The sequence below is a fragment of the Homo sapiens genome, chromosome 11, assembly GCF_000001405.40.
Source record: "Homo sapiens chromosome 11, GRCh38.p14 Primary Assembly".
Classification (NCBI taxonomy): Eukaryota; Metazoa; Chordata; class Mammalia; order Primates; family Hominidae; genus Homo; species Homo sapiens.
This window is the reverse complement of record NC_000011.10, coordinates 119,167,300-119,721,258: the sequence shown is the minus strand read 5'-3', so window position 1 is coordinate 119,721,258 and position 553,959 is coordinate 119,167,300. Positions and strand designations below refer to the sequence as shown.

The 553,959-nt window shown below is 48.9% G+C and overlaps 11 protein-coding genes, 6 long non-coding RNA genes, 2 other non-coding genes and 6 pseudogenes across 55 annotated transcripts in view, besides 71 other annotated features; 14 read left to right on the top strand and 11 right to left on the bottom strand.

Moving 5' to 3' along the window:
• Positions 1-83,161, top strand: part of NECTIN1 (nectin cell adhesion molecule 1) — a 91,103-nt gene extending 7,942 nt beyond the window's left edge. The window contains exons 2-8 of one of the 3 annotated variants that reach the window (NM_203285.2): positions 42,494-42,844; positions 43,402-43,704; positions 44,040-44,157; positions 45,949-46,100; positions 81,247-81,394; positions 82,453-82,528; positions 83,012-83,161. In NM_203285.2, the coding sequence (NP_976030.1) occupies positions 42,494-42,844; positions 43,402-43,704; positions 44,040-44,157; positions 45,949-46,100; positions 81,247-81,394; positions 82,453-82,528; positions 83,012-83,161 (1,298 nt within the window). Of the gene's footprint in view, positions 1-42,493; positions 42,845-43,401; positions 43,705-44,039; positions 44,158-45,948; positions 46,101-46,611; positions 46,871-55,961; positions 60,268-81,246; positions 81,395-82,452; positions 82,529-83,011 lie in introns of those variants that run through there. The other 2 variants (NM_002855.5, NM_203286.2) reach the window with 2 other exon arrangements.
• Positions 2,557-3,330: an enhancer, noted in NCBI's record as "H3K4me1 hESC enhancer chr11:119588639-119589412 (GRCh37/hg19 assembly coordinates)". NCBI's record gives its function as "activates a minimal SCP1, AML or CMV promoter by ChIP-STARR-seq in naive H9 embryonic stem cells {active_cell/tissue: H9 hESC(naive)}" and the evidence as "EXISTENCE:reporter gene assay evidence [ECO:0000049][PMID:30033119]".
• Positions 6,372-7,012: an enhancer, noted in NCBI's record as "H3K27ac-H3K4me1 hESC enhancer chr11:119584957-119585597 (GRCh37/hg19 assembly coordinates)". NCBI's record gives its function as "activates a minimal SCP1, AML or CMV promoter by ChIP-STARR-seq in primed H9 embryonic stem cells {active_cell/tissue: H9 hESC(primed)}" and the evidence as "EXISTENCE:reporter gene assay evidence [ECO:0000049][PMID:30033119]".
• On the bottom strand, positions 7,334-11,339 carry NECTIN1-AS1 (NECTIN1 antisense RNA 1). Its single transcript, NR_183634.1, has 3 exons — positions 11,229-11,339; positions 8,247-8,367; positions 7,334-7,660 (listed from the first exon to the last, which is right to left on the bottom strand). It is a non-coding gene; the product is annotated as an NECTIN1 antisense RNA 1 (long non-coding RNA).
• Positions 24,373-24,998: an enhancer, noted in NCBI's record as "H3K4me1 hESC enhancer chr11:119566971-119567596 (GRCh37/hg19 assembly coordinates)". NCBI's record gives its function as "activates a minimal SCP1, AML or CMV promoter by ChIP-STARR-seq in naive and primed H9 embryonic stem cells {active_cell/tissue: H9 hESC(naive and primed)}" and the evidence as "EXISTENCE:reporter gene assay evidence [ECO:0000049][PMID:30033119]".
• Positions 26,287-26,834: an enhancer, noted in NCBI's record as "H3K4me1 hESC enhancer chr11:119565135-119565682 (GRCh37/hg19 assembly coordinates)". NCBI's record gives its function as "activates a minimal SCP1, AML or CMV promoter by ChIP-STARR-seq in naive H9 embryonic stem cells {active_cell/tissue: H9 hESC(naive)}" and the evidence as "EXISTENCE:reporter gene assay evidence [ECO:0000049][PMID:30033119]".
• Positions 26,683-26,772: a silencer, noted in NCBI's record as "silent region_3982". NCBI's record gives its function as "represses an Ori minimal core promoter by ATAC-STARR-seq in GM12878 lymphoblastoid cells {active_cell/tissue: GM12878}" and the evidence as "EXISTENCE:reporter gene assay evidence [ECO:0000049][PMID:35858748]".
• Positions 26,835-27,384: an enhancer, noted in NCBI's record as "H3K4me1 hESC enhancer chr11:119564585-119565134 (GRCh37/hg19 assembly coordinates)". NCBI's record gives its function as "activates a minimal SCP1, AML or CMV promoter by ChIP-STARR-seq in naive H9 embryonic stem cells {active_cell/tissue: H9 hESC(naive)}" and the evidence as "EXISTENCE:reporter gene assay evidence [ECO:0000049][PMID:30033119]".
• Positions 28,122-28,848: an enhancer, noted in NCBI's record as "H3K27ac-H3K4me1 hESC enhancer chr11:119563121-119563847 (GRCh37/hg19 assembly coordinates)". NCBI's record gives its function as "activates a minimal SCP1, AML or CMV promoter by ChIP-STARR-seq in naive and primed H9 embryonic stem cells {active_cell/tissue: H9 hESC(naive and primed)}" and the evidence as "EXISTENCE:reporter gene assay evidence [ECO:0000049][PMID:30033119]".
• Positions 28,849-29,574: an enhancer, noted in NCBI's record as "H3K27ac-H3K4me1 hESC enhancer chr11:119562395-119563120 (GRCh37/hg19 assembly coordinates)". NCBI's record gives its function as "activates a minimal SCP1, AML or CMV promoter by ChIP-STARR-seq in naive and primed H9 embryonic stem cells {active_cell/tissue: H9 hESC(naive and primed)}" and the evidence as "EXISTENCE:reporter gene assay evidence [ECO:0000049][PMID:30033119]".
• Positions 31,236-31,736: an enhancer, noted in NCBI's record as "H3K4me1 hESC enhancer chr11:119560233-119560733 (GRCh37/hg19 assembly coordinates)". NCBI's record gives its function as "activates a minimal SCP1, AML or CMV promoter by ChIP-STARR-seq in primed H9 embryonic stem cells {active_cell/tissue: H9 hESC(primed)}" and the evidence as "EXISTENCE:reporter gene assay evidence [ECO:0000049][PMID:30033119]".
• Positions 44,246-44,540: an enhancer, noted in NCBI's record as "tiled region #6199; HepG2 Activating non-DNase unmatched - State 15:Elon, and K562 Activating non-DNase unmatched - State 22:ReprW". NCBI's record gives its function as "activates a minimal TATA promoter and a strong SV40 promoter by Sharpr-MPRA in HepG2 and K562 cells {active_cell/tissue: HepG2 | K562}" and the evidence as "EXISTENCE:reporter gene assay evidence [ECO:0000049][PMID:27701403]".
• Positions 47,061-47,110: an enhancer, noted in NCBI's record as "active region_5633". NCBI's record gives its function as "activates an Ori minimal core promoter by ATAC-STARR-seq in GM12878 lymphoblastoid cells {active_cell/tissue: GM12878}" and the evidence as "EXISTENCE:reporter gene assay evidence [ECO:0000049][PMID:35858748]".
• Positions 47,131-47,680: an enhancer, noted in NCBI's record as "active region_5632". NCBI's record gives its function as "activates an Ori minimal core promoter by ATAC-STARR-seq in GM12878 lymphoblastoid cells {active_cell/tissue: GM12878}" and the evidence as "EXISTENCE:reporter gene assay evidence [ECO:0000049][PMID:35858748]".
• Positions 55,588-56,124: an enhancer, noted in NCBI's record as "H3K27ac-H3K4me1 hESC enhancer chr11:119535845-119536381 (GRCh37/hg19 assembly coordinates)". NCBI's record gives its function as "activates a minimal SCP1, AML or CMV promoter by ChIP-STARR-seq in naive H9 embryonic stem cells {active_cell/tissue: H9 hESC(naive)}" and the evidence as "EXISTENCE:reporter gene assay evidence [ECO:0000049][PMID:30033119]".
• Positions 56,125-56,663: an enhancer, noted in NCBI's record as "H3K27ac-H3K4me1 hESC enhancer chr11:119535306-119535844 (GRCh37/hg19 assembly coordinates)". NCBI's record gives its function as "activates a minimal SCP1, AML or CMV promoter by ChIP-STARR-seq in naive H9 embryonic stem cells {active_cell/tissue: H9 hESC(naive)}" and the evidence as "EXISTENCE:reporter gene assay evidence [ECO:0000049][PMID:30033119]".
• On the bottom strand, positions 64,095-79,227 carry LOC124900303 (uncharacterized). Its single transcript, XR_007062919.1, has 2 exons — positions 78,270-79,227; positions 64,095-67,236 (listed from the first exon to the last, which is right to left on the bottom strand). It is a non-coding gene; the product is annotated as an uncharacterized LOC124900303 (long non-coding RNA).
• On the bottom strand, positions 64,843-64,948 carry RNU6-1123P (RNA, U6 small nuclear 1123, pseudogene; annotated as a pseudogene).
• Positions 70,778-71,345: an enhancer, noted in NCBI's record as "OCT4-NANOG-H3K27ac hESC enhancer chr11:119520624-119521191 (GRCh37/hg19 assembly coordinates)". NCBI's record gives its function as "activates a minimal SCP1, AML or CMV promoter by ChIP-STARR-seq in naive H9 embryonic stem cells {active_cell/tissue: H9 hESC(naive)}" and the evidence as "EXISTENCE:reporter gene assay evidence [ECO:0000049][PMID:30033119]".
• On the bottom strand, positions 81,642-89,882 carry LOC105369520 (uncharacterized). The gene is made up of 4 exons (XR_001748413.1): positions 89,823-89,882; positions 84,231-84,334; positions 83,882-83,985; positions 81,642-81,763 (listed from the first exon to the last, which is right to left on the bottom strand). It is a non-coding gene; the product is annotated as an uncharacterized LOC105369520 (long non-coding RNA).
• Positions 83,533-84,034: an enhancer, noted in NCBI's record as "H3K4me1 hESC enhancer chr11:119507935-119508436 (GRCh37/hg19 assembly coordinates)". NCBI's record gives its function as "activates a minimal SCP1, AML or CMV promoter by ChIP-STARR-seq in naive H9 embryonic stem cells {active_cell/tissue: H9 hESC(naive)}" and the evidence as "EXISTENCE:reporter gene assay evidence [ECO:0000049][PMID:30033119]".
• Positions 92,388-93,263: an enhancer, noted in NCBI's record as "H3K4me1 hESC enhancer chr11:119498707-119499582 (GRCh37/hg19 assembly coordinates)". NCBI's record gives its function as "activates a minimal SCP1, AML or CMV promoter by ChIP-STARR-seq in primed H9 embryonic stem cells {active_cell/tissue: H9 hESC(primed)}" and the evidence as "EXISTENCE:reporter gene assay evidence [ECO:0000049][PMID:30033119]".
• Positions 96,768-97,642: an enhancer, noted in NCBI's record as "H3K4me1 hESC enhancer chr11:119494329-119495203 (GRCh37/hg19 assembly coordinates)". NCBI's record gives its function as "activates a minimal SCP1, AML or CMV promoter by ChIP-STARR-seq in naive and primed H9 embryonic stem cells {active_cell/tissue: H9 hESC(naive and primed)}" and the evidence as "EXISTENCE:reporter gene assay evidence [ECO:0000049][PMID:30033119]".
• Positions 97,643-98,519: an enhancer, noted in NCBI's record as "H3K4me1 hESC enhancer chr11:119493452-119494328 (GRCh37/hg19 assembly coordinates)". NCBI's record gives its function as "activates a minimal SCP1, AML or CMV promoter by ChIP-STARR-seq in primed H9 embryonic stem cells {active_cell/tissue: H9 hESC(primed)}" and the evidence as "EXISTENCE:reporter gene assay evidence [ECO:0000049][PMID:30033119]".
• Positions 102,773-103,360: an enhancer, noted in NCBI's record as "H3K4me1 hESC enhancer chr11:119488611-119489198 (GRCh37/hg19 assembly coordinates)". NCBI's record gives its function as "activates a minimal SCP1, AML or CMV promoter by ChIP-STARR-seq in naive H9 embryonic stem cells {active_cell/tissue: H9 hESC(naive)}" and the evidence as "EXISTENCE:reporter gene assay evidence [ECO:0000049][PMID:30033119]".
• Positions 104,541-105,130: an enhancer, noted in NCBI's record as "H3K4me1 hESC enhancer chr11:119486841-119487430 (GRCh37/hg19 assembly coordinates)". NCBI's record gives its function as "activates a minimal SCP1, AML or CMV promoter by ChIP-STARR-seq in primed H9 embryonic stem cells {active_cell/tissue: H9 hESC(primed)}" and the evidence as "EXISTENCE:reporter gene assay evidence [ECO:0000049][PMID:30033119]".
• Positions 106,606-107,129: an enhancer, noted in NCBI's record as "NANOG hESC enhancer chr11:119484842-119485365 (GRCh37/hg19 assembly coordinates)". NCBI's record gives its function as "activates a minimal SCP1, AML or CMV promoter by ChIP-STARR-seq in primed H9 embryonic stem cells {active_cell/tissue: H9 hESC(primed)}" and the evidence as "EXISTENCE:reporter gene assay evidence [ECO:0000049][PMID:30033119]".
• Positions 116,879-118,640, top strand: KRT8P7 (keratin 8 pseudogene 7; annotated as a pseudogene).
• Positions 135,137-135,951: an enhancer, noted in NCBI's record as "H3K27ac-H3K4me1 hESC enhancer chr11:119456019-119456834 (GRCh37/hg19 assembly coordinates)". NCBI's record gives its function as "activates a minimal SCP1, AML or CMV promoter by ChIP-STARR-seq in naive H9 embryonic stem cells {active_cell/tissue: H9 hESC(naive)}" and the evidence as "EXISTENCE:reporter gene assay evidence [ECO:0000049][PMID:30033119]".
• LOC107984398 (uncharacterized) lies at positions 138,110-142,535 on the top strand. The gene is made up of 2 exons (XR_001748412.2): positions 138,110-139,425; positions 139,984-142,535. It is a non-coding gene; the product is annotated as an uncharacterized LOC107984398 (long non-coding RNA).
• Positions 141,703-144,888, bottom strand: LOC124902770 (uncharacterized). Its single transcript, XR_007062918.1, has 2 exons — positions 144,249-144,888; positions 141,703-141,966 (listed from the first exon to the last, which is right to left on the bottom strand). It is a non-coding gene; the product is annotated as an uncharacterized LOC124902770 (long non-coding RNA).
• Positions 153,091-153,240: an enhancer, noted in NCBI's record as "active region_5631". NCBI's record gives its function as "activates an Ori minimal core promoter by ATAC-STARR-seq in GM12878 lymphoblastoid cells {active_cell/tissue: GM12878}" and the evidence as "EXISTENCE:reporter gene assay evidence [ECO:0000049][PMID:35858748]".
• Positions 160,313-160,813: an enhancer, noted in NCBI's record as "H3K4me1 hESC enhancer chr11:119431157-119431657 (GRCh37/hg19 assembly coordinates)". NCBI's record gives its function as "activates a minimal SCP1, AML or CMV promoter by ChIP-STARR-seq in naive H9 embryonic stem cells {active_cell/tissue: H9 hESC(naive)}" and the evidence as "EXISTENCE:reporter gene assay evidence [ECO:0000049][PMID:30033119]".
• Positions 160,814-161,314: an enhancer, noted in NCBI's record as "H3K4me1 hESC enhancer chr11:119430656-119431156 (GRCh37/hg19 assembly coordinates)". NCBI's record gives its function as "activates a minimal SCP1, AML or CMV promoter by ChIP-STARR-seq in naive H9 embryonic stem cells {active_cell/tissue: H9 hESC(naive)}" and the evidence as "EXISTENCE:reporter gene assay evidence [ECO:0000049][PMID:30033119]".
• Positions 173,933-174,646: an enhancer, noted in NCBI's record as "H3K4me1 hESC enhancer chr11:119417323-119418037 (GRCh37/hg19 assembly coordinates)". NCBI's record gives its function as "activates a minimal SCP1, AML or CMV promoter by ChIP-STARR-seq in naive H9 embryonic stem cells {active_cell/tissue: H9 hESC(naive)}" and the evidence as "EXISTENCE:reporter gene assay evidence [ECO:0000049][PMID:30033119]".
• Positions 187,073-187,602: an enhancer, noted in NCBI's record as "H3K4me1 hESC enhancer chr11:119404367-119404896 (GRCh37/hg19 assembly coordinates)". NCBI's record gives its function as "activates a minimal SCP1, AML or CMV promoter by ChIP-STARR-seq in primed H9 embryonic stem cells {active_cell/tissue: H9 hESC(primed)}" and the evidence as "EXISTENCE:reporter gene assay evidence [ECO:0000049][PMID:30033119]".
• Positions 209,902-210,091: a silencer, noted in NCBI's record as "fragment chr11:119381879-119382068 (GRCh37/hg19 assembly coordinates)". NCBI's record gives its function as "represses an EF-1alpha promoter that drives an FKBP-Casp9 reporter gene in an ReSE screen in K562 erythroleukemia cells {active_cell/tissue: K562}" and the evidence as "EXISTENCE:reporter gene assay evidence [ECO:0000049][PMID:32094911]".
• Positions 210,755-210,844: a silencer, noted in NCBI's record as "silent region_3981". NCBI's record gives its function as "represses an Ori minimal core promoter by ATAC-STARR-seq in GM12878 lymphoblastoid cells {active_cell/tissue: GM12878}" and the evidence as "EXISTENCE:reporter gene assay evidence [ECO:0000049][PMID:35858748]".
• USP2-AS1 (USP2 antisense RNA 1) lies at positions 222,026-339,481 on the bottom strand. Its single transcript, NR_034160.1, has 4 exons — positions 339,351-339,481; positions 326,105-326,278; positions 251,284-251,450; positions 222,026-222,709 (listed from the first exon to the last, which is right to left on the bottom strand). It is a non-coding gene; the product is annotated as a USP2 antisense RNA 1 (long non-coding RNA).
• Positions 222,330-223,189: an enhancer, noted in NCBI's record as "H3K4me1 hESC enhancer chr11:119368781-119369640 (GRCh37/hg19 assembly coordinates)". NCBI's record gives its function as "activates a minimal SCP1, AML or CMV promoter by ChIP-STARR-seq in naive H9 embryonic stem cells {active_cell/tissue: H9 hESC(naive)}" and the evidence as "EXISTENCE:reporter gene assay evidence [ECO:0000049][PMID:30033119]".
• Positions 243,646-244,145: an enhancer, noted in NCBI's record as "H3K4me1 hESC enhancer chr11:119347825-119348324 (GRCh37/hg19 assembly coordinates)". NCBI's record gives its function as "activates a minimal SCP1, AML or CMV promoter by ChIP-STARR-seq in naive H9 embryonic stem cells {active_cell/tissue: H9 hESC(naive)}" and the evidence as "EXISTENCE:reporter gene assay evidence [ECO:0000049][PMID:30033119]".
• Positions 244,146-244,647: an enhancer, noted in NCBI's record as "H3K4me1 hESC enhancer chr11:119347323-119347824 (GRCh37/hg19 assembly coordinates)". NCBI's record gives its function as "activates a minimal SCP1, AML or CMV promoter by ChIP-STARR-seq in naive H9 embryonic stem cells {active_cell/tissue: H9 hESC(naive)}" and the evidence as "EXISTENCE:reporter gene assay evidence [ECO:0000049][PMID:30033119]".
• Positions 245,667-245,961: an enhancer, noted in NCBI's record as "tiled region #12960; K562 Activating DNase matched - State 8:EnhW". NCBI's record gives its function as "activates a minimal TATA promoter and a strong SV40 promoter by Sharpr-MPRA in K562 cells {active_cell/tissue: K562}" and the evidence as "EXISTENCE:reporter gene assay evidence [ECO:0000049][PMID:27701403]".
• Positions 247,341-247,841: an enhancer, noted in NCBI's record as "H3K4me1 hESC enhancer chr11:119344129-119344629 (GRCh37/hg19 assembly coordinates)". NCBI's record gives its function as "activates a minimal SCP1, AML or CMV promoter by ChIP-STARR-seq in naive and primed H9 embryonic stem cells {active_cell/tissue: H9 hESC(naive and primed)}" and the evidence as "EXISTENCE:reporter gene assay evidence [ECO:0000049][PMID:30033119]".
• On the top strand, positions 275,705-277,022 carry DUXAP5 (double homeobox A pseudogene 5; annotated as a pseudogene).
• Positions 296,274-305,783, top strand: THY1 (Thy-1 cell surface antigen). 5 transcript variants are annotated; one of them, NM_001311162.2, is made up of 4 exons: positions 296,274-296,361; positions 300,330-300,390; positions 300,873-301,208; positions 301,739-305,783. In NM_001311162.2, exons 2-4 carry the CDS (start codon positions 300,354-300,356, stop codon positions 301,849-301,851), a joined length of 486 nt encoding a protein of 161 aa, NP_001298091.1. In that variant the 5' UTR covers positions 296,274-296,361; positions 300,330-300,353; the 3' UTR covers positions 301,852-305,783. The 5 variants fall into 5 exon arrangements, 4 of the variants coding, with proteins under 4 accessions (NP_001298091.1, NP_001358979.1, NP_006279.2 ...); NM_001372050.1 differs by lacking the exon at positions 296,274-296,361 and adding an exon at positions 298,087-298,146 and having other exon boundaries at positions 300,924-301,208; NM_006288.5 differs by lacking the exon at positions 296,274-296,361 and adding an exon at positions 298,087-298,146.
• Positions 298,209-298,774: an enhancer, noted in NCBI's record as "H3K27ac-H3K4me1 hESC enhancer chr11:119293195-119293760 (GRCh37/hg19 assembly coordinates)". NCBI's record gives its function as "activates a minimal SCP1, AML or CMV promoter by ChIP-STARR-seq in primed H9 embryonic stem cells {active_cell/tissue: H9 hESC(primed)}" and the evidence as "EXISTENCE:reporter gene assay evidence [ECO:0000049][PMID:30033119]".
• Positions 298,775-299,341: an enhancer, noted in NCBI's record as "H3K27ac-H3K4me1 hESC enhancer chr11:119292628-119293194 (GRCh37/hg19 assembly coordinates)". NCBI's record gives its function as "activates a minimal SCP1, AML or CMV promoter by ChIP-STARR-seq in primed H9 embryonic stem cells {active_cell/tissue: H9 hESC(primed)}" and the evidence as "EXISTENCE:reporter gene assay evidence [ECO:0000049][PMID:30033119]".
• Positions 301,041-301,608: an enhancer, noted in NCBI's record as "H3K27ac-H3K4me1 hESC enhancer chr11:119290361-119290928 (GRCh37/hg19 assembly coordinates)". NCBI's record gives its function as "activates a minimal SCP1, AML or CMV promoter by ChIP-STARR-seq in primed H9 embryonic stem cells {active_cell/tissue: H9 hESC(primed)}" and the evidence as "EXISTENCE:reporter gene assay evidence [ECO:0000049][PMID:30033119]".
• Positions 315,871-318,509, bottom strand: LOC100130353 (solute carrier family 71 member 2 pseudogene; annotated as a pseudogene).
• Positions 339,502-340,491: an enhancer, noted in NCBI's record as "H3K4me1 hESC enhancer chr11:119251478-119252467 (GRCh37/hg19 assembly coordinates)". NCBI's record gives its function as "activates a minimal SCP1, AML or CMV promoter by ChIP-STARR-seq in naive H9 embryonic stem cells {active_cell/tissue: H9 hESC(naive)}" and the evidence as "EXISTENCE:reporter gene assay evidence [ECO:0000049][PMID:30033119]".
• On the top strand, positions 339,569-366,044 carry USP2 (ubiquitin specific peptidase 2). Of its 6 annotated transcripts, none has more exons than NM_004205.5 (13): positions 339,569-339,786; positions 347,738-348,552; positions 361,025-361,075; positions 361,599-361,722; positions 361,917-362,028; positions 362,125-362,235; positions 362,422-362,486; positions 363,007-363,110; positions 363,198-363,278; positions 363,424-363,502; positions 363,669-363,776; positions 363,952-364,072; positions 364,337-366,044. In NM_004205.5, exons 2-13 carry the CDS (start codon positions 347,779-347,781, stop codon positions 364,422-364,424), a joined length of 1,818 nt encoding a protein of 605 aa, NP_004196.4. In that variant the 5' UTR covers positions 339,569-339,786; positions 347,738-347,778; the 3' UTR covers positions 364,425-366,044. The 6 variants fall into 6 exon arrangements, with proteins under 6 accessions (NP_004196.4, NP_001230688.1, XP_005271778.1 ...); XM_005271721.6 differs by lacking the exon at positions 339,569-339,786 and adding an exon at positions 342,192-342,252; XM_005271722.3 differs by lacking the exon at positions 339,569-339,786 and adding an exon at positions 342,192-345,035.
• Positions 343,449-344,037: an enhancer, noted in NCBI's record as "H3K27ac-H3K4me1 hESC enhancer chr11:119247932-119248520 (GRCh37/hg19 assembly coordinates)". NCBI's record gives its function as "activates a minimal SCP1, AML or CMV promoter by ChIP-STARR-seq in primed H9 embryonic stem cells {active_cell/tissue: H9 hESC(primed)}" and the evidence as "EXISTENCE:reporter gene assay evidence [ECO:0000049][PMID:30033119]".
• Positions 344,354-344,932: an enhancer, noted in NCBI's record as "H3K27ac-H3K4me1 hESC enhancer chr11:119247037-119247615 (GRCh37/hg19 assembly coordinates)". NCBI's record gives its function as "activates a minimal SCP1, AML or CMV promoter by ChIP-STARR-seq in primed H9 embryonic stem cells {active_cell/tissue: H9 hESC(primed)}" and the evidence as "EXISTENCE:reporter gene assay evidence [ECO:0000049][PMID:30033119]".
• Positions 347,799-348,299: an enhancer, noted in NCBI's record as "H3K4me1 hESC enhancer chr11:119243670-119244170 (GRCh37/hg19 assembly coordinates)". NCBI's record gives its function as "activates a minimal SCP1, AML or CMV promoter by ChIP-STARR-seq in naive H9 embryonic stem cells {active_cell/tissue: H9 hESC(naive)}" and the evidence as "EXISTENCE:reporter gene assay evidence [ECO:0000049][PMID:30033119]".
• Positions 351,888-352,818: an enhancer, noted in NCBI's record as "H3K4me1 hESC enhancer chr11:119239151-119240081 (GRCh37/hg19 assembly coordinates)". NCBI's record gives its function as "activates a minimal SCP1, AML or CMV promoter by ChIP-STARR-seq in naive H9 embryonic stem cells {active_cell/tissue: H9 hESC(naive)}" and the evidence as "EXISTENCE:reporter gene assay evidence [ECO:0000049][PMID:30033119]".
• Positions 351,888-352,834: a biological region, named in NCBI's record as "HNF4 motif-containing MPRA enhancer 223".
• Positions 352,690-352,834: an enhancer, noted in NCBI's record as "145 bp enhancer 223 fragment used in the MPRA reporter construct; PK_construct_1737". NCBI's record gives its function as "activates an SV40 promoter by MPRA in HepG2 cells {active_cell/tissue: HepG2}" and the evidence as "EXISTENCE:reporter gene assay evidence [ECO:0000049][PMID:23512712]".
• Positions 352,755-352,768: a transcriptional cis regulatory region, noted in NCBI's record as "HNF4 motif; enhancer activity is reduced when this motif is scrambled". NCBI's record gives its function as "necessary for full MPRA enhancer 223 activity {active_cell/tissue: HepG2}" and the evidence as "EXISTENCE:site-directed mutagenesis evidence [ECO:0005528][PMID:23512712]".
• Positions 356,894-357,083: a silencer, noted in NCBI's record as "silent region_3980". NCBI's record gives its function as "represses an Ori minimal core promoter by ATAC-STARR-seq in GM12878 lymphoblastoid cells {active_cell/tissue: GM12878}" and the evidence as "EXISTENCE:reporter gene assay evidence [ECO:0000049][PMID:35858748]".
• Positions 361,562-361,611: an enhancer, noted in NCBI's record as "active region_5630". NCBI's record gives its function as "activates an Ori minimal core promoter by ATAC-STARR-seq in GM12878 lymphoblastoid cells {active_cell/tissue: GM12878}" and the evidence as "EXISTENCE:reporter gene assay evidence [ECO:0000049][PMID:35858748]".
• Positions 362,236-363,435: an enhancer, noted in NCBI's record as "BRD4-independent group 4 enhancer chr11:119228534-119229733 (GRCh37/hg19 assembly coordinates)". NCBI's record gives its function as "activates an origin of replication core promoter dependent on BRD2, P300/CBP, MED14 and CDK7 cofactors, and independent of BRD4, by STARR-seq in HCT116 cells {active_cell/tissue: HCT116}" and the evidence as "EXISTENCE:reporter gene assay evidence [ECO:0000049][PMID:35650434]".
• On the top strand, positions 374,554-382,317 carry C1QTNF5 (C1q and TNF related 5). 2 transcript variants are annotated; one of them, NM_015645.5, is made up of 15 exons: positions 374,554-374,799; positions 374,885-374,987; positions 375,100-375,213; positions 375,331-375,486; positions 375,626-375,839; positions 376,255-376,385; positions 376,502-376,627; positions 376,868-376,944; positions 377,295-377,443; positions 378,256-378,386; positions 378,532-378,663; positions 379,275-379,402; positions 379,487-380,564; positions 380,819-381,075; positions 381,411-382,317. In NM_015645.5, the coding sequence occupies exons 14-15, from the start codon at positions 380,862-380,864 to the stop codon at positions 381,926-381,928; spliced, it is 732 nt and encodes a 243-aa protein (NP_056460.1). In that variant the 5' UTR covers positions 374,554-374,799; positions 374,885-374,987; positions 375,100-375,213; positions 375,331-375,486; positions 375,626-375,839; positions 376,255-376,385; positions 376,502-376,627; positions 376,868-376,944; positions 377,295-377,443; positions 378,256-378,386; positions 378,532-378,663; positions 379,275-379,402; positions 379,487-380,564; positions 380,819-380,861; the 3' UTR covers positions 381,929-382,317. The 2 variants fall into 2 exon arrangements, with proteins under 2 accessions (NP_056460.1, NP_001265360.1); NM_001278431.2 differs by lacking the exons at positions 374,554-374,799; positions 374,885-374,987; positions 375,100-375,213; ... (7 more) ...; positions 378,532-378,663; positions 379,275-379,402 and having other exon boundaries at positions 380,376-380,564.
• On the top strand, positions 374,554-382,317 carry MFRP (membrane frizzled-related protein). Its single transcript, NM_031433.4, has 15 exons — positions 374,554-374,799; positions 374,885-374,987; positions 375,100-375,213; positions 375,331-375,486; positions 375,626-375,839; positions 376,255-376,385; positions 376,502-376,627; positions 376,868-376,944; positions 377,295-377,443; positions 378,256-378,386; positions 378,532-378,663; positions 379,275-379,402; positions 379,487-380,564; positions 380,819-381,075; positions 381,411-382,317. Exons 1-13 carry the CDS (start codon positions 374,746-374,748, stop codon positions 379,709-379,711), a joined length of 1,740 nt encoding a protein of 579 aa, NP_113621.1. The 5' UTR covers positions 374,554-374,745; the 3' UTR covers positions 379,712-380,564; positions 380,819-381,075; positions 381,411-382,317.
• Positions 381,158-381,257: a silencer, noted in NCBI's record as "silent region_3979". NCBI's record gives its function as "represses an Ori minimal core promoter by ATAC-STARR-seq in GM12878 lymphoblastoid cells {active_cell/tissue: GM12878}" and the evidence as "EXISTENCE:reporter gene assay evidence [ECO:0000049][PMID:35858748]".
• On the bottom strand, positions 383,950-386,732 carry RNF26 (ring finger protein 26). Its single transcript, NM_032015.5, has one exon. The coding sequence runs from the start codon at positions 386,134-386,136 to the stop codon at positions 384,835-384,837; it is 1,302 nt and encodes a 433-aa protein (NP_114404.1). The 5' UTR covers positions 386,137-386,732; the 3' UTR covers positions 383,950-384,834.
• Positions 386,199-387,090: an enhancer, noted in NCBI's record as "H3K27ac-H3K4me1 hESC enhancer chr11:119204879-119205770 (GRCh37/hg19 assembly coordinates)". NCBI's record gives its function as "activates a minimal SCP1, AML or CMV promoter by ChIP-STARR-seq in naive H9 embryonic stem cells {active_cell/tissue: H9 hESC(naive)}" and the evidence as "EXISTENCE:reporter gene assay evidence [ECO:0000049][PMID:30033119]".
• LOC124900316 (uncharacterized) lies at positions 397,850-397,966 on the top strand (annotated as a pseudogene).
• Positions 399,295-399,920: an enhancer, noted in NCBI's record as "H3K27ac-H3K4me1 hESC enhancer chr11:119192049-119192674 (GRCh37/hg19 assembly coordinates)". NCBI's record gives its function as "activates a minimal SCP1, AML or CMV promoter by ChIP-STARR-seq in naive H9 embryonic stem cells {active_cell/tissue: H9 hESC(naive)}" and the evidence as "EXISTENCE:reporter gene assay evidence [ECO:0000049][PMID:30033119]".
• Positions 399,921-400,546: an enhancer, noted in NCBI's record as "H3K27ac-H3K4me1 hESC enhancer chr11:119191423-119192048 (GRCh37/hg19 assembly coordinates)". NCBI's record gives its function as "activates a minimal SCP1, AML or CMV promoter by ChIP-STARR-seq in naive H9 embryonic stem cells {active_cell/tissue: H9 hESC(naive)}" and the evidence as "EXISTENCE:reporter gene assay evidence [ECO:0000049][PMID:30033119]".
• Positions 399,983-400,422: a silencer, noted in NCBI's record as "silent region_3978". NCBI's record gives its function as "represses an Ori minimal core promoter by ATAC-STARR-seq in GM12878 lymphoblastoid cells {active_cell/tissue: GM12878}" and the evidence as "EXISTENCE:reporter gene assay evidence [ECO:0000049][PMID:35858748]".
• Positions 402,500-402,549: an enhancer, noted in NCBI's record as "active region_5629". NCBI's record gives its function as "activates an Ori minimal core promoter by ATAC-STARR-seq in GM12878 lymphoblastoid cells {active_cell/tissue: GM12878}" and the evidence as "EXISTENCE:reporter gene assay evidence [ECO:0000049][PMID:35858748]".
• Positions 403,791-403,850: a silencer, noted in NCBI's record as "silent region_3977". NCBI's record gives its function as "represses an Ori minimal core promoter by ATAC-STARR-seq in GM12878 lymphoblastoid cells {active_cell/tissue: GM12878}" and the evidence as "EXISTENCE:reporter gene assay evidence [ECO:0000049][PMID:35858748]".
• On the top strand, positions 404,129-412,730 carry MCAM (melanoma cell adhesion molecule). 5 transcript variants are annotated; one of them, XM_017017759.3, is made up of 16 exons: positions 404,129-404,224; positions 405,996-406,120; positions 406,219-406,426; positions 406,510-406,580; positions 406,683-406,770; positions 408,310-408,489; positions 408,611-408,732; positions 408,831-408,993; positions 409,089-409,207; positions 409,310-409,451; positions 409,608-409,729; positions 409,838-409,916; positions 410,074-410,169; positions 410,356-410,503; positions 410,793-410,910; positions 411,344-412,730. In XM_017017759.3, the coding sequence occupies exons 1-16, from the start codon at positions 404,158-404,160 to the stop codon at positions 411,371-411,373; spliced, it is 1,878 nt and encodes a 625-aa protein (XP_016873248.1). In that variant the 5' UTR covers positions 404,129-404,157; the 3' UTR covers positions 411,374-412,730. The 5 variants fall into 5 exon arrangements, with proteins under 5 accessions (XP_016873248.1, NP_006491.2, XP_016873251.1 ...); NM_006500.3 differs by having other exon boundaries at positions 409,838-409,979; XM_017017762.3 differs by lacking the exon at positions 410,793-410,910.
• Positions 405,443-406,138: an enhancer, noted in NCBI's record as "H3K4me1 hESC enhancer chr11:119185831-119186526 (GRCh37/hg19 assembly coordinates)". NCBI's record gives its function as "activates a minimal SCP1, AML or CMV promoter by ChIP-STARR-seq in primed H9 embryonic stem cells {active_cell/tissue: H9 hESC(primed)}" and the evidence as "EXISTENCE:reporter gene assay evidence [ECO:0000049][PMID:30033119]".
• MIR6756 (microRNA 6756) lies at positions 408,247-408,309 on the top strand. Its single transcript, NR_106814.1, has one exon. It is a non-coding gene; the product is annotated as a microRNA 6756 (primary transcript).
• Positions 413,110-514,920, bottom strand: CBL (Cbl proto-oncogene). The gene is made up of 16 exons (NM_005188.4): positions 514,647-514,920; positions 488,564-488,811; positions 449,378-449,524; positions 447,235-447,391; positions 446,306-446,427; positions 445,125-445,262; positions 443,415-443,502; positions 442,962-443,093; positions 442,546-442,749; positions 436,159-436,290; positions 435,693-436,070; positions 433,313-433,407; positions 424,225-424,341; positions 423,778-423,875; positions 422,719-422,901; positions 413,110-421,764 (listed from the first exon to the last, which is right to left on the bottom strand). Exons 1-16 carry the CDS (start codon positions 514,839-514,841, stop codon positions 421,478-421,480), a joined length of 2,721 nt encoding a protein of 906 aa, NP_005179.2. The 5' UTR covers positions 514,842-514,920; the 3' UTR covers positions 413,110-421,477.
• Positions 414,026-414,771: an enhancer, noted in NCBI's record as "H3K27ac-H3K4me1 hESC enhancer chr11:119177198-119177943 (GRCh37/hg19 assembly coordinates)". NCBI's record gives its function as "activates a minimal SCP1, AML or CMV promoter by ChIP-STARR-seq in naive H9 embryonic stem cells {active_cell/tissue: H9 hESC(naive)}" and the evidence as "EXISTENCE:reporter gene assay evidence [ECO:0000049][PMID:30033119]".
• On the top strand, positions 431,582-431,697 carry RNU6-262P (RNA, U6 small nuclear 262, pseudogene; annotated as a pseudogene).
• Positions 457,492-457,541: an enhancer, noted in NCBI's record as "active region_5628". NCBI's record gives its function as "activates an Ori minimal core promoter by ATAC-STARR-seq in GM12878 lymphoblastoid cells {active_cell/tissue: GM12878}" and the evidence as "EXISTENCE:reporter gene assay evidence [ECO:0000049][PMID:35858748]".
• Positions 460,582-460,641: an enhancer, noted in NCBI's record as "active region_5627". NCBI's record gives its function as "activates an Ori minimal core promoter by ATAC-STARR-seq in GM12878 lymphoblastoid cells {active_cell/tissue: GM12878}" and the evidence as "EXISTENCE:reporter gene assay evidence [ECO:0000049][PMID:35858748]".
• Positions 514,403-514,462: a silencer, noted in NCBI's record as "silent region_3976". NCBI's record gives its function as "represses an Ori minimal core promoter by ATAC-STARR-seq in GM12878 lymphoblastoid cells {active_cell/tissue: GM12878}" and the evidence as "EXISTENCE:reporter gene assay evidence [ECO:0000049][PMID:35858748]".
• Positions 514,653-514,842: a silencer, noted in NCBI's record as "silent region_3975". NCBI's record gives its function as "represses an Ori minimal core promoter by ATAC-STARR-seq in GM12878 lymphoblastoid cells {active_cell/tissue: GM12878}" and the evidence as "EXISTENCE:reporter gene assay evidence [ECO:0000049][PMID:35858748]".
• Positions 514,913-515,302: a silencer, noted in NCBI's record as "silent region_3974". NCBI's record gives its function as "represses an Ori minimal core promoter by ATAC-STARR-seq in GM12878 lymphoblastoid cells {active_cell/tissue: GM12878}" and the evidence as "EXISTENCE:reporter gene assay evidence [ECO:0000049][PMID:35858748]".
• Positions 514,936-514,969: a tandem repeat, named in NCBI's record as "fragile site, folic acid type, rare, fra(11)(q23.3)".
• Positions 514,937-514,969: a repeat instability region, noted in NCBI's record as "repeat instability region; expansion of the (CGG)n trinucleotide repeat is associated with fragility at FRA11B". NCBI's record gives the evidence for it as "EXISTENCE:polymerase chain reaction evidence [ECO:0000082][PMID:7603564]" and "EXISTENCE:Southern hybridization evidence[ECO:0000078][PMID:7603564]".
• Positions 515,343-515,412: a silencer, noted in NCBI's record as "silent region_3973". NCBI's record gives its function as "represses an Ori minimal core promoter by ATAC-STARR-seq in GM12878 lymphoblastoid cells {active_cell/tissue: GM12878}" and the evidence as "EXISTENCE:reporter gene assay evidence [ECO:0000049][PMID:35858748]".
• DRC12 (dynein regulatory complex subunit 12 homolog) lies at positions 525,418-531,005 on the top strand. Its single transcript, NM_001145018.3, has 7 exons — positions 525,418-525,460; positions 525,760-525,835; positions 526,265-526,336; positions 527,374-527,493; positions 528,016-528,108; positions 530,419-530,549; positions 530,807-531,005. The coding sequence occupies exons 2-7, from the start codon at positions 525,772-525,774 to the stop codon at positions 530,957-530,959; spliced, it is 633 nt and encodes a 210-aa protein (NP_001138490.1). The 5' UTR covers positions 525,418-525,460; positions 525,760-525,771; the 3' UTR covers positions 530,960-531,005.
• Positions 529,665-529,959: an enhancer, noted in NCBI's record as "tiled region #11099; HepG2 Activating DNase matched - State 9:DNaseU". NCBI's record gives its function as "activates a minimal TATA promoter and a strong SV40 promoter by Sharpr-MPRA in HepG2 cells {active_cell/tissue: HepG2}" and the evidence as "EXISTENCE:reporter gene assay evidence [ECO:0000049][PMID:27701403]".
• Positions 530,618-530,692, top strand: SNORD150 (small nucleolar RNA, C/D box 150). The gene has a single exon (NR_145809.1). It is a non-coding gene; the product is annotated as a small nucleolar RNA, C/D box 150 (small nucleolar RNA).
• Positions 531,006-531,045: 40 nt separating the features above from the next.
• On the bottom strand, positions 531,046-535,784 carry NHERF4 (NHERF family PDZ scaffold protein 4). Of its 11 annotated transcripts, none has more exons than NR_033122.2 (11): positions 535,749-535,784; positions 535,307-535,334; positions 535,018-535,167; positions 534,569-534,780; positions 533,800-533,989; positions 533,559-533,695; positions 533,115-533,319; positions 532,708-532,904; positions 532,392-532,619; positions 532,054-532,254; positions 531,046-531,796 (listed from the first exon to the last, which is right to left on the bottom strand). NR_033122.2 is itself a non-coding variant. In XM_011543005.3 (11 exons), the coding sequence occupies exons 1-11, from the start codon at positions 535,762-535,764 to the stop codon at positions 531,767-531,769; spliced, it is 1,521 nt and encodes a 506-aa protein (XP_011541307.1). In that variant the 5' UTR covers positions 535,765-535,784; the 3' UTR covers positions 531,046-531,766. The 11 variants fall into 11 exon arrangements, 10 of the variants coding, with proteins under 10 accessions (XP_011541307.1, NP_001161940.1, NP_079067.3 ...); XM_011543005.3 differs by having other exon boundaries at positions 535,094-535,167; positions 535,307-535,337; NM_001168468.2 differs by having other exon boundaries at positions 535,094-535,167.
• NLRX1 (NLR family member X1) lies at positions 537,243-552,925 on the bottom strand. Of its 11 annotated transcripts, none has more exons than NM_001282358.2 (10): positions 552,812-552,925; positions 549,786-549,903; positions 548,834-548,903; positions 548,270-548,358; positions 547,161-547,780; positions 545,985-546,806; positions 540,971-541,566; positions 540,002-540,088; positions 538,914-539,165; positions 537,243-538,141 (listed from the first exon to the last, which is right to left on the bottom strand). In NM_001282358.2, exons 2-10 carry the CDS (start codon positions 549,853-549,855, stop codon positions 537,820-537,822), a joined length of 2,928 nt encoding a protein of 975 aa, NP_001269287.1. In that variant the 5' UTR covers positions 549,856-549,903; positions 552,812-552,925; the 3' UTR covers positions 537,243-537,819. The 11 variants fall into 11 exon arrangements, with proteins under 11 accessions (NP_001269287.1, XP_011541282.1, NP_001269073.1 ...); XM_011542980.2 differs by having other exon boundaries at positions 552,826-552,925; NM_001282144.2 differs by lacking the exon at positions 552,812-552,925 and adding an exon at positions 551,957-552,534.
• Positions 551,034-551,738: an enhancer, noted in NCBI's record as "H3K27ac-H3K4me1 hESC enhancer chr11:119040230-119040934 (GRCh37/hg19 assembly coordinates)". NCBI's record gives its function as "activates a minimal SCP1, AML or CMV promoter by ChIP-STARR-seq in naive H9 embryonic stem cells {active_cell/tissue: H9 hESC(naive)}" and the evidence as "EXISTENCE:reporter gene assay evidence [ECO:0000049][PMID:30033119]".
• Positions 551,739-552,444: an enhancer, noted in NCBI's record as "H3K27ac-H3K4me1 hESC enhancer chr11:119039524-119040229 (GRCh37/hg19 assembly coordinates)". NCBI's record gives its function as "activates a minimal SCP1, AML or CMV promoter by ChIP-STARR-seq in naive H9 embryonic stem cells {active_cell/tissue: H9 hESC(naive)}" and the evidence as "EXISTENCE:reporter gene assay evidence [ECO:0000049][PMID:30033119]".
• Positions 551,739-552,625: a biological region, named in NCBI's record as "H3K27ac-H3K4me1 hESC enhancer GRCh37_chr11:119039524-119040229".
• Positions 552,016-552,625: a silencer, noted in NCBI's record as "silent region_3972". NCBI's record gives its function as "represses an Ori minimal core promoter by ATAC-STARR-seq in GM12878 lymphoblastoid cells {active_cell/tissue: GM12878}" and the evidence as "EXISTENCE:reporter gene assay evidence [ECO:0000049][PMID:35858748]".

The window sequence follows — 553,959 nt, the reverse complement described above, 5'->3', positions numbered from 1 at the left end:
TGAAGAGGAGGACACAGCTCCCTCCAGGGCTGTTCTGGGGAGCCGGCCTTCTCCGGGAGGAGCTGGGTGGAAGCTCAGCAAATCATCATTCCATGGAGGAAGGCCCTTGGGGACAGGGGACAGAACAGCCTCCCACACTCAGTACATCTGGATGTGCTCTGAGATATACGCCCTAGCACCAGAGATGGACTCTGGAGTCCTCGCAACAGCCTTGGCCTGAATCTTGGCCTGTCTTTCTGTCTGAAAAGCAAATGTAGGGAGTTGGGGACCCTAGAGAGGAAGCATTTCCCCTCACCTATAGATGGAGTTTCACCGATGGCTGAAAGAGCCAGCCACTACGGAGAGCCAGCAGGTAGCCTTGGCAGGGGCTTCCTAGTCCCACCCCTCCCCAGCTCGCGTTCCTTGTCCTCAGTCATTGTGCTGGGGCCTTGGATTCCATCTTGTGGTTCTTCCCACCAAAGACAGGAGGATTTCTTTCTTAGCAGATTCTGGTGCCTGCTGACCGGCAGCCTTCTCTCTGCCTGTACCTTCCCCTCTGCTTTGCGTCCCTCCCCTGCAAGCCTGCATACCTGCTGGTCATCAGAACGCCGCCATGGCTTGAAGGAGGTGTCCATGAAAAACAAGACAGGAGCCAAGGCAAGCGTGTCCCTTCTCGATGCCTCAGGCTTGTGAAGGAAAATGAGCACCACGCCCAAATAACTGGCTTTTAGCACACACAGGCTCACGCGGGGTGCTCCCATGGGGGGCCACACGGGTCAGCCCACGCTTTCGCAGGTGCCTGCCAAATGAGTCAGTGGAGATGGGAGCGCCAATCTGCTGGGGCAGATGTGAGTCTGCCCTGCTGTGGAGGAAGGGGGACTGAAGGATTGCGTGGGCTCGTGGAGTGCCCCTGTGAGGGCCTGCCAGCAGCTGGTCTGGGGTACATGCCCCGGGCAGGACTGGGGAGGCAGCTGCTGTGACTGTTCTCTGTGCCCCATGCACCTTCTCCCTCAGTCCCCGCGTCTTGTGGACAAATGCTGTCAGGTGCTAGGACAAGGGCAGTGGAGGAGGTGCCTCTGGTCCTAGCCAGCTCTGCCACCACGTCATGTGGGTCCCACTGCAGGGGAGGATGGTGGCACATCCTCAGTCTGCTGCTCCAGTCTGCCCACACTGCTCCTTGGGTGAATCCACCTAAAGCACATCTGAGGGGGCACAGCACCACCCTAACTGGTCCCCCACTGCCCTCCCCCGCACACCATGCTTTCCATGCCCAGCGCTTTCCTGCCTCCGTGCCTTTGCACATGCTGTTCCCCCATTCCCGCTTATTTCCCATAAATATGAAATCTGAATACTGAAGTCAAGAGCCACTTCTATTGTGAAGCTTTCATGACCCGCTCCCCCCGCAAGCTAAGGATAACTTCTCTCATCTCAAATCCCCCAGCGCCTCATCCATGCCACCCCCTGCCAACAATTACTCTCCATCCTGCTATCCAGTCACTTGGGCCTGGGATTTATCTTCATCACAAGACTGAGAGCTCCATTGCTGATGAGGCTTGGTTTCTCCAGGGCCTGGCATAGGGGACCAGTAGGCCATGCTGGGTGGATAGACAGTTGCTTGTTTGAAACATTGATGAGGATAATAATAACACACTTGTATGGAGAATCCCTGGATGCCAGGCACTGTTGTAAACATCTTACATGTAATCACTTAGTTAATCTTCATAACAACTCATATGGAAGGTACTTCTGTTCTCCCCAGTTTTATATATGGAAAAATGAGGCCCAGATAGAGCTTAGGTAACTTGCCCAGGGTCACGCAGCTAGTAAGTGGCAGAGCCAGGATTCTGATTCCAGAAGTCAGGCCCCATGTCCGTGTTTATACCATGTGGCTGAGCTGCCTCTCTTCCTGGCGGGTGGCAGACAGGTGATGGAGGAAGACCATTTCCTAAGCCTGGAGTCCTCACAAGACTTTGCTTCCAGAATCTCTTCCCACCCCTGCATAGCACCTTCTTATTCACATTCCTGTCCCTTCAGTGGTGCAGCGATAACCTGGTGTTGTAGTTGTCCATGCCTGATGCATTTGGGGAGTTATTAGTGCTGAATCTTCAGAGAGTCTTGGCGCAGGTTGAACATCCCTAATCCAAAATCCGAAGCTTTTGGAGGCCGACATGACGCCACAAGTGGAAAATTCCACACTTATCCTCCTGAAGGGTCGCAATCCAAAGGCAGTCAAAACATTATTTCATCCACAGAATTATTAAAGCCACTGTATAAAATTACCTTCAGCCTATGTGTATAAGGTGTATATGAAATAGAAATGAAATTTCATGTTTAGACTTGGGTCCCATCCCCAAGATAACATTTCATGTATACAGATATTACAAAATCTGAACAAATTTGAAGTCTGAAACACTTTGGGTCTCAAGCATTAGGGATAAGGGATATTCAACCTGTATTACTGGTATATCCTGCCACAGACACTGTTGTGTCTTGGGAGTATTCATGTGGCTGTGCCAGAGTGGAATGTCTTGAAGTTATCACTATTGCATCTCCTGAGTCTTTGGGCATCACTGATACCATTTGGGCCCCCTCACACACACCATGTCTCACGGTGAGACCAGAGGCAGGTATAGTAGCTCCTCGGAGAGAATCTGCCTGGTCCCCCAGCGCGTGTTCCCAGGCCAGCCCCAGATCCTGGGTGGATCCAGGGCTCAGCAAGCTGATCCTATGCCAGAGCCTGTTCTAAACTTCTGGAAGGTTTCAGGCCCTCTTGCCCTCACCCAGAGATCCCAAAAGATGGCAAGGGAGGGCCCCTACTAGGGAGTGTGGATGGGGAAAAGGATTTAGGGTGTTCTCCTGGGCCGGCTGCTTTGATCTCCTGGGATGAAAGGGCTGGTGCTTCCTCTGCCCCAGGCAGGATCAGGACAGCAAGCTGGGGAGAGAGGCATTGATCCTGGGTCCAGGCGTCCTCAGCTTCATAGGCGAGGGCAGAGAACTATCCCAGGGAAGAAGATCACGGGGGCAGAAAAATCAAAGCCCTTCCCCAGGGTTGTGGCTGAGGACTGGGAGTTGACTTCAGACAGTCCCTGTGCAGATTGTCCTCTCGAGGGTCACCCAGGGTGATGCTCCTCCCAGCACACCCTGACCCTGCAGGTCACCATGCAGGCTCAGGCCTCACAGACTCTCTTGCTTAATTAGGAAGGTAATTCGGCTGCAAAACAGTCATCTGATCTGTGTCGACGCCAAAGCGAAATTCCTCCTAGACCCTCCGCTGTTCTAGATTATCCATGCTCCGTTAGCTTGAATTACCGCGCGGCCTCTGTGGCCCAGACACAAGCCAGAGCTATGTGATCAGCTCCTGGGGCTGGATCTGCCCTGCACCTAGGAAGTGCTTGGAAGCAACAGGAGGAAGGAGGGCATAGGACCTGCCTGACTCCCATCCAAGCCGGAGCATTGCCCAGCCAGCACGAAGGGACCAGCATTGCCCAGAGCCCCCCTACCCCCGGGCCTGCAGGTGCCTGCCGGGCTCCCAAGCTTAGCCACTTTTATGTCCCTCTCCTCTGCCCTCTGGGACCGGGCCCCTTTGAGGGTTTTGAATCAGTGGCAGAGGCTTTCTGCAGCAACTCCTAGGCATAAATTGGAGCGGAGGCAGGGACAGGCATCTCCCTGAGTGTAAATAACACTGTAAATAACACTGGAGCGGAGCAGCCACACTGCACTGGATTATTTTATCGTGATTGCCCACCTCCCCCACCCCCTGAACTGTCCCAATCTCATTGGCCTAGATTGCTGCATCTCTCAGAATGATGGAGGGGCTGCCTCTCCCTTCCCGGGCAGGGTGGCCAGCCCTGCCGTTGAGGCACCCTCCTACCCAGCAACTTCCCAGATTTATTCCCTGTCTTTATGGTGCCTGGAGAGTCATCAGTGTCCTGGGCCGGCAGAGCACTCTGATGGTCTCCACTGGCGTGATGGATAGGCCTTTGGGGGAACGTGTGCGACAGCCCCCTGCTCCCGGCCTGCCTCTGCCCTGACCACAGCACCGTTCCCCACCCTCCCAGGGGTCAGATGATGGGCCTCGTGGCCAGTCCTGAAGGGGCGGTGATGATGGAAGAGGGAGAGAGCATCAGTCCTCGGCGCCCACCTCTCAGTGCTGCTGCAGAGTCTTTCTGGCCTCCTCCCCAAGCTCTGCTCACAAACACCCTTCCCAGGAAATATCCCCATTACCCTCTCTCATCTCCCATCACTCCATTACTGCTAGCCCCTCGGCACTTGTGTACACAGTTTGCGCTGTAATGATAATCTGTGCTGGTTTATGTGTTTCTTTACAAGTGTTTTTATGTCCTCTGTGTGTGTATGAGGAAGGTTTATGGTGTGTGTGCGTGTATGAGGTCACGTGCTGTGTGTGTGTGCGTGCGTGCGTGCGCGCGCGTGTGCACGCGCCTGCTTCTGATTAGACTCTGATCGCCATCTTCTCCCACACACAGGTAGGGGGCCCTCACCCCCCTCCTGGGGTTGGGGGCACAGCCTGGCTACTAAGGGTGGGTGGAGAAGGAGGGGGAGCCAATCAAAGATGATGACTGTCCGGGCAAGGTCTACACTGCCCCCCAGCCGCCAGTTAGAGAACCGGCGAAGGTCAGTCTTAGATCATTGTTTTGTCTACAGGGTCACAAACAACTAGTTTGACTATTTTTCCCCAAGAAATTGACTGAACCCAGTGGTTATTTTGGAGTCAAATGATCTCAGTCTTTTATGACTTACCTGTGTCAGCGGGTGTATCTGTGTCTTCTCTAAACAAGTTCCCCTAGCTGTACAATGGGATGAGATGATAAGAGGCTGGAAGGGGCGAATAACATATGTGGTGTGCTTAGCACAAGCAATAATTTGCTTGATCCAGGGAAAGCCTTCGCACCGCTGGACTGTTGTGAGCTACCACTGGGAGGGACTCCCAGTCTGGAGAAGGAGGGTCCGTTCCCTGGGGCTGGGGAAGCCAGGCCCAGGAACCCTCCTGGCTGTGTGTGCCCCAGAACGCTGTGGGGAGCCCCTCTGCTGGGCTCCTGTGACTTCTCCAGGGTGGTCAATGCAAGCAGAGTATGTCTTAGTCTCAGGCCCCTGGGCTACTGGAGATCCGCCCCCCCAACCCAGATGATCACCTGGGCAGGTGCCTCCTGTGCTCCCTTCTGAAAGGAAAGCAAGGGTTTCACTCAAGGTGCAGAATTCTGGCTGCCCCAAGCGCCCAGTGCCAGTCCCTGTAGGAATCCCACTGCCCTGGATGTGTTGTGGGAGAGGCAGACAGGTTCATCCTGGCATTCACTCGACATGTGCCAGGCACAGAGGTGGGAGCTGTAGACAGCAACAAACATAATATCCAGTCCAGCACTGCATGGCATCCACGCTCTGACCTCTGACCTCACACACAGCAGGTGATCCCTGAGGGTGTCAGCTCTTTCAAGCAGGAATGCTAGTCGGGTTGAGGCCTGGGTGGATGGTGGAGAGATGGAGCTAGGGCCTTGTGGGTCAGGCCTCAGTCTCTTTAAGCCATCCTGTTTGGACGTGAAGGGACAGTGACACTAGGCAGGGGCCTGCATTCTCCTTCATTCTGCCAAGATGTGTTAAACACCTGAGCCCACTGGGCACAGTGGCTCATACCTATAGTCCTAGCACTTTGGGAGGCCGAGGCGGGTAGATAACCTGAGGTCAGGAGTTCGAGACCAGCCTGGCCAACATGGTGAAACCCTGTCTCTACTAAAAATACAAAAATTAGCCAGGCATGGTTATGGGCACCTGTAATCCCAGCTACTCAGGAGGCTGAGGCAGGAGAATCACTTGAACCCAGGAGGCGGAGGTTGCACTGAGCCGAGATCACACCATTGCACCCCAGCCTGGGCAACAAGAGTGAAACTCCATCTTAAAAAAAAATAAAAATAAAAAACTAACCTGAGCCCACTTGTTCCTCTCCCAGACCCAGGTCTGGAAAGAGCCTCCCAGCTGGGCCTGCAGCTGAAGGTACCTCCCTGCCCTGCAGGGGAAGGTGGAGAGGATGTCAGAGAATCCTGGAGTCTTAGCATTGGAAGGGAAATCAAATGCTGTAGCACCCCATTCACTTCCTAAAACCCCTAACCACATTCTGGCCTGTTGGTCATCCTCCAGCTGCAGCTGAATCCCTCCACTGACAGGGTACTCACCACCCTCCATGGAAGCCAGGACAGCCCTGACTGCCCCCAGCTCCCCCTTCCCCCTGAAGCTCCCTCCCATTAGTGTTGGAATCGCATGGAGCTCATGTGATCCTGCAGGCATTTACAGACAGCCTCGGCCCCCGTCTCACCTCTCCTGAGTCTCACACACCTCACCATCTCAGGTGCTCCCCTCAGATCCCCAGTAACAGCTCCATATGTGGGCTGCCACGCCCAGGGATGTCAGCCTAGGATTCCCAGCCACCACAGCTGTCCCAGATCTAGGAGGAGGCAGTGTGGGTGGGCCCTCCAAGCTTCCCCACCTCCCTCTATCCCTTTCCCACCCCCACCCCCTTCCCACCCCTGTTTTCCTTAGGATTAATGATAAATTTCAGTGAAAGATCCGCTTATCTCCAGTAGGAATTAAGGAATTAAGTTGGCGATGGGGAGAGAGGGGACAGGGAGAGGGAGCATACTGCAGAGGGTCAGGATGCAGAGGGACCGTGGGCAGGACAGGACAGGGCAGGGGACAGCGGGGATGTGGAGCATTCCCCTCTGCCTGCATCAGTTCACCCTGCGGTGGGCTGGGCTGTGCTCCCCACCTGCCTGCACCGCCATGGGGGATGGATGTGGGGCTGCTTGGGGATGGGTGTGGTGACTCGTGGAAGGAGGTACATCACAGGGATCCTGCAGGTGGGGTGACCTGGCAGCCTCCCGTGTCACCTGTTGCTGCTTCGTGCCATGGTGCAGTGGCTCTGTGGCATGTCATGGCCCTGGGAGGGCGAGCCACAGCATGTGTCAGGGTGAGGCACCCCGCTTTTGGCATTGGGATACAGAGGCACATTCTGCAGTTGGAAGTCCAGGGGCCACCACCCCACAGGTGGCTCATGAGTGCCATCCAGGCTCTAACACAACCCCCAGGCAGGCCCTGGCTGCCCCTCAATAGGGGCCCACCCAGAGGCTGCCGCTCCTGCCTCTTTGCTTCTTTGGTGGGACTGACTGAGTTGGGGTTCCTGCAGCAATGGCTGAAAGAATCTCTTACCCCTGGAGAATCTGAGCTTCGATGTACCCTCAGAGCAACTCAGAAGCCTCTGTCCTGAATACCAAGGGGGGGGCCACTCAGGGTCTGCAGCATCCCTTGCCCCCAAAGCCCAGGAGACTCTGTTTAGAGTTTCTCCCCAAGTCCCCAGGCTTGCTGCTCCTTGGCACCCCCCTGGCATCAGACATCTCACTGGCAAGCAACGCCGGGCCCAGGACTGTAGCCCCAAACAGTGCCTCCCCTCGCCGAACTCTGAGGCTAACCCAGGAGAGATAGGAGCTGCCCTCCAGAGGGCGGGGGGTGAGGAGGTGAGAAGTGAAGACTGGGTGGGCCAGAGGACATGACTGCCCCTCAGGTCATCCAGGCCAAGCTTCCTGCCCCAAATAAGTTTCAATCACTGCGGTCCCATTCTTTCCTGTCACCCCCAAGGCTGAGAGTAGCGGTTGGTGTTCAGTAGCAGCCACCAGAGCACCTGGAGATAAGAGGAGATAAGGGCAAGGCTGGGCAGAGACAGTCACAGTCTGGGGTAAGGGTGGGGAGGGGGCAGGGGAAGGGGGGAGACGGGGCACGTTGGGGGAGCTCAACACTCTGGAAGCTAGGGGAGGCCAGGAATTGGGGCCTCAAGTCCAGGAGTCAAACTGGTTAATAATTAGTGACTCTGGTTAATAAATCATGGATGGTTTTTTCTTCCTAATTTCAGCTTCTCCTTCCACCCCACAACCCTAGAGATCCTTCTAGGCTCTGCCCAGGCCTCAGAAAAGAAGCCCCCACACCTACCCCTGCCCTGGGCTGTCACCTCCCAGGCAAGATTCACCCTCTGTCCCTCCACAGCCCTCCATAGGCCTCTGCCCCCTCCCCCAGCTGGTTTCTGGTCTCCAAAGCCAGTGTGGTACTTAATCTCCAAGAGAGATTAGTGACCTGCTTTCACCACCCTCCCCCACAGGCTGCTTGGATGCCCCTAAATATTCCCTGCTGGAAGGGCAGGCCCCCATGGCCACCCAGAGAGCGTCTCCAGGTGCCCTCCTTGACGGTGCCACCCGCCCCACCCATTGACTCACTTGGCTGCAGGTCCTTTCTGCTGGCCAGAAGGTGTCATGGAGCACCTGTGGGTAACTGCCCAAATGCTTTAGGTGAGGTCAGTCAGCAGATGTTCTTTGGGCATCTACTATGTGCCAGGCACTATGTGTCAAGAAAAAAAATACTTTAAGCAACTGGAATTGAGGTTAAAGGCTGATGCACGTGAGCGGGGACCTGAAGACCAGGAGACTCCAGGACTGGCAGTTTAGGGTGAGGAGAAAAGGGGATGCTGGGCATTTTTCATCTCTAACTCCGGGATGCTTCCGTTAAAGGTCAGGCTGTTTTCTGGGTTTCTGTCCCTTTTGCAAGATTGCGCCAAGGGCAGAGATCTGCTTTTGTAAGCCTTGTGGTGGCTGGGGAAAGGGAGGGAGGAAGAAAAGGGGAAAGGAGTTGCCTCCTTCCCCTTTTTTTTTGAAGATTTTGAAGTTTCCCTCTTTTTGAAGGGTTGAGGCAAAAGAATGAGGGGTCCCTCTCCCGTCCTAAGCCTTGCACGTGCTGGGGCTGAGAGTACAGTAGTGATGGATGAACTGGCCTCAAAACAGGTGAGGCCCCTGTCTCCCAAGTGATCTTTGCACAAAGCCCCCAGAGATTTACTTAGGTGATTAAACTATGCCCGGGGCTATGGTGGAGACTCGGGGGCCTGAACTGGGGGAGGGGAGGGGAGGCTTCTCTGGGACCGTGACCTTGATTCTGAAACCTGGAGGCTGAGAAGGAGTGGGCTGGGACGTGACCAGGACAGCCAAGGGAGACCCAGCCACGAGCATGCCTGGAAGAAAACCAGCGCCTCCGCAGCCTGTGGACTGGGACTTGAAAAGAACAACCCCCAAATCTGTTCTCTCTGATTTCAGCCTGACCTGTGCGCAGTCCAAGCCCAACTTGTCCAGAGCCACCCTTGTCCTCTTCTTCCCAAGACACAGCCCTCCCTGAGCTCTTCCCATTTCTGTGATGAAAGCCCAGTTCTGCTGTGCACCGGAGCCCTGGCTCCCTCCTTCACCCCTGCCTCTGATTTGCTGTGAGTTCTTATCCCATTTCTGCAGGACCCCTCCCCAATCCTAGCACCACCACACCCATCCAGCCATTCCTGTGCAGGGTGACAATAAAAAGTGTCCTCAGACATTGCCGAATATTCCCTGGAGGACAAGAGCACCCCAGTTGAGAAAACACTGGTCTAGGCCTTCACTGCAACCAGCCTCTTTTTCCAAAACTGCTTTTCCACTGACTGCTCTACACTCCCACAACTTTACACGGACCTATTTTAGGTTCCAGTCAAAATAAACTGCTCCTGGCTTCTCCAGTGCACTCCTCGGCCTTGGCTCCTGATGATGGCTGAGCCCCAACACACCCACCTGTGAAATGCGAGGCTCCCAGACACCAGCCCCCCTTCCCCTTCTGTGTTGTTTAGTATTTACTTTCTCTCCTCCCCTCACCCAGCACCTGAGCTCTTTGAAGGATAGGACCCAGCCTTAAAATCTCTGCAGGCCCTAGCTCAGCACCTTGCACACAGTAGGTGTCCCATAAATGTACAGTAAACCGATGGGAGCTGGCTGGCTTCACAACCCTGATAAGCTGTGAGGTTTCCTTCTCCATGCCTTTTTTTTTTTTTTGAAACAGAGTCTCACTCTGTTGCCCAGGCTGGAGTGCGGTGGCACGATCTCAGCTCACTGCAATCTCTGCCTCCTGGGTTCAAATGATTCTCCTGCCTCAGCCTCCCAAGTAGCTGGGATTACAGGCACCCACCACCACGCCTGGCTAATTTTTGTATTTTTAATAGAGATAGGGTTTCACCATGTTAGTCAGGCTGGTCTCGAACTCCTGACCTCAGGTAATCCACCTGCCTTGGCCTCCCAAAGTGCTGGGATTACAGGCATGAGCCACCGTGCCCAGCCAGCCTCCCGTGCCCCTTTCTTTCTGTTTTTGGTTTTTTTTTTTTTTTGGCAACCCTATTTAACCCCCATGCCAAGAAAGGAAAACTTCTGATGCTTTCCTTTTACTTGACACCTCCCCTCCCATCTCATTTTGTTTGCAGTAAACAAAATCATCTTTTTTCCATTTGCTCAATATTTATCAGCACCAGGAAGGTCTGCGGTTATGTGTGTGTGAAGTTGTGCGTGGATGTGTGGTTTGACAGGCGGGCGCTGTGTGATGGCACGGTTCTTTGTGTGGGGTGTTAGTGTTTGAGTCAGAAATTATACTCTCCACACCAGGACTTGTATGGGGTCTTCTCTCCCATGAACTCCTCTACACTTCAAACTCCTCTCACACTGGGCTTATCCCATAAGCTCTGACCTTTCAGTCCACCATGCCTTTGCTGTTCCTGTCTCCTCTGCCTGGAGGACCCTACTTCACCAGCTGGCAAACTCCTACTCATCCTTCAAAGCCCAGTGAAATTTTACCTCCTGTGGGACACCTCTTGTTTCTCTAATTCTCCTCCCCACATTCATCATTTCTTCCTGTATCATCATGGCACTTTGTGAACAGTCCTACCGTAGCAGTGATCATGTCAGTGAATTTATCCTGTGTCCTTGATATCCTTCACATGCATACACACGCATGCAGGGCTGTGTGTGTGTGTGTGTTTATAGCCCTACTGGCAGGCACTTGGTAGGTTCTTAATACTTGTTTATTAAATAAATGAGAATAAATTGCTTGCTTGGTTTTCCAAAGCATTTTCTTTGTACGGTGTTAGAGGAATGTGTCTGTGCAATGACTCTGCCTGACCTTCCCGCACTGCTCCCGCGTGTTCCTGAGCATGTCGACCTGTGTGCATACCGCAGCGTTCAGCTGCACATGTGTGCTTGGGTGCGCGTGTGTGCGTGCATGTGGCTCTGTTTCAGCGCTTCTGTAAATGGAAAGCTGTGGCTGCCCCTCCCCAAGCTGACATTCCCTCAGCACCACGCCCCCACCTTTGAGGACTGAAGGGGTGACTGGGTGGTGACTTCCCCCAGGCAGCTTTCTCTACCCACCTGATGTCCCCCTCCAAGAACGGTGACCCAGGGTTTCCCGTCCATCCTGGGGGCTGAGCTCTCTGCGGCCTCGTCACATCACACTCCCTTCCCTATCCATCTCTGCCCTGTTTAATTGGAATTTGGCTAGTGGAGACCATCTGTTCTATTCCGGCCTGTTTCCATGACAACCAAGTGGCTTGAGACTGAGGTTTGTGGTGAGAGAAGTGGCCTGGGGGATGCTGGGAAAAACCAGCTAGGTCCTCCCCCTCAAACCCGCTCCGCCTCGTCCTGCCCTCTCTCCACAAACCCGGAGTTAAAATAAAGCTGTTCCCTGCCTGAGAGTTGGGGAGTCCCCGAGCATCACTCTCCTCTCCCAGCCCCCAGCCCCCAGCCCCAGTCTTTCCCAGGCTCCTTTCAGGCTTCCCACACGGGGCTCCCCTCCCTCCCTGCTTCCATTCAAGAGCACCTTCTGCCCTTACAGACTAGGGAGCTAGCCCTTCCCTTCCCCAACCCCTGAACCTCCACCCCTGGAAGTGAGTGCTTCCTCACAGCCTGGTTACAGACGCTCAGGGCCCCACAGAAAGGACTCTTTAGAGGGTAGTCTCGGCTTCCTCTGCGCCCCTGCCCCTGCAGGCTCTCCCCCGGCCCCAGGTAGCAGAGTGGCCCAGGCAAGTGCGTGGCAGACAGAGGCGCCCTGGGCCCGGATGTGGAGCTGGTGATCCCAGATTCTCAGGGGCTGAGACAGGCCCTGGTACACTGGGGATATGAGTGAGGGGGTCTCTTATTTCTGAACAGACAGTTCTGTTTTCACGGTGTTATTTTCTGCCCTAATTTCCCCATCTATGGCAAAGCCTCTTCGTGCCTGTTCTATTACCAAGGGACCCGCCTGTCTTCAAAAATAGGTGGTGTGGCTTGTCAGGTGACCGTCTGTCGCTCTGGTCCCAGGCATCTCATGCAGGATATGTGCGATATGTTGGCTATGTGGGCGGGCGTGGGGGGTAGAGTGTCTCAGGATCTCTCCGGTGCCCCCTCCCCCAGCAAAATCAGTCCTGGGCAGAATCAGTCCTGGGCAGTCCTGAGGAGGGAAGCTGAGTCTTGGACTTCAGAAGACCGGTGCTCTTAGCAGCTGCGCTGAGCCGTGGGACCCCAGGGCCCCCACGCTTGGGGGTGCTGCAGGCTTGCAGAGGTCTTCTGGTAGCCTGCTTGTCTCCAGCCTAGCCCTGCCATCATCCATCCTTCTTCATGTGCCTCTTTTCTTCTTTTGTCTTTGTTGAGATATAATTCGCAAACCACAAAATTCGCCCTCCTGAAGTATACGAGTCAGTGGCTTTAGTATATTCACAATAGGCCGTCACCACTGCCTAATCCACAGCATTTTCATCACCTCGGAAAGAACCTCGGTATTCATTAGCAGTCACTCCCCATTTTCCCTCCCCCGGCCCCTGACAACCACTCATCTACTTTCTGTGTCTATGGATCTGCCTATCCTGGACATTTCGTATAAATGGAATCATACAGTATGTGGCCTTTTGTGACTGACATCTTCTACTTAGCATTCCATGTGCCTCTTTCCAAAGCACAGATGTGACCATGTCACCACTTTGCTTAAAAGGCGTCAGTGGCTCCCAGTTGCCTACAAGGTGAAGTTCAGACCCTCATCTAATACAAAGCCCTTTTACAACTGGCTCCTACCTTGCTTTCCATTCACCCTGTATTCCCCTCTCCTCTGCCCCACATATCCAGTGCTTTCGCCACATCCAAGCTTTTAAAGACACTCTTTCCTCTTTTCCTCTTCCCCTCCTGTTCCCTTCCCTCTCTCTGTCTGTCTCTGTCTCTGTCTCTATCTCTGTCTGTCTCAAGGACTCCTGCTTATCCTGCAGGACCCAGCTAAAAAATCTCACATCTTCTGTGGCGCCTCCGTCACCTTCAGACAGAATCACTCCCCCTTCTGAGCTCCCATTGCTTTGGGTTTGTATTTTTCAGAAACAAACAAAAACTGCGTTTATCACTCAGTCATTATTTGTTTTCATGTCTGGGGCCCCTGCTAGACAGAGCTTTTAAGGTAAAAGAAAATGTCTTAGTCTTTCTTATTCCTCCACGCTCCTTCCTCTTGCCACTACCACTGTCACTTTCACCCAAAAGGTGCCAGCACCATGCTTGACACATTGTATAGGTGTAGTAATGCTTTGTGAATTAAAGCAGGGGTAGAAGAGTGTCGAGGTGATGGATAGCCCAGCCCTGATTTGATATTTTGATACCTGCCTACAATGTATAATTATCAAATCAGGGCTGGAAGCTCATGTACCCCCAAAATATGTACAACTATGATATATCAATTAAAAATCCAAAAAAATAAAAGCAAGGGGAAGAACCAGAGACAGTACATTAGTCTGAGAGAGGCAACCCTATAGAGGAACCTGGAGGAAGGAGAGGATTCTGCAACTTGGCATAGCAGGGACAAGGTGGGGTATGACTGGACCTAGGAACTGCCTACATGGGCAGTTGGAGTGGGGAGACGGTGGGGAGGTGTTGTTCACCCTGTTCGACAGCCTTGTGGAGTGTCATGGTGGTCACTAGCATGAGAGATGGGGTGGAAGGTTTGGCAGGGATGGGAGGGGAATGGGGAACGGCCATAAAAGAGAAGGTGGAGGTGACCTTTAGCAAGAAAAGGGGAGTGGTGGGTACAGGGTAGGGTGATCCCAGCAGACAGAACCGCTTGTGCAAAGGCCCCAAGGCAAGTGAGAGCCAGTGCCTAAAAGACCCAGGAGTGGAGCCCAGTGTGGGGTGGGGAGAGAGGTCAGTGGTGAGGTTGGGCTGGTGGAGTGAGCAGCAGCCTGGTCACACAGAGAGCTTTAGGACAAGGCGAGGGTGGTGGCCCTTACACCTGTGTCTGATGAAAACCTCCCTGTCCTTCAAGGGTCACTTAAGGATGAAACGGCCTTTCCCTGTCCACCCAAGCCAGCAGGGGCAGTAGTGGGCCTACTTCCCTTGCCAGATGGAAGCTACCAGAAGGCAAATGATAGATTCTAACCCCTCTCCTTCCTCACCCAGCTCCAGGGGGAGGGAGAATTGAGGGACAGGGGCAGATTTGGGTTCCCTGCCACATACTAGCTTTGTGCCCTTGGATGCCCTACACCAACACTCTGGTCCTCAGTTTCTTCCGTGAATACTGACCCACTGAGGACAAAAGTGGGATAATGATATAAACCCAGAGGGAGTTCACGAGGATTAAATAAGAGTATATACAAATGCTCCGAAAAGGCTGTTCCAGCATTTATTCTCCTGTGTGCTGTTAGGACAAGGTGACAAGGAAGGAAGCAGAGGCCCAGGGTCTCCAGTTTGAAGGAATCACCAAGGCCCCTGCCCTCTTTTGTGCTGTTGTCTTTGATGACATTTCCAAGCGATTAGAAGCCCTGGTGGGGGCAATATCATGCCGTTTATTTGAAATCGACTTGAAAGCAATCAATACTATATTTTCTAGGGGGAAACACAAATTTAGCTTCCACCCTTACTCCAAGGGTGCAATGCGTGCAGAGAGAAGATACAGTGGTGCCTGGCTAGAAGGTCCCTCCCTCTTCCTAGGCAACCAGCAGTTCTCAGAGCAAAGGAAAATGGGTCCTTCCTGGCGCTGGGGGGTGAGTTGGGGTGGGCCCAAAGCTTTCTCCACTGGGAGTCACAGGAGCCACTGGCCCTCCCCACTGTGGGATCCAGTTCCCAAGGAGGGTGCCAAACAGACCTTCTGCCCCTACAAAAACAAACCTGTCTAATTGCCTTTAATCTTGGGCTGTCGGTCCGCTGGTGTTGGTGCTGAATAGTAAAAGGAGATCATATCTTTCCCTTTGAGTGAGAAGTTATTTGATCTCTGTGTGTCAGAGGAAAGCCTGTGCCCAGGGAAGAGGTGGGGACGGAAGGGGAAGGTGGAAGAAGAGAGGAGCGAGGGCCTGGCTGGCGGCCGAGGGGAGGCTGCAGCTGAGGGCTTTATTTCTCCCAATAACAATCATAAATAAAGGGGAACAAGCATCTCTCTTGTCTTGGCTCAAGGCCATTGTTTTGTGCAGGGCTTCTTCTTCACCCCTGCCCCGCCCCTCCCCGCCTCCCTCTCAGGCCCAGGATGGGAAGACAGCTTGTCTGCAGGGAGAAGGAGTGGGCTGCCAGCTGTCTCACCTGGAGGGGTGGGAGAGGAGGGCTCCGTAGACCTTGATGCAGCCCCTGCCCCGCCTCTGGCCTTGGGGCTCCCTCCCCAGCTCTGCAGGGGCCGCCAAGATGCCCCAGATGATTGCAGTCGCCTCCACCAGTCTCCCGGCCTGCGCTCCCTCCTGTTCATTCTCAGCAGTTGTCAGTGGTCTTGTTGAAACAAAGCCGGGTCACAGATCTCATCCCTCTGCTCGTGGCCTCCAACAGCATGGTCCAGCTCAGGGGAGAGGCCTGGCCCCTGCATCAGTCTCCTCCGTCTAGCTACACCGGCCACAGTTACCAGACGCTCTCCCGCCACGGGGCCTTTGCACCTGCTGTCTGCTGCCTCTGCCTGGAATATCTCCTCCCAGGTGGCCACATGGTTGGCTTGCTCACCTTGTTTTTTTCTTTGCTCAAATGTCTCCTTTCTCAGTGAGATCTTCTCTGGGCATCTTTGATCTAAAATTAATTAATCCTACACACATTTTATCTTCTTTCTTGTCTGGTTGCCATTGCTAGAACATAAGTTCCATGAAGACAGAGAATGTTTTCTGCTTTGTCCAGTGCTGTATGCCTGGGACCTAATAGGTACTGAATGACAGCAGGAATATTTTAATAAATGAATACCCTAATGGACAGCTGCTGCCTCCTCTGCCTGCACACCCTGTTTCTGCATGCAATCACATGAAGTCTCCCTGAAATTCCTGCTCATGAAGGCCTAATCTCGAGCCCTGCCTGGCCAGCACACACTGCATCTCCCTTATGGTTCCACCCTGGCCTGTGATGTGGGCTGGCCTCCCGTAGAGCCTTATCATCCTGCAGAGCTTTATGGCATCTACACAGTTCTCTCACCTTATCTTCTTAGCACTCTCTGAGGTCAGGACTATCACCCTGGTTTACATTTAAGAAAAGAAAGTTCAGAGGTTAATGACTAATTTACTTGAAAATAACACCACATGTAAGTGGCAGGGCCAGGACTCAAACCAGATCTTAGCTAGAGCTGTCCCCTTGCTGCCCAAGGTCCCAGGACACCTGGTCCCCCCTCCCTGGCGTGCGCAGTCATGGCTGAGCTCTCAGCCCTTTTTCTGCATCTGCTCACCTGCCCGGAGAGAGCCTCCCGGGGTGGAGTGGGGCATTCTCACCTCCACCAAGGCCTGCTTCATACCCCACGGAGGAGATGGAGACTCATTCTGAGCCCTGCCAACACTTAGAAAACCAAGTTACAGATGGGGCGGTAGAAGCTGGGAGCACCCAGTGGACCTCTTCCTACCCTCAGGCAAGGGGCTGAAATCCACAGCCTCTTTCTGGGAAGCCCTTCCCTCCAGCTCTGGGCTCTCCATTTCAAGAAACACGGGGGTGGACTGCGTGCAGTGGCTCATACCTGTAATCCCAGCACTTTGGGAGGCCGAGGCGGGTGGATCACTTGAGGTCAGGAGTTCTAGACCAGCCTGGCCAACATGAACCCTATTTCTACTAAAAATATAAAAATTAGCTGGGCGTGATGGTGGGTGCCTATAATCCCAGCTACTTGGGAGGCTGAGGCATGAGAATTGCCCGCCTGGGAGGTGGAGGTTGCAGTGAGCCGAGATTGCACCACTGCCCTCCAGCCTGGGCGACAGAGTGAGACTCCGTCTCAGATACAAAAAAAAAAGGAAACACTGGGGTGGTCCTGGATGTAGACCCAGAAGGAGGAAGCAGACAGCCCCTGCCCGCAGGTTCGTGTGCAGGAAAATGATGGTGGGGCGTGAGGGGTGCACCCAGCTGTGTGACCTTGGGTGAGCCTTTTGAGGCAGCTTCTTGCCCGGAGAACCGTGTTCCTGGGTAAAGCTGGGGAGATTTGCCAGGAGGAACCATTGTCTTGGAGAAGAGGTGGCAAAAAGGCACACTAACACGTACTCCGAGTGTGAAAGGATGGGCATGATAAAGGCCACTCTCTCCCTGTGAGCGCCATTCCTGAGCACCTGTGTGCCAGTTCCGAGCCCGGCATCCTGGATGCAGTGGAGGTGACAGGCTGAACAGGCTGAGCCGCGCATCTCATTACTCTAGCAATAAGCTACCTTGCATTTTCCATGATCAATCCTTTTGGGATCTCATGAAGAGTGTGGGTGGCAGAGGACTTTACCAATAATCCAGGTTGATGGAAATTCAGGGTACGAGGCAGACAGGAGGTTCTTTGCTAACATGGGCCAGGTGTGCTTTCATGAAAGAGCGTCAGCCTCGTTGTTGGGAGTCCTGCCTCAGCCACTTGTGGGTCGGGTCACCTCAGGCATTCCCTGGCCTCAATTTCCTTATCTGTACAGCAAGTAGGTTGGGCTTGTTGCTCCTGGGGAGCTCTTGGAGTCTCCTGGCCCATCCTGGGTACACAGGGGATCTGTGTGGGACCAGCTACTATAATCCTACCACTTGGACAAGTCCAAGGCAAACACCAAGAAGGGTACAAGACAGCGTGGTATTGTGACTTCTGAGGGCCAGCCAGCCTCTGAGCTCTGGAGATGCCTGACTGCCCCTTGCTGAAAGACATTTATCTGTCCCGTTGGTGCCAGCATGAAGGCCCTTCCTGACTACTTGGGCCTCCAGCACGTGGGACACAGAGTGGGGCCAGGCAGAAGAAACTCGTGGTCAGATCCTCTGCCAGGAGCATTTCTCAAACCCACGTGGGTCCCAACCCCTCCCACTGGAGCTGGGGAAGCTTTGAGGCACCTTGGTCTCCTGGTCATGCCGTGTGTCAGTTACCTCTTAATTGTTGATCACCTCCCATGTGCAGGCCCTGGGAAGTGCTGGGCATCAGCTTTGAGCAAAACAGGTGCCATGCATGTTCTCATGGAGCTCACAGGCTGGTGGGGGCCAGACACTGAATATGCTTTTTAAGTGTGGCAAAGGCCTGAGCCTGGTGGGAACATAGAGCAAGGGGGGTTTAACCCATACTGGGGGACAGGGCTGCCTCCCAGGGTAAGAGATGTTACTCAAGGCACGAAGAATGAATGGGCCATGGAGAAAGAGGAAAAAAAGAGGAAGAGACCCTGGGAAGGCCCTGCATCTGCCAAAGGTGTGGGGGCCACAGCGCCAAAAGCTACCATCTACTGAGCCATCATATGCCAGGGTCAGCTCTCAGGGCTTTGCTTATAGAGCTTTATTTAATCTTCCCTACAGCCTTTGAGGGAGTGATTATTCTCTCTCCATTTTTATAGACGAGAAAAAAAAGTCACAGAGCTTGCAAGTGGCAGAGCTGGGATTTGAACCCAGGAGCCTGGAGTCAGAGGCTTCTCTGCTGTATAACTGAGAGAACGGGGATCTTCAGCAAATGCCCCTGGTGAGGTAGGACTAGAAGGGGGCAAGTGGAAGGGCCAGGCTAGGCCCAACCAGAAGCAGAAGGAACAATCTGCTTCTTCCCAGCAGCAGAGTTAGCCTAGCAGTACACAGATGGCCTCAGCCACAGCCCTGGACTCGCCTTGATGGCATCTGGCGGTGGCTGACCCACTCCCAGGCTCTGTATCAAAAGGCTTAGGGAAATGGACTTGCTCTTCAGCAGAAGGGATTGAGATGAAACCACAGGACGAATTTCCCAGCTGTCATGACCATACGCTATTAAAACAGGCAGCCGAGGGAGGTGGAGGCCCTGGTGGGAAAGGTTAATGCCTTGGTTGCTCAGAGCTGCTGGAGAGGTGAGTGGGGCAGGGGGAGGTCCAGGATGACCCCTCCAGTGTCTAGAGATGAGATCACATCACACAGATCAAAAACACTGTCCCACAGGAAGAGGGCACTGTCAGCTGTCCCCAGGCTGGTGCCACCCTCTTCCTGGGACCCTGTCTGCCCCAGCCCTGCCATCGGACTTCATTAAATTGCATTTTCCCAGAGCAGGGCAGGCCGGTGACAGAATGAGTCAACGTCAGCTTGCTACAACTGTCGCCCCTGGAGCCGGCGGGCATAGAGGGAGATAATTGGGAGTGGTTTGACAGCTTAATGTCTGGGGCTGGCTTCCTGGAGCAGTGGAGGGACAGGGACGGGGCGGGAGCCAGTGAGGCGGAGGCAGGTGGATTTGGGCTGCCCCTGTCTTGAGAATGACCACCCCCCACCACCTTTCCCCTCCATTTCCCTAGCAGCAGCTTGTTGGGCAGGAAAATAAAGCACCGGGAAGGAAATGAGACCTGGAGAATAAATTAGGCTTTCTTTATTAATTTGTCAGAACTAATTAACATCTCCCCTAGGTTTGTCTCCTCTCCAGATGCCCCCTAGAGCCAGGAGGAAGGGAAGAGTCTGGGAGAGGCCAGGTTTGGGCTTTGGAATCCCAGCCCTGGCCTCTCCCCACAATACCAACCCCAGAGCAGAGAAGGACAGAAGAGGTGTCACTCAAAGGGGGTCTGTGGTCCCGTTCTAGGGACTGCAAGCTGAGAGGGCCCCCACAATGCATTTTGTCCACTTGCCTAGGGTTCTGAGCCCCAGACACCCCTTGGCATTTTACCTCTCTGTGTTTGTGTCACTTCAATGAAACAGAGTCAGTGCCCACCTCATTCAGAGTTGGTGGGAGGATGGCCTGCGACAAGCACTGCTCAGAGAAAAGTCAGCTCTCATTATTTTGAGAGACAGAACTTCAGTAAAGCTCTGGAAGGTTCTGAGTTCTTTCATACTCATGAGGTCACTTTGGTTTGACCCTAGCAATAATCCCAAGAGCTATAACAAGCAATAATTGGTGTTCCCATTTCACAGATGACACAGCTGAGGCACAGAGCAGTTACATACGTTACAAGGCCACACAGCGAATGGCTGGCAGTAGCAGGATCAGTGCTTAGCTGAGCAAGCACCCTGCTCCCCAGCCTCCCCTCCTGAGCACACACCCGTACCCCCACATCTGCCCCACTGCAGAGACCTGACTCACGGCTGGGAGTCTCACTTACTAACAGATGCCTCACTTCCTGGGTGTAAGTTCAAGGTCTCAGCCCAGGAGCCACCCCAAGCCACAGAAGCTCCAGTGCTACTGTGGGCTGCTCTTTGACTTGGGCAAGAGCCTGGATTTGTTTCGCAGAGTTGATGCCTTTTCTCATATACCCCCCATCCCAGAAAGGGGCCCAGCCCTGGTTTCAGAGAGTCACCAACTCTAAGAAGCACCTCTCAACAGGCGCAAGAGGCCCTTGACAGAGCCACGCCTTGCATACAACACCTTGAAGGGTTGCAAAATCCATTCTGTTTCATATCCCGCCATGCTGCGATCACATCCTAGAGGTTTCATTTCCGCTGAGCTACAGGACCCTGGGAATGTGGAAGTGAACACTCCCCACCCACCGTCCCACCCCCAGGCCTGAGAGCTTGTTGCCTTCCACACCGGCAGCCTGTTGGAGGGTGGCTGCAGAGCAGAGACCCCCAGACTGGCCAAGCCAGATGGAACCTGAAGGAAGGATCAACCGAGCAGCCTTCCTGTGTTTTAAATGAGGAAACTGAGGCTTGGAAAGAGAAAGCCACACAGTTCACTGGCTCTTGGCAGCAATGGTATTAGTACCTGGATCTCCTGACTCCCAAGCCAGGCCCCTTTCACGAACTAGGTGTCCGCACTTGACAAATGACATTGTAACTAAATGAATTTGTCCCATTAGGGACTCTCAGAGCCAAGAACGGGCAACCTTCCAGGGGAGGTGGGGTGTATGCCAATGGTGTCAGACCAAAGGTCAGCATCCAGTGCTAGGTCACACCACACCCCCTCCCTGCCTCAGTGACCACAAGGGCAGATTCTCCCCCAGGCCTCCTGGCAAAACCCTCAGGCGGGCCCTCACCCCAGCAGGAGACATAGAGTCCTGTTTCAGGGCCTCGAATCATGAACACGGTTGTCGCTACAGTGCCTTTTCTCCAGTAACACAGTTCCGGCTCCACAGTTTGTTTCATCTGATGGTCTCCCCACACCTCAGGGGCTGGGGTGGTGGTGGTTCCCACTTTAAGAGGGGGAACAGAGACCCAGAGAGGTTGTGATTTTTCCACAGAGCTAGACCTGGAAAGCAGCCCCATCTTCTGAGGCCTTGGAGAGAAAGGGTGAGCTGGTGGGGTACACACTACACTTGGAGTCAGGAGACCTGGCTTTGAATCCTGGCTCTGCCACTAACCGTGACCTTGGCAACCCCGAATGCCACTTAGTCTCGATGTCTTCAGCTGTCTCCTAACACCTGCCTTGGAAGGCTGAGGACTTCATGAGCACTCCAGGGAATGCACCTGAGCGTCTTTCAAAAGGCCCTACCCCAGACTCCTGCCACTCTCCCTTGCATGTTTGTGTGTGATGAGGGAGCAGGCATAGATGGAACGGGCCCTCCAGTCATCCTGTGACTCCAGCCAGGCCTCGAGGCCCAGCCGTGCCTGCCCGCCAGAGGGGCCAGAGTTGCAGGGGTGGGGCGGGCCGCTGGGGACAGGGGCCTCTGCTCTCCAGGACTCGGGGCTGGGCATTGACAGAGCTGGGTGTGGCCGGCCTGGGGAGAAGGACGCAGAGAGAGGGAGGAGCTGGGCTAGTTGGCGTCTGCTGGCCGGGGGCCGTGGGAAAGAGTCCCAGAGTTCCCTTGAGGACAGTCGGAACTCTTAGACTCCAGGAACTCAGGGAGGAGACTGGGAAAAGTCCCCTCAGCTCAGGTCAAAGCTCCAGCACTGGTCCTTGTTTTCCTGCATCCTTAGGGCTCATCACATGCCACAGTATAAACACAGGCCTGTGCTGGTACCTACCAGGGGGCCGGCTGGCAGAGACACATGGCACTTCCCCTTATCCTCTGCAGAGATGATGATCCTAGCTCTTTGCAGAGCTCTCCTGGGCCCCTACCTGAAAAACATAGGACTCCAGGACCAGGGCAGGCACCACAGGCCAGAGTGAGGATGCTGATTTTCGAGGAAACAATTGAGCTGTCTGACACCCATTGTGGAGCTTTGAGGCTGCCCATTTTTCTGCAGGCTGGCACAGGGCAGCTTAGAGAATCCACACAAATGGGAGCAGCTGTGGCCTTTGGGGAGGGCCTGGAGCCCACTTTGGGATGCTAGAAAGGGTCTTGCTCTGACCCTGAGGAATGGTCTCAGCTTGCAGCCCTGTCCATGATCCTAGGGTACCCACATATCAGTTTCGCCACCTCCAGAGCAATTATTCTGTGTCAGGCACTTGGCTAACCATGTACATACGTTATTTTACTGAATCCTTATAGCCATTTTGTGATAAAGTATTAGAAACTGGGGTTTCATGTTACAGATGAGGAAACTGAGGCTCACAGGGTAAGGCAACTTGCCAATGAGTGGAAGAGCCCAGCCCCAGGTCTGTCCACCATGCGAACTCCCTCTCTACTCTCCACTGCTCTCTCCTTATGGGGAGGAACTACCTGATCCCCAGCCCTGGTACCTGATCCCACATGCCCAAGCACACCATGGGACAGATTGTGCTTCCCTTATAATAAGAGGAATTGAGGGTAGATATCAGGAAGAACTTCTCCACTACTCAGGGGTATAGAACACTTTAGCAGTTTCCCAGGGGGAAATGGTAGAATCTCATATGCTGAAGACCGTGAAAGAAGGGGAAGAGACAATTTAATCACCTGGGTGGGGTTTTGTGGAGTAAAACCTTGCCAGTGTCGGGGGTAGTTATGACAGCACCCTTCAGCTGGGAAAGTCTAGAGGCTCAGGCCCCCAACTCTGGTGGGGTATGACCTCTGTCTGCTGCCACCTTGCCAAAAGGGTCCAGCATGGGAATTGCTTTTCCAAGAACTTTCTTGTCCAAGTCCACTTGGGAGCCTTTGCCAACTAGTGCCTGGGGCAGCATGTCAGGCAGGGCAGGGCCTGGGCCTGGGCAGGTGTGGTCCCCAGCTACCTGTCTGGGCACTAGTTGGATCCACATTGAGAGCTCTGCCATGCCAAAACCCCGGTTTTTGCTCTTTCTTTTCCCCTTCCCTGTCCCTGGTAAGGAGCTGGGAGAAGACTCAGGCTGGGCAGGACACCGAGGGCTTCAGCCTCTGCAGCCCATCCTGCCTGTCCTCTGGGGAAATCACTCTTCAGAATTTGTTGAGAACTTATAATGTGCACACCAGTGATTAGGCACTGCCTGCCTAGAAAGCTGGAATCTGGTCTTAAGAGAGGGTTCCAGTTGAGGAGACAGAAAACCAAGGGGCAGTGTCAGTCTGAAAGGGAGCACAGTGGACCACAACCAGAAGACTCAGGTTCGGGTTCTGGATCCACCACCCTTTAGCTACACAACTTGGCAAATTTCTCAACCACTGGGCCTCAGTTTCTCCCTCTGTAAAATGGGACTATCAGTCCTTGCTCCAGAAGATGGAAGTGAAAAATAGGAGATTCTGAGTGCCTGGTAGATAGAAGGTATTCAGCCAATAGTGGTGGAAATAAAATAACTTGCTGCCAGAATTCTGGGAAGCAGGAAGCACAGATACTGACCACCAGTATTTATTTTTAGGGTTGCGGGAGCCTACGAAGGAGAGGGGCTGAGCCTTATAAAAACTTGGGCACATAATCTGTCTAATCACTTTGAAGATGAAAAGTTGCTGTGAAATGCCAACCGTGCTGATGGGACCAGGGCTGGAGCAGAGATGAAGAGACACAGCAGGGCCAATTGTGCAAAAAATAAAATGCATATTTTTTTAATTGCTTGAGTTCACATCTCATAAAAGAAAAAATAATAAAGCGCAAGCCCTTGCATTTCCCTACCCCCCTCTCTCGGCTGTGAGTCAAGAACCAGTTCCCACCAGTCTTTCTGGGGTTCAAAGCGTCTCCCCGCCCTAATCCTCACCTCGACCTCCCCGCCCCCCACATCTATTGTGGGTGAGAGGGCCTTTCCCTGAGCTGCTCGCAGGCTGCCCCTCCCAGGCCCGGCCTCTGCCCGCTGCAGCGGGCAGCACACAGAGTGGGCAGGCCTCATAGGAGGCGGGGAGGGGGCTGGAGAGACAGGATGCCCTCCCTCCTCCCCTGCCAGGTCTCCTGTTGATCTTAGTGCATTGTGCAGGTGACATCGCGCGGCTATCTCACTATTCTCAGGCCTCAGCATTGGTTCTTCCCTAGACAATGTGGCAAGATGCCTTCCAGCCTCGCCCCATCCGCCCCTATGCCGCCTGCAGTCCTGCTTTCCGGGGCCTGCCTGAGCCTGTAACCCAGGAGAGGTGGAGGCCTTGGGCCAAAGACCCACTGAGCCAACCCTGTGCAATTCCCACCCTGGGGAACCCACCCTTTCCTGGTTCCTGCCAGCCCTGGTCCCTGTGTCCTCAGAAATGGGACAGACCTCCTGCCCCTTTCTCTTGCCCCCAACACCCAGCCCTGACTCACCTCCCTCATTTCCCACTCAAGCTGTGTCTCTGGGACATGTCAGGACAGGGCACCTGATTCTGGTCCTACAGGCTCAGGCTCTGCCCGCTCTCAGTGGGGGTGGGGCAGCTGGGGAGGATTTGCTTTGACCTGCTTCTTCAGCTTCCCTCCCTCCTCCAACCCCACCCCAGGGGGCGGGCGGGGTTGAACTCCAGAACACCTCCTGATTGCACTGACAAGAGGCCCACTCTGCTCTTCGATGCTGAAGTCTAGCTGGGGGTAGGGTGCTGCCCATCCTCACCTTACTCTAGGCAGCCTGAGTCGCTGAGCACTGTGCGGGGGACACCAACCTGCCCTCCAAAGACAGACTTTTACCTTTGGGCTGGGTTCAGTGGCTCACGCCTGTAATCCTAACACTTTGGGAAGCTGAGGCAGGTGGTAATCACTTTAGGCCAGGAGTTCAAGACCAACCTAGGCAAGACCCCCAACTCTACCAAAAATTTAAAAATTAAAATATATGTATAGACTTACCCAGACACCTTCACCCACCAGGACTGTAAGGCTGTGCCTTGTTGCCTCTTCCTCACCCCTTTGGCACCAAGAGTGTAGAAGAAGGGTCAAGAGACTTGGATTCTTTTTGGCTTTTCAATTAGTTTATTATATAACCTCATGTAAGACACCTCACTTTTCTGGGTCTTAATTTCAACATCTACAAAATAGGTAGCACCTTCCTCTTGATTATTCCAGGATCCAGGACCCTCCTGGTAAAGGGGGCTGGAGGAGCGTGATGGGATCAGCACTTGCAAACCAACCTGGGGAGCAAAGGGGGGTGCTCCCACTTCCCACTGGAGGCATGAATTGAATGCGGCCCCCACATATGCAGCCCATCAGCCTTTCTCTTACAGAGAATCTCATTTTGGTAAATAAGCATGGCCCTCACCAGGGATTCTGGTCCTTCTTTGATCACTCAGCTTCCTAAGAAGTCTTGATTAAAAGATCGCAGTGACCTGAGAAGCCACCAGGCACCCCCATCCCTGAGTTGGTTCTCTGGGATTTGACTCTGGCTCTCAGTTCATCCAGCAGACCTGGATCCAGGGCCTACTGCGTGCCGGGTGTCAGGCTGTGTGCTGGGACGTCGGGGGTGAGCACGTCTGTCTTCATGGCACAGCCAACACTGTGTGCCAGGGAGAGCTGTTTGAGCAAGGAGCCAGGTGCTGTGGGAACCTGAGGTCAGAGCTGATGCCAGTGTGGGACCTGAGTGTTGAAGGGTGGGTAGGAGTTTTCCACTGGCAGCGGGGACTGGTGGGGAGGGTGGGGACCTGGGAGGGGTGGGAGAGGGAGATGGGAATATGGGCAGGGACAGATTGTGAAGGCCTGATAAGTAGTTTAGATTTACCCCAAGGCAGTGGAGAGCGACCGGGGACTTGTGTAACAAGATCTGATTTGTATTTAAATCCACTTATTAGCAGTGTGGCTTGGACAGATCACTTCCCGAGCCTGAGCCTCAGTTTCTCAGCATACTGGGGAGACGGATTACCTAACGTAATACCCATTAGACAGTGGGTGCTCAGTAAAGGTGTGATATTTTCAGTACTGTGATTCCAGATAAGAGACAGTAGGAGCCTCACCTCCCTGTGGAGTTGCAGGGAGCCGAGGGAGCTGAATGGCTGTATTCTAGACCTTCAGAAGGAGAGTCAAGGGGCTATATTGATGCAACTGTGGTTGGGCCCTGGGAGGGGTAGGGCTGAAGGAGCAGCTGGAGAGAGGAGTTCAGTGCACATGGAGGGCAAGATGCCTGGGGGGGCAGCAGGACACCTGGGTTCAGGCCCTCAGCACAGGGGTATCATTGAGGGCCTGCCCTGGAGTGGACCATGGGCCAAATCAGCATCCCCATCCCCTTCTCTCCCCTATTTCTTCCTCCAGGGTTCCCCTCCCCAGAGTAATACAAAACTGGTGTGTCACCATCAAGTTCAAAGAGCAAACGTGTTGCCCACACTGCCCTCTTCAGCCCACATCACTTCAGGCCAAGGCAGGCGGCTGTGAGCCAAGCAGGAAATAGATAGAAGGTCAGGAACCTTCTGCAATGAGAGGTAGTGAGCTTCCAGGGGACCCAGGCCTCCCAACTGCCTGCCTACCACCAACTGCTCCTTCTCGCCACAACTGGCTGCCTCCTGGCTTGAGCTATTTGCTTATCTGGTGACCCAGAGGCAGGGTCTTTGTAACCACAAGAGAAACCACCACAGTACATTTCTATGGGCTAGTGTTCAGTTGATGATTCTTGCCCAGGTGCTCCTGGGCCATGATCACACTGCTGAGCCAGCCGAGCCACGGAGCCAAGCCATCCAGGCTCAGATCACTCCTTCCCACCCCTCTTCTCCCTGGGTCCGACCCTGCCAGCTCCTGCTTCCCCTGATTCCCACTAACTGCTTGGCAATCTTGGAAGAGCTCTCCTTCTCTGCCCCTCCATTTCCCCCTCTGTGAATGGGGAGTCAAGAGCAGACAGTCCCTGTCTCAGAGCTGCTAGCTGACCAATGCTCAGCCTGGTCTTTCCTTCTGCCCCAGACTGGTCTCAGCCTGAGTTCCCTGTCCCTTTGACTTTCCTGTTTATACACAAAATTCACCCACAATATTTTAGTTTTCCAATCAAATCATTAATTACCCCAGTAATTAAATCTAATTAGCAGTGGTAGGGGCCTTTCTGAGTGAGGAGTCATTAGCTAGGGTGAAAATGCACGGGGGAGAGAGAAAAAGAAAACCCACCCTTTCCCAGCATTAAAAATGAAAGCAGGAGTCAGCGCTGCAACATGGAGGGCCCCTACTAAAGCTGGGCCTCACTCATTAAGCTAATTTGGTGTGCTATCCCAGTAGCCTCTGCTGGGGAAGCCCGGCTTCACCGTCCAACATTAGAGGTGTGTTGGAGCCCCCTGCGTGTTTTGGAGGCTGAGCTGGGCCTCCCAGGACCCCAGTGCCCCAACTCAGGGAGGGGTGTGAGGAGCCTCTGCTGACTCTTCATGAGCACCTGCTGCCACTTCCTGGGCTTCATGGTGGTCATGGCCCAGAGTGGGAGGGGCTGAGTGAAAAACGAGGAAAAGAATAACAGCACCTTCCACTCCTGGGCCTTGGGAAAGGACAGAGCTTGGCAGTCACTCTCCTCTCTTGGCCCGAGGCTGAGGGGACTCCCCACTCGGGGTAGTTGTGAAGATTAAATGAGATTTTACATGTAAATGGATGACATCACAGGTGCTTGATGCGTGCAGCTGTCATTCACCCTTTAGTTTTCAGAGGTGCTCAGCATTCCTTTTTCACTTGGTCCTCACCACCCCACAGCTCCAGGAGGCAAAGGGTGCAGGTGCCACCTCCAGGTTTCACAGGTGGAGGAGCTGAGGGGCAGAGAGAGAGAGACACACACCCCGAGAGTGGCAGGGTTTGGACTGGAAGTCAAGTCTCTGAGCTCTGGGACGAGGAGGCAAGAGGAACAGGGGAAGAATGGGGGCTTTTCATGTCTGGAGTCTTCAGTCATATCCTTGTGCTGGGCTGCCGGGGTTGCTAGCCCCTGTAGTCCTGGGGGAGGTGGAGGTGTCAGCTCAGCCTCCCGCAGAACGAAGGAGGAGTGGCAGGGGTGGGAGGATGGTGCCTGCCCTCTCTACAAGGCACTCCCAGCAGCCCCATCGTCAGCCTCAGGCCAGCACTGCCAGCAGGCAGGGGCTGCTCACCCAGGTCTGGTTCAGAGGGTGCTGGCCGCTCTTTTCCCCAGGAAGGGGAGAGAGGGAGGCCGTGGAGCTATGAGTGTGGTGAAGAACGTCACCTGTGGAGACAGACTGCCCTGATCAGAATCAGTCTTGCAGACTGTGTGACCGTGGGCAGGTGACTTGACCTCCCTGAGTTTCCTCATCTCTAAGATGGGGACAATCTCGCTCCTGGAGTGTTGTAAGGATTAAGTGAATTAATGTATGTAAATATCCAGCCCCAGGCCTGGCACAGATCAGCAGTGCACATGTGTTAACTGTTCTTGCCATCCTTTGGGAGGGGCCTGGCAGGGAACCTGACCCTTTTGTACTTTCTCCCCCAGGGAGGGAAGGAGGGGAGCACTTGAGCCCCAGCTTCTGCTGCTGCTAAGGGCATGGGCCCAACCTTGGGGTGGCCGAAAGGAGGCAGGTGGCAAACATGGGGTCCACTTCCCACCCCCGCCACCCACACACACACACACACACATCACTGCCACAAGCCACTTCTCGGCTTTCAGGGGCCCCTCTGCACAGAGCCAAGAGAGCATGGGAATGGAAGGAGGGAAGGGAAGGGAAGCAGGTGGCCACCGAGGCTGAGCTGCATCCGCAGCTGGGCGCGAGCCCCGAGCCTACGTGCTGGTTCCTCCGTGAGGCAGTGTGCGGAGCAGGCCCTGGCACGCCAACCCCTACCCAGTGACTCCTGAAACCCCGACAAGTCTGAGCTGGAAGCGGGGCTGGGCGAGGCTCCTGATAGATTCGTGTTGGGCAGAGGGATGGTCGGGCGGGGAAGCATGGGAAAGACCCCACTCTCGAAACTCTGACACCACTGGGGATGCTGGGAGGGAGCAGGTGGGGCTGGGGACATGCGGCCAGGCTCAGGGCTTCTACCTTCTCCCTCTCAGGCCCCTCACCCCACATGCCCCTGCCCGGCGGGGCAGGAAGAAGACAGGCCGCGGCAGAGGAGGGATGTGCTCCCCTCAGCATTTTGCCAAGTGATGATTTCAGTGCTGCTGAGAAAGAGGGAGGAAGGGAGGATGACAGCCGGGAGCTGGGAGCAGGGCAGGCCAGGCAGGAGGGCTCCCAGAAAACTCCTGGGACTGGGGAGGTCATTTTATACAGGAGCTCTCCCTCCAACCAAATGAGGTGGATGTGCTCCGGCCCATTTACAGGTGAAAAGGCTGGGTTTCGGGAAAGTTATGAGACTTGTTCATAGGTCCTACTGCTAGTTAAGTGCCAAGGCTGACATTAGCACCAGGAAAAACAAGGAAGCCTCTGCCTTCCCACCGCCCCTTTCAGCCTTCTGGGCACTGGGGAAAGGGAAAGCCCAGGGACCTGGATGTGTCCACAGGCCCTGCTGTAGCGGGGCAAGAGCAAGGCAGAGAGTGGGCAGCACCGTGCCCCCTGCAGGCAGACCACCCGCAGAGCAGCCTTCAGCTCAGCTGGCCTCTCCCCAAAACCCCATGTCACAACCTTTTGAAGATCCCACTTTCCCCGCCCACCTCAGGATGGGGGACTCTCAGGTGGAAAGAAAACTGTGAACTGTGGCTGCCTGCCCTCCAGGGTGACCCCAAGCTGGGGCTGGGTTTAGACCTGGAGCTCCAGAGGAGCTGAGTTCAGGCCTGCTGCTGCACTGAGGGCCATGCGTGGAGTTTGCTTCGTTCTGTGGTTAAACCAGGAAGAGGTTAACACTAGAGTTGGGGTCATGACCCGGGTTTGTGTTGTGGTCTAGGTTGGCACTGATGTTGAGACCTGGGCGGGGGCTACTCTTGGGGTTTCTGTGAGTGGTTGGGGAGAATGCTTTTGGTGGTTAACACTGGGGCAAGCACATTGAGTTGGGGTATTCCAGCTCAGGCTGTGTCCTGAGAAAGGGTGGATGAGTTTGGGAGGCTCAGCACTAGTTGAACAAAAGGCCATTGCTTATGTTTGGAGGATAACTGCCCATTTTCACAGGACCATTGGCCAGGGGAGAGAATCGGGGTTGGGGTGGTAGTTGAGCCGGAAGGTAGGTTGAGGTGGGGGGCGGCGTGAAAAGTGAGTGGCTTCTGCAGTGATGGAAGGGCCACTCAGAGTCCCTGCCCCTGTCCCCGAGTTCCCCCACCTCTGTGGCATCCTGTGATGTGGGACCCTCCCCACCCCAGGCCCCACCCAGATGCTACTCAGACATAAGCCTGAACATCTGGGCACGGGCTGGTCTCCCCTCTGTGGGGTTTGGGTTCTCTCATCAGCCAAGGGAACACAGGGCCGGGGTTTTGCCTCTTACCCCAGCAGTCCTGAGGCCCTGATCTGCTGGTGCCTGGGGGACCTGCCCTCCTGGCCTACCTCCGGCAGCGCTGCTGGAGACCCTTTGGTGGGGGCTCCTGAGGCCACACTAGCTGAAGAAGTCAAGAGAAAACTCAACTTTAAGCCTTTGCTAGTTCCGTTTCCCATCCCCTTTTTTTTCTGGCCCCAGCCCCTGGTCATTGAAGCACATCGGATAAAGACTGCCACCCCCCAGCTCGGAGGTCTGTGATCCAGGAGCAGAGCTCATAGGGTGGCAAGGAAGCAAGGAAGCCTTTATTTTTTATTTATTTATTTTTTTTGTTGTTGTTGGATGGAGACAGCCCTGAGCCAGGAGACATGGAAAGAGAGGCTGGCCTGCTGGGGTCTCAGTCCATGGTTGTGCCACCTGAGACACTGCAGGGTGACGTTTCACCAAGGAGGGGCTGCGAGGAAAGGAGCTCCGGCTGTCTCCTCCAGCATCACAGCTCCCTTTCCTGGCACCGCCTAAGTCCAGGTACAGAAGAGGCCCTGAGCACCTTGTGCCAAGGCCTGGTGCAGTTCTTGTATCATCCATACAGGGAAGGGTTCAGCAGAAGGCCCAGCCCCACCTGGGAATGTTATGTCTAACCCAGACGTTACGTGCAATTTGAATGCAGTATCGCTCATTGGGTCCAGACCAGTGAGTTCTGCCCAGAAATGAAATAGCAGGTTTGGTGCCTATGCAGATACCTTCTTCTTCTCAAGCTGCTTTGGAAGCAGGTGGAGGGAAGAGATTGCTCTGGGGCCCTGGTCACTGATCCCCACTCGCTGTCCAAGAGTTCAAGGTCACCACTGTGCTGTGGCTACAAAGTATTATTTCAGGGGTCATTGCGGTGGGGATTGGTGAGACCAAGACCTTCTCGAGGGGATGGGGTCGAGAGCCCTCCATCCCAATGTTGCTCCAGTGGCCCCCACCTGCTGCTCTGGCAGTGCGCACGGAGCTCCTAGCCCTGCTGCCTGTTTGGAATGTGCGGGGCACATTCAGAACTTCTGAACAGTCAGGTTGCCTTCTCCTCATTGCCCCTTCAGCAGCAGGGCCCCACCCACACCCTGAAGCCTGAACCGATAGTCCCTCACTTTGCAGCTCCCTCCCACAGCAGAGTGCCTCTGGGCAGGCAGAATTCTGACTCCAAAGCCTTGCCTAGGAGCAGGAGGTGCCTGGGGCATGGATGGAAGTGCTGGGAGTGCCAGATGCCAGCCCTGGGTGGGACGGGCTCAAGGGCTGATGCTGTAGGGTCTGAATGCCACAGGGAAGGTGCGTGTGCACATGTGTGTGCTGCTCCTGAGGCTGCGAGGCTGGAACCACCTGCAAGTCTGCAATCAGGCCCTCCTATGTTCAAAGAAAAGCCAGGAGAACCAGGCCCAGGGTGAGGAGCGCAAACGGCAAAACTTAATGACTTTAATATGAAAGAATTTGCCACTAATTAAGCACAAACACTCCACTAATGCACAGAACACATGTTGTGGATTTCACTTAAGCAGAAACCAAATGAGGTGAAAATCCTTCCAAAATGATAGCAGTTTACCAGCCGAAGGAAGACGCTGCCTGACTTTGTTTCAGCTCTTAGAAACCTAGCGCAGCCCCTACCTTGGCAGCCTCCCTCCCCTCCCTGTCTAAAGGTGCTCACAACACCCCACCGCATGTCCCCTGTGTCCCTCCCCTCGCTGCCCCTACCCACCCTCTTGCATCCTCTGAGGACACACATGCCACTCTATAACCCATATTCTGACAGCCAGCTCCCCAGAGGACCCTGTTCTCTCTACCTGTCTCCCCCAAACACAACTCACTGCCCCTCCTACAGAGCCCAGACTCTCCAGCCCTGTTCCCAGCCACTTCTGGACCCTCTGTCCCTGGACAAACAAGGACAGTTCCCCACCAGAGTGCCCCCCAACTATGTTTCCCACTCCTCTCTGCACCAGCTTGCCACAGCCAGCCCTGCATGTCCCTCGTGAGCTCCACCATCCCTGCCTGAGCTTTACTCCCTTCCTCTAGGCCAGTGGTCTTACCCGGGGATGATTTTGCCTGCCATGGGAGATGCAGCAATGTCTGTGGTTATTTTGTCATCACAAATGGAGGGGGTGCACTTGGGTAGAGGCCAGGGATCTTGCTAAACTTCTGCAACACACAGGACAGCCCCCCACAACAGGACAGTCCCCCCCTCCAAAATGTCATTGGTGCGGAGTTCATTCGTGCCCTGGGGGAGTAGCCTCATCACTGCAGGGGTCTGCTCAGGATCACAGGGTGGGCTTAGAGCCGGGATGGGAATCAGGGAACCAGAGCACGTGATTTCTAGGTAGGTTCTTTCTCCTAGCAAATAATACAACTGCTTGTATAGCATAGCTATGGGCCAAGCACTACGCCAAGAGCAAAACTGAATTATTTCATTGGATCCTCAAATCAGCCCTAGGAGATAGTACTATTACTGGCCCCATTTTATACATGAGGAAACTGAGGCATGGAGAGATTAATGCACCTTTCTCGAAGTCAACCAGCTAAAAAGCAGCAGACACAAACCCAGGTCTATCTGAATTCAAAGTCAGCGCTCATAGATTACTTTCTACCCCTCCCCCCGCTGCCATGTTCCTCTTAATCTCTCATCTGTCAGGCCTTCTACACAACCCCTAGAACTCCCACCCCATCCCTATTAGAATGAGTGTTCCCTGCAGGTAGGCATTGTATACCTTCCCCCACTGCCTTCCACTCACCCCCCCGGCCATCCGAGCAGGCAGCTGCCCATAGCTGGACAGGGCATCGGGAGGGTTGGGCGCTGGGGTGGCCCCACAGGCCCCTCCTGGGATGAGGCAGATCGAGAACCCTCTGCTTCCAAACAGGTGTTGAACATCAGCCTGAAGCCTGCGGGGCTGAGACAATGCAGATGTCAATACTGAGCTTTTAAAAGATTCTCCGGGGAAGCCTGGGGAATTCTCCCTCTGCTTTCTCGGCAGCCCCCCGCCTCTCCCACCCCCACACTAGCCTTCCAAAGAGGCTGCTGCCTACACTCCCCAAAATGTGTCATTAAAAATGCACACTTGCCGAGGGAAATCCAGGCTGCCGTGTCTGCTACAAGACAGTGTTGTTTGCTGCAGCTGGGGTGGAGAGGGTTGGCATCAGCGGCAGACAATGGGACCTGCCTGAATCTTGGCCTCAGAGCCAGGGGGTTCCAGGTTGGCCAGACCATGAAAGGCTGGGACAGCAGAAGCCCCAGCGGTGGTGGGAGGGGCGATGAACCGGGGAGTGCAGACACAAACAAGGCTAAGATCTCCAGAGCAGGGCCTCAGGGATGGAGTTTGCTTGGGTGAGAAAAATGTTTGTCACCTTATGGTCTGGCGTGAGGAAGGAAGAGGGCCTAGGTGCTGGGAACTGGGGCAGAGGAGAGAGGAAAGCAATTGAGAAATGTCTCGGGGAAGCAAGCAGAAGTCGTGGGGTTGGAGGTGGGCGAGGGATCGGGCCAACCTTCCCCCTGTTGGGATGTGGCTTCCTGCTTTCAGTCAAGGAAGGAGAAGATTCGGACCCTGACCTGCTTCCCTTCCATGCAGGTGTGAGGCCTCACTTTCCATTTCTGCCTTTTGGATAATATGCAGTTTCCAGGAAGCTGCAGTCAGACCTGAGAAATGGCTAACCCTGGCTCAGGCCCCCAGCTGCTCACAGCCTTTTCCACCTGCCACTTGGGCCCCCTGTGTTTCCCATGTGCCAGGCACTGGGTTCATTCAAGTCCTGGCCTTTTCCAAACTCCGTATGAGAAACGCTAGGACAGGTGTGCGCCGAGATACTGGGACCCTGGGGGTGCAGGAACACGCAATCCATGAAGGTGGGAAGAGGAGGGCTCCGGGAAGCCTCCCCCTTGAAAGTCAACTCTAAGGTGATTCCGGGAAGAATGAAAAGGACTTGCGCAGGTAACGGGGGAGTGGTGCGGTTTTCGCCGAGGCAGCAACCTCAACCGACCGGATTGTTAAGTGTGGCAAGGAAGAGAGAGAAGAGTTGGGAGAGGAAGTGGCTGGAGGTTGGGGATGCCCAAGATAGGGTCTAGAGCCCGGAAAAACTTCATCCTGAGGGCTGCAGGATACCATGGGAGGGTCTGAAGTAGTAAGTGATTTGCATCTTACAGAGATCCCTCTGGCAGCTGAGTGAAGGAGTTTCAGGGTGGAGCTGGAGGCAGGAGACTGTAGACTTAGCGTGATGCAGCAGTGGACTAGGGAAGGGATGATGTTGGCCTGGACAAGGGGCAAGGCTTGGGGAAATGGAGGGAGGCAAGAGATGGCAGGTGCTAAGGTTCAAAGGAAAGAGCTAGTGCAAAGTCCCAGCCCGGGAATATTGAGAAAATAAGAAAGGGAGACTGCCGGAGGTGAGGTGGAGGGAGGTGTGCACTAGTGAGAGAGGGCTTAGGAAGTTTGAATCAGGACCAGCGGGGCTGGAAAATCAAGAGGAATTCAAAAGCTGTTTAGGAGCTGGCATCAGTAAGACTTGGTGATTACTTGACTGTAGGAGAGTCCCTGTGTGCTCCAGCTTTGCCATGCTGTGGCCTGGATTTTCCTGGCATCCCACTTAACCTGGGAGGTCTTCCTGGAAGAGCTGGGCAGTGTAGAGAGACAGAGCAGCCACTTGGTAGATAGGTCCCCAGAAGTTGATCCAAGGCAAAGGCACAGCTGGGTCAGAGTGAGCTGGACAGGTCATGTCCAAAGTGCAGTCCCCCAAGGTCATCAGAGCCAATATTCCCCATTTTACAGCAAAGGAAACCACCCTATCCAAGGCCATACAGAAAAACAATGAGCAAGTAGTGGGGACCAGAGCTCGCCTCTCTCAGTGTCCAGGTGAGCAGAGCAAAGGTGGCAGGTACAGGAGAGTGATCCAAGAGGTGATGTCTTGAAGGCTAGAGGCAGGCAGGGCCAAGAGAGAGGCTCTGTGTTCCTGGGGTGCCACGATGGAGTCAGAGGCTGGCTCAGGACTGGCCCCATGATGGGCCATGTGGATGGGGCAGCCAGCATGAAACAGGCCTGCAGGACAGAATCCAGGTGTCCTCAGCCACCTGGTGGGAGAAGGCAAAACTCAGCTCCCTGACTCATCTCTGACCCCAGCCTGTCCTGCTGGAGGGAGGTGGGACTTGCCAGAGCACCCCCATCACTGCTGCCACGCCGGGGCAGCAGAGCAGGGCCAGCCTGGCCTGTCTGGAAGATCCTGGGCTCCTGCGCTGCCTCCTTCTCGGGGCTTTTCCCAGGCCGCCGTGCCCCCTCCTCTCCCACGCACTGTGCTCACCCGCCCAAGGCGCCGGGCGCCAGCTCCACAGCCCATCATTAAACAGCTCCATGTGGGGAGTTGGGGGGTCATCAGGCAAGAGGAAAACATCAGCAGTTTTTGTGACCCCAAAGGAGGGGCGGAGGCACTGACTTGGATGGTAGCAATTAGCCCCTGACTGTGGGCTCATGGGATGTTATCAGCACCTCCCACCAGCCAAAGTCTCTGCACTGCAGGCAGCAGGGGAGACAGAGATGCCAGACTAACAGCAGTGCAAGGCCAGGCCGGACTCAAGTCCAGACTGTGCGCAGCCCCAGGGAAAGGTGGCTGGAGCACCAGGACAAGAACTGGGTCTGCTGGGTCTACTTCTGCTTCCTTGCTGAGCCCTCCTCCCCATCCTGAGTGTAGAGGGGAGTCTGGAGGCAGGAGGGGGCAGCCTGGGCACCCGTGAATCTCCTGGACTAATGGGGAAATGAGACAGGACAAGCTCAGTGAGAGCCCTGCCCCTCTGGGTTTTGCTGACAGAATGATCGGAGTCTAGGTGACACTGATTGGCAAAACCTGTGAAAGGAGGGGACCCCAGAAAGGAAGTGGGTGTCCTGATTGCACGCTCCTCCACACCGGCCTCTCTCCCAGGCGGAGCTGGCCTTGGCTTCAGAAGGTATGGAGTTGGCCAGCCCTGGGAGTTGACAATCAGGGAAGCGGCTGCACTGGGAGGAGGGGGCCTATAACCTTTAGGTCACTGTGCTGCCTCAGCAGGGTTTCAGATGGAGGCCCTGCCCCTCCCAGTGGGTGAGTCACTCCCACTTACCACTTAGCCGGTTTCTCACCGGACATCCTGTCCCCTTCTGCCAGTTCCTGGGGTGGGGGTGGGAGCATCCCTGGAAAGCCCTAGAAATGCATCCCGAAGGATATCGATTTCACAGAGGCCCTTATGGCGGAGCCCAGCACCCACCTCAGACACACACGTGCACACAGACCCACTCCCTCTCTGCAATGTGCCGCCACTTTACTCCAGGCCAAGTTGGCTGCCCCTGCCCAGCCACTTCAAGGCCCCCAGGCAGAGTCTCAGGAAAGGAGGGGCTGGGGTGGGCTGGCACAGCCAGGACAAAAGAAGTGGTTTATGCCAGGAAGCCCCAAATCCCCCTCGCCTCACCTAGGTACCCACTTTCACCTACCCCTGAGCCCAGTTCCAGCCTGCTTGGCTAGGAAGAGGGGTCTGGGGGTTAAAAGGGCAGGAAGAGAAACTGCTTTAAGTGGGTATGTGGGGAGCGAAGTGTGCCACACCCCGCTGCGTGGGAACCTGTGGCACTGGCTTGCGGATGAGCTCCATGGCAGGCAGGGCCTTGGGGAGCAGGTTTGTCCGCCACAACTGAGGAGTCTTTGTGTTTTGTTGCTGAGCTCAGGCGTTTGCAGGTCTGTGACGTCTCAGGGGGCCGGCCTGAGGCCCGTCATGCTGGCTCAGCACTTCTGGGAAGTGAGGCAGCCTGAACTGCCCAACCTGAGATCTAGTGGGGAAACTGAGGCACTTGAGAACAAGCCCCAGGGGCATGGGTCCCAGATCCTGGAGCTCATAGGGTGGTCAGGGAGAATATAGGCAGTGCTTGAGTTCAGGAAAAAAAAAAAGACTGATTCTTTTGATATCTGTGGGATGCAAGAGCCCCTCTGCTGAGGGCACAGGTTCTATGGATGCCTCTGCCCTTCACTCCCCACCTCTCTAGCTCTTATTGCTCAGCACATAGCAGCCTCCTGCAAGTGCCCACACACACACACACACACACACACACACACACACACCCGGGATCCCCAAAGCCCCTGTTTCTGACCTATCACCTGACACCCAGTCAGGTGACCTGCAGATGCAATGGCCACCCCAGTATTGTAGCTGGTGTTTGTGCCATTTCTCACAAGGGGCAATGGAGGCACTGAGGTTATATTCTAGGAGGGACACCACCCAGAAAGAGGCCCCAGGGAGTTAGGTTGAGCCAGAGTCTGTTTTTGTGGCAGGGTGGGAAAGCACTGGGCTGGGTGCTGCTGTTCTGTGTCCCTGAGCAGGTGACCTAATCCCTCCAGTCATTGTAAATGATGGATTGCATGGTCCATCAAGCTCCAATATGCTACCATTTTAGTGGTCCCAGTTCCCACATCTGGGCCAGCCTCTGCTTCTCATGTAAGAGGGAACCTGCGGGAAAGGAGACAGGATGTGTTCTGTGGACCAGCCCTGACTGCTTAGGGAATCAGAGAAAGTCAGCAGGGAACTCCCCAAGCCCTGGACCCTGCCAGTGGCAGGCGTGACATGGTCAACTCAACCCAAGGCCAGGCCTGCTCCTTTCATCTCCTGCAGGGGCTTACAATTGGTTGGGAGACAGGCTAGACACATATGCCAGGAAGTAGAAAATAAAGGGGTACAGGTCAGTGTTACATGTTATTGGGGTATTAATAGAACTGTCAGCTGAGTAGGAAGAGATGACAGTCACAAGGGCGTCCTGGAAGAGGGGCGCCTAGTAGCACTCCCTACAGTGTCCAGTATGGAGTAGGTGCTCAGCAAATATTTGTTGAATGAAGTTCCAGGGAGGGAGGCCTGTTGCTTCATAGATGAAAGATGATGGTGATGATGATGATGGAAGCTAGCATCTAATGAGCCTTTCATTTGTCCTAAGTGCTGCTTTCTGAGTTTCCCATGGACTCCCTCTTTTAATCCTTACGCAGTTTTATAGGGCAGGTATTAGCTATTATAATCCCCATCTTACAGATGTGCAACATTGGTGCAAACTGAGCTACAGAGAGGTGAAGTCATTTGGCCAAGGTTGCACAGCTCATCAATGGCAGAGGTGGAATGCAACCCCCTACTGCCTGGCTCCTAACAGCCCCGCCATGCTGCCTGAAAGGGTGGTGACGGAACAGCCCTTCAGAAGGTGGGAGACGCTAGCTCAGCTTTCAGGTTGTCAAGGCTGCAGTGTCTGGAGAAGCTTGGCAAGGAGAGGGGCTGTGCAGTCTTTAAGCCCCTGTTTCTGCTGCCTGTCCCTGGAGCAGGCTGCCTTTTATCAATCCTGGTCCCTTCTCGTGGCCCACCTGTTCCAGGATTCTTGCCCCCATCCAGCTCTTTCTTTCTTTCCGGTGGTGATCCCTGCTCCTCTGTTGACTCTAACATTCTAACCCGCCTGTTAGAGTCACCTGGACTCTGCTCCCGTCTGAAAACCTCCCAATCTAAAGAATGAGGGTCCTTCTCCCCAACCCTGAGTCCTTGGACCAAGGCAGGCAGCCCCTAATACGAGGCTTGGGTTCCCGGTCCCTAAGTCTGGAGTGGAGAAGTGGAGTTTTTAGGCCTTTCCAATCTTCCAGCACCTCCCAACTCCAGAACTCTGGGATCCAGTCCCCACCCTCAATGACCCTAAGCCCCTTGCTCCAAGAGCTCCCTTATGCTCACCCCATGGGTCACCTCCCCTGGCCCTGCTAGCAGTCAGATGTAGCAAAGAGGCAAATACCAAAGTGAGTCTGTACCTGCTCCTTAAAGATCCTCCCTGCCCTGCCCCACCCTGCCCATCACCAGGGCAAAAATGTCCAGGACGAGGGGCACCCACTTGGTGCCCAGTAAGAGAGAGGCTGGGAACGTCCTTCACTTCCCCACCATGTGGTTGCTTCTGGGAGTGCCACAGTGGACAGAAAAGAGCAACCTCCACCCCAACATAGACGTGGGCTGCCCCTGCCTGGTGAGGGATTGGTAGATGTAAGGGGGCCTCTGGGGTGCCCGGCCACCTTGCAGCACCCTCCCCACCCCATGCCTGGCCGCTATCAGCCGTCTCCCCTCCTGGCATTGACACAGCTCTGAGGGTGAGGTCACCACTGAAGACTCAGACAATGAATGTCAGCCTGTGCCCCAGGGACTGTGCCCTGCCTGCCTCCACACCTTCAGGGGATGAGAGGAGACAGGATTGCAGGGGCTCAGAGGGCCGTGTCCCGTTGCAGGTCCACCATGCATGGCACCAATCCATGCATGGCACCAATCCCAAAATGGCTCCTGGATCCCACACCCCTTCCCTGCGCTCTCACCTGGGGCCCAAGCCCTCCCAACTGGCTTTTCCTGTTCCTAGCTTTGTGTGGTGCAAGTTCCCCAATTATGCCCACATTATCTCAGCCACTGGGCAGCCTCCAGCAGCCTGGGGGAGGGGTGGGGAGCACCCAATTATCCTGCTGGAGAGGGCCTAGGGCTTAGCTGCTTGCCAACTAGCCCGTCAGCAAGAGTACTGGGCCGTCTGGCCCACTGACCTCACCATGGAACTGTATCTGGAGTGGGGCCACAGCTGCACTGGGCTGTCATGAGACAGTTAGGACCAGGAGGACCACTGGGACTCGGGAGGCCAGTCTGCTGCCTTACAGAGGAGGAAGCTAGGGCTCAGAAAGGGGAGGTGACTGGCCACGGTCCCACTGCCTGCTAAAGGCAGAGGCAGGCTACAGCCCAGCCTTCCCAACTCGTGGCTGGATACTTCTCCCATCGTATTCCCAACCCATGGGGCCTCTGCCCAGGGAGCATCAGCTCCGAAGCACCCCACAGGCTGGCAGAGGGAACAGCTGGAGGAGTGAGGGTGGGGATAGGCCTGATGGACCTTGAGGGCTGTGTGGATGTGAATCAGCACAGAGAAGGGGGAACCTCAGGGAAACTTTCAGAACACGGTAGGGCCTGGCTTGGTGAAGCCAAAGATAGACTTATTCAGCAAGCATTTCTTGAGTAGCTACTTTATGCTGAGCACCAGGGATACTGCAGTGACCTAGAGACCTGGCCTGTGGCCTCTCGAGCGGAAGAGAGGGGAGCAACTTACTGCACTGACCATGGGTTTTGGGGCCCTCAGAGGAGCCTGTGTTGCTACAATATCCCCGTCACGCTGAGGAGGTGAGTGAGCATAAGCCCCAAATTCCCACTCTTGGATCCCAGACTCCCTTGGGGGGTCATTTAGATCCTCCCCCTGCCTTGGGTCAGTACAGGTCCTGGTGTTATTAATGCTATTGATGACGCTCAATAAAGTGAGTGAAGTAAGGATACAAAGACATGAAGTATACAAATGACAGCAAGGACACGGCTTGTGGGGAGTTGCAGGACTCAGGAGAGAGCTGGAGTGTACAGCCTAGTGCTGAGGACAACCGCCCCACGTTAAGGGAGCTGAGCCAAGTTCAGGGGTAAGGAAGCCCAAAAAAAGGACATTCTAAAGGGGATAACACAACCCATGTGGAGACTGGAGGGAATTTCACTCCCTCCTTCTTGCAAATGTCTGCTCTCTTGACTTCCATTGCAATTTGTGTAGTAACAAATATTTACTAGCATCTGCTATGTGCCAGATGCTGCACTGGGCACTGGGGATACAGAGATGGAAAGGACAGACCCTGCCCTTGGAGGAGTTCACAGTCTGGTGGAGAAATCAGATGTGTAACCACCACCTTCCAAGGCAGGAAAGAACCAAGGTAGAGGTGGCCAGGTTAGCTCTGGTGGGGAAGATCAGGGAAGCTCCCAGGAGGAGGTGGCCTCAGGGGGCCATCCACAGGTGGAGAAGGGGAAGGGCCATCTAGGTGGAGGGAGCTGCCTGGGTAAGAGTCTAGGAGTGTTGGGTGGATAGGCTCTGTGCTCCATGGAGGCCGGGACTCAATTGCTCCTTGATATGACCCAAATGCTCACACTAGATCCTGGAATATGTCACTCGGCAAATCGTGGCTGAATAAATGGGAGGAAGAGGGAAGGAAACCGGGAATGTGGCATGTTCTGAGGATGGGCCCAGTCTGGTATGGTGGGAAAGTGTGGCTGATGGAGAGATGTGGACAAGAGGCAGGTGCAAGGAGGTCTTGCCAAGAGAAGGCATTTACATTTGGCTGTGAAGGCCATGGGGAGCCAGCGGAGGCCTGGCCTTATGCAGTGCCCACTTCCCTCTGCCTAGCTGGGTAAGAGGGGCCCAGCTAGTGCACCCCAGGGGATGGGGACTCAGCTGCGAGGGAGAAGACAGCAGGGGTGGCCATGATGACAGCCACCGTGGGCCTTCAAGCTCATCCAGAGCCTCCTGCCTCTGACGCACCTTCTCGTCCATCACGCCATTTGTTTCCCCCAGTAACCTCGTGAGGTAGAGAGGACTGGATTCTCCACCCCATATAACAGAGGAGGAAACCAAGGCCCAGGAAGACAAAGCAGCCAGTGCATGGCTCCTAGGCTGGGGCTCTGCTCGAAAAGCAACCAAAAATGAGGGTGCAGACGTATGTTTACTAACACAGAGTGATGTTTATAATCTATCCCTAAGTAAAAAAGCAGCTTATGGGATAATATGTACAGCATGATTCTGACTTTTTAAAATAGATAGATGGTTATGTGGATATACACAGATATAAAGTAAAAGGAGATAGATCCTTCAAGATTATCCTGAGCGGAAGGATCATGGGATGTTGTCACTTTCTTCTCATGATTTTTCAGTGTTGCCTAGAGTGTTTTTATAACAAGTAATTAATATTTTTACAATCGGAATAAAAACAATAATGACTGCTATAAAAGACAAGGCCAGAGCACAGGGAACTGTGTGGGTGGGGGGAGGCTGTGCCTGACACTGACCACTTGCTGCCATCCTCCTGGCCAGGCGTCCACTCCCAGGTGGTCCAGGTGAACGACTCCATGTATGGCTTCATCGGCACAGACGTGGTTCTGCACTGCAGCTTTGCCAACCCGCTTCCCAGCGTGAAGATCACCCAGGTCACATGGCAGAAGTCCACCAATGGCTCCAAGCAGAACGTGGCCATCTACAACCCATCCATGGGCGTGTCCGTGCTGGCTCCCTACCGCGAGCGTGTGGAATTCCTGCGGCCCTCCTTCACCGATGGCACTATCCGCCTCTCCCGCCTGGAGCTGGAGGATGAGGGTGTCTACATCTGCGAGTTTGCTACCTTCCCTACGGGCAATCGAGAAAGCCAGCTCAATCTCACGGTGATGGGTAAGCTGCCCTGGGCCCCCTCCCTGTTCATCCAGAGGCCTGTGACCTCGGGGCGTGGCCATCCTCAGGATGCCTCAATGACCCCAGACATCCCCCTTGGGTGGGCATGCTGCCATCATTCTAGGCATGAGGCTTCCAGTCCCTTCTAGCCAGGCCACCCCACAATTCACTAGGGATTAGGGGCAGGGGCTTATCTCTAGACAGTGGGGAACGTGATTCTTCAGGTTGAAGCCCACAAGGCACTGTGCTGGCAGCAGCATCAGACACCACGGTAAGGAAAGGAGCCACCTGCGCTGCTTGCCTTAGACATGCTGGGACTCCAGGAGGCCTAAGCTCGATGACAGGGATATGACTAGTAGGGCAGGGAGGACATAACGTTAGACATGATGAACTTCCTGCAAGAGGTTCTGGGACAGTCTTTGGTGCAGCACAGCTGAGAGGCAGGGATGGCCAAGGGGACCTGAAGACAAGGCCTGACGGATGCCACGCCCTTTTGGCCGGTGCATCTTGGACAAGTCAACAGGGCTAGTCCCATCACTCTCTCTGCTTCCTCGCAGCCAAACCCACCAATTGGATAGAGGGTACCCAGGCAGTGCTTCGAGCCAAGAAGGGGCAGGATGACAAGGTCCTGGTGGCCACCTGCACCTCAGCCAATGGGAAGCCTCCCAGTGTGGTATCCTGGGAAACTCGGTTAAAAGGTGAGGCAGAGTACCAGGAGATCCGGAACCCCAATGGCACAGTGACGGTCATCAGCCGCTACCGCCTGGTGCCCAGCAGGGAAGCCCACCAGCAGTCCTTGGCCTGCATCGTCAACTACCACATGGACCGCTTCAAGGAAAGCCTCACTCTCAACGTGCAGTGTGAGCAGGGCTGGCTGCCAGGGGCCTCCTGGGGTGGGCGCCACTGTCCCTCCTCCCTCCTCCTCTCCTTTCTCCTCCCTTTCTCTTTCTGGGGGTGCTTTCTTCTCCCCTCCTGTCTCCCCTATCTCCTCCCTTTGCTCGTTTTCTCTCCTCCTTCCCTGTCGCCCTCCTGTTTCCACTCCCGGGCTCTGTGATTGCCACCCTCCCACCCACACTTCCCTCTCTCCTGGCTGTTTCCATGCCACTGCTCCTTCCATCCCTTCCTGGCTGAAGTTCCCTTGTTCTAAGTCCCGCTCTCCTGACCTCACCCTCTTCAAACATCCCTTGCCCCACAGATGAGCCTGAGGTAACCATTGAGGGGTTTGATGGCAACTGGTACCTGCAGCGGATGGACGTGAAGCTCACCTGCAAAGCTGATGCTAACCCCCCAGCCACTGAGTACCACTGGACCACGTAAGTGCTGCAGGGCTGACCAGTCACCTTGGAAGACAGCTGACTGGACCACGGGTGATGAGGGGCAACCATCCTACCTCCAGGAGCCTTTAGGCAGGGAAGAAATTAGGGTCTGGGCTCAGTAAGAAGCGGGGCCATGAGAGAACAACCCCCACCCCCAACACACACATATACATTACGTCCATGTGTGACAGTGTCAAGGTCAATGGAACAAGCTATTCTGCCAGAGGGGTTTCCTTTGTGATCTGCTTCCCTCCCTCTTCCTAATAAAGAGTTTTGTCGTTTTCCTTTGGTGATTCAGTCTGAGTCACTCCCACCCCAACCCCCCAGTATTTATTTTTATCAAGGTGTCCCCAGGGAAGCCAGTGTTCTGGAGCATCTCAGCTCTTTCTTTGTCCCTATTCCTTCTCTCTGGCACCCCCAGATTCTTGGGGAGGAGGCAGCAGCCAGCCTAGAATGCCTGTGCTCATGGAGCACGTGCCCTGCGGCCCACCATCCCCTTCTTGGCCTCACGGTCTTCGCCTTGCCTTGCCTTCGCCTTCTCCCCTCCAGCCGGCTCTGACAGCTGGGGCCAAGGCTCTTCCCAGAGAAGAGCTGGATGGAACACACAGAAAGACAGGGACGTGGGGAACCAAGGAGAAGGTTGATATGGGTGGCCAGGAGACAGCTGCCCAGAAGGAGTCTGCCTTCTTTTTCTGGGGAGCAGAGGGCACTGGTATGCCCTACCTATGATCCTCCACTTCCTGGAATAAAAAGTGCTTCTGAAGGTGTGAGTGGGCAGAGCCTGCTGGCTGGTTTCAGCTCTGTGGACCCAGGAGCTGCTAGGTTCAACAGAATAGCTTTGTGGCCTTTGAGGGTCAGGAGGAAGGAAGAAGATCCTTTGTCCTTGGCAAATTTGCAAGTCACTTCCCACATGAAAAGGTCCTGTGACATTCCCAGCAAAAACACAAAGTAGTGGAATGGAACATACTTCCTATCTCGTTACCTGAGTGGCTTGTCAAATACAGATTCCCAGGTCTTTGCCCCAGTGGTTCTGCTTCAGGAGATCTGGGGTTAGAACCAAGGCATCTGTATTATTATTTTTTTTTTTTTCTTTGAGACGGATTTTCACTCTGTCACCCAGGCTGGAGTGCAATGGCGCAATCTTGGCTCACTGCAACCTCCGCCTCCCAGGTTCAAGCAGTTCTTCTGCCTCACCCTCCCGAGTAACTGGGACTACAGGCGTGCACCACCACACCCAGCTAATTTTTGTACTTTTAGTAGAGATGGGGTTTCACCATATTGGCCAAGCTGGTCTCAAACTCCTGACCATGTGATCTGCCTGCCTCGGCCTCCCAAAGTGCTGGGATTACAGGCGTGAGCCACCACACCTGGCTGGCATCTGTATTATTAACCAGCTGCCCAGGAGACCAAGGACCAACAACCATGAGACGTGAATGGAAAGTAGAAAGAGCACTTTACCAGGAGTCCCGAGAATTGGCTGGAGCTCCCATGCTGCTGCCTGCTAGCTGTGGTTCCCTGGCCTTGAACCTCAGGTTTCATCTGTTAAGGGGGACCGGCACCTACCTAGCCTGCCTATATTCCCATATTATGATCAAATATGAAAAGCTGAATAATATAAAACTACCAAGTGAAAGAGATTATTATTATTATTTTTCTTCCTTCAAAGACAGACTCTACCACACAAGCTCAGCAAAAGGCTAGGGGGCCTGGAGCCAAGTGGGTGACCCAGGAACAGCTTCTTGAGGCTGGAGAGTCATAACCCTACGCTGTGTCTCCCACTTCCCACAGGCTAAATGGCTCTCTCCCCAAGGGTGTGGAGGCCCAGAACAGAACCCTCTTCTTCAAGGGACCCATCAACTACAGCCTGGCAGGGACCTACATCTGTGAGGCCACCAACCCCATCGGTACACGCTCAGGCCAGGTGGAGGTCAATATCACAGGTAGGAAGCTGCATCCTCCCCAGCCTCTCCGCACCCACGGGTTCCTTCGCCACCTGCATCCCTCACCTTTGAGCAATGCCACTGCAGGAAGATTATCTCCTTTTCCTGCTTCTCTAGTTCTCCCTTGAGCTCTGGCCATTGGTTTTGCTTTGCTTTTCTCTTTCTTTCATTAAAGGGTGCAAATGAGACAGTCAGGGTGACCCCCAATCAGAGAGGGGCAGGAGGAAGGCTCTGAGAGGGAAGAAGGAAGTGCTGTTTACAGCAATGCTGTTTTGGGGGCCAATAGAACCTGCCCGTAGATCTGCCAGCAGAACACGCTGTGGGATGCTGGCATGGTGGGGATAGGTTTGCAGGTGGAGCTCATCTCCTCCAAGCTCTGCACCTGTGGTCAAGGACCTCTTCATGGGCCAGAAAGTGAGGCTTACCTCAAGCAGGGAGACTGGAGAGAAAGCGAAGATGTAGCCCAAAGCCATAGTGCTTTGTGTGCCCTGCAACTGAGCTTTCCCTGCAGCTTTCTGTCAACTTATCTATCCGGGCAAAGGGAGGACAAGAGCTAGGATGTTCTGAGGAGAGACTTCACCTGGGACGTGAAAGGAGCATGGGCTTGATGTCAGACAGCTGTGACCCTGGACAGGGCCCCCCCCACCATCTGTAAAACGGGGACAGTATGATGTACCTTGAAGGGCTGTTGTCAGAATTCTACGTGATGTAAGTCAAGCACCTAGCACAGATCAGTCTGTCAATAAATGGCCAATGTTCCGTGATTATTACCCTGACCTCCATCATCATCATTATTATTAATGGAAGCATCAAAACAAGTCCACACAGGGGTAAACTGCCATCACAACTTCACATGGGGAGCGTCTTTTACAGTGGACCTGAGCTATCTGCAGGGTGACAGGGTGACCGAGTGTCTTAAAAAAGGAAGTGGTGTCCCACTGTGACTGAGATATAGGAAGTAACATGCTCAGGGACACAGAAGACTGGTCGGCAGTTGCTGGGCTCCGGCCACAAAGCCACTGCACACCTGCAAGCCACGAGGATTCATGAGCTCTGAGCCAGTGTCTCGGGAGTGGGAGACCTCATTTGTGGGTATATTTAGGACACAGCTGCAGAAAGAGCCACGTGAAGTTGTCCAGGGTCTGCGCCTACCTGTCCTCAGAGCCGTTCTGTCACGTCTCTCACCCAGGGGCGGGAGTGTGGAGCCACCTGCTGTTGTCTGCAATCCCTGGCCTTGGCCCCGAGACTAGTCATAGGAGGAGGAGCATCAGGGTTGGAGCCTGGGGAAAGCTGGGGGGTTTCCACGGGTTGGCAGGTGGAAGGGGCCGGTGTCACACACTTCTCCCCAGCGGGGAAGGTCCAAGTACAGCTCAAAATGAGCCTCATGGTTACCCAAGCTCCAGCTCTGAGATACTGGGGGAGTCAAGGGGGAGGTGGGAAGGGCAGGGCCTGTGTTCCATGTGGAGTGGCCATAGGGAACATGACCACCCCTCAGGGAGGCACTGTCACATGGGAGACAGCACAGACCTGGCCTGAGTGTTCACACACTGGCTCTTCCTAGCTGTGTGGCCTTGAGCAAGTGCTTCACCTCTCTGAGCCTTGGCTTCCTAACCTCTGATATGGGGATACTCACACTTGTCTCAGGCTTCTTACGATCATGCAGTACTCCCTGCGTGGTGATACCTTCCCCTGATGGTGGGCTATCAACATGTGAGGGGTGTGGGCTGGGGGCAGGAGGGCCGGGCCACCTAGGGTCCCAGCTGGAAGAGGGACACAACATGGCTCTTGCTGGCAGCCCCGTTAGGCAGGAGCCAGGGACGCATGGCACTCACTGAATCATTGATAGGCCCAGGCGCTGAGCGGCTGGCCTCTCTCGGAAGGGACTCTCAGCCCCCTCCAGAGGACTCAGGGAGTTGGCCTGAGCCTTCTCAGGGCTGTTTGTTCTTGTGCTCTCAGGCAATTTCCAAGCAGCAGCTGACCTCACCACCCTCCATTCCACGTCGGCCCGTGCCTGCCACATTCTCTGGGGAGCCCACCCCGCAGGGCACAGCCATGCCCTTGCTCTAAGCCCCACTGGTCCAGAGGGAATGCATGAGCGAGAGGGATAAGTGGAAATTTAATTTTTCATTCTGGGCATTCGTTCGGGTAATAACTTTACCCTGGGCACATCTGGAAAGGGAAATGAGGAGTGACTGGGGCAGGGCAGAAGGTGGGCAGCAGGGGGTGTGCTGGAGGGACACGCATATGCAGAACACGTGTGTGCTGGGCCACTGCACACCTGCGCAGACTCGCTTTGGCATGGCTTCTTGGGGACCTGGGCCCCTGAGGAAGGAGCACTGAGTGGTTGCTGGGAGATGAGTGAGTAGGCAGGGCTGGAGGGCGGGATGCCCAGGCCAGGGAAGCATGGGAAGGAAAATGGCTGGAGCAGAGTGGGCAGGGAGGAAGGAGCAAGGCCTTCTCTCTGTTGGCCACAGGGAGTCTCTGAAGGGCTCTCAGCCAGGAAGCACCGTGGCGAGGTGTGTGGGTTAGACTGAGCATTCAGGGGGCTGTGTGGATGGCACCGGCACACCCGTTAGGAGCTGCCACCATGAGTGAGTCCCTAGTGGGAAACAACAGGCCCAGGCTGTGGCTGTGGCGATGGGGGCACCGAGGAGATGGACCGGACAGAATCTGTGTGTGCTTCCGTGGGCACAGGCCCCAGAGAACCCCTTTCAGAGGCCCTTACACAGAGGAGCAGTTTCATGGGGTGGGCCCAGTGGTCACAAAATGAAGCTCCCTCCCTTCTCCCTCTGGGGTAATGACAAGGTGGGGAGAGGCCCAGGGTGCAGCCTCCACCAGACTGAAAAAAAACAGATGAGGCAGCCTCTATCCCTGTGGGTGTCGGGAGGAGACAGGCCAGGCCTCTCCAGCTGGGACCCAGCCTCTCGCCACTCCCAAGAGCAGGACAGGGAGGCTGCCAGGGTGTAGGATGTCCATCCCAGGGTGCAGGGCGTCTGTCCCAACTCACATTTCCAGTGAAGCCCGGGCTCATCCCTTGCAGGTGAGGGTCACAGTCTGCCCATCAGTCCTGGAGTTCTTCAGACCCAGAATTGCGGGCCTTGAAGGCCAGTGTCCTGGAAGGGAGGCAGGTGTGAGCCTGCAAGTGTGCATGCCCAGCCATGGTATGGACATGTGTCTCTGGGCATGTAAATGTGAACCAGTGTGAACAGGCTCCGTCTGCATGCTGAGTGTGCATGTGGGAGCCCGTGGCTGTGCCGTGGCAACGTGCCATTCTCTGAGCCAGCGAATGGCAGTGTGTTGGGAGGTCTGAGAAGGCAGCTGCATCCGTGCCTCTGGGAGGATTCGGTTCTCCCCCAGCTTGCCGAGGCCCTGCCTGATGGTCTGACACGAGGCACAGCTGCTGCAGCTGCAGATGGACAGAAGGGCTTCCCAGAGGTGGACCCCAGGCCTCCCCACTCTCCCTGTGGCTGGCTGCACTGCATGCTGGGGGGTGTAGTTCTTGCAGCTTCCAGGCCTAATCTGATGCCGGAGCATTTCCTGCCTGAGGAAGCGCCAGGCATTGGTTTCGGAGGCAAACCCAAACATTCTCTTTGACCCCAAACCTCCAGATCCTAGATCCAGACTGTAAGCCCTAACACTTCACTCCACCTCAGATCTATCCAAAGCCCCCAGCACCAGCCCACCCACCTCAGTCAGAGAACCAGGACCCCAAAGGCATGCAGAGCCCCCACTTCCCCACTGTCTTGGCCAGCCAGGGACCCCAGAAGAGAGGTTACAACCCTTCAGGAATAGGGACAAGCTGCTCCCTTTGTAAGAGGATGTGAGGGAGGCTGGCTGGGCCCCTGCCAGCAAACACAAATGACCCTGCGGCCTGGCTCTTCTCTCTCCTCCCAGCTGCGGCCCTTGCAGCTCTGCTCCTGGCACAGAGACAGGAGCTACTGGCTGAGTGTAACAGCTGGAGGGATGGAGGGGGAGGGGAGGACGCTCCACTCCACGCCAGACAGCCCCTTCTGCTTGCAAATGAGTTAGATCCCCATGCTTCTCCTTTCTTCTCTCCCTCACTCAGTATCCTCACTCGAAAGTCTTTGATGCTGGAAGGTCATCCCAGCCATTCTGCTGCTGCTACACAGGCCCAGCCCTAAACAAAATAACCGGGGTTCTTTGGTCCCAAAAGATCCCCAGGAAAGAGTAAACCTCCTTAAGACTTAAGGAAAAAAGTTGGCTAGGCGTGGTGGCTCACACCTGTAATCCCAGCACTTTGGGAGGCCGAGGTGGGCAGACCACTTGAGATCAGGAGTTCGAGACCAGCCTGGCCAACGTTGTGAAACCCCGTCTCTACAAAATATTAGCCGGGTGTGGCAGTGCGTGCCTGTAGTCCCAACTACTCAGGAGGCTGAGGCACAAGAATTGCTTGAGCCTGGGAGGCGGAGGTTGCAGTGAGCCGAGATCGTGCCACTGCACTCCAGCCCAGGCGATGGAGCGAGACTCTGTCTCAAAAAAAAAAAAAAAAAAAAGGACTTAGGAAAAAGAATTAAATAGAAGGCCTGGAGGAGAAAAAAAGCCTAGTGTCATCTGGTCCCAAGCCACCACACCACTCCTCCTGTCACCCACTCCAGAGAAACAAGGTCCCAGTGGGCCCCATGCAGGTTTATTCGAGTCTCTCCTTACAATACTTGCTCTGCCTAGAACAAGGCTTATCTCTAAGACATAATCTTGCCATTGTAGAATTCATTCTGTCGTCCAACAGATACTTCTTGAACATTGACCACATGACAAGCGGTCTAGGTGCTTGGTATAAATCCATGAGCAAAACAGACAAAAAGTCCCTATCCTTGTGGAGCTTACGTTTTCGCATAGGAGGAAAGACAATAGATAAAATACATTTTTAAAAAATATGTAGGCTGGGCGTGGTGGCTCACACCTGTAATCCCAGCACTTTGGGAGGCTGAGGTGGGTGGATCATCTGAGGTCAGGAGTGTGAGATCAGCCTGGCCAACATGGTGAAATCCCCATCTCTACTGAAATTACAAAAATTAGCCGGGTGTGGTGGCACATGCCTGTAATCCCAGCTACTCAAGAGGCTGAGGCAGGAGAATCGCTTGAACCCGGGAGGCGGAGGTTGCATGAGCCAAGATTGAGCCACTGCACTCCAGCCTGGGCGACAGAGCAAGACTCCGTCTCAAAAAAAAAAAAAAAGTAGTAATTTTGAAGGTGATATTGAGGAGGAAAAAAAGAGAGTAAGGGGATCCCAAGTGCTAGGGACCACACAGGTGGAGTGGGCTTATGAGCTGCAGTTTTAAATAGGGTAGTTGGGGAAGGTCTTGATGAGAAGGGGCTATTTGAGCTGTGTCCCAAAGAGAGTAAAGGAGTGAACCTGGGGGCCCTGGGGAAGTGGCTTTCAGGGGGCAGGGCAGCCCGTGCAGTGTGTGCCAGGAGTGGGGCAAGCCTGCAGGAAAGCGGGAACAGATGACTTCAGAGGTGGGGCGGGGCGTAGGGCAAGCAGAGCACGTTAAGGCTCTAGGGAGAGTCATTGGAGGGCTCTGAGCAGATATGTTACACTTCAACAGGATTTGTCTGGCTGCTGTGTGGAAAACAGTCCACAGAGGGAAAGGATGGAATCAGGGGAGCAGTTAGGCAGCTATTGCAATCAATAATCCAGATGAAAGATGAGAGTATCTTGGATCAGGGTGGTAGTGATGGAGACGGTGAGAAGAGATCAGGTTCAAGGTGCATTTTTTTTTTTTTTTTGAGACGGAGTCTTGCACTGTTGCCCAGGCTGGAGTGCAATGGCACAAACTTGGCTCACTGCAACCTCCACCTCCCAGCTCAAGCAATTCTCCTGCCTCAGCCTCCCAAGTAGCTGGGATTACAGGCACCCATCACTACACCTGGCTAATTTTTGTATTTTTAGTAGAGACGAGGTTTCACCATGTTGGTCAGGCTGGTCTTGAACTCCTGACCTTAGGTGATCCGTCCGCCTCGGCCTCCCAAAGTGCTGGGATTACAGGCATGAGCCACTGTGCCCAGCCTGCATTTTCAATTATAACTTACAAACTAGTTGGGACACCAGTCATTCCTGTGAAACAGATAAGACCGTACACTCTACCATACTGCAATGATGTGGCTTGAGAGGTCCAGAAAATTCAACCTAGTTGAGGAAGATGTAGGAGAGCTTTATTTTTTATTGGGTCTCTGCTGTTGAAGAAAGCACAAATGTAACAATAGTGAGCTTATAGACTACTGCAACACACTGAAATGAGTCAATCCCAAATGATCATGAGGCTGCCACTTCCTCAAACCCTGTCCTCATTCCTGCAGAAGAGAAGAACTTTAGCCATTTGAAAACTGGCAGAAGGACCAGAGCCAGCCATGGTAACTTCTAATTTGCATTTATTTGCAATTTATACAGGCTTTACCATGCTATGTCAGTATGTGATTAATGGAATGACCTTAGCAATTGTCACAACCAGAATGAGAGGTGCAGACCATTAGTACATAAAAATTCGAAAGAGAAAAAGATCACGGTAAACTGGAGAAGAGAAGGCTCCTGAAGAAGGGGCTGGAGAAGTGCAATCGGTGGGGAGGGAGGATGAGGAAAGGCACTCCTGGCGGGGCAAACTGCATGTGTAAAGGCTTGCAGTAAGGAATCAACTTGGATAACAAGGACAGCAAGGAAGGTGAGTTGACCAAACCCAAGATACGGTTGCATGATGGAAGCTTTGAAGGCCAGACTGCACAGCCCAACAGGCAGTTGGGGAGCCATTGCTGGTCTTTGAGAAAGCGAGTGGTTGTGTCTACAGAGTGAAGATTAACCTGGTGACTGCGGGTGGGGTGATTCAAGGCAGGCAGAGGCAAAAGGAAAGTGGGAGATTTAGGAATCGACCACAGCAGTAAAACCTGGCATAAGTTCCATGGTGGTGACAGTGGCGACAGGAAGTTGTATCGAATGGAGAGGGTTTAGAAGGAAGATGGCAAACCAGGTTGGTACAGATGGGTTTTGAAGTGGTGGTGAGAATTCCAAATGAGGGTGTGCTAGAGGTCAGTTTTTCTAATGTGTCCACCTAGATATCAGTTATGTGAGACTGTCTTGGAGGCAGGAGGTATGGGGTTCATGTTCCAGTATGTTGGGAAACATGGCATTTGACGTGTCCCTCTAGTAGTTCACAGTGTGCACGAGAAGGTAACAGGCTCTGATGCTTTTGTCTAAGCCAACATCTCGACCCCCCTATTTTTGCTGACCCTTTGAGCCAATGGTTTGAGATTCCATGGGCCACAGTTTGGGAGATGCTGTGGAGATACAGTCCCAGAGTTGGGCGAGAACTATGTACCCTAAATAATTTGGACAGCCAGCAGGATAAGGGTGACTCCAGAAGTTGATACTAGTCTGTCACTAGGAAAGAAAGCAGAGGGTCAAGGCTGAGGGTCCCAGGACAAAGCGTCCAGCGAGACAGCTGGAACAGAGAAAAGGAGCAACACAGCTGGAGATAGCACTCAGAGAGGAAAGCCGAGAACCACGGAATCTTGTATGGGAAGGCAAGGGACATGTTTCAGAAAAATGGCAGCTCCCTCCATCTGGATGCTTCCTTATCCTCCTGGCCTCTCCAAGTCCGGCCTCCTCCAAGAAGCCTTCTCTAATGCCAAGACACACCACCCCGTTCCCCTGCACCCTGCACTTCCCTGCCTGTTCCCTTAACATCTGCATGTGCTGTCTCTGAGTGTCCTTTGCTTCCCTGGGGAGGCTGTGAGTTTCTCATATCCCGTGACTAGCAGGATAGATGCTCAGTATGTTTGCTGATGGGAGGGATGGATGAAGAGAGGAAGGCAGGTGTAGACAGGAGAGATCATTCAGATCTGGGTGAGAACCGAGGAGGGGGGCAGGCAGGCTGAGTACAGAGGAGGCTAGGTTCTTCCCAGCTGCCTCTGGGGAACCCCTGGTGGAGGCTGCTCCCATCTCGTGGGGAGCAGTTGCGGGGCCCTTTTGAGGGCGGTAAACAGATGGGACCTGGTGAGCCGGGAGATGCTTGAGGTTCCAGGGAGGCTGCTGCGGAGACAGGCGGTCAGGACAAAGATCCCATGGATATGTACTGGGCAGCTGCTGGCTGACCTGCACCGAGGATGGTGGTGGCAGGTGGGGAGCGGGGTCCTCCATGGCAGTGCTCCTCTGCCAGTGCCCACGTGTATAGGAGCCCCTGGGGGGTCCTGGCTCAGCCGCGTGACCTTGGATGAGTGAGTGGCCTCCCCTTCCTTGGGCCCTGTGTTTTCGTCAGCCCTTCCCGCCCAAATTCCTGGAAGGCCTTTCCTCTTTCCTAGAATCTCCACCCTGCTGCAGCCTGCCGAGTGGGATAGCACCCCACACACGCCCCAGGAGGAGGGAGTGGGCTCAGGGAGGAGCATGATTCCCATGGAGTGAGAGATACTGAATCAGAGAGTGAGCTGGCAGCAGTATACAGGCAAACAGTATACGGGCAAACTGGCCCTTTACGTGGGCCTGGAGCAAGGAGGGCCTGAGCGGCTGAGGTCAGCCTTCTGGGCTTGCCCTAGACCCGCAGCCTAGTGGCTCTGACCGAGGCCAGCTGTGGTCTCTGGTGCCACCCTGTGGTGGTGCCAGGAACCATTTCCCTTAGCCTCACCTTAGGGCCTCTTTGGCCCGTGGCATGGCCCTGGTTTCAGCCACCTTCCCAGGCCCTGTAAGGCAAGGGAAGGGGCAGTGTTGGCCAAAGAACAGTACTGTGGCCCGGCCCCACTGGCACAGAAAGCCACCCACCCAGCCTTCTCTCCTGTCCCACCTGCTTCCTTTCTCTTCTTTTCACCTTTCCTGCCTCCTCATTTTGGCTGTGTCCACGGGGCATACAGATTTGCACACTCATGTTCATCATGTCGGCACAGGCATGCAGGCCCTCCCAGCATGTGCTCTCTGGGTGGCAGGCTTGCTATGACGGCAAGCGTGTATGCCTGTGCATGTGCCCACTTGTGTGTACTCGACATTGCCACGCACGCACACACGCACATGCTTTCACCCCCATTTCTGCCGTCCTTGCCCTGTGCTTGTGCCCTGCCATGCTGGTGTCTTACACTTATAACCCAGGCTGGCAGCACTGCCAGGCCCCCACCTTGCCCTGCAGGCCCAGACCACAGCCAAGAACCACAGCCCTAGTTTCTGGCACCTTGGCAGCTGATTGGCACTCACGGGGCATCTCCTGAGCCAGTGCCTGGGAACCTGTTTTCCCTGTGCCCTGCAGGCAGACAAAATCAGGTGCAGAACACCTAGGTGGCTCCTGGTTCTGGGTCTTGGAAGCCAAGTTGATAGTGTTGGGGCAGAGTGACTGCCAGGTGTCTGGCAGAGGGGTATCAGTGACATTTGCACACGTTCTATGTGCAGGAGAAGCAACGATGCATCATTGCTGGGTGGCCTCAGGCAAGTTCTTTAACCTCTGCAAGCCTCAGCTCCTCAGATATCCAATGAGAATGAATGGCATACCTCCTCAGGGTTGTGGCTGTGAATGGCATGGAGTGGGCAGTGTGCTGCAGCTGGAACTGGCACACGTGTCTCACTGCACCATGAATAGGGATTGAGCTGGGCCAGCACCACACCAAGGACAGTGGGGATGGAAGACCCTGGTGCTGTGGGTACTGCCCTCTGCCTCTCCTCTTGCCTGTCTCTCACTCCAGCTACCAACGCTGCGGCATGTTAGGGCTCCAGGATGGGTGGAGTGCTGCGGGGCCTCGAACTGGAGCTGCTCAAACCTGGGGTGCAGACAGCCTGTCCTTCCTGGCCTCTCCTTTCCCTGCCTCCCTCCCACCCCCTCTACACCCCAGGAGCACACGCTGATGCTGTCCCCTCCATCTCTTTTCCTCACCCAGAATTCCCCTACACCCCGTCTCCTCCCGAACATGGGCGGCGCGCCGGGCCGGTGCCCACGGCCATCATTGGGGGCGTGGCGGGGAGCATCCTGCTGGTGTTGATTGTGGTCGGCGGGATCGTGGTCGCCCTGCGTCGGCGCCGGCACACCTTCAAGGGTGACTACAGCACCAAGAAGCACGTGTATGGCAACGGCTACAGCAAGGCAGGCATCCCCCAGCACCACCCACCAATGGCACAGAACCTGCAGTACCCCGACGACTCAGACGACGAGAAGAAGGCCGGCCCACTGGGTGGAAGCAGCTATGAGGAGGAGGAGGAGGAGGAGGAGGGCGGTGGAGGGGGCGAGCGCAAGGTGGGCGGCCCCCACCCCAAATATGACGAGGACGCCAAGCGGCCCTACTTCACCGTGGATGAGGCCGAGGCCCGTCAGGACGGCTACGGGGACCGGACTCTGGGCTACCAGTACGACCCTGAGCAGCTGGACTTGGCTGAGAACATGGTTTCTCAGAACGACGGGTCTTTCATTTCCAAGAAGGAGTGGTACGTGTAGCCCCCCTTCCAGAGCCTCTGTCTGTGACCGCTCCTCCCCAGCCCCTCCCCGCACGCCCCCTGCCCACCCCCCACCTCCCACTCCAGGAGCTGAACAGAGACTTGCCCAGCTGCCCAAAGCCAGCCCCGAACTCCTGGGGGGCCAGGGGAGCCCAGGGCAGCCACGACTTGGCTTTGTGTTTTATTTCCTCCCTCTCCTCCGCCCTTCCCCATGGTGTTGTGTTCGACTGTGGCTTTAGTGTTACTGTATCTTCCCTTTACGGGCCCCACCTGCCTGCCCTCTGTGTAGGGAGCCCTGTTCTCGTCTTGTGTACCTGGGCATCCCTCCAGGGTTTGGGGAGCCAGCCTCCCCCGCCCCCCTACACTGGAATTTGTTTGTGTTTCTTCACTGGGGGTGGAGGGCTCAAGGGGCTCTAAGAGGGAAAAGCTCCCCACACCCCCAGATGCTGCTCCTCCTCCCGGCTAGAGGGAACCCAACACCCACCAGTGAAATCTGATGCAGCTGGGAGTTTGGACCTTGGGTCTAGACAGCTGGTGCGCCCAAGAGGTAGGGGGAGGGGTGCGGCTTCTCCCCAGTTCCCAGGGAGTCTTGTTTGTTAAGCGGGGCCTTGGGCAGTGTTTTCCTGCTGAGGGTGGTTTTACATTTTTTTTCCTCATTGGCCCACAGAGAGTGGAGTTGGCCTAGCTCTGACGCGTCCCCTCTTTATCCCCAATGTGCCCCCTCCATTAGGGGCTCCAGGTGGGCTCCAGCCCACACTTGCTCTCTGCCTCTGCTGACACGTGCACACACACACACATGCACACACTGCTCCTCTCTGCCTGCTTTCCCCTGGAGTCCCATGCCCTGCCCCATCCAGACACTGCCCAAGGCCCACCCGTCTATTTCCACCTCATTCCCCCTTTAAGCTGAGAATGGGGTCTGCCTATAGAAGCTTCCAGAGACAGCTGAGACTGGGTCCCCGGTGCCTCCACCCTAGGATCTCAGGCCTGCCCCAAACTGCTTCTTACAGCGTGGAGGTTTCTCTGATTTCTCCCTTATCTAGCAACACTTGGTTCTTTTGGCTAGTCAGGGCTGGGATCCCAGGGGGATCCACCTGCAGGAGTCAGAGGTAAAGAAGCATCCACACGGAGGGTAGTGGGGAAGGAAGCCCACATGGCAGAAGCTCTGCAAACACAGTCCGAGGGACTGAGGAGTCCATACAATGCCTCACACACAAAGGCCATTGTCAAAGCCTCGGGCCTGGCAGAAAGTGAGGGGGGTGGGGCCGCTAGGCCACCTCCTGCTCAGCCACCCCTGGTCCTCATTCTGGGATGAGGGGAGGGCCTAGGAGAAGCCCTCCCTTTCAGTGCAGATTCCCTTCTTGAATGGGACATTGAGTTCCTATCAGCCACCCCAGACTGGGTCTTCCCATGTATATAATGGAGGAAGACCCCTCCCAGCCCTCTCAGTCCCCCAGCTCAAAGTGCCTCAGTTCCTCCATCTGCTCCCAGATCCCCTGGCACTCTAGACAGGCATGCCCATGGGAAGGACCCTGGGATGGAGAGGCAGGCTTCGCGGCCCTTCATGCCTGCCCACTGGGATTCCAGTTAACTCACCCCAGGGTGTCAGGGGCTCTGCAGGATGGCAAGTGTTGGGGAGGAGGGAGGCAGACCACTCTGTGCCCCACGGGCACTGACCCACCCTGCCATAGGCTTCCTAAGGGAGCCCCCCAACCCCTCCCCTCCCCTCCCTGGTGCTGCTATTGAACCCCCTGCCAGCTCCATTTCTGCCCTGGCAACCCTGGGCCCAGCAGGTGGGTCGTCGTTGTCTGGCCCTCACTGCCCTGGCCCCAGCCCAGGCTGCCCAGTAGCCACGTAGCAGAAGTCTGAAGCCATGCCAGCCCTGGTGCGGCTCTCCCCTCTACACATTTGGGGTACTGGATAGGGTGAAGTTAGGGGAGAAAATTGTGGAGTCTTTCCAGCCACAGGGCAGAGGGAGGTGGAGGAGCTGGGCTGCTTTTCCCAGCAGTATTAGTGTCCCCCAGGACAGGGGACCTTTTCCACATTACATCACTGCCCCATCCCACCTTACAACACTCTGGCCCCTCTGCTTGGTCCCCTTTTCCCCCAGGCAGGAGGCAATCCCAGGGGCCTGCCTGATAGAGGCATTTCCTGTCCCTGTCTCCTCCTGCATCTCCTTTATCCTGCACTGCCACCCTCTATTCCCCATTCTGTGTTGGACTTTGAAGGCCCCAAGCCCAGCCAAAGCACTGAGTTCCCCCTTAAGACACCTCCACACCCTCCCCACAAGCAAAGCACAAATTTTGGGGTCCATGTAGCATGGGCCACGTAGGAGGCTCCTGACTTGCCAGGGGCCCAGCCTCAGCATACCCACCGAGCAGCTGCCAGCCTGGGCTGAGGGTGGGCATGAGGCAGGAGTCAGCACTTGGACCTAGGGATGTGAGGTTTTCTGTGCCCCAAGTTTGTGGGAAGGTGGGCACTACTGCTGGGCCCACAGACACAGCCAGCTGGCAAAAGGGAGGTCTAGCCCAGCAGAGAGATGAGGACATTTTGCTTCTCCTTCATGCCCACAGCATGAGCTGAGCTTCTGCTTTGCTGGAAATGAAATAAACTTGGTATGAATTGTGCCAAGGCCTCCCCAGTTGTCATCCTGCCTCTTGTTGCCCTCCCTGTCCTTGCCCCCCACCCCACACCCATGCCCCTGTTTCCTTACAGATTTTGATATTGTTCTAATGTGTAATAGAACCAGCCGAGTCCCCTTTTATCAGAAGGGTCTGAAAAGCAGCAGCACAGAGTAGGTGAACACAGGCCTGCAAGTGCGACCACCTCAGACCCAGTACGTGTGCCCACAGTGGACACACTCACACCTCCAACACACCCACGCGCAGGCATGTGTACACGCATGTACACACGCATGCATGCACAGCCAGATGGCCACTCAGCACAGATGTGGCAGAGGGAATGGTCTGATCCTGCTGAAAGCCATTAAGGAGAAACGAATTTCCCAGTGCCCGGGCTGCAAGAGAGCCTTATAGGGGCCCTGTTTCCTGGGCATGCGCTTCCTCTGCCAGCCAACCCCCACTTGCCCAAGTCACTGGTGCAATAACTTTTCTGCCTTCCTCAGAGCAGAGAAATTGGGAATTGTGTTAGGTGGGTGTGGGCAGCTCTGCTGAGCCAAGCAGACACGGATGTCCCCTCTTCTGGGAGGAGGGTAGTGCTCCCAGGCCTCAGGAGTCCAGACAGAGACCCCCAAAGCCTGACTGCCAACAGAAACCCTCTCCTAGTGAGGGGCAGGTGGGTGTGCCCCAGGTCCCCACACCCACAGGGAGGCTTCACACACTGCCCAGTACCGGGGATGCCAGGAGGCAGGCCCCTCTGCTGCTGCCACTGCTGCCAACACTGCCCAGCTTGTGAGGCCAGGAGGAGCCCCTGTCCCACTCGGTGCTGCTGCTCTTCTGACCCCTGCTGTGAGGAATGGGATTCTTGGTCGAAAAAATTGGTTTTCCTTTTTTGTATAAATGAAAAGAATCCAGGAGAAGCTGCCACCCTCCCCTCCCAGCGTGATGCGCTACCTTGCTTCGGCGTCTTGTCGCCCTTTCCGCCTTTGGTCCAGGGACAGCCCAGCAGATCCTCCTGGTTCTGACCTGGGGGGTGTTTGCATCACCCCCTTTTACTTGTATTAAAAAAAAATGATGGGTTGAAAATGTACTGAGGATTAAAAATGTACTTTTTTATAAATAAAGTGTTTAAAACAAACTGGTTTGCATCCCATCACTGCCCTGCTCCATGGCAGTGGGGGCGGGGAAGGCGTGGAGCTGGAGGGGATGGCACAGAGGGATAGTGAGGGGAAGGGACCCCCCACCCCATGTCCAGGTTCCAGGGTTCCAGAGGAGCAGGAGCCCTGAGGGAGACTGCTCACAGGCTGCCCCGGAACCATCTTCCATGCAAGTGAGAAGACCATGGACTTTGACGACAGCATCGCAGAGGGAGGGGTGGGCGTCCACAGACACAGGAGGGAGGCCTTTAAGAAAGTAAGGCCTGAGAGGGCTGGGGGTGCACACAGCAGAGAGGGAAAGCCCTGTGCCGGCTGGTGCCCTCCTAGGGGTACGGGTGCCTCCTGCCCCAGATTCCAGTTCCCCTATCACCCACTCCTGCTGTCCTGTTCCTGCCACGTCCCCTCCTGTGGCTGTTTGGAGAAGAAAACCAGCAGTGTCACGCCTGCCGTGTTAGGTCCCTGGGGACGGAGAAGAGCTGAGAGCTTTATCCTTTCATCTTCTATTTCGAAGCTACTGCCCCGCCCCATCCCCTGCAAGCTCTCCCTGTGACCCACCCCTCCTGTACCCCCCCATTTTTCTCCAGGGGGCTGGTTGTTTGGAGAGAAGGTCTTCTTGTTCCTCGGTTACCTCCCCGCTCTCCCCACCAGCACCATCTGCTTCCCATCTCCTGGGCTGGAATGCAGGACAAATCGATCCTGGGGGTGGGAGTGGCAGGGGCTTCAGAGACTGCCCCATCCCAGCCATCCCTCCGTCACCCCCCGCACCCAGTAGCATCTCCTTTCACTGAAATCCACACCAACGACCCCTGGGAAAGGGAGGGGGTAAAATGATAGAGCCAAGATGGCTGCTTAGCAGAAAACCCTCCTGCCCATTGTGGGCAAGGCCACATCCTCCACACCCAGGATTGGGGCTGGACGGGCAGAAGTAGGCGTGCAGAAGGAGAAGCCAGCAGCTGTTGGCAGCTGGCTGAGCCCCCGCTGGAAGGCCAAACCCAGCATCCTAGAAGGGGCTGTGTTTAGATGTTGATATTCGAATGAGATGCAAATTGGTTGTTTAAGCGGTCACTTCCTCAGTTTTCCAGGCTGTCCGTTTAAGTTAATTTTTAATTTGTGCAGGCAATAAATGCGTAATTACATTATTAATACATTGGAAGAGAGCAGTGGACAGAACGTCCTAATTGGCATTTAACTAGAGCGTTCCGGCAAATTAGCCAAGACTTTCTCCAGCAGCGGAAGGAGGGCAAGCCAATTAGTCTCAGGCACAACCCCTCTGGACAGAGCTTTGGGCTGGAGAAGCCAGACTCAGTCCTTTCCCCAGGCCTTGGTGCCAGGATGTCCCCTTACAGACATCCCGGCCCAAAGGATACTGGGAGTCCAAGGGCATACTCTTAGTCTTCTAGTCCAGTTGGGCCTTGGAAGAACTATCTGCCAGGCTGTGGCTCCTTCTGCCCAAACCACAACCCTTGCCTCCATCCCTCCAGCACCACCCTCAGCAGAGCAGAGGACCAAAGGCCTGGAAGCAGCACCTGTCTGAGTGTCTAAGTTCCCCCCTGGGATGTGCCCACCATATCCCTATCTTGGCTGGTGGGCCCAGGACTAAGCTCCTCTCTGGAGACCGTGGAGGCCTTTCTCTCCGTTCCCAATCCTACCCACTCCTGGTTGCAGATGGTTAAGGAGATAAACTTGATGAATTGAGGAATTCATTTATTCACTTACAACACATTTTTGGCCACTCTGGCACTGCAATGCTGTGACAGCCACACCCAGCATCCCAGCTCTAAGGAATTCCGAACGCTGGGTATCCCCAATTCCAAAATGGCCACAGGCTGTCGCAGAGCTGTGTGTAAAGCGCTGGGGTAGCACAGGACGGGAGTGGGTCATTGTGTTTGGGAGGATCTGAAGCGACATTTCACCTGGGCCTTGAAGGATGTGCAGGAGTTCTCCAGACAGAGATCTGTTAAGAGTATTTCGGGCAGCCTTGAGAATTTACCATCTTACAGTCGTTGTTCTAAAAGAGATCATCCTACCCCAACACACTCATTCTGCACATGGAGAACGAAAATCTAGAGAGGAAACTATGATTTGGCCCACGAATGCGCCAATCACGCTCAAGAGCACAGCCACATCCTGAGAGCAGCAGGAGGGGAGGAACCCAGGGAAAGGGGTGGCACCGGCCTGACTCCTGGGGGGATGCTAGATCTGGTACAAACTTCTGTTCCCTTACAAAGTAGCAAGAACCCCCAGTGGGATATAAACTGAGTTTGCAGGATCCATATTTGGTGTTAAGTGGAGTTGTCGGAGTCAGATGGGGCTCATCGGGGAAGACTTCCTGGAAAAGGTGCTATCTGACGTGGTTTGAAGAATGAGAAGGACATGGATTGGGTGGGAAAGTTGGAGGAGGAAAGCCCTCTGAATGCTTGAGGGGAGTGCCAGCTAGACCTGCTTCTGAAACCACCTCTGTACCGGTGCCCACAGCTGGAGGCTCTGCCCCCACATCCTCTAGACACTATGCCGAGCAGCACGATGCAGAGCAGTCCTTGGGTTCTACCTAGTTGTTGGCTTCTTGGACCCCAGACTCTATTCTCTCCCCGGGTTTACCGGCTTGATGGCAGAGCCAGGCCAAGTCCTGCTCTATGGGGGACTGCGGTTCCACTCCCCATCCCCAGAACTACTCCCAGATGAGGCGCTGCAGTCAATGTCCTCACCCCAGCCTCCCTTCTGCCAAGCATACCTCCCACAGCACACACACAGCACATACACACTCCAGGAGCTGGGGCCTCATCTATGCTGGCCCCTCTGGCAACTCTGCATCCAAGCTCATCTTGAGCTCCATGGAGAAAAGCACATGGCTGGCCGCTCGGCTTGAGAACCAGCCGCAGGGCATCATCAACATACATCACAGGCCCCATTGAGCGCAGAGAACTTAACCCAGGCTACACTCCAGAATCATCTGGGGATTTTTAAAAATCAGGCCCTGCCCCACGCCAATAGGTTCAGAGCCACTGGGATTGGGATTGGGGCCTAGACAGACTTTTTTTTTTTTTTTTTTTTTGAGACGGGGTCTTGGTTTGTCACCCAGGCTGGAGTGCAGTGGCACAATCACAGCTCACTGCAGCCTCGACCTCCTGGGCTCAAGCAATCTTCTTGCCTCAGCCTCCCAAGTAGGCTATGGGTACCTGCCACCATGCCCAGCTAGTATTATTATTATTATTATTATTATTATTATTATTATTTTATAGAGACAGGGGTCTCCCTATGTTACCCAGGCTAGTCTCAAACTTCTGGCCTCAAGCAATCCTCCCAAAGTGCTAGGATTATAGGTGTGAGCCCCGTAACAGGCTTTTTTTTTTTTTTTTTTAAAGACAAAGTCTCACTCTATCACCAGGCTAGAGTGCAGTGGTGCAATTTCGGCTCACTGCAACCTCTGACTCTCTGGTTCAAGTGATTCTCCTACCTCAGGCTCCCCAATAGCTGGGACTACAGGCACGTGCCACCACGCCCAGCTAATTTTTTGTATTTTTAGTAAAGACAGGGTTTCACCATGTTGGCCAGGATGATCTCGACCTCCTGAACTTGTGATCCACCCACCTCGGCCTTCCAAAGTGCTGGGATTATAGGCATAAGTCACCGCACCTGGCCCTAACAGGCGTATTTTTAATAAGCTACCCAGGAGATTCCAATAGACAGCCAGCGTGGAGGAAGAGGCCGCCCCAGGTGTCAGTCATGAGGAAGAGGTGGGTCTTGAGACAGGAAAATAGGACTGAAGGGGTGGGAAGTTGGGTTATTCCATGAGTTAACACACATAGGGTTTGAGTGCCGAACAATGCTATTTATTGTTGTCATCCATCACTTTCATATTCATCATCATCGTCACCTGTGAGACTTGGGATCCCGGATGACAGTGACTGCAATGGAGGTCACCACCTGAGGCAAGTAGGGGGCAGGATGGAGCCACACCCGTAATCCTCGTGAAGCAGGTTTTTGGGGTTTAGACCACCTATAGGCGCTTGTTCCCTGGGCACCTGTCAGAAGGGGAAGAGGGATTATGAAAGAGCCCAGGCTGGAGGTCCCATAGCCCTCTCTGAGTGGAGCTCCTGGCTCCATGTTGCTGTCAACCTAGGAGAAGTGAATGTGCTTCATGAAGGAAGGTGGCAGTTCCCCTATATCCCCGTTAGGCAGATGAGGGAGGACCCTCGGGGAGAGGCGGAAGGGGAGGGTGGCAGGGCCTGTGCTCTTTGAGTCCTCCGCTCTCTGCCTGAGTACGGGCCTGAAGATCCCTAACGAAGGCCTCTTCCATTCCACAGTGAGTAAAGACCTCCTTGGGGATGACTGACCCAGAGACTAGCTGGCCAGGGTCCCCCAGCCTGACCTCCTGCTCACACCCACCATCCCCTCAGTAGCCAGCTTCTTTTCATTTTGCAACACTCCTGGGACCCTCATCCCTGAAAGCCCCCACGGCATCCAGGGCAAAAAGGGACAGCAAGTAACAGAACGGCACAAGCTGCCTTCCAACCTAGGCTGGCAGCCCCTTGAGGACTGGGATCTTGTCTTTTTCTTTTTTAATGTGATGCTTCACAAATTTGCATGTCATCTTTGCACAGGGCCATGCTAATCGTCTCTGTATCGTTGCAATTTTAGTACATGTGCTGCCGAAGCAAGCACTGGGATCGTGTGTTACTCATCCCCAGTACCCAGCCCAGAGCTAGCACAGAGTGGGTGCTCAACAGAGGCTGAACCAAATTGAACTGATCAAAATGAGAGTCAAAAGAGGCCTTTTAGCTGGGCGTGGTGGCTCCTGCCTGTAATCCCAACACTTTGGGGACCTGAGGTGGGAGGATCGCTTGAGACCGGGAGTTTGAAACTAGCCTGAGTGACATAGCGAGACTTGCATCTCTACAAAGAATGAAAAAATTATCCAGGTGTGGTGAACACCTGTGGTCCCAGCTACTTGGGAGGCTGAGGTGGGAGGATCGCTTGAGCCCAGGAGTTGGAGGCTGCAGTGAGTTCTAATTGTACCATTGCACCCCAGGATAAGCGACAGAGTGAGATCTTGTGTCTTAAAATAAATAAATCAAAATAAAAGAGACCTTTCAGGTGGTGAAGCCCAACCTTCCCCAAGACAGGGGTTTTCCTTCAAATGTGCCCAGCCTCTGGTGCTGGGCAATTCATTACCTCTCAAAGTAAGCCCTGATGCCACAGGGCTACCCTTCTATGCGGACAAAATTTCCCTCCCCTACGCTTCACCCACTGGTCTAGGTATTTCCCTGGGAAGCTACACAGAATAACTCCATCTAGCCTTCTTGGGATAGTCCTTCAAATATTGGAAGATGGCTACTCCTCACCAAACCACTTTTTCAGATATTTAAACCTATGCTATCGTCATCAGGCCACTTAGCAACACAGCTGTTAGGAGCCTGGGCTTCAGAGTCGGGCAAACCTGGTTTCAAGTCTTGACTCCATTGATCAGTAGCTGTGGGAAAGCATTGTCACAATGGCCAGCTCAGAGCAAGCCCTCACACCAACATCAAACAACCCCACTTACCTACAGACCAGTCGCAGTGTGTCAGTGTGTGTTCACCAACTACCACAAATGGACGCCTCTGGTGTAGAATGTTTTTTATTTTTAGTACGGGATTTTTAATAGTGGGAGAGGCCATACCTATGTGGAGGTAGGGAGTCTATTTCCCATAGACTGTCTGTACCTTCCACTCAATCTGATTGTGAGCCTAAAATTGCTCTTTTAAAAAAAAAAAAAGTCTGTTACCCAGTCAGGGTGGCTCACGCCTGTAATCCCAGCACTTTGGGAGGCCGAGGTGGGTGGATCACCTGAGGTCAGGAGTTCAAGACCAGCCTGGCCAACATGGTGAAACCCCATCTCCACTAAAAATACAAAAAATTAGCCAGGCGTGGTGGTGGGTGCCTGTAATCCCAGCTACTCAGGAGGCTGAGGCCGGAGAATCGCTAGATCCCAGGAGGCAGAGGTTGCAGTGGACCGAGGTCGCACCATTGCACTCCAGCCTTGGCAACAAGAGTAAAACTTCATCTCAAAAATAAAATAAAAAATAAAAAATAAATGTAAGTCTATTTTTAAAGAAAAGTCCCTGGGCCGGGCACAGTGGCTCACACCTGTAATCCCAGCACTTTCGGAGGCCAAGGTGGGCAGATCACAAGGTCAGGAGTTTGAGACCAGCCTGGCCAATATGGGAAACCCCATCTCTACTAAAAATACACAAATTAGCTGGGCATGGTGGTGGGCACCTGTAGTCCCAGCTACTCAGGAGGCTGAGGCAGGAGAATTGCTTGAACTGGGGAGGCGGAGGTTGCAGCGATCTGAGATTGTGCCACTGCACTCCAGCATGGGCGACTGAGCGAGATTCCATCTCAAAAAAAAAAAAAGGTGTTCCTGAAGAAACACACACACACGCACACACACATTGCCATCTCCCTCCCATTCTGAGGGCCAGGTATTAAATACTGATCCCTGGAACTGGTCTGACCAGCAGGGAATGGGGGTGGAGGGGTGAGGAATTGTCTGTGTGTCCTCCCTGAACCTGGCCTACCCCCTCTTACACAGTGGGCACAGCCAACCCATCTGACCTTAGGAGGTTGGCATGGGACACAGAGGGGCTCAATCCTGGTGGTTAAACTTCTGAGGGCAAGAGGGGGTTGGATGGTTGGATGGATGGATGGATGGATGGATGGATGGATGGATGGATGGATGGATGAATATTCAGATGGGCAAGTAAACCTTTGAGTTGTTTTCATGTGTGCCACCTCTAAGCAGGTCTTCTTCACTCTGTACTTGGGCTGCCTATTTACTCCCCAAATGTAATTTTCATGCATCCCTGCAATGTTTTATCTTGGTGATGAGGGTCAGCATTTCAGCCGGTGGCATTCCTTTTGGATGCTTATTCCATCAGTTCAGTCCACAGCAGACATTTATAGAAAACCTGGTGAAAGGAAAGAGACAGGGCTTTAGAGTCAAACTGACCTTGATCAATCCCTTGTTCCACCACCTATCAGCTCTGCAGACCTTCAGCAAGGTGCCTGCCTTCCCTGAATTTTATTTCTCAATCTACGTGAGTAGACTGCTGGGATGAATAAAGATAGTTCATATATGGAGTATTTGTAAAACAGGTAATAGGGATACTTGCCACCGACGGCTGTAAGGATTAAAGGAGAATTGACTCCTTGTAAAGCACTCAACAGAACACCTAGAACAGACTGAGCGCTCAGCTGCGTTGAACTAGGATAGTATTCTTACTTATTGTTATTTTCACCACTGGGTATCTGCCCTAAGCAGGGAAACAGAACTCGTCATGGAAACAACATCAAGAAGTAAGACACTTGCCAAGTTCCAGGTAGGATCCCAGCTCTGTGCCTTCCTGGCTACGTGGTGCGCACCACTCCTTTATTTTCTCTCTGATTGACGTCGTCTCGCACCACGACCCACCAGCCTGTTGGAGGGGCGCGGGTCTGGAGGAACGGGGATGTGTCCCTCAGGGCAGGGCTGGGTTGGGATCCCCGCGCCGGGCCACCCTCCTGCAGGGGACACTGAGGCCAGCTGCAGGAATGTGAGGCCACATTCACCCCGGAGCAAAGGCTTCCAGTGCCTTCTACAGTTTAATCCACAGAAATGCCCCGGGAGCCACCTGACATAGGAAGCGAGAGGATAGGTCTCAACCGTGATCATTTTTACTTGCCGGGATCCTGTGTAAGGTTTTGGTACTTTGTTATTTTTCATTTTCAAGCTTTTTTATTGAGGAATACGGTAACAACTGTGAAGTGCGTAGATCTTAGGGCTTCAGTTCCATTTGTACACACCCATGTCACCACCCCCGGATCAAGACTGTGAGTCATTCATGTGCCCTCCCAGGCATGACCCCCATTCTGGAACTTCACAGAAATGGAGTCATACCTAGTCTATTCTATTCATAGAATACAATCGAGTATACTATTTTTGCAGCTCTTTCAGTCAACATGATGTCTGTGAGCCTCACCCATGAGGTCTGTTGTCCATTGCTGTGTATTATTATCCCAAAGTGTGAAAAGGCCACAGTGTGCCTCTCTCTTGTACCATCAGTGGGGATGTGAGCAGTCTCCAGGCTGGGACAATTAAAGTTGCTACAAACATTCTTGTATGTAACTTTGGGGTCCATCACCCTCATTTCTGCTGGGAGTGGAACTAGGGTTAGTAGATACAATCAGTGTTCCAGAGTGGTTGTGCCAATGTCGCTCCCACCAACAGCGTATGAGAGTTCCCATGGCTCTGCTTCTCGCCCACTCTTGGTGCCATCCGTCCTTTTATCTTTTAGTCTTTCTGGCAAGGGCATAGTGGTATGTTATTATGATTCAGTTTGCATTTCCCCATGACTAAGGATGTTGAGCACTTTTTCATATGACTATCAGAGATGTAGGATTTTGAAAGTTTCCAAGGCTTTTAAAAAAGAATGTTTGAAGGCCTATTGTCATACATTCCCTGGAGCTCAAGAGGAAGGGTTAGTGTGTATCTGGTCTGCCAGGTGGGGGCCCTCCTAGAAGAAATCCCTGTTCCGGTGGCCTGGGAGGCACTGGAGAGGCTGGGACAGGATGGGTGGAGTCAGAGGAGGAGGGGGAGGAGATGTGCTCTGGGGGATTCCCAGAAGAATAGGAAGGACAAGCCAGCCATCAGGAAACAGGAGTCGTGGGGCACAACAGAGTGATTGGCATGAGGCCTCGAGGTGTCATGGTGACCACACCGGGTGGGGTTCGCTGGAAAACCTTCCTCTGGTCCCCACAATTGACCCGAAGCAATGGAAATTTCCTGGGGCGTTAATGACAAGAAGGACAGGGGACAGCAAGGCACACCAAATGGGATTTTCCCTGTTGACTATAATGGGTTGGAAGAGAAGGGCAGGCAGTCAGGGCTGGATGGCAGCCGGCGGGAGGGAGGTAATATGCTGGCGAGAGGCCTGGACTAGGAGGCAGGGGGCTGGGCTCTGCAACCAGCTCTGCCACTTCTCACCAGGTGACCTTGAGCAAGGCCCTTTGCCTCTCTGATTCCATGACCCCTCTCTGCATGTGGAACAAAGGGCCTGGCAAATGGAAGATGGGCGCCTAGTGGCCTCTCCCAAGTTGCTCCTGAAGACAAAGCAGCAGGGCCAGGTAGCAGGTCCGCCCCAGAGCTCTTAGACAGCCCTGACAGTGATGAATCACCGCACCCCACTCCATCTCCATGATCTACTGCAATTGATCCTGAGCCCAGGTGCCTGGGGTGATAGTGGCCAAGGGCAGCTTCCAGAGAAGCGTGGTGTGTGGCAGCTGCAGTGGGAGTGGGGGGATTGGGGTGGGCATGGTCTCATCCCTCACTGTGAGAGTGACCCACTCTGCCCTCCCTGCAGAGAAGCGAAGGAGCTCCCCTGCTAATGAAATAAACAATCCAAGCCCCCACGAGAGGGGAGCAGAGAAGGGGCTCCAGGGAAAACCACGGTAGGAGCAGGCTCCCCATGTCTCCTCCGACAGCCCACTTAAGGAGTATGGGGTGGCGAGGACAGACCCCCCCCAAGAAAGACTGGGGCTGTCCGTCTCCAGGATTTCCTCCACAGAAGTATCTGTTCACCCTAGGAAGATCTGGGGGCTTGATCAATGAAAACCATAGGTCTCTCACATGATACTCTTTCTGAAGACACACCCAAGCCCCAATGGGAATTGGAGCCCCCAGCTGGCTGGTGTTGGCCTTCCTGCAGGCTCTGGGATAAGGACAGTACCCAAAGTTCCCTGACTGGGAAGGCTCTCCCTCTGAAACACTCTGCCTCCTCTTGTTTTCTGCTGTTACCTCCCAGAGGTCAAATTCTCCCTTCCAAAGCCTGGGCTCATGGGTGTCCTATTCCACGCCCTATTCTTTTGTCCCTGTAGTTCAACTCATGCAAACCCCAAGCAAGAGGTCTAACTACCTATCCAAGAATTACAGACCTTTGGAACCTGATGGAACCTCAAAGATCATTCTCCCCAACTCTCAAATGGGGAAATTGAGTCCCAGGAGCCTAACAACAGTAAGAATTCTTTACATTTATATGATGTTTGGAAATTACAAAGTGACTCAGGAGATTTTAAAAACAGCTAAGACTAACAATATCACTCCCTAAGTGCCAGGCAGTGTTCAACATACTTTATAACATTGAATCCTCACCTCCAGCCCTGGAGGTAGGTATTATTACTCTTACTATCATTCCCAACACAGGGACATGAAGACATGAAGAGAGTTTCCCAAAGTCCCGCAGTTAGCCACTGAGGAGCTGGGCTTTAAACCTAGGCAGTCTGGCCCCAGAATCCGTGTCTCTAACCACTCTGCAACCCTACCCTCTGCCTGCTGCCGTAGAAACTGTGAAGGGCAGAGCCATATATGCCCTGGCATCAGGGAAGGAGGAAGGAGACTGCACCAGCCTAACTCCACAGGGGATCCCAGGCCCCATACAAGTTTTTGTACACCCATGTATCAGCAAATGCCCCAGGTAGGGTGAAACCTGAGCTCGTGGGAACGGTGTTTGGTATCAAATGGCGTCATCAGAGGCAGGCCGGGCTCATGAGGAAAGACTTCCTGGAAAAGATGCTATGGAAGATGATTTTGTAGAACAGAAGTGATCTGGAGAAGTTGTAGAATACACAGCACTGGGAAGGAGCACAGACCTCTGTCAAGCCTCTGAGCCCAGGCTAAGCCATCATATCCCCTGTGACCTGCACGTACACATCCAGATGGCCGGTTCCTGCCTTAACTGATGACATTCCACCACAAAAGAAGTGAAAATGGCCCGTTCCTGCCTTAACTGATGACATTGTCTTGTGAAATTCCTTCTCCTGGCTCATCCTGGCTCAAAAGCTCCCCCACTGAGTACCTTGTGACCCCCACTCTTGCCCGCCAGATAACAACCCCCCTTTGACTGTAATTTTCCTTTATCTACCCAAATCTTATAAAATGGCCCCACCCCTATCTCCCTTCGCTGACTCTCTTTTTGGACTCAGCCCTCCTGCACCCAGGTGAAATAAAAAGCCTTGTTGCTCACACAAAGCCTGTTTGGTGGTCTCTTCACACGGACACACATGAAACCCTCAGTGGCCAGAACTTCATTTCCTCCTGAGTAGCCCAACTCTGCTGGTGGGGCTGACCTTGACAGATTTCTAGTGAGTCTGCAGCTGGATGATCAATTATATCAGGAGAAGAAATAGGTGCTCCAGAAACTCTGCCATTCCCGTGTTTTTATATTTCCTGTTTTTCTTATTTTCCTGGTAACATTCCTCTTTTTTTTGGAGACGGAGTCTCACCCTGTCACCCAGGCTGGAGTGCGGTGGTGCGATCTTGGCTCACTGCAACCTCCGCCTCCAGGGTTCAAGCAATTCTCCTGTCTCGGCCTCCCAAGTAGCTGGGACTACAGGCCCACACTGCCATGCCTGGCTAATTTTTTTGTATTTTTAGTAGAGACGGGGTTTCACCATGTTGCCCAGGCTTGTTTTGAACTCCTGAGCTCATGCAATCCACCCGCCTTGACCTCCCAAAGTGCTAGGATTACAGGCGTGAGCCACTGCACCCAGCCTTTTTTTCTTTTTCTTTTTTTTTTTTGAGATGGAGTCTCACTCTGTTGTCAGGCTGGAGTGCAGTGGCACAATCTTGGCTCACTGCAACCTCTGCCTCCTGGGTTCAAGTGATTTTCCCGCCTCAGCATCCCAAGTAGCTGGGACGACAGGCGCACGCCACCATGCCCAGCTAATTTTTTTGTGTGTTTAGTTGAGACGGGGTTTCACCATGTTGGCCAGGATAGTCTCGATCTCTTGACCTCGTGATCTGTCCGCCTCTGCCTCCCAAAGTGTTGGGATTACAGGCATGAGCCACCGTGCCCGGCCTGGAGCCTGCTTTTGAATCCAGCACTGTGGCCCAGCTCCCAGATGCCCAGGGATTGTCTCCATTGGCCTTGAACTCACATCTTTCTGACTCTGCACACAGTGCCAGTGAGGCAGGAGTCCCACTCGTCTACTCTAGTGCTGTTGCCACCCATGCCCTCCTGCCCCAGCCTCAGACCCAAGCCCCAGGAAGGGAGGCCAGGAGTGTCGGAGCCCTGCCAGCCTAGATGAGAGGAGGCTCCCTCAGGGCCACCTAGACCCACTGGAATTCCCACCCTCAGGGAAAATGGAAGCCTCCTGGGTGTGGGGAGTCCCTGTGCAGTGGCCAGCAACTGAGGGAGGGAAGGGGGCTGGAGAGACCTGACAAAGACCCCAGACACTCCCACAGCCCTCCCTAAACAGGCAGCTTCCTGGGCTCTGCCCCAGGGGTTTCATTGGCTGGGACCCTGGAACATAGCTGTTTTTAGAGCTCTTCAGGGCACAATAACCCCAAACCAGTGATGTTTCGTTTCTACAGAAACAGTCTCAGGCCCGTTGCTCTGCCCAGCTGTCCTGCTGGGTGCTGGACAGTGGCTCCAGGAGGTCTCAGCCATGGTGGGTGATGAAGTATCCTGCTGGTGCTGGAAGAGTCTGGTGCTCATCTTCATGCAGCTGGCCCAGCACCACCACCATCACCACCATCACCACCACCATCACCATCACCACCATCACCACCACCACCACCATCACCACCATCACCAGCATCACCACCACCAGCATCACCACCACCATCACCACCATCACCATCACCACCATCACCACCACCACCACCATCACCACCACCATCACCACCACCACTATTACCACCTCTATCACCACCACTATCACCACCATCATCACTGCCACCACCACTGCACCAGTACCATCACACCACCACCATCACCCCACCCTGACCCTATTCCTATTATTTCTGGGCGCCGCTCAGTGCCAGGCTCTCACGTGCTTACCTCATTTATTTCTACCCGTCCTCCCTTTTTTTTTTTTTTTTTTTTTTTTTTTGAGACGGTGTCTCACTCTGTCACCCAGGCTAGAAGGCAGTGGCACGATCTCAGCTCACTGCAGCCTCCGCCTCCCAGGTTCAAGTGATTCTCTTGTCTCGGCCTCCTGAGTAGCTGGGATTACAGGCACCCACCACCATGCCTGGCTAATTTTTTGTATTTTTAGTAGAGTTGGGGTTTCTCCATGTTGGCCAGGCTGGTCTCAGACTCCTGATCTCAGGTGATCCACCCACCTCGGCCTCTCAAAGTGCTGGGATTACAGGCGTGAGCCACCGCGCCCAGTCCCTTTTCTCCCTTTTACAGAAAACTAAGGTTCAGCACAGTTAAGGTCACACTGCTAGTGAGGGGAGAATCCAGTCATGACTTTCCCACTACACTTTGTGCTTTTGCAGATTTGGTGCTTCCCCCCGCCACCCCCTCCATTAAGGAAGATCTTTGTGAGAAGCAGATAGGGAGGAAAGAGTTAGGAGCTAGGAGAGGGAAGAGGGCACCCAGAGGAGGTGGGCAGGCTGGGTGTGTGACAGATCAGCCACCCCCTCCAAGAGGACTGGGGGTCAGGTCCCTGCGCAGCAGGGTCCCTAACAGGGAGATAGTCCCTCTCCCCTCAGGAATGTGCGTGAAATCCCAGTAACTCTCTCCAGCTGGGCCTGAGCTTGGAGGGGGTTCAGAGTCGGCCTTGCTCAGGTTCCTTCTTACTCCTAATGACAACTCAAGGTGTGGAGGGCAGGGAGTGGTGGGGCAGGGGTGCTGGTGACATTGGAGACAGCATTCCAGATAGAGGGAACATCCTAGGTGAAGTGGGAAGTGACAATCCTCAACCCTTTCCAAAGGGGGTCACAGTCACACACACACACACACACACACACACACACACACACACACACACACACACACACACACACATGCGCCGCAAGCTCTGGCCCCTCATCTTGAGGCCTGCACAGGCCTAGACCAGTTGGGGGTGTGTGGCCCATGGATGGTGATGGTGAAGGGACTAAGGAAAGCTGAGAGCCAGCACGAGAAAGGCCAACAGGCAGGATGAGATCAGGGATGCGAGCCTCAGCTGCTTGGCAGGTCTGCCACAGGAGCAGGCATGTCCCTGCCCTCAGGAACCAACCCTCACTAGGCACCGACTGTCCACAGCCACTATGCTTTAACATGCAGTATTACCTCACTCATGGCCGACAACAGTCCTGCTCTTATTTCATTTCACAGACGAAAACGTTGAGGCTCAAAGGGTTTGAGTGACTTGCCCAAGATTAGACAGCTAAGAAGGTGGCCAGCTCAACCTTGAGCTATCTTCCTCTGCAGATAAACTGAGAGATGGAGGCAGTGGGGGGCATGAAAATGGCCCCAGGCACTGCACTGAGAACCAGGTTGCCTGGGTTCCTCCCTCACCTCCCTCATCAGTGAGCTGTGTGACCCTGAGCATTTCACCAACCTTCTCTGAGCTCCAGTTACCATCTGTCAACAGACTCAAAGGGGTGGGGGCATCAAATAAAATAATTTAAGTAAAAGCACATGAAACCTATAATTGATATTATGATAATGTGACCACGGGTTTAACTTGGCCCAGAGAGCCAGCACAGGTGAAGCAGCCGAGATTCTACGGAGGGGGGATGGGCCAACATCATCCCCGTTACCGTCAGCAGCAACTTCATCCATTTCTGTTTATTGAACAGCTAATAACAAAAATAGCAACCACGTATTACATATTGACTATGTGCCACGCACTGTACTAAGCACTTTACATCAGCTCCAGGGAGATGGACTGGAAGTCGGGCAAGGGAGGAAAGAGGGCAGGACTGCAGAGCTCAGGGCCTCCAGCCTCCATCCAGGAGGTCTGAAGAATGGGACTTCAAGATGACCTCCACCTGAGTTCAGAACCAGAGCAAATTCTGTGTGGCCAAGGAGAAAAGGCTTTTTGCACTGAGGGGCCCACCAGAACAGACACAAGGCTGAAATGCAAGCCAGTCCAGGCTAGAGGAAGAGACCGGGAGCCCAACTCAAGGAAAAGGCCAGGAGGCAGGGGACTCCCAGCAGCTCCAGCGCAGAGCCCACCGAAGGCCACCTCAGGCTGTAGACAAGAGGGTTGAGCCTCCTAGCCCTATAGCCTAAGAGAAGGGGAGGACAGAGGCCTGGCTGAGTCTGAGCCAAGGAAAGAACTCTGTGACTTCTTCGGTTTTGAGTCTCTAGGTGGGTTCCCTCACCACCCTGGCTCAGAGGAAAGCAGTTGAAAGAGTTCCCTCCTGTATGAGCTAAACTGAGGAGGAGAGGGGTATGTCCCCTCCTGAGCAAGGGAAGGGGAGAGTCCCACAACCCCCACGTGTGACGGTGCGGCAGCCAGCCCAGCTTGCAGTTCTGGGACGATGGAATGGAAATGAGATGTTGAGACGGAGACAGAGAAAGCTGGAAACACCCAGCAAGGCATGTGTGGGACAAAACATGGGCCTGACTGGACCTTGGGGGACAGGCTGAGGAGCTTAGCCTGGATGCTGACGCTACAGGAGTGCAGGGATGGCCACTGTTGGTCCCTGAGCATGAAGGGTGTGCCAGAAGTCCTGCCAGCCTGCAAGGTCCCCTGGCTCCAGCCTATGAAGTCAGAAGCTTCCTGTCCCTGTGGATGGGGTCCTGGGTTCTCACAGTTGGGTTTCAACGTAACAATGACATTCAGATAAGACTTGGGAGCCCTCCCAGCAGTGAGACCGCTGGAGTCTGCCCCAGACCTTCCGAACACAGGAGGGTTGGCCAGGAAGACTTGCCTCCAGCCCTTGCCTCTCTGGTCATTGGGGGAAAGGTCAGTCCAGCACACGTGGGCTGGAGACATGGCCAGGCAGACTCAGCCACTGGATGGGCCCTGGGTGGTAAAATCAGCCCTTCCTCCAGCCAATTTGACCTCCAGGCACCAAGTCCAAACACCCAGCCTGCTCTGAGCTCCTGGCTCCCCGCAAACACCTGTGGCCTGCATCAGAGGAGACAAGCAGAGGGCAGACCAACCCAGGACAGCTTCAGGGGCAGAAGTGCCAAGTGGCTGCCCTGGGGAGCTCTGGAGGAGGTGACTCCAGGACAGCCCTTATCAATCCAGCTCATGAGAAAGGTAGTGTCTGTGTCCCCAGGGAGAGGCGGCAGGAGAGAGGGCATTACTATTACCTAATATCACCTATTAGAAATCTAAACCTCTGAGCATGCTCTGCCCCCTCCTCCCAGCCCCCTGATTCCTTGTCTTTCTCCCTTTGCAGCCCATTTCCCAGCCATATCCAATACTTGGAATTTCCCTCATATACCCCACATTTCACACACGTGCCCCGGTAGCCCTCCTCACTCTGCCTACAATGTTCTTCTCGCGGTGAACTCCTACTATGCTATCAAAACCCTGTTCAGAAGGCCCCCTGCTCTGTGGGAAGAGACCTCTCTTGCAGCATGAATCACAAAATAGCATACTTATTTGCATACGTGTATGACTCCTCCATTAGCCAGGGGGCAAGCCCCTCACACCGGGCACAATGCCTGGCACATAGAAGTGTGAGGCACACGTTTGTCTAACTGAAGGAGGAACAACAGGTAGGGCAAGGGAGCACGCCGTGAAGCTGGATGTCTGGGCTCGCTTCCCACCCTGAGGGAAGCCTGGGGTGCAGGAACACTGACATCTGGCTGAGAGGGGGGTGGTCGGGAGAAGCAGGTGAAGATTGCTGGCTACTTGGGTGTGACCCAAAGCTCCTCGGGCTCCCAAACCACGAGGCCTCAGTGAATCCAGTAGAGCTGTTCCTGGAAGAGCAGAGAAGCCCCAGTAGCACGCGGCCTGCAGCCCCCAGAATGAACCCATCTGTGTTTACCCCCTAACCATGGATTTCACTATCTCAGTCTGAGGGACAGGAAAACCAGATGCACTGTCACCATGTGACAGGTGAGAGAACTGAGGCCCAGGGAGTGTCACTGGTGTGACCCCCAGAGGCCATCCTTGCGGCGTGAGCCAGGACCGAGTGCGGGCTCTCCCAGGGAAGCCATTGAGAGGAGCCCAGGCCCTGATGACTAACAGGACAGAGACTTCAGTGGTCAACTGGACCCAAGTCCAGCTGTGGCGGCCCTAGCTGTGGGACCTGGACTGCTGACTTGACTGCTCTGCCCTTTTGCAGTACAGCAAGAGGCACATAGCCAACCTCCCAGGATCATTGCAAGGACAGGGTCCAGCCCGGAGCCTGGTGGGCAATAAGTGCTCCCTGGAGGCCCCACCCCCACCCCCCGACACTGATTCCAGCTCTCCCGGCTCACAGCCAGACCCAGCTGCCTGCAGGTGACTGGGCCTGCCCTCAAGCCTGCGGAGCTGGGAGCGGGGGAACCAATTTGTCACGGTGTAACCAGAGAGTGTCTGGGGGCTCAATGCCAGGGTTCTGGCTGGGGCCAGCACCAGGCCCCTTCCTCACAGCTGTCAAGGGGAGGCTCAGAGACAAAGCAACCAGGGCCCCCCTATTCAGGGAGGGGGTAGGCAGGGCTATGTCTGATAAGGGATGAAAAGGGGGATGGCAGGCCCATGCCAAGTGAGGGATGAGAAATACTAAGACCCCACAGCCTGAGGCAGGGAGAACAGCACACAGGCGCAGATCCCAGTGCCCTCAGCCACTGACTATCTGGACGATCCTGAACGAATTACTTAACCTCTCTGAGCTTTATCTTGCTCATCAGGGATAACATTATCTCATTTTGCAGGCTCAATACGAGGATCAAATATGCCCCAAATCAGCAAAGGCACCTGGCACAGTGCCTTGCATGCCAGAGACTTGAGGCCAATTTCTCCTCCTTGGATTTCCCTTTTCTTGTCCCCACATCTCATTTTCTCTCCACTAGTATTTCTTCCACCAGGGTGCGACCCTCCAGGTGCATCAGGCAAGGCCCATGGTGACAATGGAAGTTGCACTCAGATATTGAGAGGGTGGGACAGGGAGTGAGGGCAATTTGGAGGGAACAAAATCAGAGTTATCCACTGTGGCCCTGGCACGTGTGAGGCCTTGCCCACCACATCCCACCCTGTTTAGCCTTTGGTTTTCCTAATGCCCACACGAGTGCATTCACAGACTCACTTCTTATACAGTCAACCCTCTGTATCCATCCATGGGTTCTGCATCCGTGGAGTCAACCAACTGCAGATCAAAAATACTCAGAAAAAAAGAAAATGGAGAGTAGTGTCAGCACTGAACATGTACACCTTTTTCTTGTTATTCCTAAATAATGCAGTATTACAACCATTTACACAGCATTTACATTGTACCAGGTATTATGAGTAATCTAGAGCTGATTTAAAGTATATGGGAGGATGTGTATAGGTTATAGGCAAATACTACACCATTTTATATAAGGGACTTTTGAGCATGCTTGGATTTTGCTATTCGCTAGGGGTCCTGGATCCAATCCCCCAGAGATGCCGAGGGATGGCTGTGTTTTTGTTTGCACTGTAAGGATGATGAAAGGGCCCTTATAGAGACAGCTGCCACCCTCTCTTGGCAAAGTGGCTGCAGAGTCCATGAGGGGATGATGGGTGAAAGCCTCTGAGAGAAGTTTCCTGGAGGCAGGGAGTAAGGGCTGAAATCCCAGCCTTTTGTCCTGAACCTGTCTCTTCCTCCTGTTCGGATTCCATGTGGGGCCAACCGTGGTAGAAGAGAAACCTGAACTCTGTGAGCCGGACAGGGTATGTGTTCATTTCCCTACTGCTCCCCCTCCCACCCTAGCCCTCTGGAAATGCCAGCCTGCCTCAGCTGTGCTGAGAAGAAAAGGGGATATAGGTTTGAGTTGTGTCCAGGGAAACTGAATTCGTAGCATCCAGCGTGGTGGTGGCTGGACTCAAGGTGAGAGCTCCCCCTAGTGGAAGGTGAGATTCCAGAGGCCCGCCCGGTGGACCCTCTCCCAGAACTGCCCACTACACATTCAGGCAAGCCTTCATTCATTCACCACACTTACTGAGCACTTCTGCATGCCAGGCACTGTGCAGGGCTGGGGAGACAAGTCAGACGTGCAATCACAGTCTGTAGAAAAGAGACTGAAAGAAGCCAGGCACGGTGACTCACGCCTGTAATCCCAGCACTTTGGGAGGCCAAGGCAGGCGGATCACGAGGTCAGGAGATCGAGATCATCCTGGCTAACATGGTGAAACCCCATCTCTACTAAAAATACAAAAAAAAAAAAATTAGCCGGGCCTGGTGGCGGGTCCCTGTAGTCCCAGCTACTCGGGAGGCTGAGGCAGGAGAATGGCATGAACCCGGGAGGCAGAGCTTGCAGTGAGCCGAGATCGCGCCACTGCACTCCAGCCTGGGCGACAGAGTGAGACTCCGTCTAAAAAAAAAAAAGAAAAAGAAAAGAAAAGAGACTGAAAGAGAGTGCAGGGGAAGTCCAGAGGAGGAACCCCATTCCAGTGGAGGAGGCAGGGAGGGCTCTCTGGAGGAAGCACGTCCAGCTTAAACCTGCAGGCTGGATTGGCCTGGCAAAGAAGGGGAAGAAAGAGAGACCCTGGCAGACAGAGTGGCTCCTACTAGCTACCTGAGGATGAGAGGAAGCAGGGGCTCCCTGTCTGGGAGCTGCAAGTGGTCCAGGCTGGGGGCGGCATGGCGTTTCCTCCAGGAACCAGGTCGTGAAAGGCCTCAGCCCTTAACGCTTTGATAAAGGCCACAAACTGTTGGAGGAACTCTTGGAGGAACTTAAGTAGGGAGGTGGCCTGATCTGATTTGTAGTTTAGAACGATCACTCTGGAGCTAGGCACGGTGGCTCATGCTTGTAATCCTAGCACTTTGGGAAGCTGAGGCGGGAGGATCACTTGAGCTCAGGAGTTTGAGACCAGCCTGGACAACACGGGAAACTGCCTTCCAAAGGCGGCCACAGCCACCAGCTGTGGATGGATGGATGCTGGGGCCAGAGCCTTTGCAGACAGGCCAGAGAGGGGTTGCAAATTTACTGGGAGCAAGATACCCCCTCCTTCCGGGCACTGGAATGGAGCAGAGAGAAGGGGAGAGAGACAGAAAGTGAGTGAGTGAATGAGGAGGGAGTGAGTGAGTAAGTGAGTGAGTGAGTGGAAGGGACTTGTCAATTCCACTTTAGGAAAATTGGCTCCATGATGTTTACTGCAAACTGCAATTTGGCATCTCTATTCAGGTGCTCTCCGTGTTTAATTATATGTAATATGGTAGTGGAGAGGAAGGAGTACATAAGTGTGTGATTTTCTCCTTAGTCCCTACCCCCCACTCCACGCTGGGGTCGTAAAGGTCAGAGGTGAGAAATCGAGCCCAGCAGAAGGAGGAACTGGAAGGGCCAGCTGTGGCTTCACAGCCAAGCCTGGATCGCTGAGAAGCAGCATGTGCCCCTGGCCACAGGGTCAGTCTCTGCAGCCTCCTGGGCTTCAGGGACAGACCAGTGTCTCCAGCTCAGACTGTGAAATACCTCGACAAGCCCAGCAATCTTCTGGGTCCATGACCAGGTGGGTCCAGAAGGTGGGCTCAGCCCCCTCACCTTAGACCACAGCCCTCTGGGCTTTTCACCTATCTGTACTGAAGAGGCTTGGTTTCCCGGGAGGCACCCCCAGGTGCCCCTTCTTCATCGACCCTCCCAGCTCCTGCCTTTCCCTCCTGATCCTCACCCTCTGTCCCAAGCTGGGAGGGTGAAGCACCCATTAGTTCATTTGCTTGTTTAATTGCACAGGGAGGGGAAAGAAGTTAAACTCCTCAACAGGAATCTTCCCTGCAGGGCCAGAAATGGAATGACGGGGTGGGGACCCCATCTCAGCACCTGCTGCCTGTCCAGGAGATACCCTCACCCTTGTTCTACCTCCATGCCCCAGATCCCAGGATCAGAGCAGGGTGTGGGGTTACAGGGTCATAGGGAACTAGAGGAGGAGCCTCCATCCCACACCGGCTGGGAGCCCCTCCTAGAACTGGAGCACCATGGGGAGGGGAGCTGGGGGTGCAATGTCAAAGGCAGAGTACTGCCTCAGGGTCTGACTCTCTCACATCTCTGACTCTCTTTGGGTCACTTGAGTTTCTCTCTCTAATCCTCTTCCCTGTCTTTTGTTTCCAGAAAAGCCCCGCCCCCAGAGGGGTCTGGGAAGTGCAGCCAGGCTCCTGGCGGGCACCGTGGCCGTGTTCCTCATCCTAGTTGCTGTGCTCACTGTCTTCTTCCTGTACAACCGGCAGCAGAAGAGCCCACCGGAGACGGATGGGGCCGGGTGAGCCAGGCAGGACTCTGCCCACTAAACTCCCACTGGTCTGCTCCCCAGCACCCTGGGAGCCCCAGACTTAAAGCACCTAAACTTGTGAAAGCTCAGGGCCTTTCTAGGGCCTCCCCACCCTGGGGGACCAGGAACTAACCCTTTGGCAGGAAGAGCTGACCCTCCTGAGTGGTGATTGCTACGTGCCAGGCACCGCCCCAGTTCAAAAGGGCTTCATAAAGATGCATTTTATCCTCACAGCAGCTCAGAGGAGCAGGTGCATGATTACCATCCACGATTTATAGTGAGGAAACTGAGGCACAGAGAGGTTAAATAATTTGCAAGAGTTTACGTGCTCCCAGCCGTTGACAAGGGGTGAGGGCAGACCTAGGACCAGAGAGGAGAGAGAGGCACAAAGTATATGGGGGGAGCCAAAACCCTCAACCATCAGGATAAATCATATTTTAATGTGATATTTTAAAAAAATCAAAATGAAAGCAAAAACCCATGATGAACAAAACGTCCACATTGTAAATAAAGACAGGATTAGAATAACTGACTTTTCCTTTCGCATCAGACACCCAGCACACCACTGTGATGGATCCTGTCTTTACTTACAATGTGGACGTTTTGTTCATCACGGATTTTTACGTTGATTTTCATCTTTAAAATCTTGCATCATGTGTTATTTCCCGTGCTGGCTAAGGCTGTCGGTGCCGCATACCGTGCACCTGAGGCCTCATGCCCGCCCTGGGTGAGGGCCCACAGTGCTGCTGCTGGTTCCTCCCTGTCCTTTGAGCTAGGAAACCTGAGACTCACATGGTTCCCATCCCAAGCTGGGCTGGGGTCCGGGGCAGACACACCTGGGAAAGGTGGCCGGGCACTCTCAGCCTGTAACCCATGACCCCTGAGGAGCCCCAGCCCAAGCTCTGGCCTCTCAGGAGGCTGCCTGGGAAGCAGAGCTCCCGGGCCTGCTCTTGTGAGTGGGGCTCAGGGACCGGTAGCTGTCTGGTGGCCTGATGGGGAGAGCCCCCATGTGTGCTCCTGTGCTGAGCTTACCCTCATTCTGTCTCCAGGACCGACCAGCCCCTCTCCCAGAAGCCGGAGCCTTCTCCCAGCAGGCAAAGCTCCCTTGTGCCTGAGGATATCCAGGTGGGCCTGAGGCAGCAGAGGACAAGGTCCCTGGACTGCGGGGAGGGAGAAAAATGGGAGATGGCCCCAAGGAGAGAGCCCAAGCTGAAGACAGAGCCGCCACGCCTTCATGGTCCAGTTCCCACAAGGCCAGGTCCATGCTAGAGGGATCCATCTGCCTCACCCTAAGAGATGACAACCTAGGACTCTCCCTACCCAGGGCCCCCAGGGGACCTCTTCCTCTACCTCACAGTCCTTTCATTCATTTAAAAAATGCATTGAGCACCTCTCAGGTGCCTGGCCCCAAGCTGGGTCCCTGCTAGAGCCAGCAAAGCTAAAGGCTCAGGGTGCACTTGTGCCCTCCAAGACAGTCACCAGTGTGGGGGATGCCAGAATGGGGGTGCATGGGAACTGAGGAGTCCCAATCCAACTGGGAGTCCATGAGGGCCACCTGGAGCAGGGGCATGGAAAGGTCTGTGCAGCACTCACCGCCTTCTCTTCCAGGTTGTCCACCTGGACCCAGGGAGGCAGCAGCAGCAAGAAGAGGAGGACTTGCAGAAGCTGTCCCTGCAGCCCCCCTACTATGATCTGGGGGTCTCCCCCTCCTACCACCCCTCGGTAAGGACAACCGAACCTCGAGGAGAGTGCCCCTAGCCCAGGACCACCCAGCCTGGCCATGAGCCCAGCTGCCTTAGAGGGAAACCAGACAGATGAGGTGGAGGAGGTGAGGGCAGGGGGGCACAGGGAGGCCCACCCAAGCACTGCAGGCACCCTGGGCAAAGGGTGACTGGATGCTGGACAGACCATTCTGGAAGACTGGCATTTCCAATGAGTCTGGCCCCCCAGCTTGGTGCCCACCTCTCCCTCCCCCAAGCCCCACCTCCAGCTCTGTACCCTGCACCTTAGTTCCCAGTGCTGCCAACGGGGCTGCCAGCGGGAGGTGCTGCCTCTTCCTGGCCTCACTCCCAGCCACTCAGAGGGCCAGCATCCACTTGAATGGCTGCCACCTTTGCCCATATCTGGCTCCTTTCAGCAGACTTGGGGGCAAGGGGTGTTACCCATACAGTGCAGCCCAGAGACCCAGGCCAGACCGCCTGGACCCAAAGATAACACACACTCTCCTGGCACTGGCAGGAGAGCCAGGCCTTTGTCTCCGTGGTACAGCCATCCTCACTCTTGGCAGGAAGTACCAACATGAACCCATCTGGAGGTGCCAAATCCTGCCCCCAGGGAGGTAGCATTCCCTTCCCAGGGTACTGAGCCCAGAGAGCCAGCCCAGCGTCCACCTTCTGATACTACCCAGGGTACAAAGGACCACCAGCTATGTGCTATTCCTCAACCAACCTAGAGACATGGAAATGAGCTAGAACTCACTGTGGACACAACATCCATTCCTCAAACAGCAGCTGGGTAGCTCCTGTACCACTCTCCTTCTCATCTGAGGTGCACCCCCACATCCCAGTCTGCACAGCATGGGCCTGCCGGTTCCAACAGAAGGGATCATAATGACAGTGTGGAACACTTGCTGGCTAGTCACTTTTCAAACATTGTTCTTATCACATGGATTGTTCAACAATCTATATGATAAGTCCTTCCGTTGCCCCATTTTATAGATAAGGAAACGGAGGCTCAGTGAACTTGAAGTGTCTTAGTCTGTTTTGTGATGCTATAAAAAAATACCTGAGACTGGGCAATATATAAAGAAGAGAGATTTATTTCTTACAGTTCTGGGGGCTGGGAAGTCCAAGGTCGAGGGGTCTGCCTCTGGCAAGAGCCTTCTTGCTGCTTCATCCCATGGTGGAAGGCCGGCAGGCGAGAAAGCATGCCCTGAGAGTCAGAGAGCAGGAAGGGGCCAGACTCAGTTTCATAACATGCCCACTGCCTCCATAACTAACCTGCTCCCTTGATAGAGACAATGCATCCGTGAAGGCCTAATCTATGACCTAATCACCTCTCATTAGGCCCCACCTCCCACACCCTTACACTGAAGATAAACTTTCCAACACACGAATTTGGGGGGACACATTCAAACCATAACAAAAGTCTTGCCCAAGATCACCCAGAGACATTGGGGAAGGCTTCACACCCTGGGACCCTGGCTCTCAAGTCCAGGCCCTAAGCAGGCAGCAGCCAGCATGATGAGCAGATGCTGGGCAGTTCACCTGAACACAGGGAAGCCTGGGCAGGGCTTGAGAGCCTCAGGGTCACCTGGTACCGCTAATGCCAAGGCTGCTGCAGCCCCGGGATTACTGTCAGCAGGAGGGCCCAGCTCTGCTGCCTGGTGGCCCCTCAGCTCCAGGGACCCAGACAGTGAACACACAGGCCAGAGAACTTGGGTTCAGAGTCCTGCGTCGGGGGCCAGGGCATTCTAAGCACCAAGCAGGGCGAGAATCTCCCACCTGCAGACACCAGCTCACGCCTGCCTCAGGAGAGAGAGAGCACATCATCCCAGGCCCGAAAGCAAGGGAGGTAGGGGAGCGGGGAGACCACTATTTCCAGAAAGAGAAAGCCATGCCTCATTCGGCGTTCTCCAAATGGGCCTTTTCCCTTAGCCTCCAGTCAAGAGTCACTAACCTCACTTGTCAGAGCCATGGTGAAAGAAGGGGAGGAGAAAGAGGGAGCGATGGGGGCCTGGGGCTGGAGGGAGAAGGAAGATGATGGAAGGGAGCAATTTGGAAAATCATGGAAACTCCAGTGGGATCCCCCATAGAGTGGGCCCAGGCTCGGCATAAAAATCTCTGTGACGGAATGGAACAGCTGCAGCTGGCCCTAATCCCCACTGACGCTTCTCGGTCTTGCTCTCTGACTGCTGCCCCCACACCTGGCATGCCCAGCCCTCCCTGGGGGCACAAGGAGCAGCTTCAGGACAGTGCCCACTGCCTTCACCCGTCCCTCTGCACACTCATCCTTTCGCTCCCCTCCTCTCTCATCCAAGCCCAGACCCTAGCTCATGGCCCTGACTCTTCCTCGTCCCTCACCGCCTTCCCTCCCCGGGCTCTGCTTATGTTGGGTTGGTGGAATCCCCTGATGACTGTATCCATTCAAGAGCCACTTGGGACAAAGAGCACAGTGAGCCCACCTCCACCCACCAGCCACGGGCAGGAGCGGCAGGTTGAGGGGGCGAAGAGAGCACCTACACCCTATGTCCTGAGCCCAGGGGCCGTGGTTAGGGCGTCTGGATGGACAGAGGCTTGTGAACGGCCTGCGGGGTGGTGTGTGGAAGTCACCAGCGGAAGGGAAGCTCTGGCGTCCTGGGGAGGCTCTGTTGTGGTTGCCAAAAAGTGTAATTCCTTTTGGCTTACAGAGCAATTACCGGGCGAGAAAAGGATTTATCCCCAGAACTCGGATTCGTTGGCGATGCAGCTTGTCTACAAGTCACATCATTGATATTATCAATTCTCCTTCCCAAAAAGTCACGAGAAGGAGCCAGGCAGAGAGCAGGCGCTGTTCACCATGGGGCTTCAAGGGAGGTGGGAAGGCTGCAGGGAGCCTGGGGGCCAAGCTCAGCGGCCCCAGACCGGGTGGGCCAAGGCCCCTCTGTGTGGGCCAGGTCCATGATGCACACACACCCAAGGGTGCTCACTAAGGCCGTGGTACTCCACTCAACACCCGCCATGATTTCTGGACTAGGGACCGCTCAAGTGGCAGGAACCATTTAGAGAGCTGGGAGGCTCTAAACTGGGTCTGAGGAAGGACTTCCAGAGGACTCAAAGCCAATGTCTCAACAAGGAGGGAGGAGGAGACATCCCCTGTCCTAAGGAGAGGGGCTTCCATCTCCCCGGTGTTGTGAGCACGGACAGCCCAGGCTAGAAGCAGAAAACTGGACCCAATGACCTTTGGATGGATGGAGTCTGAAGTTCAGGTACTCCAAGGAGCAGATGCCAAGCTGAGATTAGACATGCAAGAGTCACTGGGGGACACCTGTGAAGGACACACGAGGGAGCAGCAGGTGGCAGGGAGAGCCTCAGAGCAGGATGCTGATCCACCTCCCATGAAAGGGGATGGGGAAAGAAGGAGGGCTGAAAAGAAAGTCTCAGGATGGCAGCGCAGTGTAGCCAAGCACTGTGCCATCCTTGGGCCATCGCTGCTATTAGAGGACTCCTGCGTCCCACAGGAAAGGGCCTGCGCTGGATTCCCAGCCTGTCTAGTTGTTGGCTGAGAGCGGTCTAGGGGAATTGCGGTCTCAGCACAAATGCTGGGTGGATCCAGCGGGGTGGCAGCTGGGGCTGCAGCCAGCCACGCTCCGCAGCTGTCCGGGTCCACACTGCCACGGTCTGCCGCGTGCTGAGATCTGCTCTTCCATCCAGGGGCAGGGAGCAGCTCCTCTTCGATTCAGTGTGCCTTCCTTCCTGGGGATGTGGCCCCTGTTGCTGCAGCAGATCTTAGGGCCACACTGGTACCCATCCTCTCCTGTCCATATCCCTTCTCAATTCCCCTCGCTCGGCTGTCTCCACAGCAGGTCCTGGTGTGAACAAAAGTTTTATTCCTGAGGACGCTGAGGCCTTGATGAGCACACCTTCCTCAGGCCAGGGTTGTTGGAAGTGTCCATTCCTTCAAAAGAGAAGAGGCCCCTAAGTAGGCCAAGCGTGGGTTCCACACATTCCTCCCTAGCCCCATTGCACAGAAGCAGCCTGGCCTCCTCCTGCTGATGGGTCAGTTACCCCTGCCACCACCCAACTCCTTTTCTTCCCTGCTGGCCCCAAACACATGCAGTCCAAGGGCCCAGGCAGCAGTCCTAGCTTATAGTCTGTGGGCCCCTCCCTCCCGCAGAGCTCAGAGTTGTGGGAATAAAAGCACAAAATTCCCCCATTGGGTCACTGGGTGTGATGGTAACCGTGAGCCACTCCTGCTTTCTTCTTTGTTTTTCTCTTTTTCATTTTGTTGTTGGTTTTGTTTTTATTTTTCTGTTTTTGTTTTTATTTTGAGATGGAGTCTCACTCTGTTGCCCAGGCTGGAGTGCAGTGGTGCAATCATGGCCCACCACAGCCTCTGCCTCCCAGGTCCAAATGACTCTCGTGCCTCAGCCTCCTGAGTAGCTGGAACTATAGGCACGTGCCACCACACCTGGCTAATTTTTTTGTATTTTTAGTAGAGAGGGGGTTTCACCGTGTTGGCCAGGCTGGTCTCAAACTCCTGACCTCAAGTGACCCACCCACCTTGGCCTCCCAAAGTGCTGGGATTACAGGCGTGAGCCACCATGCCTGGCCTATCCTTTTCTTTTTACTTTTTTTAAAAATCCACTCCTGCTTTCATCCCTTGGTTCCCAGGCCCATGTACTCTTCCTAGTGGGGACATAGCATCCTATAGAGGCCTTTCGGAGTATTGCCGCCAAACTGGCACTGCAGCTGTCATTTAGAAGACCATTCCAGCAGCTGCCATCGGGGTGACCACTTGATTGAGGCTATGCTAGCTGTCTTTTCCCATTCAGGCTGCTATAAAAACATACCATGAACCGGGTGGCTTATAAACAATGGAAACGTGTTTCTCACAGTTCTGGAGGCTGGGAAGTCCAAAGCATCAAGCTATTCAGTGTCTAGTGAGGGCAATACTTTCTGGTTCACAGATGGTGACTTCACTTTGCGTTCTCAAACGGTGGAAGAGGATAGAAGCCCTCTGGGCCTCTTTTATAAGGGCACTAATCCCATTCACCTCCCAAAGGCCTCACTTCCTAATGTCATCCCCTCGGAGGTTAGGATTTCAGAATATGAATTTGGGGGAATACCAACATTAAGACCATAGCATTGGCCGTAATTCTCCAGGATCTGTCTGGTTTCTGTAGGGGTCAGACTGATTAGTTAAATGAAGATTAGAGAGGGCCCTGCACCCTTGCATCCTTTAGGTCTTTAGTGATGACAATGATCTCTGCCATCTTCCCCGTCCTGAGTACAATATCCTTTTTGATTTACTCTCTTGGGTGATGAGGTAGTTTCAGAGTTTCCAGTTGGCCTTCACCCCCACAGACCTCATGTGGGTTTAGTATGTCAATCCCAATTCTGCACTTGTGCACTGTGCAAACACCATGCCTCAGCAGTAAATTTGCCCAATCCTTTGGGGTCCTTGAAGGGTGTTGAATCCCATGTCCTGAGAAAGTGCGCTCCCAAATCAATGAATTCTTGTTTATTCAGTCTATATTCTGGCTCACTTGGTCAAGAACCCTCAAAATCCAACCCAGGGGTGCTCCCCAGACTTCTGCTGGTCAACGCTAGCTTGCTGTTGCTCTCCTGGCTCTGCAGGCCTGTCATCTTCCTTCTTGATCAGGTCCAGCATGGACCCAGCTGGGTTGTGCTGGGCTTTAACCCCAGCATCAGCCTACAGCCAGGAACAGAGGAGGGGGCATCCGTTGCCTCGCAGGGGAAAGGCCTCCACAGCATCTTCCAGCATGCGGTGCTGTTAGCTCTTTAACTAGAGAAGAGTGGGCCACCCACTCAAGGTTCTCCACTCACTCATCCTCCCATCGGTTTCAGAGACCCAGGTTTTCCCCAGCAGGGCCCTTACCAAGCACAACAGGCCTGCCTTGGCTGAGCTGCCCTGGAGCCCTCTGATTCCTACTCTCACATCCTGGGTCTGTTCCTCAGCTGTGTCCACTCCTCCACGGTAGGATATGGGTCTCTTTGGAAGCAACCAAAGAGGGTCTCCAGCTCTGAGGTTGAGCCTCTAACTGCTGATGGCCCTCAGTTTCTCCTTCTCCAACATGACTTAACAATAACCAGCCAGCTCTGCTGCCCTTGCAGCCCTGTTCCCTGCACATCTTTCAAATGCGTGAAGCACTGGACCTGAAACTCCCCTCCACCACGATGTTCTCCCAGGTCCCTGCTGATGAAAGATTTGGCAACTGGGCTACCACTTTGTGCCAGGAACTCTCCAGGGCCTGCCTTCCACTTTGGGTGAGGTCTTCCTTGCCAGCAGGTGCTGGCCCAATTCTCTATTTTACCTTTCGCCACCTGTTTTCTTGGGACCCTCCTGGTATCACCCAGCAGGAGTCACATGTCATTGCTTTCTGTCATCTTTGAGACAGATTCTACGAAGGCTAAAGGCAAAGTGCCCAGTGCTCCCTGGGCAGCCCCACATCCTGGATAAGGTGGTCCCAAACCATGTAGTTGAGCTCCTCTCCACTTACCTGGGTGAGATATTCCCAAACGACCTTTGGCCATCACCCTCTAAACTCCCAGGCTTCCCTGGGGCTCAGAGTCAGGTTGCTCCTGTCCAGTGGCACACAGCTAGGGAAGGTCTGCATAAAGAAGCTGTCTGGAAGACCTCCCCAGTGGAAATCTATAGAGTCTGCACAACCCCAGGACACACCTGGCCTCGCATTTACCTGAAGAACCAGTCCCCAGGCATCCTCAGGATGATGGGAGGGACAAGAGGTAGGATCCATTTAGTCATGGGGACACCACCAATGTACCCCTCTGCCTCTGCAGGATGGCCTTCACACCATCCCAGAGCAGCAGCCACTCTTCCCATCTTTATGGGACTTCCTCCAGCGAAGCCAAAGTCTCGGCAGCTCCTGGGGATAAGAACTTTTGTGGCCAGGTGCAGTGGCTCATGCCTGTAATCCCAGCACTTTGGGAGGCTGAGGCGGGCGGATCACTTGAGGTCAGAAGTTCGAGACCAGCCTGACCAACACGGAGAAACCCCGTCTCTACTAAAAATACAAAATTAGCCAGATGTGGTGGCACACGCCTGTAATCCCAGTTACTCAGGAGGCTAAGGCACGAGAATCGCTTGAACCCAGGAGGCAGAGACTGTGGTGAGCCAAGATCATGCCATTGTACTCCAGCCTGGGCAACAAGAGCAAAACTCCGTCAAAAAAAAAAAAAAGAAAAGAAAAAAACACTTTTGCTCCCAGCATCTCCTACTCACACTGTGCTGCTTGCCCAGACCCCACCTCCCCGCCCCTCAGCCACACTTATAGGTCCCCCCAACTTGTGGGTTGGGACCCAGACTTCCTGTCTGTCTAGCCTCCTTCCCCTTCCTTCTGCCCCTGGTCTCCTGTACCCCCAACCTCCAACCCAGGCTGCTTCCTTCTGGAAAAGAGGTGTCTCCTCCCAGCCCCTGACCCCACCTCCAACTCCAGGCAGGCTGTGGAAGCACAGGGCCAAAGGGAGGAGCAGGTGTCAGAGTGTGACTTTCCCTTGTGAGGAATCAGGAGCTCATTGCATTCATCTTAGCTCTGCCATGTGTCCCTGCCCATGCCATGTGTCATTGATGGACACGAGATGGGCGTTGATGGAGGGCAACTGAAATCAGCACACCTAGCTTTCCCTGCTGCCCAGGCGGCCCAGCCAAGGAAAAGAGTGAGCAGCAGCCCAGGTCACAGAGCTCCCTGCAATAGCACACAGCCTTCTTCCTGTACCAGCCCCTGCCCTCCCGGCGTGCGGGAGCCCTCCTCTCCCTCAGCCCCTGCTCTGTGGACAGATGATCTATCTGCCTGCACACTGGCACTGAGCATTGAGCTGAGGAGGAGGAGCTTGTGAGGATAGATCTAGAGAGAAGAGCTGGAAGGACCTCAGGGATCATCAAGCCACCCTCCTATTTTGCTGAAGGGGAAACTGAGGCCCTGGGAGGGAAAGGAGCTTGGCACAGCCACAGGGTGAGTTGTCAGTAGCTACCCACCCTTGCTTCTGGACCACAGCATTTTCTCTACCCCAGTTCTTCCCACCAGCCACTCCCATTCCCTCTCCCAGCTCCCTGTCTCCTGGGTCCCCATTCGCACATCTGCAACTCCCAGCAGAGGGAGGGAGAGCCTCTGCTACTCAACTTCATGTCAGCCCCTGTCCTTGGAGCACTCTTATTCTAATAATTTGCAAATCACACTAAGAGTCAAAGAACTGCAGTGCCGCTGAATAGCTAGAGGTGGGAGTTGGAGCCCTGGGTTCTAACCATAGTGATATGCTTATAAGTTCTATTTTCCCATTTCACAAAAGAAAAACTCAGCTCAGATGGGTTGAGCCATCTGCCTGTCAAGCCACAGCAGGGGGGTCCGGCAAAACTTTAAAGCCAGGCCCTTTGACTCCAAGTTCTGTTTTATGCCCCAGGAGCCTCCCCATGCCCCCCTGCACAGCATGTCCCCTCTCCAGGCATCTCTCTTCCCTCTGCAAAATGAAAGGGTTAGCACAAATAACGTCTCGGAGGCAAATACAGGGGGTTCAGGAGTAGGACCCACCCTGCCTCTGTCCACCCATGCCCATGGCCTAAGAGGACACAGCTTAGCACAGCAGGTAAATGTTTTGTGACTAATTTTTGTAAACACCTTTTCTAAACCTGTTTCCTCTGTTGTCACTGAGTAATTGGTGTTCTGCGTCTCTCTCTCCCCCCATCCGCCTGACCACTCCATGGTTCCCTTCTCTCTCATATGCTTCCCTGCACACCCACACCTCCCATCTCCCCCGACGCCTGGCCCTGGGGTGCCTCGTCTGGTCCTGACCACACCCCCACCGACCCCTCCTGCCACCTGTCCCTTCTGCCTCATTCCTAGGGCTCTGGCCTAAAGGACACTCACAGCCACTATGCAGAGCTGGACACCTCTGCCCTGGAACTCGTGCCAGGGCTGCGGACCCCCGTGCCAGGGCCTGCAGAGGCTGTGGAATATGCCACCATCCAGTTGAGCCCACCCTAGCTCATAACCCCTAGCCACCCACCCCTGCTTCTGGACCACAGGTAAACCCACCCACCTCCCTCCTGCTCTGAGAGCCCCTTCTTGCCCTTCCTGGAAGGGCCTGCACCCTACCTGCTGGGCTTGGCAATGAAAGGGTGGGGGAGGTGGGCAGGGGCCTGGTGAGAACAGGAGAAGAAATGTGGACCAGGAGCCAGAGGGCAGGAATGTTGTTCCATTTCTGCCATACACTGTTTCCCCTCTCTGAGCCTCAGTTTTCCCACCGGTGAAACCTAAATCAAGTCTAGGGCCCCTTCCTGTTCCAACAGTCCTCCTTATCCCTCTGTGGGCCCCAGAAGTGGCCTCACTCCCTGCATCCCAGCCGGCCCCTTAGGCTGGTGTCAAACTCCTGAACTCAGGTGATCCACCCGCTTTGGCCTCCCAATGTGTTGGGATTATAGGTGTGAGCCACCACGCTGGCCTCCACTTCATTTTCTTACCAAGGAGCCCCCAGGGTCAAGGCTGCACACCCACATTTCCTCTTGACCCCCCGGGCCAGCTGGACAGTTGAATTCAACCAACCTTTATTGAGTGCCTGCTCATTCCAGGCCCTGCCCAGAGGGCCCAGGGTCCAGGGGAGTTCCTAGCCTTGAGGCACTCTCAGTAGAGTGGCCAGCTCGGGACTTCTAAGTCCTGGGCTGAAGGGGAGCCCACAGGCTCTGCAGGGATGGGTGGTGAGCAGGGCTGTCTCTACCGTGGGCCCTGGAAGATACTGCGAGGTACACAGAGGCCACAGTGCAAAGACCCCAGGCAGTGTCTGCGGGACGTGGTAAGATCAGAGGAGTTTCAGCAAACAGGTGACCTCCCTGAGAGCCAAAGGAAGGTGAAGGTGTCTCAGACTGAGAAACTGGAATTTGAGCGCTGGGGACTCAGGCCAAGGGGCCACATACGGTGAGGAAGCCTGGCCTCGGCCCTTGTGCTGAGTGGTTTGGGATGAGCAGGGTGGGAGGGGAGAGAGACGGGGACAGAGACAAGGACAGGTGGAGGAGACAGGACTGCTGGGAGGGACATGATGGCGCTGAGTATAAGAGGGGTCCCATGGGTCCAGGAGCCAGCAGGTCCCGAGACGGCTGGCACAGGGGGATGGGCCCAGGAGGGGCTTCTCTGGTGGCCCCTACAGAACCTTTCCCACCCACCAGGAGAGCCCGCTGGGTCCCAGGACCCACAAACAACAGAAATCTGCTCCCCACTTTCCAGTGTTCCCCACCCCTACTACATCTCAACCACCTCCTGTCCTCCTGTGACACGCCATCCTCTGCCACCTCAACAGAAATGTGCTTAGCCTCAGTTCCCCGCTTAGGTATGGAGGAGTGAAGAGCAAGGGGCCCGAGGCTGTCTGTGCAGCATCCTTGGAGAACCTGGTGTGAGAACCAGGATGTGTCCCTGCTCCAGCCTGTCCTCTCCCTCGCCAAAGAAGGGGTGCTGTGGGCATGAGGAAGGGGCCGGGTGCCAGATGCGGTTCCTCCCCTCCCCAGCCCCTGTGAAAGGAGGCATGCTTGGCTACTGCAGCTCCTTGTAAGGTCTGGGTCCCGGGAGAGGCCAACGGGAGGAAAGCGTGAGGCTTGGAGTTGGGGAGAGAGTCTGGGGGGCCAGAAGAAAAGTCATTAATCCCATAAACCCTAATTTGGACCTCCTCCCAGCCTCTCTGAAGTACGTGGAGTTGGAGTGGGTGTAATCCCAGGTGCCCCTGAAGGAAACTCAAAAAAGGAGGGGTCTACTGCTGCCCCCTCATTGGCTTTCACTTGCTGCCCTGAACCCCAGAGAGGCCCTCTGTTTGGGTGCAGGGTCTGAAGGGCACTGGAACAGGGTGCCAGGACAGGGGAGGCGTTGCGGGGAGCTGAAGGGGACCTGAGAGTGTGGGGGATGGGAGAGCAGTGCAAGGCACTGGGTGGGGTAGGCTTGGGGGATTAGCTGGGAATTAGCCCTTCCTGCCAGGCAGCCCGCCCCACCACGCACTCTCACTTCCCTGCTTGGCAGCCCCACAGGAGGAACCAGGATGTCAGATAGGAACAGGTGCACCGCCATGCGGCAGACACCCTCCCCCATCCGTCATACCAGCCCCCTCGCCTGGGGTGCAAGCCTGGGTGATAGATCCCAGAAAAGTCCTGGATGTGAGCTCCTCACCTCCCCCTGGCCCCATCCCCAGGCCATTGGATAAGGCCTCAGCCAGGACCTCACTGGAACTTCTGGACCATTGGACACTGAGAGTCAGCCCATGGCAGAGCCAGAAGGGCCTCCCTGGGAACAGAAAGGGGATTTGAAGCTGGGGATGGTGGGTGAGGAGCTGCTGGGCCCAGCCTGTCTCTCATGTCTCCCCTGCCCCGCAGTGGCACACTCAGCCCTTCCCCCTCCTGGCCTTCCCTGTCTGCCCACAGCATTTCCTTTCCCTCAGTTCTTCCCACCAGCCGCTCCCACTCCCTCTCCCAGATCCCTGTCTCCCGGGTCCTCATGCACACATCTGTTTCCCTCCTTGTGGCTGCCCCCCTCTCTCTCCAAATCTGGCTTCCCCTGCCCTTTCATCTCCCCCTTCCCCTGCACTCTCCCCACTGAAGCTGCTGGTTCCAGAGGCCGGGACTTCAAAAGGAGATCAAAGCTGGGCTCCCCCATCAAAGACCGGGCTCTGCCAGGAGCAGCCCCCTCCCATCAGACTGTAACTCTCCCTGACAGGCCAGAGTCCTGCATTCCAGCCCCCTGGGAAGCACATCATCAGCCAGCACCCGGTGCTGGACAGACCACTGTGCCCGGGGGAAAGCTCCTGGCATGTGTGATTCAGGGAACCAGCTGGAAAGCTGACACAGCCAGCCCCTTTTAGGCTGTGTGACCTTGGGCAAGTCATTGACCCTCTCTGACTCACAGTTACATTAGGTTTTAAATAGGGCTATTATGGAGTTGATTGTGTTGCTGAGTGAATTAAAGGAGAGAAAGCAGGTAAAATATCTAGTGATCCGCCTGTTTTATAGCAGGTGCTCAATGAATTGCTGCTGTTAACACTACTGCCGTTACAAAGCCCTCTGCATGAGCGCATGTGGAGATGAGAGCAGAGGTGCTGGGAGGAAGGCTTGCTGCTGCCCTGAAGGGCAGGGGGACCCTGACATCCCCAGTCGGGGCCCCTCTCCACACAGAGGCTCCACATAAACCCCATTCTCTAGGCCTGGGCTTTGCAGGATGTAGTGGCCACTTCAAAGTCCCCATTATCCCCATTACCCTCCCCTGCCAGGCACTGGGCTCTCTCCCCATACTGGATTCCTCTGCCCAGGCCACCGCCTCACCCTCAATCTCTGGCCCCAGTCCTCCTCCTCGAGCTCAGCCCAGCCCCACATCCCTTAAGGGAATAAAGGCGTCTGGATGGGGTGGGAGGTGGGGCTGAGAGGCCGAGGCTGCATTTATGAAACTTTTCTTGGCTCTGAACATCAGGGAACTTCAGAGACGACGTGACTTGAGTAAGTCCCTAAACCTCCCAAAGCTTGTTTTCTCATTTGTAAAATAAGGGGTTAGCTGCCTCAAATCCTCCTTAGGAAGCAGACTGTCTACATGGTAATTTTAAAAAACCAAGGAGCTAGAACTCAAAGATCTCTGAGCTCCCTCAGGACAGCAGGAGACGAGGAGGTGCCGATCTCCAGTCTGCCCCGCTTCCCACAGGCGGAACACACCCTGTGTCTCCCTGGGCCCCACGCAGCCCTGGGACACAGACCTTGTGGGTCCTGTGTCACCGAGCAAGGGACTGAGACTCGGGAGGGGAAGGAGCCTGCCCAAGTCACAGCAAGCAGAGGCAGCGTGACAAAGCGGACCTAAGCCTCTCTCGGGCTCTCTCTGCCCCGCCACCTGACTGTGACAGTCCTCCGAGGTTGTAAATGGGCACATGGAAGCTCAGAGCTAAGATACGCAGACAAGGCTCCAACCTGCACCCCCGCTCATGTCCCCAGGCCCTTCCTGGGCTCCTTGGATGTCTGCCCTCTTCCTCTGATGCCCCTCCCTCCTCCCGTCCCAGGGCACCCCATGGTAGCACCCCACACATACACTGGCTCCCACCCAGCTTCCAGCTCCTTGACCCCAACCCCCCACACCAGGGCCTCCCCCTCCCCCAGCTTAGGGGCTGAACCAGTGTCATCCAGGAGAACAGCCTGATGGAATGTTCCACCTCTGTGCTCCCCATACATAGCCACTAGCCACAGGAGCCTATGGAACACTGGAAATGCAGCCAGTGCCACCGAGTAACCGGTGTTGTCGTTATGTTAATGCTAATGTTCTTTAATTTTCATTTCATTTAAACATGGCTACAGGCTGCCATACTGCACAGCGCAGATAGAGGCATCACCCGAATGTCTGGTCTCTGCCCTTCTCCTCTGCAGACACCTGCAGCAGTGGAACATATTGGGTGGGCAAGAGCAATTCCTTGCTCCTGAATTCCCCAGCCCAGGACAGTGTCCTCAGCTGAGCGAGTGGAGTGGGAGCACACCCTGAGAAGAGAGGTGCCGCAGCGCCCAGTAGGCTCCTGAGTCTGGGTGTGCAGCCGGGGAGCCCTGGAAGCCTGAGCACCCTCCCAGGCCTTTGATGAGGAGGCAGGAGGGCCCAGGCTCACCCATGGAGGGGGCTTGGGAGCCTGGTGGCCACAGTCTTCTGTCAACCTCATGGGAGGCCAGGCAGGCCAGGGTCAGACAGGGCCAGAGGCCTTCCCCAGAGCCAGCCACTCTTGTCCAGTCCTTAGGCCTTGGAGCCCTGGCCCCAGCTGTGTTTAGAGGGCAGAGCAGAGGCCGGCTGCCTGGGCCCTCCTGTCCTGTCGGACCCGGGATAACCGAGGCGGGGGGTGGGGGGGTGGGGCTCCCCCTGCTGGACAGCCTGGGAAACGTGCCCCCATGCCATACGCAGGGCTGGGAGCCCCTCTCCAAGCTAAGCTCCCCCAGGGAAGCTGCCTGGGACTTCAGGTCCAGCGTGGGTGACAGGATGGAGTGACCAGGACCCAAGACATCCCCTCCAGGGCCTAGGGTGGTGGGAAGCCAAGTGGAGGTCAGTACAGGACCCCAAGTGAACACACCACCCCATGCCACCCACACCCTGCCCAGACAGAGTGCCCTTCTTTTCCCTCCCTGCCTTCCTCTGTCCCCGGCTCCTGGTGCAGGGGAGGGATCAGTCACGGGCTTTAGAGTTAGGCAGACCTGATTTCAAACCCTGCTATGCCACTTACTTGTGTATGACCTTGGGCAAAGGGGTGGAGCTTCCTGGGCCCACTGGGAGGGGGGGATGGACAGGGTGAGGGGATTTCAGGATGCGCTGCTTGCAGGCCTGGCGGGTGGTGGGCAACCATAATCCCCAGCTGTCTTCCCCACTCTCCCCTCTTCCTCTCTCTTTCCCTAGAACTCCAGGGTGAGAACAGCCACCCCCAGGACCTCCAGAGCTACCCTGACATCTGGGAAGACCACGACCTGGGGCCAGCTGCCCACCTGCCACCCCAGGACCATTTCCTCCAGCCTCTTTTCACTGGCCTCCCTGGGCTCTGCTCCTTCCTGTAAGGGCACTTGTGGACAAGACTGTCCCTCTCACACACACACCCTGCCCTTACCTGCTGCCTCCAGGCCAGCCTGGGACAGAAGCCCCATCCTATATCTCGGTTCCCTCCTCCCAGACCTCCAGAGCCCCCAGGCTCCACCTCCCTCCACCCCGATCACGGGGATAAACCTGTGGGGTGAACACCTGAGCGTGACTCCCGCGGGTGAACATGAATTCTGAATGGGAAAGGACAGGTGTGCCTGAGGGTGCATAGGTGGGCACCCCGCCACTGCCACACACTCTCATCCTCTCACAGAGGCTACCAGACTCCTCCTCCATCTCCCAGGCTCAGCACCAGCCTAGGCTGCCAGGCCTGAGCCTCCTGCCCTTCCTCTCCTGCTGGGAAGCTGAGCCATTAGCAAGAGGCAGTAGAACCCAAGAGGCAGCTCCCCCCCCCTTCCAGCCACCCCCAAATCACCTCCAAACTCTAAACCAACATCCGTCTTCCTACGCCCTATTATCTCAGGATCATGCCTTTAGAGGCAGATTATCTAAAGGGGCCAAGGAACTCAGACCAGAACGTAACCTCTTCTGGGCACTCAGAGCTTCGGACGTCTCCGCTGGGCCGAGTCCCTTCGCCGACCATCAGGGCCGAGGAAGTCCAGGAGGCTTGGAGGCTCCTGGATTGTGAGGGGGCTCCTCCTGCTGGGGGTTACGAAGCTTCCAGGCCAGTGCTGTTCTAGCCTGACTCTCCTCCAGCTGGGGGAGAGCAAACCCAGGAAGCCATAGAGAGAGATTCCCATCTTCCAAACCCTCAGGCCTGGCACAGGTGCATCTCCAGAGTGAGCCCAGTGCATCCTACAGTCCTATAAGGCCACCATTGCCCTCACTACCTCACCCCTGCTCGCAGGCTAGCAGCCCCCGTGTGAGCTGGGAGGGAGTGGCCAGAGCACTGGGAGTCCAGCCATCCCCTCTCTCTTGTGCCAACAAAAGATGCAGGGAAGAGACCGGATCTCCAATGGTGGGGACAGGAGCCGGCACCCTCAGGACAGCTCAGGAAAATTTCAGTCCCAGGTAGAATAAATCTCCTGTCAGGCCAGACACGGTGGCTCCCGCCTATAATCCCAGCACTTTGGGAGGCTGAGGCAGATGGATCACCTGAGGTCAGGAGTTCGAGACCAACCTGGGCAATGCGGCGAAACCCAATCTCCACTAAAAATACAAAAATTAGCTGGGCGTGGTGGCACGCACCTGTAGTCCCAGCTACTCAGGAGGCCGAGCCATAAGAATTGCTCAAACCCGGGAGGTGGAGGTTGCAGTGAGCCAAGATTGCACCATTGCACTCCAGCCTGGGCAACAGGGCGAGACTCCGTCTCAAAAAAGAAAAAAAAAGTATCTTGTCCCCCATTCTGAGTTTCATCTGGGCCCCCAGAGGCTGAGGAGGATTTGGGGGCCTCCACTCCTCCCATACACACTTCTCTTCTCAAGAGTCCCCTCAAGATCTATTTTCAGGATCAATGGGAGATGGAGCCCTACCCTAACAGAGAGCCAGAAAGCTCTGAAGGAGGAAGGCCCAGGGCAAGGCCGGGGTAATAGAAGTAAGTGGAGGGGAGGGGAGGGGACTCAGAAGGCTCTCAGTCTGGGCTGATATAACCTGTCTGGCCTTGGACAAAAAAGGCTTATCTGTCATCAATATTTCCAGCCATCTTCCCAGCGTCTAGCCCTAGCCAGTGCCAACCAGAGCTCAGTCCTAACCCCCAAAACTGAACTATGGGTCCAGATATGAAACGCGTAGAAAAGGCCACAAACTCACCGTCCCTGCCCACATGCAAACAGACTTGTACAGAGAAGGTCACAGCCCTGGCAAGGCAGACCCAGCATAGTTCTGCTGACGGTGGTTCCATTTTTTATAAGGAAGAATGGGTCAGTGTATCATAGTCACTAAATCCTGCTTTCAGCAAGGCATTTGTTCAAATGCAGACAAGATAGAGAAATGTGGGCTGTGTGATACATCTAGGTGACCCCAAAGTATCTGGCCCCCAGTGCTGTGTGCGGTGTTGCCAGGCTCTCTCTTTGGCCTGGCTCTTTTCAACTCATCATTTCCTTGAATGAAGAAATTATGCTCACGGAAGCTCTAAAACTGAAAGAGAGATAGTTGAGGCTGGGCACGGTGGCTCACGCCTGTAATCTCAGCGCTTTGGAAGGCTGAAGCGGGAGGATCACCTGAGGTCAAGAGTTTGAGACCAGCCTGGCCAACATGGTGAAATCCCCATCTCTACTAAAAATACAAAAATTAGCCGGGCATGGTGGCATGTGCCTGTAATCCCAGCTACTAGGGAGGCTCAGGCAGGAGAATCGCTTGAACCCGGGAGGCGGAGGTTGCAGTGAGCTGAGAGACGAGATCACACCAGTGCACTCCAGCCTGGGCAACAGAGTGAGACCCTGTCTCAAAAAAAAAAAAAAAAGAGAGAGAGTTGAGAGGGACTAGGAATGTTCTGTAGAGTTAAAACAGAAATCCAAAAAGTCTGTAAAAGGTGGAAGATTAGATCAAAACCAAAAAATAAAGTGTAACACAGATGGATATAAAGTTCATTATTTAGGCTCAAAACTCGGCCACTGACATTTAGAATTAGAGATTTCCTGTTTGGTTCCAGTTCATATAAACTATTTCATTGACCTCATGTTAAAAATGAGTGAACAGCTTTTCAGGTTTGCTTTAAATAGTAGGTGCACCCCCAGCTAATCACTGAATTAGCTGTTCAGTGATTACATCAATGACCCCAGTTTGTTTTCCTGCTTGCTTGCATGTTTATTTTGTTTTGTTTTTTAACACATTTCTGTTCTGTTAGCCTTAATTTGTCCTCTTGGCTTTCAGGTTAGTTCCCCTCATGGTCATAAGATAGCTGCCACAGTTCCAGACATCACATATCTGCTCAAATTTCTAATAGAAGAACAGGCCAGCCCTTTTTGTATCTCTTTTTAAAAGAGAGGAAACCTTTCCCAGAAGCCCCTACTGGGCTTCCTCTCTACCTCGTTAGCTAGAATTGTGTCGCATGCTCATACACTCGCCTAAATTATCCACGGGGAAGAGAAATGGGCTCACTATAACTCTTTGGATCAGTTATGAAGGAGGGTGAGTACTTAATTAAAATCAAGTTCTCTAGCCTGGGCAACAGAGTGAGACCCTGTCTCTACCAAAAAAAAGTAATTAGCCAGGTGTGGTGGCACCTGTCTGTAATCCCAACTACACAGAAGGCTGAGGCAGGAGGATCGCATGAGCCTGGGAGTTCGAGGCTGCAGTGAGCTATCACCACACCACTGCATTCATGCCTGGGTGAGAGTGAGACCCGTCTCTAAAAAGGAAAAATAAATAAAAATAAAAATAATTAGGTAATCAAAAATTCCTTCCCTAAAGGTAATGAACTCTCCATCATTTGAAGCATTCAAGTAAAGACTGAATAAAACCTGTCAGAGGTATAAAAGGAGATTCTTACAATGGATCAGAGTTGGATGTGACAACCCTGAGGTCCTTTTCCATGTAGTTCACATGTACACACATTTCCTCAACAAGGGACCATGGCTCAAGATCTCATGAAAGGGCTTAGTGACTAATTAAATACAACCCCCACACCCTGTGACCACCCACTTAGTTTCACACTGCTAGTCCTTCTCTTCTCAAAGACCCCATCTCTGTTTCCTCTCCACCACCACATCTCAGCAGCTCAGGCTGTCCCAAGAGACTTGAGTGAAGACACAGGCAAAGACAGAGCAGGGGCTTCCGGGCTGAGCCTCCTGCCCAGGTGTGGACTCTCTGGACCCATCCAGGGATGAAATTAACACCCACAGCAACAGACATCGGTGCAGCCGTTGCTGTGCATGAGGCACAAGGGACCTAAGGAGAACTGGCCATTTGAGTTCCAACTCAGAGCTTGCAGTGAAATTGGAGGGAGGAAGACAGGATACATGATGGAACCAAAAAAATCATTCTATTTCTATAAACCACATGTGAAAATCAGCCAGATTTCTTACATCTAAGTAGAAAAGTAGTAATCCAAGATCCACACTCAACAACAGATGAGTGGGGACAGGCAGAGGCACTCTGGGGACACTGAGGAAGGACAGTGATGTTAAAAATAATAGAGCTTGGCGCTGCGGCTCAGACTGCGGCTCAGTCCCAGCACTTTGGGAGGCCGAGGCGGGAGGATTGCTTAAGTCCAGGAGTTCGAGACCAGCCTGGGCAACATAGTGAGACCCTGTCCTATTAAAAATGATAATAGTAGCTGACAATAAAAACAAAAGTGGACATTTCCAGATATGGTCAGATTGTCCTTGTTTGGCCAGTGTCACCAGCAGCTGTGTCCCCATTAGGGGGCCTGGGTGCCCAGGGAAGTTAAGAGGAGATAAGCTCCCTCTGTTCCTGTAGATCTCTGCCCACCTCACCTCTGATGAGATTGTTATATCCTTGCTATCTATAAAATAGGACATTATAATGTTTGTTAAAAAAAAAAAAAAAAGTAACTCCCAAATTTCTGAGTTTCCTGTGTGTTGGGGCTGGGGCTAAGAACTCTATGTACATCATCTAATTTAATTCTCAGTAACACAGATGATCTCTTGATGTCCCTTTAAAGCTTTGGGGTCACTTTCAGTATTCAGATAAAAACAGTTCCATGCCGTACAGTCTCCAAGATGCCTAAGAATTGCCAGGACCTGGCATTTTCATGATTTCCTCTCATTCTGATTTCCTCTTCTCTCTCAATCCTGTTCTGACTCTTGAGTTTATGCAATTTTTTGGGTTGTTTTTTGTTTTTGTTTGTTTTTTTCTTCTTGTTGACCTACAGAAGAGGAGATACCAAAACCAGACTTGGGAGACAGGGGGAGTCCAGGAAGGCTTCCTGGAAGAAGTGGCAGATGGGATCTGTCTCGTCCTGAATTTTCTCCCAAAATGTTACTAACCTATGGCAGAACTTGTAAGATAATTTTCCTAGAAGTTGGGGAATAGGAGGGACCTTCTTGAAGCCTAACAAGTGACTCGAAATTTAAAAATCAGACCTCTTGCTCTTGCCAGTTCCTCCTGAACCAGTCACATCTTCTGGGTTCTGTCTTCAGCCTCTGCACTCCAATCCCGTGGCTGACCCCCCTCTGCCATTTCCGGGTTCTCATTGCTTCCTGCTGAAATGGCTTTTGTCTTTGGAGAAGTTCAGCCCCATTCTTTGGCCTTCCCAGTTTCACTCTGGTGGGTAGAGAGCTTTATCTGACACAATCAATGGGTCATTTTCCGGAACAAAGATCCCTGTCTCCCTGGCAGCAATGAACGCCTTTCTCTAGAATACAAAAGCAGCTAGAGACACACACTTGACTCACAGCAATCGATGAGAAGCAGGGATCGCCATTTACATAAGAGGAGACTGAGGCATAGAGCAGGTAAGAAGTTTGCTGAGGCTGAGATCACAAAGCTGCTAAGTGCTGACATCTAGATTTGAAATAGGTCTGTGGGCTCCAGACTATCCCTCTTAACTGTGACACGAGCTTTCAAAGAGGTGAGGCTTGAGGAAAGCTTGGAGGGAGGGAACAGACAGACAGAGAAGCCCAAGGCATGAGGCAGAGCCCAAGACCTGCTGAGCCCATGGGAGTGAGCCGGGGCAACTGAGGCAGGGAGCCTGGGAGGAAGCCATCACTGAGGCGGGCAGGAGATCAGCGGGTGGACTGGAAAGCAAATTAGGAGGAAAACCTAAGGGGCGATTGGGTCAAATCAAACAGAAGGACTGAGTGTGGGGGCTGACAGAGAAGGAGGAATCAGGAGTCCTGTCCAGGTTTCTGACCAGCAACTGGAGAGATGCTTACTGAGACAGTGGCCATGCGGGAAGGCGGGAGGGGTGTTCAGAACGTGCTCAAGTTCACACATGTGGGGATGGAGATGCTCTTAAGCTGCTGGGCTGTTTCTCCTGAGACAAGCCCACACTGGAGCGGCCAGCAGCCTACAGATGGTAATTAAAGCCACAGGGAGGATGAGCTCACGCAGGGAGAACGCGTGGAGGGAGGAGGTGAGGACTGGGATCCACTCGAGAAGCACCCACAGCAAAGGGGGCGGGCGACCAGCGAAGGAAAGCAAGAAGCCAGCCAAGGCCAAAGCCACAGGCACCGGCGGGGTTCCGCCTGGGACCTGAGGCTGGACTTCCAAGCAGGCAGCGGCCCACATGGCCAAATGCCATGGGAGGCAGAAACGTCCTGAGAACAGCAGTTGGATTTAGAAGTGGTAAGGGGGTGGATTGGAGAGGGGACTTGGTGACTTTGTAGACCACTGGTGATGCCACTCAGAGGAAAAACACCTGGAAGACCACTTGCTTAAAAAAAAAAAAAAAAGTGAATGAGAGAGAACATCAGACAGCAAGGAACGCTAATCCTCCCAAGATACGAGTTGGGGGAGAAAAGATAAGACGTGATCTGAAGAGACAGCTGGGGCCAAGGGAGAGAGGGTTTTGTTTGTTTTGTTTTAAGTGGGAGAGTTGAGCCAGTGGCTGTGAGTGAAGAGGGGAGGTACAGAGCAGAGGTGAAGATTCAGGTGGAGGCAGAGATCGCGGCTCAGGAGCAGAAGGTCCCACCAGCCTCTCCTAAAGACACGCTCTGTCAAAAACATCCAAATCGATAGAAATCCACGAGAAGATCAGGGCCTGACCGTGAGCCATGGTCTCAGGAGGGTCAGAGTAGGAGTGAAAATGGCTTCTAGTGGAAGGAACAGCTAAGGGCTGGGGCAGCAGTTCTCAGGAAATACAGTGGCATCCTGTCCTTCTGGGCCACCCATGCCCCCTACCCCAGCACAGGGGCCACAGAGAAGCTCTCTGCCCACCCCCTGGAGGCTGCTTGTCTGGTCCTTGCACCACCCACATGGGCTGCCCCTGCTGGTTTAGCATGGGCCTGGGTTTCTCTCTCCTTATGCTCTCTGGGGCTTACCTGCATGCCTACAACTTCTACCTGAAGTCACCCTGTCCCCTGGCCTGGACATGGAGTATCCCAGCTCCTGGCTCCTCCATTCAGAGCAGAAGGTGTCCCAAAGCCCTCATATCCAAAGAAACTGAATTCTTCCTTGAGCCTGCCCTCCCCACAGCCACTGAAATGTGTCTGCAGACCCGGCTCCCCCAGCCTCTCTTCCACGTCCCCAGGCTCGGTGAGTTCCACCAGCGATCCTGTTCCTACACAATGACTACAACAGTGGCCGTGCACTGAGCCCATGCCACTCACTGATCCATTCCTTTGTTGAATACTCCTGGAGCACCTACCACGTGCCTGGTGCTTTACCGATTGCTGGGATGCAATGGGGAGCAAGTCAGATTTGTCCCTGCTCTTGTGTGGCTTGAAGCCTTCCATCTAGCATTGTGCTAGACACTGCTTGTGTTATCCTCTTTATCCGTACAGCAGCCCTGTGAGACAAGCATTACTACCACCATTTTAGAAAAGAAGAAATCAAGGCCCAACATGGTAAGAATTCCACAGCTTATAGAGAGCAGATCCTTAACCCACCATCCTGGGAGGCTCTGCTTCCTCCACCCAGGGTTGACTCAGCTTCTTTAAGCTCAGGTTCCCCAAGTTCTCTTCTAGAGTGACTCCTCTCCCCTCTTCACTCCACTGGAGGTAAGGGTGCATTGTTTGAGTCTGGAGACTGAGGTCTGAGGCCTGGCTCCTGGATCATGGCTGAGTAACCTGGAATGGACTATTTATTTCATGGCTCAAAGCCCAAGTCCCCTCCTTGGTAAAATGAGTAAGGATGATCCTCCAGGACCTGCCCTCCCCAGATAGGCGCTGGGGGGATTACATGAGGTCAGAGATGTGAAAGTGCTTTCAGAGGCACTCACAGGCAAGGGGTTATGCTTATGAAAACTTTCTCTAAGCGGAAGCCCTGGCATCAGCAAATTACATATTAACGTGTGTTGAGTCACCACACTTCCTGTCCCAAGCTGTTTATACTGGGAGTGCTTTGCTAGCTGTGTAATGAAAGGTTTTTCCTCTCCTAAAGGAATTTCAGGTGTCTCCTAGCAGGCAGAGGAAGGAATCAGGGGCCTTCCTTGCACCTCTGAAATCATAGCCCAGAAGGCTGAGACTAGCATTTGTTGAGCATTTAGTATATGCCAGGCACTGGGCTAAGCTCTTTGCACACAATACCTCATTTACTTCTCATAAACCCTTAAGATGAAAATACTATCCTTACTTCACAGATAAGAAAATGAATGTATCTGAAGCCACAAAGCTTTGAAGTGGTGAATTGAGGACTTAGAGCTAGGCCTGTCTGACTCCAAAACTCATGCTTTTCCCAGCCCTGCCCCGAATCCCTGCCAAAAGCGACCTCCTCCAACTGCAGCCTCAGCACCGACACTCTGATGCTCACTGGTGTGCCTCCTGCCCGCCTCTGCACCACACAAGGAGCTCTTTGAGGACAAGGACTATGTTGAACTCATCTTTGTATTTCCAGCCATCAGCACAGTGCCAGGGCCAGGGACGGCATCAACAAACATTCTGCTGAATGATTGAATGGTCAAAGAATAACTTTTTCTTAAGGACAAAATCGTGACTCTGATACCAATAACCTATGTCAAAAATTGTATTTAGTCCATTAATTCATGGGGGAACCAGTAAGATATTACAATTGGTTAAAAGAAAATCTCAAAGAACCTGAAATATAGCTCTCATGGTCTGCTCCAACTGCCATAAGAAAACACCATAGGCTGGTGGCTTCAACAAGGGAAATCTATTTCTCACAGTTCTGGACACTGGAAGTCCAAGATCAAGGTTCAGGTGTCTGATGGGGGCTCACTTCCTGGCTTGTGTGTCCTCTTGCTATGGCCTCACATGCCTTTTCCTCGTTGTGTTATTACCAGTTTTCTGTAACTTCCAGGGCTGTAAAATAGCTCAAAGACCATGAAGCCTGAAAAAAACCCAGAAGAGTATGCTAGACAAGACACCCAATCATCTTTTTGGTCCATTTCAAAGTCTTTCACAATTTTTCCCTATAGAACGCATCAATGAAAACAGCTGTCTGGGATGCCGCTGGGAGTGTCCACTCCCCCATCCACCCCCAATCCCACCTCTCTGGGGTTGCATTTTGTCATGCTTCTTTCATCACTCACTTCCATCAGACAGTGGGTGGTCCCACAGCTTGGGCCTGAGGCCTTTCAACTGCCAACCAACTCCACCCACAGTGATACTGACACCCCAGACTCACACTTACAACTGCCTATGCAGTATCTCCTTTGTCTAGAGTAAAGAAAGAAGGCCGCATTACAATGTCCTAAATGGAGGGGGCCTGTGACTCGGAACAGCCATGCAAGGGCACAGATGGGCTGGGAGGGAGAGCCCTACAGTGCGTGGACTCCCTTGCCACTCACATTGGCATTGGCCCATGAAGATCTTAGCCCAGGAAAGAGCGTGCCTGACACAGTCTTACAGGAAAGGGCATCCCCAGGCTGCCCAGACCTAAGGGCTTCTACACCAGCTAGCTGGGCACCATTGAAAAATTTAAGACCTCACCAGAAACTGCACCTGACAAGGGGCCGAGAGTGTAGGAGGAAGATCACGCATGAGAAGGAGGTTCCCACTGGAAAATCAATGGAAAGCAAACCCTGGGATGTCTAAATGCCAAGAAGAGTCCAGCTAGCTCATTGGAAAATTCAACCTTGACTTCAGATCCCTTGAAAATCCAACATTTGTTCTTAAAAAACAATTTCTGATGTCTTTTTCTGTCTTCCTTTTATGAAGGTCAAGTTCTACCTGCAGAATGGTGTTTGTGATGCAAGTCCACAGTGTTTATCTCTGGAATAACAGTGGGCACGAACTGGCCAAGACCCCCATCAGCCGCTGACAGCCTCACATCTCTAGCCTGCACTAGCAACAGCATCCAACTAGTTCGCTGGCCTCCAGTTTCACCCCTTAACCCATCCCACATGGATGCCAGAGTCAGCTTTCAAGATACATTTAGCCTTATCATTTTCCTACGTAAAGTATTTCATTGGCTTCTGATTGGCTGCCTGTAAGATAAAGGCCCGTGGTGTCCAAGGTGTTCCACAACTGCCCCCTGCTCACCTCCCAGCCTTGTCTTCATCACTCCCTGATCCCTTCTTTGGGCTCTAGCCTCACCAGCTGCTGGGAGTTCTCTGCATGCCCCAGGCCATTTCTCCCACCTTTACTCACACCCTTCTTCTGACCAGCTCCTGTCCCCTCAGAGATTGGTTCAGGGGTCTTCCCAGCACACATGCTCTCTCTCTGCTCCAGCGTGCCTCCGGGAATCACCACATCGCTCCTCTATGTTAACAGGTCTGCTCCTCCTTCCATGAGACAATGGGCTCCTTGAGAGCAAGCATTGTTTCCCATGCTGTTGACTGCTATCCCTGCAAAATGCATGTCCATCTAGAACCTGGGAATGTGACTTTAATTTGGAAATAGTGTCTTTGCAGATATGATCAGGGTTAAGATGAGTTCACACTGGATTAGAGTGGACCCTCACTCCAACGCAACTGGCATCCTTTTAAGAGGGAAATGTGGACTTAGCAGCACACGGGAGAATGTCATGTGAAGACAGAGACAGATTGGAGTGAGGCTCTACAAGCCTAGGCATGCCAGGGACTGCCAGAAGCCATCAGAAGCTGGGAGAGAGGTATGGGACAGATTCTTTTCTCGAACCTCAGAGGGAGCATGACTCTGCCGTCACCTTGATTCTGGGCTTCCAGCCTTCAGAGCTGCGAGAGAAGAAATGTCTGTTGCTTTAAGCCATGCCGTTTGTGGTAATTTGTTACTGCAGCCCTAGGAAATTCACAGGGTTCTCATCGGAGCCCCTAGCCTGGTGCTTGGTAAATGCTTTGAGTGAATTAATGGAAGGTCTTACAATACACTGCCTGCCTCACTCCCTGGCCTCAAATTGTAGCTGAGGAAGGGAAAGAAGACTTGGGGCAAGAGTACTCCCTCTGACCAAGGGAGACGGGCTCAGTCAACACATATTTATTACACACTTAGCAAGTGCAAACAGCTCTACCCCATGTAGTGAATCAGAAATGGCTCCCATCCTGACAGAAATGACCTAACGCCATGGATAACAGTATTAGTCCGTTTTCACACGCTATAAAGAACTGCCTGAGACTGGGTAATTTATAAAGAAAAGAGGCTTAATTGACTCACAGTTCAGTGTGGCTGGGGAGGCCTCAGGAAACTTACAATCATGGTGGAAGGAGAAGGGGAAGCAAGCACCTTCTTCACAAGGCAGCAGGAAGGAGAATGAACACAGATGCAACTACCAAACACTTATAAAACCATCAGATCTCGTGAGAACTCATTGTGAAAACGGCATAGGGGGAGCCGCCCTCATGATCCAATTACCTCCACCTTGTCTCTCCCTTGACATATAAGAGATTATGGGGATTATAGGGATTATAATTCAAGATGATATCTGGGTGGGGATACAAAGCCTAACCATATCAATAGAGCAGCCATTGTCTGTGGAATGGATTTGCCTCTCAGGGGCGTCTGGGTGAGGCTCACCTCAGCATGGGTGACTGGGCAGAGCTGCTGAGGGAGGTGAAGATGTTGAGTTTGCAGAAGAGAGGCTTTTAAGGGGACAAACTCCAAACATGGAACAGACAGGGGACTGAGAGAGATGTGCCCCCTGTGGCTCCAAGACCAATGTTTAGAATTCACAGGAAAACAGATTTAGGCTCAATCTGAGGACGAGTTTTCTAATAGGAGGGAAAGGAAACCAACACTGCTGAGTGCCTGCCCAATGCCAAATAACAGCCCCACGAGGCAGGTGTTACTACCTAGGCCCATTCTGCAGATTGAAAAACTAAAGAGACCTGCCCTAGATTCTATGGCTGAGGGTGGAGCCAGGATTGAAGCCCAGGGCCGCCTGCCTGCAGGTAAACACACCACCCCCATTCCCCAAAGGCCATGTTGAGTATCCCCAGCTGTCCGTGGTGGAATCCAGAGACAGGACAGGCTAGATGGGGGTGATGCAGAAATGCTCCAACTTCCGGGGCAGGACGGTGGGCTAAATAACCTTTAAAATCTCCTCTAAGTTCGAGGGATTCACTGCTCACCTTGGATCACAGGGACAGTGTTACAATCGCTTTCCACCACCTCACTGTCAGCATCACAGGGCCAGAATCCACACGTGCCCTCAGCAGCTGGCCCTGAACGTAGACCAGCTCTCAGGCATGGAGCTTGCCTGCTGCATCATCTTTTTATTTTTTAATTTAATATTTATTTAATTTTTTTTAACCTTTTTGGGAGAGTGTCTCACTATGTTGCCCAGGCTGGTCTCAAACTCCTGGGATCAAGCCATCCTCCCACCTCGGCCTCCCAAAGTGCTGGGATTCCAGGCCTGCGCCACCATGGCCGGCCTGCACCATCCTTTTAGCCCACAGAGAAGAACCTTAAGTGGAGAGTGAGTGGATTTTAGCCAGGCAAGAAGGGACAATAATGTTCTTGGAATGGCATCTACAAAAGGCCAGTTGTGAGAGAAAGCATTTTCTGGACAGAAAAGTGAAAAAGCGTTATCAGTAAAAGGAAGGGAGTAGCAGGAGATAAAGCCAGCAGTAAAGGAAATCAGGTTAGATCTGGAAGAAACTTGCAGGCCAGCTGAAGGGACTGAAATGCATCCTCTATACAAAAGGAAGCCATTGATAACATTCTTGTATACAAAATATATAAAGAAGTCTAATAACTCAGCAGTTAAAAGACAAATCACTGGCCAGGGGCAGTGGCTCACACCTGTAATCCCAGCGCTTTAGGAGGCCCATGCAGGTGGATTGCTTGAGGCCAGGAGTTCGAAACCAGCCTGACCAACATGATGTAACCCTGTCTCTACTAAAAATACAAAAATCAGCCAGGCATGATGCACACCTGTAATCCCAGCTACTTGGGAGGCTGAGGCAGGAGAATCACTTGAACCTGGGAGGTGGAGGTTGCAGTGAGCTGAGATTGCACCATACCCAGCCAAGGGGCTCCCCCTGCCTCCCCAGAAGGGAAGCTGAAGGGTAGCTTGTCCTCAATGGTCTTGGGCATTGGTTTCTGTTCGTGGTGCATCTGCCTCTGCAGTGGACTACCTGTGGGTGGACTAATCTGTAGTCTGTTCTCCAGACATGGCCACCCCGTAAAGTTGTGCAGACTGTACTCTGTACAGAGGGGGCTGCTGAGATGGTGAAAGAAACTGAAATCCAGCCTGTGCTCTTGTCAAAAAGCAAAGGCATCTTATAGAGGCAGCAGCCCTTACCACTCCCCCAGCTCCTCTGACACAGGTCCCACCTCCTAGGCCAAGACTGGGGCAAGGAAACCAAGGCACTCACCGCAGGCACAGAATGTAAGGTATAGCCCCAGAACTCAGCAATTGGGCTGGGTGTGGTGGCTCACACCTGTAATCACAGCACTTTGGGAGGTTGAGCCAGTGAGACTGCTTGAGCCCAGACGTTCAAGACCAGCCTGGGCAACATAGCAAGACTCCATCTCTACAAAAATTTTAAAAAATTAGCCACACATGGTGGCACGTGCCTATACTCCCAGCTACTTGGGAGGCTGAGGCAAGAGGATCGTTTGAGCCCAAGATTTCAAGGCTGCAGTGAGCCATAATCACACCACTGCACTCCAGCCCCAGCAACAGAGCAAACCCCTGTCTCTAAATAAATAAATTAAAAAAATTTTTTTTAAATGAGAACAATATATCAAATTTTAGAGGGCGGATCCAACCCTGCACATGGATGATCCCGTCTCATTCACCTCACTCTAATCTTGGCCCTAGTTCCAATAAAATTTTATTCATAAAACCAGGCAGGCCGGGCACATTGGCTCATGCCTGTAATCCCAGCATTTTGGGAGGCTGAGTTGGGTGGATCACAACACAAGGTCAGGAGTTGTTCACAACACAAGTTGATCACAACACAAGACCAGCCTGGCCAATATGGTGAAACCCTGTCTCCACTAAAAAATACAAAAAGGTGGCAGGCACCTGTAGTCCCAGCTACGGGGGAGGCTGAGGCAGGAGAATCATTTGAACCCAGGATGCAGAGGTTGCGGCGAGCTGAGATCGCACCACTGCACTCCAGCTTGGGCGACAGTGCAAGACTCCATCTCAAAAACAAAAACAAAAACAAAACAAAACAAAACCAGAAAAAAAAAAAACAGGCAACAGCTGGGCACTGTGGCACACGCCTGTAGTCTCAGCTACTCAGGAGGCTGAGGCAGGAGGATTGTTTGAGCCCTGGAATTCGAGACCAGCCTAGGCAACACTGAGACCTTGTCTCAAAAAATAAATAAGTAAATAAATAAATAAATAAAAGAATTAAAAATAAAACTAGGCAGAAATCCCATGAGCCATACTTTGCCAATTTTAAGTATTGCATTTAAATATTATTTATCTTGATTGCTGGGCTGCTCCCTTCCTGCTAGCCCTGACTTGTCCCCCTAGTCCTCATCTCTCAGATTGGAGGCCACTCCAGATTTCCTTGGTACCAGCCACAGGCCAGGAACCTGAAGGGAGTTATGGGGAAGGATCAGCTGCAAGGATCTCAGGGCATCGCACTGCCTAAAGGCACCTTCTGCTCCGCTTGTCTGTTCCCTGCTGGTGCAGGATATTATGAGAGTTCCAGAAGGAAGCAGGGCATAAACTGCCTGGGGCTGAGCAGACGCACCTGTGGTCTCTATCACCCCCTGGAGTTCTGACCTCTAAGTGAAAAGAAAAGGAGGCAGAGGTGGAGACCAGACCCAACAGCTCCTTCCAAACAATGGTTCTGCCTGTCTCCTTGGGCTCCCCAATTTCCCAGGAAGCCTTTCCTGCGTGGGGGGGCAACTACCCTCAGGTCTCTGCTCTGTGGTTAACTATTTTCCTCCATTCATCCATCATTTAGTCACTTATTTAATAATCATTGGTCCCTACTACGTGCCGAGCATTTGCTAGATTCTAAAGATACGGAGAAAACCCCACTACTGTCAGAGCAAACAATAAGACCAATGTACACAAATAATTACAGTAATGTTCTGTATATAAAGTGCAAAAAGAAAACCTGTGTGTGCACAGGTTTAGCTGGGGCATGGAAAAGGATATGATTACTTGTCTCTGGAAGCCTCAGAACAAGGGGGTCTGATTTCTCCAAAGAGACAAGGTGTCAATGGATCTTCCCAGCAGAGAGAAGCGCACGCACAAGAACCTGGATGGAGAAGGAGCAATGGAAACAGAAGTGAGAGAACTGATTGAAAGAGAGGCATTGTTATAGCTGGGTAGCAGGCAATCGACATGAGCTCATCTGAGCGTAGGAATAATCGTGCTACCATTTCTATGAGGTTGTTGAGAATATTAAATGAGTTATCTAACCCTTAGCACAGTACGTAGCACAAGGTAATCACAATGTTAACCACTACTACTCATTAAAGCATTGCATGAGAATAAAAGTTTAGTCACATAGATGGATTTTTGCACGTGGAGAAAGGTTGATTTAATCAACACTTAAACACCTACTACATCTGCAGACACTCTATGGTTAACTTTCAGAAATTCAATGATCAGTCCTGAGTTTAAACTAAGCCTTCTTGGAATTTAAAGCTAAACTGTTTCTCTCTTAAGCTCTAGCTCTTGCAAATCAAAATCGCTTTGCCCATAGACTATTGTATCTGCATCTGCCTCGAGTTAAAAAAAAAATCCATTCAGCAACTCAATTGACTTCTTTGTTCTAGGCTGTAGCCGCCCTCCCCAGAGGCATCGATGTCATTGACTCAGTGGGTGCAGGGCTACCAGGCAATAGGAACACGGAGGTTTACTATTTCAAAAACATTATCCAGCCTCTTATGAAACTGGCAAGATTTAGGGATGAAGCTTAGGTAATGGGGATGAGGGAAGGCTTAGATCCAAGAGGTTTAATTTACAGAAGGGTTTGTTTTTGGGGGGTCTTTCTTATTCCTCCCAGGAGGGAATAAATATCCTGCTAAACTGTTCCACTTGATGGAAAATAGGATGCCATATATTTACTGAGCACCTGCTATGTGCCAGGCTCTATTCTCAAAGGGGTTCCTCAAAAAGATTGGGGCAATTCTGCTTCTATAGATTCCACCTGAGGCATCTATCTCATGGGGGCAGGGGTAGAATTGTCCCAGCTCTTGGAAGGTTAGAGAAAAGTTATTGTGTAGCTTGGAATTTAGAAAACAGAGTTTCTACTTCTTCCAGGATTCCTAGCACTCAGAATCTGCCCTTTGGAAAACTGATTCTGCTATTTGTATTTTCTATTTCTATTTTCTAGCTTTTAACAGATACAGTTATATTTGAAAATACCAGCCTGTCTTTGGCAGCGCTAAAAGAACTAAAGAAAGGATTTAATTTCAGCATGAGCTGAAGTTAAAAGGGAAAAACTGTCCCTTACCTCTGGGGAGGCTGGTCCCCAAGGGATGTGAGACCCTTGAGACAGAGAAGTCTTGGCTACTGGGGAGGCCTTGAGAGATGGAGAAAGTAGGTTGGGTTTCTGGCTTCCCTGGTTTCTGAAAAAAAAAAAAAGTTCAGGAAATGTCACCCCAAAATATTCAGCTCTTCAGCTCTGGTATGCTGATTACCTCAAACTGAGAGCACTTGGGGTACAGTAAATGAGGTCAGGGGCTCTCTCTCTCTCTCTGAACTCCCTGTAACTGCCTAAAGACAGGTCCTCCAAAAAGAAGCCAATTGTCGTGAGTCCCTCCCCAGGAATCCATCAACCAGAGAAGACTGGCTCCTATCACAGGAGAGAGAGGAAACTGGGGGTCTAGGGGGCACCCACCCAGGCAGACTTAGACTGTCGCTTATTCTCTTAAGGGCCCATTCATTTTTCCAAACCTTGTATACTCTCCCCTAACTTGCCTGCATCCCCCTTCTCCCTCCTCTATGAAGAATGCATCTCAGCTTCTAGATCTCGCTGGGTTTGGGGTATGCAGTTTTCCTCCATGTGACGCTCCTGTACACACAAAAAACACATCTATCTTTTCTCCTGTTAATCTGCCTGCTGTCAGTTTATTTCATAGACTCAATTATGGAAGTCTCAGAGGGAGAGGGAGGGGTTTCCCTCCCTGATACGGGCTCCTGCGTGGATCAGCTGTTGTTCCCTTCCTTCCTTGGGGTATCTATCCCCAAGAGCCCCAACACCTTGCCCTTGCAATGTCTCCCTTGTCACTTGAGCCAGTCTGGGAAGCTTTCTTTCTATTTCTTGCAAGTCACCATCCCAGTGTGTTTCTTTTTTATTTTTATTTTTTAAATTACTTTATTTTGGAGTGGGGGACACGGTCTTGCTCTCTTGCCCAGGCTGGAGTGCAGTGGTACCATCACAGCTCACTGCAGCCTGGTTCTCCTGAGCTCAAGCGATCCTCCCTCTTCAGCCTCCTGAGTGGCTGAGACTACAAGTGCACACCACCACCCCTCGCTAAGTTTTGTTTTTTTGTTTTTTGTTTTTTGTTTGTGGTAGAGATGCGGGGTCTCACTATGTTGCACAGGCTGGTCTCAAACTTCTGGCCTCAGGCAATCCTCCTGACTGGCTGGAAGCTCCAGATGCTCTGGGTCTTCCTCACCACAGACCTCTTCTTCTACTTACTGTGTGCCCAGCACTGGAGATAAAAATAAATAAATAAAGATCCTGCCCCCGCCGCCTGAGGAGCCCCTGGCTGATGAGGTAAATGGGCTGGGCTGGGCGAGCCTTTCAGGGGATGCCAGCAAGAGCCCCAATTCTGGAATTGCCTCCTCCAAGGCACTGAACTAGGCCCCGTTAAAATTAACTCCACCAATTAAAGGCATCGTTAGGAGACAATGCTGCCTGTCTTCTTCTTTATTTTTAATTACAGAGCCTAGCCTAAAGTTGTCAAACCATTTATAAATTAGAGCAGAGTTCCTAAGCAGAAGGCCAAGGAACAGGGAAGGGGAAGAAGGGATGGAGACAGGGGTTCTTGGTCTGCCTCCCCAGGCCTCTCTGGCCTGGTCCGGGCTCATCTACCTCTGGACAGTTGTGACAGGCCACTGCCCCACTAATGGATGGGCTGTCTAGGGAAGCACTCGCTGTCCCTCCCTCACCTCTCCGCGCACACCCCGATTATAGTCATTAGGGAATCACCCTGAGCGACGGGAAGACAAGCGGGTGGTACGTCGGCAGCCCGGGAGGCCAGAGGTGGCTGGGGGGTGCCGCAGGACTGGCTCAGGCTGGAGAGCAGAGCCTGGAGAAAGCGCAGAGGCTGAGCTCCTCTCCTGCCCTCTCCCTGTGGGGAGGCATCCTTTGCTCCAGTCAAACAGCCCATGGCTGGCACAGCAAGAACAGTGGGAGGGTGACAGTGAGAGGCTCTAGACAAAATGGATGCCTCTCAGTCCGGCCTCCAGGCCCCCGCCAGCTTCAGGGCACTCTGTAACCACGGCCAGCTCCTGCACATCTTCCCATAGGATGGTTGGAAAGAAGGCTTGAGAGGGAAGAGGCTAAAGAAAATTCTTGTCCCTACCGGGCAGAGGTCAGACATGCAGCAGCCTCTAAACTTGGTGGGAGAGAGCAGGGCCCAGGCTCCTGGGCTCCCACCTCCAGCCTCTGCTCCCACCCAGAGGGATAGGGCTCTGCCTCTCCTGGTCCAGGGCGTAGACCAGGGAGTGGCCCAGCCCCCAGTGTCTCCCTGGGCCACAGGTGGGGAGCACAGGGAGGTCAAGCAAGCGGTGAACTGCCCAGCACCATTGCCTCCTCTTACCACATGCCACCTCTTTCTAGCCAGGACCAGCTTCTAAAGCTTCCCCCATCCCTGCCTTCCCATTTCCAAGGTGGGACTAAATTGCTGTTCCATTCCACCCCAGGCTGCAGTGGCCAGTGACAATGCTAAATGCATCCTGAGCCCTGTGCCCGATGGTCAAGAAACTCCCCACCCTTTTGTGTTCTAGGAAAAGGCTCACTGCCAAGAAGCCCCCTTCCCCAAGATTCCTTCCTTAGGTGTGAGAAGGCCAGGCACAGACACTCCTAAGTCCCATCCTTTGTCTCATAACTGATGAGCCAAACCAGCAGCCAATCTAGACAAAATGCCGCCAGCTTGACCCGACCACACTTGAGTCAGGCATCTCTGCCCTGAACTTTGCCCCACCCTCAGCCTGAGCCAGCATAGGAACTCAGGACACCCTTCTCAACGCCCCCTCTCAGGATGCAGGGGCAAACATTCCTGCATCAACTGCCAGCCAGGCCACCTGCTGGCCCCACTCCCCGCACCTGGCTCCTTTTAGCCTTATTTATTAAAAATAATAGACCAAGAAGCAGCTTCTCCGCTCCTTCTGGAATCTCCACCTGGTTCAGCCCACCTGCCTCCACTCCTGCCTCCACCATGTCCATCAGGGTGACTCAGAAGTCCTACAAGGTGTCCACCTCTGAACCCCGGGCCTTCAGCAGCCACTTCTACACCAGTGGGCCCAGTGCCCGCATCAGCTCCTCGAGCTTCTCCTGAGTGGGCAGCAGCAGCTTCCGGGGTGGCCTGGGCAGAGGCTATGGTGGGGCCAGCGGCATAGGAGGCATCACCACTGTCACGGTCAACCAGAGCCTGCTGAGCCCCCTTAACCTGGAGGTGGACCCCAATATCCAGGCTGTGCGCACCCAGGAGAAGGAGCAGATCAAGACCCTCAACAACAAGTTTGCCTCCTTCACAGACAAGATACGGTTCCTAGAGCAGCAGAACAAGATGCTGGAGACCAAGTGGAGCCTCCTGCAGCAGCAGAAGATGGCTCAGAGCAACATGGACAACATGTTCGGGAGCTACATCAACAACCTTACGCAGCAGCTGGAGACTCTGGGCCAGGAGAAGCTGAAGCTGGAGGTGGAGCTTGGCAACATGCAGGGGCTGGTGGAGGACTTCAAGAACAAGTATGAGGATGAGATCCATAAGCTTACAGAGATGGAGAATGAATTTGTCCTCATCAAGAAGGAGGTGGACGAAGCTTACATGAACAAGGTAGAGCTGGGGTCTCGCCTGGAAGGACTGACTGATGAGATCAACTTCCTCAGGCAGCTGTATGAAGAGGAGATCCGGGAGCTGCAGTGCCAGATCTCAGACACATCTGCGGTGCTGTCCATGGACAACAGCCCTCCCTGGACATGGACAGCATCATCGCTGAGGTCAAGGTGCAGTACGAGGAGATCACCAACCACAGCCAGGCTGAGGCTGAGAGCATGTACCAGATCAAGTATGAGGAACTGCAGACGCTGGTTGGGAAGCACGGGAATGACCTGCGGCGCACAAAGACTGAGATCTCCGAGATGAACCGGAACATCAGCCGACTCCAGGCTGAGGCTGAGGGTCTCAAGGGCCAGAGGACTTCCCTGGAGGCCGCCATAGCAGATGCCCAGCAGCGTGGGGAGCTGGCCGTTAAGGATGCCAACGCCGAGCTGTCGGAGCTGGAGGCCGCCCAGGAGCGGGCCAAGCAGGACATGGCGCGGCCGCTGCGTGAGTACCAGGAGCTGATGAACGTGAAGCTGGCCCTGGACATCCAGATCGCCACCTACAGGAAGCTGCTGGAGGGCGACGAGAGCCGGCTGGAGTCTGGGATGCTGAACATGAGCATCCATACGAAGACCACCAGCAGCTATGCAGGTGGTCTGAGCTAAGCCTTTGGGGGCCTCACAAGCCCCGGCCTCAGCTACAGCCTGGGCTCCAGCTTTGGCTCTGGGGCGGGCTCCAGCTCCTTCAGCAGCACCGGCTCCACCAGGGCTGTGGTTGTGAAGAAGATCAAGACCCGCGATGGGAAGCTGGAGTCCTCTGATGTCCTGCCCAAGTGAACAGCCACGGCAGCCCCTCCCAGCCTGCCCCTCCTGCGGCTGCCCCAGAGCCCACGAGGGAGGCTGCTGTGCTGGGGAGCACAGGGAACAGGAGACCCACCTGAGGCTCAGCCCTAGCCCTCAGCCCACCCGTTGGGGAGTTTACTGCCTGGGGACCCCCGTTGCCCATGCCTCCAGCTACAAAGCAATTCAATTGTTTTTTTTCTTTTTGGTCCAAAATAACCTCAGCTAGCTCCGCCAAAGAGTAATGTAATAATAATAATAATAATAGGCTGGGTGCAGTGGCTCATGCTTGTAATCCCAAAACTTTGGGAGGCCAAAGCAAGCGATCATTTGAGGCCAGGAGTTTAAGACCAGGCTGAGCAATATAGCGAAACCCCATCTCTACAAAAAATACAAAAATGAGCCAGGTGTGGTGGTGTGCACCTGTAGCCCCAGCTACTCAGGAGGGAGAGGCTGAGGCACAAGAATCACTTGAACCTGGGAGGCAGAGGTTGCAGTGAGCTGAGATTGTGCCACTGCACTCCAGCCTGGGCGACAGAGCAAGACCCTGTTTCAAAAACAAACAAACAAGCAACAACAACAACAATAATAGTAATAATAGCCTCCCTGTTTTTTTAAAAGCCCGTTCTGTCTGACCTTGAGACATCTGTGTTTTCCCTATTGCAGTAACCCTCCCCTCTTATTGCAATTGTCTTCACATAGTCTCTCTCACCTCTTTCACCTAAGTCCTGATTTGCTCTTTGTTTGACACCAGCCAGGAACAAGAACCCTTCCCCACTGAAATCGCCTCTCACAGGCCATCTACCCTCAGTGGCCTCCACTTGGTCCCTTAGGTGACGTATCAGCTCTGCAGGTAACCAGGTTCACTGATAGGTTAATGAGCTCCCCTCTATGCCCCTAACCAGCTTCATGACTCTCCCGTTTCTCAGGGCTTACTGGTTAGTAACAAAAACAAGCTTATCTTTCTTGAATTTTCATGCTGTGCCATGCACTGTGCTGAGCACTTCCCAGGCATTTTCTCAACCCTTGGGAGCTCAGCACTGTTATTGTTCCCATTTCTCTGATATGGAAATTCATTCTGCTCAGCTGCAGAACGGCAGCTCCATGGGTCTACCCCACCAGCCCTACAGTATATGATCACTTCCTTGCCTCATCGATTCCTTGTGAGGGTTAATGGCATAGCGTGAAGGTTCAAGAAAGATAGCCTTGCCCATGCCATCATCATCAATCGCTTATATGGCAGGTCCTTAGAACAGTGTCTGGCACCCAGTTGATGCCTTATAAGCGATCGTTCTTACTATTACCACTATGATAATCACATGGGTTGTTAGTAGGTTGCATTGTCACTAAGATGATGATGGCATGAGCCACTATGTGAAAAAGGTTCAGCAGTGCTGGGTTAAGTAAGTTGTCTAAAGTCATACAATGTGTCCACTTGTAATCTTGTAGTGTGCCATACAATTCACTTCTGTATTACCCAGTTTATTTACTATCTTCATTGCTTATTGGCCCCGTTGCTAGAATGTGAGCTCTGCAGGGCAGGGATCTCTGTTTTGTTCACTGCTCTATCCCTAATGCCTGGATAGGTCCTGGAACATAGAGGGTGCACAATAAATATTGTCAAGTGAATGCATGGATGAATAAAAGAATTCTAAGGCTTGTGCTCCTTACCATTGCACTCTAAGGCAGCCTTCTGGTCCTAGACCTGCAGTTTCCTTTGAAAGTCAAAGTCAGCCTAAACCATTCCTGATGGGGAAGATGAAAAAAGCACTGTCTCCCTAGCCCATGAATAATCCCTTTACTTAGATAGGGAACTCGTGGGTTTCTGGAAAACTTTCACATGCATCACCTGGTTGGAGCCACTGGGTGTTCCTATTTCCATTTTACAGAAGGAGAAACTGAGGTGCAGAGACCTGCTTGGGTCCTTCCCTAAGAGCCTTTCTGCCGCCCAGCCCTAGCCCAGCCTGGGGCCAGCCTCCGGCACAGTCCTCACCCCCGTGGGCCACAGAGCAGACAGAGTCCCGCTTCCCTTTCTGCTCCACTAATTATCCTTTTAACTCGCACTGGTGTATTTTTGCCGCACGATCTGCAGTTTTATTTTTATCCACCTCTCGGTAATGGTATTGGGGCCGTTACTCAGGGAGGCTCCTGGAACCGAGCTGCTCCCCAATTTACAATTGCAATTATGAACTCTGACAGAAACACATGCAGCTGGCATCAATTTTAAGCAATATTTTGATCATAATAATTAAAAAAGTAACTTATGGCGTGCACGCATTAGATAAATTAATGTTACTCCAAAGCTCTGCTAAAAGCCATGCAAGGAAGAGAGAAGCGAAAAAGGAAATGGTGCCCCAGATCTCTCAGGGGCCTGGGAGTCTTGTCTCCAGCACGACTCACTCTCTGGGCTTACAAATTAACTTTCACATTGAGTTTAATATCTGCATGTCCTGCAGGTTGAATGCTGCCTGTTCCCATCCTCCCCGCAACACACATGTAAATTTTATGGTTTATTAATGTATTCGGGTATAAACAAGCACATTTCCTTGTCACTGTTCCCCAGACCGGCTACAGGCAGCTGAAAGGATGTTCACATCTCTCTCGAACATGCTGCTCTAGACCCAAATGGGAGCAGGCTCTGAGGGCTTGGGTGGGATGGGGGAATGGCAAGGACTTCTGATGTCTTTTCCCAGCACACACAGGCTATAAACAGACCTGCAGCCATGCACTGTCACTCATGCCCAGGCACCACTACACACACACACACACCCCAAATCAACGTGCCCCAGGCACATGATTCATAACCACATACACCTCACACTCCATCCACAGACAACATCACATAATTGACACACATATTTATATACATCTGCCCTCTTACACATGACCCATAATCACAGAACATGCATCCCACACTTCTGTTCACATGCACATATGCACACACATTAATACACAGGCGCTCCCATGCACAAACGTACCCGTCCCCAGATACACAATTTATCACCATTGACATCCTTACACTTTCACTTACAGACTCACATACCTGCACACACATACACACATACAGACATTGGTTTATAGGCACATACACAACTCTTTGCTCACAGACACAATTCATTACAAACAAGACCCACACACATAGTCACACAATGAAACTCACAAATATGTGCACACACACACATTGATACACACACTCTCTCATACACACTCCCCTCTTTCTGCACAGGCAGGACGCTCACCGCAGAGCAGGCCAGGCCACAGGGCAGCATCAGTAGCTTTTTAACTTTTGAGGGGCCCTCACGCTGATGGCTGCTCCCCACAGCCATGCTGTTTGTGTCTGCAGAAACACAAACGTTCATACACCATCCCAAGGGCTTCGTCCTTTATGAAATCCACCCAGGTCCGAAGCTTGTCCCTTGATCTGGGGTCCCAGGCAGTCCCATCCCTACCCATAGCGGGGTGAGTGCACCAATGTCTGGGGGTAGAGGGGGTAAAGGAGGAAGTCCCATTGGCTTTTAGTAGTGGTTTACTTTTATTTATTATGATGAGCATCACTATTTTTGGTAAATGGTTTAAAACTCTATTTTTTTAATATAAAAAAGATGTTTGACCAGGCGCAGTGGCTCATGCCTGTAATCCCAGCACTTTGAGAGGCTGAGGCAGGCGGATCACAGGGTCAAGAGATCGAGACCATCCTGGCTAACATGGTGAAACCCTGTCTCTACTAAAAATACAAAAAATTAGCTGGGCATGGTGGCACGTGCCTGTAGTCCCAGCTACTCGGGAGGCTGAGGCAGGAGGATCGCTTGATCCCAGGAGGCAGAGGTTGCAGTGAGCTGAGATCATGCCACTGCACTCCAGCCTGGCAACAGGGCAAGAGTTTGTCTCAAAAATATATATATATTTAAATTCTTAAAAAAAGCACTGCTCCTATCTCCTACCCACTAGCTGGCAGGCCTATGGCCTGCAATATGGCAGAGTTGAGATTCCAGGTCTCTGAGTCAGATGCTGGGATTCAAATCCTGGCTGCAACACTCACTGATGAGTGGGCTTGGAAAGGGCTTAGTTCCTGTTTCCTCACTAATTCCTCACCTATTTCATAGGGTTGTCCTCAGGACCAAATAAGATAAGAAGCTGAGCACATTGCTCGGCCTGGGGCATGAGCCTAGTACATCTCATTTGCAGCTGTTTTTGTCCTGACATCCCCTTCAACCCTGTGCTTTCTCCCCATCTGTACCAGACTCTCCCTTCTCTTGTCTCCCTGTCTGACTCTTCCCCTGCCTCCCCAGCCCTCCACCTGGGGGTGCTCAGCCCCTGTACCCTCTGCTCTCCTCACTCTACACACCTCTTTCAGGGGCAACATCCACTCCGATCACCTACCACAGTGGTTTGGGCAAAAAATGAGAGTTTTGATATGTGACCACTGGGTAAGTTCTTGGGAGCCTCAGTTTCCCCTTTGGTAAAATGGAGATAAGTCTGCCTCTCCCACAAAGCTGAATGAGGCTGGGCCCGAGAAAGGCTGCAAAGCCTGAGAAACATGTCAGTTGTCACAGTGGACTCTGGCCCGTCACCTCGAACTTCTCCTCTAGATCAGCTGTTTCTCTTCCCTCCCAATTCGCAGGAAGTCCTTTCTACTTGCGGATCCTTCCCTCTGCCCCTACACACTTTCAAACCCCATCCTTGGTTCCCCCAATCCCACTCCTTGTGTTCCTATTTCTCCCCACATCTCCATCCTTCTCCCACACACAAAGCCTCCACCACCTTGGACTCTTCCCTCCATCTCTCTCCTCCAGCCACCAACAAGTTCTTTTCCTTCAACTTCAAAACCTTCTTTCACCCTTCCCTTCTTTCCCTCTCCACTCTCCACTGCCACCACCCAAGGCCATCACTGGTTTGCTGCAAAGTCACGGCCCCAGCTTCTCCCATGGGCCCATCCTGCTTGTGGCCAGGGCAGCTTGCTTTTTCAGGCACACCTTTCATCCCACGGTGCCAGCCTCACAGGGGAAGTCCAGATCCCTCTGCCTGGCTTTCTGTCTCCCCCAAAATCCACCTCATCTTTCACTGTGTGAGCAGAGTACAGGGGGAGGGGGTAGCATTTTACCCAACCAGAGCAACGGACATACTAAACACACCTACATCAGAGCATCCCTGAACCCTTGTTCTTTGCGACCTCCTCATCACAGAAAGCCCCCTCCCTCCCGCTGCCCATTTAACTCTCATCCAAGCTCACCACTCAGCTCAAGAAAGCCCCACTCACGAAGGCTTCTCCAGCCCACAGAAATCTCTCCCTCCTCTGACGTTATCATCAGGCCTGGGATTTTTTTCTCCTTAAAACATTTTTATTATGAAAGATGACATCCAAATACATACAACATCATAGCAAAAAACATGTGCCCAACATTTTTTTAGTTCCACTTTTTAATTTTATGCATCCACAAGGTTTAAAGAGTTACATAATTCTACTGGGTTTGAAATTAAAAACAAAACACGACAGTAATCCCTTGCTTTCCAACCCCTCACCCACCCCAGGCAGAGGCAACCACTCCTTAGAGGCAACTATTTCAATGCTTTTAGCTGATTCTTTGGATATTTACCTCCAAATCTCTTTAAAATGTGCTTATGTTGCTATGTCTTTGTTATTCCATTTTTGGCATTATCTATTGACTTTCCATTAAATAGTATGAAGATTTGGCCATCTTCCCCCTCCTGCCATCACACACACACACACACACACACACACACACACACACACACACTCCTCCTCTCCATCCTGACGATTTGTGTATATTGCAATTTTTGTTAGATCAATATTTACATGATTGTGACGCTAAAGATGGCTTTCTGATACTAGATCCTTTGTAAGTGATTGCTTTTCCCTTGTCTTTCTCAGGAAACTTGTAGAATCTTCTCTTCATGATTTTGCACCTTGGTGTGAGCTATTTTTTCACCATGTTGGACACTTGGTAGGCATTTTCAGTCTGGAAACTCATGTTCTTCTGGCCTGGTACTTTTCTTGAGTTAGTTTACAACTTCCCCTCCTCTGTTTAGGTTTTCTTTCCTTCATATAGAGGACTTCCTGGACCACTCCACTAATTTTCTTATCTTTTCTATTTTCTATCTCTTTGTCTTCTTTGTTCTATGTATTAGTCTATTCTCATACTTCTATTAAGAACTGCCTGAGGGCTGGGTGCAGGGGCTCACGCCTGTAGTCACAGCACTTTGGGAGGCCGAAGCGGGCATATCACTTGAGGCCAGGAGTTCAAGACCAGCCTGGCCAAAGTGGCAAAATCCCATCTCTACTAAAAATACAAAAATTAGCTGGGCATGGTGGTGTGCACCTGTAATCACAGCTACTCAGGAGACTGAGGCAGGAGAATCCTGAACTCAGGAGGCAGAGGTTGCAGTGAGCTGAGATCGCACCATTGCACTCCAGCCTGGGTGACAGAGTGAGGCTCTGTCTAAAAAAAAAAAAAATTAAAAAAAAATTAACTACTTGAGACTGGGTAATTTATAAAGGAAAGAAGTTTAATTGACTCACAGTTCTGCATGGCTGGGGAGGCCTCAGGAAACTTACAATCATGGCAGAGGGTGAAGGGGAAGCAAAGCACCTTCTTCACAAGGTGCCAGGAGAGAGAAGTGCCAGCAGGGGAAATGCCAGACACTTATAAAACCATCAGATCTCGTGTGAGAACTCACTATCATGAGAACAGCATGGGGAAACCGCCCCTGTGATCCAATCACTTCCTACAAGGTCCCCCTCATGACATATGGGGATTGTGGGAACTACAATTCAAGATGAGATTTGGGTGGAGACACAGCCAAACCATATCATTCCACTTTCTGAGAGATTTGTTTGGGCTCAGGAAACAATACCCCAAAATGAAGGCCTCAGCAGCAGCCTCAGAAGCAAAAGCTCTTCTCTGATCTTCTCCTGCCCATTGTCTGTCAGTCCAGTTCTCCCTCAAGGCCAGCCACAGAAACAAGAATCCTTTTTCCCCAAAGCCAGCCATGAAACCTAAAAAGATTACTCTCATTTTCCCTTTGCCTTTCTGCATAAAAAACTGCGCATAAAGAAATTATCTGACCTACCTTGTTAGATTGAAGGTTGTGAGACCCCCTAATCCAGAGAGGGTCCCGATGCGCACACCCAACGGAAGGAAAGCATTCTCAGAGAGGCCGAGAAGAATCTGGACAGACAACCCTGCTGGGTTTCCCCACTCAGTCTATCAGCATTAGGTCAGACCCTCTTTCTTTCTATCGTATTTCTACATAGCTGTTCATACTCGTCTTTTGCATGTTAAATTTTCCTCAAAACTCCAGAAGTTCGAGGGCTTTGGCCCCCACATTTCCTAGACCTTATCCTCTAATGCTTCTACTGAAATTTTCAATTTCTCCTGTTATATTTTTAATTTCTAAGAGCTCTTTTTTGTTCTTTTATATAGCATCCATTTCTTATTTCATGCAATTATCTTCACTTATCTATCTAAAGATATTAATAATAGTTCTTCAGAAGTTTTCTTCTTCCTACATCGCACTTAGCACTGCTGAGTTGCTTATTGTCTTGTTTGTCTTGACTTTCCCGCATTATTAGCTCCTGTGTGAGAGTTGGGGACCGACTGTTAATTGGAAGCTCTTAGTGGGTGAGTGGGACCTGTCTGACCATGAGATCCCTGTAGGGTGAATGGCTATGTAGTTGGGGAACCTCTGATGTCTGTATCTTTAAATCTTTCCTCTTGAGCTAACCAGATTCCCCAGAAAAAAACTCTTCCAGTCTTTGGCTTAGAAAGTAAAGGCCTGACTGTCAGCATTCTCAGGAGAGGGATATGGAGGCGTCAGGCTCCTATATGCATAAGTTCATTTTGAAGAGACCAAAAACACAAAAGGAGAAACAGAAAGATATATGATCTGCATGTTCCTTATCTGACTAAAACACAGCTTTATGTGAGTCAGCGGCCACAACCCTGCCCCCCTCCCACCCTCCAGGGAGGTCAACTGACCTTGGACACTACGACATTCCAAAAAAATTGTGTAAAGAAACTTCATCAGAACCTCCCATACTTGAAGCCCTAACCCCTTCTTTTGTTAACCATGTATAAACCTTTTACTCTTGCTGTCCAGCAAGGCACTCACTACTGACTGCTCCTGCACATTTGTCTTTTCTCCTGTTAATCTGTCTAATGTCCATCCATTTGCAGGGCCCCAACTACACAGACCCAAGCTGGTAGAGAGGAAGTTTTTTCTTCCAACAGTTTCATCTCTTTCCCCTTTTTTTTTGTTAACATAGTATCTCTATCCTCAACCTGGTATCCCCCAATCCAGAGATCCCGTTTTACCATTTCCAAGAACAAACCTCAGTCTTCTGCCAGCATGGAGAAACAGCAATTATCCACTGCTATAGTTTACTCTTTTTTTCTTTTTTGAGACAGTCTCACTCTGTTGCCCAGGCTGGTGTGCAGTGGTGTGATCACAGCTCACTGTAGCCTTCATCTCCTGGGCTCAAGGGATCCTCCCACCTCAGCCTCCCAGGTAGCTAGGACTACAAGTGTACATCACCATGCCCAGCTAATTTTTTAATGTTTTGTAGAGAAGGGTCACACTGCCAGGCGCGGTGGCTCACGCCTGTAGTCCCAGCACTTTGTGAGGCTGAGGCAGGTGGATCACGAGGTCAGGAGTTCAAGGCCAGCCTGGCCAACATGGTGAAACCCTATCTCTACTAAAAATACACAAATTAGCTGAGCGTGGTGGCAGGTGCCTGTAATCCCACCTACTCAGGAGGCTGAGGCAGGAGAATTGCTTGAACCTGGGGGGCAGAGGTTGCAGTGAGCCAAGATTGCACCACTGCACTCCAGCCTGGGCGACAAAATAAGACTCTATCTAAAAAAAAAAAAAAAAAAAAAAAAAAAAAGAGAGAGAGAGAGAAGGGTCATACTATGTTGCCCAGGTTAGCCTCTAACTCTTGGCCTCAGGTGATTTTTCCTGCCTCTTATAAAACCTGACACTTATAAAACCATCAGATCTCATGAGAACTAACTCACTATCATGAGAACACCATGGGGGAAACCACCCCTCTGCTGAGGTTTAGCCTCCCAAAGTGCTGAGATTACAGGCACGAGCCATTGTGCCCAGCCACTGCTATGGTTTGAATCTGTTCCCCAAGTTTCACGTGTTGGAAACAGTCTTCAAATTTATATGTCAATTGGAGGTGGGGCCTTTGGGAGATTCTTAGGATTAAGTAAGATCATCAGAGTGAAACTCCTTCTTATAAAGCCACCAGTCCCATCAGGGAAAAGAGACCTGAACTGACATGTATGCTCCTGCCCTCTTGCCATGTGATGCCCTCCACCATGCTATGACACAGCAAGAAGGCCCTTGCAGAAACTGAGCAGATGATGACACCATGTTCTTGGACTTCCCAACCTCCAGAATTATAAAAAATAAATTTATTTTCTTTATAAATTACCCAGTCTCTGTTTTTGTTTGTTTGTTTGTTTGTGACAGCACCTCATTCTGTCACCCAGGCTGGAGTGCAGTGGTGCAGTCTTGGCTCACTGCCACCTCTACCTCCCAGGTTCAAGTGATTCTCCTGCCTAAGCCTCCCAATTAACTGGGATTACAGGTGTCTGCCACTACACCTGGCTAATTTTTGTATTTTTAGTAGAGACAGCGTTTCACCATGTTGGCCAGGCTGATCTCAAACTCCTGACCTCAAGTGATCTGCCTGCCTCAGCCTCCTAAAGTGCTGGGATTACAGGCATGAGCCACTGCACCCGGCCCAAGAGCTCCTTATTTAACTCCCTTCCTCACTCTACTTTCCAGCAACAGTAGTGTCACCAATGCCTGAGACTCTGGAGGGGTTTTGGAGAAAGGGGGTGGGAATTGGCTTTTTAGCTTTCCCCTCTTTCAGTTTGGGCTTCAGCTTTTCCCAGTCTACTCAGTTTACTCATTCATTGCTTTACAGTTTCCAAACTTGGGCTGCTGTTGTCTTCTCTCCCATTATTTCTGGCACAGGGCAAACCCCAAAATTGGGGCTCAGCCCGGGAGGCCACGTGGGTTCTTGGCTTTGTGCAGGAAGAAATTCAAGCACAGGAAGGAATTCAAGAGCAAGCAGAATAAAGTGAAAGCAAGTTTATTAAGAAAGTAAAGGAATAGGCTGGGCACGGTGGCTCACCCCTATAATCCCAGCACTTTGGGAAGCCGAGGCACGTGGATCACCTGAGGTCAGGAGTTCCAGACCAGCCTGGCCAACATGGAGAAACCCCATCTCTACTAAAAATACAAAAACTAGCAGGGCGTGGTGGCGTGCACCTGTAATCCCAGCTACTGGGGAGGCTGAGGCAGGAGAATCACTTGAACCCAGGAGGCGGAGGTTGCAGTGAGCCAAGATCGTGCCACTGCACTCCAGCCTGGGCAACAGAGCAAAACTCCATCTCAAAAAAAAAAAAAAGAAGAAAACTAAAGGAATAAAAGGTGGTTATTCCATAGGCAGAGCAGCCTTTGAGGGCTGTTGGCCGGCTATATTTATAGTTAATTCTTGATTATATGCTAAATATGGGGTTGATTATTCATGAGTTTTCCAGGAAAGGGGCAGAGATTTCCCAGAACTGAGGGTTCCTCCTTCTTTTAGACCATATAAGGTAACTTCTGGATGTGCGATGGCATTCGTAAACTGTCATGGCGCTAGTGAGAGTGCCTTTAGCATGCTAATGCATTGTAATTAGCATATAATGAGCAGTGAGGACAATCAGAGATTGCTTTTGTTGCCATCTTGGTTTTGGCAGGTTTTGACTGGCTTCTTTGCCACATCCTGTTTTATCAGCAGTGTCCTTGTGACCCGCATCTTGTAAAACAAGTCCTGCCGAATTTCTGTCTCATCTCCACCTTTATGGGTTTCTGATTTTTAAAAAATCCCTTTATAGTCACTTTAGGGTTTTCAAGAAGAGCAAGATGAATTGTGTGCATTCAATTCACCATCTTTACTGGAAGTCTCCATCTGCATTCCACCTTTGAACTGATGGGCTTATGCCTTTTAATAAAATCCTTTTACTGTTATTTCCATGGGCTTTGGGGAGTGTAAACTAATGAATGGGTTCAACTTGCCATCTTTAACTGGAACTGATTTGTTTGTTATTAAACTTTGCTCTAGACATAAATGTCTATCTCCCCACTTACAGCACTTACTGTGGTGAGCTTCTTAAGAAGAATTTTTTGTTTTTTTGTTTTTTGCCTCAAAAGCCAGCACAACGGCTGGATACTAAAGACTTATGACTGGGCCTAGGTTTTCATGTTATTTAAACTACCTTCCCTTCTCCTCCACAAATGTGCATTCAACAAATATTTACCAAATATTTAGTAAGCATCTACTGTTTGTCAGGTAATATTCAGGCCCCAGGCACACAGCAGAAGTCAAGTCCGACTGAGTTGATGCTCACATGGAACTTGCATTCAGCTCTGTTAAAATATTCTCTAGGAGCTTATTACTTCTCAAGGCAGCCCACCCTATCAGCTCCTGCTGAAAACTGGTTTCCCATTACTTTCGCTCATTGGTCCAAATTCCTCCTGGCAGAGGCTCCCTCTTCTGTAGGATAGACCTCCAGTTAAGTAAAGATGATCTGTGATTCTGTTTTCTTCATACTTTCCTTCAACCACTCATACAGTTCCGGCGCCTCCTCCCACAATGAAGTCACGAAACACTCAGGATGCTCCCCCATTCTCTTCCTTCTTCTCTGTGAGTAGGAAAGTGGGATAAAGTCAAAAATAATATATTTAGTCTTTGTCCCAGGTTCCTGGCACAGAGCTTCAAAAACCCTCAGAAGTTTGAATGACAGGAATGTCTTTTGTTATTCATAATGAGCCCTTTTCAGCCACACCTGAGTTTATGCTAATGAGATGACTCACAGCAGATCCCCTAGACAGTTTCAGAACAGAGGCTGGTTCTCAGGAAAACCAACCAAGGGATTAAAGAGTTGGAACTTTCAGCCCCTCCCCTCTCCCTTCCACCTCCAGGAAAAGATGGAGATGGAGTCCAGTCACATGGCCAATGATTAAATCAATCATGCTTACATAATGAAACCTCAACAGAAACTCTGAACAACAAGGCTTGGAGAACTTCCTGGTTGGTAAACATACTAATATTGGCATACCAGAAGGGTGGCACACCCTGACTCCAACAGAAGCTTTTGTGCTTGGGACTCTTCCAGACCTTGCTGTGTGTGCATGTTCATCAGGCTGTTTATTTGTATCTTTTACAATAAAATGGTAATTGTAAATATAATGCTTCCAGTGAGTTCTCTGAGTCATTCTTTATCAACCCAAAATGAGGGTGTAGAGGAACCCCCGAATTTATAGCTGGGCAGGCAGAAGTGTGAGTGGCTTGAGGACACCCAGGACTTGTAGTTGGTACCTGAAGTGGGCAGTCTTGCGGGACTAAGCCCCTTAACCTGTGGGATTTGTGCTAACGCCAGGTAGCTGATGTCAGAATTGAATTGGATTGAATTGAATTGAATTGAATTGAATTGAATTGAATTGAATTGAATTGAATTGAATTGAGTGACATCCAGTCGGTGTCAGGGGACTGGTGTGGGAAGGCAGAAAGGGAGCCTGCTGTGATGCTCGGCACCCCAATATCTTTCCCTCTTGGCCTCATGCTCTCTGCCCAGCCAAAGAGAACTCAATTTACCCTTGGAGCACCATTGTTTGATGGGATGGGCCTAGGGCTCTGAAAACAGCTTCCTTCCTTCTCCAATTGTGTGTACTGCAATCTGTTTCCCATTATTTCCCATTATTTCTCTGTTTGAAGGAAGGTTTACTTATCATCTCCAATGACTGTAAAACCCATCAGAGTTGTCTTGGCTCCTGTGAAATGTCCAGCAAATATGGGCATTCAGGGGATGCTCAGTAATGGTGCTTGGCATGTGTTAGCTTGGCATGCATTAATTTGCCCTTTGAAGAGATCCTGCCCCTCCTCCACCCTCCTTCCCTCCTGCAGACTCCCATGAAAGCTTTCATGAGTGCTCAGAGGGTCCTCACTGGAATGAGTCCTAGAGGCCCAAGTCTAACTTTTGTTGGATTGGGAGGAACCCACGTGGATACATATCACAACTTCAGTTTTTGTTGGTTGTTTTTGAGGCTGTTGTTTTGGTTTACCATGGAACATGCACCTGTATGTGCAGGGGTGGGGGTGGTTTGATGAGTGATATGGATGCTGAGGTGTCTGGCCAGGCATCCCACTTCCTGCAAGACAGGAGTAGGAATAACAACTCACATCTGCACATCCCTCTACAGACTATCAAGTTCCTTCCCACACCAAAGAGCATCCTCCCAACCTGTGTTTGTCTGTAACCCTAACCAATATCCCAGTTTTACAGATGGGAAAAATAAGGCTAAACAAAATTAGGTAACAGCTAGCAAATGAAGAGATCTCAGGTCTTCTGACTGCAGATCTCTTGAGCTTTCCGTTCCACCATTCTGTGACCCACCTGAAGGCAGAAGGAATCACAGTGGGTAGGCAGAGAGAAAGGTGCAGGATCCTTCTTTCCCTGTCATCTCCCTTCTGTCCCTCACACTGTAGCTCTTGCCTCACTGGCTCCAATGCACAGAGCCAATTATGTGCCTCTGCCAAGCACACTCCAGCTGTGGGGTGGGAATGGCAGAGAAGAGCCAGAGACTAAAAAGCATGTGCACCCATTAGCCAGCAGTCCACAGCATTGGGTTGGGAGGGGGAACAGCTGGCATTGGCTGCAACAATACCCTCTTTCCTTAGTTTTAGCCCTTTCCAAGCTTCTGCCCCTTGCAATTTGCTCTCCAAAATTGCCCCAACCAAGAGAGGCCACTTTTAGGCTGATTCAGAAAAAGACCAAGAGTGGGCTTACTCAGTCCTTTCTGGACAAGGGGGAACTGACAAAGCTCCTTTCAGGAATCTCTGGGCCTGACTCTCTAATCTTTTTTTTTTTTTTTTTTTTTTTTTTTTTGAGACAGAGTCTTGCTCTGTGGCCCATGCTGGAGTGCAGTGGCGTGATCTCTGCTCACTGCAACCTCTGCTTCTTGGGTTAAAGAAATTCTCCTGCCTCAGCCTCCTGAGTAGCTAGGATTACAGGTGTGTGCCACCACACCTGGCTAATTTTTTTGTTTGCTTTGTTTTTTTTTTTTCTTTTTGAGACAGAGTCTCATTCTGTCACCCAGGCTGGAGTGCAGTGGCGCAATCTTGGCTCACTGCAACCTCTGCCTCCCGAGTTCAAGCGATTCTTCTGCCTCAACTTCCTGAGTAGCTGGGATTACAGGCGTGCACCACCACGCCCAGCTAATTTTTGTAATTTAAGTAGAGACGGGGTTTTACTGTGTTGCCCAGCTGGTCTTGAACTCCTGGCCTCAAGTGATCTGCCCACCTCGGCCTCCCAAAGTGCTGGGATTACAGGTGTGAGCCACTGCTCCTGGCCAGATCCCCTAATCTTAACCCTTGTGTCCAGCCCATCAACCTGGAGCAGGAAGTGGAAGGAGGGAAGGGCACTGGGACCACTTTCTTTGCTTTGGGCTCGTCCTACTGCCAGAGGCTCAGCAGGGCCACCATATCTGATGGCAGAGTAAGTGCTTATAACTTAGTGCTAACGTCAGGGGCTCTGAGACCAAGTGCTATCAACATTGATCTTATTTTTACCAGAGAAGAAAGTCCAGAGTTAGATATAAAAAGTCTTACATTATTTAAATATGAATATCATCTTTGTCTGTTTTGTGCTGCTCCCACAGAATACCTCAGACTGGGTAATTTATAGTGAATAGAAATTTACTGGCTTATGGTTCTGGAGGCTGGGAAGTCCAAGACTGAGGGGGTGGCGTCTGGTAAGCCCTTGCTGCACCATAGCATGGCAGAAGGCATCACATGGGTGAGCGAGAGAGAGCGGGAGAGACAGAGAGAGGAGGTGGGGGAGAGAGAGGGGGGAGGAAGAGGGTGAAGACAGAGAGAAGGGCTAACCTCTTTTTATAAGGAACCCATTCCTGAGACAATGGCCAATGGCATTAATCCATTCATGAAGGCAGACCCCTCATGGCTAACCACCTCTTAAAGATCCTGCCTCTTTCTTTTTCTTTCTTTCTTTCTTTTTTTTTTTTTTTTTTTTTTGAGACAGAGTCTTGCTCTGTCACCCCAGCTGGAGTGCAATGGCATGATTTTAGCTCACTACAACCTCCGCCTCCCAGTTTCAAGTGATTCTTCTGCCTCAGCCTTCCAAGTAGCTGGGATTACAGGCACACATCACCACATCCAGCTAATTTTTGTATTTTTAGTAGAGGTGGGGTTTCACCATGTTGGCCAGGCTGGTCTCGAACTCCTGACCTCATGATCTGCCCATCTCACCCTCCCAAAGTGCTGAGATTACCGGTGTGAGCCACCATGCCCAGCCTCTTTTTCTGTTTTTTTAGAGACGAGGTCTCACTCTGTTGCCCAGGCTGGGGTACAATGGCACAATTATAACTCACTGCAGCCTCAAACTTCTAGGCTCAAGCCATCTTCCCACCTCAGTCTCAGCCTCCCGAGTAGCTGGCACCAACTACCTGCTAATAGCCATACTACAAACACCCAGCTAATTTTTTATGTTTTTACTTTTTGGAGATGGGGTCTCATTATGTTGCCCAGGCTGGTCTCAAACTCCTGGCCTTAAGCGATTTTCCCACCTCAGCCTCCTAAATAGCTGGAATTACAGGATGAACCACCGTATTAAGAGGCTCGCCTCTTAATATGGTTACAATAGCAATTATGCCTCCAACACATGCTTTTGGGAGGGACACATTCAAACCATAGCAAATACCTTCTGAAAAGTTGACCTGAACATTTACATAAGCTGTCACCCGGGAACTTATCTTCTAATGCAGGTGTAAATGACTATTAGAGATACTTTGCTGAAAACTTGGTGAAGAAGCAGAGAGCATGAGGATGTTAAGCCCCTTTAGAGAGTAGAGAAGGTGTGGCACGGGAAGGGAGAGCTAGCTAGGATACTGAGGAAAGGCTGAGTCTTCTTCACACAGCTTGGTGAAGGTTTCCTCGGCACCCAGATCCCAGCCTCTTTCTTGCAATGGATCAAGATGACTTGGTGACATTCTCTGCCACCCTAACTTCCATCTGATCATATTTTCCCCGCCTACACCATGTTTTAAGCTTAAGGAATAGTTTTAAGTGGATTCCTGCCCGCTCCCTCCAGCTTTCTCATTCTAGGGCCCCCCCTGGCTTTTTTTTTTTCCTGGGGTGGGGGAGGCGGTTGAGACCTGCTTAATTTATTCCAATGACACAACCGTGATCCCAAAGTGTGCAAAGTTAAAGCCTTCAATTGCAGCTGAGCAGAGGGCAGGAATGGTACACCTGGGGATGGTGGTGAGTCAGGAATGACAGGCAGGCGGCCATGACCAGGGCAGCCTCCTCCCCACATGGCCAGGGACAGGGGAGTGGCCTGAGGAGCAGGACCCAAGGGTAGCCCCGGGCTGGGGAAGGGGGCAGAGACCTCCCCTTGGCCTAGGGCCACTTTGATGGCCCTGTTCCGTGTGGCATGGGTGGGGGGGGCGATTCATCCGCTACTGTATGTGAAGAAGCTGGGAAGGTGGGCTTGGTGAAGGAGTAGTAAGTGTCACCTGGGCTGGGAGCTAAAGAGTAGATATTTTCTGATTTGAGAAGACATCTGAATGAGACCAGATGGAAAAGGCATCCATCTCTTGATTTGTACAGGTGAATTACCCACACTGCGGCTTCACTGGGGGCAAATTATCCACATTCATGTTGAGAGCATCCTCCCTTCTGTTTGTCCTATACTTTCAAGAACTCAGAAGAACCCACACAATCTCAAACAGTTCATGGAGTAAAAGGCAGTCAGTTCTAAGGGAAGCTGGCGCACCCATCGGGCTGTCCTTGGCATGGGTAGTAACATTAAGCAGGCTGATGGGAAGGAAGGTGGGGACCCCTTAAATTCTCCTATATTAACCCTCCAAAGGAGGTTCTTCATTCCAGCCTTTTGAGAGCCTGAGTCTGGGATCACTCAGGTTTATCCCGGGTCAGTCCTTCCAACACCTCTTCATCTCAAGTAGCTTGGATTAGCCACTTCAACACCCCACTGAGTTGGCTTCAAGCAATAATCTGGACAATGAAGAGAGGATCAGGGCCACTCCACAGCCTAGAAAGTGTGGTTTCTGGGCCCTACCCAGCTTCAGGGCCTAAAAGCCACTCTTAGCTCTTCCCAAGATATCTCCAGAATCAGAATGAGAGAGCTGCATGGAAGCGACCCCAGGCCCTGTGCGGTGTGGTCAGAGTCCAAGGCCAGGGCGCTTGCCCCAGTCACATAAATGGTTAGCAAAAGCCAGGGTGCGGCCCTAGTCCCACCCTCCCCCAGCCCCGAGGGGTCCTTCCAGAACTGCCACCTGAACAGGTGGCTGCTCCGGTGCTGAACCCCTGCCGAGCTGCGGGTGACCTTGGACATCCACCAAAGTCCCTGCGGCGGGGGGCGGGGTCCGCCCGAGCTCTAGCTCGGTATAGGGGGCTGCCGCAGCCTGATCACGTCTCCGCCTCCCTGACTGGGCTGGCTCGTCGCCTGCTGCTCCCTGGCAGCTGTCTGCCGCTGCCGGGAAGGTGATTGCCATGTTTGCAGCTCCTTTCCTTGTTTGGAAAGATCTGGAGGCAGGTGAGGCTGCCGGGAAAGCGCGACTGACAGGTTGTGATCTGCAGGTTTCGGCGCCGGGCTCCGAGCTCCAGGCAGTCTGGGGAAGGCTGTCCGTCTGCTGCGGGCTGCGTTCTGCCTCTGCGCCCCGTACGTGCCCCCTCTCGCGGACCGGGTGCCGGCCTTTTCCTCTGGGCCCCGCAGGCCCCCCACAGCCACCAGACCCCAGCCAGGGTCGCCTGGCCCTCCCTCTGGACCCGAGAGACCCCTAAACAAACCCCCAGCCCCACGAGCCGCCCTCCTCCACGGGCAGTCCTTCCCGGTGTCTGACTCAAATCTCCGGCTCTGGCACGACGCCGCGTCTCTGTAGGAAGGAGCATTGTGCGGTCGTGCCGGTTCCTTCCCGCGCACTTGGAGGGACCCACCTAGCAATCAGTCACGCTGGCATTTTTCTCCGAGCCGACAAGGCAATTTGTGAGGAGCAGGGCTTTCTCGCCGGCTGGATGCTAAGTGGGAGCAGAGGAGGTGGGCGTGGGGGGCGTTCTAAAGAGATACCCAAATTAAACATCCAATCTGCCATGTCCTGTGTCACTCAAGGCGATTCATTTTCTCCCTGGCTCCCGCTGGGGCGGCTCCCAGAAGCGCCAGGACGTGGAGCTGCGGTCGTTGGCGGCGCGTCGCCTCCTCCGCGGAGAACAAACGGACGTCCCGCGGCCCCCGCCCCACCGCAGCTCTAAGAGCCTGCGCCCCTGAGCTCCGCCGCGCGGAGCCGCGGAAGAGGGAATCGGAGGACACAATGGGCAGGAGGAGGGGCTTGGGGGTTTCTAGGCGCCCCCCCTCTTCCATTATCTGCCTCAATAACTCAGCAGGAGGTTGGGCCGGAAGCTGAGGGTTTGTGCGTGGCTGAGTTTGCACATTCCAGAACCTAGAAGTGGCTCCCATACTGCCTTCTAGGCCCCGCGTGCTGCTCTGCTCTGAGTTGGAGTCCTCCTCCAACCATCCAACTAGTGCCCAAGCCTGCCATTCCTGCATTCAGGCCAAGGAGGAGGGGCTAGGGGCTCAGAGGATGCAACTCTCACCCTTGCAAATGGCATTTTTTTTTTTTCTGAGACAGAGTCTCACACTGTCACCCAGGCTGGAGTGCAGTGGTGCAATCTTGGCTCACTGCAACCTCTGCCTCCTGGATTCAAGCCATTCTCCTGCCTCAGTCTCTCGAGTAGCTGGGATTACAGATGCATGCCACCACGCCCGGCTAATTTTTGTATTTTTAATACAGATGGGGGTTCATAATGTTGGCCAGGCTGGTCTTGAACTCCTGACCTCAGATGATCCACTCGCCTCAGCTTCCCAAAGTGCTGAGATTACAGGCGTGAGCCACCACACCCTGCCTGCAAATGGCTTTTTGATGAACCCCATGTGTGCAGTGTTGCTCCCCAAGGTCCCAAGTTTCTCTGGAGAACATCCCCACTCAGCCAGGAGGAGGCGCTCTGTCCAGGTTTGGAGAGGTGAAAACATTTCCCAGTGGAAAACCAAAGATGAGTTGGCCTCAGAAGACCAGGGAGGAGAGAGAAAGGAGGCAGATCCCAGGAGTCCTGACTCCCAGTTCCCGAGGGCTCACAGCTGGCTAATGGCTACTGCAACTGGGTTACCTGCAGCTCACCTCCCAGGTCCCACCTCTCCCCAGGTCTAAGATCAAAAGCCCTGGCTCTCTAGAGCTCATCCTGTCCAACCTTGCTGCATCCAGAGCAACCCTCCACTAGACAGGCTGCCAGCACCTGAGCAAGAGAAGAGGGGCAGGGAAACATGAGAAAAGACGAAGCATGAGGCTGGGTTTCCTTTAAGATTGCAGTTTGGGCGCAGTGGCTCATGTCTCTAATCCCAGCACTTTGGGAGACCAAGGCGGGTGGATCACGAGATCAGGAGATCGAGACCATCCTGGCCAACATGGTGAAACCCCATCTCTACTAAAAATACAAAAATTAGCTGGGCGTGGTGGCATGCACCTGTAGTCCCAGCTACTCAGGAGGCTGAGGCAGGAGAATCGCTTGAAACCGGGAGGTGGAGGTTGCAGTGAGCTGAGATTGCACCACTGCACTCCAGCCTGGCGAAAGAGCGAGACTCCATCTCAAAAAAAAAAATAGATCTCGGTTTGTGCCCAGGTAAGAGAAGGAGCAGACACCACATTAGATTCTGGGCTCCTTCACCCAGAATGGCAGCAACATATCTTTGGCTCTATACATCTTGTGCTGGCTTCTAGTCTCGTCTCTGACACTAGTTTTCTCTGTGAATTGTAGGAGACCAAAATATGACTGTAGGGGACCAGAATATACCACCCTAGCATATGCCTCTCTGGCATAAGGATTATTTTGAGTTAATTATTTTGAGAATCTGCAGACACAGGAGAAACTGAAAACAGAGTAGAAGTTACCCTTTCATATGGGAAATTTACATTTACAAAGGAAATCTCCCTTTGTAAGGATGTCTCCCTCTCTGTACCAGGAAGAGAAGGATGTCTCCAAATCACTAGAGACTTATCAATGGATAAGCACTGACTTTAATATGCATAGCAAACCTTACCCTTGTTTACTGTGCTTTTCCTGGTCACCTCCCCATAACTGGCCTCCCTCATACCCTTCTTTCTTCGTTTCAGCTGAAGATGGTATTTCAGCCTGAATTCTAAACCACTTCCTTGAGATGTACTCCTTTTTCCCTGGGCATCTCCCATGTGTACATGAGGTATAGAGGTTAATAAACTTCTGTTTGTTTTTCTCTTGTTAATCTGTCTTTTGTTACAGGTGTTCCAGCCAATGAACCTAAGAAAGGTGGAAGGAAAAGGTATTTTTCCTCCTCTACAGAATCTGGATGACCCAGGGGCTCCTGTCTTCCTTAGTTTCCTATTTCTAAACAAGGACTTTGAATATTGATGCCTGAGCGTTTTTTCCAAATTCTTTTCTCACTGAACTCCCTCTGAGCCCTTGCCTCATGGTGTGGGGCAGTAGAGAACATGGTGAGAAAAGAAAAATAGCTCAGAGCGGTCTAAGCCCTGCAAAACTGATCAGGCCCTGAGAGACAGGAGTTTGGGAATTCAGTCATACACATCCCTCCTCATACTCCACCCAGGCCCAGGAGCAATTGTTCAAAGGGATTCTGTTCCTGACTAGCTGCCTCACCCATTATCTTCAGGTTCCTAAATTTGTGATACAAAGAATAGCAAATGACGAATGAACAGCTTATGTTGTTGTTATTATTATTATTACTTGTTTTTTAGAGACAGGGTCTCACTCTGTTGTCCAGGCTGGAGGGTAGTAGCATGATCATTGCTTACTGAAGCCTCAACCTCCTCTACTCAAGCAATCCTCCTGCCTCAGCCTCTGGAGTAGCTGGGACTACAGCCAGGTACTACCATACCCAGGTAATTTTTTTTTTTAAGACCCAATCTCACTCTGTCACCCAGGCTGCAGCACAGAGACACGATCTTGGCTCATCAAAACCTCTGCCTCCCAGATTCAAGCAATTCTTGTGCCTCAGCCTCCCCAGTAGCTGAGATTACAGGCGTGTGCTACCACGCCTGGCTAATTTTTTGTATTTTTAGTGGAGACAGGGTTTTTGACATGTTGCCCAGGCTGGCCTTGCTCTCCTAGGCTCAAGCAATCCACCAGCCTCAGCCTCTCAAAGTGCTGGGATTACAGGTGTGAGACACTGTGCCTGGCCTTTTTTTTTTTTTTTTTTTTTTTTTTTTTTTATAGAGACAGGGGTCTCACTCTGTTGCCCAGCTTATCTTAGTGTAGATTCTTGGTAAACAACCTGTGAACTGCCTCTTCTTTTCTTTTGAAAACCCACTTGTAACTGCTGCTAATTAAGCTTATATTCAGGGCAACTTAAATCTATGCTCCCTGATTGCAGTCTTCGAACTTGGTGCAAACAAACTCTCTTCTTATATTAATTTTCCCTCAGTTTTTACCTTTAGGGCAACAATGGGGAAGAGAATCCTTGAGGTCAATGACACCAGGACAGCTCAGTTGCAAATTCCTTGTCCCTTCATCCTTAGAAATGCGCCAGTAACCTCTCTGTGCCTACTCGGGCTTGGGAGCCTGCCTGATTTAAAAAAGAAGGAGAAGGAGAAGGAGATGAAGAAGGAGAAGGAAGAGGAAGAAAGAAGAGAAAGAAAGAAGAGGAAGAGGAGGAGGAAGAAGAAGAGAAAGAAGAGGAGAAGGAGGAAGAAGGAGGAGGAGGAGGAGGAGGAGAAGAAGAAGGAGAAGGAGAAGGGAAGAAGGAAGAAGAAGAAACAACTTGTCAGACTGAGAGACCTGACTTTTGCTTTGGAAAATTGGTCCTGGAAGTTCAGAGCATTTACTGTAAACCTCTCCTGGGTGATCAGCGAGGAGTTGGGAGCCTCTTGCTCCCAGCATGTATGTTGACTCCAAGGGAGGTGGTGAGTTGCTTAAGGCTGGTGGTGGCTAATCAGGCCCAGAGACAAGGCACCCTGTCTCCCAGGCCAGATGCTTCTTCTACAGTGTTGTAACTGCAATAGGTCCATGGCCTGATGCATTCAGCAAGTCACCATGTAATTGCCCAGTGGGTTCTTTCTGCCTGCTGCACAGACAAAACCCATTCACTGATACTGTGGTATTATAGTAAAGAATTTAATTAATGATAGGCCAGCCACATGGGAGAACTGGAGATTGCTCAAATCAATCTCCTTGAAGGCTTGGAGGTTAGAATTGTTCAAGGATAGTTTGGTGGGCAGGGAACTAAGGAATGGGTGCTGCTGATTGGCCAGGGATGCAATCACAGTGGGAAACTGTCCTCATCCACTGTGTCTGCCTCTGTTTGGGGTGAGGGCACAGGACTGGTTGAGTCGTGAATCATTAAGTCCAGGTGGGCTCAGTTGGTTGCCAGAATGCAGAAGTCTGAGATACATCTCAGAAGACTAATCTTAGATTCTGGGATCGGTAGTGGTGGTATCTGTAGGAGCAATGGGGAAGTCACAAAACTTGTGACCTCTAGCCACAACAATTCCTTAGCAATAAGAGATGATGGAAACTATGCCCTACATTTTTTTTTGTTTTTTTTTGAGACGGAGTCTCACTCTGTCACCCAGGCTGGAGTACAGTGGTGCAATCTCAGCTCACTGCAACCTCCACCTCCCAGGTTCAAGTGATTCTCCTGCCTCAGCCTCCCAAGTAGCTGGGACTACAGGCATGAGCCACCATGCCCGGCTAATTTTTTTTTTTTTTGTATTTTTAGTACAGACAGGGTTTCACCCCGCTGGCCAGGCTGGTCTCAAACTCCTTACCTCGTAAACTGCTGCCTCAGCCTCCCAAAGTGATGGGATTACAGGCATGAGCCAACGTGCCCGGCCCCGCCCTACATTTAAGCAGAATTCAGGCCCCTTCTATATTTGTAATCTTGTGGCCTTCCATTGGTCTTACAAAGGCAGTTTCAGCCCCCTAACAAGGAGGGGATCAGTTTTAGAGAGGGACTATTATCATCCTTTCTTCAAAGTTAAACTGTAAACTAAATTCCTCCCATGGTTAGCTTGGCCTATGCCCAGGAATGAGTGAGGACAGCCAGCCTGGGGGGCTAGAAGCAAGAGGGAGTCAGCCTTGCTAGACTTCTCTCACTGTCATAATCTTTGCAAAGGCAATTTTAAATATGCCCAAGACACCAGACTGCAGCAGAGAAAGAGGTTTAATTGTAGGGCCACCAAACAAGGAGACAGGAGGAAACCTCAAATCCGACTCTCTGAGGAGTTTGGGGATAGTGTCTTTAAGGGTTTTGGAGTGTGCCAAAGTGTGGAGATTGTTGATTGGTCAAAGAGTGCAGGTTGGAGCCATAAGACAGGCAGGTGAAGAAACTGTATTCTCATATTGATTCTGTTCTTCTCTGGGGGTCTTCAAACTGGTTGGCATAAGCTGTCTTACTGGAATTGGGGATCTGAAAGACATTGTAAGCAATTTTTAAATGAGAGCCCTGTGATTCTAATGTCAGAGATCCTATCTAGCTTAAACAAAAGTCTTGTGGTTCTAACATCAGAAATCCTATCTATAGGAACCATGGGGATGCAAACGGCCAGTATCTATCTAGTCCTACCATGACTGTTGGTTACAAGGAAGCTGGTCAAAGTGCGGCCTGATTAATGCTTAATCATAACCATATTTCTGTTCAGAATTCTTGTTAACCCTGTGAAGACAGCTTCAATGTCACAGAGCTGCCTGTAGGAATGAACGCCTTACACTTCAGACCTGGCCCTCTTCACCTGCCCTTTCCATGCTGCCAACAGGGCCTTCCAGTGGCAGCGGTGACCAGTCACTGGGAAAGCCCAGCTGAGTCAATGTTTGCTGGCTAACTGCAGAAGGAATGATGAACTGGTCCCCATGAATGGAGAGGTCCAACACAAAGCTATGCTAATTTTTCATAAGCTCTGCCTGCCGCCTTTTATATATCAACCTGAAATGTAATTATCTTTATGGCTGGTGGAGTAAATCACCAGTATGTGTCAAAGAGATTTGCTTCTGTGTTTTATTACGTAATATATTAGCTCTACAGTTTTAAGATGTCATTACTTGGCTAATCGCATGAAACGTTTTTGTGAGCAAACAGTGATGCTGGCGGGAGCTGGGGCCAGAGACGCATGGCTAAATCCTTCAGAGAAATGCTGAGAGGCCTCGGGGGATCACCTTGTCCAACCCCCTGCCTCCAGGCTTAGAGAGCTCTAGACAGGCAGGAGTTCTGCACTATCTGAGGGGCTTTGAGAGGTAGAAGACAAAGAACAGCCAACGATGAATGGGGGACATCTGGATGACCCAACAATTTTTTTCCTGAGTGTATCCAACAGAAATGCATGCTATGGCCACCAAAGGACATGCACAAGAGTGTTCATAGTGGCTTATTCCTAATAGCAAAAAACTAGAAACAACCGAAATATCGTCAACAACTGAATGGAGAAAATAATTATGGCATATTTCCTGTAGTCCCCGTTACTTGGGAGGCTGAGGCAGGAGGATCCCTTGAGCCCAGGAGTTCAGGCCACTGCATTCCAGCCTGGGCAACAGAATGAGACCCCATCTCAAAAAATAGAATTATGGCATATTTATACAATGGAATACTACATAGCAATCAAAAAAGAAAAACCATCAATAATTGATGAACTATTGACGCATGGGTGACCCTCACAGACTTGATGTCCCCCTCCCTCTTGGAGACACAGCAGCTGTTTTGGTGGATTAGGTCACCTGATTCACCCACTTACTGGGCTCTTCCGGAGCTCCTGGAATGTCCTCCTTCTCCAGTCCCAGAGGCGGATCTGAATTTCTCAGGGTGAATTCCCTACAACATCCTCTTTAGGTTTATTCTCTCCTTTCTCCTCCACTACCTCCTCTAAATCAGCATCTTCATCAACAAACTCATTTTGTTTTTGCACCTAACAGTGGTGTGTGTTCAAACTTTCTTCTCTGGCTGTGAGTCTGGTGGACAAAGGCAGCATGGTGTAATAGAAATAACACAGGCACTGCAATGAAACCCACCTGGCTTTGAATCCTAGCTCTACTGCTTTTTGTTCTGTCATCTTAGATCACTTAAACTCAGTCAGCCTCAATTTCCACACCTGCAAAATGGAATATCTTCTTTGCAGTGGGAAGTGAGAAAACATGAGTTTTGTTTGTTTGTTTTGTTTTGTTTTTGTTTTTGTTTTGAGACAGTCTCACTCTGTCGACAGGCTGGAGTGCAGTGGCACAATTTCGGCTCATTGTAGACTCCGCCTCCCAGATTCAAGCAATCCTCCCACCTCAGCCTCCTCAGTAGCTGGGACTACAGGCGCACGCCGCTATGCCCAGCTAATTTTTGTACTTTTAGTAGAGATGGGGTTTCACCATGTTGGCTAGGCTGGTCTTGAACTCCTAGCCTCAAGTGATCCACCTGCCTCAGCCTCCCAAAGTGCATGGATTACAGAGGTGAGCACTGCGCCCCGCCAACATGAGCATTTTACTTGGTGCCTAACATGTTTTCTTGCATTATTCATACGATTATTCAACAAACATTAACTGAACTTCTACACTGTGCCAAAGACCATACTAGGAGCTGGCACACAACATTGTCACGGTCTATATTTGTGTTTTTGCAGACTTGGTATCTGAGATCTGAGGGTTCACATTCTGACTTCTCTTTTGGGAGCCACCCTTCCGTCACTTGCAGCTCAGGTGGTTCACCCTCCACCCTACCTGCTAGTTCAGGATAGTGCATCCCCCTGGCCACAGAGATTGGTTCTGGGATAGGCTCATATTCCAGATTGTTTCCATGAGATTCAGCCCTGGAACTTTGGCTGACGCTACTGAGAAAGAGGTGATCCTTTTCCATCAAGCATGATGAGCTGGTCAAATGGAGCCCTAGATCTGCTGAGAGATTTTCTTGCCACCTCTCTAGGAGAGTGTGCCTAAGGATAAAGACAATGAAGAAAGCTGGGCGACAAAGAAGGAAAGGTCCTCCATAGCCTCATTTGAGCACCCAGATCCAGCCACACAAGGACTGAATTGGGTTTCTGACATTCATAAATAAATAAAAATAATGCTGATTAATTTACTGTCCTAAAAATGACTAACATTCAATGAATTTTACTATGTGCCAGCCATTGTGCCAAATGCTTCACAGGCATCATCTCATTTAATCCTCACAATGACCTGATAAGATAGGTGCTGTGGGTTGAATAAGTGTCTTCCAAAAATTCTTGTCAACCCAGAACCTCACAGTGTGACCTTATTTGGAAATAGCGTTTTGCAGATGTAATTAGTTCAGATGAAGTCACACTGGATTAGGGTGAGCCCTAAACCCAGTGACGGGCCCACCATGGTGGCTCGCGCCTGTAATCCCAGCACTTTGGGAGGCCAAGGTGGGCTGATCACCTGAGGTCAGGAGTTCGAGACCAGCCTGGCCAACATGGTGAAACCCTGTCTCTACTAAAAATACAAAAAAATTAGCCAGGCGCAGTGGCAGGCACCTGTAATCCCAGCTACTCAGGAGGCTGAAGCAGGAGAATCACTTGAACCCGAGAGGCAGAGGTTATAGTGAGCCAAGTTAGCGCCATTGCACTCCACCCTAGGCAACAAGAAACCCTAGGCAACAAGAATCCCTAGGCAACAAGAGTTTCATACAACAACAACAACAAAATCCAGTGACTAGTGTCTTTCTTAGAAGAGGAGAGGACACAGAGCGATACAGAGAGCATAAGAGGGGATGTCTTGTAAAGATGGAAGCAGAGCTTGGAATGATGCAGCTACAAACCACTGAACACCTAGAGCTGCCAGGAGCCGCCAGAACTAGGAAGAGGCAAGGAAGGAGTTCTTCCCCAGAGCCTTCCCAGGGAGCATGGTCTTGCTGACACTTTGATTTTGGACTCTGGCTTCCAGAGCTTTGAGAGAATAAATTTCTGTTGTTTTAAGCCACCCGGTTTGTGATTTGTTACGGCAGCCCTGGGGAGCTAATACAGTAGGTAATGATCATTACTATTTTTGAAGATGAGAAAACTCAGGCTAAAGAAGTTAAGTAACTTGCCCAAGGTCTTGTAGTTAATTTAACACCAGAGATGGGATTCAACCCCAGGCAGACTCCAGAGCTGTCTTTCTTTCTTAGTCATTAGATGACACATAGCAGGTGCATATAAATCCTATTTTTTCCCAGGTCATATTTTACTGTTCTTTGCATCCCTAGTGCTTAGCATGGTGTTTGCTATTTAGTAGGTGCCCTGTAACCATTTGGGAATTAAAGTCATTAGGAGCCCTACAGAGTAGGGCACTGAGAGGGCAAAGAAGAGAAAGATATAACCCTTGATCTCCAAAGGTTATAGTTTAGTAGGGGAGACAAGAAAGCCACCCCAAAAGATGGATTGTTGGGCTGAAGGCAGTTTAGAAGCAGATGCAGGAAAGCTCTCTACTCTGCCTCTATGTGCCCGAAAGCAGGACATCGATTTACAAAGACGAAAGATATCCCACTCCCTCTTCTACCTAAGAGAATGCAAGCTAACCATGGAGGACAACTTTAGACCCTTACCAGCCAGAAGATGGTACCACAGGAATCTATATTAACAAGCTTTACTAACTAACCTTTATCTGCCAGTTATTTGCCTACCCACAAGTTGCTGCCCCTGGAGAATCAAAGTCCTTTTTTTTTTTTTTTTTTTTGAGACAGAGTCTCACTCTGTCACCCAGCCTGGGGTGCAGTGGCACAATCTCTGCTCACTGCAACCTCCACCTCCCAGGTTGAAGTGGTTCTCCTGCCTCGGCCTCCCCAGTAGCTGGGACTACAGGCACATCGCCACCAGGCCCAGCTAGTTTTTGTATTTTTCGTAGAGACGGGGTTTCACCATGTTGGCTAGGCTGATCTCGAACTCCTGACCTCAAGTGATCCACCCACCTTGGCCTCCCAAAGTGCTGGGATTACAGGCGCAGCTGCACCTGACCATAAAAACTGACTGTTCTGGTCAGGTGCGGTGGTCACACCTGTAATCCCAGCACTTTGGGAGGCTGAGGTGGGCGGATCATGAGGTCAAGAGTTGGAGACCCAACATGGTGAAACCCTGTCTCTACTAAAAATACAAAAGCTAGCCAGGCGTGGTGGCGGGCACCTGTAGTCCCAGCTACTCGGGAGGCTGAGGCAGGAGATTCGCTTCAACCTGGGAGGTGGAGATTGCAGTGAGCTGAGATCGCACCACTGCACTCCAGCCTGGGCGACAGAGCAAGACTGTGTCTCAAAAACAAATAAACAAAACTGACTGTTCTTTGTTGAAGATGCTTATAAGCTGGAATTCAAAGCTGCCTCTTTGAGAACTACTCATTCTCTGGGTGTCTCCCATGTATATATGAAATATACAGGTGAATAAACTTTATTTTCTCTTGTTAATCTGTCCTCTGTTACAGGGGTCCATGCTAACAAAGAACCTATGAAGGTTGAAGACAAAATTATTTTTCTTCCCCTACACTAGAGAGGACATATAGAAGGAGTATATGCTCAGGGCTGACTGAGAAGCTTAAAAATCAGCCCTGGAGGAGCTCAAAGAAGGGATAGCACTAAGGGATAAGCCAAAAGGAGGCTTTGAGGAAGAGATTGAACTTGATTTGGGCCCTGAAGAACTTAGGAAAGAGGAAGGAAGTGGTGACAGTTGATAAAGCAGAAGAAGAGCATGAATAGGGCTGGGAGGAAGGACTTTGCAAGATGTATTTGAAGAGAGATGGGGGTGATGGGCTGGGAGGCATCAGCCAGGCCAGATCATAGTTATCGAGGACTAGGCAGGAACTTGGATATGAACTGGTAGCATGGTCCTATAGGCTTTTAGCAGACACAGCTACTACATTTGTTACTGCTACTAACAGAGGCTTGACTGCAGATACTCAATCTGTGTGTTCCCTGCATTTCCCAGGGCCTGCAGGTCACAGAGCTGTGCGCCTTGCTCTGACTAGCAGGCTATGGGTCTAAGTGTTACCTCCAGACTGAAGCATAGAAGAGTAGATATGAGGCCCTCATTCTCTCTTCACTCTTTGAGGCAAGCGTTGAGGTGGAGGCTTTATCAGATCGACAAGCTTGGATCCAGGGAGAGCTGTCCCAGAGAGGCATGGGAATTTCATGAGAACAAGAAACAAATGTGGCCGGGCATGGTGGCTCATGCCTGTAATCTCAGCACTTTGGGAGGCTGAGGTGGATGGATTGCTTGAGGCCAGGAGTTTGAGACCAGCCTAGTCAACATAGCAAGACCCATCTGTACAAAAAATAAATAGATTAGTCAGGTGTGGTGGCATGCACCTGTGGTCCCAAGCTACTCGTGGGGCTGAGGTAGGAGGATCGCTTGAGCCGGGGAAGTTGGGGTGAGGACGCTGGGGAGTGCTGGTGATTTCGGGTGTGTGGACAGGTGAAAAATCCTGAAGGGGGATCAGGAAGCTGTGGGAAAGGTGAGAGCAACAGAGCACCCACACTTCTCCTCCTCCGGGCCTCTCCGACAGCACTCAGGCCGCCCCTGCTGGTGGCAGCAAGAACTCCCAGGCAGTCTTCCCTTGTTCTCCCAAAATCAACAGCTGGAACCTCCTAAGGCTTTCCTAGATGCAACTTCTGTCTGTTAGCGCAGCAGCCCTGGGAAGCTACTCTTGTTGCCCAAGGCTCAGAGATTCAAGCCAGTTAGTCAACGCCAGCCAAGGGTGAATTGGCCAAAGACCCAGAGGGCTTCTGTCTCCCAGAGTAGGGGCTGGGCTCCCTCCCAGCTGTCAGCTCCCACTCACAGGTGCAGCCCCTTGTGGGGAGTCCCCAAAAGCTGGATATGGCCTGAGATGGCCAGAAGGCAAGGAGGGGATGGGGAGGGCTATGGTGCCTTCTGCTGAGATTTGCTACCAGGAAGCTCTGTTTTTTAGGAACAGGCCCTGCCTCCAAAGTTCTGAGACTATCAGAGAACTTATCTATCCCCTATCTCATCAGCAACCTCCAGCATTCCATCACACCAACACCATAAACTCTACATGTCTTGCCCCTTTGATACAAGGTGTGGCCCTATGACTAAGTTCTGGGCAATGAGGTATAAACAGAAGACTGTAGGTGAGACATCCGAGAAAGTTCCTTAAAAGGGAGATGAACAATTGGCATAGTCCCTTTGGCCTCACCTGCCTTCTCCTACTTCTTGCCTGAAACTCAGGCTTGATGGCTGGAGCTCCAGCAGACATCTTGGACAATGAGGTCTGGGAAAGCCACGTGTTAAGGAGGTTAAAACCGAAGCACATAAGAACGCCCCTGGAGCTGCCCTACTGGCCCTGAAATGCCCAACTCTAGGCTTCTGTGTGACAGGAGAAGCTCCTGATTGGAATACACATCTGCAGTCAAGTTGTTTTCAGCAGCAGCCAGACAGTCTTGAACACTGGGGTTATGGTGGTGGGCCCAGGCAAGAACAGCTGCTGCCCCAAGCTCCACTTCTTGAACAACGTAACAATGACAGTCAGAGGAGTGGCACCTGATGGCATTTCAAATTGGAAGCTAAATAATGCATTTTCAACAAACCGTGGGAGGATTTTTAAAATAATAATACAGATGTGGGAAATAATATTTGTTTTGGAGGTTTTTGTTTGTTTGTTTGTTTGTTTGTTTCGAGACAGAGTTTCGTTTCATTCTTGTTGCCCAGGCTGGAGTGCAGTGGTGCGATCTCAGCTCGCTACAACCTCCGCCTCCCAGGTTCAAGCAATTCTTCTGCCTCAGCCTCCTGGGTAGCTGGGATTACAGGCATCCACCACCACACCTGACTAATTTTTTTGTATTTTTAGTAGAGACGTGGTTTCACAATGTTGGCCAGGCTTGTCTCGAACTCCTGACTTCAGGTGATCCACCTGCCTCGTCCCCCCACAAAGTGCTAGGATTACAGGTGTGAGCCACCATGTCTGGCAGGGAAGTAATATTTAAGGTTTTTCATTGCATGATTGAGGAAGATCTTTCGGCACAAGCCCCGAAGTCATAAAATAAATGAGTAATCATTTTAACCTCATCAAAATAAATTTTTTTTCAAAAGTCTTTGTGGCAAAAATCAGTCTGGATAGGCTGGTTATACTGCAGCAAGAAAAAAAGCCAAAATCTGAGGGGTATAAAGCAACAAGTGGTTATTTCTGGCCCACAGTACACATCCTTTTGTGGATTGGCTGAGGCCTCCACTCCCATGTTGTCAGTATTGTCACTTTCACTTTAGGCTCCCAAGTTGAAGGCACAGCCATCATCTGCTGACGCCAATTCCCGAGTCAGAGAGAAAGAGGGTGAGCAAAGCACCAGCACTTCAAGCTTCAGCCCAAAGTGTCACACGTGCTTCTGCTTGCATTTAATTGACCAGAACAAGTCACACAGCTGCACCTTGGTTCACAAGGGCAGGGAATGTAATGCCTTTTCAGGGAGGGATCTGGGTATTCATGAACAGTAGTACACAAAAGCAAAAGACTCGACCCTTTGGGAGAAGTTTTAGATACTCATATTATAAACAAAGGGTTAATTTCTCTGATAAATAAGAATACTCCCAAATCATCAAGAAAATGATCATATCGATTGAAAAAGCAGGCAGAAGATATGAGCAGGCATTTTACAAAAAGGAAATAAAAGACGCTGTAACTCACTCATAATTTCACATTAAAATGACGTGGAGATATCATTTTCTACCCATCGAAGTGGTGAGGGCATGTGCAAACAGGTCACACATTGCTGATGGGCTGTAAATTTGTATAACCTCTATGGAAGGCAATTGGCATATGTGTCAAGATTTAAAGTTCACATACCTTTCTTTCTTTCTCTTTTTTTAATAGAGATGGGATCTCACCATGTTGACTAGGCTGGTCTTGAACTCCTAGGCTCAAACGATCCTCCCACTTTGGCCTCCCAAAGTGCTGGGATTACAGGCATGAGCCACCACCCCCCACCAAGTTCACGTACCTTTTGATACTGTTCTTCTACTTCTAGAAATACATCCTATGATGAGCTCACACATGTGGGAAATAATATTTGTTTAAGGTTTTTCATTGCATTATTGTTTATAATAACAAAAGATTGGAAACAAGGCCTTTTAATTAGGGACTGGTTAAATAAATCATTTAAATTAAATAAGCTATTTCTTTCCATTCAAGGGAATGCTACATAGATACAAAAATGAAAAGCTTCTTTTGTAATGATATGGAGCAATCTCTAAGATTTAATGTTAAACAAATAAAGTAAGGTACTGAACAGTGTATATTGTATCACTGTTTGTGATAGAAAAAGGAAGAAGAAATATTCATAATTGTTTATATATGCTAGAGATATCTCCAAAAATACACTTAAAGTGGGAAATATTGCTTGTGATTAAGGAGAGAATAGAAATTCTCCATTTGTACCTTTTAAATTGTGAGATAGCATGGGAATGTATTGTCTAACCTAACAGTAAAATTAAAAATTAAAAGAGGAGCAAAATGAACCAGCAGTTCCACTCCTAGGCATATAAAAAAGAGAAACCAAAACATACATCTGCACAGAAAGAAATTTGTACACAAATATTTATAGCAGCATTACTCTTAATAACCAAAAGGCGGACAAAACTGGGATGTCCATCAGCTGATTGATGGATAAATAAAATGTGGTATATCCATACAATGGATTATTATTCAGCCATAAAAATGAATGAAGTCATGCCTGTTATCCTGCACTTTGGGAGGGCAAGGCAGGAGGACTGCTTGAGTCCAGGAGTTTGAGACCAACCTGGGCCACATAGCCAGACCTTGCCTTTACCTAAAAAAAAAAAAATTTATATACATATATATATATATTTTTTTTTTAATAGCCAGCATGGTGGCACAGTGCCTGTGGTCCCAACTACTTAGAAGGCCAAGGCAGGAGGATCACTTTAGCCTAGGAGTTCGAGGCTATAGTGAGCCATGATCGTGCCATTGCACTCCAGCCTGGGCAACAGAGCAAGACCCTGTCTCACACACACACAAAAAAAAGGGAATGAAGTACTGATACATGCCACAATACGGATTAACCTTATGCTGAGGTTCCTTCATTCCTTCGTAACGAAAACATTAGGCTGAGTAAACAAGCTAGACACAAAAAGCCACATATTATACATATTCCATTTAAGTGAAATGTCCACAATAGGCAAACAAAAAGTAGACCAGTGGTTGCCTAGAGGGATGAGGTTGTGGGAGAAATGGAGAGTGATTGTTAATGAGTACTGTGTTTCTTTTAGGGGTGATAAATATGTTCTAAAATTGATGCAGTGATGGGTGCACAACTCTGTAAATATACTAAAAACCACTGAATTGCACACTTTATTTTTTTTTATATATAGAGATGGGGTTTCACTGTATTCCCCAGGCTGATCTTGAACTTCTGGACTCAAGCAATCCTCCCACTTCCACCTCCCAAAGTGCTGGGATTACAGGCATGAGCCATATGCCTGGCCAAATTGCACACTTTAAATGGGAATTATATGGTAGGTGAGTTATATCTAAAAAAAACTGTTTTTTAAAAAAGGGGGAGAGAGAGCAAAAGAGATGGCCCATATATATGATGCCACGGGACACTATGAATTCCTATGACCTAGTATCTCAATAGACTCCCCCCAACTCCGTCCTCAAGCTCTGTTGAAATCTTACAAAAAATTCAGCAGGGCAGCTGTCCTTGCCTGGGTTCCCCCACATAAAGAGCCTTTGGTTCAAGTAGCTTATTTTGGAAAGAGATTCTAGGGAAAAGCAATGGTTCCCTAGAATCCCAAGGGGGATTGGGAAGCATAAAACAGGGAAGCAGAAAGGCCAAGCTAAGTTTTCTTAACTGAGCTGGTCATCACTGTGGGTCACTGAGGCTCCATCCTGCTAGGGAACCTCTGAAGAACCATGCAAAATGCACCTGAGACAAGGAAGAGGCGGGCATGGCCTTGGTGTCAGAGAAACCCTGGGCGGATGGCAAGAGAGTGAGGTGTCTGGCCACATCTGCCATGGCGACTGGGGGAGCTATAGAAGGGAAGTGGTAGCTGAGCCCTGAGATTGAGGAGGGTGGTCTGATGCAGTGGTCTAAGCAAAGAGCTCTCCCTGCTGCATAATCCTCCAGACTTGACTCAGAGAGCCTCAACATCATTGCCAAAAATCAAACCCATCCTCGAATAACAAATACTTTCTGCCTTGATGAATTCTCAAGGGTATGTGCTCTAGGCCACTAAATGGACCAGATGTGATTTTTTTTTTTTTTTAAATAAGAGTCATTCTGAGAGAAGTCTGGCACATGGGCAATGATCAAGCTGCAGGATGCTGTTTTGGGTCAACAATGAGGAGTGATTGTAAAGCCAGGCGTCTGGTTATTGTAAACTGACTCTGATGGTCGTGCCCGAAGGGAATTAAAGAGACATGCTGAGTCATACTTGTGCTGGCTCACAAGCGGAGATTTTTCACAGGACAGCAGTCATGCAAATGTAGAGGACGATAATGAGGCAGAGTGGCCTCCAACCCATGTGGGAGAAAAGAGCGAATGCTCAAGCCTCCCCCATCCAGTCCCTGCTTGGGTGCATCCAGGGTTCCCCCAATGCTTCCTAGTGTCTTAGAGGAAACTTAGAGGTTGGCTCAGCCCCCTCACTGGGATGCCTAGCACAGACGATTTCTGGAAAATGGAGCCCCGTCTCCTCTTCATGCAACAGCCACAGGGGCCAGCAGTGGTATGCACTGAGTGACGTTATCCAGGGTGGCTGCCCACCCCCCACCCCCAATGCCATGATTGGTGGGAGGGAAAAGCTCCCCTTGTGAGTCAAGATGTCCCTGAAACTCAGGCCAGAGTCCATAGACAGAAGGTGCCTGGCCTAGGCCCCAGCTGATGCCACCACCTTATTGTGGAGCCCTTTCAGAAAAGGGAAATTCCCCAGCAAAATGCTCAGATCAGCAGAACCCTGGGGACCCACTAGGCCTAAGGCCAAAGAGCCAAAGCTGTCATCAGTGGCTCATTCTGCTCAGCTACCAGCCACTTCCTGGGTGCAAGCTGGCCCCAGCAGTACTAGGTCCCCCTTTACTTGCAAAACCTAGAATCAGCTTCTTCCCACCTAATTTTCAAAACCCCAAGGGGTGGGGAACAGGTGCTTAATCTCCTAAATTCTCAAAAATGCCGAGTGCGGTGGCTCACACCTATAATCCCAACACTTTGGAAGCCTGAGGCGAGTGGATCACCTGAGGTCAGGAGTTCAAGACCAGCCTGGCCAATATGGTGAAACCTCATCTCTATACGAAAAATACAAAAATTAGCCGGGCGTGGTGGCACACGCCTGTAGTCCCAGCTACTCAGGAGGCTGAGGCAAGAGGATCACTTGAACCCAGGAGGTGGAGGTTGCAGTGAGCCAAGATTGTGCATTGAACTCCAGCCCGGGCGATAGAGTGAGACTCTGTCTCAAACACACACACACACACACACACACACACACACACACACACACACACACAAAATCTCAAAAATCAAGAGTCTGGTTCACTTCTTTTCTGGACATTTAGGCTAGTCCATCCCTCTGGAAAGGCCCCACCACAATGCTCATGGCTTTTACTTTAAGAGCACTTTCTATGTGTTAAGTGCCTCACATGGAGTTTCATTGAGTCCTTTGAGTGGCCCAATGAGGTGAGTACTTTCCATTTTACTGATGAGGAAACAGCTTCCAAGAGGTTAGGAAACTTGCCTGAGCTCACACAATTAGTAAGTTGAGATGCTTGCTAATACCCTGTACATAGATAGCACTTCATGTTTTTCCAACATCTTTCATTGCCTTAGGTCATTGTCTTAGTCCATTTTGTGCTGCTGTACCAGAACACCTGAGACTGGGTACTTTATAATGAGCAGAAATTTATTGGCTCATGGTTCTAGAGGCTGAAAAGTCCAAGATGAAGGGGCTGGCATCTACCAAGAGCCTTCTTGCTGCATCTTCCCATCGTGTAAGAGCAAAGAGAGAGCAAGAGACCAAACTTGCAGCCTCAAGCCCTTTTATAATAATCATTAACCCTTTCATGAGGGTGGTGCCCTCATGACCCAAACACCTCTCATTGGCCCCACCTCTCAACACTGTTACACTGGAGATTAAGTTATAACACCTGCGTTTTGGGGAACACATTCAAACCATTCAGCCATTTAACCTTCACCACAATTCCATGAGATAACATATCATGGTAATTATTATACCCATGTTAAATATTGTAACAATGAGAGCATTAATGACCTGCACAGTCACCCAGCCAGGTGATAAGGGTTGATGACAGAGCAAGAGCTCCAGCCCTAGCCTGTCTGACTCCGGCATGTGGGCCTTGCTTCACTTTGTATCCTGACACCACCCAGTGTTGCTAAAATTGGCTCCTGTATTGGATTGAATAGTGCCCCTAAAAAGCTATGCCCAAATCCTAACCCCTGGTACTTGTGAATGTGATTCTGTTTGGAAATAGGTTTGAGATGAGGTTAAGGGAAACCAAAATATTTCACCCCAAAATATACTTCTTTTTTTAACTTTTATTTTAAGTTCACAGGTACATGTGCAGGTTTGTTATATAGGTCAACTTGTGTTAAAAGGGTTTGTTGCACAAATTATTTCATCACCCTGGTATTCAGCTTAGGACCCATTAGTTATTTTTCCTGATCCTCTCTTTTCTCCCATCCTCCACCCTCCAATGAGCCCTAGTGTCTCTTGTTATGCTCTTTCTGTCCCTGTGTTCTCATCACTTAGCTCTCACTTATAAGTGAAAGGATGTGATGTTTAGTTTTCTTTTCCTGCATTAGTTTGCTAAGGATAATGGCCTCCAGCTCCATCCATGTTCCTGCAAAGGACATGATCTCATTCTTTTTTATGGCTGCATAGTATTCCATGGTGTATATGTACCACATTTTCTTTATCCAGTCTACCACTGATGGACATTTAGGTTGATTCCATCTCTTTGCTATTGTGAATAGTGCTGTAATGAATATATATGTTCATGTGTTTTTATGAAAGAACAATAAATATTCCTTTGCATATATACCCAGTAATGGGATTGCTGGGTTGAATGGTATTTCTTTGAGGAATCCCCACACTGTTTTCCACAATGGCTGAACTAATTTACACTCCCACTAACAGTGTATAAGTGTTCCTTTTTCTTTGCAAACTTGTCCATAGCTGTTTTGTTTGTTTTTGTTTCTTTTTTACTTTGTAATAGCAGCCATTCTGACTGGTGTTAGATGGTATCTCATTGTGATTTGTTTACATTTCTCTAATGATCAGTGATGTCTAGCTTTTTTTCATGTGCTTGTTGGCCGCATGTATGTCTTGTCTGTTCATGTCATTTGCCACTTTTTAATGGGGTTGTTTTTTTCTTCTTGTAAATTTAAGTTCCTTATAGATGCTGGATATTAGACCTTTGTCAAATGCATAGTTTGCAAATATTTTATCCCATTCTGTAGGTTGTTTGTTTACTCTGTTGATAATTTATTTTGCTGTGCAGAAGCTCTTTAGTTTAGTTAGATCCTATTTGTCAACTTTTGCTTTTGATGCAATTGCTTTTGGAAACTTCATCATGAAATTTTTGCCCATTCCTATATAGAGAATGATATTGCCTAGATTTACACTTAAATGTAAAACCCAAAACTATAACATTTAAATCTTTAATCCATCTTGACTTGATTTCTGTATATGATGTAAGGAATGGGTCCAGTTTCAATCTTCTGCATATGGCTAGCCAGTTATTCCAGCACCATTTATTAAATAGGGAATCCTTTCCCCATTTCTTGTTGCTGTTGGCTTGGCTGAAGATTAGATGGTTGCAGGTGCACAGCCTTATTTCTGGGCTTTCTATTCTGTTCCATTGGTTTATGTGTCTGTTTTTATCCCAGTACCATGCTGTTTTGGTTACTGTAGCCCTGTAGTATAGTTTGAAGTCAGGTAGTGTGATGCCAGCTTTGTTCCTTTTGCTTAGGATTCTCTTGGCTATTCGGCCTCTTTTTTGGTTCCATATGAATTTTAAAATAGTTTTTTTCTAGTTCTGTGAAGAATGTTATTGGTAGTTTGATAGGAATAGCATTTAACCTATAAATTGCTTTGGGCAGTATGTCCATTTTAACAATATTGATTCTTCCTCTCCATGAGCATGGAGTGTTTTTCCATTTGTTTGTGTCATCTCTGATTTCTTTGAGCAGTGGTTTGTAGTTCTCCTTGTAGAGATCTTTCACCTCCCTGGTTAGCTGTATTCCTAGGTATTTTATTCTTTTTGTGGCAATTGTGAATGGGATCATGTACCTGATTGGCTCTCATCTTGACTGTTTTTGGTGTATAGGAATGTTAGTGATTTTTGTACATTGATGTTGTATCCTGAGACTTTGCTGAAATTGTTTATCAATGTAAGGAGCTTTTGGGTCAAGACTATGGGATTTTCTAGATATAGGGTAATGTCATCTGCAAACAAGGATAATTTGACTTTCTCTCTTCCTATTTGGGTGCCCTTTATTTATTTCTCTTGCCTGATTGTTCTGGCCAGGGCTTCCAATACTATGTTTAGTAGGAGTGATAAGAGAGGGCATCATTGTTTTGTGCCATTTTTCAAGGGGAGTGGTTCCAGCATTTGCCCATTCAGTATGATGTTAGCTGTGGGTTTGTCATAGATGGCTCTTATTTTCAGGTATTGTTCCTCCAATACTTAGTTTATTGAGAGTTTTTAACATGAAGTGGTGTTGAATTTTATCTGAAGTCTTTTCTGCATCAATTAAGATAATCACATGGTTTCTTCTTTAGTTCAATTTATGTGATGAATCACAGTTATTAATTTGTGTATGTTGAACCAACCTTGCATCCCAGGAACAAAGCTTACTTGATCATGGTGGATAAACTTTTTGATGTGCTGCTGGATTTGTTTTGCCAGTATTTTGTTGAGGATTTTTGCATCAATGTTCATCAAGTATATTGGCCTGAAGTTTTCTTTTATTGTTGTGTCTCTACCAGGTTTTGGTATCGGGATGATGCTAGCTTCATAGAATGAGTCAAGGAGGAGTTCCTCCTCCTCAATTTTTTGGAATAGTTTCAGTAGAATGGTGCCAGCTCTTCTTTATACATCTGGTAGAATTCAACTGTGAATCTGTCTGGTCCTAGGCTTTTTTATTTTTGGTTGGTAGGCTATTTATTACTGATTCAGTTTTGGAGCTCATTAATTGCCTGCTCAGGGGTTCAATTTCTTCCTGGTTCAGTCTTGGGAGGGTGTTTATGTGTCCAGGAATTTATCCATTTCTTCTAGATTTTCTAGTTTGTATGCATAGAGGTGTTCATGTTATTCTCTGATAATCATTTCATTTTCTGTGGGGTCAGTGGTAATATCCCATTTGTTATTTCTAATTGTGTTTATTTAGACCTTCTCTCTTTTCTTCTTTATTGGTCCAGCTAGTGGTCTATCTAGTTTTATTACTTTTTTTAAATAACCAACTCCTAGGTTTATTAATCTTTTGGATGGTTTTTCGTGTCTCAATCTCCTTCAGTTCAGCTCTGATTTGGGTTATTTCTTGTCTTCTGCTAGCTTTGGTGTTGGTTTTCCCTTGGTTCTCTAGTTCTTTTAGTTGTGATGTTAGATTGTTAAATTGAGATCTTTCTAACTTTTTGGTGTGGGCATTTAATGCTATAAATTTCCCTCTTAACACTGCCTTAGCTGTGTCCCAGAGATTCTAGTATGTTTTATCTTTGTTCTTATTAGCTTCAAATAATTTCTCAATTTCTGCCTTCATTTCGTTATTTACCCAAAAGTCATTCAGGAGCATATTATTCAATTGTCATATTATTGTATGGTTTTGAACAATTTTCTTAGAATTGATCTCTAATTTTATTGCACTGTGGTCTGTGAGAGTGGTTGTTATGATTTCAGTTCTTTTGCATTTACTGAAGAGTGTATTGTGTGTGATTGTGTGGTTAATTTTAGCATATATGCTATGTGGTGATGAGAAGAATGTATATTCTGTTGTTTTGGACTGGAGAGTTTTATAGATGTCTTTCAGGTCTATTTGATCCAGTGCTGAGTTCAGGTTCTGAATATCTTTGTTAATTTTCTGCCTTGATGATTTGTCTAATACTGTCAGTGGGGTGTTGAAGTCTTCCACTATTATTGTGTGAAAGTCTAAGTCTCTTTGAAGGTCTCTAAGAACATGCTTTATGAATCTGGGTGCTCCTGTGTTGGGTGCACATATATTTAGGATAGTTAGGTCTTCTTATTGAATTGAACCCTTTACAATTATGTAATGCCTTTCTTTGTATTTTTTTATCTTTGTTGGCTTAAAGTCTGTTTTGTCTAAAATTAGGATTGCAACCCCTGTTTTTTCCTGTTTTTCATTTGCTTGGTAGACTTTTCTCCATCCCTTTATTTTGAGCCTATTGCTGTCATCAAATGTGAGATGGGTCTCTTGAAGACAGCATACTAATCAGTCTTGGTTCTTTATCCAATTTGCCACTCTGTGCCTTTTAATTGGGGCATTTAGTCTGTTTACATTCAAGGTTAGTATTGATATGTGTGGATTAGATCCTGTCATCATGATGTTAGCTGGTTATTATGTAGACTTGTTTGCGTGGTCACATTATAGTGTCACTGGTCTGTGTACTTAAATGTGTTTTTGTAGAAGCTAGTAACGGTCTTTCCGTATTTAGTGATTCCTTGAGGAGCTCCTGTAAAGCAGGTCTGGTGGTAATGAATTCTCTCAGCATTTGTTTGTCTGAAAAGAATCTTATTTCTCCTTTCCTTATTAGGTTAGTTTGGCCAGATATGAAGTTTTGAGTTGGACTTTCTGTTTTTTAAGAATGTTGAGGCTGGGCATGGTGGCTCACACCTGTAATCCCAGCACCTTGGGAGGTCGAGGTGGGCAGATCACTTGAGCTCAGGAGTTCAAGACCAGCCTGGGCAACATGGCAAAACCCTGCCTCTACAAAAAGTACAAAAAATTAACTGGGCATGATGGTGTGTGCCTGTAATTCCAGCTACTCAGAAGCCTGATGTGGGAGGATGCCTTGAGCCCAGGAGTTTGAAGCTACAGTGATCCACTGACTCTGTTGAAATGAGAAAGAAGAAAGAGAAAGAAAGAAAGAAAGAAAGAAAGAAAGAAAGAAAGAAAGAAAGAAAGAAAGAAAGAAAGAAAGAGAAAGAAAGAAAGAAAGAAGGAAAGAAAAGGGAGGGGAGGGGAGGGGAAGGAAAAAGAGGAAGGGAGGAAGGGAGGGAGGGAGGGAGGATGGAAGGAAGGAAGGAAGTTAGGAAGGAAAGAAGGAAGAAAGGAAGGAAGAGAGGGAAAGAGAGAGAGAAAGAATGAGCTTCAAAGAAAAGCTGTAGTTGTTTTGGACTGTGCCCTCAGACTCCCCCACTGCAATGATCACCTTTGGGGTATTCATATTCACCCCCATGTGGGGGAAGGGTTCCCAAGAAGGAAAATTTGAAGGTGATTTCCCAGATTCAAGAGCTCAGCTGTTGGAACCTGCTGGGCCTCCCGGACATCTCCTCAGCTGCAAAGGCTCTTGAGTGTCCTGAGGTAGGTGGGGCTGGCTGGGGACTGCACAGAGGAAGAGCTCACCTGCCCTCCAGGCCCTGAGCCCCAGCCCCGCAGACCCACTAGCCTTCTGCGTCTGGTCTTCCGGTTTGTGTCAAAGGGCCACAGGTCCCAGCCATATTTGGCCCAAGTGCCAGCAGGACACTCTCCTTCAAATGTCACCAGGACTTCTTCCCAGGTGTAGTGGGAAAGAAAAGCTTTCCCTTCACCTTTGGAAGGTTCACTAAAAGATCAGCTCACAAAAGGCAGATTAATTGGAGAAAAGACATACAATGTTATTTGATCATAGTTTTATGTGACACAAGAGCCTTCAGAATGAAGACCCAGCCCCACGATGGGGTGCAGAAGCTTATCTACTGCCTTGAGGACGAGGGAAGGCTGGGCTGCATCAATGCAGATTCTCTGCAGATGCAAATCTCTCCCCAAAAGACAGCTTTGCAGATCCACTTCTGTTTGCTGGCCCTCTGACACCCAACTCGAAATATGTCTAAGAAAAATATCTTGATTTCTTTTCCAGGAGAGGGAGTGGGAAATTAGGGGAGGGCAGGGGCCAGGCTAGAAGAGGAGCTGTTCTTTCCTAGGATGAGGGATAGGGAGAGGAACTTCCCCAAGGTCCTCTGAATTAGGGGAAGCAAGGGAAGTCCCGTCCCCAACATGGGTGTCCCCAAGTTTCTGCCAGGGGGATATGCCTCAGCCTTTGCTAGCTCTGAGCCCCGTCCTGGCCTGCCCCAGGGCTCAGGGCAAGACCCAGGGCAGGTGCAGTGGTGACGGCCACAGGTCTCCCTCCTCGAGGGCCCACTCCAGCTGCTCCTCTCACCAGGCCTGTGTTGCAGGGAGGCCGCTCTGAAATGGTGCTGGGTTCTGAAGTTAATAAATGTTGACATTTAGCAAGTGGGAGCTGTAGGGGTGTTTTATTGGTGTTAACGTGATGTTTGCAGGATTAGCGACTCCCCAAATTGTTCTCTGGAATAGAGCAAGTGAAGGCAGAATGGATCTCCTCTCCCCCACCACTCAACTTAGGATTTGATTAAAAGCTCCTTCCCACTGGTAGAGACAGGATTGAATTAGTGGGCTCTTTTCCTGTGCCTGAGGTCTAGGAAGGGAGGCCTCAGGAAGGGGATGCTTGTTCTCTCTGCCCTGCTTCCTTGGCATCCCTTCCTGGGAGCCATGGGTGCCCAAGCATGATACCCCAAACTTCTGTCTGTACACCCTCGCCTCCCTCACACCTGAGTTCCAGAAGCTTCTTCAGAGAGGAAGGGTCTCAGGAGGCCTGGCTGGCTTACATTTCTCTGGCCTGACCACAAAGAAAGAACCCTGTGGAGACATGTGGGGGCTGCAGGAGCAGCAAGGGGCCTGTGAGGTTGTCCAGCTCTTGGCAACTCAAGGTTAGCAACTTGAGGGCTCTAAGCAGGCCCCAGGAAACTCAGCCACTCTCATGGGGCTTGCAGTTTTGGTGATGCTCTCCCTCATATTTAAAGACTTTCCAGCCAGGCCCTCCCCATGCCCCAGCCTGTCCCTTTCTGGTCAGGACAGCACCTCCTCAGACCCTGGCTTACCCCTTGGTGCTGCCCTTGTGTCTAGCTGTGTTCTCCCATTTGGGCTCACCAGGTGCCCAGGCTTATCCTTGGGCCCCTGGCTGAGTCTCCTCTGAGCATCACCCTCCGTCACCTCCATGCTGGGTCCTCTAGGGAGGACCATCCACAGCCTTTCCTGAAGGCCAAGCTCTAGGCCTGCTCAGGTCTGCCATGAGGAGCCCCATCCCCACCTTGGAGGGATGTCTGTGTGTGTGTGTGTGTGTGTGTGTGTGTGTGTGTGTGTGTGTGTGTGTGAATGTAGCCACAGGTGCGTGCACACGCATGATGATGCACGTACTTCAACATATGTATCAGCTCTCAGCTTTCTAGATACTGGAGACCAGTCCCAAGAGGGTCCAGAACCCAGTCCTGCTGTGCCTCAGTGCAGCCTGTGTCATGCCTCTGATGGCTACCAGGAAGGGAGCAGTGACCCTCACCTGGCATTGAGCTCTGGGCTTTACATGCACCATTCTATTTAATGCTTGTAACAAGCTGATATAGTTTGGCTCTGTGTCCCCACCCAAATATCACCCTGAATTGTAATAATCCCCACCTGTCAAGGGTGGGGCCAGCTGGAGATAACTGAATCATGGGGGTAGTTTCCCCCATACTGTTCTCGTGATAGTGGATAAGTTTTATGAGACCTGATGGTTTTATAAATGGGAGTTCCTCTGCACAAGCTCTGTTGCCTGACACCATGTAAGACGTGCCTTTGCTTCTTCTTTGCCTTCCACCATGATCGTGAGGCCTCCCCAGGCCATGTGGAACCGTGAGTCCATTAAACCTCTTTTCTTAATAAATCACCCAGTCTTGGGTATGTCATTATTAGCAGCATGAGAACAGACTAATACACAACCCAATGAGAAAGCTACTGCAAGTACTCCCATTTCACAGCTAAGAAACAGAGGATCCACCCAAGGTAGCAGAAAGCAACTGGCCAACTTGGGGGTTGCCCTGGGTCTGTCTGACCCCACTACTCACAGTCAATCTTCTCCATTGCCTCTGACTGGGGGCAGGCTGGGCTCATGCCTGGGGGCAGTGAACAGTGTCCGTAGATGGCCCCCTATCACTTCCTCCCCCATCAGTTCACAAAGTGTCCCCACACATGTCATCTTCCAGACCACAGTCCTCACTCCATCCTTAGAGTCCCACCCTCTCGGACTGGTGCCAGGGTGCTGCACATGGTGGACACCACATACCCCACCACAGAAAACCGAGAACTTATTTTTTTTTTTTTTTTTACTTTTTAATGGAAAATTTCAGAAACTAGTATAGTGAACTCTTATGTACCCATCACCCAGCTTCAAAAATTATCAACATTTGCTAATCTTATTTCATCTATTCTCCCCCATGCACTTTTTTCCTGAAGATGTTAAGCAAATCTCAGACATTATTTCATTTCACCTGTAAATATTTCACTGTGCATAAGGACTTCTTTTCCCTTAACCTAATTACACCATTAACTCACCTAACAAAATGAGCAATGTCTTTTTAATATTATGTAATACTCTATGTTCAAATTTCTCCAGTTGCCTGATAAATAGCTTTTCACAGTTGATTTGTTCAAATTGGGATCCAGGCCAGGTGTGGTGGCTCATGCCTGTAATCCCAGCACTTTGGGAGGATGAGGTGGGCAGATCACTTGAGGTCAGGAATTGGAGACCAGCATGGCCAACATGATGAAACTCCATCTCTTCTAAAAATACAAAAATTAGCCTGGCATTGTGGCAGGTGCCTGTAGTCCCAGCTACTCAGGAAGCTGAGGCAGGAGAATTGCTTGAACCCGGGAGGCAGAGGTTGCAGTGAGCCAAGATTGCACCACTGCACTCTGGCCTGGGAGACAGAGCGAGATTCTGTCTCAAAAACAAAACAAAACAAAACAATACAAGTCGAGATCCAAACGAGGCCTGTCCATTGCATTGGGTTGATGTCTCCTGAGTCTTTAACTGCCCCGACTTCTTCACCCCACTCCCTCCTGCCTCCACCACCTTAAATAGGTCATTGTCCTGTGAAATGTCCCACATTCTCAGTGACTGATTGCATTCTCATGATGTTATTTAACATCCTCTTCAGTCTCCCTAAAGATCTTTACAGAAGTATAAAATGGTTATATTATTCCCCTGCTTGAAACCCTTCTACAGCTTCCTGTTGCCCTGAAAAGAAAATCCATACCCTTTTCTTGGCCTTTGCAAGGACTTGCCCTTATGATCGGTCAAACCTCACCTCCCACCTCTCCACCCTCTGTCCTGTCCCCTCAGCTTTGCTCCAGTGCCCTCTGTCTCCTTTCCCTACTTTGAAACTGTAACCGGTGGAGGGTTTTGACTATGAGTTGTCCAGGTTCTTGGCATTTTGAACAAAGAATTGGACAAAATGCTGTAACAAAGCAATGGAAGAATAAAGCAATGAAAACATAGATTTATTGAAATGAAAGTACACTCCACAGAGTGGGAGTGGGCTCGAGAAGGGGGCTCAAAAGCACTGGTTACAGAATTTTCTGTGGTTTAAATACCCTCTAGAGGTTTCCCATTGATTTCTTGATTTACATCCTATGTAAATGAAGTAGTGGCCTGCAACCAGTCTGATTGGTTGTGGAAGGTGACCAGTCAGAGGCTGAACTGAAGTTACAAAGTTATACCCCTATGCAAACATCCAATTGGTTGTGGGAGGGGACCAATGAAAGCCTGAAGTGAAGTTACAAAGTTATACCCCTATGCAAATGCAGACTAGGCCTGTGACCAGTCTGATTGGTTGTGGGAGGGGACCAATCAGAGGTACTTTCCATTTCTCACCTGGGACACAAAAAGATGGAGGGTTGCAAAGGGAGTAACCTTTTGTTACTTTTGTTCTTTTGTTACTTTGGTGTGGAGTGTTGGGGTTTTCCTTTTGACTTAGTTTTAGGAAGTCAGTGTAATTGGCCTTAGGTTCCCTGCCTCCGGACCCTGTTCTCCTGCCTCAAAACCACAGGCTGCTTGCTGCCTCTGAGCCTTACAGAGTGTTTTTTCTGCCACAGACGCCACTCTTTCCCACCTCTGCCAGCAGCCACCAGCCATCTCTTCCTAATTGCCAGCTCTCCCATTAAAGTGCCCTCCCCAAGCAGTGGCCTGGCCGCCCCGCTTCAGTAGATCCCCTCCCCTAGTTGCCTCCCAGCTTAATCTTTTTTTTTGTATCCATTGTGCTTCTCAAAATTTGTAGTTGTTCTTATCTATTTGTTTCTTTTTAAAGTGTTTAACTGCCTTCTCCCCTCTCTGCCACCAAGAATGTAGGCTTCATGAGGACAAGGCTGTGTCTGTCTGGTATCTCTGAGACCTACGGCAAGGTTTGTAACATAATATTAATAGATGCCCAAGTATTTGTTGATTGATAGGATAAATGGAAGGGAGGGAGGAAGAAGAAGAGGTTTGTCTTTCCAAGAGTTCGCTATCTGGTTAGGGAAGCAGGAAAACAAAGAGAATAGAAGACCTTTCAATCAATCGATTAATATCTATTAAGCACTAACTAATAACCACCACACTTTTCCAGGCATACAGGGAATATCTTAGGTGTTAATAGTATTATGTTAAAATATAAACTGGTACACTCTAAGTGCTCCAGAGCCTGGGCGAGGGGTTTGGGTGGGAGAATATTGAAGAGGCCTGAAGGCTCTTTCCTTCCTGGAGGGCTTCAAGGGGGAGGCCATCTTGAACTGAGCCTCCATTCATAAAAAGCCCTCCCATTTCCATAGGACCCTAGGATTCCAAAGAATGCTTGTGACAATTCTCACCTTTATAGAGAGAAGGAAGTTGAGACTTGGCCATTTTCCCAGGTCCCACAGCTAGCAGGTGACAGAAGTGGGAGTCAAGCACAAACGTTGTGGCCCCTCCCCGCTCCATGCTGAGTGGACAGGCACAGGGAGGAGGAAGGCAGATGGTAGGCAGGCACAGAACCAGCAGGGGCCCAGGAGGGTGCCTCGGGAGGTGAGAACTGTACTTCCAGCCCAAAACTGTAGACCCAACCTCCACCTCCCAGATTCAAGTGATTCTCCTGCCTCAGCCTCCTGAGTAGCTGGGATTACAGGTGCCCACCACCACACCCGGCTAATTTTTGTATTTTTAGTAGAGATGGGGTTTCACCGTATTGGCCAAGCTGGTCTCAAACTCCTGACCTCAGGTGATTCTCCTGCCTTGGCCTCCCAAAGTGCTGGGATTACAGGCGTGAGCCACCACGCCCGGCCGATCCCTACCATTTTATTAAGTCTTCCTTTAGCTTAAAAAATATTTTTGGTCTTACTTACTTTTCTTCTTTTTTATTTTTGCTTTTACACGCAAGTAGGGAGACAGCAGAATCACAAAGGAGAGGCCAAGAGGGAGGTTCCCGGGCTAATGAGGCTGGATCTTGAGGCCGGGGACCCCAGGGCATGAGCTTTGGCCGCAGAATGGTCCTCCAGGAAAGGCTGCCATTCCCACTTTAAAATGACTCATTACAGTAACACAGAGATTCACAGGGCAAATGACTCTCACAGAGAAGATAAGATTCGCCCCTCCATAGCCCAGAGGGCTTACCATAACAGGGCTTTTAACTTATTTCTGGGAGAGCAAGTGACATCTTTATGAAACCATTTTGACATGAAGATACTTGATGTGGCCTCTAAAGCAGCCATTAAACTTATAGTTTGCTCTTACTGCCAAGTTACAGCAAAGCAGACTCCTCACCCCATCCCCAAATCCCACCCTAGGGGCACAGGGAGAGGCAAGCATCTCTATAGCAAACAGTTCTGGATAATAAGCCACCATCAAAATGTCTCCTGTGTCAAACTTGAGGGGTCAAAACATTCTTTCATTCAAATGTTTGGGGTTTTGGTTATTTAGACATATGAATGCTCTTTAAAAGCACAGTGCTGTTTGTGTTTTTGAAATTTAAACAAATGGATTCCTGGTATCAATTCCATTCTGTGTCTTACATTTCTTCCTTCTGGATTGCCTGTGAGATCTTCCCAGTTGCTCAATGAAGACCCAGTTCATTACTTCTGACGGCTGCGTGGTATTCCACCCTACACAAACATGTTTTATTTACCCATCCCCTAGTGAAAGACACCAGGCTGACACAGATCCAGACCAGCAGGACTGTCTCATTTTTGTACACGTCTCTCATGGGCCTCTGTGCAACTCTCTGAAGCTGTGCGCCAAGGATAAGTACCAGTGATGGGGAAGGTTCACGCATAATTTTTTTTTTTTTTTTTTTTGAGACCAGGTCTCGCTCTATCGCCCAGGCTGGAGTGCAGTGGCATGATCTCTGCTCACTGCAGCCTCCGCCTCCCGATGCGTAACTATTAATAATACAGGTTTCTCTGCAACCTGCTTGTCCTGGTTCACATTTCCTAACAACAGGGACTGAAATGTTTTCCCTTTCCCACTTCCTCACTAGTACTCGATATGATTCCAATTTTCTAATTTTTGCCAATCTAAGGGGTTAAAATGGTACTTTTTTCTTTTTTTTTTTTTTTTTGTAGAGACGGGGTTTCTCCATGTTGAGGCTAGTCTCGAACTCCTGACCTCAGGTGATCTGCCCGCCTCGGCCTCCCAAAGTGCTGGGATTATAGGCGTGAGCCACCGTGCCTGGCCAAAATGGTACCTTCTTATTTTAATTTGAATTAAAGAGATTGGGCAATTCTTTTTACAGTTATTAGCTATTCAATTGTCCACTTCAGTGAATGGCTGATTGAAATCCTCTTCCTTTTTTCCCGCCATTGGATTAATGTGTTTTTCTTATGGATTTGCTTTTATTTATAGAAGCTGGAGCATAAACCGTTGTCAGTTTTAGACTTTTCAAAATATCCACTTTCAGCGGGGCACAGTGACTCATGCCTGTAATCTCAGCACTTTGGGAGGCCAAGGTGGGTGGATCACTTGAGGTCAGGAGTTTGAGACCAGCCTGGCCAACATGGTGAAACCCCCTCTCTACTAAAAAAATACAAAAAAAAAAAAAAAATCAGCCAGGTGTGGTGGCAAGTGCCTGTAGTCCCAGCTACTTGGGAGGCTGAGGCACGAGAATCGCTTGAAGCCAGGAGGTGGAGGTTGCAGTGAGCTGAGATCACACCACTGCACTCCAGCCTGGGTGACAGAGCCAGACTCTGTCTAGAAAAAACATTTAAAAATCCACTTTCACTCTGTCATCCCACTGTTAACTTTGTTTATACTGGTTGTCATTTGTCTTTTTTTTTTAACAGAAATCTCTAACGTTGATGTAATCAAATCCATTTATTTTGTGTCTAATGGTTTGTGTATTTTTTTATTTTTAATCTTTTCAAAGAAATATTAACTTGAATCTTGACTGATAAAGAAAAAAAGAATAAAAAAATACTAACTCTGAGGTTCAGAGTTATTTTTATTTTTAGTTATTTATCTATTTATTTTTTGAGACAGGGTCTTGCTCTGTTGCCCAGGCTGGACTACAGTGGTGCAGTCTTGGCTCACTGCAGCCTTGACCTCCCAAGTTCAAGCGATCCTTCTACCTCAGCCTCCCAAGTAGCTGGGACTACAGGTGTGCCACAACACCTAGCTAATTTTTTTTTTTTTTGGTTGAGATGGGGTGTCATCATTTTGCCCAGGCTGGTCCTGAACTCATGGGCTCGAGAGATCCACCTGCCTTAGCCTCCCAAAGCACTGGGAATACAGGCCTGAGCCACCATACCTGGCCAGAGTTATTTTTAATACATTTTCTTTTATTAATATTATTGTTTATAATTTTACTTTTCGCATTTAGGTCTTTCTCCAGTTGGATTTTTTTTAAATGTTGTATCAAGTAGGAGCCCAACTTAACTTCTTTCCAAAACTGTGAACCGCTCTTCCTGACACTCTGTACTAAGCAACTCATCCTTCCCTCACTGATTTGTGATGTGTCTATCCCGTGCTGCATTCCCTTGTAGTTTTTAAATTCAGACTTGTTTTTGTTTACTAAATTTATATATGCATGTCTACATCTGTCCCTAGTCTCTTACACTGTTTCTTCAGCCTGTTTATCCCTATGCCAATTACACACTGCTTTTACTATTATGACCTTGTCATCATAGTTTGATTATCAGCAGAACAAATGTTGCCTCTTTGTTTTTCCTTTAAAATTGGATTTGCTATTTGTGGATCTCAATTCTTCTCTACAAATTTTATAATCAAGTTGTTTAATTCTCCAAAAACCCTCCTGGAATTTAATTAAATGTAGAAATTCATTTGGGGCTAATAGGCATCTTTCCAAGATTAAATCATCTCAAACATGGATATAGTACTTCTATTTATTTAGGTCTTTTATATAATGGCCTTTAGTAAAGTTTACTTTTTTTTTTCCTTTATGCTCTTGGGCCTTCTTTGTTATGTTAATTCTTAGGAACTTTGTGGTCTTCATTGCCATTATCAGAGGCAAGTTTATTCTCCTTTCCAGGATCCTGGGAGGGGCTAGAAAAGTGCCTCTATCATTGTAAAAGTAAAAGTAAAGTATTTTAACTACAATTTAAAAAGTAAAGTATTTTACTTTTAATTAAAAAGTAAAGTATTTTAACTACAATTGGTTAAGGCTGCTGTCTCTTTCCATCCCAAGTTCCCCTCCATAACATCTCCCCTAAACGTCGGACAGCACTGGAGTGATCACAAGTGCTTTGGAGCTCCAGCTAAGAGGAATTTGAGATGGGGATACACTAACTTGGGGTTGATGGGATGTATTTATGTGCCTCAGGATCACATCCAAGTCTCGTTAAGTCACGGCTAGATGTCTTGGTGTCAGAGTGACTTTCAGAAATTCCTGGAATTCATTCCAGCCACTCTCCTGACTCACTGGATATCTGAACATAAAAGTGCAAAGATAGCATTTAATTTTTTTAATGTTGCTTTTCTGTTGTCATGCTCATTATATTTTTCAGTTTTTAGAAATTATAATTAGTTGTGATTTCTATCTCTAAATAAACATTTATTTTATACCTAATTTGAATCTGTAGTTTTATTTTATTTTTCTGAAAGACAGCTCCCCAAATTGCACAATCTTCCACTCCTCCAAACTCGGATTTGAGCCAGGCCTGGTGGGTCACACCCATAATTCCAGCACTTTGGGAGGCTGAGGCAGGCAGATCTTTTGAGGTGAAGAGTTTGAGGCCACCCTGGACAACATAGTGAGATCCTGTCTCTATTAAAAGAAAAAAAAAAGACACCTGGATTTGTCCATGGATATTATCAATGATATTAATGTTTTCTGTATTCAAATTTCTATTTTGATTTAGAATCCGGCAACCTTACTAAACTCTCTGAATAGTCCTAAAAGTTCATCTGTTGACTTGTTTGGGTTTTCTCATTAAATTATTGTATCATCTGCAAATAGTGACTATTTTATCTTTATTTCTAATATAATATATATATATTAATACAGGGTCTTGCTCTGCCACCCAGGCTGGAGTACAGTGGCACCACCTCGGCTCACTGCAACCTCCACCTTCCGAGCTCAAGCGATCTTCCCACCTCAGCCTCCCGAGTAGCTGGGATTACAGACTACAGGCACATACTACCATGCCCAGCTAATTTTTGTATTTTTTGCAGAGATGGGGCTTTGCCATATTGCCCAGGCTGGTCTCCAACTCCTGGGCTCAAGCAATTTGCCCACCTCAGCCTCCCAAAATGCTGGTATTACAGGCATGAGCTACCACACCTGGCACCAATATTATATTTTTCATTTCTTTTTCTTGACATATTGCATGGGTCATGACCTTCATTATTCTGTTGAACAGCATAGCAGTGACAGTGGATGTTACTTTCTTGTTCCCGACCTTAATAAGAATACATAAAAAGTGTCTTCTTTAAGCATGATGTTTGCTGCAGGGTTTTGTTAGCTAATTTTTATGAAGTTAAGAAAGCTCCTAGTTTCCTTAGAGTTTTTTAAAAGCTCAACTTTTAGTGTTGAACTTTATCAGAAGTTTTTTGCATCCGCTCAGGAGACCCTATAATTTTTCTCTTTTATTCCTTTAAATCAGGGTTGACAAAATGTAGGCTGTAGACCAAATTGGGTTGCTGCCTGTTTTTCACAATGCTTAACTGGAACAGAGCCACACCCATCATTTACATATTGTTTATGGCTGCTTTCACACTACAGTGGAAGAGTTGCATAAGGAGACAGACACCAGCTAGCCCACAAAGCCTAAATGATTTATTATCTGGCCTTCAACAAGAAAAACTTGTCTAACTTCTGCTTTAAAGTGATGGATTACATTGATATACTATACTTTCTAATACTGAACTACTTTCACATTACTGAAATAAATCCTTTCCATTCAGTCTATTTTTTTCATTGTAGCATAAACTACTTCAGGAAATTACACAAATCTTAGATGTACAACTTGATGAATTTCTACATATGTATACACATTTAAATATCACTCAGACCAAGATTCTGAGTATTTCCAGCAATATAGTAGGCTTTCTCATGCTCTCAGCCAGTTTACACTGCCAACCCTCTCACCCTCAAGGTAACAATTCTGAACTCCCTCGCTACAAATCCATTTTCCTATCTTAAAATTCTTAGGAATGGAATCATATAGTATGTGGTCTTGTGTGACTGACTTTTTCACTGAACAGTAAGGATCCAATTATACTATGTATGTCAGTAGTTAGATGTTTCATGTTATTTAGTATTATATTATTTGAAAAATTATGTATTAAAAATAGTTTTAGATTCAGTTGATACCTTACTGAAGCTTTTTATACCTATATTTGTAAATAAAAGTGGCCTAGGCCGGGTGCAGTGGCTCACGCCTGTAATCCCAGCACTTTGGGAGGCCTAGGCGGGCGGATCACAAGGTCAGTGGTTTGAGACCAGCCTGGCCAACATGGTGAAACCCCGTCTCTACTGAAAATACAAAAATTAGCTGGGCGTGATGGCGGGCACCTGTAATCCCAGCTACTCGGCGGGGCTGAGGCAGGAGAATCGTTTGAACCCAGAAGGCGGAGATTGGGTTGCAGTGAGCCAAGATCATGCCATTGCACTCCAGCCTGGGCAACAAGAGCGAAACTCCATCTCAAAAAAAAAAAAAAAAAAAAAGGGGGCCTAACATTTCCTTTTTATATTGTATCTTTTTCTTTTTTGGAATCAAGTTTATACAAGTTATATCAAGTTCATGAAACAGCCTGAACAGCTTTCCTTCTTTTCTATTTCTGCAACAATTTGTGTTACATACCAATTAGTTGGGTTTTTTTCTTCCTCTACCTCAGCTTTATTGAGGTATAATTGGAATATGAAACACTGAACATATATAATGTGCATAATTAGCTGTCTCTTCAAATTTTGGTAGACCTTACCTATAAAATATCCTGAGCCTTTGGACTTTCAAGGTGGCAGGGAGATTTTTATAATTACCATTTAAATCTGTCTATTTTGCTATTAGTTTTCTGTTTATCTTGTATCAATTTCAGCATTATATATTTTCCAGAAATTTGTGCATTTCATCTAGGTTTCCAATGTATATAGTTGTATATGTGTATAATTTTTCTAGTATTATTTTATGTTTTAAAATATTAGTTTTAGCCCCTGTTTAATTCTGTAGTTTGGTTATTTGAAATGCTCTCTTGTGTTCTTGATGTTTCTTTTATCAGCATTTTTAAGAAGTTTATTTTGTGAGTGTTTTCAAAAAAAATTTGTTTTTACTCATCATTCTTATTGTTTTTGTTTTTCTTGATATCGTTCTCTACTTCATCAACTTCTGCTCTTACCTTGTCATTTCCCCTTTTCTTGTTTGTTTGGGCCTTCTCTTCCAGGTTTGAGTACATATTTCTTTTGTTTTCAGCCTTTTTTGTTTTCTGAGAGATTTACTTAAAGCTATAAATTTTCCTGTTGCTATGCTTTAGCAGTATTGTTGACATGTAGAGTTTTTTTTGACATTCAATTCTAAGTAATTCATAATTTCCGTTAAGATTCCCTCTTTAATCCAAAGGCCAGAAAGTAGTATGTTTTTATTTTTCAGACATAGAAGATATTTTGGCTATTCTTTTCATCTCTTCCCACCTCCTGTCTCTCTCGACTACTATCATGTTGATATTATTTGGATTTTTGCTTTAGATGTGATATATATGCATCATTTATTCAAGCATCAATAAAATTTAATAAGTTCTTTTCCTTGTTTTTTCTTTTATTTATTTATTTATTTATTTTGAGACAGAGTTTCACTCTTGTTGCCCAGGCTGGAAAGCAATGGTGTGATCTTGGCTCACTGCAACCTCCGCCTCCCAGGTTCAAGCGATTCTTCTGCCTCAGCCTCCCAAGTAGGTAGGATTACAGACGTGTGCCACCATGCCCGGCTCATTTTGTATTTTTAGTAGAGACGGGGTTTCTCCATGTTGGTCAGGCTGGTCTCGAATTCCCGACCTCAGGTGATCCACCCGCCTTGGCCTCCCAAAGTGCTGGGATTACAGGCTTGAGCAACCGCACCCGGCCAATAAGTTCTTTTCCAATCGTATTTTTCTTGTACTACCTCTTAGAGTCACCTTATATTATTATTATTATTATTTTGAGGCAGAGTTTTGCTCACCAAGGCTATAGTGCAGTGGTGCGATACTAGGTCACTGCAGCCTTGATTTCCAGGGCTCAAGCAGTCCTCCCACCTCAGCCTCCTGAGTAGCTGGGACTACAGGAGTGCACCAGCCCACTTTTTTTAAATTGCTAAAATACATTTTTCATGCAATCTTTGTGCCTGCAAATAACTTTACTTTGGCTTCGTATTTAAATTAATATTTAGCAGTGTTATGGAATCTTTGGGGTATCATTTTTCTGGCCAGAAACCTCTGTGGCCAGTGGCACCTTTGCCCAAGTTTTGTTCAAGAATGCTGGGCCTGTTTCACCCTCTTGGCCTGGTGGGCTGTGCTCAGCTCATGCTACTGGTCTGGGTCCCATGCCTGCCAAGAGCAAGTCAGGCGTGGAATGGTGAAAGGTGTGTGAGCGAGTATGGGGTCCAGCCACTGCTCACAGTCAGACATGCCAGCTGCTGCAGTGGGGTGAGCAGCTCCAGGTGCTGTCATGGGCATCGGCTCCCTACGAGGCTGCAACTGGACCAGGTGCACAGCAAGCAGCTTCCACACTGGCACTGGGGAACACAGTGGCACCTGGACACTTGAAGACACCAGGAATCGCAGGGCCCCAAAGAGACAGTCACAGTCCTGGCTTGGGTAGCTCCCAAGTCTGGGCTACCTGAAGGGCCGCAGCTCTTCTCTTCTTTTCACTCATAATGTGGCAAGCAAGAGGCATGTTTCAGCCCTGTTTGTGTTACAGTTCTTTTAGCCCCACCATTTGATGGGTCCTGAGTTCCTCTCCTGTGACCAGGAAGAATGGGGTACACAGACAAGTGGAGGGTGAGCTAGATGAAGAGGAGCTTTATTGAGTGATAGAACAGCTCAGTCTCCCCCAGGGGGCAGCTCCTTTCCACAGCCAGGGTGTCCCAACAGGTGTTCAGCTCCTAGCAGAGAGGAGATCCTGGAGAGGGAAACTCTTCTCTGCAGGCAGGTCATCCAGTTGTCTCTGCAGCTGTCAGCAGAGAGGAGGCCCTGAAGTGGGTTGCTTCCCTCTGCAGCTGGTCGTCAGACATCTTCTCAGCTCTGGCTGAGCCTGGGGCTTTTATGGGCCTCAGAGGGGAGGAAGTGCATGCTGATTGGTCCATGAACGACCATAGGCAGGTGGAAAAGGCACCTCAAGCTCCCACTGCAGTCCACAGGACTGGCAGCCCAGCCTTTAGCCTTCAGGCCGTCCCTGGCCTGAAGGTGGGGGCCCCACTGGGGAACCACCCCCTTCTGCCCAGGAACCTGTCTGCCTCCTGCTGCCTTTCATGGCGCCCAGGCTGTTTGTGCCAATGGATGCCTACAGGCCAGTGCCAAGCTGCCCTCACCACCCCCTTGGCTTCCCTCCCATGCTCATTGATGCCCAAAGTCCAGAAGGGGCCAAGGTGGCAGAGGGCTGGTATGTCAGCACTGCCCCAAGCATGTGCACACCCAGCTGGGCTGTGACAACACCCAGACTTGGCCCCGACCTTGCTCCAAGATGGGAGCCAGCACTGACAGCGGGGAGAAGCAAGGCAGCAGGAGTAGGCACTTCCAAGCCTGCAAGGGCAGAGGGGGTGGCGAGGTCTTCTTGGGCCCCTAAGAGCATATGGAGGCCTAAGTTCACAACCCCAACTTGGGCAGCTGCAGCTGCACCTGGGAGGGCAGGGCTGCTGCCTGCTTCTGGCTCCAGCCAGCTCTGTGGAGCATGCAGCCCTGGCCATGCCCCCCTGGCAGCCTGGGGCAAGGGCTGCAGTCCTCACTGAGCCCAGGCCAGAGTTCAGGGCAGGGGCGGCATCACCACAAGCTCCCAGCATTGCCCTGGTGCTCAGGGGCAGCCCGAGGCAAAGTGGATCTCGGGACCTGGGCCCAGCCAACTGGAGTGTCAGGCTTGGTGGTCTCCCATCACAGGGTGGACCCCAGAGACACAGACCAGGCGGCCCCTGGTGGCCCCTCACAGAGCCTCCTCCTGAGGCACAGGAACCTGGCATCCTTGGGGTATGGGTACAGTGGCTGTGCCGCTGGCCGGTCCCCAAAGCAGGTGCCACTCCTACTTTCCTCCCCAGACCCTGAAGCACGGCCCCGGCTATGCACCCCAGGCCTGGTCCCCCACCCCCACCCCCACCCCACTCTGTGTGCAACCACAGCACTGGCCCCAGCCCAGCTCTGCCTCAGGGCCTCCCTCTTCTCAAGGTGGTGGGCTGTGAGGGGGCTATCTGCCTCCTCCCAGCACCCTCCCTGCAGCAGCCAACATGACGGCAGCAGCTGCTCCAGACAGTCCACCACTGCTATCAGCGGTATATAAAATTCTAGGTTCAAATTCTTTTTCCCCAACAGTTTCTAGATATTGCTTATTATTTCAGTGTCCATTTAATTCTCCTTATTTGTAGGTGATATTTTTTTTTGGAAGCTTTCTGTCTTTGTTTTTGATGTGCTTAAATTTTACTTTAGTACCAGCAACAAGCAGAATTTGAAATTAAACATACAATATCATTTACATCCGCACTCAAAAAAATGAACTACTTAGATATAAATCTTTCTCTATATATGATATATATGATAAGAATTATAAAACTCTGATGAAAGAAATCAGAAAGCTAAATAAATGGAGATATATTCCATGTTCATGAATAGGAAAACTCAATATTTTCAAGTGGTCCATTCTTCCCAACTTGATCTATAGTTCACTGCAACCCAGTTAAAATCCAAGTAAGTTATTTTGTGGAGATTGACAAACTGATTCTAGAGTTTATATGGAGAGGCAAAAGACCCAGAATAGCCAACATGATATTGAAGGAGAAAAACAAAATCAGAGAACTGACACAATCTTACCTCGAAACTTACTATAAACCTACAGTAATTAAGACAGTGTGGTATTGGTAAAAGAAGAGGTAACTAGATCAACAGAATAGAATAGTGAGCAGGACATAGACCCACATAAATGTAGTTAACTGATTGTTGATAAAGGAGGAAAGGCAATATAATGGAGACAATTTAGCCTTTTCAACAAATAGTGCTAGAACAACTGGACACTCCCATGCCAAAAAAAAAAAATCTAGACACATTCACAAAAATAGCCTTCATGAAAATTAACTCAAAATGGATCACAGAAACTATAAAACTCCTAGAAGATAACATAGGAGAAAATTTAGATGACCTTGAATTTGGTGATGACTTTATAGATATAACACCAAAGCCACAACCCATGAAAGAAATAATTAATAATCAGGGGTACATTAACACTGAAAACTTCTAGGCTGGGCACAGTGGCTGATGCCTGTAATCCCAGCACTTTGGGAGGCCTAGGTGGGTGGATCCCTTGAGGTCAGGAGTTCGAGACCAGCCTGGTGAAACCTCATCTCTACTAAAAATACAAAAATTAGCCGAGCATAGTGATGCATGCCTGTAATCCCACTTATTCAGGAGGCTGAGGCACAAGAATCATTTGAACCCAGGAGGCACAGGTTGCAGTGAGCCGAGATCACACCACTGTACTCCAGCCTGGGTGACAGAGTGAGACTCCATCTCAAAAAATATATATATTTAAAAACTTCTAAGCTGGAAGTAGGACACATCCATTGTCCCAGTTACTCCAGAGAGGTAGGAGGCTCGCTTGAGCCCAGAAGTTTGAGACCAGCCTGGGAGATATAGGGAGACCCCCATCTCCAGAAAGGAAAAAAAAAAAACTGCTCTGCAAAAGACACTGTCAAGAGAATGAGAAGACAAGACACAGACTGGGAGAAAATATTTGCAAAAGACATATCTGATAAAGGACTACTATCCAAAATATACAAAGAATTCCAAAAAAACACAACAATAAGAAAACAACCCGATTAAAAAATAGGCAAAAGATCTAGACACCTCAGCAAAGAAGATACACAGATGGCAAATAAGCATATTGAAAGATGCTTAGCATCAGATGTCATGAGGAAGTTGCAAATTAAAACAATAATGACATATCATTACACACCTATTAGAATGACCAAATCCAAAACACGGACACCACAAAATGCTGGTGAAAGCAGGGAGTAATGAGAGCTCTCATTCATTGCTGGTGGGGAGGCAAAAATAGAACAGTCACTGTGGAAGACAGTTAGGTGGTTTCTTACAAATTAAACATACTCTTATCGTAAAATCCAGCAAGCCCACTCTTTGGTATTTACCCAAAGGAGGTGAAAACTTATGTCCACAAAAAAATCTGTACACAGATGTTTATAGCAGCTTCATTCATAACTGGTAAAACTTAGAAGCAACCAAAATGTCCTTCAGTAGGTGAATGGATAAACAAACTGTGGTACATCCTGACAATGGAATATCATTCAGTGCTAAAAAGAAATGAGCCATGATCATGCCTGTAACGCCAGCACTTTGGGAGGCCAAGGCAGGCTGATCACCCGAGGTCAGGAGTTCGAGGCTGGCCTGGCCAACATGGTGAAACCCCATTTCTACTAAAAACACAAATATTAGCCGCGCGTGGTGGTGGGCACCTGTAATTCCAGCTACTCAGGAGGCTGAGACAGGAGAATCGCTTGAACATCGGAGGCAGAGGTTGTGGGGAGCTGAGATCATGCCACTGCACTCTAGCCTGTGTGACTCTGTTGAAAAAAAGAAAAAAGAAATGAGCCATGAAAAGACATGGAATAATCTTAAATACATATTACTAAGTGGAATAAGCCAATCTGAAAAGGCTACATAACATAGGAGATGTTTCTTTCAAGAAGGCATTCTTGAAAAGGCAAAACTGTGGAGACAGCAAAAAGATCAGTGGTTGCCAGTGGTTAGGGTAGAGGAAGGAATGAACAGACAGAGCACAGAATATCTGGGGGACAGTGGAATTGTTCTGTGATGCTTCAGTGATGGATATATGTCATTATACAGTTGTCCAAACCCATAGAATGGACAGCACCAACACTGAACCATAATGCGAACTATGGATTTTTGACGATAGTTGTGTGTTGTAAAAAATAGACCACTCTGGTGCTGGGACGCTGATAGTGGTACCAGGTGAGGAGGGCAGGGGGTATATGGGAACTCTGCTCACTTTTGCCATGAACCTAAAATTGCTCTAAAAAATAAAATCTATTAAAAATTTTTAAGAAATTCACTCTAATGTGTCTATATGTAAGGTCTTTTTCCTTTTCTATCTGGTTCAGTACTCCTTTAATACCTTCTGTCTGAGGGCTTATATGTTTCTTTAGTTCTGGAAAATGTTAAGTCACTTTCTTAAAATATTTTCTCCTTTTTGTGTACTCTTTCATCTGTTTCAGAGACTCATTATAGACACATATAAGTATTTATTAGCCTTCTCCTTCCTGGCCTCCACATCTCTTAATTTTTCAATATTCTTTCTCTCTATCCCTGGGAGAGATTCTTTTTTATTATTTTATATTTTATTTTATTTTAGAGATGGGACCTGACTCTGTCACCTAGGCTGAAGTGCACTGGCGCAACCACAGCTTACTGCAGCCTCGACCTCCCAGGCTCAAGTGATCCTTCTGTCTCAGCCTCCAGAGCAGCTGGGATCACAGGTGATCGCCTCGACGCACTTTTTTTTTTTTTTTTTTTTCCTGAGACAGTGTCTTGCTCTGTCATCCAGACTGGAGTGCAGTGGTGCAATCTCAACTCACTGCAGCCTCTGCCTCCCGGGTTCAAGCGATTCTCCTGCCTCAGCCTCCCAAGCAGCTGGGATTACACTGTGCTCCACCACACCTGGCTAATTTTGTATTTTTAGTAGAAACGGGGTTCCACCATGTTCACCAGACTGGTCTTGAACTCTTCACCTTAAGTGATCTGCCAGCCTTGGCCTCCCAATGTGCTGGGATTACAAGCATGAGCCACTGGTCACAGCCTCCACACATTTTTAAATTTTTTTGTAGAGATGGGGTCTCACTATGTTGCCCAGGCTGGTCTCAAACTCTTGGGCTGAAGTGAGTCTTGGCCTCCCAAAGTGGTAGGATGATAGACATGAGCCACCACACCTGGCCAGGAGAGCTTCTTGACTCTAATTTAACCTCATATCCACATAATTAGATTTAGTTGAAATGAACATTTCCCAGATCTGAGTCCCCAACCCCGCTGGTCTCTGTGCCACAGCTGAGGAAGTCAAGAGGGCTAGGGAAATGTTATTTCCAGGACCTGAGCTCCAGGAGCCATTGCCCCATTCCCTCCTTACCTCATTGCCTCATTCAAGAACATTGATTCCTTTTCTTCTCTGTGCCAGGCCCTATCCTGGGTCCTGGAGGCACTTGGGCCCTGAATAAGTCTCCAGCACTCTCATCACTCTCCTCCGCATCTATGATGCCCCAGCCATGCTGGCCCTCTCCCAGCACCTTAAAGATGATAAGCTTGCTCCCCACATAGGGCTCTTCCACTTGCTGTTCCCGGCGCCTGAAGTGACCTCCTACCTCTCCACCCTTCCAATCTCTGCCAATTTTTGTATTGCTGACAAAAATCAAGGCTCAGTTCTCGTCATTCCAGGCTCAGTTCAAATGTTACCTCCTCAAAGGGCCCATCCCTGACCACTTTGTCTACAGCAGTCAACCCTCTGCTCACTCAGCATTACCATCTTTGCTTTCTTTACACACAGCAGTTACCACTGTAGGAAACTACTTAGGGGAGGCTGCCCTAAGCTGCAGTTACAGACGGGAGGGAATGCAAGGTAATGAGAGAGCCACCGTTCATGTCCATTCAGGGTAATCACAGGCTGGGCCCTCTGTGAGCATCTTACATGCACCACCTTATTTCATTTACACAACTCTGTGTAATGTAGACATTACGGTTATACTCATGTCACAGATGAGATGAGCAGCCTGAGACTTAGGGAGCTGAAGTGGCAGGGTGGCAGGGCTAGAGCGTAGTGGAGTCCAGATTGGATCTGAGTCTGTGTGACTCCAGAGCCTATGTTTGTGACAAATACGAAGTGAGAGGAAGGAAGAGGTACCCATCTCTCTGCTTCTCTTGCACGTGGTACATCTGGATATTTGTCTCTGGAGCTGGCAGGGCTCCATGACATCACCTCAGAGGGCCAGTGCCCGGCATGCCCACTGAAAGGGCAGAGACACCGAGTCTTCCTCTCCGCCCTTCCCCATTTCTCTCCTTCTTACAGCACTCAGTGGTCAGGAGGGGACTCCAAAAGGCCTCCTTTCATTAGGAAGCTGGAGGCAAAGCTTCAGTCCACCCCTACTCGCGGGCCCCCCTTCGCCATGATGAGGGTCCATCCGACCCCTCACCCCAATTCCATATGCTCAGGACACACAAAGGCAAATCAGCTCCCAAGCCCACCAGCTCCATGGCCCTCTTGCCCCACATCCAGAGGGACACCTGGTTCCTGGGTCCTCTGCAGTGGAGAGGCTGTGATCAGAGCAGAACCCAGCCCTCCTAGTCTGTTTCTAGGTGCTCTCTCTAGGTGGGGAGCTTCTGGGTCCTCTGGTCTTTCCTGGTCTTGTCCCTCATAGCCCTTCAGACAGAGAAGGCCAGCACTGCACCCCTGGACAGCCATGGCTGTGTGGGCTGGGGATGCTGGGTTCTGTGGGTTAGGGGTGCTGGGCTGTGTGGGTTGGGAGTGCTGGGTTGTGTGGGTTGGGGGTGCTGGGCTGTGTGGGTTAGTGGGGCTGAGCTGGAGAAGCACAGTGGCTACCTCAGAGCTCCTTTCCCATCCCCCATGGCTCTGACAAGGGCAAAGGAGGAGACAGCAAGGATTCCCAGGCCTCATCCTCCTCCCCACCTGGTGGAGGTTGTTGGAGGAGGCACAGGGAGCTGCCACCAGTGCCCTGGCCCCTGGTCAGGATAGGCCTGGGGAGAACCACAATAGAGCCCTCAGTGGGCCTCAGGGCTGCAGCAGATCTACCGTCTGCAGAGAGCCTTCCCATCTTTCTTCTGTTTCATTATCCTGGCAGCTCTTTGAAGTAAGCAAGGAAGGGAGTGTGAACCCCCTGAGGAGAAGGAGACACCTAGGCTCAGCAAGGTGAACTGTGTGGAAGGCTATACTGCGGCCTTGAATGAGTGCTCCAGCCAGGATGTCTTCTGCTCCCTCACATTAATGCATGTGTGCTTACATGGGTGCCTTGGTCTGCTAGGGCTGCCATAGCACAATACCATAGACTCAGGGGCTTATCCAACAGAAATGGACTTTCTTACACTCTGGAGACTGGAAGTCTAGATCAGGGTGCCAGCATGGCTGGGTTCTGGTGAGGGCCCTCTTCCTGGCTTGCAGACACCACCTTCCTGCTATGTGCTCAAATGGCCTTTCCTCAGTGCATGTGCAGGATGAGAGAGAAAGAAAGGCAGCTCTCTGTGCCTCTTCTTATAAGAGCCCTAATCCCATTCTTGCTGAATGCCAGGGGTTTGACGTAGGTCCAGTTGCTCGCTGCACAGAAAGCCAATCACTGACACAAGTGTTGCTCGGGAAGAACACTTTAAGGCAGGTGACATCAGCAGGGAGATGGGAGACTAGTCTCAAATCTGTCTTCCTAACTGACTAAAGTTAGGGGCTTATATAGCGGAGACTTAGGGAGTGGTAAGGAAGAGAAGTTGATCAATAGGCAGCAGGCTGTCAGATGAAGGGTCTGGTGTCCCATTGTAACCACATGCAGGAAAACAGGAATTAGGGAGGGGTAAGGAAGAGGCATTGATCAATGGGCAGCAGGTGTGTCTCATTGGATGTGGTGGTCTAGGAAATTTGTTTGTTTGTTCATTTCTTTTTCTTTTTTTTTCTTTTTTTTTTTTTTTTTTTTGAGACAGGGTCTTGCTCTTTCACCCAAGCTGGAGTACAGTGGTGCAATCATAGATCACTGCAGCCTCAACCTCCCAGGCCCAAGTGATCTTCCCACCCCAGCCTCCTGAGTATCTGGAGGTGCCACCACACCAGGCTAATTTTTTTTTTAAGAGACAAGGTCTTATTATGTTACCCAGGCTGGTCTTGAACTCCTGGTCTAAAGCAATCCTCCTGCCTCAGCCCCTGAAAATGCTGGGATTACAGGTGTGGGCCACCGCACCAGCCTGTTTTATTTTCTTGATAGTGTCTTGCAGGACTAACAGTTTCCTGAGAAAGGAACTCAAATAAAACAAATGTAAGTTTCTCAAGCTTCAGTTTTATGGGGAAATTGGGCTGGTTTCATCATCATGAGTGCCCTACACTCATGACCTCATCTAACCCTAGTCACCTCCCAAAGGCCCCATCTCCAAATGCCATCACATTGTGGGTGAGAGCTTCAACACAGGAATTCATGGGGGCGGGGATTAACATTCAGTCATAACACCAGGTCTGTGTCTTAATCCATTTGCATTGCTATAAAGGAATACCTAAGACTGGGTAACTTATAAGGAAAAGAAATTTCTTTGGTTCATGGTTCTGCAGGCTGTACAAGAAGCATGGCACCAAAGCATCTGCTTCTGGTGAGGGGTTTGGGAAGCTTCCACTCGTGGCAGAAGACAAACAGAGACATATGTGTAGGTCACATGGCAAGAGAGAAAGCAACAGAGAGAGGGGAGGAGGTGCCAGGCTCTTCCCAACAATCCTGTGGGAACTAAGAGTGGAAACTCATTCACTCCCATAAGAACGGTGCTGAAGGTTCCAACCCCACAACACAAACACCTCTCACCAGGCCCCACCTCCAATATTGGGGATTAGATTTCAACATAAGATTTAGAGGGCTCATATAATCAAACCATGGCTGGGTACAGTGGCTCATGCCTGTAATCCCAACACTTTGAGAGGTCAAGGTGGGAGGATCACTTGCGTCCAGGAGTTTGAGAGCAGCCTGAGCAATGTAGCAAGACCCTGTCTCTACAAAATAAAAATAAAACAATTAGCTGGGCATGGTGGTGCATGCCTATAGTTCCAGCTACTCAGGAGGCTGAAGTAGGAGCATTCCCTGAGCCCAGGAGATCGAGGCTGCAGTGAGCCATAATTGCACTACTGCACTCCAGCCCGGTCAACACAGTGAGACCCTACCTCAAAAAATAAACAATACCACCATAGCAGTGTGCATGCACAGATGTTTGTACACATATGGGCATGCATAAGTGTGTAAATAGGCATTGTGCATGCTTTCCTGTGCACAAGAAGTGAGTGTGAGATCCACATGCAAGAGGATCTGTTTCCCTAGCCTGGCCTCTGTGGCTCTGCTCTGTTGCCTCCCCCCTATCTCTTGCCCAGCCTCCCACTTCAATAGACTCCTCCTCGGCTGAGATCTCTTACAAGCTTTGTTTGTGCTGCCAGGAAGCTCTATGGGCGGCTGTGCAGGCTCACCGTGACCAGCTCACTCACCACTCCTATGTGCTGAGCCTCTGCCTTCTGCTCCACCCTTTCTCACTTCCCTCAGCACAAACAGTAGAAAGTCCACCTTGGATCTGCTCCGCATCTCTACCAAGAAAGCAAGTTCCCTTCTCCATCAATAGTCAGCTAGGACCATCCTCCGAGCTCTGATCTCCTGCTAGCCCAGGGTGGGCTTTCCCTCCCTCCTTACAGAGAACAAGGCTCATTCCCCTGCACCTACAGATTGTGTTTCAGGGAAGCTGCGAGTGCCTCTCACCTCCCTCTATTTGAACACAGCCGTAATCCACAGGCCACAGAAGTGAAGAGGCTGGGGCCTCCTTCATTGCTGTCAATTTTCCAGCAGAGCTTATCTGTGTCTTCACACAGTGCTCTCTTGTCAAAGAAGCCAGGGGCGGTGTGTGACAACCAGGTTAAATAAATGCTGCCTCCCTTCCCTGTCCTGTTACTGAGGACAGCCGAGTGTCTCCTTGGCTTCCACAGATGTTGGTGTATTGTCACCTGTCCTTATTTGATTAGTGTCTTAGAGTGCCTGCGGCCATCTCTTCACAAAAAGACAGCAAGAAAGAGGACATGTCTCCGCTGTTTCCTCTTTGCTGCCTGGGCTGCTGGCCCCAGAACGGCGGGGAAGGTGGGACTACAGGGATCAGGGTGGGGGAATGAAGATGCTTTCAAGGGCAGGGAGGCCAGGGGTTTTAAGGACTGCAAGCCAGGGATCGAGGTCCGTGCATTGTTGATTCAGAAACCCTTTCCAGACATCTTCATATCCATCCTCCATCTGCTGTCCTGACCCATGGTGACCTTTCCAAGCTCCTGCAGTACAAGATGAGAGGGGCTTTGTGTTTTCCCTCATTAAGGAGAACACATGCATCCCAGTGAGTCCTAGTGGTGAACGCTGGTGCTACTGCAATGACGTCCTGGATTCTGTTCCTCTGTGGCCCATGAACACAGATGGAACACACCAGGACTAAGAGCCACCAGATAGAGGACCCGGAAGGGAGTGTGGCCCTTTCCACGTGAGCCCCCTCTCCATGGCTGAAAGAAGAGCTCAGAACTCACTGCCTTCTCACATGGGGTCACTGGCTCCATCCTCATGTCTTATTTAATTTTCTCAGGAGTTCTGTGAGATAGTTGGTAATATTTTCATTTTCCAGATAAGAAGCTAAGGCTCAGGAGGCCAAATGACTTCCTTAAGGTAACATAATCAGCAAGTGGTAGAGCCAAGACTCAAAATTGGATCTTCTGACAACTCCATAATTCAGGCTAATCCTGACATTAGCCAGAAGGGCTGGCCAACACCAGGTTGTGCACAGCCTAATTTGCAAGGTCCATTAAGGACAAAACAGGTCAGGTGCAGTGGCTCACACCTGTAATCTCAGCACTTTGGGAGGCCAAGGCGGGAGGATTGCTTGAAACCAAGAGTTCAAGACCAGCATGAGCAATGTAGTGAGACCCCATCTCTGAAAAAAAAAATTAACCAGGTGCAATGGTGTGCTCCTGTAGTCCCAGCTATGCAGGAGGCTGAGGTGAGAGGATTGCTTGGGCCCAGGAGTCCAAGGCTGCAATGAGCTATGATCACACCATTGCACTCCAGGTTGACTGACAGAGCAAGACTATCCACCAGGATATGGTTTGAATTTGTGTCCCTGCCCAAATCTCATGTCAAATTATAATCCCCAATGTTGAAAGAGGAGCCTGTGGGAGGGGATTGGATCACGGAGGTGGATTTCCCCCTTGCTATTCTTGTAATAGTGAGTTTCCATGAGATCTGATTGTTTGAAAATGTGTGGCACCTCCCCCTCTTCTCTCTTCTCCTGCTCTGGCCATGTAAGACATGCCTGCTTCCACTTCCACCATGACTGAAAGTTTCCAGAGGCTTCCCCAGCCATGCTTCCTGTACAGCCTGCAGAACCGTGAGCCAATTAAACCTTTTTTTAAAAAAAAAATTACTCAGTCTCTAGTCGTTCTTTATGGCAGTGTGAGGAACAGACTAATACAAAGACTCTGTCTCTAAAATAAGAAAAAAAAATTAAAGAACAAAACTGGGAATGAGAAGATCTATGTAGCCCTCTCCAACAGGTGTTTTCTGGTACACGCGTTTTCATTGTTGGGTAGTCATGAACTTGGCTGGCTAATATTAGACATAAGTCCCTAGTGAACAATAGCTATAGCACACACATTCTCACGTACACTCACCAAAGTCTGACACACGCACCCCTATGCCTAGGCATGCATGCATCACCTTCTCATCCCCGACCACCTGCATCCCCTGGGAATCCATTTACATCTACTCAACAGAGCGGGGAGAAGAAGGAGATAAACCTGTATCAACACTGTATTTCTATTCCTCTCTCTCCTTGTGAAAACAAAAGAGGAACAGGGCAAAGCCTCATCCAATGTTTATTGGGAATCATCTCGACCTGATCCCGGGAAAATAGGTCCTTTTCAAATCCATGGTTCAGACGCAGCCTTTCCCATGACTGGGAGTGGGGACAACAGGCTGCTCGCCGGGCTCCGTGGCTGGCAGAGGAACTTGGTGGTAAGGCTTAATTATGATTCACAGAGCTGCATTCTGGAGAGGGTTTAGAGCCACTTAATTAGTGTAGGAATATACAGTCGTAATTATCCTGAAATATGGCCTAATTAACCTATGGAAAAGCCAGGACCACTGCTCGGGGATGCCAGAGACATTAGCAGCCTATTAATATACCCAGTCTGGGCCAGGCGCGGTGGCTCACGCCTGTCATCCCAACACTTTCGGAGGTCGAAGTGGGCAGATCACGAGGTCAGGATTTCGAGACCAGCGTGGCCAACATAGCGAAACCCCGTCTCTACCAAAAATACAAAAATTAGCAGGGTGTGGTGGTGTGCGCCTGTAGTCCCAGCTACTCAGGAGGCTGAGGCAGGAGAATTGTTTGAACCCGGGAGGCAGAGGTTGCAGTGAGCCAAGACCATGCCATTGCACTCCAGCCTGGGTGACAGAACAAGACTCTGTCTAAAAAAGAAAAAAAAAAAAAATATATATATATATATAGCTATGCAGTCTGCTATCTGGCACAGCCTTTGGGGGACTCAGGACTGGGGCAGACAGAGGAGAAAGGGTTTGTCTGGGAAGATGAAATGTTTAAGAGGAAAGTGTGACGTGGGCAGGGAAAGGAGAGGGGAGTGATATTTATTGAGGACTCATAAGGGCCAAGCAATGTTTTAGTCCATCTCTTACTTAATCTTCAAAACAGTCCTTTAAGATTGATATTAAAGTTCAGGGAGGTTCATTAACTAACCCAAGGTTACACGGCCAGGAAACATTCACACTGGAATTCCCCTCTAGGCTGTGGCTGCAAAGGCCATGCTTTTTTCTCTCTTCCACACTGCCTTGGGCAGGCACAACAGGCGAGGGAAATGGACTAAACAGAGGAGAGCCCCTTTCAACCCTAAGGAGGAGGCTCTTCTGCCGTTTTAGAAAAGTGGAGTCATTCAAGCGGTTCAAGCTGTCAGTTGTGTTGTGCAGGCTGGACATTGCACAAACCCTAGGAGTCCCATTCACACAAGCTACAGGGAGAATAATGTCCCCTAGAGGGCACAGTGTATGGCCTGCACGGCCATTCACAGCAGCCCTGGGAGACTGCCCTACATGACCCTTTAACTTTCCTTCCTACCCAAGAGACCACTTCCAACTCTGGCTCTGAGCCCAGATATTGGCCCAAAGCTAGAGAAGCTACCTCTGGGATAATCCTTCATGAAGCAGAATTTGGACCCAGTCCTCTCCTGGGGAGACTCCAGCACCCAGGGACACTCAGACGCCAGGACACAAGTTCAAAGCCCTCCAGGGGGAGCCCGAGAGCCGGGCGTGCGCCGCAGAGCCTGTCTGGCCAGCAGGTTGAGGAATATTCCAACAACGTCCTCATTCTTCCCTGATCAAAGGAGCCAGGATTGAACCTGCTGTAATCATCCGTCGGGGAGTTTGCTTAAAATTCCCCTAATTATGGGAGAGCAGAAAATTGCTACGCCTCAGACTGAATAGAGAAATCGAAGGCGCCCTGCTCCCAGCTGCCTGGGGGGGGAGACACGCCAGCATGGGAACAGAAGGCGGTGGGGGGAGGCGAGGGGCAACTGAGGATGGGCGGTGGGAGAAGAACGGTGTGCTGGTCCATGCCAGGGAGCGGGAGAGGAAGGGAAGGAGCCAGCTGCACTGGGGCTGTGGTGACTGGCTCAGGTGAGGCACACTGCCTCCCCTCCAGACAGAAGGGTGCAGGGGTGAGGAGAGCAGGCCTGTGGGGAAGAAACAGCCAGCAATGCCCCCTCCCATGGCTGGAGCTGGCTTTCTGGAGAGGCTGGGGACCCCCAACTCTGGCTTAGTTTGGACTGCGGGCTCTGGAGCATCCTCCCTGCCAGGGGTGGGGAAGGGAAAGGGCTGGAGGAAAGGTCAGGGAACAGGCCGGCAGGGCAGGGCTCATCCAGGCACCCTGCTGTGGGCTCAGCCCTGTTCCAGGCACACTGAGCGGTCTAGAAGAAGGAGAAGAGGACCAGATCTCTGCCCTCAGAGGGTCTCCTTCTGAAAGGGGAGACCGGGTGAGCATCTTAACCTAAAGTAAGATTCAAAGGCACCGTACACACCAGTGCCTGGCCCTCACAGTTTCCTGAGCTGTAGGAAGCGGATGGGAGTGCACTGAACTGCATGGATCAGAAGGGGAGGCTTGCTGGGCAGGCAAGTGCCAAGCAGAAGGAAGGGGCAAAGGAGGAAGGGACCGGAGAAGGGAGGGAGAATTCGAAGGAGCCATGCAAAATAGAAGGAGATTATGGCGGCCACGTTTTGGATAAGGGGGCCAAGGCCCAGGGAGGTGGGGTTACTTGCCCAAACTCACACAGCCCATCAGTGGCTGAACTGGGGCTCAAACTCAGGTCTCAGACTCCTAGTCTGGTGCATTACACAGCCATGGAGGCAGGGGGTGGGAGTGGGGGTCTGGCCAGAAGGTGGGATGCTGGAAAGAGTGTGGGGACTTGGGCTTAAAGATCCTGCTGCATCAGCAGTCCGTTTACTGACAAGTTGACATTGATTCTACAGGAGAAGCAGTGCTCTAAAGGGTCTCTCCTTTGCTAGACCTGCCCCATTCATGAGCTCTCCGGGGTCCCCACCCCAACAGCTCCCCTACCAGGGAGAGATATACCTGGTGTCCCTCCATTCTCTCACCTGTTTCCAAGGGCCTTCTCAGTTCCTCCTGCAAGTCCCCAGCAAGTGCCTAGCTTTGGTCCTCTTGGGGCCCCAACTACACTATGTTTTTATCACTTACAGTGTGGCGAGGGGTTGAGATCCTGGGGTTGCAAGTTACAGACACCCACTCAAACTAGCATTTCAGCCCAAAGAGGCAATTTACTGAAAGAACTTAGGAGTGTCTTGTAGAAGCTAAAGGCAGGAGTGTGGTGGAGCCTCAGCAAGGAAGGATTGAGGACAGCAAAGCCACCAGGCCCTGGGAATTCCAGGTCACCATCTCTCCTGCACACCTGCTTCATTTTTTTCTGTGGGCAGACCTCATGACCCAAGGTGACCACCCACAGCTCCCAAATGTATGTGGAATAGACAGAGAACTCTCTGAAGAGACTGTCCCTGCGCCCTGACTCCAGTGCCCCAAAGACTGAATTCTCATGGGTCCAGCTTGGCTCAGGTGCTTTTTCTAATCCAGCCAGCATCAATTCAGGGGGTTGGGTCACATTGAACAAATGGCTTCGATGTGCTCACTGCTGTGTGTGAGCAGGATGGATCAGGGTTCGTGGATAGTTGGAGAGTTAACTCCAACAATTGTCCATCAAGGTAGTGAAAACAGGGCTGGGCTGTGGGTGTGCAATGGACAAGGCCTTGGGCCTGGACACGGGGGTGTTACCTGTTGCAGCAGGTGTTCTCCAGATGGTTGAGGCCTTCGCGTGCACCTGAAAGGTGAGTTATTCAGTGTGTCAGATGCTGCAGCTCCAGTGGCCAGCTGTGGTGAGGCAAATCCTCACGTGGAAAACTAGAAATGAAAGGTGGGGGCTTCAGCCTGGCCCCCAGACCTGCAGGTGCCAAGATCCTGATGGGCAGCACCAGGCGAGTCCGGGAAGGTGGGAGCATTGGCACAGGGCCCGCTGGGAAGGCAGACCAGCCCCCAGGGCTCCAGGGTGGTTGTCTGAGGCTGGGAAACCGGTACTTTAAAAACTTGACTATTTTCATGCTGTTTGTATTTGCTGTAATTACTTCCCTTTTGTTCCCCCTTAGTATTTATGGAAGTTCTTTGTGAGAATGCCAGCAGATCCCAGCAGTACTGAGAGAAACCAGCAACGGGGTCTCTATCTCCTCCTGGGCTCATGGTAAGAAAGACAAATCTCCCACAAGCCTGGGAGTGGAGGTGGCCGGAACATGGCTGGACATGGAGGTACTGGAGTTGGGGGGGACCAGGATTGCAGCCAGCAGGGCTCCTGCTCCCCTGGAGGGCCTCTCTTTGAGCTCTCTTTTGAACCTGGGGTGTCTCTGGGCTCCCTGGGAACAAGTCTGTTGTCCTGGACTCGACTGGGCTGGCTGCTAGAACTGCCCACATACTTTCGGCCTCATCCTGGGGGTGGGGGGCAGGCAGCCTAAGCAAGCCACTCTCAGGCCAGGGCTGGGTGTGGACTCCTGAGGAAGCTGCTCCCTGTGATCCTGGGTGCCCCTGGGTGCTGAGGCTGGGAGGAGGGGCAGCAGTGTAACCGTAAGAGGTTTGTTGCCCATTGTGCATGACAAGTCAATATGCTGAAACACCAGGTTACATCAGAGAAAGGGTTTAATTGTAGGGCCACCAAACAAGGAGACAGAAGGAAACCTCAAATCCGTCTCCCCAAGGAGTCTGGGGCTAGGGTTTTGAATGGTTTTGGAGGGGGCCAGAGTGTGGAGATTGTCGATTGATTCGAGTACAGGGTGAAGTTATGGGACAGGGAGATGAAGAAACTGTGTTCTCACCCGGACTCGGTTCCTCTTTAGGGGTCTTCAAAATGATTGGTGTCAGGTGTTTCACTGGAATTCAGGATCTGCTTAAGTAATTCTTAAACAAAAGTCTTATGACTCTAACACCAGATATCTTATCTATAGGAACAACTGGGATGCAAATGGCCAGTGTCAAGTTCTACGTGACTGTCGGTTACAAAGGAGTGGGTCAAGTGCAGCCTGATTAATGCTTATCACCATATTTCTGTCCAGAATTCTTGTTCACCCTGTGAGAACGGCTTCAGCAGTGGCTTGACTGGATTAGCAGAGGTTCTGCCCAGGGTAGGGGGCCCTGCACTGGGACCCAGAGAATGGGAACGCAGACCCCTGGGATAAGTTCTCCCTTGATCCTGGTCTCTGCTGGGTTCCAAGTCTTCCTTCAAGTTCCCCTTCCCCAGCTCTGGCTTTTTGCTGGGCCCCACCTTAAAAACTCAACAAGGGCATCAGAGCCAAGTCAGGCGGGGGGACTGCAGTTCTTCACTGGGTTTGGGGCCAGCTCAGCAGGAGATGGGGACGCCTTGGTGTTAGAGAGAAGTGGTACCTCTGTGATTTCAAGGAGAAGATAGGGTGGAGGTTCATAGTGGCAGAAAGAGCCAGGGATAGAGTCATGAAGTCTTCTGCCCTCTGATATTAAATTATTTGTAAGCAAATTGTCACCAATGCATCCCCAGAAGGTCCTGGCACTGCTCCGTGCCGTGGCCTTTCCTGGCCAGATGGCATTGCCTGGGTGGCTGAGCAGCTCCGAGGAGGAGCGAGGTGTCTGCAGACAGAGAACCAGCAATGACATGGGACATTAGGTGCTGATGGCTTTGCTGAGCAAGAGAATTGCAATTAAGGACATGATGAGTCCCTCTGGGGGCTGTCAGACAAGGGTCCAGAGCAGGGGTCAGGAAGCTGGGGCTTAGAAACAGCAGCTGGAGGAAGGGGTGATGAGAGGGGAACCAGGACAAGGTGTGGGGGTGCAGCCACCGTCCTCTCAGCAAGTCTGCCAACAACAACAACGAGGTGACATAATCATAACAGCACCTGCCCTTACGCACTGCTTAACATGCCCACACTGAGAGGTAGGCAGTTTCATTGTCTCCATTTTACAGATAAGGACACTGCAGATTGGAGGTTAAGAAACTTACCTCAAGCACTTAGATAGTGGAGATGCAATTCTGGCCCAGCGCCACGTGGCACCAAAGTTAGGCCTCACAGCCACCCCACTGTGGTGCCCTTTTCCCAGATTTTCCCCAGGCTGGCTCAGTTGATGCCCAGAGCTACAGGCCAGCACTGCCCCAGCTTGGATCTTGAGGTTTCAGGTGGAAAGTCCTAGGAGGTTGAGCGCTCACCCAGACTTTCTGTCTGCCACCCCGTGGACACCACCTCTCCACCCTGCTGTGGGGAAGGGAGAGGAGGGACATCTGCCTGGATGACAGGCAGAAGCCACTCCAGGGAAGATGGCAGACCCAGGGAGGTGGGAAGGGAGGAGGGGTGCATGCGTCACCTCAGAGCTGGTGTCTGAGCTCCCCATTTGCTCAAACCTCCCACCACAGGGAACCCCCACTCCCGATCCTCCCTCCTTGGGCTTTGTCCAGTGACATCATTGTCAATAACAAGCTCATCCTTATCTAGAACAAGCATACCTGAAGGATGGGCACCTCCGCCACCCACTGCTCAGCCTCCCTCCAGCCCTGCTCATTTGCACATGCCCACCACACCCCGAGGCACCCTGAAGGTCAGCTGATATGTGGAAAGCCGTCGATGAACAACTCTGCCCTTTTTAGGAGCTGTTCATATTTTGCATTCAAAATATGAGAGAAGGAAGAGAAGGGAGAGAAGGAAAGGGGTGAGATGAAATGCGAGGGGGATGAGAAATGAGAGGCTCAGGTGCTCGGGACCAGGCTTCACGGCAGTGCCGGTAGGCAGATGACAAATGTGCTGAGAGAAGGGGAAATAAGAGGTGAGGGAGTTCAGGATGACGCCCAGTTTTGCCCAGAATACCCGTCCCTTCATTCCCAGCAGCCCAAATCTTATCCATCCTTCAAAACCCAGCACAGATGCCACCTCTTCCATGAAGCCTTCTCTGACCTCCACATGAGGCTTTCTTTCTCCCTAAGTACCTGTCCACACTGATCTCATGAACCTTGTCACTTTCTTCCTTGCATTGAGCAAACCTGGCTAGACTCGGAGCTCCATGGGGCAGAGGCCGGGTCTTGCTCATCATCCCCTTACAAGAGCCCCACGACTAAGTGTGGGATACAGTGGGACTGATGGAGAGGAGAGGCTCATGATGATGCTGGACGGGAGGTGGAGTGCACTCAGATCAGAGGACATGGGAGGGGCTCAGGAAACATCAGCTGAAAGGTGACTGAGGAGAGCCACTGCTTGCAACCTGAAATCTAGATTGTATTTGAGGACCAAATAGAAAAGAAGCCTGTTTCCACAGAGTCCGGCGGAGCTGGGAAAGTGAATGCAGTCAACTCATGCCATCTCAAGGTGGGGGGAGGGGCAAGCACAGGCTGCAGGGAGAATAAGCTTTTTGGAAAAACATGCCTCTCACACCCCATGTGGGGTTTTTTGTTGTTGTTATTGTTGTTTTGAAACAACAGTGAGTGACTCTGTCACCTAGGCTGTAGTGCAAGTGGCACAATCATGGCTCACTGCAGCCTCAACCTCCCAGGCTCAGGTGATTCTCCCACCTCAGCCTCCCAAATAGCTGGGACTACAGACATATGCCACCACGCTCAGCTAATTTTATTTCTCTTTTTTTTTTTTTTTTTTTTTTTTTGTAGAGACGGGGTTTTGCCCTGTTGCCCAGGCTGGTCTTGAATTCCTGGGCTCAATCGATCTGCCTACCTCGGCCTCCCAAAGTGCTGGGACTACAGGCGTGAGCCACTGAGTCGCTCTCCCCCACCCCTGACCCATATGGTTTTGATAGGAGCAACAGCAGAAATAAAATCATTTATTTGTTCAACAGTATTTTTATTTCAGATATTCTATTTTCATCTTTATAAATTACATTTGTTTTTCTTAAATCTTCCATCTCTCTTCTCATCATGTTCATGTTTTCCTCTGCATTTCTGAGCATATGGAACATAATCTATAATCACTGCTTTAGTATCCTTTCTGCTAATTTCATCATTTTTCTGTTTCTGTTGATTTTTGGGTCTGTTTCTGTTGATTGATTTTTCTTCTGGTTATAAGCCGTATTTTCCTGCTTCTTTGCATGACTTAATTTTTTTATTAGATGATGGATATTGTGAATTTTACATTGCTGAGTTCTGGATCTTATTCTATTCTTTTAAAGAGTGTTGGACTTTGTTCTGGCTCAGTTATTTGGAATTGCTTTGATCCTTTTAATGCTTGTTTTTAAGCTCTGTTAGACTGAGTTCAGGACAGGCGTCAGGGCTACAGTAGCATCTTCAGGAGGCCTCTATCCAATGCACCAGGTACTGCAAGCACTCTCCACTCACTGGTGGGAATCTGAGCCACAGCCGCATGTAAGCTCCAGGAATTAATTGTTCAGCCTACTGCTTTCTGTCAGCTCAGTGTTCAGCCAAAGTTTTGAGGACCTTTCTACAGGCTTCCCGAACTCTGCCTGCAGCTCCCTTCTCCCCAGGATTCTTCCTCACAGATTCTAGCCTCCTCCAACCCAATCTCCGTCTCACCAACTCAACCACCTGGCTCTGCCAACTTTCTCCAGGCAGTAAGCTGCTGTACTGTGTTGGGGTGGGGTCACCTAACTTGTTTCCCTTCTCTTGGGGCCTACCACCCTATGCCACCTGATGCCCACTGTCTGGAAACAGTCATTTCTTATATTTCTTTCTTTCTTTTATTTTTATTTTTATTTTTTCTTTTTTGAGACAGAGTCTTGCTCTGTCACCTAGGCTGAAGTGCAGTGGCACGATCTCGGCTCACTGCAACCTCCACCTCCCAGGTTCAAGCAGTTCTCCTGTCTCAGCCTCCCGAGTAGCTGGGACTACAGGCACGTGCCACCACGCCCAGCTAAGTTTTGTACTTTCAGTAGAGACAGGGTTTCACCATTGATCAGGCTGGTCTCAAACTCCTGACCTCAGGCGATCCACCCGCCTCGGCCTCCCGAAGTGCTGGGATTATAAGCGTGAGCCATCACACCAAGCCCTATATTTCATCCAGTGTTCAGTTGTTTGCATTAGATGAATAGTTTCTTTGTCCTTTTTTTTTTTTTTTTTGAGCCAGAATCTCACTCTTGTCACCCAGGCTGGAGTACAATGGCTCAATCTCAGCTCACTGCAACGCCTCCCGGGTTCATGCCATCCTCCTGCCTCAGCCTCCCAGGTAGCTGAAATTACAGGCGAGCACTACCACACCTGGCTAATTTTTGTATTTTTAGTAGAGACAGGGTTTCACCATGTTGGCTGGGCTGATCTCGAACTCCTGACCTCAGGTGATCGCTCGCCGTGGCCTCCCAAAGTGCTGGGTAGATGGGCAATTTCTACAGCGGTTAACCCTTCATGGTCAGAAGGGGATGCCTCCTGTGGAATAAATATTGATTGTGGAAATCTCCCACAGGATTTCCACATGTACCAGGCTCTGCTGTAGGTGCTGAGGATGCAGCACAGAACTCAATGGACAGAATCTCTGCTCTCAGAAACCCAATATTCCAGTGGGTGGGGGCAGGCAGTATACAATACCAACAAACAAAATAAATAACTGTGTAGCATGGTAGAAGGCAAAAAGTGCTATGGGGGCAAAATAGAGCAGGGTGAGAGAGAGCCAGGGAACAGGATGACAATTTTAAATCAGGTGCTCAGAGAAGACCTCACTGAGAAGGCACATCTAGGCAAGTGCTCGGGAGGGAGGAAGGGAGCGCCGTGCAAAGGCCCTGAGGTGGCAGCAGTCCTGGCTTGCTCAAGGAGCCCAGTGTGGCTGCAGGGGTGTGCAAGAGAAAAAGGCGAGACAGGGAGACAAATGGAGAGGCCAGCTGCAAAGAGCCTTCTAGGCCACGGAGAATGTGGGCTGTGACTCTGAGATGGGAACAGAGACAGGACATGCTCTGCCCTGGTAAAAGCCTCACTCTGGCCACTGTGTGAATAGACAGGCGAGGGTCAGGAGGTAAGCAGATGGCTTCTGTTGCAACCAAACGAGAGAAGATGTGGGCTTGGGCCCAGCTGGAGCCACAGAGGTGGTGGGAGCGGTGGGGTTCTGACTATTATGTTGAAGGGCTGAAGGAGCAAGGAGGCAAGGGTGACTCCTAAGTTGTTTGCCCTGTTAAATACAATTTATAGGAGGCCAATGGCTTGGTCTAAGCTCCTGCACTGGGCCCAACAGACCAAACCAAAGTGGAGTCATTCATGCCGAAGTTCCACGCCACCAAGCCAGAACTAAGATCTTTATCTGAACTTGGGAGGGATCAGGAGAGAGAGATAATAGCCAAGTCTCCAAACTGGCCAATTTTCATTGGCAAGAAAGGAAGTCCCCTCTGCTTTAACCTTTACAAGAAAAAGGAACTTTGAAATGACAAGTTCACTTTTCGTTCCCTGTTTCTGCTCAGCCTTTTCCTGTCCATAAAACCCACCTCCTCTGGTTAGCTCTTCGGAACACTCACTCTGTTTTATAAAACAAGGTGTCACCTGATTCTAGAACCACAAATAAAAGCCATTTAAGATCTTTAGACTTTTGACAGCCCTGAGGAGCTGCAAGGATGGAGTTGCCACTGGCTTGGTATAGAGAAGGTTGCAGCCAGACAGGCTTGTGAGTGGGTCAGCGTGGCTGTGGACATGCTAGGTTTGAGATGCCTACTGGACCTCCCAGTGGACATATCCCATAAGCAGCTGGACACACAAGTTAGGAATTCAGTGGGGAGATCCCAGACAGTGTGGAGGGAAGGCAGCTGGGGAAGGAGCCTACTGGTGAAGGTCTTGCCTAGTGATGCTCAAACATCACCAGAGAGCTCCTTGCGTTTCCCACTCCCTGGAACAGACTTCAGTCTCCATGAAGTGGCAGGAGCTGGAAAACTGACCCGCCCCCTTCAGAGGCTGGACCATTCCTCCTCTAATTCCAAGAAAGTGGATCCAAGCTACTGAAGGCTGCTGGCCTGGCCTTGTTTTAAATGGACTGCATTCCTACCCAAGAACCACACTCCAGGACCTCCAAGAAGCTGCGCAGGTGGCTGTCCCCCAGGGGCCCATATTCTGCTCTTCACAGAAGTTTCTGGTTCCCATTCATGACTCTGGACAAGATTTGTCCCCTTAGCCCACGGGATGTCTCACGTGGACACCTTGCATTTGACAGGGAGTCTCCCCTAACTCTGCCTTGCCCCTGCTGGCCGGGACATTTGTTGGCTGTTTCCCAAGCAATCTTGGCACATTTCTGATTTCAGCTCCTCTGTACTATGCCTCACCACTGGTGTATGGCTTGGGTGAATATTTCTCCCATGCCCTATAGAGAGAAGGTCCAATAGCCCTGGGATCTGGAAGTCCTTCAAGATATCTAACCTCCATCCCTGCTGCTTTTCCCCTTCGTCCTTTCATTCTCAGCCCTCCAGCTGGAACCCTCACCCTTTTGCTTTCTCCTCGCCCATGGCTTCTGTCCGCCTCTGTTTCTTGCCCCTTCCCTTTGTCCTTCGGTGTCTTTCATGCCTCTCCGCCCCTCTGCATGCCCTCTCCTCCGCTCCCTCACCTCACTCAATCATTCATCTAGACCATGAGTTGAGGGGAGTGGAGGTGGAGCTCCTGCTGACTCTGGTAAAGGTCCTCTTTCTTCTCTCTTCACCCTGGGGAGGCCCGAAATTACCTTGATGGCTCCAGAGTCTGCCCCGCTCCAGGATGCCCCCTTGTCCTCAGGCACCGCCACCTCCTCCCCACCCTGGTCTGCAGCTGTGCCCTGCTGTCCCCACGCTGTCCTGGCCTGGCAGGAGGTAGAGCTGGTCCCTCAGGAGGCTAGCGCCTACACCTCCACAGCGACCACATCTCCTGCTCCCCGGCCCTTACACACACACACACACACACACACACACGCTCACGCATGCTGCTCCTTAAGTGATGGTAAGGGCAGTGGCCAGGTGATCCATCGCTCCCTCTTCTTCTCTTGCTGTGGTAAAATATGGACAGCGGGAACCTCGGGAGAAATGAGGCATGAAAATTAATCTGCTTTACAATCCTCATGAATATTTAAAAGCTCATGAATATGTAACTACATTTCTTTTCTCCTCCATTAGTGTCTGCTTTTGAGTTACTCTATAGCTCCCTCTGGTTCCTTTGGGGGCTGGTTGGCTAGACTGATTTTTAAATTGGGTTTACAGGTGCCTATAGCTCCTGGGTTCCCTCCACCCCCAATCCTGGGAAGAGAATTTGTCCCTTTAAAATTCCCCAGGAAAGCCTGGCAGAGGGAGACAGAAGCAACCCTGTCCTACCTCACACTGTGGGGACCCAGATGGGTTAGTGAAGGTGCTTTGGAGTGTCACTCACAGAGAACACCCTTTTAAGGATAAACCACCTTTTTCCGCCATGGACCTTGGTTCCCCTTTATGACAATAGCAGGCCCTTCCTGCTCAGCCATCATGAGTACCTCAGGGCCTTAGTCCAGGGTGGGCTTGAAAGGCCAAGAAATTAGGTAGCAAAATGTTACTTTCTTCCTACTTAGAAGAACCGAGTATTGGCCGGTTGTGGTAGCTCACGCCTGTAATCCCAGCGCTCTGGGAGGCCAAGGCGGGCAGATCACTTGAGGTCAGAAGTTCAAGACCAGCCTGACCAACATGATTCAACCTCATCTCTACTAAAAATACAAAAATTAGCCAGGAGTGGTGGCGCATGCCTATAATCCCAGCTACTCGGGAGGCTGAGGCAGGAGAACCGCTTGAATCCAGGAGGCAGAGGTGGCAGTGAGCTGAGATCACGCCCTTGCACTCCAGCCCGGGCAACAGAGTGAGACTCCACTTCACAAAAAAAAAAAAGAACTCAGTATTAAGATAATGGTATGGTACTCTACAGCCATCTCCTGGCCCCTGGAACCAGCCACTACATCTAGAACAACCCTCGGAACACCTCCCACCTCTGGGCACCTCCCTGGCCCATCCACTCCTCTTTGGCTACTCCAGGAGCCAGCCTCACCCACTCCAACCATCTGGAGCAGGGGAAGGAAGGCTCTTACCCACCTACCCACAGCCATCAATCACCACAGAGCAGAGCAGAAGGAGCAGCAGGGCATCTTCCCAGAGCAGCAAGATTTTTCCTGGAGCCTGAGGCAGAATCCAGCATTGACCTGGCATCCTGTCGAGGGAAGGCTGGAGCCTGGCTCGGTGGGGGAAGGCGCCATGGGTCGGGGCAATGGGCTGTGGGAGCCATCCATCCCCACCTTCCAAAACCCAGCCTAATCTGGTGGCAGAGTGCACTAGAGGTCCCAAAGCCCGGCAGCCAGCCAGAGAAGTCCAGGTTGCATGGTGGCCTAGAATTCCAAGTCAGATGGAACGCTGCTGACCAAAGTGCTCGCCCCATGCCTGTCTTCAGTCCCTCCTTCCCATCCTCATGTCACACCGTTTTGATCTTATTTCTTCCCTTGTAATGACCCTCAGGGGCTCCTTAATTTCTAGCATATCAAATTCATACCTGACCTTCTATTTCAACTGCCAGCCATCCCAGGCCCCTCATCCACTCCTGGGTTTACCCAAACTGAAACACTCACCATCCTAGACCACTCATCCCTTTGCCCCAGGCCCTCTGTTTCTCATCTGATGATGGCTGTCCTTTTTTTTTCCTCCAGACTCCACTCAAAACTGCCTCCATCGGGAAGCTTCCCTGGCTCGCCCAGGCCCACTGAATGTGCCTGTCATCTCTTCTGGGCTCTCAGTGCTTCCTGGGCAGAATCTGTGGGGTTCATTGGGCACCATCTTCACGTGTGCACAGTGTGGAAAGGGCTGGTTGTCATGCAGTGTCTTTTACACCAGACCCAGCACGCAGATGGCAATCAGTGTCAGCAGCCCCCTCCTAGGACATTGTCGTGTCTGTGTGGAAACACGTGCTGGTCCACACCTGTGGAGCCGCCTCACTCTGCCTTGCAGGAATGGCCTGTCCTGCTGCCAGAAGCTTCCCAATGCAGGGTTCCAAGTCCCTTCTCCCTCCAGACCTCTCCTCTCAGCTCCTGCCGGGAGACCTCACACACAGGGCCTGTGGTGTGCCATGCGGGCTCGGCTGTGTCGGGGGATTGGCCAACCTGGACCTAGGGAAGGAGCCCAACCAATGGGTCAAGAAATCCAGCTCTGTCCGGCGACCTTGGTCAAGCCGCCAAATGTTCTCAGGTCTTGGTTTCTTCATCATTCAAATGGGAGAAAAGATCTGCCCTTTCATGAAAGGGTTATGGGAAGAATCAAACATGAAAATGCTCTGAAAAGTACAGAACACTATGTAAATATTAGGTATCTCTGCTACTATAATAATTGTTGAAACAAGGTATTAATATAAGTGTGTAACATCCCCCAGCTCTTCTACACATCCCTGTTTGGGGAGTCCTCTGACCTAGCCCCCCTTTTCCTTCCTCTGGCCTGGGGAGGGGCAGGTGCACCCCCTGGATGAGAGCCCTTGAGGATCAGCAGCCCGTTATCCATGCCGGGTCCCCATGCAGCACCATCGCCTCCAGCCCCTGGCCTCTCCACTCAGCTCCCTAGCTGCTTCAGCAGCAGGAACAAGAGTGTGCCTTGTCAGACAAGCCCCACGTCTCCGTAGAACACACTCTCGGCATAATTACTTATTGGAGAGGTGCACAGGCCCCGCCTTTATCACAGAGCTGCTGCCACCACTGTATTGTCGCTGCTGCAGCAGCTGAAGGCTGCACGTCCCCAAACCAAGGAAGCAGGAGCAGTTCTCTAGGTAAGTAGGGCCAGGTAGGGCCATGCTTTGGAGGGGACCTTGTGGGCCTGGCTGTGAATAATTGGAAGGGAGGAGAGTCCACAGCCCAAATAAACGCCAAGCTTGGCTTCTCTCCTTCCTGGCATCACCCACCATGAGCCCCCACCTGCCCATCTCTAGGGAGGTCCCCCTTCACCCTCCCCAGGCCCCCTTTCCCCTATCTCTGTCTCTGCCCTGGCACCTGGGTAGGCCCCTTATTAGCCTCCTCTACCTTCTCTCCCCCCAGGAGCTGGGGTGTGGCCTGTATCTCAGGCATGGTACCAGCAGCAATCCAGGCAGGAGATAGTGCTTGAAGATGCAGACAGGTAGTTAGGGTGGGTCCCATTCCCCAGAGCCAGGTGCAGGGAGCTGCCACCTCCCACACACCACCCCCTCCACCCACATGCCTGCCCAGGGAAGCCACTTCCAAACAGCCCTTGGGAATGGCGCATTTTCTCACCTCCCCCACATCTCAGCAGGCTGCTGAGACAATTGACCTCATACCACAAACATCAGCTCTCCCAGCTCCAGAGAGTTTCCCACAAGGTCCCACCCCTGAGTCCAGCAGAGGCCCAAGCCCATGGGTCCAGAAGAGGTCTGTATCCTCTACCTACCTATTTCTAGACAGTGACTATTTCTAGAAAAGATGGGAAACTGGGCCCTGGGGTCCTTGACTCCCCCACCTCATTCCTGGGGTCCCTGGGGTACAGTCCTCTAGCTGGGCCATTGGTGGCACCAGGGCAGCCTGAGACTCTGGGCTATTGGTCCTTCCAGGGGTCTCACCCTTGTGGGCAGCAGAGGCTCTGAAGAAGGCAGATCCTGCTTTCCCTCTCACTATGGAATAACCGAGCCCCTTCCTCCACATGCACCCTCTCCACTCCACCCTCTGCCAGGCTTCGCCCCAGACCAGGGCTGGCAGTGGTCATGCTGTCCTCCTGAGCCAGGGTGGGTTCTTTCGATCAGTCCTAAGCCTGTTCTGGGACACCAGTCCCTGCCCTCAGGACATCCTGCCCGGTGCCATCTCAGGGATCCTAGGTGATTCTGCCCAAAATCTAACTTCAGATTGAGACACATCTGTCCTGGCTTCGAGGACATCCACACCAAGGCTGGGGTCCCTGCCCTGAGCCCTGAACCCTGAGCTGTATCCCAGCCCTCCCCCACCATAGCTCAGCACCTGAGGGAGTGACAGCTGGAGTGGCCAGGATGCATTGAGACAAATGGGCCTGTGATTAGCTGGCCATCAATACCCCTTAAAGGCCCATTCTCTCCAAACCTGGCAGGTCCCTCTCAATTCTACCCCCAGCCCCACCCCGCCCTCCTGAGCCAGGCAGAGGTCCAGTCCCAGCAACTCTAGACTCCTCTTCCCCTCCCTCACTCTCTGCCCTGGCCATATCCACCAGATGGATTATGTCTTATTTCTCTTGGATTTGGCTGCAGGAACCAAACAGCATTTAAGGCCATTGATTGTTCAAAAGGCCAAGTGTATAATGTACCAGAAAATTAGTTTGAAGTGCCCAGCAGGGGAACAGCTCAGCTCTGTCCTCAGATTTACTCTGCTCTGGTGGGCTGGGATGGGGATGGGGTGGAAGTCAGTATGCCCTACAGCCTCTTCAGGGGTTTCTGGGAGGCCATCCTCTCCTCGTGGCTGAGCTGGGGCCTCCTTGCCAGCCAGTTTACACAGGTGAGCTCTATTACAGCAATACCCCGCCTTCATCTCAGCTGCCACCCACATGGCCCCTTCCCACCTTCCCTCCTCTCTCTCTCTCTCATCACACACACACACACACACACACAGAGAGAGAGAGAGAGTACACCCACAGTACACACATAGTGTTAGAACAACGTGCCCACAGAGATGCACGTACGTGAGACAGCCCCATACTCGCCGACACTCCACCTCTGTGTGAATGAGACTCTGAGAACCTAGAAAAGTGCTTTCCTTTTGCCTGAAGAATTCAGTGCCAAGAAGGGTGCTGACACAAAAGAGGTGATCACTGATGTTTGCTGAATCAGTCAAATGGCTTCTTGGCTGAATGGACGCAGAACCATGGACAGCTCCCACCCACTCCTCACCTCTCCCCTCCCCTCCCTCCCAGATGAGTTAGCTCCAGCTCACAGCCAGCTGGAGTCACTAATACGTTGGTATCATCATACATAGTGGCATTCATTTTGAACACCTGGTATGCACCAGTCACGAGCCAAGCTTTTTGTATGAATCATCTCACTTGGTCTTCACAACCTCTGAAGATAGGTATCGTTATCCCACTCTACAGATGACAAAACTGAAGCTCACAGGGATGGTCACTGCCCAAGTTCCCATTGAGTTTGCCTGAAATAACAGAGACAAGGGCACCTAATTCCAGGGGTCCCTGTTAAGTTGTCCATGCTTAATATAACCGTAACTTCACCAGATGGGTTTCCCCTGAAAGCAGAGGAGGAGAGACCAACACCTCTCAGTCCATAGCAGCAATTCCTCAACATCGGTCCATCACACACTTCCTGTTCCCACTGCATTCAGCCCCAGTGAAGATTCCTGAGGCCTGAAAATCAAGGTCAAACATGGCTAAAGTCAGAGAGCTCAAAGGGGACACTTGAGCATCTCAAAAAAGTGTGTCCAAGTGAAGTCATGCCAAAAAGCAATAGGTTGTTACACAGACTCACCAAGTTTAAAGAAAGAGGAGCAAGGACCCAGAAGCCAGAAGCAATTGTCCAGCCCTCTTCCTCTTCCCTCTCTGGGACTAATGAAAATATTGAAGAAGGTAAAAGACTCAGTTCATTGGAAGAGAAAATTAACAGTGACCACGAGGCCGGGCGTGGTGAGGCCAGGTGTGGTGGCTCACACCTGTAATCCCAGCACTTTGGGAGGCCAAGGCGTGTGGATCACCTGAGGTCGGGAGTTTGAGATCAGCCTGACCAACATGGAGAAACCCCATCTCTACTAAAAATACAAAATTAGCCAGGCATGGTGGTGCATGCCTGTAATCCCAGCTACTCGGGAGGCTGAGACAGGAGAATTGCTTGAACCCGGGAGGCGGAGGTTACAGTAAGCTGAGATCATGCCATTGCACTCCAGCCTGGGCAATAAGAGTGAAACTCCATCTCCAAAAAAAAAAGTGACCATGATGGCTGAAGAGCTCAGGGAATGCGGACATAGGGAGTGGTTTTATAAAAGGCTGAGCCACACTCTTGTGATGGACAGAAGAGAGAGCATCTCCATTTAGCGTTGTTGGCAGGAAAATGGTGATCAATGACCTTTGATGCTCCAGCTGACCCAGGGTCAGGGAGCCAACATCTCTCCCACACCCAAAACAGTGGTGAAAGCATGAGGGGAGAATATGGGTCATTTGGTTTCAAGTATCAGTGCCCACATTTACCCCACTCCATACCCATCAAATGGTCAGTCAAGCTTTATTTCATATGGCAAGATTCTGAAACACTTGAGATCTCTTTCTTACAACACAGAAGCTAGGACCTGTTTGCAATAAGTATCTACACAGAGATGTTTTAAAAGGTTTTTGGCCCAAAGCAAAGTCCCGTGTTTTGGTCACTTACCTATTCTCCAGACTTCAATCCAAATGCCTTTGGGGGTGTTTCCAAAGATACAGTTTACCCTCAAAGAATAAACATTTGCCAATATTCAAGACCACATGCCACAGACTTCCAAAGGGGAGTTCCCAAAGTGATTTGACAGCGCGATGTGACTGGAATGGGTATCAAGCTTTCCAAGTGAATTACACGGATGGGAACAATGCCTCTTGGATGTAAAAGTTCTAACACGTGAGCAAAACCCTTAGTCTAACTTTTTATTATCACATCAGCAGCTCGCCATTAGCAGTGCATCTCAGAGTCCTTTCTGATGTTTACTAGTCATTATCTGAAGGAGAGAGAAGACAAGGACGGTGTGGGGAGGTGGGCAGGCATTCTACTTGGAGTCAGGAGATCTGGGTTTGACTCTGCGTTTACTTTTTACTACCTGTGTGATTAAGGGCCTAAACTCCTTTAAAATTGTCTGTTTTTTTCATTTATAACATGTTAGCAACCAAAATCTCACTTGTTGGAAATATGATTCTGGCTAAATGCGATGGAAAACCTGACCCCGTGCTTGCCACATCATATGAATTCAATACATGTTAGTTGATTGCTTGGGGAGAAGGGGTCGGGCAGCCACAGGTCCTGGATAAAGGCTTGGCCATTGTCAAAGGCCTTGCCTTGAAAGCAAGGGTGAAGTCGGTTTCTTCTCTAAAAAGGGTACAAATACAGGGGGCCGTGAACCTAAAAGACAAACTTACCCTAGGGAAGTACATTGTCTAGGGTGGTGTCTTACCACAGGGATACAGGAAGGAGGCAGGGCTTCATCACTTACAAAGATTGACTGAGGATCTGAATTCAGTAGGAGGAAGAAAGCAAAGTGCTCTTAGAAAGAAAGATATTCTTCAGTGTCAGAGTGAAGGATCCACATGGGGTGACGCTGCAGCACAACAGGGCTGTTCCACAAGGGGAAGAACTTCCACCCAGGGTCCACTAAGTCTTCAAACAGTCTAGTGAGAGAGGCTCTAGAAGCTGGCAGAGCTAGAAGGAAAAGCATGTGTTTGGAGACAGGGGAATGGATGAGGTAAACTCATCAGGAACTAGTCCCCCCATCTCTGAAACTCAGCAAGTCCAGATCTATCTTAAGAGCAGCTTTCCAGCATCGGGAGGAGGCTCTACGAAGCCCGGGGAAAATGCCAGTGTGGCAATTTAGTGGTGAGCAGCATTGCTAATGAGTGCCAAGAATAACAGTGGCTTCTTAATGGAGCCCTTAATGAAGACTCATTTCGGGTTTTATTAACGCAGAAAAAAAGCACACACTCTTTTTTCCCCCCAGCTCTCAGAGAGCAGGCAGAATAAAGAGAAGCTCCAAACATGGGGCTGAGCGCATATCCTGGTTCCTGATTGAGGTATCATAATAGGCTTTGAGAAGTTGGGTAGGAGGGGCGGGATCAGAGCCCTGAAATGCTCCTTTGGCCTTCAGACAATCTCTCTGGACTCAGAGATCCCACGTGGTCTTAGGGGGAGATTTCCCGCTAGGCTTAGTCCTGCAATTTGCAGGCAAGCTGCAAATAAGAATACAAAGGAGACCCATCCCCAAGGCGGTGGCAGTGATTTTAACAGACAGACACTCTCCATTAAATATTTAATTAGAATGCAATCCCACCAGAGCTCTCTCACTATGAGAGACTAAAAAAAAATGCAGGCCAGGCGCGGTGGCTCACGCCTGTAATCCCAGCACTTCGGGAGGCCGAGGTGGGCCGATCCCCTAAGGTCAGGAGTTCAAGACCAGCCTGGCCAATATGGTGAAACCGTATCTCTACTAAAAATGCAAAAATTAGCTGAGTGTGATGGCACATGCCTGTAATCCCAGCTACTCGAGAGCCTGAGGCAGGAGAATCACTTGAATCTGGGAGACAGAGGTTGCAGTGAGCCGAGATCGCACCACTGCACTCCAGCCTGGGTGACAGAGTGAGACTCCACCTCAAGAAAATAATAATAAAAAAATTAAAAAATTAACAAATAAATTAAAAATGCAGCTCTCTATGCTGAGAACTAGGCTTGTTCACCCCTACCCCATGTTGCTCACCTGTTACCAAGTATATAGTTCCCATTGGCTTAAAATGCAGCAAAAGGGATTCAGTTTAGACCCCCCAAAGAACCTAAAGTTCTAGTAATACAGTACTTTAGGATAGACAGGTGACCTTGAATGTCATCCAATCAAATTCCTGATTTTATGAGAAAACTGAGGCCAAGAGAAATTAGAAACTCATTCAAAAATCAAACAGCTGATTGTGGCTGAGCCGTTGTCCAGGACATCCGGGGCAGTGCTCCCCGACAAAACCACCCTTTGCCCGTTGCTGGACTCCCTCTCCCAGGGCTAAAAAGTTGGCTAATTGACCATGCTTGGGGCTGGGCTGGCAAGAGTAAGATGGCATCTGGGGATGCCTTGGGGCTAGGATCTTGCAGTATCTCTGATGCCCCAATACCAGCCCAGGATGCAGCTTAGCATTTGCTTTGCACATCCTAGATACTCAATCACTCTTTGTCGAATGAAATAGGAGATCTCCATTTGTAGGTCGTTGATCCCCTAAACTCAAATGGGAAACCTCAAAAGAGGGAAGATAATCATTCCCAAATAGCTCCACAGCCATACTGGCAAGCCCTCTGCCAATAGTTAATGCACAGTTACCAAGTTAATAAGATGAATGGCCTGGGAGCCTAGGAAGTGAGCAGTAGGAGGGGGATGGGTTTTTCCCCCCGATTAGCGTGAACCCTCCAGAATGGGGACTGTCTTTGTTTGGTGCTTGGGGAGACCCAGGACAAAGAGGAGTCAGTCCTTTCCTGGGAGGACTCAGCCTGATAGGGAGCAGCCTACCCCCCTCAACACACACAGCGCAGCTGCTGAGTGACTGCTGTGTACTCCACACCATGCTATGTACTTATTTCTCACTTAATTCTCACAATTTCATTGTAAGGTAGCCATTATTTTGCCTCTTTTAACAGAAGAGGAGAATGAGACACAAATAGAGTGAGACACAAGTGGCTTATGTCAATTGCCTAAGGTCACACAGCAAGAAGTTAGTGGAGCCAGGAGATGAAGCAGGTCTGCCTGGCCCTGCTCTACCACCAGCCACATGCAAACACCTGCAAACTGAACACCTCAGTGTCACAGGACACCAAACGTTGCGACAGCTGTTGCAGGGAGTACACTCTGGTAGGTCTCCCAGACAAGGTTCCCTGGGACTTTTGAGAAAGGCGAGAAGGAGCTCCTTAACAGGCGGCAGGCCTATCAGAGCAGAAGCTGGCATTTAGGGAGCAGCTGCATGGTATGCCACTCCATGCCATGTGGCTCACTATACAGTCTCATCCAACTCTCATGACCACCTTCTGAGGCAAGACTCAGGTTCAGAGCGGGACAGTGACTTTCCCAGAGTCACACGGCTAGTCAATGCTAGATTCGGGTCTGAATCTGTAGGAGAGGACAAGCCACTGACTTGATGGGAGGAGACAGGTGCTGGGAGAGGCTAAAAAGCAGCTCCGAGGCCACTGCTGGAGACCCCTCTTTCTTAGCATAGAGGAGCTTATTTTAGGAGCCTTGGCTCTGAAAAGGCAGGAGACGGGGCCAGGTGTGCCTTGTCCCACAGGCATTTTTCACTTCTGGATCCACCCCTCCTCCCCCAGGAGGGCCCCTGAAGTTGGCAGAGGAACACATTGATAAGATTCCATGAACATGCAAGGGGACCACGTAGCTTTTAAGCACCACCATGGCCACTTTAATCTGTTTTCCCAAAGAGGTTTATGCCCCATCTGCTCACAGGGCCCCCAGCGCGGCCCTGCTCACCAGCCCCTGCTGTCAGCATCCTCGCGAGTGACACAGCTCAGCCTGCCAGCAGCAGCAGGGGCTTTAAAGGCAGAGAGAACGGAGGGCAAGTCCTGCTTTCCCCAGCTTGGAGCCTCAGTTTCCTCATCTCTTAGGCAGAGCTAATGATGCCTGCCCTGTAGGATTGTCTTAAGCATTTAAAAGCCTGTCACCAGCCTTCCTTCCAAGCCACCCTTGGCTGTTCTCTTCTCTAAGCCAAATCACCACACGGTTCACCAGCCATTTCCCCCTCAGTCGGGGAGGAGTGGAGTCATCTGGGGCTCTGATCTGAGTCCAGAGACGAGAGAAGCTGGCAAGAACCCCATCTCTGGGAAAGGCCAAGAGGAGATCCTGGGCGAGGGTGGGGAAGGTCTGTAGTTCTCGTGTCTGGGCGACTCAAGAGTGACAGCCCAGGAGATCCTGGAGGCACAGAGACACCAGGGCCTGGAAGAGCTAGCAGGCAGTTGGCAGGAGCCAGACCCCCTCTGCATCAGCAGGACCTGGGAAGAGCCTGCAGCTGCACTGGGCCCTTGGTGGGGAAACGGAGGCATTCTGGCAATAGGAGAGCTCTCCTTCTTAAGCAGCCTAAAAGAAGCTGATAACAGAGAATCCAAATGCCCAGGCTCCACCCACGCAAGCTCTCTCTGTGCTGTTAAAGAAAATAGTGCCATGGCAAGGCTACCAAGCCCGGCAACAGCTCTGCCTCCTGCACCCTCTCCATTTCCTCCTGAAAGATAAAGCCCAGCCTCAGGCCCCTCTCCCACAGGCTCCTCTCCCCAGCCTCTCCAGTCTGCTGTGGGCATCTTGGCTCCGAGACCTCCTAGCTTCTGTACCTTGCTTGGTGATGCCCTCTACCTACCTTAGCACCTGCCCAAGGCTACCCATCCCCCAAGGGGCACCTCAAGAGCCACCTCCTCCACGAAGCCCAGATACCCCCAGGGGACAGCTCTTCTCACTCCTCTGACCTCCTATGGGTCTCTCTGTCTCTCTTGCTTCTGCTCTGAGTATGCAGCTTGTATGAAAGTCACTTTCCTCCCCCATCCCCAGGGAGCCCTGGAGGGTGGGGCTGGGGCTGGTTACCCCTGTGTCCCCAGCACTCAGCTCAGAGCCTGGCAAACAATAGGTGCCTGGGAAACACCGTCACTAACCCATCACCGAGGAAACCCTGCTCTTTCTTCCCCTTCCTCCTCCTCCCTTGGTACAGGAGGTAGAGGCTGCAAAAGTTGTAAAACTAGGAGAGATGATCCAGGATCCAGGATTAAAGTGTGAGTGATGCCCTTGGCTGGGAGGCAGGAGATCGGTCCTAGTGACTTTGCTCCTGTGAAGCGGAAGATTTGAGGCCCTTTACCCCTGGATTTTAAAGCTCTTAAAGGCACCTCACTTTCTTATCACCTCACCCCCTTCTTCCTGCCAATTATAAGGCAAACATCTGCCCCTCATGGAGCTCCCTCCTCCCAGGCCTGCCCGCCCCTGCCCACCTCCCCACGCTCCCTCTCCCACCCAGCCTTGTGCAGGGAATGTAATTAGGCCTTTCCCCAGGACGGAACCCCCTCTGCACAGTTGTGCTGCCCGTCCGACAGGGGATAATTTATGGAAATGGGTAAAGGTGTTTTAAATTATTCAATTTAAATGTAAATAGGGGAGATGGTTTCTCTGAATAAATTGTCTTATTTATGTTCCGCCCGACTCCCCTCCCAGGGAAATAGGGAGCCCTTTGGAGACCTGAAGAACATGCCCTCCTTTCTCTTTAAATAATGTGGAAGCAGTCCATGCCCCTGTGGGGCGGTGATGTGGAGGCAGATATGTTCCCGCAACTGCTTTCCTAATTGGGGGTCACAGGACATGCCACGTGCTCAGCAGAGTCTGCTCAACAGAGACCTTGGGCAGAAGGGAAGCTCTGCCTCTCTTCCCTCTGCCCAAGGTCTCTTTCCATCCAAGTCCCTAGGGTGGCTGGCAGCTGGCTTCACACCTCCCTGACCAACTCCTTCATGCTCTGCGATGCTAACTGGCTGTGGGTCACCTATTCTTGGAGCATTTCTATCCTAAACAGGGTCCTTTAGACACAGGGCTGCCTTGAAAGGAAAGCCCGTCCCTGATGCATCTCAGACTCACATGCACCCATAGGAGGGCATTTGAGAACGGGCAGGGGGCCATCCTTTATTAGCCCCTCAGCATCAGCCAGATGCCAGTCTTGCCTTGGGGTTGGGGCCATCACACACACGAGCAAGCAGTGGTCCGGGTAGCTGTCGGGGGGTACTCAGAGACAAAACACCGAATATCCAAAACTCAAAGTGGCTCCGATCTTATGGAGCTCTGGAAACCTGCAGGTAGGGCAGAATTCAGGGCTGGTGTTGTCTGGAAGCCTGGCCCTGTTTCCCTGTGACGTGTGTGTGTGTGTGTGCATGTGTGTGTGTGCATGTGTGTGTGTGTGTGTATGTACGCTATCTATGACTAGATCAGAGATGGCTGGGGCAGTTAAGGGCCTTAGACTCACCCACAACAACATTCCGAGAAAACTAGATTAGAGCAACCTTCAAAAACTCTTTCAAAAGCGTAAAGATGTCTTCCTCCATCCCACCCCCAAAAATACCTGCTTGCATCTTATTGGCCCACTCTTGACCAATCGTTGGTAAGGAGAGAGGATTACTTTAGACCAAGCAGGTGGTTCAGGAGCTGGGATAAGACCAACTCCTTCCCTGAGACACACACCCTGAGGAGGGGTGCCAGAACAACAATAGGGTCTGTCAGGAAGGAGGAAATTCAGACTGGACACTGGGCTAAACAACATCCACCGTAGTAACAGTGGAGAAAGTGTGTAGAGATTGCTGAAATCAATATATGTTTTAATCATCAGCCATGTGTGCTTCAACCTTCCCCACTTGAGCTGGGTCAATTTCTTTTCACCCAATTCCAAGAGCCAGGCCTTTGCCCATTCGTCAAAGAGTAGAGAATCAGACCAATGGCCCAGATCACAGACTGGGTGGCAAGACTGGTCCAAATTAAGCTCAAAGAGCTGTCCAGAGGCCTCAAATCTTTCCTGGGATATCTGTAAGTAAAAGGACTGCTTGTCCAAGCCCCCTGATCATCACCACCCTCTCTGCCATTTATTCATTCATTCATTCGACATGTTATTCTGACTGTCTACCTTGTTCCAGGCATAGCTGAGTGCTGGAGGGTCACTGGTGAAAAAATAGACACATTTTCTGTTCTGTGGACTTTCCATCCTTGTAATGGACTTTATCATGTTTGTAGTCATTGGCTTGGCTGCCAGCATCCTTGCTACGTTCAGGAGTTTCCAGTCTTATGAGTCACACCTTCTGAAAGCAGAAAGCAGAAACTGGGTTACCCAGCCTCCATTGCAGCTGGAGCACAGCAGATGTCTCTGACTCCACCCATTGGCTTCACTCCCCAGAGACTCCTCTCTAGAAGGGAGGAGTTTGGGGAAGGAGACCATACCCAGAACCCATCATGCTGACAAGGGTGGTAAGAATGTGTCCAGCTTTGGGGGTTAGAAACGGTAGCAAGATTAAGTTCCTGGCCTGGAAGTGCAGTCAGTGGGGAGTGACAGTGGCAGCTGAAGCTGGTGAGGCAGCAGCAGCTGTGGTTTCCCCATCCATCTAGTTCTGTATGTCGTGGGCATCGTGCCTGGAAGCGTAGTCTTAAGTCTGGTTCTCCAGCCCTCCCTAACACTATTGATTACATGAGACACCCCATATTCTTCTAATAAATTCCTTTTCTGCTTAGCTGGTCTGAATCGGCTTCTATTGCCTAAAGCTATGAACCCTAGATGTCTCATTTCTTTTGGGCTTCTATAACAAAATACCATAGACTGGGTGGCTTATAAACAACAAAAATTTATTTCTCACAGTCCTGGACGCTGGGAAGGCCAAGACTGGGGCACAGCAGATTCAGTCTCTGGTGAGAGCCCTCTTTCATGTCCACAGACAGCACCTTCTAGCTGTGTCCTCACATTTTAGCAGGGGCAGAGCTCTCTGAGGACTCTTTCAAAAGGCACTAATGCCAATCACAAGGGCTCCACCCTCATGACCTAATCACCCTTCAAATACCATCATTTCCAAATACCATCACTTTGGGGGCCAAGATTTCAACGTAAGAATCTTGAGGGGAAACATTCAGACCATAGCACTGACTGCTGCAGAAGTGTGCCCCACCCTTGATGAGAATGACTCATTCTGAAGACTCACCCTGGGTGGCCCCTTGCCTGAATTCCCTCAAGCCCAGGCATTTTGCTCATTCCTCTTCCCCCCCACCCCCACCCCTTTTGGAGATATGGGGTCTCGCTCTATCACCCAGGCTGGAGTGCCATGGTGCGATCATAGCTCACTGCAGCCTCAAACTCCTGGGCTCAAGCATTCCTACCACCTCAGCCTCCCGAGTACCTGGGGCTAGAGGCACACGACACCACATCTGGCTTTTTGTGTGTGTAGAGACAGGGTCTCACTATGTTGCCCAGGCTGGTCTTGAACTCGAGCAATCCTCCATCATTAGCCTCTGAAAATGCCAGAATTACAGGCATGAGCCATCATGCCCAGCCTCATGCCTCGATCATGGCAGTGTGAACAGAGGCATAAACCTCTGTGTGAGTCTCCACCATCCCTCCACACTCCACACACACACACACACACACACACACACACACACACACACCTCTGAGCTCTCTGAGACCTGGGACCATGTCTCTTTCATTGGTAAATCCTCAAGTCTCCCCCTCCCCCTCCCCCTCCCTCTCCTTCTCCCTCTACCCACGGTCTCCCTCTCATGCGGAGCCGAAGCTGGACTGTACTGCTGCCATCTCGGCTCACTGCAACCTCCCTGCCTGATTCTCCTGCCTCAGTCTGCCGAATGCCTGCGATTGCAGGCACGCGCCGCCACGCCTGACTGGTTTGGGTGGAGACGGGGTTTTGCTGTGTTGGCCGGGCCGGTCTCCAGCCCCTAACCGCGAGTGATCCGCCAACCTCGGCCTCCCGAGGTGCCGGGATTGCAGACGGAGTCTGGTTCACTCAGTGCTCAATGGTGCCCAGGCTGGAGTGCAGTGGCGTGATCTCGGCTCACTACAACCTACACCTCCCAGCCGCCTGCCTTGGCCTCCCAAAGTGCCGAGATTGCAGCCTCTGCCTGGCCACCACCCCGTCTGGGAAGTGAGGAGTGTCTCTGCCTGGCCGCCCATCGTCTGGGATGTGAGGAGCCCCTCTGCCTGGCTGCCCAGTCTGGAAAGTGAGGAGCGTCTCCGCCCGGCCGCCATCCCATCTAGGAAGTGAGGAGCGCCTCTTCCCAGCCGCCATCACATCTAGGAAGTGAGGAGCGTCTCTGCCCGGCCGCCCATCGTCTGAGATGTGGGGAGCGCCTCTGCCCCACCGCCCCATCTGGGATGTGAGGAGCGCCTCTGCCCGGCCGAGACCCCGTCTGGGAGGTGAGGAGCGTCTCTGCCCGGCCGCCCCGTCTGAGAAGTGAGGAGCCCCTCCGCCCGGCAGCTGCCCCGTCTGAGAGGTGAGGAGCCTCTCCGCCCGGCAGCCACCCCATCTGGGAAGTGAGGAGCGTCTCTGCCCGGCAGCCACCCCGTCCGGGAGGGAGGTGGGGTGGGGTCAGCCCCCCGCCCGGCCAGCCGCCCCGTCCGGGAGGTGAGGGGCGCCTCTGCCCGGCCGCCCCTACTGGGAAGTGAGGAGCCCCTCAGCCCGGCCAGCCACCCCATCCGGGAGGGAGATGGGGGGTCAGCCCCCCCACCCGGCCAGCCGCCCCGTCCGGGAGGTAGGGGGATCAGCCCCCCGCCTGGCCAGCCGCCCCGTCCGGGAGGGAGGTGGGGGGGTCAGCCCTCCGCCCGGCCAGCCGCCCCGTCGGGGAGGTGAGGGGCGCCTCTGCCCGGCCGCCCCTACTGGGAAGTGAGGAGCCCCTCTGCCCGGCCAGCCGCCCCGTCCGGGAGGGAGGTGGGGGGGTCAGCCCCCCGCCCGGCCAGCCGCCCTGTCCGGGAGGGAGGTGGGGGGGGTCAGCCCCCCTGTCCGGGCAGCCGCCCCGTGCCGGGAGGTGAGGGGCGCCTCTGCCCGTCCGCCCCTACTGGGAAGTGAGGAGCCCCTCTGCCCGGCCACCACCCCGTCTGGGAGGTGTACCCAACAGCTCATTGAGAACGGGCCAGGATGACAATGGCGGCTTTGTGGAATAGAAAGGCGGGAAAGGTGGGGAAAAGATTGAGAAATCGGATGGTTGCCGTGTCTGTGTGGAAAGAAGTAGACATGGGAGACTTTTCATTTTGTTCTGCACTAAGAAAAATTCCTCTGCCTTGGGATCCTGTTGATCTGTGACCTTACCCCCAACCCTGTGCTCTCTGAAACATGTGCTGTGTCCACTCAGGGTTAAATGGATTAAGGGCGGTGCAAGATGTGCTTTGTTAAACAAATGCTTGAAGGCAGCATGCTCGTTAAGAGTCATCACCAATCCCTAATCTCAAGTAATCAGGGACACAAACACTGCGGAAGGCCGCAGGGTCCTCTGCCTAGGAAAACCAGAGACCTTTGTTCACTTGTTTATCTGCTGACCTTCCCTCCACTATTGTCCCATGACCCTGCCAAATACCCCTCTGTGAGAAACACCCAAGAATTATCAATAAAAAAATAAATTAAAAAAAATAAAAAATAAAAAATAAAATAAATAAATAAATAAATAAATAAATAAATAAAAGCCAGAATGACTGGATTTAGAGAGCTTCTGGATAGCTGAACACATGCAAGTTCCTGGAGGGCAGCTCGCCCAGGGAGGGCATGGGAGTTCTGTGCCCCTTCCCCCATACCTCACCCTGAGCATCTCTTCATCTGTATCCTTTGTAATAAAATAAATCGGTAAACATGAAAAAAAAAAAAAAAAAAAAATCCTCAGGTCTAGCTTAGAACCCAGAGTGCTTACTAAGGGCTCACTAAGTATTTGTTGCTAATGTGATCATTGCTGCTGTCATCATTATTTGACATGAAACAGCCTCCTGTGCCTGACTCTGGGTTGAGCAATACACATAGAGAATGGCTTGTACCTCGTCCTTACTCTCTCCAGAATCAGCCACGAGCCTCATGTCCATGGGCTTTAGGTGCTGCAGACCCCATCAGAATGTCCCCTAAAATACCACAAGAGTGCCCCCTGGCCCTTGCCCAACTCCCTGATCACCCCTGACAGATAGCCTTGCATTTATTTCTTCTGGCCAGCTGGTCCCCTCTCAGCCTTTCCACCCACCACACACTCCCATTCCACCTGCAGCCAGGGAAAAGGTCTCCATCCTTGGACATGGAGATGGTGCTCCTAGGGCCCTTGGAGAGATATTCCCATGGGGGTTATGTTGCCAACCCAGGGGTGTCCCTCATCCTGTCCAGCCCTGCCCACATACTCCTCGCTCTACCCCTTCTACGGGAAGAGCTAGAGGAAATGGACAGACTTTCTGGAATCAATTTCATGCCCTTGGGCATGATAAATAACCAAGCAGAGAGCAGCCCCCATCTCAGGAGCTAATGGCCTTGGGTAGCTCAGTGATGCGTCACTCCCTGAAAAACAAAGCCTGGTCCAGCTGCTCTCTCCACACGCACATTTTCTCCGTACACTGCTCTGCTTGGAGCAGACTCACACAAAGCCCAGCAACACCTCCCTGGGCAAGGACAAGAACATGCATTTCCTCTTCCTCAGGCAGCACACAGCGTTGCATCAGCAGAGGGGCCTAGGCAGGCCCAAGACAGAAAGCACCTGCCCCGTGACCTTAGCTACGAGTGCTATGCCCCAGATGGAGCCGGACCACCTGGAGTCAAAGCCCAGCTCCTCTTCTCACTCTGTGTGACCTGGGCAAGTTGCCTAAATACTGCCTACCTCACAGCTCCTTCTGAGGATTAACTGGGATACTGTTTGCAAAGGGTTTAGCACAGTGCCTGGGACATAGGAAGTCCTGTTATGTTAACTATTCTTTTTAATTTTTTTTTATTTTTTAGAAATAGAGATGGGGGCCTTGCTATGTTGGCCAGGTTGGTCTTGAACTCCCGGCCTCAAGCAACCCTCCCGCCTTGTCCTTTCAAAGTGCCACTGCGCCTGGCCCCATGTTAACTATTCTTATTATTATGACTCACCACGGTCAGGAAGTTCTTGGTTCATCTCATCTGAGTCCTATCCACAGCCTATTAAGGCCATTCCAGCCTGTTCCATTCCCGGTAGGCATGGGGCTCAGGAGTCCCCAGTGCAATGTGGCAGGAAGAATAATGGTGCTAGAAAACAAAGAGCTATGCTCAACCCCCATCTATTAGCCATGTCTATTAGCCATGATTCTCTTTAAATCCATTTGGCACAAGACAGATTCCAAGAACATGATCACTAGCTGTGTGGATGTGCGGATATCACTTTTCTTCTCCAGCCACAGGCTACGGCATGCCTGTTTGTACAGTAGGAAAAAAACACCTTCCCCAAAAAGTCATGGTGAGGATTAAGTCAATTCAATATCATCTAAGCAAATGCCTGGGATGTGGCAGGCAGGGATGTTAGTTGAATCTGGATCCACTCGAACGCTCTGAGAGTGAGACCTAGTCCCCTGAGCCTCCTCTAGCTGAGGATAAACAACGAGCTGGTTTCCACAACCTTTTTCACCTCAAGACCAGCTCAGCAAATTCCTCAATGCTGCTTCAGCCTGGGGAGCACTTATTTAATGGTGTGAAACCAACATCAGTTATTAGCAGAAGTGAATAAAACCCATGAGCCCCCAAGACTGGAGAACAGCCCTCCACAATTAAAATTGGAGGGATCTAGTGACTCTAGCAATGAACTTGTGCACCACACTTTACAACTTTACAGTTAGCAAATGCAATGGTATAATCATGGCTCACTGAAGCCTCAACATCCCAGGCTCAAGAGATCCTCCCACTTCAGCCTCCCAAGCAGCTGGGACTACAGGCATGTGCCACCACACCTGGCTAATTTTAAAATTTTTTGTAGAGGTGGAGTCTTGCCTTATTGCTCAAGCTGGCTGTCTCACTGTCTTGCCAAATGCTTTCACAGCCCATTTGTGCCAAAGGGGAAATGAGCCCAGGCTGGGGAATTGACTTGCACAAAGTGGTGGAGAAGGACGTGACCTTACATTAGAACCAGCTGCTCCATCCTGTCCACCCCATCATGGGCTCTGCAGTCCTCCTGTGTCTCCCTGGAAGGCCCTTAGAGATCTTCCAGCCCATTCCCTGCCATAACACCTATCCTTAGCACAGAGTAGGTCCTCAGCAATTCACCATCTAATCTAATCATCAGGTTTAATCCAACTACTTCATTTCCCTGACAAGGAAACTGAGACAGAAAAAGAAGTGGTGAGTAGCCCCAGGTCACACAGCTGGAAAATGAGGTGATGGACCTGCTGACAGAAGACCATGAGCTCATCCCAAAATATCAGAACTGGAAGAATCCTAGGTCATGTGGCCAAACCCTGCCAATCCTTCCCTGGCCATCCAAGCCAAGTCCTCCCACTCAGACCTTGAAGGAGCAGAGACAGAGGCTTCAGAGGCTGGACATAGTAGATGGATTGTAAAAATGTCCTCTAATTCTCCCCTCCATACATCCATGTCCCTTTGCAGCATAGCTTTGCAGCTCCTCCCAATAAGAAGTGGAGCCTATTCCCCCTATTGAATCTGAGCTGCCTTGTGACTCACTTTGACCAATAGAACTCACCAGAAGGGACTGTGCGCCAATTCCAAGGCTCAACCTCAAGAGACTCTGCAGGCTTCCGTTCTCTCTTAGAGCCCTGCAGTACCCCATGAACTACCCTGGGCTGGCCACCTGGAGGATGACAGACCCAGTGGAGAAAGGCCCAGTTGTCTCAGCAGAGGCCTCCTATATTAGTCCATTTTGCATTGCTATACAGGAATACCTGAGGAAGAGTAATTTATTTTAAAAAGAGGTTTAATTGGCTCGTGGTTCTGCAGGCTGTACAAGCATGGCACCGGCATCTGCTCAGCTTCTGGTGAGGCCTCAGGAAGCTTTTACTCATGGCAGAAAGTGAATGGGGAGCAGACATGTCACATGGAGAGAACAGGAGCAAGAGAGGAGAGAGGGAAGCCCCAGTCTCTTTTTAACAGTCAGATCTCATGTAAACTTGTTACCATGGGGAGGGCACCAAGCCATTCATGAGGGATCCACCCCCATGACACAAACACCTCCCATGAGGCTCCACTTCCAACATGGGGATCACACTGCAACATGAGATTTGGAGGGGACGACACCCAAACTTTAAACCTCTCTAAACCTGCTGATGGCCAGCTGACCCCCAAACATAGGAACCCATCCTAGGTCAACACAAGCCTCTCCTCAACCCACAGCCAAACTCAGATACACAAGTGATCCCAACCAAGAACAGAAGAACCAATCAGCTCACCCCTAGACTCATGAGAAATCATAAATATCATTAAGTCACTGAGTTTCTCCAAGTACTAGCTAATAATAGTAGTAAAAGAAAGATCCCCAAGCCATAGCCTTTGAGGAGCTGAGGCCTGTGGCCACCCAGATCCTTGAAGAAGCAGGAGGACCCTTTTCTGTGAAGAGCCGATTGAGCATCCACCTCCTCTGTCCAGCTGCAAGGCCCCGACCGGCACAGGGCAGTGACGTCAGCTCTAGCTTCAGCCCCACCCTTTCCACCCACCTGCAGGCCCCACCCCTCGGCAGTATCAGGAGAGGTGAAGACCCCTTGCTGCGCATAGGGACAGCTGCAAAGCGAGTGGAGGCTGTCCCCAGCCCAGGAAGAGCTCACCTCGGAGACAAAGCCCTGGGGTGGCATCTCCACAGTGGCGAAGCATCCAGGACCAGACATCCCCCACAACGCACCCCCCTCGAGGAGGAGCAATCAGCCCCAGGAGCACAGCACGGCCGCTTGACATTTGATGGGAGTCATTATCAGACACTTATTCCCAATCAGGCCTCAAGTGTCTCTGAGGGCCCCTCTGGTGCCTTCTCATTCCAGGGAGCACTAATAGGAGAAGGGGAGGCGGGGAACCCACCAGGTCTGGGCAGAGGTCCTCACAGCCCACTCCTCTTACTCCAGCACCCTCTTTTCCTACTGAGGCCCCAGGGCCTGAACTCCCACAAGTCAAAGCACAGAGCGCGGGGTGGGGTGGGGCGGGGACTCCAGAGCTGGGAGGCTCAACTCCCCGGTCTTCAGTAAGACCCAGTACAGGGAAGCCCAACGGGTTGCCTGCGGGAAGCCTGGGTCCGAATTCAAATTCCTGCTGGACTCAAGAAGGGCTTTATTTCCCAGCTCATGACTTGGCAGTCCTGAGCCCCCTGGGCAGCCCCCTCTGCCCTCAGCCGGGCTCCTCCCCAGCACACGCACCAGAACTCCCCATCCGCAGCAGCAGCCCCGAGGCTGTCTTGGAGAGAGCCATGGCTCCGGCGTCTGAAGGCCCGGGCTCTCCCTGTTCCGCCGAGGAACCTTGAGCAAGCCACCTAATCTCTCCTGCTCTGAAAGAAACAATGATCCAACCCGCCCTCCCGGCCCTGCCTCTCTCTGCAGGAGGCTATTGAGAGAATCATGTTCTTTAATGTATGGGAAAGCACTTGATAAACTGGAAAATAAGCGCTGGGTACAATTTTCCCCACTGGATAACCATAATAGAGGCAAGCTCAGGTGAGCCAGGCGCAGGCATGATGGTAGGGGTGTGTGTGTGAACGCGTGTGTGTGGGTGTGGGTGTGCGCGTCTGCACCGGTGTCTCACTTCGTGCCTCAGCACTCCAATACCCGTATTTCATGGTTTGGGATTGTCTGTGGGTTTTCACCCTCTATGTCTCTATTCAGGCAGTGAATCAACCATATTGATGTGATACGCTGAATGCAGAGGCTGAGTTCTGAGCTGACAAAACAAAGGGAATTTAAAAAGCCCTGGCCTGAGACGTGACAATCTAGAGGATGTGAGGATGTGCACACACACCTCTGTGCTCTCTCAGGGAACTTAAGGACTCTAAACAACTGAATGGGAAATGTAGGAAAAAAGGGACTGGAGGGTCATGGAACAATGGGGCCTGAGAGAGGTCAATCCAGGTTTTCTGGCAGAGGAGGTAAGGTCTGGGTTGGATATTTTTTGCTTGTTTTTTGTTTTGAGATGGGATCTCTCTCTGTCACCCAGACTGGAGTGCCATTGCACAATCACAGCTCACTGCAGCCTCAACCTCCTGGGCCCAAAGGATCCTCCTGCCTCAGCCTCCCAAGTAGCTGGGGCCACAGACACGCACCACCACACCCAGCTGATTTTTTAATTTTTTTTTTTTTTTTTTGGTAGAGACAGGGTCTCGCTTTGTTGCCCAGGCTGGTCTCGAACTCCTGGGTACGAGCAATCCTCACTCCTTGGCCTCCCAAAGCACTGGGATTACAGGCATGAGCCACTGCACCAGCATGAGCTGCATTTTGATAGGAAGGCTGGGCATGCAGACAGCAGGAAAAATGGCTGTGGAGGGTTGGACAGACATGGGTCAGTTTTAAGTAGTATTCTGTTATCAAATAATGCTAATTAAACTTGACCCTTGTCGAGCAAATTAGGATTTACAAAGCTTTTCCACATGTATTTTCTCCTTTGAATCTCATTACCATCCCTTGAACTAGACAAATTGGTTGTTATTATCCCCATTCTATAGGTGAGGAAACTGAGGCTCAGAAAGGTGGCATTCCCAGTGTCTCCAAGCTCATGGGCCATGGAGCTGGTAAGAAGGATCAGGGCTCCGACTCTGACCCCACCTGGTGCCCTTTCCACAGGTCTTTTTAAAATTCTACTCCACCACTGTGTCTGGTTATCTCTGCTTACTCCTGGGAGGCAGGTACCATGTTTGGGTAATGAGCTCTGGGTACTGCTTGGGAAGTTAGTCAGTGGAGAGGAGTGGTGGCTTTAGAATAAGAAAGAATGTAGGTCAAACCCCAGTTCTGCCATCTGCCTTAATTTTAACTTGCTAGGTCCTCTCTGTATTAGTCTGTTTCACAAGGCTGATAAAGACATACCGGAGACTGGGTAATTTACAAAACAAAGAGGTTTATTGGACTTACAGTTGCACGTGGCTAGGGAAGCCTCACAATCATGGTGGAAGGCAAGGAGGAGCAAGTCACATCTTAAGTGGATGGCAGTGGGCAAAAAGATCTTGTGCAGGGCAACTCCCGTTTTTAAAACTGTCAGATCTTGTGAGAACCGTTCACTATCATGAGAACAGCATGAGAAGGACCCGCCCCCATAATTCAATCATGTTCCATCGAGTCCCTCTCACAACACGTGGGAATTATGGGAGCTACAAGAAAAGATTTGGGTGGGGAGCCAAACCATATCAGTCTCTGAGCCTCAGTTTCCCCCATGTAGAATAGATTATTGTGAAAATGAGAAAAAATAATGTCTTTTTTTTTTCTTTTTAGAGACTGGGTCTCACTCTCTCACCCAGGTTGGATGATGGTGGTGGTGAGGATCACAGCTCACTGCAGCCTCAAGTGAGCCAGGCTCAAGTGATCCTCCCACCTCAGTCTCCTAAGTAGGTGGGACTACAGGTGCACACCATCATGCCTGCCTAGAATGTCTCTGAAGCACTTAACACTGTGCCTGACACATAGTATTTGCTCAATTAATGGTATCTGCTATCATTAACATCATAGTTATTAGTTATTATTACTAATCGTGAAGACTGTCCTGATGGCCATTTTTCACTAGTTTCTTCCTTCTAGGATAAATGGGTCATTAGGCACCCACACTGTGACCTTCTGTTACTATTACAACAGATGGTTCCCAGTGAGCACAAGGTGATATACTTCCTCTGTCCACGTGGGCCCAGGTAACCAGTCCAGACCCCACACCTGAGGGGCCTTAGGAACACTCTTCCACCAATTGGTGTTGAACCTGACCCCCCAGCGACCTGTTGAAATCCATTTCAGTCGCCAGAGCTCTCATTTCTATTAAAACTCCATTTGCCAAGAAAGCGGAAAGGTAATTATGAATCCTAGTCTTAAATCACTCCGCTGCTGAATTATTAAAGGGAAGAATTAAAAATAATCAGGCTTTTTCATTACACTTCATAGCAGGGAAATTAAAGGTGTAAGAATGTATTTTTTCCTCGAATTTAAGTATTCATTTTGGAGATTTATAGGGGAGTTGAAATGATTCCCTGCGTGCCCAGTTCTCCCCTTTATGAAAGGGGGAAAGAGAAAAAACCTTGTAAAATTAAAAGGGAGATAGAGCGAAGAAGGGATTTAACATAAAGAAGTACAACTGAGTGCTTTGCATTTTAATACATTTTTTTCTGCACAATTAAACCATTGAGTGATATGGCAGAGAGAGATTAGGCGGCTGCTAATTTCAGATACTGGGTGGTAAAATGGCAAGCGGGTCTCCCCAGTTGTTGGGTTGGAAAAGCATGCTGGGGCATCAGAGCTGCCCTCAGACCCCAAAGCCTGTGAAAGGCAAGGGCCATTTCCTGTGCCAAGCCCCCCACACCCTCTTTTCTTCAGGGGAGAACAGGATAAGGGACCTGGTTCATTTCACAGAGCAGAAAACCCAAGGCACCAAGGCTGGGGAAAGCAGCGGCCTCAGAACCAGACGGGGGACAGGGACACAGAGAAGAACTTTCCAGTGAGTTGTCAGATCTGGAAGATGGAACAGAGAGAAGGTGGGATGCCTTTCCCTCAACACTCATTTCCTGTACCCCCCCATCATGGATGAGTGCTGGAAACAGAACCGCCCAGAATTTGGGGAGAGACAGGAAGATTCTGGAAGGCATTGGTCTTCAGAACCAAATCCCCAGACCAATGAGATGAAAGATTCAATGCAGGCCCATCCAGTCAGGAGAATGCAAACTAGACTTCCCTAATTCAAGTGAGAAACAGGTGTAAACTCTTCATCTCGCTGAGATTAGGTACAGAAGGGGAGGAAATGACAGCCTGGGCTGACCTGGATGGGATCCATCCAGTGCCACTTCTGGGAGCAAGGGAGCAGGACAGTGAGCTTAGAGTTTGCAGGCAAAGAGGTGGTGGGTCTTGAGCACCTCAATTCTTCCTGGATTCCAGCGGCTGGGGAGCGCTGTGTGCCTCTCTTCCTTCTGGGGACAGTGAGGACTAAACAAGAATAGAGAGTGCCATTAACACATGAGCATCACTGGCAACAGCTGGGTAGTCCCAAATCGGACCCAGGGGAGGGTGCTGAGAGTGACTGGCCCCATCCAGATGTGCTTCAACAGCTGGCCTGCCTCTCTGTGGGGAAGCCAAGCAGGAACACCTCTGTCCTGCATCCCTTCCACCCATATAGCAAAGGCTGAACCAGGAAAGCGGCAGGGAGAGGGCCGGCCCCTCCCCCAAGGAGCTGGGCCCCAGAGCCGCTCTGCCACCTGCCCCCTCCCCAGTGGTAATGAATTGCAGGGAAACGCTGCTGAGAGGTGTCAGAACAATTTCTATTAAACATAATTTCCTAATGAAAAGGTTACGACGGAGCCCGGTGGAGCTAATCAGGATTGAATGTTCACTCCAGCCACTCTGAGGGAGGGGGCTCAAGGCCGGTTCTTGGTTCCACCAGGTCTGGGATGGAGGGAGGAGGCCCTGGGGAGGGGGAGGCCCTAAGCAGCTTTGGATGCCTCCCGCCCCAGGTCTGCACATGCTGTTATTGAGAGCGGACCAGTGCCAGGCACTGTGCTCAGTGCTGTCCATATGTCATCTCATATCAGCCCCGCAAAATTGATACAATTGTTCCCATTTTAAGGATGAGCAAACTGAGGCTCTGAAAAGCCACATGACTTGCCCAAGGTCGCATCCTTAGAAACTAGGAGGCAAAGCCAGGGCTGGGCCCGGGTCTGTCTGAGGGAAGCCGGGCTGCACTGCCATCCTCCCTTCTCACCTTCCAGGGTCCCGCTCACCCTGTGTTGGCAAAGGCCTCTGAAGAGCAAATGCAGCCCTGATCATGGGGCAGGGCTGGGCAGCCCCGGAGCAGCAAAGTCTGTGTGACTCCTGCCAGGTATCCCTCTGTGCATACCCCGCTGTCTGTAAGGAAACTGGTCACCGACTCTAAATGGTTCTGTGACTCCTCCAAGGCTGGCCTGGATCCCTGCTGAGCCCAGAAGGGGCATGTTTGTCAATACAACCAACTTGGGTGCTGAGAGCCCTTTGAGGCTGTAAACAGGGGGCACTCAGCCTGTGCGCACCCCCTTTCTGGTCCCAGAAATTGTCCCCCAGTCAACCCTGCCACTGAGCAGTGTGTCCCCAACTCCTCCATTGCCATAGATCTGGAATTCTAAATTCCTACATCAGGGCTGTACCACAGGTGGGGCCCAAAACTAAGAGAAAGGAGGAGGCCTTTTTAGAATGTCCAGAGACTCCTCCTAAGCCCTCGATTATAAACTCTTTAGAAATGGCCTTGGCCCCTGCTGGTGGGAGGTCGGGGATGGGGGGATGGAACAGGAAGGGCAAACAGGGTGCAGATCTGAGGCTGAATGGTAATGAGCCCTATTCTCATGCAGTTCAGAGGCTTCAGATACCACCAGGGTCCAGTTGGGGACAGTTTCAGGAACAGTGGGGCTTTGCCCTGCTAGAGCTTCTGCTGATGTTGAGATACCTCTTTGGAGGGAGAGGATATTCCAGGTGTGACCTTGGGGATGGATACAGGCCCTTAAAGACTGCATCTGAAAACCCTCCAGGAATCTCATCACCACCCATATATGCTGGGGAGATGGGGATGAGTCTAGAGGAGGGGCCCACACTACAGATTCTACCCTCCCCCACCACCACTTCCCATCTACACCTACCACCACCTCCCCTGCCCCTCCCTGACCATCCTTCCACCCATCTGATGAGCGCCTCACCCCAAGCAGGGTGCATCTCCCCATCCCTCATTACGATGAAGCTGTCACCGACTGCCACACGCTTTCCCTGGACCTTCAAAGCTGGGAACAGTATGAAATATGCAGCCGCCTTCCCAGCTCCCGCTCCCCCCACCCTTGGCTCCCTCCCTTGAATTGCTCCACACAGATTAAACTCAGATGTCGCAGCTCTGACTCAGGACATTCAATGCTGCTTCTGCCTCTAGGCAAGAGGCACTCACTTCCTGGTGTCTGGGGTGCCACGGACCCAGGCCCCTCCACACACACATCCGCCCCATAAGGCCATCTCATCTAAGCCCACTTAGACAGAAGACTTCCTGGCAGGGCCATCCAGGTTTTCGCTGAGAACAACAGTGGTTCTCAAAGTGTGGTTTCTGGACCAGCAGCATCAGCATCACCTGAGAACTTGTCAGAAATGCAGATCCTCAGGCTCCACCCAGACTTCTAGAATCAGAAACTGGGGAGGGAACCAGCAATTTGGGGTTTAATGAGCTCACCAGGCAATTCTGATACATGCTTCAGCTTGAGAACCATTGATCTAAAGCTGGGTTCAGTCAATATCGAGTCAACTAGACGGAGGTCCCCTGGGAGCCCAGGACTGTGCTAAGACTGGCAGGGAAGAAAGCCACCACCTTCCCTGCACGGGCCTGATCAGTGGCAGGCAGCAGGCTCAGCCAGAGAATGCTGGAGGCCACAGAGGGTGCGAGCTGCACACCCCGTGGCAGGGAACAGAGACTCCAGGAGGAGGAGGGGAATAAAACTAAATGTAAATAATGGGGCCAAAATGTAGGCATGAATGGGGGCCAGTAACTCCAGCAGGCCTCTTTATGCAGTGCAGTTACTTACCAAGTGCTGTCATATTCTCCCTCTCGTTGGGAGAAGAGTGGAGCAGGAGGGATTATCCCCATTTTACAGGGGAGACAGTAGAGAGGAGAGGCGCCCTATCCCAGGCTTCAGGGCAGTCAATAAGGAACTGGGCTCGGTTCCTCTGACTCCCATTCTAGCGCCCTTTCCAGGCCGGGGAAGCTGTGGGAGGGCCTGAGCCTAGCAGTTGGCAGGATCTGGAGGAGCTGAGGGAGGTTTTGGGAAATCCTGGGGGGTCGGCTGGAGAGGAGGCAGGAGTCAGGGGGCATCCTGGCATCATGCCTGCTGCCCTCATCATCATCCACAGCACTGCCTTCCTCATCAGTGTCCCAGCTAGGACAAGTTTGCCACAGCTACAAGTGACAGAAAGCCAAGGAGGAGAGGCGAGTGGAATTTGGCAGGAAAGAGGGAGCAGCCCATCTTCTTGGGGAGGAGGGTCCTCATGAGGGCCTCAGGCAGGTCCCTCTGGCTGTGGGCAGAGGACCCAAAGGATGGAGAAGGGAGGCAATGGAGGCTGCAGCCAGTGGCCGGGCATGGCCTGGACTAGGATGGTGGCTGTGGGGAAGGAAGAAAGTGGCGCAGGAGGAGTGGAGGGCCAGTAGATAGACACACGGGCCGCACCATTGACCCTGGGGAATGTCATATGTCTTCTCCTGGCCGCCATTCTCCCCATTCCCCTTCTTCATGTCATCTCACAAGAGCAGGCCCCTCAGGAGGAACCCGCCATGGGAGAGAAGAATGTGACTCCGCTTTGCAAGTTCTCTTCTCTCCCTGAGCTTTCCCCAGTGTCTGGCCTTGGGCACAGGGAAAGTCCAGACCAGCCTATGGGGCCATCCCCATCCCATCTGCATCTCCCAGCCTTGGTCAACCTCTCTTCCTCACCTCTCACCTCAACCCCCACTCATCCCTCCTGACACTGCACCCCACACTGCCTGTGTCCCCACCGCCTGCACCTCACCTCCTTTAGAAAGCCTCTCCCCTCACCGTCCCCAGCCTCTAGGACTCAGCAGCCACAGGACTTGTATTTCATTCCCAGCTCTTCTACCTGTTATCTTTGTAATGGATACAAAGGCCCTTCGGCTTCCTCAGCCCCGCTCAGTGAGTGTTGTGAAGGTCAGCGAGGGGCCTGGTAATGGTAGGTGCTCAGGGTCTGGTACTTCCTGTGCTACCCGGGCCTCCTCAGCATCTACCTACAACTATGTGAATCATATTCCACAGAGACAGGTGGGCCTTGCCCCTATGAAAGTTTCCTCCACTCTTCACTCCCCACCCACACCAGCATGCAGCGTGGACCAAAGGCACAGGAGGCAGGAGCCAGAGCCTCTCGGCAGGTGGTGCACAGTGGGAAGAATTCAGAGCTCTCCATGGCCCACCTCTATGTTTTGCCTTGTAAATGATGATGACATCTTCTCTAAAGACTTTCCCTCTTGGGAGAATATCGTCAATGCTGACACTGACATGAATTTGTCTGATGGTGAGGGCGGTAGGGGCACACAGCCAAGTTCCTGGAGAGCAGGGGCAGCACAGGACACATCTCTCTACCCACAGCGCTCACCACAGAGGCTCTGCCACATTCATAAGGAGGGAGAGAAGAGGGGATGGGCCAATCCTTTGCCCAAGATCAAGTCTTTAGGGCTCAGGTTCATTCGGAAGTTAGGGTAAGAGGTGAACTTCAGACCAGTACTCGATTGGAGACTAGAAATGAGAATAGGGTTTAAGATTCATATTAAGGAAGGGATGATGATTCGAGCTGTACTTCAGATTGATATGGATTCAAGTCTAGATTCTGGTGAGAGTTCTGTTTAAGGTGGACTCTAGGGACTAGGTTATTGTTAGCCCTAAGGCTCAAGCTAAAATGCATCTTAGCATTAGGTGTGTCTGAAAATCCTGGGGCTTGCAGCAAGGTTCAGTGCTGTGGGCTGGGGCAGAAGCTCTGCAGGTGACAGGCCTGACAGCCAGCTGGAGAGGTAGGTGTGGCCAGGCAGCCAGGGCCAGATAGGCTCTGAGGCCAGCACCGTGGACAGCTCCAAGGGAAGCACCTTAGTAAGCCAAGAAGCCACTGAGATGTTCCCAGCTGCCAACACTGACCCCGGGAAGACCAAGATGGCACCATATCCTCCAGGGAGTTGGGGGTCTCTCATCTTTGGGTCTTTGTGTTAACCGCAGAATCATTCTCCTCTTAGACCCTATATCCCCTGGGCCTAAAATCGGATTCTAGTTGAGAAAGCTCTGGTTTGGGCCTTTACAAGATGACCATTTTCCTAAAAATCAAAGTTCTTCAAATTCAACCCTTGACTACCAGATTCACTCCACTTTGCATGGCATAACTTATTTCTCTGATTTTTCTTTCTCATAGAGAAATCAGGGAGCTCCTCAAACATGACTCTTCTCTCCCTCCTCGCATCTTCCCCTCATCTCTGGAGCCCTCAGAGGTAGAGTGGGACACAGGTGAGGGGCACTTGGGCAAGCAGTGCACAGAGTCTGATTTCCTCCCAGCCCTGGCCAGACAATCTCCTCTTTCCCTTCAATATTGCCAGATGCCATGTCACAAGAAGAGGTGCTACGGAGCAGCGACAGGCTGAAGGAAATCAGATACTGCCCACACTCAGCCCCATGTCCTGCAGGTCATAGATAGGCAGGACTTCCAAAGCATACCAACCCAGCCCCTCAGAATAGGGGACAAGGTCACCAATGTGAACTGACCACCTACTTTGTGCCAGACCTAGTCAACATTATCTCATTGCATCATAAAACCAGCCCGAGTGTAGTAGGTGAGATTACCCCCTTTTAACTGATGAAGAGACTGAGGCTCAGAGAAGTTAATAACCTGTCCAGGGCACCTCATTAGCAAACAGAATACCTGGGATTTGAGACCAAGTCTGCCTGACCCTAAGCCTGTTGACACAAAACCTTTACTTTTTCCACCATACCATGAACTCCGGTTGTTAGAAAGGCCTTAAAATCAACTTGGCAAGAACCCTCTGCCTTTGTACCAGATGACATCATCCATCACTAATTCTGGCCTGGGTCTCCACAGGTATAACTGTGTCTCTTGGATGCTGAAGGCTGGGAAGAGGGGCTTTGTCATCCGCCCAGGGTGGTCCTCCCTCTAGGGCTTGGAAGCTCAAGTGAGCAACCCCCCTGGTGGGCAGGTGAACCTCATGGTTCAGGCGGTGGCCAAGCAGTTCAGCAGCGTGGCTTCCTCTGAGCCATTTCCCCCAACAGGGCACCTTCAGAGGACAAATCTGCATGTGCCAGGGGTACTGCCTGAAATCACCCCCTAGGGAGGGAAAGTGGAAATGGTCCCTGAACCCCTGACTCCAGCTCTGGGGAATCTAGCCCGCCCCGGGAGGTCACCTGGGTTGGGAGCAAAGGTGAGGCAGCCTCAGCGAACCAGAAGGCACCAGGCTGGGAGGCTCTGGGGGAGCAGCGAGCTGGAGCCTGGCGCTCCTCCTGTCCCTCTGTAGTAATTAACAGGCCTTTGTTCCTGTCCCTGATCTCGTCTGGCAGAGCCTTAATCATCCTCTTGCCTGCAATGAGCAGCCTTCTCATTAGGGCCTTAAGAACCTCTATTATAAACATGTAAATGGAACTCAACGAGGAGGGAAATATTTGACTGCTCCAATTTCCTTTGTGCCGCTGCCAGCTCTGGGCTGCGCACGCCCGTGATTTCATTGCTCAGCAGCCAGGTGCCAGCCGCTGCCCCCACCGCCCCGTCACACAGCTCCATCTTCTCCGATTGGAATTTAATTACCTTCACCAGCGAATGTTTGGAGAACCTCTCTCCATCAATTGATTCTGAAGTCAGATTTTTATTCCGAGATACTTAATGGCACTTGGGCTGATGGAAGCCTGGGAGCAGGTGGACCTGGGCCACAAGGAGCCCTTTAACAACAGGGTGAGGAAGGGTCATTGCGGATATTCCCCTGCCTCTGAGCAGGTCAATATTTCAGGCACCCCAGACAGTTGGAAGTATCGCATTCCTGAGCCTCCTGCTGGTCTGGACTGGAAGTTCTTTCTGATGTCTGCTTGATGCTGGGTGAGCCTTTTTTTTTTTTTTTCAAAATTGTAGTTTAGCCCTTGATGAAAAGGAGGAGCCCCTTCACTGCCTGAGAAAGAAGCTGATGATAGGATCAGCCTCTCCTAGGGGTGTGATAGCTCTTGCCTGTCACGGATGAGATGGACGTGTGCTCCCTGCAGGCCCGTGCAGCTGGGGCCTGTGGCGCCCCCAGGATGGTGAGCCCTTCTTGTGCAGAAGTCTCCCTGTGCCGAGTCCTCCTTCGGCACACAGTAGATACCTAGACATTCACTGCCCCCGTGCCTTTCTTTTCCTTTTCCAAATTGGAATCTCTACTCTGCTCATTCTTCAATGCCCAGATCACTTCCCTCCTCCACGAGGCTGCTCTCTACCATCAGGCCATAGTGATCTCTCCCACCACTAGCTTCAGAGCATGCTGTCTGCCCACTGTTTGTCCATTTAATGGATGTCACCTGCGTGAAACAGGGCCTTATTGGCCCACAGTAAATCATAGGCATAGGTTGCATATGTTGCCCAATTTGAATAAATGAGTGTCACTCCTTCAGGGTGCAGACTTCCCTTTCACTGCTGTATTCCTCACTGCCCTCAGCACAGTGCCTGGAACATTCAAGAAAACTGGGTTGCTGGGGTAGCAGGTAGGTAGGTAGATGGGTATTCTGGTCAGAGGACTGCAGTTGGTGGGGTGATGAAATGGTGGAAGGGTAGGCTTGTTAGCTGATTGGTTGGTTGGTGGATGAGTGGCATATTGGTTAGTGGGTTGCAGAGTTGGTGGGGAAGCAAGAGAACAGGTGTGCCAGTTATTACTGAATTGCGTCTCAGCTTCACATGTACTCTCCGGGGTCTGGTCTGTGATCGTGGAGCTAGACCCTGTCGATATTTCTCTTTAACCAGCTGGCTCCATGTTCGGCTTTCCCAGGAGACGGTGCTGGAGGAGCAGCACAGGACGAGGAAGGGCTTCTCTTGCAGGCTCCTCAGTGAGGTGTCCCGCAGCATCCAGCCTCCTGCAGCAGCCCAGAGAGTGGCCTGCCAGAGAGTTCCACCCACACCGGCACTTCAGCAAACTTTCCTGCAGCCAGGGCGCCTCGGCTGTACCATCTCTAACAAGGTTTGGGTCTCAGCCCTGGGTGTTGGGGTTGCGGGAAGACGCTTCCAGGTTTCTTCCTGCCTTCGATGCTCGGCCTCAGCCCTAGAGGTAGAAGTGTTCCTTAGGTAGGCGATCTCCTGTCATGGTTAGTGGGTGATCCCCTGTCATGGTTAGTGGGTGATCTCCTGTCATGGTTAGTGGGCGATCTCCTGTCACGGTTACTGGGTGATCTCCTGTCATAGCTACTAGGCGATCTCCTGTTATAGTTACTAGGCAATCTCCTGTTATGGTTAGTGGGCGATCTCCTGTCATGGTTAGTGGGTGATCTCCTGTCATGGTTACTGGGTGATCTCCTGTCATAGCTACTAGGTGATCTCCTGTTATGGTTACTAGGCAATCTCCTATTATGGTTACTAGGAGATCTCCTGTCACAGTTAGTGGGCGATCTCCTGTCATGGTTAGTGGGCGATCTCCTGTCACGGTTAGTGGGCGATCTCCTGTCACGGTTAGTGGGTGATCTCCTGTCACGGTTAGTGGGCGATCTCCTGTCACGGTTATTGGGCAATCTCCTGTCACGGTTAGTGGGCGATCTCCTGTCATGGTTATTGGATGATCTCCTGTCATGCTTAGTGGGTGATTTCCTGTTATAGTTAATAATTCTTTATATTAAAGCTTTCTGTTCACAGCACTGTGTAGCTTCTATCTCCTGATTGGACAGTGTGGTAATGAGTTGGTTGGTGAGTTGGCTGATAGGCTGGTTAGTGGGGTGGTTAGATGGTGGAAGAATAGGCCGGTTGGTAGATTATCTGGTTGGTGAATTGGTATGTTGCTTAGAAGGTTGCTGAGTTGGTGGCATGGCAGGGTGTAGGGTAACAGGTAGAGTGGTGGCTGATGGATTGGTGAGTGGGGTGTGGCTTGGCTTGTTGGTTGGTGTACTTGGCTGGTTGATGGGTTAGTTGAAGGATGGGGTGATGAGCTGATGCTTCAGGACATGGAGTTAGCATCATGTCAGAGGGAAGGACGAGTCCCAGGGAGGCCCCTAAAGTGCTGGTGGGTCTCAGTCTCCATTTCTGCCCTCTCATAGGGCCAATGCTGCTCCCCAAGCTGGGACCCTCAGAGCCACACCATGGCGGCTTGGAAGGTGGCAGGGCTGCAGAAGAGGCTGTGGAGGAACTTGGAGCGTGACTCCAAAGGACGACAAGCAGAGGAACCCTGGGCATGTCAAGCCTCCCCTGTGCCCCTTTACCACCCCGTACCAGGGCCCTGCTTCTCCTGCAGGCTCTGAATAAGCCTCCAAGTTGCCGCCAGATTGCCCAGCACCCAGATGACTTTCCAGCAAAGAAACTTAAGGATGCATAGTCCTTCAGGATGGATTTCTGCCTTTGCCCCATGAAATCTCCCGAGATACAGACCCCAGAGCATGGACCTCTCTTAGGTACTGGGCCACCCTCCTACCCCAGCCGGGCTTAGAATTCTTCCCAGTGTATCCCCCCCACCCTGGTCCATCAGGACCCCCAGATCCTCTTCCTCTCTCAAGTCAGTCTCTGCCACCTCACTCTTCAGCTGTCCTCTGTGCTGTGACAGTCCTTCTTACCACATCTCCCCTGGCTGGCCTGTCCTTGAGGCTTGGGCTGAAACCATCAGCAAGACCTTTGTCTCCTTTCCTACTGGCCTTCCCTGCTCCCCACCCGTAGGTCCCCACTCCATGCCTTATGGGTGGTCTGGCCCACACTCCAGCCAGAGCCACCAGGACATTTCCAAATTACATCCTTCAAGAATCAGGAAGAGATTTCAGAAGGAAATTGCTTTCTCCCCTGCTCAGTCCAAATGAGACTATTTTTTACTTGTCTTGCCCCTCCCCCACCTCTCTCTCTTGCAATTTCAGTAAAAAATGAGAACAGTAGAAAGCGGACCCCCTCGTTGGTCAGCCTTTCTCCCTCCTGAGGTCTGCAGAGGCCTGAAGGCATCAGCTGGGCTAGGGCAGCACCGGCTCCATTCCTGCGGACAGGCTGTACTCCAGGGCTCCATAAGCCCAGAGGCCAGGTCCGGGGAGCTGCAGGAGAGGGCAGACTTGGGGGACAGGGGGAGCCTGTGGCTAGAGAGAGTCAGGCAAACCTGTGAAGTAGGAGCCTCACTTTGTCTCCTGATGCCCCTCTCCCTCCAGGAATGTCCTCCATTGCCTCCAGGTCCCTACAGGTCTCAGGTCAGAGGCAAGACATCCAGGACATCTAATGCTCCATCTATGCCACCTGTGCCAGGCCTCTGAAGGTCACCCCTTCAAGAAAGCACCAGCCTGAGTCAGGGGGCCCGAGCTCCAGCCCTGCTCAGAATGCCACTGCTCTCTCTGCTTCAGTCGTCTCACCCAGAAGTGAGGCCACCTCCAGAGTTGGGGCCAGGATCAGATGGGATGATGCAGGTGCAGGCGCCTTGTAAAGAGTGCAGGCTGCTGTTTGCTGACCACTCATGCCGTGCCATGCCCTGTGCTGAGTGCTTAAGTGTGTAATCTCATTTTGTCTTCACAAGAATCTTCCAGGAGAGTCTATTGTCATTTCATCTAAAGAGAAGGGATCAAAGCTCAGGGAGGCCATGGAACTGCCTAAAGGCACACAGCGGCCGAGACCTCAAATCCCTGTTCTTAACCCTGTTCACACTGTGTTGTCAGGTGCTAGTCTGAGTTTTGTTAAAGGTACCTTTGAAGAACTATTGATATGGTTAGGCTTTGTGTCCCCACCCAAATCTCATCTTGAATTGTAATCCCCGTAATCCCCACATGTCAAGGAGAAAACAGGTGGAGGTAACTGAATAGTGGGATCAGTTTCCCCCATGCTGGTATCATGATAATGAGTTCTTATGAGATCTGATGGTTTTATAAGGGGCTCTTCCCCTTGGCTGAGCTTCTTCTTCCTGCCACCTTGTGAAGAAGGTGCTTGCTTCCCCTTCACCTTCCACCACGATTGTAAGTTTCCTGAGGCCTCCCCAGCCATGCGGAACTGTGAGGCAGTTAAGCCTCTTTCCTTTATAAATTACCCAGTCTTGGACAGTTCTTTATAGCAGTATGAAAATGGACTAATACAATTATCACCCCAAGAGATAAGTGCAGGAGGAATTTCAGGCTGTGCATGTGTGGAGGAGACACGGGGTTGAGGAGAGCTTCTAGAATTCCTCAAATGACAATAATAGTGGCCAACTTGTGCAGGCTGTGTGCTAACCTGCACACAGTTAGCCTGCACAGGTTAGCCACTATTATTGTCATTTGCTAGCCACTCTGATGCTGTGGCTGACTATGTGCAGGACTCTGCTAAATTCTTTCTCTTGTTAACTCATTTAATACTTACCATCCTCTAAGACAGGTACTGTTATCATCTCCAGTGTGCAGATGGAAAAGCTGAGGCACAGAGAGGTGGCTTAAGGCATTCAAAGGCATGTGACTAGTTAGCCTCTGCCCCTTACAGCCTCAGCCACGACACCGAGGGAGCTACTTCTCCTCCCACTGACTCCTCTTCCTGAACCAGAATGTACCTTGTGGGAGTTGTGGGACAAGGAATAAATGGGGGGCTAATTGTCAGAATAAGAACCCCAGACCCAGGACCCACAGTGAGGATGGGGATGTCTCTGCCCTGACTTTCAGGTCAAAATCACCTTCTCTGTCTATCACACCCCTCTCCCCCGACACCCAACATAACACCTATAGTCCATGCTGTTCAAGGCTGTGGTGCTGAAGGAGGGGGTGTGGACTGGGTACCCTGGGACACAGGGCTGCTTGGCTGTTAGTCTCCTGGTTCCTCCCACCCCACCCCGGAGCCTCCCAATCTCCCTCTTGAGTGTGTCCCATCTCTGGCTCTCTGTGCCAGTTGCCCTTGTTTCCCTTACCCCCATCCATCCCTTTTCCTGGCACCAAGCTTCAGATTGCAGGGTCACCTCAGCCACTGGACAGTCACAGGGAGCCAAGGACAAAAGGACCAGTGACATCACTTGGGAATGAGACCAGGAAGTTCAAGCCTGGCTGACGGGGCCAGGGAGGGGAGAGCTAACCAGGAGATGACAGGTTCACCAACCTGTCAACAAGAGTGTATCTAGACCCAGCAATGCTAGGCTGTGGCTGAGCAAGTCACATGGACTGTTAACCAAGGGGTCTATCGGGGCAGCAGCAGCAAGGGACCTCCCCTGTAATGCAAGACTTCTGTCACCTCAAGCTTCTTCTCCAGGATATGTTCCATCTGTACTGGGGAGGGGGGAATTCTCCAGACAGAGCCAGCGCCTACCCCCCTCCCCTAACACACACGGTTGCACTGGGCATGCATCCTAATAAGCAGTCATTTAGGCATATTTTGCTGCCCTAAAGATTTTGAAAATCATGTAAAAGTATGCATATAATATGATAAGATGTAACACATAAATGGATGATGTTCAATCAAAGCCAAGACTGGTGGGGCCTCATCTTCACGCCAAAGTGAGAGGGAAAGCAAGGTCCAGGAAGGGAGGAAAGGAGGAGGCAGTGGCCAAAGACCCAGAGACAGAGTGAAGGGACAGAGCTAGCGACCGAGAGGTTCCAGAGAGAAACAAGGCGCCTCAACCCGGCAGCTCCCCAGGCCTGCACTGGGCCACCAAGGGCTCCACATGCTCGTCATGAATTTCCCTTTTCTGTCAAAAACAACCAAGACACAGGGAGAAGAAGCATAGAATAATGAGGTGAGATCAGAGGGGATGTTTTTGTACTCAGAACATTTCAGAAAATTGGCTCTGAACATGGGGGCAGTGACCACAGAAAGGAAAGCAGTGACAAGGTCCTCAGAATCCAAGAGACAAACGCTCCCTGGGAGAAAGGAGTGGTGTTTACTTGCGTGTTCATTACCCTCTACCAGCAGCGAGGACAGTGCCCAGCACACAGTAGGTGCACAGTAACTATATCGAATCATTGATGAATGAACACCAGCTTTTCAACACAGCTAAGGTTTTATTAGCCCTTAAGCCTGAGGAAAAAAATACATCCCCCATGGGTAGTTCCAAACAGGCCACTGATGAATGGGATGGGCAATTCATCCATTCATTTATTCATTCACCCATTCATTTACCCTCCAATATGTGTTGAGCCCTTCCCAGTGCGCACTGCTCTAGGATGAATCAGTGGACAAAACATAAAAATTCCTGCCCTCAGGGAGCTTTTGTTGTGTTGGCAGAAGACAGTGCAATAACACAGACGAGCAATGGGCTGGGGTGTGAGAAGGTCATGCATGCCATGGAGGGAAATAAAAGGGACAGGGTCAGGCAGCAGACTTGCAGGAGGTGAGGGAGGGAGCCAGGCAGCCATGTGAGGAAAGAAAAATGCAGAGGCCCCTGGGGGAGCCTGCGGGTAGTGCAGGTGTGTGAGTGTGTGGGTGTGCGGGTGTGCAGGCATGTGCGGTAGGGATGGCTGGCACGCCTGAGCGAGGTGCAGGCAGTGGGGAGGGCTGCAGGGCAGCAGTCTGGGCTCCGGGCAGTTGAGAGCCTGGCTTTCCTGGGAGCAGAGGCAAGACGGAGCCTCTGTGCTAAGCAGGGACTGCAGGGGCCATGGAGGGACCCGAGGCAGGGCGGGTTTGGTTGGGCTCTGGATGTATTTGGAGGGTTGGCGGCAGGACTTCCTGGCTGATGGGGAATAGGGTGTGAGGAAAGGCGGGGAGTGCAGTGCTTCACGGTGCCCTCACGAAGCTTCCACACTAAGCGCAAAGGGGAGTTTGCTGCAGCTGCCTCCCCACACCCCTTACCCCTGTCCCCACTCCTGCCCAGCACAGCCCAGGCCAGAGCAGTTCCCCAGTTTTCATCTCAGCCCAGCTGGCACCCTCTGACCACAGACCCCCCGCGGAGATGTGAGCACTGCCAGCCTGGGAAGGGAGGCCCAACCTGTCCCCAGCGCCCAGGTGTCACTGCCTCATTAGCTCTGTGCTGGGCTCCTCCAGCACAGGACAGCAATGTGTGTCTGTGACCCCAGTGCCACCACACAACACACACACATGCTCACACATGCACACACACTCATACACACGCACTCTCACACACAGCCGCTCACACGCCCTCATACACTCGAAATGCTCACACACATACAATTTTGCATCCTCACATTCACACTCATACATTTATACGTGCTTTCATACTCACATACACACAGTCACACCCACACACAAGGGTGTGTATTTGCACCCCCATAACGCCCATATTGCCACGCACACTTACTCCTTGGGGCTCCCTGGGTGAGTAACCCCATTAATTCTCTTCCTTCCATGTTAAAAAGAGGAGGCTGGGCCTGCCTAGAATCACGTGGCTTATGACCGTTTATGGCTCATAGACCCTGCTGAGAACTTGGTGAAAGCCAAGGATCCTCACCCCCATTCTCTCTCACACTCACACTCACACACACTCACTCTTGCACACATGCACACACATCACATTTGGTTTTGTGTTTCCAGGGCTCATGACCCTCCAGAAGGCCCTCCACAGACCTGGGTTACGAACACTGGCCAAGACACTGTGGTGGAAAGGGGAAGGACTCTGTGCAGGACCTGTGCCTGGCACTTCGCAGCCCTCAGCTCTGATCCTGACAACCCAGCAACACCAAGGCAGGACTGGGCCAGCCAGCCCCAGCCTCCCCCAGACTAGGACCCCCCACACCCCTCAGATTCCTGGGACCCCCTCCTCCATGCCCAGCCACTCTGCCTTGCTTCCTCAGCTTGCTGACTCAGAAAGGCTTCTGGTGCATGGAAGGCAGTCGAGAGGCCTAAGAGGCCCTCCTGGCATCCAGGCTGAGCCAGGCGCGGCCAGTGTGCCCCAGGACCTAGCACCTTGTGGGTCCTAGAGCCGCAGGAGGCGGGAGGGAGGGAGCAGGAAGCTGGCATGCGAAGCAAGGATGAAATATTGATGCCTGAGTCCTGGTAAAGCAGAAAGCGCTGCTTGTCCATGAATAAAAAAGCGGGTCGGAGGAGCAGGCTGGGCAGCAGATTAATTAATCTAAGTGAGCGCTCGCTGTGCTTTGTGCCATGAGGGAGGGTGCCATGAGGGAGGGTGCGTGTCCCAGCCACAGACCCAGCAGTAGTCCTCTGTACCAGGCAGGCAGCTGGGCCACACCAGAAACATGGGCAGAGCTGAGCACCAAGTCCAGACAGGCGGGAGGGGCAGAGGCAGCAGACCCTCCAGGACCAGCCTGGGCCTCTCTGCCCAGTGCCCTGCCGGGCCACCCAAGATGACAGCTTCCCCGGCAGAAGGAGACCCAGAGACAGCTGCTTGGAGGGGCGAGCATTGGCAGGACAGGATCTCTGGTGATGAGAAGCATCCCGGGCTCCTGGGTCCTTCCCAGCTGTCTCAATCTCCCCCTCGGGGAAACTGACAGGACCAAGGTAAAAGAGGGGGGAAGGTGGGGAGAAGGGTGGAGGCAGCAGGTCTAAGATTTGGCACAGGAAGTTGGCTGCAGGCTGGGCACTGCACTGATGTTGGCAGGGATGGTAGCCACAGGTCTGTGAAGGCGAAGGGTTGGAGGGTGTTGGAGCCATTCCACCCTCCCCAAGACTCATCCCATGCTAACCCAAGATCCTGACAGCTTCCTGCCTGGGCATAACCTGGAAAATGCATTGGAGGAAAGTGGGCCACAGGTTGATTGGACATGGTGCTGGAGGTCTCACCAGGAAACTGTGCCCACGACCTCTGCATTTTTTCTCATCCCCTAGATGTAGCGGCTTTCACAGGCTCTTGGCAGTTTTGTTTCCCAGAAGTTACACTAGGACTTTGCGGGCAGGGTGGTGACGTCCGTCATCATGCTCCCCATCTTCAGAGTCCAGCAGAAGTGTCCTAACTGACCCCTGTTCCCAGGGGAGGACCTCCCATCCCAGTGGTACGAGCTCCCCCATCCCCACCCCAACCAATGCTCAGTGGGTCCAGGTGCCCTTGGCTCAGGGCACCTTCCCGCTCTGCGATGTCCATGCACAGCACCATCCCTGGAACCTTCTCTGGTCAAGGGCCAGGTCAGATTCCAGGGGGCCTCGGCTGGTGCCAGCCCCAGTCCCAGTCCCAGGCAGGCGGCAGACACCCTCCAGCCCACCCTTCCTTTCAAAAGCCTGAACCCTGGATCACAGTCAGGAGCAGCCTCTGGAAACCAGCCCAAGACCAGGCCATGGGGAGAGGACATCAGTGGGGGAAAGAGGCGCAGCGGGCCTCATTGCAGGCTGGTTACCTCCACAGCCACGGCCATGACCTCTGCCTGCCTCCTGGCCCCAAGCCTGGCAGTGACCTCCCTGGACCACACAGCCCACTGCTTCTCTGGCGGGGCTGGAAGCACTTCCTATCTGTCCTGCTCGCTGGGCATTTATCACCGGCAGCCTGCCCACACCTCTTGTGCTTTGTCTCATCTTTGTTATTTAACTTTGTTTCACGTAGGATTATTCCTGTCTCTCCCATTAGTTCTCAGCTTCTGGAATGCAGGGGCAAAGTCTTTTTCATCCCTATGGTTCCCCCAATCCCCTACACAGCACCAGGCCCTTGAGAGCCACGTTGCACAGGTGTCGGAGTGAATGCATGAACATGCGGGGCCTGGGGCAGCCCCTTGGGTCGGACCCCAACGCCCAGCCAGCCCTGGCACTGCCCACTGCCTCAATGGGAGCTGGCACTGGCCAAGGGCACCTGCTCCGCACCTGCCCAGAACCAAATGGGATTTTACAAGTATCTAACCTTCCCCACTACCATCAAGGCAGGCGTGTCTCTCCCATCGAACAGATGACAACACTGAGGCTCAGCACTTGCCCAAGGTCACCCAGCCGACAAGTAGCAGGGCCAGGAACGGCAGCATCCTCGCTGGCACCTCCAAAAGCCAGCTGTGAGGAGCCCTGAGCCGAGGGCCTCTCCTGGCTGCTGAGGAGGCTCAGAGCTGGATGCAGGCCAGGGCAGGACAGGTCCCATGGCTGAGAGCAAGAGCAGGCGGGCACGGAAACCTCACCCCTGTCCCAGGGCCCAGGAAAGACTCGGGCGTCCAACCAAATCCACTCGGCTTCCAGAGGCTGCCCCGGACAGACGTCACCGGGCCTGGGATCAGGGTGGTGTTGGTGACCCTCACCAGCCCAGAAATAAGCACAGGTTCCCCGGAGTCCTGCCAGAGATGAGAAAGGCAGCAGGTTGACCTGGGGGCGCACACGGCCGTACCTCCGCGCCCCCCACCCGCAGCGCGTTGCCTCCGAAGCGGGAAGTCCCAGGTGCATTCATTCCTGAGAAGAGGCCGGGCAGCCGGAGCCCGCCATTTCTGCAGTCACAGCGCCACCTCCTGGCCGACCGCGGCGTGGCCGTAGGGGCCGCTCCACCATCGGAGAACTTCCAGACCGCAGGCCTTGAATCAGGCATCCAGCAAATATTGACTCAGCACCTCCCTTGGGACAGGAGTGATGTTAGAGGTTGGGTATACAGTAGTGAAGAAACAGACTAAAAGCCCTGCCCTTGCAGAGATTACATCCTAATGGGGGAAAGAGGTAATGCATAAGTAAGGTCAACACGTAAAACAGACGGTGTATTAGAGGGATGAGCACCCAGGAGAAAAATAAAGCCGGAAGCGGTGAGTAGTGTCAGGGAGGCTGTGGTTTTACACAAAGTGGCCAGACACGGTCTCACCCAGGCAGTGACATTTGCGTAAAGCCTGGGAGGAGACGAGGAGAGAGTTGAGCAGACTTCTGAGCTAGGGCATCCCAGAGAGCAGGCACAGCAAGCGCGAAGGCCCGAGGCCTGCCTGGAGGGTCTGAAGAACAGAAAAAGGCCCTGAGGATTATGTGGAGGCTGGAGAGGGCAGGGGTGGGGGCAGACCCTGAAGGACCCTGTGGGCCATGGCGAGGGCTTTGCCTCCATGACATGGGGCTTCATGGCCGGGCTCTGAGCAGGGGGATGGCGTAACTAGCTTGTGTTTTAAGAGGATCTCTCTGGGCACTGTGTTGAGAACAGACCGTGGGGTCAAGGGTGGAAACAGACATCAGTTAGGAGTCCACTGCAACCTCCAAGCACCTTGGCCCTGGGGTAGCAAAGACAGTGGGGAGGTGAAAATGGCAGGATTCTCCCAGGTGTAAGAGAGAAAGGAGTCAAGGACGATGCCAAGGCCTTGGCCTTAGGTAGAGAAAGAAGCTGTCCCAGTACTGTCTTTTGCTGAGGCTCAATGGGAGAAGTCAGGAGTTCCGTTTGGGAATTGACGGTCAGAGTTGTCAGGTGAAATGTCACGGGGGCTGTTGATAAATGAGTGTGGAGCTCAGAGGAGAGGCCCTGCCTAGAGCTACAATCCGCAAGTCATCAGCACTTGGGTGACATTCAGAGTGAGACCGGATGAGATATCAGACACTCTGAAAGCAGAGCGAAGGGACCAAGGAGAGAGCCCCAGGGCCCTCTGACATTTCCAGATCAGGAAGATGTTGAGGAATTGGGGAGAATGAGAAGGAGGAGCCAGCGAAAGAGAGGACACCAGGAAGGGGGGCTCCCAGGAACCCAAGTCAGAAAAGAGGAGGAAGCGACCAACCACGTAAAAAGCCACTGATCCTTAAGTCAGGGCTGAGAAAGGTCCCCTGGGGTTAGCAATGTAGAGGTCACTGGTGACCTTGATTGTGGTCAGAGTGGGGACAAAAGTCTGACAAGAGTATGTTCAAAGGAGAATGAAAAGAGAGAAATCAGAGACAAGTTGAGACAATTCTTTTGTGGGATTTTGCTGTAAAAGAGAGAAGAGAGATGGGGAGCTAGCTGGAGGGGCCGTGAGTCAAGAGAGTTTTTTCAAGGCGGGAAAAAATACGAGCTTGCCTCCATGCTGACGGGTGATTGGGGTACAAAGGGAAAAACGTATTGAAGGAGAGGTCAGGGAGAAATATGAGAGTGCTGTCCTCAAGCAGATGAGAAGATCTGACTGTGCTTCCAGAGGAGATGCACTTCACAGCCGCCAGAGGGCTAGAATGGAACACCAGGCAATCACAAGAATGGGGAGAAACTGGAACCCCCAGGCCCTGCTGGTGGGAATGTAAAATGATACAGCCACTTTGGATAACAGTTTGGCAGTTCTTCTAAAAGTTAAACCTGCAGTTACCATATGACCCAGCAATTCTACTCCTAAGTATGTACCTAAGAGAACCAGAAACATACAACCACACAAAAACATGCACACAAATATTCATAACAACATTGTCTGTAAGAGCCAAAAAGTAGAAACGACACCAATGTCTATCAACTGACCAATGGAATATTATTCAGCCATAAAAAAGAACAAAGTTCTGATACAGGCTACAACATGGATGAGCCGTGAGTACAAAATGCCAAGTGAAAGAAGCCAGTAGCGAAAGACCACATGGTGTGTGACTCCATTTATATGAAATGTCTAGAACAGGTGAGTCTGGAGAGACTAGATTTCTTCAGAGACAGCATAGATCGGTGGTCTCCAGGGACCAGGGAGGGGGAATGAGGACTGACTGCTAATAGGAACGGGGTTTCCCGTGGGGATGAAAATGTTCTGGAATTAGGTGGCGGTAAATGTTACACAACTCTGTGAACACGCTAAAAAGCACTAAATTGTACACTTTAAAGGGGTTAATTTCATGGAGTATGAGTTATATCTCAATAATAGTATTTTTTTGAAGATCTGGTCATACAGAGTGGAGGGGTTGCCTCAGCCCAGGAAGGAAGCAGAAGACCCAGGCAGATGCAAGCAGGTGTGTGGTGTGGGGGTGGGGACCATGGACATTCTCTCCCAGTGGCTTCTATTTTCTCAGTGAGACAGGAAGTGACATCATCAGCTGAGAGTAGAAATGGAGGCTCCAGGGAAGAGCACAGGGACAGAACAGATATGTCACCGCAAGAGGAAATGAATGGGCTATGGAGATTCAGGAGGATTCCCAGGCAGCATCAGGCCCACGGGAAGGAAGCAAAGGTGCTGGGAGGCAGGGGGCAGTGGTCCCATGTCAAGTGGGCCCAACAGCCTGAGAGTGTGGAGACCTGGGTCACCAGCATTGTGCTCCCCACATAACACGGTTCGCCCACTCTCTGGACATACAGGGGTTCCCATGGGAGTTTGATACAAACCCTAAAAATATGCCTACCTACTACCCATCACCTTTTAAAATGCACATTCCCTGTCACTCTGCAATTCCTCTTGGGGAATTCAGTCTCAGAAACACTTGCATGCAGACACAGCTGCATATGCAGGGATGCTCACAGCAGAATTGTTAGCAATCTCAAAAGATGGGAAACCACCTAAGTGTCCATTACTGGGTAAGTGGTTTTTAAAAATTATAATACATCCACACGATAGAATACTCTGAAGCAGTAAAAGCCATGAAGTGGTCCAGACGTACTAACATGAAAGGATTTCCATGGCATATCATGGGTGGAAAATCAGGTTGCAGAATAATGTGTGTAATATTATATAATTTTCTTTCCTTTCTTTTTATACAAAATGGTATGTATGCATGTGTGTGTTTAGATTATTAAAATATACATAAGGCCTGGAAAGGATGCACTCTAAATTATTAATGGTGTTTAATCTCAAGAACTAGGTTTTGCAGGAAGGGTTGAGGGGGTTGATGAGGCAGAAGGGATTTCAGAGGGAGGCTTTCATTTTGTGCTTTTTATGTTTTTTGAACTATGCTTTTTGAACATGTAACATGGAGCATATATGCTTTGGAAATTTAAACAGGAAAGAAGGCTGAGCTCAGTGGCACATGCCTGTAATCCCAGCACTTTGGGAGGCTGAGGCAGGAGGATCGCTTGAACCCAAGAGTTTGAGGCTGCTGTGAGCTGTGATCACACCACTGCATTCCAACCTGGGCAACAGAAGGAGACCCTTTCTAAAAAATAAAATAAAATAAAATAAAATAAAATAAAAAGGAAAGAGCTCATTGTGCCCTCTTGCGCTTCTTTCCCTCTCTGGACTAGAGGACCCTGGAAGGCCAGCATCCTCCCTAGCCCAGACAATGCTGTGCATTGGTCCCTGGAGATCATGGCGGGTCCTGACACCTGGGCTTTCCCTTTGCCCACCTCTCTTCACCCCCAGACAAGGGATGAGGTTCAGAAAAGCAGGAACACTTGCAGCACCCAAACCTCCACTTTTTCTCCTCCCCTCACACCACCACTGCTCCCCTCCAGCTACCTCCCTGGGGAAGAAGGTGTCTGATCAATCCAGTAGAACCAAAGCGGAGAGAGGTAGCTCCGTAATGCTAATAGCATGGGTTTATATAATGCTTGCTGTGTACCAGGCACCATTCTGAACACTTCTCATGAATGAACTCACAACAGTTCTATGGGTTCCACACTATTACTTTACTATCCTGCATTGTAGATTTCAAAAACACAAACAAACAAATAGGAGTCACAAAAGGCCAAGTAATTTGCCCGTGATGCTACTACCATCTATCTGTAAGTGGAACCTGCACAGTGAGGCTGCAGAATCGGCACACTGACCTCTGCAAGCCGTGCCCCTGCGAAGCCACAGTCCCGCCCTCTTCATTCCTTCCTCTGCTCTTCTGTGGCTCTGGGTCACCTGACGTCTGCTAGGGTCAGGTACTCTCCAGGGCAAGACTGTGGCATCCTCAACACAGACCCCCCGCGCTGACACACGCCTGGCAGCCAGTGAGTGCTCAGCAAGTGTCTGTTGAATTAACTGTGGCGTGCACCACCCTCTCTCCCGCCCAGGGATGAGCAGATCCTTTCCCCTTCAGAGCAGTCCAAACAAGGCAGCAAGTTTGCTCAGGAGCCTTCCGGAGTACTGAGTGGAGAGCAGCCCATGGGGATAGAACAGAGGCTGCCACTGAGCTCCTGCTCCTGCTGGATCAGACTCCTGCTCTGGGTCAGACCACTACCGCCCTGGCTGTCCAGGTCCAGCTGCTGGTAACGGTTTGTGTTGGGAAGGGTTCCTCCCAGGTTGGCCTCAACTCCTGTCTGCCCTTGACTGAGCTGGACTCAAGCCTTGCAGCTGCCCCATCCCTCTCCCAGAACCTGGCCCCACTCCTTGGGGTTCAAGCTGCAGAAGGGTGAGCCCAGACAGCCCATCCCTGAGGCCTGGATCTGGCTACCCTTCCTCCAGCTCATCCACTCCCAGCCACCTTGGCTACTTCCACCCTAGACACAGCTAGGTGCTCACCCTGAAACAGGAAGTCCCCACAGCTGACCCTTCAGTCCTTCGCTTTACCTGCAGAAACCCCCAAGCTCTTGTAGCTCTAAGTCCCCTGAGAGCTACTCACAAGTTCAAGTTTTCAGGCTGAGGGTCATCAAAGCCCCTCTGTTCATTTGCAGAACCTGGAGCAGAGCAACATCTCCACAGACCAGCTCACCTGGCCAGTTCAGAGGCAACTCTGCCCACTTCCTTGGTCCCCCTGTGACTTCCATGGCATAGAAATTTGGGAATTCAAGCTTCCATCTATCCATCCATCCATCCATATATCCATCCATCCATTCATCTACTCAGCCACATGTCCAGCCACCCACCCAACCATCCATCCACTCATCCATCCATCTATCCATTCATTTATCCAACCATCCACCCATCCACCCATCCATCCATCCGTATATCCACCCACTCATCCACCCACTCATCCACCTATATATCCATCCATCTATATATCCATCCATTATCCATCATTCATCCATCTATTCATCTACCTACCCATCTTTCCACCCACCCACTATCCATCATTCATCCATCTATTCGTCTACCTACCCATCTTTCCACCCACCCACCCACCATCCATCTATTCATCTATATATCCATCCATCCATCATCCATCTACTTATCTACCCACCCATCTATCCACCCATATACCCATCCCTCTCTCCCTCCCTCCCTTCACCCATCCATCCATATATCCATCTAGCCAACCAGCCAACAAATGTATATAACGTGACATGCTGGACCCTAGGGATCCTGAGATGGACACATTATGATCCTATCCTCCCTCTGAGGGTAGGAAAGTAAAAGAAGAAAGGGATGTTTTCCAAAGATTATTCTAAGAAGGTGCTGACTAATGGAACTTTCCGTGATGCGGCTAATGTTCTCTTCTGTGCTACTCAATATGGTCAACAGCCATTAGCCATGTGTGGACATTCAGCATCTGAAATGTGGCTAGTGTGACTGAGGAACTGAGTCTTTCATTTCATGTAATTTTAATTAATTGAAATGCAAACCATCACATGGCACCAGTGGCTTCAGGACGCCACAGACCTAAGAACTGTGGTAGCACAGAAGGGAGGGGAGGCTTCAGGGAGGAGACAACATTAGGCGGGGCCAGGCTCAGACTCAGCCAGCTTGCTCATTCTTCTTCCCTGACACCTGCTGGAGCATGTCCAGCCCCGGCCAGACCCTTAAGCATATTTTGGAAAGTCTGTTGTCACAGTGCTGAGCTCAGCTGGAGGCTCTTCTGACCTTGCACACCCTCTCTGAGGTCACTGCTGGGTGAGGCCTGAGCCCTTCTCACTCCAGGAGTTCCTGACTCATCCTGGAAAAAGCAGAAAAGCCTCTGTATTTCTCAAGAACCAGCTTCAATGTTAAGAAGAGGGCAGACATGACCCCAGGCATGACCCCAGCTCGGGGACACAGGGACAGGGTATAGGGGGCAGGGAGAAGTCCAAAACAAGTGAGAAGCAGAATAGAGAGCCAGGGCCCAGCAGAGGGTGAGGTGAAAACTGATGGAATGAGACATGGAGGAACGGACAGCCCAAGCCAGCAGGGCAGACAGAGTAAGAGAGATATGCCACAGAGCGACGGCTAACATGAGCCAGAACGGAAGGGACATGCTGAGGTAAAAACAGCTGGAGGCAGGCTGACAGGTGGCTACAGACAAGACTAAGACAGGCTGACCAAAAGGCAGTCTGTGACCCCAGGAGAGGTGGGGTGGGGGTCCCAGAGGGCAGCTCTGAGATCTCTGGCACATCCATTGACTGCACTTGCAGATCAGACCACTAGGAGGTAGCATTGCTCCAACCACTGCCACTAGCCCGGCATCCAGCTTCCAAAAGATGGTTACAGCCAGACTCCCTGTCATGGGCAGCGGACATGGCTTCACTGAGAGATGTAAGAGGCTGGGATAGGGGGACCCAGGGCATCTATGCCCTAGCCTGGAGAGTCCCTCTCTCATCACCCAGGATCTCCTCAAACCTGCCCCTTCCCTCCACATTCCCAGTCCCTGGCCTTGTCCCTTTCCTGACAGCTGCCTGGGCTCCCAGAGCACTGAAGGACGGAGGCTCAGGATGCCCATCAATTCCCTGTCTTTGCCTGAAAAAGGCAAGTGAGGATTCTAGGTCTGAGAATTGCCCTTAGCTCCTGCCATGGGGCCTGGTCCATGACGAGGGTCTCATGGGTTCTTGGGTGCAAGGCGTGCTTCACATAGATCCAGGGGTCTTGGCTGACCCCATGCTCAGCAGCAGCCAAGTGCAGCTTTGGGCTGCATTAACAGAACCAAATGTCTGGATACAGGACTGCATTCAGCAATGAAGCCCAGTCCTCAGGCTATAGCTCTGGAACAGACAATGTAGCACAGGAGGAAGAGCGATGCGGACCATGTCATAGTTACAAACCCAGTCGTGCACATCATAGGGTGGTGATCTCATCAGATTATAATACCGTATTTTTGCTCTACCTTTTCTGTGTTTAGATGCCCAAATATTTGCCATTGTGTTACAGTCACCTACACTGTTCAGTACAGTCACATGCTGTACAGGTGTGTATCCTAGAAACAACAGGCTCTATCATGTGGCCTAGGTGCGAAGCAGGCTGTACCACCTAGGCTTGTGTGAACACAGTCTACGATGTCCCCACAATGACGAAACAGTCTTATAATGCATTTCTCAGAATGTGTCCCTGACGTTCAGTGGCATGTGACTGTCCCATCAATGGAGCACCAACACTATATACATCAGCTTCTCTAATCCTTACAACGGCCTGCATAGTTATACCCACTTTACAGATGAGAAAACTCAGAGAGGCTCCTTCTCTAAAGGCTATCCTATAAATGTAGGTGTTTCTAGGGGTTCCATTTCAGGCCTCTTCTCTTTTTCCTCTGCATGTATTCCCTTAGCCACATCTGCTCCTATAACCTAGCCTTAATTCTCAAATTAAGTCCTTGCCCAGATCTTTCTTCTGGGTTCCAGACTAGTCCATCCACCTGCTGTCAGTGGCCCTCACCAGCCTCCACTGCACCCAATTCAATCAGCCTCCCCCTCCTGCTCACTCTGCCCTCACCCTGGATCTCGGATCCTAGCACCACTCAGCGCCATCTCACCTCCCTGAGCCATGCTGCCATCACCCTTCGCCTCCATGTGAAGTGTGGCTCAGGGAGATGAGATGAGGCTGAGAGTGGTGCTGCTCTGTTTTTACTGGTGCCCTCCACACTGCAGCCAGAGTAGTCTTTTTTTTGGCAGGGGTGGGGGGTCGGGTCTTGCCCAGGCTGGAGTGCAGGCTGAAGTACAGGCTCGTCACCCAGGCTGGAATGCAGTGGCGCCATCTCGGCTCACTGCAACCTCCTTCCACTTCCAAAGTTCAAGCAATCCTCCCACCTCAGCCTTCCGGGTAGTTGAGACCACAGGCGTGTGCCACAACACTTGGCTAATTTTTAATTTTTTTGTAGAGGCAGGGTCTCATTATATTGCTCAGTCTGGTCTTGAACTCCTGGGCTCAAGCAATCCTCCCACCTCGGCCTCCCAAAGTGCTGGGATTACAGACACGAGCCACCGGAGGCAACTTGGTCAAACCTCCAGAGGCCACTTTCCACCCCCGCCAACCACATCTTCCTGGAGGCAGAGACAACGCTTGTTCCCTGCCTTCCCTCCCGACACCACCAGCACGCACTTGTGCACGCGCACACGCACACACGCACACGTGGGCAGCTCGAACTGCGCTCCCTCAGATTCCTCCTCCCCTGAGCACACTGTACCTGCCCTGCCCCAGGACAGGGTGCCCCCTCCTCCCACCTGCACCCCACCTGTCTCTCCCCCAGCTTCTCTTGTTCCAGCACCTCAGTCCTGGCATCTGCCAGGCTAAGAAGCCATCCTTGGCCTGGGAGCGCTGTCTTTGACTCGTTTTGTGGCCCTGCACTCCTGCTCTTGGCCTCATCTGCCCATCAGTAAACAGAAGTGGATGGATCATGAGATGACCTCCAAGGTTTCTTCCAGCTCACAGCACCACTGACTGGGAGGCCTCAGCAAAAATGTCCTCACAGTTCTGGAGGCTGGAAGTTAAGTCTGACATCAAGGCATCCTCGCGACTGGTTTCTTCTGAGGCCTCTCTCCTTGCCTTGCAGAAGCGCCTTCCCCTGCGCCTTCACCCAGACTTTCCTCTGTGCAAATCTATGCCCTCGTTTCCTCTTCTCATAAGAACACTGGTCATATTGGATTAAGGCCCACCCATATGACCTCATGGTAACCTAATTACCTCGGTAAAGGCCCTGTCTGCAAATACAGGCGATTATGAAACAACATGTGTTTGAACTTTGTGAGTCCACTTACATGCGGATTTTCTTCTGCCTCTGAGACAGCAAGACCCACCCCCACCACCCCCTCCACAGCCTACTCAGCATGAAGACAGGGAGGATGGAGACCTTGATGAGGATCTACTTCCACTTAATGACTAATACATAGATTTTCTCTTCCTTTTGTTTCTTTTAATAACATTTTCTTTAGCTTACTTTGTTGTAGGAATACAGTACATAATACATATACCATACATAATATGTGTTCAACTGTTTGTCATTGGTAAGGCTTCCAGGCGACAGTAGGCTATTTGTAGTTAAGTTTGGGGGGAGTCAAAAGTCATATGTGAGTCTTGGCTACGAGGGGGTCGGTGCCCTTGACCCCTTGTTGTTCAAGGGTTAACTGTACAATCATATTCTGATGTCCTGGCTAGGGGTTGGGACTTCAATATGTGAATTTTGTGAGGACCCAATTCAGCCCAAGGCACTGGAGGGACAAAGTCCACACTAGAGCACCCTAAGTACTACTGAGTATTTCTAAAGTACCGCCGGGTATGGCTGGGTGCCCTGAGTCCTGCCGGGTACACCCGGGCACCTGAGACCTGCCGGGTACAGCCAAGAAACCTGAGACCAGCTTGGTACAGCCGAGAACCTTGAGACCTGCTTGGTACAGCCGAGAACCCCGAGACCTGCTGGGTACAGCCGAGAACCCTGAGACCTGCTGGGTACAGCCGAGAACCCTGAGACCTGCTGGGTGTGCTGGGCACCCTGAGTCCTGCTGAATACAACTGAGTACCCTGAGTCCTGCTGGGTATGGCTGAGTACTGCTCACTTTCAGAGTCTCTTCCTCCCCCGGCCCCCTGCTGCCTCTGATCTTTTTTCAGAGTGCCACTGTCCCTCTCACCTCCCTTAGTCCCTGGGAAATGGAAGACAGCCTGGGAGTGAGGGAGGAAAGGGGACATGGGAGCACAGCGGACGGGGAGGGAAGTGCAGGGAGAACAGCTAGACTTGTTGCTGGGGAGGACACTGTCTTGGGGCCATCTAGGGCTAGGGGTTCACCGGGCAGGAGCAAGGCAGAGGGGTAAGGGAGTCCAGGGTTCTAGCAAGAGATGGTGGAAATGTCATGATCAGTGCAGACTAGAAAGCAAAGGTGGGAGATGGAGTGAAAGCAGAGGCATTCGTGACATTAGAAGCCAGCAAGCTGGGTGGGACAACAGGGATTACAGAGAAGGGGAGAGCGGGGCTGGCTCACTAGAAGCCAGCAAGCTGGGTGGGACCACAGGGATCACAGAGAAGGGAAGAGCGAGGCTGGCTGAGCCTCTGCAGGGAAACGGGTGTTCCAGCATCTGGAGCCTCTGAACCTTCCCAGGCCTCTCAGAGGAGGAAGAGCCAGGGAGGGACAGGGAGAGCTATTGGGGGGGCCATCACAGCAGCCCCTCAGGTTTGGGGTCTAGGAGTCTGAGTTACCAAGTGGGGCTGGTCTGACTGTCTGCTGGGAACAGGCTGTCCCCGGCCCAGCTGTGGGCACAGGAGAGAGGCAGAGCCTGGTCAGGAGATCTCCCAGGGGAGGCTGGGACACCTGACGCTGCAGGCATCAGAGAGTCTGGAGGGAGAGGGGCCAGGCGGGGTGGGAGCCGGGGTCTCTGAGCTCTACAAATGGGCCGCCTCGCAGGCAGGCCAGCGGAGAGGACCCCAGAACACTCCATATCTAATTGGGTGGGTGCAGTATATGGATTTTCTGTAAGAAGTGCTCTCTGAAGCATTTCAAAGGCATGTGTGGCCTCAGAAAGCTTATGAGTCAGTGGCCAACTGACATTTGGTACACTGCATTTAAATGCAGGCAAAAGGCAGCCGTCTTAAGGCTTGCGGGAAGGGCGTGGGCCAGCTTTCCTGGAACATCTGCCAAGGCACAAAGGAAGATGCTGCCAGGAAGGAGTGCAGTGATGTTTCCCAGGCCAGCCCTGCCTCCTGGGCCCTGAGCACCTCCCCTTAGAGCTTCCATCAGTCTGGAAATACCTGTGAGCCCTACTGTGTGTTGACACCAGGCTGGGTGCTGGGGCTACCCGGGAAGAGCAGCCTTGCCCAGGAGATGCTCGTGGTCCTGGCTTCCTCATCTGGCACCCATCAGGCTAGACACAGATGGGGCTCCAGGCCTTTGCACATGCTGTTCCCATAGCCAGCATCCAGTCCTGGTCTAGATGACGCAAAGCCCTAGCTCATGTCTTCGGAGAGGAGATGCGGTGTCCAGAAACTGGTGGCCTCAGGACCATTTGAGATGTTCTCAATTCAGTGTAAGGACTATGATGCACAGTGTCGTTTGTACTGTCTTTACTTTTTGTGACAGAGAAATAATTCATTTTTATGAAGCTCACAGAAACACAATCTCTCATTTTATAATTGAATTATGTGGAACTCACTTTGCACAAGATGACAGGGCTGAATCTTCTTGTGTTTTTCTGTGCGCTTGGATCTCTCTGCCTCTCCCGTGTGTTGTGAGTTCCATGGGGAAGGAGTCCAGTCTGGGCTGTGCAGGGCTGCATCCCCACGAACCTGCACAGTGCTTCCCACCAGGTGGGAACTTGGCCTGAGAAAATAAATAAGACCCTCAAAAATCCAAGGACCAAGCCATGAATCTCCAAGCCTAACCAGGTGGACATATCTCCTCCTCAGCTCAAGGGGAGACCCAGGGGCCAGAAAACAGCCACTGTGATCATGGCCTTCTGAGAAGCCCAAAGGGACAGACTACGCCCTTGCTCTAAAACATGCATCTCTCCAGTCCTCCCTCAGCCCTGAGGGAACTGGCTTCACTCCTCAGCAGAGGAGGCTTTGCTCTCCACATGCCCAGGAGGGCCGGGGTGGGCTCAGCTTCTGAGGGCACAACCTCCTTACCATGATTTATGGAAAGAGCAACTCCCGGAAGGAAGCCTTAACCAAGGACCTGCCAGGAAACTTTTTAAAATATGTCATTGAAAGGCACAATGGACCCAGGCACAGTGGCTTACACCTATAATCCCAACACTTTGGGAGGCCAAGGTGGGAGGATCACTTGAGCCCAGAAGTATGAGACCAGCCTGGGCAACATGGCAAGACCTCATCTCCACACACACACACACACAAAAACTTAGTCAGGCATGGTGGCACACACCTGTGATCCCAGCTGCTTGGTGGGCTGAGATGGGAGGATCACTTGAGCCCAGGAGGTGGAGGCTGCAGTGAGCTGTGATCACACCACTACACTCCTGTCTGGGTGACAGAGTAAGACCACATCTCAGAAAAAAAGAAAAAGACAAGAAAAGACAATGAGGGGAGGCAGAGCAAGATGGCTGAATAGAAGCCTCCAGCGTTCGTCCCCCTGCAGGAACACCAAATTAAACAACTGTCCACACAGAAAAGCACCTTAATAAGAACAAAAATCCTAAGAACCTGGTACCAGCTAGGCCCAAGTAGGGTACAGCATCAAATGGGCTCCTGGGTCCCCAGTTCTAGACTGTGGCTCCTTGATGGCATTTCTGGACCTGCTCTGGGCCAGAGGGAAGCCTGCTGCCTGGAAGGGAGGGACTAGGAACAGGCAGCATTCACCACAAGCTGAATGAAGAAGCCTGGGCCTCGACTGAACATAGCCAGGCACTATTTACCACAGGCCTGGGGTGGCAGTGGTTACGGGGAGAGACCCCTGTACTTGAGGAAAGGGGAGGGAAGAGTGGGAAGGATTCTCTGTCTTGTGGCTTGGGTGCCAGCTCAGCCACAGTTGAATAGAGCATCAGGTAGATTCCTAAGGTTCCTGACTCCAGCCCTGGCTCCTGGATGGCATCTCTGGACCCCCCTGGGGCCAGGAGGACTCACTGCCCTGAAGGAAAGGACATAAGCCTGGCTCAATATGCCACCTGCTAACTGTAGGGATTCTTGGGCCTTCAGTGAACATAGGTGGTAGCCAGGCAGTGGTCAATGCATGCCTTGGGTGAGACTCAGTTGCTGTCCAGGCTTTGGGTCTGACCCAGTGCAGTCCCAGTGGTGGTGGCTAAAGGGGTACTTGTGTCACCCCTCTCTCAGCTCCAGGGAGCTCAGCACAGAGATAGAGACTCTGTTTGTTTGGGGGAAAGTAAGGGAAGAGAACAAGAGTCTCTGCCTGGTAATCCAGGGAATTCTTCTGGATCTTACCCAAGATCACTAAGGCAGTACTTCTACTAGTGCAAGAGCTACAGCATTATTGGGCTTGGGGTGCCCTTTAAAGCAGATATGGCAGCAGTGACCAAAGACTTAGATCACAACATACAATCCCTCTGAATATTTGGAAAGCCTGTCCAAGAAGGATGGGTACAAACAAGTACAGACTGTGAAGACTACAATAAATACCTAACTCTTTAATGCCCAGACACTGACAAACATCCACGAGCATCAACACCATCCAGGAAAACATGACCTCACCAAATGAACTAAGTAAGACACCAGGAACCAATCCTGGAGAAATAGAGATATGTGACCTTTCAGACAAAGAATTCAAAATTGCTGTTTCAAGGAAGCTCAATGAAATCCAAGATAACACAGAGAAGGAATTCAGAATACTATCAGATAAATTTAACAAAGAGGTTGAAATAACTTAAAAGAATCAAGAAGAAATTCTGGAGCTGAACAATGCAATTGACATATTGAAGAATGCATCAGAGTCTCTCAACAGCAGAACTGATCAAGTAGAAGAAAGAATTAGTGAGCTTCAAGACAGTCTATTTGAAAACACACATTGGAAACAAAAGAAAAAAGAATAAAAAAGAATGAAGCAAACACAAAAGATATAGAAAATAGCCTCAAAAAGACAAATCTAAGAGTTATTGGCCTCAAAGAAGAAGTAGAGAGAAAGACTGGGGTAGAAAATTTATTCAAAAGGATAATAACAGAGAACTTTCCAAACCTATAGAAAAATATCAATATTCAAGTACAAGAAGGTTATAGAACACTAAGCAGATTTAATTCAAATAAGACTACCTCAAGGTATTTAATAATCAAATTCCCAAAGGTCAAGAATAAAGAAAGAATCCTAAAGCAGCAAGAAAAAAGAAATAAATAACATACAATTGAGCTCCACATCTGGCAGAAGATTTCTCAGTGGAAACCTTACAGGCCAGGGGAGAGTGTCATGACATATTTAAAGTGCTGAAAGAAAAAACTGTTACCCTAGAATAGTATATCTGGTGAAAATATCCTTCAAACATGAAGGAGAAATAAAGACTTTCCCAGACAAAAAAAAGCTGAGGGATTTCATCAAGAGCGGACCTGTCCTACAAGAAACACTGAAGGTAGTTCTTCAACATGAAAAAAGAGAATGTTAATTAACAATAAATCATCCGAAGGAAAAAAACTGGTAATAGTAAGTACACAGAGAAACATAAAATATTATAACACTGTACTTGCGGTGTGTAAACTACTTATATCTTAAGTAGAAAGACTAAAAAATAAACCTATCAAGAATAATAACTACAACTTCTTAAGACATAGGCAGTACAATAACATAAATATAAACAACAAAAATTTAAAAAAATCAGGGGGATGAAGTTAAAATGTAGAATTTGTATTAGTTTTGTCTTTGCTTGCTTGTTTGTTTGTTTATGCAATTAGTATTAAGTTGTCATCAGCTTAAAATAACATGTCATAAGATACCATTTGCAAACCGCATGGTAAACTCAAAAAACATTACAACAGATAAACAAAAAATAAAAGGCATGAAATTAAAACACACCATTTGAGAAAATCACCTTCACTAAAGGGAAGACAGGAAAGAAGGGAATAAAGACAAGAAGATCACCAAAAATAAGAGACAACAAATGACAAAATAGCAGAAGTAAGTCCTTACTTATCAATAATAACATCGAATGTAAATGAACTAAACTCTCCAATCAAGACACAGTGTGGTTGAATGAATAAAACAAGACCCAGTGATCTGTTGCCTACAAGAAACATGCTTCACTGATAAAGACACATAGACTGAAAATAAAAAGATGAATGGAAAAAGACATTCCACGCAAATGGAAACTGAAAAAAGAGCAGGATTATCTATACTTTTATCAGACCAAACAGATTTCAAGACAAAAACTATAAAAAGAGATTAAAAAAAGGTCATTATATAATGATAAAGGGATCAATTCAGCAAAAGGATATAACAACTGTAAATATATATGCACCCAACATTGGAGCACCCAGATATATAATGAAAATATTATCAGAGCTAAAGAGAGAGATAGACTTTAATACAATAATAGGCTTCAGCACCCCACTTTCAGTGTTGGACAGATCATCTAGACAGAAAATCAACAAAGAAGCATCAGATTTAATCTGCACTATATGCCAAATGGGCCCAATAGATATTTATAGAATATTTCATCCAATGGCTACAGAATGCACATTCTTCTCTTCAGCACCTGCATCATTCTCAAGGATAGACCATATATTAGGCCACAAAACAAGTCTTAAAATTAAAAAAAAAAAAAAGAATATCAAGTATCTTCTCTGACCATGATGGAATAAAACTAGAAACCAAAAAAAGAAAAATTTAGAAAACTATACCAACACATGGAAATTAAACAGTACATTCCTGAATGAAGTGGGTTAATGAAGAAATTAAGAAGAAAATTTAAAAATTTCTTGAAACAAATGGAAATGGAAACACAGCATACCAAAACCTATGGGGTACAGCAAAAGGAGTACTAAGAAGAAAGTTTATAGAAATAATCGCCTACATCAAAAAAGTAGAAAGATTTCAAATAAACAACCTAACAATGCATCTTAAAGAAATAGAAAAGCAAGAGTAAACCAAACCCAAAATTAGTAGAAGAAAAGAAATAATAAAGATCAGAGCAAAAATAAATGAAACTGAAATGAAAAAATACAAAAGATCAAAGAAACAGACATTGGTTTTTGAAATGATAAAAAAGTGACAAATCTTTAGCCTAAGAAAAAAAGAGAGAGGATTCAAATAAATAAAAATCAGAGCTGAAAAAGGAGACATTACAACTTATACCACAGAAATTCAGAGGATTTAAATTAGAGGCTACTAATAAATAAGAAAGCCTACCAATAAATTGCCAATAAAATGGAAAACCTAGAATAAATTGATAAATTCTTAGACACATACAACCTACCAAGATTAAGCCATGAAGAAATCCAAAACTTAAACAGGACAATAGCAAGTAATGAGATCAAAGCCATAATAAACAGTTTCCCATCAAATAAAAGCCCAGGACCCAATGGTTTCAATGCTGAATTTTACCAAACATTTAAAGAACTAAAGAACTACTAACAATACTACTCAAATTATTCCAAAAACTAAGAGGAGGAGGGAATACTTCCAACTCATTCTACAAGGCCTATATTATCCTGATACCAAAACCAGACAAAGACACATCAAAAAAAGAAAACTGTGGGCCAATATCCCTGATAAACATTGATGCAAAAAATCCTCAACAAAATACTAGCAAACCAAATTCAACAACATATTTTTAAAAATCATTCATCATGACCAAGTGGGATTTATCACAGAGATGCAAGGATGGTTCAACACACACAAATCAATCAATGGGATACAACATCATTTCAACAGAATAGAGGACAAAAGCCATAAGATCGGTTCAATTGATGGTGAAAAAGCATTTGATAAAATTCAACATCCCTTCATGATAAAAACCCTCAAAAAATTGGTATAGAAGGAACATACCTCAACACAATAAAAGCCATATACAACAGACCCACAGCTAGTATCATACTGAATGGGAGAAAACTGAAAGCCTTTCCTCTAAGACCTGGAAGAAGACAAGGATGCCCACTGTCATCACTGTTATTCAACATAGTACTGGAAGTCCTAGTTAGGGCAATCAGACAAGAGAAAGAAATAAAGAGCATCCAAATTGGAAAGGAAGAAGTCAAATTATCTTGTTTGCAGACAATATGATCTTATATTTGGAAAAACCTAAAGATGTTACAAAAAACTATTAGAACTGATAAACTCAGTAAAGTTGCAGGACACAAAATCAACATACAAAAAGCAGTAGAATTTCTATATGGCAACAGTAGATAATCTGAAAAGGAAATCAAGAAAGTAATCCTATTTACTACAGCTACAAATAAAATATCTAGGAATAAACATAACCAAATAAGTGAAAGATCTCTACGATGAAAACTATAAAACACTGATGTAAGAAACTGAAGAGGACCAAAAAAAAAGTAAAGATATTCCATGTTCATGGGTTGAAAGAGCCAAGATTTTTTAAATGTCCACACTAGCCAAGGCAATCTACAGATTCAATGCAATCTCTATCAAAATAAAAATGACATTCTTCACAGAAATAGAAAAAAAAATCCTAAAATTTATGTGGAACCACAAAAGACCCAGAATAGCCAAAGCCATCCTGAGCAAAAAGAACACAACTGGAGGAATCACATTTACTGGCTTCAAATTATACTACAGAGCTATAGTAACCAAAAAAGCACGGTACTGGCATAAAAACAGACACATAGACTAATGGAACAGAATAGAGAACCCAGACACAAATCCATACATCTACAGTGAACTCATTTTTTACAAAGGTGCCAAGAACATACACTGGGGAAAGAAGTCTCTTCAATAAATGGTATGGGGAAAGCTGCATATCCACAGGCAGAAGAATGAAACTAGACCCCTATCTCTCACCATGTACAAAAATTAAATCAACATGAATTAAAGACTTAAATCTAAGACCTCAAACTATGAAACCACTATAAGAAAACATCAGGGAAACTCTCTAGGACATTGGACTGGGCAAAGATTTCTTAATACCCCACAAGCACAGACAGACAACCAAAGCAAAAAATGGACAAATGAAATCATATCAAGTTAAAAAGCTCTGCACAACAAAGGAAGCAATCAATAAAGTGAAGAGACAACCCACCAAATGGGAGACAATATTTGCAAACTATCCACCTGACAAGGGATCAATAACCAAAGTATATAAAGAGCTCAAACAATTAAATAGGAAAAAAAATCTAATAATCCTGTTTTTAAAATGGGCAAAAGATCTGAACACACAAAAGAAGACATGCAAATGGAAAACAGGCATATGAAAAGGTGCTCAACATCACTGATCATCAGAGAAATGCAAATCAAAACTACAATGAGATAGCATCTCACCCCAGTTAAAATGGCTTTTATCCAAAAGACAGGCAATAACAAATGACTGGTGAGGCTGTGGAGAAAAGGGAACCCTTGTACACTGTTGGTGGGAATGTAAATTAGTACAACCACTATGGAGAACAGTTTGGAGATTCCTCAAAAAACTAAAAATAGAGCTACCATATGATCTAGCAATTCCGTTGCTGGTATATGCCCAAAAGAAAAGAAATCAGTGTATTGAAGAGATATCTGCACTCCCATGTTTATTGCAGCACTATTCATGATAGCCAAGATTTGGAAGCACCTAAGTGTCTGTATTAGTCCATTTTCATGCTGCTGATAAAGACATACCTGAGACTGTGTAATTTATGAAGAAAAAGAGGTTTAATAGACTCACAGTTCCACGTGGCTGGGGAGGCCTCACAATCATGGCAGAAGGCAAATGGCATGTCTTACATGGCGGCAGACAAGAGAGAATGAGAGAGCCAAGCAGAAGAGTTTCCTCTTATAAAACCATCAGATCTTATGAGACTTACTCACTACCACAAGAACAGTATGGGGGAAATCACCTCTATGATTCAATTATCTCCCACTGGGTCCCTCCCACAACACATTGGAATTATGGGAGCTACAATTCAAGATGAAATTTGGGTTGAGGACACAGCCAAACCATATCAGTGTCTATCAATAGGTGAATGGATAAAGAAAATGTGGCACATATACACAAGGGAGTACTCTTCAGCCATAAATAAGAATGAGATCCTGTCATCTGCAACAACTGAGAAGGCTGAGCCAGGACAGTCGCTTGAACCCAGGAGGCAGAGGTTGCAGTGAGCTGAAATTGTGCCACTGTACTCCAGCTTGGGTGACAGAGTGAGACCCTGTCTCAAAAAAAAAAAAAAAAAAAAGCCAGGCATGGTGGCTCAAGCCTGTAATCCCAGCACTTTGGGAGGCTGAGGCAGGAGGATCAACTGAGGTTAGGAGTTCGAGACCAGCCTGGCCAACATGGCGAAACCCTGTCTCTACTAAAAATACAAAAATTAGCTGGGCATGGTGGCATGTGCCTGTAATCCCAGCTACTTGGGAGGCTGAGGCAGAAGAATCTCTTGAACCCAGGAGGCTGAGATTGCAGTAAGCCAGGATCGTGTCATTGCACTCTAGACTGGGTAACAAGAGCAAGACTCCGTATCAAAAAAAAAAAAAAAAATCAAGATGCAAACAATGCCTTGTCCTAACAAATGGCCTCATGACCCTCTGGTGCCACTGAAGCTGGGGAGTGGAAAACAGCTAAAGAAGGATTGCAGTGGCCAGCCAAGCTTGTGTCACTGTCTGTGTTTCTCCCTTCTACAGGCTTATTTGATGTTGTCTGAGGAAATTGTTCTCTGGGGCCCCCAAGGCAAAGCTATGTCCCAGGGACAAGAGAGGTGGAAGAAGGTGGTCTCTGTGATGGGCCAGAGCCAGGGAGAGAGCCCTGGGCAGGAGGGGGAACAAGAAGCAGCTGTCCTTGCCCCTGGCACCTGGGCTGGTTTCATGTTACTTCCTATGTTTATTTCCCCTTTGTCATTCCTGAACCTTGAACAATATTGTGTTAAGTACCCCAATCTTGACTCAGCTGTATTTAGGGAAATTGAGGCAATGATCCCAGGTGAAACCTGGGCTGGGCCAGCCACCTAAAGCCAGCAGGGAGTGGCCATAGAGCCCTGTATCAGAGAGCCAAGGGGAGCAGAATCCCGGAAGACAAATGAGACTTCAGAATCCAATCTTGAGTCGTAAATGCTAAGCCTGGAGAATTGAGATTTGATTTTATTACGAGTCAGTTCCTGTACAGATCATCTCCCTACAGCTCAGATCTGCTCTCTGGCTTTTCCCTACCATGAGGTCTCCCAAAGGCCACATCACTCAGAGCTTTCTTCCATTCCCTTCTCTAAGGGTCGGGGCAAACAGGGAGTTTTCCATTGATGGGAAAAATCTTCCCATCCTTTTTTACAGCCCAACTCTGCTCTGCCCAAGAGCAAGCCTGCAGTCATCCAAACATGATTATAAATATATTCATACACAGATTCCACTCCTCAAAGTTCTCTCACCGTGGAATGGGTTTATGCCAACAAGGTTATACAGTCAGCCCCCATATCCGTGGATTCTGTGTCCATAGATTCAACCAACCAAGGATTGAAAATATTTGGGAAAAAATTGCATCTGTACTGAACATGTACAGACTTTTTTCCTTGTCATTATTCTGTAAACAATACAGTATAACAATTATTTCCATAGCATTCATATTGTATTAGGTATTCTAAGTAATCTAGAGATTATTTAAAGTATACAGGAGGATGTGTGATGTAAGGTATACAGGAGGTTGCATGCAAACACGACACCGTTTTATATCAGGAACTTGAACATCTGTGGATTTTGGTATCTGCAAGGGGTACTGGAGCTAATCCCCCACACATACTGAGTGACGACTATATATGGAATGTGAACAGAATTTTCCCACTGACTTCCATTAGGCAAGCAGAGCTGTGTTTCTCTCCAAGAAAGGAGGGTAGAGGAGCAGAGCCTGGGAGTGGGAAAAGAAGGGAAGGAGGCCAAACGGAGATCTCATTACTCCAGGATGTGGTTTTAATTCTGTCCTTCTCTCACAGCCTCTGCCCCACCCTCTGTTTATTAAGGGGGCCAAATTAAATACACGAGATATAACTGCAACATGGAGACCCTGCCTCAGTCTCCAGAGACTGTGGGGTGCAGGGGAAAGTGGTGGGGGGGAAACCAAAACAAACAAACCACAAATCCAGAAGGAGAGAGAAGGCAGAAAAGCAAACTATCAGGGCCCATTTGAACAACTCGGACCCTGCCTTCTGTCTGTAAGAAGGGGCCCCGCCCATCTCCTGTGGCAGCCACCCCACCTGAGTGCGCTGGGAGGGCTCTCCGGCCCACAGAGCCACCTCCTGGCCTGCAAGGCCCCAGCCCTTCGGGAGTGACCAGACCTGGCCAGCGACACGCTATTCTCCATCACTCGCTACCGTGCTCATCCTGCGCTGTCAGGCCATCTCTCTGCAATTCATCCCCTCCCTTTCTAGCCAATTTTCCACCTCCACACCTCGTCCCTCCTTTTCCTCCTCATCCTAATCCAGGATGTCCTTTGGCCTGTCTGTTTGATGCTTTCCCTCCGTCAAGCTCCAGCTCAAGTCTTTCCTCCTTCAGAGACAACTGGGACCCTCCAGGCAGCCCCGACTAACTCCCTGCCTGACCCGCCCACGAAACCTTCAGCCTTTGCCTCTTGCCTCCCTCCTCTCCCTCTCCCCACCTCAAAGCCACTCTCAGCCAATGGCTCCTTCCCCATGGCGTAGAACCTGCACACAGCACTTCATTTTTTAAGTCCTCCTCCCATGACCTTGAATCTTCTCAACAGTCTGTCCAGTGCCCTCTGGGCCTTGCTTTTCCAGCCGCACCACAAAGACTGCCATGACCTTTGGAGCCTGGTCCAGTGACACAAGCTTCCTGCCGACTGCTCCGCAGTGCCCGGTGCCAGCCACAGCCATGCCCTCGGCTTGCATGATGTGGCCTCTCCTGCTTCTCCCTGTATTCCTTTTCTGACTTCTCTTCAGCCAGCTCCTCAAATATGTTGTTCTCCAGAATTTTGTCCTAGACCCACTTCTCATGTCATCACCTCCCAGGACGACCTCAAATCCACCCCCTGCTCCCCTCTCCTTTCAGATGCAGAGGGTGCCCCAGGCTTCCACATCCATTTATTTGCCTGATGTGCCAGTGACCCTCCCCACAGTGCTGCAGCCCTCCATCCACCCGCATTCCCTTTGTCCAGGCCTGGAGAGACAACCTCCTACCAGCTCCTGCCCAGAGACCCTCACCCAACCCCTCTCTCTGCCTACTGGCTGCCAGTCTTATAGCTAGGGAATGCAAGGGACATTATTTTATTGATGGTCACCAGATGCCAGGCACTGTGCCAAAAGCTTTCTCATATGCCATGCCATTTAATCTTCCAATGACCCTGTACTTTAGATATTATTACACTTGAGACGGAGCAAGGACCCCTTTTTTAGGGAACTGCAGGCCCCCCAAGCATGAAAATAAAGGAAAATCTTGAATTCCTTCAAGAGAAACTTCAGGGACCTAGCTAGTCCTGAGATGTAAATAAACAACTTGATAAGCAAGAAGGTAATAGTAACTAAAAACAACAGCCAAGAAAGTTAGGGTCAGATGTTTGCTTCCCTATAGAAACTAAAGATAACATCTTAACATATGTCCCTGAGTTGTTTTTCAAACACCTGGACCCCCATCAAACAGATCCACCAGCACACAGGCCTCAGCTAAGGGGGAAGTGGGGACTGAGCCAACGACTGCTCTTGGTTCTCAATTTCTTCCTGTGTGGCCTGAAGGGAGTCACACCCACAAGCCAGAGCGAACATTCTTCTCTGGCCCATTGGCCCAAATTTTTTTTTTTTTTTTTTTTTTTTTTTTTTTTGAGACGTAGTCTTGCTGTCGCCCAGGTCTGGAGTGCAGTGGTGCAATTTCGGCTCACTGCAGGCTCCACCCCACGGGGTTCACGCCATTCTCCTGCCTCAGCCTCCCGAGTAGCTGGGACTACAGGCGCCCGCCACCATGCCCAGCTAATTTTTTGTATTTTTAGTAGAGACATGGTTTCACCGTGTTAGCCAGGATGGTCTCAATCTCCTGACCTCGTGATCCGCCTGCCTCGGCCTCCCAAAGTGCTGGGATTACAGACATGAGCCATTTGGTCCATTTTTAAGTTGGTTTGTTTGGCTTTTTCTTATTGATTTGTGGGAGTTCTTTATATACTCTGGATATGAGTCATTTGCTGAGTTTATATATTATGGCCTCCTTCTCCTGGTCTAGGTTTGCCTTGTCTTTTTTGTGTGTGATTTTTACATTTTTATTTTTTTAATTAATTTTTAAATTTTTTTAATTTTATAAAATTTGTCATTTTAACCATTTTCAGTGACATTAAATACATTCATATTATTGTGCGACCATCACCGCCATGTATCTCCAGAAATTTTTCATCTTCCCAAACAGAAACTCCATGTCAATTACACATTAACTCCCCATTCTCCCCACAATCCCCCTGGAAACCACCATTCTACTTTCTGTCTCTATGAATTTGACTACTCTAGGAACCACATATAAGTGGAATCATACAATATTTATCCTTTTGCAACTAGCTCATTTCACTTAGTATATTTCCCTCAAGGTTCATCCTTGTTGTAGCATATATCAGAATTCCCTTCCTTTATAAGGCTGAATAATACTCCATTATATGTATATACTACATCTGTTGACAGACATTTGGGCTGTTTCCACCTCCAGCTATTGTAAATGATGCTGCTATCAACGTGGGTGTATTATTTTGTCTTTTTTTTTTTTTTGAGACGGAGTTTCTCACGTGTTGCCCAGGTTGGAGTGCAGTGGAACAATCTTGGCTCACTGGAACCTCCCCCTCCCGGGTTCAAGTGATTCTCCTGCCTCAGCCTCCCGAGTAGCCGGGATTACAGGCATGTGCCACCATGCTCTGCTAATTTTTTTGTATTTTTAATAGAGACAGGGTTTCTTCATGTTGGTAAGGCTGGTCTCGAACTCCCGACCTCAGGTTATCCACCCCCCTCGGCTGGGATTACAGGCGTGAGCCACTGCACCCGGCCTACTTTGTCATTTAACAAACAAAATAATCTTATTTTTTTAAGTCAGGTTAATTGAGGCATAATTTACATTAACCCTTTAGGTATAACATTCTATAAATTCTGAAAATATATGCAGTCATGTGACTACCACTGCAATCAAGGCTGAGCGTTTCCATCACCCCAAAACCTTCATCGCAGGCCCCTGTGCAGTCAGCCTTCTCCACTCCAGCCCTGCCAAATACCAGGAGATCGATATTTGTCCTCTGTTCCTATACCATGGTCTTTAACAAAATGTCATATAAATGGAATCATAGCTTACAGATCATACATATCTTTCATGAGATCTATTCTTACGTAGTTTAAGATTTTTGTTGTTGTTAATATACTTTTTTAATTGATTAACTGTTTTTCCTGTTTGTTCCTAGGATCTAGACCCACAGTTGACTTGTGTATATTATTGATTTTATATCTTAAATTCTTGCTAAATTTTCTGTTATTTCAAGTAATTTATCATGTATATTCTTTTGGATTTCCTGTATAGGAACTATATCACTTAGAAGTAACAACAATTTTGTTTCCTCCTTTCTGATCGTGTGTGTGTGTGTGTGTGTGTGTGTGTGTGTGTGTGTGTGCATGCATGCGCGTGCATATAATGTGCTAGAAAGAATGTCTAACATAATGTGGGGAAGGAGTGTAGCAGTAGGTATCCTTGTCTTTATAATTTTATAGGGAATGCTTCTCCCATTTTCCCACTTGGAATAAAGATCAGTAGGGTTTTTCTCAATCCTTCTTTCCAGGTTTAGAAATTCTAGTCTATTTCTATTTACTGAGTTTTTATCAATGGGTATTTAATTTTATGAAATGCTTTTCTCTGTAGAGAAGATCAAAACGTTTTCTCCTTTATTTGTTTAAATAACATCTTGGTTGTAGAATTTTATCTTTTTATTACTATTTTACTCAATTTGCTAACATTTGGTTTAGAATTTTGCATGTATGTTTATTATTTAGATGGGTGTATAAATTTCACACCATCTGTCCTTATCTGGTTTTTGTGTCATGTTATGCTAGCTTCATAGAATGAAGTGGGGAATGTGCCTTCTTTTTCTACTATCTGGATGAGTTGCATAAAATTGCAATTATAACCTTTTCCTTAAAAGTGGGATATGCCAGTCAGAATGGTGATTATTAAAAAGTCAAGAAGCAACAGATGCTGGCGAGGCTGTGGAGAAATAGAAACGCTTTTATACTGTTGGTGGGAATGTAAATTAGTTCAACCATTGTGGAAGACAGTGTGGCAATTCCTGAAAGACCTACAGACAAATACCATTTGACCCAGCAATCCCATTACGGTATATACCCAAAGGAATATAAATCATTCTTTTAAAAATACATCCACGCATATGTTCACTGCAGCACTACTCACAATAGCAAAGACATGGAATCAACCCAAATGCCCATCAGTGATAGACTGGATAAAGGAAATGTGGTACATATACACATGAAATACTATGTACCCATAAAAAGGGGTGAGATCATGTCCTTTGCAGGGACACAGATGGAACTGGAAGCCATTATCCTCAGCAAACTAACGCAGGAGCAGAAAAACAAACACCGTATGTTCTCACTTGTAAGTGGGAGCTGAACAATGAGAACCCATGGACACAGAGAGGGCAACTCACACTGAGGCCTGTTGGGGGTGCAGGAGGAGGCAGAGCATCAGGATAATTAGCTAATGTGTATGGGGCTTAATACCTAGGCGATGGGTTGATGGGTGCAGCAAACCACCATGGCACACGTTTACCTATGTAACAAACCTGCACATCCTGCACATGTATCCCGGAACTTAAAATAAAATGCAATTAATTTTTTTTTTGGTTTACGTGTAGTAGAACTCTCTTGTAAAAACATATGGAACTGATGTTTTAATGTTATAGGGAAATTCCAAATTTTTATTTTATTTTGACACAGTTTTAGTAAGTTACACATTTTCTAGGAATTTTTCCATTTTTTCCAATATCACATTTATTGATGGTATTATTTGTTGGCAGTATATTTTTTTAAACATTGTTACATCTGTAGTTACATCCCTTTACTCATACTGTTAATGTTCTCTCTGTCTCCCTCTCTCTCTTTTTTCTCCCTTTCCTCCTCCTAGTTCCACCAGATGTTTGTCTTTTTTTTTTTTTTTTTCCCCCAAGACAGAGTTGCTTTGTCACCCAGGCTGGAGTGCTGTGGTGTGATCTTGGCTCACTGCAACCTCTGCCTCCCGGGCTCAAGCAATTCTCCTGCCTCAGCATCCCGAGTAGCTGAGATTACAGGCATGTGCCACCATGCCCGGCTACTTTTTGTATTTTTAGTAGAGACGGGGTTTGGCCATGTTGGCCAGGATGGTCTCAAACTCCTGACCTCGTGATCCACCCACATAGGCTTCCCAAAGTGCTGGGATTACAGGCATGAGCCACCGCACCTGACCTGTTTGTCTATTTATTACTCTTTTTAAAAACCTATTTTTAGCCTTCTGGAGTCCTATAGTATCATGGTTTTCTATTTTATGATTACTGCTTATATTTTTACCATGTCTTTCCTTCTGCTTTCTTTGGGCCTTTTCTGTTTTGCTTTTTCCAACCACTCTGATTGGACACACAATACTAATGTTCATTTTTTCTAATATAAAAATTTAAGACTATAAATTTCCCTTAAAACATTTTTTGCTGCATTCAACAAGTTTTTATATATAGTATTTCCATTATTGTTCAGTTTTAAGTACTTTTAAGTTTATGATAATGTTTCTTCTTGATGCATGAGACATTTAGAAGTGTTTTCTTTTTTTCCAAATACGTCATGCTTTGTTAAGTCATGCATCACTTTACAAAGGGATATGTTTTGAGAAATGTGTTGTTAGGGAATTTTGTCATTGTGTGACCATGCTAGAGTGTACTCACTCAAACCCAGGTGGTACAGCCTTCTATGAACCTAGGCTGTATTGTATAAACTATTGCTCCTAGGCTAGAAACCTGTACCGCATGTTACTGTACTGAATACTGTGGGCAACTGCAACACAGTGGTAAGTATTTGTGCATCTAAACATATCTAAATGTAGAAAAGGTACAGTAAAAAAGTGGTATCTTAATCTCTTTAAGCATTTTCCATGTAACTGTTCTATATTTAATACCATCTGCAGTCCTTGAATCTGTTCATCGCCGTCCATTGTTTCTGCCGACCCTTGGGCACAGTGATGTGGCTTCTTATGGGTTTAGTAATCTTTACTCATGAGTTAACTGTTTGATCTTAACCTGGGAGGGTCCTTTGACTTCAGAATGTTTTCTTCCAGAGAGGGTTTGCTAAAGACACCTCTGATCAAGACCACCTCCATCCCCACTGAGAGTTTGGCTCATAAAATGGATGCAGGCTCAGTATCTCCACCTCAAAGCTTTTCCACATGTGAGTAAACACATAACAATGCTGCTGTAGAACCCAGGCTCAGGCTCTCTTTCCCCATATCTGCTAATCCGGGCTAGTTCCCACCACTCTGGCTTCTCTCTGCCCCATCCAGCTTCCTGCTCCCAGCCACCCACCCTCCCTGAAGGAAGTAAGGGAGCTCCTTCCACAACTCTTAGCCATCAAATCCCAGATCCCAGCTGCCACAAATGGTGCCCCTAGCCACTCTAGAACCAGCTCACATTTGTTGGTTGGTTGATTGGTTGGCTGGTTTGGTTTTAGAGGGTGGATCCCTAAAGACCTCTCTTTATGTGAGACCAGCGATGCCTCAAAGATTAGGTCCTATCTGGGACTGAATTGTGGTGGAGCAGGAGGGTCTCTCAGAGACCCTGGTAGTCATAATCCTGGTCCATTTCAGCATTTGTCCATAATTAAGCTGATATTTTTGTCTTCACTGGTGTTTCTGTCTCTCAGTAGGCTTTGAATTCCAGCATGGAAAGAGGTATTATTCATTGGGCCCCCTCAAATGCCACAAGGACCCAGCTGAGAACTGGGAAACACAGCAGGGCCTGCATGAGCACAGACCACCCTCTCCGAGCCTGTTTCCTCTAAAGTAATCCTGCCCTGGCTGACTATGCCCAGGGTTGTTGTAGAATTAAATGAGAAGACAGATGTAAAAGACCTACGAAAACTGGAAAGAACTCAAATCTACAACAATGTCAGTACTGCTAATATCAATATTGTTACTAAAATTAACCACAATGACCAGCACCCCGTTTACATGAACCAGCTCCACAGACACAGGAAAAATATAAAATTGAACTCTTCGCACAATTCCTGGGTTTCCTGCATTGGCAATAGTGTGGAGACTTCACGGCAGCCAGTTGCTCAAGTGTAATTTTATTTCCTAGCCTTGGACAAGCACGGCTACAAAACACCACCCAGACAAAGCCCTTGACCACAATCCCCGAAGGGTTGACTAACAGACTTGTTCTTTTCGGCTTAAAGTGCCCTCTTTATTCTTCATCCCTTGATTACTTGTACCCCACTATTTATAATTCACTCCCTTACAGGAGAAGAGATAGAAGTTGCCATTTAGTCCTGCTGAATGGGAGAAGTCCATTGTTTTGACATTTTTAACTGCAACTCATAGTAAAATATACAATTTACACATCAACCCAGTACAAATACACACACACAAACATAAACACACACGAAGCAATTTTCACAAAACAATTCCTACCTCACTACATATAATGCCCTTTCATATTTTCAATTTCATTTTAAATTATGGTCATAACCTACTAAATTGATCGGCACCTTGAAAAACATGGGAAGTAACAAAGGGAGGGACGTGTCTGCGTTCCTCAAGATCCCAGAGGGACATGGGCTTCTCCCCTCATCTCTCTATATGGGTTAAAGTACAGTTTAACCCCGAGCCAAGGGATGACAGGGTGCTGTCTCTTAATCCCTTCTCTTCTCTTAGGCAATGTCTGCCTTCCTTCCTCTCTTCTTTCCTTCAAAATAAATTTGTACGGAGTACCTGCCATTTTGCCAGGCACTGTGCTAGGTGCTGAGAATGCAAAGATAAACAAGACTGTAGAACAACTCCCCAGGGAGGGGACAGATACCTCCTTGGCTAAGATTTAATGGCTAAGCCCCATGGGTTAATAAAAGAAACTATATCCTGCCTCACAGTGAGGGAGCATGTACCCCAGGTACATCCATGAACTGATGCAGCAATCTGACTTATTGCTATTTCAGCCTTAGGCTTGTTGAGTTTTTGTTTTGATTATTTTGCTTAATTAAAAAAAATAGAAAAGAGAAAAAAAAAAGTCACAATCTCCAACAATGGCTCCTTCATAATGTAAATAGTTCATCTTCATCCAGCCTGACACCTTGTCTTTTTTTTTTTTTTTTGAGATGGGGTTTCGCCATGTTGCCCAGGCTGGTCTTCAACTCGTGGACTCAAGCAATCCATCGGCCTTAGCTTCCCAAAGTTCTGAGACTACAGGCGTGAGCCACCACACCCAGCCTTTGGTCTTAATTTTCAGTTGTTCCAAGATTTAGGCAAGGAAGAGGGGCACCACTTAGAGAGTCACCTTGTACACCTGAACATCTCCCATGGGTGGATCTCGGCCCTTTCCAATGCCTGTCCCCATCCTGGCTTCTCTCCTTCTCTTTCTGCCACTCTCAACAGATTTTTGCTTCACAAAAACCCAGGAGCCAAACTGGTGCAAACAACCATCCCCCAGAGGGCAGGACAGGGGAGAAGATCTTGAGAAAAAGACAGCATTGTCCTTAGTGAGCAGAAGAAGAGAGAAGATGTGAACACTCACATCCACATGAAAAACTTTAATCCTCAACACATTCTTAAAGCCCAGATCCAATCATGTTGCCCCTGTTTCAAACCTTCCAGTGCCTTGTAACAAAACCTCTTCCCTTTTCTAAGAGATCCTCTCTTCCACTGGCTAACATACTCCTTCTTCAAGGTAGCCCTAATAATACCTCCAGAGACTCCCTTGGGCAGAGGGAAGTCTGCTCGGATACCTGGTTTCTACCATGATAGTTATAATCCAGGCATTGGCTGAAGTACTTTGCTCTTTGAGATTTGATGAAATTGACTAGGCCGGGCGCGGTGTCACCTGTAATCCCAGCACTTTGGGAGGCCGAGGCCGGCGGATCACTTGAGGTCAGGAGTTCAAGACGAGCCTGGCCAACATGGTGAAATCCCATCTCTACTAAAAATACAAAAATTAGCTGGGCGTGGTGGCACACACCTGTAGTCCTATCTACTTGGGGACTGAGGCACGAGAATCGCTTGATTCTCGGAGGTTGCAGTGAGCCGACATCACACCACTGCACTCCAGCCTGAGCGACAGAGTGAGACTCTGTTTCAAAAAAAGAAAAAAGAAAAAAAATTTACTAAAATCCCATTCCCCATTCCCACCTCCGCCCCAGTCTCTCTGGAGTTCTAAAGGGGATACTAGCTCATGGTTCTCCATTTACCTCTGCTTCAGTCCTGCTTTTGCCTAATTTATTCAATGAATATTTACATCATCATCTCATAATGCTGCCCCATTCTGCCCTGAAATGACCCAGATGTGAAATCATGCCACACAAAAATCTTTACAAGTTTAGTAGATTTGACTGAAGGTTTGTAGGGGAGAGTTACACTACAGAACCCAAATAATTTAAATTGAACTTAAGCATCCTGTCCTAATAATTGCATCAGTTTCCTTTCTGCCTTCCCACCTATGACTTGGTCTTGCCTTCTGCCCTCCATCATGTCTGATTCCTGTATGTTTCTTTCACAGATTCGGTTGGACTATTGCTCTCCTTTCTCGGAATCTTGCTAATCCATGTTTCCAAGCCCTTGCTATCCATCACCACGTGACTCAGCAAGAAATCTTTCCAAACAGACATGGTTTCTTCCTAAGAGCAATTCCAGTGAAAGTTGTAAACATAAGAGTTTTCACTCCATTGTATATTGTCATACTGTGTTACAATTGCTTGTTTTTAAGTGGTGCTCCTTAGAAATGGGAGAATTTGGCAGCAACTTGAGAGTGGGGTCCACACAGGTCTTACTGTTCCTCAGCTTCAGGCAGAAGTTTTTGAGATATTGATTTTTCCTTGCCATCTTCCCTTTTCCCTTTCCTTTCTTCAAGAGAATTGGCCATTCCTGTTCTTCCTTGCTTCTTTGAGGGCAGAGACTGCTGGTTGTCCCCCAGTAGTTATTATCTTCTTGTTACAATGTTTGAACCCCCACATTTTAGCTGGACACATGGACATCCCGAACAAAGACTCCATTTCCCAGCCTCCCTTGTTGTTAGATGTGGTTAAGGGACTAAATTCAGTCCATTAATATCTGAGTAGAGTGACATGCGTACCTTCCAGTTCTTACTCTTAAAAAAAGGGTCACTCCATTTCCTTCTCCTTCTTTCACTTCCTGCTGGTCAGACATGGACCAAGAAACATGATGGGGAGCTCTGTGGGATCGAGAAGATAAAAACATCGTCCCAGGGTATGGCAGAGTAGCACATCAGAAGTGTGAATCCCCAGCCCCAGCCCCACGTCAGCCCTGATGCCCATGTCCAGACTGCTTCATGAGAAAAAAATTAACCTCTCTTTGGTTTAAGCCACTGTGTTTTGGATTCCTCTGTTGCAGCAGTCAAACACAAACCCTAACTGTTTTAGTTTACCAGGGCTGCCATAACAAAGTACCACACACTGGATGGCTTCTACAGCAGACATTTATTTTCTCACAGCTCTGGAGACGGGAAGCCTGAGATCAAGATGTCAGCAGCGTTGATTTCTTCTAAAGCATCTCCTTCTGCTGTCTTCACATGGTCCTCTCTCTGTGCACACACACATACATGTCCAAATCTCCTCTTCTTATAAGGACCCAGTCATATTGGATTAAGGCCCATTAATGACCTCATTTTAACTTAATTACCTCTTTAAAGCCCTTATCTCCAAATACTTCACATTCTGAGATACTGGGAGGTAGAACTTCACCATATAATTATGGGGGCCGGTGAGGGAATACACAATCCAGACCATAATACCAACTAATATACTTTTCTTCCTGGCTTCTGTTTTCCCCTGAGTGAACACACTAGGTGTCCTTGAGGGAGAGGAGACTTGCTTGTAAACATGGGAAGAGAGAGATTTTTCTGAACTAAAAAGAGATTTTCCTGCTGAGCATAGTGGTTCATGCCTGTAATCCCAGCATTTTAGGAAGCTGAAGTGGGAGAACTGCTTGAAGCCAGGAGTTCGAAACCAACCTGGGCAACAGAGCAAGACCCCATCTCTACAAAATATTTTTAAAATTAGCTGAGCATGGTGGTGCACACCTGTAGTCCCAGCTACGCTGGAGGCTGAGGTGAGAGGATCACTTGAGCCTAGGAGTTTGAGGCTGCAGTGACCTATGAGCATACCACCGCACTCTGGCCTGGGCAACAGACCTATCTGTGAAAAAAAAAAAATTAACTAATTAAAAATTTTTTTAAAAAGATTCCTCTGAGCCAGAGAGGCAAGGAAGAAGATTTGTTTTTGTTTGAGATAGGATCTTGCTGTGTTGCTCAGGCTGGAGTACAGTGGTGTTATCACAACTTACTGCAGCCTCAATCTCCTGGGCTCAAATGATCCTCCCACCTTAGCCTTCCAAGTAGCTGGGACTAGAGTCATGCACCACCGCACCTGGCTAAATTTTTTTTTTTTTTTGTAGAGACTACCGGCCTGGCTAATTTTTCTATTTTTTGTAGAGACAGGGTCTCACTATCTTGTCTAGGCTGGTCTCAAATTTCTGGGCTCAAGTGTTCCTCCTGCCTTGCCCTCCCAAAGTCCTGGGATTACAGGCATGAGCCACCACACCCAGCAGAGGAGGAGGTATCGCCAGCAGTGCAGACCACGGCCTGCTCCCCAGTAGTTCCCCAGTAGTTCCCCAGTGGATGACCAGTTCCACAGAGACACAGCTACATCTTTCCCAGCCTAGCCTGTGATTACCATGTCCTGAGCTTGAGACCTGAAGAGCCCAGCAGAGCAGACCCGAGGGAGCCTCAGCAGTACAGAAAGCAAACTGGTGGCTGCAACCCCGGCCTTGGCTCTACTGTGACCTAGGACCTTTGCACTACCTGGGGCAGGGAGACTTCAAGAGGACAAAGATGCATTTCCCACAGCCCAGTAGAAAGGTGGCTTGGAGTCTAAAGTAAGCTGCCTTAAAGAAAATAAAGAAATGCATTATTTCTTGCATATCTGAGCTAATTAACTAAAATCAGTGCATTTGGATTCCCAATGCCTAACAGAATCAATACAGAACAGCATGTTTGAAAAAGACAAGTGCAGGAAAGGGAAATGGGAACAAAAGAAGACAGACACGGAAAAGCCCGGGCCAGCACCTCCTTGAGCCCCTCACCACCTTCCCCACTGGTGCCATGTTCCCCTCTTCTGAGCTGCATCTGGCGTTGATAAGACCACACATGTGTTACTTTCCTCACATGTGTGTTCTTGCCTTGAAATCCCCATGGAGGATGAGCAACTCTAGGTGAAACACTACACCTTACTCACCCCTCTGCCTCCCACCCACCTTCACCCCAGGTAGGGACTCAATTGGTGTTTTTTAAAAATTGAATGAAATGGGCCCTGGGCCAAGACACAAAAACAAGAAAAAACATGGAGCTGACGCTGCTCAGAGGTGGAGGCAGGTGGAGACAGGTAGGGAAATCTTTCAAAGGAGCTGGGGCTGGCTCTGGGAGAGGAGGAAGATATTGTCTGGAGCAGAGGAGCAGAGAAAGGTGGGTGGGGAAGGAGCTGGGCAACACCCCCAGGCCTCTCAGGAACCAGCTTCCGGCCTTCAGAGGAGCCCGTCACAGTCCCTTCTCTTCCTGCTCATGATTTATTCAACTAAGCTGTGTCTGAAAATATCCTAGGCAGGAGGTTGATTCTCTGAGGACCCAGCATGTGGGAGGACCCAGAGCACAGCCTCCAGATGCAGCCCCGGAACGATGCTGGATGCTTACCCGAGGCCTGCGATGCAGGCAGAGCAGACATCAGCCCGTTTCTCAGAGGATGACACCAAGGCCAGAGGGAGGACAGACCTCTCACCCAGGCTCACACAGGCCAAGAGTTGCTAGAGGAGAAAAGAGAGGAACAGAACTGTCCTAGCAGGAAGAAAGCATTTGTCCTCTGGTCTGGGGCCACGTACAGGTGGTAGTGGCCTAAGCCCCAAGACCCCCCAGCTCCACCCTCTGACCCAGCTCTCTGAGGGGTTGCCAGGTGAAGAGAAAGGAAATCTAGGCCCAAGCTAGAAGGAAGCAGCACCTGCTGGGTGAAATGGAGGAAAATCAGGCAGGAGATGATTTTCTGGAGCTCCCCCCTCAACTTGGGCATGCCCAGGAGCCAGCAAGCAAGCCTCGACCATCTGTGCCACCGTGTCCCCAACTCTCAAAGCAAGGAGTATCTCAGCTGTGTTTCTGCTACATGAAGTCAACATGGTGCTCTGGTCCTGGGTCTAGTCCTCTGAAACAGTCAGAGGACACGGGTTTATATCCCTGCCTCACCTCTATGTGACCTGAGCAAGCCCTTTGAACTCTCTGAGACTCAGTTTCCTCATCTGTAAAATGGGGATACTATAACCTGCTTGAAGAGCTGCTGAAAGGAGCAGATGAGAAGTCATGTATGAAAGGGAGACAGAGACGTGAGCAGCCTGGGCTTTGGAATTTGGGGGGCTTCATTCTTGCGTGGTCCTATGTCACACAGACCTTCTCATCCATGGACCCCACCCCATTCCAGGCCCTCACCCTTTAAATAAAAGGACAATCTAGCTGGAGAGAAAGAAACATAAATCATGGATAAAGAACAAGAATAGAATCTAAGCACAGTTGTGTCTGCCAAAAGATGCTGCTCTAAAGCATGCTGATGAAAGGGCTTTGGGGGCAAAGTAGCGCCCAGAACAGAATGCACCAAGGAATCTTCTACGGTGGACCAGGCATGTGAGCTGAGCCTAGGAACTTGTGGATTCCACCAGGCAGAGCCCTGAAGGAAAGGGAGCGATGGAGGCACAATGCAAGGACGAATGCGACAACAAGACAACCAGTGGGGCCGGGGCACAGTCTGTCCCACTAGGTGTGGGGCAGTGTGGGCACAGAGCCTAATCATCACAGCCCTGCACACGGAGGAGTCTAGACTTGACCCAGAATGCTGGGGCTTCTAAACATTTTTTGATCACGAGAATCCTTTTTTTAAAAAATTAATACATTTATTTTGTAGAGCAGTTTTAGGTTCTCAGCAGAATTGAGCAGAAAGTACAGACAGTTCCCACGTACTCCCCTCCTCACCCACACACACAGCCTCCCCCATCATCAACATCCCCCACCAGAGGGGCTCATTTATGGCAGCTGATGAACCTACATTAACACATCATTATCACCCAAAGTCCATAGTTTACATTAGGGTTCACTATTGGTGTGTACATTTTATGGGTTTCGAAAAATATGTACTGACATGCATCCACCATGACAGTGTCAGACAGAGTCGCCTCACTGCTGTAAAAATCCTCTGTGCTCTGTCTGTTCATTCCTCCCTCCCCCCAACTCCTGGCAACCTCTGATGTTTTACTGTCTTCATAGTTTTGCATTTTCCAGAATGTCACGCAGTTGGAATCATACAGTGTTTGGCCTTTTCAGATTGGCTTCTTTAACTAAATAATGTGCATTCAAAATTCCTCCGTGTCTTTTCATGGTTTGAGAGCTCATTTCTTTCTATTCTGAGTAACATTCCACTGCTTGAATAAGAATCCCCTTTTTAATGTTGAAATAATTTGGATATCCCCCTGATATAACAATCACATTTTTAGAATCCAGATTGAAATGCACAACAGAAATGACAATGAACCCTGCCATGCTGCGTGTGTTATTGACTATAGTCACCTTCAAATTCACATCTCATATCTTTGGGGCCAAAACAAGGCCAACATGACAGTGCTTGATGCTGCACGTGAATTTACAGATCCCAGGGGCTGGCGGCCTAAAGTTAGGGATGCAGCTGTCTAAGGATCTTCAGTCATGCACAGGACTGGTCGGATTTTCACTTTTAAAAGATCGCTCTGGCTAGTTGTATCCTAGGACGGATGCCAGGACGCTCTTCCCACATGCCCCAGGACAACTCTGCAAACAAGAATGCAGCTACACGTGGTAGGCGCAGTCTCACCAAAGTCACGGAGGATCCATTGAAAATCCACATCGACATATTCAACCAAAAACCTTCCCCAGGTTATACTTCTAAACAAAAACTAACTCACTTTAGAAAGCACCACTGAAGAGTCCAGAACCCAAATTTGTTTTCAAAATTGAAGATATGGGTACCTACTCCAGAAAAGGCCAGGGCCTACAGAGGCCTTAGAACCAAGCCAAGACCATGGACAAGACGGAAGACAGGATTCAAGGTAGAGAAGCCAGATGGTGTTGTTCCAAACACACCTTCTCCTAATTACATACCCTAATCAAGGTGTGTGAGAACAACCCTTACTCTGGGATTGATTCCAGAGGACAACTTGCTCTGAAAATTGGGGTTCTACAGCCAAGAGTACAAACTTGGTTTCAAAATTGAAGATTTAGATTCCTGGCTCAGAGAAAAAGAGATCCTGATCAAGCCTTAGAAGAAAAATTAGACCAAAAATAAGAGACATGACCTCTGAGATGAGACGGTTCAAGATACACCATTTTGTGTAGCTTCTGTCCCTCAGGCATCAGATTTCTCTGGAGCCAGGAGTGGGAGCATGGAGGCAAGTTCAGTGTATCTGACGGTGTTGCCCTGGGCTCCAGATCTCTCTTTCACTCTTCCTGGGCCTTCAATTCCCCCCTGGACCTAGAAGCTGAGCCTTCTGGAGATGGTAGGCCAGGTTTCAGGAACCAGAGACATGTAGAAGCATTGCAAGAGGCACCTCATAGAGCTATTGACCCGGTCTGGCTGTAGAGTTCAGGAGAGCTCAAAGACCATGCAAATGTAATTAATACAAACCATTTTGCCATCATCAGGGTAATCATTGATTCAGGCAAAAATCATCAGTGGAGGTTAAAACCTTTAAGTGAATGTTTGATGAGGAACAAGAAATACATTACCTCAAAAAGTCTTCCCACAGATTACTTATTAATTGCAAAAGAAAAATTGATAATTTTGCAGTGGAGAAACCTGGTAGACTCCCCCTTAACCAAGTGATTAAAATTCATTTCACCTATAACAGCAGCAACTGACATAAGGTGCCTGTGATATGACAGACTGAGAAGAACACAAACAGTCACTTCTGTGGTTCGCACTGCCCAAATGCGTAAACTGAATATAATTATGAGGAAATGCCAGACACCCCAAAATTGAGTGACAGGCTACAAAGTAATAGCCCTGCACTCTTTAAAAAATGGACTGAAAACGGCAATAGGAATGGAGAGAAAGCAAGTTAACAGAGGAAAGATTTAGAAAGCAAGTCTAACGAAGTGCTCTCTTCCAGGTATAGTATGCGTTGCCATCTCTTTGTTGAGGGGAGGTACACAGTCAGAGGCCTGTTCGTGCCTACCATTTCCCTCCAGAAATGCTCAAGAAACTGCTCACACTGGGTACTCAGCATTGCTTTTCACTTTAATCTTTTCATCCTATTTAAATGTTTGAAATAATTTAAATGTGTTAATTAAAGTGATTTTTTTTTACTTAACTTGAAAAGGTAGTTCTCAAACATAATATAAAGTGGAAGAAGAAGACACAAAGAATACATGTTATAGGATTCCATTTATATAAATTGCTAAACTAGGCAAAATTAATTCCTGGTGATAAAGGCCAAGCTATGAGACTCACCCATCTCGATTTCAAAACTTACTCCAAAGCTACAGTAATCAAAACAGTGAGGTACCGCCGTAAAGATAGACATGGAGATATACAGACCAATGAAACAGAAAGGAGAGTCCAGAAATAAACTCATACACCTACACCCAATGAATTTTTCAACAAGTGTGCCAAGACTATTCAGGGATGAAAAATAACCATCAACAAACAGTGGGGGGAAAACTGGATATCCACAGGCAAAAGAATGAAGCTCTGTCATACCACACACAGAAATTAACTAAAAATGAATCAACAACCTGTGTAAGTGTTAAAACTATAAAACTTTTAGAAGAAAACATAAGGGTAAATCTTCACAACCTTGGATTTGGCAATGGATTCACAGATATGACACCAAAAGCATAAGCATCCAAAGAAAAAACAGGCAAGTTGGACTTCACCAAAATTAAAAACTTCTGTGCATCAAAGTATATCATGTTAAAAAATATAAATTTCTCAAAAGAAGAAATACGAATGGCAAACAGGTATATGAAAAGGTGCTCAACATCCATCATCAGAGAAATGCAAATCAAAACTGCAATGAGATATTATCTCACCCCAGTTAAAAATGGCTTTTATTTAAAAGACAGGAAATAACAAAAGCTGGAGAGGATGTAGAGAAAAGTGGACCCTCATACACTGCTGGTGGGAATGTAAATTAGTACAACCACTATAAAAAACAGTTTGGAGGTTCCTCAAAAAACTAAAAATAGAGCTACCATATTATACAGCAATCCCACTATTAGGTAGATAACCAAAAGAAAAGAAATCAATATATTAAAGAGGTATCTGTACTCCCATGTCTATCGCAGCACTGTTCACAATAGCCAAAATTTGGAAACAACCCAAGGGTCTGTCAAGAGACGAATGGATAAAGAGAATGTAGTACATGTACACAATGGAGTACTATTCAGCCATAAAAAGAATGAGATCCTGTCATTTGCAACAATATGGATGGAACTGGAGGCCATTATGTTAAGTGAAATAAGCCAGGCACAGAAAGACAAACTTCACATGTTCTCATTTATTTGTGGGAGCTAAAAATTCAAACAATTGACTCATGGAGATAGAGAGTAGAAGAATGGTTACCAGAGGCTGAGAAGGATAGTGTGGGGGTGGGGAGGAAGGGTGGATGGTCAATAGTAACCAAAAAAAAAAAAAAAATAGCCAACAGATTATTATTCAATAATAAATTAATTGTACATTTTTAAATAACCAAAAAGGTATAACTGGATTGTTTGTAACTCAAAGGATAGATGCTTGAGGTGACAGGTATCTCATTTGCCCCGATGAAATTATTACACATTGTATGCCTATATCAAAATATCCCATATACCCCGTAAATATATACACCTGCTACAATATATACACCTAGCCACAAAAATTTTAAATCAAAAACAATTAAAAGAAAAAAATTTTAAGTGAAAAGACAATTGTTATGGACTGAATGTTTGTGTCCCCCCAAATTCATCTGTTGAATCCCTAACCCCCAGTATAGCTATATTTGGAGATGGGGCCTCTAAGGAAGTAATAGAGGCTGGATGAGGTCACAAGGGTAGGGTCCTAATCTGATAGGATTAGTGTCTTTATGGAGTGATACAGTTTGGATGTTTGTCCCCCTCCAAATCGCATGTTGAAATGTGATTCCCAGTGTTGGAGGTGGGGCCTGGCGGGAGGTGTTTGGGTCATGGGGGTGGATCCCTCACAAATGGCTTGGTGCCCTCCCCCGTGGTAATGTGTTCTTGCTCTATTAGTTGATCTGAGAGCTGGTTGTTTAAAAGAGCCTGACACCTCCTCCCTTCCTGTCTTGCTCCCGCTCTCCCAATGTGATGCACCTCCTCCCCCTTCACCTTCCTCCATGAGTAAAAGCTTCCTGAGGCCTCTGCAGACGCTGAGCAAATGCTGGTGCCATGCTTGTACAGCCTGCAGAACTGTGACCCTCTTTTATTTTATTTATTTTATTTTTTTAAGACACCCAGACTGGAGAGTGGTGGCATGATCTCGGCTCATTGCAACCTCTGCCTCCTGGGTTCAAGCGATTCTCCTGTCTCAGCCTCCCAAGTAACTGGGATTACAGGCATGTGCCACCACGCCCGGCTAATTTTGTATTTTTAGTAGAGACGGGGTTTTACCATGTTGGCCAGGCTGGTCGTGAACTCCCGACCACAAGTGATCCACCCGCCTCAGCCTCCCAAAGTGCTGGGATTACAGGCGTGAGCCACTGCACCCAGCCCTCGTTTCTTTATAAAATACCCAGCCTCAGGTATTCCTTTACAGCTACATGAAACACTAGTACAAAGAGATATGAGACACCAGAGAGCTCTCTTGCTCCTTACCCCACCCCCAGTGAGGAAAGGCTGCATAAGGACACAGGGCGAAGATAAGAGTCTACAAGCCAGGAAGTAAGCCCTCGCCAGAAACCAAACTGTCTGAAACCTTGATCGCGGACTTATGGCTTCCAGAACTGTGAAAAAATAAAATTTCTGATGTTTAAACCACTCAGCCTATGGTATTTCATTATGGCAGCCTGAGCAGACTAAGACAGCAACTTACAAAATGTGAGAAAATATTTGTAAATCCTGTATTTTAAGTGTCTAGTATCCAGAATACATAAAGCATTCTTACAACTCAACAACAAAAAGACTACCAACCCAATAAAAAGGGGAAGGGGTTCACAATCTGAGAGGATGGAGGTGAAAAAAGAAAAAAAAAGGGCAAAAATCTTCAATAGACATTTCTCCAAAGAAGATATACAAATGGCCAATAAGCATATGAAAAGATGCTCAACATCATTAGTCATTAGGAAAATGCAAATCAAAACCACAGTGAGAAACCACTTCACAACCACTAGAATGACTGTAATTTTTAAAAAACAGAAGAAGGAGGCCGGGCGCAGTGGCTCACACCTGTAATCCCAGCACTTTGGGAGGCCAAGCTGGGGGGATCACGAGGTCAGGAGATTGAGACCATCCTGGCTAACACAGTGAAACCCCGTCTCTACTAAAAATAAAAAATTAGCCGGGCGTGGTGGCAGGCGCCTGTAGTCCTAGCTACTCAGGAGGCTGAGGCAGGAGAGTGGTGTGAACCCGGGAGGCGGAGCTGGCAGGGAGCCGAGATGGTGCCACTGCACTGCAGCCTGGGAGACAGAGCGAGACTCCATCAAAAAAAAAAAAGAAGAAGAAGAAGGAATAACTGTTGGTGAAAATATGGAGACACTGGAAGTTTTGTGCATTGAGGGTGGAATATGAAATGGTGCCACTTCTGTGCAAAATAGTTTGGTATTTCCTCAAAAAATTAAACATCAAATCTTCATGTGACTGAGCAATTCTGCTTCTAGGTATATACCCAAAAGAATTTAAAACATTTATTTATTTACTTTTTATTTATTTGTTTTTTGTTTTTTTTTTTTGTTTTTGAGACAGAGTCTCACTCTGTCACCCAGGCTGGAGTGCAGTGGTGCAACTCGGCTCACTGCAACTTCCACCTCCCAGGTTCAAGCGCTTCTCCTGCCTCAGCCTCCCAAGTAGCTATAGGGACTATAGGCGCATGCCACCACACCCAGCTAATTTTTGTATTTTTAGTGCAGACGGTGTTTCGCCATGTTGGCTAGGCTGGTCTTGAATTCTTGATCTCAAGTGATCCACCCACCTCGATCTCTCAAAGTGCTGGGATTACAGGCTTGAGCCACCACACCTGGCCAAAACAGCTATTTAAACAAACACTTGTACACGAATGCTCTTAGCAGCACTATTCACAATAGCCAAAAAGTGGAAATAACTCAAATGTCTATCAACAGATGAATGGATAAATGAAAATGTGCTGTAGACATACAGTGAGCTATAATTCAGCAATAAAAAGGAATGAGGTGCTGATACTGATACATGCTACAATATGGATAAACCGGGAAATTGGTTTCATGGGTAAACCTTGAAAACATTATGCTAAGTAAAAAAATTAGACATAAAAGTTTACATATTGTAATTTCACCTACAAGAAATATCCAAAATAGGCAAATTCCTACAGATAGATGGAGGCTGATGATTACCAGGGGCTGGGAGTAGGGGGAATAAATGGTAGCTGCTTAATGGACACAAAGTTTTCTTTGTGATAAGGCCGGGCGCAGTGGTTCATGCCTGTAATCCCAGCACTTTGGGAAGCTGAGGTGGGTGGATCACCTGAGGCCAGGAGTTTGAGACCAGCCTGGCCAACATGTTGAAACTCCATCTCTACTAAAAATACAAAAATTAGCCAGGCATGGTGTCAGGCTCCTGTAATCCCAGCTACTTGGGAGGCTGAGGCAGGAGAATCTCTTAAGCCTCCGAGGCGGAGGTTGCAGTGAGCTGAGATCGTGCCATTGCATTCCAGCCTGGGTGATAGAGGAAGACTCCATCTCAAAAAAAAATTGTGATAAAAGTTTTCCTTTTGTAAGAGTCATTCCCAAGCAATAATAAAAAATAAAATTTTTAAAGTTTTCTTTGAGATAAAAATGTTTTGGAACATGACAGAGGTGGTCATTGTGAATATACAAAATGCCACTGAATTGTACACTTTAAATAGGTTATATGTTATGTGAATTTCACTTCAATGAAAAAAATCAAGAAAAAAAGCCAGGTTAAGGATTAGCTCACCTTGCAGTGGGGTTAGTGCCTGGAATGGGGCCTGAGGGTAGCTCCTGGGGGTTCTGGTCCACTCAGGTTCTTGGGCTGGGTTCTGGTTGCACTTGTGTGTGAATTTGCAAAAAGTCATCAAGCCACATACCAGTGATCTGCACATACCGTCTATGTGTTTTAAACTCCAACAAAAGGAAGTTTTGTCTTTTTATAAAAAGGAAGTTCTTCCTGCTGCGTTTAGGATGGTAACAGTAGCTTTTATCCAGTGACAGGGCCAGGGTGAGGGTAACATGAAACGATTCACACAAGTGCAGGGTCAGATCCTGTCTTTGTTTAGAATCTTGATATTTTGGCCAAGGCTCAGTGGCTCACGCCTGTAATCCCAGCACTCCAGGAGGCTGAGGCAGGCAGATTGCCCGAGCTCAGGGATTCAAGACCAGCCTGGGCAACATGGTGAAATCCCATCTCTGCTGAAACACACACACACACAAATTAGCTGGGTATGGTGGAGTGTGCCTGTAGTCCCAGCTACTTGGAAGGCTGAGGCATGAGAATCGCTTGAACCAGGGAGGTAGAGGTTGCAGTGAGCCAAGATTGCACCACTGCTCTCCAGCCTGGGCGACACAGCGAGACTCTGTCTCAAAAAAAAAAAAAAAAAAAGAATATTGATATTTTATTCCCCAGGCTTTCATAATAGTATTTATATTGGTTATTGAGGTTTTTGGCATCCCCTTTGCTATATATAGTCTGAATGTTTGTGTCACCCCAAAATTCATGTTGAAACTTAACTCCGAAGGTGATTGCATTGAGATGCAGGGTCTTTGAGAGGCAATTAGGTCGTACCGGCTCTGCCCTCGTAAATGGGATTACTGCCCTTATAAAAGAGGCCTCGGTTGTGGAGAACTAGGCACGCTTTTACACTGTTAGTGGGAGTGTAAATTAGTTCAACCATTGTGGAAGACAGTGTGGTGATTCCTCAAGGATCTAGAACCATAAATACCATTTGACCCAACAATCCCATTACTGGGTATATACCCAAAGGATTATAGATCATTCTACTATAAAGACACGTGCATGGCTGTGTGCAGTGGCTCACGCCTGTAATCTCAGCACTTTGGGAGGCCGAGGCGGGCGGATCACCTGAGGTCAGGCGTTCGAGACCAGCCTGACCAACATAGAGAAACACTGTCTCTACTAAAAATACAAAATTAGCCGGGCATGGTGGCACATGCCTGTAATCCCAGCTACTCTGGAGGCTGAGGCAGGAGAATCGTTTGAACCCGGGAGGCAGAGGTTGCAGTTGGCCGAGATTGCACCACTGCACTCCAGCCTGGGCAAGAAGAATGAAACTCCATCTCAAAAAAAAAAAAAGACACATGCACATATATGTTTACTGCAGCATTATTTACAATAGCAAAGACTTGGAACCAATGCAAATGCCCATCAATGACAGACTGGATAAAGACAATGTGGCATATATACACCATGGAATACTATGCAGCCATAAAAAAGGATGAGTTCATGTCCTTTGCAGGGACGTGGATGAAGCTGGAAGCCATCATTCTCAGCAAACTAACACAGGAACAGAAAACTAAACACCACATATTCTCACTCATAAGTGGGAGATGAACAATGAGAATACACGGACAGAGGGAGGGGAATATCACACACTGGGGCCTGTTGCGGGGTGGGGAGCATGGGGAGGGAGAGCATTAGGACAAATACCTAATGCATACCAGGCTTAAAACCTAGATGATGGGTTGATAGGTGCAGCAAACCACCATGGCACATGTATACCTGTGTAACAAACCTGCATGTTCCCAGAACTTAAAGTAAAATAAAAAAATTAAAAATAAAAATGAAAAAAATTAAATAGAAAAATGAAAGAGGCCTCAGGGAGCTTGTTTGCTTCTTCCATCATGTGAAGACACAGCAAGGAGACACCATCAATGAGGAACAGACCCCTCACTAGGCACTGAATCTGCTGATGCCTTGACCTTGGACTTTCCAGCCTCCAGACCTGTGAGCAATAAATTTCTGTTATTTATCAATTACCTGGTCCAAGGTATTTTGTTACAGCAGCCCAAAGTAAGACACTCTTCAATTTTGCACCACAGGCAACTCTCTCACTCACCTCCCCCTAGTCCTGGCTCTAAATTTCAACACAGCAACCTTGGGAAACCATCACAAATGTGGCCTGATTAGCCATCAAGGGGGAGCCTGCCCTCATCTTCCTCTCACTGGCTCCAACCCCAGAGCAGACTGAGAAACACAAACACGTGAGGGTGCTTCCTGCAGAGTAAGGTGCTTCCTGAAGTGGCAAACTCAGCCTTAGACAGCACAAACCCAGGCCTACCCTTCTCCCTGATACTCCACTCAGTCTCCAAAACCCAGCAGTCTCCTGGCCCCCGAGTGAGGATGCATCACTCAGTAGCAGGGGCTCAGGGCCCCACATTACCTGCAAAGGAGCTGGATACAAAGTAGTAGCCAGAGCTTGGAATGGGGGCTCTAGGGAGGGCCCAAATAGATGGGCACATCCCATTTCCATAATCCTTAGCAACATTCGTTTCTGCAAGGGTCTTTTGTTTTCTGAGTGGACAAAGATAAGGGCAGGCATCCTGAGTGCGCATTTCAGAAGAAGGCAAAATGGAGGATGTAGCAGTACTTCTTCGGCACCCGCTCTCTTTCTTGTACTCCTGGAGGATTCATTTATGGAATTAGATCCTCTCATTATGAAGGGAAGTTTTAAGACTGTGTCACTTTCCCTTGGATGAAACAGAAACTGTTTAAGTAAGTATATAGTCGTGCATCACTTAACGATGGGGATACATTCTGAGAAATGCATCGTTAGGCAATTTCATCATTGTGGGAACATCACAGAATGTACTCATACAAACCTAGATGGTACTGCCTACTACTCACCCGGGCTGTATGATACAGCCTTTTACTCCCAGTCTATAAACCTGTACAGGCTGTGACTGTACTGAACACTGCAGGCAACTGTAACACCACGGTAATTACGTGTGCATCGAAACATATCTAAATGTAGAAAAGGTACAGTAAAAATATGTTTCCAACTAAGGAAACCTAGAATAGCTCACTAAGGAGTTTTTTTTGCTTTTTTGTTTTTTTGTTTTTAATGAAGATTAGAAACAGTGCCTCAGCACTGAACCCAGAAAACTAGAAAAAAGAACAAAATGAAGCAAAAGTACTAATCATTAGGAAAATGATAGTGATAACTTGCATAGGGCTTGAGGCTGGCTCTCTTCTAAATAGAAGAGTCAGGGAGACATTTCTGGGGAGGTGATATTTTTAGCCAACATCTGCCACATGGAAATGAATGAAGCATGCAAAGATGCAGTGGCTTCCAGACCAGGGTTTACCAACTATTGGTTGTTATTTTAGGCCAGGTAACTCTTTGCTGGGGACTGTCCTGCACATTGTGGGACGTTTAGCAGTATCCCTGGCCTCTGCCCACTAAAGGCCAATACCATCCCCAGCTCACCCCAATTGCAACAACCAAAAATGTCTCCAGACATGGCCAAATATCCCCAGGGGAAGGGAGGGGAGCAGAGGGTGGGAGAATAACCCAAGCAGGGAAGCACCGTTCCCTAAAAACAGGCTGTATTCAAGGGCCCTGAGGTGGGAAATGGCTGAAACCTCTAGGGACCAAAAGAAAGGCTGTCAGGTGTGATGCTGGTGAGGAAGATGGTGGCAACGTGGAGAGGGGCGTTAGGTCTCCACATGCAGCCCCTTGTGGGAATTTGAGTTTCCTTCTAAGAGAAATGGGAGGCTGAGCCACTGAAGGTTTTAAAGTTGGGCAGGCCATGATCTGCTGAATGCTGGGGAATGGCCTGTAAGGGGTGTGAATGGAGGCAGAGGATCATTTAGGAGGTTCAAAGAACACCCAAGAATAGTGTTGAAGAGCTCAGCCCCTTACCAGCTGGTGAACTTCTCAGTGTCTCAGCTTCCTGGTTTGTGAAAGGGGGATGGTGATAGTACAGCTACCCTGAGGGTGGCTGTGAGGGTGAAAAGCAGCTGGTGTGGGCAATACACCCAGCACAGTGCTGACACACCACAAGCACTTTGGACGCCATGCTCTTATTATGACTGCACTAGTCCAGAAGGAGATGATGCAGGCTCTGAGTGGGACAGTGAAATCACTCCTGTGGAGGGCTACAGCTGAAGGGGCTGTGGAGTTAAAAGGGTTACTGATGGTGCAAGAGCATGGAGAGAAGTAGGCAAAAAAGAAAGCTAATAGGAGGTGAAGCACATGGGAACCACAATGGGCTAGACAAGCAGGTGCAGATGAAGACATCACAGACAACTTCAGGGGCTTGGCTTAAGCAATTGCATGCATGGGGGGTGCCATTTATGTGATGGGAAAGATTGGAGGTCAATTTAGGACATAGTAAATGATTTGATATACCCATGTGGATATATTAAGTCATGGCTAATTGATGAGTCAGAGCTCAGGGAAGAGTTCTGGACTGAAGATAGAGGTCTGCTCTTCATCTTTTACAAAGAAAACATTTAAATAATTTAATTTGAATTAAATATTTAGTAATAATAGTCAAAGGAGCTGGGCATGGTGGCTCACACTTGTAATTCCATCACTTTGGGAGGCTGAGGCTGGAGGATTGCTTGAGGCCAGGAGTTTGAAACCAGGCTGGGCCATACAGTGAGACCTCATCTCTTCAAAAAAGAAAAATTATTACTGGGTGTCGTGGCACACACCTGTAGTCCCAGCTACTTGGGAGGCTGAGGTAGGGGATCACTTAAGCCCAGGAGTTCAAGGCTGCAGCAAGCTATGATTGTGCCATGGCACACAAGTGTGGGTGACAGAGCCTATCTAATAATAATAATAATAATAATAATAATAATAATAATAATAATGGCACTCAAATTCTAAAGAATTTGTCCTACAGATAGATCAAACACATGAAATTACATTTGCATAAATCATTCATTAGAGCATTGTTTGTAATAGTATAGTTTGTAAATCACCTAAATAGCCACTGATACAGGACTGATCAAATATATAGTAATATGTCCATAAAATGGAATATTATACAACTGATAAAAATAAGTCAACTTCATATGTCCTCATACAGAATGACCCCCAAGAGACATTGTTCAGTGAAAAAAAAGCAAGAGGCAAAATAAAGTGTATAATAGACTACAATTTGTGTGCTCCCCACACCCACCAATAAAACAGATTTGCTGATATTGTTACATGCATGGAAGATTTCTGGAAGTTACACAACTGCTAACAACTGTAGCAATAGCTAGAGGACAGGAGTTGATGAAAGATTTACTTTTTATTCTATGTTCTTTCTTCCATTGTATTTGGAACCACATACATGTATTAGAATTTTTTTAAGTAAACAATTTCTTAAAAAAAAAACAAATAAAATGGCTGGGAGATGGTGAATTACTCTAGTAGCAGCAGGGAGGGAGAGACTGGAGACAGGATACCAGCTAGCAGGCTACTGCAATGGTCTAAGCAAGAGAGACAAAGACTAGGGCTAAGGCTGTGTCAGTGAGGATGGAGAGAAAGACCTGGCTCCAAGGAGCATTCTGCAGATAGAATCCAAACTTGGATGAATGACTGGATATAGGGGTGAAGATGAGAAAGGATGACTCACAGGATTTGGCTGACAAAGATTTCAGGCTTGGAGTCACTTGCCTCAGGTCTGCCCCTTCCTCCAATACCTTCTGGGAGGCTTAAAGGACAGAGATCTGCCTGGGTGAGCTGAAGACAGGGGTATCCAAGGCTGAGGTTGTACCTAGGTGAGCAGAGAGCTCCTACTGCTGCCAATTCCCACACGTGCACACATGCACGCGCGTGCACACACACACATGCACACCAGCACGTGGACTCTCAGGCTGCTCCCTATGCTCTCACCCACAGAAGTTGAAACTCACATGCTTTCCTACACAGTGCACTTTGGAAAAATGAACACCCACGACATTCTCCTTTCCTTCCTGCCAAGGAGCAGCAGAAATGCCTCTATCATAAAGAAAGTATTTCTGACTTTCTTCCTCTTCCCTATCTGGGAGTTGAATTTCCCCTCACTTTGGAGCAGCCCGACCCAGAGTAGCTGCAGCATGCTTCATTTGCATTCTGCTACTACTAATTGAAGCCAGCTGGCAAGGGACGTTTGGGGGAATTGTCGGCTTCTTTGGAAGGTGGTGGGGATGCTACAGCTCGTATATCAGGGAGCAGCGGCTTGCTTACAAAGCACTTTTGCTGGTGATGGGTCCTGGACAGTTGAGGTGGAAGTGGCCTCGGACAACCGTGGGATCTCTGCTTGTATATTTTTTCTTCAAAAGACATTAAAAAAAAAAAAAGCTAACTCCTCACATTCCACAAGGATGAGTCTTGCTTATTCCCTAGGCGTAGCTGTCCCTGCCAAAAAAAAAAAAAGCTAATTCATTTTCTCTTTGCTGGAGAGACTGAATCAGTCTCGGGGGGCTATCCTCACCTCTCACACAGCCCTGTCTGGCTCTCCCTTAGCTTGGTGCACACTGAGAACAGCTGAGCTCAGCCAAGCCGAAACCACAAGGTTGAAGCTGACAGTCCGAGCGCCCCACACCTCATGCCTGGAGTGTCCATGCCAGATGCTGCTGCCCAGTCGGCAGGCACAAGGAGGATCTCACCAGGAGGCAGGCCCCGGTTTCCACAGAAGACGCTGGCCGTCTCTCAGCCACCCTGCAACCCACCTCCCAGGCCAGCCCCTCGGGAGAAGGGACCCTGTGGGCCTCAAGCAGCCGCTGCTCATTTACAAAGCTCCTCTTTGCTTTGCAGCCTCCATCTTGTCTCCCCACTCACTCCTCAACCCATGACTATATTAACCATGTCTTTTATTTTCTCTATTATGACGTTTTACCATCTGAGGTGACTGTCCCTCCCACGGTTAGCCAATTCATAGAGATCGGAGATAACTCTCCCACCCAACCAGTCCAGAGAGCACGCTCCAAACACCTCTATTGACTCTCACACTCAGAGCCACCAGCCACCTGCCCTGATTGCCCAAGGCCAGGTTCCACACAACTAGGACAGCCCCTATGCCCAGAGCCCACTGCAATTATTCAACATAGCCAATCCTAAGCCTGCTCACCCTGCCTTGCCCATTTGTTCCCTTGAAAACCACAATGAAGGTGCCCGCCCACAACTGCCCCCTCCCCCTGTGCCTCCTGACCGACCCAGTGCTTCCCAGTGACCCCCACCATGTGGCGTGCCCCCTACTCGGGATCTACGAGTTTAACAAATCATCTTTTCAATGGAGGCCGCCTCCTGCCCTGCGGCCCTTGCTGTACCTAATAATAAAAACTGTATCTTGAAACAATGACTTCAGACCTCAGTTACCACTGTTCTGAAACTGTCCTCACCAGGTGACCTCCTGTTGCCAAATCTAATGGATAGGATACATTTTTGTCTGTACTTCACACCGCTGACCACACCCTCACTGAACTCGCCTGTTTCTGTGGCTTCGCCCTCTCCTCATTCTCCATCCTTCTGGCCACCTCCTCAGACTCCTCAGCTGCAACCACTCCCTTAAGTGTCAGCGCTCTTTGGGGTCCTGTCCTGGGTTCTGTTTTCTTCTAGGTCTACACATGCTCCCGGGGTGCTCATTACCACCTACTTGCCAACAACCAGCAGTTAACCTCTCCTCTCCTCCGACCTCGCTCCTCAGCTCTGGCCTGAACCTCTCCATGTGCACATCCCACAGGCTCTCAAGCTCAACGTGGCCAGCACTGAATACATGATCTTTTGCACTGAAGCTGCTTCCTCTCTCTGATCCTTCAGAGTAGCCAACCCCAAAATCTCAGAGTCCTTGTGATGCCTCCCAAAGACATCCAGGAAGGCACTGAACATCCCCTGACTTGGGTCTCTCCCATCTGCCCCACCTTCTCCACCTCCACTGCTCCTGCCCCATCTCAGACCCTCATCCCCCTCACTGATGCAGCTCCCAGGTGCACTTCACACCTCCACCCTTGTTTCTGGGGCTCCCTCTGTCAGGAATGCCTTTCTTCCCCTTTCCAGAAAACAACCACTGCTTTCTCCCAAACCCTTCTTTGAATTCCCTCCTTCTTGCCTCATGGGCAGCACCTATGATACTTGAATGCCCTTACTCCTTATATTTATCCAAAAATATTTATTGTGTGACTCTACTTTGTGCCAGGACCTGGAAGCCCCTGAGCTACAGCAGCAAATAAGACGGATATGGGTCTTGACCCCAAGGAAGTGTGCGTCACATCACCCTCTCTCCCAGAAGCCACCTTCCGCCTCCCCACCTCTGCGCTGAGTGCACCGCAGGGCAAAGAACCACAGGCAGGAGAGGATTCATGGGGCCCTCCAGTCACTCGCCATGCTGCCCCCACAGTAATCTTTCTTTTTTTTTTTTAAATTTTTTTTTTTTTGAGACAGAGTCTCACTCTGTCGCCCAGGCTGGAGTGCAGTGGTGCGATCTCAGCTAACTACAACCTCCGCCTCCCAGGTTCAAGTGATCCTTGTGTCTCAGCCTCCCGAGTAGCTGGGACTACAGGCGCCTGTCACCTCAACTGGCTAATGTTTGTATTTTTAGGAGAGATGGGGTTTTGCCACATTGGCCAGGCTGGTCTGGAACTCCTGACCTCAGGTGATCTGCCCATCTCAGCCTATTGAAGTGCTGGGATTACAGGCATGAGCCACTGCACCCAACCTCCCAGAGTAATCCTTCTAAAAAATACACCTATCCAGCCATTTCACACTCTTCCTGTAAGCCTGTCATGATGCCTCATTATCCAAGTCCAGACAGACAAGGACTTCCTCGACTGCCTCTTCCCCATTTCTCCATCATCCTCTCTCAGCCTTCACCGCCACGAGAAATAAAACTGCCTGTTTTTTCCTGCCTCTGCTTTGCTTTGCTGTATTTCTGTTCCTTTGCTCACGCTGCCTCCTCTGTCTTAGATCCTCTCCCCTCTCCTCGCCTGGTTTCTTAGTTAGCTATTGTTCTGTAACAAATCACCCCAACTAGTAACCAAAGGCAGCTTTTCTGTGGGTCAGCAGTTTGGTCAGGGAACAGCTCCATACGGGATTTGCTGGGCTCACTCCTGCATGTGTGGCCAGGTGACAAGTGGGCTGGACACTGGGTGATCCTGGAAAGGCTCACTCAGTGATGGGCAGCTCCCAGATTGGGGCGGGGGATGGTAGCCACAGCACTTCTGTTCAGGTCTCTCCACTGTGACCAGCTCGAGCTTCCTCACAGAGCCCCGGGGTCCTTGCCTAAGATGGCAAGCACTGAGGAAATCGCTTGCACCACGTTTGCTGAACTCCTGTTGGCCAAAACATGTCTTATGGCCAAGCCAGAGTCAGTGTGAAAGAGGCATGACTGGCTGAGGGCATTAATGTGGCACTCCACCACAGTTTGCTCTCTACTCCTAAAGATGCTCTGTCCTCCCACTTGTAAAATACACCCACCCTTCCCAAAGCACCCAATCACGACATCAGGCTCCAAGACCATGATCTCAAAATGTGCAGTAGGTCTGGCTGTGGCTGAGTCTCCTTGGGTACAACTCCTCAGGGGTGGCTCCTCTTCACTCAGGGACCTGTGAGCTAAAAAGACAAGACCACACGCCCAATGTACAATGGTGACACAGGGACAGGATAAGCTCAATAGATACTCCCATCAAAACGGGAGAAATGAGAGGCACATAGATAGCAATCACTAGTTCAAAGCAATTCTGAAATCCAGGCAGGCACATGTCATCAGGATCCCTATGCTAGAGGCAGGGAATGTTACTTGAACAGGACCCAGTTCTCCCTGGCTCTTAGTTACACTCTCTGGGCTGTTGGTTTTGCCTTCCAAGAGATCCTTCTTTTCCCTAAGAGAAGGACCTCTGTATAGGGGCCAGCTTCCTGCCCATAGAAAGTTGGACGCCCAGAGGCTTCTTTTCATTTTGAACTGTTTCAGTTCCTTTTACTCCAAACTGGCGGAGCTTTTGCCAATACAATACTCCTTAAAACTTTATGGGTTTTCTGTGAATATTACTGGGGTCTACTTCATGCACCCAAAGCCACACACATAATTAATTTCAAAAAGACTCCATTTCAGCTATAGGACAATGCGTTTTTTTTTTTTTTTTAGGCAGGGCCTTGCTCTGTTGCCCATGTTGCCCAGGCTGGGGTGCCTCACTGAAGCCTCAACCTCTCAGGCTCAAGAGATCCTCCCACCTCAGTCTCCCAAGTATCTGGGACCACAGGCACGTGACACCACACCCAGCTAGTTTTTTATTTTTTGTAGAGATGAGGTCTCATTATGTTGCCCAGGCTGATCTCAAACTCCTGGGTTCAAGTGATTTTCCTGCCTTGGCCTCTCAAAGTGCTGAGATTACAGGCATGAGCCACTGTGCCTGGCAAGGACAATGTCCTTAACATTCTTAGAAACCCTTCTGTCTTGTCAAGAAGGTCTAATGAACACCATTTAAATCTCCTGGGGTCTTAACGAAGGTTGTAAAATCGTACCCTTGATTTAATCTCTACCTTTAGGCCAGTTCTAGTTTTGAGAGCCCATTGCCTGATACTGAAACTGGCAATGAGATCTGGTTTTCTTTTCCACCTAACAAACTGAGCAGGTCCTTTTGTAGCTCAGCTCTCTTGTAATACTTTATCATGCCAACTAGAAGCACCCAAATGACACTTGGAGCATTCTGTCTCCAGGTCCCTTTAGCCAAATCTACAAATTCATTAAGCACTTCTTCTGTTGTCTAAGTTGCCACGAGAAATTTTGTTTTTGCCAGTTGTTTCACCACTACCTGAGTCACCCTTGTTCCAGCCACCAAAGAGTCCCTCCTTACTTGAAATTGCCTGGAGCCAGGCATGGTGGCTGCAGGTGGATAGCCAGATGTTTTCCATGTTGGCTCCAAGAGTGAGTGTTCTGGCAAAAAGGATAGAAGCTATGTGGCCTTCTAAGGCCTCAGTGCAGAAGTCTCTTAGCATCACATCTGTCCTACTCTATTAGCTGAAGCAGTCACAAGCCCACTGAGATTTAAGACAAGGGGACATAGATGTCACCTCTTTTTTTTTTTTTTTTTTGAGACGGAGTCTCGCTCTGTCGCCCAGGCTGGAGTGCAGTGGCTGCCATCTCGGCTCACTGCAACCTCTGCCTCCCAGGTTCACGCCATTCTCCTGCCTCAGCCTCCCGAGTAGCTGGGACTACAGGCACCCGCCATCACGCCCGGCTAATTTTTTATATTTGTAGTAGAGACGGGGTTTCACTGTATTAACCAGGATGGTCTCGATCTCCTGACCTCATGATCCGCCCACCTCAGCCTCCTAAAGTACTCAGATTACAGGCATGAGCCACCGCGCCCGGCCTAGATGTCACCTCTTGATGAAGGAATGTCAAAGAATTTGTGTCCACATTTTAGAATCACCACGGTAGCCTTATCTGGGTGGCTCATTTCTCTTCTGTATGGCATCACTTGGAATTACACATGCTTTTGTGGTCCCATGACAGGTCACATGCCTGTGTGGTCCCATGGCAGGTCACAGGCCTGTGTGGTCCCATGGCAGGTCAACTGGGGGCTGGCAGATCCCAAATGGTGATTGATGTAAACTGAGATAGTTCAGACTCCCTCAAGTGGCAACTGAACTCCAAAAAAGCAAGCTCCAACGTACAAACATTTCACAAGCTTCTGCTTTCATCACATTTGCTGATGGCCCATTGGCCAAAGCAAGGCACGTGGCCAAGCCCAGAATCAGCACGGAAGGGATTACACAAAAGCATGGACACCGGGCGGGGGGGGGCATGACTCACTGGAGGCCATTGATGTGACAGTCTACCATACCTGGGCAACTCCCATTTATCTTTAAAAGCTCAGTTCATGCCTGGCCTCCAAGAAGCCCTCTCTGACAGATTGGGTCATCACCTGTCCCTCCTCTGGACTCCCACAGTACCCTTTACACGTCTCTACCTCTGTGTCTACCCTCTTTTTTCTAATTATCTATGTATCATTTCTGTTTCCCCCATTGGAACAAGCCTTTGAGATGGTGTTCTACTAATCTTTGTATACCTAGCGTCTAGCCCCGTGCCTTGGAACATTATTGGTACCAATAATGTCTTAATTATTTGGTCAATTAAACCATCCATGAATAAAGTTTTTAAAATAACTATCAAAGATTAAAGTGTCTCCATTGGTGCCTTCTCTCAACTTCTGCCCTGCATTCCAAGAAATAATGTTTAGTTTGTATTTGTCACATTCTCCAACCAAATATGCAGTTCTTCAGGGAGCTGACCTTGCTCAGGAAGTTGACCTCGACTAGAGGTTAGGAGAGGTAGCGGAGTGTAGAGCAGCAGTTCCAAGATATTTTAATTTCATAGACTTAGTCACATTTCCAAAGAAGTGTGAGGGTTAACAGGAAGTTACCAATTTTCTTTTTTTTATATATAAAGTAGGACATTAAAAACCACACATACACACATATCAATACCACCATCTCTTCAGAAAAATGGAAAGGTATAACCTTAGAATGAAAGTATAGGAAAGGCAGGTGTATAGTCTCAATTAGTCAAAGATTAGAGCTCAGTATTATGGCTGCCTTGATATCAGGGAGACCTCAAATGGCCTAATTACAAGATCCCCTCCCTACTTTGCTGATGAGGTCCCCCAGCCAAACCACCCTCCTTATTGTGGGGGCCAGGCACAATTTCTGCTTAACCCTGAGTACTGGGCTTCAGCACCCTGCCAGCCCACAGAATTATGCAAACAGCCAATCACATTCTCTTACAGGAAACGGGGGCATTCCACCGTTTTGACATTACAAAGCCTGCCTCCCACAGCTCCTGGTAATACCTGTTTCTGAGTGCAACTCCCATGAAGCAGTTCATGGCGTGCAGTGTTATCCTCCCAGGTATGAGCATATGTGACTAATAAACTGCTATTGCTCTCATTCGTCCAGTGTTGAGGTCATGTGATCCCCCTAACTTTAGGGGATGGGAATCTCTCCCTCATCAACAGGGTGAAGAACATAAAATCAAAACAAGGTGATAACCTGACAGCTATGTTCAGAGTACCCCGGACTGTCCTCGTTTTACTTATTTCACCGTGAACCAGGGAAATGAGTCTAGCAGAGATCTGAGGGTCCGCCCTGGGAGCACTGGAGAGCACAGTGGGAACATGGAGTCAGGAGACTTAAGATCTAATAGTCCAGACCATGCTTCAAAATATTTGTCTGACCTTGACAAATCATTACCTTTCTCGGGCCTCAAGTCCCAGCTATAAAATAGTGGGGCAAGCCAGGTGCAGTGGCTCCCACCTGTAATCCCAGCATTTTGAGAGGCCAGGCGGGAGGATTACTTGAGCCCAGGAGTTCAAGATCAGCCTGGGCAACATGGTGAGATCCCATCTCTACAAAAAAAAAAAAAAAAAATTAATTAGCTGGGCATAGTGTCAAGTGCCTATTGTCCCAGCTACTCAGGAGGCTGAGGTAGGAGGATCACTTGAGCCCAGGAGGTCAAAGCTTCAGTGAGTGGTGATTGCACCACTGCACTCTAGCCTAGGCAACAGAGTGAGACCCTGGCTCAAAAATAAAATAAAATAAAATTTAAAAGATGGGACCACTGTAGTCACCTCTGTGATTCTAGAAAGACAATCTGATGAAATGAGGGAATGGCTGGCAGTCCCTAGGTCATGCTAAAGGACTGTGTGTTTTTAGAAGAGTTTTTATCCCCATATGTTTCTGGGTGGGAAAACAGGAGATGGTGGGAAAAGAGAGATCTAAGAGACCAACAGGGCAGCCGCAGTCTTCTGGCAGGAAGTCTTGCCTTAGCTGGATTCCTCTAAAGCCTTGCTGGTTTCAGCACTCCGATCCTATCCACAGTAAATGGAGTTTTAAAATCTCCTCCCTCCACCACCTTGTGCTCTATCCCCTGACCTCAGATGTCTAATCAGAGCCATTAATTCCATCCAATCAGAGATCTTGCTTGGCAGACACAGAATTGCCACACCTTCTACAGTCTATACTCCCCTCCCCTGCCTAAAAGCAAGGTGCTTGGGGACCCAGAAATTAGGCCAGGTCCTCATAACCTTATCAAAATAGCACTGCTAGGCCTTCCACCCAGCAACACTCAGAGACAGGGCCAAAGAGTGGGAAACGGAGCATCCAGGGCCTCAGCCAGCAGAGCCCAGATGCCTTCTGCAGTTAAGATCCCTGGACTCAGAATCAGAAAGCTGTTAAGCAGGAAGGAGTGCGCTGCCATGAAGAGGCAGACAGAAGCCAGAGCCAGTGTGTCTGGAATGCATCAGGTAGATGAATGGGAAGATGGCTGGGATGGAGTTGGAGGGAGGAGGGAAGTCAGCAGCCAGGGGCCAGGACATTCATGGCCTTAAAAAGTATCCTACAAACAAGAAGCCAGGTTAGCTCACCTATGAAGAGGGACAGTCTTACCAGATCATGTGTTAGAGTCCCCAGATCCTGGGGAGCGTGAGAAAAGTGCAGACTCAGCTGGCTCTAGTACTAGATTAAGGAGGTCCTAGGTGGGCAAGGCCAGCTGCATTTTTCATAAAATGCCCTAGAAACCTCTGCAGTTTACCAAAGTGAATAGCTCCTTTGGACTTAACCATCTGCAAGGCTCATTCCAGTTAGAGTGTTCCATCACCCTAAATGCTGGGAAACCAAGCGAATCTCCTCCCACTTGCAAGCTTCCAACAGTGGCTTCCAACAGTGCCACTGCAGTATCAGAAACTGCAGGGAAGGTGCCAGGGCTGACTTCCATGAAGAAATAGGAGAACAGGCAGGCAGACATTGGGGAGGCCCACAGAATGTCGTGATCAGAATTCATAAAGAGGCTGGCAGGATACAAATCAATCAAATAAACGTTAGTTCAAAAAAATTCACTACACCTGTGAGTGAGAGAAAGTCATCAGCACTGTCTCTAAAAATGAGCCTAGGGCTTCTGGTGACATCCAATCGGTGGGTTATCAGGAGTGCCCCAGGTGATCAGGAGTTGGCCTCGACTCAGTCCTTTTTGTGCTGTCTCCTCCTCTTTCCCAGAGTTCCTCTCTCTCTTCTCCCACTAGGCAGGGATGAGCAAGAGGAATGGCTCACCCTTGAGAGCTGGGGTCCATAGCCCAGGTCAGTTCTCCAGCTCTCCCACTTACCAGCCAAGACAGGAGGTGAGGATTGAGATGGGATGAACCCAGCAGGCGGCCATGGGTTAAAGGTCGCCATGAATGTAATGTGCCCAGCACAGTGCCTGCTAAAAGGCAACACTCCCTTCCTGGTCTGAAGACCAAACAAGCAGACTGTACTCAGGAAAGCCAGAAGAACCTTCCAGCTGTCTGGACCAGAAGGTGCCAGCCCAGGGGCTGAAGAAGACGTAATGCCCAGAGCAAAAAGCGCCTGCAGCCCCCTGAAGGGCTGGGTGCTCTGGAATAGATGAGGGGGCGAAATGGGGCTGGGGACCAGGGACGGACAGGGTGGGTCCAGCACCTGCCTCGCTTCCGAAGGGCTGCTCCAACACTGAAAAACACCCAACCAGCTTCCTTTCAGAAAGACTGGAATATTCCAAAACTTCTCACTGGAGGCTCCGGAGGAGGTGGGCTCCAGCTGAAAAGGAAATGTGGAGGCGTGGGCGCTCCCGGCCTGCATCCTGCACCTCTTACACTTTGGTTTTCCCACAGACTCCTGAAGAATAGGTCAGAAGAAAGGGTTAAAGCCTTAAAAGGGGAACAACCATTGCGGGGCTCAGGGAGGAGGATAATGTTCTTTGGGCTGCCGCACCCTGATCCCCGGGGTCCCGAACCCTCCCGTCCCTGGCCAGGCCTGCCAGCCACAGGGTGAGGGCCCCCTTCCGCCGCAACCTGCCACTCTCACACCAATGCGGGACCGCCTTCTCTTCCTTCCCCACCCCCCACCCCACCCTGCCGTCCTTTCTCCCCCAATCTCCGCCTCTGATTGGCTGAGCCCCCGGCTCCCCGCTCCCCCTCTCCTCCATCCCCGGTGAAAACTGCGGGCTCCGAGCTGGGTGCAGCAACCGGAGGCGGCGGCGCGTCTGGAGGAGGCTGCAGCAGCGGAAGACCCCAGTCCAGGTGGGAACTGGAGCCGGTGGGACCTGGGGCTCGGGGACCGCCGTCAGGCGCCCATGCAAGACTTCCCAACACTAGGCTTCGGGCCACGGTCCGAGGGCGCCCAGGGAAGAAGGGCGCAGAGCTTAGGGAGGGGCCTGCTTTCCAGGCAGGGGCGGGAGGGGGATGCTTCTGCAGGGCAGGGGCCGCGTGGCACCCTGATGTCTTTCGGGGAAGGCGCTCCCGGGCTTTCGCCCGCTGGGGGACTGGTGTCTGGGGCTGGGGCGCTGGAGAACAGGGAGGAAGGGCACCAAGGACAGCCTGTGGGTCTACATTCCACCCAGACGTCCCCAAACCCAGCTCGCAGAGGCGGGGAGGAGGACGGATGAAACTGCGGGGAGAGGATGGAGGATGGCGAGCTAGAGGGAATCTGCCGGGTGACCTCGCGGCGGGCTGGGTGCGGGGCACCGGAGGAGAAGGAAGCCGCAGTGCCGCAGGCGGGGACTGGGTGGAAGGCGGGCGGACGGGGGAGGGGAGAGCTGGAAAAGGATGAGAGAGGGGGAAGGGGGACTCATTTGGGAAAGGAGAGGATTGGAATACGGAAATGGATTAAGGATGAGGCCCGCCGGGGGCTTGAGAGGGAGGAAGAGCAGACCTTCTCTGGGTCTGGAGCCGCCTGAGGACACAGACCAGAGGAAATGAATACAGACTGCACCTCCCCAGCCGCTCTCCACCCCTCCCCTGGCTCTTCTACCCTCTCCAGCCCCAGACCCATTTCTTCCCTTTCTTGCTCTGGCCATTGCTCCCCCTTCCCCTCCTAGATCCCAAGCCCGCACAACATCTCAAACAAGAGTCCTCGATTCAAAAGCCAGATGCCGACCCCCCTTCCTCCTGGATCTGGCTCAGGGCAGCAGCTCCACCCCGGGACAGAGAGAGCATTGATTGTAGCTGCAGCCGCCGCGGGATCCTAGCCTCACCCGTCAAGGGGCTGAGCGCCAGGGACCCTGAACTCGTCTAGTGGTGCGCCCTGCGCACCCGGGCGCACTCAACCGAGGCAATGCCCTGCGCGCTCTCGCGGGTGCACGCCCCTTCTGTGGCCTCTCCTGGGCGAGCACTGCTCTGCAGATAGGCTAGACTACCGGCTCCGCGTCGCCTCGCCAAGGGTTGGTTCAGCCAAGGCTGCAAAAAACAAAAAAAGACCAGGCAGACAGCCTATCCAGGGTGGCTATTGAAACTGGGCTGGAAAACTGCAGTCCCAGGAACTCCAGAGAGCTGGACATTGGGAAGCATCCTTGGCTCACATACAATCGGAGATCACTATGTCTTTCTCTCCTCCAGGAACACGATTAGCTTGTGTCCTATCCAGATAGGAATAGATGCTCCCTATCTGGGAGCATCCTTAGCTATGGTGAATGGTATCTAGCCATCCACTGGGGATGGCGAGTGACTTAGGGATTTGTGTCTCACGTATATGAAGCAGTCATCGCCAGATGTTGGTTGTTTTTCTTAACCCCCATCATAACCCGGTGGGTATGTAAGATTCAGAGAGATTCATTCATTCATTCACAATAAATATCTTTGGAGTGTATGCTATATGCCAGTAATCTGCAAACGGAAACGGTTTTGAGCATTGGGGATTTTCTTCTGAACAGGAAATGGGAAGTCCCTAAATGGGGAGTCTTTGTTTAACAGATACAGAGTTTTACTTTGAAAGACAAAAAGAGTTCCGGAGATGGGCTGCATAGCAACGTGAATGTATCCAGCACTGCTGAATATACTGAATTTAAGTACTGAATTTAAATGGTTAAAATAGTAATTATTATGCTTTTTGTATTTTACCACGATTAAATTTTTTTTTTAAATACGAAGCCTCAGCCCTCATAGGTCTTATATTACCATACACTATGTTAATGTAAGAAGAGGAGAAAGAGTGGTAAAGTTACTTAAAGTCACCCAGCTAGTAAGTGCTCCATGGCCAAGCGCAGAAACACACCGTGACTGGGCTTGTTCTCCCTCCTTCCTTGCTTTCCCTGAGCAGGAAAGAGCCAGTGGCAGTATCATGTTCAGTGAGATGCAGGGACGAGAGGGGGAATGGAGAGAGGGACTTAGATGACTGCCATAGCCACTATGCCATGTTCCCAGGGACCCCCAGCCCTGGTGGTAAGTGTGGCACAGCTTGGCTGATTCCCATCCTGTTCCCACCCCAGATCCAGGACTGAGATCCCAGAACCATGAACCTGGCCATCAGCATCGCTCTCCTGCTAACAGGTACCCGGCATGGGGCAGGACTGGGGCTCCAGGCGCCCTGGCTTCCTTCCCTCCAGAGAAGCAGCTTCTCCCTCACAGTCTCAGAAAAGCGCAGGTGACAAAGAGAGGGCTCTTTTTCATCCTGAAGTCAGCCAATCCACCGCGCTGATATTCTGACGGCCTGAGGTGGTTTTTGAAAACACAGTTTGCTGAGCCCTCCTTCACACTATTGAACTAGAATCCCCAACTGAGAACCCGGAACCAGCATCAACTCCCTAAGATCTCCTGTCCTTGAAACACATTGATAGGATCCAAGGCTCAAGCAGAGTGGGGAGGGAGGCTGGGGTCTGCAAAGGAGAAGTGGGATCCCTGGGGTGGGGAAAGGCACTCAGAGAGCAGACCCCGGTCCCCTCCCTAGCCAGGCCCATCTCTCCACTTCAGGTGGGTGGGAGGCCCCTGTGCCGCAGGCCCCTCCAGTTTGAAGGAGGCACTGCTGGTGCCAGTCTTGCAGGTCTCCCGAGGGCAGAAGGTGACCAGCCTAACGGCCTGCCTAGTGGACCAGAGCCTTCGTCTGGACTGCCGCCATGAGAATACCAGCAGTTCACCCATCCAGTACGAGTTCAGCCTGACCCGTGAGACAAAGAAGCACGTGCTCTTTGGCACTGTGGGGGTGCCTGAGCACACATACCGCTCCCGAACCAACTTCACCAGCAAATACAACATGAAGGTCCTCTACTTATCCGCCTTCACTAGCAAGGACGAGGGCACCTACACGTGTGCACTCCACCACTCTGGCCATTCCCCACCCATCTCCTCCCAGAACGTCACAGTGCTCAGAGGTGAGACAAGCCCCTAACAAGGTCAAGTGAGCTGGGAGAGCCAGGCTCGGGGACAGCAGGCAGTTCCCTTGGCTGGACTAGAGAGGAGAATAGCCCCATAACGCTCTCACCCTCTCCCAACTGCTGCCTGGTCAACTGGGGAACCATTGCCTTCGGTGTGAATGGGGTGAAGAGCTCAGGGCCAGACAGGCAGAGCAGTGTGGTTCCACCAGAACTGTGGGCAAGGCCTTTGGCCTCCCTAATCTTCCTTCTCCCAGCGGGAAAACAGGGATGACACCACCTCCCTCAGCCAGTTTTCTTGTCATGATGTTTAGTAAGGTTTTCATAAGATGATATGTGTGCAAGAGATCAGTAATCTGCAAATGGGAAAGATGGCTGGTTCTGTGAGACCGGGCTGTTCCTGGTCCCAGCTAAGACATTGCAGTACCCACCTCCCAAAGGGAGTACACCCTTGCTTTGGGCCTGTGCCTGCCTGAGTCCTGATCCGTCTTCCTTCCTACCCTGCCCCCGGCCCCCTTCTCTTTCTGCAGACAAACTGGTCAAGTGTGAGGGCATCAGCCTGCTGGCTCAGAACACCTCGTGGCTGCTGCTGCTCCTGCTCTCCCTCTCCCTCCTCCAGGCCACGGATTTCATGTCCCTGTGACTGGTGGGGCCCATGGAGGAGACAGGAAGCCTCAAGTTCCAGTGCAGAGATCCTACTTCTCTGAGTCAGCTGACCCCCTCCCCCCAATCCCTCAAACCTTGAGGAGAAGTGGGGACCCCACCCCTCATCAGGAGTTCCAGTGCTGCATGCGATTATCTACCCACGTCCACGCGGCCACCTCACCCTCTCCGCACACCTCTGGCTGTCTTTTTGTACTTTTTGTTCCAGAGCTGCTTCTGTCTGGTTTATTTAGGTTTTATCCTTCCTTTTCTTTGAGAGTTCGTGAAGAGGGAAGCCAGGATTGGGGACCTGATGGAGAGTGAGAGCATGTGAGGGGTAGTGGGATGGTGGGGTACCAGCCACTGGAGGGGTCATCCTTGCCCATCGGGACCAGAAACCTGGGAGAGACTTGGATGAGGAGTGGTTGGGCTGTGCCTGGGCCTAGCACGGACATGGTCTGTCCTGACAGCACTCCTCGGCAGGCATGGCTGGTGCCTGAAGACCCCAGATGTGAGGGCACCACCAAGAATTTGTGGCCTACCTTGTGAGGGAGAGAACTGAGCATCTCCAGCATTCTCAGCCACAACCAAAAAAAAATAAAAAGGGCAGCCCTCCTTACCACTGTGGAAGTCCCTCAGAGGCCTTGGGGCATGACCCAGTGAAGATGCAGGTTTGACCAGGAAAGCAGCGCTAGTGGAGGGTTGGAGAAGGAGGTAAAGGATGAGGGTTCATCATCCCTCCCTGCCTAAGGAAGCTAAAAGCATGGCCCTGCTGCCCCTCCCTGCCTCCACCCACAGTGGAGAGGGCTACAAAGGAGGACAAGACCCTCTCAGGCTGTCCCAAGCTCCCAAGAGCTTCCAGAGCTCTGACCCACAGCCTCCAAGTCAGGTGGGGTGGAGTCCCAGAGCTGCACAGGGTTTGGCCCAAGTTTCTAAGGGAGGCACTTCCTCCCCTCGCCCATCAGTGCCAGCCCCTGCTGGCTGGTGCCTGAGCCCCTCAGACAGCCCCCTGCCCCGCAGGCCTGCCTTCTCAGGGACTTCTGCGGGGCCTGAGGCAAGCCATGGAGTGAGACCCAGGAGCCGGACACTTCTCAGGAAATGGCTTTTCCCAACCCCCAGCCCCCACCCGGTGGTTCTTCCTGTTCTGTGACTGTGTATAGTGCCACCACAGCTTATGGCATCTCATTGAGGACAAAGAAAACTGCACAATAAAACCAAGCCTCTGGAATCTGTCCTCGTGTCCACCTGGCCTTCGCTCCTCCAGCAGTGCCTGCCTGCCCCCGCTTCGCTGGGGTCTCCACGGGTGAGGCTGGGGAACGCCACCTCTTCCTCTTCCCTGACTTCTCCCCAACCACTTAGTAGCAACGCTACCCCAGGGGCTAATGACTGCACACTGGGCTTCTTTTCAGAATGACCCTAACGAGACACATTTGCCCAAATAAACGAACATCCCATGTCTGCTGACTCACCTGGCTGGAACAACATGCTTACTGCCAACATGTGGGCCGAACCACATGGCCCTGGCTCTGGAATGCACAAGTGGCTTTGCGTGAATCTGCGCTAAGCTATGCAGTCTGCTTTTTCTTCTCAGCTCTGGTAGTTCTTCAGAAATGTACCCTCCAGGCACATCCACTATTGCGAGGGTGAGCACGAAGGGTGGGAGATGCCCATGTCCTCAAGGCATCACTTCCTAAATCCAAAAGCATCGGCAGGAGAAAGGACTGGGGACAAATACTGTCCCTTCGGGAGTAGGGAGGGAACACTGAGGCCCATCCCTGGCTCCTTCCCTAAAAGTAGAGTAAAATGGAAGCGAGCATCCTGGGATTGGGGGCAAGAGGGGGACCGCAGGGTAGCTGTGGGTTCCAACTGCTGTCAGAGTCAGAGAGGCAGCCCCAAGCCAGCCTCCCTGCTTTGCCAGGGAATTTGGGGGAGGAAGGTGACAGCTGCCCAGAGGCTGACTCATCTGATATTTAGCACTGGGTAGGATGATTGTTTCTGAGCATTTTTCTTAAAGGCCTCAGATCTAAATTATGCCACCGGCTCCCACTCTTGCTACCTCCCGTCAACTTCTCTGCCTTGCCTTCCACCCCTGTAGTTACCATACACAGAGGAGGAGGAGCTGTCCTTGTCCCAGGTTGGGAGGCTGACAACCCCTTAGCAAGATGCTGCCAGCCCAGAGCTCTCCAAGGGGAGGAACACCCCTGAGACTCAGGCCCCTCTCCTTCAGCCCTGCTTGGGCTGCAAGCGCCGTGCCAAGGAAAGGCATCTTGGTGAGAAGAGCTGCTGTGGGGGAAGGGAGATCAAATGCCAGAGAAATGTGGGGTGCCCCACCCTCAGGATAGTAAAAGAGTATGGAGGTATTTCTGGAAGGAAATGAGCGGCACTGTGTGAAGCCTCGCACCTGTGTGACACTTCCTATGGGGTCTTTGTCACACTCTAGTACTATGTCCCTGAAGAGTTTAGCAGCCACACTCTTAGAAGGGTGCTGGGAGATGGTGTTGCCCTCTGCAGCCATGTTTAGGGGAGCGGAACCTGAGGCCCACAGTGGGTGAGATTAGCTCAAGAAGCCACAGAGGCCACCAGAGGGCCACGGACTTCGGAAAGGAGAAGAGAAGAACAGGGCATCAGGCCTCACAACGCAAACCTACCCAGAGATGGGCACAGTGGCTCATGCCTGTAATCCCACCACTTTGGGAAGAGGCGGATCGCTTGAGGTCAGGAGTTCGAGACTAGCCTCGAAACCCTATCTCTACTAAAAATACAAAAATTAGCCAGGCATGGTGGCCTGCGCCTGTAATCCCAGCTACTCAGGAGGCTGAGGCAGGAGAATCACTTGAACCCGGGAGGCGGAGGTTGCAGTGAGCCAAGATTGCACCACTGCACTCCAGCCTGGGAGATAGAGTGAGACTCCATCTCAAAAAAATAAAAAATAAAATAAACCTACCCGGAATGACCATGCTGAGGACTGGGAGCCCGCAGACTTTCAGCCACAGGCCGCGACAGCCGTGGGTCCCTCCCTGGTCAAGTCAGCAGGCCTTGTGGAGGCTGTGGGGTATCTGTGGTGACTCAGGTAATTATAGAGGGCTGGCCCCCAGCCCTGGTTCCTGTACACATGCCCCAACCCCATCCCCATCCACTCCCTCGCCAGTCCTAACCTCTTTCCTGGGTCCCCCCCCTTCAGCACCTAAGTCCATACCTAGGGCCGTGGAATTCCCGCTCAAGAGCAACAGAAGCCCCTCTCTGCACCCCCATTTCTGGACTGGATTGTCCACTGAGACGCGCAATGTCTGCATCTCTGACATCTAGAGGCTTCCTCGGGAAGGGCATGGGGATCTCCGTGAGATGTGGGGACTTTCACTGGCCAACCAAGAAATCTACACAGCGTCCGGGGACCTGTGACACACATCCCTCCCGCCTCCTCAACCTGATGTCCCTCTCTGAATCTGCAGCTTTCGTGCTGTGAAGGTGTCTTTACATGTGAAACAAACAAACCCAAGTCAAGAGTAAATCATCTCATTTACTAGTGAGAAAATGTTGGAGCTGGAGTCCTTCAGAGAGTCCTGGCCAGGCAAGAGGGCCATCAGCTCTCTTCTGCTCAACAGGGGCTCTCAGCCTCAGGACACTCTCAGGCCTGGAATGTCCCCAACACACTCAAGGAGAAACATGTCCTGTGCAGACCCACAGGAGGCATCTTTGCCCGGCACAAGGAAGAGCTGGGGTCAGTGGGACCTGTAGATGTAGACACATCATATGGAGGGTGGGTAGGACCAATGTGGCAGCTTCATGGAGGCCAAGTGTGGCTCTGCACCAGGAAGGGGCTGTGATGGCTGGAGGTGCCCAGCAGTGCAGGCGGGGAGTGCCTGGCAGTGGCGTGGCCAGGTGGAGGCCACCTGTCAAGTTTGCAATAAAGCAGTTTCCTGAATTTGGTGAGAACATGGACTAGAGGACTCTAGCCTCTTCCCCCTTTAGGGTTTCACTTCAGTAAGTCTTAAAATTAGAGTGTGGTGACTCACGCCTGTAATCCCAGCACTTTGGGAGGCCAAGGCAGGTGGATCACTTGAGGTCAGGAGTTTGAGACCATCCTGGCCAACATGCAGAAACCCTGTCTCTACTAAAAAAAAAAAATAAGTAAATAAATAAAAATTAGCCAGGTGTGGTGGTGCACGGCTGTAATCCCAGCTACTTGGGAGGCTGAGGCAGGAGAATCACTTGAACCCAGGAGGCGGAGGTTGTGGGCCGAGATCATGCCACTGCACTCCAGCCTGGGTGGCAGAGTGAGATTCAGTCTCAAAAAAAAAAAAAAAGGATTAGAGCTTGGTGCAGTGGCAGCCACCTGTAATCCCAACTTCTTGAGAAGCTGAGATGGGAGGCCCCCCTTGAGCCCAGAAGTTTGAGGCCAGCCTAAGCAACACTGTGAGACCTTGTCTCAAAAAAATAATAAAAACAATAATTCTTAAAATAAGCTGACTGGGCTGAAATCATGTATTTGTACAACAAACATTAAGCATCTAAATGCACCTGGCTCTGTGCTAAGCTATAAAAGACACAAGCCCCTAACTGAAGGGGTCCACAGTCCAATAAGAGGGAGGAATCAATTTCAGTGCAGTGATCAGCACTATGAGGAGGGGAAGTTGTGGAAGACACCAGTGGGGGTTCCCCAACATGCATTATCCTCTTCCTTCTCAGCAATGGGACCCATAAACTAGAACTGAAATGTGTGATCCAGAAGAAAGACTATTTCCCAGTTCCATTGCAGTGAGATGGGCCTATGTGATTAAGTTCTGTCCAATGGGATATAAGCACAAAATAGTATGTGTAATTTCTGTGAAGAGCTCTAAAAGAGAGAAAGTGTGCCTTTCTCCCACTTTCACCTTATGCTAGCTGGAATGTGGAGGTGATGGCTGGAACTGGAGCAGCTATTTTGTACTATGAGATAGATGGAAGTTGTGTGTTACAAATGACAAAGCACAAGATAGGAGCCTGAGTCCTCCATGATGGTGGAGCTGTCAGGGAAGCCGTGGACAACCTTATTTAAGTGACTGTTATTTGGGCTTTTCTGCATTCATCGCTAACTAAACCTAAAACTACCTTAAAAAGAAACTGCAGGCCCGGCACAGTGGCTAACGCCTGTAATCTCAGCACTTTGGGAGGCTGTGGCGGGTGGATTGCTTGAGCCCAGGAGTTCAAGGTGAGCCTGGGCAAGGTGGCAAAACCCCATCTCTACAAAAAATACAAAAATTAGCTGGGCATGATGGCACATGTCTGTAGTCTCAGCTACTCAGGTAGCTGAGGTGGGAGGATTGATTGAGCCTGGGAGTTTGAGGCTTCAGTGAGCCAAGATCACACCACCACACTCCAGGGTAACAGAATGAGACCCTGTCTTCAAAAAAAAAAAAAAAAAAAAAAAGCTGCTACTTAACACTGCTGAATCTTACACTTAAAAATGGTTAAGATTGTAATTTATAACTTTTTAACCACAACTTTTTAAAAGAAGCCAAAGGTCAAATTAATAGAGATAGAAAATAGAATGGTGGTTGCCAGGAGCTGTGGGGAAAGGGAATGGGGAGTTATTGTTTAATGGGCACAGAGTTTTGGATTTGCAAGATGAAAACAGTTCCATGGATGGGTGGTGGCGATGGCAGCACAACAGTGCAAATGTACATAATGCCACTGAACCGTATACTTTTTTAAAAATAGAGGTGGGGTTTCACTATGTTGCCCAGGCTGGTTTCAAACTCCTGGGCTGAAGTGATCCTCCCCCCTCAGCCTCCCAAAGTGCTGGGATTGCAGGTGTGAGCCACCACACCCAGCCTGAATCGTACACTTAAAGGTGGCTGAGATGGTAAATTTTATATTCAGTGTATTTTATCACGATATTAAAGAAATAGAAGAAGCCAAGGCACCAGGAAACTCTTTGGAGTGGTTACCTTTATCAAAACTCATCAAACTGTGCACTTAAAATAGGTGAATTTCATTGAATATAAATTACACCTTATCAAAGTGCTGTGGGAACACATATGTAGGGCCCTTTTGCCAGGCGACAGCGGCTTCCCAGAGGAGGAGTCATGAGTAAGAGTGCAAAAAGCAGCCTCTACTATTTTGCAAACTAATTGCAAAAAAAGAAATTTTATGTTATTTCTTCTATACTCTGCAAAACCAGGGAAAAGGGAGAGGAAGCCATCGTGGGTTCAGTCTGAGGACAGGACTTAGCTCCTCTCTAGGTTAACACACAACTGCTGGTGGATATAACAGCTCTTAGAGCACACAGGCCCATCAGAAGAATCCCTGATCCAGTCAATATTTATTCAAACATTTATTAGGTGCACACTCCATGCCAGGCCTTATGTGGGGTAATGAGACTAGAACAGTGGATGGTACAGACAATCTCTTGTTCTATAACATTTATATTCTAGTATGGGAGTTGGATATTAAGCAAGTAAACCAATCAATAAATCAAATAATTATAGATTGGGATCATTTATATATAGAAGATAATAAAGAATAATAAGTGACATAGCCAGGCATAGTGGCTCACGCCTGTAATCCTAGAACTTTGAGAGGCCAAGGTGGGAGAATTGCTTGAGCCCAGGAGTTTGAGGCAAGCCTGGGTGACATAGTGAGACTTTGTCTCTAAAAAATAATAACAATATTAAGTGACCTATTAGTTAGGGTGATGAGGGAGAGCCCAAGGGAGTGTCCTTTGAGCTGAGACTTCAAAGGTGAGAACAAGCCAGCCATTGGAAGAGCTGCAGGAAGCACAGCCAGATGGAGGGAATGGTAAGGAGTGGTCCATGATGTTACTGAAGAGGCAGACAAGAGCCGGATTCAATAGGAGCCTTGGAGGTCATGGTGAAGAGTTTGAATTTTATTGTAAGGGTAACAGGGAAGTGTTGAAGGATGTGATCTGGTCATATTTTTATAAGATCCCTCTTGCTGCTCTGTAGAAACATAAAGGAGAATGACAGTAGAACAAGAAATCAGGAGGACATTGCCATGGTCCTAAAATAGATGACAGCAACTTTGACAAAAGTTGTAGTGGTTAAGATAGACAGAAGCGGTGACTTCAAGATACGTTTAGAGTTAAAACAGAGAGGACTGGGGAAATCTAAATAAGGTCTGTGGATTTTACCAATATCAATTTCCAGTTTTGATACTGTACTCCAATTATACAAAATGTTGCCATTGGGGGAAACTGGGTGAAGGGTACATGAGACCTCTAACCTCTGCACCCCAAGGGTACAGACAAGACCTCTCTGTACTATTTATGCAATTTCTTGTAAACCTATAATTTACTTTAAATATTTTTAAATATTTTAAATTTTCAACACAACCCAAAAAAAAAAAAAGATGGCAAATATTTAACTCCAGAGGGAGGAGAAAAGAATGCTCATAACAGGTTAGATGGATTTACTGTGAATAATATTTACGTAGTCATACTGATATAAACATTCCCTTTGGTCTGAATGTTTGTGTCACTCAAAATTCAAAATTCATCTTTTGAAATCCTAAACCCCAAGGTGATGATATTTGGAGGTGGGCTCTTTGGGAGGTGATTAGGTCATCAGGGTGAACCCCTAATGAATGAGATTAGTCTCCTTATAAAAGAGGCCCCACAGAGATCCCATACTCCTTCCACTACATGAGGCCACAGCAAGAAGACGCTGTCTATAAATCAGAAAGTGGGCCCTCAACAGGTACTAAGTCTGCAGCACCTAGAGCTTAGACTTCCCAGCCTCTAGAACTCTGAGAAATAAATTTCTGTTGTTTATAAGCTGCCCAGTCTGTGGTATTTTGTCATAGCAGTATGAATGGACTAAGGTAACACTAAATAGGGATTTTAACCAAAAATTATGATGACGATATATTGGAGGATGGGAAAAGGTTAAGTGTATGTATTTGGTGAAGGAGAAAATGGGCATATAAGAAAGCTAAAACCACATTTTCCATAGTTGAAAGTCAACAGAGGCTGGGCATGGTGGTTCACACCTGTAATCCCAGCACTTTGAGAGGTCAAGGCAGGTGGATCACTTGAAGTCAGGTGTTTGAGACCAGCCTGGCCAACATGGTAAACCCCATCTCTACTAAAAATACAAAAATTAGCTGGGTGTGGTGGCACATGCCTGTAATCCCAGCTACTCAGGAGGCTGAGGCAGGAGAATCACTTGAACCCGGGAGCTTTGGTTGCAGTGAGCTGAGACCATGCCACTGCACTCCAGCCTGGACAACAAGAGCGAAACTCCACCTCAAAAAAAAAAAAAAAAGAAATGTCAATAGATCCTACTTAACACTGAAAAAAAAATCAAGAAATAGTTCTATATGTATAAAATATACTTTATATACTTTTATATGTTACATACTTTATATATATACACTTTATATATATATATACATATATATGAGAGAAATTTTTAAACATAGAAGTAAATAGCAGAAGAAATAGCTAGAGTTGAGAGGGTTGCTTTGGGGAGTAAGAATTTAGGATGGGGTAACAGACTGCTTTTATATTATAAAACTAGTAATACTTTTTTGTCACTATAAATGTATTGGTTTGCTAAACAATATAAATCAAATATATCTAAAGAAATACCTTAAATGTTTGGCAAAAAAAAAAAAACCCCACAGGACTTGCTTACTGGTGGTTTGGCTGTTTCAGGGATGGATTGAGAGGAAGTGAGAAGGAATCTAGGATGATCCTTGGGCTCTTGTTTGAACAAGTGGATGATGACGACATCTGTTGAGAAAGAAAAGGCTGGGGAAGCATTGAGGTGGGAAAGCAGATATATTAAATCTGTGATGCCCATTAGACATCCAAATGGAAGCATCAAGAAAACAGCTGGATATCCCAGTCCTGAGCAAGAGGTAAGAGGTCCAGGCTAGAAACAAAAGTATGCTGGAAATTTTATTTGGATGGTAGACATCGACCATGGGACGAGTAAGATCATGCAGGCAGACATGACAGAGGAATAATTCTATAATTCTAGGCCCAGAGTAGAATCTGAGACAGTCCAATATTTAGGCTTTTGAGGGTGCAAAAGAGATTAAAGAGCAGTCAGTGAAGAAAGAGGAAATCCAGGGGTCTGTGGAGCCAAAGAAGGGAGAGTTTTGAAAAACAGTGATCAACTGGGTCAACTGCTATGAAGTCAAGTAAGATGAGGACCAATGCGCTGGTGACTATGGTAGCTAGTCTCCAAAGATGGCCTCCTATGTAAACTGGGCCCCTGGGTAATCCCTTCTGTTGAATCTGGCATGGCCTTGTCTTGCTTATGACCAACAGTATATAGTAGAAGTCACATGGCATGACTTCCAAGCCTGGCTCATAAGAAGTCTTGCAGCTTCCACCTGGTTCTCCTGGAATGCTCACTCCTGGGACACTCCCTCCTGGAACCCAGCTGCCATTCTGAGAAGCCCAAGCCACACAGAGTGGCCACATATAGGCACTCAAGTTGCCAGCACAAGCTAAGCTCCCACCCAACAGCCACCATCCACTGCCAGCCATGTGAGTGAGCCATCTTGGATGTCCAGCTCAGCTGAGGCTTCAGACGACTCCAGTCCCAGCTGTTGACTGCAACCTCATGAGAAACAGACCCCAAGAAGAATTTCCCAGCTGAGCCCAGTCAACCACAGAAGTATGAGACATAATAAATTGTTTTTTAAAGATACTAAATTTTGAGGAGGTTATTACACAGCAATAGGTAGCCAGAATAGTGACTTTGACAAGAGTCACTTTTGACGGTCCAGTGGTAACAGGAGCCAGGTTGGAAGTGGGTGAATGAAAGTGAATGAAGAGTGTAGACTTCTTTCTCAGGAAGTGTGGCTGTGACTGATGTGGGAAGTGGAGTCCAGGAGAGTCCGTTTATGTTGAAGATGGGCAATCCTGGAGTATGGCTGTATGTTGATGGCGATGATGCCTGGAGACAGGGAAAGACTGATGAATAAGAGGGAGAAGAAAGCGAAGAATTAGAGTCTTTGGAAAGGCAAGAGCTAGAATTAAAGGCAAAGAAAGGTGGGTGCAGCAGCTCATGCCTATAATCCCAGCACTTTGGGAAGTTGAGATGGGATGATCACTTGAGGCCAGAAGTTTGAGACCAGCCTGGGCAACATAGCAGGACCACATCTCTACCAAAAAAAAAAAAAAAAAAAAGTTATTTAAAAAAAAGTTAAAGAAGATGGGTAAGGAAGTGGAAATTTTGTGAAGTTGAAGTTTCTTGGCTTTGCATATAAGTGTTCTCTCCTTTCTCAAGGAAGTATATGGCAAAGTCATCAGCCGAATGAGATGGTGGGAATATGGAGAGGAGGCGGGGGAAAGTTTGATAAAAAGAGCTAATATAAAATAGTCATATCAGAAAGTGGGAGTGGTAGCAGAATTCTAAAAATAGCCTCCTGAGATTCCACATCCAATGCATGGAAACTGAATGTGATGAGATTTTACTTCCATGACTGTGTTTCGTTATATGGCATAGCTGATCCTCAGAGACAGAGATAAGATGATCTGGGTAGTCATAATTGAATAACATGAGCCCTTAAAAGCAGAGAAACTTCTCTGGCTAATGGCAGCAGAGGGCCTCCGGGAACATCAAGGAACCAGGCAAAAGGTACCCACGGAGCCCCTTGAGCTCCCTGCTTTCTCACAGCTTCTGGAGGTCCCAGATAAGTCCCTCTTGGATTTCTGCCTCTGCAATTTGCATCCTGAACTCTCTGAATTCAAGTAATTTTATTTATGATTGGATCCAAGGGTTGACCTGGATGTTTGACAGGAACTGGATTGTATTCAGTCTACATCTGGAATCCAGACTGGAATCCAGAAATCAAACTGGGTGTTCAACAGGAACTGAACTGGATCTAGCTGGAGACCTCAGGAAAGCACAATTTTAGGACAGAATTTAGATTGTCAGAATCTAAGGAGTCTAGGACTCCTCCATCTAGAACTCCAGCTAATTTTATGTTCAGAAATTATGGGCCCAGAACCTGTGCCTTTCTAGAGAAACAGGTATACCTCAGGAAGATTAGCAGAATGACAGCAACCACAATGGGGAAGTTTTATTCTAGATGAGATTTTATTTGGGCTGAGTGCAGTGACTCATGCCTGTAATACCAGCACTTTGGGAGGCCGAGGCAGGTAGATCGCTTGAGCTCAGGAATTTGAGACCAGCCTGGGCAACATGGTGAAACCCTGTCTCTACAAAAAATACAAAAATTAGCTGGGTGTGGTGGTGTGCCCCTGTAGTCCCAGCTACTTAGGAGGCTGAGATGAGAGGATCACTTGAGCCCAGGAGGTCGAGGCTGCAGTGAGCTGTGTTTGTGCCACTGTACTGCAGCCTGGGCAAAGAGCAAGACCCTGTCTCAAAAAAACAAAAAAGAAAGATTCATTTATGTGTGCATTAGAAAAAAAGGGGAGGATCTTGAAGGCCTCAGAAACAATGAGATACATTTTTATTAGTATACAGAGGTTTCTAAAAGACAGAATGACTTTTTTTTAAAGTAGGCCCTCTAAAGGAATCTCTACTGCCTGCTAATGAAAAATTATTCTGAACTCACTAACCTCTGTGATCTCTTGCTCTTTTAAAAATTTTTCAATTTATTTTAATTTTTAATTGACAAATAATAATTATACAGGCTGGGCATGGTGGCTCATGCCTGTAATCCTGGCACTTTGGGAGGCCAAGGCAGGAGGATAGCTTGAGCCTGAGTTCGAGGCTCCAGTGAGCTATGATGGCTCCAGCCTGGGCACTCCAGCCTGGGCAACACAGCAATACCCTGTCTCGAATAATAATAATTATTATGATTATTGCATACATTCATAGAGTACATAGTGATATTTTGATACATATAATGTATGCTGATAAGATCAGGATAATTAGCATATCCATCTCAAACATTAATCATTTATTTGTGTTGGGAACATTCAATATCCTCCTTCTAGCTATTTGAAACTATAGAGTATATTGTTGCTAACTATAGTCATCCCGCAGTGCTGTAGAACAGGGTTCCCCAGCCCCCGGGCCATGGACCTGTACCAATCCATGGCCTATTAGGAACCCAACAACACAGCAGGAGGTGAGCAGCAGGAGAGTGAGCGTTACCACCTGAGCCCCGCCTCCCGTCACATCAGCATTAGATTCTCACAGGAGCGTGAACCCTATTGTGAAATGTGCAAGCGAGGGATCTAGGCTGCACGCTCCTTATGAGAATCTAACTAATGCCTGATGATCTAAAGTGGAATGGTTTCATCCTGAAACCATCTGCCGCAGCCCCTCACCCAGTCCATGGAAAAACTGTCTTCCATGAAACTGGTCCCTGGTGCCAAAAAGGTTGGGGACAGCTGCTATAGAACACTAGAACTTATTCCTCCTGTCTAGCTTGTAATTTTGTATCCTTTAAGAAGTCTCTCCATCCCCACATTCCCTCTACCCTTCCCAGCCTCCAATATCCTCTGTTATCTACTTTTTGTTTCTATGAGATCAACTTTTTTTTTTTTTTTTTTTTTTTGAGACGAAGTCTTGTTCTGTCGCCCAGGCTGGAGTGCAGTGGCGCGATCTCAGCTCACTGCAAGCTCCACCTCCCGGGTTCACACCATTCTCCTGCCTCAGCCTCCCGAGTAGCTGGGACTACAGGCACCCGCCACCACACCCGGCTAATTTTTTGTATTTTTAGTAGAGACGGGGTTTCACTGTGTTAGCCAGGATGGTCTCGATCTCCTGACCTCGTGATCCGCCCGCCTCAGCCTCCCAAAGTGGAGATCAACTTTTTTTAGCTTCCACATATGAATAAGAACATGCAGTGTTTAACTTTCTATTCCTGGCCTATTTCACTTAACATAATATCCTCCAGTTCCATCCACATTGCCATGAATGACAGGATTTCATTCTTTTTATGGCTGAATAGTATGCCATGGTGTTTATATACCACATTTTCTTTATCCATTCATCTGTTGTTGGACACCTAGGTTGAGCCCATATCTTAGCTATCATAAATAGTGCTGCAATAAACATGGGGGTGCAAGGTGTCTCTCCAATATAATGATTTTTTTTTCCTTTGGATAAATTCCCAGTAGTTGGACTGCCAGATCATATGGTAGTTCTATTTGTAGTTTTTTAAGGAACCTCCACACGCCCCACAGCATAATGGTTATACTAATTTGCATTCCCACCAACAGCATATGAGTTCCCTTTTCCCTACATCCTTGCCAGCATTTGTCATTTTCTGTCTACTTGATTATAGCCATCCTAACTGGGTGAGATGATACCTCATTGTGGTTTTGATTTGCATTCCCCTAGTGACTAGTGATAGTGAGCATTTTTTATGTTTTTGTCAGCCATTTGTATGTCTTTTTTTTTTTTTATAAGAGTTGTTTTTTGTTTTTTTCTGTTAATACCTTCGTTATGCCAGGTACAATGGCTCACGCCTATAATCTCAGCACTTTGGGAGGCCGAGACAGGTGGATTGCTTAAGCCCAGGAGTTCTAGACCAGCCTGGGCAACATGGTGAAACCCCATCTCTACAAAAAATACAAAAATTAGACGGGAGTGGTGGCACATGCCTGTAGTCCCAGCTGCTTGGAAGGCTGAGGTGGGAGGATAGCTTGAGCCCAGGAGGCAGAGGTTGCAGTGAGCAGAGACTGTGCCACTGCACTCAGCCTGAATGACAGAGTGATAGCCTGTCTCAAAAATTTAAAAATACCTTCATTACATTTATAAAAACAAGATTTACACAGCACCCCATCAAAAATTAAAACCCCTGGCCGGGCACGGTGGCTCATGCCTGTAATCCCAGCACTTCGGGAGGCCGAGGCAGGTGGATCACTTGTTAGGAGTTCAAGGCCTGCCTGACCAACATGGTGAAATCTCACCTCTACTAAAAAACATACAAAAGTAGCCAGGCATGTTGGCACATGCCTGTAATCCTAGCTACTGGGGAGGCTGAGGCAGGAGAATCGCTTGAACCCGGGAGGCAGAGGTTGCAGTGAGCTGAGATCGCGCCATTGCACTCCAGCCTGGGCAACAAGAGCGAAACTCTGTCTAAAAAAAAAAAAAAAGTAAAACCCCTTACAAATATCTACATATATTTTATATCCATAAAACTTTCAAAGGAGTGCTCTGTTAAAGGTGGGCCCTAGCTAGCAGTCCATTTACTGGTGCAGCAAAATACATATAAATTTGTAGTTTTCTTTGTCCACAAAACATCTCAAGAAATTATCAAGACATTCATTGTGAAACTGAGCTTCATAAAACCACAATATTTCGGAAAGGAATTTGATGTGCAGCATTCCATGAGATTCAAAAGTCAGATAAACAGATTGAAATAAAGATTAATTGAAAACAAACACATACCACAGAGCAGTTAAGGCAGGAGTGTGACAGATGAGAAAAATTGCTTGAGAAGCAGGACATGGGAGACATGGGAAGGAGCAAATCATAATAATGCATTGTGAGTCTGAACTTGGATATAAACTCTACTAGTATCTACTGACTAACTCTCATTCTCGCTTAGGAATTTCAAAATTTTAAAAACTTTCTTGGAAGCACCCTCCACTTTCTATATTGCCACCAGAATGCTTGAGGGGTTTTTTTCCTTCTGTAAAATCACCTTGGATCCTATCAGGTTACTAAGTTCATAAATCTGAGTTGCAAGTTCTACACGATTTAAATTTATAAGAAAAAGCTCCTTCATATAATAAAGGTAATCACTATTAAATATTATTAATGTCCAGAGATGTATATATGTTGAGTTTCATTCTAGCCAAGAATAGGAAGTAGAGAAAGTAAAAGGAGAGTAAAACTAGGTTTTCATTTGACCTTTGAACAAAGGCAATAGATTCCTGAGTGACTCTTAAGAGTGGCCACTCAGCACCTATGGACTAATTAAGAGAAACAAGAAGGAAGAAAATAAGAAGGGATTCTTTACCTGAAATCTTGCCAAATATGGCAGTCCCCCTCCAATCCTGCACCTTCTGCTGGAAAGGGCATGGAAAGACTGTTGTCACTCTTACTTCAGAGTCATTACAGAAAAGCCATCCTTTCTCCCAGAGACATGACTTTTCTATTTGAGTTTTACCTTGAGAGTTGCACATTATTTGCAGAGAAGTATTCCAAACCTTACCTTATTCTAATGTACGAACAGAAAGAAAAAGAATAAGAGGAGGGAGAGGAGGAAGTGGAGAAGGATAGAGTGGGTATTTACAAAACTTGGCCCTCCCATCCAGCACCACAAAGTCTCCATGTGGTGTGGTTCCCACCTGGCTCTCAGAGATGGGATCCCCTTTTTCTGCCAAGTTATATTTCAGTGCACTGATTCTCAGGCTCCTTGAACAAAGAGAGCTCCCAGATGCTACTGTCTTGCAGCAGTGGCTCACTGTCCTCATCACTGCCCCATTCTGGGATGTTGGTCAGGCTGTCACTGCCACTGCTGCTATATTTTTGAACTCCCCTGCCTTTCCTGTATTCAGGGATGAATAAGGCAACCAGAAAAGACATAGGAACTGTACATGCCCAGGTAAAAATGGCAGGCCTGGGATGACAGCTCCCTGCAGGGTAACATCGTTAGTATTCAATTTCGGGCCCGATCTGGTCAGTTCCACATGGAACATGTAGAATATGAAGCCATACAGTGCTGGCCCCAGACCATTGCATAGTCCTCTTATTCCAGTTACGATCTCTTAGGCAACTCCTTGCCAATCTGACTCTGCATTCTGAGAGACAAAGGCATTGATTACTGGAAATGTAATGGTGAACATGGTGGCCACAGTCCCCACTGACCACATCATCCAGGCTTCAGATCCAAAAGCATACTGAGCTAACTGGAGTCTCTAAAAGCCCATGCCAAGGAAGACAATATTCTTATTCCCTAATGATCTCATCAAGATGGTAAGAAAGACCATCTGAGCCATAACAAACAATTTCTACCATAGCTATGAATGCTGCAATTTCAACAGATCCAAAACCTATGACCTGCATGAGATAAAAAAAAAAAAAAAAAAAAAACTTAAACACTGTCCTGCTTCAGGAAGGCATGCAAGAAACACAGTGATGCAGGTTAGTAAGACAGTAGAATTTTTTTCCAACTTTCTTCAATGACGCAAAAGAGACAGCTTGTTTCCAAGAAATCTGAACTCCCCGGGAAACTGTCTCATTTTCTCAGACAGAGATTCCAGAACAGCCACTAAGATGAAGCAGCTGTCCAGAGAGCAAGCCTTGCAGCAACCAGCCCGAGGCTGTCTCCACAGCTGGCAGAAAGGTGTGTTCCGATGGCCGGGCTGTTGCCCAGAGGAGCTATAAAGGTGGCTGAGGCCCAGCCATGAGCAGTACTTTGCTCTGCTCCTGAGTGACATCAGCTACACAAGTAAACATCACAGAGAATGGGGCTGAGAAGACACCAGACACAGAAATAATAGCAAAATACCACCATGGGCTGATCCTCATTAGTGGGACTGGGGAGCAGGGAAAGAAGACAGTGCAGAGGAGAAATTGTTTCTTGCTCCACACGTTGGCTAGGGTACATATGAGCAGGGAACTGGGAAGAGAACAAGCCCTTTACACCTTGAAGGAGACCATGCCTAAGGAACGTGTTGAGGAATTGTTTCGTGCAGAACAGCCAACACTGGAGGCGTCAGCAGGCCCCAGGAAGGAAGGAAGATGGCAGTGGCAGCATGGTGTCCATGTGGTCTTGGAGCTACTGGCCCACCAGACTCCTGCCTGGGGCTCCCGTGGGCTCCATGCTCACGCCACGGCCAGGCCCATGCCAGCTGGGGGTACTTGGGGACCACCACTACACCACGCAGATGGTGGCAGGGCCTGCACCTTCCTAAGCAGCAAGGCTGAAGCCAAGGAGGAAGCTCTAGGAGCTGCTGCACTGAGCGCACCCATCCAGGCTCTCTCTGGACTCTTCTTTTGAGAAATGTCTGTTCAGATCATTTGCCAATTTTTTAATTGTATCATCTGGTTTTTTACTATTGAGATACTTCAGGTCTTTGTATATTCTGAACATTAATCCCCTGTCAGATAGATAGTTTGCAAATATTTCCTCTCATTCTGTAGGCTGTCTTTTCAATTTGTTGTTCCTTTGCCGTGCAGAAGCTTTTTAGTTTGAGATAATCCCATTTGTTTATTTTTGCTTTTGTTGCCTGTCTGTTTGAGGTCTTATTCATAAAATATTTTCCCAGGCCAATATCCTGAAGGGTTTCCCCTATGTGTTCTTCTAGTAGTTTTATCATTTCCAGTCTTACATTTAGTTCTCTGATCCTTTTTGTGTTGGTTTTTGTATATGGTGAGAGGTGGGGGTCTAGTTTCATTCTTCTGCATATGGATGTCTAGTTTTCCCAGCACCATTCATTGAAGGGACTGTCCTTTCACCAGTGAGTGTTCTTGGTAACTTTGTCAAAAATCAGTTGGCTGTAGATAGGTGGATTAATTTCTGGGTGCTCTATTCTGTTTCATTGGTCTATGTGTCTGTTTTGTAGGCCAGTACTATGCTGAGTTGCTGCAGCTTTGTAGTATATCTTGAGGTCTAGAAGTGTGATCCCTCCGGTTTTGTTCTTTTTGTTCCAGATTGATTTGGCTATTCAGGATATTTTGTGAGTCCATACAAATTTTGGGATTTTTTTTCTATTTCTGTGCAGAATGTCATTGGTATTTTGATAGCGATTGCACTGAAACTGCAGATTGCTTTGGGTAGTATTGTCATTTCAACAATATTAATTCTCCTGATCCATGAACATGAGATATCTTTTCATTTGTAACTTCTTCAGTTTCTTTCATCAGTACTTTGTAGTTGTAAATGTGACTGCCTTCTTGATCTCTTTTTCAGCTAATTTGTCATTGATGTATTAAAATGCTACTGGTTTTTTATATTAATTTTGTATCCTGCAACTTTACTGAATTCGTTTATCAGTTCTAAGAATTTTTTGCTAGAGTTTTAAGGTTTTTCTGTACAGAAGATCATGTCAACTGCAAAGAGGGACAATTTGACTTCCTCCTTTCCAATGTGGATGCCCTTTATTTCCTTTTCCTTGCCTAATTGCCCTGGCTAGGACTTCCAGGACTATACTGAATAGAAGTGGTGAGAGTGAGCATCCTTGTTGTGTTCCAGTTCTTGAGGAAAAACTTTCAGCTTTTCCCCATTCAGTAAAATGTTAGCTGTGGGTTTGTCATATATGTCCTTTATTATGTTGAGATACTTTCCTTCTATACCTATTAAGAGTATTTAGCATAAAGTGATGAATTTTATCAAAAGCTTTTTTTGCATCTATTGAGAGAACCATATGTTTTTGTCCTTCATTCTATTGATATGATGTATGATGTTTATTGATTTGCATATATTGAACCATCCTTGCATTCCTGGAATAAATCCCACTGGATCATGGTGTATTATCCTTTTGATGTGTTGTTGGATTTGGCTTGCTAGCATTTTGTTGAGGATTTTTGCATCTACATTCATCAGGGATATTGACCTGTAGTTTTGTTGTTGCTGTTTTGTCCTTGTCTGGTTTTCATATCAGGATTATGTTGGTCTCATAGAATGAGTTACAAATAATTCCCCCAGCTTCAAATTTTTGGAAAAGTTTGAGAAGAATTGGTATTAATTATTCCTTAAAGGTCCAGTAGAATTGAATGCTGAAGCCATCCTGTCCTGGACTTTTCTTTGTTAGAAGACTTTTTACTACTGATTTAGTTTCATTACTTGTTTTTGGTCTTTCAGGATTTCTATTTCTTCTTGGTTCAATCTTGGTACTTTGTATGTGTCCAAGAATTTGCTCAATTCCTCTAGGTTTTCAAATTTATTGGTGTATAGTTGTTCAGAGTAGTCTCTAATGATCCTTTTTATTTCTGTGGCATCCATTGTTACATCTCCTTTTTCAATTCTGATTTTATTTGGGTGTTCTCCCTTTTTTTCTTAGTCTAATAGTTTGTCAATTTTGTTTATCTTCTCAAAAAAAACAATTTGTTGTTTTGTTGATATTTGTATTGGTTTTTTAGTCTCAACTTCATTTATTTCTGCTCTGGTCTTTATTATTTATTTTCTTCTACTAATTTTAGGCTTTACTCAGTTTTGCTTTTACAGTTTCTTGAGGTGCATTGTTAGGTTGTTTATTTGAAATATTTCTAGGTTTTTTTTATTATTTTTAAGATATAGAGTTTCACTCTGTCACCCAAGCTGGAGTACAGTGATGCAAGCATAGCTCACTGCAGCCTTGAACTCCTGGGCTTAAGTGATCCTCTGCTTCAGCCTCCCAAGTAGCTAGGACTACAAATTTGCACCACTACAATTGGCTAAGTTTTTTATTTTTGGTAGAGACGGTCTCTACCTGTTGCCTAGGCTGGTCTCAAACTCCTGGCCTCAGATGATCCTCCTGTCTTGGCCCCTTCAAAGTGCTGGGATTACAGATGTGAGCCGTGGCATCCAGCCATTTTCTAGTTTTTTGGTGTAGGCATTTATTGCTATAAACTTGCCTCTTGCTACTGCTTTTGCTATCTCCCATAGGTTTTGCTATGTTGTGTCTCTATTTTCATTTGTTTCAATAAATTTTTAAATTTCATTCCTAATTTCTTCCTTTACTTAGTCATTCAGGATCATGTTGTTTAATTCCCATGTATTTGTATAGTATCAAATGTTTCTCTTGTTCTTGATGTCTAGTTTTATTCCATTACAGTCAGATAAAATACTTAATATGATTTCAATTGTTTAACAAATTTTGTGAAACTTGTTTCTCTCCTAATGTATGGTCAATCATGGAAAATATTCCATGTGCTAATGAAAAGAATGTATATTCTGCAGCTGTTCGGTGAAACATTCTGTAAATGTCTGTTGTTAGATCCATTTAGTCTATGATGCGGTTTAAATCTGATGTTTCTTTGTTGATTTTGTCTAGATGATGTGTCCAATGCTGAGAGTGGGGTGTTGAAGTCCCCAACTATTGTTGTATTGAGGGTTTATCTTCCTTTTAGATCTAATGATGCTTGCTTAATATATGTGGGTGCTCCAGTGTTGGGTGTATATGTATTTACAACTGTTACATTTTTCTTGCTGAATTAATCCCCTATTATATAATATCCTTCTTTTTCTCTTTTTACAGGTTCTAACTCAAAGCCTATTTTGTCTAAGTATAGCTATGCCTGCTCACTTTTGGTTTCCATTCACATGAAATATCTTTTGCCATCCCTTCACTTTCAGTCTATGTGTATCTTTATAGGTGAGGTGAGTTTCTCACTGGCAGCATATAGTTGGGTCTTTTTTTTTTTAATCCATTCAGCTAATCTTTATCTATCTATCTATCTAATCTATTTAGAGGCAGGGGATTGCTCTGTTGCTCAAGCAGGAGTGCAGTGACATGATCATAGCTCAGTGCAGCCTCAAACTCCTGGGCTGAAGTGATCCTCCTGCCTCAGCCTCCCAAGTAGCTGGGACTACAGGCATGTGCCACCACACCCAGCTAATTCTTTAATTTTTTTTAAATAAGAGGTCTCAATATGTTGTCCAGGCTGGTCTTGAACTTTTGGCATCAAGCAATCTTCCTGTCTTGGCCTCCCAAAGTGCTGGGATTACAGGTATGAGCCACCACAGCCAGCTTCGATCTACATCTTTTAAATGGGAAATTTAGTCCATTTACATTCAAGGTTATTATTTATAGGTGAGGACTTACTTTTGTCATTTTATTGTTTTCTAATTGTCTTGCACATTGTTTGTTCCTTACTTCCTCTCCTATTGCTTATGTCTGGAATTGAGTGGTTTTCTGTAGTGATAAGATTTGACTGCTTTCTCTTTCTTGTTTATGTATCAGCTCTACCAATTAGTTATATAGTTTTGCATGTTTTTATGATGGTGGTTATCGTCGTTTCTTCCCAATGTAAAACTCCTTTGAGCATTTCTTGTACAGCTGATCCAGTGGTAATGAATTCTCTCTGTGTTTGCTTATCTGTGAAAGATTTTATTTCTCCTTCATTTCTGAAGAGTAGCTTTGCTGGGTATATATTCTTGGCTGACAGCTTTTTTCTTTCAGTACTTTGAATATACTATCCCATTCTCTCCTGGCCTGTAACAGGGTTTCCGGTGGGAGAAATCCACTGTTAGTCTAATAAGGATTCTCTTACATGTGACTTGACACTTTTCCCTTCCTGCTTTAAATTATTTCTTTGTCTTTGACCTTTGACAATGTGACTATAATGTGCCTCAGAGAGGACCTGTTTGGGTTGAATCTATTTGGGGTTATTTGAGCTTCCTGCACCCAGATGTCCATTTCTCTCCTAAGACTTGGGGAGTCTTTCGCTATTATTTCATTAAATATGTTTTTCTCACCTTTTCTCTTCTCTTTTCCTTCTGAAATGCCCATAATATGAATATTTGTCCACTTAATAGTATCCCACAAATCCTGTAGGCTTTCTTCTTTTTTTTCTGTTTTGTTTTGTTTGTCTGCCTGTGTGATTTCAAAAGACTTGTCTTCAAGTTTAGAAATTCTTTCTTCTGCTTGGTCTAGTCTGTTGTTAAAGATCTCCATTGTATTTTTTATTTCCTTCATTGAATTCTACAGCTCTAGGATTTTTATTGGACCCTTTGTTATATACTCTGTTAAATTTCTCATTCATATCATGAATTATTTTCCTGATTTCATTGAATTGTCTATTTGTAGTCTCTTGTGTCTCACTGAGTTTCCCTAAGATTATTATTTTAAATTCTTTTTCTGACATTTCATATATTTCCTTATGATTGAGATCTGTTACTGGAGAATTACTGTTTTCCTTTGTAGGTGACATGCCTATCAACAGATAAATGGATAGAGAAAAACTGGTGTATGTACACACAAAGGAACACTGTTTAGCCATTAAAAAAAAAATCTGAAATCCTAACTGGGCACAGTGGCTCATGCCTGTAATCTCAGCACTTTGGGAGGCCAAGGTAGGAGGATTTCTTGAGTCTGGGAGTTCAAGACCAGACTAAGAAACATGAGACCCCCCATCTCTACAAAAAAATTTTAAAATTATCCGGGCATAGAGGTGCACTCCTGTAGTCCCAGCTACTTGGGAGGCTGAAGTGGGAGGATAACTTGAGCCTGGGAGGTAAAGGCTACAGTGAGCCATGATTGCACTACTGCACTCCAGCCTGGGTGACAGACCAAAAGTGTCTCAAAAAAAAAAAAAAAAGAAAAGAAACTCTGTCGTTTGTGGCAACATAGATGAGCTTGGAGGACATTATGTTAGGTAAAATAAGCCAGGCACAGAAAGATAAGTAACACTGTTATCATTCATATGTGGAAGCTAAAAACATTGATCCTGTAGAAGTAGAGATTAGAATACTTGTTACTAGAGGCTGGGGAGGGTAGCGGAAATAGGGCAATAGCCAAAGGTTTGTTAATGGATTCAGAAGTACAGTTAGACAGGAGAAATAAGTTTTAGTGCTTTATTGCACAATAGAATGACTATAACCAACAACAATTGATTTTATTATTAAAATAGCTAGAGGAGCAGATTTTGAATGTTCTCAACACAAAGAAATGATAAATGCTTGAGGTAATGGATATGCTAATTACCCTGATTACATTGTAAACATGTATCAAAATAGTACACTGTATCCCATAAATATATATGATTATTATTTGTCAATTAAAACTAATAATAAAGGCAAAAAATAAAATATAAAAAGGAATAAAATTGTAAAAATCAAAATTACAAAATCACGTGCTTCCTTTCCACTAGAAAGGAATTGTCACTAGAAATTAAGGTTACTAGGGGTTAAGAATTTTAGGCTGGGTGTGGTGGGTCACATCTGTAATCCTAGCACTTGCGGAGGCCAGAGCAAGAGAATCACTTGAGCCCAGGAGTTTGAAACCGGCCTGAGCAACATAATGAGACTCTGTCTCTACAAAAAAAATGTTTAAATACCTGGGTGCAGTGGTGTGCACCTATAGTCCCAGCTACTTAGGAGGCTGATGTGGAAGGATTGCTTGAGTCCAGGAGGTTGAGGCTGCAGTGAGCCATGATCACACACCACTACACTCCAGCCTGGGTGACAGAGCAAGACCCTGTCTCTAAAAAAAAAAAAAATGTGTTTAAGAATTTTAATTCACTTGAGCCCAGGAGTTCAAGACCAGCCTGGGCAACATAGTGAGACCCCATCTCTACAAAAAATTTTAAAAATTAGCCAGGCTTGGTGGCACATGCCTGTAGTCCCAGCTACTTGGGAGACTGAGGTGGGAAGATGGCTTGAGCCCCAAAGGCAGAGGTTCAGTGTGCCGAGATCATGCCACTGCACTCCAGCCTGGGCAGCAAAGCGAAACTCTGTCTCAAAGGGGAAAAAAAAAAAAAAAACAAACCTAGGCACCATGGTAAAACCCCTTTTCTACCAAAAATTAAAAAAAAATAAAAATAAAAAATTAGCCCAGCATGGTGGCGTACATCTGTGGTCCCAGCTGCTCAGGAGGCTGAAGTAGAAGGATTACTTGAGCCCAGAAGGCAGAGGTTACAGTGAGGCAAGATCACACCACTGCACTCCCAGTCCGGGTGACAGAGACCTCATCTCAAAAAAATAAAAATAAAAAAGAATTCTAATTAATATATGTAATAAAGACCACTAGAAGTAGTAAAGATGAAAGAAAATAACTCAGCTGGGTGCAGGGCTCAAGCCTGTCATTCTAGCACTTTGGGAGGCCAATGCAGGTGAATCACTTAAGGCCAGGAGTTCAAGACCAGCCTGGCCAACATGGCAAAACCCTATCTCTACTAAAAACAGAAAAAAAAAATAGCTGGGTGTGGTGGCACATGCCTGTAATCCCAGCTACTTGGGAGGCTGAGGCACAAGAACCATTGGAACCTGAGAGGCAGAGGCTGCAGTGAGCTGCTGAGATTGAACCACTGCATTCCAGCCTGGGTGACAAATGAAGACTCCTAAAAAAAAAAAGAAAGAAAGAAAGAAAACAACTGTATATAAAAAATGTATTTTAAAAGTAGATGAGTTTTTAGCAAGAAAAAGTATATAAGGAATGTGTTTCCTTTAAAGGAAAAAGAGAATGATGTTATCTTAAAAACAAGAGGATTGTTCCAGAATAATAAAGAAGAAAACAAGTAAGATGCAAACTGAACAAATATAGAGAGTTGTAAAAGATCTGCAAGAAAGAGCATATTGAGGAAGAGCAAGATGGCAGAATAAGAGACTCCACTAATTGTCCCCTCCTCCCTGGCAAGGACACCAATTTAACAACTATCTACACACACACACACACACACAAAAAGCTCCTTCATAAGAAACAAAAATCAAGTGAGCACTCATAGTACCTGGATTTAACTTCATATCGCTGAAAGAAGTGCTGAACAGGTAGGAAAAACAGTCTTGAATCGCTGACGCCATCCCTCCATCCCCCAGCAGCAGCAGCTTGGTGTGGAGAGTGTTTTTGTGCACTGGGGAGAGGTAGAGCACGGCAATTTTGAAGTACTGAACTCAGTGGTGCCCTGTTATAGCAGAAAACAAAACCAGACCAAACTCAGTTAATGCCCACCCATGGGGGGAGCATTTAAAGCAGCCCTAGCCAGAGGGGAATTGCCAATCCCAGCAGCGTGAACTTGAGTTCCCCACAAGCCTCGCCACCATGGGCTAAAGTGCTCTGGGGCTCTAAAGAAACTTGAAAGGCAGTCTAGGTCACAAGGACTGCAACTCCTAGGCGAGTCCTAGTGCTGAACTGAGCCCAAAGCCAGTGGACTGTAGAGGCACACAACTTACTGAGACATCAGCCGGGGTGGCTAAGGGAGTGCTGATACCAGATAGTTTTAAAAAACTAAAGTTGATGGATACAAAGTCAGTAAAGCCCCTTGGATATTACCAAAGCACTGACTAAAATATCATATTTTAAAACTTACATGGAATTAATATCTGTGTTGCACTTATATAATCAGATCTACCTTATTGAAACAAGACTTATTTTGTTAAAAAAATTTAACTGTGACTATTTTTTATAAAAATGAGTGACTATTAAAAAGATTACATTTCAATAGAAAACTGTAGCGCACCAATTACCAAATTCTAGTCCTGTTTATTTTCTTTGAGATTTGTTATCCATCTATAAACTGGATTGAATCCTCAAGTTTTCTAGTTTCATTAAAAACTAAAACTGCCCTTTTCTCAAGTCCTAAAAGCTGAAACTGGATGACTTCAAACTTCAGAAAAAAATCACTGCAACAGACCATGTATAGACAACCTTTATGCCTGCTGCTATGTGAGTTCACCAGAACACCACCTGATGATATAACCAGCTCTCAAATGCCATCTTCATTCCACCATCTAAAGATACTTCAAAGTCAAATCTACAAATCTTGACCCTCCAGACACAAAGACTAAGATCATAATTTGCTCCAAATATTAATCTTCGTTTTTCCTTTGTTTTCATAGAATGATAACTTGAATACTCTTCGAGCAATATAATCTGAAATGAACAATTTAGCCTCAAAAATACTCCAAAACAGGAGTGCTTGATACCTCACAGTTTAACAAAGAAGAGCTTGTGCTTTTATTGATTAAAAAAATGTTTTACCAGGTATGGTGGCTCACACTTATAATCCCAGCACTTTGGAAGGCCAAAGTGGGCAGTTCACTCGAGCCTAGGGTTTTGAGACCAGCCTGGGCACTGTGGAGAAACCCCATCTCCAAAAAAAATACAAAAATTAGTCAGGTGTGGTGGCATATGCCTATAGTCCTAGCTACTTGGGAGGCTGAGGTGGGAGGATCCCTTGTGCCTGGGAGGTCAAGGCTGCAGTGAGCCTCGATTGCACCACTGCACTCTAGCCTGGGTGACAGAGTGAGACCCTGTCTCAAAAAAAAATGTTGTTTCTATGTCAATAAATTAGAAATTATTGCCCCATGGGATAACTGGAAAGCCACATATAGGAGAATGAAACTGGATCCTCATCTCTCACCTTATACAAAATCAACTCAAGATGGATCAGGGACTTAAATCTAAGACCTGAAACTATAAAAATTCTAGAAGATAACATTGGGAAAAAAAACTCTTCTAGACATTGGCTTAGGCAAAGACTTCATTACTAAGAATCCAAAAGCAAATGCAACAAAAACAAAGATAAATAGGTGGGACTTAATTACACTAAAGAGCTCCTGTACAGCAAAAGGAACAGTCAGCAGAGTAAACAGACAACCCACAGAGTGGGAGAAAATCTTCACAACCTATACATCCAAAAAAGGACTAATATCCAGAATCTACAGGGAACTCAAACAAATTAGCAAGAAAAAAACAAACCATCCCATCAAAAAGTGGGCTAAGGACATGAATACACAATTCTCAAAAAAAGATATACAAATGGCCAACAAACATATGAAAAAATGCTCAACGTCACTAACGATCAGGGAAATGCAAATTAAAACCACAGTGTGATACAGCCTTATTCTTGCAAGAATGGCCATAATCAAAAAATAATGGGGGCCGGGTACAGTGGCTCACACCTGTAATCCCAGCACTTTGGGAGGCCAAGGCGGGTGGATCACAAGGTCAGTAGATCGAGACCATCCTGGCTAACACAGTAAAACCCATCTCTACTAAAAATACAAAAATTAGCCGGGTGTGGTGGCGGGCGCCTGTAGTCCCAGCTACTCGGGAGGCTGAGACAGGAGAATGGCGTGAACCCAGGAGGCAGAGCTTGCAGTGAGCCGAGATCGTGCCACTGCACTCCAGCCTGGGAGACAGAGCGAGACTCCATCTCAAAAAAATAATAATAATAATAACAATAATAATAATAATAGATGTTGGTGTGGATGCAGTGATGAGGGAACACTTCTACATTGCTGGTGGGAATGTAAACTAGTACAACCACTACGGAAAACAGAGTGGAAATTCCTTAAGGAGCTAGAAGTAGAACTACCATTTGATCCAGCAATCCCACTATTGAGTATCTACCCAGAAAACAAGTCATTTTACAAAAAAGATACTTGCACATGCATGTTTATAGCAGCACAATTCACAACTGCAGAAATATGGAACCAACCCAAACGCCCATCAATCAATGAGTGGATAAAGAAACTGTGATATATTTATATATATTTATATATATATATATATATATATATATATATATATATATATGAATACTACTCAGCCATAAAAAGGAGTTAATGGATTTATAGCAACCTGGATGAAACTGGAGACTATTATTCTAAGTGAAGTAACTCAGGAATGGAAAACCAAACATCATATGTTCTCACTTATAAGTGGGAGCTAAGCTATGAGGATGCAAAGGTGTAAGAATTATACTGTGGACTTTGGGGACTCAGGGAAAAGGGTGGGAGGAAGGTGAGGGATAAAAGACCATAAATTGGGTTCAGTGTACACTGCTCAGGTGATGGATGCAGCAAAATCTCACAGATCTCCACTAAAGAACTTACTCATGTAACCAAATACCACCTGTTCCCCTAAAAACCTATGGAAATAATTTAAAAAAAAAAAAGAAATTATTGCCCCCAATTCAAATGATCTTAAACAAATGTAAGTTCCTCATCAGATAGGTGCGATCTACCTGATCTACTGATTTATTTAATGGGTTAATTCTTGGCTTTTTGTATTTTTAGTAGAGATGGGGTTTCACCATGTTGGCCAGGCTGGTCTTGAACTCCTGAGCTCAATGTCTGCTCCAGAGAATTTTCAATTATTGGCTATTATTCTCCTTATAATCATGGTTTTCATCTCTGTAGTCCACTGTATCCTCTCAAGGGATTTGAATGCTTTCCAGCAGCATTCAGGTGTGAGACCCTAACCACTCACACATCAAACAATTGCCGTCAGGATTAGACAACTAGAAGAACGCAACAACCCCACCACTCAAGCCTATGATGACTCTGCAACTGCAGATAATGATAACTACCTGACCTTACATTCCAATGCAACTGTTGAGAATGACAACATCTACACGATTCTTTGTTCCAGTAACTAGTCAATAATGGTAACCTGGTTACCGAGAGTAATGCTATACTGTTCGGTCACACTCTCAGCTTGCTGGGAGAATGACCAAAAGCGGGGAGCTCTTAGAGTAAATTTAAAGAGATACTAGGCCTGAAGAATCCCTGAGCAGACAAAACCAGTGAGGCTTCATAACGAGACCTAAACCTTGCTTGATTTGCAAACATAAGTGAAACTTGACTTTTTTCTTATAAATGCCTATATTAAGGAAAAACAAATCATAGGCTCAACCAGTCAGAAATAGCCAAAACAGTTATACTATATAACCAAGGACTTTCCAACAGGATAGGCCAAATAAGGCAATTGTATAATTGCAAACAACCAAATAATTTATTGATTTTGCTTCTGTATTTACCCCATAAATACTTGCCCCTGATGGCTTGCCGCCAGAACAGACCTCTTCAGTTTGGTGTTTCCCAATTCATCAATTGCTTCTTACTCAAATAAACTCAAAAACATTATTGCGCCTCAGATTTTTCTTTAACGCAAGGAAATAGGGGCCACACACCTGCAGCCATGAGGAATTGGAGTCTACCAACAACCTGAATGAACCTGGAAGTCGATCCTTGCCCCAAGCCTCCAGACATGAGTCCAGCCCAGCTGACACCTTGAATTTGGTCTTGTGGGACCCTGACCAGAGAACCAGCTGAGCCCACCAGGACTTCTGACCTACAGGCTATAAGATAAGAAATGGATATTGTCCAGGTGCAGTGGCTCATGCCTGTAATCCTAGCACTTTGGGAGGCTGAGGCAGGAGGATTGCTTGAACTCAGGAGTTTGAAACCAGCCTGGGCAACATATGAGACCTCATGTCTATCATTTTTTAAAAAATAATAATAAAATAAATGGGTATTTTTTTAGCCACTAGATTTTGGGGCATGTGTTATACAGCAATAGAAAATATGGCAGGCAAATAAACATACCAGGGAAACATAATAGAGATGCTGGGCAGTGCTGAGTATGTCCATCTGAGGTCTGTGGTCCTGAACGTAAAGTGGACCTAATCAGGTGATCTGTATCTTCCAACTGTGTGAGTGCAGGCACAGGGAGGTGGAGAAGATGGCTTCAGCAAAGATCCAGGTGTTTCCAGGCAAGAACAGCAGAAAGAAGGAGGGGCAAAAAATTGAAGGAAGTTGGCAAAGGAGAGAGTCTAATGAGGCATTGTAGAGTCTACTGTGTAAGGACGTGAAGATGCTGGCGGGTGGGCAGATGAGCCACAATGAGAAAGGGACTCAAGAGGTCCAAAGTGACAGGCCAGCTCTCTGGCTGCTGACATCCCAAGATGATGAAGGAGAAGGGCAGAGAGGAAGACAATGGGCCAGGAGCCAGTTGTAAAGGAGATGAAGTTCCCTGAAGCCAGCAGCTGCCAGCAACAAAAGATGGCGATACCAAAACCAGACACCAGGAGCTCCAGAGAGCAGGGCTGCTTACCAGAAGAGAGGTAAGCAAGACACTTATCCCCACCACCTGTCAAAGTGACCGCACCTGGAAACAGGCTCTGCAGGTGTAATCAAGTTAAGATGAGGAGGGCCCTAATCTAATGACTAGTGTCCTTATAAAACAAGGGAAAGTTGGACACCGGGAAACAGGAGACAGAGAGAAGAAGGCCATGTGAAGACGGAGGCAGAGATTGGAGTGATGCAGTCACAAGTCAACAAACACCTGAGGCTCCAGAAGCTGGAAGAGGCAAGGAAGGATCTCTCTCTGTTGCCAGGCTGGAATGCAGTGGCATGATCACGGCTCACTGCAACCTCTTCCTCCCAGGCTCAAGTGATCCTTCCACCTCAGCCTCCCAAGTAGTTGAGGCTACAGGCCTGTGCCACCACTCCTGGCTAATTTTTTGTAAAGACAGGGTTTCTCCATGTTGCCCAGGTTGGCCTCAAACTACTGGGCTCAAGCAATCCACCCAACCCGGCCTCCCAAAGTGCTGGGATTGTAGGCGTGAGTCACCACACCTGGCTGCAACCTTTTTTTTTTTTTTTTTTTTGAGATGGAGTCTCGCTCTGTCGCCAGGCTGGAGTGCAGTGGCACAATCTCGGCTCACTGCAACCTCTGCCTCCCAGGTTCAAGTGATTCTCCTGCCTCAGTCTCCCGAATAGCTGGGACTACAGGCGCCCGCCACCACACCCGGCTAATTTTTTGTAATTTTAGTAGAGACGTGGTTTCACCATGTTGGCCAGGATGGTCTCGATCTCTTGACCTTATGATCCACCCGCCTTGGCCTCCCAAAGTGCTGGGATTACAGGCGTGAGCCACCATGCCTGGCCTGCAACTTTTAAATAGTTTTTCCTGCTTCCCCTTACCAAGGTTTCAAAAATCTCAGGATCTAATCTCAAACCAGGTCCCCCAAAGCTGTTTTGAAGACCACGATGGGGCCAGTGAGGGCAATAACTGGAAATCCTCAAATCAGAAGGTATTGGATGTCTGGATTAGCAACTTGACCCAAAGAGAATATCTAACAATATATCATCTGCATCAAAACAAACTGGATTTACCACTCTCTTGTTGGAACTGCAGGGAAATCCTAAAAACATTAAATCACCCAGGGATACGTGGAAATTACACAATACACACTACTACTAATTTCAGATCTGTTGTTGATAATTTATTTAGTGTGCTAAATTTTAGTTGTGATTCTAGTGAAGATACGGTATTTATCAGGCATTTCATAGGTCGTTCAGTTTTCTGAATCTTATCTTTTATCAAGGATCTTCATCTGCAAAACCTCCCATTGTTTCAGCAACCTAACCCTGTGATTAGGAAGGGAATACTCTCAAACCAGAAGAAATATAACAATAAAACCCCAAACTACGACAGAAGCAATGTGGGTGAAAAGGGGGAAATTTTAGGGTGGCTAAAGACGTAGAATCCATGGCGCCCACTGGATATAGGGGATATGATGACATCTTACAATATTATTTGTGGTTTCTTCCCCTTCTCTCCTATGGCCTCAGCTTGAGCAGCCCAGCTTTTGCGCTGATGTCTCAGTGAAAAGATGCAACAAAAACGAGGGGAAACAGAAAGCCACTTCTGACTTTTGAATTTCAATCGCCTAGGCAGGCCCTTAGGAAAACAGAAAGGACTCCCAGTCTGGATAGAAGATGTGCAGGAAATATTCTGGATAAAGCAAGGCCTCGCACTGATTTCACCCCAGTTCCATGACATGAGCACAACTCGCAGGCAAGAGCCAGCGGGAACGTAGTGACAGCACAGACAGTGGTGGGTTCTGTCCTCAGGCACCTGAGTGCAGAGAGACAGCAAAACCCCCAAGTAAGTTTCTGAGACCTGATGGCAGTGGAGCCCCAGAACTATATCCAAGGCAGAGCCTTAGGAAGGAGACAAGACCCCCCAAAAGAAGACATGGCTGCAGAGGGTAGCCTATTGTGGAGGCAGCTTGAACCATAGACAGTGCCACACTTTCTCATGCTACTCCAGGGCATGGGAGCAGTAGAATGAACCCTGTGTCCAAGAGCAACTGAGAGGTAGCACACAGACACCAGACCTAAAGAGGCCATACAAGCAGGAGCCAGGCAGAGGATATCTCAGAGGACATTGAGTGGCCACTTAATAACAGGACCCACTTCCACCAGTGCTTTGGCAAAATATATACATAAGAGACACCCTCCCAGAATTAAGGCAATCCCTGGAGAGAGGAGGGGTGATTCCACCAATGGATTAAAATGAAGCATCCAACATTCCAGGAGAATAGAAGCTGGCTCAGAATAGAAACATAAGAGCCAGGCACTGTGGCATACATCTGTAGTCCCAGCTACTTGGAGACTGAGGCCAGAGGATCCCTTAAGCCCTGGAGTTCGAGACTAGCCTGCGCAACATAGCAAGACAGTCTCAGAAAAATAAAAAGTGTGTAAAAAATATTATAAATGTAGTTATATTATAGAAAAAACAATGTTATGTGTATGCTCCTGCATATGAGTCTGTAGAATAAGATAATACCACTATAAGAATCAAGGGACTGTGGCCAGGCACAATGGCTCACATGTGTAATCCCAGCACTTTGGGAGGTCGAGGCGGGTGGATCACCTGAGGTCAGGAGTTCAAGACCAGCCTGGCCAACATGGCGAAACCCCATCTCTACAAAAATACAGAAATTAGCCAGGCATGGTGGCAAGCACCAGTTATCCCAGCTACTCGGGAGGCTGAGGCAGGAGAATCACTTGAATCCGGAAGGTGAAGGTTGCAGTAAGCCGAGATCGCACCACTGCACTCCAGCCTGGGCAACAGAGCAAGACTCTGTCTCAAAAAAAAAAAAAAAAGAAAGAAATCAAGGGACTGAGAGAAGCTAGAAACTACCAAATTTCTGACCAGGGAACTGGACAGATGGTGGTGCCATTCATGGATGTGGGGAATAAAGAAAGGGGGAAAACTGAGTGAAAAATGCTGAGTTGAAGGTTTGGGCATGTCAAGGCTGAGATGCTGATGAGGCATCTAGGGATGTCAGGAGGCAGGTGGATAATTATGACTGCTGCTCAGGAATGAGGCCTGCTTGAAAATACAGATTTTTGCATCATCAGCCTACACAAGTAGCACCTGACGGATGAGTAGTAGCTCGGAGTGATGACCTTACATACTCACTATGTGCCAGGCATTGTTGTAAGCTTTTTATGCATACTGACTCATTGGATCCTCAAATGAGAACCCTGTGAAGCAGGTACTACTACTATCTTTTTTTTTTTTTTGAGACGGAGTCTCCGTCGCCCAGGCTGCAGTGCAGTGGCGCGATCTTGGCTCACTGCAAGCTCCGCCTCCCAGGTTCACGTCATTCTCCTGCCTCAGCCTCCCGAGTAGCTGGGACTACAGGCGCCCGCCACCACGCCCAGCTAATTTTTTTGTATTTTCAGTAGAGACGGGGTTTCAGTGTGTTAGCCAGGATGGTCTCGATCTCCTGACCTTGTGATCCGCCCACCTCGGCCTCCCAAAGTGCTGGGATTACAGGCGTGAGCCACCGCGCCCGGCCTATCTTTTTTTTTTTTTTTTAAGTGGCAATGTCTCCCTATGTTGCCCAAGCTGGACTCAAACTCCTGAGCTCAAGCCATCCTCCCACCTCAGCCTCCCAGGCAGCTAGGACCACAGGCACATGCTACCATGCCCAGCCTCACTTTTGTAAATATATGAAGAAACAGATATAAATGTTTCATGTCTCACAGCTAGGAGCCAGAGAAATCAGAAGTTATCCCAGTAAATCTACAACCTTCACATATAACAACCACTGTGCTATACGCTGCTCTGAAAGGAGGATAAAGGAACATCAGGGGAAAAGGAGAATGAGAAGGTGACAGCTGTCAGGAGGAAAACCAGAAAAGCAGTGTGTCCACAAAACCTAAAGGAGGACACAGCTGAGGGAGGAAATGGTTGGAGGTATCAGATTTGTAGGTGGTCAAGTGCCTGATTACAACTAAAAAGTGCCCATTGGATTTAGCATCTAGATCAGTAATGATGCCTAACAGAAGAGTCCTGAGGTTGGAGGGAGAGCAGATGTGTTGTGGATGCTGCATAGACTAGGAGGTAGGAAATATAGCATGCACAACTCTGCCAAGAGAATTGTGAAGAGGGGAGAGCTAGAACCTAAGTTAAAGATTTTCATTTTTTAAAGAGGAAGGGTGTGGAGCCTTTTATATGTCAAAGGAAAAGTCAGTAGAAAATGGAAGTTTTAAAGAGATAGGACTCCAAACATGTGCAAGCAATTGTGAGTGGGATGTGATTGGAGACACTTTCAAATCATGATTTCTAACCTCAGCTGGGCCCCTGATGCTACCTGACAACCACACTGCATTTGTGGGAATTCGAGTCCAGTCACTGCCCCACTCTCTCACACAGTAGTTCTCAAAGGGTCATCCCCATACAGGCGACTGCAGCATCACCCGGAACTTGTTAGAAATGCAGATTCCTGGGCCCATCCTAGACCTACTGAATCAGAACGTCTGGGGGAAAGGAGGGCTTTTTTTTTTTTTCTTTTGAGATAGCATCTCACCCTGTAGCTCAGGCTGGAGTGCAGTGGCACAATCACAGCTCACTGCAGCCTTGAGCTCCCAGGCTCAAGCAATCCTCCCATCTCAGCCTCCTGAGTAGCTGGACCACAAGCGCACACCACCACACCTGGCTGATTTTTTTATTTTTTGTAGAGATGGGGTCTCTCTATGTTGCCCAGGCTGTGGGAGGGCTTTAATAGGCTCTCTAGGTGGTTTTGATACACACTAAAGTTTGAGAATCACTGTTCTCAGTGACTTTAGAACTCCACCTCTAGGTTCAAACTTCTAAGCCTTTCCCCTTCATCCTCACAGTCAGCTGACCCTGCTTCCTAATTCACTAAGAGAAAAAAAAAAAAAGGCTACAAAGAGATAATATCCACCAGCTTCCCCCACATCAATCCGCCTTCCCACATCTATGCCCAAATATCGTGCCTTCTCTCTTTTTACTTTTCATGAGCCATCAGTCCTCTAACCAAAGCCAGCCCCTCTGCTTCTGGACTCTGTCCAATCCCTTCTCCCCTCATCAGGGACATTTCTTCAGACATTCTCCTCACTCCCCACTGCATTGTCAATCTTCACTCTCTACTGCCTCTTCCCCATCAGCATATAACATATAACTATTTTTTCCCACTTAAAAAGTTTTCTTGACCTCGCTTCTCCTTTTAGCTCCCATCCAATTTCTCTCCTTCCTTTACAAGAAAACTCCTCCAAAGAGTTGTCTATACTGCTGCCATCCCTCTCCTCCCATTCTTTCTTAAACTCATCCGCAATCAGACTTTTACCCCCACCACTCCACCAAAACTGTTCTCGTCAAAATCACCAATGACCTTCAATCAATTATCTTTGCTCTATATACTTTCCAGTAGGGGGGCAAGGGAGGGACAAAACATAAAACAAAAAAAAAATCAATCAATCAATTCTCAAACTCATCTTACATAATTTATGGGCCACATTTGACACAATTGACCTTTCCCTCCTCCTTGGTAAGTTTCCTTCTCTTGGCCTTTAGCATACCACCATCTCCTGGGATTTTTTCCTCTCTACACTGGTCCTATGCCTCCATCTCTCTGACAGTTCCAACTGATCTCAAGCTCATATTGGAGAGCTCCAGAATTAAGTCCTTGCACATCTTTTCTATCTACACTTGCTCCCTTGGTAATTCTTCTCATCTCCTGGCTTTAAATAACTTCCATATGCTGATGACTCTCAATCTTTTATCGCCAGCCCAGACCACACCAAACTTGCATATGCAGCTGCTTTCTTGACATCTCCATTTTGATGCCTAGTAGACATATGTTTTTTGTTTTTTGTTTTGAAACTGTGTCTTGCTCTGTCGCCCAGGCTGGAGTACAGTGGCACCATCTCGGCTCACCGAAACCTCTGCCTCCCAGGTTCAAGCGATTATCCTACCATAGCCTTCCCCTCCTCAGTTAAAGTTCAGGTGAAAAATTCCTCCCTCCTCCCCACACTGCCTAATTCATCAGAAAATCCTGTTAGTCCACATTCAAAATACTTCCAAAATCCACCACTTTGCATCACCTGTCCTGCTACCACACTAACCAGACGCTCACAATGACCTCCTAAATGGTCTCCCGCTTCTGCTCTCTTCAGAGCTGTTCTCTACACAGTAGCAAAAGGTATTTTGTTAAAACAAAAATCAGATCCGTGTCCCTCCTCTGCTCAAAACAAACTTGTCCAACCCACAGTATGCAGGCCACATGTGGCCCAGGATGGCTTTGAATGTGGCCCCACACAAATTCGTAAACTTTCTTAAAACATTATGAGTTTTTTTTAAAGCTCATCAGCTATCTTTAGTGTTAGTGTATTTTATGTGTGGCCCAAAACAATAATTCTTCTTCTACCATAACCCAGGGAAGCCAAAAGATTGGACAACCCTGTTTCAAAACCTTCCAGTAGCTTCATAAAAGCCAAAGTCCTCAGAATGGCCTTGGGGACCTACAGGCTGGGTCCTTCTCTGACCTCTCTGATCGCGTCTCCCACTCTTTCCCTATCTTTCTCTCTCTTCACTCCAGCCACATTGACTTTGTTCTTCCTCGAAAGTGGCAGGTCGCTCCCACCTCAGGACCTTTACTTTTACTCTTCTCTCTGCCTAGAACATTCTTTCCCCACATTTATGTGTAGTTCACGCCTAGCCTCCCTCAGGTCACTTGAATGTTACCTTCTCCGAACGCACCTCCTCCTTGCTTGATGTGCCCCATAGCTCTTAGCATCATCTAACATATTACATATTCTACTTATTTAGTCCTGCTTCTACTAGAATGTAAGCTCCCTGAGGGCAGGGATTGTGCCTGTTTTGTTCCCTGCTATATCCCCAGTTTCTAGAAGAGTGACTGGCATGTCCAATATCCATCTGTAAAATGAAGTGATGGAATGAGGGCCCTAAGGAAATATAACATGGTGAAACCCCATCTCTACTAAATACAAAAAATTAGCTGGGGCCGGGTGCAGTGGCTCACACCTGTAATCCCAGCACTTTGGGGGTCTGAGGCTGGTGGATCACCTGAGGTCAGGAGTTCAAGACCAGCCTGACCAACACGGTGAAACCCTGTCTCTACTAAAAATTCAAAAATTAGCCAGGCGTGGTGGTGGGCTCCTGTAATCCCAGCTACTCGGGGGAGGCTGAGGCACAAGAATCACTTGAACCCGGGAGGAGGAGGTTGCAGTGAGCCGAGATTATGCCATTGCACTCCAGCCTGGACAACAGAGCAAGACTCTATAAAAAAAAAATCGGCCTGGCGTGGTGGCGCACGCCTGTAATCCCAGCTACTTGGGAGGCTGAGGCAGAATTGCTTGAACCTGGAGGTTGCAGTGAGCTGAGATCGCGCCATTGCACTCCAGCCTTGGCAACAAGAGCGACGACACTCCGTCTCAAAAAAACAAAAAACAAAAACAAAAACAAAACAAGAGTTGAAATCAAGAAGGGAATCGTGCCTTGGACAAGAACAGGGGTGCCTCTTTCACTGCTCCTGATAAGAATGGATTCAGACATGTTTGTAGGTAGAAATTTAAGAATTCCCCTCTTGATTGCGTCTGATTTCTCTGGGAAATAGAAGAGAAGGAAGGACTTGAGGAGAGTAGCGATGGAGAGAGAGATCTATGGTGAAGATGGGAGGAGTTAACGGCAGCTGCAAGGGTTGATGGAGCAGCTGAAGTTGAAAACCTGGATTCGCCTTGGTACCCAGCTACCTGGTTGTGCGATTTTCCTCATCAACATCGGGGGAGTCGGGAGAAGGTTACATAAAAGGAATGGGAGCAGCAAAAATTCAAGTTTTGTCTCGGCTTTTTCTTGAAAAGACCAAAGAGAATTCTTTCATTGACTCAGTGCCTCCGTTTACCCACTCAGGCATTCATCACTAATCACTGGTCCCATGAAAGTAAAATGAGCGGAGAGTGTCTTTGACAGCAGAGAAAAAGAGAAGAGGCTGAGGAACAGGACCTCCCCCAGCCCAGTGAGAAGGGGAGTGGGGGACGTTTAGCCTTCCCTAAAAACTGAAAGTTGATACGCCCCAGGGCTCAAGTTCCGAGCCTTCTCCCATGACGCCTCTTCTTTCCCAATACCTTCCAGCTGCCCCGTCGTGTGACATTCCAGTCCACCTCTGTTCCTGCTCCACCCGCTCCAAACTCGCGTGCTTTTCCTCCACGTGGTTCTCTGTGTATATCGGTTGCCTGGGTGGCCCCAGCCGGAGGCCGGGCTCTAATGACGCCACAGTAGGAACAAGCCAATAGCCGTGACGCGACTCAGTGACGCGAGACGCGGGGTGTGGCTCTGCCGGCCCAGGCGCGATGAGGCGGCTGCCCGCTGGGTGGCGCCGATTTCCCGGGGAGGTCCCTTCTGGGCCCCCGGCGGAGGTGGGAGAGAGTCAGGCAGGAGCCGAGGCCGGGGAGCCCTCTTCGTCAGCTGGTGCTCACTGCGCCGCGCCAGCGCCAGCCGGGACTCACCCGCAGCTCCATGCTTGTGCCCGGTTCGACTCGTCCATACTCCAAGAAGAGGCAGGTACGTGCCACCTGTCGGGGATCCGGGAGGGGGGATTCGGGGATCAGTGCCGGTTTGGAGCTCAGAAAGTAAGGTGTCCACGACATTCTGGGCAGAGTGGACACTAGAAATATAGGGAGAGAGCCGGCTGTGCAGGGACGCTCCAGCTGTGTCTGCCAGTTGTGTGAGGGCTGCCTGCTGACAGCCCAGGGTGCCAGGAAGAGCCAACTGTGTGCTGATCAGTGTATTCTAAGGAAATGCTGCTTTGGCGGGTCCTCCTCGCTGTGCCCCGTGTATATCGGTGGTATGTGGCCTGAGCGACACTGACAAACCCCCTCCCCACGTGTGCGTGCAGCTCACTCGCTGCTCTTAAAGCTCCCCGGTCAGTTTGCTAAAGGGGGTTAGGGGCGGGGGTTGGGCAACAATTAAGCGGAAGGGGAGATTTTCCACCAATCCCAAACCAGAAAGAGGCAGCTTTGAAATTCTCACCAGTCCCAAACCAGAAGCAGGCACGCGGTGCTCCGGAGAGAGCAACTTCTCAACAGTCAAGGGAAGCCCTAGCCAACCCATTCTAGCCCTTCCCTGAAGAGTGAACATCCTACCTCCTGACCTGGCTGCCTTTAGAATGGGACTGAGCTGGAGGTAGTGGTAGGGGCTGCTCACCTCCCCTGGAATGGGCATGAGAACATCCCCCAGATGGACCCCCGTAAAGCAGAGGAAAGGAGAGCTGATTGGGCTAAGGTCGAGGCAGGCCCCCTCCTTTGATGCTGTAGATGCATGTCAGACTGGAGTCAGAATGAGGACTGGAATGAGGGCGTCCTCTGAAGTGCATCATTAGGACCTGGGCTGAGTCAGTAGCCTGTGCTAAGACAGGGTGGAGGCACCAGGCTGGGTACTCCCAGTCCTCGGGGAGAGCCATCGAGAAACGTCCTGGGAGCAGACAAGTGCACCAAGGCCAGAGAGGCTAAGAACCCCGTTCCTTCCTCTTGTGACCCTGCCCAGCCCGGCTCTGTGGCCCTGGAATCCTGAGCCCTCCCACAGGTAGAGTGGAACCACCCCAGAGGGGCCAAGCATTCTCCTGGTGGCCTGGGGGAAGCTGCACTTGCCGTATTTTTCTAGGCAAAGGGGGAAGGAGCCCAGATGGGCTTGGCCTTTCTCTGCTTGGTGGACTGGACGTCTAGGAAGATGGCAAGCCTTGTTTGCCCTTCCCAGTTATGGGACATGGTCAGTTCAGAAAACCAAGGGACTGTTCTCTGGCATTAGAAAGGCACACTTCCGGCCGGGAGCAGTGGCTCAAAGTGCAGTAATCCCAGCACTTTGGGAGGCCAAGGCGGGCGGATCACAAGGTCAGGAAATCGAGACCATCCTGGCTAACACGGTGAAACCCCATCTCTACTAAAATTACAAAAAAATTAGCCGGGCGTGCTGGCGGGAGCCTGTAGTCCCAGCTACTCGGGAGGCTGAGGCAGGAGAATGGCGTGAACCCAGGATGCGGAGCTTGCAGTGAGCCAAGATCGCGCCACTGCACTGCAGCCTGGGCGACGGAGACTCCGTCTCAAAAAAAAAAAAAAAAAAAGAGAAAGGAACACTTCCCCAGGAGTAACCCTCCTTTTCTCCCTAGGAAGGTTCACCTGGTAAGGCGCTATTATTAATAATACCACTAATTATAATAAGAAGTGGAAGTATTCAATATAATCATCAATGTTTATTGAACTCTATGGGCCATGAAATTTACAAATATTATTTTATTTAATCCTCACAACTGAGATAGACCACTATTATTACTATTAGTCCCGTTTTGCAGATTAAATAGCTAAGGTTCAGAGAACTTAAGTGACTTATCCACTATTTCAGAGCCAATAAGGGAAAGAACTAGCCTCCAATCCCAGGCCTAGAAGTCCATTAGAAAAGAATATTGGACTGAAACCTGAGTACTAGTCCCCTTTCTGCTTCTCGCTATCTGCACATGCCCTTGAGCAAGCTGCTTTCTTTCTCTAGGTCTACTCTATCTCAAAATTAAGAGTGGGGCTAACTGTATGGCTTCTTCCTGTTCTCTAATTCTGTGACTGACTGCTCTGGAAAATCCACTTTCTCCATATTTTTGTCTCAAGTTCCACCCCCACCCCTCTGTGCTCTTTTCAATGCTCTTTCCTCTTGAATCTCCCGATTGTTCCCCTTCAAAATGCCCCCCTTCCAAGAGTCCTCACAGACCTCCTTGGCTGGCACTGGCCCGAAAGGGCAGCCCCTCAAGGTGAGCACGCCACTGCCCCTTTAATTCTCCTGGGGCTTGGAATGCAAGTGAGTTGCACTCGCCATCTCTGCGAGTCTGCGAGGTCAGATAAGATACTATATATATCGGAGTCAGTAACCTGAGCTCCGGATTACCCAGCCCAGAGTCAGGCTCCAGCTTCTGGGCTTTCCACTGCATTCCCTGCCCTGCTGGGGAAGGAGAAGCCCCCAGCTCCCATCCAGTGCCCCTGGACACAGGTCAGTAGCTGCCCCTTTGGTATCTGAGCTTCTCTGGGACTCTACCTAGAGGAAAGACATCAGTGAATCTGGGAGAGCATGTGAGAGGCCACCCCATTGGGCCCGGTGGGTGTCAGGGGCAAGACCAAAGGCTCCTCCGGAGGCTGAGAACAGAGGAAAGATGACGCCCTAGAGGAGAAGGAAGGAGACCGGGGCTCTCCCCTTGGGAGGGGGCACCAGGAGAGTACCTGGGCAGAGGTGCTTGGAAAAGAGAATTTAAGGATCCCAATACTACCTGGAGGCCCATTTCTTTGCCTTGTCTTGGAAGTGTATAGATGCCCACCCACTCACAACCCCAAATCAAGGAGCACCCTATAGAAACTGCCCTGGGCCCATCCACTTCTTCTCCACCAGTCAGGATTCTTGCCTTAATCTCCAGTCTCTTTATCTTACCTCCTCCCCTCCCCCAGCTCTTGGGTAACTACTGGGAGCACAAGAAAGAGAAATGGACCCAAATTCCCTTGGATGACCCCCTGCCAGGGGAGGCAAGAGGATTAGGCTGGTGGATCAGCGGGTGCTAGCCCCTGATAGACAAAGCCTAGTGACAGGCTGGAGGGGAGGAGGCCAGCCCAGGCCCTGGGGCCTGAGAGGAGTAGGCGGAGTTCAAGGACTGTTTGAGCATAAATATGCCCCCGCCCCCCCATCCCCTACTCTACCCATGTCCTCTACACCTGCCAGGATTCCCTCATCCCATCCTCCAGGACCAGACACTTGTGCCCAGATAGTGCAGCAGGTGACCCAAGCAGCTGGGAGGCAGGGTCAGAGTGCAGATGGAAGGATACAGGGCCCCCTCTCACCCACCTTGTCCTTCAAGGTCAGCACATTCTGATGCTGTTAGCAAGTGGCTTTAGGAAGCTCTGAGGTCACCACTGTGGGGGCTCCCAACCACCTGGCGGGACTGGCTGGGACTCCCCACTCACCTTTTCCGGGCACCTGAGTAGGAGGGAAGAGACTTAACCCTGTTTAGGCGTGCTTCTGAAACTCAGCTAGAGGCTCTCTATCCAGGCCCCAGTAGCAAAGCAGGCTTTCACCCCAGAAAGCCAAGCAGATCTGGGCAGAGAGAAGCCATGAAGGTTACTGGGATGTGGGGCATCACCCATCCCCTGCCCCCAGGGCCAGGAGCGCCTGGAATTCCTGGGGAGCAAGTCCCTCCCCTGGCTGGGCAGGTTAGGGAGCCCTTCATGTGAGCAACAGGAAATGACAGTGGCTGAAGCAAAGGGGTTGGCTGCCCCACGGGGACAGGGTTCATTTTAACCCCTGACTCACCCAGCATGGGTACCTTGAGGAGTGGGCCAAGCTGCAGCCAGGGTAGGAGGCTAGGGACTTGCTCATAACCAGGCCAGGGACCCAAGGCCCCGAGCTGGGGTAGATGCTGGTGCCAGGGGACATGCAGGGGCTTGGCACAGTGGGTGAAATGGAGGCTTCCTGGACCATCTCTCGGCCTATCAGTATTGTTCTGGGGCTCGAGTTGCACCTGGCTTCACTTTCATTCACCTGCAGTGGAAAATCCAGAGGGCTGCTCCTGCCAGAGTCTGTACACCGCATGCTGTTACTGGATGACGGACACCTGGATCCTGTGGTGGTCCTTCCCTCAAACCCCACCCACAGGTCCCAGTCCTGACCCGTCCCATGGAGAGCCAGGGAAGAGTGAAGCAGGGGTCTGGGCTTCAGGCCAGATATAGCAGACAGAGCACGAGTCCAGCCCAGCTCTGCCACTGCTCCCAGTGTGACTTTGGGAAATCCACATCACTCCCAGCATCGCCAACTTCCTCATCTGCAAATGGACGTGATAACAGCACCTACCGCTTAAAGGAGCAGGGAGGATTCAGTGAGTTAATGCACTGTGTCCCAAGCCTTAGTGCAGTTTTAAGCTTTAATAACTTCAGAAATATGAATGCTAAAAACTTCATTTGAAAGTTTCCATATTTAAATTTCTTGTATATTTATTTTTTAATTGTGAAAATGTTTTTAAATTTTAATTTAAATAATTTAATCTGTCCAAAGAGGTGTGTAAGTTGGAGACATTTATGTCTGAAAGAATCCCAGCTTAAACCTGCACTAAGACTTTTTGGGGTGCTCTGTGTATGAAGCACATCTAGAAGAATGCGTCACATGGCAAGGGCCGATGAGAGCTGATGTGAGACTGCAGAGAAGATGGACTCAGAAGCTGCATGTGAAGTACTCAACATGCCTGGGGCCTGGTTCAGAGGTGATCAGCACCAGCCAGCTGGGGTGACAGCTGCTTGGCTCAGATGCCCTGACAGGAAGCCCAGTGCCTCTGTGCAGAGGAACTCTGCTGCACCTCCCAGGAGAGGGAAACTGAGCAAAGCAACAGGAATCTCTGACAGAGAAGGAAGGGTCAGGACACCTCAGTGAAGATGGCCAGGAGGAGGAGCTGGGCAGGGGACTGCCCCCATTGTCCAAGGTGGCGGACACCTGGAGAGGCGCTGCCTGGAGCTGCATGCCTGTACTTGCCAGCTCTGGGTAAACAGTGAAAGGAGCTGGGCAGCAGGGGCCCCCCGCACTGGGCAGGGAGGGGTATGGGGGATCCCAGCCAATTGGCTTGCCTCCCACTGCCCCATGAAAGGGCCATTCAGTTCAGGCTGTTCCTGTGGCAACAGGGAGACTCGCAGCCACGTGAGTGCCCGTCCTGTCCCTGTCTTGCGCAGCGAGACTCCGGCCAGGGCCCCAGCCCGCTCTCCTGCCCATAGTGCATTCTGTGGCCTCCAGGGACAGCTGTGCAGGTAATGCCAAGGGGCACCAACCCAGGCTGTGCTTTCACCTGGAAGGTGCTAGGACCTTTGAGAGTGAAACTGGGGGTTGCGGGAGGGGAGAGACATGTGGAAGGCCCCGGCCCCAGTAGGAACCCTCTCCGCAGGCATGGGAACTGTAGCTAGAAGTCAGAGCCGAGAGGCAGCTTCCATGGAGTATTAGTGATGGCATGACTCCCAGGGCTGCTAGGAGGAGGCGGAGGGGTCTGGCAATCACCTGCCAGATGGGAGGGAGAGTGGGGATTTGGGAGCCCTCCTGGGAATCTGTGGGCCAGAGATGTGGCCCCACCTCCGGCTCCAAAGCCTTTCAGAGCTGTCTGTCCCTGTCCTCTGGACCTCGTTTGGCCCCAGCACTTCTGCGTCATCAGCAGGGTCAAGGGATGTCACGGGCTTGGGGCGCTGCCCGAAGAATACCAATTCCCTGAGAGCCTTACTGTGGGGGAGGGAGAGGGAGAGCTGTGGGGAGGAGCCATGAGCTCATACCCTTGTTGGGGGGATTGTATCTGATTGGCTGCCTGGTGTCCCAGAGCCCAGCTCCTGAGACCTGGAGTCTCTTTGACTTTGCATTATTGATGGAGTTCTCCAAAGCAAAATAGGGCAGGACTGGGCCCCCACCCCGACCCTGTGCCTCTGTCTGTCTCTCCCGCTATGGTTTCCCTCTAACGCTGTGTGACATCATCCCCCAGTTACCTTTTCCTAGAAAGGGGTGAAAGTTGTGCTGGGCACAGTGGGCAAAGGAGTGTACATGAAGGGCCAGGGGCCCCCTGGGCCAGGTGGCAAAAGGCTAGACAGTAAGATGGACCAGGCCTTTCTGATGTCAGCCTGGACTGAAAACTGCTGGAGTTCTCAGGCAGGGTCAAGGAATGCTGTTCCGGGCCTATATGGAAGCCACCTGCTCATCTCTCACCCCTGTACCTACCCCAAAGCCTTGTGTGGACTGGGATTCTAGAGCTTTCTGCCAAGCCCTCGCATTTGGGGTTTGGCACCAGCTCCTCTCTGCCCTAATGGGCTGGGTTGCCAAGCCAGTGTCTGCTGAGTGGCCAGATGTCTGCCCACTGCCTGTTTCTCTCGCTGGGGGCTGCAGGGGGAGGCCTGGCATCCCAAGCTGAGGCCAGAGGCTGGCCAGGCTGGGAGACAGCCAGCCCTGATATTATCACAGACCTTCAGAGGGCGGAGCCATGCTGCCTCGCAGTAGCTGGGGGAGGAGATGGTAGCCACTGTCATTGTGGAGCCCTTCACGTGTTGTTATCTCATTTATTCCTCACAACAGCCCTGTGAGGTAGGAATTATGAGGATGATGGTTTTACTCATTTACAGATGAGGAAGTTGGGGCTCAGAGAGGTTACGTGACTAGTGCAAAATCACCCAGCTAGTCCATCACAGGGCAAGTCCCACAACTCTGAGAGTCCTGGATGGCTCTGCTCCATCCCCCTAGAAAGCCCCCCAAGAGCCCCTGATGCCCTCGGGGAAAGGCGTCTGACCCTACTTGCTCCTCTGCCACTCCAGCTCCATTGGATACAGGCTGCACGTTTACGGTGATGGAAGGCCTCTGGGGGTCCCCAACTGACCCTAAATCTGATGCGGGGGAGGTAACTCCAGGTTAAGTAGAAAGAACACTGGCCAGGATTTTAAAGACCTGGATTCCAGTCCTGGCTCTGCTGGTGTGTGGCCGGGGGCAAATAAGCATCACTTTTCCCATCTGTATAACAGATAGATTAAAATTCATGATCCTCTGGGGCTCTCAAAGCTCCACATTCAGCAGTGTCTGTGTTCCTTCACTAGACCCTCCCCAGCTGCAGGACTGGAGCAGGGAAGGACTGGGAATGCCACCTGCAGTGCAAGATTTGGGACTGTAGGGGGCCCCCTTTGCACAAGCATCGCCAGGACCAATTTGAGATCTGTGTTTGTAGAGGAAGCCTGTGTTGGTAGAGGAACTCTTAGGAGGCCACAGGGCCCTAACTCCACTTAGAACAGAAGCTTAGCTCAGTGAAGTGAGTGTCCCTCACTGTGGGACCATGCAGCAGGTGCTGGTGTCTGGGGAAAGGGTCTGGAGACCACGTTCTGGCCCCTCATTGTTGCATGCTCACTCACGGCCTCCCCTGCCCACCCACACCCCATTACTTCCTCCCCTGAGCCTCCTTGGCCTCACAGGGGATCTGACCAAATGATCTTCAGGTCATTCCAGCACAGACAGTCTAGGATTCCAAAAAGACACCTGCTCATCACATAAGTCAGAAGGGACAGATGTGGTCTTAACTCCTGAAATATCCAGCATTCTCAACCCAGGGGTCAGTGGCATTCCCCCAGCTCAAGAGTTTCTGCAGATGCTGAGGCAATGGGATTTGACCTGGAAGACTGCACGGCTTGGTGGGCTGTGGAGGTCAGATAGCCCCTGCTTGCGTGTTTGAGTCTTTGAATGGCCAGGATGCGCTGACTTCCTGTGTGGCATATAAAAGCCACCTCATCCCTCGCACTCTCACCGAGGTGTGAACACACAGGTGCAAGCAAGCTCCTGTGCACACCTGCGTGCATGTGTGCTTCTCAGCAGCCAGCCTGCCTCTTGTGGAAATGGACTGGGAGCTCTGAGGTTCTGGCCCAGCTGAGGATGGGGAGCAGGTCTGTGGGAGCCCGACACCTGGCAGGGCCCTCTGACAACTACACTCCTTGTCTTTCAGCCCATGAGGCTCCCAGTCCCCACTGAGTGCCACCCTGAAGGATGTCCCAGCTCTCCTCCACCCTGAAGCGCTACACAGAATCGGCCCGCTACACAGATGCCCACTATGCCAAGTCGGGCTATGGTGCCTACACCCCGTCCTCCTATGGGGCCAATCTGGCTGCCTCCTTACTGGAGAAGGAGAAACTTGGTTTCAAGCCGGTCCCCACCAGCAGCTTCCTCACCCGTCCCCGTACCTATGGCCCCTCCTCCCTCCTGGACTATGACCGGGGCCGCCCCCTGCTGAGACCCGACATCACTGGGGGTGGTAAGCGGGCAGAGAGCCAGACCCGGGGTACTGAGCGGCCTTTAGGCAGTGGCCTCAGCGGGGGCAGCGGATTCCCTTATGGAGTGACCAACAACTGCCTCAGCTACCTGCCCATCAATGCCTATGACCAGGGGGTGACCCTAACCCAGAAGCTGGACAGCCAATCAGACCTGGCCCGGGATTTCTCCAGCCTCCGGACCTCAGATAGCTACCGGATAGACCCCAGGAACCTGGGCCGCAGCCCCATGCTGGCCCGGACGCGCAAGGAGCTCTGCACCCTGCAGGGGCTCTACCAGACAGCCAGCTGCCCTGAATACCTGGTCGACTACCTGGAGAACTATGGTCGCAAGGGCAGTGCATCTCAGGTGCCCTCCCAGGCCCCTCCCTCACGAGTCCCTGAAATCATCAGCCCAACCTACCGACCCATTGGCCGCTACACGCTGTGGGAGACGGGAAAGGGTCAGGCCCCTGGGCCCAGCCGCTCCAGCTCCCCGGGAAGAGACGGCATGGTGAGTTTACCCTTGGGGACCGGGGATAGGCTGGGGAGGCAGCCACTGATGGAGAACAGCCAGGCTGAGGGCTCGACTCCCAACCTGACTGATGACTGACAGGCTGCTCCTGGTGGAGACAAACAAGAGAAGTCATCCTGGCACATCTGGTGCCCCTGGGGCTCCGTGCCGAGGGGAGGGGCCTTCCCACTCTGCCTAGAAAGCCCACTCAGGGCCCGCGCACTCGAGGATAGTCCAGTAGTGTTCTCAGGAATGCTCTGCTGCGCCCAATGAACCACTCTTCTCACCTTCTCCTTTTCTATGTGACATGCCAGTGTCTCCTGCAGGCCTTGCCCCAACCTGGGCTGGATGCGGGGGGGCCCAGACCACCAGTGCACCCTGTGGCAGGAGGGCCTCCTTGCTGTGGTTGCATCTCCCCTCTTGTGCAGGCTTTATTCCCTAGCCCCAAGGCCTGGCTTTACATTTGGACATAAGACATCAGGGGAAGAGGGACTCTCCTCTGAGTGACACTGGCATACTCAGGACCAGGGTATCAGACAGCAATGCTTATCATCTGGCTTTGGAGAAAGTAGGGGAGAAATTTTTATCTAGGGCTTGAGACAATCCAATACCTCTATTCCAGCCCTGCCTCAGCTGGAATGAGGGAAGAGGCTCTGCTGGAGACTGACCAAGGGCTGGCATGGGCTCGCTCGCCAACTAATGCCCGCACACGCCTCTCTTGGGGCACTGACGACATCTGCCTTTTCTGTAGTTATTAGTGTGCCCATTAGGTGGCAAGCTCTCAGAGGAGGAAAAAGAAATCCTATCTCTAGATCCCCTGCCACGTGCCTCCCACAATGGGGGCTGACCTGCTGATTGCAGGGATGAATGGATGGATGGATGTGTGGGTGGTGGGTGGGTGGATACACGGGTAGATGGCGGGTGGACAGATGGACAGGCAAGCATATGGGCAGAAGGGCTGGATGCTGTGTCTCCTCCATTACCTTATGTACCCCTCCCTACTCCTAGGACAAATACATTTTGAAAACAACAGCATGCCACAGCAAGAAATACTGCTTGGAGGGCTGATCCAGACAAATGCAGCAGGGGTTCAGGAATAGGGGCAGGACCTTGAAGCTTGCATAACTAAAGGTCTTGAGAGAGCAACTTTGATAATATGACTTAGGGAGTCTTGGCTTTGTTGTGCCATCTGTGAAGTGGCACAGGAGATAGAAACGCTGGTGCCTCCCAGAACATTCAGAACTTGACAAGGCAGGGCTGGATCCACTGTAGAAAGGAGTGGAGAAGAGAGATGTGTCACAACAGAGCTGGCATGGTGGGGAAGTATCAGCTCTCAGGGTGCTGCGTGCTGGGCTTGGAGTGGAGCAGGACTCACTTGGACTCGGCTGGTGCTGTTCAACCCCAGGGCAATTAGAATATGGCTCTCCTCGGAGGGGCTCGGGTCCTAGAAGCCTCTGCGGGGCTCCCTCCCCTTGCTCAGAAGAGAAGGGTTGTTTCATGGTCAGCAGTGCTCCTTAAAGTGGGGTCTGCAGACTGCCTGTGTCAGAGTCACTGCAGGGCTTAACGATTCATCCAAACCCACTGAAGCAAACTCTCTCGGGATGGGGCCTGGGAAGCTGCTCTTTCCACAAGCTCTTTGGGTGATCTCTAGGCATGCTGAGATGGAAAACCTCAGCGCAGACTAAACTACAGACCCACCCTCAGCCCCAATCATGACAGCAGTATTCCCCTTTACTGGGGATCAGATTCCACTGGGAATCTGCCTCCTCCCCACACAGGCATGGCCCAACCCTCCTGGGAGTCTGCCGCCCTCCAACTCTCCAGAAGGGACAACCCTGGCTCCTCCCCCCGGCTCCAGGGCCAAGGTGAAGGGAATTTTGAGAGAGGACCTCAAAGAAGTGGCAGATTGCCCTGGGACAAACTCAGCCACCCTCATCCAGAAGCAACTCATAAGGCACTTTAGCCGGGAATGCCCTGCAGTTGAGCTAGTGTTTCATTCTGAGCTCATGCCCCAGAAGATACTGCCAACCAGCAGAGGCCTCTCCAGGGTCAATAGTACAAGACCTTTATTTAACCTCACCCTGATCTCTCCACCCCTTATCGTCATTTCCTGGAGCAGAGTGCGTCTTGCTGAGGTGAGAACAACCCTGCTCGTGCGGCCTGGACCACTTCTTTCTAAAACTGGGTCCAGTTTCTTTCTAGATCTCCATCTGGGGATCTTGCCTTCTGAGGCACTCATTTGTGGTGCTCAGCTTACTAGCAGCGTGACCTCAGATAGGTCCCTTAGCTTCTGAACTTGTGTCCTCCTCTGTAAGATGAGTGATCATAGTTCCCACTTCACAGATTACTTGAGGAATGAAAAGATAATGTATGTGAAAGTGCCTGGCATGTTGCTTAGTAAATGTTAGTCCTCGTTGTTGTACCCTTCTGGTGCTTTGGCAGGCAAGAGATGTGTGCGAGCAACAGTCCCTGCCTTCAGTGCCTTCACAATTCACTTAGGGAAATAAGTTTGTTTTGTTTTGTTTTTTTGGAGATGGAGTCTCGCTCTGTCTCACTCAGGTTGGAGTGCAGTGGTGCGATCTCGGCTCACTACAACCTCCACCTCCCAGGTTCAAGTGATTCTCCTGTGTCAGCCTCCCAAGTAGCTAGGACTACAGGCGTGTACCACCACACCAGGCTAATTTTGTATTTTTAGTAGAGACGGGGTTTCACCATGTTGGCCAGGCTGGTCTTGAACTGACCTCAGGTGATCCACCCGCCTCGGCCTCCCAAAGCGCTGAGATTACAGGTGTGAGCCACCACGCCTGGCCAAGAAGAAGTTCTTAAATAGGTACAATGGGAGGCAGCCCTGGGTGTTCTTGAGTGTCACAGGTGGACGGAAAGGGAGAGGTCATCTGAGGCTGGGACGGGCTGCTCGTGACCAGTGGAAGGAACAGTTGGCCTCTCTAACCTTGGACACCTATCAGCTGGGCTGTATTTCCTAGACTATAAAAGGGAACAATCACGCCCGCCCTGCCCACCTCTCAAGCATGCCATGAGGCTCAAAGCAAATAATGAAGGTGGAGGAATGTGAAATCAATAAAATGCTGCAGAAGAGGTCATTTAAACTTAAGGGGGGAAAAGAGATCATAGAAAGGGGGCGTTTGGCAGCTGACTAGAGTAGGAAGCCCCCTCCCCACCAACCCCGTGGGAGAAACAGAGGTAAAAAAAAGTACATCCTGTGTCCCAGGGGATTCTCAGGATAGCTGACTGGAGCTACAGCTGGCATTCATTAAGGGAGGTCAACAGCAGGCTGTGACCAGGGAGAACAGTTCTAGCCAGACTTCTTTCCCTCATTAACAGTAATAGGCAACACGAACTTTGAATATCACAGACTCAGCTGAGCATGAGCACAGAGCTGGCGGGGGGCAGGGGCGGGTGGCAGGGGGCGCCACATAAATTCAGAATTATCCCCTCCCCATGCTTGTGTAAGCACCAACAAAATGCCAGGCCAGGGGGGCGCAGCTCAGCACTTGTATAATGAGGGCCTCCCCTGAGACTTCACCTTCTGCTTAAAATGCAGAGAGGAGGAACAGTGATGGTGGAAAAAAAGTGTTCACTAACCCAAGTGGGGACTCCAAGCCAGCTCAGGTGGCTCAGCCCTGCAGAGACCCAGGAGCCCCAGTCCCAACCCTGTCATCTCCCTACTCTGCCCCACTTCTCCTGTTCCCGGGGTCTATGGAAGGACGAGCTGTTCCCATTGAGCCCTGCCAGGGCTGCGCTTTAACCCCTACAATCCTTCCTAATCCCCCTCAGCTCCACCCCTCCAGCTGCTCCTCCCTAGCCCTGGCATTCTGCCCGCTGGCCTCTGCCCAGCCCTTGCCCCACCCTGCCCAGGCCACCCTCTCCTCTCCCCAAGAAGATCCAGGGGTTGGCCCAGGGCCCTCCAGAGCACAGTCAGCAAGCTGGGCACCTGCAACTCGGAGGCAGAGCCAGGGCTGAGGCTCAGAGTCTGGCCCAGCCTATTCTCACCCACCCAGTCTCTTCCACACCCTTGCCCTCCGCTCTAGGACCTGTTTCTAGGAGCAAAAGGTCTGGGAAACTGAATACCTGGGTCCTATTTGCCACTGGGGCTGCTGACTCATCTTCCGAAGCCTTGGGTTCCAGCTGTTCAGTGACAGGGAGATTATATAAGCTGAGGTCATGTGATTTTTCCCTGGGGTGGGACTTTGGACTTGAATGCTGCCCTGCAGTGAGCGGAGGTTACTCCAAAGAGAACAAATTGCGGATAGCAGGGGCTGTCCTGGAGCTCCTAGGTGAGAAGTACAACTCGCCTCTCGTCCCTCATGTTCTCGCTCCGTTCACGCAGCCACACTGGCCTGTATCCCTGCTGCCTTGTTTGTCTAGCTTGGCAGCCTGAGATCCTGGGGTCTGTCCTTACCTACTCCCACCCCGGGATCACTAAGCCACCCTAAGGAGGTTGAACTTCCTGAGGTCATGAATCTGTGTTGGCAGCATGAGAAGGTCACTAAAGGACCTTAAGCCAGAGGGGCCCCTTGGCCAGGAGCTGTACTAGCTGCTGCGAAGGAAAGGGCAGTGGGTTTGCGGTTTGTGACTAGAATCAGCAAGACACTGATGTCTCCATCCCTTGCAGACCGGCTGTGGGCTGTATCCTGGCCGTTAGCCTTGGTACTGCCTTATCCAGGCTCAATTTCTCAATCGGTGCCCAGCACCATCCTCCCGCCTCCTCCTCCACCCCCACTCCAGGATGTCTTCATGAGTTAATGTGGTGCTGGGGTGGGGCTCAGCAATGCAGAAGTTAATCCAAGCCTGGCAAAATGTTCCTTGCCCCTGGGGGAGCCGCTCCACTGACCACCAGCTGCAGAAATGAACATCATGTTCAGAGCCCAAAGCTGCACACGTGGCCCCTTGTACTCTCTCACCTCAATACGTACATAAAACTAGCGCCCCAGACGGAGACACATGCAAAAGAAGGAGGTGTGTGGGCCTCTGGAATCCAGCTGGTTCAGGCCAGACTGCCTGGGCTCAAAGGTGCACAGAGCTTTTGGCCTCTTGGGGTCCACGTCATGCAGGGAAGCAGACCTTCCTACAGAGAGTGGGGAGGATGGGCTGACCCTCTCTCCCCAAGGTGCACTGTGGGGCAAAAGCCCAACCCCTAACAAGGACTCAGAGCCCCTACCTTTTCATCCATCAATCAATCAGGCCACCGGTCTGTCCATTTGCGGTGGTAATCGCAGGCACATGCTGGGAGCCAGGCTTTAAGACATCTGCCTTAGCCCCAGCAGTGTCACCAAACCCTGGCCTAAGCTGCCCACGCAGATCTGAGAGAAGCAGAATACTCTCAGTCCCCGCCCTCATAGAGCTAGCCCTAACTTTCATTTATATCACTCCATCTCATGCCAGGAAGGATTTAAGGTGACAAAAATTACTTATCCTATAGGGAAGCAGGCCAAGCCCAGGTTCTGAGGAACGGCAGTCAGGATGCAGGAATGAGCCCAGCTCAGTTTAGCTTTGTGTATTTGAAGCACAGAGAGTCACTGAGCCAGAGCCAGATTCAGATGCCAGAAGCCTCTATCCTTTGTATCCATCCCACTCCGAGAATGGCAGTGAAGAGAAAGGGTCTCACAGAGACCTGGCTGGCCGAGAGATGAGCCAAGGTCCTTTGTGGCCGTGTCCTGCAGCAGTCGGACCTGCTTGACTAGACTGGACTCTGTGTGAATTCTTTCCCCCAACCCCAGACTTCTCAAAGTGCTCCCACGCTAAAGCTTTCTGCATCTGGCCCTCCCTGCTCCTGGCAACCCCTCTAACCTCCTAAATCCCAGGGAAGAGGGAGAGCAAGCTGGCAGAACACCCAGATGTCCTGGGTGGGAGTGCTTACATCACTGTGTCTAAGTCATGGGGAAACAGGCCAAATGCTATAGTGGGTGAGCACCTCTTGGGCAGGTCCCCCCAAGCCCAGCAGCACATGTGTTCAACATGCAAAAGCAGACTCACACCCCACCCTCTGAGGCTTAGTGTGACTCCCAGGATTCCTAGCAGAGCCTGGTCTGGCCCTCTTTAGAGACAAGATCAACACCATTTATTAAGAACCCACCAAGAGAACCCACAACCCTGCCCTTGAGGAGGTTTCAGTGTGCTGGCAAAACCAAGACAAGCCACACACAAGACCATTTATAGGACTCTTTGAAACACTTATAAAGCAAAGATAAACATATTAAGATAGATTAACACCATGCAAACTGAATGCGCATAGACTGACGATATGCAGTAATGGAGAGTTTAGAGATGGGTGGAGTTAATTAGGGAAGGCTTTTGGAAGATGCAAATTTTAGGCAGAATTTACAAGTAGGTAATTGGCAGAGAGCAGGAAGTACATCCCAGAATTTCCTGTTAAAAGCATGGGTTTTGCTGTAAGACAAAGCCCCACATTGTCATTTATTAACTTTGCAGTCCTGGAAAGTCATTTGACCTCTCTAGGCTTAAGGTCCTTCACCTATAAAACAGAGGTAATAGGCCGGGCGTGGTGGCTCACGCCTGTAATCCCAGCACTTTGGGAGGCTGAGGTGGGCGGATCACTTGAGGTCAGGAGTTCATGACCAGCTCGGCCAACATGGTGAAACCCCGTCTCTACTAAAAATACAAAAATTAGCCAGGCGTGGTGGTGCGCACCTGTAATCCCAGCTACTCAGGAAGCTGAGGCAGGAGAATTGTTTGAACCCGGGAGGCAGAGGTTGCAGTGAGCCGAGATCGTGCCACTGCACTCCAGCCTGGGCGACAGAGCAAGCCTCCGTCTCAAAAAAAAAAAAAACAAAACAAATAAAATAGAGGTAATAGTTACTACAGCATGATGTTATAGAAATTAACTGGGATAATATATATAAAACCCTTAACCCAGTGCCTGGGATCTAATAAGTACTTAATGAGTGGCAGTTTTGGTTTTTCAGCAGAGGATAAGCACAGGCTGGTTGACAGCAGTGGTCAAAGACTGAGGGTGGTGGGCCTGTGGACAAACAGCCTTAGAGAAAGGCTACCTGAGGCTTCGGGGCTGGATGCAAGGGCAGGTGCTCTAGTTGTTTCAGGACAGAAGAGTGATGAGATCAGATGCAAACATTGCTTCAGATGGTGTAGGGCTGGCTTGAAAGCGTTTGGCTGGAAAGGAGGCTTGGAGAAAGGCTGCTGCAGTTTGTCCGGGGTCCAGATTCAGTCAGAGTCTGGGTGAGGACAGTGACTGTAGAGATCACCACTCCTCACATGCCCACTCTCACTGATCACAAGCAGACTGCCTGTGGTTCCTGTCCCCTGCCCCCTCCTCCCACCACACTGCTGGCACACAGGGGAGGGGGCAACTGTCCCCATCCCTCTCTCATTAGCATGAAATTGCTGCTTTGTCGGTGGCCTGGGGTACTGCCATACGTGTGTCCTGGACACAGTCCCCATGTAGCTGTGGTCATGTGTGCGTGTACATGTGGGGATGAGCACACCAGAAGGAACAGAAGGAGCCCACAGATGAGTAACAGCATACACTGCTGCCTCTTGGAGTATTTTTAAATGCTAAAAATACTGGCTAAAAATAGCCAGCAAGCTCCAAACAAGATACTTTCTCTAGGCAGATTCGTGAGCTTCCCTGTTAGGTGGAGGGGTGGGGCATCAGAAACGAAATCTAAAGACCCCTGATCTTCCAGCATGGCTGTGCTTGACGCCAGAGTAGAACACTCGCCCCATGCCAGCTGAGCGCCTATTTCCCCACTATTGTATTGCTTTCTCCCCAGCTCCCCAAAACAAGTCAAATTTGAGAATGGGAGAGCCGGAGCTGGGTAATTGGTTAGAAGAGACCAGAAAAGGTTCTTTTCAGGAGCCAAATGAGAAGGTGACCTATTGGACCTTATAAAACATGAGCACTGCCTCTCTTGAAAGAAGCCAAACAGGACTGTTTTGAGGAGGGCAGCTCAGCCCCTAGGCCGTGAAGGTCCATCTTCTTAACCTGGGCACATTGACCTCCACAGACTGCATGAGTTTGGGTCTTCACGAAGGCCTGAGTACCCCCGGAACTCTAGACAAAAGTTTGTGCATATACGTATTTCGCCCTGAAGAGAGAAGAGCTTTCATCACGTTCTCAAAATGGTTTGCAGCCCCCTCAAGAGTTAGGAAGTGTAATGGTGCCTTGGGGGAAGCTCACCCGGTTGCCACTGGGTCTTGGGGAGACGTCCTCTGCGGGCCCCAAAGATCACTTATCCCGAGCTGAGCCTCAACCCCGAGGCCGGCCAGGGCCTCAGGGCTCCGGTCCTGCCTCCCCCGCGGGCCTGCCTGGCCGGGGGTCAGCGGGCTGGGGGCGCCGGGGAGCGCGGGGAAGGCCCGGCGGGGGAGGACCGACCTTGTCGCCTCGTTCGGGTCCGCGTGCCGGCGCCGGGGGCGGGGTAGAGGCGAGGTGGGGCGGGGCTTAGGGCCTGGCCCCGCCCCAGCGCTGACGTCGCGGGGCCCGAGGCGCCGGCGGGGCCGCCAGTCGGCCGGAGCGCGAGAGCCGGGACCCGGGCTGTTGGCGGCGCACGCCGGGGAGGTTGAGGCGGAGGAGCGCGCGTTCGGGCGCCGCGGACGCTGTCCTGTAGCGGTCTCGCCGGCCTCGGCGTCCGGACTGTGGCACCGCGCGGGGACTCCCCCCGCGCCCCCGCTGCCAACGTTAAGCGAGGGCCAAAGCCCGCCGCCCGCCCCCCAGCATGCGCACCTCGTACACCGTGACCCTGCCCGAGGACCCCCCCGCCGCCCCCTTTCCCGCCCTCGCCAAGGAGCTGCGGCCGCGCTCCCCTCTCTCCCCGTCCCTGCTGCTCTCCACCTTCGTGGGGCTCCTGCTCAACAAAGCCAAGGTACGCGGGCCCTTTTCCGGGACCCCCGCGCCGAGGGCCTGGGGTCCCGCCTTCTCCCTGGCCTCTGCCCGCCACGCGCCCCTAGGTGAGGGGACGGATTCTTCCCAGCCCCCACCCCTCCTTTCCCAGGGTCTCCTGGCAAGGAATGCCCCCTCCTCAGGTGATCGCACGCTTACTCGTGGTCCCCTCCCCGGGTGGAGGTCCGAGGAAGTCCCCCTTGCCCCCTCCCTCTCGGTGGCCCCGGCACCAGGTGGTGGCTCTTGGCCTCTCAATTCCTGGCACCTATCAGGACAGGTGCAGGAAAGCATAACCTTGACTGGGTCTCGATCGGTGTGCGAGGGCAGCACGCTGGACCGTGCCGGGGTACTCCTCCGAGGCCAAACCCCGGCGAGGAAGGCTGGGCAGAAAGGGGCCGCCTCCCCTTCACTGTCCACCAAGGGCTCTTTCCCAAGGGTTGGTGACGGGGGTCCTTTGACCCTGTGAAGGGCAGACGAGGTGCAGACAGGTGACAGAGGGCAACTTCCCCTTCTTTCCGTCCTCTCCATTTATGCAGCGGGCAGCGGGTCCCTCCGCGGAAGCAGCCCCCAGGGGAATGCCGGGGCCGAGGCTGGGCGCTGCCCGCCTGGGGAAGGGAGAAGGGGCCCGAGCTTTGACAGGTCTTATGTAACAGGCACCAGCTCCCGTGCTGGCAGTGCGTGCCCTGCCCCGTGCCAGGGCCACACCAGGCTTCCTAGCTGCAGCCAGGACTTGGGGCGACCCTCACCACACAGGTGAGGTAGGCGGGAAAGCCCTTGATTGGGGTCTCAAGTGTGAAGACACAAACCTCGGCCTCTCCTACCGAAGGGTGCCCAGATGCTACCTCTGCATTAACCCAGGCAGGGCTCTCCTGAGCCCCCGCTCCTCTCCTCTAGAAGGTGAAAGCTGTCTATTTGCTGATGGTGAAGGTGCCATCTGCTCCCTGCAACAGTGCTTGATACTGAGTCAAAACTAGGTTTGCTGATGGCTGAATGGAAGGAAGACTGGGTCCAAACTTTCTCAACTCTTTGCACATGTGTCCCAGCATAACACTTGGGGTCATTTCCTTCTCTGGCTTTCACCGAAAGAGGTTGGCTGTGCAGGGTCTCCCACCTTCTGCAGTTCTGGCCCCTTTCTCCCTGTCGACCCTGAGGTAGGATTGTTTGTCCTGTAAGAAAGGTCACTCTGGGGACATTTTGTTCCCCTCTGTAATGAAAAGTGCTGACTTTCCCTGGAGCTCCTGATTTCCTATTCTTGGCAGAAGAATATCTGGCTGGGCATGGAGCAGCCCTGCTCCCCCTCCTCTGTCGCCCCCACTCCTGTTATCCACCCGCCTTCTACACAGAGCACCTAGAAACTGGCATGTGGTTTTGAGCTGAGGAAATTTTAGACAAAGGCATCAACCCCCACCCTAAAACATAACAACCAAGGGTCCTAAGGATGCCTTAAAGGAGCTTCTCCCATCTCCCCACCCCCCAGGCCAATAGAGGGGTTAGATCCTCAAGAATAGTAATCGTGGGTGACGAAGTGTCCTTCTTGCCCCTCACTGCTGGGTCAGAATTAAGTGTCAACATCTTAAAACACCACAGGAGTGCTTCTGTAGACAGATGACTCCGTTTTCCCATTTCCCTACCCCCATTAGCACTGAGTGACTGTTGTCTCAGCTGAGGGCCTGCTTTGGTGAACATTGACACGGTCACCAGTGGTAGAATGCTTTCCCCTACAGCCTGTTTAGACAGATGTCATCTGAGGCACAGGGGCTAAGAACTAATAAAGCACTGCCAAAAATAGACGTAAGGGTGGGTATTCTGTTGTGGGCAAGCTTTAACATTTAGTTCCGAGTGCGCAACATGGAGACTTTTGCAGCGTTTCACCAATTCTGGAAAATGCTGAGAAGGTCTTTGTCCCAGGGAATTATCTCTGTTGCGGCCCTCTTGCTGACTGTCAGTAAGTCAGATTCAGATGTTGTGTGGGGCCATATACTGCCAGCCCTAGCCAAGTTCTCTAAGGATGCTTATATCCCACCTGCTGCCAATTGGCCTTTCTCTCTAGCTGCAGGTTTAAACTGGGTCTCTTTTCTGGGTATATTTTTCTTCCCTACCTGTTAGTGCTAGCCCTGACAGCTGGCCAAGAAGGGATCCTCTTACTTGTGGGATCGGTAAGGCAGTTCTTGAGAAAAGCCCTCCTTCAGCCTGCTCCTCCCCCACCCACACCCCTCCCCCCCAGCTGACAACCTCATGGGCTTTGAGCTGCTGACAGCCTCATAGGCTGTCAGCACACGGCATGAGTAATTTTAGCTGAGTTATTTCAGGCTCCTGTTCTGATCAGGGCTGAGCTGGCCCCACGCATGCCCCAGTGTTGCTCCAGAGTTGCCTGCTCCCAGTCCCCTCCCTGAGAGAGGGGGTGGCAGACTCATCTGCAAACTGTTTATTTAACCCTTTGAGCCTGAAGGTTTTCTGACTCCTTGGAGATATGCCCAGGATTAGCCAAGAGACCTTGACAAATAAGCTCAGAGTCCTCGATCCAGCACCTGTTCTCTCTCCAACCCCCTCACCCGCCTCCGCTATAGGGCCAACAGCAAGAGTGGCAATTTCAGCCAGGCCCTTGCCTCTGCGGGCCCAATCTGCCATCTCCAGGATTCCCAGACAGTGGCCAGTCAGGATGTTGAAACCTGAGCCAGGCAGGGAGGATTCTCCGAGTCTTTAATCAGCCCTTAGGAGCTGAGCTCAGCTGGAAGGAATTCCACCTGTCTCTGGCAATTCAGAATGGCAGGCTTACTTGAGTTTTTCCCAACTGAAGATCGAAACTCAAGGTGTTTTGTTGTTTAACTTTTCAAAACCTCCTCAAAGTGTCTCTTATGAGAGTTACTTTATATATTGGACTTCTAGGAGTACAAATATAGGTCATTTGAGATAGCACCTGGATTTGGGACTCAAAATTTCTTATAGTAAGGAGTCAATATGTACCAAATATATGAATTCCTAGTCTCCACTGTAGCAGAGAATAGAGAATAACATAAAGATGGGGGGCAGGGAGATACATAGTCAATACACACTCAATAAAGCCCTGAAGAATATTTTTGTTGGTTGTTGAAAATAACAGGCATTTAGGCAGGACGCGGTGGCTCACGCCTGTAATCCCAGCACTTTGGGAAGCTGAGGCAGGTGGATCACCTGAGGTCAGGAGTTCAAGACCAGCCTGGCCAACATGACGAAACCCTGTCTCTACTAAAAATACAAAAAATTAGCCGGGCATCGTGGCACACACCTGTAGTCCCAGCTACTCAGGAGGCTGAGGCAGGAAAATCGCTTGAACCCACGAGGTGGAGGTTGCAGTGAGCTAAGATCGTACCACTGCACTCCAGCCTGGGTGACAGCGTGAGATTCCGTCTCAAAAAAAAAAAAAAGAAAAGAAAAGAAAATCACAGGCATTCCTCAATCCTCTTTCCTACAAAGTACATAGATGGGTAAAGTTGAAGAAAGAATATTATGTGTGGCCTGCTGCCTGTGGCTCCAGCTGGTTAGAAATTGCACGAGAGAGCCCAGCACAGGCCTAGCATCTTTGCTTCCACCTTATTGCCATATGTTCTTTGCTTACAGAATTCTAAGAGTGCCCAGGGTCTGGCTGGTCTTCGAAACCTTGGGAACACGGTGAGTTTTTCCTGGCCTGCTTCTTCCCCAGGCCCACCCCCTACTATGCTGACTGGAGCCATATAACCAGAGTCCCCTTCTGGTTGTGGCTGACTCCCTACCCGTTCAGCCAGTTGGCACTTGCCCTTCCTGGCTGGTGTTTCACAGAATTGCTGGGCTGTGCTTTACCCACCCCCAGCAGGAAGCACTGCTAAAAGGAAGTTGCCCTTTTACCCATCAGCCTGCTCCTCTCCTGGATCATTCCCCTAAAGGATGCCCATCACTTCCCACACACTTCTGTCCATCACATCACGCCCTTTTGTGCACCTCTATAGTAAATAACCAATTAGGTCACCTATGCCTGGAGTGGGGGTTTGCCTCACTTCACCCCTTTCACTTATGAAAAGAGGAACTTGAGGCTATGAAAGGATAGCCTCCTATGAAAGGATTCTAGGTAGATGAACCAGAGAGCCTCTGGTAGTAAGTAACACAGGTGAAGGTGGGACTCTCGTCTCCCCACTGATTGCCTGGTCATCTCTTGCAGTGCTTCATGAACTCAATTCTGCAGTGCCTGAGCAACACTCGGGAGTTGAGAGATTACTGCCTCCAGAGGCTCTACATGCGGGACCTGCACCACGGCAGCAATGCACACACAGCCCTCGTGGAAGGTGAGAGGCCCTCTGTCATGTGCCCCTGCCTACCCCCGGATGCTCCTCCACTCCACTGGGGCTGTTCTAGGTGTTGTGTCTTAGACACTCCTATCCTGTCTGTCTTTCTCTGCTTGCTTTTTGTTGGGATTCTAGTTTCAGAGTTTCTTATAGAAAATATCTCAGCTGTCCTGTACACTCTCTCCTTCCAATAGAGTTTGCAAAACTAATTCAGACCATATGGACTTCATCCCCCAATGATGTGGTGAGCCCATCTGAGTTCAAGACCCAGATCCAGAGATACGCACCGCGCTTTGTTGGCTATAAGTAAGGGCCTTGCAGACATGTCCTCTCAGGTGGGTGGCAGTAGGAGCAGGTTCTTAGGACAAGAGGTGTTGCTCACCCTCCTTCCTTTGGGTTCAGTCAGCAGGATGCTCAGGAGTTCCTTCGCTTTCTTCTGGATGGGCTCCATAACGAGGTGAACCGAGTGACACTGAGACCTAAGTCCAACCCTGAGAACCTCGATCATCTTCCGTAAGTAAGAGGAGAATGCTGTGGGAAAGCAAAACTTTTGTGAACTCGAGATTTTTACCCACCACTTTGGGGTTAATGATTTGGGAATAATCTGATTTACTTTTGAAGATGAAGGATCAAAATTGACAGACCCTTAAACTTAAGTTTTGAGCTTTGACCCAATTGTTGTCTCTCTCTGGTTCCCAGTGATGACGAGAAAGGCCGACAGATGTGGAGAAAATATCTAGAACGGGAAGACAGTAGGATCGGGGGTAAGCGCATGAAAGGGAAGATGCCTGTTTTCACTGTTGCCTGCTCTTGCCTGAGTGGAGCATGAAAAGCCCTAAGAATCACTCTCCCGGGGAAGCCTGTTTCTGCCTAGTGTTCAACAAAGCAAAGCAGGAACAGCAAGAAAGAAGATGCTGTGCAGGCCGGGCATGGTGGCTCATGCCTGTAAACCCAACACTTTGGGAGGCCAAGGCGGGTAGATCACCTGAGGTCAGGAGTTCAAGACCAGCCTGGCCAACATGGCAAAACCCCATCTCTACTAAAAATGCAAAAATTAGCCAGGCATGGTGGTGGGCACCTGTAATCCCAGCTACTTGGGAGGCTGAGGCAGGAGAATCACTGAACCCAGGAGGCAGAGGTTGTTGTGAGCTGAGATTGCACCACTGCACTTCAGCCTGGGGGACAGAGCAAAACTCCATCTCAAAAAAAAAAATAAAAGCTGCTGTGCAGAAGACCATGCTCTACTTCCTGTATTTCAGCATCTCATGGCCTTCTCTTCCCCAGATCTCTTTGTTGGGCAGCTAAAGAGCTCGCTGACGTGTACAGATTGTGGTTACTGTTCTACGGTCTTCGACCCCTTCTGGGACCTCTCACTGCCCATTGCTAAGGTATGCACCCCAGTTGCCCGCCTTGTTGAACTCCCTCTCCTGTCCTTTCATGTTGACCTCTGACCTTTGCTTTTTTCCCCTTCCCAGCGAGGTTATCCTGAGGTGACATTAATGGACTGCATGAGGCTCTTCACCAAAGAGGATGTGCTTGATGGAGATGAAAAGCCAGTAAGTCACCCTTCGGTAATAGCAAGAACAAATTTCCGTGGGACCTACTGGGAAGAGGCTGATACCAGCAGATCCAGTTGAGGAGTGACTGGATTGGGGCCCACTGACTTCCCCACAAGTTCTTTCTGTTTGTCTTGTCTCTCAGACATGCTGTCGCTGCCGAGGCAGAAAACGGTGTATAAAGAAGTTCTCCATCCAGAGGTTCCCAAAGATCTTGGTGCTCCGTATCCTTAAGATCCATCAGGGCTGGGACATGACTTTCAAGGGTGACTGATGACAAGGGGCCCATAGGTGAGGGGAACAGTCGGAAGAAACGGACCTTGTAGGCTTTCCTTTTGTTGTCTGCCCTTCTGCATTGGTTTGACTATCCTTGACTCACGTCAATGCCAGATCTGAAGCGGTTCTCAGAATCCAGGATCCGAACCAGCAAGCTCACAACATTTGTGAACTTCCCCCTAAGAGACCTGGACTTAAGAGAATTTGCCTCAGAAAACACCAGTGAGTATCTTTGAGTAGGCAGGGCAGAATGAAGACGCAGGTGTGCAAGGCCGGAGGGAGGGCAGGAGGAAGGGGAGCTGCCAGCACCAGCTACTGAGAGACCCAGAAGGAGAGGTTGGAGGGGGGAAGTCGGGGCAGGGGGGCCTCGGGGGCTTGACGGCTGCCTCCTCCTCAGACCATGCTGTTTACAACCTGTACGCTGTGTCCAATCACTCCGGAACCACCATGGGTGGCCACTATACAGCCTACTGTCGCAGTCCAGGGACAGGAGAATGGCACACTTTCAACGACTCCAGGTGAGAGCCAGGGCAGGGCCGGAGCCCCTGGCTGTAGCCACCCACTCTCCCCCCACTCCTCCACCCTCCCCCCAAACCCACCCCCCTCCCACCCCCCGCACGGCTTACACCGAGAATGGATGGCAAAGTTTAAGGCCACGAAGCCGCTGCCCGTGGGGAGGCTCCCTGAAAGGCAGGCCGGCCGGCCTCGGGGGCACAGAAAGAAGCCGGCGGGGGGTCTCCCGGTCCTGCCCGCTCCGGGCTGACTCCCCGCTCTCTCCGCAGCGTCACTCCCATGTCCTCCAGCCAAGTGCGCACCAGCGACGCCTACCTGCTCTTCTACGAACTGGCCAGCCCGCCCTCCCGAATGTAGCGCCAGGAGCCACGTCCCTTCTCCCTTCCCCGTGGTGGCCCCGCTCCCTAAATTTTTTAAAAAGACAAAAACAAAACAACAACAACAACACACAAACCTGACAAGAGAAAAACAAACCTGAAGCTGCCGAGCAGGAGTGGATGCAGCCTGATCAGGGTCTGGAGCAAGGAGCCGGGCTTTCCTGAGCTGTGGCCCGGCAGGGAAGATCGCCTGGACGTGGAGCCAGCATCGCCCCGTGCCCTCGGCGTTTGCATTTGTAAACTTGTGGTCTTCCTATGTGTCAGAAACAACTGTGTCTTGGGGGGGAAGACCCTCGCTGCGCCGCTTCCCGCCGCAGCGCCCGCGCCTCCGAGGGGACAGCGCCCTCTGGAGCTCGCTGGGAGCATCACCGCCTGGACGCCCGCGCCGCGGAGGAGCCGGCGCCCATCTCCACCCGCACGGCTCGCCGGTCCAGAGCCATGAGCCAAGAGCCCTCTTCACGCTGCTAACTCCAGGGGACAGACGAAGGGACATCTTTGGAAAACGCTGGTTTTGGTTTTTAAAAAGCCCAACTTTTTTTTTTTAATTTCCATAACTAAAGTGTTCAGACTGGAGTGCTCTCCTTCAGGCCTCTTCATAGCTGGGACGTTGCACTGGTCCTTTTATTGCTTTTCCAAGTACAACTTTCTAATGCTAGCCCTCCGTGGTGCTAGGTGGGCGTTGGCCAGGCCCCAAGCACAGCCACAGTAGACCTGGGATCTAAAACAAGTTTCTGTTTTGGGGGTTTGGGTTTTTTTTTTTTTTTTTTAATGTTTTGAATGGAATTTAGTTGCCTCCAAGAATTGTGCCTTATAGCATTTGGGGACCAGGGGGTAACTGCCCCTCCTGAAATATCCCTCAGCCTCTTCCCTTTTCCCCAGTGCTCTGTTCAAACCCGCCTGGGAAAGGGATCCTGCCCTTAGCCCTGGCTCGTTGTGCATTGCAGTGAGGCAAAGAAGAAAGCAGGTAGATTCCTTCCGACAGGGCATCAAGTTCTTCCCGCCCACGTCCTCTAGCCCACCCCTGGTCTGCTCCCCAGCTGTTTGAAGGATAGCACAAGCCCCTCGTCCCTAGAGCTTCTCTCCCTTTTATTTATTCTCTTAACATCCCTTTCCCCCTGGCCTTCCTGCCCCCGCCCCCTTCTCAGAGCCTCCTAGACAATAGGCCCTTTGGACCGAGTTTCTCAGGGATGCCCAGGCCACCCCTCAGCTCTTCTTAGCGCTGGTCTCCAGTCCTGCCCTGGGAGCTGGAGCCTGGGTATTTGGGGACATCTTGCCTCAGTTGTATGGTTCTTTCCTGTGGGCTCAATTTTGCCCTACATAGTTGGATAAAACTCTGTGCTGTCCTGGAGAGTAAAGCTGTTCACCCACACAGCTGGGCCCGGCTTGTGCCCCGTGGAGCCTGGCACATTCCAGGCTCCTAGGAGGAGGCATCAGAGAAAGACACCCTGAGTTTTACTGGCCTGACACCCTTCTCCAGAGAAGACCTGTGAACCTGAGCCCAAGGGCAAGTGTACACTTGTTTACTGTGTAAGCAAGAGTAGAAGAATGTCTAATGTACAGTGGAACCTTGTACAGAATAAATAATAGCTTTGAGAAATCAGTTGGCAGATGTTGGAATCTTGATTTGGGAGTGTTTGAATCTAGGAAGGGCTCCTAGTATATTAGGGGCCATCTATTTCATTGTTTCAACCAGTTTGTAAATTCCAAGTTTCTGGAAAAAGTTACCCACTTTTTAGTTTGAACATTTAAGTTTAATTTTTTAAAAACTGAAACAATACATATTTTGGACACTATATTCTTCATCTGGATTCACCAATTGTTTACAAACACATTTAAATATACAGCCATCCCCCAGTATACACAGGGAGATTGGTTCCAAGATACACACATACCAAAATCTGCACCATATTCAAGTCCCAAGGTCACCCCTGCAGAACCTGCGTATATGAAAATCAGCCTTCTATATATGTGGGTTTTGCATCTTACAAATGCAGTATTTTCTATCCTTATTTGGTTGAAAAAATCCACGTGAAAGTGGACCCACACAGTTCAAGCCCGCATTGTTCAAAGGTCAACTGTACTTTATTCTGTCTGCCGAAACATTTTCAGGTGAGGTGTTATATCACCACTTCTAAATACTTGAGCATACATCTCCTAAGAATCAGGACATTCTCCTATGTGACATGGTTTTCACATGTCCATTTTTTTTTTTAATGAACTGTCTACTTTTTAATGCTGGTATGGGCTACTCTCTTAATTCTTGGTTGAAACTCTTGGGGCTGGGCATGGTGGCTCACACCAGTAATTCAAGAAGTTGAAGTGAGAGGATGGCTTAAGGCCAGGAGTTTGAGACCAGCCTGGGCAACATAGTGAGACCCTGTCTCTATGAAAAAAGAAACACTTGGGTGTTTTCACAGACCTATGATAAGATAAAATACATCTCTCCAGCAGATGTCAAATATAGCAAAACTTGCTCTTAGAGCAGAGTATCATTACCTGGATGTGGAGTGACCAGGGCTTAGTCTTTTTTTTTTTTTTTTTTTTTTTTTGAGACAGAGTTTCACTCTTGTTGCCCAGGCTGGAGCGCAATGGCATGATCTCAGCTCACTGCAACCTCCATCTCCTGGGTTCAAGCGATTCTCCTGCCTCAGCCTCCCAGTAGCTGGGATTACAGGCATACGCCACCACGACCAGCTATTTTTCTATTTTTAGTAGAGACGGGGGTGTCTCCATGTTGGTCAGGCTGGTCTCGAACTCCTGACCTCAGGTGATCTGCCTGACTCGGCCTCCCAAAGTGCTGAGATTACAGGCGTGAGCCACCACGCCCAGCCAGGGCTTAGTCTTTGATAAGTCAAAGATCTCAGCTTTACCACCTAATACTTAGAAACAGTTACCTTTATGTTACAGGCTTTGTTCCCTAAAGTGCTTTTTCTCAAGACTTCAGATTTAACCCCTAAAAGAGGTGATGCCTTTGGTGCACTCGGTGACCCACGTCTCCTTTGGTGTCACCTCTTCATTAGCACTGTTCAGCTTTTCCATTTCTGCTGCTGGTCTTAGAACTAGGGAAGCTGAAGGCTCCACCAGGTGAGCCTGGAGTGTTTCATCAGGATTCTTCCTCACTGCCTTCACTGCTCCAGACACTGAAAAATAAAGGCCTGACTATTCCATCCTTGCTGAGACAGAAGCACCTGCTGTCACTTAAGGCCTGTGTGCTGCTATCAAACCCACCTCATGGAGGGGGACAGTTGTGGGGGCATTTTTCTAAGCATTTCCCAAGAGTGAAGAAGAGGGATTGAAAATGACAGTGACTTAAAACTTGGAATTTCTCCCTGAGGGACCCAAACTTCCCTGGCCTGCCCTGAGGGTGGCCTGACCCAGGCTGTGATTGGAAATCTTACCCTGATGATTGCCCCCAAGCCGCAGGCAAACAGGATCCCCTCAAAATAAAAACATGAGGCTTGTAGCAAAGTGAATGGCTGTACTCTGACTAGTTCTTCACTGGAGGTAGAAGCAGCCCTGTAATTTTTGCTGTCTTCCACTGGGGAACAGATGGACTCTAGGAGACATTGAGGGCAGGGGCTCCACTCAGGTCCGCCACCCTTGCTCCCAGCTCTTCAGTAATTAATCTGTGGTGCTTTCTCATCCCCATGGCAACAGGTCCTAGTGTTACACAGAGCACAAACACACGCAGGTCTGTCCCCACGTTTTTTTGTCCATCAAGCTTTGCCTCCTAGCAACTTGGCTCTCTTCCCTCATTGTTTGCTCTTGATCCAGCAGGCCTCTCCCTAGGGGAGGGGCTTCCCCTGCAACTGCTCTTGTGTGACCTTGAACAAGAACCTCCCTCTTTCTGGGCCTCCGTGCCTCATCTGCAAATTACTGAGATAGGACTTGTGGATCTTGAAGGTCTCCACTCCCATGTTATCAATCATTCTAAGTCACTTTTCCTCTAAACACATGCTCAAGTCCCAAGATACGGAACTTAACTCTAGTTCCCTGGTTCCAGTTTATAGAATTTTTTTAAGTGACCAATGCTCAGAATGCTTACTTCTTTCTATAAAGCTATATTTTATATATTTTTTTATTTATTTATTTTTTGAGACAGAGTCTCACTGTGTCACCCAGGGTGAGAGTGCAGTCATGTGATCTCGGCTCACTGCAACCTCCACCTCCCGGGTTCAAGCGATTCTCCTGCCTCAGCCTCCCGAGTAGCTGGGATTACAGGCATGCACCACCATGCCTGACTAATTTTGTATTTTTAGTAGAGACAGGGTTTCACCATGTTGGCCAGGCTGGTCTCGAACTCCTGACCTCAGGTGATCCACCCGCCTTGACCTCCCAAACTGCTGGGATTACAGGCGTAAGCCACCATGCCCGGCCTCTACAAAGCTTTAGAGTTAGATCATAGAGGTCACCTTGTCCATGATCTCGATTTGGCAGTGAGGATACTGAGCCCTAGAGAAGACTTGCTCAAGGCCACATAGCATGTCAGAAGCAGAGACAGGATGGAACCTGGGTATCTTGACTCCCTACCCAGTTCTCTTTCCGAGTACTCTGTCTTTAGTTTGAATAATTGACAGCATTTTGCAGGACTTTCTGCAGCAAATTTTCCAACCCTGCATCTATTAGGAACTGAGCCAAACAGCAGTGTGACATTCACACATACCCAACAGCAAAACCACCATGATCTGCCTCCTACCTGGACCCTAGTAGGTCTGTCTGAGCTGGACACCTCTGAGGGTCCCCATCCTTCATTGCTCTACGAGCAGAAACAAGCACCTGTGCAGGATGCAGGAGGCAGCAGAAAGAGACTAACATTCACAGCCCAAGCAAGTTACTTAATCTCTCTGAGCCTCAATTTCCTCATCTGTAATCTGAGCATAACATTACCTATTCAGAGTTGTGAGTGCCAGTTAAGAAAAACAGTGTCTGGCCAGGCACAGTGGCTCATGCCTGTAATTCCAACACTTTGGGAGGCCAAGATGGGCAGATAACTTTAGCCCAGGAGTTTGAAACCAGCCTGGGTAACATGGTAAAACTCTGTCTCTACAAAAAGTACAAAAATTAGCCAGACATAGCACCATGCACCTGTAGTCCCAGCCACTTGGGAGGCTGAGGTGGGAGGATCAATTGACCAGGAGGTTGAGGCTGCAGTGAACCGTGGTCACACCAGTGCACTCTAGCCTAAGCAACAGAACAAGAACCTGTCACACACACACATGCACACACACAAAAAAAAAAAAAAAAACGAAGGAAGAGGGGAGAGAGAGAGGAAAGGAAAGGGAGAAAGGAAAGAGGAGAGGAGAGGGGAGGGGAGGGGAGGACAGAGGAGGGGAGGGGATGGGATGGGTGGGTGTCTGGCACATAGTAGGTACTCAACAACTCAACAAACTTCCATTTCCCCCGCTCAACTCCCATTTCCAGGACTATACCATCAAAGCTCCACTGAGATTCTCATGGTGGGTGATCCTCAGCAAATTTTTTTTTAAACCAACACTGTCCCTATTTAGCAAATATTTAATTCCTCTCATCTCTCTGGATGCTTCTATCTTCTCTTCCTTAACAATACACTTGATGTATGTAAGTATAGCATTGCCCAAACTAAACAGAGTGCCCGTTAAATAGGGATTCCAAAATCAAGGAATTGGCTTTTCCAATTTTCTGATATTTGGGGGCATCTGCCTCTTGGAGGTAGTAATGGGATTGAGCTGCTATCTCTCATGCTTCTAAAGACTAGGGAAGCCTATGGCCGAGGCAGGAGAATTGCTTGAGCCCAGGAGTTCGAGACCTGGCAACATAGGGGGATCCCTTCTCTACAAAATTAGTCAAGCATGGTGGTGCACACATGTAGTCTCAGGTACTTGGGAGGCTTAGGTAGGAGGATTGCTTGAGCCTGGGAGGTGGAGGCTGCAGTGAGTTGTGATCACACTCCAGCCTGGGTGACAGAGCAAGACCCTGTCTCAAAAAAACAAAAACAAAAACAAAAAAAAGTGGAAACCAGGACTCCAACAGCCCCAGCTCTGCAACCCAGCCCTGCCCCTGGGCAACTGTACAACTTTGGGCAAAGGCACTTAACTTCCAGGAGCCTTGGTGGCATCCAGAAAATGAGAAGAAAACACCTACCTCCCTCCTCTTGCCACCGGGGCTGGAATAAGGATGACGTGAGGCAATGAGCTGAGGGGTCTGCAGTGGATTTCACTCTCAGTGTGTTTTAGGTGTGCCACTCCCCAACCCTGAGCTGGCCCCTGGCTCCCCTCCTTTCCTCCAGAAACCCCTTCATAACGCAGACAGTTGCAGGAGTGCCTGTGCCCACAGAGGCACTCTGCGGCCTCTACTACATCCTGGGTGTAGTCGAGGATGGCCGTGGGTAACAGCAAAGCAGAGAGAAGCTTCCTGGTCTTCCAGGCCTCCCCTTGGCCTCCCTTCTGTTGTCTCCCCACTCACAGGAATAGTTCTGAGACCCAGTTGTGACCAAGCTCCTCAGGCCACAGTGCTAAGCCTCTCCTCCTTCCTGGAATTCCCTAACCAACCCCCAAGTTCTGCCTATTCAAATCCTTTTCAACCCTCAAACTTTAGACTAAAGGCTCATCTCTTCCAGGAAGTCCTCCTGCTGGCCCCATCAGAGGAAGTCATTGTTTCTTCGGATTACCCAGCATTTAATCTCCAGACTTACGGCCCAGTAAACTGTCTTCATCTCTGTCCAGTGAACCACACTTCTCAAAAGACTCCCTCACATTCTTTTTTTCTTTTTTTTTTTTTTTTTTGAGACAGAATCTTGCTGTGTTGCCCAGCCTAGAGTGCAGCAGCGCAATCTCGGCTCACTGCAACCTCTGCCTCCCGGGTTCAAGCAATTCTCCTGTCTCAGCCTCCCAAGTAGCCAGGACTACAGGCGTTCACCACGATGCCCGGCTAATTTTTGTATTTTTAGTAGAGATGGGGTTTCGTCATGTTGGCCAGGCTGGTCTTGAACTTCTGACCTCAGGTGATCCACCCACCTCAGCCTCCCAAAGTGCTGGGATTACAGGCGTGAGCCACCGCACCCAGCTGACCCCCTTACATTCTTTTTTCTTTTTTTTTTTTTGAGACGGAGTCTTGCTCTGTCACCCAGGCTGGAGTGCAGTGACACGATCTCAGCTCACTGCAAGCTCCACCTCCCAGGTTCATGCCATTCTCCTGCCTCAGCCTCCCAAGTAGCTGAGACTACAGGCGCCCACCACCACGCCTGGCTAACTTTTTTGTATTTTTAGTAGAGATGGGGTTTCACTGTGTTAGCCAGGATGGTCTCGATCTCCTGACCTTGTGATCCACCTGCCTCGGCCTCCCAAAGTGCTGGGATTACAGGCATGAGCCACCACACCCGACCTCCCTTACATTCTTAAAAATTATGGAGAACCCCAAAGACCTTTGCTTTATGTGGGTTCTATCTATTAATATTTACCAAATTAATATTAAAGCCGAGAGAAATTTAAGTATTTTCTTACTAATTTTTAAACAATAAATTTTAATATAATGAACCCTTTACAAGCTAAAGTAAGACGGAGTCTCGCTCTGTCGCCCAGGCTGGAGTGCAGTGGCGCAACCTCGGCTCACTGCAAGCTCCGCCTCCCGAGTTCACGCCATTCTCGGGCCTTAGCCTCCCAAGGAGCTAGGACTACAGGCGCCCACCACCACGCCCGGCTAATTTGTTTTGTACTTTTAGTAGAGACAGTTTTCACCGTGTTAGCCAGGATGGTCTCGATCTCCTGACCTCATGATCCGCCCACCTCGGCCTCCCAAAGTGCTGGGATTACAGGCGTGAGCCACCATGCCTGGCCAATAATGTTTTTAAACCATATAATCCCATCACTTTGGGAGGCTGCGGTAGGAGGATTACTTGAGTCCAGGAGTTTGAGACCAGCCTGGCCAACATAGTGAGACCCCATCTCTACTAAAACTGTAAATTAAAAAAAATTAAAAAAAAATTTTAAAAAACCTCCTATATTTTCTGAAACAAAAAAAAATTTAGTAAGAATGGGCCGGGCGCAGTGGCTCACTCCTGTAATCCCAGCACTTTGGGAGGCTGAGGCAGGTGGATCACCTGAGGTCAGGAGTTCAAGACCAGCCTGACCAACATGGAGAAACCCTATCTCTACTAAAAATACAAAATTAGCTGGGCATGGTGGCACACGCCTGTAATCCCAGCTATTCAGGAGGCTGAGGTGTGAGAATCCCTTGAACTCGGGAGGTGGAGGTTGTGGTGAGCTGAGATCTCGCCATTGCACTCCAGCCTGGGCAACAAGAGCGAAACTCCGTCTCAAAAAAAAAAAATTAGTAAGAATGGCAGTGTGGCTTTATATTTGTGCAAATCTCTTTAGCATCTGGCTTAATAGAAGGCAGCTGGACTCGCGTCTCCTTCAGCATTCACCCCAATGTCATATCACATGTCACGGAGCGTCTGGAAAACATGAATGAGTGTGAAAAAGGCACATCATGTCTTAGTGTTATTATGAGCCTAGTTCTAAGCTCTCAAGTCCTCTAAAAAAAGGCCCCGGGCCCCACTTTGAGAACTGTCACAGCAGAGCAGGGGCTCCTTGAGACGAGGGCACCTTGTCTCAGTCGGCTCCATGAGCCCAGTGCCTGGCCAGACCCCGGCACAGCAACCTCTCTCTCAATGATCACAGCGAACGAGCAGCTTCAGAGGAGCAGACCCAAGGGCGTGGCTCTCCCAGCTCATCATTCTCAAAGCTCAGCGCAGGGCCACTCTGTCCAGGAAGCTGCCCCTGTGGCCAGGCTCTTAACACACAGTGTGGCAGGAATCCTGCTCTGTCTTGATCCACCCAGAATGAGAAGTACTTTGTGGTCAGGGACTGTCTGATCCTCTCCAAGAGCACCTGTCCCTACAGCTCCCAAAAAGTCTCTTCCCTAAAGACCATGTACCATTAGACTTCCAAGGGTCTAGGAAACAGCTTGACCCCCTAGACAAAAGCAAACTAAGACCCTCCAGGGACGAATGGAGAAAAACTTGTGGGTGGAGGCATCTCCTTTCCTGAGTGCAAGGAGGGCAGCCTGTCCTCTTTGCTTCCATCCCCAAGGGGTTCCTCACTCTGCCCCCATGTCACTCTGATCCCTCTGCTCCCCCAGCATGCCTCAGCCCCAATGTGGGGTGAAAGAGGTACATCATAGAAAACGTGAGCCTAAGATCTATCCATTCCTAGGCTCAACTCTCATCTCTGTATCTTACCAGCTGTGTGACCTTGGGAAAGTGACATAACCTCTCAGAGGCCAGCACCAGCATTTGTAAAATGGTGACGCTACCTCATAGTTATGAAAGGAGAGAAACTGCATGTAGCCCTCTTGCCCAGACATTCTACAAATAGTAGCCAGAAATATGAGGCTCTCTCCCCACTTCCCTCCCTGCCAAACTCTCAGCCTAAGCATGGCTAACACAAAACAGATTACCAATCCCTTTCCTTTCTCCCTGAGGACAGCAGGGCTAGGCTGGGATTTTCCAAGAGGACTTCGCCCATGGAGAAACAGGCATGAAGTAATCTTGTTTGCAGGGTGTAGGTTTCCTACTGTGCAACAGCCCCAGTGGCTAGACTCCACACCCCAACCCTCCCCAAGACCTGGGCACCTTCTCCCCCTTCCCTGTCCTTTCTCCTGCGGGCTTAGGGGTCCCAGGAATGAGCAGCCAGTCCCCCTGCTCATGCCATGTTCTTCTCTCTTGTCCTGGTCACACCGGTGATCTACCAGGGGCCTTCCAAAGACCCGGCCTGGCCAATACCCCTGTCACCCTGGTGGGGAGGAAAGGTGGGCAGCTGGCTTTGTCCACCCCCTACACCCTGCTTCTTTCTCAGACCACCTAAGGCTCCCTTCTGCCTGCAACTTCTCTCCCCTCCCAGCGACCCCCTAAGTGCTCACTCAGTGCCTTGGGTGATGGGGTGGAGAGCTCCCCTCGTCACATCCCCGCACAGAGCACCTAGTTTCCTCTGCTGGGTGTTCTCAGCCACCGCCTGTGCCTTTAAGAACTGCCACCCTGTGCCAGGGGCTTGACCTCAGCATCCTCAGCTGAGTTGGATTAAGGGACCATTTCGTGCCTTTGTGAATTCCTCCTGGCTGCCATCCCTTCCCCCACACAGAGACAGAGTAGCCCATAGGCCAAACCACTCTACCAAGGACAGCCCAAGAACTGGTCTAGCCTGGCAGCCTTTTCCCTCGGGTAGTAGAGGCTGCCCCTCTGACAGGGAGTTTGTGGTCAGCGAGTGGGCCCTTGGGGGTCTTGGGCTGTCACAGGGACTCCAGAAAGCCATGCAGAGCCTTGTGCCATGAAGGACTTCTCAGATGTCATCCTCTGCATGGAGGCAACAGAATCGAGCAAGGTAAGGACCACATAGAATCGTGCTCCTAAGACCCAGCACCAGTGGTCACTGCTGCCCTCAGCCCTCAAGTATCTCCCCCTTCCAGACCGAGTTCTGCAATCCTGCCTTCGAGCCTGAGTCTGGGCCACCCTGCCCTCCCCCAGTTTTCCCAGAGGATGCCAGCTACAGCGTCCCAGCTCCCTGGCATGGTAACCATCCCAGGGGGTGACCTGGGGGAGGACAGAGAGGCCCAGGAGCCAAGGACAGCATGAGGAATACCCAACAGAAGGGGCTTTCAAAACCCCACCTGCCAACCCGCAGGTCGGCGTCCTCGAGGGCTACGGCCAGACTGCCGCTTCTCCTGGCTCTGTGTCCTCCTGCTCTCCAGCCTGCTCCTCCTGCTGCTTGGGCTGCTGGTGGCCATCATCCTGGCCCGTAAGTACCCGGGGACAGCTTGAAACGAGGGCTTTGGAATGAAACTCCATGAGCCGCTCTCCCAGCCTCCCAGGACCCAGCTCCTCTGAACGCCACCCTCCATCTTCTCGCCTCCAGAGCTGCAGGCTGCACCCCCATCTGGGGCGTCCCATAGCCCACTGCCTGCCGGAGGCCTTACCACGACCACCACCACCCCCACCATCACCACCTCTCAGGCAGCTGGGACCCCTAAAGGGCAGCAGGAGTCAGGCGTGAGCCCCTCCCCACAGTCCAGTGAGTACTGGGGGCAGATCTTCCGGGAGAAGGGCCCAAGATGACGGGGTGGGGTTGAGGGGAGGGTGAGGAAGAGGCACCTTGAGAATAAAGGACCTCACTCCTTTTGACCTCTGAACTCTAACCTCCATCTCTGCAGCCTGTGGAGGCCTCCTCTCTGGCCCAAGGGGCTTCTTCAGCAGCCCTAACTACCCAGACCCTTACCCCCCCAACACCCACTGCGTGTGGCATATCCAGGTGGCCACAGACCATGCAATACAGCTCAAGATCGAAGCCCTCAGCATAGAGAGTGTGGCCTCTTGCCTTTTTGATCGCTTGGAACTCTCCCCTGAGCCTGAAGGCCCCCTCCTCAGGTAGGTCCCTCTGTCCCCAGGACATCCCACCGTGTCCTGAACCACTATCTAAAGAGCAGAATCAGGGAGTGGCAGGGAGAAGGGCTAACCGAGGAAGAAATTGAGAGACTAGACCTCTGGGCCCAGCTCTGCCACCACCTTGCTGTGTGCCGTGAGGAAGATCACTTCCCCTCTCTCACCTGTTTCCTAGTCTGTAACATGGATCTCCTGCCTATCTCCCCATGAGTAGATGCTACAAGGATAAATGTGCAGGTGCTAGGAAGGTCAGAGCTCCCTGGGACATCAGAGGAGCCTTTTTGACCACATGGTCACCAGTTTGGGGGTTGAGAAAATAGGACTGCAAGGCCCAGGCAAGCTCCTCTCTGGCTGACCCTGCTCTTGGAGCCTCCCTCACCCCCAACCTGGCTTCTTGCAGGGTTTGTGGAAGGGTGCCTCCCCCCACGCTCAACACCAATGCCAGCCACCTCCTGGTGGTCTTCGTCTCTGACAGCAGTGTGGAAGGATTTGGTTTCCATGCCTGGTACCAGGCTATGGCCCCTGGGCGCGGTGAGTGTGTTCCCACCTGCCTGTTGAGTGTCCACTTTCTTCCCCTCCACCCACTCCCAGTCCTGTCAAAGGGGTGGAGACTCCGGGCCTCCCTGACTCCTGGTGCCCACATCCAGGGAGCTGTGCCCATGATGAGTTCCGCTGTGACCAGCTCATCTGCCTGCTACCTGACTCAGTGTGTGATGGTTTTGCCAACTGTGCTGACGGCAGTGATGAGACCAATTGCAGTGCCAAGTTCTCGGGTACGGGCCAGGCATGGGGGTCCTCTCTTCAGGCGTCTGATCTGGGTTCAAGCTGGGCTCCCCAGCTCTGGTCCAGCCTCAAACCGGGCCCTCCGTCAGCATTTCCTGCTCAGTCATTCTTTGGCCCAGAACTTGTTTCCCATGGGCATGGCCAAAACTCTCGCTCTGTAATCACCGCCAGCCCTATTGGATGGAGGCACAGATCCTAGCAAACTCATGAGCCCTTCCACCTCTCTACAGGGTGTGGGGGGAATCTGACTGGCCTCCAGGGCACTTTCTCTACTCCCAGCTACCTGCAGCAGTACCCTCACCAACTGGTAAGCACAGTGCTCCATGCAGAACGGGAGGGGCACACACGGAAGCACCTGATCCCCAAGTTAGTGTAATGGGAATGGCATGGTAGACACTACCTTCTACTTGGGAAGGTCAGAGATCAAGCAGACGGGGGATGGGGGAATATTATTAAGTGCCTGCTGTGTACCCAGATGTTCCCACACTGGGTCAACTCACCTCTGAAACCAGGTAAATTAAAGGTCCTTAAGAACCACCAATGATGAAAGCACCACCCCATCCCCCCAGCCAGCAGTGGGGGAAGAAGACCCTTCTGGGTGCCCGGGATGAGACAGGAGAAGGGGCCATGAATTGCTCCACCTATGCCCTCCCCCAGCTCTGCACCTGGCATATCTCGGTGCCTGCCGGACACAGCATAGAACTACAGTTCCACAACTTCAGCCTGGAGGCTCAGGACGAGTGCAAGTTTGACTACGTGGAGGTGTATGAGACCAGCAGCTCAGGGGCCTTCAGCCTCCTGGGCAGGTACAGGAGCCAGGGAAGAGCCATGGATAACTCCATCCTCACTGTCTGCCACCCCCGGCTTCCATGTCGGCCCAGCACATTCCATTCTCCAGCTTCATTTTCTTCTGCTACTCCAGGCCGGGGGTCTCTTCACCATCACCCTAAAGACAGCTCTCACCTCAAAACCTTCACCCCACACTCTCCCTGTCCCCAGGAGGTCCTTCCCCAAACCTCTCCCTGCCCCAGTTCCTCCCCACCGGCAGGGGCCACTTCCACCTCCCCTACAAACCCTCATTGATTTTTCTTTTTCTTCTTTTTTTGAGGCAGAGTGTCACTTTGTTGCCCAGGCGGGAGTGCAGTAGCACCATCATGGCTCACTGCTGCCTCAACCTCCCAGCTTCAAGTGCTCCTTCCACCTCAGCCTCCTAAGTAGCTGGGATCACAGGCACATGCCACCACGCCCAGATAATTTACTTTTTTAATTTTTTTGTAAAGACAAGGTCTCACTATATCGCCCAGGCTGGTTTCAAACTCCTGGGCTCAAGTGATCCTCCCTACTCAGCCTCCCAAAATGCTGGGATTACAGGTGTGAGCCACAATGCCAGGCTGCTTCGCTGATTTTTCCCCATCTAGAAGTGGCTCGAGTTCAGACAGTTTGTTTAATGCTTTCCCTGTTGAATATATGTGTCTTTCTCGCCAGACCCTAACCCTGTGTCTTCCATCACCTTTGGCATCATCCAGGGCTCCCAGCTCAGAGCCAGGCCTGTGGGAGGCTGCAGTGCCCCCTCAGTCAGCCAGGGCTGGTGCCCAGAACAGCTGTCTGCTTTGGGCAGGTTCTGTGGAGCAGAGCCACCCCCCCACCTCGTCTCCTCGCACCATGAGCTGGCTGTGCTGTTTAGGACAGATCATGGCATCAGCAGTGGAGGCTTCTCAGCCACCTACCTGGCCTTCAATGCCACGGAGAGTAGGTGCCCCTGGGCAAGTGGGTGGGGGCAGTAGAGGCACCTCCAGGGGGACAGACAAGGGCTCTGGACCCTGGTCAGGACACTCTGGGGGTACTGGGGGTGTAGGTATGTCCCCGGGCACTGCCATGCCCCTTGTGCCTGCAGACCCCTGTGGGCCCAGTGAGCTCTCCTGCCAGGCAGGAGGGTGTAAGGGTGTGCAGTGGATGTGTGACATGTGGAGAGACTGCACCGATGGCAGCGATGACAACTGCAGCGGCCCCTTGTTCCCACCCCCAGGTGAGAAGCCTGCCCCTGGGGACCCTGAGCAGGCTGGGTGCCCACCTCACAGAACCCTACTGCCGTACTGCACAGTGTCCCATCCCAACCTCCCTGAGGGGGCGGGGCCAGCTGGCCTCACCATCCTGACTCTGGGACCACTTCACAGAGTCCTGGAAGACAGTCGGCTGGTGGTGGCAATAGTACTGAGTGTCACCCCAAGGGAAATGGGAATCTGGGAATCATTGGTGGGGCTTCAAGAACCAGTCCCTTCTGTCACCCAGAGCCCCTTTCCACAGCCCACACCAAAGATGAAGGCATCCTCTTACACAGAGCAGGGGGTTTCTTCCAGATGCCCAAGCAGTCCCTGCAAACGCGGGTGCCCCATGTTCCCTGAGATTAAAGACGTGCCTGCATGATGCCCAGGGCTGGCAAGCGATGCTGGAGCAGGCTCTCAGGGATGGCAGGGATCCTCAGAGTGTGTACAGCCTGTCTCTTTGTTATCCTCTTGCTTCCTCACAACCACCCCCATTGGACCCATGTACACACAGGACCGAGCGATTCGGTGACTTGCCACAGGCCACAGAGCCAGTGAGCAGTCCCCACAGTGGCCCTCCCCTCCACCCCTGCAGAGCTGGCCTGTGAGCCTGTCCAGGTGGAGATGTGCCTCGGTCTGAGCTACAACACCACAGCCTTCCCTAACATCTGGGTGGGCATGATCACCCAGGAGGAGGTGGTAGAGGTCCTCAGCGGTTACAAGGTCTTCTGGGTGGAGGGAAGGAGGGCGGGCCTGGGAGGGGAGGAGCCTGGGAGCAGGTGCCTGAAGGCCACTCTCCCTCCGCAGAGCCTGACAAGCCTGCCCTGCTACCAGCATTTCCGGAGGCTCCTGTGTGGGCTGCTTGTGCCCCGTTGCACCCCACTAGGCAGTGTTCTGCCCCCTTGCCGCTCTGTCTGCCAGGAAGCGGAGCACCAGTGCCAGTCTGGCCTGGCACTACTGGGCACCCCCTGGCCCTTCAACTGCAACAGGCTGCCAGAGGCAGCTGACCTGGAAGCTTGTGCCCAGCCCTGACCCTGAAGCCGGCCCCTGCCCTCTTCCTGCCCGTCCTCTTTTGCCGGTCAGGGCTGGCACGCAGGGGAACAAAGGAAGGAGCATCAGCAGGGTCTCTACCCATCCTTCTCTGGGGCTCCCAGGGAGGGGGAAGAGAAGTCCTCAGCTGGGGCTCATGGGACCCTACCACCCTCCCTGCTCCTTCCTGTCCCTTTACCGGTCCCAGGCTGCTGACTGGCCCCACACTGTGCCACCGGACAATCGAGACCACTTCCCATCCAGGCCTCTTCCCCTTTCCATCTGCTTTTTCAGCTTCTCCATCGCCTGCCTTCTGACCTTTTCCTTGATTCAACAAAAATGTACTGAGCATCTATTCATGTGGCAGGCCCCTGTCCTAGGCCCTAGGGATCCAACTGGCTGTCTGCCTCTAGAACTCTCCACCCTCATCTCTCTGCGTATTTCTCCCTGAAATGGGGTCTGGTCCTTGGTCTCTGCCACTGCCCTGCCTCTCCTCTGGCCCTGGGAACAGGAGGTGCCCTGTGTGTCCGTCTCTCGAAGTTCTGCCTCTCTGTGCCCAGCTCAAGTCTCTCTCCCCCTCCTTTCTCCCCCTAAACTTTGGCCGGCCGCCGGGCGACACCACGAGTTATTTCCCAGCTATTTCCCGGTCCGGGAGCTCTTGGCCCCTGAACAACTGGTTTCCTCTTGGAGTCTGGGAGGAGGAAAGCGGAGCCGGCAGGGAGCGAACCAGGACTGGGGTGACGGCAGGGCAGGGGGCGCCTGGCCGGGGAGAAGCGCGGGGGCTGGAGCACCACCAACTGGAGGGTCCGGAGTAGCGAGCGCCCCGAAGGAGGCCATCGGGGAGCCGGGAGGGGGGGTGAGTCTGGCGGAGGAGGGGAAAGGGGCTGGGGAGGGGACTGTGGGAAAGGCTGGCGCGGGCCGGCGGTGGGAGGGAGGGCTGGCCGCTCCCACCCTCTCGCGCCTGCCTGTGCTCTCCGGATGCTCGGCCCTGCGAGCGCTCAGCCTCAGGGGCACGGCAGTGGGGTGGGGACCGACTGGGCCGCGCCGGGGTGGGGAGAGAGGCAGGTCCCAGGATTCTGGGTCCCGACTCCAGTCCTGCCTGGTCCACAGACTGCGAGAGGACCCCGGCGTCCGGGCTCCCGGTGCCAGCGCTATGAGGCCACTCCTCGTCCTGCTGCTCCTGGGCCTGGCGGCCGGCTCGCCCCCACTGGACGACAACAAGATCCCCAGCCTCTGCCCGGGGCACCCCGGCCTTCCAGGCACGCCGGGCCACCATGGCAGCCAGGGCTTGCCGGGCCGCGATGGCCGCGACGGCCGCGACGGCGCGCCCGGGGCTCCGGGAGAGAAAGGCGAGGGCGGGAGGCCGGGTAAGAAGGCACCGCCGCGGCTATCGGTGGCGATGTCCGAGCAGGCGCGGCCGCAGCTCCAGCTCCCGGTGTCCGGGACTCGGGTCTCCCGCCAGGGGGCGCCACTCCCCGCGCTTTGCAGCCCTGAGCGGGGGAGGGGCCCAGGCGGCGGGAGCCCCCTTGGCCAGCCCCCCAGATCTGCCCTGCGGGAAGGGGTGGAGGAGGTACCCGTGCGGGAGGAGGCGCTGGCCGAAGCTCAGGCAGGGGCGGGGAGGGGTACGGTGACCTTAGAGTCGCCGCCCCGCTGCGGGCTGAGCCGCCGCTACTCTCACCCTGCCGCCCCGCTTACCCCGCAGGACTGCCGGGACCTCGAGGGGACCCCGGGCCGCGAGGAGAGGCGGGACCCGCGGGGCCCACCGGGCCTGCCGGGGAGTGCTCGGTGCCTCCGCGATCCGCCTTCAGCGCCAAGCGCTCCGAGAGCCGGGTGCCTCCGCCGTCTGACGCACCCTTGCCCTTCGACCGCGTGCTGGTGAACGAGCAGGGACATTACGACGCCGTCACCGGCAAGTTCACCTGCCAGGTGCCTGGGGTCTACTACTTCGCCGTCCATGCCACCGTCTACCGGGCCAGCCTGCAGTTTGATCTGGTGAAGAATGGCGAATCCATTGCCTCTTTCTTCCAGTTTTTCGGGGGGTGGCCCAAGCCAGCCTCGCTCTCGGGGGGGGCCATGGTGAGGCTGGAGCCTGAGGACCAAGTGTGGGTGCAGGTGGGTGTGGGTGACTACATTGGCATCTATGCCAGCATCAAGACAGACAGCACCTTCTCCGGATTTCTGGTGTACTCCGACTGGCACAGCTCCCCAGTCTTTGCTTAGTGCCCACTGCAAAGTGAGCTCATGCTCTCACTCCTAGAAGGAGGGTGTGAGGCTGACAACCAGGTCATCCAGGAGGGCTGGCCCCCCTGGAATATTGTGAATGACTAGGGAGGTGGGGTAGAGCACTCTCCGTCCTGCTGCTGGCAAGGAATGGGAACAGTGGCTGTCTGCGATCAGGTCTGGCAGCATGGGGCAGTGGCTGGATTTCTGCCCAAGACCAGAGGAGTGTGCTGTGCTGGCAAGTGTAAGTCCCCCAGTTGCTCTGGTCCAGGAGCCCACGGTGGGGTGCTCTCTTCCTGGTCCTCTGCTTCTCTGGATCCTCCCCACCCCCTCCTGCTCCTGGGGCCGGCCCTTTTCTCAGAGATCACTCAATAAACCTAAGAACCCTCCTACCGGCTCCAGCCTTTCTTCTTTAGTGGTGGGGGCTCCCTGTTTCTGGGATCATGGTGTGGAGGGGGTGTTCAGGCAGAAGGGAGGGTTCTTGGATGAAATAGAGATATGCGGCAGATATACAAGAAGCCGGCCCAGGGGAATGAGAGGCTGCTCCACAGAGCCGCCACCTAGGTTGTGAATGGGAGTGTCTGACAGCGGGATGCCCTCCTGGTGTGGGGCTCCATCCATCCTTGAGAAAGGGAGCACCTTTTTCTAATTCAAAGATGCCAACTGAACCACGTAGGGGCTGCCTGCGCCACACATACCTCTGCCCTCATCCAACAAAAAAGAGCCGAGGACTTTCGTCCATGGCTGCTCCGGCTGCTTGCCTGCCCCCGATGAGCAGAAAGCTATTGCTCTGTAACCCGAGTGAGTGGCGTCCTCGGGCGTCTAAAGATAAGCAGTTTCTGAGATGACCACAAGGGGGTGCCCTGGCCCCAGAATGCCGCAGGGATCCTGGGTAGCTTGAGCTCCTGACTATGGGGGGGTGAGGGAGAGGAGGGGTATTGAGGTCGGCCAAAGGAATTCCAGATGCGGATGGAAGAAAAGGGGGGGTCCTTTACTCCCAACTCAGGAAGTTTATCTTCTATCATAAAATGTTTATCTCCACATTAAACAGAGACTGGAAGGAGCCAGGCCTCCCCTTGCTCAGCTCCCTGTCCCGGATTGAGGGAAGGAAAGAGCAAGTGCCAAGCCCTCCCAGTTCTGAGGTGGAGATGAGGAGCCCTCCCCCACTGTGCTGGGCATAGCCTGGGTGGGCCGAGCCACTGTGTCTGAGGCTAGCCACAAAGCCCCTCAAGGCTCCGCCCACCCCTGGAGCCCACCCCCAACCCAATGACTAACAAACCAGGACTGCCCAGCCCCATCTGCACAGCCTCAACCCAAGGAAGGGGGGGGGCCTCTCCTCAGAGTTTCTTTCTGAGCTACCGGCACCCCCTTCCTGAAGGCAGTCCCAGGCACTGTGGTCCCAGACAGAACATACAATTATGGGGGAGTGCCCCTGCTCTTCTGCTGGTCATGTGAGGGCAGATACGGCCAATGGGGACTCAGCCCCAAATGTGAGCCAGAGACAGGCCTTAGGCAGCCTCCACCAGGAGATCCCGCAGCCGCACTCCAGCCCAGCCCTGCACCAGACCCCCATGCCAAGACACACAGAGACACACACCAGCTCCTCCTGGGATCCGAGGGCAGACTGGACTCCAGGCAGGAGGAACCCCATGCTCCCTCCCAGGAAGACTGGCCCGGAGGAGGAGCTGGGAAGGTTGACTCAAGGGGTGAGATGGTTCACATTCCTCTCTACAAGGGCTTAATTTGGGAAAAAACAGAAAAAATAGAAGGCTTTTCGAAAGCCATGTGTTGCGAGAGGGGACAAATCAGAAGGGATGAGAGCTCACAGAGCCATGCCTGGCATGCACTCTCCCCATGACATAGTCTTCCCAGCCTATCTTAGCTCCTTCCCTGTCCCCCCTCTAAAGCCCAGGTACCCCCACAGCCCACACTTCTGACTCTGGCGGGGCTGAAGGACCCTGATGCAAGGTCTGTTGCCTTGACCAACTGCTCCCTTGCAGGGATGCACACAGAGACTGTCAGAGCTGTCAAGAGAACTTTATTCATTGGAAACTGGGCCAGAGACCCCTCACGAAGCTGCAAGCCCCTGGGCCCTGGGCCCTTCTGTATTTGGACCCTAGTGAAATGTGCACAGTCTGCCCTCTCCATGCCAGGGAGAGACAGAGAGGAATGCCATTTTTCTGTGTGATGTGGGAGTGACAGGGGAAAGAGCAGAAATCCGGTTATCCCTCCTGAGACTCCCAGTGAGCTGGGGTGCCACAGGGCACGTGGCCCCAAAGTCAGGTGCAGATGCATCCCCCATCCCAGGGGTAAACTCCTGAGACTGGCTTTTGGATCAGGTTGGGAGGGAGCCTCATCAGACGATCACAGGCAGAGGTGGCTCTGAGGGCACCCGAGAGATACTAACCCCAACGCCTACCAGGGCACAGGGGCTCTGGCTGAACACAAAGGTTTAAGATCATCCGAAGGCCCCTGAGTTGCCAAAACACCCAAATGACACTGATGTGTTGTGGCCGCAAAAGCTGGGGAGGAAATGTGAAGGAGGCAGGAAAAGGACCTATAGATCTCCAACAGAAAAACCAGAAGCAGACAGGGGTAACCCCAGAGGCATCTGGGTGGGCCCTGGGCAGGCTGGAGGAGAGCCCACAGCAAATAGTCTCAGGGCCCTTGCATAGTGACATACTCACCACCCTCAGCATCGAAGGGACCCACTGGGTAAAGAGAAGCCATGTTATCCTGCCCCCACCCAGATCATAGTCTTCCAACTCAATGTCCTGGATGTATGGCAGGATGGCCACAGGGGTAGGAGGGGATTCAGACCAGGACCCGGAGATGAGGTGTTAATGCTGTCCTAGCGTGAGTGCCTGCGTGGAGCATGGAGGGGTGGGCAGGCAGGGAAGGAGGCTTCAGAGGTAGACATTGAGGGTCTGCAGGATGCCCCGGCGGCAGAGCGGGCAATTGCGGTGGTAGACGGGGTGGCGCATCAGGATTTCAGTGCAGGCCTGGCACAGGCACAGATGCCGGCAGGGCAGGAGCAACACTGTCTTGCTCTGGTCCTGGCAGATGACACACTTCTTCCGCTCCTCTTGCTCCTTCAGCAATTTCCAAGGGTCTTGCCCACCTGGAGGCTCCTCCTCATTGAGCCTCTCTCGGCCCCTGACAGGTGTCACTCTGATGGTCCTGGCCTCCTCCTCTTCTGCCTCTGATCTGCGCCCCGCTTCAGGAAGAGTGTCCTGTCTCCGGGTCCTAACTGAGAATACCCTCATAGGGTCACCCTGGGGAGCTCCAGGTGCCCCTCCCCGGTTTGGCCAACTCGCCAGCTGCAGACTGCGGCTCCAGACTCGGCGCCAGGCCTCTGAGCCCAGTGCTAGGCGAGAGAGCCGCATGACATCCTCTCGAAGACGGTGGTAGGATGGCCGGGCATGGAGCTGGCTGAGTGCCTGGGTAGCCAGCCTCAGGGTGAAGTCCGGATGCAACACAGTCACCGTCACTGCCAGCACACAAGCTAGCAACACCAAGCCAGTGAGATTGACAAGCACAAAGCTGGCCAGGAGGCGGGCAGCTGAGGCCAGCAGCTCCAGGGCTAGTTGGCAGGGTGTCCAAAGGAGGATGGCCATGGCCACAGCACTGCTGGAAATGTGGGCTAGGAAGGCAGCCACTACGTCCGTCATCCTCCACAGAGGCCCGGTCACTGCATCCCACAGGGCCAGCACCAGGGAAAAGAGGTTCTGAGTGCCGATGAGGCAGATGTTGACCAGGCTGTTGATCACATAAGCCACCAGGCTCATGGCAATGGCACAGATGTCACAGGCCTGGCGCAGCAAAGCATGGCCACTGGAGACCACATTGAGGACGCCCCGGTGCAGTATCTCCCTGCTCCGCAGTGCCCCATGAGAGGCCAGGTGCCCCAGGAGCTTTAGGCTCTCTAGGCCAGAGCAGCAGCTATACAGCAGAGTACACAAGGCCTGCAAGCCCCCACATGTGAACCGGACCACGGCTTCGATCAAGGCCAGCAATGAAAGCAAGACTCCGCGGCCCAAGTGCAGAAGACTAGTCAGTACCGTGTGCGGCAGGTTGTAGACGAAGGCCAGGAGCCAGGCCAGGGAAGCCAGGAGGGAGGACACCAGCAGGAAGTTGAGGTCCAACACCAAGGTCAGCACGTCCAGCACCAGGCCCAACCCATTCACTACCAGGTACACTGCCTCCATGATAGGGCTATGGAAGTTAGTCCAAAACAAAGTCTGGCTCCTCGGTTGGGGGGTTGTCAAGGTTGTCAATATTTTAGGGGGTCTGGGATTAATTTGGAAGGAAAATGAGCAGTCTCCAACCCAGGGGGTACCAAGAATCTGAGGAAGAAGTGGGTAAGACGGAAGTGGAGTCTTGGTAGAGGGAAAGGTGGCCAGGTGCCAGTCCAAGAGTCCAGGTTTTGAAGATGGGCTGTTTGGGAGGGAAGAGGCCAAACATCTCTAAAGCGAAGGCGAGCCCAGGCCGTAGGAGCGACCTCAGCTTTGGATGCCTGGTGTGGCGAACCACGGCCGGGCAACGGGTCAGACCGGGAGGAGACGAGGAACGGATGGAATGGGATCGGATCGGATCGGGTCGCGTCGGGTCGGGCCGGGGCCGGGTGGGGTCGATGTAAGCTGGGCGCAGGCTCTCAGTCCAGCTACGCAGGTGCCCCTGTCCCCGCCCGGCCCCCGTCTTCCCGCTAGCGGCGCTTTGCACCCAAAAGGGGAGTGGGAGAGGCAGCCAGCTTCAGCAAACCCCAAGCGCAGCCCCTACTCCGCTGGGCGCCGCCATCTTGTGTGCAAAGGGGTGGAGCCAGAGGCGTGACGAGGAGGGAGGGACGACAAACTCCAGCCAATCGGTGAAGGCCAACCACAAAAACGTCGATCACTCATTGGTCCGTTTGAATGGCGCCCGAACGTATTTACTTTCCAAAGGGAAGGAGAGGCGACAGATTAAATCCCCTCCCCCTTTAGGCGGGGATTGGTTCGTTGGCGGGCAGCGTCGAAATACGCTCTCCTAGCCCCACCCTCTAAAAGAGCAGGGTCTTGGACTCCCCTCAATTTGGGAGCTGTTCTTTCTCCCGGCCTCTGAACGCGAGGTTTTTTTTTTGGCTTGGGTCGGAGGTCACTGCCTCTGGGCTGGGCTTTGGAATAGCACCGCCTTCGCAGCCTGCCCAGATCCGTCTCCTCATTCTCTTCTATTTATTCATCTATTCTATCATTTATTGAACTCCTACAGTGCATTGAGGATACAAAAAAATTTTAAGACAGTGCCTGCTGTTCACAAGGGAAAGCAGATTATTACAGGGGATTCCCAAACTGCTATTCCAAACTTTCCTCACCAGGTTTTTCAACATCTCGGAAGATTACTTCATTGTCATTGAGAAAAAGGGGCTACAGATTTAGAAACCGCTCAGCTTCCTACCCTGGGCCTTCCTACCCTAGAGTGCAGTGGCGCGATCTCGGCTCACTGCAACCTCTGCCTCCCGGGTTCAAGCGATTCTCCTGCCTCAGCCTCCCGGGTAGTACAGGTGCCCACCACCTCACCCGGCTAATTTTTGTATTTTTAGTAGAGACGAGGTTTCACCATGTTGGCCAGGCTGGCCTCGAACTCCTGAACCTCGTGATCCACCCGCCTCGGCCTCCCAAAGTGCTGAGATTACAGGCGTGAGCCACCAAGCCCGGCCCTGCCCTTTTCTTTAATACTCAAACAATAGTCAAAATATATTTGAAACCCCATCCCAAATATATTGGGAATCCTGGCGTTTTCTACTAACTCCAAGGATGCTTAGCAGACTCCTAGTGGACTTATCTTTCCCCTGGTCACCTTTGCTGAATTTCCTACTTGAGTTGAATTCTCCATCTCCACTCCTGGGCTCCTGAAAGTGTCCGTCCTCCTTCAGTCTGCCCTGAACACTGCCTCAGAGTCCTTCATTCTCCAAAGCATCACTGATAAGAAGCTGAGGTGTGCAGCAAACCTTTACTGAGGCCTTGGGATCGTGGTAGGGGTACGCTATAGTGCAGAGGAAGGACTGCAGTCGCTGAAACTCCTCTGGCTTCTTCCTACCCTTTCTCTCTCCCTGCTCTCAGGCCCTGGCCAGGTTATGGTTTGTTGTGTTGTGATGTGTTGCTGATGTTTTTATTTTCCTACTCGCATCCTCCCGCCAGTGTCAAATCTTGGAGAATGTGCCCACCTCCCTTTCAAGACAGTTGATCCCATCGCCCGTACCATCTCCTCTTAAGGGATCTTATTTGTCCAGTGAACACTATGTTGTTATTAATCAATCTTCCTCCAGCACTTGACACCACTTCCTCCACCCTTGGCCTCAGAATCATTACCCTTTCCTATATTCTTTCTGTTTCCATCATAGCCTCCTCTCCTGTATACACGATGATTTCTGAATTTGTGTCTTCAGCCTGAACCTGTCCTGCAAACTTCAGGCTCCAGCTGCTTCCTGGACATGAACGGTTCATGGGTATCCCACTGGTGCTTCCTACACAATATGTCCAAAGTCAAACTTGGCAAACGTGCTGTGCCTGCACTGCGTGCAATTAACTGGCCAGTTTTCCACACCAAGAAGCATGTAAAGTCCTTCTCAGAGTTGGCAGGATCCTCTAAGAGAGAATTTCCATTCGTTTAGGACCAAGACCTCCCCTTTGAGTGATTTGAGACTCACTAATCCAAAGCCCTCTTTAATGAGCCACAACCCTTGACTCCCAGGAAACCTAGCAGGTAATCCTGCTTTGGGCAGGGACAAAGACTCCAACTGGCTTTGGGGAGGCAGTTCAAATTGTTTGACAATGTTAGTCCCAGGGATTGAGAAGAAAATAAGCCAGATATTGAGAAAGCTGAACACCTAGAAGCCCTATCCTTGCAGTATTTTCTAATGGAAGATGTAGTGTAAAGCCCTCTGGAGGCCTGCTCTGGTGGCAGCTGGTTTCTGCTGTTGTGCTAACTTCAGGGGTTTTTTTGTTTAGTTTTGTTTTGCTCAGCGTAAGATTCTAGCTGGGACAATAGAAGGGATTTTTAGAGACTATGAAGGACTGAGGATTAAGAGATTGGAAAAACCAGAAAAGAATGTCTAATTCAGGGGTTTTGTTTTGTGCTATTGTGTATATTACGGCCCTCCCCATCGTCTCCTCATCAAGCATTCAGTAAAATCTATATTATTGCCATGTTTTAGGTTGGTTTTTTTTATTTTGTTTTTTAATTATGCAAATCATTTACAGGGTCCCAAAGTCAAAACTTTATAAAAAGATACAGTCACAGAAGGTTTGCTTTCATCCTTGTACCCTCCACCCTGTTCCCTCCCAGTGCCACCCAAGCTTGAGAGGACCCCAAGTATTACAAACATAGACAACAAATGTCTCCATAAAGGAGCACCTGGGTCCTCTATCAGTCAGGATCCAGTGCTCGTTACTGGTACGGAAAAGCCTATAGCCCCAAACGTCAGCTCTGCAAACAACACGGTTCAGGCCCGAAGAAGCTCTTCAGCTCTTCTGCACTTGTTTGAGACAGTCTCGCTCTGTCACCCAGGCGGGAGTGCAGTGGCACGAGCTCAGCTTACTGCAACCTCCACCTCCCAGGCTCAAGTGCTTCTTGTGCCTCAGTCTCCCCCAGTAGCTGGGACTACAGGCGTGCACCACCACACCCAGCTAACTTTTGTATTTTTAGTAGAGACGGGGTTTCACCATGTTGGCCAGGCTGGTCTTGAACTCCTGGCCTCAAGTGATCTGCCTGCCTCGGCCTCCCAAAGTGTTGGGATTACAGGCGTGAGCCACCGTGCTGACTCTGTCCTACACATCTTACAAAAAAAAAAGAAAGAAAGAAAAAGAAGAAAAGAAAAGGAAAGAAAGAAGAAAAGAAATTAACGTGGTTTGTGCAATGTGGCTGAGGAACATTTTTCAATATTAATTCCTATTTATCTTTAAATTTGCATATATGTAAATATAGAGAAAACACGCATGTGTATTTAACTAGCTATATTCTAGTTTTGACTTAAGGAAAAACTAGTTTTCCCTAGTTTTGCACTAAGGAAAAAACCTACTTGCAATTTTAGTCTTTGATTTAAAAGACTGTCAAGGGCAAGTCGATGATAACAGTAATGACATGGTTAGTAAAGATAATAAAGATGAACAAGCCAGGATTTTGGCCAAAAATCTAGAAGCATTTTTTTGGTGACATGTCCCCTGTATGGCACATAGTTGAACTTGTTATTAGAAGACACAGCCTAATTGTGCTGATAATAATGGCATTTTTGGAAAAATAAAAAGATTATATGCAATATTCTGGATGTGCCCAAAGATGAAATATCTTGGAAAAAACTGTATCACAACTGACCTTACAACTGCTCTTGGATACATGATGGGAATGCTGGCTAAATGCTGTTAAAACAAGTCGGTTTAATTTAGACAAGAAACTAGAAGGGCTGGGCACCATGGCTCACACCTGAAATTCCAGCACTTGGGGAGGCCAAGGTGGGCGGATCGCTTGAGCCCAGGAGTGCAATACCAACCTAGGCAACATGGCGAAACCCTGTCTCTACTAAAAATACAAAATATTAGCTGGGCATGGTGGCATGTGCCTATAGTCTCAGCTACTCGAGAAGCTGAGGTGGGAGAATCACCTGAATTTGGGAAGTCGAGGCTGCAGTGAGCTGTGATTGCACCACTTTACTCCAGCCTGGGCAACAGGGTTGAGATTCTGGAAAGAAAGAGAGAAAAAGAGAAAGAGAGAGAGAGAGAGGAAGGAAGGAGAGAAAGAAAAGGGAGAGAGAGAGAAAAAAAAAGAAAGAAGGAAGGAAGGAGAGAAAGAAAGAAAGGCAAAGAAAGAAAGAAGAAAGAAGGAAGGAAGAGACAAAGAAAGAGAGAGAGGAGGGGGAAGAAGGGAAAGAAGGAAGAAAGGAAGGAAAGGGAGGGAAGGAAGGAAGGAAGGGGAAACTAGAAGACTGAGCAGCGTTAAGAAGATTCACAAAGAGCAAATTATGGTCTCAAATGGAAAATCAAATTACCCTTGCATGTGCACTACCCACAGATATTTGAGATGGTTGTTTAATATGAATAATATTGATAAAAGTGTAACCAAAATACTGCTCATTTGGATATTTTTTTAAACAAGTGATGAGCCACTATTGATACTTTATTATGAACTGAAGTCCACAGTTTACATTAGGGTTCACTCTTGGTGTTGTACATTCTATGGGTTTTGACAAATGTTTAATGACATTTATCCATCATACAGTGTTATAGAGAATAGTTTCATTGCCCTAAAAATTCTCCGTGCTGTGCCTATTCATCCCTCCTTCCCCCCAGACTCCTGGCAACCACTGATCTTTTTACTGTTTCCATAGTTTTACCTGTTGTAGAACGTCATATAGTTGAAATCGTACAGTATGTAGCCTTTTCAGATTGGCTTCTTTCTCTTAGCAATATGGATTTAAGTTTCCTCCATATCTTTTCATAGCCCATTTCTTTTTAGCACTAAACAATATTCCATTGTTTGGATGTACTAGCTAATTTATCCATTCATCAATTGAATGACATCTTGGTTGCTTCCAGGTTTGGGAATGATGAATAAGGTCTGCTATAAACATTCATGTGCATTCAGGTGGACATAAGTCTTCAACTCATTTGGGTAAATACCAAGGAACACAATTGCTGGATCATAAATATAGCATGAGTATTTTTAGTTTTGCAAGAAATCACCAAACTGTCTTCTAAAGTGGCTGTACCGTCTTGCATTCCCACCAGCAATGAGTGATAATTCCTGCTGCTGCACATCTTCCTCAGCATTTTGCAGTGTCAGTTTTGGATTTGGGCCATTCTAATGAGTATGTAATGGTATCTCGCTGCTGTTTTAGTTTACATTTCCCTGACAGTATATAGTGTGGAGCATCATTTCATATGCTTATTTTCTATCTGTATATCTTCTTTAACAAGGTGTCAAGGTTTGGGACCCACTTTTAGATTGGGTTGTTTTCTTATTTTTAAGTTTTAAGAGTTTCTTTTATGCCAGACCTACAGTCCCAGCTACTCAGAAGGCTAAGGCAGGAGGACCACTTCAGCCCAGGAGTTCTGGGCTGTAGTGCACTATACCAATAGGGGTCTGCACTAAGTTCGGCATCAATGTGGTAACCTCCCAGGAATGGGTGACCACCAGGTTGCCTAAGGAAGGGTGAATCAGCCCAGGTCAGAAATAGAGCAGATCGGCCGGGCATGGTGGCTCATGCCTGTAATCCCAGCACTTTTGGAGGCCGAGGTGGGCAGATCACGAGGTCAAGAGATAGAGACCATCCTGGCCAACATGGTGAAACTCCATCTCTAAAAAAAATACAAAAACTAGCTGGGCATGGTGGCACACGCTTGTAGTCCCAGCTACTTGGGAGGCTGAGGCAGGAGAATCGCTTGAACCTGGGAGGCAGAGGTTGCAGTGAACCGAGATCGTACCACTGCACTCCAGCCTGGTGACAGGGTGAGACTCTGCCTCAAAAAAAAAAAAAAAAAAAAAAGTAAAAAGAAAAGAAAAAAGAAATAGAGCAGATCAAAAATCCTGTGGCGATCAGTAGTGGGCTCATACCTGCGAATAGCCATTGCACTCCAGCCTGGGCAACACAGTGAGAATCTGTATTAAAAAGAAACAAAAAAAAAGAGTCCTTTGTATATTTTGGATAACAGTCCTTTATCAGATGTGTCTATTCAAATATTTTCTCCCAGTGTGTAGCTTGTCTTCTTATTCTCTTGATAGCTGCTTAATTTTGAAAAAATAAAAACACAGGAAGGTTAAACCAGAAATAACATTAATTACTTCAAGGGGTGGCGGGTGGAGAAATGGAATGGAAGGGATGGGGAGGAAGTGACACTCCTTTGAGTATACCGTTTTTGTATAATGTTGACTTTTTTTTTTTTTTTTTTTTTGAGACAGAGTCTCACTCTGTCACCCAGGCTGGAGTGCAGTGGCATGATCTTGGCCCACTGCAACCTCTGCCACCCGGGTTCAACTGATTCTCCTGCCTCAGCCTCCCGAGTAGCTGGGATTACAGGCGCCTGCCACTGCACCTGGCTAATTTTTGTAGTTTATAGTAGAGACGGGGTTTCACCATCTTGGCCAGGCTGGTCTTGAATTCCTTGACCTTGTGATCCACCCGCCTCGGCCTCCCAAAGTGCTGGGATTACAGGCATGAACCACCACACCTGACCTAATTTTGACTTTTGGAAGAATGCTAATGTTCTTTATATTCAAAAATTAAATTAAATTAAATCAATAGAAATGAGAAAGAAAAAACCAAAATGCAAATAGAAAAAAAAACCCAGCTGCGTTTCATATAGAATAATATAGTCACACAAAAAGGGAAGGGGTACAAGCTAACTGTAGACCCCCGTGGCTCACGCTTGTAATCCCAGAACTTTGGGAGGCCGAGGTGGGTGCAGTACTTGAGGCCAGGAGTTCAAGACCAGACTGGGCAACATGGTGTCGCTACTAAATAAATACATACATACATACATAAAACACATGTGCATGTTTGTTATAAATGTTATAATAATAAATAAATAAATTAGCCAAGTGTGATGATGCATGCCTGTAAGTCCCAGCTACTTGGGAGGCTGAGGTGGGAGGAACACTTTGAGCCTGGAAGTTCAAGGCTGCAGTGAGCTAAGACTGCACTACTACACTCCAGCGTGGGTGACAGAGCGAGACTCTGTTTCAAAAAAGAATAATAAGAAAAAAAAATATTTTAAATATTTTCTGGGATCAAATATTTATCATATGTAACCCCTTTAAAATATTTGAACATGACATATAAAATGTATGATCCCTTTCTGAGTCTAAGTCTTGCTTAAGCATATTAGTAATAATTTCATTTGCTAAGGCCTCAGCAGAGCAGTTTCTCCATATTAAAATTAATTTGTTGGCCGGGCGTGGTGGCTCATGCCTGTAATCCCAGAGCTTTGGGAGGCCGAGGCGGGTGGATCACCTGAGGTCAGGATTTCAAGACCAGCCTGGCCAACATGGGGAAACCCAGTCTCCACAAAAATACAAAAATTAGCCGGGCATGATGGTGGGTACCTGTAATCCCAGCTACTCAGGAGGCTGAGGTGGGAGAATCGCTTGAACCCAAGAGGCAGAGGTTGCAGTGAGCCGAGATAGCGCCCATTGCCCTCTATCCTGGGTGACAGAGCGAGACTCCGTCCCCCCCTCAAAAAAAATTAATTTTTTAAGGCCAGGCCAGGCACAGTGGCTCACGCTTGTAATCCCAGCATTTTGGGAGGCAGAGGTGGGCAAATCCCTTGAGCCCAGGAGTTCAAGACCAGCCTGGGCCACATGGCAAAATGCCATCACTACCAAAAAAACGAAAACAAAAATTAGTCGAGCCTGGTGACACTTGTCTGTGATCCCAGCTACTTGGGAGGCTGAGGTGGGAGGCTCACTTGAGCCCATGTTGCAGAGGTTGCACTGCAGTGCAGATGTTGCAGTGAGCTGAGATGGCACCACTGCACTCCAGCCTGGATGACAGAGTAAGACCCTGTCTCAAAAAAAAAAAAAAAATGGCCGGGGCGCGGTGGCTCACGCCTGTAATCCCAGCAGTTTAGGAGGCCAAGGCAGGTGTATCACTTGAGGTCAGGAGCTGGAGACAAGCCCGGCCAACATGGTGAAACCTCGTCTCTACTAAAAATACAAAAAATTAGCTGGGCATGATGGCGCATGCCTGTAAACCCAGCTACTTGGGAGGCTGAAGCAGGAGAATCACTTGAACCTGGGAGGCAGAGGGTGCAGTTTGCTGAGGTTGCACCACTGCAGTCCAGCCTGGGCAACAGAGCGAGACTGTCTCAAAAAAAAAAATTATTTTTTTGAAGACGTCGGAACAACTATGACTCAAGAAAGGCCAATTAATTTGGCATTACTGGCAATAGAACATGAATTATGAGAAATGTTTTATTATAACAACATAATTAAGGAATTTCCTGAAGTGAAGGCAAGGAAAATTAATTTATGGAATAAATATATAATCATGAATTGTGTATGACTTTATTACACATGTAAATATTGCTAGTCTATCATAAGCATACCCAGGCAATAATATATGTAATAATATATGCAATAATAGCTAAGTTAACTTATCTTTGATATTTTGTTGACTTTGGAGCATCCAAAAACCATAGCGTTACTTTTTTGTTTTGTTTTGTTTTTTTGAGACAAAGTATCTCTCTGTCGCCCAGGCTGGAGTGCAATGACATAATCTCAGCTCACTGCAACCCCTGCCTCCCGGTTTCAAGTGATTCTCCTGCCTCAGCCTCCTGAGTAGCTGGGATTACAGGCAGGCGCCACCACGCCTGGCTAATTTTTGTACTTTTAGTAGAGACAGGGTTTCACCATGTTGGTCAGGCTGGTCTCGAACTCCTGATGTCAAGTGATCTGCCTGCCTCGGCCTCCCAAAGTGCTGGGATTACAGGCGTGAACCACCGCACCCAGCCAGCTTTACACATTTTTAAATTTTGTCATTAGAAGGCATATTTGTCAAGGTAGGAGGATAGAGCATACCGAGCAGCTAGTTAGCTTTCAAATATTTCAAATATTTAGACATATGATATGTCAGCCTTCATTTATACCCTGCCTTATCTCCACAGATGTTATGAGGGTGGAGGGCTGTTCCTTCTATCCCTCTTTAGGTAGCTATTTTTATGTTTTTTATTTATATATTTATTTTGAGACAGGTCTTGCTCTGTCATCCAAGCTAGAGTACAGTGGCACCATCTTGTCTCACTGCAGCCTTGACTTCTCAGGCTCCAGCGATCCTCCGACCTTGGCCTCCTGAATAGCTGGGATTACAGGCGTGCGCCACCACACCCAGCTAATTTTTGGATTGTTTTGTTTTGTTTTTGGTAGAGGTGGGGTTTCGTCATGTTGCCCAGGCTGGTCTCAAACTCCTGGGCTCAAGCCATCCACCTGTCTTGGCCTCCCACAGTGCTGGGATTACAGGTATGAGCCATCTTGCCCAGCCATATACCTATCTTTTTAATTTAAAATCATGTTTGGTAAAGACTGTAAAGCATAGCCTTCCCTTCTCATCTATTTGTTTATGGATATCTTTTTATTATCAGTTTGGAGTCATGGATTCCTATTTTATTCAAATTCAATGGGTTTTATTCCATTACAGTCCACACCAGTGTATAGAGATTGTCCTCACTGTTTTTTGTTTTGTTTTTTTTTCTGTTTCTGTTTTTTTGAGACACAGTCTTGCTCTGTTGCCCAGGCTAGAGTGCAGTGGCACAATCTTGGCTCACTGCAACCTCCGCCTCCCAGGTTCAAGCAATTCTTGTGCCTCAGCCTCCTGAGTAGCTGGGACCACAGGCGCGCACCATCATGCCTGGCTAATTTTTGTATTTTTAGTAGAGAGAGGGTTTCACCATGTTGGCCAGGCTAGTCTTGATCTCCTGACCTCAAGTGATGGGCCCGCCTCGGCCTCCCAAAGTGTTGAGTGTGAGCCACTGCACCCGGCCTGTCCTCATTCTTTTAACAGTTGCGTAGTACTCCACTGCATGGATTTGGTGCAAGGATTGTTTTTAGTGGACTCAGTGAAGTGCTGTATCCCACCTCCAAGAGGTTGCCAAGGGGATCTCAGTCACATATGGATGACATAAGGGAAGAGCCCCCATCCCCACACGTATCTCTCATTCTACTGTGAGACTATTATGATAAAATGAACTGGCTTGTGGGAGGTAAAATAAGGCCACACTTTGTGTGCAGGAGGCAGGCTCCCCAGAAGGGATTGGCTGTTTTCAACCTCATCACCCAAGGGAAAAGAGGGATCTGAGAAGGGAAATGGAAACTTAGTAAGAGGGGCCTTTTGTTCTGTCCCTCTGGGGCCTGAGCTCTAATTTAAAGTCACTCATGGTTGCTCCCCTGCTTAACACCATTTATACACAGCCTGTTGCTCTGAGTAATTGACCATGGCTTACAAATCCTTTGTAATCTGGCCTCATCCTTCACTAACCTCAGCCTTCCCTTGCAGAATATTAACCAACTCCTAGCAGCCCCCTGCACATAGCGAGCTCCGCCACACTTCAGACAGCACAGCCCACCCCCATTTACCTGGCTACCTCCTATTCACCGCCTAAAATGAAGCTCGGCATCAGCTCTTCCAAGAAGCCTTCTTTCATCACCTCAGGCTGGGTTAAGTAACCGTTTTATGTGCATATTTGCACCCTGGTACGCAGCTCTTTGTGTTATAATTATTTATTTGTCTGTCGCCCTCACGAGACTGTACGTTTCTCAAGCACATGACCCCTTGTTTTAGTTATCGTCCTGTCTCCAGCCCCCAGCTTAGTTCCTCACTAGTGTGCTGTATCCCAAATCACAATACACATATGCACCGAGTTATGACACAGAGAAGGGAATTACAATGCCCCTCTTGACCTCAAACCCTCTCTGCCCACATATCATCCCTAGCTTTGTTGCAAGGCTGTCATTACCCAGGATGAAGTGAAACAGAACCCAAGAGTCTGGCTTCTGCGATTCATCAATCCCGCTTTTCAGTCCCCCATCCTCCCACCTGCTCTGTAGGATGAGAAAACAATTCAAACTAGGGGCACCAGGGGGCGCTCTCAGGCCAAGATGAAATCAAGAAACCATGGTAAACCTAAATTCCAATGTCACATCGTTTTTCCACTGCTCAAGAACCTGCAGTGGCTCCCCATTGCCCACCCTATCTTAAGCTGTTCCCCTATAACCTAAGCCCATCTCATCTGCCCAAGCTCCCACGTGCATGCACCCTCTACCGTGCTGAATTTCTACTTAGCCATGTAACTCACAAGGGTGATGCCAAGGGGTAATGGTGTAGCTAAAGCTAGCCCCCTCTCCACTTAGGTAGGTCTGGCTGCGTCAGCCACCCACATCCCTCTGGTGGCTGGGGAGCCCGGGGTTGGATGAAAATCATCCCGGGCTTTGCCAGTGGCCGCGAGTGCCCAGAGCTTCCAGGGGCCTCAGCTCACCATGCACTGCCCCGTGTGTGGCAGTGAAACCCAGGCCCTGACAGGCGCCGTGTAAAAATAAATACATAAATAAAGCTATCCTCAATGCGCTCCAAGTAAACGGATACTGGAAATGAAAGTAGTGGACTAGGCCGGGCAAGGTGGCTCACGCCTGTAATCCCAGCAGTTTGGGAGGCTGAGGCGGGCGGATCACTTGAGGCCAGAAGTTCAAGGCCAGCCTGGCCAACATGGTGAAACCCTATCTCTACTAAAAATACAAAAATTAACCAAGCGTGGTGGTGCGCCTGTAATCCCAGCTACTCGGGAGGCTGAGGCAGAAGAATCGCTGGAACCCAGGAGGCAGGGGTTATAGTGAGCCGAGGTCGAGCCACTGCACTTAAGCCTGGGCAAATGAGCAAGACCCTGTCTCAAAAAAAAAAAAAAAAGTGGGATTGCTATGTGAATATAATCTCAAGACAAGTCACCACCAACTCCATCTTCTAGCCGGATGGCTGCTCTGACACTTTCTGATAGGGAAATTCTGTAGTTGTCCATATACGTGCCCCTTTCGTGGGTCCCATCTCTCTCTTTTTGCTTGTGTCATTTCCCCTGCCTCGAAAGATCATTCCTCACTCCTCCGTATCTAAACCTGACCTTTCATTGAAGGCTTCACATTTCCAGAAAGACTTTCCTAGCCAGCACAGTCCACATCAACACTCCCTTTTCTGAATCCCAGTTGCACTTCCTGTCTTTACCACACAACTGAGCTCTTAATTCAGCTGTGATTATTACACATAGACTGCGCAGGTTTTGGAGTTCGTTAGGTAAAACTTGGTTCAAATTTTGGTTCCTTGGAGTGATGACAAAATTCTGGAACTTGATTATGGTGATAATTGCACAACATTGTGAATGTGCTGAATGCCACGGAACGCTGACGTTTAAACTGGTTAGTATTCTGTTATGTGCATTTCACAATTATTTATTTGTTTATTTTTGGAGATGAGGGTCTCCATATGTTGCGCAGGCTGGCCTTGAACTACTGGGCTCAAGCAATCCTCCTACCTCAGCCTCTCGAGTAGCTGGGACCACAGGTGCACACCACCGTGCCAGCTGTTAACACAGTTGTTTTTTGTTTGTTTGTTTTTTAAGACGGAGTCTCACTCTGTCGCCCAGGCTGGAGTGCAGTGGCGTGATCTCGGGTCACTCCAACCGCCACCTCCTGGGTTCAAGCAATTCTCCTGCCTCAGCCTCCCGAGTAGCTGGGACTACAGGCGCGCGCGACCACGCCCAGCTAATTTTTGTATTTTTAGTAGAGATGGGGTTTCACCATGTTGGCCAGGATGGTCTCGATTTCTTGACCTCGTGATCCGCCCGCCTCGGCCTCCCAGAGTGCTGGGATTACAGGCATAAACCACCGCGCCCAGCCTCTTTCCTCCCCTCTCTACTCCCGGCTCCAAGATCAGCCCTGGCAGCAGCAGTGAGGGTCCCAGGCATCGCCGGGATGGGATGGAACAAGGCTCCCCTTCTCCAGGGCTACCCCTGGGATGCTGGCAGCCCCGTGTGGCAGGGAAGAGGAACTGCAGGAGCGTCCTTCAGGGAGGAGAGGGGCCAGAAGACCTCAACATGGCGCCCCCAGGTTTCCCACAGGCCCCCTCCTGTAGACCAGCCGGCCTTCCCCTCAGTGACGACTCAAAGTCAGATTTGAAGAGCTCTCTGGGGACATTCCTCTCCCTGGATGGTGGTATTCTGGGGAGCGGATGTGAACTTCCCTGAAGGGGAGAGGTGTAAACTCCCAGCATCCTGCTACCACCCTCCGCCCCCATCACCCTTCATTCCCCAGGTGCAGGCTGGGGGCAGAGGAGAGGGAAGGGGATTAGGTGCTGGGGCCGGGGAACCGAGACCCAGGGTGTCACCGCTGACAGCAGCGGGGCCCGCAGAGCTGCAGGGAGACAGAGCCGCCTCCCCGCGGCGCCGACGCTGCCATCTAGCTAGAGGGCCCCACTCTTTCTTTAACCAGAGGTCACAGCCTCATTGCCTACCCAGGAGGCAGCCCCGAGACGCCCCCTGCGGCCTGGGTTTTCTCCACCCTGTCCCCGCGCCCACCCCAGCTCTGCCATCCCCGGCTGCACCGCTTTGTAAAGGGGACGGCTGGTCAGACCGAATCACTGCGCGGGCTCGCGCTGGGTCGGGCCTGGAGACTGGATCTGGGGCTTCCGGAGAGCCCCAGGCTCCCCGCGCGCCCATCCACCCGCAGCCGCCTGAGCATTTATGGTAATGTTTGGGTTGGGGCGAGCGGCCGGATCCCCGCCCCCTGCCTCCGCCGGGCGGGACCTCGAGGCCGGCTCCTGGGGAGCTTAGCGCCGGCGCCTTCCCGCCGCGGCCGGGTCCCCTGGGTGGAGGCCCTGGGTGCCGGAGGCCTGAGGTCCGGCAGGTGGGCTGGCCCCCGTGCGGAGGCTCCTAAGACCGGGGGGTACGAGAGGGACAGTCCCAGTCGGTCGGAGGAGGGGTCCGCGGGGTTGGGGACTCCGATCCCGCTCAACCTACCCTAACCACCCACTGCTGCCCACCCAACCCCCGCCTCTGGCTTAAGAGTCCATCATCCCCAGGAGGAGTCCCGATGCATCCACATCCTCTTTCTCCTTCTCTCCCCCCACCCCCTGGCAGGGAAGGGGCTGAGGGAAGAGGCCAGCAGCTCTCAGGGGAGTCGTCGGAATGCTGGGAGCCTGGGAACAGACCCTGCGGTCCCTGGGAAAGCCAGGCTGTGGGAATCCCACCGTCAGCCCCCTCCCCAGGATGGGCCACCGGATGTCAGAGACCCCAGTTCCCCAACGGGGATCTTTGTGAGGGTGGGCCCTGCCCCCCAGTTCAAGCCCCAGCCTGGCTCGACCCCAGAGTTCAGTAGGCCATCTGTGACGAAGACAGCCCCTCCCCCGCTCTCCGCCCTCCACCCCCCTGCCTGCTCCAACATAATCCTCGCCATTGTGCCCGTCGCCCCCTCCCCCCGCTCCCCCTCTCTAGACCCCTGTACAATGGGGCCTTTGCAGCCTCCAGAATGGAGATGAACTCACGGTTTTTCCAAGTTTAAAAATAGCCCCTCCCATCCCGCAGAAGGCCACCCTCCCTCTCTCCCATGGTGGTGTGGGGTGCACCTCCATCCCGGCTGTGCCTCCTTCCTCCTGCCCTGGGTCAGGTGCGAAGGACATGGGTGAGACAGCATCCGGCGGGAGCAGGGCTGCTTCCCCCGATTCAATCTCTTCCCCCACATCTTCCATCCACCCCCCAGTACAGTATCCGGTTTCCTGCCCCCTACCCTTTTCCACCCTGTTTTCACTCCTTCAGTATAATCTTCTCCTACTCACACCCACATTCTGGAAAAATTCTCCAACTTCCGCACCCCCTCCAAAGACCCAGGCCGGATCCTATTATCTGGCCTGGCCAGGGGGTTCCCCAGTCTCGGTAACTGCCAAGATTGTTGGGACTCCCACCCCATGTCCTCACAGCAGCTGCAAACACCTCTTTATCAGCTTCCTTCCTCGAGCTACTTCTGACCCACCCTTCTCATATCCTCACATCCTGGTCAAGGCCCCTGGATCCAGAAGGGTGGGTCAGAAGTCGCTAAGTTCCCTTTGCTGGAGCTGAGAGAGGACACTTGGGTTCCAGTCTTGCCCCTTCATGGCCTCTGGGGACAGGTCCATCCTTGTCTTTTTACCTCCAACTCCCCAGGGTTCCACTTCTCCTTACAATGAGCTGAAAGCTCCACCCATCCAGGAGACTGTGGCTGAGGAGCCCAACCAGGACCCCCACCCCACCTGGCCTCAGTTTCTCCACCTGTGGTCAGACCTATACCAGAGACACGCAGAGGGCATTATGCGCAGGAGGGTCCCCTCATGTGTGAGGGGCCCAGGTCCACCATGGGGCTGGAGGAAAGCAGCCTTCTTGCCTGCAACCCAACGAGGGAAAAAAGAAGAATTAGGACTCTGCCCCCAGGGCCTCTTCTGGCCCTGGCCTACATCTGAGCCAGGCTCTTCCAACCCAGTCCAGGTGCTGGGTCCCTGCAGGGTAGACGGCCGTGGCCTCCTCCTCCAACTCCCTTCTGCTGGCTGTCACTCCTGTCCTGCTGGAAGTCCCGCAGCCACCTTCTCTCCCCTGGGGCTGCCGGAGCACTAGCCTCTGGCCTCTAAGAAGAGCTGAGGGCTGATCCCCTTCACCTTCCGCTCCCTCCACCCTGCTCCCTGCCTCCACTCCTGCGTCCTTTCCGAGGTCCTGACCCGTCTTTAGTTTGGAATCCCAAAGTGCCCACCTCATGAAACCATCCCAAAGCTATCTGTCCCCTGAGGCTATGACCCACTTCCGAGCAGCCTAGACAGCCCCAGGCTACTGGCTTCCTTAAAGGACAGTCTTCTGTGCTTGTTTGGTGGGGCAATGCGAAGGGACGTCACCCTGGGCTCTAGGCTCTGACCTCATTTCCCTTTCACCGCAGAGACAAATCCTCCACCCCCACCTGGCTTCACTCTCCTCCAGCGGAAGAAGAATTCAGAACTGACTGTCCTTGGTGGTTAGCTGGCTTTGTTTTCAGGCCAGAGAGGCGAATGATTAGTTAATGGTGTTAAGTGAAGGAAGGGGGTTGGGCAGGGAAGCCAGCTCCATGCCCAGCCGGGCCTGCCAGGGCAAACGGCATCCTTCAGCCATTCCCACTCCAGCCCAGCAGACAAAACATTCTCATCTAGTCAGCTCTGGGCCTGGGGCCAGTCCATACATTCACTCTGGAGGGCGAGCCAGCGTCCTCCTCTTGTTCTCCCTGCAGGCTCCAGGCTCCAGGCCCCTGGCCCGGTGGGCCTGGGCTCTGCACAGCCTCTGGCTGGAGACTAATGGCATTGGAGGAGGGGTCGAGAAGGCTCTGAAAGACAAGCCTGGTGTGGTTTTCCAGTCATCTCTGCGTCATCAAAACGCCACCCCGGAGCATGCTCTCAAGTCACCTGGCCATCTCCAGGGTTTGCTGGCTCACCCTCCACCTCCCCCAGCGAGCAAAGGGGTGGCCCCGCTGGGCAACAGACCTCTACCCAAATCCAGGCCCCTATTTGGCACTCCCTGGTGGAGGCGCGCCAGCAGATGTGGACCCCTTTTCTGAGGCCAGGCTGCTGGGGTCAGAGTGAGGCAAGAGCACCTCCCCCTCCCTAGAGCCTTAGTTCAAGAGGCCAGAAGACCCAGGGAGAAGCCGGCGTTTTGGGAGAAGGGGAGCTGCAGAGCTCCCCACCCAAGCAGGTCTGATTTGATTCTTCCCTCAGCTATGGACCCACAATCAATAGGGCTGGGGAAGACATGGGGTGGGGGAAGATCAGCGCTGCCGGGATCCTTTCAATCATCAGGAACAGCAACAGGTTTGCAGGGTCAGGCTGGGGACCCTCGCCCATTAACTCTTTCTTCTCCCTGTTTCTTTCTCTTAGGTGAGGGGAAACTGAGTTCCAGGGTAGGCTCCAGAGTGAAGAGGGAAGAAACATGATTCTCAAGGCCCAGGTCTGGACAAGTGTGAACACCTTGGGCCTGCGAATTCAGCCCCCTCCTTCCTTTCTCTGGTCAAAGGCTAGACTTGCAGGAGCTTGCGTTTGAAGGGACAGCCCAGAAGGCATCGTCTGCACTCCCCATACAGGTACTTCTGGGTCTGTGGGACTGGCGCAGGGTTCTTCTCCCAAAGCTGCCAGCACTGAGGCTGAGGCAGTGTCAGGCCGGCGGCAGCGGCAGTGGTGCAATCGTTCTGGGAAGCGATAGAGGCCGGCCTGAATTCTCTGTGGCAAGGGAGGGGAGCCCAAGTGGGAGGCCCCTTGGGGACACCGAGGACCAGGTCCGCTACTGCTCCTCCCCCAGGAGGTCCCCTAGGGGCTACATTGGCTGGCAGGGGCTGAGCAGCGGTGAGCCTGGCTGGCTTCGACCCGGGGCGACTCCGGGCATCCGGGACAGCTTCTCCTCGCTGCCACCTCGGCCAGTCAGACCCCGAGACACCTGTCACTACCCCCTCAGCCTTCCCAAGCCAGGAGCCTGGGAGTCCGGCTCTGGCCTACCTCCGGCAGCGCTCCTAGGCGCAGCTCCCGGGCTGGCGGCGCCGGGGCCCGCCCCCTAGGGCTGCGGCGCGCGGGGCGGGGGCTGGGGGCTGCGCGGGGCGGGGCGGGCCCGGGCGCTCCGGGCCCCCTCCCCCGCCCCCCTGACGTCAGCCCCCGGCAGCCTCGAGCTGCTCACTTGGCTCTCGCCCTCCGGCCGGGAAGCATGGGGCTTCCCAGGCTGGTCTGCGCCTTCTTGCTCGCCGCCTGCTGCTGCTGTCCTCGCGTCGCGGGTGAGTTCGCTCGCAGGGGGGCCGCGCCCCGGCTAGGGGTCTGCGGTGGAGCGTGCCAGGGAGCAGAGCCAGCGGCGCGGCGGGGTCGGGGCGTTGCGTCTGGGAGGACGAGCCTCCTCCCTGGGTCCCCGATCCCCGGGCGCCTTGCGCGCGAGCAACTCTTCTTTGCAGCCAGTTTGCAGCCGGGATTCTAGAGTATCCCGGGAGCAGCACTCGGAAGGCGGGGAGGAGGCTGCTTCTGGGAACGAGAAGGGGTGGAGCTCAGCCTTTCGGGGTGCTGGGGGGTGGGTGGTCCCTGAGGTGCTCACTCTGGGGGCCCGCAATTGAAGCCGGGCAGGAGGCGCAGCTGGGGCGCATCCTCAAAGCCTGAATTCCGCGCCCGCCTGTTGCTGGAAAAGGCAGCTTCCTTCGCTGGAGGGGGTGCGCCGACCCACCCCTTCCCCCTTCTGCCTGGGCATCACGCCAGGCTGGAGGTGAGCGAGAGCGGGAGGTTCGGCGGCTCCCGCCCGAGCTGGGCGTTGGCAGGGGTTGCGGGGCGGTGTGGGTCGCCTCGCGCCTCCCCGAGTGATGGGATCATAGGGGACAGAGATGAGGGATGGAGGATTCCCATACTGGAAGCGCCCGCTGGCTTATTTTGGGGACCACATTCAGGTGGGAAGTGCGCCCGGGCACCTCGGAGCGTTTCTCCGGATCCGCCTGGTAGCAGGGCGCTCTCGGGTCCACGCTGCCCTTGTATGGCCCGCAGCGGTGTCGCGTGTTTCTCTTGGCTCCCATTCCGCCGTCCCAGCCGCTGTCCGGCTGGGGAAGGGGAGGGCTAGGCAATACCCAGCTCGCTGGCCTCATGCCCAGTGCCAACCATGTCCCTGGGGTATTCCAGGCTACTGCCTCCCAGGCTGACTTTATTTCTGGGGAAAGGGCTAAATCGGGCTCCACAGTTGCAGCCGGTCCAGCTCCACCCTGCCCTGCTCTTCTAGCTCTGGGAGGAGTCAGGGGTCTGAGGCTCTGGGTTGGAGACCCCACCTTCCACCTGCCCTCCTTGTCCGAGAGCCAAGGTAACAACCCAGGCATCCCAGAGCCCAGGCAGATGGTGTCGAGTGACATCACCTCCTCACAGGGCTGGCAGCACGCTGGCACCACTGACGTCACTCCTGCCCACTGCCTGGCCCTTGCCCTGACCCCTGGGGGAGACTCTGACCTCTCCATCCTTACCAGCTACCTAGGGTGGGGTCCGCGGGTGTGTGCGGAGTGTTCATGGAGGTGCTGCTGAGGGAGCATGAGACCGGAACTTCCGCCAGAGTTAGCCCGCTGGGGAGTGAGGGCAGGGATTTTGGAGGGCAGAGGATAGAGCAGTGGTGTCTTCCCCTGGCGGTGGTGACACAAAAGGGCCTGTGTGCCCCAGCCTGGCACATGCTTTGCATTCCCACACTCTGAGCTCACCCGGAGAGGAGGGGGCCTGGAAGGAAAGGGGCCTTCCTCTTGGCCCCGAGCCTAGGTTGCCCCTTTCTGCCCCTCTACCAGCCTCAGCTGGAGCTGTTCGGTGCTCAGTCTCTGCTCAATCTCTGCTTGGCTCCAAGGACCTGGGATCTCCTGGACGGGGAGAGGGCTGGCCCAGGTGGGGCGCGGGTCGGGGTGGGGGTAGAGCGTTCAGAGGACAGGGCCCTCTGCAGACCCTCTGAGTGGCAGGAAAAACAGCTGCAGCAGCGCTGCGAGGGGAGGGGCGGACAGCAGCCGGAGCTGACACAGCTGCGGGGGCCCCGCCTCCCTCCCCCAGGTGTGCCCGGAGAGGCTGAGCAGCCTGCGCCTGAGCTGGTGGAGGTGGAAGTGGGCAGCACAGCCCTTCTGAAGTGCGGCCTCTCCCAGTCCCAAGGCAACCTCAGCCATGTCGACTGGTTTTCTGTGAGTGCTTGGGCTCCTGCAAGAGCAGCCCGGGGAGGGAGACTCTGCCCCTCTTGTAGCCCAGGACCCTTCTCCTCCTCTGTGTCTCCTCCCATTAGGTCCACAAGGAGAAGCGGACGCTCATCTTCCGTGTGCGCCAGGGCCAGGGCCAGAGCGAACCTGGGGAGTACGAGCAGCGGCTCAGCCTCCAGGACAGAGGGGCTACTCTGGCCCTGACTCAAGTCACCCCCCAAGACGAGCGCATCTTCTTGTGCCAGGGCAAGCGCCCTCGGTCCCAGGAGTACCGCATCCAGCTCCGCGTCTACAGTGCGTGACCCTGTGTCTGCCAGCAGGGTAGTGAGGGTGGTGGGACGTGGCCAGATGTCCCCCTCATTTCTATTTTCTTGTAGAAGCTCCGGAGGAGCCAAACATCCAGGTCAACCCCCTGGGCATCCCTGTGAACAGTAAGGAGCCTGAGGAGGTGAGATGTGTGGCAGGTGGGCTGGGCAGCTGGTGCGCAGCCGCTGAGATGGGGCTTGAAGGGGGCTCGGAGGCAGGGAGACTCACACCCTGTGCTCTTTAGGTCGCTACCTGTGTAGGGAGGAACGGGTACCCCATTCCTCAAGTCATCTGGTACAAGAATGGCCGGCCTCTGAAGGAGGAGAAGAACCGTGAGTAGCCCTTTCTCCCAAAAGCCACCCTTGGGCCAGGTGTGGTAGCTCACACCTGTAATCTCGGTGCTTTGGGAGGCCAAGGCAGGAGGATCTCTGGAGGTGAGGAGTTCAGGACCACCTTGGACAACATAGGGTGACCCTGTCTCTACAGAAAATAAAAAAATTAGCCAGGCATGGTGGTGTGTGCCTGTGGTCCCAGATACTTGGGAGGCTGAGGCAGGAGGATCATATGAGCCCAGGAAATGAAGGCTGCAGTGAGCTAGGATTGCACCACCACACTCCGGCCTGGGTGACAGAGCGAGACCCCATCTCTTAAAAAGAGCTGTCCCTATGGTACTACACAGGAACTGCCTTATATTTTCATTAAGCTTTTAACTTAAAAAAATTATACAAATGGTACTTGAAAATATTTTCATGAGAATTTAAACTGACAAAAAATCTAGAAGTTTCTTCTTGCCTGAGACCCCCCCTCCCAGAAATAATCTCTGCTATCAGGGTGTGTTCTTTCAAGCCTATTTCTATGTATTTGCTCATATATAGAAATATTTCTAGAATGATATAGGCTTCTGTGTTTTATTATCTAAATCAGTCATTCTTAACCAGGGGTGATTTTGTACCCCCTCCTCCTAGGAGATACTTGGCAATGTCTGGAGATATTTTTGGTTGTCACACATAGAGGGGGTGCTACTGCCATCTAGTAGGTAGAGAGACCAAGGATGTTGCTAACATCCTATAGGGCACAGGACAGCCCCCACAATAAAGAATCAACGTGGCCTAAAACATCAGTAGTGCTGGCTGGGCTCACGCCTGTAATCCCAGCACTTTTGGAGGCCAAGGTGGGCGGATCACCTGAGGTCGGGAGTTCAAGACCAGCCTGTCCAACACGGAGAAACCCCATCTCTACTGAAAATACAAAAGTAGCCGGGCGTGGTGGCGCATGTCTGTAATCCCAGCTACTCAGGAGGCTGAGGCAGGAGAATCACTTGAAGCCGGGAGGGAGGTGGAGGTTGCGGTGAGCCGAGATTGTACCACTGCACTCCAGCCTGGGCAACAAGAGTGAAACTCTGTCTGAAAAAAAAAAAAAAAAAATTATCAGTAGTGCTGAGAAACCCTGGTCTAAGTGGTGGTGTATGGTATACATTGTTAGACAATTTCTTTTATACAATGTTTCTGGGTCAGTCTATTTAGATCAACTGATCGTTTTGCTTACTGCCAAGTTTTCCATACTACGCATAGCAGGTAGTCGAGTTCACCATTCCCCATTTAGTGGACATCTAGACGGCTGCTCGTTTTTATCATTGCAGCATTCTTTGCACACATCCTTGGATATGAGCAGACATGAAAATGTTTTTCTAGGGTTGACACTGAGCAGTAAAAGTGCTGGGTTGAAGGGTTTCCAGCTTGCATTTGTACCTGGCCTTCTACAGGGGACAGGGGGCTATTTAGATGGTCCCCTGCCAACCCCAGTGGACAACCCTAGGGTGGGGCTGGAGGTGGGGCTGAGGCTGAGTCTTCCTCCCCTTCCTCCCTGCCCAGGGGTCCACATTCAGTCGTCCCAGACTGTGGAGTCGAGTGGTTTGTACACCTTGCAGAGTATTCTGAAGGCACAGCTGGTTAAAGAAGACAAAGATGCCCAGTTTTACTGTGAGCTCAACTACCGGCTGCCCAGTGGGAACCACATGAAGGAGTCCAGGGAAGTCACCGTCCCTGTTTTCTGTGAGTACTAACCTGACTCTCTGCTTACTGGGGCTGGGGCTGCTGGAAACTCCTGCTGGCTCCCCCTTATCCAGCCCAGGGTTGACTCATGGGCCAAGAGCTACCCCCTTTGCCTATGCAGACCCGACAGAAAAAGTGTGGCTGGAAGTGGAGCCCGTGGGAATGCTGAAGGAAGGGGACCGCGTGGAAATCAGGTGTTTGGCTGATGGCAACCCTCCACCACACTTCAGCATCAGCAAGCAGGTGTGGGGGCTTTGTGCTGGGTGCAGGTGGGGATGCAAGCAGAGACCCAGGTGGAGTGGCGGGAGGTGCACTCTGCTCACCTCCCCAATCCTCCCTAGAACCCCAGCACCAGGGAGGCAGAGGAAGAGACAACCAACGACAACGGGGTCCTGGTGCTGGAGCCTGCCCGGAAGGAACACAGTGGGCGCTATGAATGTCAGGGCCTGGACTTGGACACCATGATATCGCTGCTGAGTGAACCACAGGAACTACTGGTGAACTGTGAGGGGCTGGGGACCCAGGACAGGGGGACCAGGCTGGGGCAATAGGGAACTGGCCCCACCCTGCCCTGGGTGACATGATTGCTGTACCCCCAGATGTGTCTGACGTCCGAGTGAGTCCCGCAGCCCCTGAGAGACAGGAAGGCAGCAGCCTCACCCTGACCTGTGAGGCAGAGAGTAGCCAGGACCTCGAGTTCCAGTGGCTGAGAGAAGAGGTACCCAGGCGGGTCTGGGGCAAGGGGCTGATGGGGTGGGTGGGGCTGGCGGTGACAAGAATGTGCTCTTTCCCAGACCCTCTGACCCATCTCTCATCCCAGACAGGCCAGGTGCTGGAAAGGGGGCCTGTGCTTCAGTTGCATGACCTGAAACGGGAGGCAGGAGGCGGCTATCGCTGCGTGGCGTCTGTGCCCAGCATACCCGGCCTGAACCGCACACAGCTGGTCAACGTGGCCATTTTTGGTGAGGCCCTCCCTCTGGGTAGAGACCAGGTCACCCCAAGTGGGGTGGTTTTTAAGCTCTTTGACAAAAAGCCACCTGCTGCCCTGGGGAGCTCTGGTGCGGAGGGGGAGGCAGGCTAGCTGGGCTTGCCACCTCACCTCTCCCTACCTCCCCAAGGCCCCCCTTGGATGGCATTCAAGGAGAGGAAGGTGTGGGTGAAAGAGAATATGGTGTTGAATCTGTCTTGTGAAGCGTCAGGGCACCCCCGGCCCACCATCTCCTGGAACGTCAACGGCACGGTGAGCGGGTGTCTCATCTGCCACACTCTCCTAATCCCTGCCTGCGCTTTGTGGCCAGGACCAGAGATCCTCCCCATCCCCTGAGCTGCCTCCTTCCTTTCCTCGCAGGCAAGTGAACAAGACCAAGATCCACAGCGAGTCCTGAGCACCCTGAATGTCCTCGTGACCCCGGAGCTGTTGGAGACAGGTGTTGAATGCACGGCCTCCAACGACCTGGGCAAAAACACCAGCATCCTCTTCCTGGAGCTGGGTGAGGGCTGCATCCCTGCAGGGGATGGCAGGGGCAGGCCCAGGCACGGGCAGTAACTTGCGCTTCTCCTAACACCCCTCCCTCTGCCTCCTAGTCAATTTAACCACCCTCACACCAGACTCCAACACAACCACTGGCCTCAGCACTTCCACTGCCAGTCCTCATACCAGAGCCAACAGCACCTCCACAGGTAAGCCAGGCCTGGCAAGAGAACAGGGCTGTGCCAGGGCATCCTTTCTGCCCTGTCCCTCCCCAGAGAGCCCTGTCCAGAAAGGTGAGTAGCAGCCCCATCTTGTCGGCCCTGGACTGGCTGGGCCAACGATGGTGACGAAGTGGCCTGGGGCAGGGAGTGACGAGGAGTGTCTTTGTGGCGCAGAGAGAAAGCTGCCGGAGCCGGAGAGCCGGGGCGTGGTCATCGTGGCTGTGATTGTGTGCATCCTGGTCCTGGCGGTGCTGGGCGCTGTCCTCTATTTCCTCTATAAGAAGGGCAAGCTGCCGTGCAGGCGCTCAGGGAAGCAGGAGATGTAAGCCCAACACCGGCCCCTCCGCCCCCGCCCGTTTTGCCACCCAGCCTGCTGCCTGCCCAGCGCCCGCCTGCCCCTTGACAGCAGGAGTGGGGCCCTGGGTCAGGGTGCTGCCTGCTCCACTACCCACTGCCCAGCTTCCATCAGCCACATGGTCTCATGACCTGCTTCCCTGCCCTGGGCTGGCCCTGGAGCAAGGAGCCCTCATCCATTCCACATCCTTCACAGCGGGCCCTTCTCTTCCTGTGGCCCTGAGATACCAACCTCTCACCTCCCTCCCTCCTCCCAGCACGCTACCCCCGTCTCGTAAGAGCGAACTTGTAGTTGAAGTTAAGTCAGATAAGCTCCCAGAAGAGATGGGCCTCCTGCAGGGCAGCAGCGGTGACAAGAGGGCTCCGGGAGACCAGGTAGGAGGCGGTTCCTGTGGCCAGAGCCTGCCACATCCTCAGGGACCGGGGGCAGTAGGGACTAACGGTTCTCTCTATCCTTCATCCCTCTTTGTCAGAGATAGGGAGCAGGCCCCATCTTGCCTTCTTAACACTACTCACAGATGGCAGGGCCAAGCAAGTGGCTGAGGGAGCTTGGAGGAAGACTGAGAAAGACCCTGTCCCATCACCTTTTCCTGACCAATGCCCGTGGCTCTGGGTGTGGCCATTTCACCAGTGCAGTCAGACGGGGGCCGCCCTCCTTCCCTGGCCTGCCATGCCCATCCTAGCTTCCTCCCCAACGCTGCCCACCAAATTCATCGGCTTCTGCTTCCATCTCTCCTTCCTCTCGGTGCTCACACCTTCAACTCAGCACCGTCTCCGTGTTCCCCTCTTCTCCTCTACCCACTTTTAGGGAGAGAAATACATCGATCTGAGGCATTAGCCCCGAATCACTTCAGCTCCCTTCCCTGCCTGGACCATTCCCAGCTCCCTGCTCACTCTTCTCTCAGCCAAAGCCTCCAAAGGGACTAGAGAGAAGCCTCCTGCTCCCCTCGCCTGCACACCCCCTTTCAGAGGGCCACTGGGTTAGGACCTGAGGACCTCACTTGGCCCTGCAAGGCCCGCTTTTCAGGGACCAGTCCACCACCATCTCCTCCACGTTGAGTGAAGCTCATCCCAAGCAAGGAGCCCCAGTCTCCCGAGCGGGTAGGAGAGTTTCTTGCAGAACGTGTTTTTTCTTTACACACATTATGGCTGTAAATACCTGGCTCCTGCCAGCAGCTGAGCTGGGTAGCCTCTCTGAGCTGGTTTCCTGCCCCAAAGGCTGGCTTCCACCATCCAGGTGCACCACTGAAGTGAGGACACACCGGAGCCAGGCGCCTGCTCATGTTGAAGTGCGCTGTTCACACCCGCTCCGGAGAGCACCCCAGCAGCATCCAGAAGCAGCTGCAGTGTTGCTGCCACCACCCTCCTGTCTGCCTCTTCAAAGTCTCCTGTGACATTTTTTCTTTGGTCAGAAGCCAGGAACTGGTGTCATTCCTTAAAAGATACGTGCCGGGGCCAGGTGTGGTGGCTCACGCCTGTAATCCCAGCACTTTGGGAGGCCGAGGCGGGCGGATCACAAAGTCAGGACGAGACCATCCTGGCTAACACGGTGAAACCCTGTCTCTACTAAAAATACAAAAAAAAATTAGCTAGGCGTAGTGGTTGGCACCTATAGTCCCAGCTACTCGGAAGGCTGAAGCAGGAGAATGGTATGAATCCAGGAGGTGGAGCTTGCAGTGAGCCGAGACCGTGCCACTGCACTCCAGCCTGGGCAACACAGCGAGACTCCGTCTCGAGGAAAAAAAAAGAAAAGATACGTGCCTGCGGTGAGGAAGCTGGGCGCTGTTTTCGAGTTCAGGTGAATTAGCCTCAATCCCCCGTGTTCACTTGGCTCCCATAGCCCTCTTGATGGATCACGTAAAACTGAAAGGCAGCGGGGAGCAGACAAAGATGAGGTCTACACTGTCCTTCATGGGGATTAAAGCTATGGTTATATTAGCACCAAACTTCTACAAACCAAGCTCAGGGCCCCAACCCTAGAAGGGCCCAAATGAGAGAATGGTACTTAGGGATGGAAAACGGGCCTGGCTAGAGCTTCGGGTGTGTGTGTCTGTCTGTGTGTATGCATACATATGTGTGTATATATGGTTTTGTCAGGTGTGTAAATTTGCAAATTGTTTCCTTTATATATGTATGTATATATATATATGAAAATATATATATATATGAAAAATAAAGCTTAATTGTCCCAGAAATCATACATTGCTTTTTATTCATCATGGGTACCACAGGAACCTGGGGGCCTGTGAAACTACAACCAAAAGGCACACAAAACCGTTTCCAGTTGGCAGCAGAGATCAGGGGTTACCTCTGCTTCTGAGCAAATGGCTCAAGTTCTACCAGAGCAGACAGTCACCCTACTTTTCAGCAGCAAAACTGCCCTGATGACGCAGCACGAAGGGCCTGGCAGGCTGTTAGCAGGAGCTATGTCCCCTTCCTATGCTTTCCTGCCACTTGGAACTGCCCTCCAGACAGCAGCTCAGGCTCACCGCCATGAGGAAGGGGGCCTTGGCATTTGGTCCTACGGCAACTCGAGTATTGCCTCCCAACCCCCTGAATGAGCAAGAACTCAAGTCTGCTACAACAAAAGAAACTTTATTTAAAAATATTTTTTTACAGACATGGGTGCTTGAAAAAGCTCTTTAGTTAACTAACTGTGTATGGAAATGAAAAAAAATTAATAAATAACATTAGTAAAACAGACTTCTAAACATTAATACACTGGCAAAATAAAATGGACTTAAAATGAAAATGAATCTTAAAGCTCTGCTATTCTCTGTAAGAATATTTACCTTCTGTTTTTCTTATTCTTTACAGGTGAGAATGATTAAATACTGCTAATATAAATTTTTTATATTAATGACACATTTTTAAAATAGTCCACGAAAATCTCACCTATGTGTTTGTTTTGTTTTCTTCTTAACACTGATATACAAATTGGGACTCTTCATTCTGGAGAAAGCATCAGGTTCTCTCCAGCACTCCCAGGCTAAGAATTTCAAAATCTTGAATAAGGAGGACTTTAAAATTTCTGTCTCCCAATTCTTTATTAGTTAAAGGCAGGGGAAAACTGAGGAAAGGGTAAAAGATAAGTAAGATGTCATTATATAGAAAAACTTTTGCTAAAGCTCACTATAGTCACATTACTGAGGACAGGCTTCTGGTCCCATGTTCCTTGCTGCCCTTCCCTGGGGAAACCAGGCCCTGCAGAGGGCACTAGCTGCTTAATGCTTTAAGTCTGAAGCCTTCAAATGAAAGGCCAGCCACATCTGATGGGGGCTGGGGGGTGGGGGCAGGAGGTCTAGACCAGTTCAGGATCCAGCAAAAAGAAAAGACAAAGCCACCAACCTCCCCTTCTCAGGAGAGTCCATCCTATACTCCTCGACACAACTAGGTAATTAATGTCATCAGAAGGCTAGGACACTTGGAATGGTCCAGAGTTTACCTGGGAATTGTGAAACATTCTGTCTTTTGCAGGAGACAAGGCATGCAACCTGATAACTAAGCTTGTGATTGGAACCAACCAAATGATCCCAGGGTACAATGCTTCTCTCCTCCACTGAAGTCTCACAGCAGGGGAAAGGGACTCCAGACACACTGCACCTGCATGTCACCTCTCCAGTCACAGAGAGCATTCTTTCCTGTCTCCTAGACACTAAGGACTAATGAAACTCAAGGTAGAGGAGCTCAGACTCTGGTATTTCCATATTAAGTCCTAAAATGCAGCCTGGGATACAGTGCTGCCTTAGAAAGGCACAAAACATTTGGCTTTTTTTTTTTTTCAGTGTGCTAAAAATTGTTTTGTTTTGAGTAAAGGAAAAAGATATATAAGGTTAAAAATCCCAAGTCACCACAGCCAGAAAACAGACGTAGGAGGTGCCTCATAGCTGCCATGCCCCTACCACATGTGTCAGCAGGAAGTCAGGCTTTTCTTTCAAGGCCAAGACACTAGAACAGTGCTGAGCAGGGTAGGTCAGGAGGCATTTACTCTCATGGGCATTGCGTTGCAGGCTCACTCACCCAGACAGCAGGAGAAACAGGCCATGGAAGACAACACGTGGTCTACAGACTCATAAGTAGTTCTCTGCCTCTCCAGTTTTAAGATGGCCATAAGCATGGCCACCCTCACCCACAAGAAGGTCAGAGGTAGGTAGAGAGGAGGGAGCTGACACACAGGCACCCAGGACACCCTGCTTCAGGGCTCAGCATGGAGGTGGCACAAGGCCTGAGGAGTTGCACATAGCACGCATTGAGCAATACTCCTCTCTGGCCTCCTGTCTGATTTAGGGGCAGAAGGAGAATGTAGGAGAGGCAATGTTGGTGGGGAGGGGGCGGGGCCTGACATTCATTTTTGGGACTGAATCAGGCAATCAGGACTCTGCTGATTTCTTCAGCTGCCAAATCAGGAGATCTGAGGTTGGCTTTTGGGCTTTGCTCTGTACAAACACAGGGAGTGGTCGGCTGCATTTTTCTCAAGCTCTGTACCCAGGAAGGGGCGGCAAGAGCACCACACAGCTTAGTCTGTCTGTCAACAGCCGGCCCTTCCACCCGTGCTCCCCACCTGACTCGCCATGGACATGCGGGGCTTGCTCTCCCCATCCCTATTTCCCCATCTCCTACTCTTTTGCTACTTTCCAGAACCAAGAAATACTGGTATTTCCCACTGGAACCAACCCAGATTTCCTGGGACACAGTGAAGGCACATGGCACTGCTGTCCCTCTGCTGCTTAACTCAGGAGCCTAGTCTACAACATCAAAGGCAAAGTCTGATGACCCACCCTTCCTCCCTTGATGGACATCTTTGGATTATTAGGTAACTTCTGTGTGTATCAAATGACTCTAGTAGTTTAAAAAACTTTTAAGTAAGGCAGTATGAAATACCTTACAACTCAGGACAGGCTCTGAGATGAGAGAAATATAAGATCAAAAGATTTAGGCAAGCAAAAGCATAGTTTTAAAAAAAAACAGAAAAGGAAAGCTTTTATATAGGACTAAAATGAAAGCAATTGCCAGAGAAGACACAGGTATACTGTCTAAAGAGCTCTCGGTAAAAACTCTATCCTAAACTGGAATCTATATTTAATTTCTATCCTGGCAACTGCTCCAATATTATATATTCTTACTGGCTCTGGCAAAGTAGTTTCTGAGGTGCCTAGGAAGGCTTGCCTGAGAACATTACTGCAGAGCGGCCCTCACACAGGAAGGAGCGAGAGGGTGAGGAGGAGAGTGGAGGAGACAGGCCACAAGCCCAGAGAATGAACATTTTCAAGCACTCAAACCTGAAGAGGACCCAGAAGTCCATGGATAGTGGCTACAGTGGAACCCGTTATTAGATTCTGCTCTCTAAATAAACACGGAAGAAGGCAAAAGACCTGAGGCTGAATGGAGGCTAAGGAAGGCTACCCAGGAACAGGCTAGCTCTGGAACAGGACAGGCTGGCCCACAAGAGGGAGGGAAGAAATCTTGGATGCGAAGACTGACAAAGGGAAGAAAAACAGGAAATAAAGAAGACAATGACCAGAATTAAGTTAAACCTAAGAATTTCTATGATGTCCCAGACAAACTCCTGTGCCTTCCTGTCCACTAAGCAAAAAGGCAGGAGTAGTGGCTTTACTTCTTGAGTAGAAGCCTTTTTAGGGTGTCTGTGGAGTCTCTGCTCACTTCTCTGAGAAGCTCCCTGTCTCCAGCTGAAGGAGCCTGCCACATCTCTGCTCTCCCTGGCAAGGCCAACTGCTCAGAGATAGATACTTGATCAATGTGCTGGGCTGAGTGTAGTTTTTTTTAAGAATACGAAGTATGGGCCGGGCGCGGTGGCTCACGCCTGTAATCTTAGCACTTTGGGAGGCCGAGGTGGGTGGATCATGAGGGTCAGGAGTTCAAGACCAGCCTAGCCAAGACGGTGAAACCCTGTCTCTACTAAAAATATGAACATTAGCTGGGCATGGTGGCAGGCGCCTGTAATCCCAGCTACTCGGGAGGTTGAGGCAGAGAACTGCTTGAACCTGGGAGGCAGAGGTTGTGGTGAGTTGAGACTGCACCACTGCACTCCAGCCTGGGCGACACAGCGAGACTCCATCTCAAAAAAAAAAAAAATTAAGTATGGGAAATTGAGAATTTGTTCATGGTGATCCCCAGAGTTGGAAGGTGGTGTAGACTTGAGGACTAGAGTGCCTATTTGGGGGCCACATATACCATAAGCAGACTGTGAAGCGGGAGAAAGGACTAGGTGCAAAGCTCTGCAGTTCCAGCTCCACCCAAGAACCAAAGGCACTTCCCGTCCTGGGTTCTGCGAAATACCCTGCATCCTTACCACAACTCCACTCCCTCCTTTATTCCGCTTGAACATTTCTGTTTCTTGGATCCAAAGAATCCCTAAGCAGTCAAAAATATAACCTTGACCGTCCTTCACTATCCACCACCCTCTAGGCATTAAGCCGTTCTATGTATTTCCAACAAAACACTGCTCATGGAGACTGAGTTCAAAGGAGTGATAGTAATAGTTTATGCTGAGTTACAGTATTTTAGATTGAGCTTCTAAAGCTCTAAGGTCTGGTAGAATGATGTGTGGACACTAAGCTTTAGAATCCCTAAACTCCTTGCTCTGGGAGGGAGGTAAAGGCTGACAATTAGGGGACTGATGGAGTTCAATCTGTATTAATGTCTGGCTCTTGGAAGACCCAACAACTGACTAAAGGATCTTTGGGTCCTGAGACCCGAAGACAGGGCCCACACCTCCAGCCCTTCTAAAACATAGTTAGCCACAACGGTTGTTGAAAGACTGGAAAACCAATTCCAAATAGTACAGGACATGGTGACAGGTCCCATAAGGGTGATACGAAAATCCTCCCAACAAGGGGGATTAGGGACGTAGCAGCTCAGGAAAAAGTTCAAGGAAGGCACTAGATTGGAAAGGGGAGTGTGGGCAGATGCTTTGCTTAAACATTTAATGCCCTACTGTGCAACTCTGAGCCAACTTACCTTTCAACTCACCAAACAGATTCTAATTATGTTGGAACAAATTCCAACATAAAAACAGTCGGTATCCATGACACTTACACCAAGGAATCTCCCAGGCATTATCAAAGCTACAGGAGACAACAGGGGATAATGGGAGAATCTTGGCCTGTTATTAACCAGGATAGCTCTATGAGGAAAGGTAAGTCTACATGGAAGAGCTGTGAATAAAAATTGCACAATCTTACTGGGAAGAGCTATTTTAAGGTCAAACGCAGAGGCTATGACAGTCCAAGTACAATCCCCCAAACATTAGTAAACTACTATGTGGCGCCAAGGGAAGGACACATACCTGACATTTCTGGCACATGGTCATCACTCATAAACATTTGCTGGATGAACAAACAAACTGTTAGAGCCAGACCAATAGTCAGAAAACTATTTTTCAATGAACAGTGGTCATTCCAGAGTCAGAAAGGCCAACGGCAAGAAGAGGGACTTATAGTTTGAGAAGGTCTATAATCTTCTGACTTTAATGACGTGAGGTAGGAGAATATTCTGCTTTATCACCATTGCTGAACACCTACAAAAAGAACTAGATCTTAAAGGGAATATATAGATGGTCCCTAGTTTTTACAAGGAAATTTTGTTATAAAAATTTGTGAGTTGACTGTTTGGGACCATAAACACATTTTACTTTTCTATAGAGAAAACACATATTTTAAGAGTGATGAACAGTGACCCCCACCTCCCTTAACCAGAAATCTTTTAAATCTACAAAATAGTTAAATAATACTAACAGTAGTATCCCACATCTTGGGCCCCAGTAATGAGGGTCTGTATAAGAAGAGAAAGAGAGGAGAAGAATGGTAGATTATGCAGAATGGGGCTGGGGGGAGACGAGCAAGTGGAAGAGAACGGCCACCCACAGGTAGAGAGCACTATTCACAAAAATATTAACAGGTAAATGCTGAGATGAGAAGCTGCCTGGTCTATTACTTAACTAAAGGGAGGTATATGAAGAGCCCACAGGTTTTTCCATTTTAAGAACCCTCTACTTTAGTGGAAGGAACATGGCGACAGCTGGAAAGGTCCAGTTGCTGCTCTGCAGCAACCCCGCAACAAGGCAGCTTGGAAAGCAATCCGTGAAGACCCAGGGAAAGCATGAGACTGGCTGAATACAACAGCCCAATGAATATGAGAAAAAGAGAACAAAGTAGTGTGGGTTTTTTTACTTTATTAGCCACTAGGAAGGGACAAGCGGAAGGGCTTGCCCAAAATGGCAAAACTCGAAGTCTGTTCATAAAAGGCAGTTTTAATTAAATTCAGAGCAAAGCCAAAGACTTTTAAATTGCCATACAAATGGAGGGTGAAGAATGGGTTACTGGTGCCTTAGTCAACAGAAAATATAAGAAATTAAGGTTTTGAGAATAACCTCAAAACAAAAGCCACATGAAAACTTTCCTTAATCTTGCCTGGCAATCTCAGGCACAGACCCAGGTGTGTCCTCACAGCACCCAGTCAAAGGAAAGATCCTCATGAAATGATCCAAAACCTTGAATGCTGGCAGATACCTGTGACAAACTGACACCCAAGCCCATGGATGGCACACACACACAACACAGGGAGCTGGAGCCTCAGTTTCACGCTGATTCAAAGAGCCACACAGGACTCAAAAAAGGAAAAGTCGAGACTGCCCTTAACCTACACAGTAGGGAGATAATCTCCAGAGAAGATTTAGATGCATGGAAAAGGCAAAAGATATATAGCCAATGCTTTGTCTTCCAAAGAGATCTTTAGACTACAGGCAATATCTGCAGATAAAGAAAAATTACAATATGGATGGGCCTGGAAACTGCTTTTTTTTTTCTAGTTCTTTGTCTAGGCCTTCAATATTTAAACAAAATGCAAAACTGAACGTTACCTCAAAATGAAACAGTGTGTGTACTGGCTGTTAGAAGTTGATGGCGGTCTACTGTTTGATATTCACTGCCATCTTCCTCTGCCCCACTCTACCTCAACTCGGGACCGCCTCACCTAATGGTGGGCTTTGCCGCTTTATGCCATGTAGAGAAGACACTGGGTAACCACAGCAAATCAACACGAGATCCTGTACTGCCTACTCTGGGAATATAAATGGCTCTGAGGCCAGGGGATAAAACCAAAAGATCTAGGAGTAGCTGAATGCCAAGAGACGAGTTAGAACAAGTTTTAGTTCCAAAGATGATTAGACTGGAAAGAAAACTGATCCAAGGAGGGTCATTTCTGTGTAGATCTAAAGACAAAAGCATGATTTAGATTTTCAGGAAGACAGATTTATCAAAGAGCAGGCTTGCTTCTGACATGGAGAAAGCTTACACACTGCTAAGAAAGTGAGCTAAACACTCTGGACAGAATACTAACTGAACTCGAGGGATCATTTATCAGCATATAAAAGAACTGACTAATAGTTCTCCCAACTGGACCCTCAATTCTCTTTATGAACTTGCAATTACACAAACTGCCAGCCCATACTGTCTTTGACTACAGTAATTTATTCACTGAATGATGTCTAATTACCGTGAAGAACACAGTAATTACAGAGAGTATTTAGGACCTCAGGTGAAGAGGAAAAGGGAAGGAAAGGAGGAAAGAGATGTTACATTCCCAAAGCCACAGGCACAAGAAAAGAACCACATCATCGGGAGGCAGCAATGCAGGGAAGGTGCCATCAGCAAGAGGCTGGGCCACCGTGGACATTATCCCCACTCCTTAAAGGGCAAAGGAAAAAACCACTGCTGAAAATATAACCTAATATTCCTCATGTTCAAATGAAGACACCCATATAAGCTGAAATTAATTCACTGGGAAGAAAAACTGAACAGATAAATCCTTACTGTCTATTTTGTGCATTTAAATAGCATGTGAACGAAGCTTCCTAAAAGCTTTCCGGTATTCTGGCCAGAAAGTCATCCTGGAAACAAATGTTCTTCCCTTCCCATTAAGTAGAAAGACTCATGACCTACATCAGAACACATACCTGGCACCAAGGCAACTGACTCCCACAGACTATTTTCTGGGGAGGGCATGGAATGTATTTAAAGGCCTCTATCTCAAATCGGTCATTATGTAATTAGGATAATCAAAACATCTTAATAGCTTCAATGTTCCTATAGAAACAGTGCTTTGGAGTGACCAGTGTTAGCTGCTAGTATCAAACATGCCTATAATAGTGTAGCAACAGTACTTTTCCTCCCACTTATCTACCAAACAAACCAATACCATCACACACAATAAAGAACATCCCATAAGCTGCTTGGCCTCAGTAAGGCTGGCCATAGCAAGCCCATGGCCCATGACAGAACACCAAGAAGGATGAGGAAGGAGTTGATGGGGAAAGAACAGACAGAAGGTGTTCTAAAAATAGAAGACTTTAGCTATGCACATGGTAATATAAGCCAAAGGGGAGTGTTGAAGTTGTAATACACACTAGGCTTGGGTATAATACCACAGTAGATGGAAGTCTTTAAAAAAAGATTCCTTCCTAAACCTTTTGTGCTAATTCCCTGCCTGGAATTAACACACACAGCAGGTTAATCTTATAATCACAAGGACACATACAACCACAGGCAGACACACACACACACGGCCACATCCTTAACCCAGGAAGTCTTAAGTCCTCAATTAGGATTTCCAGCAAAATACTTGTTCTATAGCTTTCTGGACTGTTCCCCAGGTAGGTTATCATGTAATATAATCCACACTCTCTCTACGTGGGAACTGAAGGACACCTTCAAATGCACTCAAGACCCATAAAATAATAAAACATACTAGCTGCTCCATTTTCATTTCACCACTTTGAAATCTTGGAACCACTGATGTGATATCCCACAGAGAGGGCAAGACTTCACTGTGAAGTCACCAAAGGAACTCCTGCCCTTCTAGGTGCCACTTGAGTAATAACTCCCAACTCACTGGTCCTCTAAACCTGCAGCAGGGAGATGGTGTGCTAGGTAGCTACATGGGCAGGAGAAGAAATGGAAACAAATTCCCGGAGGATGTTTTTGGCCATCTCGATGTTGTTCTGGGCAATGACCAAAGCTTTCTGGATGTCCTGGTAGGAGTACCCCTGACTCATGAGGTTCTCGATCTCACTGGAGAGCTGAGGTGAGGCGGTGGCAGCAGAGGCGGCAGGACCACTACCTTGCTGACAGCTGCCAGCTTTCCGTTCAGAGTTGATTCTCCGCGGGAATGGTTTTGGAGGCCTCTCGGGAACTTGGGAACCTTCAGTGACATCTAGAAGAAATAGGAAAGAAAATATTTGCAAATCTGGGGAAATCCTCATTTAACAACAGCAATAAAAATGTGCTAATATCAAGATATTACTGACTTCCTGTAAACTGGGTACATGTGCTCTTCAGTCACAAGGCTGGGTTTTACAGGTTCAAGGGTTTTAAGATATAGCCTCCTCATCACAATAAAAACAACCTTCTAAATATACCATGCACCTGTCCTATGAACAATAACCACTGCAATCATAAACATCTGCATCATGCTTTACACTAAGCAACATGTTTGTGCACATGTAATTGTCTGTTTTAATTCTGAGGGGACCAAAGATACTAAACTTCGCCTTCTACAAATAAGGAAAAAGACAGATATAAGTTGCAATGAAGAAGCATTAGCCAAGGCTGAGTGGGGGACATTGCTCGTCTGGGCAAGCGAAGGCTGTATTCTTTTTCACCAGCTGTCTGTCCTGAAGGCTGTCTTCAATTCCAAAGTGACAGCAACTCTGGCTGCTGCCCTACCAGGCAGCCACAGGTGCAAGAAGAGCAGCCTCCAGTAGTCAAGGCCCAACATGGGCTGGCTCCAGGCCCATTCAGTGTGTGTTCCAGAGCTAGCATGCCTTCTTTCCAATGGAACAGAGCCCAGGAAAAAGGAATGTGTGCTCTGAGCCATCAAGCCTAATTACCAGTGTCATAAGGCATACTCAGAGAAACTATAAATCCTACCTACCCCTAACATAAGAAGAGCCAGAGTTTAAGGAATGACCTCTTTTCTAAGTCTGCAAAAATCCTAAAGAGTCTGACTACAGTCTAACTTCCTAACTTGGGACTTTCCTCCCATTTAGACATAATGTTTAGCCTACATACTGACTTACTGTCACCAGAGAAGGTCATCTCCCTTTCAATATAAACATACAGGCCACACTGCCATTCAGGACAAACCCAAAGTAGTCTGGAGACTCACTTGTTGTAGGATCACCATCCAGAGACAACCAGCCAAAGGAGGAGCTGGCATTAGAGATATCTGAGAGAGTTCGGCGGGCCAGCACGGCCGGCACAGGTGGCTTTGGGACATCATACCCATCATCCTCATTTTCTGACTCCTCGGGACCAGTGTTGGCATGGGCTGCGGCCAAATTCCCTTCACCTGGAGAAAAATGAGTGATGTTATCTTCTTCTGACGCACTTCATCTTCTAATACATTTCAATACGGGGCAGCCATTCATTTTTACATGTATGCAATCATTTATCTCATTCAACAGTTACTGATTGTCTACTGTGGGCCAAACACCATGTAAACAGAGATAAAAATAGAAAATAAAATCTGCACCAACACTGCAGCTTTCATTTTTGAACATGCCAAAGGTTATTCTTGACAAGGTTAATAGCCACCGATGCCAATGACTCCAGTGTCATCTCAGATCATTCAATAAACATTTCTATCCACATTCCACCTTGGAAGATCAGCAAAGGATCCTGTGAGAGCAGGCTTCTTGAACTTTCAATCTGGTAGGCTAGTTAACATGGGAATTGAGTGTTCACCACCCCCACATAAAAGAATTTCATCAATGCAATGAGAAAAAAAAGGAGCTTACAGGTCCAGAGTATAGAACACAAATGTCTCTAGGCCCTGGAAGGACAAAGAAAAGCACAAAAGGAACCAGCAGTGTGAGTAGGAAATAAAGGATTGGGGATACTTTACTGCCCATGTCAAAGATATTTTGCCAAAGATTACTGAAAATAATTTTCAGCTTTGTCTGGGCGTGGTGGCTCACGCCTGTAATCTCAGCACTTTGGGAGGGGTGGATCACCTGAGGTCAGGAGTTCAAGGCCAGCCTGGCCAACATAGTGAAACCCCGTCTCTACTAAAAATACAAAAATTAGCCGGGCATGGTGGCACGTACCTGTAGTCCCAGCTACAGAAGAATTTTGAGCTTAGATCAAGCTATCTCAATTGCCAAATATTACATGTTCATTCCTATGACATATCAATGATTTTTAAAGTAGCAGAATGGCAACTTACCAAAGGTGCTGCTCTCGGTGATAGATGGCGCCTGGGACTGAATATTATACATTGCTTCATACGTACAGCTATCAATCTGCTGGTCGCAATCACATGCTCTGAACCAGAAGGAAAGTGCCATAATGATCTTTGGAAATAGAACTGTTATCTATAAACTTATGAAGATTCATCTTCTCGTTTTGCCAATATCACTAATAAATGTTAAAGTTGACTCTTGTGGCAAGTTATAGGTGTATGTGTTTTTGAGGTTCTCATGTTGCTGAGAAAACATAAGTGTAATTACCTACAGCTACAAAAGGCTTAAACCATTAAGGGCTAGATTTATCTTTATCTTTCTGCTTTAATCTGACTGGATAACAGTATGTGCAGGTAGCAAGCCAAGCAGGTGAAGGGTGTCAATTACCCACATAAAGGTATAGGGCCCAAAAAGGGTTGTTGTGAACCTACCGTGAACTCTGGGATGTATCCAAAGGCCGTAGAGGCCTGGAAGAGGGAGTCATGTACTCTGTGTCCTCTTCACCCTCACATTGCTCCCCAGGTGGCAGTTTTGGCACAGGAAGAGGTCTGGAAGATGAAGAATAAAAAATAGAAAAAGAAGTAACAAACCAGTAAACTTTGAAGTATAAAATAAATGGCTTAAAAACAGACATAACTCAAATTGAACAGAGCAAAATACATGTCACCTAGGGAACTATTATTTCTGCTGACCAAGACAAGTAATTAGCAAAAGTACACTAACTAAAAATGTCACTTTCAACTGACCAAAGGTGCAGCTTTTATGCTTCAGAGGTGATATACTGGGCTAATCACCTGAGATACTGGTTAGTCCTAATCCCCCACAGAAGTTTCATTATAGAGTCCCAGGCCCTAGAGTTAGAGAAACGGCAAGATTTTTTCTGACAATGTTAGAACTGTAAACTAAATTCCAATTCTAAACTCTACCTATGGTTTCAAGGAATGCATAGCTTGTCAAAAGCTTTCTCAAACTCCTTGTTTTATATAAGAAAAATTTAAAATAGAGAGAGATAAAGCGACCGCAGTTAGCGTAAATTCTGAGGCTAGATCCCAGATCTACTGACTCCCACATCAAGGATCTGGCTGTTATATCCACATGTAACTTTCACCCAGAAACTTTGGAAACAAGACTTCTGCCACCGCATGAAATGAAATGAAAAAACTCCCAAGAAATACAAAAACACCCCACTAAATTGTAGGGGGGAAAAAAAGACACACAAAAACCTACTTCTTGGAGTGTGAATTTGTGTTTCTCCTCCCTTCCTATTATTTTTGCATATCCTAAAGATGCTACAAGGAGCATCTCTTTCGTTTGTCTGCTTGATGCTTAGTTTTCCTAATTATAAAAGCAACACATTTATAATACACACATAAGTGCTATAGAAACTTAACACAGAACATAGAAGTCCCCTTTAATCTCACTTGAGGTTTTTTCTTATATCTACATATTACTTTTATTAGGTTGGTGCAAAAGTAATTGTGTTTTTTGCCGTTAATGGGAAATATCCACTTAAGATTTGTGCAATGCATGCTGAAGTTCTGAGGCAGAAGTGTATTGGTATCTACAATTTACTTTGAAAACATCAAAAGACAGACATATAGTCTGATAAAACAAGTATAATAAAATGCTAAAAGTAGAATCCAGGTGATCAGTATATGGGTGTTCACTGTAAAATTCTTTCACCTTTACTATCTTTGTAACTTTTCACAATAAAATGAGATGGCGGGAGGACAGTCCATATTCAGAAAGAAACACCTAGATTTTTCGCTGGAGCACAGTGGCATGATGACAACCCACTGCAGCCTTGATCTCCCGGGCTCAAGTGATCCTCCCAACTCAGCCTCCTCAGTAGGTGGGACTAGACATGTGCCACAATACCAGGCTAATTAAAAAAAATTTTTTTTTTTGTAGAGACAGAGTCTCACTATGTTGCCCAGGCTGGTCTTAAACTCTTGGGTTCAAGTGATCCTCCCGCCCCAGCCTCCCAAAATGCTAGGATTACAGGCCTGAGTCACCCCACCCATCCCTAGTTTGTTCTTAATGTGGTATTTGGCCACACGGTGTCAGTGAAGGTGTAGGGAAATGAATGGGTACTTTGTTACAGAGCTGTAGAAATAAGGAATTGATACGTTTCTGTTGTGTAATTCAACAAAAGTATTTACCAAACATGCATACTCTTGGTCTCAGAAATTCCATTTCTGAGAATTTTCCCTAAGGAAACCATCAAGAACATTCACTGCAGCATTATTTATAATGCTGGAAAATTAGGCAATAACTTCAATACCAAATAATAATGTACTGAATAAATACTGAACCACACAACTGTGTCCCCAAGTGCCTTAGAGGTTCCAAGCCGGAGCCACGGAAGCCTACTGCTGCTTCTACTACAATAGATCTGTTCTTATCTATTTTACAAACTGAGATTCCACTTTAGTTACACTGATGTATAATCGTGAAATAATTTGAAAATCATTGCAACAGAATATGTAATAACATGCAAAGATGTTCAAGATATTTTTAGTGAAAACCAGCAATGACAATATGATTTCATACAAGGAAGAATGGCAATGAACATGTATCAAATTGCTAACTATTGTCTGATAGGATTACAGGTAACATTTATTTCTTCAGTGTTGCTTACCTATATTTCCTTTTCCTTTTTTTTTTTTCCTTTTTGAGACGGAGTCTCACTGTGGCACCAGGCTGGAGTGCAGCGGCGTGATCTAGGCTCACTGCAACCTCTGCCTTCCAGGTTCAAGCGATTCTCCTGCCTCAGCCTACCGAGCAGCTGGGACCACAAGCACATGCCACCACACCCAGCTAATTTTTGTATTTTTAGTAGAGACGGGGTTTCACCATATTGGCCAGGATGGTCTCGATCTTGACCTCATGATCTGCCAGCCCTGGCCTCCCAAAGTGCTGGGATTACAGGCGTGAGCCACCGCACCCAGCCTGCTTACCTATATTTTCTAAATTTTAGTTAACATGTATTATTTTTGTAAAAAGGGCCATTAAAAAGGCAATAATTTTTTTTTTTTTTGGAGACGGAGACTCAGTCGTCCAGGCTGGAGTGCAATGGCGTGATCTTGGCTCACTGCAACCTCCACTTCCCAGATTCAAGCATTTCTCCTGCCCCAGCCTCCCAAGTAGCTGGGAGTACAGGCACCCGCCACCACACCCAGCTAATTTTTGTGTTTTTAGTAGACACAGGGTTTCACCATGTTGCCCAGGCTGGTCTCGATATCCGGACCTCAAGTGGTCCACCCACCTTGGCCTCCCAAAGTGCTGGGATTACAGGCGTGAGCCACCGTGCCTAACTTTTAAAAATTTTAATTATAATTCTCTGTTAATAAAGTCCATAAAATACATAATTGAACCTCCTTCTCACAAAGCATGTTGGCAATATATGCTTTAAAAGAAAGAAGACACTGGAGAGCAACCAGGCAGCCACGACTTAACAGGCTAAGATTCAAGAAAGAATACATTAGAGTAAGCCCTGTATTAGGGGTTTTGAACTAGGCGTTTAAAGTAGTCTCAATGGGCTGGTGAGAATGCTACGATTTAAATATGTCCCCCAGTTTCACATGTTGGAAACTTAGTTACCACCTTCATATGCTGATGCCTGGTTACAAGGCAGCAGGAAGGCCCTCACCATGCCAGCGCCATGCTTTTCAACATTCCAGCTTCCAAAAGCGTGGGCTAAATAAACTTCTTTTCTTTATAGATTACTTAATCTCAGGTATTCTGTTATGACAACAGAAAACAGACTAAGAAGAGACAGGAATTTTGGGGTATAATGACAGCCAAGGTATAAGGGACCAAAAAATACAGAGGAGGGAACAGCAGAGAAGTATACCTGAAATGCCAGCAATTTTCCCTAGAGCTATTACAAATCCCTAAACTGTTTACGCTTGGGGCTAGATTTTGAGAAAACAAGCAGAAAGCAGCAATTGAAAAGCTAAATAGATATTTTGGCTGTCTTGCCAAGCTGGACAGAGTTGGAGTTACGTATGGCCATTAAAATAATAATTTATGTGTTCAATAAAAAAAAGAAGATGGGATGGGCACGATGGCTCACGTCTGTAATCCCAGCCCTTTGGGAGGCAAAGGTGGGTGGATCACTTGAGGTCAGGAGTTCAAGACCAGCCTGGCCAACACGGTGAAACCCTGTCTCTACTAAATATACAAAAATTAGCCAGACGTGGTGGTGGCACATGCTTGTAATCCTAGCTACTCAGGAGGCTGAGGCAGGAGAATCGCTTGAACCTGGGAGACAGAGGTTGCAGAGAGCCGAGACTGCACCACTGCACTCCAACCTGGGCGACAGAGTGAGACTCTGTCTCAAAAAAGAAAAAAAAAAGGATGGAATCGATACATTTTTAAAAATCACATGGAAATACTAGAACTTAAAAATACAACACAGACATCCCCAACTTACAATTTTTCAACTTTACAATGGTGCAAAAGTAATAAACATCAAATACACTTCTCTACTTACAATGGAGTAATATTTGGAAAAACCCAGTCGAAAATACTGTAAGTCAAAATGCACTTTCAATTTACAATGGGTTTACTGGGACATAACCCCATCTTAAGTTGAGGAGCAACTGTATCGAAAAATAAAACTGGGCAACACAGCAAAACCCCGTATCTACACAAAATACAAAAATTAGCTAGGTGTGGTGGCACACATCTATAGTCTCAGTTACTAGGGAGGCTGAATAAATTTAAAAATCAAAGAAAATAGGCCGGGCGCAGTGGCTCACGCCTGTAATCCCAGCACTTTGGGAGGCCAAGGCGGGCAGATCACGGTCAGGAGATTGAGACCACCCTGGCTAACGTGGTGAAACCCCGTCTCTACTAAAAAAATACAAAAAATTAGCTGGGCTTGGTGGCGGGCGCCTGTAGTCCCAGCTACTCGGGAGGCTGAGGCAGGAGAATGGCATGAACCCGGGAGGCGGAGCTTGCAGTGAGCCAAGACTGCGCCACTGCACTCCAGCCTGGGTGACAGAGCAAGACTCCACCTCAAAAAAAGAAAAGAAAAAAAGAAAATAAAGTATGCCAAGAAAAAAATAATGGAAAAAAAAAAAAAGACATCAGCATAAGAGCTCTCGGAGACATAGTGAAAAGGTCTAACATTCCGGAAAAGGTAGTCCCAGAAGAGGAGGACAAAGAGGGACTGCAATATTCAGTCTGTTTTCAGGAAAAGTGGCTGACAATGTCCTAAAACTGATTAAACATATCACAAACTAAATAAACTTTACCAAACTTACGGAGGTTTGGTTCTAGTTAGTGTCTGAAAAAGAAAAGGAGGCCAGGGTGCAGTGGCTCATGCCTGTAATCCTAGCACTTTGAGAGGCTGAGGCAGGTGGATCATTTGACATTAGCAGTTCGAGACCAGCCTGGCCAAAATGGTGAAACCCCATCTCTACTAAAAATACAAAAATTAGCCAGGCATGGTGGCACATGCCTAAAATCCCAGCTACTTGGCTGAGGTGGGAGAACTGCTTGAACCTGGGAGGCAAAGGTTGCAATGAGCTGAGATCACAGCATTGCATTCCAGCCTGGGTGACAGAGTGAGACTCTGTCTCGAAAAAAAAAGTATGAAAACTTATGAAGGATTAAAAGATAAATATAAACAAAACCACAAAGGAAGATACAGTAAAACTGCTGGGACCCAGAGCAGGGGAAAACGTTTTGTAGGCAGCTAGGAAAATAAGCATTATCATTTTTTTAAAAATATATATTTTTATTTTTTGAGACACGGTCTCACTGTGTTGCCCACGCTGGAGTGCAGTGGCACAATCATGGCGCACTACAGCCTCGACCTTCTGGGCTTAGGTGATCCGCCCACTTCAGCCTCCTGAGCAGCTAGGACCACAGGTGTGCACCACCATGCCCAGCTACATTTCTGTATCTTTTTCATAGAGATAGGGTTTCGCCATGTTACTCAAACTGATCTCAAACCCGGAGTTCAGGCAATCCGCTTGCCTCGGCCTCCCAAAATGCTGAGATTACAGGCATGAGGCACTACACCTGGCCTATTTATCTGGCCTATTTATTTTTCAATTTTATTTTTTTGAGACAGGGTCGTGCTCTGTAACCCAAGCTGGACTGAAGTAGTGCCATCACAGCTCACAGCAGCCTCAACGTCCTGGGCTCCAGCAAACCTTAGCCTCCCCAGTAGCTGGGACTATAGGCGTGTGCCACCATGGTTGGCTGATATTTTTTGTAAAGATGGGAGTATTACTATGTTGCCCAGACTGGTCTCAAACTCCCAGACTCAAGTGATCCTCCTGCCTTGGCTTCCCAAAGTGTTGGGATTACAGGCGTGAGCCACCACTCACAGCCAAGAAACATTACCTTTAAAGGAGTAACATTAAGGCTGACGGCTAATTTCTCAACAGAAACAATGGAAGCCAAAAGAGAGTGGAATGATATTTTTAAACTGCTGAAAGAAAACAACTTCAGTTCAGATGCTACACTGGGCCAGGCGCAGTGGCTCACACCTATAAATCCCAGCACCTTGGGAGGCTGAGGCAGGCAGGTCACTTGAAGTCAGGAGTTCGAGACCAGCCTGGCCAACATGGTGAAACCCTGTTACTACTAAAAAATAAAAAAATAAAAAATTAGCTGGGCATGGTGGTGTGTGCCTGTAATTACTTGGGAGGCTGAGTCAGGAGATTCGCTTGAACCCAGGAGGCGGAGGTTGCAGTGAGCCAAGATCGTGCCACTGGACTCCAGCCTGGGTGACAGAGCAAGACTCTGTCTCAAAACAAAACATACTAAACAAAACAAAACAAAAATAGATGCTGTATTCAGTGAAAGTATCTCTTTTTTTTTTTTGAGACAGAGTCTCGCTCTGTCGCCCAGGCTGGAGTGCAGTGGCAAGATCTCGGCTCACTGCAACCTCCGCCTCCTGAGTAGCTGGGACTACAGGTGCCCACCACCATGCCTGGCTAATTTTTTTGTATTTTTAGTAGAGATGGGGTTTCACCGCATTAGCCAGGATGGTCTCAATCTCCTGATGTGATCCACCCGCCTTGGCCTCCCAAAGTGCTGGGATTACAGGTGTGAGCCACTGCGCCCAGCCAAGTATCTTTTTAAAAAATTAAAAGTGGGCTGGGCACAGTGGCTTTCGCCTATAATCCCTGCACTCTGGGAGGCCAAGGCGGGCAAACCTCTTGAGCCCAGAAGTTCGAGACCAGCCTGGGCAACATGGCAAAACCCCATCTCCACAAAAAATGCAAAAATTAGCTGAGTGTGGTAGTTCGCATCTGTGGTCCCAGCTACTCGGGAGGCTGAGGCAGGAGGATCACTTGAGCCTGGGAAGTTTAGGCTGCAGTGAGCCAAGACTGCGCCACTGCACTCCAGCCTGGGCAACAAACAGAGATGCTGATTTAAAATACTCTGTAGGCTGGGTGTGATGGCTAACATCTGTATTTCCCAGCATTTCAGGAAGCTGAGACAGGAGGATCTCTTGACACCAGTAGTTCAAGACCAGCCTGGTCAACACAGCTAGACCTTGTCTCTATTAAAAATAAAAAATTAAAAACCTAGCCAGGCATGGTGGCGAATGCCTGGAGCCCCAGTTACTCAGGAGACTGAGGCGGGAGGATCTCTTGAGCCCAGTATGTTGAGGCTGCAGTGAGCTATGATTGAGCCTTTGCACTCCAACCTGGGCAACAGATCAAGACCCTATCTTTAAATAAATAAATGAAACAAACTCTAGTAAGTCAAGAGTGCATGATGGAATCTCTTGATAACTATTAAAGAATAGAAGGAGTTGTGCTCACTTCAGCAGCTCATACACTACAACTGGAACGATACAGAGATGATTACCATGATTATCATGGCCTCTATGCAAGGATGACACACAAATTCATCAAGCGTTCCATATTACAAAAAAAAAAAAAAATAGAGGAGTGAAATGGTATAATACAGAGGTTATGCAAATACTAAAAGACAGGTGATGTAGCCACTTTCATATATGGCAAAGCAGACTTAAGGCAGGCAAGAAATAGAACTACAGAGTAAAAGAGGTATTTGGTTATAATAAAAACTTACTTAGTATCAAAAATTCTAAATTTCTATGTACCCCAATTACATAGGCTAAATATACAGATAACACAAATAAATATAACTAAAAGGAAAAGAAAAAAACCACAGTCATAGGTGGAGAATTTAACATTCTCCTCTCAGTTATCCAATAGCAGAGAAATTTTAAAAAAGATTCTAGGGAGATACAAGATTTAACACAATTAACAAACTTGACCTCATTAACTTATATAGAATGCTACAACCCAAAAACTGCAAAATACACATTCTTAGGAACTGAGGGTGATACAAATTACCAAATTTTACCATAAACTAGCTGACAGTATGGTTTCTGACCACATTGGAATAAAGCCAGCAGTAACAGAAGGATAACTAGAAAATTTTCAAATGTATGAAAATCAGGCAACATATGAGTAACTCATAAATTAAAGAAGAAATTACACATAGAAAAAGTATGTATTTTGAACTTAATGAAAATATGACATATCAAAATGGGTGGAATACCGTAAAACATCTGTTTGTGTTCCCCCTAAAATCATCTGTTGAAGCCCTTATTCTCAGTGTGCGCATAGATTTTCATCAATAAACACAGTCAGGCTTCTGTATCCTTGGGTTCCCTGACTGCAACCAAGTTTGGCTCAAAAATACAGTATTCATTAGAGCCCACATACAGGGAGGGCCAACTTTTCATATATGTGGTTCCACAGGGCCAAGGGTGGGACCCGACCATGTGCGTTCTGGTATATGCTGGGGTCTTGGAACTAATCCCCTGCATGCATATATACTGAGGGGTGGCTGTATTTGGAGATGGGGCCTCTAAGGATGTAATTAAGGTTGAATGAAGTCATAAGAATAGGAGGACCCAGTAGCATTGGTGTCCTTATAGGAAGAGACCCCAGAGAGCTTGTGCGTGCTCTCTCTCTCTCTCTCTGTCTGTGCAAACACTGAGGATGGCCATGTAAGGACATAGTGAGATGCAGGAAGAGAGCCCTCACCGGAAAGCCACCATGCAGGCACCCTGATCTCAGACTTCCAGCCTCCAGAACTCAGGGAAAATAAATTTCTGCTATTTAAACCACCCAATATGTGGTATTTTGTCATGGCAGCCTGAGCAGATCAACACAGCGTCCATTTCATGAAGCTAGGAAAACAGCAAATTAAACTTAAAGAAAGCTGGAAGAATAAAGAGCGCAGAGCAATGAAACAGATGGCAGATATCCAAAATTACTTCCTTGAAAATATTAATAAAATTGACAGGCCCCAGCAAAACAGATCTAGGTACACATATGCAGAAAAAGGAAAAGAAGGAAATACTCTAAAACATAAAATATAATCATTTCTACATGGTGCAGAGATTTTTATTTTCTTTTTTACACTTTTCTGGGTTTTCTCAATTTTCTGCAAGTAAGCTTTTTACAAGTAACAACTCCACTGTACAAAATATAGCTTTAGCAGACTTACCTGGCAGCCAGAGAATAAATGGCATTGGCAGATGAGGAAGGTTTGATTTTGGGGTGGTCACACTCTGGACCTACTAATGGGCTGCTATTCATACTCTGGAAAGTAAAGAAAAGTGTTGAAAAACAACTTTCTTACCACAGCTGAGCCTCTGCTCTTATTGAACCTTTTCAAAATAACAATAACAGATACAAACCTAACTCTCAATGCCATGCCCAGGGGTTATCACATCTGACCAAACGCTTAGGGGCCTTAAGGCTCCGAAGAACCTTCAAATGTAAAGTTTAGAGAGGTGGAGATCTAGAAAGAGCCAGGGAAATGAACTTTTTGGTTTAATTCTAAAAAGATTTGAGTAAATTGGCTATCTACACAAATACCATTAGTATCTTAAATAATCTATATCCAAACGCAAAATGGTCATTCTATACTGATGCTGCCAGAAAGTCAAACCTAATCCACACTCACTAATTAGGCTATCCACCCCACAGGTACCACTTGAGCATTACCCTTTCTCTGCAACCAAGAGATGCCATTCACTTAGTGCCACAACACTTCTCAACTTCACTCTTCCCATTCTGCCTCCTTGGATTTCTGACTGCCTACTTGCTGATGCTTCCATCAACTGCTCATTTCAAATGCAACAGTCAGCCAGGTAAAAGTTTCGTTTTTACGCGCATGCAGTGCACGTGTGGTACTTACCTTTTTTTCCACCCACTGACTGCTTTTCAAGCCTTAACAAGTCTTTATTTCATGCTCTCGAAAGGCTTCGACCTAATCATCTGGCTGCCCACTCTGCTCATAAACAATGATTCTCTCTCTTGCTCATTTAGTACTGGCTATATTAAACCCCTTTGTTATTCTTCAGTCTCTCCCAAACTCACTTGCTTTTTCCTTCATCCTGGAATAATCTCCCCTGGGATCAGCATGGCACATCCTCCTACTGCTACAGGTTTCTGCTCAGAATTGTACTCTATAACTTCACATACCTCCCACTCCTATGCCAGCTTTCTCTATACCCTTCTTTGGGCTATTTTTCTCCATAGCACTTGTGACTGTGAACATACTATGTTATTCAATTAACATGTTTATATTCCATCTTCCTCCCATTAGAATATAAACTTTGTGAGGGCAAGACTTTTTGTTAAGTGCATAAATGAACAAAACATCAAATATTCCTCTCCCACCTCTCAGTTCTGGACCCTTTCTTGCATATTTAGACAAAGGACCAATAACCTACCCCCTTCAAATGCTCTTCATTTCCTACCATACAAATTAAAATTCTTTTGGGAGAGGGTATTCAACTCTCTCTAATCTAGTGTGATGTTCCTTTCCAGTTCTTTCTCCTACTGACAAAATTTCTGCTCTACTTAAAATAACCTAATCATCATTCCACAATACACCTTAGGCATTTCTGTCATTGTGGCTGTTATCAATCTGAAAACCGTATCCACTTTCCAAAGAAATACTTCAGATCTCAGATGCCACTCCTTCTATAAAGTTCTCATGATTGCCCTATCTGGGAATAACCTCTTATTTCTCTAAAACTTAAGTGTTTTCTAGTTAGATTACAAATGGCATTTATGAAAGGACATTTACTGCAATATTTACAAACTGCCTCATCTGGTCTGTGAATATACACATTTTTTTTTTGAGACAAAGTTTCACTCTTGTTGCCCAGGCTGGAGTGCAATCACCTGATCTCAGCTCACTGCAACCTCTGCCTCCAGGTTCAAATGAATCTCCTGCCTCAGCCTCCTGAGTAGCTGGAATTACAGACACCCACCACCAGGCCCAGTTAATTTTTTGTATTTTTAGTAGAGACGGGGTTTCATCATGTTAGCCAGGGTGGTCTCAAACTCCTGACCTCAGGTGATCCACCCGCCTCGGCCTCCTAAAGTGCTGTGATTGCAGGTGTGAGCCACCACGCCCAGCCATATTTCTTGAGGGTAGGAATTATGTTATAGCATCTCTGAATTCCATATAAAACTTATCACAAAATTTCAACCCATAAACTTCTATCCACACATATTTCTTTTTCTTTCTTCTTTTTTTTCAAGACAGGGTCTTACTCTATTGCCTAGGCTGGAGTGCAGTGGCGCCATCATGGCTCACTGAAAGCTTGGCCTCCTGGGCCCAAGCAATATTCCCACCTCAGCCTCCCGAGTAGCTGGAATTACAGGCAAGTGCCACCACGCCCAGCTAATTTTTGTAATTTTTGTAGAGACAGGGTTTCACTACGTCCCCCAGGCTGGTCTCGAAATCCTCGGCTCAAGCGATCCACCCACCTTGGCCTCCCAAATTGCTGGGATTACAGACATGAGCCACTGTGCCTGGCCCACACATATTTCTTAACAGGTTAGATAGTTTCAAAATTAAGACTCACCATGGAGGTATCCAGACTGAACGTGCTTCCGAGCCTAGGCACATCTGGTCTGGGCTCCATTTGTGAGGGCAATGAAAATGGAAGTGAGTGCCGGTTGGTTAATTCTCTTCCTGTCCAGGGATCACTGGAACTTGGGGCAGATACTGGTACTTTGGGGATTGGCCGGGGCAGCCATGAGTCTCCAAGGCGGCTAGAGGGGACAGGGGGCAGTTTGTCTCTGGAGGGACAGTCGCCTGGTGTACAAGGCAAGGGGCGTCTTTGAGGTCGGGATTCTGCTCCAACAGAATATGGCCGGTCTGGAGGCGGTGGTGGTGGAAGATCTCGAAGTGTGGGAGGTACTGGCAATGGTTTGTCTTTATGAAGGGAGCCAGAAGCAGCCTGTGGAAGCAGGGTGAAAGCAAATCAGTAAAAACCCACTAGTACACAGCAAAGAATCCAAAAACTGCAGTAATGGAAAATGCTTTACCTTAGAAGCAGTTCCAAGAGCAGAAGCACTTGAGGGAACACATACTCGCTGCGGCAGAAGGTCAAGTCGTGGTGGCACCGGGGGAAGGGAAGCTTGTGGGGCCATGGAGAATGGAGAAGGCGGCCGTTCCACCTAGGGTACATAAAAAATTTAACAGATTACTTTCGTTTGGGGAAATGGCATCTTTCAACTCTCCTAAAGCTGTGGATGGCAAATACCATGGGAACACTTAAACTACAAATGGGCCAGACCTAGGTTTGAGGTCGCACACACCCTCTTAAAAAACTTCCAGAGACTCTAGCACTTCCTGAATAATTTTTGTGTCACCATAAGAGGGCACTCTCAATCACAGAAACACCATACCCATGGCAAGCTACAGGTAATCTATCTAGAAAGGACAGGGCTACAAAAAGTTTCCTAGTTTACAACTTTAAAAATTACAACAGTTTTCTACCCCCTCATCTTTGGAGAAAGAAAAAAATCTTTTCAAGATTAAAAATAGGAATCCATATAAAAAGTAAGGGGCAGGCCATGCACAGTGGCCCACACCTGTAATACTAACATTTTGGGAGGCAGGAGTTCGAGACCAGTATGGGCAACATAATGAGACCCCATCTCTACAAAAAATAAAATAAAAAATTAGCTGGGCCATGGTGGCACACAGCTATTTGGGAGGCTAAAACAGGAAGACTGCTTGAGCCTAGGAGTTTGAGACTGCAGTGAACCATAATCTAGCCACTGTACTCCAGCCTGGGCAACAGAGCAAGAGCCTGTCTCGACAAAAATAAAATAAAAAAAAAGGATGGCAGTGGGGCGGGGGGTGCAGATATTAACCTCTTAACAAAGTACCTGGGAAAACAATGTTTAAGGGACATAATAAAGAAAGAGATCGATGACGGTGAATTCTCTATGGGTTATTAAGGTAAGAAAGAAGATGAGAGTCGGTACAGTGGCTCACACCTGTAATCCTGCATTTGGGGAGGCAGGAGGATTGCTTGAGGCCAGGAGTTCAAGACCAGCCTTGTCAACATAGTGAGATCCCTCTAAAAAATTTTAACTAAAAATTTTTTTAAGGTGAATTTGTAAAGAAAAATGATCAAGAATATCACTAAAAAGCATCTTGAGTCCTTCCAAAGAAATAAATTATTTCAATTCAATAATTAAGGCCAGGCGTGGTGGCTCACGCCTGTAATCGCAGCACTTTGGGAGGCTGAGGCGGGTGGATCACGAGGTCAGGAGATCGAGACCATCTTGGCTAACACGGTGAAACCCCGTCTCTACTAAAAATACAAAAAATTAGCCAGGTGTGGTGGCGGGCGCCTGTAGTCCCAGCTATTCAGGAGGCTGAGGCAGGAGAATGGCATGAACCCGGGAGGCGGAGCTTGCAGTGAGCCGAGATAGCGCCACTGCACTCCAGCCTGGGCAAAAGAGCAAGACTCCATCTCAAAAAAAAAAAAAAAAAAAAAAAAAAAAAAGAAAGAATTAAAAAGGATTAATATTTTCTGTCAATTTGAGCTCTAAAAAATGAGGTACCAAATTAGAAGAAAGAACACATATATAACCTTTTCCATTTCCCTGCCTATAGCAGGCTTAGGAATAGCTGATAAGCTTGTCAAAGTAAGCTGTCAAGAGATACACAGTAATTCATTAAAAAAAAAATGCTACTCTGCATTTAAATTCCCCAACAGCAAAGCAACACTGACAGAAAAACAGCCATATTTAGTCATGTTATTAGTGCTGGGTGGTGGATGACAGAAAAGCTCTCATCTTTAACTCTTTGCTTTATCCACATGCTTAAGATAACGGGTTCCCAATTAGCTGACAATGCAGCATGAGCAGCTAAACAGCTCAATGACAAAAGTCAAAGTTACTAGTCAAGCCTCCTCTCACTTCATCATAATTATTTTGTCAGTAGCTATATCCTGCTGATTTTTCCCTAAAAGATTCTCATACCTGTATATTTCATTTCATTCTACTTACCAACCCCAGACCTTACTTATTTATGGGAGACAGGGTCTTGCTCTGTAGCCCAGGCTGGACTGCAGTGGCACAAACATGGTGCACTGCAGCCTTGACCTCCTGGGCTCAAGCCATCCTCCTGCCTCAGCCTCTCAAGTAGCTGGGACAAGCTGTGCGCCACCACATGTGGCTTTTTTTTTTTTGGGGCGCGGGGAAGGCACGGGTAGACGGGGTCTTGTCATGTTGCCCAGGGTGGACTCAAACCTCTGGGCTAAAGTGATCCTCCTTGCCTTGGCCTCCCAAAGGGCTGGCATTACAGGCGTGAGCCACCGCGGGTGGCCGTGATTTATTAAAACAACCTAGTGAACTTCCCAACTTGTAGTTTATCTCACCACATCCTTCTGCTTACCACTATCAGCTTAGCCATTCTTAAACACTCACCAACTCAAAAACCACCAGTAACTCCCAATTTGCCCTGTTACAAAATCTCACCCTCCTGCCCAGCTTTCACAAGTCTTTCTAATCTGGTCTCTGCAACCAAAGAAAGGTATTTCCCACAACTCCCTAACAAGCATCAACGCTGCTCTATTCAGGCTCATCTCCTCAGTGTTTCCTGCACATTCTAATGATTATTTCGACTTCCGTATCATTCTTTAAATCCTTTCCCCATTCTGGAAGGCCCTCTCTGCCGATCATCAATCTTTCTCTCATTCCTTAGGCACAGAGGGTTGAACTAATCATATTTTTACATTCATGTCTCAACATCATAATGGATCCTTGCAATAGTCTTTTTTTTTTTTTTTGAGATGGAGTCTCACTCTTGTTGCCCAGGCTGGAGTGAAATAGTGCGATCTCAGCTCGCTGCAACCTCTGCCTCCCAGGTTCAAGCCATTCTCTGGCCTCAGCCTCCCAAGTAACTGGGATTATAGGCATGCGCCACCATGCCTGGCTAATTTTCGTATTTTTAGTAGAGACAGGGTTTCACCACACTGGCCAGGCTGGTATGGAACTTCTGATCTCAGGTGATCTGCCCGCTTCGGCCTCCCAAAGTGCTGGGATTACACGCATGAGCCACCGCACCCGGCCGCAATATTCTTTTATCATAGCATATAAGGCTCCAGAAAAGGTGGAACCTTTATAAATTTATAAATGGAAAATAAGTGATCAGAGAAATACAAACATTTCCAAGACTTCAAGACTTAAAGGACATAAATATCCAAATAGAAAGGGTTTATTACATACCTAGCTCAATGAAAGAAAGGAAACCCACAACAAACAAACCAAAAATACCCTTACAATTTTCATCAAATCAAGGATGAGGAAAATATCTTAAAAGCTTCTGGTGGGCCAGGTGCAGTGGCTCACACCTGTAATCCCAGCACTGTGGGAGGCCGAGGCAGGCGGATCACAAGGTCAGGAGATCAAGACCATCCTGGCTAACATGGTGAAACCCTGTTTCTACTAAAAATACAAAAAAAAATTAGCCAGGCGTGGTGGCAGGCGCCTGTAGTCCCAGCTACTCAGGAGGCTGAGGCAGGAGAATGGTGTGAACCCGGGAGGCAGAGGTTGCAGTGAGCCGAGATTGCACCACTGCACTCCAGCCTGGGTGACAGAGCAAGATTCTGTCTCAAAAAAAAAAAAAAAAAAGGCTTTTGGTGACAGAGGGAAAGGAAGCGCTGAAAAGCAAAAATACATTAGAAGCTAGAAGTCAGTGAAGCCTTAACAATTTAGAGCAGAATATTTATTAATCTAGAATTCTGTAACTAGTCAATTCACGTTTGAGGGTTGAATAAAGGCATTTTAAGATACCAAAGATCTCAAGAAGTTTATCTCTCACCCTTTCACAGAAAGCTACTTTAAGGACATAAACAAAGAAGCAAAAAAGAGGAAAACATGGGAACCAAGGTACTCCAACAGAGGAGAGGCAATGAAGTCCCATGAGGATGGCGAGGGGACACCTCAGGGTGACAAGTAGTGTGGCACAGGAGTAACTGGAGCAGACTGGAGCGGAACACAGATGACTCCTATTTCCTACAAAGCAGTACACGGTATCACATACTACTATACTAACAGATTTTATTTCATAGAAACTATATTGAGAGGATGTTTGAGAGTATGATATGATTTGGTAGTGACAGGTACAAACTGAAAACTAAGAAAATAAAAATAATTATACCAGGAAAAGCAGAAAGTTGTATAAGAAAGCAAAAGTAATTATTGTATAGTATGTTACTTGGCACAGTAAGGAGTGAAATCATGTAAACACTAGTACTAAGCCAAATTCAAATAACTGTAGTGGGAGGATATGGAGTAGGGAGGAGGGAGATATAAGAGACCTAAACCCTCTCCCACAACATCTGAGGTGAAGAGATCAAGAATCCAGAAAAAGCAGTATAAGCACATGGTTAAGAAACACAGAGGTAGTAAACAGTTTCAAGAATTAAAACTCTGAACGAGGGGACAGAGAGGTGCTGGAGGGGGCAGAGGCAGGGAACCAATGTTTTTGTAAGTTTTTTTTAGCAATTCTTTTAAACCTTAAAAAAAATCCATGTGCATTCACCAACTATAAGTAGATTCAGTATATTAAAAAAAATCAAAATAAAACAACAAACAACATCTACCAGGATGTGAAGAAACAGGCATTCTCATTCTTTTCCATACCTTCAAGAGTGATTTCAAGACCAAAAAAGGGGGATAAACTTTAATAACTAACCAAAAGTTAAATATTTTCACTCAAATTATTTTACTCATACAAAATATATAATGAACTATAAAGTACAAGGAATAAAACATCCATATACTTACCTACCATCCAGCTAAAAAACAAAATACCATTATCACTGTGATATTCCCATAAGCCCCTCTGTTAATTATAACCTCCCCTCTATCACAGTTGAAATACACACTCCCTTATGCAGCAATCCCACTGCTAGCCTAGACAGACTTGTAAAAGCAGGCCAATATACGTAAGCCTGCAAACAATATGAATGTTCATTAAAAGGAAGACAAAATAAATTATGGAATGGCCAAATGACAAAATACATGAGGCTGGTTTTTTTTCTGTTTACATTTCTACATGGCTAGGGAAAGTGTGTTCCTTTACTTCTTTCCTCTAAACTCCTATCCGACTTATAGTGTACCCAACAATTTGGAACAATGTTCACTGTCTGCCTTGTGTTGAAGTGTTTCACCTGCACATATGTCCTTTTCCTAAATAAAACAATTAGCTCCTTGAAAGCCTTGTCTTAGACTTCTTATCCCATATAGCACTCAACCATCTAGCACAACAAACACTTTGAAAAAGTAATATGCATTAATTGTAAAAAATTCAAATATTCCACAGAATTTAAGTGCTCTGAATTCCTATCCTCAGAAATAACAGTGATTAGTTTGGTATGTAGTCATCCAGTTTTTCTACGTATATGCTTAAAAAAATTTTTTTACAGAAATAAGTCACACTACACATTGTATACAATTACTATTTATTTATGAGACAGGGTCTCGCTCTGTCACCCAACCTAGAGTGCAGTGGTACAATCACAACTCACTCCCGCCTTGAATTCCTGGGATCAAGCAATCCTCCCGTCTCAGTCTCCAGACTAGTTAGAACTACAGGCGTACACCATCATGCCCAGCTATTTTTTTTTTTAGGGGGGGGCATGGGGGCAGTGGTGGTAAAGATACGGTCTTGCTATGTCGAATTGCTGGGCTCAACTGATCCTCCAGCCTTGGCCTCCAGAGTAGTTAGAACTACAGGTGCACAACACCATACCCAGCTTTTTTTTGTTTTGTTTTGGAGTCAGGGGTAGAGATAGGGTCTCACTATATTGCCAAGGCTGGCCTCAAACTGGGCTCAACTGATCCTCCAGCCTCAACGTCCCAAAGTACTGGGATTATAGGCATGAGCTATGGGCATGCCCAGCCCCAACCTTCTAATGCCAAGACTCCATTAAAATAAAAAAAAAAAAAGGGAACAGAACTTATTCTAGTTGCATTAGCAAAAGAGGGTCCAGTTCTTTTATTTCTCCCTCATATTCTCCACCAACAGATATGAATAAAGTCTTAGTCCTAAAAAATACAGACAGTAAGAACATGGGCCTTAAGCTGGAATGCCTGGTCATAGATGCAGCTCACAGATGCTTCAACCTACTAGCTGTGTGGTCTTCGGCAAATTCCTTAACCTCTTTGTGCCTCAGTTTCTTCATCTGTTAAATAAGGATAATAGTAGTATGTACTCATAGGGCTGTAGTAAAGATTGAGTAAAAAACAAGTAAAGTGCTTAACACAATATCTGTCATATAGTAAATGCTCAATAAATATTAGCTATTAATACTACCTATCATTGTAGTTTGGATATCGTTAAGTGTTTTACGGCTTTAGAAGACAACTCACAATGGATTTTGCCAGTCTCCTAAACTGCCATCTTACCTTGGCACCAGCCAATTCCTTCATCATGAAGAGAGTATCATCAGCTCGTTCATCATCATCATCATCATAATTTGGGGAGGGAGCTCCCTCTGCTCCTTGCCTCAACAGGCTGCCACTCCCTCTAGGATCAAACGGATCTACCACGATGGGTTCAGTACCTTTAATTTCACATCGGCAGAAAGGACAGCCCTGACCTTCTGATTCCTGCAGAAGAAGCAAAAGATAGTAACAGATGCATCTGAAAATACTTAAAATATTAATCTACTAGAAAATACATTTCCTAGAGATCAAAAAAAAGTAAAAGTTTAAACCTAACCCCAAAAGCCAGGCCACCCCTTGTATCAGTAAAGGCTATATAATACCGAATTTTCCAAGGTTATTACATAGCTGAAAAAAGTCGCTGTTTAGATCCGTACCTGCCAGGATGTAAGACAGGATGTGCACATGAGGTGTCCACAGGGCTCAATCTTTACATCCTTATCATTTTCAGCACATATTTTACATAGTTGGAATGTGGAGCCCATCTCACAGTATAATTCATATTGTTCCTTTGATTAAAAAAAATTAAAAGACTATTAGTTGAATAAATAACTGCAATTATAAATGTTAACAGAAAAAGTGAAGACTTGTTTCCTATACAAATTTTGCTTATATAAAAATGTCACAACAGTGGTTTATTTTTTATTAAACCAGAAAGCATCTAGTCTGGGTCCTATTTTAAGCTCCAGGGTTTAAAGTGAAACCACATACACACAAATTCACTAATCTAGTCAATGGGTTCCAATGAATTCAATTATGCTGTCAGTTCTATAAAGAATATACTAAAGCTTGTGTCCAGTGATATGGTTATCATGTGAAACAAAACTCACCTGGGTCACTTTGATATGGTCTTGGGGAGTTGGTTCACATAAGCCAGTCAGATCAGGATTCTGATTTCGTCCATCAGGAAACAAATAGCTGTAAAGAGTAACCAACCCTGGGTTTTATTTAAGCCAATTTGCCAGTGCTTGCTAATATAGACAAATGGAATCTGGGAGTTTCTCCATTCTAAAAGGGCAACGTGGTGTAAGTATAAAGATCAATCTTACTTCAAAAAAAAAATACTTCCAAAAAATAATACTTCAAAAAAATAAAAAACACAGAACAGTTTAAAGATATTCTCCAAAAACTATTATTCCTTCTCCAGGTAACAATGCCATAGGCTCTATCTTTTAATCAAGGGGTTGGTTAGCAAGCTTTTCTGTAAAGGGCCAGATAGAAAATCATTTAGGATTTGTAGGCCACATTAGTCTGTGTCACATATTCTTCTCTGATTGTTTTTTTCAAAACGACTCTTAGGAAAAGCTATCTTGGCTCCCCGGGGGAACAAACAGGTGGCCCATGGGTCACAGTTTACCAACCCATTTTTAATCAATGGATGGCCACCAGATAGAAATTCTTTATGTGTGTGTGTGTGTGTGTGTGTGTGTGTGCGCGACAGATTCTTATTTTTTTTTTGAGGTTGCAGTGAGTGATCTTGGCTCACTGAAACCTCCGCCTCCTGGATTCAAGTGATTCTCCTGCCTCAGCCTCCCAAGTAGCTGGGATTACAGGCACCCACCACCACGTCCGGCTAACTTTTTGTACTTTTAGTACAGACAGGGTTTTGCCATGTTGGCCAGGCTGGTCTTGAACTCCTGACCTCAGGTGATCCACCCGTCTCGGCCTCCCAAAGTGCTGGGATCACAGGTGTGAACCACTGCACCCGGCTTAACTTCTTAGTTTAAACTGCATTTGCTTTTGATCAAAGAAGGTTTACAGGTTTAAGAAAATGAGAGACACCAATTTAAAAGCAATGTAACAATATGCAAATTAAGCTACTGAGATCATCTACCAGGGAGATCCACAGTTTCTAGCATCAAACTGTTCTGACATTTGGGGCAGCACTCCTTTCAGTCCCAATGCTATTGTAAGTAAAAGATAATGTATAATATAAAATGTATTTTCCTAATCACTTCAAAACACAAGCTAGTTTTCTGCCATCTGGTCAACTGTTAGTATTTTTAAGTGTTTACCAACTGATAATTAATTTGAATTCTCAAAGGAATAGCAATTCTGGAATAAATAAGGACTTAGTTATAAATAGCAGCATAGGTTACAGTAGCCCAAGGCCTGAAGAAATGCTGCTGAACAAAAGCGAAGTGAGGATGAAAGCAGATGAAGGCCACTGAGGCCTATGGCTATTAGGAACATTGAATCACTTGAATGCCGACTAGTTAAATAACTGGTCAAATTTCCTGCTAATTGGTATATTTTAAAACCTAACACAGGCTTGAAAATAAGTTAACATTTGGAAAAAAGAAAGATAAAGTTTATTTATGGTAATAACTGAAGTGGTAGAGAATAATTTCACTCATGGAATCCCTAAAAAAGAAAAACAAAAGTCTTCCAGGACCTGAAGGTCAAATCAATATCATCTGTTAATATTTTCCTGAATCTTAGTCTGCAGTTTAAGAAACCTGGAATAAAGTCATTAATGATGAGGTTGGACAGCCCCTAAGTTCCCAGACTCTAACAGATGGTATGCAGTAGGTACTCACAAGCCTTCCCTGAAGCCATCAATCAGTGCTTGGAAGAGAGGTTTATTGTGAGGGATTGTCTGGAGAATGTTCCCATCAGCAGTAACATACCCAATAGCCCACTGACCCAGACGAGTACAGCTCAGCCGGAAGATATAACTATGAACAGACATAAACAGAAGCTTTAGTAGATTATGCTGGTATTACGGTGGAAGGCAAGGCAAGATACAGACAAAAATCAAAAGAACCATCAAGAATAACAATAACTTTCTTCCTTTCTTTCTTTCTTTTTTTAAGATGGAGTCTGGCTCTGTCACCCAGGCTAGAGTGCAGTGGCACAATCTCAGCTCACTGCAGCCTCCACCTCCTGGGTTCAAATGATTCTCCTGCCTCAGCCTCCTGAGTAGCTGGGACTACAGTATGTGCCACCACACCTGGCTAATTTTTGTATTTTTAGTAGAGATGGGGTTTCGCCATGTTGGCCAGGCCAGTCTTAAACTTCTGATCTCAAGTATCTGCCCACCTTGGCCTCCCAAAGTGCTGGGATTACAGGTGTGAGCCACCACACCCAGCCAAGAATAACTACTTCTGAGCTTCAAGTCAGTGACAAGAAAAAAGAAAGAAAATATTTTTAAAAAGAGAGTAACTTCTTCCATGACTCCACACCAGAAGCAAAAGACACATAAACTCTATTCTTTTTTTGTTTTTGTTGTTTTTGAGATGGGGTTTCGCTCTTATTGCCCAGGCTAGAGTGCAATGACATGATCTCGGCTCACTGCAACCTCCACCTCCCAGGTTCAAGTGATTCTCCTGCCTCAGCCTCCTGAGTAGCTGGGATTACAGGCACCCGCACCACACCTGGATAATTTTTGTATTTTTAGTAGAGACAGGGTTTTACCACTTTGGCCAGGCTGGTCTCAAACTCCTGACCTCGTGATCTGCCCGCCTCGGCCTCCCAAAGTGCTGGGATGACAGGCGTGAGCCACTGTGCCCGGCCATAAATTCAATTCTTAAGTGGCCTGAAAACATTTATCAAATTATAGGATCTGAATTAAGTCAATACGTCTGATAAACAGGTATCAATCCTATTGCAGAACCTTGGCTATTGCGAAACTAATTAAGGTCATGTTTCTTCTATACTAGCAGAAGTCTCAAGATAACGAAATTCAGAAGAATAAATCTCTTTGCGTCATTGAACTGACCTGCCAGGTTTGTGAATGAATTTCTGGAGCCGAGCTTTCACTTCGTCATACGTCAAAAAAGCCATGTAGCCAGGATGAGTTACAGCAAGGCTGTTCCAATTCCTGAGCAAAGAGGACCAGGGCTAAAGAAACAAGATCAATCACAGACTATTCAGGTCAGATGTACAACCAACTCAGAGGGCAATGAGAAAAAAAAAAAACAACACCAACTCTCAGTTCATTGTCAGAAATTTTTAATTATACCATCACTCAGAGAGAAGACACATGTGTTCAGGAGATTAAAAACTCTGAAAAGCTACGAAGAAAAGAATATATGCTTATAGGGAGAAACTTGACACAAAATGAAAATTCTAGAATTTGTAAAGCAGCTCTAATTAACAGTAGTGGGGTTGAACAACAACAAACTGAAAACCAGGATAGGGCCTATAGGTGCAACTAATAAGTTCCAAATAAATGTGTATGCAAATTGGCACAGACAACACCAGAGAAAGCATTATTTTTAGAGAAAAAGAAAGGAGTTGTTTTTGAAGCATCTAAACATCTCAATATTAACAGTCAATTTCAATAAAACAGGAGAAACAGTTGCAAACATACACAAATATCCAATATCAGAAAACTAATATATTCATATTCTGGCCATTCTACAAACATTAAAATGATACAAAAGAAGAATATTCAATAACAAGGAAAGATGTGAGGAGAAGAAAGCAGTTGGTATAGCTGTCATTTTCACTATATATACATACACACACATACATATATTTTTAATATGAGATAGTTTTAATCTTTTTTTTGGCATAGTTCCTAAAATGAATTAAAATACTTTCATACAGACAAAAACCCCAAATGTTATTTAAAAAAAAAAAAAAAAAGCTTTCTCTTCACCGAAGTAGCAGTAACCAGTTTAGTCAACTTTTTTAGTGTCCTACCTGAAAGAGTCGGGTAAAGATGTCAAATTCAAAAACCGAAATATAATCATTGCAGGTCAGATCAATAGTGGATTTCAGAGCCATGGCCTCCAGCCCAGAACTGATGGGATGCACTTCATGTAGAGCCTGTCGAAAGCTCTTCCAAGGGACTATTGTCCTGGGGAGGGGGTGGAGAGGAGGCATAAAGTGAAATAACAGAGATAATTCCAGGCATCGCCATAATCAAGGAAAGGAAGGAGAGCCACATTAAGCTCTCAATACCAATTTCAATTCTCGTAATTCAAAATACAGGTCAACTTCTTTAAGAAAAGAAAGAAGGGGACCAGGAGCCATGGTGCATGCCTTTGGGAGGCCCAGCACTTTGAGAGGCCAAAGTGGGCAGACTGCTTGAGCCCAGACTGGGCAATATGGTGAAACTTTGTCTCTACAAAAACAAACAAACAAACAAAATTAGCCAGACTAATTAGTTCCAGCTACTCTGGAGGCTGAGGGGGGAAAATCACTTGAACTTTGGAGGCAGAGGTTGCAAGTGAGATCGTGCCACTGCACTACAGCCTGGGCAACAGAGTGAAACCTTGCTGCAAAACAAGAAAAGAAAAATAAAAAATAATTTACAAATAAAGACCAGGTCTTGTAATGTCATCCAGGGTAGTAGTCTCAAACTTCTGGCCTCAAGAAATCCTCCTGCCTTGGCCACCTAAAGTGCTGGGACTACAGGAGTGAGCCACTGTGCCTGGCCAAAAATGAAGGCCTTTAAAGAGAAACTTGGGCCTAACACAGTGGCTCACGCTTGTAATCCTAGTACTTTGAGAGGCCAGGGGGAAAGATTATTTGAGGCCAGGACTTCGAGACCAGCCTGGGTAACACAGCAAAATCCTGTCTCTGCAAATTAGCTGGGCCTGGCAGCACACACGTGTAGTCCCAGCTACTTGGGAGAACTGCTTGAATCCAAGAGTTTGAGGCTGCGATGAGCTATGATTGATTGTACCACTGCACACCAGACTAGGCAAGAGAGTGACATCCTGTCTCAAAAAAAAAAAAAAATAAAACGACAAAACCTAGGATATTTATATTTATACTTAAAAATACAAGCTTGATGCATAAATCAACCTATATAATATATAGAGAGACAATACAGCAAAACGGAAAAGGTAAGCCACAGACTGGGAGAAGATATTTGTAATGTAAGTATCTAACAAAGAACTAGTAACCTATAATAACAGAAAGATAAACCACTCAATAAGAAAATGGGTAAATCAGAAATAGGAACAGGCAAGTAAGAATAAGAATCTTGACTGGTCATAAAGGTGAGAAGAAGCTCAATCTCCCTTCTCATCAGGGAATATAAAGCAAAATATTACACCAATTCACATCGCCAGCGTTAGCCAAACTGTGGGGCTACTGTAAAATATGAACTGGTACACCATTTTGGAAAGAAATTGGACAATACTTAGCAAAGCAAAAGATGTAAAACCCCAAGACTTAGCAATTCCACTCCTGCGTATGTAAATAAAGACAATTTCTTGCATATGAAGACAACTTAGATATTGCTCACTGCTGATAGCAAATAATGTGAAATGTACATGTCCATTAAGAGCAGAATGGGGCTGGGCATGGTGGCTCACGCCTGTAATCCCAGCACTTTGGGATGCCGAAGCAGGTGGATCACGAGGTCAGAAGTCGAGACCATCCTGGCTGACGTGGTGAAACCCTGTCTCTATTAAAAATGCAAAAAATTAGCCGGGCGTGGTGGCAGGCACCTATAGTCCCAGCGACTCAGGAGGCTGAGGCAGGAGAATGGCATGAACCCAGGAGGCAGAGCTTGCAGTAAGTGGAGATCGCACCACTGCACTCCAGCCTGGGCAACAGAGCAAGACTCCGTCTCAAAAAGAAACCACAATGGATGGGGAGAGAAAGGGAAGAGTATTCAAAGAGCATGGGTTTCAATTTAATCTGCAAAACTATTTTTTAAAAACAATGAACAGAGCAAAAACTTAATATTTAACCAAAGCCAGGAAATACATACACATATATTACTTTTCTCAGAGTTCCCAAATTTTAAATATTTCATTAGTAAAAAAGTAAAGAAAAAACTCGTAAGCTTTAGTTTTTCATAGTTCAAATTCATTATTCTGAGACTTACTTTTCCCCAAAAGCTTTTCTCCAAAATTCCGCAGCATCTGCTTTAGTAATCCGAAATGTGTCTCCCTGAAAGAGTCCACTTGGAAAGATTCCTTTTAGTTCTGCCAGCATGTGGCTGAAGATGAGGGACAGTTTGGTTAGGTTTCGCCTACAAATGATCAGAATGCAATAATTAAACACATAAAATTATTTTTATTTTAAATGCACCAAATTCACCATACAAGATGTATAATTAACATGAATATTAAAATACATTTAGAAAGAACCTCTTCAAATATTCTTTCTGGCCAGTATTATTCAAGGATATAAAAAAGTAGAGAAGAGAAAAGAAATGCGCTGTTGAGGATGTTACATATTCAGTGATCTTGTTCTTTATTTAAAGAAGGGTTTTAGAAACTTTTTGCTGTAAGATCATATGAAAGATACAAACACAATGAAGAAATACTGTTGCATTCACTGCCTCCACTTGTATCTCCTCCATTCAAATAGATATTATGAAGTAAACAAGAGAAAAAATTTAGTCATATATCTTAAAGCTTTTAATCTTGAATTAATAAAGCTTAATAGCTAAGCATGAACATGGACAAATTTACTTTTTTAGGATGACAGGTAAGAGAATTCAACAAATAAGTGTAAGAACTTATGCACTGCTATAATCACTCTATCACGGAAGAAAAAATGTTAGGAAACCAATGTATTATTTCCTGCTTTGCAGGTGTATTTATCAAGTATATTTATCATCATATAACATATCTAAATAAAAGATAAATAAGTCTTAATTAAAAGAATTTTTAAGTATCCAGACCTAATAAATGCTTTCTTTCACTGAACCAGACCTTAAAGAGATAAATTTTACCCAAACTCCTCTTCCTTTACCAAAAATGAGATGCTAACATCCAAACCACACAAAAATTTCTACATAAGTGCATATGCTACTGTTAACAATTACTTAATTTTGTTCTCACAACCTGTTTAATGGATATGGTTATAAAGATATCACACAGGCCGAGAGTGGTGCCTCACGCCTGTAATCCCAGCACTATAGGACGCCAAAGTGGGCGATCACTTGCAGTCAGGAGTTCAAGACCAGCCTGGCCAACGTGGCGAAACCCTGTCTCTACTAAAAAATATAAAAATGGCCGGGCGCGGTGGCTCACGCCTGTAATCCCAGCACTTTGGGAGGCCGAGGCGGGCGGATCACGAGGTCAGGAGATCGAGACCATCCCGGCTAAAACGGTGAAACCCCGTCTCTACTAAAAATACAAAAAATTAGCCGGGCGTAGTGGCGGGCGCCTGTAGTCCCAGCTACTTGGGAGGCTGAGGCAGGAGAATGGCGTGAACCCGGGAGGCGGAGCTTGCAGTGAGCCGAGATCCCGCCACTGCACTCCAGCCTGGGCGACAGAGCGAGACTCCGTCTCAAAAAAAAAAAAAAAAAAAAAAAAAAAATATATATATATATATATATAAAAATTAGCTGACCATGGTGGTGTGCGCCTGTAACCTCAGCTACTTGGGAGAGCTGAGGCAGGAGAATCCCTTGAACCCAGGAGGCAGAGGTTGCAGTGAGCTGAGTTTGTGTCACTGCACTCCAGCCTGGGCAACAGAGCGAAACTCCACCTCAAAAAAAAAAAAAAAAAAAAAGATGTCACACAGTACCATTTAACATACCAGATGTAGTCTCTACTTTTCCATGTGTCCTTTGATCAGATTACCTTTGTTCTCTTTAATGCTATTGCCACAGAAACAGGATACAGATGATATAGATACTATTACACTAAACAAGCTACTGAATACGTGTCTATTTTCCTTTGACCCAATAATTTGTATTTATGTATTCAAAAGTTTATTCTTGTCATATAAATGTACTTTATTTATTTATTTATTTTGAGACGGAGTCTCGCTCTGTCGCCTGGGCTGGAGTGCAGTGGCGCGATCTCGGCTCACTGCAAGCTCCGCCTCCCGGGTTCACGCCATTCTCCTGCCTCTGCCTCCCGAGTAGCTGGGACTACAGGCGCCCGCCACCATGCCCAGCTAATTTTTTTGTTATTTTTAGCAGAGATGGGGTTTCACCGTGTTAGCCAGGATGGTCTTGATCTCCTGACCTCGTGATCTGCCTGCCTCGGCCTCCCAAAGTGCTGGGATTACAAGCGTGAGCCACCGCGCCCGGCATAAATGTACTATAAAATTTCAAGTCAAATCGTGATCAATTACTGACTGCCTAACAATCCTCTATTAGGAACAGATTTTTCTTTTTTAATGCTATACTGGAAGGTCACCATCAGTGCTATCTTTGTCTTTCGTGGATAAAATGCAGCACCAAATTATCCAAGTCTTTATATCCATGACTTGTTCGAAAAATGCTATTGAAATCTTTTTTTGGCCGGGTGCGGTGGTTCACGCCTGTAATCCCAAAATTTTCGGAGGTCGAGGCGGATGCATCACTTGAGGTCAGGAGTTTGAGACTAGCCTGGCCATTTCTACTAAAAATACAAAAATTAGGCGGGCATGGTGGTACATGCCTTTAATCCCAGCTACTGAAGAGGCTGAGGCAGAGGTTGCAGTGAGCTGAGATTGCACCACTGCACTCCAGCCTGGACGACAGAGTGAGACTCGGTCCAAAAAAAAAAAAAAAAAAAGCACTTATCCAATCTTTAAAGTCCATTAACTGTTTTTTTCCTAGCACCTTGAGATCCTTTGATTATTGTTTAATAGAATTTCTACCATGTACCAAAGAGAAAATAGACAAGATCAAGAATATATCACAAATGGAATATGAAATAGGTAACGTGAAAGAAACCCTACAAAGCACAAGTTAATCCCAATGTATTTACTTTCCAGTGTTCCGCAGGACCCTAGACTGCACAATCAGCAGCCTGTGGCTCAGACATCTACATCTACATAACATTCTGTCAAGTAGTAGTCCCTAAACTAGATTATTGAGAACCTACTATGTGTGTGAAGAACTACGCTGAACAGTATAGCAGGATAATGAATGAGATGATAGAAAAAATCCGTGTCACACTTCTGAGGTTATACCAGAGCTCTTTCTGAAGCAAACAGGTTTGAATTCTACTTCTTCCTGAACACGATCTTGCCTTGGGTTTTGCAGTGTTGTCTTCTCTTGGTTCTCCTACTTCCTTTTGTTCTTTCTTGGCTTTTCTCCCCCATCGTCTTAAGCGGTATTTCCCAAGAATCTGCTCTCTGCTATTTTCAGTTCTTTCTCCGTGTACTCTCTCCTGTTCCTTTGCAATCTCAGGGCTTTAAAAACTACTTAGCAAACAATGCCCAAATCTTAGGCCTTGGTAGTTTTTCCAACTATCTACTCTACCACATTTCCTCCACTCGAATGCTAGCACCTCAAAGCAACATGTTCAGAATTAAACTAATCTTTCTTAAATCTGCTCTTTCTTCATGTACTTTACTTCTGTATTTAATGACAACACCATCTTACTTCCCACAAGTTCAAAACCTGAAGAATCTTCTTAGCTTCTTTCATTTACCTTGTTCTCCATATCTGACTAGTCAATTTGTTGCCAATCTGTGGTCATTCCTACCTTCTATTTATGTGGTATTGGCCTAATGCAAACTCCTTGGTGATAATTAAAATTAAAATTAAAATTAAAATTCCAGCCTTGGTCTTCAGTGTCTCTTTCTATGCAGATCCAATTCTTATGACATTTAACTGCCTTTTGAAGAAGGGAAAAAATAAACAATCAATTTTCACAGCCAATGGGATAAAATCCAAACTCAGCTTGGATTTTAAGGCTTTCCATTGACCTGGATCTAACCTATCTTTCTAACTAACTTCTTAGTTCTTCACTAGTATGTTCTAGCCAAACCAAGTACTTCACCTTTTCTTACACCTGCCTCTCTTCTTTGTTTCTCGGCCTTTGCCTGTTTCTCTGGTCTGAAATAAGACCCAGTTTAAATGTCATTTCTTTAGGAGCCAGCTAGACATAATAAAATGCTCAACAATCCCAGTGTTTTCTCTGCAGTTCTCTTACATCATCTGAACCCATTTTGACTATAGCTATTTGTGTACACAATGGCTAAATCTATTTCTGACTTGTATTTATATCCCTCTGGGCCAAGCGAACGGCAAAAATTTCTAATGATCAATATACCTTCAGAAAACATTTGAGTGCCTACTATGTGCTAGGCTCGGGGTGAATATGGCAATGAACAAAATAAAATTCTTGCTTTTATGACATGTACATTCCCACGAGAGTGTTATCAGATGGTAGGAGAAAAGTGCTGTGAGGAAGAATAACACAGAGTATGAGAAGCCATGCAGGATTGCTGTTTAGGGAGGGTAGTCTCAGAGACCTTATCGAGTGTTGCTTTTTAAGCTGAGTCTGAAGTGAATACAGGGAGTGGGTCTTGGAATAACTGGACCATGCTGGTTATCTTTGGCTCTTAAAATAATTTTCTACCGAAAATCTACCAGGTACCTAGCACTATGTTGGATCAAAGATAAAATATGCATACCAAAATAACAGGACACAGAAAGCATTTTTATTTTGTGAAGTAAGCCACACAAACAAAAAGTTATTGACCACAAAGATGTAATGGCACCAGGTACCTAAGAGCAGTTCAAAGTGCTGACTGAAACTGTTACGGGAAATCAATTTAAGACATTTTCCTACTCCAGAATGCATCCCTCCAAAAAGCCTGCTTACATTTCTTAAAACCACCAGAGATATCCACTGTAAGCATCATACTTCTTAAAAGGAAATAATGAATTTACAAAAGTCCATGGGTCAGAGCATTTTGTAACCAATCTGAAGCTTATGGTTCAGTGTCTACAGTATATGGGGCAGAATTTAATCAGCAGAATCTGTCTTAACATGTAAAAAGAATGAGGTATGATACAGACATTTGAGTTTACATGGTAAGCAATACTTGAAAAAATTCTGTCAGCAGTTACCTTAACTCACACAGTGAGTTCTAACGATTCTCCAAAGATCCACAAAGGAACACAACTGTTCAACTTTTTGTAAATACCCTGAAGACAGAACTTTCCTTCCTTCAGTTCCAGCAGCAGCGAGCAGTACTGGCTTTTCTCTAACCCAGTAACACAGTGCTGAGGAAGGAGGTCATTCGCCTTCCACTCTAACCTTCGCCTTCAGCTCTAACCATCCAAATCTACGGAACTACAAATTCTACTCTACAGCTTCCGTCTTCCTCTTCTCTTTTCCTCTCACAGCTTACTCATAATCAAATGCTGATTCTGTATGCAGTATCTTTTTTTTTTAATTCAAGACTGGTGTCATTTCTTTTCTCTCTACCTCAGGGCCTACCTTCAAAGCCAACGTACCTTTGTGCCTCAGGCCCAAAGCAATGTTATGCATTTTCCTGTGTACAACTTCACATAATAAAGAACTAAGATTTACATATCACCAATACACAAGTATCTTAAAAATTAAATGAGCAACTATAGCTATTGTTTTAGCTTCAAAAGTAAAAATATAAATACAACTTCATAGGAATCACAATCACCATCTTAAGCAAGACAGGAGGTGAAAAGTGGCCTTTATATGAATGATGAGGTAAACAGAAAAATCTCTGAAACTATTTTGACCAGTACAGTCACTACTATATAGAATACTGAAAAAGTTATCTTGTAACTCTTGCTCATAAGGTACTTTGAAGAGAAAGAGGAAACAGGAAACCAAATACAGTATGAGGAGATAAATTAACTCCTTCTATTAAAGACGCATTTATTAACATTTAAGACAAGGAAACTGCAGCCTCGACCTCCCAGACTCAAGCGATCCTCTCACCTCAGCCTCCTGAATAGCTGGACCAGAGGCCACTATGCCTGGCTAATTTTTCTTTCTTTCTTTCTTTTTTTTTTTTTTTTTGAGATGGAGTCTCGCTCTGTCGCCCAGGCTGGTATGCAGTGTCACGTCTTGGCTCACTGCACCCTCTCTCCCGGGTTCAAGCAATTCTCCTGTCTCAGCCTCCCAAGTAGCTGGGACTACAGGCACACACCACCACGCCCGGTTAATTTTATATTTTTAGTAGAGACGGAGTTTCTCCATGTTGGTCAGGCTGGTCTCGAACTTCCAACCTTAGGTGATCCACCCGCCTGGACCTCCCAAAGTGTTGGGATTACAGGCGTGAGCCACTGCGCCCGGCCTAATTTTTGTATTTTTAGTAGAGACAGGGTTTCACCATATTGGTCAGGCTGGTCTCGAACTCCTGATCTCAGGTGATCCACCCACCTTGGGCTTCCCAAAGTGCTGGGATTACAGGTGTGAGCTACCGCGCCCAGCCACTTTTTCTATTTTATGTGTGATGGGGGTCTCACTATATTGCCCAGGCTGGTCTCCAACTCCTGGGCTCCTCACACCTTAGCAGAAATAATTTTTTAACGTATATTTTCTGTCTGCAGATAATTTAAATGAATTTATGTCTTAGGGAATTTAAATGAACAGTTAACTGTATAAACCCTATACAGGGCTAGAAAAAGTAATCTACTAAACTAGTATTATCTATTCTAAAACAGATTTGCCAAACCTCAGACTATTAGAATTATTTTACTTGAATATTATTGTTCTGAAGAATTAACACAGAAATATCAAAAATCATCTCACCTACTTCAAAAGTCTCTTAAAAATGGTTTAAAGACTCAAAAAAGTTTATATGGTATTTAAAAAGAGAAGGAAACAAAACTTTCATTTTAAAAACAGTAATTTAGGCTGGGCGCAGCAGCTCACACTTGTAATCCTAGCTCTTTGAGAGGCTGAGGCCGGCAGATTGCTTGAACTCAGGAATTTGAGACCAGCCTGGGCAATATAGTGAGACCCCCCATCTATACAAAAAATGCAAAAAAATTAGCCAGGTATGGTGGTGCACAGCTGTAGTCCCAGCTACTAGGGTTGCTGAGGTGGGATGATAGCTTGAACCTGGCAAGTGGAGGTTGCAGTGAGCAAAGATCGTACCACGGCACTCCAGCCTAGGCGACGAAGCAAAACTGTCTTAAAAAAATAATAATAATGAAAAACAAAGAAAAGTAATTTAGCTAATTGCAGATTGGTATATGGTGGTTATAAAATTCTTTCAACTCTTCTGTAGGACCGAAAAATTTCCTTATAGGTTGGGCATGGTGCCTTATGCCTGTAATCCCAGCACTTACGGGAGGCCAAGACAGGCAGATCACTTGAGCTCACAAGTTCGAGACCAGCCTGGGCAACATGGTGAAAGTCCGTCTCTACAAAAAAAACAAAAATCAGCTGGGCATGGTGGCATGGACCTCTAGTCTCAGCTACTAGGGATGCTGAGGTGGGAGGATGGCTTGAGCCCTGGAGGTGGAGGTACAGTCAGCAGAGATCATGCCGCTGCATTCCAGCCTGGGCAAACAGAGACAGACCCTGTCTCAAAAAAAGAAAAGAAAAGAAAAGAGAAAAGAAGAAAAGAGAAGAGAAGAGAAGAGAAAGAAGAGAAGAGAAGAGAAGAGAAGAGAAGAGAAGAGAAGAGAAGAGAAGAGAAAAGAAAAGAAAGATCATAATAAAAGACTGGAGGTCAGGCATAGGGACTCACACCTGTAATCCCAGCTCTTTGGGAGGCCAAGATGGGAGGATGGCTGAAGGCCAGGAGTTTCGTACCAGCCTGGGCAACATAGCAAGACTGTCTCTAAAAACAAACCAAAAAATCCACTGAAGAAAACCCCCAATAATTTACAGGTAAGTGTATTTTAACAATATTTGTAAATCAAATGATCCTATCGTTCTCAAGAGGAAAATTCCAAGATGATTTAATACTTTTAATACAATGATTAACAAAAAAGCTGTAAAACATTATACAATACGATTACAGGGTTGCAAAATATTCCCAAAATAAGGTTACAATTTTTTGCCATTCAGTGATGGTATAGGCTTAAGACTCATATAGATGATGATAATTATACTGCTGAAGGGTAACATGATCACTGCTTTTAAGTATTTCATTTACTGGTACTATTTCAGTGATAACTGCTGCTTTTCCTATCAGATAAACTCCAGAAACCTTATATCCAAACACTAGTGTCATCTAAAGAATGCTGAGTGAGAACATACTGAGATGACATTTATAACTCAATAGCAGCATCCTCTGCTCACAGTAATCAGCTTTAAAAATAGATACAACGGAACTGTTTTCCACAAAGCCTCACAGGAAGTCAATGAAGTACTGTTTAACTCTTATCATCGACTTAAGCTGTTAAAAAACAAAACAAAACAAAACAAAACAAAACGAAAACCATCACCTACAAAAGGAGTTCTCAGCCAATACATCTAAAAATAGCAATGGCCCTTTTTACTAAACACATATTAAGTGTATTTGATACTACATACTCATGGTCCTGCTTTTGAAATTCCCAAGTTACACAGTAACAGATTCCTACTAATCATCCAGAGCATTTCAAGCTAACTGTTTCACTGAATTCTAAAGCTAAAGGGGACACATCTAACTCACCAAGTAAATGGGAAGGCAGCAACCCACATGAGAGCCTCCAACACTCCCCTCATATTTCTATCAAATTAATCCTAAAACAGACTCAATCTCCTTACTCCCCCTACATGAAAATCTTTAATGACTTCTCAATTACCACTTAAAAAGTTCAAACTGCTGACCTGATACATGAAAGCACTCACAATGTAGTCCTAATTCACCTTTCTAATACCAGTCAATGTTCCACCAAACACTCTATCTACGCTTTCCAGGCTCTGTGCCTGTGGTATTGGTACTGCATCAACAATATATGCTTCTCTCCATCTCTAGCAGTTAACACTAAGAGTTTACTAGGGATTAGATGCTTTACTAAGCTAAATAAAGTGCATTTAATTCTCATAATGCTTTGAAATAGGAATTACTAACCGTATCTTACAAATGAGAAACAAAGACTTAGTGACATTAAATAATTTGCAAGGTCACAAAGCTAGTAAGGGGCAGCATAGGTCTATGAAATTCAAGAGCCAGGGCTCTTTGGTTATGACACATTTCCTTTCCAATGACTACGGTTACTAAATCCTGCCCATTCTTCAAAGTTCTCAAACACTGCCTCCTTGGGGAGGACTCTCCAGTCTATATTTAACGTCTACTCTCAGCTTCTGAACCCCCTACAGCAACTTGCTCATAGTTTTTCACAGGTTCCATCACGTTCTGCTTCATATTAATTGTCTTATTCCCCAATCTGGAAGACAACTCCTTAAGGGCAGAGGCAGGGAAAGTATCTCTTACACACTTTATCCCCTGCAACCCTGGTCACACTGGGCACATAACAGGCATTCAATACATTTGTAGAACTGAACTGGAAAATATTACCTACTTTTGACAAATTTTTAATTTCAGAATAATTCTACATCTACAGAAAAGTTATAAAGACCACGCAGGGAGTTCCCATAAAACCCAAATCCAGTTTCAGTTTCCCCTAATGTTACCATCTTATATTACTGTGGGACATTCTTCAAAACTAAGAAACCAACATCAGTATGGTAGTACTAACTGAATCCCAGGCTATATCCAGGCTTCACCAGTTTTTTCCACTAATGTTTTTATCTATTCCAGGATCCAATCAAGGATACCACTTTACATTTACTCACCCTATCTCCTTAGTCTCCTCTGGTCTGTAATCATTTCTTAGTCTTTCCTTGTTTTTCATGACAGTTCTGAGCGCTGTTCAAGTATTTTAAAGGATGTCTCTCAGTGTGTCTGTCTGTCTTTCTGATATTTTGACTGGAGTTACGAGTTTATGGAAAGAATAACAGAGGTGAAGTGCCCTTCTCAACACATCAAGTCATAATATCTACATGGTATCACTGAAAATGTTCAACTCGATCACTTAGTGTTTGCATGCCATGATTCTGCAGGTGAAGCTATTAGTGAAAAATATTTACTTCTCCACACCTTCTTTCTTATATCTTTTTTAAAAAAATCACTTATACAAGAGTCAATAATATTTTTAAATGACTCTAATACATTCTCATTAAAGCACAAATATTTTACATTAGTATCTTTAGTTTTCAGTGTGGTTAGAAAAAAACAAAAATGGTTCAAAACAATCATTGTGAACATTTAGCAAGTGTTCACTAGCTATGTTACTTCACGGTCCTGTTTAATCAGATTTCTCTGTATTTCAAAATAACTTTTGAGTTCACTTAACCCGAGCTCTGAAAGACAACTTTAATAAGTAGAATTACATGCACTGGAGCATTTGCCCACAATTGAAAGCATATTAACCCTCAGTACTGGTTACTACTTCTCTACACCAGTTCCTTAAAGACATATACAAACATATCAGTAAGATAATGCTGAAATCTTTAAAACTTCTCATACCCTCTCCCTCAACAAATGACAACCACCACCAAGCACCTTTTAGAAAGCTAATGCAATCAACTTAAAATATACAGATACAAATTATACTGAGACAGCACTAATAGAATCTAATCAAATATGTAGAAAGTCTATATCTAGTTACCATTAATTATTTAACTCCTGAGTATGTAACTTAGACATCGATTTCCATTTAAACATAGCATTTCCCTGAACAAATAAACAGAGTAGCTAATACTAAGCTTTGCAAAACTTGAGAAAGAACATGGAATGTTCTCTGTCCGAATATAAGACTATTAAAAGGGACAAAAACTAGAGAAATCTTCAATAAATGTTCCATGGAAAAGAATCTAGAGGCCAGGCGCGGTGGCTCACGCCTGTAATCCTAGCACTTTGGGAGGCCAAGGCAGACGGCTCACCTGAGGTCAGGAGTTCGAGACCAGCCTGGCCAACATGGCAAAACCCCATCTCTACTAAAAATACAAAAAATTAGCCAGGCGTGGTGGCGCACACCTGTAATCCCAGCTACTCGGATAGCTGAGGCATCAGAATCGCTTGAACCTGGGAAGCAGAGGTTGTAGTGTCCAGCCTGGAGACTTTGCCTCCATTAAAAAAAAAAAAAAAAAAAAGTAGAGATTTAACTGCCAAAGTGAAAGAAAATACAAATGCAGTGCAGTGGGGAGTCATTAAGGATCTGGGACTGGGGAGTGATATCTGATCATTTTAAGACCGAAAATGATAGCAATGTAGAAGGTGAATGAAAGAAGAAACTGCGAAAGCAGAGAGATCAATCAGCATAGTAGTGCAGTAGAAAAGTAATGGGAGCCTGAGATAGAAAAGTAACAGGGGCAGTAAAATAAAGACAGATTTGAGACAGACTGCAGCAGTAAAATCAAGAGTATGACTGAGTAAGAGAGGAGATAAACCTAGGGTATTACCAATAATATATTGGTAATAATGTAAAAGCTAATGTTTTTTAAGGGCTTACTAAGTACCAGGCACTTTACGTATTTTGTTATTTAACTAATTCTCACTTACAATCCCATCAGATTCCAATATTATCCCCATTTTACAGATGAGACAATTTAGGCATAAAGAAGCTGAGCCGACCAGCCTGGTCAACATGGTAAAACCCCATCTCTACTAAAAATACAAAAATTAGCCAGGCGTGATGGCACGTGCCTGTAGTCGCAGCTACTCGGGAGGCTGAGGCAGGAGAATTGATTGAACCCAGGAGGTGGAGGTTGCAGTGAGCCGAGATTGCACCACTAAATCCAGTCTGAACGACAGAGTGACACTCCATCTCAAAAAAAAAGAAAAGAAAAGAAAAAGAAAAAAAAAAAAAGAAGCTAAGCCAATAATCAATCCATGCTCATCATCACTACTCACTACATTATACAGTACTAACTCAGTAACGGGACATGAAAGAGGAAGTTGGTTTGCTGATGAAGAGGATACATTCAGTGTTCAGGTATTTTGAGTGTGGGAAGATACTAACATGAGTATAACTAGCAGGTAGCTTGGGAAAACAGATTTGTGAATAATCTGTGTAAGATTGTTGGCATCTCTGGGAATGGAACGGTCCATTTGCTAGTGCCCTTGTACAAGATAATCAAGCTGAAACTGAGTTTCCCCCTTTGAGAAGAGTGTGGAGGTAAGTGAGATAGAATCGGAAGGATACAAAAGAACAATATTACAGGTTTCTCCTACAAAAGGCAGAATAAATCCATGTGACAGGTATTTGGAAATACAATCCATGTCCCAAATGAGCTATATTTATAAGAAAACGATGCCAATTTTTTAGTTGTTCTCACCTAAGGCAGAAACTAATGCCATCTCTTTGAGACCCAATCTTTGTTTCTCAGTATCTTTTATATAAGCTTGATGAAAACACATTTAGTATCTTAGCACCTCAAAAATTATCAATTTTGGGGAGTTCTAACACCCATCCAGTGGTATCTATCATAATTCTCCCACCAGAAATATTTATATTTATATGGAACTTGAACATTAGAGCCCCTATGCAAAAGTAAATAGTATTTACTGTGTTTACTAAATTCACATAAATTTAGTAAATACTGTTTACTTTTGCATAGTGGCTCTAATATATAAGTAAATACACAAAATTTCAGTATTGTCAAATAAGCAGAGGTATATTCAATAAATGGGGAAAAACATAAGAATAAACAATACATGGGAGAAAAAAATCACAAATGTATCTTAAGCAGAATACAAGAAACTTAAAGCCACATAAGACTACCAACTTACCCAGGCACAGCAATTAGGCAAGAGAAAGAAAGGGCACCCAAATTGGAAGAGGAAGTCAAGCTATCTCTGTTTTGCCAATAATATCATCACATACCTAAAAAAAACCCCGAAGACTCCTCCAAAAGACAACTAGATTTGATAAGTGAATTCAGTTAAGTCTCAGGTTACGAAATCAACGTATACAAGTCAGCAGCACTGCTACACATCAACAATGACCAACCTGAGAATCAAATCAAGAACTCAATCCCTTTTACAATAGCTGAAAGAAAACAACACATAAAAACCTAGGAATATATTTAACCAAGGAGATGAAAGATCTCTACAAGGAGAATGACAAAACACTGCTGAAAGAAATCACAGAATACACAAACAAATGGAAACACATCTCGTGCTCAGGGACTGGAAGAATCAGTATCGTGAAAATGACCATACTGCCCAAAGCAATCGATAGATTCAATGCAATTCTTAACAAAATACCCACATCATTTTTTAAAGAATTAAAAGCAACAATCCTAAAATTCATACGGAACCAAAAAAGAGCCTGAAAAGCCAAAGCAATCCTAAACAGAAATAACAAATCTAAAGGCATGACATTACCCAACATCAAATTATACTATTAAGGCTATAGTAACCAAAACAGTATGGTACAGGTATAAAGAAAGATACATAGATCAATTGAATGGTTTGGATCTGTCCCCACCTAAATCTCATGTTGAAATGTAATCCCCCAGTGCTGGAGATGGCGCCTGGTGGGAGGTGACTGGATCATGAGGGCAGAGTTCTCATGAATGGTTTAGCACTATCCCCTCTTGGTACTATACAGTGATAGAGTTCTCAGGAGATCTGGTCCTTTGAAAGTGTGTAGCACCTCCTCCCTCATTCTTCCTCCTGCTCGGGCCATGGTGCCTGCTCTGCCTTCACCTTCCACCATGACTGTCAGTTTCCTGAGGCGTCCCCAGAAGCAGAAGCCACTATGCTTCCTGTACTGCCTGTAGAACCATGAGCCACTTAAATCTCTTTCTTTAAAAATTACAGTCTCAAGTCTTTTTGTTTTTTGTTTTGTTTTGTTTTTTTGAGACGTAGTCTCACTTGTCGCCCAGGCTGGAGTGCAATGGTGCAATCTCGGCTCACTGCAACCTCCGCCTCCCAGGTTCAAGCGATTCTCCTGCCTCAGCCTCCCGAGTAGCTGGGATTACAAGCGTGCACAACCACACCTGGCTAATTTTTCATATTTTTGGTAGACAGGGGGTTTCACCATTTTGGCCAGGGTGGTCTCGAACTCCTGACCTCAAGTGACCCGCCTGCCTCAGCCTCCAAAAGTGCTGAGATTACAGGCATGAGCCACAGCACCCGGCCACAAGTATTTTTTTATGGCAGTACAAGAATGGACTAATACACCAATGGAACAGAATAGAGAAACCAGAAATAAAGCCAAATACTTAAAACCAACTGATCTTTGACAAAGCATACAAAAACATGAATTAGGGAAAGGACACACCCTATTTAATAAATGGTGCTGGGAAAACTGCATAGCCACATGTAGAAGAATGAAAATGAATCCCTATCTTTCACCACATAGAAAAATCAACTCAAGATGTATTAAAGACTTAAATCTAAGACCTGAAACCACAAAAATTCTAGAAGAAAACCTAGGAAAAACTCTTCTGGACATTGACCTAGGCAAAGAATTTATAACTAAAACCCCAAAAGCAAATGCAACAAAAACAAAAATAAATGGAACCCACAGAATGGGAGAAAATACATGCAAGCAATGCATCCAACAAAGGTCTAATATCCAGAATCTATGAGGAACTCAAATCAGCAAGGAAAACAACAACAACAAATAATCCCATCAAAAAGTGGGCAAACAACATAAATAGGCATTTCTCTAAAGAAGATATACAAGTGGCCACAAACAAATGAAAAAATAATCAACGTCACTAATCATCATGGAAATACAAATTAAAACCACAATGAGATACCACCTTACCCCAGCCAGAGTGGCCATTATTTAAAAAATCAAAAGAACAATAGATGCTGATGTGTACATAGTGAAAGGGAATGCTTCATTTAGTTATTTGTTCATTTGAATAGGGAATGCTTATACACTGCTGGTGGTGAAGTAAATTAGCACAACCTCTGTGGAAAATAGTATGAAGATTTCTCAAAGAACTAAATGTAGGTCTGCCAATTCAATCCAGCAAGCCCACCACTGGGTATCTACCTAAAGGAAAATAAGTCACTGTATGAAAAGGACCTGCACGTATATGTTAATCACAGCACAATGCACAACTGTAAGATATGGAACCAACCTAAGTGCCTGCCAACCAATGAGTGGATAAAGAAAATGTGATACATTAATATATACACCATGGAATACTGCTCAGCCATAGAAAAAAATGAAATAATGTCTTTTCCAGCAACTTGGACGGAGCTGGAGGCCATTATTCTAAGTGAAGTAACTCAGGAATGGAAAACAAAATATCACAGGTTCTCATTTATAAGTAGGAGCTAAGCTCTGGGTACATAAAGGCATACAGATTGGTATAATGGACTTTAGAGACTCAGAAGCGGGGAGGTGGGAGGGCAGGGAGGGATTAAAAAAAAAAAAAAACAAACTACATACTGGGTACAATGTACACTACTCGGGTAATGGGTGCACCAAAATCTCAGACTTCACTATATAATTCATTCATATAATCAAAACCCACCTGTATCCCTAAAGTTACTGAAATTTTTAAAAAGAAAAATCTAAAAAAAAGAGCATCAACTTAAATCTATCATGATAAATCAGTAAAAATCTTCAAAATGTACAAATATGGTCAGGCATGGTGGCTCACACCTATAATCCCAGCACTCTGGGAGTCCAAGGTGGGTGGATCACCTGAGGTCAGGAGTTCAAGACTAGCCTGGCCAACATGATGAAACTCTATCTCTACTGAGAAAAACAAAAATTAGCTGGGCGTAGCGGCGGATGCCTGTAATCCCAGCTACTCGGGAGGCTGGGATTACTCCCAGGAGGCGGAGGTTGCAGTGAGTCGAGATCGCACCACTGCACTCCAACCTGGGCGACAGAGCGAGACTCCATCTTTAAAAAAAAAAAAAAAAGAATGTACAAATACTATCAAGTAGAATGGAGGCTTAACATATAGACGTTACTGCAACAACAAAATGCAATGGATTCTATTTCAATAACGTTCATTAATTTATTCACTCCATAAATACTGAATGCCTACTAGATGGCAGGCATTATTTTTAAATGTATCGGCCAGGTGCAGTGGCTCATGCCTGTAATCCCAGCACTGTGCAAGGCCAAGGCAGGAGGACTGCTTGAGACCAGGAGTTCAAGACCAGCCTGGGCAACACAGTAAAACCCTGCCTCTACTTTTTTTTTTTTTAAAGTATAAATTAAGGGGAAATGGGCCATTTTAAACCCTGAATAAAACAATAACCATTAAATAGAATAGGTATCAAAATCCATTCTCCATCATTCATATATAGACATACATTCATTTGTGCATAAGCACAAACATTAAGCTGTGATATATTATAGAATTTTGCTAAATGTACCCTGCAAAAGCAAACTCTTTTACAAACTGTTCACAAATACAGGAAGATAAATAACTCATTTTGATTACTTCCGTAATGAGACAAAGACCATGAAAAAATTTATATGTACTAGCTTGACTTACCAATATAGATGGAAAAAGTCCTAAATGATTACTAGAATCCAGAGAAATAGTAAAATATGTATTTTTATATAATTATAAATATATAATTACAGACTAGAATTTATGCAAGGATGGTTTAACTTTGCAAATTTATGAACAATTCACTGCAGTAACATAATACAGGGAAAAAACATATAATCATCTCACAGTGCCAACAGCTTTTTATCTCCATCTTAGTCGAGTTGTTACCTTAGTCCAAGCCATCATGATCTCACCTGGATTACCAAATTTGGCCAACTGATCTTTTTGTTCTTTCTGGATTGCTTAGCAAAGAGCTAATGAGGATCTGGGGCTCCTGGCTCCTCCCTCCCTCTGGCCAGGAGTTTCTCCAAAGCACCTTCCCGAAGCTCCACACAGTCTCTAGGTACCAGGGCACTAGTTGTCAGCAACTCCTGTAAAGTCAGTACCCAAACTCACGCTTTTTAACTTCACTTATCACGCTCAATCCCATAAAGAAGGTTAGGGGAAGGCAGGCAGAATTCTTTCATGGAGCCCAGTCTCATGGTACATCCACCTATGCCCCAATCCAAGCACGCCACTCCACAGGACACCAAGAGAATAGGAGAACTGTGTACCTGCTCCTACTTCTACCCATGAATTCCAGTCTAAATGATGTCACTGATGCTCACCATGAATCTACTGAGAACAAGTTCTCAAAAAATACTCGCAGCCAGACGTGGTGGCTCACACCTGTAATCCCAGCACTTTGGGAGGCTGAGGTGGGAGGATCACCTGAGGTCAGGAGTTTCAGACCAGCCTGGCCAACATGGCAAAACCCCGTCTCTACTAAAAATACAAAAATTAGCTGGGCGTGGTGGTGCACACCTGTAATCCCAGCTACTCAGGAGTCTGAGGCAGGAGAATTGCTTGAACCTGGGAGGCGGAGGCTGCCGTGAGCCAAGATGGCACCACTGCATTCCAGCCTGGGCGACAGGACGAGACTCTGTCTCAAAAAAAAAAAAGATAAAAAAAGATTATAATACCACATTTTTACTGCACCTTTTCTATGTTTACATGTTAAAATACATACTTACCATTGTGTTACAACTGTCTACAGTACTCAGTACAGTAACATGCTGTACAGGTTGGTAGCCTATGAGCAATAAGCTCTACCGTATAGCCTAGGTGTGTGGGCGGCTGTATCATCTAGGTTTCTGTAAGTACACTCTATGACGTTCACACAACAACTAAATCAGGCAGCAATACATTTCTCAAAATGCATCCTGTCGTTAGCAATACATGGTTGCACTTACATAAAAGAAAATTTCAATGGACTTTAAATTGTGACATTTCTTTTTTAAATATTGTGGTAAAATATACTTACCAAAATTTACTATTTTAAGCATTTTTAAGTGTATAATTCAGTGAACATGACTTTTCTTTTTTATAGAGACGAGGTCTTGCTATTACACAGGCTAGTCTCAAACTCCTGGCCTCAAGTGATCCTCTTGCCTCGATCTCCAAAAGTGCTAGAATTACAGGTGTGAGGCACCAAGACCAGCTGACTTTTGATAACACTTTCCCCTTTCTATAATTTTTCATCAATCAGTGTATGTCCTTTTTTTTTTTTTTTTTTTTTTTGAGTCAAGGTCTCACTCTGTTGACTAGGTTGTACTCAAACTCCTGGCCTCAAGTGATCTCACCTCAGTCTCCAAAAGTGCTGGGATTACTTACAAACGTGAGCCAACAAGACTGGCTGATGATATTTTTGTTTTTGTTTTTGTTTTTGTTTTTAGATGGGGTCTCACTGTGTTGCCCAGGCTAGACTCCAGTGGCATGATCACAGCTCACTGCAGCCTAAACCTCCCACACTCAAGCATCTTCCCAAATCAGCCTCCAGAACAGCTTAGACCACAGGTATGCGCCACCACACCCAGATAATTTTATTATTATTATTATTATTAAGACAGAGTTTAACTCCTGTTGCCCAGGCTGGAGTGCAATGGTACGATCTTGGTTCACTGCAACTTCCACCTCCCAGGTTCAAGCAATTCTCCTGCCTCAGCCTCCCGAGTAGGTGAGATTACAGGTGTGAGCCACATCGTCCAGCCTGGGTGACTTTTATTAACACTTTCTCCTTTACATAATTTTTCATCAATGACTTTTTTTTTTTTTTTTTGAGATGAGGTCTTGCTATATTGAGCAGGCTGGATCGAACTCCTGGGCTCAAGTGATCCTCCCATCTCAGCCTCCTGAATAGCTGGGACTACAGGCATATGCCACGGTGCATGGCTCTAATTTTCTTTTAATCAAATACCATGTCCTGTTTTCTGTGAACCAGGCATTATTCTAAGTACTTTGTAACAATCTTATGAGAATACTTAAAAAAATTTTTTTTTCAAATGACAAATAATTGTCTATATTCATGGGGTACAATGTGATGTTTTGATAACGTTTATACTTTGAAATGATTAAACTATGAGAACACTTGAAATGAGAAATCTGAGTTTTTAAAAGCAACTTGTTTCCAGCTCCATGATATGTGCATGTAACCTTATTCTACACTGCCTTCATCTCACTGCTAAACACTTTGTATCTACTGACACGTAAGTGTGCCAACTGGTAAAATGACTAAGAAACTATGCTACCAACAATATGTTAATCATTTAGGATCTGCAAGGAAGATAATTTATAAAACCTCAACCTAGTGATTTTATTTTTTTTTAATCTTTTTTTTTTTTTTTTCTTGAGATGGAGTTTCACTTTTACTGCCCAGGCTAGAGTGTAATGGCATGACCTCGGCTGACTGCAACCTCCGCCTCTTGTGTTGAAGCAATTCTCCTGCCCTCAGCCCTCCCAAGTAGCTGAGATTACAGGCGCCTACCACCACGCCCAGCTAAGTTTTTTTGTTTGTTTGTTTGTTTGTTTGTATTTTTGGTAGAGATGGGGTTTCACCATGTTGGCCAGGCTGGTCTCGAACTCCTGACCTCAGGTGATCCACCCGCCTCGGCCTCCCAAAGTGCTGGGATTATAGGCGTGAGCCACCGCACCTGGCCTCAATCTAGTGATTTTAAGAGTATCTAATATTTAGTCATACATAGGCCTAAAAAGCCCTGCACAATGGTTGATGTCAATAGCACTTAGATTGCTATTTAACAGAAAGCACAATGGAAGATTTTCTTTCCCTAAGTGGCTTTTTAATCATACTCAATGAAGTAAAAGAACAGGAGGAAAGGAATCACTATTATCTGGTTCAACTTTAGAAAGAAAATATTCAACTGATTATTTTAAATGTAAATACCCTGAAAAAAATACCATAAATATAAGGAAACAAGTTAAGAAACACTAAATCTAAATACTTAACTTGGATTTCAACCACCTAGATATATTAGACACTAGACTGGATGAGTGTTCTGCATGTAAATGGAGTAGGGGGAGGGTTTATGGAAAGAGAGAAAAGAAAAATGTTAACAAAAGGTTTTTTTTTTTTTCCATTTCTGTAACAAATTTAACACACAGGATTTAAGCTTTCTGAAGAAAATGTATTATTAAATTCAAATCACAACAAATAAGAGTAAAAAAAACTAAGCTGCCAGGATTGAAGTTTACAATGCTGCTAACATTTTCACACTACTAGGTATCTCTAGCAGGCATTTGTTGGCTTTGTATACTAAAGCCTGGCAGGAAAGACGTTCTTGTAGCCAGTTTTGGGGCTTGTTCTTTAAGATGTCCTAATTTAAATGCAGTTGTAGACTTCACAAGTATTATGGTTTTAGAGCAAGTCTTGGTTGGCAATATTAGAGTAAAGTGATTGGAAAAAGCTTCTGCACTTTCTACTTGACATTCACAGCCTACTTCTCTATAATACCGTAGTTTTACAAAAGTTATCACTGATTCTTGGGGGTGGGTGCAGGAGGGTTTCTTTGTAATTCCTCTCTCTGCATCATCTAGCCTATGTTCCATTAGAAATTTCAGGAGTGAAACTCTCGTTATGTGAACATATAATCCTGCTGTAAATCACACTACTGAATATTTTTGTGTCCAAAAGGCATGGTTATTAGGTTATTAAGACATGTGTAACTTCTCTTAAATTTATGTAGTTTACTACTTTATATGATGTTTGAAGTATGGCCTCCAAAGAATCACTTCTGTAATATGAAATGAAACAGTCACCATTCCTTTACATTCAAACAAAACAGAACTGCTCATTAACATTTTGAAAACCTTGGGTAAAGGCAGACTTATCTTATCTTTTTTTTGGGTTGAACCATTGTGTGTTTCTAAGGAAGAGAGGCTGGTAAACGTATGTTAATCTAACTCTCTGAGCCTCGGTGTCCACAACTCTAAAGAGAAAAATACTGTCCTTACATAAAGGCAAAGGCCAGGTTATTTAGCTCCACAATGAATACAGAATACCTGACACAGAGAAAGTGCTCAACTAACGTGTATAGTGAGGTAGGGAGTAAGGGAAGAAGGATAGGTTGAGTTTTGAATATATCAGGCACACAGCAAGCACATGATAAATATTAATTGCACCAGAATTTGGAAGTACCCCAAATTAAATTTTAGACTGGGACAACTTCTTTCATCCAAGATGGAACTACAAGGACTGGATTTACTCTCTCACCTGAAAGAACTAAAAAAATTAGACAAAATATTTAAAATATTTTTTTATTTTTGAGACAGAGTCTTGCTCTGTTACCCAGGCTGTAGTGCAGTGGTGTGATCTTGGCTACCTGTAACCTTTGCCTCCCAAGTTCAAGTGATACTCCTGCCTCAGCCCCTTGAGTAGCTGGAATTACAGGCGCGCACCTCCACACCCGGCTAATTTTTGTATTTTTAGTAGAGACGGGGTTTTACCATGTTGGCCAGGCTGGTCTCAAAGTCCTGGCCTCAAGGAATACACCCACCTCCAGCCTCTGAAAGTGCTGAGATTACAGACATGAGCTGGTGCACCTGAAATAATTTTCACAAACTGGACACCAGGCAATAGCGGACAGGGACCCCCTGAAAAAGGAAAACAAATAAGGCAAGCCCTGTGATTGATCTAACTTACTGCCTGGAGAGTTTTCATGTCTCAGCACTAGAAAGGGAATTCAGGCAGACTTGACGGTCACTCTGGGTTGAGAAGACAGAATTTGGGGCCTGGGAAAGCCAAGGCATCTGGAGTTCACAGTGCAAAATACAAGAGAGGAGAGAGATGCATAAAGAAAGCCCAGCTTTGAAGAGCTACAGAGGGGACCTTCTAAGTCTTCAGCTAAGCACTGATCAACACAGGAAAATACCTGAAGCTAGGGAAAGAACCACCTGAAAGGGGTAGAGGGAATAATCCCTAGATCTCACACAAGGACAAGAGAGGAAAAAAATCTTACAATTCAATGGACATCAGGGGAAATTTACCCTAGATTAAAGGTCATTTTGGTCCTGCCTCACAAGGTTTAAAAGGATCAAACTATTCCATGTAACATAGCTGTGTCCCAGAACACAGCTTAGGAGTATTTATAATATAAAAGAATCCAGTGTAGAACAAGGTAAGATTAACGATGTCTGGCATCCACTCAAAAATTGCCCAGCATGGACTGAAACAGAAAAATATGACTCTTACTGAGGATAAAAATAAACCAATAGAATTAAATCTATGAGTGACAAAGATGACAGAATTAGCAGACAAAAGCCAGGCACAGTGGCTCACATCTAAAATCCCAGCACTCTAGGAAGCTGAGTAAGGTAGGAGGATCACTTGAGCCCAGGAGTTTGAGACCAGCCTGGGCAACATAATGAGGCTGTATCTGTACAAAAAAATAAGTTAGTCTGTATGGTAGTGTGTGCCTGTATTCTCAGCAACTTGGGAAGCTTAGGTGGGAGGATCGATACTTGAGCCCAGGAGGCTGAGACTGCAGTGAGTCATGATCATACCACCTGGGAGATAAAGGGAGACCCTGTCTCAATTAAAAAAAAAAAAAGAAAGAAAGAAAGAAACTGTACCAAAATAATAGCAATATTAGTCACTTTCCTTTCCCTTTTGTTATTTGATTTCAATTCTCTATAATGTGCCCACAGCATTTTTTTTTTTTTTTTGAGACCGAGTCTCACTCTGTCACCCACGCTGGAGTGCAGTGGCGTCTCACCTCACTGCGAACCCTGCTTCCTGGGTTCAAGCGGTTCTCCTGCCTCAGCCTCCCAACTAGCTGGGATTACAGGCGTGTGCCACCATGCCCAGCTAATTTTTGTATTTCAGTAGAGATGGGGTTTTTCCATGTTGGCCAGGCTGGTCTCAAACTCCTGACTTCAAGTGTTCTGCCCTGCTTGGCCTCCCAAAGTGCTGGGATTACAGGCATGAACCTCCACGCCCAGTCGAAAATTTCATTTTTTATGAGTGAATAATATTCCACCATATGGCTATAACACATTTGCTTCACCCACTCATCTGCTGAACACTTGAACTGCTTCTACTTTTTGGCTGTTGTGAAAACTGCTGCTATGAACATGGGTGTACAAATATCTGTTCAAGTCCTTGCTTTCAATTCTTTGGGGTATGTACCTAGAAGAACTGCTAGATCCTATGGTAATTCTATGTTCAGCTTTCTAAAGAACTGCCAAACTGTTTCCCACAGTGGCTGTACCATTTTCTATTCCTATCACCAATGCATGAGGGTTTTATTCTTAAAATAATATCCACCTAACAGCTGTGAAGTGGTATCTCATTGTGGTTTTGATTTGCATTTCCTTAATGATTTAATGATGTTGAGCATCCTTTCATGAGCTTATTGGACAGCTGTATATCTTCTCTGAAGAAAAATCTATTCAAAACTTTTGAGCATTTTTGAATTGGTTTGTTTTGTTGTTGTTTTGAAGTTCTTTACATGTTCTGGATGTTGATCCCTTATCAAATATATAACTTGTAAATATTTTGACCCATTCTGTGTGCTGCCTTTTCACTTCCTTAATATGTCCTTTGATGAACAAAGTTCTTAATTTTCATGAAGTCTGATTTATCTATCTTTATGCTTTTGGTGTCATACTTAAGAAATCATTGCCTAATCCAAGATTCATGAAGATTTTCACTTATGTTTCTTCTACAAATTTTGTATTTTAGTTCTTAAATTTAGGTCTTTGATACATTTTGAGAGTTGTTTGTTTTCATTTTTTTGGCCCATCCTTCTGCAGGATTTTTATATGCAACATAAGGAAAGGATCCAACTTCATTCTTTTGAATGTGATAATTTAGTTTTCCCAGCACCATTTGTTGAAAAGACTGTTGTTTCTCCATTGAGAAGCTTGTCAAAAAAGTATCGATTGACCATATGTATGAGGGTTTATTTCTGGGCTCTCAATTCTAGTCTACTGGTCTGTATGTCTATCCTTATACCAGTACCACAATGTTTTGATTATTGCAGCTTTGCAGTAAAGCTTTGAAATCAGAAATACAAGTCTTCCAACTTTATTCTTGTTCAAGATTGTTTTGGCTATTTGAGGTCCCTTAAGATTTTTTATGACTTTTAAAATCCACTAGTCAGCTTCTGAAAAAAGTGCTACTGGAATTTTGATAGGTATTGCAATGACTGTGTATCAACATGGGGAATACTGCAACCTTAACAATTCTAAGTTATAATCCATGAACACAGAATGTCTCTCCATTTATTTAGGTCTTCTTTAGTTTCTTTCAGCAATGTTTTGTAGTTTCCAGTGTACAAGTCTTTTGCCTCCTTAATTTTATTCCTAAGTATTTTATTATTTTTGATACTACTGCAAATGGAATTTTCTTAATTTTATTTTTGGATTGTTCATTCCTTATGTATAAAACTATAATTTTTATTTGAGACGGACCCTTGCTCTGTCACCCAAGTTGAAGTGCAGTGGCATGATCTCGACTCACTGCAACCCCTGCCTGCCGGGTTTCAAGCAATTCTCCTGCCTTAGCCTCCCAAATAGCTGGGATTACAGGCCCCCATCACCACACCCAGCTAATTTTTGTATTTTTAGTAGAGACAGGGTTTCACCATGTTGGCCAGGCTAGTCTTGAACTCTTGACCTCAAGCAATCCGTCTGCCTCGGCCTCCCATAGTGCTGGGATCACAGGCGTGAGCCACCACACCCGGCAAATGATTTCTGTATATTGATCTTGTGTCCTGCAACTTTGCAGAACTCATTTATTGGCTTTAGTGTTTTCTTAATGGATTCTTTAGAATTTTCTACATACAGAATTATGTCACATGCAAATGGAAATGGCTCTTTTTCCTATCTTTTCTTAGAAGTTGCAGCAGAGCAATTAGGCTTCTTTTCTTTTCCTTGCCTAATTGCTCTGGCTGGAACGTCTAGTACCACGTTGATGAGATGTGGCAAAAGTAGGCTATCTTGTCTGCTTCATGATCTTAAAGGGAAGGCTTTCAGTCTTTCACCATCAAGTTATTAACTGTGTTTTCATGTACGGTATGGAACATCATTTTTACTTGAAAGAATGATGAATAGACTAACTATGGCTATTCAGACTTGCATAACTGGCAGAGTGTTTCTCCAAAATGAAGTGCCCTGTCACCTGATGATAAACTGGCAGTTTTCATTGTCAATAATGAAACTCAAGCTTTTAAGCAAAATTTCATTTTTCAAACTTCTATCCACAACCATCAGCAACAGCTTCCCAATACCAAACTTTTCTAATGAGATTTAATTAATGAATTTAATGTTTTGATATATATCAATATATGGAAAAATCTCTATAACCTAGTCAATCAATATTTTCCAAGTGACCAATGTGTGTTACGAAATCATGCACAAGTAAAACAATCATTCCAATTACAAGATAGCATGAATCTTAAAGTACAAAATGTTAATTGAAGCAGTTGCACACTGCAACTAACCTTTTAAGAAACTAATACTCGCCTGGGCGCACTGGCTCACACCTGTAATCCCAACACTTTGGGAGGCCGAAGTGGGTGGATCACTTGAGGTCAGGAGTTCAAGACCAGCCTGGCCAACATGGTGAAACCTCATCTCTACTAAAAATACAAAAATTAGCCAGGTGTGGTGGCACACGTCTGTAGTCCCAGCTACTCGGGAGGCTGAGGCAGGAGAATTGCTTGAACCCAGGAGGCGGAGGTTGCGGTGAGCTGAGATTGTGCCATTGCACTCCAGCCTGGGCAACAGAGCAAGACTCCCATCTCAAAAGAAAAAAGAAACTAACACTCGTTCAGTTTTGGTAAAGTATGAATACCCCTCCCCCTTTCCAACTACATATTTGTGGGTAGCTGAATTTTCTCCATAAACTTCAACCAAAATATCACACTGTAACACACTGAATGCAGCAGATATGAAACTCCAGCTGTATTCTCTTAAACTATGTATTAAAAAGATTTGTAAGGCCGGGCGCGGTGGTTCGCACCTGTAATCCCAGCACTTTGGGAGGCCGAGGCAGGCGGATCACGAGGTCAAGAGATCAAGACTATCCTGGCCAACATAGTGAAACCCTGTCTCTACTACAAGTACAAAAATTAGCTGGGCATGGTGGCGCGCGCCTGTAGTCCCAGCTACTTGGGAGACTGAGGCAGAAGAATTCCTTGAACCCAGGAGGCAGAGGCTGCAGTGAGCTGAGATCGCGCCGCTGCACTCCAGCCTGGTGACAAAGAGAGATTCCATCTCCTCAAAAAAAAAAAAAAAAAAAAAAAAAAAAAAAAAAGATTTGCAAAGAATGCGTCTGTCTTAGTTTGCTTGGGCTGCTATTAACAAAATACCAAAGACTAGTTAATTTATAACAACAGAAATTCCAGCCCGGGCAACATAGTGAGATCCCATCTCCACAAAAAAATTTAAAAATTAGCCAGGCATGGTGACACAGACCTATAGTCCCAGTTATGAAGAAGGTTGAGCAAAACCTTGTCTCTATTTCTTTTTTGTTTGTTTTTTGAGACGGAGTTTTGCTCTTGGCACCCAGGCTGGAGCGCAATGGCACAATCTCAGCTCACTGCAACCTCCACCTCCCAGGTTCAAGTGATTCTCCTGCCTCAGCCTCCCGAGTAGCTGGGATTACAGGTACCCACCACCATGCCCGGGTAATTTTTGTATTTTTAGTAGAGATGGGGTTTCACCATGTTGGCCAGGCTGGTCTCGAACTCCTGACCTCAAGTGATCCACCTGCCTCGGTCTCCCAAAGTGCTGGGATTACAGGCATGAGCCACTGCACCTGGTCCATTAAAACTTTTTATGTTAACATGTAATAGGCTTATTATTGTTAAGTGTTTAAAGGTTAAAAACCTAAATATTTTTAAATCTCTCGGTTTTAATATCAAATATGGTAAATGTTGATCGATATGACCCATATATACAAAAGCTCTTTGAGGTCCTCAAAAAATTTTTAGAATGTAAAGGGGTCCTCAAACCAAAAGGCTGAGAGAAAAACTGCATTAATAAAAAAAAGCTCTAGACAAGCAGGTAGATATCTGGTTTAAAAAAAAAAAAAAAACTGGTCGGGCAAGGTGGCTCACACCTGTAATCCCAGCACTTTCGGAGTCCAAGGTGGGAGAATCACTTGAGGCCAGGCATTCAAGACCAGCCTGGGCAACAAAGTGGGACCCCATCTCTACAAAAGATTAAAAAACTGCCCAGGCATGGTGGTGTGTGCCTGTAGTCCCAGCTACTTGGGGTGTGTGCCTGTAGTCCCAGCTACTTGGGAGGCTGAAGCAGGTAAATTGATGATCCTGGAAGAGGCAGCAGTAAGCTATGATTGTGTCACTGGACTCCAGTCTTGTGTGACAAAGCAAGACCCTGTCTCACAAAAATAAACAGGCCAACCATGCTGGCTCACACCTATAATCCCAGCACTATGGTAAGGTAAGGTGGGGCGGATTGCTTGAACTCAGGAGTTCAAGACCAGCCTAGGCAATATGGCAAAATCCCGTCTCTACAAAAAATACAAAAATTCAGCTACTCGGGAGGTTGAGACAGGAGAATGGCATGAACCCGGGAGGCGGAGCTTGCAGTGAGCCGAGATCACGCCACTGCACTCCAGGCTGGGCGACAGAGCGAGACTCCGTCTCAAAAAAAAAAAAAAAAAATTAGCCGGGCATGGTAGCATGCACCTGTTCCAGCTACTCAGGAGGCTGAGGTGGGAGAATCACATGAGCCCTGGAGGTTGAGGCTGCGGTGAGCCAAGATTGTGCCACTGCACTCCAGCCTGCACGGCAGAGTGAGACCTTATCTCAAAAAAAAAAAAAATTAATTAAAAATAAAAAGCAAACCATGTTTGAAGCACTAATATAACCTACCATTACATTAGAATTTCTAAGAAAACAGATGATCTGATTATCAGGTTTTCATAATTAAACAAACCATAGTAATTTATGATCTACTGCTCTACAAGCACTATTACCTTGTACAGGATGATGCTGAGAACTAACTGTGACTTTTCACCTTCATAAACTAACCCAGTTTTCCAGTCTTTCTAGCTAGCAACTTTGCACTCTCTCTAGCTAGGTTCACTGAACTTCACCATAATCTAGCGATCATATTACTACAACAAAAGGGAAAATTTTCAGAACTGTTCTTGTGAATTCGTGCTGTTACCTAAGAAGTTACCACATTTTTTTTCTTCTTTTAAAAAGAATCTGAGGTCAGGAGTAGTGGCTCATACCTGTAATCCCAACACTTTGGGAGGCCAAGGCAAAAGGATCACTTAAGCACAGGAGTTTGAGACCAGCCTGGGAAACACAGTGAGACCCGATGTCCACAAAAAATTTAAAAACGAGCCAGGCATGGTGGTACACACCTGTAGTCACAGCTACTCAGGAGGCTAAGGCAAGAGAATTGCTCGAACCTGGGAGGCTGAGGCTGCAATGAGCTGTGATCACACCTCTGCATTCCTGCCTGGGTGACAAGAGACCCTGCCTCCCAAAAGAAAAAAAAAAAGTTTTTTGATCAATTGCATATTCATTGTAGAAAATTTAAACCACCTGTAATTCTAATACTTACCGTTGTTATTTTGGTATCATTCTTTCTAGGTGTTGTTTTTGTATTTTAAAATACTTTCTACAAAAATGGAATATTATTAAACATACAATTCTATAGCCTATTTAACATATTGTCATATCGTTACTCTTCATCAGCAAAAAAAAAAAAAAAAAATTTTTTTTTTTGAGACGGGGTCTCATATCCTTGATCAATTCTCTTTGATAAATTCCTAACAGTAGGCTGGGCGCAGTGGTTCATGCCTATAATCCCAGCACTTTGGGAGGGTGAAGCGGGCATATCACTTGAGACCAGCCTGGAAAACACAGACCAATCTCTCTTTAAAAATAAATAAATAAATAAATATCCTACCAGTGAACTTATTAAGCAAAATTCTAAGTCTTATCTTCTTTTTGAGATTGAGTCTTGCTCTGTCGTCCAGGCTGGAGTGCACTGGCATGATCTCGGCTCACTGCAACTTCCACCTCCTGGATTCTAGCGATTCTGCTGCCTCAGCTTGCCAAGTAGCTGGGATTACAGGCGTGCACTGCCACACACAGCTAATTTTTGTATTTTTAGTAGAGACGAGGTTTCACTACATTGGCCAGACTGTTCTCAAACTCCTGACCTCAGGTAATCTGCCTGCCTCAGCCTCCCAAAGTGCTGGGATTACAGTAATGAGCCACCACCCCTGGCTGAAAATTCTAAATCTTTTGATATAACCACCACCCCAGAAAGGTTAAACTAATTTCACCCCTAATGCAACCTGGTATGGCAATACCCATGTCCCTGCACCCTCTTTTGGAATACTCATCATAAATAGATTTGAGAGAAAAATTTTTTTAAAAAAGTAAAAAAAAGTAGATTTGCCATTTTTGCCACTTTTGCAAGCCAAAAGAAACAATTATTTTAGGCCTAGCAAACTGGTTTCTTTTTTTTTTTTTTTTTTTTAAAGAGTCAGGGCCTTATTCAGTCACCAAGGCTATAGTGCAGCGGCTCAAGTGATCCTCCCCACCTCAACTGCCTCCTGAGTAGCTGGGACTTCAGGTATGCATGCCACCACACCCAGCCAATTTTTCTTTTTTAAATTTTTTGTAGAGACAGGGTCAGGGTCTCTCTATGGTGCCGTGCTGGTCTTTTTTTTTTTTTTTTTTTGAGATGGAGTCTCACTCTGTCACTCAGGCTAGAGTGCAGTGGTGCAATCTTGGCTCACTGCAACCTCCGCCTCCTGGGTTCAAGTAATTCTCCTGCCTCAGCCTCCTGAGTAGCTTGGATTACAGGTACCCGCCACCATGCCCAGCTGATTTTGTATTTTTAGAAGGGAGGGGGTTTCACCATGTTCACGCTGGTCTCGAACTCCTGACCTCAGGTGATCCAACGCCTTGGCCTCCCAAAGTGCTGGGATTACAATCGTGAGCCACTGTGCCCAGTTTCAGGCTGGTCTTAAACTCTTGGCCTCCACTGATCCTCCTTAGTCTCCCAAATCACTGGGATTACAGGAATTACACCATACCTATCCCCAATCTATTTCTTATTTGCCCACCTCTCTTCATTTTAAATTCCTCCTCCCTAGTCTCATCAATCTAACATGGCCTAGAATACTAATTTAGTAACCTATCCATCTATTTCCATCATTGCCACAAGACCTTACCTATTTTCCAGACAGCAGCCAATACTGTCACTGTAAAATACAAGTGGATCACATCCTTCACCTGTTCAAAAGTTCAGTGGCTTCCCATTGCACTATCTATCCAGTTGCTCAAACTAGAAATCTATCCAATTCATTAGCAAGTCCTGGTATGTTAGCTTTAAAATACATCAAATTCTGCCCACTTCTTTCCATCTCTACACCCATCACTTTGGTCCAAGCCATCATTGTCTCTCTCATGGACTGAAAATCTTTTTCAGGACCCATGTTGCTGTCCCTTTCCTAAATGCAAGGACATTTTTAACCTAAGTGAAAATCTCTTCCCACCAAGCCCAAATTCCTGAACACAAAGATCTAAACTGCCATTACCTACCAGAAGAATTTTGCACACTTATTGAAAACCTATTTTCATGGTGCTAGGAAAAGATTATAGCTGCACAAACACTTTTGTCTCGCTTGTTAAATACTGTTCCACCGGATGATAATATGGAGGTTATGCTTTGGAAACTAATGGAAAAAGACATAATATAAGCTTATAAGCTTCATGAAAAGAAGGGACTATGTACTATTCAGGAGCAGTGCCTACCATAGACAAAATACTCAATACTAATTTTTTTTCCTTTTCCTACCTCTAAGAAGGCAGAATTACATTAGAAAAGCTTAATCCTACTTGCACAATGAATACAATCAAGTTTTTAAAATTAACTGCACTGTATAATCCCATTCGGCTTCTACTGTAACTTCCTGTACACAAATGAAAACAGGTGCAAAACCCAGAAAGATCAAAGGCAAAACAGAGGCTTATGGTTTTACTTAATTCATTTTTTATAAAGTCTAAGAAAAATGAGGGCAAATTTATCTTTGGAGAACTTAAACCAGCTAATAATAACTAAAATAAAATCATGAAGCAACAATACTATACAATAATAGATAGAATTATGTACATTCTTTTTTATTTTTTATTTTTTATTTTTGAGATGGAATCTAACTCTGTCGCCCAGGCTAGAGTGCAGTGGCACAATCTCGGCTCTGCAACCTCCACCTCCCAGGTTCAAGTGATTCTCCTGCCTCAGCCTCCCGAGTAGCTGGGATTACAGGTGCCCGCTACCACACCTGGCTAATTTTTGTATTTTTAGTAGAGACGGGGTTTCACGATGTTAGCCAGGCTGGTCTTGAACTCCTGACCTCAGGTGATCCACCCACCTCAGCCTCCCCAAGTGCTGGCATTACAGGCATGAGCCACTGCACCCAGCCAATTATGTACACTCTTATAGAGAAGATTTAAGAGACTGGCTCCTCAACACCCAAAAAACTAGGAACAAACTCCCCCATGCACATGGCTATGAAGGAACACATATGTCTCCCAAGCCACAGTCGATTAGTCTAGAGGTCTGCAACTGGCCTCTGCTGTACTAATCCCAGTACTTAACCTCTCCTTCCAGAGGTTGGTCCAGGGACAATCAAATGCTCTATACCAAGCCAAAGTGAAAACTGGAACTAAGAGTCATATCTTCTGCTACAGCAGAAACTCTTAAGATATAAAACTTGGGTGTAATAGAGACCAAACTTTTCTGCAATTTACGCATTAATCTGCACTGAGTATGGAAGTAATACCAGAAGAATCAAAGAGAACAGACAGAGTCCTGGCAACATTTCAATCCTGGTTTCAGTTGTTCCTGAGGCTTACCTGCATTCTTGCCTTTAGTGCAATTTTTCTTTTTCTTTCTTTTTTTTCTTTTTTTTTTTAATTGGTAACAGTCTCACCCTGTCACCCAGGCTGGAGTGCAGGGGCATGATCTCAGCTCACCGCAAACCTCCACCAACCGAGTTCAAGCAATTCTCGTGCCTTAGCCTCCCAAGCAGCTGGGATTACAGGTATATGCCACCATGTCCAGCTAATTGTTTTGAATTTTTTAGTAGATATGGGGTTTCACTATGTTGGCCAGGCTGGTCTCCAACTCCTGACCTCAAGTGATCTGCCCACCTCAGCCTCCCAAAGTGCTGGCATTACAGGCGTGAGCCACCATGCCCAGCCTCTTTAGTGCAATTTAAGATACTCATTTTTTCTAGAATTTTATGAGTCAACAAGTTTCTACTTTGGCTTATTCAAACTAGTTTTCTTTTCAAGATTCTTTCTATGTACTATATTTAACTAGCACTCAGCTGTCCACAACTCACCTATCAAAAAAAGAAAAACCACGAATGAAACATAAAAGGTCTCTAACAACTGTTTATGATAAAACAAAAAAGCAAAAAAAAAACAACAACCAAAAACTGAAAAACAAGACATGTAAGGAAACTTCTTTAACCTGATGAAAAGCCTTTACAAAAATCTCACAGCTAATATACTCAATGGTGAAAGGCTGAACATTTTCCTCCTCAATACCAAAAAGACAAAGATGGCCACTCCTGATATTCCTATTCAACATAGCCAAGAATAATTAGGCAAGAAAAAGAGATAAAATGCATGCAGAAAGAAAAGGAAGAAGTAAAACTACCTCTAATTGCATGTGACATGATCTGGTATCTAGGAAAGCCTAAGGAACCTACTAAAAAGCTACTAGAGCCAATAAGTAAGTTCTGCAAAGTTGTGGAGTACCAGATCAACATACAGAAGTCAACTATGTTTCTATATATGAACCTAAAATTAACAATTCCATTTACAATAGCATCAAAATGAACAAAATAGGAATAAACTTAACTAAGAAGGCAAAAAACTTGAACACTGAAAACTACAAAACATTACTGAAATACATTAAAGAAGATATAAGTAAGGCCAGGCAAGGTGGCTCATGCCTATAATCCCAGCACTTTGTGAGGTGGAGATGGGCAGATTGCTTGAGCCCAGGAGTTTGAGACCGGCATGGGCAACACGACGAAACCTCGTGTCTACAAAAAAATACAAAAATTAGCCAGGCATGATGGTGCGCACCTGTGGTCCCAGCTACTAGGGAGACTGAGGTGGGAGGATCACCTGAGCTTGGGAGGTGAAGGTTGCAGTGAGCTGAGATTGAGTCACTGTACTCCAGCCTGGGCAACAACAGAGTGAGACTCTGTCTAAAACAACAAAGACAAAAATGAATAAAAATATAAGTGGAAATATATCCAGTATTCATGTAGCGGAAAACAGTATTGTTAAGATGGCAGTAATCCCCAAAATGATCGGCAGATCTAATACAATATCTACCAAAATTCCTGCTGCTCTTGTTTACTTGAGATGAACTCTCGCTCCGTTGCCCAGCCTGGAGTGCAGTGGCTTGATCTCGGCTCACTGCATCCTCCGCCTCCTGGGTTCAAGAGATTCTCCTGCCTCAGCCTCCAGAGTAGCTGAAATTAGAGGTACTCGCCAGCACACCTGGCTAATTTTTTGTATTTTTAGTAGAGACGGGATTTCACCACACCGGCCAGGCTGGTCTCAAACTCCTGATCTCAGGTGATCCACCTACCTTGGCCTCCCAAAGTGCTGGCATTACAGGTGTGAACCACCACACCCAGCCCCTGCTGCTCTTTTTGATAAGAAAACATTGTATTTAGGGGTCGGGCACAGTGGCTCACTCCTGCAATCCCGGCACTTTGGGAGGCCGAGGCGGGCGGGTCACATGAGGCCAGGAGTTCGAGACCAGCCTGGCCAACATGGTAAAGCCCCATCCCTACTAAAAATAGAAAACTTAGCCAGGGGTTGTGGTGCATGTCTGTAATCCCAGCTACTCAGGAGGCTGAGGCAGGAGAATCGCTTGAACCCGGGAGGCAGAGCCAAGGTCATGCCACTGTACTCCAGCCTGGGTGACGGAGCAAGACTCTATCTATTAAAAAAAAAAAAATTGTATTTGGGATCAAATTGACAGGCTGATTCTAAATTCATGCAGAAATTCAAGGGAGGCTGGGCACAGTGGCTCACACCTGCCAGCATTTTGGGAGGCTGCAGTGGGCAGATCACTTGAGGTCAGGAGTTCAAGACCAGCCTGACCAACATGGTGAAACCCCGTCTCTAGTGAAAATGCAAAAATTAGCTGGGATTGTTGGTGCACACCTGTAATCCCAGCTACTCAGGAGGCTGAGGCAGGAGACTCGCTTGAACCTGGCAAGAAGAGGTTGCAGTGAGCCAAGATGGCGCCACTGCACTCCAGCCTGGGTGACAGAGTGAGACTTCATCTCAAAAAAAAAAGAAATACAATGGATCCAGAATAGCAGCCAAAACAATCTTGAAAAACAAAGCTGAGGAACTCACACTTCTTGATTCCAAAGCTTTAGTACAAAGCTACAGTAATCAAGATGGTGTGGTACTAGCATTAAGATAGATATGTAGATTAATGAAATGAAACTGAGAGTCCAGAAATAAACCCTTACACTTATGGTCAACTTACTTCCTTCCTAAAATGGCAACAAGTCCATGCAATTAAAAAGGACAGACTTTTCAACAGATGGTGCTGAGACAAAGGGATATCCACATGCAAGAGAATCAAGTTGGACCTCTACCTCATACCATATACAAAAATTAACTCAAAAATGGATCAAAGACCTAAATACAAGAGGTAAAACTATAAAATAGGAAAAAACAGGCCTCATGACCTTGAATTAGGCAATAATTTCTTAAAAGTACAAAAACCAAATAAATATTGGTCTTCACCATAATTAAAAACTTTTGTGATTCAAGGCATACTGTTAAGAAAGTGAAAAGATGACCCACAGAATGGGAGTAAAGTTTTGCAAATCATGTATCTGGTCTAGCATCCAGAATATGAAGGAAAATCTTACAACTCAACAATGAAAAGACAAATAATGCAACTTTAAAATGGGCAAAGGATTTGAATAGATGTTTCTCCAAAGAAGATAAATAGTCCCCCTTTGCATTCCAAGATGTGCAGATGCCTGAAACCACAGATAGTACTGAACCCTGTGTATATTATGTTTTCTCACTCTGATAACTAAGATAGCTACTAGGTGACTAATAGGTGCTAGTGTATACAGCATGGAGATGCTGTACAAAGGGATGCTTTGCATCCCAGCTGGGATAAAGTAGAACGTTGTGAAATTACATCACACTACTCTGAAGGGCATGCAATTCAAAATTTATGAATTATTTCTAGAATTTTCCATTTAATATTTTCAAACCATGGTTGACTGCCAGTAACTGAATCCAAGGAAGGTTAAACTGAGGATAAAGGGGGACAACTATATACAAACATCCAAGAGGCACATGAAAAAGTATTCACATGCATTTCAAAACCTCAAGACACCACTTTACCCCTAGTAGAATAGCTGTAATAAAAAAAGTCAATAGCAATTGTTAGCAAAAAATCAGAACCCACATACATTGCTAGGGGAAAGAAAAATGGTACAGCTACTGTGGAAATAGTTTGGAGGTTACTCAAAAGTTGAACACAGAATTACCATATGACTCAGCAATTCCACTCCTATGGGTATATATATATATATATATATATATATACTCAAAAGAAGTGAAAACATATATGTATATATGTTTATATGGCTATAGCCATACAAAAACTGGCACATAATCATAGCAACATTATTCAGTAGTAGCCAAAAAGTAGAAATGACAAAAATATCATAAACAAAATATGGTATATCCATACATTGAAATATGACTTAGCCATAAAAAGGAATGAGGTACCAATACATGCTACAATATGGGTGAATTGTAAAAACATTCTAAGCGAAAGAAGACACACAAAAAAAAACCACAAAAGGCCACCGTTATGTGATTCCACTTAACACGAAACGTCCAGAGCAGGCAAATCCACATAGACAGAAAGCAGGTATTAGTGATTACCAAGCGCCAGGGGAGATCCAGAGAGAGGAACAAAGAGTGACTGCTAATGGGAGTGGGGTTTCCTGTTGGGGGGTGAAAATGTTCTGGAATTACAGAGGGGTGATGGTTGCCTGACTTTGCGAATACACTAAAAACCACTAAATTGTACACTTTAAAAGGGCAAATTTTATGGTATGTGAATTATATCTCAATTTAAAAACTGAATAGGAAAAAAAAACCTCTAAGTAATCAAAAAGACCACAAAGATCATTCGCAAAAACCCTATATATTTTTCCCTATTTACAAAAACCCTTTCAACCTGAGAAAGTTGATTGAAAAAATGAACTCCTTGATTCTCACTTGAAATCTGTTTACTCTCATTTTACATATAATTTGTACAAATCAAATCCATAAAATATTAAAAGCCTCATGTTAGGGGGAATAAAATTGATACAGACAGGCACACTGACAGTGAGGTTTAAAAAGAGGCAAAAGAACTTGTCAACATGTACTGAAGTCATTTGGTAACGGCAAATTAGATATAGTTGAGCCTTAACAACATGGGTTTAACTGTGTGGATTCACTTATACACAGACTTTTTTTTCATTATAAGTCACACCAAGTGTGCCTGCCTCTCCTGCCTCCCCTTCCACCCCCTCCACCTATTCTGCCTCTACCACAGAAAAACCAGTACTGGAATTTTCAGTACCAAGACAGCAGCCAACCCCTCCTCTTCCTACTCCTCCTCCTCAGCCTATTCAACCTGAAGACAATGAGGATGAAGACCTTTATGAGGATCCATTTCCACTTACTGAATAATAAATGTTTTATCTTCCTTATGATTTTAGTAACATTTTCTTTTCTCTAGCACACTTTATTGTGAGAATACATATAAAATAGAGGCCAAGGCGGGCGGATCACTTGAGGCCAGGAGTTTGAGACCAGCCAAGCCAATATGGTGAAACCCTGTCACTACTAAAAATACAAAAAAATCAGCCCAGCATGATGCACACACCTGTAATCCCAGCTACTCGGGAGGCTGAGGCAAGAGAATTGTTTGAATGCGGGAGGCAGAGTTTGCAGTGAGCCAATATCACTCCTTTGCACTCCAACCTGGGCAACAGAGTGAGACTCCATCTCAAAAAAAAGAAAAAAAATAGAAAAAAGAAATGCTCTTTAAAATAAACCTGTTCTATGACAGCCTATCATCTATAAGAGAAAGTCTAGAGGTCAAAAAACAGCCCTTTACAATCTGACTTCAACCCGTCTTTCCAGCGTATCTGTCTCCCACAATTCTAACCAAACCAAACTTCTCATTTTAAACATACCAGAGCCTCCATTTTCATGCCACTGTGTTAAAAGACTTTTCTTGACTTCTCTGCCTAGAAAATTCCTATTTATCCTTCAAACTCTAATTCAAATTACAAGTCCTCTATGCCACCTTCTCTAATGCCACTGGACAAAACTGTATTCGCACAGCACTTTTTAAATGTTTCATTTATTTTAAGAAGAGTTCTCGCTGTGTTGCCCAGGCTGGTCTCAATTTCTTGTGCTGAAATAATCCTCCCACCTCAGTCTTCTGAGTAGCTAGAATTACAGGTGCATGTCACTGTGCCCGGCTCCCAACAGAATTTTGTACATATCTCTATTAATGCATTTGTCATATTACCTCAAATTTGAATGCTTAACTTTCCTTTTCACCTCCTAGAACCAGAACCTAGTTCACGTACATGGTAAACAAAATTTTTAAGTTTTGGTACCTCATGAATTAAAATTATTTTTTAGAAACTCAGCAATACAATACAAAATGACTAGTTAGCTAAAAGGTCCATACAGTCGAGGTTTTAACAAAAGTTACAAAATCTGAATATTTAAAAGGAATAAAGTTCACTTCCAAATAAACGAGAAGTTACAAAGGCTCTTACGGATTGAATTCACTCAGAATCTTTTTAAGAAAAGATGGACAGGCCAGCTGAAGTGGCTCTCAACTGTAATCCCAACACTTTGGGAGGCTGAGGCAGGCGGATCCCCTGAGGTCAGGAGTTCAACACCAGCTTGCCAACATGGCAAAACACCATCTCTACTAAAAATACAAAAATTAGCCGGGCACAGCGGTGCATGCTTGTAATCCCAGCTACTAAGGAGGCTGAGACAGAAGAATCACTTGAACCCAAGAGGCGGAGGTTGCGGTGAGCCAAGATCACACCACTGCACTCCAGCCTGGGTGACAACAGCAAGACTCCGTCTCAAACAAAACAAAACAAAACAAAAGAAAGAAAGAAAGAAAAGATGGACATTTTGAGTCCATTACTCAGACTACACCTGAGTAATTTGTTGCAATAACGGTAATATGGATAATCATGTGCATAAAATTTTAATTGAAAGCTAGGGTTGCCAGAATCTAGGCCAACAGGCCCAAAGGAAAGGTAGACAACAAGGACACCATTTAGTATGTTACTGCTAGAGTCATGCATGGTAACCAGATGACTTCAGAAATACTGTTCCTTCTAATTCAAGTCACTACTCAAGAATAATTTACTCACTAAAAAATTCTAGTGGAATTATTTTATTACTCATTCTAGATGAGTTAATATTTAGTTCAAATTGAACAAAATAAAACACAATTACATCCACACATACAGTTAACTTATTTCTCTCCCAGTATGTAATTTACGACAGCTAAGCTAACAATATGCAGGATAGCCTATAGTTTCTGGTATTTAATTAACACAAAAGAGGGCCAGGCGTGATGGCTCACATCTGTAATCCCAGCACCTTGTGAGGCCAAAGCGGGCAGATCACCTGAAGTCAGGAGTTCGAGACCAGCCTGGCCAAGATGGTGAAACCCCATCTCTACTAAAAACACAAAAATTAATCAGGCATGGTGGTGCACATCTATAATCCCAGCTAGTCAGGAGGCTGAGACAGGAGAATCACTTGAACCTGGAGGCTGAGATCGCACCACTGCACTCCAGCCTGGGCGACAGAGCCAGACTCTGTCTCAAAAAAATAATAATAAAATTAATATAAAAGAATACATAGTGATCCTTCAAATATTTATTGAATTAACTGCATTCACCTCTACCTATTTTATTTGAAAAGTTACTTTTACCTATAAAGAAAATGTCATTTCACTTTGCTTCATGTTTTAAAAAGTTAAACTAGTGGCTTTTTCCCCTATTATCCCACATATAAATTTACCTAATATGCTACAGCTTTTGGCAAGATCGGCCTCTTATTTACTCCCAAACTCCACTTAACCCCAGTCTTCTTTCTTCCAAACTCCCACCTGCCCACAAACTTTCATGATCTTCAGGTTCTCCAAAGGACCTACTGCCTCCAACTCATTTTCATTACTATCAGTAAATGATTTTTCAGAGGTAAGCAAATCAATCAGAGTTAGGGATAGTACAACGTCATCCATGGCAACCTTTTATATAAACTATACCTTTAAATCAAATGTCAACTTTCCATTCCTACTAACATAAAATTAAAACCAACTCAACTACTTCTATGTGTTACCCATTCAGGCAGTCACAGACCTGCATAATTATTTGTGTAGTATTTCTCCATTACCTAGGCTGAGAATTCTCCTCATACATTCTTTCTTTTCCCTCCTTGAAGAGGCTTATGGTTTGCTTAGTTTTCTTCATCAAATTCTCCATAAACACCCTAAAATACTCATTTTCTCCAAGTGTCTCCATCTTCCCCTCATATCTTGACAAGATAGTACGGAGATGCTGGTAGGTATCTGGTAGCAGGTCTAAGATATAAGGTGGGCTATTCTTTAGCGCCAGCTTTGGGTTCTGACACAACCGCACCACCTGCAACAAATGAAAAAGAAGGGCTATTACTTGGAGAATTTTAAGGACAGCTCCCTTTTTTAAGTTTAAGAAAGTTATGAAATATGTGCTCTTTTGCAAAATATGAAAAATACATGAGAATATAAGAAGCAGATCCATAACCCCATTGCCCACAGGCAACCATTTTAAAATTTTTAGTGGTCCCCCAGAAGAATGTGTTTTTAAATCCGTTTGAGAGACTAATGGTACAGATAACACACAGAACAAACAACTAGGGGAAAACATCCACATAAATCCCTAAAACATGCTAGATGAAATATGGCAAATTACTTTTAAATATACTGCTGATCCCCACAATATTTTTATTTATTTATTTATTTTTTAGGGTCTCACGGTTGGAGTGGAGTGGAGCAACCACGACTCAGTGCAGCCTCAAACCCCCAGATTCAGGTGATCCTCCCACTTCAGCCTCCTGGGTAGCTGGGACTACGGCCATGCATAACCACACCCAGCTAATTGTTGTTTTTTTTTTTTTTAGAGACATGTTGCCCAGGCTAGACCCAAACTCCTGAGCTCAAACGATGCCACCTGCCTCAGCCTCCCAAAACACTGGGATTACAGCCCTGAGCCACTGTGTCCAGCCTGACCCCTATAATAAACTAAAGAAAATTCCCAGGGACAGAAATAAAGGACATGACTGCCCTGGGAGGTAAATCTCTGTACTCTAGGGTCTTGAGCTTTGTTTGTTTGTTTGTTTTTTGAGACAGAGTTTCACTCTTCTTGCCCAGGCTAGAGTGCAATGGTGTGATCTTGGCTCACCGCAACCTCCGCCTCCCGGGTTCAAGCGATTCTCCTGCCTCAGCCTCCTGAGTAGCTGGGATTATAGGCATGCACCACCATGCCCGGCTAATTTTGTATTTTTGGTAGAGACAGGGTTTCTCCATGTTGGTCAGCCTGGTCTCAAACTCCTGACCTCATGATCCACTGGCCTCAGCCTCCCAAAGTGCTGGGATTACAGCACTTTGCTGGGATTACAGGCCCTTTGTTTGTTTTTTGTTTTTGAGATGGAGTTTTGCTCTTTTTGCCCAGGCTAGAGTGCAATGGTGCAATCTCAGCTCACTGCAGCTGCTGCCTCCCAGGTTCAAGCAATTCTCCTATCTCATTCAGCCTCCCAAGTAGCTGGGATTACAGGCGGCCACCATCACACCCAGCTAATTTTCATATTTTTAGTAGAGATGGGGTTTCGCCATGTTGGCCAGGCTGGTCTCGAATGCCTGACCTTAGGTGATCTGCCAGCCTCAGCCTTCCAAAGTGCTGGGATTACAGGCATGAGCCACCGCACCCAACCTGGGGTTTGAGTTTTAACAACCGCTTGAGGAACAGGAACAGAGAGGCCTTGGACCCAGTAAAGCATAGAGCTGAGAGTCCTACATTTGGACTCTCAGAATTTGCCTGGCAATTCTTTGTACCATCTTTCACTTTCAACTTTTCTGAGTTATGTTTTAAGTGTTTCTTTTAAAGATCATATAGATAGAATTTAAAAATCCAATGTAACAATCATTGTTTTCTAACTGGTAAGTTTAGTCCATTTTGTGTTTGTCATACAAATAAATTTGGATTTATTCCTAACAACTTGTTTGTGCTTTCTATTTACATGGACTTTTCTGTGGACAAACTAGTGGAACAGAAAGTCCAGAAACAGACTCACACATGCACACAAGGAAATTCAGTATCAGCGGTGACATTACAAATCAAGAATACAAAAGAAAAACTATTGAAAACTTTGTTATCCATATGAGAAAAAATAAAACTAGATCCCTTACACATTACATGAAAATAAATTTCTCACAGCTCTCCTCAACTTCCCAAATTTGGCATAATTTCTCACTGTCTTGATAACAATTCTATGTCTTCTAAGTTTTCTTGCTATTAGCAGTATATTTGGTTCAAAACAACCTAAGCTAACATTAATGGAAGCATAAGCCTGACATTCTCGTTTTTATTTCACATTTAAAAATACCTATTTTCAGGCCGGGCGCGGTGGCTCACGCTTGTAATCCCAGCACTTTGGGAGGCTGAGGCGGGCGGATCACGAGGTCAGGAGATCCAGACCACGGTGAAACCCCGTCTCTACTAAAAATACTAAAAATTAGCCGGGCGTGGTGGCGGGCGCCTGTAGTCCCAGCTACTCGGAGAGGCTGAGGCAGGAGAATGGTGTGAACCCAGGAGGCGGAGCTTGCAGTGAGCCGAGATCGCGCCACTGCACTCCAGCCTGGGTGACAGAGCAAGACTCCGTCTCAAAAAAAAAAACAAAAAACAAAAACCTATTTTCTTGTGTCACCGAAAGCTCATTATAAACTTTTTTGAGATATTTAAATAATTCTAGTCTATGGATAGACAATAACATATCTTAACCATCTCCCCCCAACTTTAACATTTCTTTTGTTTTCAAGTCTTTACTACTGCAACATCACAGTGATGAACGTGCTTGGATATTTCATTCTTCTATACATCAGATTATTTCCTTAGGATAAATTCCTGTTTAATGACTAATGATCAAGAATTCTTCAAAAATTAGCCGGACATGGTGGCACATGCCTGTAATTCCAGCTACTCGGGAGGCTGAGGCAGGAGAATCACTTGAACCCAGGAGGTGGAAGTTGCAGTGAGCCAAGACCATGCCACTGCCCTCCAGCCTGGGCCACAGCAAGATTCTGGTCTCAAGAAAAAAAAAAAACAAAACACAACTCTTCAAATGATAATATGAAAATTGTAAAACTAAATACATCATTCTCAATACAACATTTCTTGAACTCTTGTTTTCTTAAGTTTTTGTTTTTTGTTGTTGTTGTTGTTGTTTTTGAGAAAAAGACTCCCTCTGTCTCTCAGGCTGGAGCTCAATCATAGCTCACCACAACCTCGAACTCCTGGATTCAAGCAACCCTCCTGCCTAAACTGCCTGAATAGCCGGGATTAAAGGCTCATGCCACCACATCCAGCTAGCCCCATATATAAGCCTAGCAAACAAAGACAAGCTGAATCAACAAAAACATTTGGTTCATGAATATTTTCACAGCATTTTAGAAAGCTCTTCATTCTTATCAAGTGTTCAAGTCAAAAGGGAAGAACATGGCCAGGGAAAAAAGACTCCACCTCGGAAGATAACTATATTCTAAGTACAACAGAGTTAATAACTCATATTAATAAAACAAATACAGACAGTTCCCAGTTTACAAGTGCTACATTCCAAAAGTAAGTCAGGTATTTATAAACAGACTACATTTCACAACAAAAATATTAAAATTGTAGTTTCCTATGTTAGTCTGTGGAAGGAAGTGGGGAAGACCGACACTGTAACTAGAGATTAAGATCTAGCAAAAACTGAAAACTAAACATGCTTTATATTAAGAAAGATCCAGAAGAGAAAAGGAGATAAGTGACAACTGGCCAACATGGTGAAACCCTGTCTCTACTAAAAAATACAAAAAAAATTAGCCAGGCATGGTGGCAGGCACCTGTAATCCCGGCTACTTGGGAGGCTGAGGCAGGAGAATCACTTGAACCCGGGAAGCAAAGTTTGCAGTGAGCCAAGACCACGCCACTGCACTCCAGCCTGGGGGACAAGAGCGAAACCACGTCTCCAAAAAAAAAAAAGAGAGAGAGAGAGAGAAGGAATTAGCTAGGAGTGGTGGTGGTGTGGGTGTAAGTCTCAGCTACTCCAGAGGTTGAAGCAGAAGGATTGCTTGAGTGAGTCCAAGAGTCTGAGGCTGCAGTGTACTATGATCATGCCTGTGAACAGCCACTGCACTCCAGCCTGGGCCACATGGCAAGACCTTGTCCCTATTTCCTTTTTTTTTTTTTTGAGATGGAGTTTTGCTCTTGTCGCTCAGGCTGGAGTGCAATGGTGCGATCTCAGCTCACTGCAACCTCCGCTTCCCAGGTTCAAGTGATTCTTCTGGCTCAGCCTCCCAAGTAGCTGGGATTACTGGCATGCGCCACCATGCCCGGCTAATTTTTGTATTTTTAGTAGAGACAGGGTTTCACCATGTTGGCCAGGCTGGTCTCAAACTCCTGAACTCTGGTGATCCGCCCACCTCGACCTCCCAAAATGCTTTGTGTCTATTTCTAAAAAATTAAAATTCAGCCTGGACAACATTGCAAAACCCCATCTCTACAAAAACATATAAAAAAACATTAAGTAGACATGGTGGTGGGCACCTGTGGTCCCAGTCACTCAGGAGGCTGAGGTGGGAGGGCCGCTTGAGGCGGAGGTTGCAGTCAGCCAAGATCACACCACCATATTCTAGCCTGGGCAACGGAATGAGACTCTATCTCAAAAAAAAGAGAATACATTAAAATACATATATTTTAAAAGAAGAGGACGCCTCCTAGAATAGGAAAAAAAAAAAAGAGTGAGCATAGGTTCAGACAGAGACCAATTTGTACATATGGAGGCTGTAAGTTAAAGGTTGTACCAGTTTTTATTTTTCTCAACATATTCATTCAACAAATATGTGTCAGGCACAGGGACACAGAAGTAAAAAGACAAGGTATCTGAATGTGAGAGGAATCAAGCAATAAAACAATAAAAATGAATTCAACAAGAAAATTATAAGGTTTGCGGGGCGCGGTGGCTCACGCCTGTAATCCCAGCACTTTGGGAGGCCAAGGCAGGTGGATCACCTGAGGTCAGGAGTTCGACACCAGCCTGACCAACATGGAGAAATCCTGTCTGGAATAAAAATACAAAATTAGCCAGGCGTGGTGGCCCATGCCTGTAATCCCAGCTACTTGGGAGGCTGAGGCAGGAGAATTGCTTGAACCCGGGAGGCAGAGGTTGCGTTGAGCCAAGATCGCACCATTGCACTCCAGCCTGGGCAACAAGAGCAAAACTCCGTCATAAAAAAAAAAAAAAGAAAATTATAAGGTTCACTATAGAATTAAAATAGGCTAATATGATAAGAAAGTGCTGGGTGACTAGTAGATAAGGCTTTTCTGATGCGACATTGAGGCTAAGAGTTGAAATTAGAGAAAAAAGCCAGCTACAGCAGAAGAGTAGCCCAAAAAGAGCGAACAACTACAGATGTTCCTCAATTTACAATGGAGTTACATTCCAATAAACCTATCCTAAGTTGAAGGTATCATAAGTCAATAGTATATTTAATATACTTAGCCTACCAAACATCATAGCTTAGCTAGCCTACCTTAAACATGTTCATAACACAGTAGCCTAGAGTTGGGCAAAATCATCTTAACACAAAGCCTACTACTTTATTATAAAGTGCTGAATAACTGATGTAATTTATTGAATACTGTACTAAAAGTGAAAACAGAATGGCAGAATGGTTATATGGATATTCAAAGCGCAGTTTCCACTGAATAGCTATCACTTTTGCACCATCATAAAGTCGAAAAATCCCAAATCAAACCACCGTACCATCAAACCATTGTACTTCAATGGTCTTAAAGTGGTAAGTGGTTGAGATTTGTTTGAAGAATAGAAAGGTCAGTGAGATTAAAGCATAGTGAACAAGGTGGAGAAGGTAATGAGAGAGATTTGTGGAACAGGTAAGGAAGTCACCAAAGAGACATTATGCTAAAGCCTAAGCTATAAGTTTTTAAGTTTTCAATTAAATTTTTAAAGGACTAAATAACATTTTAGTACTTTGACCAGATTGAATCAAATAGCCATATCAAAATGTCTTGCTTCAGGCGGGGCGTGGTGGCTCATGCCTGTAATCCCAGCACTTTGGGAGGCTGAGGTAGGCAGATCACTTGAGGTCAGGAGTTCAAGACCAGCCTGGCCAACATGGTGAAATTCCGTCTCTATGAAAAATGCGAAAATCAGCCAGGCATGGTGGCACACACCTGGAGTCCCAGCTACTCAGGAGGCTGAGGCAAGAGAATTGCTTGAACCCAGAAGGAGGAGGTTGCAGTGAGCTGAGACATGCCACAGACCCCATCTCAAAAAAAAAAATGTCCTGTTTCAGTCATTTAAGTTGAGTAAATTTCTTAACCTCTGAGCCTTAGTTCTTTTAACCACAAAATCAAAGATAATGCCTCATAATAAAATTTGCATAAAAGGATTGCACAGTTTCCAAAAAAATCGCATTCAATAAATGTTAGCTCCCCTTCTCATTTCCACACCATCTGAGTGGCTTATATGCAGGGGAGGCAAGAATTACCTACTAAAGACAGAATAGTGGACCTCATATCACCCTTTGATGATTCCCAGAACCTGGTAGCATTAGTCCTATCATTTGGGCCCATAACACAACTACTGTCCCAGTCCTGCATGGTCTCTGGTAACCAAGAAATAGAGAAAAGGCAGCAGCAGGTAACACAAGAATTGGGTGACCAACAATCTGCAAAAGCTACAGAATCCAGCCCTTAAAAGGTTCAAACCAAGTACCAAGTACAGCTCCCAATGAAAATATTTAGGCCAGATGCGGTGGCTCATGCCTGTAATCCCAGCACTTTGGGAGGCCAAGGCAGGTGGATTACCTGAGGTCAGGAGTTTGAGACCAGCCTGGCCGACATGGTGAAACCCCGTCTCTACTAAAAACACAAAAAATTAGCCAAGCGTGGTGGCACATGCCGGTAATCCTAGCTACTCGGGAGGCTGAGGCAGAAGAATCGGTTGAACCCGGGAGGCGGAGGTTGCAGCGAGCTGAGGTAGCACCTTTGCACTCTAGCATGGGCAACAAGAACGAAACTCTGTCTCAAAAAAAAAAAAAAAAAAAAGAAAATATTTATATTGGCTGGATACGGTGTCTTACATCTGTAATCCCAGAACCTTGGGAGCTGAAGCTGACGCTGAGGTGGGCAGATCGCTTGAGCCTAGGAGTTCAAGACTAGCCTGGACAACATGGCAAAACCCTATCTCTACAAAAAATACCAAAAATTAACTGGATGTGGTGCACATGCCTGTAGTCCCAACTACTTGGGATGCTGAGGTGAAAAGATCAATTGAGCCTAGGAGGCTGAGGCTGCAGTGAACCAAGACTGCATCACCACACTCCAGCCTGTAGGACAGAATGAGACCCTGTCTCCAAACAAAAACAAAACATAAGGCCAGGCACAGTAACTCACACCTGTAATCCCAGCACTTTGGGAGGCCAAGGCGGGAGAATCACCTGACGTCAGGAGTTGGAGACCAGCCTGACCAACATGATGAAACCCCGTTTCTACTAAAAATACAAAAATTAGCCAGGCATGGTGGCATGCACCTGTAGTCCCAGCTACTGGGGAGGCTGAGACAGGAGAATTGCATGAACCCGGGAGGTGGAGGTTGCAGTGAGCCGAGATCACGCCACTGCACTCATAGCCTGGGCAACAGAGCAAGACTCTGTCTCAAATAAATAAATAAATACATGCATACATACAAGCGCGCGCACACACACACACACACACACACACCCCAAAGAGTTTAGGATAAAACGGAGTACTTGCCTAATACCTCTGAAAAAAAGGTATACAGTTGACCCTTCAACAACATGGGTTTGAAAGCGTGGGTCTGCTTATACGAAGTTCTTTTTCAATAAAAGTTATACCAAGTGTGCCTGCCCCCTTGCCTCCCGCTCCACCTCTTCTATTTATTCCATCTCTGCCACCCGAGACAGCAGCCAACCCCTCCTCCTCCTACTCAACATGAAGACAAAGAGGATGAAGATCCACTTCCACTTAATGAATCGTAAATATTTTATCCTCCTTATGATTTTTTCAATGTTTTCTTCTGTAATCCCAGCTACTCAGGAGGCTGACGCAGGAGAATCGCTTGAACCCGGGAGGCAGAGGTTGCAGTGAGCCAAGGTCACGCCACTGCACTCCAGCCTGGCGACAGAGCAAGACTCCATCTCAAACAAACAAAAAATACAAAAAATAATGTTTTCTTTAATCTGGCTTACTTTATTGTAAGAACACATGATATAATACATGTATGTACAAAATAACATGTTAATAAGCTGTTTTATGTTATCAGTAAGGCTTCTGGTCAACAGTAGGCTATTACTGGTTAACTTTTGGCAGGGAGTCAAAAGTTATGTGTGACTTTCAATGGGGGGCAGTGGCTGGAGGTAATGAGGGGGACAGGGACTGAGGTGGATGGGACGTGGGGTGGTCTGTGCCCCTAACCTCCTAGCTGTTCTAGGGTCAACCACACATCCCTTCAACAACAACAAAAAACTAAACTAAAACCTGTATCATATGCAATCAATAAATGTTCATGACAATGTATCAGCCCTCACAATGTAACACAAAATGTTTCCAAAACATTTCATGAATTAGTATTTTTAAACTAGTACCATGTCCCCTCCACAAGTGTTATTTGTCCTTCTTTAGCATGTCACCTCTTAAAGTTCATTTGTATACTAAATGTCTGGTTTTCTCAAGATCTTTTGAAAATGAATCATCATGACCAGGGAAATCAGCACTGCACTAACTCTTAAGTCTTCAACTATGGAACACTAACACAGACCTCAAAGAATATACAGGTAGGTACTCTTTTTTCTTCATCTTTTAAGAGATAGAGTCTCAAAAAAAAATTGCCAGGGGCATTGGCTCACACCTGTAATCCCAGCACTTCGGGAGGCTGCAGTGGGCAGATCATGAGGTCAGGAGATCGAGACCAGCCTGGCCAACATGGTGAAACCCCATCTCTACAAAAAATACAAAAATTAGCTGAGTGTGGTGGCACGTGCCTGTAATCCCAGCTACTCGGGAGGCTGAGACAGGAGAATCACTTGAACCTGGGAGGCAGAGGTTGCAGTGAGCTGAGATCACGCCACTGCACTCCAGCCTGGCAACAGAGAGAGAGAGACGCTGTCTCAAAATAAATAAATAATAAAATAAATAAATAATAATAAAAAAAAATTTAGCCGGGCGTGGTGGCGGGCGCCTGTAGTCCCAGCTACTTGGGAGGCTGAGACAGGAGAATTGCTTGAACCTGGGAGATGGAGTTTGCAGTGAGCAGAGATCAGGCCACTGCACTCCGGTGTGGGTGACAGAGCGAGACTCTGTCTTAAAATAAAATAACATAACATAATAACATAACATAACATAACATAATTCAAAATAAAATATAAAACAAAACAAAATAAAATAAAGTAAAATAAAATAAAAACCAAAAATTTTAAAAAGGCCAGGCATGGTGGCTCATGTCTGTAATCCCAGCACTTTGAAAGGCTGAGACGGGAGGATGGCTTGAACCTAGGAGTTTGAGACCAGCTGGGCAAGATGGCAAGATCTGTCTCTTTAAAAAAAAAAAAAAAAAAAAAAAAAAAAAAGGAAGGGTGTGGGGTGGTTTGCTCTGTCACCCAGGCTGGAGCACAGTGGCATGATCATACCTCAAATGCTTTGAACTCCTGGACTCAAGAGACATTCCCAACTAGACCTCCCAAGTAGCCGGGACTACAGGTACACGCCACCACACCTGGATAATTTTTTAAACTATTTTTTGCAGCGATAGGGCCTCACTATGTTACCCAGGCTGGTCTCAAACTCCTGGCCTCAAGTTATCCTGCCTCCTGGCATCCCAAAATGCTGGGATTATATACAGGCAAGAGCCACCACGCCTGGCCATGCTCTTGATACTCTCGATATTAATATTCTTTGGAAAGGAAAAAAAGTCCTTATTATGTATAACCTCTTTTAAAAAATGGTTCCTAAAGGCCCTGTGTGAATAATTCAAGTCAATAGTTAACAAACATCAAAAACCCAAACAATCTGCCTATATTATTTAGTGAATTTTAAACTGGCAGTCATAGTTAACCTTCAAAAAACAAACATGAACCAAAAAACAAAAATTCACCAAAAAATTTCTAAAAGATACAAATATTTTCCTGCTTAGTCTGTCCTCCATTTGGCTAACTTTATTTTGCATTCCAAATCCTGCAGTGGCAAAAATGGCTGCCTTTTGTTTACTTCTGCCTGTACATTTACAGCATCACTCAGAACAATGTTAAAAAGAAACGTGCTTAGCTCCGGGAAACCAACAGTATCCTTGTACAGCTGCCATGCACTCCATTCATAATAGCTTTCTCACTGGCCTAGCTCCTCCCTTTGCTTCTGCCAAGACTCAATGGTCAATAGAAAAAATTTGGAAAGTGTTATGATCACAATAAAGAGGAATAAAACTATGCTTGAAAATTGCTAAACTTTTAAAGAGCAAAAAGTTATAGAGAACAACAATGCCTAAGCCTAATGCTGTTGTGAATACAGAATCTTTTCTAACACTAAGGAATCTGTGTTTCTAATTAGGCAGAAAACCATACACATGTAAGACTAAAATAAATATTTTTATCTCTAAAGACTCCAACTTATTGATACAAGCATTTCTCATTTTCAATGTTTTCCCATGTTAAAAATGAATAGTTTTATGCTACAAAAACAAGTATTCAATATGTGGAGCTATACATGTAAAATGTCATTATAATTTAAAAGGATGAATATTAACCTCCTGTCAAGAAGAGAGGAGGATACTAGAGCACAAGTCCAGAGACCTGGGCTCTAGTCTGGTGACTGACATTAACTGGCTATACAACCTCAAGCAAGTTATTTGCCCTTCCGGGTCTCTGTAAATGAAAGAGTTAGATCAATTTATTTCTAAAGTCTCTTAAAGCTTCAAATTTTAAAAACTCCATCTCAGAAACTTGAAGAAGTTTAACAGGTATAAATATATAGTGAAGCTTTTTTTTTTTTTTTTGAGACGGAGTCTCTCTCTGTTGCCCAGGCTGGAGTGCAGTGGCGCGACTTGGCTCACTGCAACCTCCGCCTCCCGGGTTCAAGCAATTCTCCTGCCTCAGCCTCCCAAGTAACCGAAATTACAGGCATGCGCCACCACGCCTGGCTAATTTTTTTGTATTTTTAGTAGAGAGGGGGTTTCACCATATTGGTCAGGCTGGTCTCGAATTCCTGACCTCGCGATCCATCCACCTTGGCCTCCCAAAGTGCTGGGATTATAGACGTGAGCCACTGTGCCCAGCTTATAGTGAAGCTTTTTTAAACGAAAACTCATGACTGTTTTTCAAAGACAAATCAGAAACCCATCCTTTTTTGTTTTTGGTTTAATTTTTAAATAAAAATAGAGATGGGGTCTCACTATGTTGCCTAGACTGGTCTTGAACTCCTAGGCTCAAGCAATCCGCCCACCTCAACCTCGCAAAGTGCTGGCATTACAGGATGTGCCACGGTGCCCAGCCGGAAACCTATACTTTTTTTTTTTTTTCTGAGATGGAGTCTCGCTCTGTCACCCAGGCTGGAATGCAGTGGTGTGATGTCAGCTCACTGCAGCCTCCACCTCCCAGGTTCAAGCAATTCTCTGCCTCAGTCTCCCAAGTAGCAGAGACTACAGGCGCGCACTACCACGCCCGGCTAATTTTTGTATTTTTAGTAGAGACGGGGTTTCACATGTTGAACAAGCTGGTCTCGAACTCCTGGCCTCAAATGATCGCCCACCCCGGCCTCCCAAAGTGCTGGGATTACAGGCGTAAGCCACTGCATCCGGCCACCTATACTTTTTTTTAACAAACATATTTTAAAGTCAACTGATCACAGGAAAAAAAAAAGTGTCATCACTAGACAATAGCCCCATCATTAGACAATAATTTGAAAAACGCCTTACTTGTAATTATTATTCTCAATTTTTGATTTCTCAAAACTCCATTCAGGTTCTTGAATTGTAGTTACTACAGTATACTTCTCAAATATCACCCAACAGCACTTATTAAAAACACCATGCCACTTATAATTCATTACCAATCTCATTACTTTCACCTACCACATCAACTGCAGAAAAAATACATTCAATACAATGTATGCTCTGAAAACTTAACCATGCAGTTTTTATATATGGATTTTATTTTTATTTTTTTGAAACAGGGTCTCACTCTGTCGCCCACATTGGAGTGCAGTGGCGTCATCACAGCTCACTTCAGCCTCGACCTGCTAGGCTCAAGTGATGCTCCTCCCTCAGCCTCCCCAGTAGCTGGGACTACAGGCATGTGCCACACCTGGCTAATATTTTTTTAGACACAGGGTCTTGCTATGTTATCCAGGCTGGTCTTAAATTCCTGACCTCAAGTGATTCTCCCACCATAATCTCTCAAAGTGCTGGGATTACAGGAATGAGCCACTGCACCCAGCCAGTTCTACTTTTAAAAGGCAAAAATGGGCCAGGTGCAGTGGCTCACACCTGTAATACCAACACTTTGGGAGGCTGAGGTGGGCGGATCACCTGAGGTCAGGAGTTCAAGACCAGCCTGCCCAACATGGTGAAACCCCATCTCTACTAAATATACAAAAATTAGCCAGGCATGGCCGGGTGCAGTGGCTCACACCTGTAATCCCTACGCTTTGGGAGGCCAAGGTGGGTGGATCACAAGGTCACAAGGTCAGGAGTTCGAGACCAGCCTGGCCAACATGGTGAAACCCCGCCTCTACTAAAAATACAAAAATTAGCCGGGCGTGGTGGCGCACACCTGTAATCCCAGCTACTCGGGTGGCTGAGGCAGGAGAATGGCTTGAACCCGGGAGGCGGAGGTTGCAGTGAGCCGAGATCACGCCACTGCACTACAGCCTGGGTGACAGAGCAAGACTCCGTCTCAAAAAAAAAAAAAAAAAATAGTCGGGCGTGGTGGTGCCCACCTATAATCCCAGCTACTTGGGAGGCTGAGGCAGGAGAATCACTTGAACCCAGGAGGCAGAGGTTGCAGTGAGCTGAAATCGCACCACTGCACTCCATCCTGGACAACAGAGTAAGACTCTGTCTCAAAATAAAAAAAAAAAAAAAGGCAAAAATGGTTCTTTGTCCAGAGTTATCGATGCAACTTCAAACCAAATACTTAGTATGAACTAGAGATTACAGTGGTCCCCCTTTATCTTAGGGGGATGCATTCCAAGACCCTCAGTGGTTGCCTCAAACCAAGGATAATACCAAACCCAATTGCACCAATCAGAAAACGTTTCTGTGCATGTCTTCCATCCACAAATTTAACACCTTCTCCATCTTAATGAAGCACTTATCATATACCAGGGCCATGAAGTATGACAGCAAGCCTAGTATGATTTCTTTCTTTCTTTCTTTTTTTTTTTTTTGAGACAGAGTCTCACTCTGTGCCCAGGCTGGAGTGCAATGACACTATCTCGGCTCACTGCCACCTCTGCCTCCTGGGTTCAAGCAATTCTCCTTAGCCTCCTCCCACGTAGATGGGATTACAGGAGCCCGCCTCCATACCTGGCTAATTTTTGTATTTTTTAGTAGAGACAGGGTATCACCATGTTGGCCAGGCTGGTCTCCAACTTCTGACCTCAAGTGATCCACCAGCCTCAGCCTCCCTCAGTGCTGAGATTTCAGGTGTAAGCCACCACGCCCGGCCCTAGTATAAATTTCTTTTTGCTTCTTCAAAATTTTTTTTTAAAATAAAGAAGGGTTTCACCACATGCCCAGGGTGGTCTCGAACTCCTGGACACAAGTGATACACCCACCTTAGCCTCCCAAAGTGCTGGGATTACAGGCATGAGCCATTGAGCCCAGACCTTTCTTCAGAATTTCATGAGTAGAAGATTCATTCTTACTGTACATCTTAGTAACCTCGGAATATGAGTTTTTTCTTTTCTTAACAGCTTTCACCTGTTCACTTAAAGAAGGCATTTTCTGGCTTTTCTTTGGATATTTAAAATGCCGACATCATTACTCTTATGCTTTGAGGGTCATTAAGCAAAATAAGGGTGACTCAAATACAGGCACTGCAAGACTGCCAACAGTTGATCTAAGAATCAAGATGACTACTAGGTGACTAACCGGTGGGTAGTGTAGACGGTGTAGATACACTACTATATCCACAGTATGTATCTACACTGCATAAAGGGATGATTCATGCCCAGGACAGAAGCAGCGTAAGATTGCAAGATTTCACCTCGTTACTCAGAACAGCATACAATTTAAAACTTATGGATTATTTCTGGAATTTTCCATTTAATATTTTCAGACCACAGGTAACTGAAACAGCAGGAAGCGAAACTATGGATATGAAGGGACTACTGTAAATGTTTTAGTATCACTTTTAGATGCCATACACTAATTAAGACACAATTGTGGATGAGGGTATTACAGAAGAGCCTGACTGGTCTAAAGTTCCTCCCCATCCCCTTTTTGTCTCCTCAGAGATTAATGGTTTGCCTCATGAGCCCCAGTGACTCTATAGCATAGAGGGTTCCCAGAGCCCTCTACATACCTTCAGTTGTATCACACAAATTGTAAGTGTGAGTGCCGGGTCATCTTTAACTCCCCAGCAACTACTACATTTATGTTAAGTGGGACTGTGGAAAAGTGTCAACATAATTTTCACTTGAGGTAACTAAGAATCAGCTGTTTCTTTTCCTTTTTCCTTTCCTTTATTTAGAGACAGGGTCTCACTCTGTTGCCCAAGCTGATGCACAGTAGCAGGATCATAGCTCACTGCAGCCTCAAACTCCTGGGTGATCTTCCCACCTCAGCCTCCTGAGTATCTGGGACTAAAGGAACTCACCACCACGGCCAACTAATTTTTTTATTTTTTATTTTGTAGAGATGGGGTTCTAACTACATCGACTAGGCTGGTCTTGAACTCTTGGCTTCAAGCAATCTTCCTGCCTCGGCCTCTCAAAGTGCTGGGATTACAGGTGTGAGCCACCACACCCAGCCAAAAATTTGTATTTTAAAGTAAGTATTACCTTCATAGTTGAAGAACATCATAATTAAAATCTTAAATAAGATGCCCAACTTCCATTTATTTAAAAAAAAAATCCGCCAAGCTTATCCAAAATAAAAGCAACTGTGGCATACAGCCTTCCTATATCAAGTCTGGTACCTGGGTCTGCTGCAATGACATCTCCTGAGAGCTGATTAGGAATGCAAAATCTCTCAGGCCCCACTCCAGACCTATTCAAAGTCAGTATTTTAACAAGATCCCCTGAATTGATCTGAATTCATGATAAAATCTGAGAAGTACTGGTTTATAAGAAATTACTTGACACAGTCTGAACATCAGTTCAAGATCCACATAAAAAACAAAAATATGGGCTGCACGTGGTAGCTCACGCCTGTAATCCCAGCACTTTGGGAGGCCAAGGCAGGCAGATCACCTGAGGTCAGCAGTTCGAGACCAACCTGATCAACATGGAGAAACCCCGTCTACTAAAAATACAAAATTAGCCGGGCCTGTGGTACATGCCTGTAACCCCAGCTACTCGGGAGGCTGAGCAGGAGAATTGCTTGAACCTAGGAGGTGGAGGCTGCAGTGAGCCAATACTGCACCACTGCACTCCAGCCTGGGCAACAAGAGTGAAACTGTGTCTCAGAAAAAAAGATACGAGCTAGGTGACTTAAGTAGCTTGTTTAATCTATCTGAATCTCAGTTTAACTGTAATAAGACACATTATTTTGAGATTGAACTTATCTGCAGATGTAAAATTGTAAACTGCTCTACAATATAACAAATTATTAGTTCTTACTTGTCAGTCTTAACATGATGACATGCTGAAAAGTCAACGACTTGCTTAAGTATATAAATAATTCCAGGGCAATCAATGCTATTTCTCCAACCTTCTCGGAGTAACCGAGGATAAGACAGGTAGGGAGATGGGAGGGAATGGACCCCAAACTACACACAGTAGATACCTCTTGGGAGGGTAGTTATTTGGGGGTATGGGGGTAAAAGGAGACTTCTACATTTCGTTCTGTATCTTTTATGATTCATAAATTGTTTTTGGTTTTCTCAAAGATTGCTACAGTTATGTGCTGCTGTTTAAAATAAGTCCAAGAGGCTGGTCGCAGTGGCTCAAGCCTGTAATCCCAGCACTTTGGGAGGCCGAGGCAGGCGGATCACAAGGTCAAGAGATCGAGACCATCCTGGCCAACATGGTGAAACCCCATCTCTACTAAAAATACAAAAATTAGCTGGGCATGGTGGTGGGCACCTGTAGTCCCAGCTACAAGGGAGACTGAGGCAGGACAATCGCTTGAACCCGGGAGGCGGAGGTTGCAGTAAGCCGAGATTGCACCACTGCACTCCAGCCTGGTGACAGAGCAAGACTCCATCTCAAAAAATAAATAAATAAATAAATAAATAAATAAATAAATAAATAAATAAATTACAATAAGTCCAAGAGAGGAGGAGGGCAGGAGTTAGGATCCCATCTCCACTCAATGAAGCACCAATGAATTGGCCTCATTTTAGTCCTTCCTCCATGGCAGATCCAAGCCACAGGGAAGGCAGCAAACAGTGGTGGTTGTGAGAAGGTGCCCAGGCAGTGGAGGCTGTTACACACGACTCACTAGCCATTCCAAAGACAGCAGAGAGGGGACCCAGAGGGGCTGCTTATTTCTCGTGAGAGAACCACAGGTCCATCTATGATAGTGGCATCACATCTCCCCAGTGCTGGGATCCCCAGTGGATGTGCACCACCAGTGCCATCATTAGCACCCCCTCTCCCTCCTTGCGGAAGCTGCTGCAGGAAGGAGCACTGTGGGGACAAAGCTGACGCTGGCTTCCAGGTGCCTACTCCTACCTATATTCTTCCAGCACAAAATTTGCTAATCATGAAAATATTTCATAGTGACTTGTTAAATGCCCCTCTTCTAACAAATCTTTTTTTTTTCTTTTTTGAGACAGAGTCTAGCTCTGTCGCTCAGGCTGGAGTGCAGTGACACAAACTCAGCTCACTGTAGCCTCTATCTCCCAAGTTCAAGCAATTCTTGTGCCTCAGCCTCCCGAGTAGCTGGGATTACAGGCGCATGCCACAACCCTCGGCTTTTTTTTTTTGAGACAGTTTCACTCTTGTTGCCCAGAATGTAGTGCAATGGCGTGATCTCCGCTCACTGCAACCTCCACCCTCCCGGGCGGGTTTAAACGATTCTCCTGCCTCAGCCTCCCGAGGAGCTGGGATTACAGGCATGCACCACCAAGCCCAGCTAATTTTTGTATTTTTAGTAGAGATGAAGCTCACCATGTTGGTCAGCCTGGGCAACACAGCAAGACGCAACCTCAAAAAAAAAAAAAAAATTTAGGCTGTTTTCAAACGAATATTTAGTCCATTTTGCTCTTAGCACTCTAGGTTAATCATTAGGGAAATTACTTATCACAGTATAAATATTATTGTATGTTTGAATATAACATTGAACTCTGCTGAAGACGAAGACTCCAGGACCAATTTGACCATGATTTATCAGGTTCATTATATGTATACTGCTGGCTGAAAACATACTAAAAATAGGTTTTTCCTATATCAAGAGTCAGCAAAAACTTCAACCAAACTCACAAAACGGAGAGAGCATACAATCTTCTTCCCTGGTCTAACTCTACTTTTATTCTACATGCCTTTCAAAATCCTACTGCTGATTACATGAAATACTCAACCGGCTCATGTTTTACATTAAGGAATTATGAAGAATCTTACATCCTTTGGGTGAGCTTTTCATAGGCATAAAACACAAATCATGTTTTACAATAATTATAATACTACCTTTATAAGGTAAAACCTCTTTTAGTAAATGTTACCTTAATGAGCACTCACTAAAAAAAAAAAAAAAAAAAAAAAATTCCCTACCAGATCCCCTCAATTAATTAGACAGAAAATGAGGGACTGTGTTAAGACAAAGCCTTGGTCCTAAGGAGCTCTAATGGGCGAGAGAGAGAGATGTTAATAAACTGAAGCTAAAAGGTGAACTACAATCTAAACTATCTGATCAGAAAAAAATAAAAAATGAAGTGGACAACATAAATTAAGTATAACTGGAAAAGTATACAAAAGCCTCTATGATCACCACACAAAGTAACTAGCACACATAATTTGAAGAAACACCAACCTTTAAGTAGACAACAGATATTTGATTGAATAATACTAGTTAAACACTATCTTAGTATCATTCAAGAGAATGTCTACTGCCCAGGCACGGTGGCTCACACCTGTAATCCCAGTACTTTGGGAGGTCGCAGTGGGCGAGTCACTTGAGGCCAGAAGTTTGAGACCAGCCCGGTCAACATGGTAAAACCCCATCTCTACCAAAAGTACAAAAATTAACTGGTGTGGTGGCACACGCCTGTAATCCCAACTACTTGGGAGGCTGAGGCACTAGAATTGCTTGAACCCAGGAGGCAGAGGTGAGATCACGCCACTCATTGCATTGAGCCGAGACTGTACGCCAGCCTGGGTGACAGAGCGAGACTCTGACTTTAAAAAAAAAAAAAAAGTCCGGGCGGGGTGGCTCATGCCTGTAATCCCAGCACTTTGGGAGGCCAAGGAGAGCAGATCACAAGGTCAGGAGTTTGAGACCAACCTGGCCAACATAGTGAAACCCTGTCTCTACTAAAAATACAAAAATTAGCCGGCTGTGGTAGCACACACCTGTAGTCCCAGCTACTCAGGAGGCTGAGGCAACAAAATTGCCTGAATCCAGGAGGTGGAGGTTGCAGTGAGCCAAGACTACGCAACTGCACTCCAGCCTGGGGCAAAAGAGCGAGACTCCGTCTCAAAAAAAAAGAAAAGAAAAGAAAAGATGAATGCCCCCCTCCATACCTTTTCCATGCAGTTATTCCTTGGGGGCACACAAAGCCAACTACTAGTTGGGTGCAGTGGCTTGTGACTATAATCCCAGCACTTTGGAAGGCCAAAGCGGGAGGAAGGCTTGAGCCCAGACGCTTAAGGATGCAGTGAGCTATGATTGTGACACTGCACTCCAGCCTGGGTATCAGAGCAAGACTCTGTCTCTTAAGTAAAAAATAAATAAAAATAAAAATAGGCACTTGGTCTCAAGTCACCCGCTTGGCCCTCTTCCAAGTGTACTAAAAAATAAATAAATAAATCCCTTTTTAAAAAAAACAAAACCAAAAAACTTACAAAGTATCTACTATTACAGAAGGCTCCATAACTGGATATTGCAGGAGACAAGCAGGTTACAGGTGCTACCCTCAAGGACTTTACAATCCTGAGAGGTTAAGATAAATACAGAAAAAATATTGACACATTTCACACACAGAAGAAAGATGTTTAAACTTAAGAGATCCTCATCACTTCAGACATATTTCTCCTATAGTCACATCACTTATATATCATTTATAATGTAATCTCCTAGAGTGTGACAATACCTACCACTATGCTTGTGTACACAAACACAGGAAGGTAAGAAGGAAGGGAGGGAGTGAAGTAGTAGTCCAATTAAATGCTATATACTAATTTGCAAATTCTAAGTGTATCTCACTTCCAAAATACAGGAAGTTTCCTAAGGTGCTTTTAGGAGGCACAGGGAAGGCAAGGTGGATAGGGTAAGGCAGGAAAAGTTAGAAGGAAGGAAATAATCATCTTTTAAAAATACTTTCTTGGCTGGGCGCAGTGGCTCAAGCCTGTAATCCCAACACTGTGGAAGGCTGAGGTGGGAGAATTATTTGAGCTCAAGAGTTTGAGACCAGCCTGGGCAACACTGTCAAGATTCTGTCTCTATTTTTTTTTTTTTCTTTTTTTTTGAGACGGAGTTTTGCTCTGTCACCCAGGCTGGAGGTCAGTAGCATGATCTTGGCTCACTGCAACCTCTGCCTCCTGTAGCCAGGACAGGCACCCGCCATCATGCTCAGCTAATTTTGGTATTTTGGTAGAGACGGGGTTTCACCATGTTGGCCAGGCTGGTCTCAAACTGCTGACCTCAGGTGATCCCCCAGCCTCAGCCTCCCAAAGTGCTGGGATTACAGGCGTGAGCCACTGTGCCCAGCCTGACCCTGTCTCTATTTTTAAAAATACTACTAGTTAATAATAATGAATAAAAATAAAATTTATTTATTTATTTATTTATTCATTCATTCATTTATTTATTTTGAGACAGAGTTTTGCTCTTCTTGCCCAGGCTGGCATGCAATGGTGCGATCTCGGCTCACCGCAGCCTCCGCTTCCCGGGTTCAAGGGATTCTCCTGCCTCAGCCTCCCGAGTAGCTGGGATTATAGGGATGCACCACCACACCCAGCTAATTTTTGTATTTTTAGTAGAGACAGGGTTTCTCCATGTTGGTCAGGCTGGTCTTGAACTCCTGACCTCAGGTGATCCACCCACCTCAGCCTCCCAAAGTGCTGGGATTATAAGCATGAGCCACCACACACCCGGCCAATAAAATATTTTTTTAATTCAAAAAAATGTAATTTTTTTTAAGCTCATGATTTTAAATGTATTTTTCTAATAAACTATACTCCATTTAAAAATCACCAATACCTTAATGTTTCAATTATATAAGCTAATTAAAAATAAAGGCTGGGCGTGGTGGCTCACTTTGGAAGACCGAGGCAGGCAGATCACCTGAGGTCAGGAGTTCGAGACCAGCCTGCCCAACATGGAGAAACCCCATCTCTACTAAAAATACAAAATTAGCCAGGCATGGTGGCACATGCCCGTAATCCCAGCTACTGGGGAAGCTGAGGCAGGAGAATCACTTGAACCTGGGAGGCAGGGGCTGCAGTGAGCCGAGATCATGCCATTGCACTCCAGTCTGGGCAACAATAGTGGAACTCCATCTCAAAAATAATAAAAAAAATAAAATAAAAATAAAATTCAAACCTAAAATAGATGCTCTACTTCAGGAGTGGGCAAATTAATCACCTGCATCCTTTTTTTGTGGCTTTCACATTTTTAAAGAGTCGTAACAACAACAACCGGGCACAGTGGCTCATGCTTTTAGTTCCAGTACTTTTGGAAGCTGAGGCAGGCAGATCACTTGAGGTCAGGAGTTCGAGACCAGCCTAGCCAACATGGCAAAACCTCATCTCTACTAAAAATACAAAAATTAGCTGGGTGTGCTGGTGGGCACCTGTAATCCCAGCTACTTGGGAGGCTAAGGCAAGAGAATTGCTTGAACCCAGGAGGCAGAGGTTGCAGTGAGCTGAGATGCCATTGCACTCCAGCCTGGGCAACAGAGGGAGCCTCTACCTCAAAAAATAAAAAATAAAAAGAGTTGTAACAATAACAACAAAGAACATGAGACTTAGTGTGTGCCCAGCAAAGTCTAAAATACAGTATCTCCCCGTATCTGAGGTTTCCATTACCTGCAGTACCATACAATAAGATTTTTTGTTGTTGTTTTTGAAACAGAGTTTCACTCTTGTTGCCCAGGCTGGAGTGCAATGGAGCAGTCTCAGCTCACTGCAACCTCCGCCTCCCGGGTTCAAGCAATTCTCCTGCCTCAGCCTCTCAAGTAGCTGGGATTACAGGCACCCACCACCATGCCCGGCTAATTTTTGTATTTTTAGTAGAGACAGGGTTTCACCTTTTTGGCCAGGCTGGTCTCGAACTCCTGACCTCAGATGATCCGCTTGCCTCGGCCTCCCAAAGTGCTGGGATTACAGGCATGAGCCACCGCGCCCAGCCTACAATAAGATATTTTGGAAGACTACATTTATATAACTTTTACTACAGTGTATTTTGTAATTGTACTCTTTCATTATTGTTGTTGTTAATCTCTCACTGTGCCTAATTTATAAATTAAGCTTTATCATAGGTAGGTATGTATAGGAAAAACATAGTATATGTACACGGTTCAGTACTATTGGGGGTTTTCAGGCATCCACTGGGTGTCTTGAACATATCCCCTAGAATAATGGAGGATTACTGTATTTACAGTGGCCCTGAAACCTCCCTTTACAGAAAAAGTTTGCCAACCTCTGTTCTATTTCATAATGGAATTTAAAGTCTCTTACTAAATTGAGCCAGGCGCGGTGGCTCATGCCTGTTATCCCACCTCAGCACTTTGGGAGGCTGAGGTGGGCAGATCAATTGAGGCCAGGAGTTCGAGAGCAGCCTGGCCAACATGGTGAAAATCCGTCTCTAGTAAAAAAAAAAAAAAAAAAAAAAAAATTGAAAAATTAGCCAGGTGTGGTGGCGCATGCCTATAATCCCAGCTACTTGGTGGCTGAGGCACGAAAATCATTTGAACCTGGGAGGTAGAGGAAACAATGAGCCGAGATCATGCCACTGCATTCCAGCCTGGGTGACAGAGCAAATAAATAAATAAATAAAGTCTCTTACTAAATTAAACACTTTGATACTTTTAAATTTACATTTAAAGCAATTTATTTGTTTTTGAAACAGGGTGTCACTCTGTTGCCCAGGCTGGAGTGCAGTGGCTGACTCAACAGCTCATTGCAGCCTCTATCTCCCAAGCTCAAGTGATCCTCCCAAGCAGCTCGAGCTTAGAGGAAGGCACCACCACGCCTGGCTAATATGTGTATTTTTTGTAGAGACAGGGTTTCGTCATGTTGCCCAGGCTGGTCTGGAATTCCTGGGCTGAAGCTGGGATCAAATGATCTGCCTACCTCATCCTCCCAAAGTGTTGGGATTACAGGTGTGAGCCCAGCATACATTTAAGGCCAATTTAGGTGACTTTTTCTCTTTTCTCTCCACTTCCCACTCCTCTCCTCCCTGCCTAATTGTCTTTTGGCTTACAAGCCACTTCACATACAAGTATTTATGCACATGTTTATTACAATATCCTGGGGTGGCAAAAAGAAAACCAGTGGCTCTGTCTAACTTTTGTTTAATAACAAGCATTCTAGCACAAACATTTTTCCAACAGTTAAGTTTAAGTTCCATAATGGATTAGTAAATCGGGCCTATGTTAACCAGAACCCATGACTTATGCCAACTTTTTCCATCTGTATATATCCAATATTGGGGGAAGGAAAGAGACTAACAGCTCCCAGTGCTAATTCAATAAACTGATTAAGAGTTGGCTGGAATAATATTCATCCAGCTTCAACAACAAAGATAAAGCAGGTATGAGATGGTGACTTAGAACTAAATGTGTGTCATTTAAAAGAATTAAACAGACTTTTTTTTTTTTTTGAGACGGAGTCTCACTCTGTCGCTCAGGCTAGAGTGCAGTGGTGCGATCTTGGCTCACTGCAACCTCTGCCCCAGGTTCAAGGGATTCTCCTGTCCCAGTCTCCCAAGTAGCTGGGATTACAGGCGTCTGCCACCACACCCAGCTAATTTTTGTATTTTTTAGTAGAGGCAGCATTTCACCATGTTGGCAGAGCTGGTCTGGAGCTCCTGACCTCAAGTGAGCCGCCCACCTCGGCCTCCCAAAGTGCTGGGATTACAAGCGTGAGCCACGGGGCCCGGCCCAGAAATTTTGTTAAAAAGAATTAAATGTGTGGGACATCTGTGGATTTGACAGTAGGTTCTTCACCACTTATAGCACATGAAGTCAAGGTGTGGTGACACATTTAAGACTTTCAACAATAAAAATAAAGTGAAAAAAGAGGACACCTTATGCTCAAAACATCAAGGGTAAAAGAGATGGTGCAATCTAGTAACATCACAGAGGTATTCAGAAAATCTGGAAAGCAGTATAAACGTATCAGACTAACACATTAGAAAGTACTACGTTTTCAGAGCAACTAGAAATACGTGATAAGAGGGGAACAGACAGTATTAAAATCAACTTCCGAGGCAAGTAATACAAAAATAAAACATCCCTCTCCCTACACTGGAAGGGAAAAGCTAGAAGCCTACTTTCCGTGAAACTATCAAACCTGAAAAGCAATTTGAGTCTAAACTTTGAGTCCTCTTTATTCTTCCCAAATAATTAAACATTCTGCAGAATAAATCAAAATTCAATACACATACTTTAAATAGATGAAGGAGTAAGACTTAAGGGAGGATTTTATTTGGGCTACCTTGTAGAATAGGACTATCTACAACTTACTCTGTATTTATAGAAACACTTTAATAAGAATACAGAATACTCTTATTCTTTAAGAATACAGGGCCAGGCCCAGTGGCTCACACCTGTAATCCCAGCACTTTGGGAGGCCGTGGCGCATGGATCACCTGAGGTCAGGAGTTCGAGACGAGCCTGGTCAACATGATGAAACCCCGTCTCTACTAAAAATACAAAAAATTAGCTGGGCGTGGTGGCGCGCACCTGTAATCCCAGCTACTCGGGAGGCTGAGGCACGAGAATGTCTTGAACCCAGGAGGCGGAGGTTGCAGTGAGTCGAGATCGCACCATGCACTCCAGCCTGGGTAACAAGAGCGAAAAACTCCGTCTCAAAAAAAAAAAAAGAATACAGAATACAGAAACTCTTTAGTAAACAGATTATTCTTAAGCAGAGGCCACTAATCAACACAATTTTGATTGTACTGCACCCACATGTCTGATACGAGACACTCATTAGAAAAGTATTTTTTCTATGCCAGAGTAAAATTTGTAGTCCTTAACGATAAATCCCTAAAAAGCAAACTAACAAACTTTAGCATTTGAATATCTTCGATGTGTTTTTTTTAAAGGAGTCGACACATTTAAAGTTTCCTTTACACACCTAAACTTTCTGTAAGGATTTTATTATAATTTCTAACAATAAAATTAGTACTACACCACCAATATAATCAACACACGAATACTTGTGTCATTAATTACAATACCAATTATTTAACATGAGAAAAGCCAGCCCTAAAAAGGTGGCTATGAAACCACTGGCATGCACTACTGGAGTGTTAATTCACACACAGGACTTATTAAGCATTTAAATTGCACATTACATTGGCTAAGTGCTTCATAATCATTTTATTAGCGGTTTCTAGTCCAAAGCAACCCATGAAGAACTTTACAGAAGAGGAACCGAGGCCCAGGGAGGAACCAAAGAAAACCAAATTTTACCCTGGAGGAAATAACACCATTCTCTTAAAACGTGCCAGATACTTCTAATCACTTTTCATACGCAATATGAATTTTGTCAAAGTAATTAATTAAAGAATATGAAAAATACCAAGAAAACGTATTGAATTCTGACAAAGCGTCCGACTGCTTAAACAGTTAAATACTTGAGACTGACTACATTTCATCATATAGACACAACTATAAGGAAGTAAAATTCTCCCAAATGACAAACTTAGTGGCTAAATATAAAGGAGTTATTTTTGTTCGCACTTGCAAAAAGCAAACAAACAAAAAAGCGTAATCAAAGAAGCTCAACGAACAAGTTTAAAGTCAGGACCTGTAATAAGGAGTCAGAACCGTTACCAGAAAAAAAGAACCCAGCTCAAGCGATGTAGTAGGGAGGAAGTTATTAAGAAGTCAGAATCTGCTGCTGCTTAACAGGCTCAGCCAGTCCATCTTTCAGAAGATAATAGTTCTAACCAGAACTTGTGGTTTAATCAGTGCATATCTCAGCACCAGCAATGGATCACATCCAGTGTTTCTGAGGGTAACAAAAAACTTGAGCCGGCGCTAGATGGGGAGGAAAGTTCTTTCCTTGCCTCACTTAAACATCAATATGTCTTTTATCTTCGTGTTACATCTTAATGAGAAAGGACTATACTCTCACCCAGAGCACAGCTTCCCTGAGAGCTGTCCTGACCCCAGCCAGGTTCCTCAGTCAGAGCCCATGAACCTAATTCCCTAGTCAGATCTCACCCAGCCAAGAGCCCCAGCCGGTACATCACTCTTCCTCACCCCCTCCCTGCTAACCTCCCAGGCCAATTCCGTGACCTACATCCCTACACCCTGCACAGAGCCCCAAACTCCGCACCCCTCATTGTACTTCCGCCCCACTGACTTCCCAGTTAACCTTCGCCCCAGCCCCCACTCCATCTTTGTCTGGCTACCCCAAACGCGGCACCCCAGCGTTCCCCGACTCCCAACGGCAGCCCCTCCCCCACGCCGCCCCCCACCCTCCCGGCCTCGTCCCTGCCCCCACGCCCCCGGCCGGTCACCCCGGCTCCGCGCCTCCCCGGCTTCACCAGACCCGTCCCCTCCCCCGCTTCCTCCGTCCGCTCGTTCCCCTCCCCGCGGCCCTCCGCCCACGCCCACCCTGCAACAGCGGGCGCTCAGCCGGCCTTTCACCTTGTCCATGAGCTTCCAGCACTTCTCCACCATCTTCTTGTCCACCGTCCCCGGCGGGTGGGGGCTGAGGTGGTGGTGGTGGTGGTGGTGCGGCTGGAAGGCGTCCTTCATGAGCCCAATCAGGCCACCCGAACCCGAGCCCCCGGAGCCGCTGCCGCCCCCGGCCCCAGAGCTCTTCTTCACGTTGCCGGCCATGGCCTGGGCAGGGTCGGAGCCCAGGCGGGTCCGCCGGCTCGGCTCGACTGCGAGCGAGGGAGAGAAGCAGGGCGTGAAGGAGGGGCCTCTCCCGGCCGCCGCCGCCGCCGCCGCCGCCGCCGCCGCCGGCTATCCGGGCGGAGGGAGGAGCGGCCGTGGGGAGGGGAGTGGGCGGCGCCGGGAGTGCGCGGGACGCGCCCCTTCAGAGCGCGCGAGCCCGGGGCGGGCGGGGCGCGTCCCGGAGGCGGACCGGCTTACTGGTAAGCTCGGGGAAGCGGCCGGCCGCGGCCGGACTGGGCAGCGACGATCCCCGGGCCACCGGCTTCGAGCAGCTCGCGTGCCCACAGCTCCCGGAAAGCCGCGGCCAGGTTTCTGTGCCCGTCTTCCCCGCCCCTACGCCGGGGCGGGGCGGGGCCAGGCTGGGGCGGGGTCGGCGGAACCTTTGGGCCTGCGCCCTCTGCTGGAGAAACGGGGAAAGGAGCGGCGGGGGGTTGGGGAGTAGGTCCAAGGTGGAGTCTGCGCAGTAGCCAGAAACCAAGACTTCCATGCTCCTTGTGGGCGGGAGGTTGGCGCTTCTGGGGTGGGTCATGGGAATGTTTAAATTAAGACAGGTGGCGATGGAATGGAAGAGTCCTGATGTCAAGTCTTTCCCCACCCCTGACAAATGAGGAAATCGAGCTTAGAGTTATTTGTTTATTTACACTGTGGGAGGATGGTGGGAGAAAAAGGAAAGTTATTTCTCCACCCCTTATTATTTTCAATTCTTCATTAAGACACGACCAAGGACAGGAATATGAATGCTGCGGCCCATTCCAGCCGGATTAGGCCCCAGAAAGCCTTGAGACACTCAAGCCAGGACCTCTTCTTCCAGGCCCTTTGACCTCTTGAAAAGAAATCACTTCCTTTTTTTATTTTTTATTTTTATTTTTTTGGCTTGTGAAGACTAGTTACGTTTCTGGGAATTGAATCTCAAACATGTATTTAAGATTCTCCTACTCAGAGCATTGCACCACAGGTCGGCGCCGCCAGCATGAGGGCCCCCTCAGAAGCTGACCTGCTGCTGGCTCCGCCCGAGGGGGTTCTCTCTCCCGCCCAGGGAACAGAAATGCTGTTCCTGGTCACTTCCACTTCTCAGTCAATTACACTTCTCTAATGTAAAAGTTCCGTTGGAAGAACTTTGAAAATAGGAACTTCCCTTCCAAAGAGGGAAGTGCCCTGCCCTAATTTACTAATTCTGAGCCTCAGTTTTGGGAGTTTGCAGACCCAGGTGTGTCAGTATCAGTTCCGCCTTCGATCCCCCTCCAGGCTCTTCCACAAAGCCCTTGACAGATTAGGGAGTTAAATTTATCCGGTGCTCCTGTAAAGGGGAAAATATCTTTGAATGCAGGGACCATTCAGACAGGCATCCTGGGTTTGCAATTTAATCGCCTTTATCTAGAATTGATTTTGGAGTCAACATTATAATTTACTATCAGAAGAATTTCCTTTTATCATTTTCCATCCAGGAAGAGAAGAATCTACAAAGGGAAAATCTAGGCAAAGCTCCATCCCTTAGTGCCAACACCTAGTTGCAGGTCCTCCGTTTCTTTTCCCTGGACTATTGAATATTGAAACCTTTTCCTGTGCCTTCAATTCATCCTGCCACCATAGGCTTCCTAAAGTATAGTTCAGACAGCATCGCAAAAAAACTTTAAACACCTCCCATTGCCTCGGGAATAAAATTGACAAGTTGCTCTAACTCCAAGCTAAACAACCTTGTAGTTTTATACTACTCCCTGGTACACATGTCTTATGCTAGCTGACTCACCAAGTCATCAAATACAATTATTTCTTTTTTATTTATTTATTTATTTTATTTTATTTTGAGACAGAGTCTGTCACCCAGGCTGGAGTGCAGTGGCACAATCTTGGCTCACTGCAACTTCTGCCCCCCGAGTAGCTGGGATTACAAGTGCCCGCCACCACACCTGACTAATTTTTGTATTTTTAGTAAAGATGAGATTTCACCATGTTGGCCAAGCTGGTCTTCAACTCCTGACCTGAGGGGATCTGCCCTCCTCAGCCTCCCAAAGTGCTGAGATCATGGGTGTGAGCCACCGCACCTGGCCAATTCTTTCTTTTCTCATCACCGTTACTCAGACTATTCCCTTATTCCATCTGCCTGAAGTATGCTTTAAAATCCAATCCATTCGGCCCAGCACAGTGGCTCACACCTGTAATCCCAGCACTTTGTGAGGCCGAGGGAGGCGGATCACCTCAGGTCAGGAGTTGGAGACCAGCTTGGCCAACATGGTGAAATCTTGTCTTTACTAAAAATAAAAAAATGAGGCCGGGCGTGGTGGCTCACGCCTGTAATCCCAGCACTTTGGGAGGCCGAGGCAGGTGGGACACGAGGTCAGGAGATCGAGACCATCCTTGGCCAACATGGTGAGACCCCATCTCTACTAAAAATACAAAAAAAATAGCTGGGTGTGGTGGCGCACGCCTGTAATCCCAGCTACTCAGGAGGCTGAGGCAGGAGAATCGCTTGAACCCAGGAGCCAGAAGTTGCAGTGAGCCCAGATTGTGCCACTGCACTCTAGGCTGAGCGACAAGAGTGAGACTCTGTCTCAAAAACATAAATAAACAAATAAATAAATAAAGTTAATAAGAAAAGGAAGATTACCCTTTTTTTTACCTTTTTTTTTTCTTTGAAACAGAGTCTCGCTCTGTCACCCAGGCTGGAGTACAGTGGTGCAATCTTGGCTCACTGCAACCTCCACTTCGGGTTCAAGCCATTCTCCTGCCTCAGCCTCCCGAGTAGCTGAGACCATGCCCAGCTAATTTTTTGTATTTTAATAGAGACAGGGTTTCACCGTGTTGCTCAGGCTGATCTCAAACTCCTGAGCTCAGGCAATCCACCCACCTCGGCCTCCCAAAGTGCTAGGACTATAGGCGTGAGCCACCGTGCCCTGCCACAATTTTTATTTCGCTTGCTTTAGAAAATGTACAAGAGAGGGGGTTGGACTGTTGATCACAATGTCATTCCCATTCTGGATTATGCTAGAGTTGGTTCATCCTGCATCACATCGTGTAACATGTAGCCTTTTTCTTATCCCACTTCACCTTCACCCCAAACCACATCCTCATTCTGCACCTGAAAGTCCATTGACTGGGCCGGGCACAGTGGCTCACGCCTGTAATCCCAACACTTTGGGAGGCCGAGGCGGGCGGATCAACTGAGGTCAGGGGTTTGAGACCAACCTGACCAACGTGGCGAAACCCCGTCTCTACTAAAATACAAAAATTAACCAGGCGTGGTGGTGGGCACCTGTAATCCCAGCTACTCTGGAAGCTGAGACAGGAGAATGCCTTGAACCTGGGAGGCAGAGGTTGCAGTGATCCGAGATCGCACCACTCCACTTCAGCCTGGGCACAGAGCGAGACTCCATCTCAAAACAAAAAAAGGAAAGTCCATTGACTGAACGTATTTGGAAACTATATTCTCTTCTGAGGTATAGTTGCTTGTATTCTGCAATCTCTATTCTAATATCATTCTATGCATCAGGATGAGAAAAGAAAAATAGCTTAAAGCAGTCTGAACTATGTGAGGTATGCAAAATTATCAGGCCCAGCGAGACATGAGTATGGGACTTCAGTCACAAATCCCCGACCCATGCCTGGGGGCAATGGTTTAAAGGCATTTGGTCCCTGACTAGCTGCCTCACCCATTATCTTCATGTTCGTGGAATCTGTGACACAAAGAACAACGTACAGCCAATCAAATACCTTACGCTGTGTTAATGTAAGTGATTGGCAAACAGTTTAGGAACTGCCTCTTCTATTTATTTATTTATTTATTTATTTTCGGTGGGGTGGTGGTAGTCGCAAGTTGCCCATGCTGATCTTAAATTCCTGGCCTCAAGCTATCCTCCTGCCTGGGCCTCCCAAAGTGCTAAGATTACAGGCATGAGCCACCACACCTGGCCTCTTTTTTCCTTTAAAAACACACTTGTTGGCCAGGCCTGTAATCTCAGCACTTTGGGAGGCGGATCACAAGATCAGGAGTTCAAGACCAGCCTCGCCAAGATGGCGAAACGCTGACTCTATTACAAATACAAAAAATTAGCCGGACGTGGTGGTGGGCGCCTGTAATCTCAGCTACTCGGGAGGCTGAGGCGGGAGAATCACTTGAATCAGGAGGCAGAGGTTGCAGTGAGCCAAGATCGCACCACTGCACTCCAGCCTGGGCAACAAGAGTGAAACGCCATCTCAAAAAAAAAAAAAAAAAAAAAACCCCACACACGTTTGTAACTGCTATTAATCTGATAATCTGAGCCTATTGTCCAGGGCAACTTGAATCTACGCTCCTGGATTGCTGTCCTCAAAATTGGTCCAAGTAAACTCTCTACTTAAATTTGTGCCAGTTTTTTCCTTTATGTTAACAAGTATAATGGGGACAGTAATCATTCCATGGGAAAAAAGTTCCCAGACCAAGCAAGGTAGCTCCTGCCTGTAGTCCCAGCACTTCGGGAGGCTGAGGCAGATGGATTGCTTGAGCCCAGGAGTTCGAGACCAGGATGGGCAACATAGCAAAACCCTGTCTCTATAAAAAATACAAAAATTTGCTGGGCGCAGTGGCTCATGCCTGCAATCCCAGCACTTTTGTTACAGGAAAGGGGTCCTGATCCAGATCCCAAGAGAGGGTTCTTGGATCTCGCACAAGAAAGAATTCAGGGCAACTCCATAGAGTAAAGTGAAAACAAGTTTATTAGGAAAGTGTTGGAATAAAAGGATGGTGACTCCATAGACATAACCATGTTTATGGTTATTTGTTGATGATATGCTAAACAAGGGGTGGATTATTCATGCCTCCCCTTTTTACACCATACAGGGTAACTTCCTGATGTTGCCATGGCATTTGTAAACTGTGATGACGCTGGTGGGAGTGCAGCAGCGAGGACGACCAGAGGTCACTCTCGTCGCCATCTTGGTTTTGGTGGGTTTTGGCCAGCTCCTCTACTGCAACCTGTTTTATCAGCAAGGTCTTTATGATCTGTATCTTGTGCCAACCTCCTATCTCATCCTGTGACTTAGAATGCCTTAACCTTCTGGGAACACAGCCCAGTAGTTCTCAGCCTCATTTTACCCAGCTCCTCTTCAAGGTGGAGTTACTCTGGTTCACACACCCCTGACACTTGGAGACCAAAGCGAGCAGATCACCTGAGGTTGGGAGTTCGAGACCAGCCTGGGCAGCATGGTGAAACCCCATCTCTACCAAAAACACAAAAATTAGCTGAATGTCGTGGCACATGTCTGTAATCCTAGCTACTCTGGAGACTAAGGCACAAGAATCTCTTGAACCCGGGAAGCGGAGGTTGCGGTGAGCTGAGATCGCACCACTGCACTCCAGGGCAAAAGAGTGAGACTGTCTCAAAAAAACAAATAGGCCGGGCGCAGTGGCTCACGCCTATAATCCCAACACTTTGGGAGGCCGAGGCAAGCAGATCACCTGAGGTCAGTAGTTTGAGACCAGCCTGGCCAACATGGCAAAACCCTGTCTCTCCTAAAAATACAAAAATTAGCCAGGCGTGGTGGCAAGCACCTGTAGTCCCAGCTACTTGGGGAAGCTGAGGCAGGAGAATCGCTTGAACCTGGGAGGTGGAGGTTGCAGCAAGCCAAGATCACGCCACTGCACTCCAGCCTGGGCAACAAGAGCGAGACTCCATCTCAAACAACAACAACAACAAACAAACAAAAAATTAGCTGGGAGCAGTGTGTGCGTCTGTAGTCCCAGCTACTGTACTCCCAGCTGGGAGCAGTGTGTGCGTCTGTAGTCCCACCATGCTGAGGTGGGAGGATCACCTGAGCCAAGGAGATTGAGGCTGCAGTAAGCCGAGATCGCGCCACTGCACTCCAGCCTGGGCCACAGAGCGAGACTCTGTCTCAAAAAGAAAAAAAAGAAAGAAAGAAAAACCTCCCAAACAGGCTTCTAGATGAGGAGGACAGGGACAGGTACCCCCACTGCATTACAGCACAGGAGAAGGAGGTGGTGGAGGGAGAATAAATGAAAAACATGCTCAAGATTAGAAGAAGCTGGTCTGATGGTACTGGGTTATCAGAACTTATTAACATTAGTGTCATGTCAAAGAAAAGAGTCAAACTCTGTAAAATATTTGAAGAGATTTATTCTGAGCCAAATATGAGTGACCAATGGCCCGTGACACAACTCTCAAGACATCCTGAGAACAAGTGCCGAAGGTGAACAAGCTACAATTTGGCTTTATACATTTTTTTTTCAGACGGAATTTCACTCTTGTTGCCCAGGCTGGAGTGCAATGGCGCGATCTCGGCTCACTGCAACCTCCGCCTCCCGGGTTCAAGAGATTCTACTGCCTCAGCCTTCCAAGTAGCTGGGATTATGGGCGCCCACCACAATGCTTGGCTAATTTTTTGCATTTTTAGTAGAGACAGGGTTTCACCATGTTGGCTAGGCTGGTCTTGAACTCCTGACCTCAGGTGATCCACCTGCCTTGGCCTCCCAAAGTGCTGGGATGACAGGCGTGAGCCACTGCACCGGCTTGCTTTATATATAAATTTTAAGAAAACATAAGACATCAATCAATATATGTAAGATGTACATTGGTTCAGTCTAGAAAGGCAGGACAACTGGAAGCGAAGAAGCGGGCAAGAGAATTAGGGTTAGAGTTAGGGTTCCAGGTCATACGTGGATTCAAAGATTTTCCAATTGACAATTGCTTGAAAGAGTTATTATCTAAAGACCTGGAATCAATAGAAAGGAATGTCTGGGTTACAATAAGGGGTTGCAGAGACCAAGGGTTTTTTGTTTTTGTTTTTGTTTTTTTGACAGAGTTTTGCTCTTGTTGCCCAGGCTGGAGTGCAGTGGCGCAATCTCGGCTCACCACAACCTCCACCTCCCGGGTTCAAGCGATTCTCCTGCCTCAGCCTCCAAAGTAGCTGGGATTACAGGCACCCGCCTCCACACCCGGCTAATTTTTTGTATTTTTAGTAGAGACAGGGTTTCGCCACGTTGGGCAGGCTGGTCTCAAACTCCTGACCTCAGGTGAATCCACCTGCCTTGGCCTCCCAAAGTGTTGGGATTACAGGAGTGAGCCACCGTGCCCGGCAAGAGACCAAGGTTTTATCATGTAGATGAAGCGTCCAGGTAGCAGGCCTCAGAGAGAATTGATTGTAAATGTTTTTTCTTCTTATCTTTTCTCTTTTTATTTTTTGAGACAGGGTGCCACTGCATTTCCCAGACTGGAGTGCAGTCACGTGATCATGGCTCACTGCAACCTCAACCTTCCCAGGCTCAGGTGATCCTCCCACCTCCGCCTCCCAAGTAGCTGGGACTACATATGCACACCACCAAACTGGGCTAACTTTTGTATTTTTTGTGTAGATGGGGTTTCACCACATTGCCCAGGCTGGTCTCAACCTTCTGGCCTCAAATGATCTGCCCGCCTCAGCCTCCCAAAGTGCTGAAATTACAGGCATGAGCCACCAGGCCTGTAAATGTTTCTTATCAGATTTAAAGAGTGTGTTCTATCAGTAATTCTAAAAGGGAGGAGGGTATGTTGAGGCATGTCCGGCTCCCCCTTCCCATCACGGCCTGAACTAGTTCTTCAGGTTCACTTTGGAAAGCCCTTGGCCTAGAGGAGGGGTCCACTCAGATGGCTGGCAGGCTTAGAATTTTATTTTTGGTTTATAGTCACTAAAGTTGGTATACAGGCGCCCACTACTAAATTCCACTGGCTTCAAAAATAAATAAATAAAAGATTAGAAGAAAAATATCCTCCAGATTTGGGAGATGTCCACAAGATTAGTTGACTCTGAGTTACAGGAGCTGGAAGCACTTGGGAAGTCAAGACTGGCTCTTCTCTTTGCTCTGTAAAATGCCCGGAAGTTCATGTAAGTGCCGTGCAGCCACCAAGGTGACAAGCATGAACCAGCCTCTGCCTAAAGTTACCCACTACCCAGAAGAAGGACTTTTCAATTCCAGATCTTGTGGCTTTTTTTTTTTTTTTTGAGATGGAGTCTTGCTCTGCTGCCCAGGCTGAAGTGCAGTGGCGCAATCTCTGTTTACTGCAACCTCCTCCTCCTGGGTTCAAGCGATTCTGCTGCCTCAGCCTCCCCAGTAGCTGGGATTATAGGCACGTGCCACCATGCCCAGCTAATTTTTGTATTTTTTAGTAGAGACAGGGTTTAATAATGTTGGCCAGGCTGGTCTCGAACTCCTGACCTCATGATCTGCCTGCCTCAGCCTCCCAAAGTGCTGGGATTACAGACGTGAGTCACCGCGCCCAGCCTCTTGTGGCTATTTCTACAGATCTGCTCCTGACAATAGGCAATGGACCAAAAATATTGAGGGTGACAGAGATGAAGAGAAGTACCTAAAGAAGGCCGGGCACAGTGGCTCGCGCCTGTAATCCCAGCACTTTGGGAGGCTAAGGCGGGTGGATCACGAGGTCAGGAGTTCAAGACCAGCCTGGCCAAGATGGTGAACCCCCATCTCTACTAAAAATACAAAAATTAGCCAGGCGTGGTGGTGGGCACCTGTATTCCCAGCTACTTGGGAGGCTGAGGCAGAGAATTGCTTGAACCTGGGAGGTGGAGGTTGCAGTGAGCCGAGATCACGTCACTGTACTCCAGCCTGGGCAACAAGAGCGAGACTCTGTCTGAAGAAAAAAAAAAAAAAAGATAGGCTGGTGCAGTGGCTCACGCCTGTAATCCAAGAACCTTGGGAGGCCAAGGCAGGTGGATCGCTTGAGGCCAGGAGTTTGAGACCATGCTGGACAACATGGTAAAACCCCATCTCTACAAAAAATACAAAAATTGGCCAGGTGTGGTGGCATGCGCCTGTAGTCCCAGCTACTCAGGAAGTTGAGGTGGGAAGATCACCAGAGCCCAGGGAGACTGAGGCTGTAGTGAGCCGTGATCATGCCACCGCACTCCAGCCTAGGTGACAGAGAGAGACACGGGAAAAAAAAAAAGAAACCTAAAGAAAAGAAAGGGTCTGCAGGTCCCCTAATCCAAAAGGAGAAAAGTCCTGAAGTTTTTGCTATTTTCACTCTAACCAGTATGGTGCCCAGAGATCCAAGTGGCAGATAAATGGCAAGCCTCCAGGATAGCACAGAGCTGGAGGGAAAGTGAGGGCTGCCTGACAAGGGAGGGCCACCCATCATACTCTCTCCCCAATGTTAATTCTTCCAGCCACTCCTGGCTCAAACAGGACGCTAAGAAGTATCCCCAAAGGGAGTCACCCCCACTGTTGCCCAGTAAATAATTTAAAAGCAAAAATGTAGGAAACTCAGGAGAAGGTCAAACAAGTCCACTAGAGGGAGCCCCAACCAACTCTATGCTACAGGGAGCCTCACAAAGCAATGTCTCAACACCTGTCTGAAAATCAACCACACAAGGGAATGGGGAAATGTAGCAATAGATTAAGTCACTAGGAGAGAAGATAGCCATGTAAACACGCAGCTAAAACACAGGCTTTTCAAGAGCTGCAAAATCAAACAATTAAAGATCAGGAAACTGATGCTGAGCAAAGTCAAATGGCTCGCCTCAGTTTACATATCCACAGTTGGGACTCAAACTCACATGTCTTGTCTCTAACCTGAGCTCTTTCCTCCACACTTGCATCCCTCTAGGTCAGTACCCTAGAGTCCATGGGTCCACTATTCCTCTGCGTCTCATTTCTCTGAAGTGGGAAACTCCCTGGACTACCTATTCCTGCACTTATTACCCTCATTCTACAGTGTACTGAAGAGGATCTTCGGTGGTCTGGGAGTTTTGTTTGTTTGAGACAGGGTCTCCCTCTGTCATCCAGGCTGGAGTGCAGTGGTGCAATCATAGCTCACTGCTGCCTCAACCTCCCAGGCTCAAGTGATTCTCCTGCTTCAGCCTCCCAAGTAGCTGAGACTACAGGTGTGCACCACCACACCAGGCTAATTTTTTAATTTTTTTGTAGAAATGAGGTCTCACTGTGTTGTCCAGGCTGGTCTCGAACTCCTGGCCTCAAGTAATCCTCCTGCCTCAGCTTCTCAAAATGCTGGGATTATAGGCACGAGCCACCGCCCCAGCTTAGATCTTCAGTTTTAAGCCTACTAATGTCATTTTGCTGGTGGGACCTCGGGATGTCAGTTGTCCAACATGGCTACTGTCAGTCCTTTTCCTCTGTATCAGCACCACATATTATCTCAGATGTGTACATCTGAATTTGGAAGTCTCCAAATTGCAGGCCATGTCTACATGGCAATGAATCATAACTAATCGACCTCCAAAGCCCTTTCTTTTCAAACTATACTTAGGATTTTGGGATAAGGAAAGAACTGACCCTTTGAGACCTTGATATTTTAAACTTTGTGAGCTGATTTAGCCCATTCCACCTTCCTGTGAACTCCATGTTTCCCAGTTGCCTGGACAACATACAGCCTCTGGAAACCCAACCTTCCAGCCCTCAGTCCTGCCCTCAAGAGAAATTTGCCACCAAGGATTGGCTCCCAGGACCCAGGCCCCGCCTCAGGCTCCTCGCTAGTTGGGCCTTCTCTCTGCCACTCCCCACGAGTGGGTCACTCCACGGGGAGCCCCAACGCTGGCAGGAGAGGATCCTACAGGTAGGAAGTGAGGGTTGAGGATGATGGGAAGAGGGAGGGGAGCAGGTACAGGGATTTCGTTTCTCTAAAAGAGAGTTGCAAGGAATGACTTCTGTACAGAGTCAGCCTGGTTGAGAGAAAAAACTCCATCCTCCCCACTGACCCCAACCCTGTCTGAGGTTCCAAAGAGACTGTGAACTGACTTTTCTGAAGGATATGAGAGACAAATTTGGACTCAGGAGAGTCTCCTGGTTCAGTCTAAAGCTCAGGAAAGCATCCCTGTGTCCAGACCTAAACATAAGGTCCCCTCCTTCTCCCAGGACAGCAAGGAGATGCCACCTAAAAACAAAGAAAAAGGGAAGAAATCTGGGGCACAGAAGAAGAAAAAGAACTGGGGTGAGTCATGGTGGGTGGAGGTGCCCCCTGCTTCTCCATGTTCTGCCATGAAGACCACGCAGAGCTCCTCCAGAGAGAATTCAGCCTTCTGCAGGACAGGATGGAGCTCTCTTGACCTACCTCTTTCATGTCCTCACAGCCAGATCCAGGGAGCTGAGGAAGTGGGGAAATGGTCACCCACGCTCTCCTTTAAGCCCCATCTAGCTCTGTGCCTTCCTAATATATTTGTCATGTGTATTTTGCATATCTGTTATGTGCTGGTCGGTGAGGACACGGTGCTGACTTCAGTAGACTCTGCCACTGTGGATACCTCATTTAGTGGTCCTCAGGTCTGCTGTGGCAAAAGTGCAGGGTGTGGGGTGAGGATGTGAGCAGAGTGAGGAATGCTGAGATCATGAAGAGCTGAGGCTCTGCCACTTGCCACCGCAGGTGCAGATGTGGTGGCCGAGTCCAGGCACAGGCTGGTGGTGCTGGAGAAGGAGCTGCTCCGAGACCACTTGGGTAAGGAGGGTAGAAGCTGGCATGGGTGGGCAACAGGGGAAGTGAAATGGGGCATTTCTGTATCCTGGGGGATTGGAGAGTTGGAGGTATGGTGGGGGGTTAAGTTGACCCTAACCATCCCCTAGTGGAAAAAGATGATGAGAGAGGGTGGGCAGTGAGAGTTGATAAAGGAAGGTGTTTTTTTTGTTTGTTTGTTTTTTGTTTTTTTTGGTTTTTTTGACAGAATTTTGCTCTATTGCCCGGGCTGGAGTGCAGTGGTATGGTCATAGTCCACTGTAATCTCTAACTCCTGGGCCGCAACAATCTTCCCGCCTCAGCCTCCCGAGTAGCTGGTATTACAGGTGCACACCACCATGCCTGGCTACTTTATTTATTTATTTTTTTTTTTTTTTTTTTTTTTTTTTTTTGAGACAGAGTCTTGTGCTCTGTCGCCCAGGCTGGAGTGCAGTGGTGTGATCTCGGCTCACTGCAACCTCTGCCTCCCAGGTTCAAGCGATTCTCCTGCCTCAGCCTCCCGAGTAGCTGGGATTACAGGCACGTGGCCACCACACCTGGCTAATTTTTGTATTCTTAGTAGAGACGGGTTTTCACCATGTTGGCCAGGCTGGTCTCGAACTCTTGACCTTGTGTCCCACCAGCCTTGGCCTCCCGAAGTGCTGGGATTACAGGCGTGAGCCACCGCGCCTGGCCCTATTTATTTTATAGAGACAAGGTCTCACTCTGTTGCCCAGGCAGGTCTCAAACTCCTGGCCTCAAGCAATTCTCCCACCTAAGCCTCCCAAAATATTGGGATTACAGGCATGAGCCACCATGCCAGGCTATCCGAAAAGAACATAGAGGGAGTTTTTACTTCTTAATAATGAGGAGCCTGTGAGACTCTAGGGATAAAAAACAAAAACAACAAAACCCAGAGAGAGAGTAAGAGGCTGGACACCCCACCACCAGATTTCTAGAGGTGGGCAAAGTCCATCACGTTCATGGGGGCTGATTTAGTGGGACCCAGCCAGTCCTGACGGCGGCTCTGGGACTGCTCACAGCTCTACGGAGGGATGAAGCCCGTCGAGCCAAGGCTTCCGAAGACCAGCTGAGGCAGAGGCTGCAAGGGGTGGAGGCTGAGCTGGAAGGGGCCCGAAGTGAAGGGAAGGCCATATATGCAGGTGTGTGGTCGGTTAAGCAGGTGGGCAGGAGACAGGGGCTTGGAGGAGGACAACCAACAGGGTCAGTTGATGCAAGGAAGGGAAACAAGGAGGGCTTCCGACTGCCAGGCCTGGTCTTGGTCTTTCCCAAACAGTACAAATCAGGAAGGATCCTGCAGGAACCAAAGGCAGGTAGGTTCCTGGGATCCCAGGCAGGGGCCTTCCAGGATGCCTGGTGCCATGTGCTTGATGCTGTGTAGGATACACATGCAGTCATAGCCATCATCTCAATCAGCCCATGGGCGGGGAGAAGGGCTAGCATCCCCATCCAAAGCTGGACTGGGGGAGGTAGGTCGGGCTTCCTGTCCCTTCCTCAGGTTTTCATGGTCTGCAGCTTCTCAGAATCACAAAAAGAACCAAGAAGGCCTTTGTGCTCCTGTTCCACTAGACCAAGTAGAGTCTTCCCCACCCACAACTTCATTTCCTTTCTCCATCCCTCCATCTCCAACCTGGGTCCCTGGTGGCCCACTGCCCCCACCCCAGAGATGAGTCGCCAGTGCCATGCCCTGCAGGAGGATATGCAAACCCGCAGCAAGCAGCTGGAGGAAGAAGTCAAAGGCCTTCGGGGGCAGCTAGGTAGGTTTCCCCACCCTCCAAGCCCCTTCTCTCCAAGAGTTGCAGCAAGGGCCAGCATGAAGGGGTAGACTTCAAAGTCTCTGCTCCAGAAAGCTGCCGTCTGGGCTCTTGGATCACTTTCCCCACTTTCGCTGACCCTCCACCACTGAGGACTGCAGCAGAGGGTTCGGGATACCAAAAATCTCTGCTGTAAGTAAAGAAGAGGCTCCAGGCGCGGTGGCTCAGGCCTGTAATCCCAGCACTTTGGGAGGCCAAGGCGGGCGGATCACCTGAGGTCAGGAGTCCAGGAACAGCCTGGCCAAATGGCAAAACCCCGTCTCTACTAAAAATATAAAAATTAGCCGGATGTGGTGGCGCACACCTGTAATCCCAGCTACTCGGGAGGCTGAAGCAGGAGAATCGCTTGAACCCAGGAGGCAGAGGTTGCAGTGAGCCGAGATCACGCCATTGCACTCCAGCCTGGGCAACAGAGCAAGACTCTGTCTCAAAAAAATAAATAAAAATAAAAAAGAAGATGTAGGCCTCACACCCCATTTCCTCCTCTCAAGTCCAGCCCTAACTCCCCACCACTGCCATGTCTCTTGTGAGCAAAACATATTCCCTTTTAGTTTAGCTGATTTCTACAATGAAACTAAGGGGAAATGTTTGACTTATTTACTTCTGTATCTTCAAGACCTAGCATCTGGTAGATCCTAAATAACTGTTCACCAAATAAATGAATAAACACTCCTAATAAGCAAAAATATTTTTAAAAACCAGGAAGCCTTTGCTTCTCTTGTCTCTTGCTTACAAAATAATGTTGAAATATCTCAGCATGACACATGAGCTCTTTCACAATTTTGGTCTCAAAGTTTTCATACCTTAAAAATGCCTTCAACCGGGTGCGGTGGCTCACCCCTGTAATCCCAGCACTTTGGGAGGCCAAGGCAAGAGAATTGCTTGAGGCCAGGAGTTTGAGACCAGCCTGGCCAGTATGGTGAAATGCCATCTCTACTAAAATTACAAAAATTAGCTGAGCATGGTGGCGTGTGCCTGTAATCTCAGCTACTTGGGAGGCTGAGTCAGGAGAATCACTTGAACCCAGGAGGCGGAGGCTGCAGTGAGCCGAGATCGCACCACTGCACTCCAGCCTCGGCAACAGAGTAAGATTCCAACTAAAAAAAAAAAAAAAAAGGCCTTCGGTTTAGCTATAGATGGCCAGGAGCTGCTTATCTGCCATTCAGACTCTGGGTTCCTTTCCTAATCTTTGCTTTACCTCAAATTCCAAGTCAATCAATGACTCAATTGTTTTTGTTTTTGCTGTTGTTGTTTTGGGGATTTTTTTGTTTTTTGTTTTTTGTTTTGAGACGGAGTTTCACTCTGGTCGCTCATTCTGGAGTGCAATGGCAAATCTCGGCTCACTGCAACCTCCACCTCCTACGTTCAAGCAATTCTCCTGCCTCAGTCTCCCGAGTAGCTGGGATTACAGGTGTGCGCCACCATGCCTGGCTAATTTTTGTATTTTTAGTAGAGATGGAGATTCACCTATGTTGGCCGGGCTCGTTTCGGACTCCTGACCTCAGGTAATCCGCCCTCCTCGGCCTCCCAAAGTGCTAGGATTACAGGCGTGAGCCACCGCACCCGGCCAATGAATCAATGTTTACTGAGCACCTCCTGTATACTAGCTAGGTGCTTTGTCATCCATTTATCATGTTTAAAGGTCACAGCATGCCCCTGAGGGATGTGTCATTCTCTCTTTACAGATGAAGACACCAGCCAGCCGCGGTGGCTCACACTTGTAATCCCACCACTTTGGGAGGCCGAGGCGGGCGGATCACAAGGTTAAGAGATAGGGACCATCCTGGCCAACATGGTGAAACCCCATCTCTACTAAAAATTCGAAGATTAGCTGGGCATGGTGGCATGTGCCTGTAATCCCAGCTACTCGGGAGGCTGAGGCAGGAGAATTGCTTGAACCCAGGAGGTGGCAGTTGCAGTGAGCTGAGATCGCGCCACTGCACTCCAGCCTGGCGACAGAGTGAGACTCCATCTAAAAAAAAAAAAAAAGATGAAGACACCAAGGCTCAGAAAGAGACATGCATGTGGTCACCTAGGTAGTAATCCGACTTTGGAGCCTTCTATCTCAAGCCCGCCACTCTCTGCTATATACCTCAGTGGAGCTTCAGCTTTTACAGGGACTGCGGGAAATTTGGTGATGCTGGGGGAGTCTGGAACGAGCCCATTTGAGGTCTCCTTTCCAGATACCTTTGGAGAGACTGGTCAAGGATAGAGTGTCACCATCCTGCTCTCTTTCATCCTGCCTGCCCCCAGAGGCATGCCAAAGGGAGGCTGCAGCTGCCCGGGAAGAGGCTGAACAAGCTCTCGGAGAGCGGGACCAGGCCCTGGCTCAGCTTCGGGCCCACATGGCAGACATGGAGGCGAAGTATGAGGAAATCTTACACGTAAGCACCACCCCCTGGATCCCAGCCATCCCAGTACCCAGGACTCCCCCATGCCCACAAACCCCAGCTCGTATGATGACTGACAACCCAGGGTTAAGGAGAAGGAGCGTCTCCAAGGGAGCCCTGCTCTATCCTGAGGGCAGACAGAGGGGATACGACCATGTCTACTGGGCAAGGAAAGCTTATGAACCAACCTGGGGCAGCACTCACTCCTTCCCTCTCTCTCTTTCTGGGGTCTGAAATATTGATGTCTGCAGGACAGTCTGGACAGGCTCTTGGCCAAGCTGAGAGCCATCAAGCAGCAGTGGGATGGGGCAGCACTGAGACTTCACGCCAGGCACAAGGAGCAGCAACGCCAGTTTGGACTCACCCCCCCTGGATCTTTGAGGCCACCAGCCCCTAGTCTCTAGTGTTCTCTGAGGCCCCAGCAATAAAGTGTCTTGATGTAGAACTCAATAGAGCTGTGGGCTCTGGCCGTTTGGCAGAGAGAAGTGGATCTTATTTTTATTTTTATTTTTATTTAGTTTTCTTCTTTTTTTGTTTTTGTTGTTGTTTATTTTTAGGAGTGGCTGTCATACAGACATCTCAGTTCTGGGTTGACCCATTATCCCTGAGATTCAGTGATTGATAGGAAATAAATTTGACCAGGTCTCAACCTCTCTCCTGCAGGAGCCGCATCCCACCCCTTGAGCCTGAGGCCCTTTTGGTCCCTTCACACCACTGCCCCTTACCCCCACCAACACAAACACAGGCAGTCAGATTTATGGCGAATGGCCATTTCTATAACAAATGCAACGGTGACCAAGCACCACCCTCCCGCAATGCTAAGGCACCCACAGAGGGCAGGCATAGCTGGTCTCCAAATTTTTGCATTACACTCAAGGGTCCTGGAGTCATATCTAGAAAAGGTCCAGATGGCTTCAATCCTAGCCAGACCCACAGCCACACCTTCATCCTTGGGACACAGCTCTCTAAAACTCCCATATGACATCCTCTGGAGCCTCAGACTCCTTCAGGGACCTGTCTGAGGCCTCCAACCACACCCTCTGCTGGCAGGTGGGCCTGCAGGAAGGGAGGGAGCACCTGGGCCAGCCTGTGATCGGTGGTGTCTGAGTCCCTCTGGTCTGGCTTAGAGAGAGCATCCTGCCTTCACCACCTCAGGCTGGAGAGTGAAGACACGGTAGCCCCTGAGTATGTCTGTACCAAGCAGGGGTGCTCTACAGTAGATCCGAGGCCAGAGCCCAGTCCTATACAGAGAGAGGAGGTAGAAGGTCATTCCAGGTGGGACCCAGAAGAGTTCCTTTTTCTTGCCCCGCCCTGCACTGGAATGCCCAGAAATGGGGTTTATTTCACGAGTCCTTCTGTCCCCACCTACCACGACCTGAAGTCCCAACCTGCATACCCCACACGGCTTCACCTTGTACCTCGCCCACTCTGCCCTTCTTTCTCACTCCTCCCTGCCCTCTGTAGCTACTCACAGTCCCATCTGTTTCTTCTTCCTCACCTCTGCAGCCCCAGGGGGAATCCAGGCTTCCAAGCCCCGCAGAGACCTGGCTGCCAGCTTCAGGCAGAGGGGTGGCTCAGCCTCAGGCAGCTGCTGAAGCCTCTCCAGGTCATTCTGTCCCCCAACAGGATACCCGTTCACTTCCAGAATCACGTCTCCCACTTGCAGCCCAGCCCGGGCAGCTGAGCCTCCTGGAGTCACCTGGTGTTGTGGGGGCATGCAGAACAGGGGACACCGGGGGAAAGTTTGCTGGCTTTAGGCTCTGGGAGGGAAGCAGAGGAAGACCGATCAGGCAGCAAAGGATCGAAGGGATTCAAGATCCATGGGGCATCAGTCACCTGGGAGATGAAGAGACGAGGCCCACTGGCCACACAACTGAGTCGGAAGCCATAGCTGCCACCAGGCCCAGGGTACAGGAAGCACTGTCGGGAGCCAAGAGGGACAGAAGGCACGCTTGTGTCTTCAAGTGAAGGGTCCTCTGTCTCAACCAGTGAGGCTGAGCTGCTGCCCCGGGGCGAGGCGGGAGCCTCTGTGTTCTCCAAGAAGAGGAGTGGGGACAGGCGAACCTGGAAGGTGGCAGGGAGAGCAAATCTTTCGGACCTCAGCCCTGCCCCACTCCTGCCCCAACCCTAGCCCCTGCCCCTCAGCACGCACCATGCTGAAGAAGCGGTCCGCCTCAGGGTCGACGACAGTGAGGGAGACACAGGAGCCCTGCCCCTGGATCCTGGACACTGTCTCCTCATGGCCCAGCCCCTCCACGCTCTCCCCAGCCACAGCCACCAGCCGGTCCCCAGCCTGCATCCCAGCCTTCTTGGCTGGCAGTCCCGGGTCCACCTCCCACAGGAACTGTCCTGGGGCATAGACATCCTCACTGCTCCTCTCCAGCTATCCTAGGCCACTGTGTACACACCAGGGGACTGACCCCAGAGTGAACGGGAAGAGGCGGCCCAGGGCCAGAGCTCAGACAGGGACACCTCTTCGGTGCACTGAAAGGTGTATATACGCTTGTGTGCCCACCCCAAGGCCCACCTTCCCCCACCGCCCCCAGGGCTCCCACTCACCAGGGCGACCGTCAAGGCCCTTTTCCTCCCGGAGCAGGAACCCAAAACCCTGGGGCCCTTTCTCCAGGTGCAGGCAGCGGGGCTTGGTGGGCAGTGCCCAGCCCTCTGCCAGGGGTGCAGCCAGGGGCAATCCCAGCTGGCGACACTGTTCTTCCACCTCTGGCCCTGCCACCAGCAAGGTCACCTGCTGTCCACTCTGCCAAAGCTGTGGGGACCCAGCAGGGCATCAGTATAACACCTGGGCAGGGAGAGAAGAGGTATGCTCCCCCCACAGCCCCTCCTCCCAGGCACTAAGTGGAGCCTGGCACAAACTGTAGAGGGGGAGGATGGTGATAAAGGTAGGAGACCAGATAAGGAGGTTAGGCGCATGGGGAAGGAGGCGTCTTCCCGAGGTGGGGCCCAGGCCCGGATTGGGGGAGGAGAGTGGGAGACAGGCAGTCACACCTTCCTGGTGAGTTGGTTGTGAGTGAACTTCTCCACACTGACCCCATTCACTTCCAGCAGCCGGGCCCCGGGGGGCACCCCTGCCCGCTCAGCTGCTCCTCCAGTACTTAGCACCAACCAGAAAGGACCCTGATTGCCTAGAAATTAAAAAAAAAAGCAAGGTCCAGTCTGTTTCCTGCCTGCCCTGAACAGGGGCTGAGATCCCTCATCCTTGCCGCCCCCTCGCACCCTCTGGGCTCACCATGGGTGACACTGAAGCCAAAACCACCCTCATCTTTCACTATGTGGCACAGCCGGGGCCGGACCCCTGGGCCTAGGGTGGGACAGAGGTGGGCATCTTCTCCCAGCTGAGCTCGGGCCACGTCATGTGCATGCCGTGCCAATACTGTCAGCAACACCCGAGGGCTGCTGGCCCGGATGCGGCGTACCACCTGGACAGAGGGCACGTGGGCGTGGGTTTGGTCTAGACCCTCTTGCCAACCCCCAGGACCTCCCTGGAATCCACATTTTTTTGCCAAGGGAATCGGCTTTTTTTCTTTTTCTTTTTTTTTTTTTTTTTTGAGATGGAGTTTTGCTCTTGTCGCCCAGGTTGGAGTGCAATGGTGCGATCTCAGCTCACCGCAACCTCCGCCTCCCATGTTCAAGTGATTCTCCTGCCTCAGCCCTCCCGAGTAGCTGGGATTACAGGCGCCTGCCACCACGCCCAGCTAATTTCTGTATTTTTAGTAGAGACAGGGTCTTGCCATGTTGGCCAGGCTGGTCTTGAACTCCTGACCTTGGGTGATCCACCTGCCTTGGCCTCCCAAAGTGCTGGGATTACAGGCGTGAGCCACTGCGCCCAGCGGGAATCGGCTTTCTAGATGCTTTCCCTACCCCTCTGACTTGGGCACTTCTAAATCCTGGGGTGTGGGGGAGTGAGGCTTGTGCCCTGCTGCCATACTGCCCAGGGGACTGAGCAACCCGCTTCTCTTTCTGAGGTGCTAGCATGCTCTCCTGGACCACAGCCTTACCACCGCATAGTCTTCGTGTTCCACAACATCATTGTTCACCGCCAGGATCCTGTCTCCTTCCTGAAGACCCTGGCGCTGGGCAGAGGTGCCTGGGTCCACCCTGCACACCACATGCCCAGCCCTGCCCAGCTCCTGCTGCAGGTGGAAGCCAAAACTCTTGCCCTCCTCTTTGCTCAGTAAACAGAAGCGAGGCCGCTCCAGGCTCCAGGGATCTGGAGGGTGAGGTGGGCAGCAGAAAAGGGGGAGGAGAGGGCACAGCCCAAGTACAGGTTCGCCGTGTGCCTGGCAGACCCTGTGTCCTGATAGGGTGCTGGGCAGTTTCTGCCTGGTTGGGTGTTGGGTGGTGGGGTTCGTGGGCAGAGGGACTGGGACAGGAGAAAACACCCGGCCCCTCCTATCTCTACTCCCAACCAAGGCTGTTATCAGAGGGAGACCGAGTGAGTGGTTACCAAGGAGATCGGAGGCCGTGTGGAGCCGTGGTGCCTCCAGGGATAGGGAATGGTTGCCAGGGGGTGAGGGAGTTACCATAGGGGTCGTGGTCTTCGGCCAGGGAGAGGACAGGATTATCAATGCCCAGCTTTGGGTTAAACTTAAACTTCCTGCAAGGAGGCAGGGGAAGCAGGTACAAGCTGGCAGCTGGACTTGGGTCCCAGGATCTCCTTTAGGTGCTAATGGCAGTGAAGCGCTTCGCTGCCTCCAATTATTTCCTCCCCTTGCCCCAACCCTCGTGGCACTTACAGAGTTAACGAGGCTGTGTCCTGCAGATCTACTGGGCAAAGAAGTGGGTGAGAGGAGGAGAGTCACATTCTTCTCCCCAGATGTGCCTCTTCCATTGGCATAAACTAAAAGGACTCAGGGAAACCCCCAAACTCAGGGCATGCCCCCTCCTTTCTGCTCCAAAGGGGTCTTCTCTTCTCACTGCCATACACACAGGACTATTGTGCGGTCCCCTCCCTTTCTCTCCCCCCAAGTCCTTGGCACATAAATCTGAGCATATCAGTACAGGGTGTGGACCAGGAAGACAGACATATCAACTCATTACTTTTCTCCTGACTTGTTTACCTGCCTCAGGGCTCCAAGCCCCAAAATCAAGTGTGCCCTGGTCCCAAAGCTTCAGCCTCCAAGTCGGCCCCCTGCCTGTCCCAAAGTCCCCTGCAGAGGATTTCTCCTGGCCTCCTACCTGCGGCTTTCTCCATAGCTGGATCAGCAACCCAGTGCCCGGGGTAGGGACAAGGTTCATCACAGCCACTGATCCTCCCACCCATCCCCTCCCAGGTCCCGCCTCCTTGAAGACGCTGTGGAAGCAGTGGGGTAATGGTTAACGGGAGTGAGAGTCTTTTTTTTTTTTTTTTTTTTTTTTTTTTTTTGAGACCGAGTTTAGCTCTTGTTGCCCAGGCTGGAGTGCAATGGCATGATCTTGGCTCATCATAACCTCTGCCTCCCAGGTTCAAGCAATTCTCCTGCCTCAGCCTCCCGAGTAGCTGGGATTACAGGCATGCACCACCACACCTGGCTAATTTTGTATTTTTAGTAGAGATGGGGTTTCTCCATATTAGTCAGGCTGGTCTCAAACTCCCCACCTCAGGTGATCTGCCCTCATCGGCCTCCCAAAGTGCTGGGATTACAGGCGTCAGCCACCGTGCCCCGCTGAGAGTCTTATCCTCTGGAAAACTGTGTGGGTTCCTCCTGAATCTATCCCTGGGCCCCAACTTTTTCTGGAGACCCTGAATCTGACCCAGTTGCCCCTCTGTGCAGAGAAAGGCAGATTGCTGGTCACTAACTCCAAGCCTGGGGGGTAAGTGTGAAAAGGGTGATAATTCTATGGCCCATAGTATGGTTTGGCTGTGTCCCTACCCAAATCTCATCTTGAATTGCAGCTCCCATAACTCCCTCGTGTCATGGGAGGTACCCGGTGGGAGGTAATTAAATCACAGGGGCAGGTTTTCCCGTGCTGTTTTCATGATAGTGAATAAGTCTCATGAGATTTGATGGTTTTATAAAGGGGAGTTCCCCGGCACACACTCTCTTGCCTGCTGCTATGTAAGATGTGACTTTGCTCCTCATTTGCCTTCTGCCACGATTGTGAGGCCTCCCCAGCTATGTGGAACTGTGAGTCAATTAAACCTCTTTCGTTTATAAATTTTTTTTTTGACAGAGTTTCACTCTTGTTCTCCAGGCTGGAGTGCAGTGGCACTATCTCGGCTCACGGCAACCTCCACCTCCTGGGTTCAAGCAATACTCTTGCTTCAGCCTCTCGAGTAGCTGGGATTACAAGCATGTGCCATCACACCCAGCTAATTTTGTATTTTTAGTAGAGACGAGGTCTATCCATGTCGGTCAGGCTGGTCTCAAACTCCTGACCTCAGGTGATCCGCTCACCTCGGCCTCCCAAAGTGCTGGGATTACGGGCGTGAGTCACCATGCCCAGCCTCCTTTATAAATTACTTACCCTGTCTTGGGTATGTCTTTATTAGCAGCGTGAGACTGGACTAATACAGCCCAGCATGGCCAACCCCCATGCCAATATCTTGTTCATGGGCCCTTCCAGCCTCCACTGCCTCTGAACCTAGTGCCCAAGAACCACTTGCAATAGATCATGGTTGGTAGTTTAACCAGAAAGACCAAGAACAGTGCCCTTTCTTGGAAGCACCAGGCAGTAAAGAAGAGGCCACAATTGGTAGAAGGCACACGGCTTTTTAATAGCAGCAAGTCAGGTGCATCTGCCTCGAGGGGCTACCAAGCCATCATACCATTGTGGCAAAGGGGGCATGAGGATGAGGAGAAAGCACCAATGTGAGGGCATCCTCGGTGTCCACAGGTGAGCATAAGGCAGGAGGGGAAGCTTCCAACACATCTGGATGGCGACACCCCTGGCATGGCAGACATAAGATGTGAGCCCCTTGGTGACACAGTCAGAGGCTCTTTGAGAGGAGGGGGAGGCAAGGTTGGTAGTGGTGCTTCAGGGCACTCTGGCCATCCAAATGCCACATGCTTTGGTCCTTCTAGCTGAATGGAGAGGAGGCATGTTCCATCTCCAAGCCCGAAGCATTGATTCACCATCTTTAACTTGGAGATTCCAGACTCAGTCCTGGTCAAACATGCCCTAGGAGGGCAACTGGCTCAGCTATGCCCATTCCTCTGCCTCCAGACCTGAAGGAATCTTTCTAGAGGGAGCAGTGCAAGCCAGGAGGCCACAGAGGGAAAAGGTTTAGGGCCAGTGGTCACATAGCTAGGTGCCTGCCGCCAGTGTCTCAGCTTCCAGAGCTTCCCAGCTGCTCCAGGAGGGCCCTGACCTCGCCCTCCACTCGCAGCAGCTGGGCCTTGCGCCAAGGATTAAGGGTGGCACCCCGGCTATCTTCCAGATCCCGCAGTAGGAGCTCAAGGTGTCGCTGAACCCGGGCCCGATCCCAGCTATTGAGGTTCCGCTGGACTTCACTGAGGATCACTGACCAGTATTCTGACACCGCCGTCCCCTCTGTCAGTGACACCACCACCCGGGCACCACCTTCAGCAGCACCCCCCAAGTCTCGCAAGACCTGGCGGCCCTCTGAGCTCAGCTCATTGAAGTAGAGGCTGGCAGGAGAGAGAAAGTCGATGCCATTCAGTAGAGCTCTGAGAAGGAGGGCCCGAGGGTAGATGGATGGAAAGTCAGGGGGCCTCACAACTCATCTCCTGGCTGCAGAGTGCGATCAGGTAACTGCAATGAGCCAGAGGTGGAGGCTGCTGGCCAGTGGGAGGCAGGGACTAATACTAAAATTCTTTTTTTTTTTTGTTTTTGTTTTTGTTTTTGTTTTTGTTTTTTTTGAGATGGAGTCTTGCTCTGTCACCCAGGCTGGAGTGCAGTGGCATGATCTCGGCTTACTGCAACCTCCACCTGCCGGGTTCAGGTGATTCTCCTGCCTCAGCCTCCCAAGTAGCTGGGATTACAGGTGCGCACCACCACACCCAGATAATTTTTGTATTTTTAGTAGAAACGGGGTTTCACCATGTTGGCCAGACTGGTCTTGAACTCCTGACCTCAGGTGATGTGCCCGCCTTGGCCCCCCGAAGTGCTGGGATTACAGACGTGAGCCACCACAGCCGACCCTGATACTAGAATTCAGTGGGACCAGAGACAGTAGGGCTTTAGGAGAAATGGTGGTAGGGAATTGGTGCAGTTTAAGCGCCAGTCACAGAGGGGGTGGGTTGGCTCAGAGCTAGGTTGACAAGGATCAGTCAGAAACCAGGAATAAAGGACAGGCACCAGGCCCAGGCCCAGAAGCACTCCCTAGGATTGGAGGAGCACAGTTGAGAGAGGGAAGTAGTCTGAAGGGCTGGGGGCAATGGGACCAGGGACAGGACTCACTGTAGCAGTTCCAGGGAAGGGTGCTCCCGGGCAGCTCTGGCCAGGGCCAGGGCCGCTGTGTCACCAGCACCGTTGTACGCCACGTTCAGCTCCTGCAGCTGCCGGTTGCGGTCCAGCTGGGCAGCCAGCAGCTCCAGGCCTTCGTCCCCAAGGCCCGTGTGCAGCAGGGACAGGTGCGTCACTGAGGTGTTTCCTGCCAGCCCCTCCATTAGCACGGCAACACCTGCCGCCGTCAGCGGGTTGTTGGACAGCCTACAGCCACGTGCAACCCAAGGTTATGAGGGCTCATTGAGAGGAGGGGGAGGCAAGGTTGGGGGTGGTACTGGCAGCCTTAATGGGGCAGCCCTGTGCTGGGTGTCAGGACTTGGGCCAAAGAGGGCCCTGCATGGGGCAAGAGGAACCTGGACATAGAAATGCAGGCCCAGGAGAAAGGCTGGAGCAATAGGGGGTGTGGCGCCTGGCAGAGGAGTCAGAGTAGGGGAGCTGGCCTTTCCTTCCCTCTTCCCCTGACTCCCTTCTTATCTATTCCCTTCCTTTTCACCATTTCCGTTTCCCTTTTTCTGCCTTTTTCACCCCCTCCACAGCCTCTGCTTCTCCCTCCCCTCTGACTCCCCTATCCTTCTCCCTGCTCTTCCTTTTTCTCTCCTCATTTGCCTCCCCTTACACCAATCAGAAACTGGGAACCCAGGAGCTCAGGTTCCCCACATATCAGTCAACACTTAAGGGGTGTCTACTGAGTGCCCAGCATTAGGGTCCTCCTCGGGAGGCTGCAAGAAAAATCCTGGGAGGGGATCAGTGGCACTGTTACCAGGCAACCGGCCTAGGTATTATTCCACCCTCTCTCCCCACCTCCCCCAGGCTGATTTTAGCCACGTGAGAGGTTTCTTAGCACCCATTACAGGTGGCATGTTTCCCTGCTGCCCTGCTGCTTGCAGTGGACCTGGGGGAAGTGGAGGGGACAGGTCAGGGCCTAGACTCTCCTCCATTTACTATCCCTTGGGTGGGTCTGTGCCAAGTATGTCAGGAAGCAGGGAGCTCACCCTTGACCTTAGCTGGCCACCAGGATGCCCCACTCCCAGGTCACTCACCGCAGTGTGGTAATTTGGCACTGGTCATGCAGCAACAGGTCTCGGAGGTCCTTGCAGGCCTCAGGGCCCAGGCTGTTGAGTTGCAAGCTGGAGCAGAAGGTGGCCAGAGGGGAGGTGAGAGACCAGGGAGGGAATTCAGCAGGCAGTCTGTCCATCTACCATGCCTTTTTTTCATCAGCCTGCCTCTGGGAATCTATACCTGCTTCCCCTTTTTTGAGAGACAGGGTCTCACTCTGTTGCCCAGGTTGGAGCACAATGGCATGATCACAACTCACTGCAGCCTCAGACTCCTGGGCTCAAGCAATCCTCCCACCTCAGCCTCCCGAGTAGCTGGGATGATAGCTACATGCCACCACACCTGACTAATTTTTTAATTTTTTGTAGAGACAGGGTCTTGCTATGTTGCCCAGGATGGTCTCAGACTATTAGGCTCAAGTGATGCTTCTGCCTTGGCCTCCCAAAGCAGTGGGATTACAGGCAGGAGCCACCATGCCTGGCTCCTCCCTTCTGTTGCTCCTGTCACCTCCACCCAAACTAGACTTTTTTTTTTTTTTTTGAGACGGAGTTTTGCTGTTGTTGCCCAGGCTGGAGTGCGATGGCATGATCTCAGCTCACCGCAACCTCCGCCTCCCAGGTTCAAGCAATTCTCCTGCCTCAGCCTCCCAAGTAGCTGGGATTACAGGCATGCACCACCATGCCTGGCTAATTTTGTATTTTTAGTAGAGACAGGGTTTCTCCATGTTGAGGCTGGTCTCGAACTCCTGACCTCAGGTGATACGCCCGCCTTGGGCTCCCAAAGTGCTGGGATTACAGGTGTGAGCCACTGCTCCCGGCCCCTAAACTAGACTTCTTCATCCCACCTTCTGGTCACTCATCGGTACCTCTGGTTTCCCTGGCACTTTCTTTTCCCACTTCTTCACCTCCAACCCTCTTCCCTCTTCATGCCTGTGCATGAGGATAGGTCCTCACCCCAGCTTCCGGGCACGCAGGAAGACAGGCAGGAGTGTGCGCAGCCCAGCAGGATCTAGCTGGCAGGAGGCCAAGTTCACCTCATCCAGGGCATGCCTTCCGCTGCCCAGCACAGCTGCCACCACTGTGCACTTGACTGGTGTCATGCGCACACCTGCCAGGTTGAGCTGACGCAGGGAGCTGAGCACCTCAGCGGAGAAGCGCTGGTTCTGGAACTCATAGTGGAAGAAGAGGTGGTCAAGGAGCTCTGATGGGGGCAGCACCTGCCGGCCCAGCTTGCCCAGCTTCTTCTTGATGGCCTGGGCATTCTCCAGGGCATCCAGGTTCTTGATGGGGCAGCCAAGCTGAGCTAGCACAGCTCGGTTGTGGGCAGAGAGAAGCCCCCCCATGAACATGGGGAAGAGCTCGAAGACTTCATCCTCAGGGGGCTCATCTGGGTGGCGCCGGGGGCCCTCCACGCCCAGGATACTGGCGCCCATCTGGTCCAGAACATCATCGTTGTAGTAGTCCTCCTCTCGAAACATCTCCAGCACCATGGCCTGAGCCACCGCCTCCCGGCTTTTACCCACCATGCGCCCAAACACTCGTGGAACCACCTGAAAAAGAAGCAGGGGAGAGTCACTGTGGCCTTCCATGTGCCTGTTCAGCCTTCAAGGTTCAGCTTAAGGTACACTCCCATGACTGCTCCAGCCCTGTGATCTCCCCTTGAACTTAGCATAATTTGTCTGATCATGCTACTCCCCTGCTGCGACACCTTCCATGGCTCCCTACTGCCTATGTGGCAAACTCCAAACATTTAGCCTGGAATATGAAACGTTTCTTAAAACTAGAGATGGGGTCTTGCTGTGTCACCTAAGCTGGTCTTGAACTTCTGGGCTCCCTAGCTTAGGCCCCCCAAAGTGCTAGGATTATAGGCATAAGCCACTGCACCTGGCCCAAAACTTTTCATAATTTGGCCCTAATTTGACCTTTCCAGGGTCATCTCTCAACACCTGTCTCATGTGCTGCAGACATTAGGAACTTCTTTCTCTTTCCCAAACACCCTGATACATTTTCAAACCCAGGAGGTGGTGAGAAGGAATTAGCATGTATTACACACTTAGTTTGGGACCGGGCTAGGTATCACAAATACATCACCATCTTCAACATGCAGTTCCTACTGCTTTAAGGGCCTGTGTGATCTGGGCCCTGCCGACTACGATGCCTTCATCACAAGCCTCTTGGCCCCACTCGCTATGCTCCTGCCCTTTCGGCTTTTTTCATCTTAACAGTGCCAAGGTTTTTCCTCCTTCAAAGCCTCCATAGGCCAGGTGCAGTGGCTCATGCCCGTAATCCCAGCACTTAGGGAGGCCGAGGTGGGAGGATCACTTGAGCCCAGGAGTTCTAGACCAGCCTGGGCAATGTAGCAAGATGCCATCTCTATTAAAAAAATTTTCTTAATTAAAAATAAATTAGCCAGGCATGGTGGCATGTGCCTGTAGTCCCTTGAGCACTGGAGGTCAGGGATGCAGTGAGCTGAGATCACACCACTGAACTCCAGCCTGGGCAACAGAGCAAGACCCTGTCTCAAGAGAAAAAAAAAAAAAAAAAGCCTCCAGGGTGCTGCCCTTTCCTGGGGCATTTCCCCTCCCCCAACTTCTTCCTTTGGCTAATGCTACAAGGGTCAGACGACATGCCCTTCCACAAAGAGGCTCTCCTGACCCCGCAGACCAGTTCCCCCACTATACACTTTCATGGCATCTGGGGCTCCTTCTTCCCAGGCATTTGCTGTAATTTTTCCTTATATGGTTACATTGATATTTTTGTGCTCAAACTGTGCAGGAAGTAGCAGTTTCCTTCTGGGAGAGGAGCTCAGACTAGATCAGAAAGGGCTGAAACCTGTAGTTTTGTTAACTGACATTTCCTCAGATTCTAACACATTGCCTGGCACACAGCAGGCACTCAAATATCTGACAAAGAAATAAATGTTGGGGGTTTGTGATATCTTCCCCCATTCCTGCAATGGTTCTGAAAGGGAAGAAGGGTCATTCCTCTGGCAACAAACCATGACGTTGTTTTGTGGCACGTCCTTTAACATCTGGGTTTTTTTTACTTTTTAATGTTTTAATTTTTATTTGTTTAGAGACAGAGTCTTGCTGTGTCACCTAGGCTGGAGTGCAGTGGTGTGATCATAGCTCACTGTAGCCTTTAACTCTTAGGCTCAAGCGATCCTCCTGCCTTGGCCTCCTGACAGCTGTGACTACAAGTGTGCCCCACTGCACCTGGCTTGTTTTCATGTTTATATGTGAGGTTACTCTCATAGAGGTGATAGTGCCCCTTCTCCAACACCAACCTGTGACAGAATATGTCACCCTGTGAAGCTGAATCCACAGGATGGTGAATAAACAGATGGGCTCAGTGCTCTGCCAGGGCAACCCTCCCTCCAAGAGGGCTTGGGGGTGCAGGGCTGACAATTCTGCTGGGTTTTCAATAACTGGGGGCTTTCTGAATCCCCTCGGGAGACTGCAGCCTCTCGTTGCAACTCAGGTCCGGCAGGCACATCCTCAAGGCGGGGTGGCCTCAGCAGCAGCTGTGACCTCCTGTCGGAGGTGATGTGTGAGAAGGGGTGGGCTGCCCGAGCCTGTTTCTTTGTTTCTTTCTTTTTTCTTTTTTTTTTTTTGTGAGACAGAGTCTCGCTCTGTCACCCAGGCTGGAGTACAGTGGCGCGATCTCAGCTCACTGCAACCTCCACTTCCTGGGCTCAAGAGATTCTCCTGCCTCAGCCTCCCGAGTAGCTGGGATTACAGACACGTGCCACCACACCCGGCTAATTTTTGTATTTTTAGTAGAGATGGGGTTTCACCATGTTGGCCAGGCTGGTCTGGAACTAAGTCTGTTTCTATGTGTGACAAACAATTAAACAGCATAGGCCGGGCGTGGTGGCTCACTCCTGTAATCCCAGCACTGTGGGAGGCTGAGGTGGGTGGATCACCTGAGGTCAGGAGTTCAAGACCAGTCTGGCCAACATGGAGAAACCCTGTCTCTACTAAAAATACAAAAATAAGCCGGGCATGGTGGCAGGTGCCTGTAGTCCCAGCTACTTGGGAGGCTGAGCTGGGAGAATCACTTAAATCCGGGAGGTGGAGGTTGCAGTGAGCAGAGACGGTGCCACTGCACTCCAGCCTGGGCGACAGAGCGAGACTCCATCTCAAAAAAACAAACAAACAAAAAACAATTAAATAGCACTTACCATGTCCTAGACCCTGAGGATGAGTTCATTTCATCTTCATATTAGGCCAGTGATATAAGTTCTAGTATTATCTCCATTTCACAGATAAGGAATCTGAGGCACAGAACTAAGTAACCTGTCCAAAGTCTCACAGCTAATAAGTAGCAGAGCCTGGATTTGAACTCAAATAGCTGAGTTACCAAATCCCTGTTCTTAGCCCTTATGCTTTGGTGCCTATAAAAATAAAAAGTTGGCTGGGCACAGTGGTTCACACCTGTAGCCCAGCACTTTGGGAGGCCAAAGTGAGAGGATCACTAGTGAGACCCCATCTCTACAAAATTAAAAATTTTTTATTTTTTAATTTAATTTAATTTTGTTATTATTATTTTTTTATTTTTGAGAGGGAGTCTCTGTTGCTCAGGCTGGAGTGCAGTGGCGCAATCTTGGCTCACTGCAACCTCTGCCTCCCAGGCTCAAGCAATTCTCCCGTCTCAGCCTCCCAAGTAGCTGGGATTACAGGCACCCGGCACCACACTTGGTTAACCATGTTGGCCAGGTTGGTCTCAAACTCCTGACCTCAGGTGATCTACCTGCCTCGCCTCTCAAAGTGCTGGGATTACAGGCGTGAGCCACTGCACCCGGCTACAAAATTAAAATTTTAAAAATTAGCTGGGGATGGTGGCACATGCCTGAGGTCCCAGCTACTCAGTGAAGTTGAGGTGGGAGGATTGCTTGAGCCCAGAAGGTCGAAGCTGCAGTGAGCTATGATTGCACCACTGCACTCTAGGCCTGGGCAACAGAGTAAGACTCTGTCTCAAAAAATAAAAATAAAAATACATTTAAATTTTTAAAAAGTGTTGAAATTCTGCCAGCACTAACCAGCACTCTGCCTCCTCAAAATGCGTTGCTGAAACATTCCTAGAGAAAACAAAGGTTACCTAGCAAGGTCCCACAGCTCGACAGACATATCCGTAATGCACCAGTATAGTTTGGCAGAAAGAGCACAGGATTCAGAATCACAAAGCCCTGGGCTTTTAAACTTACTATTTGAGTGATCTTGGACAAGTTACTTTACCTCTCTGAGCCTCAGTTTATTCATCTATAAAAGGGATCATAATAGTATTTCCTTTCCAGGAGTAATGTGAAAAACAAAAGGATGAACACTGATAACGCGCCTGGCACACATCACACAGAGTGGCTCCTTCCAGCCCTCAAAGACCTCGCTCAGCTGTGCCACTCACAGCACAGTCCTCAGGTCTGTAATTTGGTTTCTGGAGTGGACCTGCCCTCATGATGACTCCCCTAAGCCAATTACCAATGCCATTTATCTTCCTAGTATAAATGAATAAAATGGCATCTGCTTTATAAACCCGTCTCTGGTGATTTAGTTAGGATGAGTCATCACTCTCAGAGCCTAATCACCTCTGGAGGAGCAGACACAATCGAGTTTCTGGACCTGCAAAGCAGAGGATAGGCCTGCCTCCTAGGAGGAAAGACACAAAAAGGAAACCATTTTTAGGAATCCATGTAGCATTATTATTAAAGTCCCCACGTCCCCAGGTTCCCTTCCCCAGCCACCAAGCCTTCCCCAGCCTTGTGGCTTCTCTCTCTGCAATCCCACTAAAAGCCAAAATGCTCAGAGCTGAAACCAGATCCAGGGAGAAGATTCATACCTTTGCAGGAAGCAGCAGTTTCCTGCTGGGAGAGGAGCAAGGGGTGAACAGGGAACCATGTGGGGGCGTGGGCGGCTTGGGGTGCTGGGGAGGGAAGGAGCAGGTTGGGGGGTTACCTTGATCGGGATGTTACCTTGATCAGGTTGAAGAGCAGAGGCAGAGCCCGCAGAGGCAGCAGCTTGGCCATGATGCCCAGTACCAGGCTGACGTCCTCCCCAACACGGCCCACGAGCTCAGCCACTTCCTTGCCCACCTTTTGCAGGGTCGTCTTGCGCAAACCCAGCACAATGTAGAGGGCAGCCAGGTATTCCTGCATGGCGGGCACGGTGAACACGAAGGTGCCTGCACGCCCTGGCTCCACACATGGGGCCAGGAAAAACCTCAGGGCATCCCGACGGAAGATGTGCAGCAGCTGAAACTCCTCCTCCGTCCTGATGCCAGCCTCCAGGCAGCCACAGACATCCTCTTCAGAGAAGTAGGTCTTGCGGGAGGACACCCCCTCATAGGCCAACTTGCCCATGGTTCGGGCTGCATAGGCCATCAGGGACAAATTGGAGGGGTCAGTGCTGTCCAGGGTTTCCCCGCTGAAGTTGAGGCGCAGGAAGCTGGTATAGATGCTTGTAAGGGTCTGCCCAGCAGGCGTGGGGGCATGCAGGAAGTGCAAGGTGGCACAAACGAGCCAGCAATAGGACGGCAGGAAGCAGGCAGCGGCTATCTGGTGGTGCCCCTCCAGGTTCCGGGAGAGCATCTGCACCAGGTGGTCACGCTGAGCTGGTGTGGCAGAGACACCTGAACCGCCAACGGCATACCCGCAGTACGGCTGGTTGAGGCGGAGCTGGAAGTAGAGCTTCTGCAGGTTGGTATCAGAGAAACCGCAGATCTCACCATAGCGGCCCACGTACTTGCTGGGGATACGGCCAATGGCAGAGGGCCGAGTGGTCACCAGAATGCTGGCCTGGGAAGAGCATGGTTGAGAGTTAAGAAAGACCTTAGTGTCCTGTTGACTGCTTCTATTCCCAGGGGACCCCTGAAGACGGAGTGTCCAAGGATGAAGACATTGATGAGGATAACAGTTATAACTAGCAATTACTGAACACCTGCTGTGATCCAGGCCGCTGTGCTAATATTATATGCAGTACCCCATTTGATCAGAGCAACTCAAAAAGAAAGGAACAGAAGGCTGGGGAAGTTACTGACTTGCTCAGGGTCGCACCACTGGGAAGTGAAGGGACCAGGAGTTAAAGTAACCCAGGACCTAGGGGGCGAGTCAACGGGCAGCAGTGATAACCTGGGGTAAAGGGCCACCCACCTGAGGCAGCATGTATTTGCGCAGCAGGTTGACGATGATAGCAGCTGGTTCCTGCGGTTCCTCCGGGTCACTACAAAGTCCCGTGCCTGCCAGCCGGAAGTCGAGGTTGAGATGCTCTAAGCCATGGAGCACAAAGAGGAGGTGGGACCCAGCAGCAGCCATCAGGGGCAGAACCTCCTTCAGGGGCGTGTAGCGCTGGGCCACAAGTTGGCACAGGGAGGCTGGGGCAGGGCCCAGGGATGACAGGTCCTCACAGGAGAAGGGGATGAGCAGCTCGAAGGCCGGCAGCCGCCCATAACACCAGTCCAGAACCATCTTGCGCACCAGCGTGCTCTTGCCTGTGCCCACTGTCCCATACAGCACCACTGTCTGCACCCGGCGCCCACAGGCATCCGGGTTAAAGAGCTGAGACAAGGCCAGTGGGGGGAGCCCGGCCTGGGGTGGCTGATGCTCCAGGGCCAGCTCCGCGGGTGGGCGAAGTAGCTCATCAGGGGTACTCTCGCGGATCACAGGGTCAACGTGGACCGTGTCTAGGGCAAAGGTTGGGCCAAACTGGCGCTCCTCCCTGGGCAGCCGGCTGAACCACTCAGCCAGGTTCCGGCGGTGCCGCTGTATAGCTTCTGAGTGGGAAGATAAGGGAAATGTGTCAGGGAAAGGGGCCTGGAGATGTAGCTTAGGGCCAATCAGGGCGGTGGTGAGGTCAGGCTGGGACATCACGGCATAGATGCTGGGGCCCACAATGGTGGGCACACAAGACTCCCTGAGAAAATATAGACTGTCCAGAAAGTCTGGAACCCCTATGTCAGAAAGTGGGAAGCCACTGGACAAACTGGTTTCACAGTGACCTATGTGCCGTCTTAACCTGCTTGACCCAACTTTGTTGAGCATAGGGATGGTATGGCTCTCCTAGCGCTTTGTACATATAAGTGTGCATTGCAAGAGTATTGCAGGAAGGGATACATAGACGGATGGGAGGGAGAGAGAGAGAGGAGGAGGGACCACCGATGGAAGATGGCAGTGGATCCTCTATGCCTCCCTCACCCTGCTTCTCCTTCCAGCCCCGTCTGCCCACCACACCCCCTGACCAGGGTCCCAGCCAGTCCCTTTACCAGTTGCAGAGGCGCTGGGGAACAGCCGTCCATGCCTCCCGGGTGGGGGAGCGCTATCTACCGAGCTTCCGTGGTGGCGTATAAAGGCCCTGGGAACAAGGAGAGGGGATGAGCTGGGACTTGTAACTTGGATCAGCCCCTTCACAGGCTCTGGGTCCAAGCCTATCTGCACTGCTAGACTTCTGGTTTCCTGAGATAAAGGCCCCACACTGGACCCCCAAGTTTAGAGGCTTGTCTGACTCTCACACCCTTCCCAGGTGCTGAGGCCTTAGCCCTAGCCCTCCAGACCCCACTGCTGACTGCCCGCCTGGAACTCAGGCTGGCCATGTGAGGCTCCACCCACTTCCCACAGGGTCCTCCCTCCACTGACTACTATGCCTTCTACCACAGATGATCTAAGCCAACTTCCTCTCAGGCCTTGGAGCTGCCACTGTCCTCCCACCCCCAAAGGACCAAGCCCCTCCCCAAGGTCCCCAAGAGATCAAGCTAGCCCCAAGTCCTGACCCTTCCCAGTCTGCTCTGTTGTGCCCAGACTAGTCCTAAGGTATGACACCCAGGCCTCACCTAGGGGGCCCAAAGGGACGCTCCCCTTGAAGGGGCCAACTCCAGTGGATCAGGAAGGGGATACGATCATCTACAGAGAGAAGGAAGAAATAGCATCTGCAGATCCCATGCAATACACAGAACCCATGTCTACATCAAACCCCCCAGTATTTGCTCTCATAGCAGCATGTACTGCCCCTTTGCAGCAGTTATTTTGCAATTTTATATTTCATTGTGTGATTATTCGATTAACATTCATTCCTCTCTCCTCCATGAGAGGGATCACATTTGGGTGTTTTAAAATTTTTTTGTCCCCTTTACGTCTGTTTTTGTTCACAATTATTTACTTAGAACTTAACACCAGGTCTGCGGTACGGCAGGCACTCAGTAAATCTCTGTTGTATGTAAAGTAAAATCAGACAAGTTCCTAGACTTATGTAGCTACAAGAGACTCTCGAAGATGATCTAGTCCAACTCTCTTTTTTTTTTTTTGAGACAGAGTCTTACTCTATTGTCCAGGCTGGAGTGCAATGGTGCGATCTCAGCTCACTGCAACTTCTGCCTCCCGGTTCAAATGATTCTCCTGCCTCAGCCTCCCAACTAGCTGGGATTACAGGTGTGCACCACTACACCTGGTTAATTTTTTTTTTTGTAGTTTTAATAGAGACAGGGTTTCACCATGTTGCCAGGCTGGTCTCAAACTCCTGATCTTGTGATCCGCCTGCCTCGGCCTTCCAAAGTGCTAGGATTACAGGCATGAGCCACCGCACCTGGCCAAGTCCAACTCCCTTATTTTAGGTTGGGAAAAAGGCAGCTGAGGAAGGTGAAGCGACATGCTCAAGGTCAACAGCTAGAGAACCACGGAGCTGAGACTAGTGCACCTGGTGTCTGGATCCCTGCTGTCTTGGAGGCATCATGTGGACCCTGGAAAGCAAGAAAGAGGTAAAAACAGAAACCCCTGCTTCCTGCTCACCTGGTCGCTGGAGTGCTCTTCTAAAACCAGAGCCCCAAGAGGCCCTGGGCAAATGGTGGCCCCACCTCATCCTGGGAAAGAAGGTCAGAGCCTGGGGGGCCTAGGACCGACTTCTGTCCTGCAAGAAGAATAGTACGAATGGATCACTGCCACCACTCCTCCCCTGCACCCCTAACCCCATTCCAGCCAAGGAGGGACCTTCCTCCCAGGAGAGGATCAGCCCTTCCTCAAATGTTGGCCCTGCTGAAGCCCTGGCCTGGTTTTCAGCTCTCGTCCCTCTCCCAAACTCCAGCTTGAGGAATCCCATTTTATCTCCTACCACCTTTTTTTTCTTTTTTCTTTTTTGAGATGGAGTGCCCCTCTGTTGCCCAGGCATGATTGTGGCTCATTGAAGCCTATGCCTCCCGGGCCCAAGCGATTCTCCTGCCTCAGCCTCCCAAGTAGCTGGGATTACAGGCGCCCACCACCACACTGGGCTAATTTTTGTATTTTTAGTAGAGACGGGGTTTACCATGTTGGTTAAGCTGGTCTTGAACTTCTGACCTCAGGTAATCTGCCTGCCTTGGCCTTGCAAAGTGCTGGGATTACAAGTGTGAGCCATCACACCTGGCCTTCCTGCCACGTCTTGCCTCTCCCCTGAAGCTTCACGAACACCTTTCCCTGAGTTCCACCCTGGTAAACTGCTTTATTTAGGTGTCCTTTTTCCTTCTTGGCCACCAGCAAGCTCAGATAGGAGTCCTGTGTTCATTTTCAGTGGCTTTTCTGTGCCTAGATTTTCCAGTAATAATTATCCACCCCACTCTGCCTTTCTTCCGCAGATATCAGATCCTTTTAGCTGAGTTTTAATGGCTTCATCATTTTATGTTCTCTGTGACTTTTATGTAAGCAGCCTTTGAGGCTGACATAAATAATAAATAAATGAATGAACTTCTCACTTGACATCTCCAGATGGACAACCTGCCACTGCTTCAAACTTCTCCCATGTAAAACTGAACTCATCATTCCCCTCCTCTTGTCATTTACCTTGCTGCAAATCTTCCCACCCACGCCTTACATTAGAAACCTGACCTCTCTCTTCAAATCTTTCTTCCCTTGCTCCTTTAGGCAGTGTGAAGAGTCCTAGCAATTCCTCCCCACTGCTTTGCCAGCCAGTTGCTGCCCCGACCAGCATTTATTGGACCCGATCTCCTCACCAGCCTTTCTGCCTTCAGTCTCATCCCATTCTAATCCCTCACCCCAAGCACCAAGCACCTCCCGAAAAGTCCAAGGTTACTTATAGAGTCCAAACACTGGGCTCCCACAAGCTATTTTTCTGAGTTTGTCCCAGCCTGTGCCTTATACCCCAGGCTCACCGGATTCTTGCTCTTGCTGTCCTAAATTTGTTCATACACTCTTCCCAGTTTGGAATGACCTTTTTCCTCTGTTAGAGTCCCAACCAATTTTTTTTTTTTTTTTTTTTTTTTTTTTTTTTTTCCTGAGACAGGGTCTCTCGCTCTGTTGCCCAGGCTGGAGTGCAGTAGTACGATCTCAGCTCACAGCAACCTCTACCTCCTGGGCTCAAGCCATCCTCCTGCTTCAGCCTCCTGAGTAGCTAGGACTAAAGTGGTGTGCCACCACACCTGGCTAATTTTTGGCTTTGGTTTTTGTAGAGACGGGGTTTTCACCATTGTTGCCCAGGGTGGTCTCGAACTCCTGGGCTCAAGTGATCCGCCCGCCTTGCCCTCCCAAAGTGCGGGGACTGCAGGCGCGAGCCACCACTCGGGCCCCAACCAATCTTTTAAGATCCTGCTCAAAAGTCTCCGTCCCTGGGAAGTCTTTTCTGAGGCCTCTGAACTCACTTAAATGGAATGTGCCCCTATTTGGCACCTGGTCTCCTCCACTGAGATCGGGGCTTCTTGGGCAGGGTACGCTTAAGGAGAACTGGCTGCATTGGGCCACCTGCCTTAGCAGGGCCAACCAGCGGAGGAGCTGGCTGGGTGCTGGCCCGTCCCAGGGGCTGCGGAAGGGTTAAGAGAGGGCTCCAGAAGCCTGAGAAAGCCTAGGTTCCGGTTTAACCTCGGATCTAGGGCCACTGAGTCAAGACGGGACTTGCGGGGCCGAGGGCAGTTCTCCGGTGATCACCCAGGTCTCCAGGGCAATGAGAAAAGGAGGGGGCACTGCAGGAAACGTACAGGGGCGGTGTTCCTACAGGTCCAGAGCTCCTCCACCAAACTGGGTCCCAAACAGCTCTCCTACTTTCGGGTGGCCTCGGGAACGCAGGGGGAGACTTGCCAGAACGCCCGCCATTCAGCGCCCAGCTCCGTCCCTCTCGTTCTCGGCCGGGATCTCCCCGCGGCCCTTGCACAGCCTCCTCCCCCGGCCCGCCCTGCCCCCCGCTCAGCGCGGCCTCCCAGCCAGGGCGCAGGGGTTATCAAGCCCGCTAGGCCTTTACCCGCGGCTGCCCAGTTCCGGGAGCCGTCGGCCGCGGCCCAGAGGGGTCGGCTGGGCGGACGCCGGCGTCTCCCGCTAGCTCCCAGAGTCCCCGGCTCCTCGGCGTGGCGCTTCCTGCCCACCTCCGCCCGCCTGCGCGGCCCTGGCACCTGGCAGCGGGCGCGAAAGAGGACGAGCCCAGGCACTCGGGCCTGCGGGGTCCTGGGACGAGGGGGTCAGCGAGAGGGGCCCGGTGCTCCGGAGCAGGCGCAGGGCTGGAACCCCGGCGCCACCCGTCCCGCCATCGTCCCCCCTCCCTGCCTCCATCCCCGCGGGCACTGCCGCTAGTACTGCCCTCTGCAGGTTCCCAAGCGCCAGTGACACCCAGTGACCTCACTAACCACCTCCCAGGCTGGGCTGCTTGTTAGGCCCATTTTACAGATGAAGAAACTGATGCTCAGAAGGGTGAAATGACTTGTGCAGGTTGATTCAGTTAGGAAGTGGATGAGCCAGAACAACATCCCGGGCCTGAGTCTTCCTACCTTACCCCTGGGCCTCCCTGAGGCGCGGTGTCCAGGGGATTCTTCCCTCTGTCCCTCTCCGCCTCCCCAGCCTACCTTCAGGCAGAGACCTGAGCCTAAGGCTTCCTTGGGTTCTGCCTTATGTATCCGGTCCTCTTCAGAGCCCAGACCTATGTGTGTGGCTGCTGGTAACCTTGGTTAAGAAAGAAGGAAGAATGGGGGCTGAAGGACAACTTGCACCCCAACCTGCTCTTCGGGTCTGACACCCATTCATGGCCTAGCCCTGGGGCTTCCCAGTTCCCAAAGCCCCCACCCTTATCCCTACACTTCCACACACTTCCACACCCTGGGCTCACGTAGCCCAGAAGGAGGAGCCACCCACCACCCACAGCCAGGGCACGCCTTCGTATGCAAGCATGAGTGTACGATGTTCACACAACAGAGCTGTGCACTAGGGCACCCACAGAGAGGCTCTCCAGGGCAGGGCTGGGAAGAGGACTTACTGAAAACAATGTGGATGTTTCATTTAGACATTTGTTCATTCGTTGTACTGTGGTATTGGGTAGCACTGAGCACCTCACCCCCACAAGCCAGGTCCAGCACTAGGCCCTGGGCTGCCAACCACAGCAAGGCAGGCACCTCACTTTAATGGAATCAACTACCACATTTACAAATGATGTACTTCAAGGCCGAGGCAGGAGGATCACTTGAGACCAGGAGTTTGAGACCAGCCTGGGTGACATAGTGAGACCCTGTCTCTATTTAAAATGAAAATAGAAAATAAAAATATAAAAAACAGACAAACAAATGATGTACTTCAGTGGCAGAGGCAAGGCATTAGGAGAGTCTGGAAAAGGGAGTGCAGAGGAGGTAACATTTGTACTGGATCTGAAAAAATAAATCAGAGGACCAGCCGCGGTGGCTCACACCTGTAATCTCAGCACTTTGGAAGGCTGGGGGTGAGGGCAGATCTCCTGAGGCCAGGAGTTTGGGACCAGCTCAAACTCGTCACCATGGCCAACATGGTGAAACCCCCGTCTCTACTAAAAATAACAAAAATTGGCCAGGCATGGTGGCTCATGCCTGTAATCCTAGCACTTTGGGAGGCCAAGGCAGGCGGATTGCCTGAGCTCAGAAGTTCACGACCAACCTAGGCAACGTGGTGAAACCTCATCTCTACTAAAAATACAAAAATTAGCCGGGCTGGGTGGTGCATGCCTGCAGTCCCAGCTACACAGGAGGCT

What these genes read in the sequence shown, in the direction of transcription:
- NHERF4 (XM_011543002.3), bottom strand. Translation starts at nt 535,096, where the DNA reads ATGGTAACTCCCTCACCCCCTGGCAACCATTCCCTATCCCTGGAGGCA. An exon ending in CTCGTCTCTTCATCTCCCAG is followed by an intron (nt 532,255 to 532,391) that starts GTGACTGATGCC and finishes CCACAACACCAG; the next exon opens with GTGACTCCAGGAGGCTCAGC. An exon ending in TTCCCCCTGGGGCTGCAGAG is followed by an intron (nt 531,797 to 532,053) that starts GTGAGGAAGAAG and finishes CTCTCTGTATAG; the next exon opens with GACTGGGCTCTGGCCTCGGA.
- DRC12 (NM_001145018.3), top strand. Translation starts at nt 525,772, where the DNA reads ATGCCACCTAAAAACAAAGAAAAAGGGAAGAAATCTGGGGCACAGAAG. An exon ending in GAAGAAGAAAAAGAACTGGG is followed by an intron (nt 525,836 to 526,264) that starts GTGAGTCATGGT and finishes TTGCCACCGCAG; the next exon opens with GTGCAGATGTGGTGGCCGAG. An exon ending in AGTATGAGGAAATCTTACAC is followed by an intron (nt 530,550 to 530,806) that starts GTAAGCACCACC and finishes TGATGTCTGCAG; the next exon opens with GACAGTCTGGACAGGCTCTT.
- MCAM (NM_006500.3), top strand. Translation starts at nt 404,158, where the DNA reads ATGGGGCTTCCCAGGCTGGTCTGCGCCTTCTTGCTCGCCGCCTGCTGC. An exon ending in AGTCACCGTCCCTGTTTTCT is followed by an intron (nt 408,490 to 408,610) that starts GTGAGTACTAAC and finishes TTGCCTATGCAG; the next exon opens with ACCCGACAGAAAAAGTGTGG. An exon ending in CCTGGAACGTCAACGGCACG is followed by an intron (nt 409,730 to 409,837) that starts GTGAGCGGGTGT and finishes CTTTCCTCGCAG; the next exon opens with GCAAGTGAACAAGACCAAGA.
- CBL (NM_005188.4), bottom strand. Translation starts at nt 514,841, where the DNA reads ATGGCCGGCAACGTGAAGAAGAGCTCTGGGGCCGGGGGCGGCAGCGGC. An exon ending in GAGGAGAATTCTCAGCCTAG is followed by an intron (nt 449,525 to 488,563) that starts GTAATGGAGAAA and finishes GATCATTTGTAG; the next exon opens with GCGAAACCTAACCAAACTGT. An exon ending in GATACATCCCAGAGTTCACG is followed by an intron (nt 423,876 to 424,224) that starts GTAGGTTCACAA and finishes CTTCTGGTTCAG; the next exon opens with AGCATGTGATTGCGACCAGC.
- NLRX1 (NM_001282358.2), bottom strand. Translation starts at nt 549,855, where the DNA reads ATGAGGTGGGGCCACCATTTGCCCAGGGCCTCTTGGGGCTCTGGTTTT. An exon ending in TGCTCTTCAACCTGATCAAG is followed by an intron (nt 541,567 to 545,984) that starts GTAACATCCCGA and finishes CTTCTTTTTCAG; the next exon opens with GTGGTTCCACGAGTGTTTGG. An exon ending in CCTTCCCTGGAACTGCTACA is followed by an intron (nt 538,142 to 538,913) that starts GTGAGTCCTGTC and finishes CTCTCCTGCCAG; the next exon opens with CCTCTACTTCAATGAGCTGA.
- USP2 (NM_004205.5), top strand. Translation starts at nt 347,779, where the DNA reads ATGTCCCAGCTCTCCTCCACCCTGAAGCGCTACACAGAATCGGCCCGC. An exon ending in CCCCGGGAAGAGACGGCATG is followed by an intron (nt 348,553 to 361,024) that starts GTGAGTTTACCC and finishes CTTTGCTTACAG; the next exon opens with AATTCTAAGAGTGCCCAGGG. An exon ending in TTGATGGAGATGAAAAGCCA is followed by an intron (nt 363,279 to 363,423) that starts GTAAGTCACCCT and finishes CTTGTCTCTCAG; the next exon opens with ACATGCTGTCGCTGCCGAGG.
- THY1 (NM_001311162.2), top strand. Translation starts at nt 300,354, where the DNA reads ATGAACCTGGCCATCAGCATCGCTCTCCTGCTAACAG. An exon ending in CATCGCTCTCCTGCTAACAG is followed by an intron (nt 300,391 to 300,872) that starts GTACCCGGCATG and finishes TGCTGGTGCCAG; the next exon opens with TCTTGCAGGTCTCCCGAGGG. An exon ending in GAACGTCACAGTGCTCAGAG is followed by an intron (nt 301,209 to 301,738) that starts GTGAGACAAGCC and finishes CTCTTTCTGCAG; the next exon opens with ACAAACTGGTCAAGTGTGAG.
- RNF26 (NM_032015.5), bottom strand. Translation starts at nt 386,136, where the DNA reads ATGGAGGCAGTGTACCTGGTAGTGAATGGGTTGGGCCTGGTGCTGGAC.